The sequence below is a fragment of the Acinonyx jubatus genome, chromosome B1 (assembly GCF_027475565.1).
Source record: "Acinonyx jubatus isolate Ajub_Pintada_27869175 chromosome B1, VMU_Ajub_asm_v1.0, whole genome shotgun sequence".
In the NCBI taxonomy this organism is placed as follows: domain Eukaryota; kingdom Metazoa; phylum Chordata; class Mammalia; order Carnivora; family Felidae; genus Acinonyx; species Acinonyx jubatus.
In genome coordinates this window covers 17526050-18102765 of record NC_069382.1, presented here as the reverse complement: position 1 = coordinate 18102765, position 576716 = coordinate 17526050, and the positions used below count along the sequence as shown (strand labels likewise).

Genomic DNA, 576716 nt, shown 5'->3' with positions numbered 1-576716 from the left:
AAATGCAAGGAGTGAGTCTATACCAATATGAACAGATGACTAGATAAGTAAATAAATGAGGGAGAAGAGACAAATCTCTGCAAAAGAATTCTTCAAATAATTTATGGTGATACTTCACCCTTGGGTGGGGTGGGGGCATAAATCATCATTCCAGAAATGTGGGCTGCCACAGTGACTCCCTTCCAAAGAGGACCGTGTGGAAAAGGAGGGTGGGAAAGTAATTTTACCATGGAGAAACCTAATCCACATTTCCTCAGTCTGATGACTAAGCTCAATATCTACAATGATAAACAATATTAATGGTAGGTACTCCTATTATGATTTGATAATAATGGCATTTTTATCTCTATTGTCTTCCACCCCCACGCCTATAACCCCAGTCTAATCATGAGACAAACATCAGATGAATTCCAATAGTGGAGCATACTGCAAAATAATTGAGTATGGTCCTTAAGGGGCGCCTGGGTGGCTCAGTCGGTTAAATGTCTGACTTCAGCTCAGGTCATGATCTCACAGTTCATGGGTTCAAGCCCTGCATCAGGGTCTGTGCTGACGGCTCAGAGCCTGGAGCCTGTTTCAGATTCTGTGTCTCCCTTTCTGCCCCTCCCCCACTCACGCACTCTCTCTGTCTCAAAAATAAATAAACATTTAAAAATAAATAAATAAAAATAATTGAGTATAGTCCTCAAAACAGTCAAGGTCATCAAAATCCAGGAAATTCTGATAAATGGTCACAGCCAAGAGGACCCTAGGAAAACAGGACAGTTAAATGTAATGTGGGCTCTTGAGTGAGATCCTGAAACAGAAAAAAAAATTAGGTACAAGTAAGGATATATGAATAAAATGTGGGATTTAGTTAGTAATAATGTATTGACATAATGTATCAAATGTAACCAAAAAATGTATCAAAATGTACCATACTAGTAATATAAGATGTTAATAACGGGAAACTTGATGTGGAGTATATGGGAACTCTGTACTATCTTCTCAATTTTTCTGTAAATCTAAAACTGTTCTGAAAATACAATTTATTATTAAAAAGTAAAAGGATACAATCATCTAGGCAAAGGATAAAAAGAGTTCACAAACAGATTTCTCTAAAGGATCAAAAAGCCTTCAAGAGCATGATTTTTCTTAGCCAATATTTATAATCTTTCACAAATATGCATCATTTGATTTTAACCATCCATAATTTCTGTAGAATTTTATTTGTGTTCAATGGCTAACCACTACCTTTCTTTCTTTTAAATTTTTAAATTGTATTTTTTTTTTGCCCAGGGAAAATAATCACACAATTCAGAAGTATAAAAAGTGTGCATAGAAAAAGCTTACCTCCCAACCTCAGTGAGGTGGGATAACTAGATATTATCACTTTCTTGTGTATCCTGCCAGAGAAATTTTACATGTCTGTCAAGAAAATATATCTGTGTCTATTTTTCCTTTCTTTCATTTTAGGACAAATACTTACATACCACATATGCTGTTCTGTTCTGCAGTTTGCTTTTTCTATTTTGCAGTAGATCTTAGAGATTTTTTTCATGTGGTAATTTAAAAGCTTTCTTATTTTTAAAAAGATGTGGAAGGATTACTAATGATTATTTTCAGACAGAGATGAAATTAGAACTCTTGTTGGCAAACCAGGATGTATGGCATACTAGAGTAGAGGAATATCCTTGCTAGGGGTAGATTAAAATTGATTGTATACATTCTAGAAGCTAGCATAAGCAAAAATAGCTGTGATGTATTCTTAATTATCATTACCATTATTATTATTGCATTATAAGTGTCCATAAGAAAAGTATGTTGCTTTAGCAGTTAGCTAATACGGGGATTGAGTTTTTATCCTCTTGTGAAAAATAAGGAGAAACAAACCCCTGAGTAGGAGGGAGCCCCACTTCCAACTAGAAGGAAGGCATCCTAAAAACAACTTGGTAGGCAGAGCTTGTCCTTATAATGTTAACATTGCTTTTCACCATCACACTAGCTTGCTTAGCACAGTGAGTACTCTCAAGATGTCCATTTTATTTATGGCCCACGATGGTAGACATGCTTGTCCATTTGTTCACTGCCTGTCCCCAGAGCCTAGAATATTATAGTTAACTGCTTAGGGTATATTTGCTGAATGAATGAGTGAGTAAAGCAACAAACTGATTAATACAGAATAGAGGCAGAACAGACTCCAGATCCAGAAGGGAGAATCAGAGCCGTGCAAGAATACTAATACTAGAAGAATACTAATACTACCACAAAAGTAGTATCGTGCAGGGGCGCCTGGGTGGCTCAGTCGATTAAGCGTCTGACTTCCATCCAGGTCATGATCTCATGGCTCATGAGTTCAAGCCCTGCCGCAGGTTCTCTGCTGTCAGCATGGAGCCCACTTCATATCCCCTGTCCCCCTCTCTCTCTGCCCCTGCCCTGCTCACGCTGCTTTCTCTCCCTCTCTCTCTCTCTCTCTCTCTCTCTCTCTCTCTCTCAAAAATAAATGAGCATTAAAAAAAAGTAGTATTGTGCAATGAGTTAAAATGTCAGGACTATGAAGTTGCCAGTTAACTTGTGATAAGTTGCTTAATCTTGCTGTGCCTCAGATTCTCATCTCTAAAACTATATTAAAATATGTGCCTCAGTAAAAAGTATGTGCCATGTGGGTCATTGTAAAGATGAAATATACATATAGACAGACCAACATACACACAAACAACAGGTATATTAGCACACATATAAATATAACAGACATAACAGATACATTAACACACATATAAATATAATGTATTCAGGTATAATATCAATATGTCTATTGTATATACAGAGAAATTATCATGTTATATGTTCTTTAAAATAGTGGTTATGACCATAATTAAAATATATTACTATGATAATGAGGAGGATTAAAGAATGACCTCAACGATGCCATGGAAATCAGGGAACCAGGCAGTTTCAAGAAAGAAGTCAGTAAAAAATAGCAAATCTAATATAGCAGATTTAAACCCAAACATAACTATAAGGGCAAATGGTTAAACTCATCTATTTCACAAAAGGAAACAAAAACAAACAAACAAAAATAGGTTCAGATTGTTTAAAAACAAAACAAAACAAAGTGTATCCAAGATATGGCTGCCTAAAAGGAAATGACTGAGCAAGATTGCATTGCATGTAAAGGAACAGACAATGATACAGAGCAGACTGTTAAGCACAAAAAAACATATGAACTCAGCTATTAATATCAGACTACACTGGATTCAAAGCAAGTGAAAAGGGAAAGGCACTTTATAATTATGAAGAGTATAATGCACAGTGGAGAATATAAGTCTCATGAATCAATATATTTTAATCTCACACATTAAACTAAAAGTGCAGGAATAGTGGATATTTTACCATCCTAAGAGATTTGCACTCACTTGTCCAGCTCCACAGCAGATCAAGGGGACCAGAAATAATGGATACAACTGACTGAATGTTATAATGAAAAAGACATTGTTTACATTAGTATGTGTCAAACTCTGTAAGCTGAAACTAAATGTCTATAAAAGATTTACTATAAAATGCAATTTAGGGGTGCTGGGTGGCTCATTCTGTTGATATCTGACTCTTGATTTCTGCTCAGGTCATGATCCCAGGGTGTGGGATTGAGCCCCACGTAGGGCTCAGTGCTGAGTGTGGAGCCTGCTTAAGATTCTCTCTCTCTCTCTCTCTCTCTCTCTCTCTCTGTCTCTCTCTCTCTCTCTCTCTCTCCCTCTACCCATCTTCCCTGCTTGTGCTCTCTTTCCCTAAAATAAACATTTTTAATTAAAAATAAAATGTATTTTATATCGCATAAAATACATGACTACAATAAACCCCCAAATAGAAGTGTCACATTCTTTAACCTTAATACAAAAGAAAAATGTTAGAAGTACTATTTCTATAAAGTACTTTAATATTATTAAAATTCACTTTCTCAAAGAGGAAATCGAAATTAAAATAGGAGAATATGCTTAAAGTAGCAATAATAAAAATATGAAAAAAGATGGAATTATAAAGCTTTACTCACAGGAAATATATACCTTAAACATTTTGATTTCTAGTCAAGGAAAACTGAGTATAAAACAATTATGCATTCAAAACAAAAATTATAAAAGGATAAACAAAGTGAAACAGCCTATAAGAAAAAAGAAATAAAAAGCAAAAATTGGTAAATAATTAAAATCATAAAATGGATACAGCAACAGATTTTTCAAAATTTATTCATTCATATGTTTTTTTCTTTATTCCTTCATTTAATAAAACCAATAAAAGGGTTAAATTGCCTAATGTCAGCAATGATTTTCATCTTCAAATACTTGTTTCCGTTTTTTAAACACTTTGGCTTTTGAGACATCTTCAATGGTACTCTTACATTCCATTCTATCTTATTTGGAATTTCTTCTCAGTATCCTACATAAAAATGCAAATCCCATGAATGTTCTTTTCTTTAGTATAACTGAGTTATTGGATGGCAAGAAGAAAAAGAAAAAAAGAAAAGAAAACCTGACTCCGGCCATGTTAAACTGTAATGGAATTTGTCAAAAGCGTATCTGTAACTCCTTGGCTCAAAGTAAAAGCTTAAAAACAGGTTTATTTATAAAAAATTGGAACACCAAGGAAGTCTCAGGGATCTGAGCTACAAGAACAAATTAAGAGTCTCATCAGATTGCATAATCTGGAATAAATATTCTCCAAACTATTTTTAAAATTTTTCCCGTCCTTGTGTTATGGTAGTCAGGATGTAGTGACATAGAAGGTTTCAGTCTCATTCCTTAGCTAGAGTAGGGCAGAGCAATTGATTTTCAACATACCAAGAATGAATACAATGAGGAAGGAGGTAATTCTCCAAGAGGAAATTAGGACTCTAGTTTCAAAAGAACCAAGACTGCACGTTGGTGGAGCCAGCCAACTTTCCCCCAACTTCGTGTTCTGGTCGCTCACTTCTGTCCTCTCCTTGCCGCTTTTCTTCTCTCTTCTCTTACCTTCTCATCCTACACACTCGCTCTGTAAATCTCATCCCCTCCATGGCCTCAGTGATCATCTGTATTCTGAAAATTCCCAAATCTGTATCTCAACCTCAGACCTCTTCCTCAGGCTTCAGGCCTTTATACTCAACTATCTATTCTCCATTTCTTCATAAATAAATGTAGATTATCTGAAACACTCCACATCCCAAATAAAACTCTTTTCTCATTCCATCATTCCAACCCAGAGTATTCTTTGGAATGGTCACAGTGTTTGAGTAAGTAGTGATTATGAGAAAGAATGGACTCTATTTGAAGTTAAATCACTTAGTACAGATTCTGGGAAGATTTCTGGGAAAGTTGTGCCTGAGATGAAACAGTGAGAATAAAGGTCAAGCAGGTGGTGACACAGTTTTGTCAAAAAAACGTATAGGAGGGGAGAGAAGAGGCATTGGGCTGAATGGGGAAGGTTTCTGAACAAATGGTACATGAACAAGATGACTAACATCAAAATAGTACATGAAACAGTAGGTAGTTCAATATGGATGGAACAGGGAATGAATGTGTGTGTGTGTGTGTGTGTGTGTGTGTGTGTGTGTGTGTGTGTAGAAGCAAAAAAGCAATGAGGTATAGTATCTAAAGATAGAAGTTGATAGAGCTTGGAGGATTTACAACCTTTCTGGAGAGCCAATTGAGAAGTATTGGTAGAGAAATGCATGTATAAGCCTTAATTTTTTTAAAATTCTGGAAGTGAACTGGTGAGAGATTGGAAGAAAGAAGCCCAATTAGGAAACTACTGTAACTATCCAGATGGTTAGATCAGACAAGTGGCAGTGCTGAAAAACAGAAAGGGAACATTTTATTTTTTATTATTTAAAAAAAAATTTTTAATGTTTATTTTTGAGAGAGAGTGTGTGTTAGTGGGGGCAGGGGATGGCAGAGAGAGAGGGAGAGACACAGAACTCAAAGTGGGCTTCAGGTTCTGTGCCGTCAGCACAGAGCCCGATGTGGGGCTCGAACTCACGAACTGTGAGATCATGACCTGAGCCAAAGTCTGACGTTTAACCGCCTGAGCCACCCAGGATCCCCCAGAAAGGGAATATTTTAAAGGCAAGTACAGGGGCACCTGGGTGGCTCAGTCAGTTGAGCGTCTGACTTCGGCTTAGGTCGTGATCTCACAGTTTGTGAGTTTGAGCCCCGCTTCAGATTCTGTGTCTTCAGATTCTGTGTCTCCCTCTCTCTCTCTCTGTCTCTCTCTGCCCCTCCCCCACTTTGCTCTGTCTCTCAAAAATAAATAAACGTAAAAAAAATTTTTTTTAAGGCAACTACAGAGACAGAGTTTCCCAAACTTGGGAATAAATTGAATATAATGTGAGAAAGGAAAGATTGCTGGCTTTGGAAACTGGGTTGCTGATGTTGTTCATTAATGTTGAAATAGAAGAGGAAAAAGAATTTTAGAGAAGGGAGCGAAAAAGACTAAGTGTTTATGTTTCAAGACATTTAGTTGGAAGTTCCTGTGGGGGAAGTCTAGGAGATTGTTGGATATATTGTTTTGGATTTCAAGAGAGAGGGCTGAGTTGCAGGTAATAGGTTTGGAAATCATCGACTGGGAGCCATAGAATTAAATCAGTAAAGGGAAGAGCTGAGTGACTAAAACAGAAACCTAAAGAACAGCTTTTAGAGAATAGTCAGAGGAAAATGCTTAGAGAGAAGGTTAAGAAGTATGGCCCAAGAGACTGGAAAACAGATAGCAAGTGTTGTCTATGAATTCAAAAAATTTGAGCTTTTAAAGTAAAAGTAAGAGCAAAGCTTTTAGGGCTGCACTCTGCAGCAAGAGTTTCTTGTTCTTTGAGAAAGTCGTTTTAGCAGTATGATGGAGACAGTGCTCATATTGGGATAGATTAAACAGCACATGAAGAAGGTACAAAGAGTCAAGGAAGAGGAGTTTTGTGTTTGTTTGGTTCAGTTTTTATTGAAGTTGGGGGAAAAAATATGTGTGTTTAAATGCTGATGACAAGTAGAGAATAAAGGTTGAAAATGAAACAGGGAGGGTTGATAAGGCTATGGTTCCTGAGTTAGTGGAAGACCCAGAAACATGGATTAAAAGAATAGAATTAGATAGAAAGTATAGCCTTCTGGGTGCCTGGGTGGCTCAGTCGGTTAAGCATCTGACTTTGGCTCGGGTCATGATCTCACGGTTTGTGAGTTCAAGTCCTGCGTTTGACAGCTCAGAGCCTGGAGCCTGCTTCAGAGTCTGTGTCTCCCTCTCTCTCTGCCCCTCCTCCACTCACACTCTGCCTCTCTCTATTTCTCAAAAATAAATAAATGTTAAAAAAAATTTCTAAATAAAAAAAGATAGAAAATATAGCCTTCTACATGATTCATTGTAAAGAGAGAAAAATGAAAGGATGGACGTGGGTTCAGACACTTTTGTGGTGTTGGTTTTGTAGGAACTAGAACATTGTGGCCAATATTGTTCTGTTTTTGCAAGGTTTTCTACAGGAACTGAAATGAGGATTGGGGGTCATGGTTTGAGGATGGTGGAAAATGTCTGAATGTCTGAAATATCTCATAATAAGAGTGAGGTAAACATGACTAACAAAAACAGTCAGGAACTCCTGATTTTTGAGGTTGGCTATCATGATTTTAGAGTGGCTCTAATCTCTAAAGTTATGGAATCATTTAAAGTAGTTCTGATTCTCCATTTGAACATGAAGAGAAGTTAAGCATTTAAATATTGGCAGAGTGAGATTAGGGCATGATGGAGTTTGGAGATACAATAAAGAATAAGAAAGGCGTGCCTGGGTGGCTCAGTCAGTTAAGCTTCCGACTTAGGCTCAGGTCATGATCTCGTGGTTCATGAGTTCAAGGGCCGCATCAGGCTCTGTGCTGACAGTTCAGAGCCTGAAGCCTACTTAGGATCCTGTGTCTTCTTCTCTCTCTGCCCCTCCCCTGCTGACACTCTGTCTCTCTCTAAATAAATAAATAAATAAATAAAACTTTTTTAAAAATTTAAAAAGAGTAAAATATAAGAATTCTTTGAAGTGATATATCATGAAGAGGATTAGTTAAATTTAAGGTTTCCTTATTAAAAAGTCCAGTTAGAAGCAATAACTAAAATGAAATGAAAACCACGGTCTCTCTAGATTAGGTGGCCAAGGGACTTAGAAATTAGGGTCCTGAACGTGTCAATCACATGAATACTGAAGTCATTTGGGATGATGTGGCAGGAATCGGGGTGGGGGGGGGAGTGACCCTTTTTAAATCTACAGTGAAAGGTAGCGAATGGCAAGGAGCACGATAATGACAGCGGTGACTTACTTTAGAGGGTATGTAACTGGAAGCCCTGAGCCTCAGAAGTAGCAAGGTTTCACCCACAGGTGGTGGAACCATTCTACTGGAGCGGCCATTCTGAGGTGTTTAGTCTGTAGGAAGTGAGTTCCTTCTATCTGGACAAGTGCAGGCAAGTGTAGTGCTCAGTGGAAATCCAAGTTGCAGTTAAAGAGGGCAGAACAAAATAGCAGAGACTTCAAAAATCTAAGGTAAATTGTGGACCAGGGTATGGATTGGCCGGGGTCACAATGAGTAATTTTGGAAACAGTGTTAGAGGAGATGAGCAGATCGTATCAGGATAAGAGAGAAGAAGATAGAGAACCAGAAGCACTGCTCTTGAGAGATTACCCAGAAGGGCCAGGAATTTCAGAGAAGGTGAGTATTTATGGCCCCAGTTTTTCAAACTGACTAATCCTAGAATTTTCCTAGTGCTAGTGCCAGGGTCAGGAGGGGGTCATCCAGATCTCTTAACTATGAGCATATGCTTGTCTAGAAAATAAACGCCCTCATGTCTCTGCTAGCAGCCCATTGTAAAAGAAAACCACAGACGTGAACACTGAGGTGTTCTGCAGTGGTGTGCTCAGATCTGAAGTCTGAGACAGTACACTAATGGGAACTGAAACTCAAGACTTCAGCCTTCGGCAGAGAGTGGCCCCCAGGATGAGGTACACGGCCGAAGGTTTCCTAAATGGGTGGTCCTGAACCCTCCAGATTCACCCCTGGCAGTTTCCCAGAGCCTGAGATTTACTTTGAGCCCCAGCGTCGTGAGACTTCGAGGTGACTGAGCAGAGTCATGAAGACATGGGTGTACTGCCTTCCTGGCTTTGGATGCTTATCTTGCTACTCTCAGCTTTAGATGCTTATCTGTAAAACAGATGTGCCTTCCTCATTGAGTTGTCGTGAGGATTAAAGGAAATAGATCTGAAACACCTAGCACGGGGGTGGAATAAAATACGTGTTCAATAACTGGCAGCTGTTATTATTTTTTTCAGAATCATGTTCTGGCAAGAAGCGCAGAGAGCTTTTCAGAGACTGTGCTCAGAGTCCCTAGCCTGAAAGGTGGTAGGGAGAGAAGGATCCAATTTGAGAATAGGTGTCTCACTCTCTTCCCTGAATTTTCCTGGTCCTGAGCCAGTCTCTTTTCTCTGCCTGCTACCTGCCTTTAAAAACTGCAATCCAGTGGCTTTTTGGACCTCAGCACTGGAAATTCTAATTCTTAATTCCAGGGAGAGACCACACAGTACTGTATTTTTAAGACCTCATAGAAGAATCTGGTGCACAGCCAGGGTTTCAGACCCATGTAAATCGTAGACTGTTCTAGAAAGTCACGAGAGTCTTCATCAATGTACTCATTAGGTGAAAATGACATACATAGAGTACAAGTAATATCTCACAGATTTTACCGCTAAATAAGGGGAAACTTGAACAGCCTCTCTATTATTTGGCTTAGTTCTTAGCCTTTGCTTCTAGCTCAACATCCAAACCAGGCCTGTTTTATTCTTTAGTCACAGATCACTTCAGATAACGAAGGCTTATTCCCTTTCACTTCACAATCCCACCCTTCTCCAAACTTCTGCTTCTTCGTCTTTGCTCCCCCCCTCCACACACACACCAAGACCAAAAATAAAAGTTTTTATTCTTTTGAGTAGGCATTAAATCTACACAGTATAAAATTCAAAAAATCCAAATTACATCTATGAAAAGTTGTTTTCCTCCTCTTTGTCTCCCAGCCACCTGTTTCCCCTACTTTGAGACAAGGACTATTCTAGTTTCTGAGGCATCCTTTCAGAAATGCTCTTTGCTTGTATAAACACTTTTCCATATGCAAAAGTATACTATACCTCTGCTTTGTGTATTTTTCACATGACTATGGATATTAGAAAGTTTTCTATATGAGTATATATAGATGTACATCATGCTTTATAATAGCTTCATATTTTCCAGTGTTCAAACAGGACATCATTTTAGTTAGTTTCCCTGCCAAGCAGTAAGTTTCAGATATTGGAGAACCCAGTTTAACTCACAGGTATGGTTCCCCATCTGCCTTGAAGGAACTCAGATAGCTAGCTGAACTCAGGGTTCTTCTCATTATAAAAAGGTTTTCATATTCTCAGCTTATAAGTTTTAGTTTTATATGAAGTGCACTCTGTACATATTGATCCTAGAGCGCCTGAAATTTTAAGAAGGCTCTAATTTATTGGATATTATTAGACAAATGATAACCAGAATGATTTTCTCCATAAGGAATGCAGGTAGAAAAAGATGGGCAGATACTCTGAGACTCAGACAAAGGAGATCACTTGGAATGTTGGAGATCTCATCTCACTTATTTCTTTTTTTCTTTAAAGTAATCTCTATGCCCAACATGGGGCTCAAACTCACAACTCCAAGATCAAGAGCCATATGGCTCTTAATTGAGCCATCCAGGGACCTCATACCTCACCTGTCTTCAAAGAACTAAAAGAAGTGTGAACTCTATTCCCCTCTAGAAAACCTGAGGAGAAAGAATTTGCTTAAACATTCTGGTAGGAAGCTATTCTGATGGCTTTCATGGTATGTAAATAGTATGATTAGGAGAAAAGGTCTGCTACTTCAAATCATTCACTAAAATAAAATTGAATTGAATTAAATTAAATTAAAAAGTTTAAAAGTTTTCTGTGAGTATATGGAAGCAATGAGATAGAATTCTGTAAAGTGAATGAGTTCCTGATTGTTAATTCTCCAAGTAGATTATAAACATGTGGGCACGTACTTATATCACTGGTAGGTATGGGAAAAGCAGAAGTAGAGGAAGGTGTACATAGGGGAAAAATTAAAAAATTATGCATTGCTATTTTGCATATGAATGATGGAGGTCTTTACTAGATATAGTGAGTAGAACTTCATGAATCAAGACCAGAACTTCTTGTAAGAATCAGCTAAAATTTAAGATCAGAGTGATGGTAAATACCATGACCATAAAAACCTGCCCGAATGAATATACACTCTTTCTGCTCTGTATCCCATCTACTGAATCTCCCAGGTATAAAACATAGTTCTGTTATGTTCATCTTTAAAACAGAACAAAAGAAAATTTCCCCCACAGTAATGTCTTCTTCCTTCTGTAGCCAAGTTCAAGAGCAATAATTCTCATTTATTGTATTCATTTCTCCTTCCATTCACTACCCATCCCTGTAAAAAGCTACACTTCCCTAAACCATCCCATAAAAGTTACTCTGAAAAAGACCAACATTATTGGTCCAATATTATTGTTACTGCTATTATTAAGATCTCAGTTTTTTAAGTGGATTTATTTATTTTTGAAAGAGAGAGAGAGACAGAGAGAGACAGAGAGAAAACAAGTGGGGAAGGGACAGAGAAAGAGGGAGACAGAATCCCAAGCAGGCTCCATGCTGTCAGCGCAGAGCCCAATGCAGGGCTCAAACCCACAAACCGTGAGATCATGACCTCAGCTGAAACCAAGAGTGAGACACTTAACTGACTGAGCCACCCAGGCACCCCAGATCTCAAAAAATTTTAATTCCTTTCACTACTCTCTTAAAAACCTTCTTCCTTTTAATTTCTGTGGCACCATGTTACCAGGGGTTTTTTTTGTTTTTTGTTTTTGTTTTTGTTTTGTTTTTGTTTTTGTTTTTGTTTTTTTTCTGACTTCTCTGATTATCTGCAGTCTCTCCCCTGAATTCCTCGTGTTCCACCCAGGGTATTGGTGATCTCCAAGAATACGTTCTTGGCCTTCTTTCCCCACATTCCCAGTTTTACCTTCAAATAAAGCACTTTAATTACCCCACCTAAATTCCCATTTCTAGTATGACTCTTGAGCTTTGGGAAAGCCAAAGGGAACTTCTAGGTGGAAAAAGGGAAAACATTGAGAGGTGTATGGGGGACATGGAAAAGCAGCAGAAGAGAGGGAGTGGAATGGCATATCACATTATTATTAGTAGTAATAATAACAATCTATTATTTGTTAATATGTTCTTGTTTCAGAGCAAGTTCAAAAATAGAGTTATGAGTGAATTTATTAAAAAACTATTAATATGGTTTCAAAATTAAACAAAATATTACAAATTTTTCAAATATTACCATTTTCTATTGAATAAATATTAATTTTTTAATAGTTAAGAGTAAACCTTTAAAAGTTCTACTTGGAAAACATACCTATTGCATGCAAATATAGAAGCAAAGTCAAAAGACTAACAAATTGGAATAAAAATATTTGCCACTAGGAACATTTAATATAAAAATTCAGTGTTTTTGATGACTGAGTAATACTCCATTGTATATATACCACATCTTCCTTATCCATTCATCAGTCTATGGGATGGACACTTGAGCTCTCTTCATAGTTTGGCTACTGTTGATAATGCTGCTGTGAACATTGGGGTGCATATACCCTTCAAATCTGTATTTTTGTATCTTTTGGGTAAATACCTAATAGTGCAATTGCTGGATTGTGGGTAGTTCTATTTTTAGTTTCCTGAGGAACCTCCATACTGTTTTCCAGAGTGGCTGCACCAGTTTGCATTACCACCAACAGTACAAGAGGGTTCCCCTTTCTCCATATTGTCACCAATGCCTGTTGCTTCATGTTTTGTTTATTTTAGCCACTCTGACTGGCGTGAGGTGGTATCTCATTGTGGTTTTGATTTGTATTTCCCTGCTGATGAGTGATGTTGAGCATCTTTTCATGTGTCTGTTATCCATCTGGATGTCTTCTTTGGTTAAGTACCTATTCATGTCTTCTGCCCATTTCTTGACTGGCGTATATGTTTTTTGGGCATTGAGTTTGGTAAGTTCTTTATAGATTTTGGATACTAACGCTTTATTGGATATTTCTTTGCAAATATCTTCTCCCATTCTGTATGCTGCCTTTCAGTTTTGCTGGTTGTTTCCTTCACTGTGCAGAAGCCTTTTATCTTGATGAGGTCTCAATAGTTCATGTTTGCTTTTGTTTCTCTTGCCTTCGGGGACATGTCTGGTAAGAAGTTGCTCAAAGAGGTTGCTGTTTTTCCTTCTAGGATTTTGATGGTTTCCTGTCTCACATGTAGGTCTTTCATCCATTTTGAATTTATTTTTGTGTATGGTGTAAGAAAGTGGTCCAGTTTCATCTGCATGTTGCCGTCCAGTTTTCCCAACACCATTTATTGAACAGACTGTCTTTTTTCTATTGGTTATTCTTTCCTGCTGTGTTAAAGACTAGTTAGCCATATAGTTGTGGGTCTGTTTCTGGGTTTTCTAGTTTGTTCCATTGATCTATGGTTTTGTGCCAGTATCATACTGTCTTAATGACTACAGCTTCATAACATAGCTTGAAATTCAGAATTGTGATGCCTCCAGTTTTATTTTTCTTTTTCAGAATTGCTTTGGCTATTCAGGGTCTTTGTGGTTCCATACAAATTTTAGGATTATTTGTTGAAATCTGCCATTTGCAACTTACATGGGTGGAGCTAGAATGTCTCCTTCTCTCGCTGCCTCCCCCTGTTCATGCTGTCTCTCTCAAAAACAAACATTTAAAAAAAAAATATGTAGTGTATATGCTATTGAACCACTTATTTTTCTGGGTTTTGAATTCTGTATTGTGGAACCACACTTTTTCATATCGTTTGGCTTTCTTCCTTTATGTATCAGCTTTGTAGGATTCAACCATTTGACATACGTAGTTCAAATTCACTTTTCTTGTGATGTCCAATTCATGCAAATATCCATTTTACCATCAATAGATATTCAGGTTGCTTGCAGGGTTTTTTTCCTATTATTAACAACACCATTACCTAACCCCTTGTACAAACGAGCAATCATCTCTTTAGTGCATATGCCAGGATTGAACATGCTTGTGTTCAACTTACACGATAATGCCAAATTGTTGCACAAGTTTACACCCTTAATAATTGATTTAGGATGTCCCCACTGTTCTTATCTCGTTAAAGTTTGCTATTGTCATGCTTTGAATATTGACCAATGTATTGAATATATAGGGATACTTCACTATATGAATTTACCTTTCACTTGTTATAAAGTTGAGCTTCTTTTTATATATTAGGCTACTTGAATTTCCTCTTCTGTAAAATACTAGTTTGTATCTTTTGTTCTTTTTATACTATGAGTTATTTCCTCTACTGTGAATTTTTTGTCACATCTTTTGATTATTTTTATTGGTTTACTGACTTATGAAAATGTTTCATTTATTTTGGATAGTACTCCTTTTTCAATTTTACATATGGGAAAAAAATTCTCCCTGTGTCTGGACTTTTGTTTGTTTTCTTTATAGTAACTTCTGATGAAAAAAAGTTCCTAATTTTAATGAGTCAAATTTATCAAGCTTTTTTTTCATGGTTTGCACTTTATATATGTCATTCAAGAAATCCTTCTCTACCTGAAGGCAATAAGGAAATTATTCTATATTTTCCTTCCAAGTTTGTAAGGTTCCCTTTTACATTTAAATCATTAATGCATACAAATTTTATATACATTCAGATAGGAAGATAGATGGATAGATGAATAAAAGGGTAGATAGGTAGATAGATACTAGAGAGGTGTTCATGGCGTAGTACACATTTTCCCCACTGATGTAGAGTACCAACTCATCATTTATTATATTTCCATATTTGCATTGTGCTGTTTCTAGACTATCAGATTCCTCTTATCTACTGCTGTATCCCAGTGCAAATACCACTATCTGACTTACTGTAGATTATAATATCTCTTGATGTCTGATACAGCTTATTTTCCTTCCTCATTCTAGTTGAAAAGTTTCTTTCATTTATTCTTAACTCTTTGTACTTCCAAATAAATTTTTAAAGTAATATTGTCCTATTCCATTATAAATTCTGTTGGAGTTTTATTAGAAGTATTTTGATGCTCTAGCCTAGTTGGAAAATTGATATACTTACGGTGTAAAGTTCTCCTAACCAGGATCATGATGTCACCCTCATTAAGTTCTCTCTCAAATACTTCAATAAAATTTTTAACTATATCCACAGACCTTACACAAATTTTGTTAGATTTATTCCTTGATACTATTTATGTTCATGTATATATATATAATCATATAATTGTGCATATGTAATATATATAGTATAATGTTATATATCTTACATAATTATAATCATATTATACAAAGTATGTAATTATGCACACACATATACATTTGTTGTTGCTCTTATATATATCATTTTTCAAGTTACATTTTCTAAATCTTTATTGCTAATGTATAGAAAGGCTGTTTATTTTAATTCAACATTCAGTATCTATCCTGAACTATCTCATTATAATACTTTGTAGGTACTTTTGTGCATGTGTATGTTTGTGTGGGGATGGAGTTTCTATATAGGCAACTGCATCATTTGTAAATACTGACAAGTTTTATTTTTTCCATTAAATTCTTATTCCTATGCTGGCTTAGATTTCTATTATGATGTGAATTAGAAACCATGCTAGCAAGAAATCTTGTCTTGCTGTGATTTAGAGAGAACTGTTCTATAGAATTTGACCATGGAGAATGATGTTTGCTTTAGTTTTTTTTTTTTAACGTTTATTTATTATTGAGAGACAGAGAGATACAGAGGGGTAGAGAGAGGGGCAGACATAGAATTTGAAGTGGACCCCAGGCTCCAAGCTGTCAGCACACAGGTCAATGTGGGGTTTGAACCCAAGAGCATTGAGATAATGACCTGAGCCAAAGTTGGATGCTTAACCAACTGAGCCACCCAGGAGCCCTGAATTATGAATTTTACCAAATACTTTTTTCTGTTTCTGCTGAGATGATCATATGCTTTTTTTTAACTTTCAGAATGTGATTGATTGTATTAATCAATTTTCTAGTATTGAAACACCATTGCATTATTGCATTAAACCCCAAATGGTCACAATAAATGAGCTTGTGTTATATTCTGCTGGGTTTTCTAATATTGTGTTTAGAATATTCACATATTTGTTCATGAACAAGATTACCCTTCTTTGATTTTGGTATTTAGAATTTATTGGAGAAATTTTCCTCTTTCTAGTCTCTGGATGATTTTCTGTGAGACAGAAATTGGGATTCTGGTCCTCATGCTTTCTTTGTGGAGAACATTTTTACTCCTTTTTTTTTAAGATTATTTATTTATTTTGAGAGAGGGAGGTCCCTACTCCCTTCTCCCTCCCCCACTCCGCAGCGCCCCCAGTGCTGCCAGTGCACAGCCTAGTGTGGGGCTGGATCCCATGGACCTGAGCCAAAATCAAGAGTCAGACCCTCAGCTGATTGAGCCATCCAGGCTCCCCTTTTTATTCCTGATTAAATGTCTTCAGTGATTGTAAGACAACTCAAGTTTCGTATTTCCTTTTAAGTCAGTTTTTTTTTTCTTTTTTAATTTACATCCAAGTTAGTTAGCATATAGTGCAACAGTGATTTCAGGGATAGATTCCTTAATGCCCCTTACCCAAGCCCATCCTCCCTCCCACAATCCCTCCAGGAACGCTCTGTTTGTTCTCCGTATTTAAGAGTCTCTTATGTGGGAATGCAAGCTGGTGCAGACACTCTGGAAAATAGTATGGAGGTTCCTCAAAAAACTAAAAATAGAACTATCCTACGACTCAGCAATTGCACTACTAGGTATTTATCCAAGGGATACATGTGTGCTGTTTTGAAGGGACACGTGCACCCCCATGTTTACAGCAGCACTATCAACAATAGCCAAAGTATGGAAAGAGCCCAAATGTTCATTGAGTGATGAATGGATAAAGAAAATGTGGTATATATATATATACAATGGAGTATTACTTGGCAATCAAAAAGAACGACATCTTGCCATTTGCAACTACATGGATGGAACTGGAGGGTATTATGCTAAGTGAAATAGTCAGAGAAAGACAAAAATCATATGACTTCACTCATATGAGGAGTTTAAGAGACAAAACAGATGAACATAAGGGAAGGGAAACAAAAATAATATAAAAACAGGGAGGGGGACAAGACAGAAGAGACTCATAAATATGGAGAACAAACAGAGGGTTACCAGAAGGGGTGTGGGAGGGGGGATGGGCTAAATGGGTAAGGGGCATTAAGGAATCTACTCCTGAAATCATTGTTGCACTATATGCTAACTAATTTGGATGTAAATTAAAAATAAATAAATAAATAAAATTTTTTAAAAAAGAGTCTCTTATGCTTTGTCTCCTCCCTGTTTTTATGTTATTTTTGGTAACCTTCCCTTGTGTTCATCTGTTCTGTGTCGTAAAGTCCTCATATGAGTGAAGTCATACGATATTTGTCTTTCTCTGTTAAGTCAGCTTCTTTTTAAGTCAGCTTTAAAAAGTATGGGGATGCCAAAGTGACTCAGTCGGTTGAGCAGCCAGCTTCGGCTCAGGTCATAAACTCAGTTTGTGCGTTGGAGCCTCACATCGAGCACTGTGCTGACAGCTCAGAGCCTGAAGCCTGCTTCAGATTCTGTGTCTCCCTCTCTCTCTCTCCTCTTCCCCCATTCACAAACACACTCTCTCTCTCTCAAAAATAAACATAAAAAAACTTTTAAAAAATAAAAAGTATATATTGTTTAGTTCATTTAGTCTTTTAAAATTTATTTGCAGGAATTTATCTTACCCTTTGCTCTTTTTAAATTTCTGTTCAGGGGCCTCTGGCTCAGTTGGTTAATCATTTGACTGTTAATTTTGTCTCAGGTCATGATCTCACGGTTCGTGAGTTTGAGCCCCACATGGGGCTCTCTGCTCTCAGCACAGAGCATGCTTCGGATTCTCTGTCTCTTTCTCCCTCTCTCTGCCCCTCCCCCAGCTCTCACATGCACTCTCTCTCTCTCTCTCTCTCTCTGTGTCTCTCTCTCTCTGTCTCTCAAAAATAAAAAAAAAATTAATCTCGGTTCTGTTGTACTTATTTATAACATTTTTTCTAATCTGTGTTGCCGCTGTTTTTTTTTTAATTTTTTGTTATTTCAAATATTTCTCTAGAATATTAAGAATGAATTCCAGCATGTAACACTTGCTTTGGTGTGAGAAGCTGCAAGTGTTCAGAGAATATTGATTTTCCTTTTCTAAGCTTTCTTTAGAAGCCTTCAGATTTGTCTTAATTGGGTGGGAATCTGGTGTTCAGTTTTGGGAAAATGGCTCTACAAGCCTGCCTGTATTAGAAGAGTTCTATTAGATGGAGTGGGTCATCTATGTCTCAGACCCCTGGGAGATCACCCACAGTCAAATACTTGATGACTCTTCTCGGATCAACATTGAAGAGATCTCTAAATGCAAGATTTAGTCTTCCCAAAGGCACCACAAGTCTTGGACAATTTCAGTTAATTAAATCTGGCAAGAATGTGCTGTTCACATTACCCAGGCCATTTGTTTGTGAGTGATTTTATTGAGGCAAGGAATCCAAGGCAATGGCAACATCCCAGTTACATGATGAAATTTATTTGCTTTGTAACAAAATGCAGCAATTTCTGTTGGATATAAAATATAAAATCCAAAGAGTAGAAGAGAAACAAAGAGAACCAGCAAATAATGTTCCTGTGAAGTCATCAAGGCTTGATTGTTAGAACTTTCCATTGAAAATAAATGAACACTTAATATGGAGAGGGAGCAGGGTGGCAGGCGGAACATAAATTATCGCCTACCTTGTGAGAAAACAAGAACTGAAAGAGAATTATGCGTGACTGGAAGGAGAGGACACTTTGCTGAGCCCTTCCTTGATGTTTCTGAGCAGAGAAACACCCCCGTGGCCAGCCAGGAAGTCTAAGCAGATGTCTGCATGGGCAGGACATCTCATGGCACGCATGGTGATCCTCTAGCAGGCTTGACTTTGGATACTGATATCAATGATTTTCAGATCTCCTTCTTTTCTAACATATGGCTTCAAAATTATAAAGTTTCCTCTAAATATCATTTTAGCAAAACCCTTCAGATTTTAATGCTGTGCCACATTTTTCTTTTGGTTCTAAGCATCTTCTAATATATTGCAATGTAATTATAAGTAGATGCATTAATGACTTAGAAGTGTGGTTTTTTTAAAAACCCACCTGCCTGGAAAAATTTTATATACTGCTTTGTTACTAACTTCTAATTGAATTGCACTTTAGGAAGAAATGTGGTATCTGTGATACTTCTATTTTTTAATGTATGGACACTTGCTTTTATGGCCAAAGAAAAAAGTCAGTATACTTAATTATTACTATAGAGACCTATGCATACCTATTACATAAATATTGGGGGTTTTCTTCAAAGTTCCTATACTTTTACTGATTTTTTTTTACTTGCTTTAAAAGAGAGTGACTGACTCTCTTTTTCCTCCTATAATACCTTTTTTCATAAAATACATTTTGTTGCTATTATTATAACTGGACATATTTCTTTTGCTTAGTATCTGTGCAATGTATCTTATATGTTCTTTGTTTTCATCCTTTCATTGTCCTTATGTTTGAAATGTGTCTTCTACAGAGTTGGAAATGTTTCATTACAGACTTCGTGACAACTTGATTCTTTATTGAGAGAGTGAAACTGAGCAACATTAATTATTAGCATTGATATATTTTTACCCGTTTATACCACCATATTTTCATTTTCTATTTATCTTATGTTTTCTATAAGTTTTCTTTCTTCCTTCTTTCCTTTTTATTGAAATAAGATTTTTCTCATTCTATCTTTTCCCTTCTACTGGTTTAGAAGATAAGTGCAGGTTACTCCTGCAATTCTGAACGTGAAAACTTTATGCCTCACTCAGGGTCACCCTGCCACACGGCTCCAAGAACTATGCTCGATAGCAGCCCAGCCCACACTCTAACCCTTGACAGTGAAAGAACCTTAAAATGATCTAATGCTCTCAGCCCCGTCCTGGCTCACAAGCTCTTTTTGCCCTATATTTTAGCTTTCTCTATGTTTTAGACACTTTTATTATTATTTTATCCACATTTTTAATTACTTTTACTTTTTATTTTTTCTTGAATCTCAGATTTCATTTCAGGATTCTCTTTATTTTATCCTTAAATGTGTCCTTCAGACAATACTTTAGTGAAGGGTTTTATTTTTTGCAGTAAACACATTTTTTGTATGTTTGAAAAATGCCTTTTTTCATGTTTGTTCTTGAGAGTTTCATAATATACACATTTTTTTTTTTTGAGAGAGAGAGAGAGAGAGAGAGCGCACATGAGCAGGAGAGAGGGACAGAGGAAGAGAAAGAGAATCCCAAGCAGGCTCCATACCAGAAGTAGGGCTTGAACTCACAACCCTGAGATCATGACCTGAGCTGAAATCAAGAGTCGGATGCTCAACCCACTGAGAAACCCAGGTACCTCCACAATATACACAATTTTAAATTTATAGTTGTGTTCTCTAAACACTTTGAAAATATAATTCTACTGTTGACCATCTCCCTTGTCATTATTGATGCCAGCTAAGAGTCTGATTGTTATTCCTTAGTGTGTAATCTTTTTAACTGGCTGCTTTCATGATTTATTATTATTATTATTATTATTATTATCATTATTACTACTACTACTATTAGACTTTATTTTTTAGAGTTGTTTTGGGTTTATAGAAAAACTGAGAGAAAGCACAGGAAATAAATGCCCACATACTCCTCACCATCACCACTACCAATCACACTTTCCTTTATTATTAGTATCTTGCATTAGTGTGATATACTTTTGTTACAATTGAGCTAATGATGAAACATTATTACAAACTGAAGCCCCTAGTTTGCATTAGGGCTCACTTTTTGTGTTGCCTTTCTATGGGGTTTGATGAATGTCTAATAAACTGTATCCACCCTTACAGTGTCACACAGAGTAGCTCCACTGCTCTAAACACTTCCTCACGTACCAAATCTACTGCTGTAATCCTTCTATTGATTTGGCTGTTCTACTTCAGTTATTGTGGGTTTTATTTCTATTTTTTTTCCAAAACCGTCTGGTAATATTTGGTAATTTCTTCATCCTTATTCATATTTTTCATTTCTGCTTTTATTCATTTAAACACATTAACCAAACCCATTTTATATTCCTATTCAGCAATTCCAATATCCAATGTCTTTGCAGGTCTGTTTCTTTTGGTAATTGCCCACGAAGACTCCCTCTGATGTGTTTTATGACTTCTTTTTATTAGTTCAGAGTTTCTGCCAATCTCTCTGTGAGGCAGTTCTGAGGCCTGGATTGAGACTTTTTCCCTCCAAGGAGTTTTGACATTTCCTTCTCTTAATTACCTAGGAGTACTATAGACTCTGTGCACTTTAAATTAAAATTACCTGCTTGCTGAAAATTAAAATTTTCACGCCATCTAAGCAGTAGAAATTCAGACTCTCCAACCCAGGTGAGAGCTGGTGGGAGGACTTTTTTTTAAGTTCCATCCAAACCAATGTAGAAATAGAACACGTGTCTTCTGTCTTCCTCCGGCTCTATTCATAGATTTCCAGCTCAACTTCTTATCCTGTAAGGAGCAGACACTGCCTTCCCCTTCAAGAAAGCAAAGGTCTGTCCCAATATACCTGGTGCTTCAGGTACTACCTGGACTCAAACTGTCTTTGTTACTGACCTTATTTGATCTCCCAGTTTTGTAGCCAGAATGTTTCAGGACCATTGGCTCTTCATAGTACTAAAAAGAGGAGTCTGGTGGGGCACCTGGATAGCTTAGTCAGTTAAGCATCTGACTTCAGCTCAAGTCATGATCCCACAGCCTGTGGGTTCGAGCCCCACATCGGGCTCTGTGCTGACAGCTCAGAGCCTGGAGCCTGCTTCAGATTCTGAGTCTCCCTCACTCTCTGCCCTTGCCCTGCTCTCTCTCTCTCTCTCTCTCTCTCTCTCACACACACACACACACACAAATAACATTAAAAAAAAAAAAAAGAGGAGTCTGGAATATTTACTTGTCACATATCTTCTTGTAGTTGAATTTTAACCATTCATCTGCATTATATACTGCAAATAAATATATTCAAATAAAATTCAAAATAAATATTTGTAAGGTCATGAATGCTTGAGTTATAATTTAACCAAAAATCTTTGTCCTAGATTTAATAATAATAATTTTAAAATATATTTAGGTATATTGTCTTTGTCTTCAGCTTGGTCTTACAGCTTAAATGCAAAAAAAAAAAAAAAAAGTTCTCATCTCAACTTCCAAAAAAAAAAAAAAAGAAGGTTTTATATCTAATTCATCTAAACAGACTAACTCTTCAAGATTGCATCTCCTGAAGAGGTAGAGGGTGAGGCCCCTTACCACGGTCTGCCATACTAGAAAGCAGAATCTAGAGAGTTTTTGATGTTGGCAAAGGATTTCTAGAGAATAACTAAAGTCATTATTAATCTATAGTGAAAAAAAATATTCTGTTTATTTTACAAACTTATTTACATAAAGAAATTCTCGCCTACCTGGGAATATGGGAAGTTTCACTACACATTTTTCTCCAAGTGTATGATTACAGGGACAATGTCAGTTCTGGCTGGCCTGCACCTAGCTATGTGCCCCACAGCTCTCTTCTCCCACGCTGCCTGCCAGAATTGTCCACCTCTTCCTTCAGAGAAGTTCCTAACCCCTGTGAATTTTAATGTTTCCTTATCTACTTGTTCAAAACCTGGTCTGCCGTTCTTTATCATCCAGTCATTTCTGGGAAGGCTGTGTTTCCTTCCACTGTGCCGTGAGCCCCTGGTAAAGCTGTTACTGCCCTTGCCTTTTCTCGTCTGAACTGTCTAGTCTGCAGGGGTCACTCGGTCTTCTTTCCTCTCTCTGTTATCACTACTCCTTGTAGATTTGTAGCAGTGACAGGGGTTGGAGAGGGGTCACGTAAGGTCCTTTGGCTGAAAATCATGTCCTGTGTGGAACTGCCGCCTCAATGTAGAGCTGTGTGGGTGCCGAGCTTTGGTTCCACCACACGCGTGTTCTGTGCTCCCCAAGAGCAGTGTCCCCCCCGCCAACATTGCTCTAAACCCAATTTTTGGACTGAATTAAGACACAGACAATATTTAAAGTTTAAATATGTTAATTGGCTAATTCATCATTCATAAATATATTTTTGTTCACAAAAACAATTTTTCTATTTCAAAGCCCTCTATCGGAAACCTCATTATCTCGCTCTAAGGAAATAGTAGAGTACCACAGGATATAAGCCCATCGTGAAAATGCTGACTTTTCAGGCTTGGCTGCCTCTACTTCATTCATTTGTATTGGAGTTTTGTTTTCTTTTCCAACATAGAGGGAGTATATATTCCTGCTCTTGGAATAACGTTCACCTCTCCCTCAATTTCTTTAAGTCTATGCCTGGGTAACCGCATGGCTGTTAATGGAAGATTTAGGGCAATAGGGGTGAGGGACTGGTGTCGATACAGGGCTGACTCAAATGTAATTCATGAAAGAGCCCCTTCTCAGAGCGCCTCCTGCTTTGCCAAGGCAAAACAAACCAAACTCCAGGGGAGGTGTTCAAAGCTGTTTGCTAATAAATTTGGTGGATTTCAAAGAGCATTCTATGCATAAGTCCTATGTAACCTACATTTTCTTGCATCAAACAAGGCAAGGAATCCTACAGACTAGGAAGGGAAAGTGTCTCCAAGAGCCCTCCCCTTCTCCTTGCTGTCTCTCTCTCTCTCTCTCTCCAGATCCTCTCCTTCCGTGATTGCCCTATTTTAGTCCCTGCCTCCCCACTCTTCCCCCTATTAACAGACTAACCTCCTTCTAGTATCTTGCAAACGTACAAATCTTAAGCCTGCTCCAGATGCCAACAGCTAATGGCTCCTTCTGTTGGGTCTGTCACTGCCCGTTCCTGCTGCACGGGGAGGGAAGAGCGCACACGGTGAGAGTAGGCAGGCGAGAAAGGAAAAAGCTGTTCCTGACAGCCATTAGCCCACAGCTCACAGCTAGGCCTGGTGTTCCGTGGAACATAAATGATTACACACAACACCAACGTCAGACAAGGTCACTCAGTGACTGTGATGAAGGGAGACAAAACAAGACGGCATCATAAACATGTCTGAGCACACAGATGAAAAACACAGGGCAAACTGCAATAATGCTTAAGCATCTCCTTCATCCAGCTAACTGGAATGTCTGCTGCTTTACCAACTCCAGCTCCAGAGGTCTGCTCCATTCCTCCTGCCTCCTTGATAAAAATTAAGAAATTTTGTCATAGGATCTCCACTGTTTTCTGACAATGCCAGAGAAAAACCATGTCTCATTGATTCCTCACCCCAAAACAACAAATGTAAACCTGAAATCCACAACAACCCCCTTTAACACTCTCTTCCCGAGATGCCCCGTGGCTCCCCACAGTGTGGTCTTCTTGCCGCCAACCGATACCCCCCCTTGTTGACAGAAGGCGGTCTGGGTGGCCTTTGGGCGGAAGCACTCATGCCGTCCAGGCTCTCACTGTTCTGAAGGCTGTGGGAGCCTCGTCACAATTCACCCAAGGAGCAAATGTGCCTCTCAGGTGAGCTTATCTTTTCTTGGAGAAAACAGACGAGTTTCACATGAGAAGATAATATTCTTCCTGTTAATAGAACTTTGATTTTCCCCTTTGTGAATCAACAATCACACTATTACTATATTAAGAGAGATTTAACTCTTTTTTTTTTTTTTTTTTTGGCATGTCTTATAGTGGCTACTACGTTGGCTATAACAGGCTTCCTTAGAAATCCAAGAGTATTAATTAATACACACTTCTGTTAGGGGCACTTGGGTGGCTCAGTCAGTTAAGTGGCCGACTCTTGATCTCAGCTCAGGTCTTGACCTCAAGGTCATGAGTTAAAGCCCAGTCTTGGGCTCCATGCTGGACATGAAAACTACTTAAAAAAAAATGTACTTCTGTTAATTTGATTTTTAAAATCTCAATTATTTTCCATTTGTCCCTGAAAGTGGAGAAGGGGGTATCTTCCAGTGCATCTGACCACATAATAAGTTCATATAATCAAGTCATTCTTATAAAGAGGAGTATTTTCAAGTGTTGGAGACTGACCAAAAGCTCATTATAATTTTCACCAATCTAGGGAGTTACCTTCATTCCAATATTGTTTTCATAGTTGTTATTCTAAGCCAGTCGTCCCCAAGGCACTGTTAGTATTACTTGAGAAGCACAAATAAAGATTTCCCAGCTGAAAAATTTCCTTCCCACTAGGCTGCCACTAGGGAAAGAAAGAAATTAACATTTATTGAGTTTCTTCTAAATGTGAAGCACTCTCATAAAAATTTATCTCATTTAATCCTTGCAACATGCTGCAAGATGGGTACTATTATCCAAATTTTGACACTTGAGGAAGCTAGAGGCTAATGGTTTTCTCTGCAGGGCAGGGACTCTGTCTTTTATCGACTATTCCTCCGGGACAGCTCAGTGGTGAACCCAACGTAGATACTCGATAAAAGGTCAGTTGAATAAATGAGCCTTGAAAAGGTTAAGAAAATTGTTTGGGGTCAAAAACTTTCTAAGAAACAAAGTAAAGATCCAAACCCCATTCTGAGTCTACCTTCCTAACATATATTAAGCCCCTAAATTACACCAGGTGCTGTCTGACAAGTGAACCGGCCACACAGTATAAATACAAACATGGTAAAGAAGTGAAAGGTTCACCAGCACCCTGCCCTTTAATCAGTACCTAGGACACAGCCAGTGTGCAGTGATAGTATTCTATTTTCCTAACTGAATAGAGCTGAGATTTCACACTGTAGGACTAATTGTCCATATATCTTCTTGGCTTGGACATACAGCATGATTTTCTGAGACCGTATTCCGGACTTCTGATGCACACCCATCACCATGGCATGAAAGAAGGACCTGATGAAAAGCAGCATCTGTTTTACATTTGGTATGTGCCCAGCAGACCCCGGGCCTGGTCACCTGGCTAGAAAGTGAAGGACCTGGGGCCCAGCCCCACTTCACCTGACTTGCATATATGGTGTCTTGTAAAGAGTTAAAGAGCAAAACAAAGGTGAAGAGGTAGAAAGTAATTTTGCCAATAGCAAACCAAATACATCATCAGTAGGGCCAGTAGGTGGGGTGTGTCTGCCTGGGCTGTCCCCTGTGCCACTGGCTGTGGCATTGCCAGATGGTGTCAGCACTTGGAAGTGTCTTCATCCTGGTACCAAGCAAAGTCCCCCTCAGTCCCTGGAGCTGCGTCAGCACTTAGTGGACACATGTGATTGTAACCCACACTATCGAGTAAGAATTGAAAAGTCTTTCCCCTCTGCTTCTTCCCCTCTGCCTCTACCCTTAATACGTGTTTGTTTTCTATTCAGGGCCAAATTATTGGCCAAAACTATTCCTCTCATATGACCTCGAACTTGGTGATTTAAAGCAAAACAAATTTATCTTGCAGTTCTGGAGATCAGAAGCCTAAAATTGTTTTTTCTCAGGTGAAAATCAAGGTATAGGAGGTCCCGGGTTCCTTCTGGAAGATCTAGGGGGAAATCCGTTTTTTTGCCTTTTTCAGCCTTGAGAGGACACCTGCCTTCCTTGGCTCATAGCCCCTTCCTCCATCCTCAGAGCTAGAAGACTAGCATCTTTTCTTCCTCCGACCTCTGCTTGCATTCGCACACCTTGTCCACACCTCTCTCAGGCCATCACCTCCATTTCTTCTCCTGCCCAGTGACACACGACTGAATGGTTATTTCAAGCATTTGTAGCAGGATATGCAAAACTGAGTGCTTATCAGTGTATTTGTGACCATGTCAGCCAGGTTGTAGGTTTTTCTTCAGGCATGAGGCAAATGCAACCAGAAGAGACTCTTAAATACACAGAACAAACTGAGAGCTGCTAGAGGGGGCGGGGTGGGTATGGGTTAAATGGGTGATAGGCATTAAGGAGGGCACTTTTCAGGATGAGCTCTGGGTGTCATAGGTAAGAGATGAATCACTGCGTTCTACTCCTGAAATGTTAACTAACTTCAATTTAAATTTAAAAAGAAGAAGAATCATCATCATCACAGGAAGCTGTCTCAGTGGCTTAAAGTCCCTCTTACCAGGCATGAGAGGTGGGGGACATAAGCAGTGTCCTCCCACAGAGGTGCTGAGGGCACGGTCACTGTCTCCAAAGAAAGCTTCCAATTTCCAAATAAACACCCAGCTGCTTCAACTCTGACACTGGCCCACGTAAAGCAAGAGTAAATGAAAAAGAGACTTTTTTTTCCCAACAGTTTTGCACGTTTAACATGGGAAAAACTGAGGAGTTGGCACACAGGTGATCTTGATCCTCAGTGGAACCCTAAAGAAAAGGAGTTCCATTTTAACGTCCTGTCATGTACAGTCAGTGCTGTGAGAATGCTACATATGCGCTCCTGAATCACTGCGATATGCAAAAGTGAGCAATAAAAACCACAGGGGTTACGGGTTTGTGGGCATAACACTTAAAAACTTTCTCAGTGACACATTACAAAAAATATATATGTGTGTATATATAAGCCTAATAAACATAGCAACGTGGTTTTATAGTTGTTAAATGGTTAAGGAATACTTAAATACTACAATAAATATGACACTTGGCCTTGAAAAACACGTGCAGTCAGCTTGGAGATATAAGCATCAGAAGGAAGGCAAGTCCTGAGTTACCATGAAGCATTGAAAGAAGGGAGGTTCATCGGGAGGGATGGGAAAGGAGAGGAGTTAGGTGGAAGGTTGCCATGCCAAACTTGAGTAGGTGGGACGCATAACACATGCTGTGAACTGAAGTAGCTGGCAGATGATTGAGGGGTGGTGTGTGTGTGTGTGTGTGTGTGTGTGTGTGTGTGTGAGCATGCGCGTGCACACGCACAGGCTTTATGTATTCCTGGGCTGCTAGGTTCTGCTGAATGCAGTTTTCTGTGCTCATCTAGTGTTTCTCATGGATGAAATCATGTGTAAGCAAACATGAGATTCCCGTGATGCTCAAATTATCCTTTGATACATCAATTGTGCCAGGATAAATTTACATTTTCAGAACAAGCATTATAGCACAACTGACTGTATTTTTATGCAAGTGTTCTGATCAGATCCTCCTGGGGGAGACACGCCAAAGGATAGGAGCTTATCAAGCTATTAAACAGAAGTTGTTTTCAGTTGTCTGGCATCTTTGGGTATTGCTAGACAGATGGTGAGAACTAGGATTCATTCCCTTATTTTAAGGCAAAATCAAGAAGAGATTGTAAAGATGTCTCACAGAGACACAGGAGAAAATGTAGGTAAAGGAAAGTTCCCCTGAATTCTTGGTCCAAAAAATTCCAGCGGCATACCATATGATTCTAAATAAAATTAATACATGATTCCAAATGTCTAACATTCTGGAATTGGCAAAACTAGGGACCCAGAAAAAAGATCAGTGGTCACTAGTGTTTAGGGAGGGAGGGGTGAATTAGCAGAGCACAGAGGGGTTTTAGGGCAGTGAAATGATTCTTTATGATACTACATTAGTGGGTACATATCATTACTTATTTGTTCCAACCCATAGATTATGTAACACCAAGAGTGAACCCTAATGTAAATTATGAACTTTGGCTGATGATAACATTGTCAAGGTAGGTTCATCAACGGTAGGAAATATACAACTGTGGTAGGGGATGTTGATAATGGGGGAAGTTGTACCTGTGTGGGTAGCAAAGGATATATACAGACAGAGATGTCTGTACTTTCCATTCAGTTTTGCTGTGAGCCTCACGTCTACTTTTTAAATTCCCTTCTTTGATAAGAGCTTCAATGTAGACATTACAGATATGTGTGCAGGACAAGCTCAACCCAACTACTAGTTCTCCTTAGAAAATCCTTAAGACTCCCTCAAGTGATGCTATTCATTGCCTAGTGATTTTCCAACTCTCACTTCTCAGTCATGGCGCCCTGAGAAAAGTTGAGAGCATCCAGAAGAGAGGTAACAAATGTGCATTTCTAGCATTGATCATGCACAAACATCTGTTACAGGAGACTCCTGTGCCTGAACCATTTTTTCTTGAGAATAAATAAGAAGTGGTAGTGTCTTCAGAGAAGCAAATGAGCACCCCAGTGCCGGTGTGCACTAAGGGACAGTCAGCAAGCCCAAGTGATAGTGTGTCCAGTGTGGGTTTCTTTTGCCAAAAAAAAGGGGGGGGGAGTGGAGGGAAGAAGGAAAGTGCAGGGCAGCGCTTGAAGGCAAGGTCTAGTGGTTCTAACCTAATAGGGAGACATACTGGGGTCAAGCTGAGGAGAGAGTCCATCCTGGATGAGAGAGAAATGGTATTTCTAGTGCCCTTTATTGACTGCCTTCTCTGGCACTCATGCTTTCTCTGTGTTCTGCTCATTATCTTAACAACCACAATGCCAATATATTCCCTTACTTTTTTAAAGGAGCCACTTTAGACATTTTTCCCAGAGAGCAGAGATTCCCCCTTTCTGGTCCCCCACCCTTCCTCCTTCCCTGTCATCATATCCAACATCCTTAGCCTTATTGCTCTGGGCCTAGCACCTGTTTCAATTATTCATTCCTAAACTTCTAAGTCATCCTGTCATTTTTTTTTAGGTGTAGTTGCCACAAAAATAGATGTAGATATGAGGAACCATAACTTTAAAGGACAGAACTTAAGGAGCGTCTAAATGGCTCAGTTGGTTAACTTTCCAACTTTGGCTCAGGTCGTGATCTCACGGTTCGGTTCGAGTGTTTGAGCCCCACGTCAGGCTCTCTGCTCTCAGCACAGAGCCTGCTGTGGATCCTCTGTCCCCTCTCTCTGCCCCTCCCTCGCTTGCACTCTCTCTGTCTCTCTCAAAATAAATAAATCAGTTAAAAAAAGTAAAGGACAGAACTTAAATAAGAATTTTTTGACCTCTTGCCATTATCACTGCTTTAAAATTTTGGCTTTCAAATTACTTCAATCCTGCTTAAATTGCATGATCTTTCTATTAACTCAGGTCCACAAATCCTTATCCACAATTTCAAAGTTCAAAGCTAAAAGTATTTTCCCTAAGCTTGATGCAAACTTATATGAAGGCAAAACCTGGCATGCACTGCCAGGAGGTTATTTTTTGTCATATTCATCTCACTTAGCATGAATAATCTTGCATTACACCACAGAAATATTCATTGATTTGCTTAAAGGGGTACTGTCTCAAACCCCACTGGGGTGCTTCCCAACTCAGAGTGTGTGTAACTAATTGCTTATCTACAAAGCAAAAATCTTGACTTCCAAAACATATTTAGCTCAAAGGTGATTGGGAATTGAAAACCTGTATGATTTTCCAATTATCAGCCAGGAACACTGACGTTAAGTTTTAGTACAGGTGCTGGAGAAACCGCTGGTCACCCCCAGATGAGAATAAATAAGAAGTGCTCTCTGAGCACGTGGCTACACAGAACTTCCCGCATCCCCTGCAGACAGGCGGGACCAATGTGTAGGGAATTCTGACCCGAGGATGGATGTGAAGCTGCCATGTCACATGATGCAAGGTCCATCTCTTGCTCTGAACTGCAACTTTCCCCTGACCCCAGGCTCCCACTGGCTTGAAACACTCGTGGCTGAAACTAACCTGGAAGCCACGGGCTGAGGGTGGCAGCCTCTGTCCTGCACCAGTGACCTCGATCCCTGCGTGACTCTCTGGAGCAGAGATCACTTTGTTAACTAAGGACTGTTGCCTGAGAGAAAGGTAAAATTCTCTACTCTGTAATCCATCGTATTTTGAGGTGTCTTCGTTAAACACTTGGCCTTTCTTCGAGCTGCTATCACAGCCTTGGCTCATGCGATCACTGACTCAAAATTAGCATCTGTTGATTTAACGAGATTTCATTACTTCTATTAGAAAGAGGGAATTTGTCCACAAACTTTTGAGTGGGTTTCTTAATTTAAATAAGATGGCCTTTCAGCTCATTGATTTTTTTTTTTAACCCTCTCTCATTGAATCTTCATTAGCATGCAAAACAACCAGCTGGTCAGCCTTGACCCAGATTGACAAAATTGTTTTCCTTGCCTCTGTTTTCAGTCACTTAACAGTAAGTTTCTTAATTACCAACTTTCTCCAACAGTTTTTGTTTTGGGGAGGTTTTGTTTGTTTGTTTGTTTGTTTGCTGTCAGGTAAAGTACAGGAATTCGAAGTCCTTGAAGCTGCCCCTGTGTAGATCTCAATAGAAGGAAAAGGCAAGGGGTGCCTGGGTGACTCAGTCGGTTAAGCACCTGACTTTGGCTCAGTCTGTGATGTAACAGTTCATGGATCTGAGTCCCATACTTTCTCAAAATAATTAAACGTACAAAGATTTTTTTTAATTAAAAAAAGGAAGGAAAACACAAAAATAATCTTGAGTCTTCTTAAAAAGACCTTTTTAAAGGCCTTTTATTTTATTTTCATAAAATAATAAGCATGTATAAAATCCATTCTTATATATTCTGGGGATTATTTTTTCTATTGATTGATTTCTTATGATTTCCCATCAGGTCCTACTCAGGGTGGTCTTGATCCAGCACCTGCTATTAATATTCTAAAGGTAAATGTATACAACCCGAGATGTTGACACTGTATCCAATTGTACCAGAGTGTCAGGAACATACTGATGGATATCTCCATCTGCCAATCAGAAAATCCTCAGCCATATTGAGAAAACTATTGGTTGTTTCAGGATCCAAAGTACTGATACTAGGTTTGAAATATTGTTGGTATCTTCCGATTACATAATAGCCAAGAACATGAGATTTTACTATAATGATCCTCAGTTTTATGACAAAACTTTGTGGTCATTTTAGCATCTTATATTTTGTGCCCCCCCAAAATAAATACATATTTTTCACCTGTGCTGGTTAACCAAATGCAGAATGGAGAAGGAGAGGAAGGAAATTCAGACTTGAGAAGGAAAAAAAGAGTCGATTATAACATGTTATCCCTTCCCACTTGTAATTTTTTTCTCTTAGAGATTATTTCCAGATGAATTATTTACATTAAAATAATACCGTAGTAACCGGTATTCCAGTGACCACTGTGTTGCTTCCGATGCTGTTGCAACAGATCCTAACTTGACATTCTTCCACCTTCCTGGTCTGCCACTTCTTTAAGCTAACCGGTGAATTTCTTCTACAGCTCAACACTTGACCCTATGTTCTTGATCTTCAGCCTTTGCTGGAATTAAGTGATGCTGTCTTACAACTTCAGGTGCAAATTATATATATGACAGTAGTTATTATGTGTATGACAATCACTGTAAAAATCCTTTGTAAGCCTCAATCTGGTAGCAAAACTGATTTCTCCCCATAAACCTCAAAAGATTCACTGTTCTTTTCATATCCGTGTACCACATTCTTCTTTGCACTCCAGTGCTCGGTTAAATAAACTGGCTCCTTCACCTGGCGAACTTCTATGGAAGAATAATACAACCCAATGGTTAAAAAATAGGCTCTGGAGTTAATAGACCCAGTTAGACATCTAGTTCTTCCTCTTGACAGATGTGGGGCATTGGGCAACTTCTTCAACCTCTATAAGCAGTGGAAATATTTTGCACAGTAGTTGGCCTATAATAGGTGTTTAATAAATGTGAGAAATTATTTTCATCTGGGATACATTATCTAAGAGAATATCTTATTATAGATAAAATACATATGCATAGAAAATATCTCACAAGTATTAGTTTTGTCTTGACCTCATAAACACACTAAAAAAGTGTGTTTAGCAATGGCTCAGCATATCTTGGTGGACTTGTTTATCTAAGCCCTACGCTGGGATGATTAGCCATTTGGGTAGAAAGCCAGGGTATAATCCTCAAGGGGCCAAGCTTCCAGGGAAAGGGTAAGGATCTAAACCCAAACACAGAACCAAGATAGTGTCCATAAAGTGAAAGGTACAGGTGGTAAAGATTAGAAGAGGTACATAGAGTAGAATCTGATTTCCAGCAGCACAATGCTAAGGCCCTACCAAGTAGATTATGTGTCTTCCACAGCTTGCTCTTTTTAAAGAGTTATTCTTAGCCTCTTCCCTGTAGGAGCTAATAGGAAAAACTAAATCAAATTATTTGTCCAACTCTTGAAGAGTTAATAATCATAGCTTTGTAAATTCAGTATATGAAGGATTTTTTTTTCTACAACAAAAGATAATGGTTAAAAATTGCAGACTTGGAGCTAGACCACCTGAGAAAAAGGAAGTCAAATTTCATGAATTGCCTTGTAATAGGTTAGCTTTAAAAAAAAAAAGAAGAAAAAAAAAGATTCTGGCGATTTTCAAGCAAAGAGAGATGGTAAAAATTTGGAACTAGAGGGACAATTGAGAAAAGTTTGGCATATCGTGATAAATGAAGTGAGAAAAGTAAAAAAAAAAAAAAAAAAAAAATATATATATATATATATATATATATATATATATATATATATATATATATTTAAGGAAAAAATAATATCCATCCCAGTGAAGAATTTTTAGAACAGAAAACCTGGAAGCTAGGTCAGATTTAGAAGGTTTTAGAGGCCACAAAGCCAGAAAAGGTGCACTACCTCAACCTTTAGAGTTATTTTTGCTAAAACCCAATATCCTAAGCTTTAGTTCCTGAGGGAACAACTTAGCCTTAGCTGATAATAATGTTCCTACTGGAGAAAGAAATCTTATTTTGATGGTCTTGGTGAGTCTCAAGATTCCTATCCACTGTATCAGTATGTCCAAAACTGATTTTATCTTTTCTCCTCACCCCTTTTTTGTTAATATGGGTACTCCAGGAAGCAGACGCCAAAGATAATTAAGTGTGCAGGAATTTTATGAGGAATGCTGATGAGGCCAATAGTATGCAGATAATTATTCATCAACTAGGTCTCTATGAGAAAAAGACCTGATTTCTAATGTTTGTGTATTACTTGATGTAATCACTCCCACTTTAGCCTGTTTCACACTATCAACATGGTATCCCTGAACCCCAAGTTGAGAAGAGATGCACTTGATCCTCTTGAGCCAGTCCCAGCCAAGTGGGATCCAGCACACCTCTTTGTAAGGGAAACAGGGAGGGAATCATGCTAAGGCTGCACCTCAAAGTGAAGGAGAGAGGGAAAGAGGGTTGGATGGAAGTTTGGATGACGGCTTTGGCCAGCCAGAATCGGCCATCAGAGAAATTGGCCATCAGAGACCTGGCTCATGCAGATGGTGTGATGGATTTCAAAGCTCAGCAACTAGGCCCTTGGTCAATCACACAACCTATGATCGGCGGTCTTCAGGGTACATTCTCATGGACGCCATCCCTTGCAGACTTCTTTCTCCCACTGAAACTTGTTTCTGTATGAATGCTCTTACCTAATAAAGGCTAACCATGGGAACAATGAATTTGATAAAATTGACCAAAAGCATGTAGAAGAAGTCAGTCCATCAATTTTTTAAAAAGCTGATGTCCAAAATAAGATGATAAATCATAAATGGAAGTGAAAGTAAAGAGTAGTACGTAAACTAAATACTGAATAAAATAAGGCAAAGGTAAAATCCAGGGAAAGAGCATTTTGTGGAAGAATCATAATGAAATAAAGCGACACACTCATGAACACTTACATTTCCATTTGGAATAATAAGCCTGCATTTAAACATATACAGGCAGGGGCCCCTGGGTGGCGCAGTCGGTTAAGCGTCCGACTTCAGCCAGGTCACGATCTCGCAGTCTGTGAGTTCGAGCCCCGCGTCAGGCTCTGGGCTGATGGCTCAGAGCCTGGAGCCTGTTTCCGATTCTGTGTCTCCCTCTCTCTCTGCCCCTTCCCTGTTCATGCTCTGTCTCTCTCTGTCCCAAAAATAAATAAACGTTGAAAAAAAAATTAAAAAAAAAACATATACGGGCAGAAGAATTGTGTGCTGTGTATGATATTAAAGTAATGATTCTAGTGTGTGGACTTGTCAAATACTACTTTAATTTATTGAGTTGAAGAAATGAACCCACATGAATTTTTGTTAGAAAATAGAGAGCTTTAAAATGAAAGTCGAACAGAATCCTGTTCTTCCCCTTTCCTATTCAGGTCCTAGTCTCCAGCTTTGTTGTGATGGACATTTTGATGCATTTCGTAGATCCCTCAGCATAGAAAAATCTCACTGTCCTTATTGCTGGGAGTATCATGGACAGATAGGCTATGGCCATCTTCAAGAAATGGCTCAGCAGCAGAGAGCCACCTAGCTCAAGGGCATTCCTATGCAGTGACACATCACATCAATGGCAGTGCATAAAGCCTGAGCCAACTCAGTCTGACTCCAGATGACTCTAGTCTAAAAGGCCATTTTAGCTCCAGCATTCCTCCTGTGCATGGCCAAGGCAGCCGGACACTGGGCTTGCATTCACCTAGACTTCCTCCTCTGCATATTTCTGCTTCCTTCCCCTCCATTGAAAATGCCTCAATAAGATTCAGAGAAGCAGAGAGCAGAATGCTGGTTGCATGGCCTGGGAGAGGGGGAAAAGAGGAGTTGCTAATCAGCAAGTATAAAGCTTCAGTTAGATAAGATGGATAAGTTCTAGGGGTCTGCTGTGCAACATCATGCCTATGCTTAACAACACTGTATTGGACACTGAAAAGTCTCTTGTGTTCTTACCACAACAAAAATAAAAGGAAAAAAGGAAAGAAAGAAACAAACAGGGAAATAGGGGTATTTTACAAGAGAATTCATGGAAACATGTAATTTCACCACTTGGAAAATAAAATTCATGGTTTTAATACTGGAAGAAAGAAAAGGAAGGAAGGAAGGAAGGAAGGAAGGAAGGAAGGAAGGAAGGAAGGAAGGAAGGGAGAAAAGGGGAAGGAAGTAGGTAAGGAAGAAGGGAAGGAAGGAAGAAAGAAAGGAAGAATCTTGATCTCTACTGCATGTCCTAAAAAAATAAGGAACCCTCATGCAAAACTCCTACTCAGCATCTGCTCCTGCAGACGAGGACCCAATCTGCAATAAAAGGCAGCCACTTATTTGAAAGTTTTTACTGAAGTACAATTTACATACAGAAATTAGACATATAAATTTCCCGTTCAATGTATTTTCACAAACGGAACTCAAGATGTAATCAAATAAGCACAGAACATTTCCAGCACCTCAAAAGAGACAACACTTTCACAGTTACTCTTTAAAATGTCTAATAAAATTTTAACTGAGTGTAACAGTTTTTCAGATGCATGCAAAGAGAAGAAAGGAAAAACCTTACATTATTTCCTAAGATAGTGTGCAGACCTTAAACAAAAAAGAGATTTAGACTTTAAATGCAAAGCTTAGAGTGTTGTACGCAGTATCATATTGTTCTCAATATTTATATTACTTAAAACTGACTTTTGACTGATGCCCATTAATATAAAAGGGCTAGTTATACAATAAATAGGATGTATGTAGAAGCAGCGTGAATCCCTCGTGATGAGCCTTGAGAGCTCTCTGACTTCTTCTGCAGGAAAGCAGATGTGTGTTGGGGCAAAATCACCAAGCATCAGTCTGGCCCTGCTCTGTGCATTCAGCAGCTCTTCTCATCTTTTACGCCCGCCCCCCAACTGCAGAAACAGAGTCCAAGAAACCCCTGATGAGATTCTCTTCCCGAAGCAGGTTTACAGAGCCCATTCTTCATTTCCAAGAAACCGGAGAATTGGAAGATGAGCACCAAGGAAGACAGAGTGATAACTTGAAGGGGAGGGCACACTTTGAAGTCAAGAAGGGGGGCAGAGAAGAGACTCTGAGGAGAAACTCACCTTTCCCCAGGACTCTCCCTACACCACCCCCCCTCACCACACGTACCACACGTCACACACCACATACGCTGCATACCATACACACACACACACACACACGACACACACAGCACACACACACACAACTCACACCCCCATACACATACATACCTACCTAACATACCACATACAACATACCACACCCCCCCACACACATTCACACTCCTCACACAGTGGGAAATCTGTCTTTTCTGAGCACCCTGGACATTTGTTTCCATGGTGCCAGAAGACTCAGGCACTCTGTGAAGAGAGGCTGCCCTTCACCAAAATGAAGTCAAACAATACTGGGGGAGGAAGAACTTCCTTTTGAAGAACCTGTGCATCCACCATCATTGTCTAAAAGCACGACCCAGAAAGACAATACCGGCTCGGAATGCTGTGACTTACAATTCACAAGAGTTTAGAATTTGAATCATCAACTGGAAGACTCAGTGAGTTAAATAGAAGGCAATATTTGAAATGCTCAAGAATTTTTAGGAAAACTTCCTAAGGGATAAGGAGTGAGACCTGGAATTAGGAATGCAAAGGACCAGCAATATGCTTTGAGGTAGAGTTTCCATCAAGATTAGGACCTCAAGGGCAAGAAGGCAAGTAGGAAAAGGCAGTCTTCTGAACTCAGATATTCTAAGCCCATGGTCAGAACTGTAGGAAATGGAGCCGCAGAAGGCAGTATTCAAAAGTCCAGAGTCTGGCTAACGGAGATGCCAGAGTTTAGGAAGGACCTATTCATGATTAGCATCTATTGCGCGGTTATCCCTTGAATTAGGCGGTGTTCTAAACACGCGTGTTCTGCCATTTGCTGCAACAGTCCCGTGAGGCAGGTAGGCTGCCAGCGCCATGTTGCCGATGAGGACAGTGAGGCCCGGGGGGTAGTAACGCACCCTGCCCAGGGCCGTACAGTTAGGAAGTGGTGTAGCCAGTATGCGAACGTAGGAGGCCTGGCTTTATTGCCCCTGTCTTTTGTACTTGCATCCTGCTAACCCAGAGGCAAACACACCATGAAAACAGGTAAACTGCAGCTTATTGTCAGAGACCCTCTAAGACCCCCGGACCTAATGTTAGACTTTGTAACTTTTTATCATTTTGTCTTAAAGATCACTCCCCTCATCTGTATAAGCTTCAGGCCTTGCAAAAGCGGGTTCCTTCCTGCCAACCTGTCAATAAGAAAGCTGTTAACAGGAAATTCCAGGTGAGTCATTTATCACAGTCAGGTTATTTATAGATGCCTACAGTGGGGGAGGGGCAATGCTTCCCAAACTTCTCCATGTTGTGACACACATCTAACGTGTTTTTATAAGGCTATGTTTATAACATGTTTTTATGATTTTTTAAAAACACATCTAACATGTTTTAAAAGGAGGAAGATATTCACAGCTGGTGGTGACTACTCCAAGCCTCACCCAAAAGCTAACATAACAGGCTGTGTCTAGAACACCTGTAATCTATTGGAAGAACATTGAGCATCGCCGTCCTTCTGGGTGCAGTGCTCTGAGTGCTGGCAGAGCTAATGATTAGCCAAGTTCTTACCAGAGCCTCAGAGCCCTGAGCAAAGGTGTGAGGTTCCCAAGGAATGAAAATGAGATTACCACTTTAGTTTTTGTTTTTATTAAGTTCCCATTCATATTATATGCATTTATTTTTTAAGTTTTTATTTTAATTCCAGGTAATTAACATACATACAGTGTCAAATTAGTTTCAGGTGTACAATACAGTGATTCTACAATTCCATACACCACCCAGTGCTCATCTCAGCAAGACTCCTTAATCTCCATCATCTATTTAACCTGACTCCCCACCCACCTCCCCTTTGGTAACCATCAGTTTGTTCTCTATAATTAAGAGTCTGTTTCCTGATTTGTCTCTTTTTTCCTCTTTGTTCATTTGTTTCTTAAATTCCCCATATGAGTGAAATCATATGGTATTTGTCTTTCTCTGCTGACCTATTTTGCTTAGCATTATACTCTCTAGCTCCATTCAAGTTGTTGCAAATGGCAAGATCTCATTGTTTTTTAAGACTGAACAATATTCCATTGTGTGTATGTGTGTGTGTGTTTGTGTGTGTGCACTTGAGCTGCTTCCATAATTTGGCTCTTATAAATAATGCTTTTATAAAGGTTGGAGTGTATGTATCTTTGAATTAGTGTCCTTTTATTCTTTGGGTAAATACCTAGTAGTGTGATTGCTGGACCATAGGGTAGTTCTATTTTTATAATTTTAATATTAATTTACTTTTAGGGATACCTGGCTGGTTCATTCGATTAAGTGTCCCACTCTTGATTTCGGCTCAGGTCATGACCTCAGCCAGGGTGGTGGGAATGAGCTCCAAGCATCCAGCTCTGTGCTGAGTATGGAGCCTGCTTAGGATTCTCCCTCTCCCTCTTTGTCCCTCACCCCTCCCTCCCTCTCTCTCTCTCAAATAAAACAATACACAAAATATAATTTACTGTTAAAATTAGGTAATATATATTCACAAGTGTGAAGATCAAAAGGACTTTCATGAAAGATAAGAAAACAATCCATAGATCTAGGTTTTCTTTTTCTTCAATTGAATTTTATGTTAACACTTTTCCCTAAAATAGTGACACCTACCTTAAAAATATTTCAAAGATTTTGGTGCCAATGTTTTCCATATTCCACACTAGTTTTCTGTGGCTTTCTGTGGCTTTATGACAAATTGCAAAATTGACATATTGTGGGGTGCCTGGATGGCTCAGTCGGTTGGAAGTCCGACTTTGGTTCAGGTCATGATCTCATAGCTCATGGGTTCGAACTTCACGTTGGGCTCTGTCCTGACAACTCAGAGCCTGGAGCCTGCTTTGGATTCTGTGTCTCCCTCTGTCTTTGCTCCTCCCCAGCTCACACACACACACACACACACACACGCACACACTCTCTCTCTCTCTCTCTCTCTCTCTCTCTCTCTCAAAAATAAATAAACATTAAAAAAAATTTTAATTGACATATTGTGTAAATTGAGGAAAAAGAAGGTGGGGGGAGACTAACAAAAATTCATCATACACCATGGAATAATTGTTTTTCTGTGTTTTCACATAATCATCATAACACATAGCTATTTTTCACATCTTTGAGAAAACAAAGGCTCAGAGAGTTAAAAGAATTTGTCAAAGTGGGAAACAGTTACCTTGCGGTAAAGTTGAATGTTCCAGCTAAGGGCTGTGTATTTCAAAGCCCAAGCACTACCGCCCAATTTCTCCCAGGGTAGGTTTTTGTTTTTGTTTTGTTTTTTAAATAAATGCAGTGCTTCTGGCAAGACCATAGGGCAGGGGGAAACATGTTCTCTCACTTGTCTCAAAACGGTGTGTCTGCATCTTCAGTGTGGAAATGCCAGTGAGTAAAACCTTCCAGACTACCTGCCGTGCACATAAAACTTCTGTAGGGGAGTGTATAACCTGCAAACATGCCCACAGGATCCACAGGCGGCTCTCCTGCCTGCAGGAGACATTGGTGAATAATAGAGATACACCCAGAGGTTTATGTACATGCGCATTCATCGCGGTGTCGTTTATAATAGCTACCAGTGGAGAACAATCCAAATGTCCCAGTGGGGGAATGATTAAATAAATTAGGGACATTCATATAATGAAATCTTACTGCCATTAAAAATCACAGTTTCCAAGACAATTGCATTTAATGCATGATCCTTTATTATTCCTGGATACTGGAAGACAGCTATAACGAACACTACGAGGCTAATTAGGAAACTTTTAATATGGACTACTTACCAAATAATATCGTTTATTAAATGTTTATATGATAGATGTAATTTAACAAAATATGCTAATTCTTAGAAAATACATGCTTATATATTTAGGGATGAAAAAGTCTTATTCTTAAGAAATATAAGAAAGAAGCTCACAATAGAATATTAAGATAATTAATTTTCATGTTGCTTAAAATATATATGCATAGAAAAAAAACAAAGACTAGAAAGACACACACCATAATATAAGCATTGGTAATCTCTGTATACTGAGATCCTATGCAATTTTTAAAATTTTAGCCTTTGTACATTTTACCATTCTGCAGTTTTCCTACCGGGGCCTACTATTATTCTGTTCCCACACCTTTAAGGTATATGCACAGGGAGAAATTCAAGAGTAGAGAAAGGTTGATTGGGCACATCGCTGACTTAAGTCAGTAAGAGGGCCTAGTAAAGCAATCCAAAGTAAAATAAGGTGCCCAAGTAGGTACTGGGAGCATAATAGGTCAAAGTTACATTGTTGGGGGGAGGGGTAATTAGGGCAGGAGGGTATATAAAGACCTCATCTGAAGAGCTAAAGGAGTTTTACTGGTAAATTAGATCTCAGGGCAAAAGATGTATAATATTTTATTTTTAAGGTACTCTAGGACAAGTCAAGACAATTTTTTAAAAATGAATAAATCAAATTGCAACCTTGTATGGAAGATCACTCTTGATGTCCTCTGCCCTCACAACTCGACATACCCCTTCTCCTCTAGCTCATGTCTAGAGAGGGAAATGGCCATGTTTCCGGATTCCATTTTGGCAACGTGCACGACAAGAGGCTACTTGTGACTTGCTAGCCCCCTGGGGAAATTTTCCACTCAAGAAGGGTAGAAGAAAGAGATCTGGGAAAGAGAGAAGGAGTCAATAGAAGAGACAACAGGGTAGCTTGAGTATCTGTCCCATGTGGGACACCATTCACATTTAAGAAAATGTCTGACAGATGTTCAAAGGCTGAGGCACAGAAGAGACCAGACCCTGGTCTCATACAAGGGGATGAGTTTGTGCACCTCTCAATTGCTCATTCTGCCCACTCTCCCTCCCAATCCCATCACCACATCTGTTTGGTGTGGAGTTTATATCCAGAAGCCTTGGGTGAAAATGCTTTTGCAGCTTTTTCATGGTTGTTTATGCAAAGTCAGCAGAGTAAGAATAGTATAGATTCAATCTTCCCCACACAGGCGATCAGTGGCAGGCCCAGGGCAGACAATGATCCACATGGGATGACTTTGCCAGAGGAGAAAAAGTAGGCTGTTTTCCTTGATAATACCAGCCCCTTTGGGACAAAGGGAAAGAAAAGGAGCTATTACCTTACACCACAATTTAATGTAATGCGTACTAAGTTAAAATATACGACCTTTATATTCATTTATAAAAAATCAATGTGAGGTTTTTTTTGTAATTGAGAAAGCTGTAGACCAAATATATTTGGTGTTTGCTGTTCATAATTTGTTCCTTAGCTTTTTGAGGTGATAAATCAAGAAATAAAATTTAATAAAATAAAAAATGGGGAACAGAACAAATTGTTCAAAGAGAGTGTGATTGATTCTCCATCACTAGAGTTCTTGGACTCTAAGTGTATGTGGTGTCAGGGTGAAAATGCAAAGAGCGAACACAGAGAACAGAAGAGGGCACGATTCGGGACCCAAAGTCTAGTTCAGATCTGTTCCGATGCCTGTGAGGGCACAAGATAAAAATGCATAGGTTTGAAAGAGAAGGCAGATCTAGATGGGTGAGAAAGGTGGATACCAACCTTACAGTAAACCCAGTTACCTATCCTCTCTCCCTACTTAGCTCCCTCCCTCTGGTTGTCTATGCTAATTAACAGATTCAATTATCAATTTTTCGCCCAACTGAGTCTCTAATTTAAAGACAAAAATCTGTGTTAAACATGTTCCTTAATAATCATGCAGTTGTGTAAGGGTTAAATCCTATCAGTTTTCTTGTCTGCGATTGAAAACATGGGCAGTGACTTCTGTGAGTGGGAAGAGGCAGGAAGGGGTACCCTCTGTGATTGGTGCCATTCTGCAATGCAAGCAAGGAAGGATTCAAACAAACAAAAAACCTGCAGGGACAGAGCAGGGACAAAAAACCTTCAGGGACAAAGAATGGGCAGCCAAGAGAAGGTCGGTTCACAGAACTTTCTCCCAAATCCTCACGTGTTGGGATGGAATAAGTAAACTTGATTTCACCTTCCAGTGATTAAAGCCTTTTGCTTATAGCAAGTAGCAAAAACACATAAAATAACCTTATAAAAAATTCAGTAAAGTCATTTGGCACCTATAGCATTGATACATTTATTGAATAGAGACTTTGTTCTGTGATCTTTAAACATATTCACAGAAGGTTCCAGCCTCTTGTGGTTGTGGTAAACATGAAGGATAATGATGATGTTGACACCTAAATTTGCAGTATTCTGAACATATAAGCCTTCCCGAGTACAGATACTCCAGGCCCCATGGAATGGAAAGAAAAGCAACTTTTCAGTGGAGGCTGAGTCATGAGTCCCTCTCACCAACCCTGGAAAGGAGAACCCATGCACTTGCTCCCACCCAGAGGAGTCAGTCTTGTCCCAGCATGCAGAGCTCTGCACATAGAACAAAGACATTCAAACAGCAGAGTTATTAGGGTGCCTGGGTGGCTCAGTGAGTTAAGTGTCCAACTTTGGCTCAGGTCATGATCTCACTGTCTATGAGTTCGAGCCCCCCATCAGTCTCTGTGCTGACAGCTCAGAGCCTGGAGCCTGCTTCCAATTCTGTGTCTCCCTCTCTCTCGGCCTCTCCCCCACTCATGCTCTGTCTTTTGCTCTTTCTCTCTCTCTCTCTCAAAAATAAACATTAAAAATATTAAAAAGTATAAAAAATAGAGTTCTTTAGAGTCAAATAAATAAATACACTCAAAAACATGACATACATTTATAAAACTGGCCTATGACAATGGGATCAGGGATAATAGGGGCTAATTCTTTCTCTACATTTTCAGTGGCCAGCATGTATGCGGGACAGTCTAGATAAGGAATTTGGTCAAAGACAGGATTTGATCAGCCTTCTATGGTGTTGAAAGTTGATTGTCCAACTTGGCCGTTGATTGTGGCTCAAGTTAACAGAAAGCCTTTTCAGGGGCTTTCCTTTAAGATCACCCAATATTGATAGTGTCAATGCATAAATCATCTTAATTAATAATCATCTGTTGGTCTTAGACCTCATCCTTGGTGAAGGCTCGGGGGCATGTCCCTCAGACATAACTGTTCAGTGAGCAGATGGTAAGAGGGCCCGTGTTCGTCCCTTCATTTGGGAGGCAAGGGGAGAAGATCGGCCTGAGAGCCTCTTGGAAAGAGGCTGGAGGGAAGCTGTAGATGAGGGACTCATCTGTCACGTTGTAGAACGCTATGTGTCCAGACTCATAGTCTAAGAAAACGCCAACCTTATGCACAGGCTCTCGGACGTGTTGACCTTTTAAAGGTGATGAGACCCAAAGACTATAATCTTCTCCAATTTTTAAGCCTATAAGTGAGAAGAGGTCCCCAGGTGGCTTCGGGAGATTGCCCTTTCGGCTCACGGAGTCCTTGCAAATGCCCACTTCCCACTCGGTCTTGTTGCCCACCTCCACCTCCCAGTAGTGTCTCCCACAGGTGAATATCTGAGTGCCCAGCACAGTTGCAGACTGGTCAAATCGTTCTGGGTTGTCGGGTAAGTGCTGTCGGATTCCTCCATGTCTCACGCTTTTCAGATCCTCAGACAAGACAAGATAGGCATTGGCTGTAGCTGGATCCAGAGTTATGTCCGCTGCAAGAGGAGAAAAGAATGAACCCCTCGCATTCTTGAAAAACGTTTAACATATGTGGAATTTTAATTAAATTCTTAGTTTCCAGTCCTATTTTTAAAAATATGATCTAGGTGAGTGTGGTGAGGAGTTTTGTTTCACTGAGAACAGAATCTCTGAGCCCTTCTCTCACTGTTTCACAAACACTGAGAGCAAATCTCTGAAAAGAAACAGAAGAGAGTCATGTGGACAGTGATATTTAGCCTGCCTGAGAGGAGAGAGAGAGGAATCGCTGATATAATGGAATGGAATAGAATAGCAGGTTTCTGTTTACAGCATAGCTTTAAAACTCAGAGCTATTTATCCACACGGGGCATACTCTGTCATTTGTATTCAGTTGAGCCAAGGCTCCTTCTGATTCTTCAGTTTGGGTGGGAGAGAAATAGAGGCAGCTATCCTTTCTGGACTTCTCCTTAGGTGCCAACCATTTTCTGTACAATATCTCATTTAATCATGGCATTTTCCCCCCATTGTATTTATTTATTTATTTAATGTTTATTTTTGAGAAAGAGAGACAGAGTATGAGCGGAGGAGGAGCAGAGAGAGAGGGAGACACAGAATCCGAAGCAGGTTCCAGGCTCTGAGCTGTCAGCACAGAGCCCGACGCGGGGCTTGACCCAGGGCTCGAACTCACAAACTGCAAGGTCATGAACTGAGCCAAAGTCAGTCGCTTGACCAACTGAGCTACCCACATGTCCCTTCCCAGTTTTACAAAAGTGGAAACTGAGGTTCACAGAGGTTTGGAAACTTGTCCAAGATTACAAAGTTACTGAGTGTTGGAATAGCAATTCCCAGTCAGCATTTTTCATTATGTCATGCTGAAATGCAGCCTCCTGTGAGATTAGTGAAACCACCTGTGACCAGTTGATAAGTACACTGTGAACCAGTGAGAGACCCCTCCTTCCCATCTTCTGAGAGGAGGTCACAGAAGAGGCTTCCAACTTTCAATGGCCTCTCAGACAAAATTAAGTGCCCCTACCATGTAATTTCATACTTTTATTTATAGATCAAATTCTAATCATCACTAATTATTTGAGATTAATGTCTGTCTCCTCAGTTCCACTGAAAGTCCTGTAAAAGCAAAGGCAGGCCTGTCTTATTTATCACTATAAGAAAGCTGAGAGTTTAATAGCATAGTACCAGGTACATAGTTGGCACTTATCAAGTATCTACTGAATCCAAAGCCCGTTAGACTTTCCTCTGAAGGTCAGATTGTCAACAAGATAAAAGTTAAAAATGAAGGCTGAATTCTCTTCACGATAGCTAGCCTAAATATCTAGAGCATTCTAAAAGGATAGCTTGAATGTTGCCTCATTGAGATTAAGAATGTAAGTAGTTTTTACCCTCACAAGAACAGAGGTAGAAATGCAGAAACCCCTGAGGAGGGGTGTGTGTGTGTGTGTGTGTGTGTGTGTGCGCGCGCGCGGGCGAGTGTGCGTGTGCGCACTCAAGGGGATGAAATAGACAAAATGGGACAGTAAAAACAAACAAAGGAAGTGCCAGGAATCCTTAGAAAACACAGGTAAGCGAACCCTCAATCAAGTGTGTTTCTGTCGGCTCCAGAACCCAGACGGTCTGTGGCCTCAGCCCACCCTGAGGGTTTGCACAGACTCACTGCGCCTTCACTACAAGCCTGGCACCCAGATGGTGAGTATTTTGTCAGAGGAAGCTGCCGAAAAGCTCAATCTTGCATACCCTCGTACACACTGAAGTTCAGTCTGCAAATCCCTGGAGGTTTGACAAACGAGGCTGACTTACTGCTGAATTTTTTTAGCATCTCCCTCATTCCAGTGATGCGGCACAGACTCAGTTCCGTGGCGGCCGCCTCTGGACACTGGAGCAAGAGTGGCTCACTCCTGCAAGAGGGCAGAGACAGTCACTCTATCTGCCCTGCGCAGCCCGCAGGACCTGTTGCAAGCTGAGGGTCCAGCTTGATGTTCCCCAACAGCATGGACACTCTCCTCCCCACCCTGACAAACGTAGCAGCAGCACACCCCTGTGTCTCACATAACTGAACACAGACTGGAAACCCACCTTTCCAGTGTTCCTTTCACATCCTAAGGGGAGAAAAGAAAGAGGGTTAGTATCTGTGCCCTTTGATCTCTAACAAAGACAGAATCCATTTGGGATCTAGTCCTTTCTGACTTCACAGAATCCACTTTCCATGGCTGTAGGACACCTTGCGTGGGAGAGCACGGGGTAGGGGGAAAAAATCCCCAATTTCCTCCAAGGGTGGGTTCCTGTGCACAGGAGAGGGTTCTCCTAATGGCTGGACTCTCTTGTCCGTTCCTCATATCAACACTTGGTCAAGAGAACCTGATGCTGACAAAAGAGCCAAACCATCGATCTTGTTATCCGATGCCTCAGGGAGTCAAAGATCAGCAAAAGGGAAGTGGGAGAGCTGGAGTAAGCCTGTGCGCAGTTGGAGTGCGTGCTTTGCTGGAAAATCACTAAGTTAAATAGCATTCTGTGGGGGCATCCGGGAGGCAGAGGTGAAGCAGCATCTGGCTTACACAGCCCAGCCCGCGTTTACAAAGGCCCCAGAGAATGCAGTAGTAGCCCCGGGAGGCAACAGAGCAAAGGCAGTGAACAATATGGGCTCGGTACAGAATACCGCGTTTCGACTACATATTAGCTGTTTGATAGGCAAATTACCTAACTGCCAGAGGTCTGAATTATTAAGTAAGAGCTACTGTAAACCCACAGGGTAGATTACAATCACCATGAGTACATAAAACAGTATTTAACTTCATCAGGTCTCTGTGAAGATGAAATGTAGTGTGCCAGCAGCACATAGTAAATGCTCATTAAACAAAATAACTAACGAAGCTGAAGTTGCAGACAGGCAGGCACAGCAGAAAATGGAGTCATCCTCAGGCTTGGTTTGGATAGCTGTTCTACTGGGTTTTGTTTTTCTCTGCCTCTTCAGGACTGTCTTTATACTATGGAACATTAATTCTTTTTTTTTTTTAATGTTTATTTGTTTTTGAGAGACAAAGAGAGAGCACAAGCAGGGGAGGGGCAGAGAGAGAGGGAGAGACAGAATCAGAAGCAGTCTCCAGGCTCCAAGCTGTCAACACAGAGCCCAACGTGGGGCTCCAACCCATGAACCATGAGATCATGACTTGAGCCAAAGTCAGATACTCAACAGACTAAGCCACCCAGGCACCCCTCGAACATTAATTCTTTAGGAAAACTATGTTGGGGCTGGAACTTAGTTTTTTGGGTAAATAAACACTTATTTTTGCATGGCTTGAAATATTATGGGCTACGACATGTTGTTGTTGTTGTTATTGTGGCATTGATTTTCCCAGTATTCTTACCTCAAAAGATTCTAAAGTGGAGCGCTGACAGGTGGACTCTATCTGCTCAATCATCTTGCTTAGGCTTCTTATTTGCTGGGTCAGCTTGATCTCATTGTCCCTCAACTTCTTCATGTTCTCCCTTTCCTCCTTTTCCAGTAACTGGAGCTGTAGTTGTTCCTCCTCCTTCAAAAACTGGTGCATTTTTACATATTCTGACACAACAACCTGCTTACAGGCCTTTGTCTCTTCCTGCCATCCACACACACGCATGTGTGCACACACACACGGGAGCAATATAATAAAGTTAGTGACAGAAATGCCTGTGTAGACTTTTAGTCCTAGCAAAGTCCTAGAGTTCCACTGTGACACATAATCCATATTCTATTAAGTAGTTGGGGGCTAGTGTGATATTTTAGGGGGTACGTGTGCTATAGATACAGTAGCAAACAAAACCAAAATGTCTATTCCCAGGAGACTGTCATTCTACTGGGGAAAAAAATATAAACAACAATTATGATAGGTGGTGATCCATACCACGATTTAAAAAAAAAAAAAAGCAAAATTGGGGCACCCGGGTGGCTCAGTCAGTTAAGCATCTGACTTCAGCTCAGGTCATGATCTCACCGTCTGTGAGTTCGAGCCCCATGTTGGGCTCTGTGCTGTGGTTCAGAGCCTGGAGCTTGCTTTGGATTCTGTGTCTCCCTCTGCCTCTGCCCCTCCGCCCTCACACTCTGTCTCTCAAAAAATGAATAGATGTTAAAAAAAAAAATTTTTTTAAAGCAAAATAAAGGGCAAAAATATGAAAAAAAGTGTATATTCATTTATTTAATAAATATCCAATGAAAGCAGACATAGGATCACATCCTAGAGATAGAGATACACATCACAAGTACTCGGCTTTGAGAACTCCGTTTATTGGGAGAATCAGATACATTTTTAAACATGTGACTCAACATTTAGGTCTTTGCAAGACAGCTCACGTTCAAATCTGTGACTAACTCAAGCTTTTATTTAGATGTGCTAAACCAAACTATTATTTGGCCTTTATTTTATCTTTTTTTTTTTCACTTTCTTTTTACCCCAAAGCATTTGAGCTATTCCTTTTTATTGATTTTTGATCCTCTATTGTCTGTAACTTGTAATTTTAAATAATTACCATCAGAGCCATAATAGAGGTAGCCACCAAGTTGTAGAGGTGTATCCAGAAGAAAAGAAAATAAGCAGGCCTGGGGATGGGGAAATTGTTTGAAGTGAGTCTTGGGATTTCCAGGTGGACAAGCAGAGGTACACAGCCCAAAGTAAAGGCACTGCATATTGTAGGACAGGGATTGGAAAATTTGGTCTTTTTTGCCTGGTCTTTCACTAGGTATCCCTTTAGTCTCCCTCATAGAACATATACGAGATCCAAAAGTAAGACAGATACTGACCTTGCACAGTGTTACTCTCTCCTTCTCATGGGATAATACAACCTGAGTTTCCTTTTTCTTTTTACGCAAAAGATTTAAGATTTCCTGGAGTTTCTCCTGCAATAGAAACAAATTCTCTGTGGCAAATGAGCAGAGCACCGGGTTGTGAAGAAGACTTGAGGACCAATAAAAATATGATGAGCGGGACCTAACACAAGGAGTGAAGCAGGATCCACACCAAGTTTGGGGTCTGGTGCCTGGAGACCAGGATCCGTGATTGTCACCAATAGAGAATATTATGGGCATAAGTGATGGAACGTGGTTTGTGTTCTGAGATTTATATTGAGCAGCCAATCTTACTTTGTGACGCTCCTCAGCCTCACTGGAGGGATACAATCCGTTTATTCCATGACACTGGGTTGAGAAAGCGTTTACACCCTGCTGCTCAGCAGAAAAAGCCTTAGCGACTGCCAGCATTCTCCCAGAGCCGCCTTGTCCGCCTTCGCTCTGCAGCACCTGGGATCGGAGCTGTTTGCCGATGCCAGCCAGCCTCCCCAGACGCTCATTGGGCTGGAAGTGTGGACTCTCCAAGGCCCTCCAGCACTCAGGACAAGATAAAGGAGTACTGTGTTCCTCCCAGCTCCTCAGGAGACACACCAGACAAAAGCTGTGCCCACACTCAGTGGTCACCGGGCTGGTGAAATAGTCCAAGCAGATGAAACAGGTCAGTTCTTCCCTGAGATTCTCCATCAAATCTGCTGTAGACATGTTTACAAAGAAAGACATCAAGGCAAGGTGCTGCCTCTATTCCGGGATTAGAAAAGTCCTCCCTGAGGTTCTATTGTTTTGAGTAACAGGTGGCTGGTCAGTTTCTGTGTTGTTAATACGAAAAACTCTTACTCTCCTCTGTGCCTGATTTCACCAGTTGACACATACTCTCCCAACAAAAGGCCAATTATGACTTAACGTGGAACCCTTGTACACTGGGTTCATCATCAACCCCAGACTTTTAAGGAATGTCTCACTGTGCAAGCAACATACTGGATACGGAGGGTACTTGTTTCTAACAGACTTTCTTAAAGAGTAGGCTACTGTATGTAAATAGCACCAGAAAAACAATCAAGTACCTTGATCTTAAGCTGAAAGGTTAGGTAATTTGTTGTGAGCCATTACAGAGATTTAAGGTATAATGATCTCTAATAATATCCGAATTGGAAATATGGCCCATTTAGGAAAACTCCACTAATGGAATCTAGTTAAGAAACCAAAAGCAGAAAATCGTAATACCGATCCCTTCTCTTGATAGGCCCTTTTATGTGCTTGACCAAAGCCTAAAATATTTTTCTCCTTAATCAGGTACTGTGTACTTTTATTTAATCTTGTTCGTCCCAACAAAATGAGAGCAAGTCCATTGAAATATTCCCTGACTTTAAACGTATAATGGATTATCAGAGTTATATTTAGTGCTCTGCCCTGCAGACCATGATACCTCTCCACCACCATTGAAGGCATGCAAAACCTCACTATTGTTGGAAGTTGCCTCAAGAGGCCATAACGCTATGGACTGAATGGGGGCAAAAAAACTGTACTTCAGAATAAATATAATTTTATTCACTTATTTTCACTAGGTCTTCTTCAACCCCGTATCAGTTCTTACTGAACAGGTATCCAATGTGCAAATAGTTTCAGACCTATGTGAAACTAAATGTCTAGTATGGAAATGGTGTCCAGTGACCATTGAGATTATTAGTGCCTTATTCTATAAATCTGTATTGCCATATGCTCATGAGGCAGCACTTGTCATGGCCCACGACCCGCTCACTGACTGCCAAAAAGTGCAAACTTAGAAGTTTTTCCTTAGAATCTAACCAGTTTCTCCCTCCCATTGAGTTCATCATACCTTATTTTTGTTCTTATCCTGTCTTGTGCCAGCGTTGGCAACTATCCATGTGTCTCTATTACCTATGCTATTTCATTAATTGCTTTCTGATTTTTGCGGTTGCCACTGATTCTTCTTCCCCACTTACCTCCAACAGATGCTGGGTGTTTTCCTATCTTGAACTTTTGTAAAAAGAAGTTTTCTGGAAGTTTCCTCCATTTTTCTTCCTCCTAGTCAACACTCATCCTTTTGAAGTTATTAATCCAAATGTTTTCATTGTATGTCCTTTGTGTAACATGTGTGAATTACTGAAATGAGAATTTACAAAAACATACAACAACAACAACAAAAACAACAAGTAACACAGCAAGTTATAATAATTTAAATAGAAAGAGAGGAAGCATCAATTTGGGGTCACGAAACTTCTCTCTACTACTTAAGATTACTTCTAGCCTAGTAACTGAGGTACAGCTTCACAGTATTTTTTAGGAGTTAGTCTTAAGTAAGGGTCTTGCAAAAAATAAAATCTATAATAACATTAACTGCCTTTACTGGAAAAAGGATTTATGAACTACCACCTACATTCAGTGTGTTATTCCCACACAAACCCAGAAGGAGCCTTTAACATTGACCAGGACCATTAGAATAAGCCTTTCAGTAGATATATGGTACATCACAGATACTGTATTCCAATTTGGAATGGGGAAACCGACATGTTCTAAGTTAAAGTCACACTGATCTGTTCCATCCCACGTCCCTCTTCTAAGCAAACTCCTTTAATAAACTCCTTAATACAATAACCATATCTTATTCATCAGTGACTAGAAGAATTATTTGCATATAGCAAGGGCTCAACTTATTCGTAAGTTGTAAATGAAAAAACAGAGAAACTATATTGTTACACAACCACAGTCTTTTATCTCACTGGAAACCAAGTAATTATGTAGTCCAACTACCATGTATAGATGGTGAAGAAAATTGAGACAAATAAATTGAGTTGATCCCCTGACTACTTGCTTACTACATGAGTCAGGTTGGGACTGGGAAACCGGGCCTCTGTTGTTCATACGCTACACTGCATCTCACTTGTTGACTTGTGAGTGGATGAAATTTTCCAGTTATCTCAATACAGTGAGTATTGCTAGAATATTTCAGAAGGAAATTGGACAGCTGTTATTATGGTGTGATGTTGTGACAGGTATCTGAAATCACTGGCCACACTCATTATTGGGGATGCAGACTTCTTTACCATTGCTCACAACACATTTGACTGAGCTTAGTTCATAGATGAAGAAATTCAGAGATAACTCGTAGACAAAGAGTGGGCCAGCCACCCCAAAATACATTACACCTACCCTTGGGGCACTGCACTGTCAGACATGATTTCTGAGATCAACAGCTCAAATAGCTTCTTCTCTGACCTCTCCTGCTGTGGAGGTGACAGTAGGGATACACCCTAAGGTCTCCACAGTCACAACTGTCATCCACATGCTATTAGGGTTGGAGCACACAGAAAAAGAGAAAGTTTAAAGATGTGGTTAGAGCTTACTTATTGATGAAGGCAGTGGACTAGATGGGGACTTATTGGAAAAACATACTGCTTGAAAGCCTGATTTTAGAAATATGTCTGTCATTTCATATCAGTGTGGAAAAGATAGATTACTCAACAACTGGTTTGGGACAAGTGAGGGTAGCCATCTGGGAAAAAAAGAAGAAAAAGACAAAGTTGGATCTCTACCTAGTAAGTTATACCAATGTGTGTTCCAGATGTATGTATGTATGTGTGTGTGTGTGTATGTGTGTGTATTTTCCCCACTCTAGTTGTGAATTTATACTCCTATTATTTCCCTTTGTATTGCTTTTTTTACTTCATTTATTTATATTATTTTATTTTTGAATGTGTTTGTGTTCTAGATCACCCCACATCTATTTAGCAAGTAAGGAGCATATTTGTTAAATATGTGGTCAATTATTGTGTCCAAAAAAATGAAGCACATCATAAAAGGAAATAATTGGTAACATAGAAATTTAAAATAGACTACTTAGAAAAGGCTTTTTAAAGCATGCTTCAGAGCTTAGACACCCCTAAAAGAAAAGATTAATAAATTTAAATAAAAAGTAAATACTTTTATACAGCAAAGTAAATAAAATAACTTTTATTTCAAGTTTTTATTTAAATTCTAGTTTATTAATATATATGGTAAAATTGGTTTCAGGTTAAAATAATTTTTTTAATGACAATCTGGGAAAGAGAATTTGGAACACATGCATCAAATACCTAATCATAAATTACAAAGAGGACTTACATAAATATATACTTAAAAATAATAGCTCTTCAGGGTGCCAGGGTGGCTTAGCCGGTTAAGTATCTGATTTTGGCTCAGGGCATAATCTCAAGGTTCATGGGTTCAAGCCCCATGTCAGGCTCTGTGCTGACAGTTCAGAGCCTGGAGCCTGTTTAGGATTCTATGTCTCCCTCTCTCTCTGCCCCTCACCAGCTCATGCTCTGTCTCTCTTAAAAATAAACATTAAAATAGGGGGCACCTGGGTGGCTCAGTCAGTTAAGCATCCAACTCTTGGTTTTGGCTTAGGTCAATCTCACAGTTCCTGGGATCTAGCCTCACATTGGGCTCTGCACTGACAGTGCAGAGCCTGCTTGGAATTCTCTCTCTCTCTCTCTCTCTCTCTCTCTCTCTCTCTCTCTGCCCCTCCCCTGCTGACCCTGTCTGTGTCTCTCTCAAAATAAATAAAAGAGCTTAAAAATTTTTTTTGAATAATAGCTCTTCCAAAAAAATAATCACTCTTCTTAATACTATATAACCATTTTAAAAATAACAGATCAATATATACACACTGACATGATATGATATCCATTATATGATATTAAGGGAAAATACATTTCTGCTCCCACAAATAATTTAAGTATAAATAATAAAAATTAGGTTCTAAGTGTATTTTTTCATATAAAAATAAGGTCATGCTGTAAGATGTTGGTAATGTATGTGTGTACATGAAGGCATAGAGAGAGTATGGAATTTCATGGATATGACACCAAAAGTATGGGCCACAAGAGCAACAGTAGATAAATGGGACTACATCAAACTAAAAAGCTTCCACACTACATAGGAAACAACAGAGTGAAAAGGCAACCATTGGAATAGGAGAAAATATTTACAAACCATGTATCAGAATGGGTTAATTTCCAGAATGCATAAGGAAGTCTTATAAATCAATAGCAAAAAAACAAAAACAAAAACAAAACAAAACAGAATTGCCCAATAAAAAATAAAGACTTGAATAGACATTTCCCTAAAAAAGATACACAAAAGAACTGCAGGTGTATGGAAAGATGCTCAATGTCACTCATCATCAGGGAAGCATAAATCAAAACCACAATGACATATCACCTCATACCTGTCAGGATGGCCACTATATATAAAGAAAAAAAAAAAGGCAAGTGTTGGTAAGGATGTGGAAAAATTGGTACTATTGTACACTGTTGGTGGGAACACAAAATGGTAAGGCTTCCATGGAAAATAATATGGAAATTTCTTAGAAATTAACAACGGAAGTACCATATGATCCAACAATCCCACTTCTGGGTATTCATCAAAAGTAATTAGGGGCTCCCGGGTGGCTCAATTGGTTAAGCATCCGACTCTTGGTTTCAACTCAGATCATGATCTTGCAGTCGTGAGGTCAAGCACTCTGTCAGGCTCCATGCTGACAGTGTGAAGTCTGCTTAGGACTCTCTCTCTCTCGCTCTCTCTCTCTTTCTCTCTCTCTCTCTCTCTCTCTCTCTGCCCCTCCCCACTCACTCATGCCCTCTCTCTCTCAAAATAAATAAACTGTAAAAGAATTTTCAAAAAAAATAATAAATGAAGATCTTGAAGAGGTACTAATGTTCCAATGTTCATTGCAGCCTTATTCACAAAAGCTAACATGTGAAAACAACCTAAACGTCCATTTATGTATGACAAAATAAAGGATATTATGGTATATATTCACAGGAAATATTATTCCACCTTTGAAAAACAGAAAATTCTGGGGCACCTGGGTGGCTCAGTCAATTAAGCTTCAGACTTCTGCTCAAGTCATGATCTCATGGTTCATGAGTAGTTCAAGCCCCCCCGTATTGGGCTCACAGAGCCCACTTTGGATCCTATGTCTTCCTCTCTCTCTGCCCCTCCCTTGCTCACTCTCTTTCTCTCAAAATAAATAATTAAAAAAAAAAAGAAAATCCTGTCATATGTGACAGCACTGGATGAAACACAAGGACATCATACTACATGAAATAAGCCAGTCACAAAAAGAGAATACTGGATGTTCCACTCACATGAAGTATCTTACTTTAAAATATACTCAGGAACACCTGGCTGGTTCAGTCGGTGGAGCAAGTGACTCCTGATCTTGGAGTTGCAAGTTTGAGCCCCACACTGGGTGTAGAGATGACTGAAAAAAAATAAAAAATCTTTAAAAAGAAATAGACTCAGAATCAGAAAGGAAAAGGGTGGTTGCCAGGGGCCAAGAGAAGAGAAACATGGGGAGCTGTTAATCAAGAGACATAAAGTCTCAGTTATGCAAGGTAAAGAAGTTCTAGAGATTTCTCGCACACCTTTGTGCCTATAGTTAACAATAGCGTATGGTACACTTCAAGTTTTGTAAAGAAGGTGGATCTCATGTTACAAGTTCTTACCACAGTAAAATAAAATTTAAAAGGAAAGAAAACGTATGGAAGGGTACATACTGCTGTAGTGGAATTGGAGAATTGGAAGGCATCACTTTTACTTTGTTATTATATAAATTTTTGTATAAAAGTATAGTTTTGGGGGTTTTTTGGTTTTTGTTTTTGCTTTTGTTTTTTTTTTACTTCTTAATGTGTTTTCAACGTTTTGGCAGTAAAGAAATATTGGGGAATGGGGTCGGAGCAAAGAAATGTGAGGTGTAAGTTGCAGTAAACCAATTAATGAGGTGATTTTCTTCAGGTTGAGGGATAAAAATATCTCAGAGGATTGGTTTCAGCTGTGATATAATAAAATGTCTGTAGTGGTTTTATGGTTTCAACACAGCTTTTATGTAACTAATAGGTATTGAGCCTCTATTATATATAGACAATGAGCTCAGTGCTCAGCAAGTGATATAAATACGACCAAAAATTCTCTTCTTTGAGAGCAGGAGATATATGTGCAAAAAAGAAGAAAGTACAAAGACAAAGCATTAAAAGACGTGTGCTTTAAGCACACATGGTAGTATTTAAATTTATTAAAATTTTGGCATTTTAGTGGAGGGAAGATTTCATTTTTGCTGGAACAATCAGGGAAAACTTGGGAGAAATGGCATTTGATCTAGACCTTTAAACTAAGGGTTTAAGTACATTTCAAAGGACTCTTGGAAAATTTGAAGAATAAAATACATAATCTGACAGTGGGTCAAAATATTACCATAACAAAAAGCCTAGACTGTAACATTATTTTTGTCTCAGAAATATTTTTAAATCTTTTTTAAAAATATTTATTTTTGTTTTGAGAGAGTGAGTGTACACGTGAGTGGGGGAGGGGCAGAGAGAGAGGGAGAGAGCAAATCCCAAGCAGACTCCATGCTCAGATGGGAGCCTGATGTGGGGCTCGATCTCACGACCATGAGCTCATGACCTGACCCGAAATCAAGAGTTGGACACTTAAGCGACGGAGCAACCCAGGCACACCGTCTCACAAATAGTTTTTAAAAAACAATTCACCTTGGAAATATTCACTTTTCTTATTCTTTATAGGTAGTACTTTGGGCCTGCCAGTAACACCTGGAGACCAGCACTCCCCTGGAAGGCGCCTGGTGTTGTCACTACTTGGATTCAGTTGAAAGCCACAACCCAGCCATGCCTGCTGACTCATGCAGGTAGGAAGTCAGCTTCCAGAGCTTGGACCACTTACACAAGAATTTAAGGTGATGTTTGTTGTTTGTTTTTCTCAAGAGTAGACCCTTTTATTGTTCATCCCTTTGCTTTACACAAAGTTAATTGTTGAAAATGTACTTGCTCCAGGCTTCATGCTGAGTGTTTTATGTACTTTGTCTCTTAGAAGAAGAGAAGCCAAAGAGAAATTGTATGAGTTGAGATATGAACAGAAAACTTTTTAAAAGCCGTTCAAACAAATACAAATAAGAATAAAAAGACATAGTCTAAAATGAGGATGGACTGTTAAGAGAGTCTAACTTCTTTCTCCTTTTTAATGAGGATTATGGGGCTTGAGATTATTACAGACAATTTGAGCTACCATGTGAATAGGATTACTATCAGTAAAGGATAAAGCTAGATTTATCTTTTAAAAAATCTTAAGGGGGCACTTGGCTGGCTCAGCCTGGTAGAGGATGTAACTTGATCTCAGGGTCATGAGTTCAAGCCCCATGTTGGGTGTGGAGCCTCCTTAAGACAAAACACAACAACAACAACAACAGTAAATAAATAAAAATAAAAAACCTTAAGAGTGCAAAAGTCACTTGCTTTTGTCCTACTCCTATCATAGGACACCCTTTACAAGCTGCCTGTCACTTAATTCTGCAGGAATTAGGAAATCTCTCCACATTCCAGGTGGTATACTATACACCCGGGGGATTAGATAAATATGAACAACCGATTCCGTATTAAACTAGTATTTTATAGGTAGGAAACTGATGCTTATGCATATACATGTTGATCCCCATCCTTTTATTTACTTTTCTCTTAGGAAAATCTTAACGTTTATTCATAAGGCTCTTAATCTCTAATCATAAACCAGTATTTTTATGGGGAAAAACACCACGAGGCTGGCTAACACAAGTAGAGTGTTCTGGCTCTGTGCCAGGCACCATTCTCAAAACCTTACTGTATTTACTGATTTAATACTCCAGCAGCCCTATGGTATGGGTATTCTAGCACCATTTACAGATAAGAAACCAAACTGTGGCTATGAGTCTTCCCCTAGATGCACAGAGGTGGCCTGACTTCAGAGTCCATGCTAGTGCCCACAGAGCAAGACTGCCATTTCCACGTGATCGAATCAGCCACAAATATTAAACGCAAGGTACTTACAACTGCAACCAAAAACAGGTTTGCTGAATGTGCAAAGATCCAGTCAAGTCCAGCTGAAGGTGGATGGGGCTGAGTCTCCCCTTCTCCCATCTACCTAATGGTAACTGGCTCCAGACACTGCCAGGGGGCGCTTCTCACAAGCTTATGTATTGTTTGCAGGCCCAGATTAGGGTCAGATGAGAGCACTTATTTTGGGGTGTATAAGTTTATGGCACAGCTTTTTATTTATCTGTCACCGTACAAAGTTATTGCCGAATTGACTCTATTCCCTATGCTGTACTAGGACATAGAAAAGAGCTAATAGAATCTCTTAAGAAACAAAATTGGTAATGCCTTCATTACCCTAGGCCTTTCTTGGCCTTTGATGCCCATCCTGAAAATTGTCTGTGAGGCTAGGGTGCCAATAGTTGGAGAGAACTTGAAAGAATGTGGGTCCTAGCCATCGGCACTCATGAACTGTAGGAATTCATGTCATTTACCAGGCACTGCATAAGTGTCATTAAGGAAAATTACTGCACGTGTAAGAACTGAGCTAAATGCCTCTAAAGAGCTTTGACATGGTTGGGGGCAGAGGAAGGCAACATTGCTGTGATGACTGAAAAAACTAAGGAAAGCTAAAGAAAGACTTTTAGGGGTAATGCACTCCCTAAAGACTGAAGTCTTTGCTGTCAGGGCAACTGGGGACACAAAACCCATTTTGTGATCACCGGCTGGGCTAGGATTTAGGTTTTACATAGCTTCCTTCTAGGGGTACCTTCATGCCTCCTTTAAATCCTGCCAGCCTTAGAGTTGTAGTCCTCAAACTTAGCTGCATATGTGAATCATCTGATGAGTTAGACACCTGAAGTCCATGGCCTTTTCCTAGTGGTTCTGATTGAATTGTTAGTGTCCTAATTGGAATAGAGTATTTGGACTCAGCATCACCTAGAATTTGTTGGAAATGTCAACTCCTGGGCCCAGCCCAGTCCTACTGAATCAGAGTTTTTGGAAGTGAGGCCCAGCAGTCTGTGCATTAACAAGACCTCCAGGTGATTCTGACACTTGGATTCTAAAGTTAGGAGGCCACAGATGAAGGCATCACAATGGTTACAGGTCTCCAGATAATTCTGATATGCAATGAAGTTTGAGAACCACACCGTTAATAAAACTACACTGCAAAGATGGGGTTCCAGGGCAGCTGAAGGCTGACCAATCGGTCATGTTTTCACTCTTCCTCTTATCAAAACCATCTGTCTACCCCCGGGTTAGAAACAAGAGTTTGCAGTATGAACATGGATGGTGAATAGCATCTAAGAGAAGTCTAGAGCAGGGGATTTAAAGCCCCAGACAACTTCTCAATGGAATAAGAATGAGTGACTAAGAAGATGAAAGAATGTGACCATGAGCTGATTGTGAAGACAAATCTGATCCTGCAAAAGAGTAGGTTGGAATGAGTGATTGTTTTTTCCATTCTTAATCTTTCTCTACCTCATGGAAAAGGACAACAGCTGCCTCTTATCTACCTTGCTGAAGAGCTGAGCTGTTCCATCCCCTTACGCTACTTGAACCACCTGCAATTGAAGGTGGTTACAAGTCTTGCTATGAGGTTCTCTTAAGAAATTGGAAGGAAAGCCCACATTGAACCTGCCTCAAGGTCAAGGATATTTATGAGGTGAGAGATGTAACTTGCAGCTTGAGATGACGGCTGAGATAGCAAAGTCCTCACGACATGAACTTTTAGACTAATAATATGTGATCCTAACCAAGAGAAACTGAAGAGGTTCTATGTGATAGATCAGATGCTCCTTTGTGAGATTTGTTTTTCTCTCTTGGGCACATGAGTCTCACAGTGTTTACCATGGAGAAGGCAACAGGAATCTTCAAGGTAAGATCGTCTTATCTTTCAAAATTCCAGAGATTCATTCTTTTTAAATATTTTTTTTAATATTTTATTATTTTTGAGAGACAGAGATGGAGCATGAGAGGGGCAGAGAGAGAGAGGGAGACACAGAATCCAAGGCAGGCTCCAGGCTCTGAGCTGTCAGCACAGAGCTGGATGCGGGGCTCACCCTCATAGGTCGTAAGATCATGACCTGAGCTGAAGTCAGACGCTTATCCAACTGAGCCACCCAGACACCCTAGAGGTTCATCCTTAATCTTAATACTTTGGGTCTTTAATGTGATAAACACTTAAATTCCATTTCTATCCCTGAGCTGTCAACCATGAAGGTTTGAGATCCCCAAAAGATCCTTTTTGACTAGGAGTAATTTTCACTGTGTAACTCCTAAGTTTGCTATAACTTCTATTTTCATAGTTCTATTAGCAACCTCTAAGAGGAGTGAATTGATATTTTCTTTTCAGAACGAGATCCAAGAAATCCTGAATCTTTTATGCATATCCTTAGAGTCTGGTAAGAGAGCAGATCCTTTGCAAGAGAGAAATGAGCAGGTAGGTATACCTAGGGTCTGCTGAATCAGAATGGACACCCAGTCTAGGAGGAGTCTTCAGTGGGTCCAAGGCTGTACTTACATCTTCAGGTTCTAGCTCCACCTTTACCCGAGAATTCAAACAACAGTTTGCTCAAAAGCCAGGACCTGAACTGTACTCAAGGCTGGTAAAGTTCTGCCTCAATGGAATGATTACTGAAGATAGGTAAAATTCAAAATTAAACTAGCTATCAGGCATCCTTGGAATGACAAGACAACTAGACATCAACTGTCGGGCTAGAAACCACATGCTCTGTAATGCAAAATTAGAGAGTTGTAACATGAAAGTCACATTGGTTCCAATAAGACTCTGCTAGCACATTGAAGTTTTACTCCAAGTAAAATCAGTTGAAGGCTAAGTACACTAACACAGACAAATGCAGAAAAAGCCATCAATATGATAGATAACCTACCCACTGCCATGATGACAGTTCACCCTATATTCTTCCTGGCTCAGTTCAACCAGGTACTGTCTTACAGATGTTTATTTGGTTCTATGTGCATTTTGTCCTTGCCATCCTACCTCCTCAGCCTCAACCCTTCCCAAGCCTGTCAGATATTTTTACTCCTTGAAAAAGCTGTTAAGATTTTTTTGTGGCTGTTCATCCATGAGTTTTTTCTTTTAAGGATGGTTAATATTTTTATAAACATCTGGTTCAAGTTGTATAGGGATTGAGTGCCCTGCTCCAACACTTATAAAAGTGCTCTTAGTGTATGATTTGCAGAGTGATGGGTTGTGTTTTTTTTAGGAAAACACGTCACATAACAAATGCCTGTATATATATAGAAAATACATCATTCCATCAAGATCAAGCTAGATTTCAATGAAAAGGATGCTTAAAGAATCAAGGGAAAAAGTTGTGTAAAAATCTGTCAAGCGATAGGTGTATGTGAAGAGCAGGGAGGTACATCTTCGTCTTCAGGAAGAGAAAACTGGAAGGGCTACCAGGGCACTAATGTAGGAAACTTTAGAGTTCTACCAGGGTGTCTGACAAGATCTTAGCAAGTGTCTTGGTGTACATATCTGGCTATTTTGCCATTTGAAGCAGGCTGCAAAGGAACTGCAAAAAATAAATAAACTAAAAACATGCATAGGATGGGATTTATCAATCATGGTATGATCTCTGGTTCCTGGGTGGCCCTGACGAAGGCCCCTGGATACCTGCAGCCTCTACACTCATACCCAACTGAAGTTCTTGGCCCAATGTAACTTCATCTAACCAAGAAACTAATTATTTCCTAGTGGGTTTGTACCTTTTTAACCAAAGACTTTAGCATTTTTGTATTGAACATAGGAAATCTACTCAGTGTAGATTAATTGTGCAAGAGAATGTGGCTTGGAGTAGTCGCCATGTAATTCCAATCACAACCTACAGGAGAGTCACTAAATTTGGATCTAAATATATACAAAGAATTGTAATATTTAAGAACTTGAGGTTCACTAGTTTTATTTTTTTATTATTTTTATTTTATTTATTTTTTTATATTTATTAATTTTGGGGAAAGTGCAAGTGGGGGAGGGCAGAGAGGGAGGGAGACACAGAATTTGAAGCAGGCTCCAGGCTCTGTGCTGACAGCACAGAGTCCAACATGGGGCTTGAACTCACAAACAGCTAGATCACAACCTGAGCCGAAGTCGGATGTTTGCTCCACCAACTGAGCCACCCAAGTGCCCCTAGGTTCACTATTCTTAATAAGCTTAACTTCCCACAAGAATTTCATGCTTAGGGAGGTTTTAAGTCAAACCATTGAAGTAGTCAAAGATACTGACTAGATTAAATTGATAACTATAGCCTGTTTCCATGAAATAGAAACTCTACAAGTGGGACCAAACATAAGGCTCTTTGTGTAGTAAAGTTTGCTAGAATTATATAACAAGACTAAACTAAAAAGTAGAACTTCTTGAGTTTGGAGATTTTGTATTTATAAAACCAAATACCCTAAGTGCCCTTGAGGCATAATCTACCCCCAACTTGTGTTATATATGAAGGCCTTGTGGAGCCATAGACAACACCATGTGAAAGACTAATAAAAGGTTTTGAAAGATTGAGACCAAGCACATCTAGATGATAGGGGGAAAGAGAAACACAAAGAATGTGTTTGTTCTCTACTTGATAATAGCTTTCCCTTCAAACACCGATCACTTTAAAGAAGAATTCAAACATTTGTTTAACTGTTTGCCCAACAACTAGTGCCTTGAAAATGAGTCTAATAGATGAATGACAGATTCCTCAGGGGGTACAGGGCATCCTGGCTTTCCCTGCACCTCCCCTACTTCCTGCCTTCGCAGCTTCAGCTTCCTTGGGGAACGATTTCCTGACCTCCTTGGATAACCAAGTTCCTCATCTCTTAGTCCTTTGTACCTCTCCTTCGTGTTGCAGCTTATTTAAGTTGTCTCTTGCTTTAGACTCTACTCTCCTTATGTCATTTTTTTTTTCAAACTCTTGTTCCTGACACACTGGAAGAAAGAGTTTGATGAAAATGTTTCATAAGCTGTGAGTCCCAAATTAACTTTTCCATGGAGAAGGTACTCAGTCATTATTTTTTAATTGTGGTCATGATTCAGTAAACTGATAGATAGCAACCTGCAGGCTAGAAAGCTAACCCATGACCATGAGAAATGTTTGTTTTCTTAAACCATTGCAGTGTAACAGCTCCATGTGTCTGGAAGCAGATAATTTAATAGTTGGATTTAAAAAAAATGGGTGGATAAGTTCAACTTTTATCTGTATGTTATAATTCCTTGTAAGGCTCCCTTTGAAGGATTTCACTTCTTTTTTTATATACTTTAAAAAAATTTTTTAATGTTTATTTATATTAGACAGAGAGAGAGAGCATGCACGCGCATGCACACAAGCAGGGGAGGGGCAGAAAGAGAGGGAGACACAGAATCTGAAGCAGGCTCCAGGCTCCAAGCTGTCAGCACAGAGCCTGATGCAGGGGGCTCAAACTCACAAGCAGTGAGATCATGGCCTGAGCTGAAGTCAGATGCTCAACCGACTGAGCCACCCGCGCACCCTGAAGGATTTCACTTCTTAAAGTAGAAAATCATTGCTAAGAATATGTACTTGTTACTAATCATAAGATTGAGACATGCCACTAACTTCAACCAGCATGGAAGTTAGAACCTCAAGTTCTTAAATATTACAATTCTTTGTATATATTTAGATCTCTACTTAGGATCCAAATTTAGTGACTCTACTGTAGGTTGTGATTGGAATTTCACAGTTAACTGCTAACAGTCTAACAAAACCTTGTTAAAGCAGAATTCTTGATGTGTCCTCCATATCCAACTTAAGATGTAGAAATTGCCTGAAAAGTTCATTTCTAACCCTATTTCTCCTCCCAGGCACCAAGTAGCAGTGCACTGGTGTCTATATTAGTCTCACACTGCTGTGTAGCAAATTGCCCCAAATTTAGCAGCTTGAAAACACCTATTTATGGGCTTACAATTCTGTAGGTCAGAAATCTAGCATGTCATGTCCGGGTTCTCTGCTCAGGATCTCATGAGGCTAGAATTAAGGTGTTGGCAGGGACGTGCTCTCACCTGAAGTTTGAGATCTTCTTCCAAATGCATTTAGATTGTGGGCAGAATTTGGTTACTTTCTGTTGTATGACTGAGGACCCCATTTTCTCATCAAGTGAAGGATGGCTCTCAGTTCCTAGAAGCCATTCCTAGATCCATGCCATATATGCCCTATCCATCTCCTAAGCCACCCATCCCTCGTGTAGAATCTTTCTCCCCACAAAGAGCCCATCCCTGTTTAAGGGCTCTCTTGATTAACTCAGGCCCCTTTAGGGTAAACTTCTAAGGTCTGCTGATTTGGGACCTCAATTATATGTGCAAAATCCCTTCACATCAGCATCCAGATTAGTGTTTGAAAAACTAGGAGAATGTATGGGCGGGGGGGGGGGTAGGATTTTAGGAGCCTTTTCAGAGTTCTGCCTACCACACCATCCATTCTATATCTTATTTCAAGCAAGACTTAGTGAGGGAGTCTAATGAGGGAAGGTACTTAGGAAAAATAACTTCCTGGCATTGCCTAAACCTCTTTGTAACTCCATCTTTGTTCACAGACACCATTTTAAGATTATTAACTTTCCCAAGTTCACTTTCAGTCTTGACTTTACCACAAAGATAGTTAGAATGGATAAGGATTTTCAGGTGAGGTTCAGCAATGGTAAAATTGAGCTATCCTAACAAGAACATAGGCCTGGATTCTCTGTAGTTCTATCATTTTACTACTTCTCCAAGTTTGAACCAATTAATAAAGACCAAGGCTTATCCAAATAGGACGAAGATCAAATGGAACTATTCCTGACACACAGAGCCTAAATATAAATAGTGGTATTTTTACTACCCTCTCTTTCTAGGTACTGCCAGTTTTGAGAGGATTGTTTGGATTTGCAGCTTACCAATATATTACAGTCCTTTTTTGTTCTTAAATGCAAGTAGTTTATTTTTTTTAATGTTTATTTATTTATTTATTTATTTATTTATTTATTTATTTATGAGAGAGAGACAAAGACAGAGAGAGAGGGAGACAGAATCACAAGCAGTCTCCACATTGTCAGCACAGAGCCTGACGCAGAGCTCAATCTCATGAACCGTGAGAACATGACCTGAGCCAAAATCAATAGTCAGATGCCTAACTGACTGGGCCATTCAGGTCCCCCAAGCCAAGTAGTTTAGAAAGCACAGATAATCTGCATTCTTTACCACTTCTTCTTGCTGTTATGCCCAGAATTCGTGATCCCCAAAGACCACCCGAGTCCGTTGCAAAAACAAAGAGCCTTTATTCGAGCTAGATCCGAGCTAGATTCGCGATAGCTCGAGCTCAATCCCCTACCTGCACAGACGCAGCGGTGAGATGCTGGGGGGGGGGGGGGGGGGAGCGAGTTTCAAAAGCACAAAGGTTTTATAGGGATCTAGGGGCAGTTGGTGGGGTAATGGTCGTTGCCTTAGCCGATTGGCTGGGGAAGGGTCAGAGTCCCGTTGCGCAGGTTGCTGGGCGTGGTTTGAATGGGAAGGTTGAACGGGAATTTCTTCCTGTGGTTTTCCCGGAAAGGGGGCCATGTTGGGGACATAGTCACTCAAGATGGAGGACACAGAACAAAATGGAGTCAGCCAGTCTAGGTCCGCTCTTTCATTGCCTAAGCTCCTTCCTAGCTTCTGTCCCTAGCGAGGACACATACTAATGTTATACCCCTGGACCTGACTGTAGGATACAGTCTTTCAAAGCAGAAGAAAATAATTCTTCATCTGGGTCTCTGAAATGCTGGGCATAAAAGACAGATTTCATTCCCAGTTCATGTATAATTTCTTGTAGTTATTCCACAGAGGTCTTTCCTTCCTAGCTTCAACTCCCATCCCCCAGCACTTCCCCAAAAAGAAGACAAAAACAAAAACAAGCAGGATGATCACTCTAAATCCCATATCAAGCCCTTTATGTTGGGGCTTCCAGACCTTAACTTTGGGACAATCAATGTATTGGAGTTAGCTTCAGTCATGAGTAACAGTAAAAAAACAAAATAATGGCAGGTTAAATAAAGTAGAACTTCTTTTACTCATTTAACATCTGGAAGGAACAAAGGGTTCAGGGACCTAGACTCCTATTTTTTGTTTCTCTGACATGTATAGCTTTTGTCCTATAGAATATCTGACTCAAGACAGCTGCTGGAGCTGATTACGTTCACATTGGAACCAGGCTCTGGGCACGGCTATTTATAAAGTTGCCTTTTTCTCAAAGCCAATAGTTTGGGCGATCCTTTATAGCAGTTGATGACAGTCTTTTTTTTTTTTTCTTTTTTAATGTTTTATTTATTTTTGAGACAGGGAGAGACAGAGCTTGAACAGGGGAGGGTCAGAGAGAAAGGGAGACCCAGAATCTGAAACAGGCTCCAGGCTCTGAGCTGTCAGCACAGAGCCCGACCCGGGGCTCGAAGTCACGGACCACCTCGAGATCATGACCTGAGCTGAAGTCAGCCGCTTAACCGACTGAGCCACTCAAGCACCCTGATGCCAGTTTTTTAACAAGTATACTTCCTGGTCCTGAAAGATGTCTTAGGTATGACTTTAACGTATTGAACAGGCTTTTTGAGTCCCCATTCCATGTGAAGGCTCAAAGATGCATATCTTCTAGTGATAGTGAGCAAGTAGGTCTTAATATCTTGATGATGGAGATGTTATTGAAAAAATATTTCCTTCCTGAGTAGGGACATGATAGAGACAAGAGGTCTTCAAGTTCTAGAATAAGCATCTCAGTAATAAAAAATTAATAAAATTAACAAATTAAATAAAAGTTAAAAATTAATACAATTACGTTTCTAAAGGCTGAATATGTGTGCCTCGATATAAATTAGTTACCAATCTAATGTGTATTGAAAGAAATTAAAGGGGCATAAAAATGCTCTTTCTCATTTCCCTGTAACCACTCTGTATCTCCTCTACCACTACCAGTTACACACTCCCTTCTTCAGGAAGGCGATGCCTTGACTCTGCCCATGGAGCACAACTGTGGATGTGCGGAAGAAGGGAAGGATACTCCTACAGAGAGAAATTTCTTGTTACCACCTTGTTCTTGCATTTCATACAGCCTCTCATATGCTCACGTGTACACAAAAGATGGTTATAATGGTTCTTATTTTGCAGATAATATTCAGTAGTCAGGGGCTTGCTGAAGCCCATGGCAGTTAAATGGCAGAGCTGGAATCAAAATCCACTTTAGTCTAACTTCATCAGTTAGATATGACAGTCTTCTTAATGTGTGGCCTCTGGCAAAAATCTGACTTTCATTTGCTCAGAATCTTAACCGACCCCAACTGTAGCCAGCCCATTTGTTTTGTTGAAGATACTCTATTGTCAAAACAGAGAGGGCTTGCTTGTCCTGTGTTGGACTAGGTGAGGTAAAGGTGACCTCTTAATCTTATCTAGGAGGATTATCTTCCTTTCCAAGAGTAAAAAACTGATGGGTTGGGTTTAGATCACCATTGATCTACAACAGAAAGGCAACTGTACTACCACAGGAGTCTGCCATGAATGTTTATTACTACACTTGATCTTAGCCAAAAGGCCGAGAAGCGATTGTTTATTCCTAAATAATAAAGAAACAGTTGAGCATAGACTTCTGAACCTCTTGGGAGTTGTGGGGAGCAGGCCAATGAAAGTTAAGCCCCTGCTTCTGATAGAACAGCCTTGGAAGAGAAGCCGGAGAGTAGCTCGTCCTTCCTGAAGAATAACAAGGTGGCTGATCTTAAGCCACATCCCCGCTCCTTTCTGAAATGGGGCAAAGTGGGTCTACTGTAGCAGAAATGAGCCCAGGAGTAACAAATAGCATCCTGATTGGCAGCAGGCATCTTCACCGTCCCCAGAAGCTGAGAGTGTGATACTTGGGGCCTGAGGTGAGGGGACCAGTGGCTGACGCATGTGATAGGATCGCTCATGAAATGAGCTGTGAGGACCATGACTTGATCATTTTGTTCTCTAACAATGGAGAGAGAGAGAGTAAAAAAAAAATTTCTTCAGGAACTTTTTTCTTTTAATGTTTTTATTTTGTTTTTGAGAGAGAGATGGAGTGCAAGTTGGGGAGGGGCAGAGAGAGAAGGAGACACAGAATCTGGAGCAGGCTCCAGACTCTGAGATGTCAGCACAGAGCTCCATGCGGGGCTCCAACCTTGAGCTGTGAGATCATGACCTGAGCCAAAGTGGGACACTTAACTGAGCCACCCAGGCAATCCCAGGAACCTTTTATTTTTTAATCAAGAGCATTCCTACGTAAAAATTTACCACTTTAAAATGATCTGTGCTCTCTATAATGTTGTTACTGCAGGCCTATAGAAGAATCTTGTGGTAAATTGTAATGCAAACTTGAGGCATTTTCTCTTTTAAACTGGCAAGGTACTTGATTAATGCTTAATAGAGGTAATGAAGTATCATGAAATTTGCCATCAGACAGGCTGTGACTCAAACCCTAGATCTGTAATTTCTGTTACTGCTTTGGGTCAATTACTTAACCTCTAAATCATCAGCTTTATCAGCTGTAAAATGTATTCTGATACCACCTGCCTCACAGGACTGTGGGATATATAAACTTTCCTTAGCACACTATAAAAAATTCTTTAGCACACTATATAACACAATGACTAGTATTAAGTTAAAATGTGTAATCTTCTAGGATTGATAATTTACTAATTACTTAAAACCTAAAATAGGTTTTAAGAGACTACAAGACATGAGAATTTTGCTTGATGTTTTACCTTTCGAGACAAAGATTGTGAAGGTTTCCTGTAAGAATAAAATCTTATGAATTATGAAGCTTGGGATGATGAGAATAAATGACAGAGTAATTGATTAAATCTTCACAGAAGTTGGCTGCATCAAAGCTTAGAAAGGAGGAGGGGGTAAGAAAAATATTGAATAGAGAAGGAGATTGTTCTGGTTGAGAAGGGGAGAGGCACACAAAAATGAGTAGGGTCTACCTGGGGAATGTGGATTTAGAAGAGGGAGTGGATGGGAGTGTTGAGATAAGGAAAAAGATGTACTTAAAATTCCAAAGGGTGGAGCCAGATTTTGGAAAATCAGATAGCAAGTAGTAGAATTTCTCATTGTCCTGTCAGCATTTTAAAAAATAAATAAATCACTCTAGTATGGTTAGCAGGGAATTGACTGATGCAGTGAACATCTTCCAGAGGTAGAACTGTAAACTTGGGAAGTCGTGCAGATTTCCTCTCCACTGAGACCAACTATGAACTATTGGATTGTCCCCTGACTTCCTACCTGTGACACGTTCCTCAAGCTGTTATTTCTACTCTTGACTTTTCTATCCACAACTAATGCCATGATCACCTTCTTTAGTAAATATCCTGAAAACTAACAACGAACTCTGGTATTATTCTTTAGTGAAAATACTTAATGATTTAAGATGAAATGGTATGGCTAAGGCATAAACACAATGAGATTCTAGGGTAATGGCTTCTAGGAGGATTTCTTCCTGTGGAAAGTATCTATATCTATATACCTATATCACTAATTAAAAAAATAATAATGAGGCTACTAATGTAGTATCACCATTTCAGACCTTGGAGACAGAACAAAATACTGACCCACCCAAAGAGATTAAACCTCCTGACCAAGGTCACTGGCACATTAAAATATGAATTAAGACTCCACCCAGATCTATCAAATCAGACTGGGGGTGGAGCCCACAAATCTGGTTTAATAAACTCCTATGATTCTAATGCTCACTGAAGTTTGATAACCACTATCCTAGATTTATTATATGGATAGAATTTGAAACTTCACAGGTTTCCTACATGATGGTGAGAGGTGAGGTCCTGGGAGCAGCTGAACAGATAAAAGCCCTTCAGTCACCACTATTCTGGCATTTTCCCTGAAGGGAAATACTCAGGATTACAAAGAAAGGTGAGATTTTTTTCCTGAAGACCATTTCCTTCCTTATGGTTTTCTTTAAATATCTAGACTTGATCTTAATATTGTGAAAGTTTTAGTGTATATACGAAATGTAACCTTATAAAAGAATAAATAAGAAAGCGAGGGCAAAGGGGAAAGATGAAATTAGGAAAAATGAGATAAATGTTGGTAACAGTTTAGCACATAGTCAACATTCTAGGAAAACAAAGTATTCTCCAACTTTCCTTTCTTTTTTTCCTGTAAAAATATTTAATCTCTATTCTCTCTTTCTCTGGTTTCCCTTTAACTTTGTGCTGGTTTGATTTTAAACATTTCTTCAAAATATTTATTGAGCATCTAGTAAGTCAGGTGCAGATATAGGGCCTCTAAGGAATTGTAATTTCTTGTGGATGGAGAGTGAACAACAAATATATTTGTTCATGCATAAAATTAGATAACAAAGAAAACAAAAGGATATAAATAGTGGGAGGGTATTTCCAATTGCGTAGTTCTAAAAGGGCCTCTCTGAAATGATATTTGAGCTGAGAACTGAAGGGAAGAAAGAACTAGAAGTATAAAAATATGACAGAAAAGCATTGCCAAGTGAGGAAGCAGAAAGGGCACAGATGAATTTATCATAACTGGAATGGACAATGGCTGGGGGAAGATAAAGGTGAGATTATATGTAGGCAGGGAAACCATCTAGAACTTGCTTAGCCATTTGGATTTTAGCCTAAGTGCAAAGGGAAGTTGTCAGAAACCTTGATTTAGGTTAAAAAAGTATTCTGGTTGAGGTGAGGAGTTGGGGATGGGGGGTGGGGGCAGGGCTGAATACAAAGTAGTTGAGATGATGGCGGTTTAAATTATGCTTCTAAATGAATCAGTTTTAAAGTGAGCTGGGGAAAGGAAGGTATTGTTTGAAATCCTGGATAGTGCTTTAGATATGCTAATGTGGGGTGCTTATTAGGCATTTAATTGCCAATGAGTTGGAAGTGTTCTGTGTAGGTAGAAGATTAAATTGGAGAGAGGTACTTAAATTTTTGGAAATGTGATTATCTAGGGAGTCACTGGAACTAGAATAAGGGACTAGAATTGACCCTCGAAGCACCCCAAAACTTAGAATCTCAAGAGGATGTAAGGTTAAAAAAAGGATGCTGAGAAGCAGACCAGGAAAGTAGAGGGATGTCAGATCTAAGATCTTGATTGCAAAAGGAAACGTTCTGAGAGGAGGGTCATGGTCATCTGTAACTGCTGCTGAGAAGTCAGGTAAGATAAAGCCAGGAGTGGCTGCTGAATTGTAAACTTGTGTTCATTTTGAGACTGATAAGTCTTTTCAGTTGAGTGGTCTAGGACATCAGGGAAGCAAAACAAGGGAAACCACAAGAAGGTTGAAGAATCTCAAAGTAGAGAGAAATATTTGCAGTTTGTGTAGTAACAAGGGATCAATCTTTTCAATGTATAAATATCTCTTAAAATTAAGGAAAAAGCCCCCAAAAGCCTGGTTTAAAAAAAGTAAAGGGTGGGGTGCCTGCGTAACTCAGTCGGGTAAGCCTCAGACTTCAGCTCAGGTGATCTCATGTTTGTGGGTTTGATCCCCGCATAAGGCTCTATGCTGACAGCTCAGAGCCTGGAGCCTGCTTTGGATTCTGTGTCTCCCTCACTCTCTGCCCCCACTCATGCTCTGTCTCTCTCTCTCTCAAAAATAAGCACTTAAAAAAAATGTTTTTGAGTAAAGGCTTAAACAAATGGTTCATAGAAAAAGAAATGAAAATGGCTTTTTAGCATGTGAAAATAAAATGTAAACTGACAATATATAAAGATACCATTTCTCACCTATCAAGCAAGCAAAAATTTGACACCTTTCTCATATGTTGCTTGGAACACAAAACTGTGCAACTTTTGTGGTTGGGATTCCAGCAAAATGTACCAAAATTATAGGTGTATTTATCAGGAATCCCATTTCTCAGGAATATGCCCTCTAAGACCATGGTTCAGAACTTTGGTCTCAGGACTCCTTTGTACCCAAATTATTGGTGAAGACCTTAAAACGTTTTTTGTGTGTCATATCTATCTGTAGTCACTGATTTAGAAATTAAAACTGAGTTTAAGGGGCGCCTGGGTGGCGCAGTCGGTTAAGCGTCCGACTTCAGCCAGGTCACGATCTTGCGGTCCGTGAGTTCGAGCCCCGCCTCAGGCTCTGGGCTGATGGCTCGGAGCCTGGAGCCTGTTTCCGATTCTGTGTCTCCCTCTCTCTTTGCCCCTCCCCCGTTCATGCTCTGTCTCTCTCTGTCCCAAAAATAAATTTAAAAAAACGTTAAAAAAAAAACTGAGTTAAAAAAATATATATATATATTAAACTATTAAAAGTAAACATAACATTTTTATGAGGATCCTCTTCTGAACAATTAATTGAAAAAAAGTGGCATGGTTTTACAGTTTTGCAAATCTCTTTAATTTCTGGTTTATCAGACAGCTAGTATATCTGCTCCAACATTCCACCCACTGCAGTGCTATTTTAGTTGAAATATATGAAGAAAATCTGTCCTCATACAAATACATTGTTGGGAAAGGAGAGCACATTCTAATAGCTTTTTTCAGATAATTAGGACTTTTCTTCCTGAATTTACCAATGAATGTTTTCTATTGTATTAAAATCCATTGTTCTGTCTGATACTTTGCATCTACATTTTATCCTTGCATAATCTTAACATCAGGCATTGGTCTTTTGGAACACATTAGTTCACTGAGTTTTCAGACTTTCCAAATGTTGACATATTTCACTATACAATATCCAAGTCACATTTGTTAATATCACCACCAATTTTTATCAGAAAAGAAGCTGTCAAAGTCTTGGGAAGCTGTCAAGCTTTCGACAGTGGATACAAGTTCTCCAAAGCCAGAATTTTATCATTGACAACTAATACACTCACTTGGTTTTCTTGAAATGACAGGGTCACTCTGTTAGTGTTTGAGAAAATATCTTCCAAAGTGCTACATCTGAATGACCACATTTGTGTCATTTGTTCTTTCAACAAAAACGTGCTGGAAAAAACATGGCTAGTATGGCCTGTAACTGTTATAGAAAGTGTTTTTTTTCTTGAGACAACGCCTGTATTCCCAAATGCAGCATAAATGCTCTATGCAGTTTTCATTTTGTCACCCAAAATATTAATTAAATCCTGTACTTAATAGCTCACTTATTATTTTGTTTCATCAAGAAAGTAAGGTTATTAAGTAAAAAAAAAAAAAAAATTAACTGGGAGTATGCAAGAGATTGAAAAACACGATAAATGACCATACTTGGTGCTACTTACTTGATGAATGGTAAGATGCCAGAAGTTTTATCTACTATCAGCACAAATGTTAACACAGTAAAAAAGGCAAACCAAGTCTTGGGAACCACACTTTGAAAACTGCTGCTTTAATATTTATCCTCACAAAATACAAAGTTATCATACATACACAATCAACTTCATAGCTATAAAAGTGTTTTGCATGTCTTAAATTAAAAATGAGAAGGAATGAAAAGACAGGAGGTCTAGTTGATGGCAGGGTTTGGGTGACAGAGCATCCTGGTGGGCGGGCGAGGGGGAAGCTAGTAAGTCCACAAATGGAAGTCTGGGACTTCGGAGGTCTGTCAGATTTGTTCCAAGAGTTTGTCAAAAGAGCTGGTTAATAAGATGGAATGGGGACAAATGTAAACAGGATAGAGGATTTTTTTTTTTTTTTTTGAGAAATTAATACTTGGGTGTTACAGTGTCACCACCGTAACAATGGCTGGAGATGGAGTTAGAAAAGAGAAGTAAGGCAAGGCAATTCTTCGTTGGTGAAAAGCTACCCAAATTCAGTGGGTAATCCCTTTTAGGAATAGAATTAAAATGTTCCTCGAGTATCAGAATTGTTGCTCAAAGGTAATCAGAATCGTCTGGAAATGGGGATGGAAGAGATTATAGATCCCTTTCTCTCTTTCCTTAAAAGCAGTTTCCCTTTAGGTGTATTGGCCCTTTTTCAGTTGTCCAAGGTGAAAAATCTAGTTTCCCTTAAATTTTGTTAAGTTTTTCTTTTGGGGGTGCCTTTTTATTTTTTTAATCGATATCTTTATTGGCCAGCTCTTAGATGACAGATGTCTTCGGCTTTGCCCACAAAACTTGAGGTGCCTCACACTTAGGCGCATGCGTACTTAGAAAGCGGGGGTCTCCCTTAAATTTGGCACCCAAGTGCCACTCCCCTTTAAGGAGGCCCGGGAAGCTGGCTGCATTTTCCGGCTTGTGCAAGCCCTGGGAAAGGGAGAGCGTCCTTAAATGCCTTAAGCCAGTCTTTGCGGCACTCTAGTCCCGGATGTTCCTCCAGAGCTTTAATACTCTCTGCCTTCTAGTAAGTGCCTTTTCTTCTTTTTCTTTCTTCTTCAGCTGCTTTTTTTTTTTTTTCCTAGTGCCTTACGGGGAAGTGGTGTCCTGTGTCCTCACTTGTAACTAATTTTCAGCCCAGTGCTAAATTTTGAGAAAACATGGAAGCCCCCTCAATCTCAGGATAGGCGTGTGAGTCCCGTGTGTCCTCCCCCGAGCACGTGGCTGCTGGCTGCGGAAGACCTGCGGGTTCGAGGAGCCGCCGGTGCGCTGAGAGGATCTGATGCTTGGCTGAGGGTGGACACCGCGGTTGGCAAGTGTGACTCCCCCAAATCACCGCCACTCTTTTATGGTTCAGTGTGCAGGGAGGTATTCCACGGCAGAAATTTCACCTAGGGACACCTGCCAGGATGTCCAGGAGGCTCAGCTCCCAGTTACAGCAAAAATTCCCGGAAGATGTCTACTGTGAGAAACACCTGGAACTAGTGCAGTTGTTCTGTGTTGATGACCAAATCCTGCTGTGTGGCCAGTGCTTCCACTCTCAGGAGCACGAGAATCACCTGGTGTGTGGAGTACAAGAGGCTGCTGGCATCTATAGGGTGAGCCTCCTGCAGATCCCAGAGCACTCTTAACACTGGCCGCCTCCTCTTACTAACTTATTTGGGGGAAGGGAGGCGATATTCTGATCCCGCAAGGCCACTTCCCTTAGGCAGTGTTTATCAGAGAATTCTAGACAGGTACTATATTTAGACCTTAAACGTAAAGGCTAAGAAAACATAGGTGTATTGGCCCTTTTTCAGTTGTCCAAGGTGAAAAATCTAACTATTCTAAAGCAATTACTTTACCTAGAGTTTTGTGATCTATTTCTCTGCAGAAGTTATTCCAGGAGATATTGAACACATTGAAGGAGAAACTTGAAGTAGCTAAAAGCATATTGGCTGATGAGCAAGAAAGAATGGTGGTGATTCAGGTCAGTGCTTATCTCGAGTCTTAGGGAATTACCTATAACGTTGGACAGCAAATAACATAAACAAAGTCAAAAGATGAATGACAAACCGGGAAAAATATTTGAAATCCATTGGTAGAAAAAGTGTTAATTTCTTTACGAATAAAGAACTCTCTAACATCAATAAGCAGGAGACTAGAAATTCAATAGAAAAACGATCAAAGAAATGAGATTTTGCAGAAAAGGAAATGCAACTACCTTTTGAATAAGAAGATCCTGAACTTTTTTTATGGTAAGAAGAATACAAATTAACTCTTAAATTTGTGAAATGACATGTGTAACCCTTATTGGAAGATACTAATGATTGATAACAGTTTATAACAGTGCCATGGGCGAGTGAGCATCTCATGTAGTGTTGGTGGCCATGTAAATCCTGAAACCATTTATTATTTTTTTTAAGTTTATTTATTTATGAAGGAGAGACACAGAGTGTGAGTGGGGGAGGGGCAGAGAGAGAGGGAGACAGAATCTGAAGCAGGCTCCAGGCTCTGAGCTGTCAGCACAGAGCCTGATGCGGGGCTCAAACTGACAAACCATGAGATCATGACCTGAGCCAAAGTCAGATGCTTAACCAACTGAGCTACCCAGGTTTCCCTCCCCCTTTTTTTAAAATTTGAATCCTAAAACCATTTAAAAGGCAGTTTGAGAATTACTGTCCAGAATGAGGGCTTGCTGTCTGTTATGCCCATGTTTCACTTCTGATTTCAAACCTTCTAACTCAAGCCTTTAACTCTATTCTGTGCCAGATATCCAGATTCTGACTCTTCTCTCTTCCAATTTTAAAGAAAATAAATGGCTAGTTGAAGATGATAGAGAAGAATTGACTGACTCTGCAAGAACTTTTCAACTGATCCCCATTTTTTTCAGCCTTAACCACCATATATTCAAAAATAAAATATTGGGGTCCCACTCTTTGCCAGGGACTATACTAGGTGTTGGAGATTCAGTAGTAAGAGAGGGAAAAAAAATTGCCCTTGTGCAACTGACATTCTCATGGAAGTAAACCAAATAAGTAAAATGAATGTTACATGGTAAATGCTATACATTCAGGGAGGGGTGGGCAGAGGGAAGCATGATGGGATATACTTTGAAATAAAGTGATCAGGACCTTGTTCAGAAAGTGGCATTTGAGAAAACTCAAGCTGTTGAGGGATTGAGTTATACTGTTTTGGGAAGAATCTGGTAGGTTCTTAGTTGGGGCTGGAAAGGCAGTGGAAGCTGATAGGTGTGATTAGAAGATAAAGGGGCCAAATCTATAGGGCAGCTGACTTTTTTTTTTTTTTATGTTTATTTATTTTTGAGGGGGAGAGAGACAGTGCCAGCAGGGGAGGGGCAGAGAGAGAGGAAAACACAAAATCTGAAGCAGGCTCCAGACGGAGCTGTCGGCACAGAGCAGGAAGTGGGGCTCAAACTCACAAACCTAACCTTGAGAGATCATGACCTGAGCTAAAGTCCACTTAACCGAATGAGCCACCCAGGCACCCCTAGGGCAGATGACTTTAAACGAAATAGGGAAGGGTGCCTTGGTGGCTTAGTCTGTTAAGCATCTGACTTCATTTCAGCTCAGGTCATGATGTCAAAGTTCTTGGTTTCTAGCCCCACATCAGGATGCTTGGGATTCTCTCTCTCGTTCTCTCTCTGCCCTTCCCCTGCTCTCTGTCTTAATCTCTCAAAATAAATAAATAAACTTAAAAAAATTTTTTTAAATGAAATAGGGAAACAAGAGGAAAGTTTTGAACAGAGGGGTGGCTTGATTGAACTTTCATTCTCACAGAAACACTGACTGCTGAGATAAGACAAGACTGTAGGAGGGTGAGAGCAGAGGTGGGATACTTGCCAGGGGACTGTTGTAGTTATCAGGGACAGGTGATGGTGAACCAGGGGTTAGTGGTAGAGGTGGTGAGCAGTGGTTCGGTTCTTGATAAGTATTGACTGTGGAGTCTCATGAGATGAAATATCATTAAGCTGGCCACTCCCAGTGCCAGTCTGTAGCTCCGACTTCCAAGTGATATAGGCTTTCACATCCAACTTCTATTCAGCATCTCTTTTGGATGACTGATTGACTAATCAAAACCAGCATATCCAAAAACTGAGCTGCTGATACACTCCCTGCCTCTACAATCTATCCCTCCCTTGTTTTCCTGTTTTGGCAACTTCCTTCTTCCAGTTGCTTTATCTAACAACTTTGGTGTCACCCTACCATTTCCCTTTCCTGATACTCACTATCCAAAGCACAGCCAAATCCATTTGCCCCACCTTCCAATTTTCCTCATCTCCCCCTCTTTGTCACTGTGATTGTAGATTCCTCAGTTTTCTAAGTCAGTTAACATGTGTTCATCTGCATTGCATGTTCTAAGGTTATGTTGATGTTGGTTGATCGTGAAACTTTCTTTGCCCTCTGTATGTATGCATTTTGTTTCTTCCCCTGTACTTGATATTCCCTTGTCTTTGTATTGGAGTTAGAGATGGAAAGTGACCATGAACATTTATCTCTGCTGTTTAACTTGAAGTCTCTTATCTATATCTGTGATGAAGGGAGAAGAGCAGGATTTCAAAGAGATGATTGAGTCTGAATATAGAATAAGGTTCCAGTTGATGGTTGAAGAGATGAACTTCCGGAGCCTACAAGACTGCGTATTCAACCCAAAGTTGAGGGAAGACCATCTGAATCAAGTGCTGGCATTTGCCACAGAGCTGAAGGGGCAGTCCCAGGAAACGCTACAGGTGAGAGGTGGAAAACGGCACGCTCACTGTATTTGGGAAATGAGGGAAAGGGGAGCTGAACATTATGCCAATTCTAGAATGAGACATCCAGTGACAGCCACACGTACATTAAAAGAATGTATGTATTCAGCCAGCCATTCTATTTCCGGTCACTTATCTTACAGATATACTTACATGCATATAAAAAGATACAAGGATAAGGGAATGCTATAAAATTATTCCAGTATAGAGCCATGGTTTAGAGGTCATGTTTGAAGCCAGACTGGTGAAATTCCTACCTGGCTTCTGCTATTTACTAGTCTCTAAGTGGCTAGTCTAACCTATACATGTTGTTTAACCTGAGACTCCGTTTCCTTAGCTATAAAGTGGAGAAAATACCTGTAGTTTTTATGCTATTGTGAGGATTGAATGTGATAATCTACATAAAGCTCTTTAAATAGTGGTTGTACGTATTATGCAGTGGAGACTATTAGGCATTATTATTAACTGTAATGTTTATGATAGCAAGAGATTAAGTACAACCTATATCCATCAGTACAGGACTCTCAAAATAGATTGTATTATGTACTTAAAATGGAATGCTCTTCAGCAGTTAGAAAAGATAACACAGCCGTATGTGTATGGATAAGAAATGCTCTCCAAGAACATAGTATTTATTAATAAAAAACAAGTAGGGGCGCCTGGGTGGCTCAGTAGGTTAAGCGACCAACTTCAGCTCAAGTCATGATCTCACAGTTCGTGGGTTGGAGCCCCACTTCGGGCTCTGTGCTGACAGCTCACAGTCTGGAGCCTGCTTCAGATTCTGTGTCTCCCTCTCTCTTTGCCCCTCCCCTGCTCACTCTCTGTCTCTCTCAAAAATAAACATTAAAATTTTTTTTTTAAAGTAGGGTATAATATGCATCCTTTGTGTTAAGAAGAAAAATAACATGAGCATGTGCTCTTATGCCTAGATAAAGCATCTTTGCAAGGATAAAAAATGTCAGTAGCTTGATTCATTCTTTCTTATTAATTGATTATATTTTTAATTTCAAACCTTAATTTAATGAAGGTAATAGGAGACTTTCTGGACAAAACTGTACAGCAAAATAACGTGATCTGTTTTAGAGTCAGGTTGTCTTCTGTATAAGTGGACTATGTGCATACCTTCCACATCAACACAAATATATTGTGTCAGAGAATCTAGCTTCTAGTGAGGTGTCCTTCTTGACGCAGAGGAGTTGTCGGGCCATATCTACTTATATGTATTTCTGAAATGGCAGGAAGAAAAGTGCATTGAAGAGGTAGTTGAATTAGTGAATAAATGAGATTATCACTTGTAAAATAGTAATAAAGAGATGATTCTGCAGAGACTGAACGATTTGGGGAAAGAGAACATGAATAAACTGAAGGAGAGTGAAGGCCGGCTTTCGGGACACATCTGCAGCCTCCAAAAGATGACTGTAGAGCTGGAGAAGAAGTGTGGGAAATACACCCTAATGGTGCTCCAGGTAAGATTCCAGAAATGATCTTCTGGAGATCTTGAGAAATGAGAAGTGGACCGTTCTCATTAAGTGTCAGTTCTAGAATATTCTATAATTTGCAAACATACATGAAGGCTGTGTAGCTTTTGGCAGTCACCAAAAGCATTATGAATTATCTAAAACCCTGGTACAGGGGAGAGTTACTTCATGGTATGAATTCTCACCTGAAGACTATCAGTAATTAGTTTGAATTGAGATATCCCTTATTAGGGTGAATAATTGGTTAGTCGAATAATGACACATCAATACAATAGAATATTCTGCAACCAGAAAAAAAGAATGAAGCAACTCTATAGTGGTAAAAGGTATTTTCAGGGTATTTGATTGGAGTGGAAACATACGGAACTGCTTTTTTGTTTGGTTTTGTGGATACGTATATATGTATAGACATATGTTCGTTAACATTCACGGACTGACTTTGGCAAAATAAACGCAGAGATTGTAACACAAACATTGAGCAGTAACCTTGGAGAAACAAGGGTGAGATTTATTTGCATAGTATTGTATATTTTAAATGCATCACCTTTCAACTAGTAAATTATTATCTTTTTAAGACTTTATCCATATCCTGCTGCTGCTGGACTCATATTTGCAATGGGAGTGCTCTTATTTGAGAAACACTTGCTGATAAACTGTTGGGTTCTATTCTAGAGCCCAGTCCCAGACAGTTAAAGTAGGTGTGGCTCAGTTATGCTCAGCTTCTGACCCAGCTTCCCCCACCATCCCCAGTTTAGCAAGCCCTTGCACCTGCTCAACTCTTGCCATTGACAGTATAGAAAGCAAGTAGATGGGCAGAGTTTGAAATGATGACTATTCTGGATAAGATGACTGAGGTGAGGAATGGAAAATATGTCCCTTGGGAAAGGTAAATCAAAACCACAGTGAGGGACACCTGGATGGCTCAGTCATTTAAGTGTCCACCTCTTGATTTCAGCTCAGGTCATGGTCTCATGGTTAATGGAATCGAGCCATGCTGTTAGTGCAGAGCCTGCTTGGGATTCTCTCTCCCTCTCCTTCTCTCTCTCTCCCCCCACTCCCTCTCCCCCTCTCTCCCTGTCTCCCTCTCCCTCCCTCCCTTTCTCCTCTCTCAAAAATAAACATTTAAATAAGAAACTACAATGAGATAGACCCTCTCAGCTGTTAGAATGGCTATCATCAATAAAAGACAATGGGTGCTGGTGAGGATGTGGTGAAAAGGGAGTACTTAAACATTGTTGGTGGGAATGTAAATTGGTCCAACCGCTGTAGAAAACAATATGGAAGTATTTCAAAAAATGAGAAATAGATCTACCATATGATCCAGCAATTCCCTTTGTGTGCCTATACCCAAAGGAAATGAAAACAGAATTTCAAAGGGATACACATACTCATGTTTGGAAACAACCCAAATGTCCATTAACAGATAAATGAATGAAAAAGGTGTGGTACGTATACATGATGGAATATTACTGAGCCATGAGAAAGGAAAATATCCTCTCATCTGTGATAACATGGATAGACTGTGAACACATTGTGCTTAAGCAAGATAAGTCAGAAATACAACTATTGTACAATATTGCTTATATATGGAATCTAAAAAAGTTAAACCTATTTAAAAAAACAAAAGTAAAAGGGTACTTACTGGAGAATGGAATAGGGTGGCAGATCGTTGATAAGAGTGATGGTGTTTAAGGGCACAAACTTGTAATAAATAGTAATAAACAATACAGATCTAATGCGTGGTATAATGAATATATAAAACAATATTGTATTATAATTGTATGATGTGATAAATTTTGCAGTCATTACATCATGACCTGAGCCAAAGTCGGACACTTAACCACACAGGCACCCCAAGCATCTGGACTCTCCATCTCGGCTCGGGTCATGATGTCATGGTTTGTGAGTTCAAGACCCACATCAGGTTCTGCGCTGACAGTGCAGAGCCTGCTTGGAATTCTCTCTCTCCCTCTGTCTTTGTCTCTCTCTCTCTCTCTCTCTCTCTCTCTTTCAAAATAAATAAACCTTAAAAAAAAGTTTTAAAAGAAGGAAAGAAAGACATCCAGATTAAATATAAATCTTGTCAAGACATCATCTGACTCAGCAGGTTCTAAATTCCATGTAAAATGACTATATAATCCCTGAATAATAAAACTAAGAATATTAAAACAAAAAACCCAAATAGTTACCTTGGGAGTATAACTGTGATTTTAAGTATTTTTTCTGACTTCTACCGTTCAATGTTAAAATTTGGTATCTGATAATTAGTACCATGAAGCTGAGGAAATTATGTAGAAATCAAGTTTCATTATGAGAAGATATTTTCAGGGGTACAACTCACAAGAGGCGTGGCTCAGATACTAACCTTATCTCTTTTTCACCCTGCAGAATGCAGGATCTTCTTTGAAAAGGTAAGTTTTCATTTTGGAAACATTGGGGTGGGAGTCAAGGTCTGATACACGAGCACCCAGGAGTAGGGATGTTGGGGTAAGGATCGGGAGGTCATGTAACAAGATCCATCCTCTGAATAGTGGGGGGCCTGGCATCTGCACAGATCACAGGCTGTCCTTTTTTTAATAGGAGTGAGTCACTACTGCTTCAGTGTCTGGAGCAAGCCCAAATCACGGACCTGAGTTTATGCCAAGTAACAGGAATGAGCAGAATGCTCAAAGTTCTGCAAAGTAAGTCGACACACCTCCATGATTACAGGGCACTTGACTTTGTATTGGAAAATCCAGCGAACATCCTACCATAAATACAAGTAGATTCCAAAGAGCTTAAGGATTTAAAAAGACTGGAGAGTTTAATAATGCTATGCACATTGGATAGTTATCAAGAAAATAATTGTATGCTCTTATGTTGAAAGCCTCTCCTGTGCAAATCCTTTCCCAGTTTTCAACCCTGAAACATGATTGCAAGCAGATTTCAATTTAAAAAAAAAAAATTAAACTTCTAGGGGAAAAAATGTCAACATGTATAATGAAAGATTTCTATCTCCTGCCCCACTGCCTTTTCTGGAATGTCCTGCAGGTGGATTCATACGGTAGGTAGCCTTTTGAGTCTGGCTTTTTTCACTTAGCGTAAAGCATGAGAGGCATATCCAAGTTTGTTGTGTGTATCAGTAGTTTATTCTTTTTTGTTGTTGTGTTGTACTCCATTGTATGAATAGACCACAATTTATTCTCTTGCAGTTCCATGGCCACTTGAGTTATTTCTAAATATATGCTATAAATATTTTCTTAGAGAGTTTTAAGTGGACATGACTTCATTTCTCTTGGTTGCATATCTAGGAGAGGGACTGTAAAATTTGTTTTCCAAATTGGCTGTGCCATTTTGCATTCCCACTGTTAATGTATGAGATTCAGTTGCTCTACATCATCATAAGCATTTGGTAGTGTCACTTTTTTTCTTTAATTAAAGCTGACCTAATAGATACGTAGTTATATATCACTTTAATTTTAATTTGCGTTTGTGAAATGACTAGGGATGTCGGGCATATTTTCATGTTTATTTGTACTTTATTATATCTATTTGAAGTATATCTATAAACATTTTGCCTATTTTTAAAATTTTGTTGTATATTATTAAGTTTTGTGATTTCTTTATATTTTCTGATTAATATTTACCAGTTCTTTACCAGACACGTTTTGCAAATATTTATTCCACTCTGTGATTTATATTTTCTTCTTTTATTAAATTTTTAATTTTAATTCCAATGTTGTTAGCGCACAGTGTTTTATTAGTTTCAGGTGCACAAGTAGTGATCCAACAAGCCTGTACATTACTCAGTGCTCATCATGAGAAGTGTATTCTTATTCCCCATTGCCTGTTATACCCCTTCCCCAACCTGCGTCCCTCTGGTAACCATCAGTTTGGTTCTCATAGTTAAGAGTCTGTTTTTCAGTTTGTCTTCTTTTTGTTCATTTGTTCTGTTTCTTAAATTCCACATGAATGAAATCATGGTATTTGTATTTCTTTGACTCGCTTATTTCACTTAGCATTATAGTCTTTATTTACATCCATGTTGTTGCAAATAGCAAGATTTCATCCTTTTGTGTGGCTGACTGATATTCCATTGTGTATATCTACCACTTCTTCTTTACCCATTCATCTGTTGGTGGACACTTGGGTGGCTTGTATATCTTGATTATTGCAAATAACTTTGAAATTCAGCTTACCAACTTTTTTTCTGTTATGGTTTGTGCTATTTGTGTGCTAAGAAGTATTTTAGTATCCAAATAAAGATTTTTTTTTTCTTGAAGCTTTAGCTCTCACATTTATGCCTGTTATTCTTTTGGAGTCATATGTGTGTATAACTCAGGATCTGGTATAACTCCCCACCTGCTCCTTTTTTGTTCATGTATGTATCCTTTTTTGTTCATGTTGTTCCAGCATTATTTGGTGAAGATACTATTCATTAAATTTACTTACCACCTTTGTTGAAAATCAGCTGGCACGTTTAAGCAGGTCTATATTGACTCTAATAGGTCCATTGATCACTGTGTTTTTCCTTTTGCTAATACAACACTGTCTTGAATGTGTACTCTATAGGAAGTCTTAAAATTGCCATGTGAGTTTTCCAAATTTGTTCTTATAAAAATAATTTTGCCTACTCTAGATCCTTTGCTTTTTCACATAAATTTTAAAATCAGCTTGTTGGGTTCTACAAAAAAAACCCTGAGATTTTAAATGGTGTTATATTGAACGTATAGATTAATTTAGGGATAAGATGACATATTTCTTTTTAGGTTTGCTTCACTCAGCAATGTTTTGAAGTTTTCAGCAAACAAATATCATGCATATTAGATGGGTCTCTAAGTATTTTATAGTTTTTAGTTCTTATACACACTTCTAATTGAAATTTTATTCATTTCTAGTTTATTGCTTATATATAAAAATAATTTGTATATATTGACATTGCATCTATGACTATGCTAAACTCATTCAGAGCTGGTGGCTTTTTTATAGATTCTTTGGGATTTTCTGCAAAGAGAGTCAGGTGCTCTATTAATACAGGCAGTTTTATTTCTTTACAATATGTAATCCTTTCTGTATTTTTCTCACCTTGTACTGGTGCTATGACCTCAAATATAATATCACATAGGAGCACTGAGAAACATTTGCCTTGTTCTTGATCTTAGGGTGAAAGAAAGCATTAAGTCTTTCACCTTGAGCTTTCCATTAGCTGTAGGTTTTTGTAGTTGCCTTTCATCAAGTTAAGGAAGTTCTCCCTCTATTCCTGGTTTGCTAAAACTTTGTATTGTGAACAAATGTTGAATTTATTACATGCATATTTTTTCTTCATATATTAATATGGTAAATATATTTTTTCATTGGCCCAGCCTTGCATTCCAGGAGTAAACCTGGTTATGATGTTTCATCCATTTTATATATTGCTGGATTCAATGTGCTAATACTTTAAAGAATTTTGGTATTTAGGTTAATGAGGCATATTGATATATAGCTTTCTTATAATCATCCATAGACACTTGAGTTTATTTATACAACACCCAGTGCTCATCCCAACAAGTGCCTTCCTCAGTGCCCATCACCCACTTTCCCCTTTCCCCCACCCCCCCATCAACCCTCAGTTTTTTCTCAGTATTTAAGAGTCTTTTATGGTTTGCCTCCCTCCTTCTCTGTAACTTTTTTTTCCCCTTCCTTCCCCTCTCATGGTCTTCTGTTAAGTTGCTCAAGATCCACATATGAGTGAAAACATATGGTATCTGGCTTTCTCTGACTGATTTATTTCACTTAGCATAATACCCTCCAATTCCATCCACGTTGCTGCAAATGGCCAGATTTCATTCTTTCTCATTGCCAAGTAGTATTCCATTGGATATATAAACCCCATTTTCTTTATCCATTCATCAGTTGGTGGCCATTTAGGCCCTTTCCATAATTTGGCTATTGTTGAAAGTGCTGCTATAAATATTGGGGTACAAGTGCCCCTATGCATCAGCACTCCTGTATCCCTTGGGTAAATTCCTAGCGGTGCTATTGCTGGCTCATAAGGTAGATCTATTTTTAATTTTTTGAGGAACCTCCACACTGTTTTCCAGAGCGGCTGCACCAGTTTGCATTCCCACCAACAGTGCAAGAGGGTTCCCATTTCTCCACATCCTCTCCAGCATCTATAGTCTCCTGATTTGTTCATTTTAGCCACTCTGACTGGTGTGAGGTGGTATTTCAGTGTGGTTTTGATTTGTATTTCCCTGATGAGGAGTGACGTTGAACATCTTTTCATGTGCCTGTTGGCCATCTGGATGTCTTCTTTAGGGAAGTGTCTATTCATGTTTTCTGCCCATTTCTTCACTGGATTATTTGTTTTTTGGATGTGGAGTTTGGTGAGTTCTTTATAGATTTTAGATACTAGCCCTTTATCCAATATGTCATTTGCAAATATCTTTTCCCATTCCGTTGGTTGGCTTTTAGTTTTGTTGATTGTTTCCTTGGCAGTGCAGAAGTTTTTTATCTTGATGACGTCCCAATAGTTCATATTTGCTTTTAATTCTCTTGCCTTTGGAGACGTGTCAAGTGAGAAATTGCTGCGGCTGAGATCAGAGAGGTTTTTTTCCTGCTTTCTCCTCTAGGGTTTTGATGGTTTCCTGTCTCATATTTAGGCCCTTCATCCATTTTGAGTTTATTTTTGTGTATGGTGTAAGAAAGTGGTCTAGTTTCATTCTTCTGCATGTTGCTGCCCAGTTCTCCAAGCACCATTTGTTAAAGAGACTTTTTTTTCCATCAGATACTGTTACCTGCTTTGTTAAAGATTAGCTGGCCATACATTTATGGGTTCAATTCTGGGTTCTCTATTCGATTCCATTGGTCTATGTGTTTGTTTTTGTGCCAGTACCATACTGTCTTGATGATTACAACTTTGTGGTAGAGGCTAAAGTCTGTGATGCCTCCCACTTTGGTTTTCTTTTTCGACATTACTTTGGCTATTCGGGGTCTTTTGTGGTTCCATACAAATTTTAGGAGTGTTTGTTCTAGCTTTGAGAAGAATGCTGGTGCAATTTTGATTGGGATTGCATTGAATGTGTAGATTGCTTTGGGTAGTATTGACATTTTAGCAAAATTTATTCTTCCAATCCATGAGCATGGAATGTTTTTCCATTTCTTCGTATCTTCTTCAATTTCCTTCATAAGCTTTCTATAGTTTTCAGCATACAGATCTTTTACATCCTTGGTTAGGTTTATTCCCAGGTATTTTATGGTTCTTGGTGCAATTGTGAATGGGATCAGTTTCTTTATTTCTCTTTCTGTTGCTTCATTATTCGTGTATAAAAATGCAACCAATTTCTGTACATTAATTTTGTACCGTGCAACTTTGCTAAATTCATATATCAGTTCTAGCAGACTTTTGATGGAGTCATAGACACTTTAATTTTCATTTCTAGATAATCTATTTTGTTCTTTGTCAAATCCATTTGGTCTTGCTTTTTAGCTTTTCTATATCCTGTAGATATTTTTAAGCTTTTCTTTTGTCTTCAAACTTGTAAGCAAAAATTATTTTAGTTCAGTGCCTGGTAATTCCAATACCTAAAGTTATTCAGGTTTATTTTTGCTAATCTCAATAGTGCTTTCTTGGGGCACCTGAGTGGCTCAGTTGGTTAAGCATCCGACTTTGGCTCAGGTCATGATCTCACGGTTTGTGAGTTCGAGCCCTGCGTCAGGCTCTGGGCTGACAGCTCAGAGCCTGGAGCCAGCTTCAGATTCTGTGTCTCCCTCTGTCTGTCCCTCTGCTGATTGCACTCTGTCTCTTGCATTGTCTCAAAAATAAACATTAAAAACAAATTTAAAAAAAAATAGCGCTTTCTTACTTTGAGTATGTGTTTGATTTTTTTAAACAGAAAGTTTTGCTTTTTTCCTTGGATATTATTTTTAGAAATTCTTTGAGTTCAAAAATGAATATATGCGTTATTGTAGAGAGAGTCCGCATATGTTTCTGCCCATCTTCTGGAAATACTAAAAGTCTGGGACAACTTGTATTTAAATGTAAAGGCTTATGGCTTTTAAGACCACCTAATAATATGAATGAGGCCTAAACTCCAGAAATTTAAGTGCATTTGGCATCAAAACTTTCTGCTGGATTAAAAATTAGAGTAAGAAATAAGGAACTACTCCAGGTTTATGCTTTAGCAACTGAAGAAGTAAGTATGCTGTTAACTGAAGTAGAAACTAGAAAGGGGTAGTTTTGAAGTTCCATTTCGGGCACAGTATGTGTTAAATGCCTGTGTTATTTCGAACTGGTATTTCGCAACTTCTCCATGAAGTAAGCCATGAACATATAGAAGATATTTAAAACTGAGGCTAGGTGAAGTAACCTGGGGAGAAAGAGTGCATGTAGTGAAAAGGACGACCCACCATTTAGCCCTGAGAAACGGTTGAGGAGAAAGAGATAAAGAGAAGGAACAGTTTGAGGTATGAAGGCAAGTGTTACTTTCATCCAAGTATAAGAAATCACATTGAGCTTTCTTGTTCTCAGCTTGATTTTTTTTTTTTTTTCCTGGAGGATTCCTTCAGGTTTTCTAGCCTCTGCTAATATGTTCTTTTGATTTACTCAATATCAAGGGCCTGCTGGCAACAATTTGTAGGCATCCGGGTCACACTCTGGTGATATTTAAGATGAGAGCAATTCAGTTACAGGGAATCACAGCCGGTCACAGGGAAAAGCCTGATCTGTTAGGAGATTCTGATGATTCTGTAGGGGAATAGATCTTGGAGTTCCAGGCTTGGAGATCTTCAGAGGAGTAGAGATGGGTCCCAGGTGATACCTAAGTAGGATGCCATTTTTACAGCCTGCTCAAATTCCTTTCTGGTTTGACAGGTACTTCCAAACCTCTGTGTGCTCCATTATTCTTTGTTCTTCCTCCTCAGATTGCATCTCCTTCCATTATGTCACTTTCTTCTCTGGTGTCCACTTCTTGATACAAAGCTCAGAGGTTACCTGTCCTGAACTCTTGGATTGCCTCTTCCATATCTGTGCCTGCGACATGAGCCCACTCATTGGCAAGCCTCTGCATGTTAGAAATAGTCTGTGGTGTGGGCATGGACAACTCTCACTGAGTTTAACTGAGTTTCTCTCTCCCTGCAGGAGCTGTCACTTTGGATCCTAAAACAGCTAATCCCTGTTTGGTCTTATCTGAGGATCTGAGAAGCATGCATCTCAGAAATGTCCAGCAGGACGTGCCTCGCAGCCCAGGAAGATTTGTCTTTAGTGCCACCGTGTTGGGTGTGGAAAGCTTCACCTCAGGGAGGCACTACTGGGAGGTGGATGTGGAGAAGGCCACCAAGTGGCAGTTGGGGGTATCTGAAGATTCTGCCAGCAGACATGGTGATCTACCCACCGCTTCGGGAAATAAAGTCTTGCTCATGGGTTCTTTGATGGGAACCAATTATACCTTCTGGGCCTTTCCCCCTCTGAAGAGGGTCTCCTTGAGAGGAGAGCAGATGCACAAAGTTGGAGTCTTCCTAGACTGTGAGTCTGGGCACATATCCTTCTATGATGTGGCAAACAGATCCCTCATTTATAATTTCTCTTCCCTCACCTTCCAAGGAGCTCTCAGGCCCATATTTTCTCTTTGTATCCCAAGTGGAGTCACAAATTCAGACTCACTTAGCATTTGCCTTCCTCCCGTTTCTTCTTGTGATGTTACTGTTAGCCCACAGTCTTCCTTGGCATGAAATCTAAGAGGGGGCAGAAGTAAAGAGTTTGACTTTGTAAAAGAATCTACATAAAGTAATCCAATAAAAGATTTCTCACACTTGAGTTGGAATCTAGTTCATTATCCCAGAGTTTTTGCATTCATGTGGCTTTCAACACCTATGTAGTGGCAGAGGTTACATTGAAACTGAGTCATGAATGATAATAACGGAAGGGCCCTACTAATTAGAACAATAAATGCATATGCAGCATAAAATTGGGAACTTAGAGAAGTAATACAGCCTGGACTCTGTAGGACTAAGTTAAGGACTCTAGCGACTTCTGAAAACACAATTAGATACAATCAAGACTTTAGATTTGAGGACATCATCACAGTGACAGGTGAAATGAAGACATCCTTTGATCCTATTATTGGCAGTGTCAAGACTTCCTGACATCGTTCTAAACAGAGAACTCGATTTCCTCGGGTACTTTATCTGGGTGGGGAGGAGGTATTGCAGAAAATCTGAATATTTTAAAATTATTTTTGCAAGTATTCTACTTTCTTACAAGGATAATTAGATTTCTTATAAGAAGCCTGATAATTCAATGCTTCAAGATATACAAGTAAAGTCAAGACAAGAAAAGTCTTTGCACATCTTCACAGCAAATCACAATAAGTCTTGGGGGAGGAGGCACATGGGTGGTTAAGCATCCAACTTCAACTCGGGTCATTGTCTCAGGGTTTATGAGTTCAAGCCACTTTGGATGTGATGTTCCCCTCTCTGCCTTCCCCATCCCCTCATGCTCACTCTCTCTCTGTCTCTCTCGAAAACAAACATTAAAAAAAGAAAAAAATTATTGTTCATGTACAGTAGCAGGTTTACAAATTTGATTTATCCTAAAATCACCTGAGGAGTTTTTTAAAATTATCTGGGGCACCTGGGTGGCTCAGGCAGTTAAGTGCCCGACTGGACTTTGGCTCAGGTTATGATTTCATGGTTTATAAGCTAGAGTGCTGCACTGGGCTCTGCACTGACAGTAGAGAGACTACTTGGGATTCTCTCTGCCTCCCTCTGTCTCTAAGATAAACAAAATAAAATAAAAAATATGAATAAGCCACCCCTCCTGAAACACTAATTACATCAAAATCTTGGGTTGGAACCCAGGCATCATTTTTCCAGAGCTGTCTGGGCGGTTACAATATGCAGCCAAGATTAAGAAGAAAATTAGTAAAAGCAAGAAACAAAACAGCTGGTTTGGTCGGTGGCTATAGCCTTTTGTGTGGCTTGCAATTCTAAGTCTTAAAATGTAAAGACATGGTGATAATACTGGGGAGGTAGGCTATTCGGTTTACAGATGAGAGTAAGCTTTGCATGGCATCTAGTGACGAGTGTGCACGGTTCATGTGACTGGGATTGCCAACCATACTGCTGTTTTAGGAAAATTGTTGGCTGGTAAGATATAATTAGCAGTTGCTTTAAGAAACTGAATGTCTTGGATACCTGGGCTAAGTGAGAGGAAGGCTATCTTGGGTCATCAGAGGAGCCTCCAGTGATTTGAAACAGGATTATCCCACCACACCGGAACGATATCGCTACCCTTAAAACACTTTGCATATGGTTAAGTTTTTTGCCCAGGGTACATTTAAGTTAAAAATCCAGTTTCATTCTGTAGTTATAGCTTGGAAATAGTGCTCTACAACGTGTAGCAAAAATCAAGCTGTGAGGCTCTTTATAGCTGAACTACTGATACCTTTCTGGGTTAAGAAGTAAGGGAAGGCTCACAGCTGCTACCAATCTAGACCTACTCCTACCTTCAGCTGAGCGTCAGGTCAGGCTGCTTGAAATAATCTATAAGGGGCTAAATGAAGGAAAGGTAAGTGACCTCACTGCAGTTAATTTTCTTGATCTTGTATAAAGCAAGAAAAGGATAAAGAGAAGATAAAGAATTCATGGGGAAGTCATGGGGAAGGTTCTGATTTCTTGGGTTTCCTGCTTATTGTGTGATAAACATTGTCCATCAGTAGTACATGGAAGGTAAAAAGCACATAGATGGCGAATGTAAAAAGACTGAGGTCACATTTTAGTTGTGTCCTGACAAATTGGAAAGTATGCAAGAGAATGGGAAATTTGCCCTGAAAAGCACTAAGTGTGACATTGGAAATTTACGCCCACAGGAGAGGAAAGAATTCTCTGCAGCAATAGATGATGAATGTGGTAGGATGACAAAAAGGATATTGAATTTAAATATTACATATTAAAATAATTTAAGTTTCTAATATGCTATCTGCAAGGTAAGGTTCCAAATATTTTGTATGTATCATCTGGATCTTTTGACTCTAAGAGGTAGATGCTTTCATTTTTAATTTACAGAGACAAAAATTTGCTAGAAATCACCAAATAGTAACACAATCTCTTAAACAGGCTATTTAATCTTTCCACCCACTCAGTTTGTCTCTCCCTAAAGGTATTCAGTCAGATAACTAGGATTGACTGGAAGGGAAGGTGGGGGAAGTCAAAGCCTGATAAGATGTAAAAGTGAAATTCACATTTCTCAAAATAATTTTACCTTATGTATTTGTATAGTAAATTTTTTAATTAAAAAAACAGATTACGATTTAGGTGAATATTTTTGTTTCTGAGTATTTTTATGAGCTTTGTGTTTATTCTAATGAACACTCTCCGGTCAGCTAAAGATACCCTGCATTGTGTTTCCTATTTCAGATAGAACTATGTGGTCATTCCAGAAACCAGTGGATTTTCTGTTTGAAAAAGAGGGTGGACCTCAGGGTCAAAGGGTACTTGTTGCAATCTCCTTAACTCTTGTTCTTTGGCCTGCGAAATTTCTGAAGTTAAAAGCTATTCCTACGTTCGATGTTGAAATTCAGAACTTCAGAGGTGAGTGAATTTTAGTCCAGGAACTGTACATGTGAATTTTCTTTGAGAATATCCTAGTCTTTTTAAAAAAATTTTTAATGTTTTTATTTATTTTTGAGACACAGAGAGACCATGAGCAGGGGAGGGGCAGAAAGAGAGGGAGGCACAGAATCCGAAGCAGGCTCCAGGCTCAGAGCTGTCAGCACAGAGCCTAATGCGGTGCTCGAACTCACAGATGTGAGATCATGACCTGAGCTGAAGTCGGACAATAAACCGACTGAGCCATGCAGGTGCCCCTATCCTATTCTTCATTATGGAGTTTGGTGGCTTGTTTTAGAGGGAGAGGGAGAGATACTACTTTCCTGGGTTGAGTAATTTAGGGAATTGGAGAAGGTGTGTGACATGCTTCACCTCTTTAAGACCAAAGCCTCTTTTCAAAAACTTGAGAAAAAGACATGTGAATATCCATCAAGAATATCTTCCCCACCTTCCGAGCCCACTACATGCCCAAGTGTGCCAACTTCTTAGGCATCCCATGCTTCACGTAAGCTTCACGCTTCACTTTGTTTCAAATTGCTTAGGGGTCATCACTGACCCTTTTACTTTGTTCCCATTCTACATTCAATCCATCACCAAGTACTTCTATATATATCCTAATTCAAACTTTTTTTTTTTTAACCATCTTTCCTCTTTCCACACTAGTTCTTGTGGCTTGTCTTTCATTTAAACTACTGTGGTGGCCTTCTGACACATTCCTTCCCCTCTTATCTTCCTCGGTCTACACTCCACAAAAAAAGACCTTCCCTGAACATTCTATCCAATCCTCACTCTTCCTCTTACATTACTTCCTTTATAGCAACAGTAATTCCCTGGATTCTTCTTTAATTTATCTATCTTCTCTCTCGGGAATGTAATCTCCACAATGGCAAGGGCTTTGAATGAATGGAGAACAGTACAATCAACATATATTACTATATTCCAGGTACTTTACATGAGAGAACAAAACACAGATCCCTGACATCGATGGGCAAATAAGACAGTTTGACATTGGAGCTTTAGAATATAATGTTGTCTAAGGAACTCTCTAAAAATGGCTTTTATTTTATTTTCTCAGTAGGATAGCTAGTAATGAAACAGAGTTCTCTAAGATCCTTTCATCATGATCCAGTGACCATCTGGTTTTTCCAGGCAGGTTTCTGAATATGATTTAAAAAATCAGAGCTCAATTTTTTTCTGACCCAATAGTAGACTAACTTTCCAGCTCAGATATAAAGCCTGAGATGAATATGCGGTATGGGGAGTTGGATACTTGCTTCAAATAAAAGAATCCATTGGGGTTAAATCTTTTCAATCACTAAGAACAGATCTTTGCACAACAGTTTATTCTTGTGGCACTGATGGAATATAGTAATTCTGGCCTTAGGAGGGCAAAGGTCACAAAAAGGGTCTGCAAAAGAGAAGGCTATAGCTACTCATAAAAATGGATCATTGTAGGTTAAGATTTTTGTACTAACTGGAAATCCCTTTAGCTCATGATGGCTGCTCTGAGAAATTCCCCTGTGGCTTTAACATGAGTCTCAAAAAACAAGGCATTCTCGAGAGTCCTGTTTGGCTAATGGTTTCTCTCTCTTGAAGCATTTGCAGTTCCTCTCTTTGGTTTTGTTTCTCTAAATTAGCGTTCCTATACAAGGTTTAAAACTCTCCTTTCATTTTAAAAACTAGGTTGAAGAGAAGATATACATATATGCGTATACACATACATAAAGACAGACATATGATCACTAGCTACTTCATATCTGAGTGATTTTATTCCCTCAGCAGAAGGTTCGTGGCTTCTTTTTGACAATACACCCATACTTTTATAGAATATAACATAATTAATACATTTTCCCTTTGGAAAAGTTGTCTTATTTACTGCTGTCTCACCTTAAACACTGTGAATGTTCCACAGGAGCCTCTCATTAAATATTGGTGAATGGACTTCTTGTTAAAAAATGAATGGACTTTTAATGTGTTGGTTGTGGTGAGACACCTTATTGAAAAGAGAGAAAAGAAGTTAAAGCTTGAATACTGAATAGTGAAACCCAGGCCCCTAGATGGCTTCTAGAATGCTGGGATCAGGTTTATCCCTTGTCACAAGAAAGACTGTTAAACTAAGAGGAAAGACCTGGTATTTGTTGTCCCACCTAGTTTCCCAGTCATCTTTTAAGTACCCTAATCATAGATAAAAATGAACCACAAATGATTTAAGAAAAATCTGGAATGTGGTAGACAAAGACCAACAGTAAGAAAGTGGAATTTGGAGGAAAACCTAAAACCATTAATTGCCTCAGAAATGAAAAGATATTCTAGAAATACTATGTATATGTAAACAAAAAAAAAATGAAGAACTTTATAGTTCTTACAGTAATGAAATTCAGTAAGAAGTTTGGAAGAAAAAAAGATGGAAATATTCCAGAGAGGAAAGCAAGAAGATGAAAAATAGTTGAAAAGGATAAATGTAATCCAGGATTAAGAGAACAGAGAAAGTGGAGGGGAGGAGAATTTCAAACACATTTTAAATTGATGGATTTTACATCAAAAGAGTCCCTTATACCAACGTGATGAATGAAGGCATCCACAGCAAGGTGGAACATTATCAGGGATATCTCTGAATATCAGAGATAAAGAGATGAGTCTAACCACTTCCAGGAGGAGAGAAAATAGGTAACACAAAATCAAAATCAGAATGGCTTCGTACTTATATCGATACTGGAAAATAGAAGTCAAAGGAGTAATGCCTTTCCCAGTTCTGCAGAGAAATGCTTCCAACTTACATTCCATACCTAGGCAAATTATCAGTTGAGCTTAGCTCTTTGCTTGCTAAGCCATCATAGAATGTGCTCCATTACAATGAGGGAGTATACTGTGAAAGAAAGAATTTCAGAAGTGGTAAATGCAACATAGGAAAGAGGTAAGGGAATTACCAAAATACTGGTGAAGGAGAAAATTCCCAGAATATCAGCAACAGCTTGCCCAAAGTAGAACAGAAGATTCACAGAAAGATGTGGAAAAAAATCATTAGAACTGATTATTTGATAGATGTTTGACTATTAAGAGCTTTATACCTCCATAGGAAAGTTTAAGGGATGAGTTAGTGACTGGTACATTTGAAAAGTAAGGAAAGAAAACAGGGAAAATGAGTCAGGTAAGTCTAAAGAAAATAACGTTGATTAATGAAGAGTATTTATATTTGCTCAGCTGAAGGATATTTCTTGGGTCACAAAGTACACAATGAAAATTGATATAATCAAATGTCGGTATGATTATATTAGAATGATGAGGGAGGGAAAGTTTATCTGTGGGGATGGGGGTAATGTAAATTCTGATTTCTTAGGGTAGGGAGCTACTGATAATGCCTAAAAATGAAACATTAAGAACTATGTAAATTCTGGGGCACCTGGGTGGCTCAGTCAGTTGAGCATCCGACTTTGGCTCAGGTCATGATCTCACAGCTTGTGAGTTTGAGCCCCGCGTCAGGCTCTGTGCTGACAGCTCAGAGCCTGGAGCCTGCTTCGGATTCTGTGTGTCCTTCTCTCTCTGCCCCTAATCCACTTGAATTCTGTCTCTGTCTCTCTCAAAAATAAACATTAAAAAAAATTTTTTAAAGAACTATGTAAATTCTGTAAGTCCTGAGTTGAGTGTATCTAGGTAGCAGGAATGGAGGGAAGTAGAGGTGTTGGACCTATAATTTTCATGTTGATTTTTTAAAATTATAATCCTTGTGGCTCTTCTTGATCTTACGAACTACAGTATTTATTTGCAAAAGAAAATGTAAAACGCTGGATATTCTCCACTTATTCAGTGGTATACTATAATTCCTTTAAACAACCAGAAATTTAATCTCACAGGTTACCTGGAATATCAGATTATTTCTATGACAATTATAAAAGGAGGGATTCTTTAAAGTATTCTGTCTGCAGTGTTATGAAGACCTTTGGAGCTCACGAGAAAAATGTGTATAATTCCAAAACAAGGCAAAACGTGCACACTTCGATTTCCCAATTTAAGGAGGAAAATAAGAAACACGCCAATAAGAGTAAGGAGGCTAGGCGGTGAAGACCCAGGGAGCTCCCCAAGCAAGACCAAATGCTGGAAGATAAAGTGAAAATTTGGTAAAGATAAACCAACTATCAACTGCTGCAGGAATGCAGAAGTCCACACTTAGGACAAACATAATAACATTAAAGTCTAACAGAAAATCATCCTTGTAAGAACATATCTAAAGAAAAAAACAAACAAACAACAACAACAAAAAAACATATGGAGATGTTCCAGCTAGGATTTGGTGCAGAGACCAGTGTTCAGCTAGCTACTGGTTACTTTGTGAGTGATTTTGTCCTCCACCAACACTGCAGTGTGCCCTTAAACCTGTGTCTAACAAAAATCTTGTGCTTTTTAGACTAACGTTTTCCAAGTTCGGTAGCTGTCCCAGAGTAGTAAGCCCTGGTTTGAATCCTGGATGCATGGGAATTGTTTTAAATATTTAAAATTAATCAAATGAACTTATTAATCTTAATTAATATGATGCAACATATTCATGCAACCTAATGTTACTTATATTAAGTGAATAGCAACAATTAACTAATATGTCATAAATTAATAAACTGACAATGGTGGGAATGCCAGGGTCTGCCAGACCCTCAGAATAACAGGCGACTGAGACCAATAAATCTGAGTGCTCACTGGCTTTTCCTTTCCCCCAGGGTAAGGATGTGTTCTGATCCTTTCTGTACCAGGTAGGTCCCAATGTTTGTAGAATTTCTAGAAGTGGAAATATTGCAACCAAATTGTGCACTACCTTTGAATGGTGATGTAAGCATTGCATATAAAGTGTCTGTGATTCAACTTCAAACTACACTTTTGGGATCTATCATGAGACTTGTACAAAGAATGTCAGTAGCAACTAGAAGATGCACCAAGATACCTGCTCTTGCTCTGTGCGGCCCTCTTACTTCAGTGAAGTTTATCTACCACGGATAAAAGCAATCGGGGAATGTCATCTGATCTTTCGAGGGGTTTGTGCCTCTGTTTCTGTGTGTGCAATGCCCTCTCTCTGCCATAACTACATGAGTAACCGGAAGTTCTGAACCCTCTGCAACCCCCATAAACAGAGTGGGAATCTGAGACTGATTTGCTGCCCAGAAACCTGAAGACTAGATCATGTTCTTTCCACCCTTTGCCACACTCCATCCATTCTCCCCTCCCTTTCTTTCTCAACATGTTGCCTTTTGTCATAAGCGGGGTCTTTTACCTATCCAGATGGTGGTTGTAGTTCTAGGTATGCATCCACAAGAGCATCCAAGGGGGGGGGGGGGGGAAGTATCTATTTTTGAGATTCTCTCAGGATTACAAAGACCTACCCACACAATTAGACTCCCAGAAAGCAAAGTTGTGTTCATTAGACTTCATGCATTAAGGGAAGACACATGGGAATGTGGAGCTAAATAAAGGAAGCCTCATTTGAAGTGGAGCCCTGAGGCCAGAAGGGGCTCACACAGCAAGCACCTCTCCTGAAGCCTTCTGCAGACCCATGGGGAAGAAGCCTATAGTACCCCAGCATAAGGAAGAAAGATTTTCTCTTCCCCTGGCAACGGCTTAGCCAATGAGAAACTGTCACATTCAGCCAATGAAAAGCCACTATCCTTCATACTCCCAGTTTACTTCAATGCATTTTTTGTTTATAACAGCCCATCCCAACTCCCTTCTCTCCTCTGCAAGAGAGTTTTCCCCTCCTTTGTTCTCTGGTATAGTGTAAGATTTTGCTGGAGTTTACATGTCCTAAATTGCAATTCCCTACTACTCCCAACTAAACCCATTTTGCTGGTAAAATAGTTGGTAGTTTTATTTTTAAGGTTACCAGGCTATACGTAGGGTCTCAAAAGGGGAAATTAATGAAGAATATTTATAGGGTTTTAAAGGTCTGTGTCAGATAATTTCTAAGGTGGGTTTTGCGGGGCAGAGAACTGGCAGATATTGAGCCTAGTAAACTAGGTATTGATTAAGTATTGATGAGCATGGCTTACCAAACCATTTTAGGTGATTCATAGTCATCTTTCAGGAGTAAATTGCCTAAAGTTAGTTGCTAAATTACCTTCGGTCTTAGTATTGTTTTAACATAGGGGTGGAACATTATGTTGATCTCAATTTCCCTCATTTCTTGGGCATAATTTTTTCTTTCTTCTTCTTCTTCTTCTTCTTCTTCTTCTTCTTCTTCTTCTTCTTCTCCTTCTTTTTTCTTTTGCATTATCTCATTTAATGTCATAGTGTCCCAGTGAAGTAGGTTATTTTCCCTATTATTTTCCACTATACAGGTAAGGAAATTGAAGCTCTGACAAGTTCAATATTATCAATAATCAGGCATAAAGTCAGGATTCAAATCCCAGTATTATGATCCAAGAATCCATGCTTTTATCCTCTATTTTCCTTTAAATATGTTTAATCATTCATAAAAGTTGTCAGAAAATTTATTTCTATTTATTTTCCCCTTTTTAAAAAAATTTAAATCCAAGTTAGTTAACATACAGTGAGGCATAATTTTTCATAGTAGTTGCCTTAACTTACCTTTCCTTCCTTACCTTAACTGGGTCATGTACAGAATTAGATAAAACAGTCTAGCGTGTTTCTCTGTGTATCTCTGGGTGTGTGGAAAGATAAAGTGTCATAAAAATTGGATCACATTAGAGACCCTGCTTTTTAGGTTTTGTTCTCGCTTTGTGTCACTCAGGTAGTTTGCAAGCATTCTTCAGCCTCTTCCAGTTCCTGTTTCTCCCCTGTTCAAGTAAGTAGAATTCTTTAATCTGAACCCTGATAATTCTTTTGTGTTAGTCGCCCCTACTTATTGTTGTGATAGAGCCCATGAGAGCCAACTGTTACATTCTTAGGAACAATGCCAGCCAGTTGACATCACATTCAAACCTTAAGTCCGTCATGGTGAATGTATTTACACCATGGCAATCAGTGAATGCTGGAGATTCATGCTGCTCACTTCAGCTGGTTGTTAAACACTTCCCGGCACAGCACTGCCTATAGGTGCCACTCTTTAACCAAGTATTTGATTTCATAATTACTATAATTTTTCAGAAAAAAAAAGCAGAATTATTTAACTTAAATATTCATTTGCTATAAGGAACAGCATTTCCTGTAAGCCCTCTATGGTTATGAGGGGAAGAAAAAGTTATAAAACACATAAAAGTGCTTAAGTTTTTATGCATTTGGAAACTGAGCTCAACTAGGTTTGGGTAATCTTTGACTCTTTGACCTATCTATCCTTTATGTGTTGCTCTTTTTCATTAGTTATATTGTTGTTTTCAAGACTTCTAGGGCCCTTGGGGCGCCTGGGTGGCTCAGTCAGTTAAGCGGCCGACTTCGGCTCAGGTCATGATCTCGCGGTCCGTGAGTTCAAGCCCCGCGTCGGGCTCTGTGCTGACAGCTCAGAGCCTGGAGCCTGTTTCAGATTCTATGTCTCCCTCTCTCTGACCCTCCCCTGTTCACGCTCTGTCTCTCTCTGTCTCAAAAATAAAGAAATGTTAAAAAAAAATTTAAGATTTCAAGGGCCCTTGAGCAAGCTGGCTGGCTGGTAAAGAGTTGGTGAACTCCTACAGGTGAATCATCTTCAGTTGATTATTAAAAGCATCATCTGTAGTCCAGTTCTTTAGGTGAGAACGTGTGTGATAACAAACACTCTCCTCCTCTGAGTACCTTGTATGTTGTACGTCTGCATACCCTTTCCACCCATCCTGTGGTTTATCTTTCCACATATCTGAAAAGCACCTGAAAAAAATGACTGGTAGCTAGTAGGAACTCGTAACGGCAGCCATTGTTATACAATTAGAAAATTATCAAATATATTAGGCACTTTCTTAGTTTCCTAGGACTGCCTGCTATAACAGATTATTACAAACTCATTGGCTTAAAACAACAGAAATTTCTTCTCTTGCCATTCTGGAGATCAGAAGATGGAAATCATGATGGTACTAGGGCCACATTCCTTCTGAAGGAAGGATTCTTCCAGGGAAGAATCTTGCCCTTTCCAACTCTTGGTGGCTCCAGATGTTCCTTTTCTTTTGGTAGCGTCATTCCAGTCTCTGCCTCCATCTCCACATGGCCTTCTTGTCCTCCTTCTTCTCTGTGTGCCTCTTATAAGGATACTTATTTCTGGATTTACTGCCCACTGGATGCCGGTGATGATCTCACTTCAGGATCCTTAATGTAATTACACTATCAAAGACCCTTTCACCAAATAAGGTCAAGGTCACAGGTTCTGGGAATTAGAGCATGAAAATATCTTTTTGAGGACCACCATTCAACCCACTTATAGGACCTAGACCTAGAAAAATGGATAGAACATTCACTGAGCTCACCAGAGGTTTACAGTCTAGACAACCACATAACTAGACAGCTATAGTCTTGAGGAATCATATACAGGGCATTAGCAGAACACAGAGGAGGAACGCCTTCATTACACTTGGAGTGGGGATGGGTGGGTGACTTAGAACCAAGGGGCCTCTGAGCAGAAATTTAAAGATGAGTTTGAGTTTTGTAGGGCAATGCGGGTGACTTGGAGAAGGCCATTTAGGCAAAGCGAATAGCACCATTAAGTCAAGGAGAAGAAAAGTAGCTGGTTTGAGTAGGAAAATTACAAGGAGCTCAGTATTGCCGGAATGTAAAATTGCACATTAGCAGGTGGTGAGTAAAGGTGAAACAGGAAGTGATCGGGGCCACTCAGACATTAATGTGCAATGAAATCATCTAAGCCTCTCATTAAAATGCAGACTCTGATTAAGCAGAGCGATTAAACAGGTATGAAATGGGCCTGAAATTCTGCATTTCTGAAAGCCTTAGGTAATGCTGGTGCTGCTTAGCTGCAGAGCACCCTGAATAGCACAGATTTAGAGCAGCGAATTAAAATCTTGAAGAAATCTTGAAAGGAAGAAAGGAATGAAGCAGGGCAGTGCTGACCAGGGCAGACTAGAGAGCCTTTCTACTCCACGAGAGTATTGCCAGTAGGAAACAAAGGGTCCATTACTGCCAGATCTTCCTTCTATTTTCCAAGAAAAATATGAATCAGCATTTCTATTTGAAGTCATTCATTACATGGTAACAACCCCCACCGCCCCCCAAAAAATTGATCTGCTAGCTTTTGACCCCTGTGAGGAACTTTGGATCCTTTCAGGAATCCTTACATCTGGGAAGCTGGGATAGGGATGACCTGAGGGCACTGAGACCTGTTGTTAAGTCTTGGAACACCTGGGATTGTCACAACAAAAATGGTGGAATTGCAAGTATACTGGAGCAAATTCCAGTTGATTAAGATGGTGACTTCGGTCTGAGGAGATAGAATGACCCATGAACATTACTTAGGATCAAAAAAGAGGAGGAAAAAAACCCCTCCAGGTTTCATAATATAACTGTAGAAAAATGAAACCATGAGGTTTTAGCATGGCCAGCATTGGGTAAAAAGTAGCTTTCTCAAGGTTTCCCCCAGGCATAATTTGGCTTTGGGAGGTTCTTGACAAATGGCTTTTCTTCTACATGATAATCAGTGGAGAAAGCATCAGAGAAGGGTTTAAGTGTAAAGCCAAGCATCACTTTCTGGAGCAGCTGAAGCTATGCTGTTGGCATAATCAGGGATCCACTCTTTTGCATGTCCTACTACCATTCTCAGGAAGAGGGGGACGAGTAGTGAATTGATACCAAAAGCTGCAGAAGAATTTGGGTTAGATGGCCTGCTTGGCCTCAAAGTCTGTAGCATCCTCTTCGTTAGATACGAATCACTGAATGAATTACATAACTTCTCTTGTTATTACTTCCTCATCTATAAAATAGGGAATAATAGTATGAACCTCCCTGAGTTGTTAGAAAGTATTAAATGAGCCAATAAATCTAAAGCTTTTTGTGCTTGACACATAGGAGGCACATAAAAAGAATAAACATCCCCTGATGGTTCTCCTAGCCACTAACACCATTAATACCACAGACAGGGGAACCCATGAGGGTCCTGGTTTAACGAATACCAACTGCTGATTGAGTATTGGCAGCTCAATATGGATTGAGCTCTTTTGTAGGGTCAAAGCCATAGAGAACACACGTATTTCATTTCCAGGAGATTGAGGCTATTCTAGATAATCTTAAAAAAGGGCCTTGAGGACTAGAGGCTGACTAATAAGAGGAAGAGTTTCCCTCAGAGGAAGGTTCGTGTCTGGTTTCATCTTTTTCTCTGATGTACAGGTTTACTCAGAAAAACTGTAGCCATAGTTGCATCTTCATAAACTTGGCTACATCATATAAAAGGATGGCCTCTTACCACCGGAATATGTGTTCTTGGGAGGTAAAGTCTGTCCCAAAAATATCTCAGTGCGTGGCATCTTGGAGGCATTTAGTAAAAATGCCTGGACTAATGATTTATAATATCTGCAAGCCCGTTTCATTTAAGGTTTATCTCTGTTTAGTCAGAATATAAAATGTTTTTACAAATACATTGTAATCAGTGACTTGAAGGAAGTTTTAGACCTCTATCCATTTGATAATGTAAATTAGTATCTGGGGATATTATAACAAATATTTTCACTTTCAGAAAGGAGTGAAAAAGTATAGAATGTTTTGGAAATTAAGACATTGGGAGTAGTACCTATTCCTGGAGAAAGAAAAGATTATAGCAGAAGCAACTTAGTAAGAGACCATGCCATGGACTATAGATCTCCCTGCAAAATTATGGTCTATGAAAAATGATGTAAACTTTCAGAAAGCTTTCCAAGTTATAATTTATAAAGTTATAACAATTTCTAAAGATATTTTTAAGTTGGCCTCTATGATGATTATATAAGCATAATAATAGTATAAAATAGAATAAAAGAGTCTCTTAGAATATCTCATATCCTATATTTGGAAACATCCAAACTAGAAATAAATAGTAAAAATGATACAAATATCCTCTAGGAGGACTTGGCTTCAACTATATAAAGTGAGAAAGGTAAGGGAGGGTCTTAGGGATGATGACAATTGATACACACGATCTCTGAAACTATAAGGAAGACCAGTTTGAACATTCTTAAAATAAAAAAAGAAAACACTTGCCCTTGTTAAGGTGGTGTGGTAGACAGTCTATAAAGGAGCCTCATGACCTCTCCTCCTGGTATTCATGTCTGTGTAATCCACCCCCTTGGAGTGTAGGTGGAACATGGGATTTGCTTCTAACCATAGAAAACAGCAAAGGTGACGAGATGTTGCATCTGTCATTATGTGATGTATGATTGTAACATTTGTCTTTCTGAGAGACTTTCTCCCTTGCTGGCTTTGATGAAGCAAGTAGCCTTTTGGGTGGTCAATATGTCAAGGAACCGTGAGAAGTCTGTGGCCAACAGCCAGCAAGAAACTGAGTCTCTCAGTCCAAGAGCCATCCAGGAAGTTAATGCTTCCAACAACCACAAGAATTTGGAAAAGAATCTCTATCCAGTAAAGCTTTCAAAAGATGACTGAGCCCTGAGTGACATCTTGATTGTAGCATTGCAGAACACGGAGCTGAGCCCTTCCCAACTCCTGACCTGTGATATGACAAATGTTGTTATATGGCAATAAATAACTAATGTAGGCTATACATTGTCGTGATAGTTCTTAAAGACCATGATGATATTAATGTGTTGAAAGGAAGACAAAGGTAAGGAATAGGAGCATCTTTTATATTACAGCATTACCCCTCCAACAAAGGTTTAGACACTGCCCATTCGATCACATCCTTATCCTACACTCCCATATTAGAAACTGGCTGAGACTAGACAACTTTCTATCTTACATTTTCAGCGTTAGGAAAGACTTTGTAACCGACTTTTTCTTTCCTTTTTACCTCAACTTTTTAAAAAAAAGTTGACCTGTAGGAAAGTGGGAGAAGAATTCCAATGAACATCTACATACCTTCACATTTGGCCACATTTGTTTTATCACCCTCTCTCTCCGCTCAGAGACACGTACACATTCAGACTCTAGTTTTGATTCAGTAAAATCAAATAACTTTCTGTAGTCCTTGGGGGGCTGCATTCATGGTATTCTCGCAGGGCAGTGTCGGATACTGGCCTAGTTCCAGGTGTTGACTGAAAGAATAGTTCTAACACTTCCTCCTTCTCTCTTCTTCCCTCTCTGCAAAGAAGGAAGCAATTCACCGGAGAAGTTTGCATCTGTTCTGCTCTCCCAGAGAAGGGTCGGGACAGAATTGTTCCAGTGAAGCTGAGCAGGTATCTTTTTGATACTTCGCTGTTACTCCAGCCCTTATTGAATGGTGTGAGAGAGTAACTGAACATTTTCCTTACACAAGAGGAAGGAACTAATATGTTATCTTTTTTCACATTTTGTCAGGACCAACTCCTTATGATAGCTTATAAGAAACACTGGAAGGTTGTGTTGCTAAGTCTGTGAGCTGTCAATATGAAAATGGAGAAGGAGTGCCTGGGTGGCTCAGTCGGTTGGACATCAAACTTTGGTCAGGTCATGATCTCAGGGTTCATGGGTTCGAGCCCGGCGTCGGGCTCTGTGTTGACAGCTCAGAGCCTGGAGCCTGTTTTGGATTCTGTGTCTCCCTCTCTCTCTGCCCCTCCCCTGCTCATGCTCTGTCTCTCTCAGTTTCTCAAAAATAAGTAAACATTAAAAAAAATTTAAAGAAAATGAAAAAATGTGAACTAGCCCCTGAGCTCTGTCACACAAATACAACTGTAATTAATGTGATATGGAATGTTTCTTGCAATTCCCCTTCCTCTGTTAAGGTTTTAGTTTGTGTAACTGGAATCGTAGGATATATAATTACAAATGCACTTAATTTGCTTTGATGACTAATTACAAAGCCATGTGAAAAAATTTTCAATGTAGTCTTTATATAGATAATACTCACACTTCCCTACATTTGCCCTTCTATCCAACCAAGTATCTCTTTCCAGAGAGTCTGTAAAGATACAAGTATGTATGTATTTCTTTTTAATAAACTAAATATAGCATACTTGTCCACATAGCTTTTCACAAAATAATATGTCATGGAATTCCTTTTATCTATCTATCTATCTGTGTATCTATCTATCTATCTATTTTTTCTTTATTCTTTGTTACAGCTGCATATGTACTAAAAACACTACTGTGTTTTATATACTAGGCTCCCTGTCCCAAAATGTTTTCACATTTTTACCGCAACTCATGATGTTACAATAAACAGACTCATATAATATAGTTTCGTATAATACATGTTCAAGTATATATATTTGGAGTGAATTTCCTGAGAGTAGAAATATTGGGTCAAAAAGTATGTGCCTTATCATTTTTATGTATGTCCTAGTTCTTCACAGAGATGCCAACATACATTTTCACTCACAATTGTCTCTCTCCCTTTATTCTGACCTGTAGTGTAATCAAACCTTGTTTAATGCATTTTTTTTGGAAATATACATACAGAATATATATGTGTGTAGATAAGTAGACTATACACACACACACACACACACACACACACACACAGAGTTACTAAAGAGTAACAAAAGCACTGTGAACCCATCACCTAGTTGAAAGAAAAAAGTAGATTACTAGTATCTTAGAAGCTTTCTATGGGCTCCTCCCTGATTGTTTCTCTTTTCCTCCCTCCCAAAAATAATGACTATTTTGTTTGAAAAAAAAATTTTTATGTTTATTTATTTAGTTTTGAGAGAGAGAGAGAGAGAAAGAGTGAGTGAGCAGGGGAGGGCAGAGAGAGAGAGAGAGAGAGAGAGAGAATCAGAAGCAGGCTCCAGCTTCTGAGCTGTCAGCACAGAGCCTGACATGGGGCTCGAACTCACAAACCATGAGATCATTACCTGAGCTGAAGTCAGACACTTAACCGCCTGAGCCACCCAGGGGCCCCAATGACTATTTTGAATTTTGCATTTATATCTCATATGTATTTTTGGTTTCTGATTTCTGGATTTATACAAAGCATCTATGTATTAAGAAAGTTTCCCCTGTGTGATATTAGGTGCAGACTTTTCCCAATAGTTGTTTGTTTTGATGTTGCTTTTTGTAGCTTTTACCATGCAGGTGAATCTTCTATAGTATCTGGGTTATGTGCTATGTTTAGAAAAATCCTCTCCACTAGATATTATTTTTCAATCCAAATTTTTAGTGTTTATTTTCTTGAGAGAGAGAGAGAGAAAGAGAGAGAGAGAATCCCAAGTAGGCTGTGGCTGTCAGTGCAGAGCCTGACACAGGGCTCTATCTCACAGTTCATGAAATCATGACCTGAGCTGAAATCAAGAGTCAGATGCTTAACCAACCAAGCCACCAGGCACCCCAAATCCCCTTTTTAAGGATTAGTTTTCTTTTCCTCTTTTCATTTAGAATCTTTGAATAGATTTCCAAATTTTAGAATTGGTAAGTATTTCTTACAATACTGCTCCCATTATAGAACTATACTTGACATTGTCTGGGGCCATATATGGAGTCTTAAATTTTCCCTTTTCAGAATCTCCATCAGTAGATGCCCATTGTTGAAGAATTAACAAAGCTAACCTTGGGATTTCCATTTTGCCTACTATTGTAGCTATGCATGGATTATGAAGAAAACTCAGAAATTAAATCTCGTGTGGAAATACACTGCTGGATTTGAATATGCTGTTTTCATTTTTAAAGAGCATTAATGCCAATTAACGTAGAAAATTTTGATTGACTACAAAAAATTCTACCACCTGGAGATAAACCACTGCTGTTAACATTTTAATGTATTTCCTTTCAATTTATTCCTCTGTGAATGTATACATATTTTTATATTAAAAATAAATTAGGATTGGGATGTTTAGTATTTTATATCCTGCTGATTTTATATTATAGTTTGATATAAATATCATTCTGTGTCAGTACAAATCTAAATCATTTTAATAGCTATATGGTTATATCCTATTGGTTTACTGTAAATGAATTACCCAAGTTTTGACTGGATCCAATTAAGTTGTTTATAATTTTTGGTTATCTGTACATATAATAGACAATACCGCCTGGCTTCAGCCACACATAGTTTTATTATTTGGGATGGAGACTCCAATAAGATGCTTTTCAAATGAGGTTGATAAGTAGAGAATGGAAACCTTTTGGCATACCTGCAGAACAGAGTCAAGCCACTTAAAAATCATCTAGTATTTATGGACAATGGTAAGAAAAGCTTTAGCATTAAAAAGTGTTCCTCTTCGATTACTTGAGCCATGTTAATAGATCAAATCCAGCCTGGAGAAGTACATTATGCTAAATGACTTGTTTGTTTGTTTGAAGTTTATTTATTTATTTTGAGAGGAAGAGAGCGGGGCAGGGGCAGAGAGAGAGAGAAAGAATCCCAAGCAGATGTGGGGCTCAATCTCACTAACTGCAAGATCTTGAGATGAGCAGAAATCAAGAGTCAGACGTTCATGCAACTGAGCCACCCGGGCATCCCGACTTGTTCGTTATGACGAACAAGAACTGAACTGATATTGGTGCAGGAACTACAATCAGTGAATATGTACAATTGAATCCCATTTGTGGGGCTGTATCTCTACAGCTGTGCTATTCAACACACGATACACTAGCCACATGTGGCTATTTAAATTTAAATTACTTAAAATGAAATGAAATTTAAAATGTAGTTTTCAGCCAAACTGGCCACATTTCAAGTGCCCAGTACTTGTGGTTGGTGGCTAACCCATTAAGACAGTGCAGCTATAGACTATATCCATCATAGCAGAAAGTACTGTTCTAGAAAATTAAGCTGAGAGCATTTTGCAAAATACACCGGAATCAGGGATTGTGTGGGCAAGATCCCATCCAAAGGCATTTTTGTACTCCATTTGAAGATAGTGTTAGTAAAAAGGGGAAAAGAGATTTGTATGAGATGATGTTCAGTTATTATAGGGTGTAAAACATGATGCCATAACTTTTAACTTGGGAGACTGGGAGATAGAAATGTCATGAAGAGAAATATAGGACACATAAGGAGCAGCAGGTGTAGGAGGAAAGATCCTCCAGGGGCATGCTGCATTGAATATTGGGGGCTCTCCGGATAAAGCAGAACAAAGTGTTGGTGCTTAGAATGAGTCTTATGGTCACAAGTGGATTTTTGAGACAATGATTCTCTTATTTTATTTGTTTTTCTTTTTTTTTCTAATTTTTTAACGTTTATTATTTATTTTTGAGAGAGAGAGAGAGAGTGCAAGGAGAGGAGGGGCAGAGAGAGAGGGAGACACAGTATCCGAAGCAGGCTCCAGGCACTGAGCTGTCAGCTGAGAGCCCATTGTGGGGCTCGAACTCACCAACCAGAGATCATGACCTGAGCTGAAGTCGGACACTTAACTGACTGAGCCACCCAGATGCCCCTGTTTGTTTTTCAGTATCATTTTTACTTCACTGACTAGATATGCACAAGCCTATTAGGAAGCTTACTTTTAAAGAAGTGGATAAACTTTAGTTGAGTAAACTGAACAAATCTTAAGTGTATAAATCAATTATCTTGTACACATTTGTGGACTACTGATGCTACCACTTAAGTTTAGATTCAAAAGATTTCCATCATACCTCAGGATCATCCAGTACACCTTCCTAGACAATACCTAACCTTCCCCAAAGTAACCGCTATCCTGACTTCTTTTTTTTTTTTTTTTAATGTTTATTTATTTTTGAGAGAGAGAGAAAGACAGAGTGTGAGCTGGGTAGGGGCAAAGAGAAGGAGACAGAGAATCTGAAGAAAGCTGCAGGCTCTGAGCTGTCAGCACAGAGCCTCATACGGGGCTCGAACTCACAGAGCTGAGATCATAATCTGAGCTGAAGTCGGAGGCTTAACTGACTGAGCCACCTAGACACCCCAACCACTATCCTGACTTCTACTACAGGATTAGTTTTACCAGTAACTGAAGTTCACATAAATAGAATGACATAGTATTGGTGGTCATGAGATTTTCCATGCTGTTTCTTGTATCAGCAGTTATTTTATTATTGTTGGTATTGCTGTGTAGTACCCCATAGTATAAACAAATCATAACTTATCTACTCTCCTATTGGCAGACATTTGGATTGTTTCCAATTTTTACCTATTGTGAACAAAACTGCTATAAATGTTCATATACACATTTTTTGGTGGACACATGAATTGATTTCACTTAGGTATATATCTGATAGTGTAATTCTTGACCCATAGACTCATGAAACATGTACAATTAGAGTGATGCACCCAAAGGTTCATATACATCTCACATCTTGGTGCTTTATTATTAATCTCATAACATGTGTGTGTGTGTGTGTGTGCACACATTCATAGTATTTTGCAAAGATAACTTTATCAATAACTAAAATAAGGCAAAGCAAGAATAATCTCATTGAAAGAAAATAAAACCCTCAAAATGATTCAATATATAGGAACTAATAAGAAATGAAAGACTTATGGAGAAGTTCATGATAAAGTTTATGTAAAGACCTTAAAAGTGGGAAGACACACTGTGCTTTTAACTGGAACACTTCATGTCATACAAATGGCAATTATCACCTAATTTCTAAAATGATTTCAAATATCGTCCCTTCAGAATGTTCTTGAAACACAGCAAATGGTTCTAAAGTGTATGTGGAATAACAAATGTGTGAAAAGAGCCAATAAATAGTATCCAAAAAATAATAATAATGAGATGGGAACTCCCAGCTGGATATAAACAATAAATTATCCAGTAAATAGTTTGAAACATTTGGCTCTGCAGTTAGGAATAAAATGTGATAGCCTTACCTCAAACTCAACAATAAATTCCAGATGGATTAAAGACACAAATGCAAACATATTAATCCAAGAGTGTGAAAGACTACAGAAAAATGTAGCTTTATAATTTTGGAATAGGAAAGGCTTTTCCAAGCATGCCATAAATCTTGAATACCATAAAACAAAGGTTAAAATATTTAAAACTACATAAAGACAAATGGCAAACTAGGGAAAATGTTCTGCAACACATATGACAAAGTATTAATAGTCTTAATATAAAGAGCTTCAACAAATCAATAAAGAAAAGACAAAGAATCCAAAAGAAAAATAAGTTAAAAAAACAAACAAGCATGAAAATGTATTTTACAATGGCAGAGTTAAAGTACACAATAGATATACATTTACCCTCACTAATAATGCATGGAATACAAATTCAGGCATTAAGAAGACAATGATTTTTTTTTTACATGTACAAATATTTATAACACTTTCTTGCCAAGGTTATAGGAAACAGAGACTGATAATTACTTGGAGATAATGTATTTGAGTACAATCTCTCTGTAGGGTAAACTGAAAAAATCTATTTAAATGCATTGGTTCAGATAGAGCAAATCCACTTCTGGGACTTACCCCATGTAACATTCTAACAAATGTTATAACATAGTTATAAGAGGGGGGAATGTTAATAAGGGGAAATAGCTAAATAAATAAACATTATGTGACTGTTAGACAGGAGCTGGATAGATAGATGGAAAAGATAAAAGCAACTTCCAGAAAAACTTCTAGGTTTATATGTATTGTGAATTCTGGGCTAAACAATTTACATGGATCATCTCATTTAATCTTCAGAACACTGATCATTTAGTATATCAAAACATTTATTACAAAGATATTTTCCTTCAGGGTGACTCGATGGCTCAGTGAGTTAAGCATCCAACTCTTCATTTCAGATCAGGTCATGATCTCACAGTTCATGGGATTGAGCACTGCACTGACAGAGCCTGCTTGGAATCCTCTTGTTCTCTGCCCCTCCCCTGCACATGAACTGGCACATGTGTGTTCTCTCTCTCTCAAAATAAATAATTAAAAAAAACCCAAATATATCTTCCTGGGGTGCCTGGGTGGCTCAATTAAGCATAGGACTCTTGATTTTGCCTTAGGTCATGATCCCAGTGTTGTGGGATCGAGTCCTGCATTGGGCTCTGTGCAAGGCATAGAGCTTGCTTAACATTCTCTCTGTCCCCCGTCTCTCATGTTTGCACTCTCTTTCTCAAAAAAAAAAAAAATAATAATAATAAAACAATTAAACAATAGTAATTAAATCATTACATCACTACTGGATGAATATATAGCCTCATCAATACAATAGAATAGAGTCCAGTAGGGGTGACTGGGTGGCTCAGTGAGCTGGGTGTCCCATTCTTGATTTCAGCTCAAGTCATGATCTTATGGTTCTTAGGATTGAGCCCAGTGTTGGGCTTTGTGCTGACAATGTAGAGCCTGCTTGGGATTCTCTCTCTCTCTCTGCCCCTCCCCTGCTTGCTCTCTCTCTTTCTCTCTCAAAATAAATAAATAAACATCCAAAAAAAAAAAGTCCAATAAAGTACTCAAATGCTATAAGAATCAAGTATTAGATAAAGGCAGTGTTCAAATCAATTAGGAAAAGATAGATTAGTCAACAATGGAAATAATTCAAGAAAAATCTAATTGTATCCATACCTCACACTTTGTGCCAAAGTAAATCCCAATGATCATGTATTTAGCAAACATTTAGCAAACATCTGAAAACAAGCAAAGCACTTGATATCAGAAAAATACAAAAGAAGACACAGAAAAATACATTTATAATCTGGGATTACATAATACTCCTCAATATGACACTAAACTCAAAACCACATAAAATACAGATTTATTTGGCTTAAAATGTAATTGAAACTTTCCTCATCACAAATTAAAATAATAAAACTGAAAGGTATGTGTCAAATTAGAAAACAAATAAATACCTCACATCATAGACAAAAGATGAAAATAGAAAAATATATAGAAAAATAAAATATGTCAATAATATAATAGTTTATAGGAAAAGAAATGTAAACTGTTCTTAAGCTTAAAATAAGAGGTTCATAGGGACGCCTGGGTGGCTCAGCAGGTTGAGCATTGGACTCTTGGTTTTGGCTTAGATCATGATTCCAGGGTCTTGGGATTGAACCCCATATTGGGCTCTGTGCTGATCACGGAGCCTGCTTAAGATTCTCTCTCTCTCTCTCTCTCTCTCTCTCTCTCTCTCCCCTCTGCCCCTCTCTCCCACTCAAGCACTCTCTCTCAAATACAAAATAAGAACAAATAAAGAAAATTCTAAAAAAAAAAGAAAGAAAGCAAAGAGGCTCATAATAAGGGAAGTGGAAACTAAATCTATCTTAAGATACCATTTCTGACCCATGAGATTGGCAAAAATCCAAAACTTTGACAACTACTCTTGGCAGGACCGTGGAAACACAGACATTCTTCCATCACTGTTTGTGGGGAATTCTTTATACCCAGCCAGACTAGACTTCTTTCATGTCCTTCCTTAGGAACTTCCCCTGAAGTTTTCTTCGTGCCATGCCCAGGAACTCCTATTTTATTCGTGAGAGCCAAATTTAACATCACCTTCAGAAGGAAGTCTTCTCTACCCTTACCTCCCACCCCTAATTGTTCTGCCATAAGTGCTCATAATCCCCTTTCATAGCATCTCTCATAAATGGTATTTATTAACCTAGGATTTTTTTCCCCATTCAAATCCAAGATTTATGAGATGAGTAAAATTAGCTATCATCTCCTCCAATACTAGCCACCTGCTTGGTACAATTGTACTGAAATTAAAGAATACACTTTTACTTGTGTGCACCATTTAATTCACTTCTCTTAGTCTCTGTTTCCTCAAGAAAATACATGTCTTTGGGATATTGTGACTACTGATACTCTAAAGCACATAAACCTGGATCCAGAGTAAACCCTCAAAAAAACGGGAAGATATTCCAAATTTAATTATGATATCATTATCAGTGCAGCATGTTTCTGGTTGACATCTGATTGGTCAATAGTTGCCAAACATCAGTTATCCTTATCTCTGCCTCACTAGTGTTCCAAGAGCTTTGCTCTCTCGAAACTCTTATTTACTTAATTTTTCTTTACTGTGACTGACTTCTTAAAATTAACTGTCTGTTTTAACCTCATACCAAATTAATCTCCACAAATTATTAGTTTTTGTAATATATTTTTTGCAATAAATCATTATCTAATAAAAAAATGTTTTTGGTGACCAACTAAAATCACCATGAGAGGGGCTACTTGACTCAGTCTTTGGAAATTGCTGAGATAGATAATCGCTTCATGTTTATTATTTTCTTTCCATGCATGTCTCAATTGCACCTATGAAAGTTATTTATCTCTGTGTTTATCTTCATCATTAACTGGGATCTCTAAGGGCAGGAATTGTGACTGTAAATCCTGTTGCCAGTGATTACCAAGATACTTTCCCAGAACAGCAGCTCAGTAAAGGTTTGCTAAATGAATTAAACAGCTTTTGAGTACCTACATTGATTAAGGAATGTGCTAGAGTGTTGGCAGAATTCAAAGAATATATTATGAGTATATAGTTAATTTTCATGAGTGTTAATAGTAGTAAAGATAAATAACATTCAGTTCAAAATTACACTCAAGCTATACCTTAAAAAACAAGGTGTGAATTATTAACAGGTGTGTGTTAATGCTTGTATTTTCTGGCATATAGGTTATGTATATGCTTTGTATAAAACTCAAAAGTACCGACATGGTTGCAATGACAAGTAAATCTAATCTCTGTTTCTGTTCTCCCAGTTTGTCTACCCAGAAATAATATGGTACCAGTTTATCCAGGGCACCACCACCTGGAGATATTCTATGCATACAGAATTAAGATTCTGATTTAAGGTATAAGGAAATGCTGGTAAAAGGTATTTTAGGAAGAGAGGATTGTAAATGCAAAGCCAAGAAGGTGGGAAAGTGAGAAAAAGGTAATGACTGAAATTATAATAGAATAGAAAATAGTGAAAATAAGTTGATGGTGTATACTGTTCCTGGAAATCCATAGAAATGGCAATACAAATGTTTTTAAAATATGAGGATAATTAATAAGACATATTTATTTCATTTACATTTCTTTTTTCTTTTTCTTTTTTGAGCTTGGGCATAATATAATTTTATTCTGGTATCAGGAAAAAGAAGAAAATTATCTTAACAAATTTATATCATTCAGCCATAAAAAAGAAACAAAATCTTGGTATTTGCAACAACATGGATGAATCTAGAGTGTAATGCTAAGTGAAATAAGTCAGTAAGAGAAAGACAAATACCATATGATTTCACTCATATGTGAAATTTAATAAACAAAACAAAGAAAGGGATAAAAGAAGAAAGAAACCAAAAATCAGACTCTTAACTATAGAGAACAAACTAGTGGTTACTGGAGGAAAGGTGGGTAGGGGATGAGTGAAATAGGTGATGGACATTAAGAACACACTTATCATGACAAGCAGTGAGTCACGCATAGAATTGTTGAATCACTATATTGTACATCTGAAATAAATATAACACTGTATGTTAACTACACTGGAATTAAAATAAAAAAGGAAATACTCAGGGTGGCTCAGTCTGTTAAGCATCCAACTCTTGATTTCAGCTCAGGTCATGGTCTCATGGGCTCAGAATCCGATCTGAAGCAGGCTCCAGGCTCCAAGCTCTCAGCACAGAGCCCGATGCGGGGCTCAAACCCATGAACCGTGAGATCATGACCTGAGCTGAAGTCAGACTCTTAACCAACTAAGCTACCCAGGTGCCCCTCACATCAATTTTAAATGCAAATAAGACTGCATATTTGAAATTATTTTTATTGTAAATTAAAAAATAATTAGAGAGCCAAACCTTAGAGTTAAGTCAAGAAGTTAGGGCTCAAATAAAAATGCTAGAGTATGGATAGATTTAGAAATTTAAGAATAAAAATCTCAAATTTGATGGATTAATTTAAAAATTATCATAGTAGAGTTTTCAACAGGTTTTATGAACCCAAGAGAACAAAGGAGATAGTGTAGACGAAGCAGGACAAAGAGAGATAACCTGAATAGAGTCATCCAACCTTTGGGTGTAGAGGTTTCAAGAGCAAGATCTCAATCATGATCATAAAGATTTGGGTCTTCTTGACTCTGTGGTAGAATGTGCTAGAATGGGAGGGAGAATCAAATGTGGAGCTCCATTTGGGATATGTTCAGTTCCAGATGATTTTAAGATTTATAATTAGAAATAGCTGAGAATGAGAATCAAGGATGGGGGAAAGCAGATGGATTGGGGTTTGAAATTTGGTTGGTGTTTCACTCACACATAAGGTGACTATGTGATGACCAACCAAGGTCAGGCCCACAGGAAGAAGATGCTCCTTTTGGGATAAAACCTACAAGAGAAGCCAATGAAGATAGAACAGCAACAAATGGATTAGGGAGAAAACAAGGACTTGAGAGACAAAGCAATGAGGGAGGTGAGTTTTGTAAGGATAAATACAATTAATGGGGTCATTGTGCAGGGTGAAGAGGGGATAGATAAAAGGAAAATCAGTCACTAGTTGTGCCATCTGAGATATTTGCTTTAGAAAGGCACATTTTGGAAGGGTTCTGAGAATAGGAGGCATTTTATTAGAAGTTACACAGTGAGCTACCGGGGAAGACAGAAAGAAAGTAAAGTAGAAATATAGATTTTTATGAAGTTAAAATAGAAATGACCTAAGGAATGTTTGTTTCATACATTTCTTGCAGATCAGTTAGCTGAGCTAAAGTATCTTAACTTGAATGTGCTTTGTGGTGTATCAAGAGGCTTGTAATTACTGGGATAATATTCCACACACTATACACTAGTACTGTATTTAATGTGATTATTCTCCTTGTTCTGTTGATTGAATTAAATTCCTTTCTATTTTATTGAGCTGTCTAATTGCTCCATTATAATTTCTATGTATTCCCCAAAAGACTAGTTTCCTTATGATAGAATACAATGCAATAGCCCACGGAGATAAGCAAAGCATAGGCATATTATCCTTCCTTTACTTGAAGTAGAAATGTATTTGTTTTTGTGTTAAAATTAGATTGAATAGGGAGATGAATTCTATTAAATTAGACCACAGAGAACTTACATGAATATGGATGGAGGGAATGTTTGTTAGGTGACTTTCCAGTTGTGTCCTGAAATCTGAGAGGAGAGATGCTTAGCAAAATTTCTTTGGGGAAGTGCCAGGAGGTGGCCTGAGTCATTGCAGTGTCCTTGAACATTACAGTTCTTGGAAAGCTTGGGGGCATTGGGTGTCTGTGCAATTGATCTGATATAAAAGGAGAGTTCAGTTTTGTCCATTGCTAGCTTGAAGGATCACATCTATGAGCAAGAAAGATGGCTTTGTTAGCCATATCTGAAGGTGACCAGCAATTACTTAGCTGTTAATTTTTTTTAACTATATAATTAAATCTACAGGCTTTGAATGTGGGTACAGGTTTTGCTGAATAGCTCAAGAATATCTGTAAGGAGAGAAAAAAAAAAAGCTTACTCCCACATTCTTGACTTGAATGAATGTTAACTTCCCATTTGAGAGACAGAGCCTCAAGTTAATTTGGAGAAGATGACCAAAATCAAAGGGAAACAAAGAAACTCGTCTCACTTTCTGTAATTAAAGGTGAAGTGAATACAATGTGAAACCCAAAAACCATCAGGAGCAGTGGAAATGACTCTGTCAGCAGAACCAGAGCCCTTGTGTGCTCTCTTTTCACTTCCAGGAGTACATGGCTCATTAAGTGCTTCCCAAAGAGAAAGGGACAGACCATTGCTGGGAAATATAAAGAGCTAGTAGTTCCTGCAGGCTAGCAGAACATGTCATTTACAAGAATGTACAAACTGGAAAGCGTATTCTCTTGAAATCAGAATTGTCAGTCTCTCTCTCTCTGTGTATATATATCCTTTCTGTAGATAATGGTTTTGTTTGTTTGTTTGTTTGAAATCAGAACCTTCCTTTAGCTAGAGGTATGCTACTAATTTAACTAATTTTGTTGTTGTTGCTGGCGGTGGTCATTCAATTCAAATCTAAGGAAGTACAATCATTTGGTTATGGTGGTCTGCTTATTTACTCTCCTATTTATCAAGAGAATTGTTTCCCACTATTTGCTCTGGTTGTTATTATTGTGATTTTTATTTTCGTGAAATCCGGGTTTTCACATCTATAAATTCTGATTTCTTCTGGCTTCAGTTTTTCTGTAACAAGATCAGGGATCTTTGGACAGTCTTCAGCTTTGAAGTCATATTTGTGGTTAGATAGACTAGCCAGAGAGTGCCCTAAGGTTGGCCTGCTCACATATAAACTCAACACAACTTGTTTGCTTTTCTTATACTGAATAAATAGTATTGACTTCTGCAAAAGACAGTCTTTTATTCTTACAAATTTGAGGAGTGTTAGATATAGAGACTTGATGCAATATATACTTGAAAAGTAATCCAGAAAAATGTGGAGTCAGAAGTAAGTCAACCTGAATAAATCTTTATTCAAAATGGATAGTTTTACTTTTATTTATTTTTAAAGTTTTTAAATTAATTTTGAGAGAGAGAAAGCACAAGAGGGGGAGGGGCAGAGAGCGAGGAGAGAGCGAGAATCCCAAGCAGGCTCCACGTTGCTAATGTGGAGCTCTATATGGGGGCTTGAAATCATGAACCATAAGATCATGACTTGAGCCGAAGTCCAATGTTTAACTGAACCACCCAGATGCCCCTAAAATGGATATTTTTATTTATTCACTGTAATGTTTATTTATTTTTGAGAGAGAGAGAGACAGATTGCGAGAAGCAGAGGGGCAGAGAGAGAGGGAGACACAGAATCCAAAGCAGACTCTAGGCTCTGAGCTGTCAGTGCAGAGCCCGACACAGGGTTCCAACCCATGAACTGTGAGATCATGACCTGAGCCGAATTTGGACACTTAACCCATTGAGTCACCCAGGCACCCTAAAATAGATATTTTTAAAAAAGAAATCCTCGTTTAACCTTATCAAAGTTATTACCTAACATTTTCTTGTTAGGTAAAAGTTCATTGTGTATGTTTTCAAATATTCTCTAATTATTTAATGAGTTATTTAAAAACTTTTTTAACATAAATGGAATTACACTATATAAAGGGTTCTGAAACTTGCTTTCTTTACTAAATAAATCTTGCCCAGGATTCTGTATGCATATGAAGAGATCTACTTAATGGACTTTAATGCCTGCATAGTATTTATATTTTAAATGTTCCACAGTAAATTGAGCAAGTCCTCTCTTTTTTAAAAAAAGGTATATATATATATATATATATATATATATATATATATATATATATACACACACACATATATATAATTGTTTATTTTATTTTATTTAATTTTAATTTTATTTTATTTTAGAAAGGGAACATGGGCAGGAGAGAGAGGCAGAGGGAGAGGGAGGGAGGGAGAGAGAGAGAGAGAGAGAGAGGGAGAAAGAGATTGAGAGAATCCCAAACTGGCTCCACATTCAGCACAGAGACTGACACAGAGTCACAACCTGAGCTGAAATCAAGAATCGGCCACTCAGCCGAATGAGTCACCCAGGTGCCTGAGAATGAATCCTTGGTTGTTTTTACATTTTTGTGACTATAAATATTCCTGTTTTGAATATCCTTCTATATCATATTTATGAACTTGACAAGTGACTGTAGAATATTTCTAGTTGTAGAATTGGTGAGGCCACAAAGGAAAATGCCAATTTTAGAATCTAAGTTTTGAAATGTGTTGATATTTTACTCTACTTGCAATTTTCTGATATTTAAAGATATAGCCTCAAGAAGCTATTAACTACATTTATTGGAATCAATAAAATCTCATTTACAATCATTAGGTAATAATCTCTTATTTGAATAAAAAATAAAACATGAGTTTTGTGAATGTGGTAAAAACATTTTATTTTACACACAGATGATGAAATTACATCTCAATTTAATAATAGGGTGTCTATTAAATTTAATAGTAGGGCAACTAAATATTATATGGCTCCTAATGTGATATAATATAAAGTATAGTAAGACTTATAAAATGCACTTGCCAAAGATATTTACCCTGTAGCTAATGAAATCTTTCCATCTCTTGTTCACGTTACAGAAATACACGTGATAAAGAAAGTTGAATGATATCACGCGGAAACAATTAGACAAAATCTAGAAAGTGGAAAACTATAGCAACTAGATCAGATTCTTCAATATGATTTTAGAATAAAGAGAAGGGAACTCTTCTAAATTAAAATATACCCTCAGAGACTTAACAACAAAATGGGAAAGCTTGTCTTTTACTGTGTTTTGGTTTAAACAAATATCTTCTTATGCCAGAAAACAAAGTCATGCTCAAAAACCAAGGAGCTAGGAGGAGTCAACTTGAAAACACTCTTGCTTGTGAAATTTGGGACGATTTGAACACCCAAATGAATAATAACAGAAATATATCAGAAAAAGTGAATAAAATAAATTCAAGTCAAGGGAATTAAGATATACAAACTTCTAGTTACAAAATAAGTAAGTCATGGAGTTGAAAATACAGCATAGGGAGTGTAGTCAGTAATATTGTGATAATGTTGTTATATGACAGATGGTGGCTACATTTGTCACGGTGAGCACTGAGTCATGGATAGAATTGTTGAATCTATATGTTGTACACCTGAAACTAATATAACTTGTATGTTAATTATACTTCAATTTAAAAAATAAATAAAATAAAGTAAAAAATTCATGACTCCCCTCTGGCAGGAAAAAAAAATTAAAGGGAAAGAGGGAAAAAGAGTCCTTTTTTGAAGAAAAATTCCAACTAATGATATATATTTCAAAAATCATACAATTTGAAGAGAAACCAGAGTGTTTAATCATCATATTATAACCACCATCATAATAATTTATTCTGACAACCACCATCAATGAGCTAAAACCTACGAGTGAAAGATTACTGGGGAACATGATAGTCACCTAGTGTCAAATTATCAGACAAAAGAGAGCTTATCATTTACAAAGATAAAAGAATATTTCTCAATGATGAAATTCGGAAGACATAATTTTAACCAAATAGTCAAATTTAACATCCTCAATAATAGGACAAACTGATATAAGCTTCCTCATGTGACAAATTGAGAAGGACATATCACATGAGTGGTGTTCCTGCCTGAAATGTTTATCCTGAATCTAATTATGAAGAAACCATCAGACAAATTCAAACTGAGGGGTATTTTCCAAAACAACTGCTCTTTTAAAAGATTGAGGTCATAAAAGACCTAAAAAACAAAAAAACATCTCCCCCCAAAAAACAAACTAACAATCCTAGATTAAAGAGATGGGGCAACTACATGTAATGTGTGTACTTTGATTAAATTTTGGGTTAGAGAAAACAACAACAAAAAAACCTAGCTATGTTAGGGCAAATGGGAATATTTAAATATAACAGTATATTTAATAAATATGTTATGTTACATTTATATTTCCTTTTTAAAATATTTCTCAAGTTTATTTTTGAGAGAGAGAGAGCACACACATGCACATGTACTGAAGCAGGGAAGGGGCAGAGAGAGGGACAGAGAGAATCCCAAGCAGCCTCAGCACCCGTCACCGTAGAGCCTGATGTGGGGCTTGAACTCACAAACCGTGAGATCATGACCTGAGCTGAATTCAAGAGCTGGACGCTTAACTGACTGAGCTACCCAGGTGCCCCACATCTATATTTCCGGAATGTGAAATCTGTGATGTGGTTATATGAGAAAATATAATAATCCTTGGGAAGTGCCCGCTGATGTATTTAGAGAAAAGTATCATGATGCCTGTGATTAATACTCAAATGGTTCATCCCTTCCTCTGGCTCTGCCAAACATGTGGTTATATATATGTATATATGTATATATGTATATATGTATATATATGTATATATGTATATATATATATGTATATATATATATATAAATGTGTCTGTGTTTATGTGTGTGTAGAGAGAGACAGACAGTATGCAAATGAGCAAGATATTAACGATTAGTTCTCTATGAAAAGTAAATAAGGAGTTCACTAGAGCTGCCATAATAAAAAACCACAGAATGATGGCTTAAACAACAAGGATCTATTTTCTCACAGTTCTGGAGGCTGAAGTGCAAGATCAAGGTGTCAGCAGGGTGAGTTTCATCTGAGGCCTCTCTTTTTGGCTTGTAGATGGCTGCCTCCTTTCTGCCTCTTCCCGTGGTTGTCCTTCTGTGCATTTACACCTTTGGTGTCTTTGTGGGTCCAAATTGCCTCTTATAAAGATACCAGTCTGATTGGATTAGGGCCCATCCCAATGGCCTTCTCTTAACTTGCTCATTAATTAATTAATTAATTAATTAATTCTCAAGTTAGCTAAAATACAGTATTTCCTAGTCTTGCCTTCAGGAGTAGAACCCAGTGATTCATCACTTACATATAACACCCAGTGCTCATCCCAACAAGTGCCCTCCTTAATGCCCATCACCTATTCCCCACCCCCCCATCAACCCTCAGTTTGTTCTCTGTATTTAAGAGTCTTTTATGGTTTGCTCTCTCTCTGTTTTTATCTTATTTTTTCCACCCTTCCACTAATTAAAACTCTATCTTCAAAAACAACCACATTCTGATGTACTAGGGGTTAAGTCTCCAATACATAAATTTTGGAGGGATGCAATTCAGCCCATAGAGATGGTATTCACTGGATTGTTCTGGTTACTTTCCTGTAGGTTTGAACATTTTCAAAATAAAAAGTTGGTGGAGAAATGAGGACCTAGCTGGTTCCCATATACTTCTCTAAAATCAAATTATTTTGAGAATGAGAAACATTTTCATATGTACTATTAGCTAAATTACTTATACAAACTTTATAAGATGCTATATAGAATGAACTTTGTTGTTCTTCCAGAAGCTGGACTATGTTAGTTACGTTTTGTCAGTCCTGTCTGGGAAAGGAAAATAACATACCAACAATCTTCCTAACACCTCTGTCCTCTAAATAAAAGCATTCTAGAAAGTGAAGCACAGGTTTGAAATTGAAAATGAAAAACTCCCCTATTATCTTTTCTGAAAAGTCATTCCTTCATTAGCTTATTAAATTTAACATCTCATTGAAAAAGGATATTCTTAATGTAACACAGGTCAACATTATGATACTGCTAATGGTTATAATCAGTCTTCAGATTTTAAAACATATTACTATTTACTTTTTTCCAATTATAATTTAGCTATAAGATAAATGAATATAATTGCATTCATCTTTCATTTCTAATTCCTCTTGATATTTTTCAGTCCTAAGGCTTTTTCACCTCAAGCTGTGATTTGTCAGGTTTTATAACCTCTGAGTATTGTCAGTGTTGTGTATGTGTGGATAGGAAATCTCTAGGGGAAAATCCAGGTTCTGTAGAAAAAGGCAATGGTGATTCAGGAAGTGCTGTTCATTCCTCTGAGTGAATATTGACCCAATGACCCCACACAAGAGGGGCTATCTTTTTGAAAATGACATAAAACAGAGGTCTTAACTTTAGTAGGAGATTCTTTCATAAAAAACCTCCAGGAACGACCTCAGTTTCAGATTTCATGAGAAGTCTTAAATTTTTTTAAATGTATATACAGAAGTTTTAATACTTCAGAAGAGGAGAGGAATTTTACTGAGTTGCAAAGATATCTTTATTGCCTGATTGCTTTTTCAAAAGGAATGCTTTTTTTTTTACATGGTTTTAAGGTTAGACATTTTTCATTTAAAAATATCTCATAAATAAAGGTATACGTGAAATAAAAATTCATTCATAATCCTACCATCCTGAGATGCGAATTATTATTTAATCAATATATTATTCTATCGTCCAGTAAATAAAGAAAAATAATGAAGCATTTATCCTTTTTTTTTTTGTAGGAATTGTACTTCAGGAATTACTCTATCAGCACAGGATAACTAAAAAATTAATTCTTAATTTATTTGTTGTGAATCTTTCTTATATATTAATTAATATATTTAAAGTTATTTCCCCCTAGATACTGCTCTGTGTTCCACAAATATTAACATGGGATGTTTTTGTTGTTTAATTCTAAATTGTTTGAAATTATTCTTACTTTGCTCAGAACAAAAAATGACCAAGTATTATTCTTTCAGGGGCAATTGGATATCTTTCTCTGGTTTTGTGTATTCAACCAGGATCAAATCTTGTCTTTGAAACTTTGAAGACACAAACCATATACATGTTACTTTCTTCTGGTATGCAGCTCTTTGCTTTGCTTCTTTTCCTTTTTTAGATTATTGGACTCATTTCCAGACTCCCTATTTCTCCAGTTTCCTTGTCCATTTCTTCCTTCCGATGTATCTCATTTAGGCTCATTATACTTGGATAGCACCAGATGTTCCAAATTTATTTGGCATTTTATACTGTCAAAACTCCTAGTTGCTTAAACGCCTACATTTGAGTTAGCTGCTGCCCCCAAAAAGTGATCAGAAAAAGTAATTTATATAGGGTATGAAAGACTTGTCATTTAAATAAATTTTCCTAGGCACCATTCCCTGTGTTAGCAAGGCAATTTGGCAACTCAGTTACTGTCATATGTAACTACATAATCCAAAAGGATTATTTGATTTTTGTGAAATGCTCAGGTAATATTTGACTTATAAAATGTATATACTTTTCCATAGAGGGTATTATATAAAATGTAATAGTATTAATATGAATTATTTCATTTTCTTCCTTCCAAAATTGTGTCATTTTCTTTCTTAAGGTAATGAAGGTTTAGAATGAACCTACCATATGAGCCAGTGGATGGAGCCAACCACTCTGTGGTGTCGGAGCTTGTGTTCCTGAAATTCTCCAATTCCAAGGAGATCCAGCTTCTTTTTTCTTTTTTTCTTTCCTTCTCTTTTGTATCTAATGGGAAATGTCCTCATAATGGTTACTGTGACCTCTGACCCTTACTTACATTTTCCCATGTGTTTTCTCTTAGCCAATTTCTCCATCACTGATCTGATATCTTGCTCCATTGCAGTACCCAGGATGATTTGTGATCTTTTTAAGAAATGGAAAGTCATATCCTTTGGGGACTATATAGCTTGGGTCTTCTTTAGCCATGCCGTTTTGAAGGCAACAAGATGTGCTGCTCATAGCCATGGCCTTTGACAGCTATAGGGCCATATGTAAGCCTCTCTACCCATGAATGTGCATTTTGATTTTAGTGGTTGCCTAGACCATTGGTCTCATTCACTCATTGGGCCAATTGGCTTCTGTGGTAAACTTGCCTGTCTGTAGCCCTTAATGTATTAGACCAGCTTTTACTGTGACATACCTTGGCTCATCAAACTTGCCTTCACAGACACTTATAACTGAAGTTCACAGGCACTGCTAATCGTAGGTTTGTTTCCTTGGTTGCTTTCTTCTTGCTCATCCTTTTACATCTTCATCTTGGCCACCTCTGGAGGTTCAGCCAAGGCTCCTTTTACTCTATCATGAGCTCATTGTACTGTCCTGATTTTATTTTTTGCCTACTGATTTTTTTCTATGTGTGGCCCTCTCCTTCAACATATCTGGATGAATTTCTAGCCATATTTGATGTAGCTTTAACTCCTTTTCTAAACCCAGTCATCTATACATCTACACATTCAGGAACAGAGAGATGGAGATGGCATCAATGAGGAGAGGATTCAGTCAGCTTACGGGTGTTAGAAAAATAAAAATCACTAAATGGTTTTATTGAAATTTCCAGGTGACTATTGATACATTTTTCTGTCCCTAGTAGCCTATCCTCATGAGGAAGAGATCTTTGTAAGATCTTACTTTATTCTTTCTGTTGGAACATATTTCTCTCTCTCTTCATTTGGCTTGACTGTTTTGGTTTCTAGGCATTAGATAAAATGTCCACGTCTTCCCTTGTGGAAGTGGTGGCCTCATGTAAGAGATGAACATTACTGTTCAACCTTGCCCTAGCTCTTGGTTGTCTCTCAAACCCCTGTGATTGTCGGAGCAGCCCATTTTATTTTTAATAGCTTCCAGGAGTTGAGAATGTACCAAAGCCTGTCAGTGTGCCAATGGGGAAGATCTCAGCATCTAGAGTCAGGCTGACTGGGAGCCAGATCCTCAGGCAGCACCTTTTACAGTAGGCCGATATAGACAGTCCAGTGGGACTGGAACCCTGCGAACCACCAGTGCCGGGCAATAGAGTTGTCCCCTGGGCAACAGTCACAGACCTCGGGGCTCCGGATGAGTGTATAAGCTCCTGTCTGGGACATACTGGTAAGCTGTAGCAAGGCGGCAGGAGAGACAAAGACGGGGGGCACCAGCCTAGCGTTTCCTGAGAGCACGAGAGCACAAAGATTTGCAGGTGTTTACCAGTGAGTCAAACCTGAAGTCCGCCTCTCAGGCATAAGCTCCTGGACAAGCAAATAGGACTTTTTTTTACGGAAAGATTGGGGTATGTCAGTCTGTGCAATGTGGGGTGGGGAGGTGGGGTGGTAGCCTGCCCAGAATGATTTCTCTGATGGGTACAGCCCCCGGGGACCCAGGACCGTAAGCTCCCACCCGGCAGCCATCAGAGCCAGGCCCTCAAGGGGCACGCTCTGTGCGCAGCCGCAATGCCCTGCGCACCACACCCTTGAGGGAGCTCCGGCGGGAGATACTGGCTCCAGAGCCCAGGACGGGAGGCCGAAGACGGCGACCCGCCAGGACCTCCCTCCCTGGGGACAGCCCCAGCGACTTCCAAATGCGTGCGAAATCATATGGCTGTCGCTCAGGCCGAAGCTCCGAGACAAGGAAAAAGCAAATGAGCGTCTCCCACACGGAGCCTGCACGCCCCTCGCTCCTCAATGAGCCGCTTCCGCGCTGGGCACTGAGGCCGGTGAGTCCAAGCGCGCGAGCTCTTTAAGGGCTGTTTGCTCAGATTATAGCCTCCTGGCTCTCCTCTCGTGGACAAAGTCTGCTTGCTTTTCAAAGCTAGATGTTTTGGGGGGCGGGCATGCAGGTGCAGGTCTTAAAAGTTGGGGTGATGGTCGTGGTCTTTGAAGCCTTCGCTCCTCAGAGAGAAGCTCAGGGTTTACGTTCCCTCCCAGTCGTCGCGGCGGGGATAGGGGGGTTTATGACTTGATTGTGCCCCAGCCTCTCCTACCTGCTCAGATGTGGACCTTCTCTTGTTGTTGTTGTATCTCTTGTTGGCTTAGGAGTCGGTCTACCAGTTCTAGGGTTTTTTTCTGAGAACGGATAAGGTGTTTTGGTGGGAAGATGTGGGCTCAGTGGCCTTTTGTGTCGCCATCTTGAACTGGAACCCCTCCGGAGCTTTCTAATAGCATGTTGTTAATTTTCTAGGTAATATCTTAAATCAATTACCTACCTGTTTGTGATTTTGAATTGATTGCTTTATCAGCAGATGCAGTGTATATGATGTTGATCTTCAGAATGTATTGAGGCTTTCTTGTGTCCTTAACTACACGCACAAATTTTAATACTTCATGTGTGCTTGAAAAATTAATGTTTTTTTTCCCCTGTGTAGTGAGTATAAAATTCTACATCTAATATTTCAAACATTATTTTTAAGGGTTCTTTCTCAAATTTAGGCTCATCTTGAAAACCATACCTTTCTAACAAGTGTTTTTGTTGTATATTTTAATGAAAAATAGAGTCAGGCAAGTTTAGAAAAAAGAACAACCAGTCTTTAGCATATAATCTATTGATATAGTCACCACCCAGGACAGGGTTGACATTCATAACTATTCTTAATCTATACCTATTGGATTCCCACCCACTCTCTAGCTCATTAGCTTCCAGAGCTGATCATATATCCAATTTATTGCTTTTCCTAATCTCTAGAGATACATAATGAATTCTAACCAATTTTAAATGATGTGGTGGGAAAAACCCTCTCTTCCTTTTAGTTCAAGTAAATTCTGTTTTAGCTAAACAACTCACCCAAAGGGTAGACACACAATGGGATAGTAATAATTGAATAACTGGATTTCTGAATCAAAGTGGAGTTTTAAATCCTATCACCCTATTGATCCATTTGATCTTACTGATGAACTAATAACTCAGTAATGTTTATTTGTGAGTAGTTGTTGGGTGATTTTGTATTTGTAGCAGAAAAGAGGTGGGGGAGAAGGTGCATAAGCAATTATTCTGAGAGGTTGAACCTCTCAAAGCAAACAAATTGGGTTTGTTCAAGTAGCATCTATTGCCATTATATGGAACATACTTTGAATAACTGTAATGATGAATAGTGTAGTCAACAGGAGGACTGTAATCTATGGTAGTTATTAATGGGATAATCATTATTTCCTTCCTTTTTTTTCCCCCTGGAGGTGGAGGAGAGTGAAAAAATTCACCTCTTTTCTCTGCCACCGATCTTTGCAAGAATGACTTTTTCATTGAATCTTTTATTTTTTTTTAAAAAATGTTAATGTTTATTTATTTTTGAGAGACAGAGACAGCATGAGTGGGGGAGGGGCAGAGAGAGAGAGAGAGAGAGAGAGAGAGAGAGAGAGGGAGAGAGGGAGAAAGAGAGAGAGGGAGACAGAATCTGAAGCAGGCTCCAGGCTCTGAATTTCAGCACAGAGTCCGACCTGGGGCTCAAACTCGGGAAATTCGAGATCATGACCTGAGCTGAAGCTGGTTGCTTAACTGACTGAGCCACAGGCACCCCATCTCATTGCATCTCGAGTGTACTTCCCAGTATGATGCCTGCCTGTATCATGGTAAGACAGCTTCCTCATAATATTCCCCATGAAGAGCTCAACGTTTTAAGTGATGGCAGTCATACTGGAATAAGCATGAGACACTTATTGTGGAGCCTTTGAACTCTCATTTGATGTATTGTTTCCCATCCATTCTGTTCATAGATTTATTATCATGCCATGCCATGCCGCAACTACCATTTTCAATGGGACTAGTACCCTGTACCCTCAGTTTAACTCCAGAGGAGTTGGTGTTGGGCCGCTTGTAGTTGTTATTGCTGTATCCCCAGTGGGGGCCCAGTGATGCTGACTCATATTTACCTTCTGGATCCATGTTATTCTTAGGGCTAGGAATCACCAACTTGCACTCCTTCCTTTCATTGGAAAGATCTGTGCTTTGCAGGACACGTTAACTTGACTGTTTAGAGAAAAAACACAGCATTTTCTTGTTCTAATTACAGTGATCACATATGACACTTTCAAAGTCAGAATCACTTGTTTTCTAGATTGGGATCAGCAAAAACATATCTCATCTCTGGGGAAGAACAACCAGATCAGTTTTTCTCCTGAAAAGGGGCTTTGTAGTATGAAGGCACTCTTTACCCAGATCATGCACATACACAATTGTTCAATAATAGGAAAATAGATAACATGGGATAATTACTGGACAGAAAATCACCATCAGAATTTTGTAGGAAGCTAGATGGCTAGGGTAGAGGCTTTTGGGAACAGGTTAGGGACTGCTTGGGATTACTGTTCTCATTTTAAACTGTAGTCTAACCTCACTAATAAAGAAAAACAAAAATATAGCATTATCTCTGAAACTTGGAATACTTAACTAGATTCCTGTCACCATTCCGGGTGGTATATGTGACCCTTATCAGTTATCTCTTGCTGTGTAATAAACCATTTGGAAACAGTTTGGATCATCACTTTGGGCTCTGCTGATAAGGACAAGTTTTTTCTTGCTCTTGGAAGGGCTCACTCATGCATTTGTGGTCAGTTGCTCATTCTGTGGTCAGTCAGTGGACTAGCTTGGGGCTGGTTTACCCAGGTGGCCTCACTCAGTTTTCTGGGAGTGGCTGTCTATAGGTAAGGGTACCTCAGGTCTCCTGCACTGGTCTCATCCTTTAGCAGGAATACCTGAATTCATACCAGCAAGACTCCAGCAACAGTAAGGAAGTGAACCCCTACTCCCACAAGCTCTTTTAAAGTGTGTGCATTATGTTTGCTAATTTCCCATTAGCAAAAGACAAGTTATAAGAAGCCAAGTCCAGATTCAAGGGTAGAAAAACGGTCTTTACCTTTTGATAACAGAAGATGCAAAATCACATTGGCAAAGAGGTATGCATGAAGAATGGGGAAAATATGTAGCCATTTTTGCTGACTTAGCTTGAATACAATAACCTTGAGAAAATAAGAAAGCTCAGGGAATTAAAGTTATTAATCTAAAATTAGACAGCAATACCTGGGGGTGACATTGGTGTCAAAAAAATGTATGTTGGTTTCCAAAGCCCATGTTCTTTTTCTTTTTTTTTTTAACATCATGCCACCAAGCCACAGAGCTATAGTAGTTGGAGGTACCTATTTTCTATCCATCCACCGCTATTTTTAAAACACACACACACAAGCAGTTGGTAATTTTGCAATGTGTAAAGATCTACACAGATATAATTTAAATTACCTGGAATCCCCTTCCATCTAAGATGTTTGATGATCCTGAGTTCCTTCTGAATAGAAGTCCTTAGTGGCTTCTGCATGTACATATATTCAGCAGTAACTAATGACACCATATTGTAATTTTCTATTAGACCATAAGTTCCATTGCAAGAATTCATTGTGCCATGTTGTATTTATCAGGTGCCTAACAGAGAAGCTTGTTTAAAGATGTTCGATATATGTTGGTTGAATAACTGAACTGTTAGCATTTATTTTCTTCACTTAAAGGTGTAACAGAAATATCTCAGGCAACAATGTTTAGTTAGTTGTAGCTGGTATTCTCTCATACATTAATACAAAGAACCCTATAATACACATAAAGTAAAGTCTGTTAATAGTGGAAAAGAGACAAATAGCCTATAGAGAGGAATTACATATAATTTACATAAATACCTCCCCCCCCCTCAATGAGCAAGGTTTAACTCCTCTCTCCTTTGAGTAGGCCCATGCTTGGTGACTTGTTTTTCAAATACTAGAGTATGGAAAAGAAATAAAATAAGGAGTAATTTTGTAGGGAAGGAACCTGGCAAACATTTCTCAGCCAGGAGCTTATGGTGGACATTGTCAGCAATGTCATGTTGATAGCATGTATTCTGATATGATCAGAATGGCACTTCATCTTGATCTTCCTCCTCAAAACCCGTAACTCCAGTCTAATCATGAAAAAAAGACCAAACCAGAATTGAGAGACTGTCTGTAAAATGCCAGGCCTGTACTCCTCAAAACTGTCAAAGTCATCAGAAACAGGGGAAGTCTGGGAAATTGTCCCAGACCAGAGGAGGCTGAGACTTGACAACTAAATGTAATGTGGGATCCTGATAGGATTCTGAATAGAAAAAGGACTTAGGGAAAAACTATTTTCTTAGTCATTTCGGACTTTAACAACTCACCATAGACTGGGTGGCTTAAACAACATTTATTTCTCACCGTTCTGGAGGATGGGAATCTGAGATCGGAGTGCCAGTATGGTTTGGTTCTTGGTGAAAGTCCTCTGTCGGGTTTACCCACAGCCAGCTTCTTGCTGTGTTTTCACATGATGGAGAGAGAGATCATCTCTCTTGTGTCTCTTCTTATAAGGGCACCAGTGCCATTTATGAGGGCACTACCCTCACAACCTGATCAGCTCTCAGAGTCCCCTACTTCCAAATATCATCAAAGTAAAGATTTGTGTTTTCACATATGAATTTGGGTAGGGGACAGAGGATACAAAATTCAGTTCATAGCACTAATGAAATAGAATGAAGTATATACAGTTAATAGTGTGGATGTTGGTGTTTCGTTATGAGAAATGTATCATATAGTGTAAGATGTTAGCAATAGAAATTGAGGGCAGGGTATGTGAGACCTCTCTGTACCATCTCTCCAAATTTTTTTGTAAATCCACAACTATTATAAAACAAAAGTTTACTGAAGTTTAAACTATCTCAGCTAACAAAAAAAGAATATATCCACGTTGCAGTTCTGAAACAGTTTATTTTCTGAAGACATGAAAGAAAGTGATTATTGAAAGAATGTATAGCACCTAGAGCTTTACTTATACAGTGATACATAAACTATCTTAAATTAGTAAGAGTCATGGAAACATAAGGAGAACAGATCGTAGATGAAAATGCTGCCTCATTTTCCGTTTATAATGACTTTTCCACGAGATGACAAAATAATAAAGAATTGTAAGCTCCTCTCAATCTGCCAAAACTATGTGAGCTGGCAGGAGACTGGGTGGCTGGGAAATTGGTATGAGAGGGAGACTTTCCCTGGTAAATCATTTTTGTATTTCATATTTTGTATCGTGTGCACACATGTATTACCTACTTTTAAAAAGTTAATTAACAGTTGGCTCTGTTTGAAAATAACAAATATTACAGCTAAAACCTCGTATGTAGGTGAAAATCTGCCTCTCTCAGCCAAAAATGACAAGATTGAGCCTGATAAGCTATAAAGTTCGTGGCCATGTAAATTAAGCCAGTGAGTTGAAATCCTTTTCATGCCTGGCAGAATTTCAAAATTGACACTACCTCAAAATTTGACTCATGCTAAATAATATAGCCAGGGTTTAAAAAAACAAAAAATAAGAAGTTCCAAAGTTTGGGAACTTTCTACCATGAGAATTAAATATTAGCAGAATAGTCAATTTGATGGTGTTAGCATGGTCCTTTAGCAATTAAGTAAACTTTTATAATGTAGTTTTATATTTGCAAGACAGAACCTATCCAAAAATATCACCCTAATGATGGTGGTCTTTGAACAGAAGATTAATTAATGTATATCCAGGCTTCCTGTATTTTATAATCACAGGGTTTTGTAACTTTCATTAGCTTTTAAGTTAATAAGGCAAGTTATGAATTAGAAGATTTTCCAAATTACTGTTCATGTGATCTTTATACAAAAGTTTTTAAAACCCTGCAGAAAATCTAACGTATAAAGCTTCAGTTCTGTTATTGAGCAGTTGCTAGCTACATGGTGCTGTATCTCCATAGTTTATCAAGTTCTTACGATGATTGTGAGAAGGAAGACTCTATTCTCTCATGATTATTGAGCCATGAGCAAATTAAAAGAATCTTGTAGAAATGTGACCCCAAAAGAACTAAGAGCTTCTAAGGTCTTCTAGGGTTTTAGACTGGAAATAGATCTTAGGGATCAATTTAGTCAAATCCCTTTATTTCACAGATGAAAAATCTAAGGGTCATAGAAATTAGGTGAGTTGTTCATGGTCACCCATTAAACACTTACTGAAGAGAACTAAAACTCTTGTTTCTTCCCAGATTTTCTTGCAAAGGATGTATATACACCTATCACTAAATGCACAGGTCATTCATGGATATTTCCAGTATAAACCATGGCATGAAAATACTGGAGTAGGGAAGAGGTAGGCAGGGAGCAAACAATTCAATACAAATGAAGTCGTAGGAGAAATTCCTACGAGAGAGGAATGGGAATTAAGCAAGGGAGAAAGAAGATGCCTATCTAATATCTCATAAAATAAGCCTATATTCCTTATTCCATGACTAATGTTCTCTAACTAATACATTTTAAATGTAGGTATTCATTTTCAATGACGTATCCCCATCTAAAATTCAGCATAAACTCTATCATTTTTGAGATATTTCCTGATTCAAGTTAATACTATCTTTGCCTCCCACTTAACAGCACCACTGGATGGGGATGTCAAATGTGGAAATCAGGGAAAGGGGCATGAAGCTGAGCTGAGAGTATCAAGAGCCCATTCTAGAGGTAGTGGCAGTAAGAAAAGTTCATTCTAATAATCCTTAAAAGGCTGGTATAAGAACATGTGTTCACCATATCCCAGTTTGAGTGATGCACTGGCATACCTGGAATTGTGTTTTTATATATTAGCTGTAACTAAAATAATTCTTTACTATCTGCAATTATTAATAATATTTATAAACTGCTTCTCTTCACTTCAGTCTTGCCACAATCATCCTTAATGATGTGGCTTTATTTTGGTCAATTATGCAGAATTATCCTTGGACTTTGTATTTAAAAATGCAAAGCATGCATTCTACTAATTATGCTAATTAGATACATACATGAACAGTGGTTACTGAATAGAAGATGCTTACAAGAGACCTCTATCATATTTATTTGAGAGGTTTTTTTTTTGTTTTTTTTTAAGGGACAAGATCTTCCCACATTTTCTTATTGCCCTTGCTTTTTACTTGAACAAGAGTGTGAGAAATGTAACCAACATCTATCAATAAAAGGTACCTGGCTGGTTCAGTTGATAAAAGATGTGACTCTGGATCTCAGGATCGTGAGTTCAAGCCCCAAGTTGGGTGTGGAGCCTACTTAAAATAAAAAAAAAATAATAATAAAACAAATTTAAGAATCAGTAATTCTCTACTCTAGTATCTTGCAGTCGGTAGTTGACATTTTGATGTAGGGATTTGATATTGCTGTTACGTGAATTTTGACTCCGACTGAAAAACATTAAACTTAACAGAAATCTTGCCGTTATAAATGGAGACTTGGTTTCATTGTTTAATTTTATGAAATGCTGAAATGCTACTGAAAACATAATTATGAATAAAGAAGGTGAGAGATTTCAAAGAATTTTAGGAAGGAGAGTAACATTGGTTGAGATCTTGAGTCTAGCATTGTGTAAAATAAGGCAGTATAAGAATTTATCTTTAGTGAGTTCACTGAATAGTTGGAGAACAAATCTACACATGTGAAATATTAAAAGACAATTGGCAATTAAGAGCTAAATTGTATTGCAGAAACCAGGAACACTAATAGTTCAAAACACTGTGGGCTAGAGCAGAAAAGAGTGCTTCCTGGTGAAGTGTTCATAGCTCCTTCTCCCCACTTGCCTACTTCAAAGGTTTATATTTCCAGGAAAATTACTAATTTGTCTCTAATAAAAAGAATATATGAGAACACTACAAAGAAAAAAAACTTTACTGGTAAATAAAATTATAGGAAAGAGCATCTGGAACGAATCAGTGTTATTTTGTTGGATGTGATGATGGTATCATGATTGTTTTTAAAAATTTCCCTTATCTTTTAGAGATGCATATTAAAATATTTACAGATGATATGGCATGTCTGCCATTGTTTTAAAATACTCAAAAAAAGGTTTTTGGTGTAATAAGTGAAGTAAAAGAACCGAACGTTGATCATTAATGAAACTAGATAATAGGTACAGGGAGACTGTTCTGTTTTTCTGTATGTTTTAATTTCAGCACAGTAAAACAGAATGGAAAGAAAGAAAGAAAAAAGAAAGGAAAAAACAAAAGCATGATCTAGAGCAAATGTTTTACTGAAATGCAAGATTAAAGTCAGGAACAAAAAGGTCCTCTGTCCTTATTTCTTTGACATCTCTAGAGTTTCATGTGGAAGGAAACAGGTGGCCTGCGCTGATTCTCTATTTTTCCACATATCATCTATGCATACAGATATATTTATATATAATAAAATAAAATATAAAAACATGAAAACATGAGAAGGACTGTGGAGACTGCTAGTTGAAATCCACTTTCTTTTTTTCTTTTTTTTCCATTGATAGGGCAATATCTTGCTGTTATGGCCTTGTAACTAAGTGCTTATCAGTGGAATGAGTGCAGACTAATTCATGTCACTTGTGGGACTGAATTTTTGAGTTCATTTTTTCCTGTTCACTGGCTACAACAGAAGCATTGTGGCGACCCACCCTTAGTCAGGTAGATGGTAACGGAGGGCATAGCAGCGTTAAAGAATGGAAGAGCAGTCACATTGGGCTCAGTCTGCTGCAGTCGTCTGGGCTCACACTGAGGTAATAGGAAAGAGAAATAAAGTTTATATTTTATTTAAGCTAGTGGGGAGTGAGGGGGAATATTCTTTTTTAATATCAGTGTTTTATGTTAATCACATTTATACGGAAAAAAAATCACTGAAATCTTTAATGTACAGAGAACTAAAATTATTTTTATAAGTATATATGTAACATTTTAAGTACTCATATAAAGAAATTAAAGGTTAATATTTAAAGTCTATAAGTTGCACATTTATGTTGTTATATATTTATACATCCATTTTCACACCTGCTGCCAATATATTTTAATATATAGCAATTAAAAACTTTTTTTGTGTGTGTGGAGGGCACCTGGATGACTCAGTTGGTTAAGTGTCTGACTCTTGGTTTTGTCTCAGGTCATGATCTCACGGTTTGTGAGTTCAAGCCCTGCATCGGGCTCCGTGCTGGCAGCACTGAGCCTGCTTGGGATTCTCTCTCCCTCTCTCTCTCTGCCCCTCCCCGACTCACGCTGTTTCTTTTTCTCTCAAAATAAATAAACTTAAAAAAATAAAATATTTTTCTTTGTGGAAATATTTTGGTGGTATTAACTTGACCTTCTTTGAATATAACAAACTGTCAATCTTTCAACCATGTAGCTGAGCTTAGGAATTGAGTAACACATAATTTTTGTTTTAGAAGATCTCATTTGAAATTCTGAAGAAAGACAAGGTTTTTTGAGTAAAAACTTACTAATTTTGTGAAACCTAGAGAAATTATTCTTAGTATATAATCAAATGTAACTGATAAATGTTTGACCTGTTTTTACTACAGTGAGTAGCCACATAAAAAATAAGGATTTAAGAAGAAGGAAAAGAAAAAAAGAAATTCAGTTAAAACACATAATTTCAATTAGAGTCTAACTAATAGACTTTCAACAGTAATTTTGAAAACCCTTTTAAATTTCTGTATATAGAAAGGTATTTTTATTTGATTCTGTCTTGAACTTAGTATGAAAAAGTTAATTGTACTTCACTGGATTTAAGTGATAAGTTTATTTTGAATGGATGATAAACTTTTAAGTTGAAAAGATAGCTTTACTTAACAAAAGTGTGTATTTTAAATAAATAATTTTGAGTGCTTGAGTCTCTTTTCCTTGTGATCTCTGAATAAAATAATGTAAGAAGTCACAAGTAGATATTTTGTGGTTATTAGAAGAAATAATGTCTAAAACCCAAATGTCCATTTGGGTAGGGGTCTGTTGCAAAATTATGATATGTCCACAAAAAGCAAGGTGTAGAGTAGAGAATATATAATGTGCTGCATTTGCATAAAAATAATGGGAAAGATAATTTCCTTTTCTCACTGCATGAATAAATTATTGTATAGTTTTATAAACAAAAATAAGAAATTGTGCTAAAACCTATCTATAAGAAGAAGCATTAAAAAATAGGACTCATTTCAGAAAGTTACTTATTTCACTTTATTTTATCAACAGATAATCTTTTAAGTAAAAAATGAATATTGTTGATCCTTTACAGGAATGAAACATAGGGGAGGCATGAAGAAACCTAACTTCATAGTATCCTAGGAACCCTTTTTTAAAAGAATACTTCAAAAACTGCCTATTTTTTACAGCACTCACTTTTACTACTTTAGCAATGTCACACCTACCCGCTCATAGGTTTTTTCATTATCTTTTATCACAGATGAATTTCCAGCACTTTATTAACCTCCTCACTGTTTCTGTTTTTACCATCCATATATTTGCTTATTACCCAGCAGGGCTTGAAAGGGAGCAAGTTTCAGGCTTATGACACAATGGCTCACCTCTTAGCATATTTTTCAAGTCAAAGCAATTCTCTTGTCCTTCTTAAGGAGAGTAAGCAGGAGGCTTGAATGTATACAATCTTCTGTTGTTTTGTCTCATCTTTCTAGGTAGATTTGTTCTTTCATTTGGATTGTCCTTCTGGCTTCTATTCCAAATCAAAGGCACTTGAGAAAAGAGTCATTTTTTTATCTTTACAAATATATCCTATCCATTTCCATGCACCCGAATCCATGCAAAGAAATAGCAGGGTTGTGACAGCACATTTTTTGAGACTGTTTTAACATTTTCTGTGGCTTTTGCCAGGAAGGTTTTGTAATTTCTTTTGTTTTTACCTTGGAATTTGATTGCCCAGATGATTACTCATTTGATATTTTTCAAATATTGTTACTTGGGCTTTGTTTTTAAGTACTAAAATGTTCTTTTTTTTTTTTCTAATTGCCTAAATAAAAATAATTGCTTATTTCTAGCCACAGTAAACAAAAGAAGTCAAGTTTTTCCTCACCAGTCTACACCTGGCTTAGTTAAGCTGATTGATTTGTATTGAAGAATTTTAAACTAGTTTAATTTTAACTAGTTTAAAATTTTTTCTTTGGCAGACCTCAAGAATGATGATTATACTACCAGCCCAGTCTTAGCAGCAAAACTGAGAATTAAAAATTTTTTCAATTTTTAATTAATCACTAAGTCATTGACTTTTACCTAAAAATCTCCTATTTGAACTACTACAAGAACTTGCAGCTGGTTTCAAAGAATAGTGGAATTGATGCTGTGTGACTTCCAAGTATAGGAGAGCTTCTACTTGGCTTTTTCCTCTTGTGTTAGTCTGGGAGAAGCCAGCCACCTTGTTATGAGGACAGTCAGTCAGCCCTGTAGGAGGTCTCATGTGGCAAGGAACCAACTTGCTAGCTTTGTGGGACAAGCCAACTCAGAAGCACAGCCTCTAGCCTCAGTGAGGCATTCAGGTGATTTTAGCTTTCTAGCCTTGAGTCTTCCAGTTGATGACCCAGATGTTGTGTAGCTAGGACAAGCCCCCACCACTGTGTTGTGACTAAACTCCTGTCCCATAGAAACTATGAGATAATGAATGATTATTTGGATGCAATGTATTACGCAGCAATAACTAAATAAATAACAAACTCCTTGAAACAGGCTGTCACTGTGTTAGACAGTAAGGACTATACAATTATTAAGGCAAATTTTGCCTTCAGTGGTGTCTGGTCTTTTCTTTAATCTGCTCATCAATATTTGTTTCTGCTTGAGGGCCTCTGGCTGTGGGCTTTGTTATAGTAGCCCCAGGTAGGTAATTTAGAGCTCCTGGTTGTATGATTTTATTTTATACTTCTATCTTTTATATCCCATATATAAGGTTATTTTATGACCTTATTTTATATCTTAGTATATGTGTGTGTGTAAATATGTACATATTTTACAGAGCAAGCTTATTTTTTTATGAAAAAAATTTTTAATGTTTATTTTTGAGAGAGACAGACACAGAGAGAGTGCAAGTGGGGGAGGGCAGAAAGAAGGGGAGACACAGAATCTGAAGCAGTCTCTAGGCTCTGAGCTGTCAGTACAGAGCCCAATGCAGGGTTCAAACCCACAAACCGGGAGATTATGACCTGAGTTGAAGTTGGATGCTCAACCAGCTGAGCCACCCAAGTGCCCCAGACCAAACTTTTAGAAAAAGAAACAATAATAAGCATATTTTGAATATTTTAAAATTTATACAATACTCTCTTTTTTAAAATACTGTTAATATTTTTATAAAACTGTCATGCTCCCTTGGCCACAGCAACTTCTTATTCAACACGTCTCTGGAGGCAAGGGAAACAAAAGCAAAAATGAACTATTGGCACCTCATCAAAATAAAAAGCTTCTGCACAGCAAAGGAAACAGTCAGCAAAACTAAAAGGCAACTGACAGAATGGGAGAAGATATTTGCAAACGACATGTAAGATAAAGGGTTAGTATCCAAAATCTATAAAGAACTTCTCAAACTCAACACGTAATAAACACATAGTCCAGTGAAGAAATCAGCAAGAGACATGAATAGACACTTCTCCAAGAGACATGAATAGACAGCCAACTGACACATGAAAAAATGCTCCACATCACTCATCATCAGGGAAATACAAATCAAAACCATAATGAGATACCACCTCACACCTGTCAGAATGGCTAACATTAGCAACTCAGGCAACAACAGATGTTGGCAAGGATGCAGAGAAAGAAGATCTCTTTTGCATTGCTGGTGGGAATACAAACTGGTGCAGCCACTCTGGAAAACAGTGTGGAGGTTCCTCAAAAAAATTAAAAATAGAACTACCCTACGACCCAGCAATTGCCCTACTAGGTATTTATCCAAGGGATACAGGTATGCTGTTTTGAAGGGGCACATGCACCCCAATGTTTATAGCAGCACTATCAACAATTGCCACAGTATGGAAAAATCCCAAAAGTCCATTGACAGATGAATGGATAAAGAAGATGTAGTATATATATACAGTGGAGTATTACTCGGCAATCAAAAAATGAAATCTTGTCATTTGCAGCCAGGAGGGTGGAATTGAAGGGTATTGTGCTAAGTGAAATTAGAGAAAGACAAACATCATATGACTTCACTCATGTGAAGACTTTAAGATGCAAAACAGATGAACATAAGGGAAGGTAAGCAAAAATAATACAAAAACAGGGAGGGGGACAAAACATAAGAGACTCTTAAATGTAGGGAACAAACAGAGGGTTACTGGAGGGGTTGTGGGAGGGGGGATGCGCTAAATGGATAAGGGACATTAAGGAATCTACTCCTGAAAACATTGTTGTGCTATATGCTAACTTGGATATAAATTAAAAAAAACAAAACAAAACCTGTCATGCTCATAAGAAGACATTTAGGGGTCAAAGATAAAATTAATTAATTAATTTTAAAAGTTTATTTAATTTGAGAGAGAGAGAGGAAGAGTGCACGAGCAGGGGAGGGGCAGAGGGAGTGGGGGAGAATCCCAAGCAGGCTCTTCACTCTTAGTGTGGAGCCTAATGAAGGACTCAGTCTCACAAACCATGAGATCACGACCTTAGCTGAAAGCCAGAGTCAGATGCTTAACTGACTGAGCCACCCAGGTTCCCTCAAACATAAAATTTAAGAGGGTATAATTGTGGCTCTCATACAAATATAAAAACGTGAGTGAAGATCTTTTTTTAAAATCTCTTAGTTTATGAAGGAATCAAGATATAACCAGTTTAAAAAGAATTCGAAAAACTACATATATATGTCAATTAGGGAATGTTGTAATGGATTTACAAATAAATGCAAAATCTATTAGGATTGGTCAGTATTGGGGCACCTGGGTGGTTCAGAGGGATGGGCCTCTGACCCTTGATTTCAGCTCAGGTCATGATCCCAGGGTTGTGGGATGGAGTCCTGCCTAGTGCTCTGGGCTGAGTGTGGAGCCTGCTTGGGATGCTCTCTCTCCTCCTTTGCCCCTCCCCCTCAAAAATAATTGATCATATCCATATAGTAGTAATCATTTGCATTCTACCAGACACAGTTTGTATTTTTATGGACAAGATTAATTTGCATTGCTATCATTCTTTTATGACATTGCCAGTTTTATTTATTTATTTATTTATTTATTTATTTATTTATTTATTTATTATGAAATTTATTGTCAAATTGGTTTCCATACAACACCCAGTACTCATCCCAACAGGTGCCCTCCTCAATACCCATCACCCACCCTCCCCCCCTGCCACCTGCCACCTGCCATCAACCCTCAGTTTGTTCTGTTTTTAAGAGTCTCTTATGTTTTGGCTCCCTCCCTCTCTAAACTTTTTTTTTTTCCTTCCCCTCCCCATGGTCTTCTGTTAAGTTTCTCAGTTCACTGCTTTGTAGGATATTCCCAAATCTGCATTTTCTAATTGTTTCTTGAGGGTTAGATTCACAATAAACAATTTCTTGAGATTATTTTCTAGGTCGTGTCAAGATCAGTGTAGTTTTGTTGGCCAGGTACCAGTTTTCCACTGTTATAGACAATACATGCCTCCAGTGACCAACTTTTCACACTTGTGTGATCATGTCTTTGGGATAGCAGTTCTAAACTTGAAGGTGCACTAAGTTTTCAAGTGGGGAATTTATTGAAATTGCAGATTATCGTAAGTTGCAGATGACTCTAGATATTTTAATTTAATAAATCCTAGATAAAACCTAGTAGTCTACATTTTTTTATTACCACCCAAGAGTTTTCAGGTTGTATTGGACAGAAGAGTACATTTGAGAAACCACTTATTTAGAGAAAAGTACCTCAGAGGCTTATGGAGCAAAGCCTACATGCATTTTAAATTTCAGCATGTATTTCCAAGCTTTTTATCATAAGGCTCCCATTTCCCTAAACCACAGCTGGCAATATGCTTTATTAATTTTTGCATTTATTTCTAATTTACTACCAATTTTACCTTTGGAGTAACACAAAAATATTGTTTTTTTCTGTTTAAAAACTAATGTATATATGTAGAAGATTTATAAAATATTTTCACTTTTAATTTTACTTTAAAAAAGAGGGGCGCCTGGGTGGCTCAGTTGGTTGAGTGTCCGACTTCAGCTCAGGTCATGATCTCATGGGTCATGGGTTCGAGCCCCACATCAGGCTCTGTGCTGACCACTCAGAGCCTGGAGCCTGCTTTAGATTCTGTGTCTCCCTCTCTCTCTGCCCCTCTCCCGCTCGTGATCTGTCTCTCAAAAATGAATAAATGTTAAAAAAGTTTTTAAAAAGATGATGGTAATTGGGGTGGTCTCACTAGAAGATTAAAATATGATTTTATTTTTCCATAGCTTTTCCCTCAAAAGCAAGATTTAAAACTTTCTAATGGAATGAATTTTTTACAGAGTACTTACCAAACTCTTACAGAGTCCCTATTGGGCGCTAGGTACCGTGCTAAGTGTTTTACAAATATTGATTCATTTACTCATTCTAAAACCCTTGTAAGGTAAATACTATTATCATCCTCATTTTTCAGATAATGAAACTGGGGCATAGGGTAGTTAAATAACTCTGTTAAAGACTTGCAGATACTGAATAGTGGAGTTAGGATTCAAATTTATTAAAAGCCATGGAGGTAGAGAGTCGTAGTAATGAGTTAAAGGGTTTCAAACTTGTTTGTGTATATCTTATGACATGAATGAGTTGGTGCTACCCCTCACCCACAGTGTTTGCCTGAGTGTTTTCCTCCTTCCTCTTAAGATGCAGGTAGATGTTTTGAGGTTTGGAGAGGTAAAAAATGGAATAGATCAAAGACCCCTGGAGAAGGGATATATCTTCCCATTTCTTTAAAAACAAAACAAAACCAAAAAACAAAACCGTGTGGTTCCAACGTGGAAGATGTAAGGGAGCTAAGACCATTTTGGTATCACAAGGGTTTTACAGTTTTAAAGTTATAGGGGGCTCCAGCCTGGGTAGGAAAGAAGCAACAACAGGGGAAATGCGGGATGCCCACAAGAGGCAGGGAAGTAGATGGAGAGTCCCCAGAGACCATAGATTTGTGAGTTGTTCTTTGTATTCCTTGAATACAAAGGAAATACTCCATTAGGATTTTCTGTTCAGTTATAAAAAATTAGGCATATACACTTTTTCTCTATATTAAGTACTCTTCATTATGTTATGATGGAACATCATATACACTGTTCAAACTATTGTATAATGGAACACAGAGTGTTATCAATAAATAATATGTCATATCATCTCTTTAAAAGTTTCAGTATTCAGTTGTGTCAGATTTTTTTTTTTTTTAAACCATCTTGTTCCTTGATTGGGAACTTTCAAAAAACACTTGGGGAAGAATCTGCACAGACTTAAGTCCTGGCAAGTAGGTTAAGCAGGCTGAGTAGGATGAGCTGATAAAATGGCTATAAATGCTAATGACCCTCATTTTACATGTAGGCTGCTAGGCTCTAGGGTCAGTGCAGCTGTGTATTTTTCACCACACATGGAGTATAACAGATGTTGAAATGATGCTCTCCTAAAATACACCTAAGGAATGGAGTTGGGACATGGTGATTAGTGAAAATTCTAAAGATAGTGTAGGAACAAGTAGCAAAGCCAGTTTAAGAGCTGATAATTTTATCAACAGATCTCAAATTTAGTGTAGCAGCACAAGGATTTGCCTTGATCCACCGCTGTGAGAAAGTAACTTTGCTGCTAACAATAAAATACGAAAATTGTAAGTTATATTATTCATAAATTAGAGTAGTTATATTTGTAGTACCTTATTGTCCTGAATTTCTTGAGTAGGAAGTAAGAGTTTCAGCTTGTACACACAAATGTGAGAAGGATAATATTTTGGTTTATACGATGTGACTTAAAGGATTTGGGGAATGCTTTTTGATCCTCAATCCTACACTCCTCCCAACCCACTCCTACCTCTCTAAAATCTCCTACATATTATGATATTTTCTTTCCCCTTTTCTTTAAGATTATAGACTTAAAAGCTTCAAATGTATTAAACCAGGTAGGAGCTAAAAAATACCTATAGTATGAGTTGAAGTTTAATGGGTTATGAGCTACGTTAAAATTTAATTAAAGAGCAAAATATTACCAGGAGAGGACCAACCTTGGAAAGGTGTGGAGATGGGTAATTAGCAGCCAAATTATTCTTGGACTTTGGGAAGGGCAGGAGTAGGAAGAATACTCATGAATGAAGGAATCCTAAGGCTAGCAATCTGTTTAGCATCCCGGTCATGGAATAGAACACCAGTAAATGAATTATAATCTTGGCTTTGAAATATGGCTTTGGAATGCTTCATAACTTTGAATTTTCTCTTCCTTGGTTGATAAAATAAAGCTTTCAAAGAAAAAAATGTATAATATTAAAAAATGTTTTTAAGAGAACATCTCCCTCATTCCTGGCGGAAGTATAAATTGACACAGCCTTTCTGAAGTTCAGTTGGCCAATATGTGCATCCATAAAATTAGTATCATGCCATGATGCTAATTTTCCAGCAGGATATACCATTTTTTACCTTTGCTACTTGTTATTAAGGGTTCAAAGTTTAATGTTAATTCATAGTTTGGTTTCTGATAAAGATGCAAATAATTTCTGTCTAGTAAGAAAAATAACCCGGGGTGCCTGGGTGGATCAGTCCAACTTTGGCTCAGGTCATGATCTCAGGTCCCTGAGTTCAAGCCCTACATCGGGCTCTGTGCTGACAGCTCAGAGCCTGGAACCTGCTCCTGATTCTGTGTGTCTCTCTTTCTCTGCCTATCCCCCACTTGTGCTCTGTCTCTCAAAAATAAATAAACATTAAAAGAAATTAAAGAAAAAAAGAAAAAATACCCCAAAGATTATGGTTTATTGTTCTGTAAGACATTAAACAGATCCAAAAAAAAAAAACCACACTAAACTACCAATATTATTCTAATACATATTTTTTTTCTAAATGCCTGAAATACCAAGTTTTCCAAATGCATTTGAAACTAGCTTAGTGATCTTACTGATTCCCTCATGATTTAGTTAGATATTTGAAACATGTCTAATTTATATTTTTATGAGAACTGTGTTTTTAACTTTAAACGATAGATTTATTGATCTTTTGACAATAGGGCTATTGAAAATCTAATAAATAACAACAAAAGAAAATGAAAAGAATGCTAACCTAAGGTAGCATCGTCTCATTAAGCAAAGGGAAAAACTGAAATGGCACACTGCTATCTCTTTTTTACAAATGTTCACTCTAATGAATTTTTCATTTTTGTCCTTCCCTAATCCATATGTCCAGTGAATAATCTAAAGGTTCATGATTTACTAATTTTGTTCCTCCTCAGTTCTTTGAATACTTATCCTTCAGTTTTCCTCAATTTTGAATGTTTTTCATAAGAGACCACTATTCTTTTATAAGATTCACTTACATAGAATAGAAGGTAAAAAATAATATATGGTCCCTTTTTATCCTTGGGTGAACTCTTCCGTCGGGAAGTTGCAAGTATTTTACCCACCCCAAACTATCTTATACTAATAGAAATTTTCAAATCCTTTAGGAATAAAATATTACTCAGACAATTTTGTACATTTGTGTATACTTTGTTTCCTGTAAGAACTATGTATGAATTTACAGAGAATAAACAAATAGAGATTTCAAACTATATTAGTCTACGTGGGTTGCCATAACAAAATACCATATACAGGATGGCTGACACAACAGAAATTTATTTCTCACAGTTTGGAGACTGGAAATCCAAGAATCAAAGTGCTGGCAAATTTGATTTCTGGTGAGAGCTATCTGTCTTGCAGACAGTTGTCTTCTTGGTATGTCCTCTCATGGCCTTTATTTGATGATGTGTGAAAGAGAGAGCTCTCTATTGTCTCTTCTGTGAAGATACTAATCCCATCAGGTTAAGGCTCCAACCCTTATGACTTCATTTACTCTTAATTACTTCCTTAGAGGCCCCCCCCCCCCCCCCCCCCCGTCTCTAAATTGCCACACTGGAGGTTAGGGCTTCAACATGTGAATTTCTAGGTGATGGGGAGGATACAAAGATTCAGTCCATAACAAAAATGTTTAATTTAAATAGGCTTAAAATACCTGAAATTCATTTTGGGGCTTATTGGTAATGGAAAAGAAAATACTAAAAACTCATTTTGAAACATCAGTAAGGTTTTATTAATTGCAAGAAGTACAAGCCTAAGGGAAGAGCATATGTTTACATCATTTGCTCTTTTTTATCATCAAAAGTAATGATATTATACTTATATCAATGTTTAGCAAATGATGGTGCATTTTTCTGCATATGTAAGTTTTAAAGTGAACAGAAGATCACATTTCATAAGTATATGGAGACCTATCTGTAATTTCTAAACTAGTTAGGAGATGAAAAGTAGTAGTGGACTATTTCGTTTTTTCAACACATTGAATACTTTTCTTAAAACTTCCTTTCTTCTGATCAGTAAACACTCCCATGGTACAAACTTGTATCTGTCTTTCCTTACCTCATAAAACAGGTACTTGGCTTTGCCCTTGGCTTTATCATGGAGCAAAGCGTTGTCAGACAAAGTGTAGGTAATATGCATACTTGTAGTGAAACAGTACTGAAACTAGCGCAGTAAACACAAATCAAATCAGTGTGTATGACATTTTGTTTATTTCTATGACAAAGCAAATCTTTTCTTCATTTAGTACTAGCATATACAAATGAGCTTGACCTAAGGTACATATGTTACTTGAAAATATAAATGCATGATATGAAAATCTCAGTTCCATCACTTCCTTTAATTCTTAAAAGTTCAATAAATGAAAACAAAACAAGTGGACAATCAGAAAAAAAAAAGACTATTTGGAAAAGATAATTTATATTAAAAAGGATTATTTTACTTTTCAATGGCATTATTTAACAAAAAAAATTACCAAAGATTTTCTTTATATCACAGTGCATTTAAAATTAAAATAAAGCACTGGAATAATAAATATTTTAAAGTGAATATACCAAAAATAAACCTAACCTACATATTTAAGTGAAATAAAGACAACTGTGGGAGTTAACAGTAAGCATCTGTTATTATCTAGGCATGAACTTTAGAGGACAAGTAATTCAGTGCATAAATGAGATTTGAAAGATAAAGGAAAGAATATCTTTAAGACCCAGAAATCAACTTACCCTGAATGAATCTCAAAATCAGGAACTCAACAGAATCCTTGCATTCAAAAATATATTCTTCTCAGCTATATATATGATATATATAATAATTTTTGATGTATATGATATATATATATAAATAAGGGTTAAATTTTTTATTCTTTAGCTTTTTAAAAAAATTAATATTTTGTTTTTTACAACAGTTTTAGGTTCACAGCAAAATTGAGGGGAAAGTAAGAGATTTCCCACATACCTCCTACCCAATTTATGCATAGCCTCCCCTATTATCAACGTCTCCCACCAGAGTGGTACATTTATTACAACTGGTGAATCCATGTTGACACATCATAATCACCCAAAGTCCATAGTTTACATTATGCTTCACTCTTGGTGTCAAGTATTTTATGGGTTTGGATAAATGTATAGTGACATATGCCCATCACATATGGTATCATGCAGAGTGTGTTCACTTCCCTAAGATCTTCTGTGCTCTATTTATTCATCCCTCCCACCCCGACACCTAGCAACCACTGATCTTTTTACTCTTCTCCATAGTTGTCTCCTCCAAAATGTCATTTGGTTGGAATCATATAGTATATAGCCAGATTGGCTTCTTTCAGTTAGCAAAAGTTACCTAAAAGTTTCTCCATGTCTTTTCATGGCTTGATAGCTCATTTCTTTTTTCTTTTTTAATGTTTATGTATTTATTTATTTTGAGAGAGAGAGAGAGAGCGAGAGCGAGAGAGAGAGAGCATGAGCAGGGAGGGACAGAGAGAAAGGAGGAGAAAGAGAGTCCCAAGCAGGCTCCTTGCTGTCAGTGCAGAGCCCAAGGAGGCTAGATTTTATGAATGGTGAGATCATGACTTGAGAAGAAATCAAGAGCCAGACACTTAACCAACTGTGCCAAACTCCTTTCAGTAAATACTGAAGAGCATAATTGCTGGGTCAATCAGTAAGAGCATATTTAGAGTATGTAAGAAACTATCAAACTGTCTTCTAAAGTGATTGTACTATTTTGCATTGAAACAACAATAAATGATAGTTCTTGTTGCCTCACATCTTTGTCAACATTTGGTGTTGTAGATTTTGGCTATTATAATTGTGTGTATAGTGGTATATTATTTTAATTTTCATTTCCCTGATGACCTATGATGTGGAAAATTTTATATATGCTTATTTGCCATCTGTGCATCTTCTTTGGTGAAGTGTCTCTTAAGGTCTTTGTCCTATTTTTTAATTGGACTATTTTCTTATTGTTGAGTTTTCAGAGTTCTTTTATATTTTATGTAACAGTCCATTATCAGATATATACCTTTGCAAATATTTTCTCCAAGTTTGGCTTCCCATTCTCTTGTCATTGTTTTTTTCAGAGCAGAAGTTTTTAATTTTAATGAAATTTAGTTTATCAGTTATTTCTTTCATGGATTATTCCTTTGATATTGGATATAAAAAGTCATTGCCATATCCAAGGTCATTTCAATTTTCTATGTTGCCTTCTAGGAGTTTTATAGTTTTGCCTTTTACATTTAGGTCTGTAACCTATTTTGAATTTCTTTTTGTGAAGCATGTGGGGTCTGTGTCTGAATTCACTTTTTTTATGTGTGGATGTCCAGTTGTTCCAACACCATTTGTTAAAAAGACTGTCTTTGTTCTATTGTATTGCCTTGGCTCCTTTCTCAAAGACCAGTTGACTGTATTTATGAGACTGTATTTCTGGGCTCTTTATTCTATTCCATTGACTTATTTGTCTATTCTTTCACAAATACCATTCTGTCTTGATTATTCTAGCTTTATAATAAGTATTATAGTTGGGTAGTATCAGTCTTCCAACTTTGTTCTCAATCATTATCGTGTTGGCTGTTTGGGTCTTTTGCCTTTCCATATAATCTTTAGAATTGGTTTGTCAATACCTATGAAATAGCTTGCTGGGATTTTGATCGGGATTGCACTGAATCTGTAGATCAAATGGGGAAGAACTGATATCTTGGTGATGAATCTTCCTATTCATGCACATGGTATATCTCTCCATTTATTTAGTTCTTTTATGTTTTTATTCATCACAATTTTATATTTTTCCTCATATAGATCTTATACATATTTTGTATATGTATTTATAGATTATATTGTATACAATATAATTGTATAATACAATATAGATTATATTGTATACAATATAGATTATATATAGATTAGGTATATAGGTGCTGGTATAAATGATATTGTGTTTTTAATTTCATATACCACGTGTTCATTGCTGCTATAGAGGAAATAATATTAACCATGTATCCTGTAACCTTGCCATAATTGTATATTTGCCTACATATATTTAATAGCAAAACTGTATACACATAAAAAGGTGATATATTACCCATAGAAGAACCAAATACTTCCATTGTTAATGAATCCTAGGTTAGGACTTACTTATATTGTGAAATGTAACATTTGATTTTTGAAAATGGAGGGTATGATTATCTCATTTGTATTATGACTGTGTAGTCATGTATAAAAAAAATATGATCAAATGAAAAAGTGTCTTTTTTTCCCTATTATTCAACTAATTTGTTTCTTGTTGGATTTTCAAAACTTGGAATTTCAGAACAGTTGTGACATATATATAAGTGAAAAGTGTGGGGAAAAGCGTAGTTGAAATAGTGTCAGGACATTTGGGCTGTAGTCCAGTGTTGGCATCTACTTGTATTCCCATGGATGAATACCTTTATCCTGTATGCTTGGTAGAGTGAGGATGTACAAAAATAAACAAGACAAAGTGCTTTGTTCTAGGTGCCATATAAAACTATGCTAATGATGTTAATAAAGCTCACTATCACTGAAATTACAGATACCCCATATACATCGGAAGATAGAAAGGAAGAACTCATTTCTCCACAGAATATTCCAGAAATCATTGTGAAGGGGTCTGAAGCTGAAATTAATCTTCAAAATATGGATTTTGATAACTGATTTACAATTTTAAATACTAGTCAATAAGATAATATATCATGATTGAGAAGAAGGCCTCCTGTGTCAGTTGAAATGAAAATGTAGACTGCACTGAAAACTGTAAAATACTTAGGAATAGACTTAACCAAAGAGGTAAAAGATCTATATGCTGAAAACTATAGAAAGAATATGAAAAAAATTGAAGAAGACACAAAGAAATGGGAAAACATCCCATGCTCATGGATTGGAAGAACAAATATTGTTAGAATGTTGATATTACCCAAAGCAGTCTACATATTCAGTGCAATCCCTGTCAAGAACCACCAGCTTTTTCCACAGAGCTAGAACAAACAATCCCAAAATTTGTATGGAACCAGAAAAGACCCCAAATAGCCAAAGCAATCTTGAAAAAGAAAACAAAAGCTGGAGGTCTCACAATTCTGTACTTAAAGGTATATTACAAAGCTGCAATCCTCAAGACAGTATGGTACTGGCACAAAAATAGACACATGGATCGATGGAACAGAATAGACAACCCAGAAATGGACCCCCAAATATATGGCCAACTAATCTTTGACAAAGAAGGAAAGAATATCCAGTGGAAAAAAGGCAGTCTCTTCAGCAAATGGTGCTGAGAAAACTGGATGGCAACATGCAGTAAAATGAACCTGGACCACTTGCTTTCCTGATACACAAAAATAAACTCAACATGGATGAAAGACCTAAATGTGAGACAGGAAACCATCAAAATCCTAGAGGAGGAAACAGGCAGCAGCCTCTTTGACCTCAGCTGCAGCAACTTCTTACTAGATATGACTCCTGAAGCAAGGGAAACAAAAGCAGAAATGAATATTGGGACCTCATCAAGATAAAAAGCATCTGCACAGCGAAGGAAATAATCAACAAAACTTAAAGGTAACTGATGGAATGAGAGAATATATTTGCAAATGATGTATCAGATAAAGGGTTAGTATCCAAAATCTGTAAAGAATTTACCAAACTCAACACCCAGAAAATACATAATCCAGTGAAGAAATGGGCAAAGACATGAACACTTTTCCAAAGAAGACATCCAGATGGCTAAAAGATGCTCAACATGAAAAGATGTTCAACATCACTATCATCAGGGAGATACAAATCACAACCACAATGAGATATCATCTCACACCTGTCAGAATGGCTAAAATTAACAACTCAGGAAACAACAGATATTGGCAAGGATGCTGAGAAAGAGGAACCCTTTTGCACTGTTGGTAGGAGTGCAAACTGGTGTGGCCACTCTGGAAAACAGTATGGAGGTTCCTCAGAAAATTAAAAAATAGAACTGCTCTACCAACCAGCAATTGCACTAGTAGGTATTTATCCAAAGAATGCAAAAATGCTGATTTGAAGGGACACATGCACCCCAGTGTTTATAGCAGCACTATCAACAGTAGCCAAAGTATGGAAAGAGCCTGAATGTCCATTGACTTGTGAATGGATAAAGAAGATGTGGTATATACATACGATGGAATATTCCTCAGCGATCAAAAAGAATGAAATCTTGCCATTTGCAACAATGTGGATGGAACTAGAGTGTATTATGCTAAGCGAAATAAGTCAGTCAGAGAAAGACAAATGTCATATGATTTCACTCATATGTAGAATTTAAGAAACACAAAAGATGAACATAGGGGAAGGGAAGCAAAAATAAGATAAAAACAGAGAGGGAAACAAACCATAAGAGACTCTTATATACAGAGAACAGACTGGGGATTGCTGTCAGGGTGTTGGGTGGGGGGATGGGCTAAATGGGTGATGGGCATTAAGGAGGACACTTGTTGGGATGAGTACTGGGTGTTATATGTAAGCAATGAATCAGTAAATTCTATTCTTTAAATCATTATTATGCTATATATTAACTTAGATTGAAATAAAAAAAGAAAATGTAGAATTGTATAGCTAGATTCTAACTAAATTTTTTAATGATAGGAATATCTTAAATTTCATTGTTCAAATTTTTATTAATTAATAAACAGAAGTAATTGGGGCCAGCTACTATCCTTTGGTAATTCAGTCAATTCTCTTTCTATCCATTTTCTATCTGGTGCGAGGCTTGAGGAAGTAGATACTGGTGTTTTGCTTTAAATTTACCATTTTGATTAAATCCAAATAATTTTTAGTTGTTACATAAAGTAGAAGCAAACTATTGGCCAATATTTCTGGTGTTTTTAAAGTATTTTTTTAATGTTTATTTATTTTTGAGAGAGAGAGATAGAGAGGGACAGAGACAGAGTGTGAGTTGGGAGGGGCAGAGAGAGAGGGAGACCCAAAATCCGAAGCAGGCTCCAGGCTCTCAGCTGTCAGCACAGAGCCTGACATGGGGCTTGAACTCACAAGCCATGAGATCATGACCTGAGCTGAAGTCAGATGCTTAACAGACTGAGCCACCTAGGTGCCCCTCCTTTTATTTTTAATTTAAAATTAATATCATTGGTTTCCATTAATCTTAATCCTCTAAAACTGATGGTAATAAATAATAATATCACATGTACCAGTATTTTAAAGAATTTTACACATGTTGACTCTGATCACTTACAAATAACCTGCCGTGTAGGTACTGTTATTATCCTTATTTTACTGATAAGAAAACTGAAGAGTTGAGAAACTTGCCCAAGATAACCCAGCCAGTAAGTGGCAGAGCCAGGATCTACAACCATTTTCAGAGACTAAAGCCTTTATAATTTTACAGCTTCTCTAATGAAATGGCTGTTGGGCCTCCATTTCAAAAAGGCCAAAGTTAAATTTTCAGAAATGCCATATTTATACATTTTTTTAAATGCAAAAATAATTATTTTAAGCAACTAAAGTATAATTTAATGTGCACATTCCAGAGTCTGTGGAAATTATTTTAGGTTTTAAGTGTGTATAGTTTTGTGTATTGTATATCTTGACCTGTTCCATTATGTACTGGGAGATCAGAGGCACTTATTTCTTGAACCTTGTTTCCTTAATCTAGATGTGGGCATGCAATAATTATGATAGTAAACATTAAAAGTTGAATTCTTTGATCCCATAAGTATGTTTGTAAATAAATTCTGTTTTACAAAGAAACTTCATAACTTTGTGGCAAGATCTTTAATTCTCAGGTCCTCATACACTATTCCATTTTATCTTAAACTCAGACTCAATACAGTAAGACAGGTATTACTGTTTATACTTTACAGATGAGAAATAGAAGTAAAAAAAACTAACTGTATTACCCGAGGTCACACAGCTAGTTAGAGAGAAAGTCCAGTCAGGAAGTAAGTTCTTTGAATTCTCAATATCAGATTCTACAATATTCTTCTCTGAAGAAACTACTGTCCTCATTGAATATATCTTTCATTATTTTCTTCCTTCCTTTTTCTTTTTTCTTCCTTTCTCTCTCTCTCTTCTTTCACATCTTTAGAATAATTCTTTTTTTTATTAAAAAAAATTTTTTTACATTTATTTACTTTTGAGAGACAGAGTGAGACAGAGCACAAAGTGGGGGAGGAGCAGAGAGAGGGGACACAGAATCTGAAGCAGCCTCCAGGCTCTGAGCAAGAGTTCAGCACACAGCCCAATGTCGGGGTCGAACTCACGAACCGTGAGATTATGACCTGAGCTGAAGTTGGACACTTAACCCACTGAGCCACCCAGGCGCCCCTAGAAGAATTTTTGACAATAGCCTTCACCTCGCTATTTTTAGAGGAGTTGTAGGACTTACTTGAAGCGCATTCTCAATAGTTTACATGCTGATTTGTATGATAGGGAGGAATAAGAGACACAGAGCTGAATGCTGCATTTGAACTTCCTCATGGGCAATGAATAATAATTATGTGGTTGCCAAATTAGTTCAACTAGTTTGAATGTTAAGCAGGCAGACAAGGGCAGAGAGATTCTCTTCCAACTCTGACAGGAAACTAATGACAAAAACCTTTAACCAAGGGAAAAATAGCTCTCAAGTAGGTAAAGAGGTCTTTAGTTCAGAATAATTATGATTAGCAGGTGATTAGAGTAGAGCTTTTCAAAGTGGATGGCTGGAGTATATGCATCTGAATCACCTAGGGGCATTTGTTAGATCCTGGGCTCCACCCTCAGTGTATTGAATCTGAATTTCTGGGCTGGGGCCCTGAATTTATAACATCATCTAACTTCAGGAGGAACCAATGAAATGAAAGTAGGTAAAACAGCAGAATGGTTAGTTGTTTTCAAATGCCTAAAATTTTCAGTTTTAAAAATGCTGTGGATGGAGAGGGAGCACAACTCTCCATTTCTTAAATATGGGCCACATATGCTGACTTCCCTCCAAAAATTGCAACATGGAAAAAGGTAACTTTACAGTAAAGAAACCTGAAAACACCACCTCAGCTAAGCAATGTAAGGCCAACCTCAACTGTGATAATAATACATAATGAAGTAATGACAACAGTACTTTACTTTTGTGGTCTTCCTTTCCAAAACATATTTCCCCAACCTAACCATGAAAAACAGAAGAATTCCAACAGAGGAGTATCCTACAAAATACAAAATCAGTATCCTTAAGAATTATCATAGTCAAAAGTCATCAAAAGCAAGGGAACTGTGAGAAATTCGTCACAGTTAAGGAAACCTAGGGAGACACCAAAGGGGAACTAATCGGACTAAATGTAATGTGGTTTGTTGGGTGTGTTCCTAGAATAGAGAAAGGATATTAGGTAAAAATTAAGAAAATCTGAGTAAATTCTGTATCAATATTAGTTCAAAAATTGTTATAAATGTACCCTGCTGATGTAAGATGTTAATAATAAGGGGTAATGGGGGAACCTGGGTGACTCGGTTGGGCATCTGACTTTAGCTCAGATCATGATCTCAGGGTTCAGGAGTTCGAGCCCTGCATTGGGCTTTCTGCTGTCAGTGCAGGGCTGCTTTGGATCTTCTGTCTCCCCTCCTTGTCCCTCCCCCTTTCCACCTCCCCCCCCAAAATAAATAAACTTTAAAAAATTAATAAGGGTAACCATCTAGAGTATATGGGTATTTCTACTATTTTTCCACTTTTCTCTAAATCTAAAACTGTTCTAAAAAAAGTCCTCTGGCTTGCTTATGGTAATTGGAGACTGTTATAGTAAATGAGAGAGAAAGACAGTATTTACCTGGCGCCAATTTGTGCCATGGCTGTTGAAGGTAGGCTAGATCTGGATCAGGAGCTTGCAGACTAATGTTCAAGGTGAGATGATACAGTAGTTGCTCAAGCATACAGAGCTGTTTCCCCAAAACAGTTTTAAACTGACTAAATATCCCTTTTAGGGGCAAAAAATTGGGCACTCCTTTAAGTCAGTGTTTCTTGAATCTGATTTTGAGAAGGACGAGTAGATGCTGATTGAGGGCTTATTGTGTATCAGCCCTTTTCTAAACATGTCATATGTGTTAACTCATTTCATAATTTATTTTATTATTGCTTTTTCTTTAAAGTAGGCTTCATGCCCAGTGTGGAGTCCAACATGATGATTAAACTCATGAGATCAAGACCTGATCTGAGATCAAGAGTCAGATGCTTAACCAACCGAGACACCCAGGTGTCCCACATTGAATTAACCCCATTTTACAAATGAGAAAAAGGAAGCTGAGAAAGGTTAAGTAATTTATAGGGCCCCCTACAGGCCAGAGCGATATCTGACTCCAAGTCTAGCCTCTTTACTTCTTCATTGTACCGCTGCCAACTGGGTTTTCTCAGTGTGAGCGTAGTGTAAGACTTGAGAAAGAATATCTTCTGTCATTGGAAGTTCATTTCTCCCGTTCTTTCTTTTTCTCATATTTCATATCCAAGCTGTTAGGAAATCCTGTGACTCCACTTCCAAAGTAAATAATCTGACCACTTCTGACTACCAACTTCCTCTGTTCAGATTGGTCCAGCTTCCATCAAAGTTTGCTTGATTATTGTGATTTGGTGAGTTTTGACAAATGCAAATGGTCATGGAATAATAAGAATCACAAAAGAGAATAGTTCCATCAACCCCCAAACCTTCCTCATATCCCTTTCAGTTAGTCCTCCTATCACAATCCCCACTGTCGGCTGGCAGTTGTCTGGCAACCGCTGATCTGATTTTTTTCACTATAGATTTGCCTTTTCTGCAATCTGTTTTATTTTTATGGAATATAAAATTATATATAGTATGTGCCCTTTTGCATATGGCTTCTTTCACTTCGCAAATGCTTTTGAGTTTTGTTTATGTTGTTAAGTGCATAAGTCACTCATTTCTTTTGATTGCACAGAAATATTTCATTGTATAAAGATACCACGCTTTGTTTATCCATTCACCAGTTGATGGACATTTGGGTTGTTTCCAGTTTGTGTTGATTTTGAATAAAGCTGCTGTGAAGATTCCAGTGCAAGTCTTTAGGTGGACATATTTTTCATTTCATTTGGTTAAGTACCTAGGAGTGAGTCTTATATTGAATAGGTGGTAAACTTTTTTAATTTTTTAATTTTTTTAACATTTATTTATTGTTGAGAGACAGAGTGTGAGCAGGGAAGGGGCAGAGAGAGAGGGAGACACAGAATCTGAAGCAAGTTCCAGGCCCTGGGATGTCAGCACAGAGCCTGACTTGGGGCTCGAACCCATGAACTGTGAGATCATGACCTGAGCTGAAGTCAGGTGCTTAACTGACTGAGCCACCCAGGTGCCCAGCGTAGGTGCTAAACTTTTAAAGAAACTGCCTAGTTTCCACAGTGGTTGCATCATTTTGCATTCCCATTAACAATTTTTGAGAGTTCCAGTTGCTTCACGCTCTTTATAATGCTTGATACTATCAGTCTTTTTATTATTTTACTATTACTTTTTTAATGTTTATTTTTGAGAGAGAGAGAGCGTAAGTGGGGGAGAGGCAGAGAGAGAGGGAGACACAGAATCAGAAGTAGGATCCAGACTCTGAGCTGACCACACAGAGCCCGACGCAGGGCTTGAACCCACAAACCGTGAGGTCATGACCTGAGCCCAAGTCGGACACTTAACTGACTGAGCCCCCCAGGTGCCCCACTGTGAGTCTTTTTAAATTGTCTTGTAGTGGATTTGTGTCGGTATCTCATTCTGATTTTACTTTACATTTTCCCAATAACTAAAAATGTTGTGTATATTTTTATGCATTTTTTTTGCCATTCATATATATTTGTGATGAATTTTCTATCCAGATCTTTTGGCCAGTTTTTAATTAGGTCGATTATTTTATTATTGAGTTGTAAGATTTCTTTATGTATTTTGGATACAAGTTCTTTATCAGATATATTTTGCATATATTCTTTCTTAGTCTGTGGCTTCTTTTAGATTTAATGCCTTTTGAATTTTGGTGAAGTGCAGTTTTCAATTTTTTAAATGTACTTTGGCATCTTATCGAAGACATCTTTAGTAAGAGGTAAATATTCCCCAAAATGATCTATGGGGTTCATTGGAATCTGGATCAGTACACCAATAGGTTCTTTTTTAGAAGTTGAAAAGCTGGTCCTAAAATATTCATGCAAGTGCAAAGGACATAGAATAAGAAAAATAATTTTGAATAAAAACAAAGTTAAGTCTTAGATTACCTGAAGTCAAGATTTTACTATAAAGCTAGAGTAATCAAGATAGTGGTGTGCTTGTGTAAGAATAATACAGAAATGAATGGAATAGGATAGACTTCAGAAATAGACACACATTCACTTGATTTTTGATAGAAGTGTCAAGGTAAAGGGAAAAGCTAATCTTTTCAGCAAATAATACTGAGCAATTAGAAAAAAAGAAGAAAAGAAAGAAAAAAAAAGAAACTCAATTCTTGGGGCTCTCTGCCCCTCCCCCACTCATGCTGTCTTTGTCTCTCTCAAGATAAGTAAATAAAAAAATGTTTATCTTTGAGAAAGAGAGAAAGCATGAGTGGGGGAAGGGAAGCTGTAATACAGTGCTGGTCGCAGGGCTTGATGCCACAACCTGTGAGATCAGGACCTGAGCCGAAACCAAGGGTCAGGTGCTGAACCAACTGAGCCTCCCAGGTGCCCCACTAAGAGAAGTTTTTAATGTTAGGTATGTGTCTTACATATTTCAGCATATTTAGCCTTTATGGAGACATTTATCTAGTCCATATTGTCTGCTTTGATAGAAAAATAATTATCCCTATGTATAATTATTTGGCTTAATAATAGCTACCATCTACTACATGCTTAATAAGAGGTGAGGCATAAAGACGCACATTATCTAATTATTCAATTCTCGAAATAACCCTAGTCATAAATTATTGTCACAGTATTACAGAATATAAAATTAGGGTTTGGGATGCTTGGTAATTTGCTCACTGTTACATAACTTATTAAACTGACGACAGAAGATACAAACTGGATCCCCAGTCATGTCCTTGACAGTGACAGGTTCAGTTCAGTGTTTGACATTCTAGGTATACTAAATTCTAAACCATAATCCATAGATACTGCTGGCATCAGAGGGCAGCCACCTGGATATTAGGCAGAGTTGGATAGGAACAGCGTAATTCTTTCTTATTTTTTTAAAAATAGTACTCACACCTTTTTTAAAAAGATTTTTTTAAAGTTCATTTATTTTTGAGAGAGAGAGAGAGAAGAGAGAGAGAGAGAGTGCACGAACAGCAGAGGGACAGAGAGAGAGGGAGACAGACAACCCCAGGCAGGTTTGCACTGTCAGCAAAGAACCCAAGGTGGGGCTCAATGCCATGAACCAACTAACCATGAGATCATGACCTGAGACAAAATAAAAAATCAGATGCTTAACTGACTGAACCACCCAGCAGCCCCCAACATGATTCTTTCTAAAACATGTGATAATTGAATCTTACTTGATATTCTACAATTTCTTTATACTGATGTTTGGAATATTCAGATATTTTAATGGATACACAAAATCAATTATTAATATACTAATTAATTATTAATTGGCATATTAATGATATAGGTCCAAAATCCCTCTTCCAGAACCCTTGAGGCTGGTTGTTGTTCAGTATACATAATGGTTTTTAAGAATGTAAGACAATACAAATACCATATATCAATTCTGTAAGGGAGATTTGGGGCAATTTTGATATTTGATTTAGTATATGTAAAGATGTAAAAAAAATTTAGAATTCATGGGGCGCCTGGGTGGCTCAGTTGGTTAAGCATCTGACTTCAGGTCAGGTCGTGATCTCCTGGTTTGTGAGTTCGACCCCCGCATCAGGCTCTGTGCTGACAGCTCAGAGCCTGGAGCCTGCTTTGGATTCTGTGTCTTCCCCCCTTTCTCTGCCCCTCCCCTGCTCATGCTCTGTCTCTCTCTGTCTTTCAATAATAAACGTTAAGAAAAATTTTTTAAATTTAGAATTCATTGACTACACATAGTAAGTGCTCAACCAATGTGACCAATATGATGTGTGTCCTATGGTAGAATGTGAGAGCAATTACCGGGCTTTTCTAAGTAAAAAGGTAAAGTATTCAGTTCTCTGTCATAAATTAGAAAATAATTTAACTTTGTAATATAGAGCCCTTGTTTATCTTAATTTATAATTTATGGAGTATTATGAACATCTATAAGAGTGATTTCAGGATCAGTTCTTCTTTTAAAGCAGTTTATTTGCTTCATTTGATTTACAAATAAACTGTTCAATATGCTGCAGAACTAAGAAGTTTTTCTTATTATCTAATCCCTGCCTGTATTAACAGCCACATTACCATGGTATTTGATGTTTCAGCTAGGTTAGTGACTTCTGGCCAGGACCAGAATGTTCTGATATGAGTGGTTTGTTTCAGTGTTTTAATGATTCATACCATCCTGGATGCAGCAGAAACTTTGCCATCCTTTGATCCTGAAATGAATAAACTGAAATCAATGTAAACTATGTCAGTACCTTCTCGAAGTGGTAGGAGCAATCTTTGAGCAATGTTAATCAAGTGGCGGGTAGAGAGTGAAGCCTTCAAGGCACCTTACTTCACTTAGACTGTTTACCTCCGCCAGCAGCTTTGCTTGCCATCTGCCTGGCTCTCGAAGTTCCAGGTGTAATGAAAATGTCTGTCTAGCCACAGGACCTTTGAAAATATTCTAGGGAATATTTGGGCCATCCCTCCACCACTACCAGTCTGCACTTCCATACCTAGCTCCCACTCATCTCTCATTTCTCAGCCTAATCATAAATTCCGCCCACCGGCTATTGTAACACCTGAGTCTGCTTTATGTGCCTCTCATAGAACACCACTCAGACCTCAGTCATACTGTTTATTAAACATTGGGCACAGCTTGTTATAATTGGCTGTTTACTCGTCTGTTTTGCCTAGATTGTAAGACAGCCGTTTCTACCTTGTTCCATATTGTATTCTCAGTGCTTAATATAGAACCTGGCAGAGGGTAGTAATTATTTGCTAAGCAAATAAAACCTCTTAAAGGTTCTCATATGTGAAAAAAAAAGGCATAATGCAACTAACCTATAGAATTGTGGTAATAAAATAAGATGCTAAAAAAAAATAAAATAAGATGCTGAGTGTGAATGGGAGTTTGCATCACAATGCTTAGCAGGTAATAGACTTTCAATAAATGTTAATTAAATACAAAATCTGCATTTTCTTTTAATCACAATATAACAGCTTTTAAATTTCATTGTAGATTCAGATTAAACTATATGTATTACATATACTAACATTTCTTTTGCTTTTATGTTTTTTGTTAAGTGGATTGGAAAATATGCTATAAAATTAAATGCCCTTTTTAGTAGGGTTAGGTAACTTTGATCTTTTAATTTTTGAATATATCAGTATGTTTTTTAAAAATACATTTCATTCAATAGAACCTTAAAACTCATTTTGTGGAGTACATTTCCACTGAATTTTAAGTAAACATTTTACAGAAAACTGATAAGAACAGGATATAGGCAGAGTCTCCAAGTATTTCCCTACAAATTACCTATGAAAGACAAAGAAAAGACAGTAACTTCATAGTAGAGAAACATAGCAGACACCACCTTGACAAAGTGAACCTGGTTCATTTTGTTCAAAGTGAACCTGGCCTTAGAACAAACCAACATCATGTGCCTTTTGATATAATGCACAGTGAAGGCCCCAAAATCACTCTGGTTATATTTCTGCCTAAAATGTATAACCTGAGTCTAATCATAAGGAAACAACAGACAAAACCAATTTGGGAGTCATTCTACAAAATAACTGGCTTGTACTCTTCAAAAATGTCAAAGTCAAGAAACACAAAGAAAGCTAAGAAACTCTTTTATATTAAAGGAAACGAAAAGGTTATGACAATTGTCATGTAATAAATACATGACCTTGGATTGGCTCTTCAACCCAGGGGAGAGAGGAGGTAGTATTCATAAAGGACATTACTGGGAAAATTGACAGAATTTGAAATAGAGATTACCTATCAGGTAATAGTTTAATAAGGTTAAATTTGGTAATTGTGCTGTTTATTGTACGTAAATATCCTTGCTCTTAGAAATACTCACTGATGTATTCAAGGGTAAAGGGATATGATATTTCTAACTTGCTTTTAAACATAAGGAAGAATGACAGAAGGAGACACAAAGATGAAAAGAGACAGAGAATGATAGGGCAAAGAAGATAAAATGTAAAGGGTGTGTGGGAGTCCCTTGTCCTGTTCTTACAACTTTTCTTTGAGATTATAATTATATCAAAATAAAATATTAACCAAAACATGCCTTCTTCTCAAATAAACTTTAGGGACACCTGGGTGGCTCAGTTGGTTAAGCATCCGACTTCGGCTCAGGTCATGATCTCATGGTTCATGGGTTTGAGCCCCATGTTGGGCTGTGTGCTGATAGCTCAGAGCCTGGAGCCTGCTTCAAATTCTGTGTCTCCCTCTCTCTCTGCCTCTTCCCAGCTCGTGCTCCATCTCTTTCTCTCTCTCTCTCTTAAAAAATAAAATAAATAAATAAATAAACGTTGAAATAAACTTTATGCAGTTTAGTGTTAGATATCCAAATATAGTGGTTGAGTGGTCAATTATTCATTGATCACTTTGAAAAAGTTAGTTTTCAGTTTCTGAGTAATTAAAAAGCATGGACTCAGTGACCTAAAACAACAATTTATGATTTTTAAAATAATCTTTAGTGTGAACTGAGTTCAGCTGGGCATTTTTTCTGCTCCACAGTGCATAGTCTGAAGGTATTCATTCTGTTGCCTTCAACAGGAAGCTCAACTGTGACTGGAACATCCATGATGGATGCTCAACTTCTCAGGGCTTTCTCTTCATTCAGTAGTTTAGTGTGAGCTGCTTTGTAATTAGAAGCTGATTCCAAGAAGGGACAACAGAAGCTGCCAGTTCTCTCAAAGCCTAGGCTCACAAGTCCTAGAATATCTATCTCTTCCATGGTATTCTGTTGTTAGAACAAATGGCAATACAGCCCACATTCAAATGTAGGGAAATAGGGGTGCCTGCGTGGCTCAGTCGGTTAAGTGTCTGACTTTGGATCAGGTATGATCTCATGGTCCATGAGTTTGAGCCCCATGTTGGGCTGTGCTGACAGTTCAGAGCCTGGAGCCTGTTTTGGATTTTCTGTCTCTGTGCCCCTTCCCTGCTTGCGCTCTGTCTCTCAACAAACAAAAACAAATGGAGGGAAATAAAATCTGTAGATCTGAGAAGTGGCCTGTGCTTAAAGGGTTGGGAAGAATTTTTGGCAGCCACATTGGAGGCTGTCTACCACAGAGCCCAAATCAACTCACTTAGATGACTTGGAATGTACTTATCTGTGAGTATAATTTAGGAATATTAGTGAAGGAGATATATGTCAAAGTAATTTTAATTTGCATGAAAGTTAACAGAATTTGTATATGAATTCAGAACTATTGAGTATAATTATGGCTAAGAGATGGTCTATTATAAATTATTTTTTCATTATAAAAGTGCCAGTGTTTTTGATGCCTGATAGAGAAAAATATAATGACTCTAGTACAGTTTGGTGCCAGTGCCTGGACTTGTTCTAAAGTGCAAACTGGTTTATTCATTATTGCTTTTACCTCAAAAGTTAAATATTGACATAAGGACAAAGGCAAATAACACATTAGGGGACTCCAGACCACAGTGAGAGAACCACTGACCTAGAGAAACGTGCCAACTTATGCACTAGTCATATGCCAGGGTTCACTGTACTATTTCTGATAACAAGATGTTGTAAACAGTTTAAATATTCTTCATTAGCAAATGGTTAAATAAAACACAATGCATTCATATTAAGGAATACCATGCAGCCATTAAAAATAATGGGTAGATGTTTATGTACAGAGAAACTCTCTAGAATATAGCACTACTAGTAAAACGTCATATAGTATGTATATCACCCCATTTTTTTAAATGCAAATATATCTAGATACATGATAGCAAGATTTTCTTAAGGAAAATAAGGTCATAACGTGCACGCTCTAAATATGGATTACAAACTTAGGTATACACACATACACACAAATGCAAACGCATAGAAGGAGAGGGAACATACTACATACTTATCAGTGGTGACACATGAAGAAAGTAGGGTGGTAGTGCTGAGGCTAACTCTTCTCTCTGTTCTTTTTTCCAATGTGTGATAAATAGAAGGCAACTGTTTACGGACTTTTATATAACCTATGAATTGATATAAAGTTTACTGGAAAGAATTTTAAGAATGAGGTACTGTGACTGAGCTGTTTTTCTTTATTCAATATTAGAAGATGGAAGAATTAGAACTTAAAGTGAAGCTTATGCACATAACCCTTCAATCCTGTATATGCCACTCTTATTGGTACCTTTGTTTTGTTTTGTACTGAATGAAATATTCCTTTATTCTTCTCCTTAAAATTTTAACATTCTTAGGTCATAGAAAATGCATTGTATATATCGTACTAGAGTTTACTAATATATGGAGGGAGAGTAAAATATAGAATGAATTACAGGTTGATCTTTTTATAGTAGGTAAAGTTCTTCACTGCCTATTTTGGCACAAGCAAGATACCGAGAAAGGTTGTAGCACATACAAACCCAAAGATAATGAAAGTCTATAAATGAAACAATTGTTCTAAGCTATTCTGTGTTATCTATGAGAAGGTATCACACGTACAAGATAATACATAATATAGAAGATTATAGTTTCTTTTTAGGAACTGCTTGTAAGACTTTATTTGTAATATTCTATCTAATTTCAGGCCATTAATTAACTAACAGATTGCCAAATACAATTTCAGTAAGTTCATTTCTTTATTTGGCATATAATTATTGTATGCCTGCTGTGCACCAGAGTCTCTTATTGGTGTTTGGAATACAACAAGAACAAAACAAAGTTACTGAACTCATGGAGTATACAAAAATGAAGAAACATTCCTGCCCTTATAGAGTTTACATTTCAGAGGAGAGAGATAGACAATAAACAGATAAAAAAGTAGAAAGAATGATGAGTGCTTTGGAGAAAAATAAGGCAGAATGGGAGATTTAAAAATATGGCAGAAAACAAAGTAATCAGATACGATCTTGCTGAGAAGTTTCCATTGGAGAAAAGACTTGCCGCAGGTAATGGGGTGAGGTAGCCAGGTGGGTGGATATCTGAAAGAGTCGTCCAAGCAGAATAGGCAACAGCAGGTACAAAGGCCCTGAAGTGGGAACATACTTATGCATTCATTGTGGAATAAGGAGGTCGGTGCAGACAAAGAGTTGTCTGATCATGCTAGAGAAACACAAGATAAGAAGATAGTGGAAGGAGGGGAATTTGAGGTGGAAAGATAAGGACATGTTGAGTTTGAGATTCACAGAAGACATTTAAGTGGAGGTGATGAGTAGGCAGTATAAATTTGAGGGATTACACTACCTATAGAAGATATTTAAAGGCCTAAGATAAGATGAGATCACCGAAAGAGAGTAGATCAAGAAGAGAATGGGAAAGCCTGGGTCCTGGGGTAAGGGACTGAGCAAAGGAGACTGAGAAGGAGTAACTTGTGTGTCATGACACACACATCTGATAAAGGACTCCTACCCATCACTTAAGAAAACTCTTTAGAGGAATTTTCTCTCTTGTTTTGAGAACTGCAAATATCTTTTAAAGTTCATCATATATCCAAAGAATGAACACTTCCACTTCTAATTATATTCAGAAGAAATGAGGACATTTTTTTTCTCCAAAAGACATAAGAATATTCATAGCAGTATTATTTATAACAGCCTTAAACCAGAAACTTACCAGATGCCATCACCAGTAACAGTGGTGTTGGAGGTCAGTAGAGTGACCTTTTGGGTGAGAATGGATAATGTCTGGGAGGGGGTAAGTGGAATGCAGGTGACTTCATGATCTATACATTTTTCTACATCTAGTACGTCAAATAGGGACTTACATTAAAGAAAATAATTTGATGAGTGAAAAGTTTTTGCTCTAAGAATGCTTGTTACTTCTTGTCGGTACATGTCCTAGAATGGACCTTTCCAAAGTTCATTTTTTCAACATATAGTTAGTCCCTGCCTACATGCTAGATACTACACTAGGCACAGGGAATACAGAGATAAAAGATTTAGTTTCTGTCTCTTCATGCACTTCACGGTGTAGTTTATTTGCTTTGCGCAAGAGAATATTATTGTCACCATTTCCATATAACCTTGGACCAGAATTCATTGATGGAATGCTCTGTGGTCCAATTTTTTGTTTGTTCATTCTTTTTTATTGTTTCCTTGATCAGGAAGTTCCTGTATTTAGATAAAACTTTACATGTAAGAATTGCCTACTAGTCTCTAGAGGTTAGTGATGTCAAATTTACTTATTTCCAAAGTAAGATATTAAAATTTGACCCTATCTAAGTAAGCTCTGTGTAAGGTTTACATTTTTATTGAGACTACATTTTTTCTGAGCTTTCTTAATGAGTGAGTGATTTATGAAAATGCATGCTTTTTCTTCCTTTAAGACTTATGTGAGACATTATCAATTCCCCATATTTCTTTGGAAGGACACAAAAGGGACATCATTATCTACTCCCCTCTCTTTAAATGTGAGAAGCATGTGTCCAATTAAATCTAGTGCTTCCTCCTTATTGTTCTGTATGAATAATTAACCTTTCTAAGTGCTGACATCAGGAAGGTTTTGAATCCCCCTTTCTTCCATGGGAAAAATAAAATGAGCAGAACTGATGCTTCTTTAAAAGTTTTCTTTTTAATCATTTTGAAAGACCATTAATAATAATATAATATGAGTGTTAAAATCTAACACGTTGATTTTGAAAAGTATGATTTTATTTATTCCTTGGTGATAATGATTTTATTATTAATGTGGGCTTCTCTAAAGTAATAATGTTCTCTAATGCAATCATTTAGAACAATATGGTCACCAATCTACTTTCATTAGTCACATGGGAACATTATAAATCAATTTATATGATCTTTGCAATTGAAACTTGCTGGATGCCAGCTGTGTCAATTTCTGTTAATTATCATCCTTTTAAACCTCATTCTTTCTGTAAGTAAGATGTGCACTTTCGGACTTTTTTTTATAGTTTAAATTGTTCTGCTCATCCTCCTACAGGTCTCCTACAAGGTTTTTGCCCCTCTAAGTTGATTTATAATGTAACCTTGAAACAAGGAGAAGCATTAGTTGCCTGCTGTTTTAATAAATGGCTTGTCAGCTATTTTACAACTACGGTTATTTCTTTGACTAGAGAAATTTCTAGATAGCAGGTCTTTGAATTCTTGATTATTTTAAAGATTTGGCTGGACATTCTTGATCATATATATCTATCCTCTGTGCAAATAAATACTTGACTGTTAGAAAATGGCTTTTATCTGTTTTGAATTTGATTTTATATATTTTGATTTTGTCATACACTTATGAGTCAATCTGGAGGGTTGAGAATGTAATGAAACTATCTGACATTTAACCTGTTAAAATACTATTTATCCTCTCTGATTTATTTACTTCTTTTGCAATAAAGGGTTAAACTATCTTAAGAAATCAATAAATATGTAGAATGCAAACTCCGTAAAACTCTTAAGTTACCCTAGTCAAATTCGATCAGGTTCACTTTTCACAGTGATTTTTGTTTTTGTCCCACCACACACAATGAGTCTCCTCTTCCACTGAACATATATCACATATTCTCTCCTTTCTCCTCCTGCTGCATTTCTATTTCCCTTCTTGGAATCACAACCTACCTACTCTCCTAAGCTGGAAACCTCAAGACCATTCTAGTTTCTTCCTCCTCCCATGCATTACCTTGGCCTAGTAATTTCACCTATGTATTACCTTACTCATCCTTTTTATCCCTAAAGTAGCTCCCTTTTACCAGACTTTCAATATCTCCTCCAAACAGACCTGCCTTATCCAGTCTTTTCTTCTCCCCTGCTTCACATATGTTCACATCCACAGGTGACACGACAGTGTTAGATATCAGCTGATCTGAATGTATTGTTCTGAGTAAACTCCATTTTTTTTTATAATGTTTTTTTTGTTTTGTTTTTTGAGAGAGACAGAGAGGGCAAGTGAGTGAGGGGAAGAGAGGGAGGGAGAGAGAGAGAGAGAGAGAGAGAGAGAGAGAGAGAGAGAGAGAGAGAATCACAAGGGGCAGAGAGAGAGAGAGAGAAAGAAGCAGGGCTCGTGTTCACCTTGAAGTAGGGCTTGAGCTTACCCAAAGCAGGGCTTGTGCTCACCTGATGCGGAACTTGAACTCATGACCTGTGAGATCATCAAGCACAACACAAAGATCCTTCTAGCATAAGGGTGCTGTGCACTCCTCCAGTCTGTTCCGCAGTTCGTTCCCAGAGTTTATTCTCTGCCTATGTCATGCTGCATCATGCCTCCCACTCTTTCCTCTGACTGCAAATCCACAAAGTGCCCTTTGTAATCTCTTTGAGCTGCTATAATAAAATGCCACAGACTAGGTACCTTAAACAATAGGCATTTATTTTCTCACACTTTTGGAGGCCTGCAAGATCAAGGTGTCAGCAGGTTTGTGTTTTTCTGAGGTCTGTCTTGGCTTGCAGGTCACTGTCTTCTTGCTGTATCCTCACATGGCCTTTCCTTGGTGGGCACACATCCCTGGTGTCTCTTTTGTGTGTCCAAATTTCTTCTTACAAAGACGCTAGTCAGATTGAATTAGAGCCCATCCTAACCACCTCATTTTAACTTAACCATATTGTACACGCTTTATCTCCTATTCTGAGGTACTAGAGGTTCAGGCTTCAACCTATGGATTTTGGCAGACACGTTCAGGTCCATTTTACATGCCATTTAACGCTCATACAACATGCCATTTTATGCCCACACTGCGCTTTTCATTTTCAAAGCACTTTGCAAATGTGAATGTATCTTTTTTATTAAACCAGACACCTAAAATTTCCTTAAAAGCCAACACATGGCTTTAGTAATAGTGTTCCTAAGTCATTAGCGATAGTAATAATAGCAATAATAGTAATTAAACAGTAATTTATCTTTCTTACCTTTTACTATATTATCTTGAAATGAGTCATTTATCATGTCAACATTATTAAATTAGAACAGTCTTTCAGAACTAAAAAGGTCTTAGAATTATATTTTAGAACTTTTTGAATTTGCATCTTGCTATCTTGTCATTCACATGTCACTAGTTGTAGTACTCAGTATATTTCATGGGTGTCAGACCCTGCTTGTAAGAGATATACCCAGTGGCCTCAAGTATTATATCCGGTCTAGAGGTCCTCCTAACACCACAAAGCACCTACCGATGGACCTGAATTACATCTGTAATTCAGAAGGGTCATCTTGAAGGTCTCCACTAATGCAGATTAGGACAGGGGAACATTCACTGAGCCCCACCCACACCTGTTATCTCAGAAACTAAAAATCAAGAACTTGGTAAGAATTCATAAAATTACGAATATTCTTTTTATGTTATTTTCACTTTACCCAGAAATATCTGGCAATAAAGGAGCGCTAACACTTGTAAGGAAAACTTTTTCTGGGAAAACCTAGACCAAGAAGGATGCCATCAATTCTTCTTGCTGACGAAATTCTAGAACACTCTTGTGGCTTTGCCTGGGGAGCCACTGGGAAGCTGTGCTACTGGGAGAATGGTCTCTGAATTGCCTTGTTCATTTAATAACAGAAAAATGTCTGTGGAGGCTGGCTGGTATAAGGGAGAGAAGGCGAACTGGGCTTTGCAAATATCAGACCTACTCACTTTATTTATTTACTTATTTTAAGTTTATTTATTTTGAGAGAGTGCACACATGAGTGGGGGAGGGACAGAGAGAGGGAGAGAGAATCCCAAGCAGGCTCCACACTAACAGTGCCTGCCATGGGGCTCGTGACCTGTGAAATCATGACCTGAGGTGAGATCAGGAGTCTGTTGCTTAACCAACTGAGTCATCCAGGCATCCCCAGACCTACCCACTTTAAAGCTGCCCTTGGAAAACCTTCAAATGCATAAGTCACAAGGGGTTTAGTTTTCGTAGACAAATGAAACTGCAAGATGCTGACCATAAATATTTTCATCTTTAACACACTTTTCAAAAAAAATGTATAATGTTCATTAAGGAAACATAAAAGTGATAATTTATATCAATCACCTACAATGTGCTGTAAGATTTTAAGAACCTTAAGGGGCAGGACCATGGTCTTGGCACAGTACACCCACTAGAGGTCATATTAATAATACACAGAATAATATCTAACATTCATTTCTTAGGCACTTTAGCTCTGTGCATTTTTGTCTGTTGTCTCATTTAACTTTCACAATATCTCTGATAGGTTGTATTCCTATTTTACAGACGACTAAAAGTTCAGAGAAGTTATGTGATTTGCCCAAAGTCACACAGTTTCTATGTGATGGAACTGAGTTTCCACTCACTTTGCCTGCTTTTGGTGTCTGTGTTCTTAACCCTGGCTATCTAACTACCTGAGTGTTCGATGTGCTTAGTTATTACTTGCAATGCACATGACTGTAAAATAGCTAATAAGACAACATGAGTTTGCATAAGTGATTACTAAAATAAGTTTTATTGAGATATAATTCATATACCATAAAATTCATCGTTTCAAAGTATATAGTCACGTGTTTTTTAGTACATTCACAGAGTTCTACAAACATCAGTACCAATTTTAAAACCTTTTTTATCACCCCCCAAAAGGATCCATTAGTAGTCATCGCCTGTTCTCTCCATGTCCTAGCCCCTAGCGACTGCTAATGTACTTTCAGTTTCTATGTGTTTGTCTGTTCTGTGCATTTCAAGTAAATGGAATCATATAACATAGGGATTTCTGTGTCTGGCGTCTTTAACTTACCATGTCTTCAAGGCTTATCCATGTTGTAACATATATTAGTACTTTGTTCCTTTTTGTGGATGACATAACATTCCATTGTATGGATACACCAAATTTTGTTTATCCATTTATCAGTTGGAGGGCATTTGGCTTTTTCCATTTTTTTAAAAATTTTTTTATTTTTTATTTTTGCTATTGTGAATCATGCTGTTATGAGCATTAGTATACAAATTTTTGTGTGAACAGATTTTTACACCTCTCTAGGAGTGAAATTGTTGGGTCATATAATAATCATACTTAACTTTTGTTTTTTTAAAGTTTACTTATTTTTTGAGAGAGAGAGAGAGAGAGAGAGAGAGAGAGAATGTGAGCGAGGGAGGGGCAGAGAGAGAGGGAGACATACATAGAATCCGAAGCAGGCTCCAGGCTCTGAGCTGTCAGCAGAAAGCCCAACAATGGGGCTCAGCCTCATGAACCATGAGATCGTGACCTGAGCCAGTGGGATGCTCAACCCACAGAGCCACCCAGATGCCCCCATGCTTGACATTTGAGGAATTGCTAAAGTGTTTTCCAAAGAGTCTGCACCATTTTACATTTCCACCCAACAGTGAATGAAGATTTAGATTTCTCCGCAAACAATACTTGTTTGTTCTTTATAGCCATTCTAGTGAGTGTGAAGTGGTACGATGGTGGTTTTGATTTGCATTTTCCTAGCGACTGAGGTTAAGTATCTTTATGTGTCCTTATTGGCCATTTATACAACTTCTTTGAAGAAATGTCTATTCAATCCCTATGCTCATTTTTTAATTAGATTATTTGTCTTGATTGTTGTGTGTCAGTGATGTTAAGCTTAGTGCGTCTTTCACTTTTCCATTTTTACTACTGCTTGGAAATCCTTTTGGTTATGTCAAGTCAAGCATTTATTCAAACATCTATTAATCATTGTGTTCTATGCCTGTATTGGAAATATAAAGTCCAATAAGACATGTCATATCTCCTGTGGATTATTGCAACAGCTGCCTGTTTTCCTACTCCCCAATCAATCTTTTACCCTGCATCCCAAATGGTTTTTCTAAAAAGTAAATTTGATCATGTCACTTACTTGCTCATTTCCTTCAATGCTTTCTTTATTGACCATAAGACAAAATTCTAACTTTTAAGGATGGTTTTATAAAGGATTCAAAATTTGTTCTTCACCAGTTTCTACAAGATTATCTTTCTTGTGTGCATCCTATACCCCCAAATAGGATAACTTTAAGGGTCTCCTATTTAAATACTCCATCTAGACACACTGAGTTTTGTAAGCAAGGAGAGTAAGTGGGTCCTCAGTCAGAAACCGAAACCAGGTCTCAGGAGAAAGAGAATCACTGGAGCTTTTCTCTTAACTCTGGATCCCAACCAAACAGGTGGATTTCTCTTAAGCCTGTGACCTGAGAAAGTTAAAGCAAGCTGTATTGTGTTCTATTCTTTTTTTTTTTTTTTTAATTTTTTTTTCAACGTTTATTTATTTTTGGGACAGAGAGAGACAGAGCATGAACGGGGGAGGGGCAGAGAGAGAGGGAGACACAGAATCGGAAACAGGCTCCAGGCTCTGAGCCATCAGCCCAGAGCCCGACGCGGGGCTCGAACTCACGGACCACGAGATCGTGACCTGGCTGAAGTCGGACGCTTAACCGACTGCGCCACCCAGGCGCCCCTCTATTCTTTTTTTTTTTTTTAACGTTTTATTTGTTTTTGAGACAGAGAGACAGAGCATGAATGGGGGAGGGTCAGAGAGAGAGGGAGACACAGAATCCGAAACAGGCTCCAGGCTGTCAGTGGTCAGCACAGAGCCCAACGCGGGGCTCCAACTCACGGACCGCGAGATCATGACCTGAGCCGAAGTCAGATGCTTAACCAACTGAGCCACCCAGGCACCCCTCTATTCTTTTCTCTAATGAAATTTTTAAATGTCCAGCCTCATTTCATTTTCACTACTGAGTAATAAAAGAAAGAGCTATGTGCTCATGCTTGGGTCACTGTTAAAGCGGACCATGGCCCTTTAAGGACAGTGGTGGTAGTTGCAGTAATTAATGGGGTTCCTCTGAGAGAGGTGACCGGTCCAGAAAGACACAAACCATTGGTCAAGAGAAACGTTCTCTCATGGGGAGACTCTACCTCCATCAACCGTTAGAGAAACTGGGTTTTAGTTTTAATAAAGGCAGCTTTGGTTTCCTTAGATCTCCTACCAAATAGGAGCAAGGAACTCACTATCTACCTCCCTGTTATGACTTTTTTCTAGTATATAAATCTAGTATAAAATTTGATCTAGTATATAAAATAGTATATAAAATAGATCTAGTATATACATTTGAAAGTATATTAAATAATTCCTTTTGAACTTAGGCATAAACTAATTATATGGTAAAAATCCATGTATATATGTGTATGTATATATAAACACATGTACACACACAACACTCCTGCACAGATGGAAAGTAGAGACTATAAAATTCAAATAACAAATCAGAGGTGTTTAGATATGTTGCACCATAATGAACAAAAACAAAATTCAAGTGACTTAAAACAATCATTTTTCCAGCTTAATTGACATATAATTGACAAATAAAACTTAAGATATTTAAAGTGTGCATTGTGATTTTATATACATATAGGTTGTTAAAGGAATCCTCCCATCATTAGTTAATATAGCCATCACTTCACATATAATGTTATTTTCATATATATACATATATATAGTGATAACTCTTAAGTTCTACTCTCTTAACAAATTTCAATTATATAGTAGTGTCATCAGCTATAGTCACCATGTAAATAACGATCTTATTTAGTTCATCATCTTGTAGGTCGGGAAGTTGGGAAGGGACCACCCACACAGTGTGCCTGCAGTTCATTTGGCATCACTTGGGGGGACGGGCTGGCTGACCTTGCAAGATGGCTTCTTCCCTGATATGTCTGGCACCTCACTCCTCCTTGGCCTTTTTCTCTCCATTTTTTATCCTATAGGCCTGTGCATGTGGCTTGGATTTTGCCCAGGATGGTGGTCTTAAGGTAGCTATACCTCTTAAATGGCAGTTAGTTTATAAGAGAGCAGGGCCATAGCTACCAGGCCTTTTAAAACCTAGCCCTGGAACTGGCATAGCTGTTACAGCATCATTTATACCTTACTGTGCATTCACTGACCAGCGGAAACACAAAGGGAAGGGAAATAGACTCCCCAACTTTCCATGGGAGGAAGAGAAAAGTAAACACAAAGATTCCACCTCTTCTCCCACACATGAAAATATCAGTACCATTCTGAGTCTTCCGTAGTTTGCAGATGTATTGGTAGTCTCAGATAAAGGTGAAGTGGCATTACACATACTGTGTATAACTTTTAACAACTTTTTTATATTTAATGTCACGATAATCAAAATTCTTTAAAGTTTTATTCCTTCTTTGACTTGTACATGTGTATTTTATGACCACATTTTGAGTTGCAGGAAGTGTGAACTACGCTTTTATGACACATACCCGAGATCTTAGGAGCATTAAAAATAGTTTATTAATACCCAGGGTATCATTCTAGCTTACCTAATACCTTTGATTTACTAAAGTCACAAAAGTTATGTTGGCTTCTTTTATGGATATAACTTTAGCCACATGGTAAAGCATAGCTTTGTACAGGTGTTTTCAGATGTTTGGTCCACTGACATCTAAGAAATTCAACCCTGGGGTCACAGAGAGAAGAAGCGAAAGACAATAAAAACCACATGTTAACCATTAATGTTCATTTACCAAATCCTACTTAAACTCTTGTACTCTCTAAGCTAATTTCATCCAATTGCCTTTTAATTATAGTCTCTTGCTCAGAGTTGCAAATATAATGGCTTTTTAATATATCTTGCACTGTTCTGTGTCCAGTGTAGGATGTAATCATGCAATTTATTCATAGCTAGTGCATTAGGTAATTAAAACATAAGCACACGTGGATTTCTGCACATGCATATTCCACAGAAAAGAATCTGACAAATCTGCTTTTGTATAAAATTTTTTAGATAGAATAGAAATTGTGTCCAATATATGCTGTAGCGATGATGAAATAAATCAAATATGACTGTTTGAGAGATCTGTGTACCTACCAGGAATAAAAGAAACTAAAGTAGGAATGTAAGTGTCTTAACACATTTTTAATTAATCATAGTATTGGTAGATAGAATTCTCAATGTAGGTTAGTGCTTCATTATCTAAGATGTTAGGAGATGAACAGACCCTCGTCTCCTGACTCTTTTAGACAAAGACAGGAAAATAAGATGAGATTTAAGATAATTATCACTATTACTAAAAATGATGAAATATAGCCATTTTTAAAGCTCTTTTTTAACAGTGGTGATTACCTTTTGGGAGTAAGAGTTGATATATGCATGGCTAATAAATATTATGTTTCTTTCAATGAGCAAATACTAATCTAGTGAAGTTGTTCACCTTTATTTCATAGTAACCAGGAGTTTTTATGTAAAAACAAGTGATTACCTGTTTTTGAATTATGTATGATTTTGAGAACTGTATAATAACTTTTTAAAAAAGCATATCAAGCTGTATTTTTACACATTTACTCATTCCATAATTTATTAAGTGCCAACTATGACCTATGTGTTAGAGATACCAAGAAAAGTGCCTTAGGATTTTGATTTTTTTGTGGAAAGCCATTTCTCTGGTGTTACCTTCTGACTATTAATGTTTGGCCACATATACATGTGCGTGCACACACACACACACACACATACACACACACACACACACACACACACAAAGGATATGAGCCATGAATCCAAATACCATGTTAGTGCCTGGAGACATCTGAAAATCTAGATGGATTGATTTCCTTTTTCAGTTTTCTCTGGATATGTGTTCACACATCTTATGTTCATTCTTCTTAGAATACTAATATAGAAAAGTATCTGTACATAACTTTTCCAAAACAACATTATTAAGATTTTAGATAACATATCCTCATTAGCTAATTTCCTTTTCTGTTCCTTTTTCATCCACTTGCCTTCTTCCTCTTACATTCTTAGCAGTTTTAGGGATCTTCTTTGGAAAACACAATGAACAGCTAGGAGGCTAGTCAAGGAGCATCCTATTCCCAAGTCAGAAGTTAAGCCTTGAAATCCAGATACATAAACCCATTCTCAAATTGGTATTTCTTGTACATTTAAGCTTTATGTTGTAAATACTGAGCTTTGGATGCTTTACCTCCAGAAAGAATAATCTACAGAAGGAGACCAGCCTCTACAAAGGGAAAGTCAATCTTGATCCCTCTTGATGCTTTGAGTCCCAGGTCTTAAGAGCTTGCTCCCTAAACCCTGCCATTGACTTTTTTTTTTTTTTTTTTTTATCTAGTCTTGACTGCTCTCTATTTAATCCTGCCTTTTACTTACCCTTTGGAGATACTACATCCTAATTCAACTCTGAGGTAGAAATCCATAGAGGAACAAATCAAACACATTAATGTTAAAGCAAAAACAAGACAAAATACTCCATCATCTTCGTCAAATCAAGTACTAAATTCCCATCCTAAATTCTATACTCAGGTGTTTGATTTAGAGGAAATTCCAAATTTATAAATGGATTATGTATCCAGTGTTCCTTTTGACTTAGAAACTCAGGACCCACATTCCTATAGAAATGATGGTATAAATGCCATACCAGATACATTATAAGTAAAAAGTTAAAGTTTCCACAATATTACGTAGTAACTATTTGCTCCTTCTGAGGCCAAAATATAAGTCCTTCATTTTTTCTTTAATTGTTTTGGTATCATGTGATTTTACATTCTGGCATTTTTCAAATCAAAATTAATCTTAAAGTTGGTCTACTTTCCTTTTCTTTTTTTCCCCTGAAAAGCTGTTAAATTTATGGTACATATTACCTACCATTACCAACAATGGGATCTTAAATCTTAACCTCAAATGTAGTATCCTAACTATATCTGAGTACTTATAATTATTAATGTAGGGAAGGGAGATACATTCCAAGTTTGATACCTGCATTTTGTTCTGCCCATCAAATTATTCCCATTAGGGATTCAGTTAATCCTTATGTTGAAACTATAGTTTTATTTTCACCAGCTGCCTCTGGACAACACAATGTCTCCCTTTATCCAGAATATTTAACCAGTTTCTCTGAATTTTCTTCCATAGCATATGAATTACCCCAGATTCTGTCCCATCTATTAAAAACAACAAACCTCCTCCTACTCTGTGGCTTTCCTCTGGCTGTGGCCCTATTTCCTTTCTTTTACAGTCAGAATTCCTTTAAGGATATCTGCACACGTTCTGCTGAATAGAGGTATCATGATTGCAACCTGTTCCCTTTTAATGGACATCTAAGATAGAAATTATAATCAATATACTTTGCTCAACATCCTTGAACAAATATCTTTGCACATTAGTGCAGATATTTCTGTAGAATACAATTCCAGAATCTGAGGGAATGCACATTACGGTTTACACTGCGTGCTGCCAAAAATTTGTTCAAAATCCTAACCCCAGTGTCCCAGAATATGGCCTTTTTTAGAGATGGGGTCCTCATGGAGGTAGTCAAGTTAAAATGAGCATATTAGGATGGGTTCTAGTCCAATGAGTGGTATCTTTGTAAGAGGAAATCTGGACATGGACATGGAGAGGGAAGAGATACGGATGTAAAGGAAAACAACCACATAAACGTGAAGACAGCCATCTATAAGCCAAGAAGCGAAGCCAGGTACAGATCCTTCCTTCATATACTGAGAAGGAACTAATCCTTTCAACACCTTGATTTTGGATTTCTAGCCTCCAGAACTGTGATTTCTGCTATTTAAGTCACTCATTTGGTAGTACTGTTATAGCAGCCCTAGAAAACTTATAAAGCACACTTGCAAAAAAACCCTCCAAAATAGCTGTGACAATTTATATCTTAACCAACCATGTAGAAGGGTAGCTTTCTCCTCACCCCTCACCAATACTTAAATATTAACCTTTGCAATGTTTAGTTAATTTCTAAGACAAATAAATGGTATTGCTTTTCTTTTTTTTAATTTTTTGATGTTTATTTATTTTTGAGACAGAGACAGAGCATGAGCAGGGGAGGGGCAGAAAAGGAGAGAGACATAGAATCTCAAGCGGGCTCCAGGCTCTGAGCTGTCAGCACAGAGCCTGACATGGGGCTCAAACTCAGGAGCCCTGAGATTGTAACCTGAGCCGAAGTCAAACGCTTAACCAGCTGAGCCACTCAGGTGCCCCTGGTATCTCTTTTCAAGGCACACTTCTCTGATTTTTTTTTTTTAATCCAGATTTAGCATCTCTGGAGTTTTATTTCCTTTTAAAATACCTAAAATGGACTCAAATGAATTGATACTACCAAATAACTATTCAAATCTAACTACGTGATTTCAGTATAGTTTCATACAATGATAAAAAAGGATTTAAAAATGTGTATCTTTTAAAAATGTTTAACTACTCATTTACTTATTGACAATCTACAGCAAAATTTTCATTCTCTATGATTATCACACGTAGCATGAAGTTTATTCCTAAAAGGCAAAAGCTAAACAATTCGCAACTACACACTTTAAAAAGTTAATTTCGTACTTATAGCCTGTGAAAATCTAGCAATCCAATTCATAATGTATTAAGGATTATGCTTTTGAAGTAAATTAATTACTGGTCTTCCCATTAGAAATACACTGTTGGAAATTGAGCATTTAGCAAATGCTCTAAAATGTTCTAAAAGTGTTCTAAAATGATACCATAAGTTTTAGGAGCATTGTAGTAACATTAAAAAAATATATACCATGTAGGGTTGTAATTGCTTGAAAAAGTTCTTTTTGGGAGATAGTAATAAGGTACATATGCCCCCAAATCACTATTTTGTTAATATGCTCATCTTGTTTAAGGATTATTTTCTATCTTCTCTTTCACGGATTTTTGTTGGTCTTTGCATGAATTAACATATGAACTTTCAGGTTATTTGACTGGACAAACCTCTTATGACAGCTTTCAAAGGGACACACAAAACGTTTCTCCCCAGTATGGATACGTACGTGGGTACGCAAATTATAGTCCAGGGAAAAACGTTTTCCGCACCCTTCAAAAGTACACCGAAATGGCCTCTCTCCAGTATGAACCAGAAAATGTCTTTTTAGTTTTGCACGCTCATTGAATGCTTTCCCACATTCTGCACATACATGATCTCGGGGAGCATGAACGAGGAGATGCCTTCTCAGGGAAGCTCTATTCTTTAACTTTTTTGTGCATCCACTGTGAGGACAAACAATTCTTTCTGGAGCATCATATTCCTTATTTTTTGTGGGCTTCTTTCTAGCAAATTCTGCAAACTGTTTAGGATCTGATACATCAGTGCTGGGTATTCCTCCAGGAGAAAGCTTCTTGCCTGTCTCATACTCTGAATACTCAAGCTGTGAATTCTCTCCAGTCTGCTGAGAAAGTTCTTGTTTTGCCCCTTTTTGCACACATTTCAAGGATTTCCCCAGAAGCGAGCTTGCAGTAAGAACCTGTTGAGAAAGCTCTTGTTCTGATTCTTCTTCCTGGTAGTTAAGGGACTTCAGTGAGTCTTCTTCCAGGATGGGTTCAGAAAACTCACCTCTTATTATGCATTCTATGTAACAATCAGAGAAGGAATCTTCTCCAACAACTAGGTGGCTACTTTCAAAGAATACACCTTCATCTTCTAAGGCCCATGGCATGTCAAAAGGTTCTTGTTGGGCTGGCCGTGGCTTGGATGGCTTCGGTTTATCCCCACTGAAGGCTCTTCTACCCAAGCCTTTCCAGCCACAAGTCTTTACCTTTTTTTTCAGTTGCTGGTCCATATTGTCGTGTTGCTTCTTCCTTGAAGGTTTGTACCAGGATATATCAACCACTTCCAGGTGATAGTGATCTGAGTAAACTGCCTTCAGCAAACACCTGCTTTGAGATAGTAACCTTTAGATAAACTATATTCCAACTTTAGAACCACTGTCAGAGCTTAAAAAATGGCCTCAAACTCACTTTTTAATAGCGAAATGGCTGCATTTGCTTCTTCTCTGACAAACCCAAGAAAGTAAGAGAATGAGCTGTGACACAGGATGTGGGTTATAACTAGATCTTATGTGGGGGTCCCCACAAATTATCTGCCCTCTCCAACTGACCACCTAATGTTTACTGGGTACTCAGTATGTGCTAGCCCTACTCTAGGCTGCTCATAGGTTGAGATCTATTGGTAAGTAGACATACAAAAAATCTGTGCCTCACGAGTATACCGTCTCGTGAATATACAAAATAAGTATTATATGTCACACATTAAAAGGTAAAGTGCTACAGAATAAGCAAGGGAGCTAGTAAAAAGTAGGAGTTCTCAGTTTTAAATAGGGAGCTCAGGCAGGCTTGCCTGAGGTAGAAGCAGTTGACTAAAAACTTGAAGCAACTGAGGGAGTAAGATGTGCCTATTTTCTTATATAACACTGTTGGGAAATTCAAAATAAATAATGCATATAAAGTGCTTAGCACAGATCATGGCACAGAGCAAATGCTGAATGTTTATGTGAGCTAGTGTTATTTACCTTTGTATTCATTAAATATATGGTGGATCCTGTGATGTTCCAAATACTATTCTAGACCAAGGGTGGCATTTTTTTTTTTTTTTTAATTTAATAAAGAGCTAGATTTAAGCGCCGTGGGCCCTATGGTCTATGTCATAACTGTTCAACTCTGCATTTTGTCATACGGAAGCAGCCATGTATGATACATAAAGGACGAGCATGCATTCCAACAAAACAAGCAGAGGCTGGATTTGGCCCATGTGTAGTTTCTGTTTCTTCTTCACAAGATGGAGATTCAGAAAGAAGACACATGAAATCCATGCGTTGCCATCTTTTACAAGTATAAGCCAAAATAAAGGCAAGCGGAGTTTAGCCTTGAATAGTTTTCTGTCTTTTTCTTAAAAATCTAAAAGTGGGGTGCCTGGGTGGCTCAATCAGTTCAGAAGAATCTCTTGATTTTGGCTCAGGTCATGATCTCATGGTTCATGAGTTCGGGGCCCACATGGGCTCCATGCTGACAGCCTGCTTGGGATTCTGTCTCTCTCTGCCCCTCCCCACCCTTCTCACTCTCTCTGTCTCTCTCAAAATAAATGAATTAAAAAAAATTCAAAAATCTAAAAGCAATATTATAAAAGTTAGAGCATGAATATGATATATTCTAAGAGCCTTTTACTTAATGTTACAATTGTGTGCCTTATAGAAGATCTCTTAATTTTATTGTCCTGATGTCCTGCTGTAGGACAAAAATTAAAATGCTTTTTATAAAGGAATAAATGTGAAGGTAATGGACAGAAAACTAACAGCTTGAAAATATTTTTAAATAGCTACATTTAAAAATACCACCTCAAAAGAATCATGCTATTTACTTTTGTCAAATACACAGCATCAAAACAAAACATGTTTTTCAATTGCTATGGGAAGATTTTTGAAATGCCTCCTTGAACATTTATATATATAAATATACAGTGCATAATGTTTTATGTAAATTACAGACTTAAAATATAAATTATAGGGTCACTGGGTGGCTCAGTAGGTAAAGCATTCTACTTCAGCTTAGGTCATGATCTCAGGGCTAGTGAGTTCGAGCCCCGTATTGGGCCCTGTGCTGGCAGCTCAGAGCCTGGAGCCTGCTTTGGATTCCATCTTTCTCCCCTCTCTCAAAATAAATAAACATTAAAAAAATTAAATATAAATTATAAATAAATTATTTATGTACAATACGTAAATGTTTTATATATATAAATTGCTAAGGGAAGAGATTTGAATTTCTTCTTAAACATTTGTATATATATTTCTATGTAATATATATATACAAATGTTTAAGAAACTTAAAACATTATTTCCTTAGCAATTGAAAAGCACAGGTATTTAAAAATATTTTCAAGCTATATATATATGTGTGTATATCTATCTATCTATATATATACATATGTATATATATAGATAGATAGATATATAAAATGTTAAATGGTACAAGTATTATTATTTATTGCTTCTTTTAAAAAGGTGAAATAAACCAGGAGACTGTATTCAGGAAAATTTGCCTAACAAAATCTTGTTCTTTTAGCTAAAAATTATTCTTGATTTTTTATTTTTTGTATTAATGAATATAACCTCTTTGGACAAAATCACTAGCAATCAGTCTAAAGTTTGAGTAGGATAATACAAAACTCCCCTCCCCCATTGAGGCCATTTAAAATACGTGCAATTTGATTTGATTCCAGCTTTTCTCTCCCAGTTTATGTCTTGCTAATTTCAGCTCCCCTATTTTATTTTCAGCCATAATAAACTCTCCCTCCAATAAAGCAGTATGCTGTTCCTTCTTAATCCTGCCCACCCTCACTCCTCCTTCCCTTATTAGTGTGCACACACACTCACACAAGCTCATTTCTCACCCATATTTCTGACCTCTGCTTAAACATCACTTCCTCAAGCAAGTTTCCCTTCATTCTTAGGCTCATTTAGGTTCCCAAAACTTCCTCTTTTACACTGATCAGTCTCTGGTACCGATTACTTTAAGATCTGTCTTACCTATTAGACTGTAAGGTCTATGAGGGCAAGGTCCTCTTCTGCTTTATTCCTATGTCCCAGGGCTTAGAACATTTGTCTAATGAAATGAATTCATATATATGCATTAATAATCATACTGGTGATACTGGTTTAGCAAATCTATAAAATTAATTTACTAAAAAATTATTTGTGACTTTCAAAACACTTAATTAGAGGTTCCAAAAAGTTGATTATCAATGATGCCAAATGTTACCTAGAAAAAGACATCTAATTAGGAGATTGGGATTGAAAGAGAGAAGTATTTTCTTATGAACTTATCAAAGCCAAATGTAGCCCTTACTTTTCTAAGCTAGATTTTATTTGACAGATCCTCCCATTTCTTACACAAAATTCAAGCTTGTGAGTGATGTAAAAACTGAAATACTAACTTACTAATTTATTATGGGAAATCCAGTTTATATAACAAGTACATTCTCTGTTGGTGGAAATAACTACTTGGAAAATGTACTCGGTAAACATGGTGTTAAGACAGAATCTGGATATTAAATACTTAATGGTATGACAATAATATAATTTTATATTTCTCAAACTGGCATAAAGGTGCTTCCAAGAGTGCATCATTTACTTATTCAATCATTTGACAAATATTTAGTACCAAACATTGTTCTAGGTGTTCACCCTAGAACAGTAAAAAAAGATCCAAAGTTCCTGGTTTTCATGGAGCTTTTATTGTGTAAAATAAAAATGTAAGTAAACAAAATGGTTTCAGGTTGAGTAAAATGCTATGAAGTATAAGCGATTAGAGTATGAGAAGGAAAGGAAATGGGGGAGGCCATCTTAAGAAAGAATGTCTGCAACAGCATCCAAGGTGGGGGGTGGGGCATTAGGCTTAGGCTGAGACCTGAAAAAAAAAGTATCAGCCAGTGGAAAGAGGTGGGAGGAGAGTGCTCTTTCCAGGTTATAGCAGGGAGTACAAAGGGATTTGCATGCTGGAGGACAAAGGAAGACATGTTTATTACAGACTATGGCTGGCACAGACCGGAGTGGTCTGAGATAAGGTGGGGGACCTTGCAGAATCTTGTGAGCCAGGGGAGCCATTTACATTTCTTTCACAAACCCATGGGAACCATTACAGGGTTTCTTACAAACCAGGAAATAGCATGCTCTGGCTGAGGTTAAACAGGTATGTGGAGAGTAGACTTAGGGAGGCAGGGGTGAAAGCAGAAAAATCCATTAGGCTATTTAGCAGTCCAGAAAGAGTGCTGGTGTTGGTAGTGAAGATGAAATGGCGGGAGAGGGAAAACAGAGATAGAACGTTCTAAACTTCCTTGAGGATTGGATAAAGGGAGTAAGGCAAACAGGGAAAACAATAATGACCAAGCGGTGTTCGGTTTTTTGCTGGAGTAACTGGTAGATGGTAGTGTCACTTTCAGAGATAATCAGAGGAGGGAAGAAATGGAAAACAGCTATACTCTCTTGATTTAATAATGTGAACGTTTTAATATAAATATTTTAATATAGATCTAGCCATTTGTTGCAGTGAAATATATGAATTTTTCAAACAAAATTTAAAAAATGCAACTTCAAGGAAATTTCAACCAGGCATCTATTTTCATGAAAGTGTATTTGTTTCCCTCCTTTGTCTGTGTTAGAAGTTTGAGGCCGGTGGCCCAAGGCAGTTAAACACTAGAAGTCTCCTAGCCAAGGTCCGTCCCCACTGGTTCTAGGATGATGAAACCCTTCCTGTCCATGGTTTTTCAAAACCTTTTAAACAGGACCCACGTTAAAAATACATTCTAAGTGGTGAACTCAATACCACACACCTTCCCCCATATCTGAAAAAAAAAAGGCAGAGATCCACGAAACAAGACTTACCCATGCACTCTGATATTTCCTTCCAAAAGAAAGACCAAGAAGAAACTGTTACTGGCGCCCCCCAACAGCAGCTGAAATCTTCCCTGCTTTACGCTCCGCCTACTGTACCCGCCCTCTTTTTGATGGACACATTCAAATTAGGCTACACCTACATTTCAACTCTGCATTGCTTAGGCGGGAGTTTCCTAGAAAAGGCTCTACCAAACCTGTTTCGGTAAGGACATCAGGTAGCAGTGGAGTGGCAGATCGTGTGGCTTTGCTCCGCCCAGGTCAGGGTTGGCCGCCTACACCTGCCCCCCGCCCCGGGACACCTCAGTGCCTGGTCCCTCACCACGTGGGCAAACCTGTTTGAATTCCAGTCGCCTAGTTTTAGCCTGTAGTAGAGGCACTCATTGTCTTTTGAACAAATCAACTTAGGTATAATCATATTTATACAGTTATTTTTCAATGAAATGAAAATCCAGTGGTGGAAGCAGTTTTTACCTACTAGAAAAAGTTTACCCAAACGCACACCACACCTTGCTCTGCACTCTCTTACCCTCCCCCAGCCTCTACTCCCCACCCCACCTATCTCCAGCCTCAGAATTACTGCTTTTTTTTCTTTTTCGGGCATTAATGTGACTGTTTATATCCTTAAAGGTAACACAACTCACTTTGAAAGCCGCGGTCAATCAACGCTTGCCATTGGCTATGGTCTAGTGAAGTTTAATAGTTCGTGTAAGCACACAGACCATTAAAACAAAAACCCAAATCAATGTTTAAAAACCTCTTAAATTTTACTTGAAGCTTGTCTGCAATTCACATATATATCTGGGAACAGTTCTCCACGCTATTTTTTTTTAAATTTGTTTTGAATGAATATCAGTTGTGAGGTCAGAAAGTAAAAGATCATTTCCAATGGGGGAAATATGTGAACTGTTTTTCTAGGTATTATTCCCTCATCTCCCCTGGTAGTCATACCAGATCCTCATCCGTTTGAGATTGAAGTTACATAAAGCTTCCTTAGCTCCTTACCTTGTTATATGTTATTTGTAGGTGAGTTTCTGAAGGCAAAAATTGTGAGAAACTGCTTCTCTCCTGTTCTCTGTGGCGCCATACTATGGTCTATATAAACTTTATAGACAAGTTTTCAGAGCTGGTTTTCACCAACCCTTTTTTTGGTGATAAAAATGTTAATTTTTTAGGTTTCAATAGAAATAACTTCAAGAATTCTAATAGACCATTCTTTCCAAGCCTTTATATGGCAATGTCATTGGTCTTTGAAAGTCCCCCTCATCACCAGAGGTATCTCTCTGTCTTTCTGTGTATCATCATATTTATATACATACATAAAAATATAAATAAGTGACATATAATCATGTATCTATAATTTATATATATAGATAATATATTAAGAGATGAACATGTTTTATTTGAATATATACATATAAGTTATATACACATTATATATCACTTATATTTTTATTTCAAATATAATTTATATGTAAAAGATGATGATAGTTATACATATATATAGAGAGATATGCACACATACCTAAGCTGAAGATCCTTTCTTTTATCAAATTCACCCGACTACACCCTTTTGTTATCAGTCCCTTAACAGTTGAGACAGTACATACAATCAACTAGGTTAATTTATAATCCCTTCCTCACCACTGATTCTGTCTGTTCACTTGGTTTGTGTTAGTGTGACTTTGTCTGGAAACTGGAGGCGACATATTTAGAAAATCTAAATTTACATTTCACACTCCACCTTCTACATAAATTATTTTTGCTTCTATTTTGTTTCAGCTTTCCTGAAGAAGTAAACCAAAAAGAAGGCACTCGTCTGTTGTCATGTGAACCTAGCTCGCTCAAGGGCAGTTCTCCAAAATGAGCTAGGGAACCAATTAAACCATGAAACATAAGTGGGCTGCCTTTTGAAATTGGTACAGAGAGAATGGTGCATGGAAGCAAGTAATTTTTTGGATGCTGGAATTTTAGTCATGGTAATTCTTCTACAAATAACATCCTGGCTAGTTTTTAAAAATTCTATTTTGATTGCTTATTTCTGTGTTACAAACAAATATTTTCCTTAAAAAGCTTAGAATGTGAAAACTATAAATATGCTTTAATTCACTCAACACATATTTAAGGTATTTTTAGAATGTGAAATACTATAAATATTGTGAAAACTGTAAGTATGCTTTAATCCACTCAACACATATTTAAGGTATTTTTTTCCCCAGATAGGCCACTGTTCTAGGCCCTGAGGGTATGGATCCCTGGCCTTCTGGAGTTTGCAGGCTGAAGTAGCAGGGCCGGAAACTAGGGTGAGGCAAATAACTCACAGGTTTCCCCACAGAAAAATTTAAGGAATGCCAAAAAATTTGGTAACTAGAATTAATGATATTACATTTTTAAATTTTTTAATTATATTTTTGAATTTTTCTTTTTCTTTTTTTTTAATTAAATTTTAATTAACATACACTGCAATATTGGTTTCAGGAGAATTCAGTGATTCATCACTTACATATAACACCCAGTGCTCACCAGGACAAGTGCCCTCTGTAGTGCTCATCACCCATCTAGCCCATCCCCCCCCACCTCCCTCTATCAACCTAGTGTGTTCTTTGTCATCAAGAGTCTCTTGTGGTTTGTTTCCCTTTCTTCCCTTCCCCACCCCCTTTCCATATGTTCATCTATCTGTTTTGTTTCTTAAATTCCACATATGAGTGAAATCATATGATATTTTTCTTTCTCTGATTGATTTACTTCACTTAGTGTAATACATTCTAGCTCTATCCATGTCATTGCGAATGGCTACAATTAATATTTTAATGCAGTATTTCAAGAAATAAAAGTTAGTGCAAAAATCCATAGTGAATAAATATCAAAAACTCAAATAAAGGCAGACAACTGAACAATCATGGTTTGTAAATGTCAAATGCAGCTATTATTAGGACCATGAAGGGTAGGCATTTGGTGTTATGGGAGCCCATAATGGGAGGCTGTGATGGAATCTGGAAGTTCAGGGAAGGTTCCCTGAAAACTGCTATGATCTGAAGGCAGTTTGGAAGGCAGAACTTCTCTAACAGTAGAGGGAATAACTATTTAAGGAGGGACAGCAAGAGAGAATGTGCATTGCTAAACTCTTGGGCCTTGTAGGCCATGGTAAGAAGTTAGATCTTCATCCTAAGAGTAATGGGAATGGACTGTTACCAGAAAGCATGTCATATGTAAATGCGTATTAACCTTAAATTTGTAAACTGTTGTATCATTGTTGGAGCTTCAATCTGTGTTTGATCTAGCTAATACTAACTGAATGCTTTACATGCATTGTTCATTTTAGTATCTAGAAATCAAGTTTATAAAATTATTATCTTTACTATTATTATTATCATCATTTTATTTGCATTTAAAAATGATAATTCAGAGGAGCCAAAAAAGCAAGTAAGTAAACTAAGCACCTAAATTCAGATTAGAACTCAAGTGTCATACCTGTTAGAATGGACTTCATCAAAAAAGGCAAGAGATAACAAATGCTGGGTAGACATGGGGAAAAGAGAACCCCTGTGGGATTAGAAATTGGTGCAGCCACTGAGGAAAGCAATATGGAAGTTTTTTGAAAAATTAAAAATAGAACTACCATATGATCCAGCAATCCCACTTCTAGAAATATATCCAAAGGATATGAAAATATTAACTCAAAAAGATATCTGTACCTCCATGTTCATAGCAATATTATTCACAAAAGTCAAGACATGGAAATAACTAAGTGTCTATAGATGGATGAATGGATAAAAAAAGTTTTGGTGTATAAATATAACAGAATATTACTCAGCCATTAAAAAAAAAAAGGAATCCCTAATACTTGTGACAACATGAGTGGAACTTGAAGACATTATGTTAAGTGAACTAAGTCAGAGAAAGACAAATACTCTACAATAGCACTTATGTGTAAATATTTAAAAAAAGAAGAAAGAAAGAAAGAAAGAAAGAAAGAAAGAAAGAAAGAAAGAAAGAAAGAAAGAGAAAAGCAAAAGAGATCACAGCTGTGGTTACCAGAGGCAGAGAGTGGGGGAAAACAGAAATTGGAGGAAGGTGGTCAAAAGGTACAACTTCCATTTATAAGGTAAAGAAGTACTAGGGATGAGACATATGACATGATGACTATAGATAACACTGATCTATGATATATGGGAAAGGTAAGAGAGTAAATCCTCAGAGTTCTCACCACATGGAGAAAGTTTCTTCCCTTTTTTCCTTTCTTTCCTTTTATTATATCTAGACGGGAAGATGGATGTTAGCTGAACCTATTGTGGTGGTCATTTCATAATGATGCAAAAAACCATCATGCTGTACACCTTAAACTTATACAGTGATGTATGCCAATTAGTTCTCAGTAAGACTGCAAAAAAAATAGAACTCAAGTGTGCTTAATTATTTGAGATATAGCATTTCACATTATATTATGGCGTTTTAGAGATGCCATCATTTTATAAGAAGTCTCTTCTTGCTTTATTATTTTCTGTCATTTATACTGCCTATTTACATACTTATTTGGTACTGATAGCAACCTTATGAATTGTTATTACCCATTTTATGGATAAAGAAGTGGATAAGTCAGTAATGACAAATGCTTTCTTCAAAGCTGTGCAGGTATTCCTTTATGGGCCAAAGTTTAGACCCCAAGTCTTTCTATCTTGACATCAAGTTTAAAGCTAATTTTTTCAAGTTCAGTCAGTTGTTTAAAGAGCTTTTAAAATGTATTTTTAGAGTTTCTCTGCAAAAAACAAAAAACACCCAAAACCCAGTCAATAATCGATGTTTCTACCTAGAATGTGGTATCTTAGTAGATGATGACTTTTAAGAGGGCATAATAAGGCACATTTTGACTCTGCACTTTTTTAAAAAAATGAGATGTAATTGACATAAACATAATACTAGTTTCAGGCGTATAACATGATTATATACATATATGGGTAGTGAAATGGTCCCCATAAAAATCCAGTTAACACCCATCGCCACAAAGTTAGATTTTTTCTCGTGATGAAAACTTCTGGTATTTATTTTCTTAGCAACTTTCAAATACACAATTTATGGTATTATTAGTATTAGAGTCACCAGGCTATACGTTACATCTCTATGACTTAGTTGTTTTATAACTGGAAGTTTGCCCCTTTTGGCCCACTTCGCCCAGAGGTGGCAGTGGGGAGTGGGAGAAATAGGTGAGGGTGGACTCTGTGCTTTTTGTTTTTTTGTTTTTTGTTTTAAATCTAAGAGGAAGCTGTTTGGTACTTCACACTGACAAATTGAGACTTGTCATTATACTGTCATACATTTCAACAGTCTTTATGCTCTTTAGACAAAAGCTGTAACCACACAAATATTGTCATGTTTCATTTTCTCTGGGAGAATTCAGCCGTGGGCTTAAGTGCAGGACCTACAAGCTATATTTCAGACTGCATATTCTCTTTGAGCTTTGGCAATGATTTGTGAATGTTATTATTTGGCAGTTTCATAACATCCTTTTTTCCTCTGAAGAATGGACTATTCACATAACCTTTCTTCCTACTAAAGAACCTATTAAAATTGGGTTCACCTGAAGAAAATTTTCAGGGCCTCCTCTAACTTGAATTAGTTCCTGCCTTATTCTTTCCCATAAAAAATTTTTGGAGTCAACCTCAGATTTCATGGTCTTTGAAAAAACGTATATTTTGAGGTACTTTTGGATTTATGGAAGAATTGCAAAGATGATATGGAGAGTTCTCATATATCCCTTCACCCAGCTTCCCTTGATGTTAATGTCTTACATAACCAATGTGTATTTTGTACAGTTAAGAAACCAACATTGTCACAATACTATTAACAAAATTTTATTTGGATTTCATCAGTTTTCCCACTAATCTTTAAAAAAAATCTGTTCTAGGATTCATTGCAGATGCTAGTTTGCATTTAGGATCTGGTTAATGGACAGACATGAGCTCCACAATCTAATTCTAGTTCCAGCCCAGAAAAATGTAATGTATGTCTTAGGATATTGTCTCTAATACCACTCCTCCCATGAAATTCACCACCAACCCCGATTCCAAATTTATATCTCTTTCAAGATGCAAATCAAGAGTCATACCTCTCAGAAAACCTTTTAGAAACTCAGTGCCATCTCTATGTAGAAGTACTGTGGCTTTTAGGGATATATTCTATACAACATAATCGGCCATTTAACAATACCTTTACAGGTCTTTTGTATCTGTAATGTGGTAAGTGGAAAACCAGTAAAATACACATTGTTGCAAGAGAAGATCATTGTGACACATTATTCCTCCAGGCTTTTTGAGGTGTATATACTTTAAATAGAAAACCTGTAGAACATTGTGGTTACTGTTTTATATTATTTTTGAAGTGATAAAATTAGATGATGACATATCTACAAATAAAATTACTAGTTGTGAGGTACACAATTATGTATAGTCCTTTTTTTTTTTTAATTTTCAGATCTAAATTCATGTTGTTCAAACTGTGAGTTGGAACCCATTAATGAGTAGTTACCAGTATTTTGTCAGAGTCAAAACAGTTTGAAGGGCTCCTGGGTGGCTCAGTCAGTTAAACATCTGACTCTTGGTTTTGACCCCCCACCGCGATCTCACGATTCCTGAGATTGAGCCCCGCATCAGGCCTGTGCTGACAGCCCGGAACCTACTTGGGATTCTGTCTCTTCCTCTCTCTCTCTGTCTCTCTCAAAATAAGTAAACAAACTTTAACAGGTTTGAAAAATGTAGATCTAAATAATTTGTTTATATGTGTCATTAGAAACAGATCAAAATGGGTAAATGTATGAACATCAGTGATTCAGACAGTCTTTAAAATTTTTTTTTTTAATATTTATTTATTTTTGAGAGAGAGAGAGAGAGAGAGACAGAGTACCGGCTGGAGAAGGGCAGAGAGAGAGAGAGAGAGAGAGAGAGAGAGAGATACACAGAATCTGAAGCAGGATACAGGCTCTGAGCTGTCAGAACAGAGCCCAATGCAGGACTCGAACCCATGATCTTGACCTGAGCTGAAGTTGGACACTTATCCAACTGAGCCCCCTAGGTGCCCCCCAGACTGTCTTTAATTTTGAACTTAAATATATCTTTTTTTTCAACTAAAAAAAAATCTCAAATGTGCTTTAAAATAAGTTGGGTAGGTGATCTACTTTATATTAATAAATAGTGCAGGTCCTCAGTTTTCCAGTTATACTTCGCCCTCCTATCCACAAGAGAGTGCAGCAGGAATAAGCAAAGTAAGAATTATGTTTCTAGTTACATCCATCTTTTTAACTTGCATCATTAAATATTTTCTATAAAGTTTGTTAAAACGATGGAAAGACTTTCAGTGTATCAGAGCAGAGTCCAGAAACAGACCTGTACACCTGGAATGACCTGACTGATCGGTGTCCTCCCCCAAATTCATAGGCTGAAATCTAGCACTCAATATGATGGCACTGGGAGGCAGAGCATTTGAAAGGTAATTAGGTTATGAAGGTAGAGCCCTCATGAATAGAATTGGTGCCCTTACAAGAAGAGGTAAGAGCTAGTTCATTCTCTTTCAATCACTGTAAAGATACAATGAGAGGCTGGCAGTCTGCAACTCAGGAAAAAAAGGCTCTCACCAGAATCAGCCATACAGATGCCATGATCTTGACTTCCAGCCTCCAGAACTATGAGGAATAAATCTGGTATGTGGAAGCATATGGTATTGTGGTATAGAAGCCTGAATTGACTAGGACACTGACTCATAACAAAGGTGGCAGTGGGAAAAGACTAGTGTTTCCAAAAACACTTTGAGACCAGTGGCTATCGACGTGGCAAGAAAAAGAATCTTCACCACTCATTCATACTACACACAAAAAGAAGTCCAAGATTGTAGCTTTAATTATGGATTGTAGATATAATCGTGAAAGATAAAATAATACAACTCTGAGAAGGAAATGGAAGAACATCTTCTTAAATTTGAGGTTGAGAAAGATTTCTTAGTCAACACACAAAAAGTATTGAATAGAAAGAAATAAAAGATAAATTGGATGAGATTGAAATTATGAAATTTAAAAGGCACCATTGAAAGAATAAGGTATGCCACAGTGATCTTTTGAAAAGGTAAATGAGATGCCACTTCCTTCAAGGCTTTCCATCTCCCTCAGAAAAAAATTCAGATTCCTTCTTTAGAAGACAGCCAGTGATCTGGCCGGTACCCACCACCTCTGCGTCAACTGTACGAATTTTTCTCCCAAGCCTAACCTTCTTTTCTTGTTCTTCTACAGCCATGCCAAGCTCACTGACAGGATTTTTGCACTTGTCTTCTGTCTGAAATTCTCTGCCCCAGATTATCACTTGCCTGGTTTTTGCTTCATTCTGGTTTCAGCTTCAGTGGTAGGCTGGGGCCAGTGTACATACATTTCTTCAAACTCTGTCGTATCTCCATGATTTATTTATTTATTTTTTCATATGGAGGTTACTAACCTCCCCTCTCCTGGAGGAGGTAGAAAAGAGAGGCAGCCCAGTACCAAACTTTAATTGCCCCATTTAGGAGTACAGTCGGTAAATAGCAAAGGGCAATATAGAAAGTAATGGATTTTCTTGAGTCCTTGCCAACTTTCTTCCCTTCTACTGGGATTTTTTGCTTTGGTGAATATGGAGAGTAATGGCAGAAGTTTCTGGGTATATTTTTCTCTTTCCTGCAGAGGGATCCAAGAAATTACTGCTATCGTAGGATTCTACAAGTGTTTCTTGCTTGCCGAGTCCAGGAGTTGTTTGAACCTGGGAATGGGTTTCAGATGTGCCTTTCTGGGTAAGAATCACTTATAGTCTCTACGATGGGATTTCTCCTTTCCCTAGCTTCTGGGGTTTCACCCAGGAAAGCCAGTCATAAAATTCAAGAGAGGAAGTTATTTTAAGGAATTGTCATAAAAAAGAATTCTCAAACCCAAGAGAAGATAATTTTAGCTTTGGTAACTGGAGGGACCATACCGTTAGATCCCCTTTTCTAACGTTCCCCATGTGTACCTCCACTCCCCTGTTTTTTCACCAGCATCATATTCTTCTTACCTTCTGACTCCTGCAAGTGAAGTCTCTTTAATGTTCCTAAATATTCTTTCCTTTCTGTCTCTGTGTCTTGTATATGTTTTTTTTATCGACAGTCCTCTTCCCTCTTTGGGTTCCATTTCAGGGTATTGAATTGCTGTTTTTTTGTTCATTTGATACCTTCCTGCTTACAGTATGATCAGAGAGAAAGTCAATTGTATATTTAATACCCTTTCAGCATTGCCACTGTAATTATTTCTAATGACATTGAATGGCTTATCCTTTCTCAAACAAAGGGGTCTCTGGGCATTTGTGTCCCCTCATTGTAGGTGCCAAGACTTCTAAAGTGACACTCTCTTGTCTTTCCATTCTGTTATTCCTTTGACAGCCACTTATTTTCCTGAACACTGATGAGATGATATCTTTTACCTCTGTGACAATTTTGAGTAGGTCCTAAGCATACCGTAAAAAAAAAAAAGTGAAAAGTTATTATTAGCATGCTTTTTCAGGACCTCCCTAGTCTGGTTGCAACCTGTTCATCTCTTTTACCCCCTCCACAGAAGGGGTAAAATTTCAGACGTCTTCTCTCTGTGGTGCCTTGTCGAGATGTGGTCTGCTGCCTGTCATGAGCTAAGAAAGGTTTTCACATTTTTAAATTATTGAACAAAAAAATCAAAAGAAGAATAATATATTCTGACATTGAAGATTCTATCAAGTTAAAAGTTCATTAACCATGAGTAAAATGTTACTGGAAAAGAAGCGTGCCAGTTCAGTTGCCTATTGGATATGGCTACTTTGTGTATTACCCTGGCAGAGTTGAGTCATTGTGACACAAAACCTAAAGTACTTACTATCTGGTCCTTTACAGAAAAAGTTTACTGAGCCCTGAACCCCCATTTTAGCTGAATAGGGCTGGTTCATTTGCAAAATTCTGCTGTTGTTTATGCATAGCATTAATACTGAGCCAGTTATTCCCATTTACCTCAGTTGCTACAAGTGGCCAAACGCTTCTGCAGTGGTCCTCCCTGTAACAAGGCTCTGTATGTTTCCTTAAGTAAGCCAATCTGTTGCCTTTTCAGAATCCCCAGTCCTTCTTTGCTCTTGGATTGCCAATGACCATTATCTTCTAGCCCTAACAAAGCAGAGGACCTGGCTTTCCCTGAACCCTTCTCAGGTTGAGGCTCTTTTTTCTTCACTCCCATCACTCCATACCACGAGGATGTTTGTGGTGAATGTTCCCCTTGTCCCTCATCGCCCCCTCCAGACCTTTCTTTTCTCTCTTCTTGCTCACACCATCCCGTTCTTTAGACGTTTAGGCTCTCAGACTGTATTACTCGGCACTACCCCTTGATGCAGTCAAATCCAAGTATCCCATGCTTACCTTAGTGATTTTGGTATCCGCGTGGATGATTCTTCCTCATCTCTACCACCTCAGAGTTCAAACTTGTCATTGCCTATAACTGTACGGATTCATAGTCTCATTTAAAAGCATCCCAGTCTGGGACCATCACTTTTAACCTTCTCAGTTCACTTCTAGTATTTCCAGTGCGATGATCTGCCATCCAGTGGCTCTTGCCTTTTCACTGCCCCTCAACTGCTCTTGCCCTTGATTCTTATCTGGTCCACCTTAGATTACATGGCTCAATTAATTTATTAATTTGGTCATAAATCCAACCCCCTGAGGTCTCATATATTTCCAGGTTCACATTTTTCTTTTTAATTTTAGAAAGATAGTAATTCCTATACCATGTTGTATAATACCATCTGCAATGAAATTGATGATTATTCCCAAAGAAGTGGGACCAGTAAAGGCTCTAAATAGCTATGAGTCTATTCAGGATGGATTTTGCTGCCAAATGGGTTGTGAACAATATTATCAAATTCTGTTTTTTTTCCATGATCTTCTTAAATTATGGAAATGCAGAAAGGGATTGTGGACCTGGACTTTAAGCTGCCCTGCGCCCTGATCAGTCCATTTACTCTCCCAGTAAAGAGTAAAGGTGATACCCTGGTTAGATGTGACTCGACTTACTCTCTACTTACTTACATCCAAGCAGCTGACGAAAACAAACAACCTTGCTAATGGGTCTCCTGCAAAATCACAAAAGCTTAACGGGAAGTCAGGTCAAGCAACATAATTATTTTCACCAAGGGTAGTATCGCCCCCTAGAGGGCAGTAAGTGTTTTATGGAGATGATGTTAGTCTCTCTGTACTCAGACCTGAGCATTTCCACGTGTAAATACCTGTTAGTTTATTATGACTTACTTTCCTTTCATTTCTTTGTATTATGGTGAGGACAGTATGTGGATTTAAAAATATGTGTGTAGCTAGGTTAAATTATTACTTTATTTTTACAGTAGTAGCAAAGGTGCTAAAAAATATGTTACAAAAGTGGTCATTGTGGCCAATGAGGACAGGGTTGAGTGGTCAAATGAGTGGTCAGTGAGTGGTCAAAAGTGGACAGGGTTGAGAACAACTGTTCTGGTCAATTTACTTTCTCATGTTTATGTATTTATGTGTTTATTTATATAATAGACTTTATTTTTTGGAGCAGTTTTAGGTCCACAGCAAAACTGAGCAAAGGTACAGGGATTTCCCTTCTGGCCCCCACTGCCACTCACGCATGGCCTCCTCCATTACCAACATCCCCCAACAGAGTGGTTCATTTGTTACAATTGATGAACCTACACTGACACATTATTATCACCCCAAATCCATAGTTTATATTAATGTTTACTCTTAGTGTTGTATACTGTGGGTTTCAACAAATGTATAATGACATGTATCGATTATTACAGTATCATATAGTACAGGTTTCTCTGCCCTAAAAGGTCTCTTGTGCTTCACCTATTCAACCCTTCTTTGCATCTCATGATTATTTCACACTGTTTTCTCTTTCCTCAAATATCTAACATCTTTTCCCAAGTCCTATCAGCTAAGTATTTTACTGAACTGAGAATTAAAAACAATTGGAAGAGAACCTCTATGCACTCCACTGTCCAACTCATCTACATCTATACCCAGGAACCTTGTATCCTTCCTTAGTAGTATGTGTGAACTGTCTGTGCTTCATTCCAAGGCTTTCCCTTCATTTATCACTGGATGCTATTTTCTCTTGACTACTCAAGGACATTGTTCAAACAATTATCCCTTTTCTCTTCCATCTTCATTTTTTTTTTTCTCTCTCTCAACACTGGAGAGAATACCACTGACATTCAAACACACTTGCTGTGGTAATGAGAATTCTAAAAATAATTACCTTGACCCTGTACACACCCCCTGTTAATTTGCTTACTCATCCCATATTATTGCTCCCTTTTATAGAAAATTTCTGAAAGGATTTTCTTCTTTTGCTTCTTAAACTATGATTGGCCAACAACATCAGCCACCAAGGAGCTGGGTAGAAATACAGACTCTCAGATCCTACTCTAGACATGTTGAATCAGAAACTTCATTTTAAAAGGATCTTCACGATTTATAATGACATTAAAGTCTGAGAAACATTAATCTGTAGTGCCTGTTTTCAATTCTTGTATTTTCTCTTGACTCTACTTCAAAAATTTTTCCTTTCTACTCTGTACTCAAACAGCTCGTTTTAATATTTTTGAATACAGTTGACACATAATGTTACATTCGTTTTAGGTGTACAGCATTTCTGTACATTATGCTGTGCTCACCACAAGTGTAGCTGCCATCTGTCATCATACCCTATTATAATACCATTGACTATGCTGGACCTTTTATCCCCGTGACTTATTAAAGCCTGTATCTTCTACTCCCCTTCACTCCCTCCACCCTTTCGAGATCACCAGTTATCTCCAAATTATTAAATTCATAGTCAGTGTTCACTACTCATCTTACTGGGTCTGTGCATCATGTGACATGGTTGAAATCTCTGTTGTGCCTCATCTTCAAGATGAGGGGCTCACATTTATGTAAGGGGCTCAATCCTTGGGACTTTCTTGTGCCCTCCGTTTAATTGACTAATTTATCTCATCTAGGGCCATGGCTTTAAAATTTTTTTTACATGTTTATTTATTTTTGAGAGAGAGAGACAGAGCGTAAGCGGGAGAGGGACAGAGAGAGAGGGAGACACAGAATCTGAAGCAAGCTCCAGGCTCTGAGCTGTCAGCCCAGAGCCCAACGCGGGGCTTGAGCTCACAAACTGTGAGATCGTGGCCTGAGCTGAAGTTGGACACTTAACCAACTGAGCCATTGAGGTGCCCCATTTTTTAATGTTTAATTATTTTTGAGAGAGAGAGGGGGAGAGAGAGAGAACCAGAGAAAGAGGGAGAATAGAATCTGAAGCAGGCTCCAGGCTCTGAGCTATCAGCACAGAGCCTGATGCAGGGCTTGAACTCACGAGCCGTGAGATCATGACCTGAGCCGAAGTTGGACGCATAACCAACTGAGCCACCCAGGCACCCCTAAATGCCAGGGCCTTTAATGCTGCCTGTTGATATAGTCCCCACGTTTCATATTTCAAGGCTAAAGTCAAATACCAACTTCTTACTGGAATATTTACAGATTCTCCTAGTAGAAATTAATCACCCTTTCTTATAAGTGATTATTCCCATCACTTGTACTTCTAGTTTCTCACTTTTTTCCATTTTATTTTATAGTTTGTTTGTAAATTCTTTGGAGACAGGATCTATATAATATTCATCTCTATGTACTCATATTTCACTCTTTTATTAAAAAATACATATTTCAGGGTGCCTGGTGGCTCAGTCGGTTCAGTGTCTGACTCGATCTCGGCTCAGGTCATGATCTCACAGTTCATGAGATTGAGTCCCATCTCAGGTTCTGCACTGACAGCACAGAGTCTGCTTGGGATTCTTGGGAGTCTCCCTCTCTCTCTGCCTCTCTCCTGTACTCTCTCTCTCTTTTTCTCAAGATAAATAAACTTAAAAAAATACATTTTTCTCATGTAATAAGTGCTCAATAAATGCTTATTAAAGAGAAGTTTTTCCTCCCTTCCTGGAGTGTATGATGGGCTTAAAATTCCATGTGCAGTTTGCTCCAGGATCGTTAAAATCTGTACCTACACTCCTATTATCCTCAAGAAGCCAATCCCCATGTGAACGGTCGACATTAATCTTTTCTTGTAAAAAACCAAAAAATGTAGGCAAGATCAGAGATAATTGAGTAGCAAGTAATTGGATTTGCAAGGCACCTTTTCAGACACACTCAGTGAGACTCATGGAATTCTGCACACAAAACTACTACTTGAAGGGACACACTCTACAGAATAAATCATAGAAATTAGATTGTGAAAATGGTCTTCTTTCAGCTCTCTCCATAGTTGGCTCCTCATCTTTTATTTCTTGGGTGTGATGGGATCACCACAGAAAGGCGTTCTCTGATCATCCTTTCTGAAACAATACTTTTCAGTCATGCTATGTCTTATTACGTTGTTTTATTTTAGTCATTTACTTATTATCTGAAATTATATATATTTTTAGGTTTTTATTGTCTATCTGCTGCCCCTATGGAATATGAGCCCTATAACTGCAGAAACTTGGCTTGTCTATGTTCTTCAGTTACAAAGTAAACAGTGCATGGCACATAGTATGTGCTTAGTAAATATTAGTTGAGTAAATGGGTAAGTACAACCTGAGGACACTGGAAAGCCTCTTTGGTCCTTACCTTCATCTGCACAGACCTTAAAGGTAATTTTTTCAAAGTTTATTTTGAGAGGCAGAGTACACAAATGGGGGAGGGGAAGAGAGAGAGAATCCCAAGGAGGCTCTACACTGGCAGTGCAGAGCCCAATGTGGGGCTTGAACACACAAACGCTGAGATCATGACCTGAGCTGAAATCAAGAGTTGGACACTGAACTGACTGAGTCACCCAGGTGCCCCTATGAATCTTATATTAATATAATTTGGTGGGGTGCCTGGGTGGCTCAGTTGGTTAAGTGTCCAACCTCAGCTCAGGTCATGATCTCATGGTTCCATGAGTTCGAGCCCCACATCAGGCTCTGTGCTGACAGCTCAGAGGCTGGAGCATGTTTCTGATTCTGGGTCTCCCTCCCTCTCTCTCTGCCCCTCCACCACTCATACTCTCTCTCTCTCTCTCTCTCAAAAATTAAGGTATACACATATATGTATATGTATATGTATATGTATATGTATATGTATGTGTATATATTAAACTTGGTGATGAGGAGGTAAAGAGAAAGGAGGAGAATATTAATGACTTATGGGTTACTGACTTCCTTTAAAAGACTTAGAAGTCTTTTGGAGTTTGAAATGGCAAATGCTTTAGGAAATATCTACAAAGCTAAAATAGAAATATTTTACTAAGGACTTTGAAGTGGGTATTCAACAAATATTCTTTGATGGACTCATTTGGACACTTACTTGGCCGAAATGATACATACGTAGCTGGTATAATTTCTCTGCCAGATCCCATGTTTGGAACTGCAAAAACCCTATAAAAGGTTACAATGACTTTTTTTTTCCTTGCTCACCTTTCAGTTGTATTTTCTAAGTGTTTTCTTGTTGTTGTTGTTGTTGTTGTTCTGTTTTGTACTTTAATTTTATTTTATTGTAGTATAGTTAACATACAGTACTATATCAGTTTCAGGTGTACAGTATAGTGATTCACCATTTCCATACATTATACAGTCCTTACTCTGATCAGTGTAGTCATCATCCGTCACCATACAATGTTATTTATTACAGTATTTACTAAAGAACATCTTAGGCCAATGTATGATCTCAGATCAGCAGCACTGGCATCACCTGGGAGCTTGTCAGGAATGAAAATTTTTAGGTCTTACTCCAGATCTACTGAAATAGAATCTAAATTTTGACAAAATACACAGATCATTCATATGCACATTTATGTTTGAGGACTAGTACAATAGAAATGATATCTATCCAATGAAGAAGTGACTTAACAGCTGTTTCTGAAAATAGATTAGGAGGGTGAGCTTAGGGCAAAGATTGAAGCTGAGGGTGAGGGGTGTATGAACAGCGATTTAAAGTGAGCAAGTTAACCCAACAAGGATTAAGTGGTATTCATTTTCACCTCATGGTCATAATAAGCAACTTGGATGAACACACATGTCATTAAGTCTAGTGACTCTTCTAACATGGCACAGATGTTTGGCAGTACATTGAAAATGGAGGGCAGATCTATTTTCTGACTTGATTATAATGAAGCACACTTTTTTTCCTATTGAGAGTTTTAACTCAGTGCTTAATGATGCTTCATGAATTTCCTCAAGGCTTTTTAGTACCTGTGAAGTAGTCAGAAAGTGATAGGTTTGGTTCTATGCAGTAGGTCAACTTTAGCCACAAAGGAGAAAGAAGGAAGGAAAAAGACTTGGAGAAATAGAGAAAAAGTAGAGAAAAAGTGTGTGTGTGTGTGTGTGTGTGTGTGTGTGTGTGTGTGTGTGTGGGGTGTATGGGATAGGGTTGTTGAAATACATTCCTGTACATATTTATATATAAGAAGGGATTTGGTTTTTCCTTGCTGAGGAAGAACATAAATAGTGCTACAGATGTTATTTGGGAAAGAAGAAAAGAGCTGAAATTGTGTTCAAATAGACCTTTGGAGTGGGCAGGGGACTCATATCCTGAAATAAAAATTCAATAAGAAATAGATCTATGCTTATGTTCTTAGATCTGGGGAATTAGGTGATTTACTAATGCACTATATTGCCATGACATCTTTATGAAGTCACTTTAAGCTTTCCTATATTTTTAATTAGAAGTCATTTAGCCAATGCCTCTGCTCCTTGGCAGCAGTGGACTTAAATGGCTACAGAATAAAAAATGAATAATGAACGTTGCCCTCCCCTCTAAATACCCCACATTGACCAAGGAGAGGTGATCACTCTCTGTATGCCAAAGATTTTTCTGAAGTGGAATTTGGAGAAATGGAGTTTCACACTCCATCTCCCAGTCTTCCTTATGTTTTGACACAGGTCCCAGTATAGTGCTTTGTACTTCCTTAGTAAAGCGTTTGTTTTTTCATTGTTCAGTCCCCTCAGTGACTGTGGTCAGTGGATTCTGATGGCTTTGAATAAAAAGATGGATAACCCCAAGTGAGGAGAGCAACTTTAAGAGTCCATTTTTTGGAGAGCTTTTACTTAAATCCACTGCTGTCTTAATCTGTATACACTTTAGATTGGAGGAGAGAGACTAGAAGAGAGGACTTTTTGTAAGTACAATTTTGATGCATCCTTTCCCTGTAATCTAACAAATCTTTACCTTTGACTTCCCTATAAATTATCAAAGTCTAGTCAATACAAGGTATATAAGTTTGTTAGGGCTCCCATAACAAGATGCCATAAGCTGAATAGCTTATAAATAACAAATGAATTTTCTCACAATTTTGGAGGCTAGAATTCTGAGATCAAGATATCAGTAGGATCACTTCCTTCTGAGTCTTCTCCCCTTGGCTTGTAGATGGCTGCCTTCTCCCTGTGTCTTCACATGGTCTTCCCATTGTATATGTCTTTGTCCTAATCACTTCTTAGAGTTTTACTGGATTATGGCCCACTCTAGTGACCTCATTTTAACTTATTGCTTCTTGAAAGACTCTGTCTCTGAATATAGTCACATTCATTCATTGTAGATATTGGGGAGTGGGAACACAATTCAGCCCATAACACAAGGCAAACATTTGACCAGGCATAAAGCCTGGACATTAAGGAGTAGACTAATGAGAAATGAAACTTAACATTTTATCAATGTTGTATCATTTGCTTTCCTGAACTCCCAGGACTAAGCCTCTCTTATCACCATGGGAAATTAGGAAGGGTATAAAAGACTGTTCTCTACAAACTCTTCCCTTTAATTTACTCCCCACTTTCTGTGAGATTTTCCTTTTGGTATACTGAATCCCGCTAGGGAGAATTTTAGTTGGGTTGCCCCGTTGGTGGTCAAATTGTGCTCTTTACAAATGCAACCTAAGAGCCAGGCCCATCTGGGAGGAGGGGCTACCATCTACTTAGGGCTCATCCACTCAGAGGGGCCAGTTTTTCTGACATACCCACCTCAAAGGGGACCCATTATATTCTCACAAAATTGTCATTTAATCTGTGTTTGGAGGTTTACTTTTTTTTTTTTTTTTTTTTTGTGCCTTCTGGCTGTATCACATAGAGAAAAAAATGATTATTTTGTTCAGGAAATTTCATGAAGCCATGCTCAGTGACACTTCAAGCAGGTCTGTGAAGAGCTGTGTAACTGAAGCACAGGAGAGGAAATTTTCAGGGTGAGCATGATAAAAAAGCTTCCTAATCAAAGTCAGGAAGTTGGGGTTCCTGAAGAGGGCCAAGCTGCCACTCATCTTTCTGATGGTCTGCTCAGCTGCTTGATTCCTCAGCTGCAAAATACTGGGATTATTTTGCTTGCTTTATAATTTTTATTCATTTTTTAAATAGATACTGAAGACACAATATATTCAAAATTTCTAAATCTTATGTTCACAATTTGAAACATATGAAAAACTGTGCCATTCTCTGTCTTCAGAGAGGCAGAGACTTGCTACTTAAAGTGTGGTCCATGAGTCAGCAGCATCACTTTGTGAGAAATGTAGCATCTCTGATCCTACTCCCGACCTATAGGATCAGAACTGCATTTTAACAAAATCCAGGCGATCCTTGTACACATGAAAAAATGACAGCTGTTGTAGATGCGTAGGTGTAAACATTTTGAATCTGAGTCTCAGCTATAGCACTTTCTCAACACCAATGCAGGAAGGCAGCCTAAATTCAACCTTATCTTATTAGCATCCTTGTCTTAGGGTTGCCTGAAATCCATAAAGCCCACAGCCACATAGGTGGAGTTAACAGATCCAGCAAGTATGTTATTTATATTTAAGATCAACATAATTGGTTTCACCGGCTTTGTTGCGTACAGTTAATCTAAGCAACTGTGGGAATAACAACCCTACCACCAACTGAAAGAATAGAATAGACAAACTAGTCCTGTAAAGTATACCACTACAGGGAAACTGTCCCACTGATTGTTCTTGCTCACTTGATGGTGTGTGTGTGGGGGGTGGGGGGAAAGAGGGGATACTGTCTTACTTTACTTCTAATGTTTAAAGGTGGATAATACTGAAAGGTGGAGTTTCTGTTTGGAGGCTCTAGAACTCACTCTGATGAGAATTCTCATATAATATCCTAGAACTCACTCTGATGAGAATTCTCATATAATATCCAATCCATTTCTACAAGGGGGAGAAAAGATCATGGTGGGACACCCCCTAGAAGTTAGGGTACCATAGCCTTTCTTCTACCCCAAACAAATATGTACGTATTGTGATATGTGTTCATAGAAAGACTCAGTTTAGATTCATTCATTTAGCATTGGATGCCTTTTTTGTTAATTTGATTAATCCTATAATAAATATAAATAAATTGAAAGGCAAAATTTAGTTCCACTTATTGGATACAACCCAATGCAATAAATACAATGTGGGCCATTTTAGGTCTTAAGCATTCATAGTTGCAAAAGGTTGTTTTATGTATAAATGAATAAATACACATATATTCTTTTTCTTCCCCTTTCAGTAAATGGGAGCATATGCAATATGCTTTAGCATATCCTTCACATTTGCACACCTTCTCTCTTATTGCAACTGTAAGGACTAACCATGTAGCTGCTCAATTATGAGGTGTCGTCAAGCTTTATTTAGCATGACTTTGAGCTTCTCCAGAGCTCCAAGGCTTTTCCCCAAGGCTAAAATTATGATGAAAAATCACTTGCTTATTTTTTGATACCTTGAAATTATTAAAAATTATTATGAATTTTTTTTCTAAAAAGGATAATACATATACACGATACAAACAGTAAAACAAGGAAGGTCAGAAAAGGAAGTCTTTCCTACTCCTTGACCACTAGTCACCCAGTTCCTGCCCCCAGGACAACTGTTAGGTTGTCTTCTGAGGCTTTGTTTCCTTTCACCCAGATATTTCTTGCTTTGTCTTCCAAGAAGGCAATTTGTCCTGCAAGGGCAACAAGCTACATTAAATGGTTACTTTTTCACAATCGGTATTTAATACAAAGGCAGTCTTCATGGGCTCCCCAGGTATAAACCTAGGAAATGATTCTGCTATTTGGCTATTTAGGAATAAAGAAAACTTCAAAGATCCCTGAGTGCATTGGTTGCTTCCATATAGAATTACACTGCCTGTATTGATGCAGCAAATATTCACTTCTAATATTCCTCTGATTCCTAATGAGATAGGCATTCTGAAACAGAATTAGGAAAAAGTGGAGCTCATGGATATGGTAACTGCCTCTATATTGTCCCTTAAGGTTATTAGTAAAAAAATAGTTCATGAAACATTTCTCACTCTTCACAGTGTTCCCTAAATTTGGATTTAGTTGTGACTGCTAAGTTTCTGATTCCAAATTAGGTTGGGTACTCATAGAGAATCTAGATGAATTTTGTGTAGCTATATGATAAATGTGATTTAAACAATCAGAGTTTAAATTATTAACATTTATGTAAAAAGTTAACATGGATATATTGTATATTTTAACACAAAATTCACATGAAGTTTTAAGATAAAATAGTCTTCAAAGAGAAATTAAGCCTGTGGTACCATGTTTTTTCTCTACCACTAAAGGAAATAAATTCTTGGAAAAATTTGGCAGACATTATAAATACATAAAACTCTGTGGAAGTTGAATGATGAACTAATGCTGGCATATACAGAATGAAGAGCAAAGAGTGGGTGTTAAAATTGGAATGTGGGAGGTGAACAGTTTTTCAGTAGCTTAGTCAAATGAACGCGATTTAATGATGTAACTGTCCATGATTGAAATAAGAAAATAGTGATAGAACCCAACAGCAGCTGAGAATATGTCCTATGTTAATAGGAGGCTTTTTAAAAAATATATGTGGTACAATCTGAGTATTTTTCCTACATCCTAAAAGTCAGATAATTAAATTCTACTGTCAAATAAGTGTTGATTTAAAAATCATTATTACCTTTATTAAACACCATTTTAATAGATGCTAAAGAAGGTAAGTCCTATTACCTACAGACAGACAATTTGTTCTTTGTTCTCAGGGAAACTAGAGTGGTAGTTAAAGAGCAGTTATTAAAAGATGATAGAAAAATTGTCAAAAAGCAGTTAGTTTTTCCCCCCATAGTTGGTTTAAGTAAAATCCCACGATTTCCTTTTGGTATCATAAATTCATGTTATCATTCTCCCACACCCAGTTATATTGTGGGATTTTTTTTTTTTTTGGTAATTTTACTTAAAATATTTTAGCCTATTTTTAGTATATTGATTTATAATATACTGTTGGATCATATGACAAAATATATTTATAATTAGTGTGGAGTGATATATATATTTGTAAATTAACATTAATCTACACCTTAGGATTGGTTGATCAGCCTCTGAACTGCCTCCATCAGCTTGAGAGATGGACACAGTTAAGTTTTCAATATTTATATGTAAATCTAAACCAGAGAGATTGTTAATTAGCCCACATAATCTAGGAAAAAAATACTTCATTGGTGAGATGAGCAATGTTCAAAATGTATAGTAGGCAAGAAAGATTGTAACAGGATCTGTGCCCTTGAATAAAGAAGTATCTCATAAGACCTGCATCCTAATCTTGTCAGAGTGGTCCCTTAGGTCTAGGGCTTACTTTGATCCTTTGACCCTACCCTTACAGGTAACCATTATGTAAATTGATAAACAACAAAGTCTGCTTATCCAGTTAGTAAAATATTGCATCTATTTTGAAATGAACCTTTTGTACTGTGTGCTTATTATTAGAGCACCCAAGAGCTGAGAGTGGCAAGAGGCTATATGGCTGTTTTTCTGCCTACTTGGTATGAGATATTTTTAGGATTGACAGAATTATGTTTGGGACTTGCTTTCCTGTAATGTACTACTTGGAAACTAGGTAGTAAGGGACAAGATGCATAGAGCCAATTGGAGTTCAATGATTTTCATCATCAGATGCTGACAATTGTTCAGTGAACTAATACTTTTTACATTAGTATCAAACATTTCAGGCTTAAATATGCAACCAAACTTGGAGAGGATCTATTGGCCTGTCTTGGTGAATGTTCCATGTATATTTGAAAAGAATGTGTATTTTGTGGTTGGATGGAGTCTTTGATAAGGGTCAGTTAGGACAAACTAGTAGATGCTTCTGTTCAAGTCTTCTATATCTTCACTGATTTTCCATCTGCTCTGTCAGTTACTGAGATGAGTGTTGATGCAGCACCTGTGCGTTTGTCTATTCTCCTTTTATGTCTATAAGCTTTTGCTTTGTGTATTTTGGAGCTCTATAATTAGTCAGCACACAGTTAGTGTTGTTACCTCATTTTGATGAATTGACCCTTTTAACATTATGTAATGTCTTTTTATCCCCAGTGATATTACTTGTTTTCACATTATTGTAGCTACTCTATACTTTGTTATGAGTAACGTTTACATGGGTTATCCTTTTTTAATTCTTGTAAGAGCACTATAAACCTTTAGATTTCCTGTGACAAATGTCTCTAATGGTAGAAAATGGGGAGTGTTGGGGAGGAATTTCAATCTCGAATGCTTTATTGTGACTGAACTGCATGTAACAGATGATGTAACAGAACTGTTGTCAGAGCTGTTTCAGAATCCAGTTCTTAGATATATTCCTTAAGATTGAATGTGAACCTCTGTCCTCTAACTAAATATAATGACTCCGAATACTAAAGCCCTATGAAAAGACACATTTAAAATGCATCTCCTAAAAATAAATTATCTATTCATTTTGGGTATTTAAAAAATAAATCATTATAAAAGACGAAGCTATAATATAAAAAGTACTTTTTTTTTTGCACAAACCTACAAAACCTAATATTGATCCTCTTTGCTAAAACTATTGAATGGCCTTTGATATTCTTTTATGTGTTCAATAATGTGTCTGTCCAGTCTAATGAAATATTGTGCCTCAATTTGTTTGGGGATAATGGTACAATAAAATGTAGGCTTAAGCATGAAAACCTTGTCAATACAATTTACTGTGTTTTTTTTTGTAGGTTTACAGTGCTGCAAAAAATCATGACATTATAAAGCTGTACCCATAAAGCATCCATCACATAACTCTCCTACTTTCTATGCTGAGCAAGTTATTAAAAACTATTAACACAAATTATGGGAAAATAATGTTTTATTTTTAGAATAATTGATATCCCCTTGTTAATTAAAACATTGTTGCTTTTATTTTTGATGAAAACAACATTTTCATTTTGTTTTGCATGCCAAATTAAAACAAATATAATTATTGCCTTATTCTTCCAGGTCCTTAAAGAGATTACTATTATTCTCCATTTGGCGAATATAGACTTATAAGTAAACAGCTGTTGATTTATTTCTCCTTCTCTAAGGATTTTGATCTCAATACTTAGAATTTTTTAATTAGCAGAAGGCAACAAAAGAAGTGAAAAACCACAAAATGTAAAAATATGTTGTAATAAGTGTGTTTAAAATGAGTTTCTTGAGGTGGATATTGCTAGGCTTTGGAAAAGGGAAGATGCATGTCTTTGATCTCTTTATTTCAAGCAGAGAATGACTAAGCAACAAAAACAAACATAAAAATCAATTGTTTTATGGGTTTGTCAGGAGCTTAGCTCTGTTAAGGGAAGCTACAGTGGGAAAGTTCAGCTACCAGGTCGTAGAATGGCAAAGATAAACTATCGGGGACCAGATGCTGGTAGTGGACTAGAGACTCAAGATGCTAATGAGGCATTGCAGGTCAAGTCTCTTGTAAGGCAGCAGAATATCAGAATCTGTGGAGCAGGGAAGGATGGAGGGAGGCCCTGGAAGAGGTCATTGCAAGCATTTCTCGATAGAATAAACAATGCAGAATGTTATAGTTGGAACGGGAAATCATTAACTTTTGCACAAAAGATAAGCATATTGTTCATGAATTTAGAGGAGGAACCATCACATCAGAAAATTGCACTTGTGTCACAGTATTGAGGAGAGAAGTTGAAAATACCAAGGAAATAGCCTCAAAAGGGATTTAACACTAAATCTCAGTATAACTCGTAAGATATTGGGCATGTGGTATTTAAGCACTTACATCTTGAGTTACTGTTGCTGAAAGAATATATGCTATACACATCATGGCTGCATGAAAAGGGCATTTTCAGTTCTGGTTAATAACATAAAGTGACAATGAGTTGTAATATCCCTTATGCACCATTTCAAGTTTCCAGAGATTTTCATTCTTCCTATGGGAAGAATGCAGATGACCAGCATTCATTTCTTAGAGACAGAGAATTGCAATAATCTAAAACCAATGGCGGACACAGTGTTAACGAATGTATTGGAGGAAAGTTTCCACAAAAGCCAATGGATCATAACTCTGTACACAAAGATTACATTTTGAGGAAATATTATAGGGCCAAGATGGTAGCTACTCTGATGTTAACTACTTCTGATTTGCCTATACAGTATGTATTTCTGCCCAGTCCTACCCCCCAGACAACAAAATAGTCTTCTTATCAGTTATAGTATTGCGTCCTACAGACCTTGGTAATTGGCTTAAGGGTTGAGGTAACTGGTATTCCGCCTCAAAATGTAGATTTAACATAATTTCCTTCAAGTTTTTAATGGATTCCTCTTCTCACATCATTATATCTTCTCATTGTATCCTGTGTAATTTATTTCATACCATTTATTACACAGATGTGTATTTATGTTTTTATATGTTGGTCTTCAGCTTACCACCAGACTTGTGAGAATCTTAAAAAGAAAATTGTACCTTATTTATCTATTACATCCAGTACTCAATACAAGCCTAAAAAAAAAATCATTCACTAAATATTTGTTGGATGAATACTTTCCTTTTCAGCACTCTTCTAAGACATTGCTGCACCTTTTTAGCTTAAATTTTTCTTACTCTAATTCTTCAACTGAAATACCACTTTGGCAGTAATGAACTTAGCTATTGAAAAGACAAACCCTATTTGAATTCAATATCTTTAAGTATTATTGCTTTTAGAGCATTTTCTCCATTTGTCTAATTTTATAGGTGAATGTTTTAGTTCAGATATTTATGTTTATGAGTATTATTACAGAGGATAAATGGATTTGTACTGCGATGATGGAAAAAAATTAATAGAAATGGTAACATAAAAGCACTAGTTTCATTTAAATTCTAGGGAAAAAAACCCCACAACACTTCTTCTTTCAGAATTGTTACTACATAAATTAAACTAGTAATTCATAGTAAATTAGGGAACAAAGTATAATTTAGTAAATTGAAGCAGTAAAGCTATTCCGGTGCTGGATAATTGTAGGGCTCACCTTGAAGAAGTAGGGATAATGGAGAGGGAACATATTATATTTACCATTTTTCTGCCTACAGTGTTATACTTCACTGATCTCAGCTATGAAACAAGGGATTGTCAAGAGTATGGAATATCTTTAAAAGAAATATAATTAGCATACTATTGTTTAATAAGGGTGCTTATTATATTATTCTATTCAGTACAATTTAGAGATACGGAGTCAAATGTTTTGTAGTTTTAAAATATCATATAAAGGTAAATGTTTATACTTCCATTTTGCATATTGCTGGATTTGATTTGTCACATATTGTTTTCTTTTGTGGTTGGGGGGATTTTAATCCCAATTTATGACTGAAATAGTCCAGTAATTTTTTGAATTTTTCTTTTCTGGCTTTGGTATAGATTATATTAACTTTGTGATAGTTTGTTTTATGTACCAATTTGGCCAGCCAATAGTCCCCAGTTATTTAATCAAACACTGCGGTGTTACTGTGAAGGCATTTTATAGATGTAATTAAAATCCATAATCAGTTGACTTTAACTAAGGCAAATTATCCTAAAATATTTATTGAATGATTATCTTAGATTATCATGCATAAGTCTGATTCAGTCAATTGCAAGGTCTTGAAAGCAGAGTTGAGGCTTCCCTCAGAAAGTATCAATCCAACTGTAGATGGCAATTTCAGCTCTTGCCCCTGAATTCCACCCACTTCTTTCTGATGTCTTGGACTTTGAATTTCAGACATGCCTTATGAGTCCCCACAGTCACCTAAATCAATTGCTTGCGATAAATTTCTAAATATGTATCTCCTACTAGTTCTGTTTCTCTGGTTGAACCCTGACTGATAGAACTTTTATAAATGAGTTTCAGAGTAACTTTTTTTCTATTCTATGAAATAATTTGTATAAAATTGGTATGTTCTGTTATGTAAAAGTTGATAGAACTTGCTTTTAAAACTCTTTAGGCCTTGCAAACCTTGCAACTGATGAGATTGGTATCCAGAATATACAAAGAACTCCTACAACTCAACAGTGAAAAAATAAACTGCCTAACTAAAAAATAGGAAAAGGACTTGAACAGACATTTCTTCAAAGAAGATATACAAATGGACAAAAATCTTATGAAAAGATGCTCAACATCAGTAGTCATTAGGGAAATGAAAATCAAAATCGTGATGAGATATCACTTCACACCATGAGGATGGCTACTATTAAAAAAAAAACACACAAAAACTCCAAAAACAAAAACCAAAAATAAATGTTGGCAAGGATATGGAGAAATTGGAACACTTGTGTACTGTTAGTGAGAAAATGGCATAGCTAACGTGGAAAATAATATGATGATTCATCAAAAGATTAAATATAGAATTATATGCTTCAACAGTTCTGCTTCTGGGTATATGCCCAAAAGAGCAGCTCAAATGGTCCACAGGGATGAATGGATAAACAAGGGTATATGTCTACACACACACACACACACACACACACACACACACACACACACAAATATTATTCAGCCCTAAAAAGGAAGGACATTTTGACATATACTGCAGTATGAATGTTTCTTGAAGACATTATGTTAAGAGTAATAAGCCATATACAAAGGGACACGTGGGCATGATTCCACTTAAAGGAGGTTCCTAGATTAGTCAAGTTCATGGGGACAGAAAGAATGAGGTTTGACAGAAGTTGGGCAGGGGATGGTGAATTGGTGTTTAATTTGTGTAGAGTTTCATCTTGGGAAAATGAAAGAGTTCTGGAAATGGGTGGTGGTGATGATTGTACAACAGTGTGAGTAGACTCAGTGCCACAGGACTGTACACTTAAAAATGGTTAGAGGTGCTTGGGTTGTTGAGTTGGTTAAGCATCCCACTCTTGATTTTGGCTCAGGTGTTGATCTCATGGTGGTGAGATGGAGCCCACTTCTGGCTCTGCACTGGGCATAGAGCCTGATTAAGATGATCTCTCCCTGTCCCCCTCTCCCACTCATGTGCACCAGTGCACACTCTCTCCTCTCTCAAAAAAATGGTTAAAATAATAATTTTTAATTAATTTATTTTTATTTTTTATTTTTTTTAGAGAGTGCAAGTAGAGGAGAAGGTTAGAGGGAGAGAGATAGAATATCTCAAGCAGGCTCCGTGCTCATCATGGAGCCTGGTGTCAGGAATGATCCCATGAACCTGGGATTATGACATGAGCCAAAATCAAGGGTCCTATGCTCAACCGACTGAACCACCCAGGTGCCTCTAAAATAATAATTTTGATGCGATGTATGTTTTACAAAAAGAAAAAAACTCTTTAGGCTTGATTTTTTTCCTTGTGAAAAATTTTCAAAAATTCAATATTTTAAGTGATTATAATTTCTTAATAGTTAAAGGATTACCTAGGCTTTTTGTTACTTTTTGTTGTAATTCTGCTTCTCTTCCATAATCAGTCTTACTGGATTATTTTTTTTAGTTTTATTTTATTAGTCTTCTCAAGGAATCAATGTATGTATGCTATATTATTCCTGTCAATTATATCTTTACTTTCTCTTTCATTAACTTCTGATTTTAATATTATTGTTTGTCTTTTGTTTTCTTTAGATTGTTTTCTTGTTCTTAACTTCTTAATTTGGACAATTAAGTAATTTATTTTCAGTTTTCCCCTCTTTTCTAATATGTATATTTGAGTCTATAGGTTTGCCTTTAAATGTTCTTTTAGCTGCATCTCACAAGTTTAGATATGTGGTATTTTATTTATTTTTTAAAGTCTATTTATTTATTTTGGGAGAGAGAGAGGGAGAACGAGTAGGGGAGGGACAGAAAGAGAAGGAGAAAGAGAATCAAGCAGACTTGATGCTGTCAGAGCAGAACCTGATGCGGGGCTCAATCTCACCAAATGGGAGATTGTGACCTGAGCCAAAGTTGGACACTTAACCAACTGAACCACTCAGGTGCCCCTAGATATCTATTATTTTAAATGTGATATGAGACCAAACGGTTTTCATGTATCAATATCAGTGAACTCTTTTCTCCAGGAAATTCTTGCCCCAAGAAGATAAACCTGCAAACCAATAAATAACTTCACTGTTTGCCTAAGGAAATTCTTTAAACCAATTTATCTGGACTTAAAAAATAAGTTTTTTATGGTAGAATACTTTTCTCATTAAGACAAACAGCTTGATTCTCATCAAAACGTGTTGTTCATCAATACTCACCTAAAGACCATTGTCTTGCTTTCTCTACCAGTCTTAAAGTATGTTATAAAAATTTTATAATTTCAGTAAGTTCCCTGACTTTAATTTACCTTAATTGGAGCCAGACTCCAAAATCTTATATTTTTGGAGATACTATCTTGTATCTTGTAACCTGTATTAGTGGTCCTGTAACAATTACAGGACCTGTATTAGTATCCTGTAACAAATTTCCATAAACTGGGTGACTTAAAACAACAGAAATTTCCTGTCTCCCTGTTTTGGAGGCTACACGCCTTCCAGGAGCTCTGTGGAAGAATCTATTCTCTACCTCCTCTAGCTTCTGCACAGCTTCATTTGTTTCTTGTTGCTACGTCATTCCAGTCTCTGCCTCCATCTTCTTATAGTCTACTCCTCTATGTGTCAAATATCTGTTTGCCTTTTGCTTACAAAGATATCTGTCATTGGACAATCCAAGATGATCCAGTTTTGAGATTCTTCACTTACTTACGTCCTCAAAAGCTCTTTTCCCAACAGAGGTCACATTCATATGTTCTAGAAGTTAGAACGTGGACACATCTTTTTGGGGGTCACTATTCCACCCATTGTACCTTCTCAGAGGGCTGCTATAAGGATTAAATAAAATAAGGCATGTAAAAAGGCTTATATGGTTCCTGATATATACAGATTATCTAGGAAATAATAGTTATTATTTTCCGAGGAATGCAAGAATGGTTCTGATTTAGGATTCTATCAATGTATATTACTCTATTATCATATAAAAGGAAGAACATCATGTGGTTATCTCAATAGGTACCAAAGCTTGTTTTGAAAAAAAAAAAAAAATCAATACCCATTTCTGGAAGTGACAAACATATGAACTTTTTTTTTTAACTTGAAAAACTAGATCTAGCAGAAACCTAATGGAAATATGAGAGTTGATTTTTAGAAATTAGAGATTTTTTAATTACAGGTAATAAGACTTTCTACCATGCTATTAATTAATATTACATTCATCCAGCAAAGTAATGTGATCCAAAAGAATATAAAATAAGTATAAATACAGAAAAATAAAGTCTTTATAATTTACATATGATCTGATTGCCTACACAGAAAACTAGGGAACCAACTGACAAATTGAACTAATAAAAGAGCTGTATGTTGACTAAAGAACAACTTCAGTGTCTTACATGAGTGATGGCCAGTTAAGAATTTTCATTAAAAAAAAATCTCATTCTCAATAGCAAAAGATCTACCAAACATATCTGAGCGACTCTAGCACACATGTTGGAGAATATATGAAGAAATGTAGAAAACATGACTTAAGGACATACAAAAAGATGTGAATAAGTTGATACATTTGTGATCAAGAATGGCAAGACTCAATGAATTGATTTTTAAATTCAATGAAGTACTAATCAAAACCAAACAGAATCATTATCAAACTTGACCTGTTGATTTTAAAATTGTGTGAAAGAAAACATGGAAATTAAAGGAAAAAAGAAGAAAGCATTAAAGAATAAGGGGATTGTTCTACCTGACATTAGAATGTACTATCAAAGAAAAATACTTTAAAATATTGTAACTCTGGTGTAAGAATTAATAAATAGAATTGTCTTTTCAGAAGACAATAATGAATCCAAAACATATTCATATAATTTTTTTGGCAATTTTATACATTATATTTCCAGTCAATAAGGAAAGATTATAATTGGGACGATTATAATTGGGACAGTTTTGCTTGTTCTAAACAAGCAAAAAATTGAAAACAGATTCCTATATCTCATCATAAAAAAGAAAATCTAGGGATGCCTGGGTGTCTCAGTCTGTTAAGTGTCCAACTCTTGATTTTGAGTCAGGTAATGATCTCACAGTTGTGAGATTGAGCCTCATGTCAGGCTCTGTGCTGACCATGGAGCCTGCTTGAGATTCTCTCTCTCTCTCTGTCTCTGCCTCTCCCATGCTCATGCACTCTCTCTTTAAATAAACATTAAAAAAAATAAAATCTAGAGATGAATTGTAGAGATGAATAGATCACAAAGCCTTAATAATATCAAAGGAAATTATGAGAATAGAAAATATTGTTTTCTTTTTTTTAAAGTTTATTTTATTTTTGTGAGAGAGAAATCGTGCATGTGCAGGAGAGGGGGGTGGGCAGAGATAGAAGGATAGAGAGAATTCCAAGCAGGCTCCACACTGTCAGCATGGAGCCTGACACAGCTTCAGTCTCACGAACCATGAGATCATGACCTGAGCTGAAATCAAGAGTTGGATGCTTAACCTACTGAGCCATCCAGGTGCCCCTAGAAAATATTTCTAATCTCAACATTGGAAAAAAATTCTCCATATGCTAACATAAGGCCCAGAATTCATAAAGAATAGAGAGACTTAAAAATTTTTAGCTAGACATATCTGTCACTTATTTTTCTTTATGAATTCTGACACATACTTCTTAGATATCTATCACACATTTGTTTATCCAGCCTGATTCCTCTTCTAATGCATTAGATGTTGAGGTTTCACGAAATAGGATATGACTAACAAAATTTGTTTTCATAGTGAGAAATACAGTAAGAATAAAAGCCAAGATAACAAAAGTTATTATTCATTTTTTAGGGCAAACATGTAATTTTTCTATCAAGCCAATTCAAAGCTCTATTTACACCACACTGAATAGTGAGTCAAGGAAGAGGTTTCTGAGAGGCTCCCATGCAAAGCTTGAAGCTCCTCCCTGTCTTGAGGAGGAATAAGGTGGATATGGGATCTGAACAACAATTTCTGTTGGAGCTGTGATGGAACTTTCAGTGTAACCAATCAAGATGGTAAAGGATTTTGTTTTTGTTTGTAGGGCTCCCTGCTTTGGAATATCTCTTATTTCCTGTTCTTTTCTGTCTTTTGAACTTCCTCTGTGTGATGTCATAAGAAAAACCTAGACATGCTCCTGCTTAGTTGCTCATCCCCTATCCTCTGAGAAGGCCTAGCAGAAACCCAGCTGTGGCTCATGGGAAAGGAGAAGGGAGGTAGAGTAGGGAATCCCAATGTTTGGCTGGGGAAGGTGCTCACTGCATGTAGGAGGTATTGGCCTCATTGTCTGTGTGTATAGAATATGTCACTCAGGGACCTCTGGGGGGCAGCACTTTGGTGGGTGGTCTCCTCCCTTGATCTGACATAAACATTTTCTCTCTCTCTCTCTTTTCTTTCCTTATTGCTAAAGCAATTATATTGTTTTACTGGGATATTTTGAAAACAAAACAAAACAAAACAAAACAAAATTTAATCTTTGCATAAGGGAGATTCTTTAAGGAGACAGATAAGAATTTAAACTTAGATAGTTTTTAGTTAGCTTGTTTCTTTGTTGATTCACATGGAGTTTCACATCAATATGTCCCAATGACATATTGTGGTATGTACTTGTGGTATGAATGTAGATACTGGGTGTGGAACCTAAGAACTATAGCTCAAACGGCTAGAGGAGCTTGAAATAGTCATGCTTGAGATTCATAAAACTAAGCAGATTTCTGTATAAAAGTGACAAGATTTTAGGAGCATTTTAATAGAGGAGCAGATAATTCTTTGAAGAAGTTTTCAGTAGGCAAAGAGGACACATACATAGAATAAAAGTTCTCAATGCTGCTTTGTTAACAAACCTACTGACAAACATATACAACAGCAAAAGATTTGAACAATATTTGTCAAGAGTTGAATGTGACAGGTGTGTTAATGGAATGAGTGAAGCTTTGGTGTTAGAAAGGCCTGGGTGCCAATATTTACAAAGTTGGTCATCTAAAAAATATTTTGTAAAACCTAGATGAAGTAATAAAGGGTGGGCCATAGTTGCCAGAATCTGGGAGTAGGGGGAAGAAATCTTGGTGGTGATAAAATGTCCTGGGTCTTGAATATAGTGGTGGGTACACAACTGAATGCTTCTGTCAAAATTCATACAACTCTATGCCAAAAAGGGTTAATTTCCCTGTATTTCTCTTAATATCTGAACATCACTGAGGGCGCAACCCATAAGCTGTAAGCCAAAAGAGAAGCAGGGAAATCTCAATCAACATTTGAGATGCCCTCTGGATGCTTTAGGCACCCCAACCTCTCTCTGTCTCTCTGACTCTTTAAGCTATTTAGGTATTCTTTAATTATCTATGTTGCCACAGAGTTACTGTATGCCCAGGGACAGACAGTCCTCAAAGAAACCATGACCGTAATTTAGGATGCAGTTAGGAAATAATAGAATTTACAGAATAAATTTGTAATACAGTTTTGAGGTGATGTATATCAGCTTCTAAACAGAGTTCTTGACAAAAGCTACTAGAGCATATTCCAATAACAGAGGGATATCACTGAATGATTTTAATCTGTGTTGATATCTATAACCAATGTGTTTTAGACAGTTTACATATAATGTGTGCTAGACAGTTTACATACATCTGCACCCTTTCAACTCTTGAACCCATATCCTCCAGTGTCCCGTGTTGCCTCAGAGCACATAATTTGTGTTGATGCAGAATTTTACTGCTGCAAGGAGAAGTTGAGGGCCAGTTAGAGATGGGCTCTTTGATGGAGATTTTGAGGATATTTTAATCCTTAATTTTAGACCTGGAGCTTTAGAAGTTAAGCATATTTTCTTCTTAAAGAGTTGAAGTTCAGCTTTAAAAAACATTTTCAGTTTCTAAGACTGCTAATATAGTCAATATTGTGAAAGGATAAATATTTTACTTGAAAATATTTTAATTACTTACATAGAGAAGGTGCTTCCAAGAGACAATGGAGCCATGTATATAATAAATATAACATATGAATGAAAATAGCTTTGTATCTCAGTGTAGCTGTACCATTATATAAAATTGCCTTAAGCCAGTATTGCTTTCCTGCTCACTGTTACAATAACTTCTTAGCTCTCTTGCTTCTTCCATTGTCCTTTCCCTCATAACGGAATGAGTATAAGCTTTATTTTGCTTTTTTATTTAACACAACAGCCAGAGTCCAATTTTAAATTCTCAAATATGATTTTACTATATCCCTGCTTAAAATCCTTCAGTGCTACACTGCTGTTCTTGGATTATGATCCAGTGGCTTTTGTCTTTGCTATAAATACTTAAAATGACGTCATTTCTGTCTACCTCTTCAAACATGGCCTAAAGCATTGTCCAAGGGTCTTGGGTCTTGGGCTCTCTCAATGCATATGTGTGTGTGTGTGTGTGTGTGTGTGTGTGTGTAGATATATATCTATAATTCATATACATTAAATTACATATTATATGTTATATAACAGTGACAAATAATCATTGACAAATTTCTGTTTATGAATTTCGTGGATTTTACTCAAAAGATATGTTCTTCGTCCTCAAGATATTTGGAATCTAGAAGAAATGCAACTAACTGTATGATGCAAAGCAGAATAAAATTAAGGTTACAATCTTGGGAAAAAGAAAGGACTATGGAGGGACAGTTTAGGGGCTAATTTTGATACAAATAATTGGGAACAGCTTAAAGGAAGTTTGCTTTTTATTTAACTTCTTCACCATATTGTTATATAAGTGGTGTAAAATACATCAGTAGATGAAATACAAGATAACATAAATTAAACTTGAGGTAAATAGATAATTAAAAAATATGGACTGGAAATATAAAACAAAGCCAGAAATAATATGAAAACACATACAGTAATAATGACCACATCTTCCATGAGAGGGTCACAAGTTGGCTTTAAATTTTCTAGTTGCAAACTTGTAAAGGGGAAATTGATCACTTATGTGCTTCCTAGTGTCCACAAGATACAAAGAATCCCTGTTGCTCATGACAAGTGTCCCTCCATTTATAATCAAGAATTAGGAGAGTTTACTCCTGGAAGTTTTCCACGAAGAGGAAATTGTGATACGATATGTTCTACATCCTTGAAAACACCTTCAGAGTTTGTAAGAGGGCAATCAAAAGGAGGGAAATCAAAAGGGGAACCTGGGTGGCTCAGTCAGTTAAACATCGTACTCTTGACTTCTGCTCAGGTCGTGATCTCATGTTGGTGAGATTAAGTCCCTCATCGGGCCCTGCACTGACTGAGTGGAGCCTGCTTCAGTTCTCTCCCTCTCTCTCTCTCTGCCCATCCTCTACTCATGTGTTCTCTTTCTCTCTCTCAAAATAAATAAACATTTTTAAAAAAGGGGTGAATGTGACAGGGTTATTTCTTCTAAGAACAATTTAGACTGATAATATTGTATGTTGATTATACCTCAGTGGAAAAAAAAAAAAGAATAAGGCTGATGGTGACGTGTCACAGATAGTTCTGCAGAAGGCTAGTACAGTTCAGTTTAGTTTTCCAGTTCCCAGATGATCTAGCTTAATCTAACCAGATTTTAGGGAGAGCTGGAAGAATATAAAAATTGTTTCATGAAAGTGGAATTTGAATTAAGCCTACAAAATCAAAGTAGAAACTTTATAAAAGCAGATCGAGAGAATATGAATAAAGGGGGAAAAGATATCTAATTGGGGGAAGGTAAATAATTCGATGTGAGAGAAGTGGTTCTCAGTACAGCCTACACATTAGAATCACCTGGAAAGCTCACTCTCAGAAATCCTGATTTCATCAGTCTGAGCTCAGTCCTGGGTGTAATTTTTGAAGTCTCCCCAGGTGATCCTAAAGTACAGCTGGGACGGGGTGGGGGGAACCGAGCTAACACCTTGTTCCTCAAGTGTGGATCATGGGCTGGCACAGGCTGCCTGGTCTGGCATTGTAGGTTATGAGCCGTGAAAGGCAAGTTGGGCCAGGTGTGGAAGGTCTTGAATATTGTTCCTAGGAAATTAGCTACTCAAGGCTCCTCAAGGGCAGGGACGGGCCATTTAGCCTAGCACCATCACCTAACAGTATTTTTAACAGCTTTTTATAAGTTACAATGCTTGCCCCTTAGTAGTGATAGATTGCTTCAACATTTTACAACTTGGTTTTTAGTAACAACCGTATTACCAGTTTTTTTTAGGTATGGCACATTGTCCTTTTAAAATGCACACTTTCTCCTCCATCGTCACCTTCATAGAAACTGTATTATACTCTGTGCTACTTAAGGGTCTTGCTATTTGTTGCCTTTCTCTCCAGCCATGCAAAACCCCTTATGTTATTCTATCAAGATTCTAGTCAGCAGCTTTTGGGCACAGGTGATGAAATTACAAGACATTTCGGGTAAAAACAATCACTTGATTTTCTTGAGTTCTTTTAACCATATTTTGAAAAGAAATATGATGTCTAACAATAAATCATCTAGACACAGCAGGAGCACTCTCGGCAATTTTAGTGAAATTTGTGTCTCCTGAGTTTACTAATGAAAATGAATGGGGCAACTTCTGTGTTCCCACAAACTCTCCAAAACCTTTGCTGCTTCTCAATAGGCAGAAGCTGTAGCTGAATAGAACACTGAAATTGATGTTAGGATTAAAGGTTATGAGCAATGAAGACAGCTGAAAACTTAGATCCATAAAGTCTATGAAAGGCAGGCTATTGAAATGGAATTTTGTGGGCTTTTTGTTTGTTGCTTTTGTTTATTGTGTGTCCAAGGCTAATTATACTAATTAGATTAGAAGGCACGAATGGAAATTAAAGAAAAAGCCATTCAGAAAGGAAGGAAGGAAAGAAGGAAGGAACGAAGGAAGGAACGAAGGAAGGAACGAAGGAAGGAAGGAAGGAAGGAAGGAAGGAAGGAAAGAAAGAAAAAGAAAGAAAGAAAGAAAGAAAGAAAGAAAGAAAGAAAGAAAGAAAGAAAGAAAAAGAAATAAAGCATCAGGAATTGCTTTGTTAGTTGATAACTCAGGAGAAGGAATGGAAGAGTGGTTTCATCCTTCACCAAACCCTGGAAATAGATTGTGTGGAAATGGAATTTTTCTGAGCGGAGGTCATATTCAGGGCTCATATTGTTATACTATCTTGGTCATTGAATTTGAGGACTAAAGATGAAGCAAAGTAAGCTTATGTAAAAATAAAATAGTATGTAAAGGATCAGAAAATCTATAAAATAAAATAATCTCTGAGCTGAGAATTTGTTGAAAATTTCTATGTGATGTCAGTAGTGCTATAAAAGCAAAAAGCTTATTTGTTGAAGCACCTCCAAAAGCAATAATAAAAACATCTAGCTGCATAACAACTGTGTGCGTATTTTGAGAATTATTCTGTTATAAGCAAAGAAGGATCTTCATACCCCTGTCACGCAAGGGCACTTTTAGCCCAGTAAATGGCACAGCAAAAAATACAATAAAATTGAGATAAGATAAAATAAAATAAAATAAAATAAAATAAAATAATATATATAGAAGAGAGATAAATTGCAAGTCAGATTCACTGGCTTATTTTGGGGGGAATTAATTTATTCAGGGGCACCTGGGTGGCTCAAACGGAGCCTGCTTGGGATTCTCTCTCTCTCTCTCTCTCTCTCTCTCTCTGTCCCTCCCCAGCTCATGCACATGCTCACTATCTCAAAATAGATAAACTTAAAACATTTTTTTCAATAATTTATTCAGTAAATGTTTAGTACCTCCTATGTGCCAGGGTTATGTTAGACAATTAGTTATAGAGCATAGTGCTAGAACTCATAAATACAAGAAGTCATGAGAACCTCTAGAGAACCCTTATCAAGTACTTGGATTAAGAAGTCTTTAGAAAAAAGTGGTTAAAAACTTAAGAGTATGATCAAATGGTTGAGTAGGTGTGTTCAAAGGTTACTTTTGAAATTTTTTTTAATACTCATTTATTTCAGAGAGAGAGAGAGACAGAGCATGAACAGGGGAGGGACAGAGACAGAGGGAGACAAAGAATCTGAAGCAGGCTCCAGGCTCTGAGCTATCAGCACAGAGCCCAACACAGGGCTCAAACTTACTAACTGCTAGATCATGACTGAGCCCAAGTCCGACACCCAACTGACTGAGCCACCCAGGCACCCCTACAGGTTACTTTTGAAAGGCTGCACTGAGTGCAGAGGAGAAAACAAATTGGAGATAGAATCTTCTATTTAACCTTAGCATGACTGCTAAAATTACTAAAGAACATACTGCTAGATTTAAATACATAATCTGTAAAAGTGCAGTGTACTACCAATGATATGAATTTGTTTTCTGAATGTGTTTTGAAGAAACTAACTGATGTGTGAGGCACACCATAACAGGGTGCCTTAAAAAGTGCAAATTAACAACAGTCTGGTTTGAGAGGACAATTCATATATTCTTGAACTATTACTCATGTACTGATATGTGATATTATCATGAATTTAGAGTGATTTTTACTGAAAATCACAAGCTAACAGTAATAAATACTTATTGAGTGGCTACTATTTGTCAGTACTGTTCTTAGCACTTGGGATACATCAATAAGTACCCCTGCCCTCATGGAACTTACATTCTAACAGGGGACATTTATTTACGGTAAATAAAAATGATAAATATTACACATAAGTAAATTATACCTAATTAGGCAACAGGTGCTATGGAAGAAGAAGAGAACAATAGAATATGGTAAGAGAAATCTGGAGTTTAGGATGAATTGTAATTTTATTTTTTTAACTTTTAAAAAATGTTTTAATGTTGATTTTTTTGAGAGATAGGGGGAGAGACAGAGCACAAGTGGGGGAGAGGCACAGAAAGAAGCAGACACAGAATCTAAACCAGGCTCCCAGCTCTGAACTGTCAGCACAGAGCTTGATGCAGGGCTCGAATCATGAACCGTGAGATCATGACTTGAGCTGAAGTTGGATGCTTAACTGACTGAGCCACCCAGGCACCCCTGAGTTGTAATTAAAAAAAATTTATTTTAATGTTTGTTTATTTTTGAGAGAGTGCGCGAGTAGGGAAGGGTCAGAGAGAGACAGAGACACAGATTCCGAAGCAGGTTCCAGACTCCAAGCTGTCAGCACAGTCCCTGACGTGGGGCTTGAACTCACTAACCCCGAGATCATGACCTGAGCTGAAGTTGGATGCTCAACTGGACTGAGCCATCCAGGTGCCCTGAGTTGTAATTTTAAATACAGTGTCAGGTTGAATTTCATTGAGATGGTGATATTTAAACACAAATGTGAAAGAAGGAAATAATTTGCCTCATGGATACTGGGGAAAGAGACTTCTAGGCAGTGAGAAGAGCCAGGGCCAAGTCTCAGAGGGGAGAAGGTACTGACCATTGAGAGGCAAGAGCAGTAGATTCAGATAGATAACTGGGAAGTCTGTGGGGCTTTGTGTGGATTTTGGCTTGTATTCCGAGTGAACTAGAATGTTAAATTTAGATGTTAACTGGGTTTACTGAGATTACCTGAGGAGAGACTGAGGAAAAAGGAGGGCACACACTTCATAATTTCGACAAGTAAGGATATTCCAAGACACATAAAAAGAAAATACATTTATGTTTCTGTGAACTGTACTTTGGAAGAACCAGTTGGCTTGGTTGTCATGACTATATTTTCAAATGAATTGCATCTGAATTAATATGTAGTGATTTATATTGAATGACTTAATTCATCTATGACCCAGTTGTGTGTTTTTTTTTCCATCATGACTTAGAATGAACTAAAACTTAAACGTCATTTTGATTTGGAAAAAGAATTTGAGATGCTAAGAAGACTAACACAATTATTAGCCATCTATACCTGAAATATAAACCAAAAAGCCACACATGTCTCAGAGTATCTATTTTTTATAATAAAACGACATAACTTAGCGGTGAAGGAAGCCTCAGGTGATCTTTTTGTGTCATTTAGAGGGAAATGACATAACTCAGAGGTATCTTCTTTGGTGCTGGAGATTAGGGGAGCCATAGAGGAGGCTAAATGAAAAGCTTGTATATTTTGTTGTTATACAGCTTCATTATTTATTGGATTACAAGGTACTTGTTATAAGAAAGTCTTTGCTTTCAGAAATAAAAAAAATAAGAACTTTTTCTTAAGTCAACCCTTCCCCTTGACAACTTGCACTAGTCACCTTTTGTCGTAACAGAAATTCCCCATTGATTTCTCGCACACATGACATGAGGGCTTCTGGGCGGCAGAGGGGCTCCTGGGATCTGCGTGTTTTCTCATTTCAGGACTCAGAGTGAAGAAGTCCCTATTGTGACTCAGGGAGGGAGAGAGAGAGAAACTGAGAGAGCATTGAGTATATAATCACGTTTGGAGCAAATAGGAACGATTATCCAATTTACAACACCATTGTTAACTCTTTGATAATAAAGTCTCTCAGACTTTTTCCAAGCATATCAAAATATTTAATATGTCTTTAAAAATATAATCACATTATATGTTTTTCTTTATGCTTTTTCCATTTAACAGTGTAACTTTGGAATATTTACAAGTTGAAATACCTTCTTTTTCTGTGTTTCTTGAAAAAAAATCAGATTTTTTCAAATCAATAAAAAATATTGATTTCATTACACTTTAATATTAGCCTTGATATATTTACTCTTACACACATTTTGAGGGTCTATGTGAAGGAGGTCCTACTGTAGATCTGCCCCCCCCCCTCTCACACACACACACACACACACACACACACACACACACACACAGTGTGTGCACATGTGCACATGCACTCATACATACTATTACACCCCCACAGGGTAGCTCTGATTGTCTAAACCTTCATTCTCATCTATCATAGTGTAAGATTAAAATACCAGCCAGGGAACTCTCTTCTCGAGGATCTTTTCTGGCTTTCACCTTCGCCGACATACTGTGCAGGCAAGTTTCATGTTTAAGTTCTTTTGAAGTGGCTCTCCAACAGCTGGATGAAAGAATCACTCCAGATAGGGTGACCATGTAATGTATCAACTACACTAAGATATTTTTTTAGAGTCAAAAGGGAAAATATTAATTATTAATGCTTAAAGTAGGCTGAGCAAACCAAATTATTGAGGCACTCCACTTCTAGAGGGTATTTTCAGATGGCAGTCTATTTTTTTATCCTAAATTTTGTTCCTACTGTTCTCTATAGTATTTTGTTACCTATAAAAATAATGAAAAAAATGGTTTTCTTTATTTTGTTAAATGCCTCTCAAAAAAATATTTATATATATGATTGCAATCACGAAGATCTATCAATCAACTCTTTCATATTCCATTTCTGCAGAATTGATCTATTCTGACCTATACCATGCTGTATCTTTTGGTTCAGTTTAGTATCTATATCTCATTACATACCTGAATAGCTATTTAATCTTGCACAAACACCCATATGGTGGGGTTTGAAACCTGGTGCAAGAGATAAAGGCAAGTAATTACTATCCACACTTAACATTTTATCTTCTTGCCATTTAAAAGCTTTTTATAGAAGTGCTGATAGTCTGCGTGATTAAATGGCTAGGTTCTCCATTCTTCTGATGTATTTTTATGGCTTGGACTCCACAAAAATTTAGGTTTTAAAAAGTTATAGTTGTAATCTTATCTAAAATCTGAAGATAGTTTATCACACCTGCAAAAAATGCACTCGCATGAAATGAAAAATAAGAAGTCACACTGTAGACTGAGCACTGTATTTTATTAAATATAGACTCTGCTCACAAAATGAATATGCTAAGATGAAACATAGCTTTAAAAAATGGCCAGTGATGCCACAATAATGTCTCCTTACTCTCTTCCTTCAATAAAATTATTATACTAAAGTATGCTTGAAATATCCTCTTTAATAGTCATTTTGGAATACCGTTTAATGAATATTGAAAGTTTCAACATCACAGTGGAAAATATCAAATATGGAGGTAAAGTATATGGTTATAATCCTAATTCTGACATTGATTAGCTCTGTGATTTTGAGAATAAAAATATAAAATAATCACTTTTTTGAACATTTCCTGCTTGCCTCTTTGTATATGCTATTATTCCTCAAAACAGTCACATCAGGTAAGAATTCATCTTAATGGAAGGGCTTTGGTTACTGACAAGATGTTTCACTCACGTGCACTTTTCCTCTCTCCTATCTTAATTCTAAAATGCTCTAGAAACCAGAGGTAGGAGATGACTGTATCAAACTTATGTAACAATTATGGAAAACCCCTGGGCAAAAGAACTTGTTTGCCTCTTGGTAACCGGCAGCTCCAGTTGGAAGGGGGTGCATCACAGAGTCGAGGAAGGTTTCCAGGATTGCTCTCTGCCCTGTTGCTGCTGCAGACCCTGATAACTAATGATCCCATTTCAATTTTATTTATTTGTTTGCTTATTTACTTTTATTTTTAAGTGTTTATTTATGTTGAGAGAGAGAGCCTGAGTAGTAGAGGGGCAGAGAGAGAGAGGGAGATGGAGAATCCCAAGCAGGCTCTGTGTTGTCACTGCAGATCCTGACACAGGGCTCAATCCCACCAGGAACCATGAGATCATGACTTGAGTCGAAATCAAGAGTTGGACACTTAACTGACTGAGCCACCCCAGTGCCCTGATGCTAACATTTTCTAAGCTCTGCCTCCTGATTTTTTTCCCCCAGAACTCTGATAAGAGTTTACTTCTGCTTCTCTAAATGACACTCAGTCACTTTTTATCTTAAATTACAATTTGGTTTTGTCTCTCTTTTGTGTTTCTGATTGTGCTTAATTTCCCACTAGACAGCTTGCTCTTGAAGCTTGAAGGCAGGTAGATCCTACATTTTTGTGTGTTTGTTTTGACTTTTGTGTCCTCCACAGCACGCAGCTAGGCATTCTAGGTGAACACATGACTGAAATGTAAAGCATTCTGTTTTCAGTTTTCTGATAAATGTCATTTATGGCAGTGGATAATCCTAATATGTAAATTAAAATACATAATGATGTGGTGAAATTTTCCTCAGAATGACCTGTGCAAGGCATTCAGACTTTTATACCAATCCTGATGTTTTTATTCATTAGAAACTTAAAATTTATGTATATTGCTTTAATAAATACCAACATTAAGACCAGTGGAAGAGGATGTTTTTATCTGACGCTAGCACTGGCAAGAAGCAGACAGGAATGTATTTATGTAGTACATCCAGGATATCCTTACTATTTGTGTTATTCCTGTTAGGAAAAGGCCACAGGGTCATCTGGTGTTACTTCTCTTTGCTCTTCGATGCCAACCAGGTCATCCATCATGCTGAAAATTACTTTGCACATTCCATGCATGATCTCCTAGACCTGAAGAGGGCAGCTATTAACGTTTCTTCCTTTCTTGACAAACATTACTTTTCTTGTATGGTCTATTTTTCCTCTCTCTCTGCCTTGAGTGTTTCCTGATGCAAGCCCACACACATTTCCGTGTCTCGGGTGCCAGTGTCTGGATGCGTTAATCAGGATTAGCAGAGATGTTACTGATCTTGACATTTTCCTCATACTTCAGAGTGTACAATGGTCCAAACATGTTCTTTGTTGAGGATTCCATGTCTTAAACACACAACAGACTCAGAACATTTTTTGGATAGTCACACTCTCCTAAGATACTTTATGCTTTCCTTGACATGTCCTTTTATTGACTTAAATGATTTATTCAGTTTCAGTTTTGTAGTTTCCCAGTGGAAAATGCACTTTAGACTCCTCGTTTTAAGGAAAACAAGTGTCTTTGCCCCTGAAATGGGAACTGCCGTGGCTCAAACAAAATTTCTTCAGCATAAGTAATTTCACTTGGATTTCTTCCCACATTAATACAGGGGTTCTCTTCATCATTTTTGTTTAGAGTCATCCTAACCAAAGTTTGGATCTAACTTTAATAATTAATTGCATTCTGGATACTGAATCCTGCAATTCAGGAAAGTAATTCTCTCTCTTCAGTCAAGATTCTGTTCATGTCTTTCAACACCATTATCAAATTTATCTGCTTCCCTTTTTTTCCCTGTTGTTGGCCCTTTTCCTACTGAAAACTTCATTTTCCTGCCTCACCGTTTTTGAGGGTAATTTACATCTTCTACTAATTTTCTTGAAGCTAATTCATCTTGGGGCTTCTGGGCTTTTTGTCTGCCAGATCCAGTTTTGCATGTTCTTTTGCAGTCTTCATGAATTTACCTAAGTGTGAGCCCTTCCATCATCCTTCTTTCTATCATAAACATCAAATGAGAGTAGACACATTCATCTGCTCTTACATTAAAGCCAGGGAATTTTGCTGTAACTTGTTTAGCACTCTCAAAGTAATTTTTCATTTATGTGTCACACCTCAAAATTTTCATGAGCTCTTCACACTGGTAAATGGAAACTACATGTTTTTTTCTTATTCCTCTTTTATCACTTTCTTAGTTACAATCATTGGTGCTTGAAAGTAGTATTTCTACTGGGTTAATAAACAGTGTCACAAGTACATGCAGTGGCAATAGGAGGGTTTAATTTCCTTCATCTTCTGCTACCAAAGGGCATTTACCAGTCTTCAAAGGATACTCTTGCTTTTTGATTCTTAAAGTTGTTTCTCTGACTTCCAAACCCACGTCACTGAACCTGACAAGTTAGCATTTATTGTTTTTATTTTACTTGGCCAATTCCTGTTAATCCTCAGCCCTCAAGATAAGCCCTGAAGAGAAAGTGAAAATACCTACCTGATGGGCCCCTTCTTCAAGTTGCCAGATCTATCTAGCAAATAAGAATATAGGATGCCCAGTTAAGTTAGCATTTCAGGTAAATGACAACTTTTTAGCATAAGATGTTTTGAATACTTTATTAGTATAATATGTTCTGAATATTATATGGTTATCTGAAATTTAACTAGGAATCCTGTATTTAATCTGCATCCCTGAAACCTTCATCTTTCTTTTCTGTGACTTGAGTTCCAACATGTGGGCATCACAGTAATGTCCTTGGGTTATGATTGGTCTGATTTGTGCAATTTCTGCTCAGATAATCTAAGGGTGGTTTAGCATTGAAGACTCTGTGTATTAGTTTCCTAGACTGCCATAACAGAGAAACACAAACTGAGTTGCTTGAAACAAATGAAATGTATTGTCTCATAGTTTTGGAACCTGGAAGTCCAAGATGAAGGTGTGCTCAGGGCCGTACTACTTCTGATTGCATTAGAAAAGGCTCTGTTCTGTTTCAGATTCTGTGTCTCCCTCTCTCTGACCCTCCCCCATTCATGCTCTGTCTCTCTCTGTCTCAAAAATAAATAAACGTTAAAAAAAATATTAAAAAAAATAAAAAGAAAAGGCTCTGTTCGAAGACTTTTTTCCAGCTTCTGGTAGTTTCCTGGCTTGAAGTTTGTTGTAACAAAACTCCAGTTTTCACATGGAGTTCTCCATATGTGCATGTCTGTCTTTCTGCATGAAATTCTTTTATTTAATAAGTACACCAGTTATATTGGACTAGGAGCCCACCCTCCTCCAATATGACCTTGTCTTAATTAATTACATCAATAATGAACCTGTTTCCAAATAAGATGTCATTCTCAGGTATTGGGGTTAGGGCTTCAATATATATTTTGGGGGAACATGATTTAACCTACAAAAGATTAAAAGAGACTTTTTAAAACTCAATTTAATACCTTATCTACAATGAGATAAGATCAGCCCAGGGATCTAAACATGTTCATGTAAGTTATAGATTTAAGCAAATAGGAAACTTTTTAATAGATTAAAAATATGTTCTTTAAACTTGGAACACCTTAATTAGTCAGAAATACAGTGTTGCAGCTATACAAAATTATAGAGCAAAGACATTTTCATGCTATGGGAAATATCCATATTATGTTAAATAAATAACAATTACATGGTTATACTGTTTATTCAGTTAAAACATATTCTGCCTTCTTAGCTAAGAGCCGAGGGTTCAGACATCAAGGCAGCACACACGAGCTTACAGTCTATAAGGGAAGAAGTAAATTGATAATTATTTAAATTATTAATTTGTCATAACTGTAACTGTAATTGATATGATAATTAAAAATAGGGTGTTATAAAAACATGCACTTGGGAGGAATAGATTTCAAAGTATCTCTGGCATTTTAATACAAAAATAAAGACTAGAGCTATTTGCATTTTGGAAAAATACATTAAAGCATGAACTTATGTATTAAATAAATGGTGAGCATACAAGTTATGCTTCTTGCTTCATAAGTTTTGGGTAGTATATTTATTTTAAGAATTCCCAATTAACTGCTCAAGCATCCTTTGGTTTCAAGGGCTTCTCATGGGACTGAGCATAAAATCTAAGCTTTTTTGCTATGGCTTGTAAATTCTTGTCTCCATCTTTAATCTAATCTCCTATCATAGACCTTCCACTCTCTAGTAACTTGCTCCTCTCTAGCCACACTGGTTTTATTTCTATTCCTTGTTCTGGTCTTAAGGCCTTTGCACTTGTTATTTTTTCTATGTAGAAAGCTATTCATCCAGATTTTGGACAGGGCAACACTGTGCTCATTATCTGAGTGGACATTCCTGATAACTAAGATAGCTCTCTATCAGAGTCACTTCTACCCTATGGCATTTTTATTAGTTTTGCAGCAGTTTCAGTTTCTAAAATAATCAAGGGTTTTGTTTAGTTTTTCTGGAAACTTGAGTTTTTAATTTGCAGCTATTTGTTTTACTGTTGAATAGGAACAACTGAGTAGTCTGAGGCGAGCTACGTTAAATTCTTTGATATTCAGATTTAGCAGTTTTAGATTGGGCAGAATGATCCCTGTCAATTGTTGGTGAAAGAATTCAGTAGGGATTTTTGTGTTGCCATTTCCCTTATTTATTTTATTTATTTATTTGACATTTTAATTCAGTATAGTTAACACAGTGTAATGTTAGTTTCAGGTGTACGTAATACAGTGATTCAACACTTCCATACATCACCAGGTCCTCATTTCAAGTGCTCTCCTTAATCCCCATCACCTATTTCACCCAAACTCCCTCCCCTCTGGTAACTGTCAATTTGTTCTCCATTGTTAAGAGTCTGTTTCTTGATTTGTCTCTCTCTCTTTTTTTTCCCCTTATGTTTGCTTATTTCTTAAATTCCACATATGAGTGAAGTCATATGGTATTTGTCTTTCTCTGACTGGCTTATTTAGCTTAGCATTATACTCTCTGGCTCTATCCATGTTGTTGCCAATGGCAAGATTTCATTCTTTTTTATGGTTGAGTAATATTCCATTGTATATATATACTACACCTTCTTTATCCATTCATCATTCAGTGGACACTTTGGCTGCTTCCATAGTTTTGCTATTATAGATAATGCTGCAGTAAACATAGGGGTGCATGTGTCCCTCTGAATTAGTGTTTTTTAATATTTTTTGGATAAATACTCAGTAGTGTGATTATTGGATTATACAGTAGTTCCATTTTTAACTTTCTGAAAAACCTCCATACTGTTTTCCACATTGGCTGCCTTCTCAGTTTGCCTTCTCTCCAACAGTGCATGAGGATTTCTTTTTTTCCACATCCTTGCCAGCACTGTTTTTCTTGTGTTTTTGATTTTAGCCATTCTGACGGGTGAAGTCATCTAGTTTGAGAAATCGGTTTCCTTACTCTCTGTGTTTCCCCAACAGAATGGGCTCTGTGACAGCTAGCATTGGAAATGTAATTAGATAGGGAAACACATTTTCTGAAGGTTCACCTATTCAACACATTTAAGGTATTACACTGTCATTAATATTTAGGACGTTGGTGAGAAAGTATAAGAGGAAGCAGTGTGAAAATAAGAACAGAAATAGGTCAAGAAGATAGTAGAGTAGTCCCTCACCAACAGTGACTCATGTGCTCTCAGGTTAGACCTGGCCATGCTGTCTCAATTTTGTTGAATGAATGAGGGAAGGAGGGAGGGAAGGAAGGAAGGAAGGATGGAAGGAAGGGAAAAAGGGAGAGAGGGAGATGTTTATATTCTTTAGGGGCAGTGAGTTCAGTATTTTCTTCCTGAAGTCATCCAACCCCATTCCTAATCATTCTAGAACCCTATGTCTGAATGAGCTAGTTCTGCTTTTAATACTGGGAGGATCTACAGAGAGAACTGACATCCTTCTATATAGAATAAACCATTGTTCTGCTGGAAGAACTAATCCTAAAAATAATATTTCTGTTTTGGAATTTAGGTAGCATTTATTCCCAGTCATTGTTTTGTCCTCTTTGCTTGGGAGCTCTTTGCTTGGGAGACTTTTGTCAATCAGACAGACAAGAGGAATTTTACTGGGGGTAGAACAAGGGTTTGTGAACATGCTGTGTTTACAGCCTGACAAATACTCCTTGCACACATCCCCAGAATCTGTTTGATTTCCTTCCCTTTTCCTTACTCACTGAAACCTAAATATTTAATGTGTAAGATTCTATTCAGATAAAAGAGGCTCATTGCCAGCTTTGGGTTAGTACTTCGCCTGAGGACACGAACAATTACAAACTGTGGAGAGTTATGTATATCCAATGTTGTCAGTATCAGCTGTAATAATCAATGGATTTTTTGTTTTATTCTCATGCTTAAAACCAGCATCTGCTCTATCCTCATAATAAAAATGAATGAGTTTTTCAAACTGTATTTTATCTATTCAGCTTTGTGTTTGAAAATCAATATTGTTGCACACTTGATTGCATTTCTTCGTTACCAGTCAGTTTTCCCTGTAGGCTTTTTTTAAATTTGCTGAAATTAACTGCAATCAGGGCTTCTTATTCTTGTCTATAAAGCCCACATTTAAATTAAAAATGAGTTCTTCTCCAAAAATAGTTTACTGCTTCTGGCTGTGTTCTTTTCACTATCAAAACATAAACACACACACACACACACACACACACACACACACACACACAACTGGGCAAACTAACAAAACAATTAAAATGAGAAAAATGGATCACAGTATATTTTATAGACATACATATTTCATAAATGTATGGATATTTTACACTAGAAAATTGGGTTAATGAAGGTTTACATGGGCCTAATGTAATTGCGTTCTGATATTACTGCATGAGGCACCTCTATAATATTTGCTGGCATTAGCTTGTCACATTTTTATCTAATTAAAGGTTGAAATAAAGGAAATCTTTTTTTAATTTTTTTTAATGTTTATTTTTGAGAGAGACAGAGACAGAATACGAGTGGGTTAGGGGCAGAGAAAGAGGGAGACACAGAATCGGAAGCAGGCTCCAGGCTCTGAGCTGTCAGCACAGAGCCTGACGCGGGGCTCGAACTCATGAGCTGTGAGATCATGACCTGAGCCGAAGTTGGATGCTCAATGGATTGAGCCACCCAGGCATCCTTCTAAAATAAAGGAAATCTTAAATGATCTGTAGTCTTTCAGCTTTTGTCGATATTTCATTTAGATAGATGAAATAACTTTCTTCCTATTTAAGTTTAGTGGCAGGAAGTTTCATCAAAAAACTCTATTTTAGGGGCACCTGGGTGGCTCGGTCGGTTACATGTACATCTTCAGCTCAGGTCATGATCTCACAGTTTGTGAGTTCAAGCCCCACATTGGGATCCCTGATGTCTGCACAGAGCTCGCTGTAGATCCTCTTTTTCCCACTCTCTCTGCCTCTTCCCTTACTGTGCTTTGTCTCTCTCTCATAAGTAAATAAATATTAAAAAATCATTTAAAAAACCCAAAAAGCTTTATTTTAGAAGACTTTGATTTCTAAATTTAAAATATGCCTTCATCCAGATGGCCAACCAACACATGAAAAAATGTTCAACATCTCTCATCATCAGGGAAATACAAATCAAAACCACAATGAATTACCACCTCACACCTGTCAGAATGGCTAACATTAACAACTCAGGCAACAACAGATGTTGGCAAGGATGCGGAGTAAGGGGAACCCTTTTGCACTGCTGGTGGGAATGCAAACTGGTGCAGCCGCTCTGGAAAACAGTATGGAGTTTCCTCAAAAAAACTAAAAATAGAACAACCCTACGACCCAGCAATTGCACTACTAGGTATTTATCCAAGGGATACAGGTATGCTGTTTCGAAGGGACACATGCATCCCAATGTTTATAGCAGCACTATCAACAATAGCCAAAGTATGGAAAGAGCCCAAATGTCCATCAATGGATAAATGGATAAAGAAGATGTGGTATATATACACAATGGAATGTTACTTGATGATCAAAAAGAATGAAATCTTGCCATTTACAACTACGTGGATAGAACTAGAGGGTATTATGCTAGGTGAAATTGGTCAGAGAAGGACAAATATGACTTCACTCATTTGAGGAATTTAAGATACAAAACAGATAAACATAAGAGAAGGGAAACAAAAATAATATAAAAACAGAGAGGGGGGTAAAACGTAAGCGACTCTTAAATATAGAGAACAGGGGCGCCTGGGTGGCTCAGTCGGTTAAGCGTCCGACTTCAGCTCAGGTCACGATCTCGCAGTCGGTGGGTTTGAGCCCCGCGTCGGGCTCTGTGCTGACTGCTCAGAGCCTGGAGCCTGTTTCAGATTCTGTGTCTCCCTCTCTCTCTGACCCTCCCCCATTCATGCTCTGTCTCTGTCTGTCTCAAAAATAAATAAACGTTAAAAAAAATTAAAAAAAATATAGAGAACAAACAAGAGGGTTGATGGAGGGGTTGTGGGACGGGGGATGGGCTAAATGGGTAAGGGGCACTAAGGAATTTATTCCTGAAATCATTGCTGCACTATATGCTAACTAATTTGGATGTAAATAAAAAAAGAAAAAGATAATGACATATGCCTTGTACCTTTGTAGCAGAAACTCTTTCCTCTGCTGCTACTTCAGTTTTTCAGTATGATGCATATCTAACCAATTATGCTCTAAGTATATTTAAATACTTACATTGGAAACATTTAGCCTTTTCAACATTTAAATTATATGAAAGCATTTATTTGACAATATGCCTTTCCTGTGATTACCCATTATTCATTTCTGAGCAAAAATACAAAATAGAACATATTTCTTTTTTTTAATTAAATTTAATTCTGGGACAACGTGTAAATTTTCTCTGCATTTTAATGTACATACTAGCATTTGTTAATGAATTAGAGATAAGAAATATCAGCTTTAAATGACAATCTTTTCTAAGTGAAAACAGGTTAGAAAAAAAATCACATATAAGCTTAAGTAGGTGATTCACTATCATAAATAATATAATAAGAACAAATTGTATCTGTTATGATCTTGTGCCTTTTTCTTCCTTTTCTTTTCAATCTTAGTCATAAGAATAAATTACAATTGTTGCAGTTTTAGTGATCCTTTTTAAAAGCTCTTGTCAAAAGCATGGTGTCAACCATGTTTTTAGAAAAGGTCCTTGAAAAAATCAGTTACAAATACCAATGAGACTGATACTCATAAAATCAGGTGACATGTATCTCATTTAGAATTTATTTTAAAAATACCTTTACCGTTGATGCTTATTTAGTGCCTTTGGGGGTGTTAAGTACCTTTAGGGGTGACAGACTAGGTAACATATACTTACCCTCATCACGAGATGCCGCCCTAGTCCTTAGTTTGCCATCATTTTGATGATTTTTATTTCTATACATGTAGTTAACATAACCATAGCAACATACCAGGATCCCATATACAAGTGTAAAGCAGTTTTACACCAAGAGTCACTACTAACATTTACTGAGCACTTACAATGATATAGGTGCTGTATAGTTTCAGTCACTTCCATTAACCAATCCATGTGATAGGAATTCCCATGTTGCATTTGATGACCACAGGGAGGTGAAATTAACTTTTCCCCAGGTCATATATATAGAGAGAGAGTTGCTGAAAATTGAAATCAGACAGTCTGAATATAAAGTCAGTGGGCTCAAGCACAGGCTATATCTGCTTTAGGTGATGACTAAATTAGTGATATATGATTATATAATTTCCTTAGCCTAATATCACAGTGTCTTGCTCATGGTAGTTGTTACATAAGTATTTGCTAAAGGTATAATGAGGATGGGAAAATGTTAAAATTTTATATGGGGGAAAAGCCACTTGGATTGGCTTTGCCTCCAAGGTCGAATCTATCACTTTCTTGTCCTTGTCAACTCTATAACATTGCAAATGTGAACTAACCCATTGGAGCTTTGATTTATTCATATATAAATTGGCATATCAATCTTATTATTATATTTAATTATTCCCACTTCTGTACCTTCCATTTTCAAACACTTACCATTATTTATTTTTATATCTTTCTTTCCTACAAGATGATAAGCTCCTGCAGGATAAAGACTTTTATTTAGCTATATAATTGAGAATCTAGGCAGAGTTTGACATGTGGCAGGCGCTCTGTATAAATACTAATTGAGTTAAGAGTTTAATTAATTTTGTTTACCTAAATTCAGCTATTTTTAATTTGCGTCTGTCTTGTCTCAGTGATTGCTCTAAAGATGTTTTCGTTTTCACTGACATGTGAGGCAAAGCTACATACAATAAATTGGGTAAAAAATCATATGTGGTATATACCTGGCACAACATTGTCTGCACTGTTAAAATCCTTATGTTCCTAGTCTGTAGATCAAAAAGGCATAGAGCCCATTACCTATGTAAATCTTTTGTATAAAAAATGTGAAAGGATAGCAGGAAACTTTATGAAAGTTTTCAGCAGTCATCTTTTTTGTCACCTTACTCTTCACACTTTTGTAACCAAGGGATGTCTATTTCTGTGCCTTTAAGTTTTATGCATCAGACATTATTGCTATGTAATGGCTGTTATAAAAAAGGTAGCAAGAGGTAAGAGAACAAGAACTGGATAGTTGGAATTGCACTAAAACCTGACTGTCAGGGCGCCTGAGTGGCTCAGTTGGTTAAGCATCTGATTCTTGATTTTGGCTAAGGTCATGATCTCATGGTTGTGAGATCAGCCTTGTGTCTGGCTCTGTGCTGGGTGTGGAGCCTACTTAAGATTCTCTCTCTCCCTCTTCCTCTGCCCCTCTTCCCTAGTTCTCTCTCTCTCTCTCTCTCTCTCTCTCTCTCTCTCTCTCTCTCTCAAAATGGATAGATTGATAGACAAATAGATAGATAAAGCTGATTGTTGTTGCTAAGTGAAAAAAACCCATTAGGAAGTTATTCATTGAATTATAATGCCAGACATCATGACCTATTCCATTTTGCAGTTTTAAGGCTATCTTTCAGCCAGGAAAAGGTATATCAATGAGCCTGAAGACACATATCATTTTGAAAATGACAACTACATTTTCCTTTAGCTGGAAATTCTGAGTTTTCCTCGAACAACATCGTCATTATAACTGGTTTGGGGTTTCTGGTTAAAAGAAGAGGAAGGGGGAGATGGAGAGAGGGAGGAGAAGAAGGAGGAGAGATGGAAGAAAGGAAAGAAGGGAGGGAGGGAAGGAGGAAGGGAGGGAGGAAGGAAGGAAAGAAGCAATGACTTTTTATTATAGTCTCACTTTATGGCACTTAAATAAACTTAATATATGTCCAGTAGTGGTAGATTTGGGCTCTTAAAAACACTTGAATGCCTTCCTACTTCTTTGTTCTCTCCATCCCATCAATGAGCTACTTCACTCTCTTTCTTCTCTGGAAAACTCTTACAACTTTTGGCTTTTATCTTTGCCTCCAATATTTCTTCCTTCCAATCCATGTTCCTCATTACTACCTAAGTTATTTTTCTAAAAACATATCTCTGTAAAGCTCTGTGTAATTGTGGGTTGTTACTGATCTGATTTCACTCTGCCTTTTGCTCACTTTGTTCTAGCCATATAGGCTGCCTCTTGAGCACACCAAGCAAGTTCCCACCTCAGAGATGGAACACTCACTATTCCCTCTCCAGAGAAAACTCTGCCCCCGGATAAACACATGACTTGCTTTCTCAATTTTTTTTTTTTTTTTTTAGGGATCACTGCAAAGTTACTTCACTGGGGAAGACTTCTCTGACTCTACGACATTTGTGAGGTTGCAAACTATGGCCTGTAGGCCAAATTTGTCCACTGCTTATTTTTAAATGGCCTGTGAGCTAAGAATGGTGTCTATATTTTTAATTGGTTGGAGAAAAAAGATTAATGATTGTGATACTTGAAAATTACATGAATTCAGATCTTAGGGTCTATAAATAAGGTTTTGTGAGAACCTACTTACACTCACAGTCATTTACTTAACTGTCCACTGTTGCTTTTGTGCTATGGTGGCAGAGTTTGGTTGCAGCACAGATGGCTAACCTTAACAGAAAAGCTAGTTGATCTCTGCTGCATATAATATTATATCTCTCATACAACCTGATACTCTCTAATTCTTTTTCCCTGCTTTACTTTTCTTCATGTTTCTTGTTACCATGCTATTAAGTAAATGTTTTTATTCAAATACAGTATACAGAGGTTCCTAGGTAGCTCAGTAGGTTTAAGCATCAACTCTTGATTTCAGCTCAGGTCATGATGTCATGGTTTGTGAGATCGAGCCCCATGAGGAGCTCTGTGCTAACAGCAGAGCTGTTAGCATGCGATTCTCTCTCTTCTCTCTCTGCCCCTTCTCCAGCTCGTACATGTGCACACATACATAATCTCTCTGTTTTAAAATAAATAAGTATTAAAAAATACATATAGTATACAGAAAAATGAAAAGGTTATATGGATTACTAAATCAGCTACCCGAACCAAGAAATAGAATATTATAGGACCCAGAAAGTTTGTAGAAATCCTCCACTTATTACCTTCCCCCCAGTGAAACTATTCTGACTTCTAACATTATAGATTAATATTGTCTCTATATGATCTTTATATAAATGAGATCACACCATATATAATTTTTGTGTCTAGTATCTTTCACTTAACATTACATTTGTGAGATTTATCTGTGTTATTAGTTTTGCATAACAAGAGTTAATTCAATTTAATTACTTACATCATTCCATCTTACCAGTAAAGCACAGTTATGAAAATTCCATTTTACTATTTAAAAAAAATTTTTTTAACGTTTATTTATTTTTGCTACAGAGAGAGACAGAGCATGAATGAGGGAGGGTCAGAGAGAGAGGGAGACACAGAATCTGAAACAGGCTCCAGGCTCTGAGCTGTCAGCACAGAGCCCAACGCGGGGCTCAAACTCACGGACTGCGAGATCATGACCTGAGCTGAAGTCGGACGCTTAACTGACTGAGCCACCCAGGCGCCCCCATTTTACTATTGATGTACATTTTTATTATATCCCGTTTTGGATTATACACATAGTATTTCTATGAACATTCTTTGCATGTCTTTTAGTGCGCATATGTATGCACTTCTGCTGAATGTATACCTAGAGGTGGAAGTATTGAATCGTAGGGTATGCACATCAGCTTCAGTAGATATTGCCAACAATTTCCCAAAGCAGTTGTACCAATTTCCACTCTTACTGGAAATGTATGAGCGTTCCAGTTGCTCCACATGCTTGCCAACACTTACTATTTTCTCTTTTTTAAGCTTAAATCATTCTGTCTGATTCTTTTCATTAGAACGTGAACTTTGTGAGAGAAAGGATTTTATATCTTTAATTACCATATGCACAAGTGCTTAAAATGGCTAGTATTCAACTAGTGTTGAATGAATGAATGCTTGAGTGGTAAGGCTGTAGGGAGAAGGACAAACTATTTCAGAGTCTAAGGTCCTTCCTCTGCTGGTGCTAGTTTACTCTGAACTGCTGTAACATTTATCTATATCTTGGCAATGACATTTTACTTTATTATATATTTTTAATGTACATTTCTTATTCTTCCTGTTAAGAGTCAGGGTTTCTCAACCTTGAAACTATTGACATTTTGGGCTGGATAATTCTTGGTAGTGAAGGGCTATCTGTGCATTGTAAAATGTTGAGAAACATCCCTGGCCTCTACACACTAGGTGCCAGTAGCACTGCCTCCATAATGCCACCCAAACCCCTGTAGTGACAACCGAAGATATCTGCAGACATTGCTAAGTGTCCCCTGGGAAGCAAATTTGTTCCCATTTGAGAACCAGTGTGCTGGATAATGAGCTACATAAGAATAATTGTTGTATCAACTTTCCCTTCTCTCAAGGTTAACACAAAATTTTACCCATAGTAAATACCTCAACTCTTTTTAAAAAAAGTTTTTTTAATGTTTATTTTTTTGAGAGACAGAGACAGAGCATGAGCAGGGGAGAGGTAGAGAGAGAGAGGGAGACACAGAATATGAAGCAAATTCCAGGCTCTGAGCTGTCAGCACCAAGCCTGACATGGATCTCGAACCCACAAACCACGAGATCATGACCCGAGCTGAAGTCAGACACTTAACCGACTGAGCCACCCAGACGCTCTGTAAATACTTCAACTCTTAAAGCTTTGTTTAATTCTCTCCTTCTGTGTGTCATCACCTGAGAAGCTTTAAAGAAATACAGATGCCCAGAACCCACCCATACCCTACTGAATCATATCCTATGGTATAGGTTCAAGGAATCTGTAAAAGTAAATGGCTCCAAGGTCATTTCAATGAGCACCTTAGCCTGAAAATGTCTGCTTCACATGTATCATATTTATCAGTTGATAAATAATTCTAACTGAAGTCAAGATTTTACTGCATATCTATACATAGATACAAAGATTTCCCCTTTAATAATTGCAGATATATGTTTCATCTATTTATTATCTGAAAAATACATTCAATTCACGAATATTGTGTTGATCTAGGCAATCTATACTACTTACATTTCAGAGTTCTTATTTTTAATAAGGTCATTATTTTGTTTTGAAACATATCTGACATTGCAACTATTTTTTATGCTTCCAACTTTCTGTGAGAAATGCAGTGGGAAGAATTTTGTTAATTATACACCATCTTTACACTGTTATATTCAGTGTAAAAATCATAACAGTAAAAATCGTAGTAGTAATCAGAGCAGATGGCAATGAAAAAGAAATAGTCACTTCTTTAGAAATAAAAGAAGGAACCAATTTATATGTGCCTCTCCCTCTTAACTTTGAATTGTAAAAAAACCAACAACATAAAGCACAAAAGAGATTGTATTTTGCAGCTACATTTTTCTCAAGTGATATATACATTGGACTGGTAAAATTACATTTTTATGCAATGGCAAGACAATGTTTACATTTAACTTTTAGTTTTTATTGATTTTAGTGTAGGTTATTGTCAGACTTTTGTATGTTTCCTTAGATTTACCAAGTAAAAGGAAATATATTTTTACTTACTGTCACAAACTACAATATTGATAGTGAAATGTAAATTTTCTTTCATAAAAATTATGGGGCATATGAAAGCAGTTACCTGAAAGGTGAAAGAAAATCACTGCTCATTTTCCATTTTTCTATTACTCCCCAATTTTTTTTGTTTTGTTCTCCCTTTAGTGGTCATTGCCGCACACCCACAAAACTATCTAGTATGATTATTAAATTATGGGTTTCCTTCATTGTGCATATTTAATTTATTGCCAACTTGAATTGAATTTTAAGCCTATAATTGAAATATTCCTATTTTTAAAAGCTCATCTGTACTCTATGCTGCTAGCTGCCTATCCAATATACATGCTCTCCTCTTCCTTACAACTAGATCTTGATGATTTTCAGACTGGAAATCAGTCCAATTTAAAGTAAACAAACCAAAAATCCTACATATCCCATCCAGCTCTTAAGTGGCCACGTGACACAATTTTGACTAATCAAGTATAAGCAGAAGTCACCAAGTAGAGTTCTAGGAGAGCTCTTAAAAGAGATAATTTCAACTGGCAGGTGCTTTTCCTCCTTTGCCCTTCCTCCTCTTCTTAGCTAGAACTTGAAGTTAACAGCCATCTTTCAACAATGAGGTAAAAAAAAAAATCATGAGGGCAGAAAACATGATAATTCTGACTCAACAGGAAGAGAAAAGAATGTCGGTTTCTAAAAGCCTCATGCTGCATTTAAACTGGCCTGCCTTGTTTTATAAGAAAATAAAATGATTACTTAAACCACTTTAAATTGTGATTTCTGTTATGTTCCACTAAGACAATTCCTAGTTGCTATACCATTCCTTTACCATGAGCCTTATGGTGGGCCTTGGCCTTGCCTGTCCTGGTCATTTTGGTAACCACCTTTCTCCTTATTCTTGAACTTCAAGCAATTTTTATATTCATCCTCTCCCCAGAAGTGCCATTGCCGACCTGTCAGTTCTACTGACTGCTCTGCCTATGTAATCTCTACAGGTTTACTTTTTCATCTTCCATTATGGTCTCCATTCTCTGTTTCAGAAAGCTGGTTATATTTCAGTATATTTCTGTTGTTTGTTCATGCTTAATCCTACAAAAATATGGTGACTTAGCTATATGCTTATATTTAAGAATGGAACGCTGAAGGATTGATTGGAAATTCTAGACACAAGCTTCATATCACCTTGGGCTTCACTCTAGTTTAAAAGAGACGAGGCTATTTCTTTGAGATCCCCTAATATCACTATTTTTATGTCCTTTTTCTTGGTTTCCTCAAATTCTGCACAAATACCCTTCTCCCTCCTGCATGCAAGATACAAGTCTGCTGTCAGCACTTTAGAAGCCGCAGGGGAAAGGCTGAGTAGTCTCAATATTGCATTTTGTAGAATTTTACTTCTCTGTTTTCCAACATACTATTCATCTTTTCTTCTTGGTATCTCCCATTGTGGAGATCCTGTTTCCCTTGTTCCAGAGGATAAATTCCAGTCTTCTCCCAGGTAGAGAAGAGTTAGTTGCCCAGCTGGCAGGATGGCATGTGAGTGAGAATTGTAGAAAGGGAGTGTCTGTCTACCTGCTTCTTTGGCAACTTTTCATTCTCTCTCAGCTAGTTTCTGAAGCTTTGTGGGTGTTTTGATATGAATCACGTTGCTTCTTTGCTGTCCCCATTGTCAGCTTTGATTTGAGCTTTCTAGACCTCTTCTTCTGTTATGATTCATTCATTTGCTTTCTACTTCCAGTATTTTGTTGTTCCTGTCTCTTCTCTTGATATGGGTTTCTCCATAAAACAAACAAAACAAAGCAACCCTGTTTATGTTGTTTTTGTGTCTACTTGAGAGGAAGCAGTGGTTAATACCTATTTCCAATCTCTCATCTTTAACCAGGAAATTACACTTTCAGTCCAAATGTTTATTATTACTATAATAGAAATACCCATTTTATTTTATTAAAAAATTTTTTTAAATGTTTATTTTTTGAGAGAGAGAGACAGAGTGCAAGCAGGGGAGGGGCAGAGAGAGAGGGAGACACAGAATCCAAAGCAGGCTCCAGGCTCTGAGCTGTCAGCACAGAGCCCGACCAGGGCTCGAGCTTAAGGACCACAAGATCTTGACTTAGTTTAAGTTGGCTGCTCAACCAACTGAGCCACTCAAGCACCCCAGAAATTACCAGTTTTAGTAAATGCTGAAACACATTTTAGAAATGATGGTTAACACGGGGTGCATGGGTAGCTCAGTCATTTGAGCGTTCGACTTTGGCTCAGGTCATGATCTCACAGCTTGTGGGTTTGAGCCCTGCACTGATGGCTCAGAGCCTGGAACCTGCTTCGGATTCTGTGTCTCCCTCTCTCTCTGTCCCTCCCCGACTCACATTCTATCTCTCTCTCTCAAAATAAACATTAAAAAAATGAAAAAAAAGAAATGATGGTTACCATTAGTGTTATTTCTTTAGACTCTATTTTTCCCTACACATATATTCAATAGCAATGTAAATATATTTAATATTTAAATTTATGACATATAACTTACATATTATACAAATATAAAATATATGAAGTAACATATAAACGTGTATAATACATGTATATTTAAGTAAATTATCGTCACTTTTGTAGCCTGTTTTTTAAAAATTTCCTATTATATCATGAGCATTGACTCAAAATGAAATATTAATTGGAACATGGTTTTTAACGGTTGCATGGTATTCAATCCTGTAAATGAACACAGTTTTTAAAAGTACTTCTTTATCATCAGAGACGAAGGTTGTTTTCTGAAATTCAGTTCATTCTCAGTGGGCATCCTGCTCTTGCCTCTGTTCTCATAAGTGGCGCACTTACTTTCATCAAACTCCCATGGTGAGGAGGAGTTCCTTGACCTCTATTTATTGACAGAGAGGCGTATTGCTAAATCAGCTCAGGAAGGTCCTCCAAAGATACTCAAGAGAAATCCTTCCTGAAGAACAGAGCGATGGTTGCCGGAAGTTCGCACTGTGTGGGTTGTTGCTGCTGCTGCTACTGCCACATTGTGTGTGTGCGTGTGTGTGTGTGTGTGTGTGTGTGTTGGGAGGGTGTGCAGTATGGTTGGGAAGATTGCAATAAAAATTATTTCTCTTTTTAAATCCACATAGACCACCCGGTATGCATGGATTTTACACTCTCCATGGTAGGTGTGGCTGAGATAGCTGTTATATAAATACTAGTTTATTTGACATTCCCAAGGCATTAAAATTGAAATTTATCCCCTCAAAGCAGCTATTGGGTTTGAGACTGGATGCTCTACAAATATAAACCATTTACATGCATGCTGACATTTACTTTGTTTCACTGGTTGCGATTAAATTCTTTCTTTAAAAATTTTTTTTTAATGTTTATTTATTTTTGAGACAGAGACAGAGCATGAATGGGGGAGGGTCAGAGAGAGGGAGACACAGAATCTGAAACAGGCTGCAGGCTCTGAGCTGTCAGCACAGAGCCTGATGCGGGGCTTGAACTCACGGACCGTGAGATCATGACCCAAGCCGAAGTGGGCTGCTTAACCGACTGAGCCACCTAGGCGCCCCGTGATTGAATTCTTAATGTACAATAGCGATATCTGATTTTCTGAGAATCACGATTCCTTTTTTTCAAAACACATGTCTGATATTTCTACTAAGACCTCACCTTCCATATCCTTGGTTGCAAACATTAAATAAACTACATTGCATGATGGTGAGCACTTGAGCCTGAAGACCAGTTTGGCTACTTAGGCTTTATTTAAATTGTGAGCTAAAGGTCAAGTCATTTAACCAGAATGAAGTCGTTTATCTTTTCTAGGCTTTACTTTCATTGTTTGAGAAATAAATTTCTCCTCTGTATCATCAGAGTCTTGATAACAAGGCCAAATGAGATCATTTCAGGTTGTCCCTTAAGATTTTAGGGACGTTTGCAAAAGTCCAGAGTCCCAAGAACCAGTTATCTCCTCATTTCTCCTGTTTTTTTTTATTTTAAAGTTTTGTTTATTTTTGAGAGAGACAGCACATGCGTGAGAATAGTAGAGGGCTAGAGAGAGATGGAGAGAGAGGATCCCAAGCAGGCTTCACATTGTCAGTGCAGAGCCCAGCTCGGGGCTCGAACTCAGGAACCGTGGAACCGTGAGATCATGACCTGAGCTGAAATCAAGAGTCAGATGCTTAACCAACTGAGCCATTCCGCCACCCCCTCATTTCTCCAGTTTAAGTGCCAATTCCTTTGTAACAAACCCCTTTATGTTTCTACAACATTTGCCTCAGGAACAAAGACAAGATGATCTGATGATATGTTTGTCTTTTCTTCCAGTGTCTAGACTGTGAGCTCCCTAAGGGCAGGGATTTTTGTGCCTTAAAGTCCAGGCATCCAGCAGAGTGCCTGATATACTGAAGGTCTCAGTCAGTGATTGCAGATTGAGTTAAGTGGGGAACGCTTTGCAGAGGGCTTTGTAAATATAAGGTACTTTGTAATAATGCCTCGTGTGTAGGGCTGTGCATTGTACAAATTCTTTCACATATATTATTCATTCTCTCTTACTTGATCTTCCTGGTACTCCTGTGAAGGCAGATATTAATATCTTCATTTTGCAGAGAGGATTTAGAGTAAGATAGGTTTTGGGGTAAGAAATGAAAAAACTATTAAGTACCCCTTGCAGTTTATGTGAACTTATGAAAAGGAGTCCCTTGGTTATTGAGTGTAGGCTAGTGCCTCTCAGACTGTCAGATTGACAAACCGAGGCATGTTCACAGCTCATTTCTTTAGCACCTTTGAAAGTTTAATAATATGTCCATATCTGCTCATTTTTAAACATCCAAGTGAGCCAATCAAGATGTGAATTAAATAATTTAGTGCTGTTCTTCTAGAAAAATGAAATTCCTGTACTCTCATTATAATAGAATGTTTTAATGTTTAGTTCTTGTTTATAACTTGCTCTCTTTACACTGGTGGTTTCAGCTTAATTTTGTATCTCTTTTGTCTATAATCTCTTTACCTTTAAGTGGTCTTTTATCTTTCCAGGAAACAGCTGACAATACTGTTTTTCAGTTCAGGACGTTTTCATAATTACATTTTTAGCCTTGAGGGAAAAAATTGTATACCTCATCAAATCTTCTAGCTCTGTAACTGAGTAACTTTAACAGCCCCGAATACCACTTGCTGCTATCACAAGTTAATTGTGAATTGGGAAAAATAAAACTGCTTTATGATTTTTGACAGTGTTAAATTCTGTTTGAATTGAAGCATTTTATATGATGTTTTGATGTCATCATTAAGTCAATAATGTGGAGTCTCGCAGTTGTTCATCTCAAATGAGAGGCCTTGACTCCTCTGGACCAGCTTCAGTCAACACCAACTTAATAACTTTATATCATTTGGTGCCAACCATTCCTTGAAGTGACAACACATTGCTAGGTTTTTTGTTTGTCTTACAACAGTCTTTTGTTTGTAAATTTAAGACTTCTCAGTAATGTATTGTAGCTGGGCTAGTTTTTCACACTTTGCCTGCCAGGTAGATCTTATGAAGAGGCATCTTTGATGCTAGTTTAGGTAGACCTGCTAAGCATCTGCAGTGGTTCTGTCTTCTGGAAAATAAGCTACCACAACTGACACACATGGAAAAGTCTCTGTTAACTTTTATATTCATCAAGCTTTCTTCTCTTTTGCAATATCTGTGATGTATATTGGGCTGGTTGTTGCTTTAGTCTTAGTCCTTTTTTCCTTTAAGATAGAAAAGGAGGATTTTGTTGAATGTTCCAACAGAAGGCATTCTGATGTGAACTTTTACCTATATGAAGACATAGGGCATTCAAGGCCTTTCACCATCTGACACACGCCCAAAATTATGTGCTCAGTCCCCGTCACTTTTCCTGAGAAATTGTATGCTTCAGGCAAACTGGAATGCTAGCCATCCTATCAACATTTCAGGTACTAGCTTACCTCTGTCCTTCTGTTCCTCCCTCTCCAGAAATCCCTCACCTAGCCTCATTTTTCAATGTCCAGTCCAAACATTAACTCCTGTTCACAGGTTGCACTCCTTGATGCCCCACACTATTTCCAAGTTAGGTAGGTTTAAATGTGCCCTCATGAATGGAAAACACTGAATATATTATGATTGTTTTTTGTCACATGTTTAACATAACCACTAGAGATAAAATTTCTTTCTAAGCAGAGCATTGCTTGTCTTGCATCCCACAATTTTTTATTTGTTAAATTTTCATTATTGTAGTGTTCAAACTATTTTTTAATTTGCCTTGTGATTTCTTCTTTGACTCTAGGTTCTATGTAATTATGTTGCTTAATTTCCAAATATTTTGGGGTTTTCCAGATGTCTTTTCACTATTTATTTTTTAATTTAATTCATTTGTGCTCTGTTATGATTTTAATCCTTTAAATTTCTCAAGACTCATGTCATGGGCCAGCATGTGATCTGTCTTTGTGAATATTCCATGTGTGCTTGAAAAGAGTGTGCAATATACTGTTACTGTAGGCTATAATCTATATATTGGTCATGTTGCATTGAGTTGTGCACGTCTTTTATATCCTTTCTGATTTTCTCACTGCTTCTATCAGTTGCTGGGAGAGGAGTATTAAAATATCCAACATAAATAAGGATTTTTGTTTATTTTTCCTTTAAGTCTATCTGCTTTGTTCACATATTTTGAAGTTTTGTTATTGGATGCATAAACATCTAATTATTGTGGAATATTCCTCTTCACCTGTGATAATACTTCTTGAAGTCTACTTTGTCTGATATTAATATAGTCATTTCAGCTCTTTTCATGCATGGTATGTCTTTTCCCATCTTCATATTTTTAGACAATTTGTATCATTATATTGAAATGAGTTTATTATGGACAGCATGTAATTGGAATTTACTTTTTATCCAGACTGACAATCTCTGACTTTCCAACATCTGTGCCATAACTGAATGTGGTTTTTATGCTTTTTCTCTCTTCAGATTGTGTTTTTGTCATTCATATGCATTGTAACTTTTTGCTGAAAGCCAGACATGATGTAGTGGGTAAAAGGAATTGCAGTAAATAGGTCATTAGTGTAGGGCAATAGGGTGTGTAGAGAAGGGAAGCATCTTATAGTCTTATGATTGTGCTTTGGTTTTTTAGTGAGCCTGTGTCTCTGGGCTGTGATTTCACAAGTGCTTCTTAGTCCTTCTACCCCCACTGGTGGGATAGGAAGTTTAGAGGGAGCTGAACTTGAATGAATTTTTTTTCTTTTTTTTTTTCCTTCTAGGTTGGTTAGGCTCAGATAAAACCCCAATAGAATAGGATCTGCTAAAATAGTTTATCTTGAGGGAATGTTTTACTAAGAACAGAATGCTCTGGACATATTCCAGAATGGTTTATTCCCCCCCCCTCCCGCCCCCCGACTCTGCCAGAAGCAAGAAGGGCTTTTTTCCCAGTATTCATGGTGAAAACCTAGTGGGGTTCCTGAAAGTAAAATATAAAAGTATGGATGTACCCCTAATTCTGGACCTTCTAGGTATTTTAAACGTTCAGCCTTATCCAAAATAAACTTCTAGCAATTTGCAAATTATGGTTAAAACTTCCTAGTGCTGATTCCCATGGAGATTTCTGCTCAGGTAAGCGCTAATTCTCTATTTGTTGTCTGTCTCTCCAGTTCTGGGGGCATCGGTTTGCCCTGTAACCTCAATTCTCTAGTGGATCTAAGAAGGCTTGTTGGTTTTCAATTTTTCAGCATTTTACTTGTTGTTAAGTAAGAGTGATGACTTTCAGGTTCCTTAGTTATATGCCAGACTGGAAATTGGAAGTCAGTTTCTGACTTTAATTGAAATATTAGGCCATTTACATTTATTGTGATTATTTATAATGTTGAATGGAAGTGTACAACCTTGTTATTTGTTTTCTGTGAAGTGGCCGTATTCTCTTTGTTCTCTTCCTCCTTTGTTTTCTGCCTTAGTTTTAATTATCTTTTAGTATTCTGTTTTATGTCCACTTTTAGCTATTAGCTTTACCACTGTTTTTAAAGTGGTTGCTCTAAGGTTTTTTAACATTATCTTTAACAGTCTACCTCGAAAGAAAATTATACTATTGTACTATTTTATATGTAATATGAGAAACACATTAGTAGTCTGACTTTTTTGATGCAGATGCTGTCTCAGATTAATAACTACTGAAATATTCATATATTTTTGTAGTAGAGTGTTTCTCTATATAAAAGGGAACAGAAACTAACAAATGATAATGTGCTATATTTTGAAATGTGCTATATATTTGAAATTTAAATATGGAATATTATAGAATTATCATATAACACAGAATATAATAGATTGAAAATAAGGAATATTAGAGAACAAAGAACCATTATGTACGGTGTAATTTCTTAACTTTATGACTAGTATTTTTATGACTTTTTCACTACTCAAACTTATACAGTTTATACTTCAAACACTTTTCAATCTCAATTTTCTGTTTCACAGGAATAATATTTTATCACTTTTATATATTATGTGCATTCCAGATATCATTTTACTAGAATAATGTTTATTTCATCTTAAAAGGAAATATAAGACAGGATGTTCTTATCATGTGGAGTCTATGGAAATTTTTCTAAGTAATCTTACATTAAGATTATATGAAAAAAAATGTTAAGATCAGCTCTAAACATATATCTCAGTCTCAAGTAGCCTGATTAAATGCACTGAATAAGAAAGACATTTTTCCATAAATTGAAGAAAATGTCCCCATGAATTCCAATCTGCATTCTTTTCTGTGGACATTCTTTATGATATCAAATCAAAACTCCCTCTACCACATCTTATGCATAAATGACTTTTTTTTTATATCTGCAACCAAGGTTTTTGTTCTCAAAATATTTTCTAAAAACCACTTTATTTTGTCAGAAAAGTATGAAATAAATCTAGAGAAATGTAAAGAATCCAAAGGAAAACAGAATAGGGACATTTGCTGGTTCAGATACCATAAAATAGAAAATAATCCTCCAAAAAATCATATAAGAGTATTTTACCTTCTAGGTTTCAAATGAAGTTAAAATAAATATGAATTCAAGATTTGGAGTTATTGCATATCTTAAACCATATTGTTAAATGAGTTACAGAAAATGCCAAAATGGTAAATACATTTTTCGTTGATTCTTAAACTGAAGAAAAATAATGAATTCACCAAATGTCATACTAAAATCTGAGGCTGCAGCTTAGTTTTTATTTTTTCACAAATTGTTCTGTCTCTCTCTTTGCCCATGGATTGGATGACATCATCAGAGCATCTTGGGTTAATCCCCATAGTATAAGACAGTGTTTCAGTTTCCAGAGGTGGCCAATTTTGCTTTTAAGAGAGACCAGTTTTATCAATGTTTTTTTCCTCCCCCCAAGTCTAGGACTTTTAATCTGTTTCTTTCTTTCTTTCTTTCTTTCTTTCTTTCTTTCTTTCTTTCTTTCTTTCTTTCTTTCTTTCTTTCTTTCTGTCTCTCTCTTTCTTTCTTTCTTTCTTTCTTTCTTTCTTTCTTTCTTTCTTTCTTTCTTTCCTTCTTTCTCCAAATTTATGGATTTTTCTCATTAGACCTTGAGCTCTTTGAAGAAAAAGACTGTTGTTTTTGTTTGTTTGTTTGTTTTTCACTTTGCATCCCTAAGCCCTTTTATAGTTCCTTGAACAAATGCTTTCATTTGTTCATTAAAAAACAATCATTGATATCCTACTATGTGCCAGGCACTGCTGTAGCCTCTAAAGATACTCTGGTAAGGAAGACAAAGTCCTTACCATCACGGAGCTTACATTTTAGTTTGACGGAGAAGTATATTTTAAATTAATATACACACACATACAGGTCTATATGTCAGTTAGTGTTAATTACTCTGCTAAGAACTAAAAATAATTTGATAACAAAAGACAGACAGATTGGCTACTAAGACTGGGTAGTCAGTGAAGACTTTACTAAGTAAGTTTTATATACACTGAGGAAGTTTATTACTATTATTATTATTATTATTATTATCTAAAAGATCAGAATAGCAAGAAAGAGACTAACCTGGGACAGTCTGAAGAAAGAATCTTCCAGGTAGAAGGAAGAACTAATGCAAAAGCTCAAAGTAGAAATGAGTTTGGCTTATTTGAGCATAATGGGTAAAGGCACAGAGGATAAAGATTCAGAAGCTGAAGCTGAAGAAAGAGGCAGGAATCGGACAATGTAAGATTTAATAAGTCAGGGAAGGAGTTTCAGTGTTGTTCTAAGAATGAGAGAATGCCATGGGAGGATCTTACAATGTAGCTTGACGTGAACTATTTACATTTTAGAAAGAACATGCTGACAGCTGGGTATGAGTATACTGAAGAGCAACAGTGAATTCAGGGAGACTGATTAGAAGGTTATTACAGTTGTTCAGATGAGATACAGTAGCAGCTTGAATGAGGTTAGTAGCAGCAAAAATGAGATAAGCAGTGAGATTTAGGGTGTGATTTGGAGGAAGAGTTGACAAGTTCCTGAGGACTAGATGTGCAGTAAGCAGGAAAGGGATCTAAGATAATACCTAGGCTTTTGGCTTGAGCTTTAGGGTGGACAGTGATGTTATTTACTGAGATGATCCCACAGCCATTCCTCCCTCCTGCTGGAGAAAAGGGGCAACCTCTAAGCCACTTAATGCTCCAGCTACCATACCTGGGGCCACATATTTTCTCCCCTCAAAAGAAGAGGTTGTTTCCAGCCTACTTTTCCATGCATTACTGCCCCTTGCACACTGGCCATACTACCGTGTCTTTAGAGAGAAGAAGCCCTCTTATCATTTGTTGCTTCAGGTCCTGGAAAGGACCTCCTCTCTCCCCTTTGTTGGCACAGCACTGGCACCTGCAGGAAAGAATGGTCAACCCCTAAACCTATAGCATCTATCCTGAACTGGCTACCCCCTCTCTTCAGGAGGCAATCAGAATTCAGCTCATTGTGCCCACATTCCTCTTTACCTCATTTACCCACAAACCAAGTCCCCAAGTCTTCTGTCACCCATCAAGCCCCCAACCTGTGCCTTCTGTAGAAGCACTAACTGGCTTGATTTCTCACACTTCATGTCCTCTTAAACACATTTTCCACCATTTTTTAGGATAATCTCTGAACTTTCTCTTCACTTTTTAGGCCTAATTGAAACCTGATTATCCTCTGAAAACATTACTTCTCCTAAAGCCCTCTAAGTGCAGGTTGCTTTTCCAGGTCTTTCAGGGATATAAGTGGGATAGAAATTCTTCATCTCTGTTTTCTACCTTCCGGGAATTGCAGGAACATACTTTGCTTTTTTGCCTGTATCATAGATGAATGCTCTCTACTCCTCAATCTCCCACTTGTGTACAGATTCCATGTCCACCCTATTTTGGAAGGACATCACACCACAAATTTCCCCTTTTACTCTTCTGTTCAACATTTTTTCTCTTGTCACTGGAACAGTCTCGTCAGTATGCCGGCAAGTTGTATTTCTCTCAATCAAGGAGAAAGAAAACCTAACCTTCTCTTGACTCTATTCCTACCAGCTGTCACCCCCTTTTTCTTACTTTCCTTTATAGTGAAAATATTCGCAAGAGTTATTATGCTTACGTTTCCCAATTGTTCTCTCCTTTGTCTCCCCCTTCTTTCATTTGGTACCTTTTTATTTTGATCTACTTTCTACCATACATAAAAGTTTAAAAAATAGCATAACAAATTTCCATGTATGTTATAGCCAGAATCACCATTTGTTTACATTTTGTTCTTCTAGTATCTATTTATCTGTTTATCTATCTATCTATCTATCCATCCACATACACTGAGTCATTTGAGAGTGGTTGGGGACACTGTGCCCCTTACCACTAAACACTTTAAGGTGTACTTCCCAAGAATAAGTCTGTTCTCCTTCATCACCACAGTAAAGTTATCAAAATCAGAAAATTAAACATTCCTGCAACACCATTATCCAATACAGTGTATACATTCAAATTCTGTCAGTCATCTCAGTGCAACTCCATGATCACACATTGCACTTAATTATCATGTCTCATTAATAGCCTTTAATCTGAAACTATTCCTTAGGCTTTCTTGACCTTTGCTGACCTTTATATCATTCCTAAATGTACTCCTTTTAGCCATTTCCTCCTACCATTCTACTGAAACAACTCTCCTTAGCATGACCATTATTCTCCAGAGTTCTAATGGTCTACTTTCTGTTTCATCTGACGGCAGCATTTGACACCAGTGATCACTCTATTTCCCTTGATTTAGGTTAATAGAGTCTCCTGGGACCCTCACAATCTTTTGACTGTGATTGGGTTCCTCCCTGACCCCTGGCATCTCCTCAGTTTTCTTTGCTGGTTTCTTCTGTGCTTTGTCACCTTTTAAAGTTGGCTAGCCCCAAGAGCTCAGTTCTAGAGCATATTCTCTTTACCTACACTCACCACCTAAGCGATCTCACATTGTCTCAATGGCTAACCACTTCCAGATATACATTTCCAGCCTGGGAGTCTCTCATAAACTCTAGGCTGGAGTATCATCCTCCCCACTTGACGTCTCCAACAATGCTAAATAAAACCTTTCTTCCAAGGTACTAATGATACTGAGACAGGCAATTCCAGTATTCACTTCTCAGTCCTCTTCTTACTGGATTTTCTGCCTCACTTATTTCTGTTGACAAATGCCTCTATTTTAAAATTTGAGTTTTTTGGTATTTACTATATTACTCTTTGGTTTTCTTTTTATTTCTTTGTTTTGGTTAGTAACTTCCAGGTCTTTTTTTGACCTTGCCTTCCTGGCTTCCCAATGATTTTTCTTTTCTCTTTAAACACTTTGGGTAGCTTCAACCAGAGTGTGTTCTATCCAGCATTTTTATATTGATCATTTATTTCCAAATATCTCTCTAGCTTCCATCTTTCCTATGAGGAATAAACTCATATATACAAATGGCTGATGGAGCGTTCAATATCTACAGGACAAAAATGTCCAAAATTTATTCTTCTCTCTCTCTCTCTCTCTCTCTCTCTCTCTCTCTCTCTCTCTCTCTGTCTCTTTTTTGCTAGCTTCTTAATTCCTCTCCCATCTCCTGTATTGGTAAATTTGGTCTTAAATAGCCTGTCACTCAAACAAGAAATTCTGGAGCCATTTTAGCATTTTTCTCCTTCCCTACATTCAACAACTTACCAAGTTTTAATTGGTCCTACCTCCTTGAAATCTTTTATTTATTCCTTTATTTTCTTACCACACTTAAACCAGACCCTTATGTTCTAATTAATAGGACTACGGGACAACAGGCTTGTATTATCGCTGCTTCCTACTTGAAAACGCTAAGCACTGCTGCTAGAATGAATCCAGAAGGTGTTTAAATCATAGGTTTATCAACAAAGCTAGTCAGCAAAAACATTTACTGTTGAGAGTGCTTTTATTTTTTAATACACTATTACTTTATTTCAAAGAGTAAATTTCTTCTAGTTTAAATGTAGACAGTCTAGGAACTTTGCATTTTCATTCTTCATATTACTAAGAACAAATTTGCATTTGATTCTCTTTCACAAAATTGACCAATTATGCTAAAATATCTAATATTTGAATGTTTTGAGAGAATTATTTCATGTGCTTCTTAAGTAAAGAAAAAATTCATGTTTAAACTATGTTTAGTGTTATTTGTTTAACTGTAAAATATAATTAGTCTAATATGCTTCCTATGAGGAAATAATATAATTCCCTTAAGAAAGTTTCTTCAGTAGCATGAATAAAATAATTGAAATAATGGATTCCAGGAAACATCCCGGAAGCAAAGTTCCTTTTTATGTTGCCCTAAGAAAATAATTCTCATTCTGGATAGTATTTGACAAAATTCTGCAGTTTTGTTTTCCTTATTGCCTAAATGGTTTTTTTTTTATTTTCTAAAAATAAAATAATTATCCCAGCAATTATCCCAGCAAACCAATGAAAAAATATCTTTCAGAATAGGTTTTGATGTCCAGAATAGGCAAATACATACAGACAGAAAGTTGATTAGTGATTGCCAGGGGCTGGGAGGAGGGTGTGTGGAGAATGACAGTTAATGACTATGGGCTTTCTTTTTGGGGTGATGGAAATGTTCTAGAATTGGATAATGGTCATGGCTGCATCATTTTGTAAATATGCTAAAAGATACTGAATTATATGCTTTAAAAGGGCGAATTTTATGGTATGTAAATTCTATCTCAGTTTTAAAAGTTGGTTTTGGTATCAGAATGGTTGCATTATGTTGAATTCCAAAAGCACCTTGGGCTCTTGCCGGATTGACAGTCTACTCGGCAGAAGAGAGCTGCTTCTTTAATAGCTCACATCTGGAGCACAGAGTCACTGAGTGGGTTTAACAGTCCTGTAAGGGAGTGAGCGCTTATTTGTTGACTGACCTTTTTGACCCACGGCAAATGCATTCAACTTCTGCGTTTATCAAGTAGGGATAAGGATAAACAGGTAAAGAATTAGATTTATGAGTCGTTAATAGAAATATGTATAAGATTGATTGAAATTGTAAGCTATTTACAACCTGGATGATGTGGGTAATATTTAATCATTCTTCAGGAAACCCTCTCAATAGCTTAACCTCTGGGGAATGTTATAGACCGGCATATCTGGTTATTTTGAGGAAATATCACTACAGCAATTTCTAATGATGGCTATGCACTTTTTTTCTAGAGGTCTTGATTCCATAAAACATTTTTTTTTCTTTCAAAGGACAGTCTGTGCAATTTTGTTCTGTATAAAAACTCCAACCTATAAAAGAACACATTAGAGGAGGCGAGGATGCATTTCATAAATTAGTTTATTACAGGTAGTTTTGAAATAAGTCAGCTTTTCTGGGACATTTTCAACTATTTGTCCTGACTCTCCTCACAAGACTGATTCTTCAGAAACATCTAGTGCACACTGAGGTGGGGAAGTGTGTAACACTGGGACTTCCGTTCACATCGAGAATTGCTCTGAAATGAATGCTGTGGCCCTCTTTGCCACCAAAGATACAGGTGGCAGCACTTCAAACGAAAATGTCAGACTTAATACTTTTCCCTGAAATCTTAGCCTTTTATGTGTGACAAATTAAAGGATCTCACAGTATAGTGGAATTGGTTTCATAGTCTTGCTGTCCTTCTTGCACACTTCTGACTCAACATTAAATAGCTTTTCAAAACACAAAACATGCATAAAATCAGCTCCTTGTTCCTTTCTAATTTATGGTTGATGAGTTAAAATATTACCTATTGAGTAAACTATTTGCTACTAACATTTGGTGAGGGAAAAAGAACCTAATGCAAGTTTCTGATTCAAAGTTAAATTTGCTATACACATCTATAGTTCAAATAAAGAAAAAGCGCGGGGGATTTGATACTGAAATAAAACAACTTTGGTATCCTCCAACACTTCCTTCTTTTATTAAAAAAGTTTTCATATAAAATATATTTAGCTTCAGTGTGAAATTTTAAAAAGTCACATGATGGATAGCTTGACATTTAAACTTCCAGCAATTGAACTTATTCAGAACAGATATAGCCTGGACATAAATTGAAGAGGACTTTGAAGACAAGTGAAAAATATGTCATGGATATTTGTGCTTTATTTATTTACTAATCCATGTATGCATTTATTAATCACTTTTTAAATTAATTAGTTTGCCAGTGATGTGTCAGGTTGTGGGTACACTGTAATGAATAAATAAAACTTTATACAGAGCTCACAGAACTTTCTACAGGTTCTCAGGAAAGAGCTTATTGATTTTGATTTTTTTTAAAGTTCGTGTAATTGATTTAGCATGATTTCCCCTGATGCTATTTAGTGGACTACAGTGAATGGTGAATTAAATTGTAGGGTACTGTGAATGGACAGAACGCTAGGAATTGACATATAAAGCAGCAGTCTGGGGCCACTTCATATAAGGACAGTAGTTATTCATTTAGCCATTGATTTGTTACAATTGCATATTTTAGAAAAGTGTATTTGTCATTACATTATTTAAGAACAAAGATCTAGGGGCGCCTGGGTGGCGCAGTCGGTTAAGCGTCCGACTTCAGCCAGGTCACGATCTTGCGGTCCGTGAGTTCGAGCCCCGCGTCAGGCTCTGGGCTGATGGCTCAGAGCCTGGAGCCTGTTTCCGATTCTGTGTCTCCCTCTCTCTCTGCCCCTCCCCCGTTCATGCTCTGTCTCTCTCTGTCCCAAAAATAAATAAACGTTGAAAAAAAAATAAGAACAAAGATCTAATGTAAAAAAGTATGATCAAATATTATGAAAATAATACCACTGAATATTTTACTTTTATTATTCAAATCCCAAATTTTATAAAATTTGTAATTTTAGGTTTAGAGAAGAAATTTTCAGAAATTTCCTGCTTCTTTTATTTAAAATGTCTCATGAAGCTGTAGATTTATGTTTACTTCCTTTTGACCTTTTGTCAATGCTGATTATAGTTCTTAGATTAAAGCACATATAATGAAAATTTTGTAATGTTCTAGTTTGTTTAATCATAAATTATATGTTGTTTTATAGACCATCATTTCTATTTTTTCTGCACTTAGTGTTTTTTATGTATTTATAAATTCAACATCAAGGTTAGTATATTTGTTACTATTTCAGGATTTCAAGTTGAATTCTTTGTATATAATTATTTTTATATTGTGTTTTCTCCAAATTTCTTAATGTTGTCTCAGAACCTGAATGACTCTCAGTAAATGATTGTTTACCAAGTGCAAGTTAATCAAGAGTAGGCTTTTTGAAAATGAAATGAGGGTTCCACAAAAAGAAACCAATACATAAATGCTGAGTACAGAAGAAATCTCTGAATTGTGAAAATGTGACACAACAGGTGGTTTTTACCTTTTGACCTTGAATGATTCCAGTCACTGGAATTAACAGGTTGGGTTTTTGCTGAGCACAAAGCAATTTCTGTGACAACTTTTTACATAGGGCCAAAGAGCAAACTAAAAAGCAGAAAGTGACTTTGTGTGATTCTCTGAGCAGCACAAAGACATCATTGAATTGTTTCTCTTTGTACAGTATAGGAAATGTTTAGCTCCATTGTGACTCGCAGAATAGGCTTTTTCATTGTTCACTCAGCAATAGAGGATATGTACCACACATTTCTAGTGCTTCTTGCTTTTTTTTTTTTCATAGTTGGTACTTGAGTATCTAGCAATACCTCCAGCTTCAAATTTCAGAGGAGATTATTTAAATTTTTGAAGATACAGTACTAATAGGCTTTCCTATATCCTTTGGATATTAATATTTCCAGTGACCTTGTGAAAAGAGATGCATTTGTTTAGATTTATTACTTTAATCTATAGGTTTATATTTTACACTAGTGAATATTTAATTTAGGGCTAGCTTTGTGTTACAGGAAGCGTGAAAATTAGGCAAGATTCATACAAAACACAATTACTATAATATGCAGGAGGATGCAATACCCAATTCATGTGGAAGAGAAGTGAATGCATCAGAAGCTCAAAGAGGAAGACATTGTACAAGGCATGGAACAGTCAGCAAGATTTCCAAGGAGTGCTGAGACTTGAAATAGATGTGAATAGATGGGCGTAGTTGGACAGGCAGAGGAGAGAGAGAGAGAAACAATTTGTCCAGGCATAAGGCATGGAATTTAGTTTGGTTGAGGTCGTGGAGGTCATCAGGTCCAACCTTCTAAGTGGTACATGAACTCCCTTTACTTCTGTGATCATTTTTGCAGTTGTTTTAGTTTGAGAATGACCTTTAGAGCCTCCCTTCAAGTCCAATCATTCAAAAAGTACCATTGATTTCTCTTTTAAAATGTCATTCCTATTTAGCCTTTCTTTTCCAGTCCAGTGCTGCCACTGTGGTTGTGGCTCTTTTCTTATGCTTGGTTTAGTCCAAGAGCTTCCTAACGCATCTTGCCTCTAACATCCCACCTCACATTTATCCTGCACACTAGCATGCACATGTGATAAATTATCTTAAAAGGACTCTTTTCATTGTATCGTAAACTACAGTTTATAGAATTGCCTTAAAAGCTTAGACTGTCCTTTGAGGCTCTCAGCATGCTGCAAAACTGTCATTTCCCTCTCACCTCCCCCACCCTCATAGGAAGAATTTTCCATAGCAGGGCTAATCTATATTTTTCTCTAACCATGTCATGCCCATTCCAACTTGCTGATTTTCCTCATGTTATGAATGCATTCCTGAAATCCACTCTCATCTTTCTTTGTCATGGCTAAATCATATTCATTTTTGAAGGTACAATTCTTTCCTCCATGAAATCATCCAAGATCATCCCAATTGTAGTGAATCTCATTTCCCCGAAGTCCTACAGTGCTATTTCATTGACTTTTATGGTCCTTATATATATTACACTGACTTGTTAATTCGTTTTTTAATATTTGCCTATCCTGTCTCTGTATAATCTCCATGATTAGTACTGAATATCATAACATTTATTTGACTATTGCACAATGTCTAACTAAACTCTGTACATCATAATTGCTTAATTACTTATTATGCTGAGTGAAAAATAAGATTAGCTCTTCTGAGGTGGGACAAAATTTGGAGAACTTAGGAAATTTCTTTTCATTACTGACACATGAACAAGTAGAAATTAGTGCTTTCTAAATTATGACTTTAGCGTTCATAGACTAAAATCCAAACCCCAAATCCCAAATCTACACAAAATGTTTAATCATTCATAATCAGAAGTTCTACAGCATGAGTTTCGTCAGCCAGAAATGGGAAAGCGAACTTTAATCCTTGGTATTAAAAACAAAGAAAAGTTCTGGATTATTACCGTAGTCCCTCCCCTCCCCAATACCTTTTTATGTGACCTCTGAGAATGAGAGGATCCTAATAAAAAAGTACCATTTATTTTCTTTTGACACAGTCATTTTTGGGTATGAGCATGCAATTTCAAGTTTCCTTATTATCTGAAGCTATTTCTATAATTAATTCATTCATTTACTCATTCAGCAATTATAGAGTATCTGTTATAGTACTTCTTACAGGCCAAGGTCTATGGAAGGGATGGAGATGTAGAATAGAAGTAACACACGCAAGCATGTTCTTGTGGAACTTATCACATGTAAGTGATATTTAATAAAATAAGCTGTTGATCATCATGGTAGCTAATTCATTTATATTTTTCAATATAAAATTCACTTCCATTTGCCTATTTAATTTTGTGTATCGTATTTTGTATAGAATGCACCAAAAAATATAATTATAATTTGTGAAAAAAGTTACTTCCAAAGAGTAAAATAATGTAATGGTTACTTTCGGTAGCAATCAATTTGTGTTCTTTCTCTTTCTTTTTAACTCTATCCATGTGTAGTAAAATATCAAAATACTTGAAAGACTCTAAGATGTTCAAGACTGGACCATATATGAATATTACTGTCTACCTTAGGCAAAGTATAGCCCCCAATTTATTGAACCAGTTTGAGATATTTTTAAGTATCTGTACATTCTATGCCCAAATAGATATATTACAAACCATATTCTTTCACATTTATGTTCAGGTCTGTGTCAATTCCTCCTTTCTCTTTCTACTTAGCCATCTTTTTATAAAGCCACACAGGCTCAACCCAAGTTCCATTTTTTTTCTGTGAAGTCTTTCTGATGCTTCCAGTACAAAAAACTACAATAGATAAAGTGCTGTTTTGTTCATTAATTGGTTTGTGGCTGTATCTTTTTTACCCAACCAATCTGAAGGATTTTTGTGGAAAGAGATGTTTTTACCTGTTGATTAAAAAAAAATTCCTCTTTACCGTACACGTAGTATTTTTTGCTGTTTACATAAGAAGTCAATACCTATTTCATTCACAACCAGTAAAGAGTAGCTTGATACATCCAGGCTATGCTCCTTCAGGTGTGCTACAAGGGCAAGAAACAAACAAATGAGGATTGGGATGAATTAATAATAATAATAATAATAATAATAATGAAAGGGATTCTTTTTTTTTAATGTTTATTTATTTTAGAGAGAGACAAAGAGCAAGTGTGTGCAAGAGCAGGGAAAGGGCAGAGAGAGAGGGAGACAGAGGATCTGAAGTGAGCTCTGCACTGAGAGAACAGAGACCAATGCGGGGCTCAAACTCAAGAACCACAAGATCATGACCTGAGATGAAGTCAGACCCTTAACCAACTGAGCCACCCAGGCACTTCCAAAGAAAGGGATTCTACATGCTAGGGCTTTATTAATTGTTTTGCTTTGCTAAACTGAAGGGATCTGCCAAAGGCAGAATTTCTACAAAATCAACTTGATTTAAAAATTACTTGAATATTATTTGCTTGCCTTCATAAATCTACATAATCTCGAGAGGTACTTCTTTATCTAACTTCAGTATATGAACAAAGCCTTTTGTTACAGCTCCAGACCTTTTGTCAGCTGTGTAGCTGATCAATGTTAGCTTGAACCCGTAGTGGAGGTTGCGTGGCAAAGAAGGCTGCCATTGAGATTTCACTGCAGGTGCCTAGACTTGCCTTCTATGAACATACCCTTCAAGTAGTGCCCAATGGGCCAGATATAACAAATGTGAGATGAATTCAACAAGCTTTATAGAAGTTTAAAGGTTTTTTAAAATTTTTTAAAAATTTATTTAATTTTGAGATAGCGCAAGCAGGAGAGGGGGCAGAGAGAGGGAGAGAGAGAATCCGAAGTAGGCTCTGCACCATCAGTGCAGAACCAGATGCAGGGCTCGAACTCACAAAGTGTGAGTGAGATCATGACCTGAGCCAAGATCAAGAGTCCTGATGCTTAACTGACTGTACCACCCAGGCAGTCCGCTTTATAGAAGTTTAAAGTGGAGTTCATTGAAACAAAACAAAACAAAACAAAACAAAACAAAACAAAACAAAACAAAACAAAAAACAAAACGCAAAAGCACTAGACCAGAACTTAAAGTTTTCTTTACAGAGCTCATGTATGAATATTGGAGACAATTTAAACATATTTATTAACTCCAGTTTCATCTCTTTTCTACTTAAATTCCTTCATCATGACAAGAATAATAATAACTTCAGTGTGAAGAAACATGTTAAAATATATTACTGAGTTTTCAGAAGTATAAACCACTCCTATTCATTGAGGTAATTTAAGGATCTTATTTAAGGAGATATTTGGGGTCCATATTAGTTCTAAATACATGATGTATATGCTAAATATAATGCCTGGTCTTCAGAGTCTGCACATGCCCTACCTGCACACCATACAGTAGGCTTCTAGTCTGCAATTATTTTACAGCATCTTAATTAGAATGATCTGTTGAAAGCCTAGTCTTGGTTAATATTTATACAGATGTCTATGCTTAGCAGCCACCAGTTGTGAGCAAATGTCAACAAACCTTTGCTAAACCGTATGTATTATGGCCACTCATTTTCATGCACTCAAACCATTTTGCAGCAGCACTGTATGCATTATTTATCTCTCTCTCTCTCCTATGCTTTGCTAATTTGAAATGAGCTCAGAGTCAGCTGTTTACACACTAAATCTCTTAATATATGATCTTGTAATAGAAAGAATGAAATAAGGCTGACAAAGTATTATGAAGCAAGAATCAGCGATAAGCTTCTTTGATGACATGTTTAGGAACAGCTTCGCTTCAGTGCTGGTCAACTACTGTAAATATGGGCATCAACACAGGTGCAGTTCTGAAGTTTGTTTCCAGGACAAACTTGTATTTGAAATTGGTATGCTTGTTTGGAGACCCGGGAGTGAATGTCTGTGTATGAATGTTTCTGCTTCCCCAGCCGACAGCTGAAGCTCTGTCATAGCTGAACTACTTTAGTGGTGCTACCTGTAGCCACCAGCTGCTCTGGTTCTGGGTCTGAGATTCTTTTTTTTGGTCACCAGAAAATAAAAAAGTAAATTCTGTTCTATGTGCTTGTGTGTGCATATGTGTGCCAAGGTTCTTTCATTTTCAAATCTGAAACTGTGTGCTCACCTCATGTGAATGTGTTTGTGGGTTTGCTAGTGGCAGTTCATTTTTAGAAATAGTCTGCTCTGGGTCAGTTGAATACATTTCTTTGTCTGTTATAGGTATAGTATTTTTACCTCTTTCAGTATGCTCTTTCACCCTATCACAGAAATTTGGGAAAGTCAAAATGAGGTAGATGCGTAGAAGAGACAGGGTAATGTCAGCAGCAGCTATTGGCGGTAAAAGGCTAAATAGCAAATACTTTGGTATTTTGCATTTAATTGTCATTTGATATATTACACAATGCAATGGAAATATAGACCCTAACCTTCTGAAGGTGACTTCCAACTTTGTGTGTGTGTGTGTGTGTGTACTTGTCTCTTAGGGATCATTCACTAACATTTGAATTAGTATTTTACATTTTTCCTTAAAATTATTTCCAATTATGGAAATTTGAATAGTGCCCTTTTCTTTGTCCTTTTATGAACCTTGTGTCCATTCTGAGCTCTTTTATGCTAGCTTTTAAATACAAATAGCTGTATCATAGAACATACCATCTTTATATTTCAGATTTTGAGATTTCTGAATTCTTATAATTATGTAATAATACACAAACTGTGGGAGGAATAATATACTACATATACTTAATCTCTATTTTTTATGGTAGGGACAAAAATAGACCAGTTCATAGATGTTTTTAAGACATAAGAAGAAGTAATCTTAAAGAAACTCTAGACATTATTTTGCACTGTCTGCCAACTTTCAGAAATAGTCCTAGAGACTTATATCTCTTGGCATTCCTTTTAGCACAAAGCATAGCACCTTGCTGAAAACTAGTCAATGTTTAGAATATGAATGAATAAATGATTGGATGGATAGATGAATGAATCATGACTTTTGATCTTAGGAAAGAAGTGGCTTATGGCCTGTGAACAAACGGGATGGGAGTAGCTTCCTAGGGTCAGCCGCTTTAATAGCACAAGATGACCAGGTGGCCATTCATTTCTCCCTCTGCATGTCCTAGATTAATAATTCCTAATTAGAGATCTTTGGTTTCTATTCAGTGAATTTCTGTTTTAAATTTCCTCACCCTCGTTGTGCAGGAAAAGTCTCCAATGACATCCAGCTGCTCTTTGCCTAGAATTTGAGTGCAGAAACAAATTACACGCTTAAAATGGATTAGAATGTTTCACCACACATTGGTCTGGGATGAATACCCTGCTAGGAGCAGACGGCTGTAATTAGAATGTGCTCCTATGGCAGGGAATTTGATTAGAGATGAGAAAGTTATAAATTCTTCATGGGAAGAAATTGTCTGATAAAATTAAAAATTACCTGTATTTCATGGATATTCTCTCTGCTGCTTATCTCACAGAGTTTCTAATGCTAAATCCTGTGACACAAAGTTCCATTGATAAACATGTAAAAACTAAATATATTAGCAGAAAAGCAATTAAAAATATTGTAAAATCTGAGATAAAAATAATGACAATGGTTAAAGATATATGCTGAGGAGCAGCTATTTCTTCTGCAGTTGTTTTGCATATAACCCTAGCACACATACACATATATAAAAGCACCTCCTTTTAAAATTTCTTTTAAAATTATTTGGATGGGAGCAACACAGGACAGTCACGAGAGAAGCTGGGAACACTTGGTCGTGGGAAATCATTTAAACATATTCCAACTTACAAGAGGGAAAAAATACCATACCTACGAAAGACAAAGAGATGTATTCTCTTTTAAAGATGTGTATTCTTCATATGCCTGCATGTGCCTCTGATCCTCCCCCTGCCCAAACTGTAGGCCTCCCAACCCCCTAAATCCAGTTTTGATATTACTGAAGAATTCAAGAGTTGAGGAAATTCTCCAGAATCTCCATATCATAGCTTCCCCTGCAATTGCAGGGATTATATGTGGAAGAAGAATCTCTATTAAACAGATACCCACAACATTTAAAGCAGATCAGGAAATCCTTTAAGAACAGTGGCACTTCAAGAATTTGGAGGGAAAAAACCCAGTAAAATGAAAACTTACAATTTCTCTCTGGAATTGAAGAATCCCACTTTTCATCAAGGACTATGGGGAATTTGACATCTTTTAGAAGCCTATAAATAATGAATCCTACAAACATTAAATATAATTAAAGACTCAACAGACATAATACGCTAAAGAAAAATATACATTGTGCCTAGTTCCAAATTGTAGCATCTTGACTCTTAATTGCTAACCCAGTGGTGGTGGTGGAATAGGGATAGAGTGTGTGTGGAGGGGGAGGTGTCCATCAAGGCCTGTGCTAGGCATCCATTGTTTGCATCCTATTACTTGACTGCTGTCAACTGCTACCCAGTTGATTCAGTTTTCATCCTATTACTTGACTGCTGCCAACTGCTGACCACCTACTGTCTGTGTGAAATGGACAGTAGGTTCATTAATTCCATTTTTTATTTCCTTATTGCTCTTCATTAGAAAATTAGCTTTAGGGCAGTGATTCTTAAAGGGTGATTTTCATTCCTCTCCTTGGGTGCAGGGGTGGGCATTTGTCAATGTCTGAAGACTTTTTGTGTGTGTGTGTCACAGAGTATGGGTGTTGTGTGTGTGTGTATGCGTGTGTGTGTGTGTGTGCTACTAACATCTAGTGGTAGAGGCCAGAGATTCTGCTTAATATCCTACAATGCACAGAAAATCCTAAGGACAATGAATTATACAACACATTATGTTAATAGTACCAAACACTGGGAAAAACTCTAGGCAGAAACAGCAAAAAATTCTGATTTTATATCCCTTTGCAGAAATTGTATCTCCTGCCAAGAGCATTTTTGTGTTTGTTTCAAGTTGGGTTCCTTGTGATGCATACTCTGAAATGGAAATGAGCAAACAAGGTGTCCATTAAGGGAATAATTTATGGATTAACATCTGCCGAAAGAAGGGAAAGAAGAGGACTGGACAGAGAAGTTGAGCTGAAATGAAGTTCCAGTGAAGGACTCAGCCAAACCCACCGAGAGCTCTGAAGTTGGGATGAACTTTCAGAGCTGCTCCAAGTGGTGAGAGGGCAGGTCTTTCACACCCTCTGTTGGTCACTCATTAGATGTGGGGTACCTAGGACAGAACCAAGACTTGAGTGAAGCAGTATTCTTGAGCTGAGGCAATCCCCAGCTTGTTGGAAGGGCCATCTTCCAACAGCACTTCCAACCACTGGGGAAATAGATTCTTCCTGAAATGGGGATATAGCTGGAGAATCCCAATACTCTCCACAGTTTCCTACAGAGTCCTATAGTGGAGCTCACAACTTAGACTTCTTATATACAGAGAGAGTCTTTATGTAGTTAAGATTCGAAGTTGCAGTTTTATAATGCTTTTAGACATTCAGTGTATTTCAAAATGGCATTATTTCTTTCATTACACATCCACATACAAAATACTGCACTTTTTTTGAAGGATTCAGGTATTTCAAAATAATATTTTGAAATTAATTTCAAAGATAAATTATTAATTTATTAAGTTATTAATTTCAAGATAAATTATTAAGAAATAAAGTATGAAGACAAAGAAAATTTAAAAGTATCCCGTAAAAAGGGGGGGGGCATCTGGGTACTCTATTGGGGGAGTATCTAACTCTTGATTTCAGCTCAGGTCATGATCCCACTCTTACGAGATCAAGCCCCGTGTTGAACTCCATGCTGAACCTGGAGCCTGCTTAAGATTCTCTCTCTCTGTCTGTCTGTTTTCCTCTGCCCCTCTCCTCTGCTCTCTCTTTCTACTTTATGTGAAACTGTGGTATATTTAAAAAAATGAGTTCTGCAGTTTATTTCCAATATAATTAATTAGTGATTACTAATATCACCATATTTTTAACTTCTTTTTTAATAAATCACATGTGATGTCATAGATACCTACTCTGCCTTCCAGAGGCAAATACCATCTATTCATAATAAAACTTTAACTATTAATATATCACTCATATAAATAAATACTAAAACTTTGTTGGAAAAAGCTCTTCCTTAAGAAAAAATATAAAATAATACAATGCAACTCAGTTCAGTAAATATTTATTGATAAACTAAAATGCTCAAGGACACACTAAATATATATCAATGAACAAAAGAGTGAGAAAGATACTGTTTTTAGTATAGGGACATTTACAATCTAGCAGCACCATAAAAGGAGTACATAAAAGGTAATAAACATGATATGCCCTGGAAGCAGTATGAGTATTGTCTCTGGAGGCTTAGAGAGAGGACTCACTCTAGGTTGGTTTGGGGTGATCAGAAAGAGCTCCAAGGAGCTCAGATACAGGATTTTGACGTGTAAAAATGAATGACACATGATGTTATTTCAGGCAGAGGAAAGAACATAAACTTAAGCAAAGATGAATATATTTTTAATAATGCTGGATCTGTAGAGAACTATCTTCTTTCCCACCTTATGTATCTATTTAATAAAATGAAACCCAGAACAGGTAGTTTGGCAGTTTTAAGTATCTATAGTGAGAAAGCAATATTTCTTTAGATTAAAAGCTTCTTTTCTTCGTCATTACAGGGTTGTGTTTCAATGAGTATTTGTATTTTCTTACATCCTTGTAAATGTTTTCCTTTATCATTATGGGGTTTTGCTTCAATGAGTATTTGTATTTACTAAAATGCTTGCAAATGTTCCATGATTAGATATGGAACCTCCACTGGAGAGGAATTTATAGAAGCATTTTTTTTTCTTAACAAGTAAACAGCTATCAGAACTCAGCCTCACATATCTTCAGGAGTGGCCAGATCAGAACTGGTTACAAACCAGGAAAACTTGAAGAGTCAGGAGAATGGCAAATGCTGCAATATGGGTAAGAGTAAGAGTGGGGATTGGTTATTCAGAAAATCAATACAGAGCAGTAAGTTCCAAATAGTGTGTCTGAAAAGCAAACATTGGTCTATGGGGTAAATACATATGTGACATAAGCACTGTTAGCTAAAAATACATGTCTAAATGCTGAGGATCCATTTAACAAGTTGCTGAAGGCTAATAGTTGGAAACTCAGCAGTAGGAAGTAAGTTACATGAGGAGCACCAGTCCCAAGAACTCTGTCATTCGATGTAGAAGTCAAAAAGAGCATTTGGTTAGTAGGGATGAAGAAGGTATGTGTATGGGAAGTAAAAGGCCAACCTACCAGCCACGTGTTCAGGTACCAGGTATCAGGCAAAAATAAACAAACAAACAAACTGGTTTATCAATAAAATGTGGTTTCAAGCATCTTATGGATCTAGGGTCAGCACTGTAGCAGGTGGGCTCCAAGAGGCCTCCAGTCTCTGCCTCCTGGTAGTCCTGCCCTGTTGTGGTCCTCTTCTCGTAAGTGTAGGTACAGACGCATGACTTGTTTCTAACCAATAGAATACAGTAAAAGTGGTGAGATGTTACTTCCATGATTATGTCACATGAGATCTTCACTTCTGTCTTACTGCACACCCTCTGTATTGACTCTTTCTTGCTGGGTCTGATAAAGTAAGCTGCCATATGAAGAGGCCCAAGTGGCAAGAAACCAAGAGCCAGCAAGGGCTTGAGGACCTCAGTCTGACACCCTGCCAGAAACTGGATCCTGCCAAAACCTATGTAAACTTGGCAGTGGACCTTTCTTTGGTAGAGCCTAACATTATATCCCAGCTCTAGACAACACTGTGATTTCAGCCTTGTAAGAGATGCTAAAACAGAGAATGTAGTTAAAGAATATTTAGATTCCTGCCCATAGAAATCGTGGGATAATAAATGTATGTTGTTTTAAGCCACTAAGTTATGGTAATTTGTTATGCAATAGATCGCTAACATAGGCATTGAATTGATGGTGAGGCTAAGTGAATATTAGGTCAAATGGCCTTGAAGTCACTGGTTGGTGAGAGGAGACAAACAGGGACAGGCAGCTGAGTGCATCTCCGTAGGATAAGTCACCCACTGTCAACTGTTGCAGGGACAGGATAGGACAATTCTCCACACCCTCTCCTCTCCCCTCTCATTTTACTTGCTGGAATGATAACATTTTGTTGTGTATACTTTCTGGTTGCACGGCTATAAACCAATAAATGGGTACTATACAAAGATCTAGCTCTCTTTTAAACAAATATCAGATCCAGTTCCGCTGCTATTACATGGAAATAGAGTTTTAGGTTGAATCCAATTGTTGGAATCCAATTTTAATAGGTGGAACAAAAGCAGAATTTCAAAGTGATGTTCAGAAACATGTTCAGTGTTATTTTAGTGAACTAAAGAATAAACTCCATATGTTTGAAAGTCATCATATTCTTGATTCCTATTTTATTTTGCCTCCTCTAATCTTTAGTGGAATCAATTATATTTTATATAGATACTTAGAAAGGCAAGGTGAAAAATCTTAATCCCCAAGGATATTATATTTTAATAGCTTACTGGGGAATAAAGAAGGTAAAATGTTTTTGCTTTCTCTATAAAACAATACTATACTTTAGGAATTGAACAGAAATGAGTTCATTAGATACAACCATGAGGGATGAAATCTAAATTATGTCTCTTGTTCTACCACTGATTCATTTTGGTGTACGCGTGTTTTCCACAGTGCTTTTAGAAATAAAACACTATACACACACACACACACACACACATATATATATATAGGTGTATATATATATATTGTATATATATAATATATATATGAAGTTTTTTGAAAAAATTTTTTAGTGTGTTGTGCCATGTTTGAATATTTATTTGAAAAAGATTGTAAGATCTAACAGAAGGAAAAAAAGGTCTAACAGAAGATCAACAATAACCATTTATACAGATTAGTTCCTTACTATGGAACGTTGTTTGTATTTTTCTATTTTAATAATTGTATTTTTCTAATTGTATTTCTAATTGTATTTTTCTAATATTATATTTTTCTAATTTAATAATTATTTCTAGTTTGCCAATATTAAAAGCTAGTTTCTTTTGCTTAAAATTTAGTCACCAGAGTGGAGCATCTGTCATGAAACAGGTGGTATAGAATTGCGAATACTTAGAAATGCCTAATAATTAGATTTTTTGTTTTATTTATTTTTATAAATATTTTTCAGTTAAAAAAGAAGTATCTTAATTACATATTTTAGTATGCTTATAACTTTTTACTGTATTAGAGCCTGCTTTTGTTTATATGAAACGGGCACATCCTACAGTATTGGCACACTTTTATATGGTTAGAGAACAGGAAAAAATAAAATGAAACTAGAAAACTTAAATTAAAAATTGCCACAAAATCAAATCAGAAGTCATTTTTCACATAAAATAAAAGGCCTTTTTCTCTGAAACAAATGAAATATGATAAGAAATCTATAGTGACAAATAGCTTCTTCCCAAAGTATAGTGCAATTGGCATTCAGTGTTTTTGGAAATTGGTTATAAACAACATTAAATAAAATGCTTCTGCGACTTAGGTTCTGGTAAAAACTATAAATGGAGCTTTGCAGAGAAAAATTCTTGTAGACAACTGGAGAAGCACAATTTTGAGATGGTATTTTCTTTACAAGTCAAGCTAGATGGGAGGAAAAGAGGAAGAAGAAACAGTTAAAAAATTGATGGAGCACCTGGGTGGCTCAGTAGGTTAAGTGTCTGACTTCGGTTCAGCTCTGCGTTGGGCTCTGGGCTGACAGCTCAGAGCCTGAAGCTTGCTTCCGATTCTGTGACTCCCTCTCTCTCTACCCCTCCTCCCCCCCCCAAAAATAAACATTGAAAAAAAATTGTTAATTCTTATTAACAACAACAAAACAAAGTTCCCTTGGTTTTTAATGTGAATAAATGTTATTTAAACATGACTCAGCATTACTTGGGGGAATAATTTTACATAGGTTAAAGTTATACATGTTTTACCCACTCTTGTGTTTATCCATAGTTTATATGAAAATTTGTAGCCAAAAATAAGGATAATTATATATAATCTATAAACAATTATACATTATTATTTATAAACAAAATCAAAGGTAACAGATGACAAAAATTATTTATTTGTTAATTTATATGCACTTGATTCTCATTATTCATGGCAGTTATGTTTCATAAAGTTGCCTTTAATACTGAATTAGCAAATGCTGTGTCATTGCCGCTTGGGGGACCATGTACACATATCTATATATCTTACGTAGATTGTATAGTCTTAAATTCAGAAACAACTCATCCTGGTATATTCTACTTAATGTTTCTCATTTCTGGAATGTTTTCTGTTCTGTTTTATAAAAGAGAAAATGAGGTCCCAAAATGTTAAGAGACTTGCCTGAGGCCCGTTCCAACAACAGGTGCCAGGGTAGGAATTCAAACCTTGGTCCAAGTGGCCCCAGAGCTAGAGAGATCTTGTTAAAATAGTAGATTGTAGTTCAGTAGATTTAGGGTGAGGCCTGTAGTTCTCCATTTCTTACATGCTCTCACCTGATGCTGATGGTGCTGTACTGCTGGCCATACTTTGAATAATCTGAGCCTAGACTACTCCACCTGCTTCTTAAGGGTTTCTGTTCCATTAAGTGTTTCCCATAATAACCTTGAAGTGTTTTCCTATAGCCAAGAAGTCCTCCCTAAAGTTCTTCCACAAGCACCTTTATAACTCCTACACAACACTACCCCTTTCTTACTTATAATATTAACTGTTAAACTGACTTCCCTAGTTATAAGTTTTTCACATACACCCTTTTATAGGGTTTTCCACATAAGCATTCATTCCTACACACTGTAATTTAGTGTTGTTTCTTTTCTTGAATTTCTAAATAAATAGTATTTATTAAATAAAATTACAGGATTACATCTCATATACCTGGCTTTTTTATTCAAAATTACCTTTGTGAGATTTATCTATATTATTATATGCATTCATTTTCTTTGCTGGATAATATTCCATTATAAAGATGTATCACTATGTATCTTTGTACTCTTGGTAGGCGACTGGCTTGCCTTTAGTCACCACCAATAATGCAGCAATAACCATTCTAGAGTGAAATTGTTGGGCTCTAGGATATGTGGGTTATATATCTTCCTCAATTTTAATATATAATGCCAAAATCTTTTACAAAGTGATTATGTCAATTTGCTGATACAACCTCAGTGTATGAGAGTTCCTCTTGCTCTATAATTTTACCAACACTTGCTGTTATCTATTATTAATTTTAGAACATCTGGAAGGTATATAAGTAGTATCTCCTATGGTTTCAATTTGCTAATTAAGAGGTTAAACACTTTAAAAATATGTTTATCATTTTTTATCATAAAAATACATTACAACATCCTTTTCTATGAGACTTTGTTCAAGTTTTTTGCTTACTTTGTTCATCAGTTAATCTTTTTGTTTTATAAGAATTCTTTATGTTGCTTATATGTATTGTAAGTATTTTCTGCCACCTCTGGCTGCTTTTAATCACTGTCTTACTGTTTTCTTTTGATAAGAGAAAGTCATTGAGTTTAATATAGTCCAATTGAGCAATATTTTATTTTAAGGTTACTGTTTTTTTGATCCTCTTAAAAAAGTGTTTCCCCATTTCAAAGTCATGAAGTATTATATTATCTTCTAGAAGCTTCATGATTTACTTTTTATTTTTAGCTTTACTTGGAATTAATTATTGTGTGTTATGAAGTCGGAGTCAAACTGAATATATTTTTCCATATAGATATCCAGTTGATCCAGCACCATTTTTTGAAAAGACTGCCTCTTCCATACTGATACTTTTGTTGTAAATCAAGTGTACATATAAGCATGGGTCTCTTAATGGACTTCGTATTGTATTTAATCTCTCTTTTGTCCTAGTGCCGATATAACAATGTCATAATTACTACTGTAGCTTTCTTTTGAGTTCTGGTATCGAGTAATTTCTCCCATCTTGCTGTTTGTATTCCACAGTGCCTTGACTATTTCTCTGTCATTCCATTCACATATACATTTTACTTTCTGTCAAAAAAAAAAGGATGGGATATTTGTTAGATTGCAATGACTCCATCAATTCAGTATCTTTATCACTTTGATTCTTTCAGTCTATAAATATATTATATTTCTCTATTTATTTAGGTTTTCTTTAATTTGTTTCAGTAATATTTTGTTTTTCATATAGAGGTTTTATATATAATTTGTTAAATTTATTCCTAATTTTTAATCTTTCATAAGTAGCATTTTTTACTTTTATTTTTGCCTTAGAAAATGTTTTTAATATTTATTTGTTAGTTTTTAATAATATTTTAAAATTCTGGATATAAACAGTATTTTTAAATAATTTTCTCTTTATTGCCAATAAGTGGGCTTTGTGTCTAATATTACAATATTTACTAATTATTTCTAATAATCTATCAACTATGAAAAAATCAGATTTTTTTAAAAAGTTGATCAAAATCTATCATAATTAGCATCATTTAAGGTAATTATTCCATATTTAAGTTGCCTGTTCCTATTTATTTAAGTTCTGGCAGTTATAATAAAAGTACATAATTTGTATGACTATGACCTTTGTATTTAAGCACTCCCTTAAGATAAGACAATTTGATCCCTTACTGGCTCCCCCTCAGAGAGGTAAAGGTCAGTAATGCCAATAAAAGCAATAAACACATTTTTACTCCTCTTAGCTGATTTCTCCATCAGGTGATTGAACATACAACAATAATAAATTGGGATATAAACACATCAGTATATTTTGTGACTCCTCAATAAAATATGGACCCAAAGAACCACTATGTGCAAGATTAAGAAGAAATTTGGCATGATTTAAGAGATTGTAGGAGAATAAACATAACAGAGTACTCAAATCTTCAGTATGTAACTTCATGATTTTTTAAATAAATTGTAATATGTAATATATACTTAAAATATATATCATTTAAATTCAATCAACTTAACTTGTATATATAAAATACATTGTATGTTATATATAAACATTTATATATTTATGTTTATATATTATATTATTTTATGCACAATGTGATATTTATGTTACAGATAGCATATATATGGATATATATAAATGGATATACACACTGGTTATATATAAATATATATATTTGTATATATATATTTAAATGTGGCCTCAACATAGATTGAAATAAAGAATATTTACAAGATTACAAAAGTTTTTCTTTTGTCTCTCCACCATTAATACCAATTGCATTCTCCAGAGAAAATCATTATTCTAAATTCTTTCTGTAAATTAATTTTTCTTGTTTTTGAACTTCATATAAATGGTATTATACAGGATGTAGTACTTTGTGTTTGATTTCTTTACCTTTTCATTTCATTTGTGCAATTCATCCTTGTTGCAAATGCAAGTAGTATTTTTAAGTGCTCTGTAATGTTCTACTTTATGAAAAGACCACAGTCTATCCATTCTACTCTTGACAGACACTTTGGTTGTTTCTAAATTCGGATTATTGTGAACAATTCTGCTACAAAAATTCACATATTTTTGGTAGACTAGACATATACCCTTACTTTTCCTATGTGTATGCTTAGGAGTGTTGGGTCATAGGTTTGATGCATGTTTAGCTTCGATAAATAGGGGAGTAACATTTTAAATTAATGCAGTGAAACAATAACTCTCCAATTCTGAGAGATAAAAAGGCTCATTTATAAGAATGGGGCTAAAAATAATTGGAGTCATTGCAGAAGGGATTATAGATGGGGTGCCTGGGTGGCTTAGTCAGTTGACTAAGCCAAAACCCTTGATTTTGGCTGTGACAGGATTTGGCTTTGACAGCACAGAGCCTGCTTTGGATTCTCTCTCTTCTTGTTTCTCTGTTCCTTCCCCACTCATGCTTTTTTCTCTCTCTCTCCCTCTCTCTCTAAACAAATAAATGAACTTTAAAAAAATAAAAAGGGTTTGTAGATGAAGAATTAATTAAACAGTTTGGCAAGTGTCAGAAACCAGCAAATAAGCTTTAAGCATTCTAATCAAAAAAGCTTCCACCTGGCTTTCCTCTGACTTGTGTTTCACCTGATAAGTAATATAAAAAGATGGCAACCTAACCTGCCAAAGCTTGGGGTAAACACTATTGAGGTGCTTGAGTGTCACTTCACTTTCATGAAGTGATAGTTTTGTCATCCCCATTCTAATTATTTTCATGTCTTATTGCTTTGGATAGAGACTTTACTCAGTGTTGAACAGTAGCATAAGACAGTCTCTTTCAATGAGAGATAAAATATCAGTAAAAAAAAAATGACCTTAAGCCAGTAGTGCCTAACATATAATGTGAACTCCCTGAAGTAAATAAATAACATTACAATAAATAACATACTGGCATCTTTTCATTTAGAAAGCTATTTTTAGGATAGGAATTGGAATCATTATGTGATATGTTACAAGGAATCGTCTGCAGTTTGGAAGTAGCTTCATGATTTTATTTGTCAATAGACCTGACAAATACCTGACAATTCTGGGGGGCAGAGTTTGCTTGTAGAGAGGTAAGATTTACTGATGAATCAATAAGCTAGAAGGATTATATTAAACTGTGACTGGAAGGTTTGTTTGTTTGTTTGTTTGTTTAAGTAATCTTTACACCCAGCATAGGGCCTAAACACAACCCTGAGATCGAGAGTGACATACTAGACCAATTGAACCAGCCAGACACCCCGTGACTGGAAAGTTTTTTCTTGGATTCTGCTCTCACAACAATGTATGTAACTGTGTCTGGAAGCATAAGGTCTGAAGAAGTATCATAGTATAGGTTTGGATAAAGATATAATGAGACAGTATTTTCTCTTGAATGGTATTTCAAATGAGATAAATTTGAATAAATCAATAGTACTTTTAGTATACTTCTGTTATTTATATTGATATTTACATGTCTCCACTTCTAGATGTGAGTTTTTAAGAGCTGGTTCTTAATACTGCATCCTTAGAACCAAACACAGTGCCTACCTAACACATAGAAACCCTCTAGCATGTTTTAGATCAGTGGTTTTCAACCAAAGGCAACTTTACAGTGAGGGGTCATTTGGCAATGTCTGGAGATACCTTTTCTGTGTCATAATTGGTGGGAACATAGAGGTTAGGGATGCTACTGAACATCCTGCAATGCATAGGACGGCTCTCACAACAAAGAATGATCAGGACCAAAATGTTAATAGTGTTGAGGTTGAGAAATTGTTTTATATGAATGAATAAATTCATTGTTGGTAAGTGAGCCCTTTAATGTGAAACAACCTGTTTGTTTGGTATAAATTGTTCACACCACACATTTTTGCTGTTAAAATTTAGTCCTGATAATCAGCTAGGAAATGTTTGACTTTTTTACTCACATGTTTTTGAAAAGGAGTTTCACTTGATGCTTGGGATTTACTTATATAATTTTGTTATAGAATTTAAAGTACAATTAAACTGTTATCTATTTGAATTGAATAATGGCTTATAATTTCACTTGCATCTAATCCTGGGTCCTTGTGCTGAATCATGCATATATTATTTGTTTTGAAATGATAATTTAAAACAAAAATTCCACAGAGCTTATCTTTTAGAGCATCACTGGAATCTGTACTATAGTAGTATAGTAGTATCTTTATTGATTAAAATAAAATATAATGTAGAGTGAAAAAAAAAACCTCATGAAAACTCATGAGGGAAACTCATGGCCTTAGACATCTTTTCGCACATAATGGGCTATATGAAATGATAATAGTTGCCATTTAAACTTCAAAAATAAAAGCAGCCTTGGATTTGATTTTTATCGTTTCCATTTTTATCTACTATATAAATCTGACAAGTTGATTGTTGCCAGTGATGTCTAAATTAGAAGGAAGATACCACTGCACATGTGATTGGAGAGCTGAATAACAGTGTTCTTTCTTCTTGGAAAATGTGCCCAGCAAGATTTTACCATCAAATATCTCTACTATCACCCAAAAGAGTAGAAAACAATGAAGATGTGCTCAAGGTAAAGGTGATGGTGCTTCATTTTTTTTCATTATTTTTGGCCAATGAAAATGAAAGTATGTAATGAATTTTGTCATAATGCACACAGATTACCTGTTGGACTCATCCAGAACATCTAGAATGTGTTTTGGCATCCAGATTAAGAATACAAACGTCCAAGAAGGATGAATTCTCCATATGTTGAGCAGAACACTGTGCACCCGTAACCAATGACAGGGGAGAACTCAAACTACAGGGAGGGTAGCAAAGATCATCACAATACCAGCCTCTAGGGAAAGAAGTTCAAACCGTTCTGCCCACTACATCTTGGTATTAGATGGGCCAAGGAATATACAACACAGTCAAGCACAGAATGGGACAGCACTTTTACTCAGAGAAGATACAGAGTAAGATCAGCTCCATAATGTGTGTAGGGTCCCTCATAGCTAGTGAGTACCCCTGGCAGCTGACACAGGGCAGTTGGCTCATGCACAGTCCTCTTGTGCTGCAGTAGAAGGACCCTGAGTCCTCCTGTCTGGAGTGTATATTTCTGAAAGCTGTGGGTGTTCTTCAGAGCCTCTGATGCAGAGCAAAGGAACACTCACTGACCCTAATCAGGGAAAGATATTTCCACAGAAGGAGATTAACCAGTTGCAGGCTGTGTGGGTAGTTAATATATAGTGTAATAATGATTTAAGGAATAGAATTTAGTGATTCATCACTTACATATAACACCCAGTGCTCATCCCAAGTGCCCTCCTTAATGTCCTTTGCCCATTTATCCCGTCCCCCACCCAACACGCTACCAGCAACCCTCAGTTTGTTCTCTGTATTTAAGAGTCTCTTATGGTCTGTCTCCCCCTCTGTTTTTATCTATTTTTGGTTCCCTTCCCTTATGCTCATCTGTTTTGTTTCTTAAATTCAATGTATGAGTGAAATCATACGATATTTGTTTTTCTCTGACTGGCATATTTTGCTTAGCATGATACACTCTAGTTCCATCCATGTTGTTGCAAATGGCAAGATATCATTCTTTTTGATCACCAAGTAATATTCCATTGTGAATATATATCACATCTTCTTTATCCACTCATCTGTTGATGGACATTTGGGCTCTTTCCATACTTTAGCTATTGTTGATAGTGCTGCTATAAACATTGGGGTGCATGTGCCCTTCGAATCAGCATTATTGTATCCTTTGGATAAGTACCTAGTAGTGTAATTGCTGGGTCGTGGGGTAGTTCAATTTTAATTTTTTGAGGAAGCTCCATACTGTTTTCCAGAGTGGCTACACCAGTTTTCATTCCCACCAAAATGCAAAAGGGTTCCTTTTTCTCCACATTCTCAGCAACATCTGTTGTTTCTTGAGTTGTTAATTTTAGCCATCTGACAGGTGTGAGGTGGTATCTCATGGTGGTTTTGATTTGTATTTCCCTGATGGTGAGTGATGTTGAGCATCTTTTCATGTGTGTCTTTTAGCCATCTGGATGTCTTCTTTGGAAAATTGTCTGTTCATGTCTTTTAGCCATTTCTTCACTGGATTATGTGTTTTTTGGGTGTTGAGTTTGATAAGTGCTTTATAGATTTTGGATACTAACTCTTTATTTGATAGGTCCTCTGCAAATATCTTCTCCCATTCCATTGGTTGCCTTTTAGTTTTGGTGAGAGTTTCCTTCACTGTGCAGGAGCTTTTTATCTTGATGAGGTCCCAATATTCATTTTTGCTTTTGTTTCTCTTTCCTAAGGAGACCTATCATTAAGAAGTTGCTGCAACTGAGATCAAAGAGATTGTTGCCTGTTTTCTTGTCTAGGATTTGATGGCTTCCTGTCTTATGTTTAGGTCTTTAATCCTTTTTGAGTTTATTTTTGTGTATGGTGTAAGAAAGTGGTCCAGGTTCATTCTTCTGCATGTCGCTGTCCAGTTTTCCCAGCACCACTTGCTGAAGAGACTGTCTTTATTCCATTGGATTTTCTTTCCTGCTTTGTCAAAGATTAGTTGGCCATACGTTTATGGGTCCATTTCTGGGTTCTCTAGTCTATTCCATTGATCTGTATGTCTGTTTTTATGCCAGTACCATACTGTCTTGATGATTATAGCTTTGTATTGTAGCTTGAAGTCTGAATTGTGATGCCTCCAGATTTGGTTTTCTTTTGATTCTTTATCTCTTGATAAAAAAATATCCCAGCTCCAAGGCTCATTCTTATGTGACTGAGTGGAGGCTGAAAGACTACATGCCTGCGACTCCCTTTCCCAACATAAACACACTAAGCAACCCCAACCACAAAGTCAGAAATTCCTCTCAAATAAATGATGTACATCTTGAGAAAAAACAAAACAAAACAAAACTACATTCTACTTAAGCAGTCTCTATAATACGTCATATTGAATTTACTTGGTTCGCAAAATTGATGTCATAAACAAAGCTATGAATATAGAAAAATCTGGAATTTAATGGTAAACTTGACTTAATTTTTAAGCATGGATAGAATAAACTACTAAACTATATGCATAGTCTCATTACCTATGGAACAAGGAAGGCATTTCCTAGGACTTGTAAAATAACCATCACATCTTTAAGTAGCAAGATGGCGACAATTACTGTATTTCCTGATGCCCACTGCTGGCAGGATCCTTGAGTGCACAATGATTAGATATACTGTAAGGCTTGAGCCCAAGGAGAATTACACTGTGAAAATCTTGTGGTGTAGGAAATAAGTTCAGAAAACAGTGTTACATTTTCTTTATTATGTACATTGCATTTGAAAAAAAATCATTTGAATCTGGTGTACTTATTGTTACATAAACCTGGACATCTCAGGAATCTCATTAAATCTACCAAACCTCTCTCAATCTCCAAAGGGAAGAAGCAGATCTATTTATTGTTTCTTTCTGATAATTCACATTGAAGATCTAAGAAGAAAGTTGGAAACATTTTAGAAGGTGCTTCTTTTCTTCTGAATAACTCTTTCAGCTTTTTAATCTATAGAAATAAAGTCTTTGAGATGTTTATCATTAACTACTTTAGGTTCATAATTTAATTTGAGGGCAACATAAGATAACATGACAAATTACAGCCTGATAGACAAAGTGAAATCACACCTGTGTGTATTATGTAACTAGAATGAGACATAAAAGATATCCTAGCTTGTGTCAAGAAAACAGATGTGAAAACAGAATTTAAGAAAAGATCTTTACTGAAGGTAATTAGCTAAAAATTGATGCTTTTACCCTCTATAATGCATGTTGTTGAATGTACTAGATTCCAGATAAAAGATCCATAGATCTTTGTAGATTTGTGGATTATTGTGTCCAACAATTCCTCTTTCTATATCAAAGAATAGAAAAACCTATCACTAGCTTCATCAGGGTCACCAACAATGCAATCCTACTAGATAGCCTTTCACTTGGGTGATGCTGCATGGTCTCCAGCCTGGTCCAGTTCCCAAACCTACATTCTTCCCACATAACACATTACATCTGAGTTTACCAGAGAAAATGAACAGCTCTCCTTGCTGGCAGCTATTACTCCAATTACAAACCCCTAGAGTAAAAACAAACAGAAGATAACCTACATGAAGTTTTGTTAAGCCTGTTCATTTGCTTGCAAATTTCCCTCCATATTTCATCTGTCTGTCTGTCTATCTATCTATCTATCTATCTATCTATCTATCTATTTTAATGTTTTATTTATTTTTGAGACAGAGAGAGACAGAGCATGAGCAGGTGAGGGGCAGAGAGAGAGAGCGAGACACAGAATCTGAAGTGGGCTCCGGGTTCTGAGATGTCAGTACAGAGCCTGATGCAGGGCTCGAACTCACAAACCATGAGATCATGACCTGAGCCAAAGTCAGATGCTCAACTGACTGAGCCACCCAGGCGCCTCCCCCCCCCCCCAAATATTTCTTTAGTATATAAAATGCAAACAATGTTCTGGATCTGCAACTTTGCAGAATCATTTTCCCTATGAAACTCACAGTATTTCTGAGGTGCTAAAGGAAATATTAGAAAAAAGAATCAGCTCTTCTAAAGGGACGCAGCTGAAATAATGCGATGTGAGTTTGGAACTACTCCATGAAGTGCATAATTATTTACATATGACAAGTTTGCTGATCACACCCAGGAGCAGACAAGACATGGCATTGTTTTCTTACAGCTTCCTCAGTGGTCTGTGTGCCTGGATAAAAAGCAAATGCTAAACAAAGAGATAATATTTCACTATAATCAATTGGGTAACTACCTTTGTAAAGTCTAGATGTGAGATAATACATCAAACTTTCATCGAAAGTGTTTTTAAGAAAACTTGTACTTGTTTTTGCTGTTCTATTTTCATTCAAATAAAATATAAAAGAGCAATGTATACTGTTAAAATGATTGCTGTAATGCTATTTTTAGACAGAAGAGGAAATGCCATGATTATTATGAAAAGGTACATTGGCTAAAATGGAGATTCACCCCCCTCCCCACACACATATATTACTGTAAAGATATTTAAATACCGCAGTCTCCCTCAAAACTTTTTCTCTATCACTTTGTTTTTGGTAAATGCAGTGGATATTATTATTTGATCACAATTCTACTGTATTGTCTACTGTATTACTGGAAATGTTGGCTACCTTGCTGCAATCACTATTAGATGCTTTTGATTAATCTGTAGATAAGTGAATTTATTGTTTAGGAAAAGTTTTGGTTTTGGAGTCAATAGAGCTGAGCTGGAATATGTGCAGCTCCACTTACTATGTAAACGAGGTTCTTAATGGGGTTGGAGAAAATGAACACAAAGTGCCTAGCACAGCAGTTGATAGGTAAATGGTAGGAATAATTATGAACCCACTTTGTACACCAGTCCATTCTTATCCAGCACATAAGATGCTTCATTAGAATGATATACCATAAGAAAGTGCCATCTTGTAATCAATCCTTGTTTCATCCATTCTCACAGTGTCTTTAACAAAGGCCCTAAACTATGTTTTGTGGAAAAACATTTTTGGCTTTCATGACGCAGACAAAAATATGAAGGAAAGTCCCCCTTATAACCTTTATTTCTCATTGTAAATCATAATAGATCTATCATCCATCGATATAAAACAATCATCTTGAATATAATTATAATTGAAGCAGTATCATTAATGGTGTAATTGGTTATATTTTACCTATAATTAAAACAGAAATACCTTTTACTTCTTCAAACGTTACTTATTTTTCAAGTTATAAAAAAATGCTACAGATTGGTCCAAATGCTACAATTGGTCCAAATCCTCAAAATATTTAGTCAGCAAACAAGTTGTTTCTATGTATCAGTGCAGGATATTTTGTTGTTTCTGGGAAATGCAAACGAAATGATATATTCATCTTATTCTCTGCAGTTTTACAGTCTACCGGAAAGATAAGGCATGTAAATAATTAACTTTGTTTTATTCTCTTTTTAAAAAAGTTTTTATTTATTTATTGAGAGAGTCAGAGAGTGGGGGAGGGGTAGAGAGAGAGGGAGAGAGAGAATCTCAAGCAGGTTCTGCTTAGTGTGGAGTCCCATGCAGGGCTCTATCTCATGACTATGAGATAGTGACTTGAGCCAATATGAAGTCGGATGCACAACCAACTGAGCCACTCAGGCTCCCCTCAAATTTAATACAAAGCATGAGTCAGGAAATAATGAATAATGAACATGTGTGTGTGTGTGTGTGTGTGTGTGTGCATGTGTGAAAATTTAAATGTGTAGGTACGTTGATTCATGGGGATCCAATGGATTAGGGAGCATGCAAGGGGGATAATCCTATGGAAACATATGCATGTATGATGCCATGAGGGACTCAGGTTGGTTGACAAAGGAGGGGAATGATTTTGAGTACATCATAGGATGTACTACTCACTTTTCCCTTATGTGTAAATGTCTTATACTTAGGCTCATTCTAGAAAAAGGCACCAAAATAAAAGAATAAATTTAAAATAATGCATGTGTTAATCATATGTTTTTTTCCAGAACAGACAGTGCAGGTCTGCTTTGCTTATTTAAATTTTTTGTAAAGTGATTTATCTTAGTATACAAGTAATGACTACTGCAAAATTAAGAAACCACAAAAAAATAAGAAAACCTAGAACTCCATTACTTCAGCACCCAGAAATAATCACTTCTGTGTTACTTTCGGATAAATTTTGAGGCATCGAGTGCATTTACACTATTTTTTGTTTGTTTTATAAAAAAAAGATCACATTATATGTAATTTTTGTAGACTATTTTTTATCTGTTAACATATCAAACTCTATTTCTTCACTGAAATGGGTTATGTGTGGCTCTTTGCACATTTTTTCTGCTTGCTTTAGGATACGTTACTTGAATTTTTGGGTCAAAGGAGGCATATTTAAAATTTCTATAAATATATCCCAATCTAGAAAGGTTGTACCAATTTATACTTGCAGTGAGTTTGCAAAGTATATTTGAGAATTCTCATTTCCCTTAGTGTATGGAGAAATGAGCACTTGCACAGAGATTATAAATTTTTAAGAATTTTATTTATTTATTCATTCATTCATTCATTCATTCACTCACTTAGAGAGAGAGCACGCAAGAGCAGGGAAGGGGCAGAGAGAGAGGGAGAGAGAGAATCCCAAACAGGCTCCACTTTCAGCATGGAGCCCAATGCAGGGCTTGATCCTAGGACTGTGGGATCATGACCTGAGACAAAACCAAGAGTCAGATGCTCAAATGACTGAGCCTCACAGGCACCTCAGATTTTTTTAAAAATCAGTTTTTAACTTTTTTTCATTTTGATAGAGACACATAGCGTTTTATTAATTTACACTTAACCAAAAGGCTGAGAAGTGATAGCATTTTATTAATTTAAAATTAGTTTTTAAATTCTTAATGTATTTGAATATTTTAAAATATATTTTGTTTTTTAAATGCAAATTGGCACTTCAGTTTTCTCACTTTAGCGATTGTTTTTCATGAATCTGTTTGGCTTAACATATTGATTAGTTTTAAGAGCTCTTTATAAACTTGAGATAATAACCCACTGTTACATTTCATAATTTTTTGTTTATTCTTTGTGAATTTTTTTCTTCTGTCCTGCAAAGAATCTGAAATTTGTTTACAATCCTATATCCAAATCCAGTAGTCACAGGACTGTTTATTGAGAGGCCACCCCTTCAACACTAATTTATAATATCACATCTGCTACACAACAAGTTTCCAAAATTACTTGAGTCTGTTTATGGGCTCTTTATGCAGTTACATGGTTGTATTTGTTCACCCTGACGCCAGTAACAAGTATATTACTTACTGACTTGTTTTTTAGTAGCGCAAATCCTCCTATCTTGTATTTCAAAATTGCCTCAGCTTTTTTTCCTAATTTTATTTATTTATTTTGAGAGAGAGAGAGAGAGAGAGAGAAAACGAACCCCAGTCAGGCCCTGCACTGCCAGCACAGAGCCCAACACAGAGCTTGATCTCATGAACCATGAGATCATGACCTGAACCGAAATTAAGAGTCAGATGCTTAACTGACTGAGCCACCCAGGTGTCTGTCTCAGCTATTTTTGACCACTTCCTCTTCCAAATAAATTTTAAGATTCCCTATTGGGATTTTATTAAAATTATACTGCAATTACAGATTGCTTTGGGGCAAACTGACATCAACAATATTGATTCTTCCCAATCACTGACAATACATATTTTCTTAAATAGTCAGGGTTTTTTTCTGGAAAACATTTAAAAAGTGATCTCTGCATACTTTTGCACATTTGTTATATTTCTTTTAGGTCTTATAGGTTTGGTAGCTTCTGTGAATATGATTTTGTTTTGTCTGCTTAAATTTCTGAGTGGTTTGTAGTGGCATGCTAGGGCTGACACCACCTTGCAAGGGCAATTGTGTTCCTCTCTTCCCAGTCCTCCTTCAGTGACACCACACTGGCAGTTTGATATCAGCTATGGTGGGAGTAATTACACCATGGAAATCAGCAGACACTACACATCAGGTTAATCTTTCTTTTTTCCTTTCCTCTCCTCTGCTCCCTTCCCTTCCATCTCTTCCCTTCCTCCCTTCCTTCTTTTTCCTTCCTTAAATATCAGCATATAGCTGGTTGTAGATACTTAGTAGAAATAATATGATCTTGGGGGCGCCTGAGTGGCTTGGTTGGTTAAGCATCCGACTCTTGGTTTCAGCTCAGGTCATGATCTCCCGGTTCGTGAATTCAAGCCTCACGTAGGGCTCCGCGCTGACAATGAGGAGCCTGCTCCAGATTCTCTCCCCTGCCCCTGCCCCTCCCCTGCTTGTGCGCTCGCCCTCTCTCTCTCTCTCTCTCTCTCTCTCAAAATAAACTTAGAAAAAAAGAAATAGTATGATTTTTATAATGCTAATCTTGAATCTAACAAAAATTTTAAATCTCTTATTAGTTTCTATTCGACTGTAGATTATCTTGGATTTTATACATGGACATCAAATAAACTGCAAACACCAGTTTTATGCCTTTTTTCTCAATTTATATATATTATTTTTGTTGTTTAGAACCTCTAGCACAATTCTGGATAAAAATGATGAAAGCGGGCATGTTTGTCTCGCACCCCGGAAGTTCAATGAAACTGGTTCTGAAGTTTTACCGTTAAGTGTCACGTTTGTCATGAGTTTTTGTTAGCTAGCCGTTACTGCCTATGACTTCCATGTGGCCAAAACCAGAGGCAAATGCTCGGGTTTCATTTTATGTGGCCAATCAGGCACATGGAGCACAGTTGACTTCTTCACAGAGCCCTTTGACTTTGGAACATCAGACCCCTGTTTTTCTTTCTACCTCTCTAGCTGTTCTCACTCTCCTTGCTGGTTCTTTTTCATCTCCCTGATTTTGAATGTTGGGGTTCTGGAAATAAGTTATTGAATTTCTTCTCTCTTCTAATTACACACTCACTTATGACTTCAAATACAGTTGGCCCTTGCAAAACACAGGTATTAATGCCACCAGTATTAATGGCACCAGTCTCTTGCCCCTATAGTCAGAAATCAACATGTAACATTTCACTGCCCCCAAACTTAACTACCAATAGCCAACTGTTGACCAGAAATCTTACAGATAACATAAACAGCCAATTAGCACATATTTGTAACTAATATGTATTATGTAGTGTATCCTTACAATAAAGTAAGCTACAGAAAAATATTAAGAACATCGTAAAGAATAGAAAATACATTTACCGTTCTGTATTGTATTTATCGAAAAAAAATGCACGTATAAGTGGACCCATGCCGTTGAAACCCCATGTTGTTCAAAGTTCATCTGTACAATTTTTTGATGGGGTCTAATTTATGTCTCTAGTTTGTTCAGCTCTTCTGAAGTTTAAGTTTGCTTGTCTCACTGCCTACTCGCCACCTCTACTGAAATGTCCAATGTGTATTTCCAAGTGAACACCTGATATTTGCTGCCCCTGCACGACCAGACTTGCTCTGCCTGCATCTTTCACCTTACTGAGGCCAAAACCTTTGGCATCCGCTTTCTTACACTGCACAGTTAGCTTGCCGGCAAATCAAGGCAGTTCTATAAATTTATACAAATGTTTACAAAATAACTTTCCACCACCTTCACTGCTGCCCTCCCTGTCTAAAGCACCATCCTTTTTCCCTCTAGCTTTTCTTTGTTAATCTCCTAATTGGTCTCCCTGTGTTTCTCCTTCTATTTCAGAGCCTTTCCTAAGAGCAGCCGGAACAGTCTTTGTCCTACAGAGAAATCATATGATGGACCAAATAGACTCTCCTCTGTTTAAACTTCTCCAAAGGCTTCCCATCTCTCCCATCTCACTGCAATGTCCGGGGCTCCTGGTGGTTTCCTGCCGTCCTTGTCTCTCTGATCTCATCCCCTACCACTCTCCTCACTCCACCCACACAGGTCTTCTTCCTCATCTGACAGGCCAGACGGGCCCCTCCCTCTGGATTTGGCACTTGCCATGTTCTCGGGCTGGAGTGCCCTTCCCCAGTAGATGGAAGGGTACCTCCTTACTTTCTCCCATGTGTACTCAAATGCCATTTGTCAGTGAGTCCCGCCCTACTCCCCCAATCTAAAGATTTAATCTACCCCTTCTCCCATGATGCTCATCATCTCTTTTCCCTGCATTAATTTCTTTCTCATTGGCGATAGTCATGGTCTAACTAACTTCCTTTTTTATTTTGCATAATTATTATTATTGTGTTCCCTTTCCTCCCCATTAGTGTACAAACTACAGTCAGGTGGAGGGTTATTTTTTTAAATCTGTGTTTGTTTCTTTTAATCTTGCCAAGGCCTAGCAAAGTGCTTATCACATAAAAGGTACTTCATAAATATTTGTTGAGTAAATGAGTAGATCATATTAAGTAAATACGTTGGTTTCCTTTTTGCTGTTGTAACAAATTAACACAAACTTATTGGCCTAAAACAATGCAAATTTCCTTTTTTACGGTCATGGAGGCCAGACTCCGAAATCAGTTTCGCTGGGCTACACAGAAGGTGTTAATAGTGCTGGTTTCTTCTGGGGTTTTGAAGGGTGAATCTTGTTTCCTTGCCTTTTTCAACTTCCAGTGGCTGCCACTGCTCCCTGGTTTATGTTTCTGTGTCCACATCCAAAGCACATCATTCTGATGTCTGCCTCTATCACAACCTCTGTCTCTGATTCCTTCTGCTTCCCTGGACCCACCTGGATAATTCAAGCTACTCTTCCTATCTCAAGATCCTTACCTTAATCACATTGGCAAGGTCCATTTTGCTGTATAAGGTGACACAGGTTCCAGGTGTTAGGATGTGGACATCTATGGGGGGGGGGGCATTATTCAGCCTATTAGAGTAGGGAAACTCCCTTATATTTCAATTATGCTGGTTTAAAAACCAAATTATGAATGTCTTGATTTTATTGAATACTTCTGTATCTGTTGAGATAGTAATTTATATATTTGTCCTTCTGTAATGTCTTTTAAAATTTTTTTATCATAGTAAAAAAGTCATAACATAAGATTTACCATTTTAACCATTTCTTTTTAAAAAATTTTTAATGTTTATTTTTGAGAGACAGAGACAGAGTGCAAGTGGGGGTGGGGTAGAGAGAGAGGGAGACACAGAATCTGAAGCAGGCTCCAGGCTCCAAGCTGTCAGCACAGAGCCAGATGTGGGGCTTGAACTCATGAACTGTGAGATTATGACCTGAGATTAATTAAATTGGATGCTTAATGGACTGAGCCACTCAGGCACTCCTCATTTTATCATTTTTAAGTGCACAGTTCAGGAGTGTCAACTATAGTTACATTGTTACACAACCAATCTCCAGAACCCTTTTGTCTTGCAAAACTAAAACTCTGTATCCATTCAACAACATTCCCTACTTCTCCTCCTCTCCACACCTGGCGCAATGCCAGTGTGCTTTCTTTACATTGTATATGACATTGAGAGATTTTTCTCTTGAACCAGCTTTTCATTTCTAGGCAAAATATGCTACTTGAGTGTCATGTGTTATCATTTTTTAATGCAATACAATTTGCACATATTTTATTTAGAATTTTTTCACTTACATTCTAGTTGGACAAAATTTTCTTTTACTCTTCTTTTTAAATCAGTTATATATTTTTTCAGTTTTATTGGGGTATAATTGACAAAATTGTAGTGTATTTAAAGTATACAAAATGATTAGATACATATACAATGTGGAGGGATTCCCACAATTGAGTTAACGTATCTATCACCTCACAGATTTAGCTTTTCTTTATGTTTCTTTTATTGTTCTTGTCAGACTTACACTCCCCTTACAAATTAAGGTTAATTTTGTCTCACACAATGAGATAGGCAATTTCCCCTGTTTTCTTCTCTGAAAAAGTTTGTATAAAATAGAAATTATTGGGGCGCCTGGGTGGCTCAGTCGGTTCAGCGTATGACTTTGGCTCAGGTCATGATCTCACTGTGAGTTCAAGCTCTGCATCGGGTCTGTGCTGATAGCTCACAGTCTGGAGCCTGCTTCAGATTCTGTGCCCCTCTCTCTTTCTCTTCCCCTTCCCCACTCTCTCTCTCAAAAATAAATAAACATTAAAAAAATTAAAAAATAGAAATTATTTATATCTTTAATAGACTAGATGTTCTTACTGTGTTATTCTGATTTTCTGTTGAGCCAAATTTAACAAGTTTTGTTTTTAGAAAACTATTAAATTTTGAAATATTGGTGAAAACTTTTCAAATAATTCCATTATGGGTTTCTAAATCTTAAAATATATCTCCTTTTTAAATTGCTACTATTGTACATTGTGTCTTTTCTTACTTTGTTTTTCTCAGTCCTCTTAACATGCTGGCTATTATATATAGCACTTGGTTCTGTTTGGCTTTTCTCTCTGTAGAACTCGGGTTAAAGTCCACACTTTTAAAAAAAAATATTTATTTATTTTGAGAGAGAGAGAGAGGATGCAAGCTGCTGGGGGTGGGGGAGTGGGGGGTGGGGGTGGGATGGGGAGGGTGAGGGCAGAGAAAGGGAGGCAGAGAATCCCAAGCAGACTCCACACTGTCAGCACAGAGCCCGATATGGGATTCAGTCTCATGAACCCTGAGATCATGACCTGAGCTGAAATCAAGAGTCAGATGCTTAACTGACTGAGCGACCCAGGCGCCCCCCACCCCTTGTCCACACTTTTATTAGCAAAGCAGCTAAATCCAATCTAATGGAAGCTACACATGTTTACTGCCCAAGGAAATATACAGCTATAGAGAGGAAAAACAGTGCACACTTGATTTAAGAAGGAATGACCCTCACTTCTCCCGACACAGTGTTGTTTTTGGTAATTGTATACCAAAACTGTATGTCAAATGCATATTAAAAGTTGACAACATTTCTACTTTCTGACTTTACAATATTTCAACATTTCTACATTTCAACATTTCTGACTTTAATAAGATAAATGGAAATTATGGTACAGCTAATGGAAAGATCTGGAAGATTATTTTCTTTAAGAAAAAAAAACTATAAGGATTTCAGAAGGGTTTAGGGTGGTTATGGTAGGGACTGCTGAGTTATAAGAAAGAAAAAGAGAAAAAGAGATGAGATTGATGAAATATGGCCAAAGCCACAGCTCATTCTGCCAGTTACATCAAGTCCAGAAAGAAAGCAGGAATAAGCCGAAGAGCCCAGAGAAATGGGCTAAAATAAATGAATAAGGGAGTGAGTCTGAGCAGATAAGGAGGTGAGAGGGCCAGAGATCAGAAGCCAAGAGCCTCCAGGTGGATGACAGTTTGGGGACAATCAGATGGAAGTACTTACGCCTTCACAGGCTACAAAGTCTCTGCCTTGAGAAAGAAGACGAGAATGAGAAAAGATGAGAGACAGTGGGGAGCCTTGGCTGATTTTGCTCGACTCCCCTGGGAGTCGAGCCTTCTGTTGCAGCTCCAAGGGCATTTTCATATTTACACTCAGTGCGCCATCTGTTATTTTCCTGCCTGACTCATTATGAAATCCCCCGTCCCTGCTGGAGTAACTGAAATCTCTGTACCTTCTTCAGTCTCTTTGGAAATGAAAACAGTGATCACCAGGAAGTTGAATCTGCAGGCAGTTATACTCCCTGATCCAACCTGTCTGATGTCCTGGGTCACCCTGGGTGGTTGTGGGCACCCATGTCTCCCGCTGCTGGTCATGCCCTGCTGCTAGCTTTTGCCTGGCTTGGTGAATCAGGGGCTGCTTTGGAGTGGTTTATAAATAAATGCAGCAGGGGAAACTGGAGGAATGTGACCAACAGTTTGCTCTGAGGGATGAGTAAATGAGGAGGTATTATGAGCATCCCAACCACATCCCAAATACATAGTCAAGAGTTTGAATATGTGTTGAAGATCTCTCCCGTCTCCCCCTCCCCCTGTTACTTAACTGTAGGAAAAAGAAAAAAAAAAAAAGACTGGGAAATTAAACCTGAACTCCAGTTTCTAAATAGAGAAACCAGAGTCTCTGAACCAATTTTCCCAAGTCAAGTTCAAGGTAAATGTTTACATTCACATGATCAACTCCTGTGAGAGAATGTGAGGGAGGGAAGGGATTAAAACATGAATGATGACAAATCTTCAAACGAGAGCTTAAGGGGAAGCTTTATGAAGTTTATGTTTTGTAGGCTGGAAAAAGGAAGTACAGTGCTTAACAAACTAAGGGTTTCTAATCTAATGGCATTTGTTTTCTTTCGAGGGAACCCACAGCAGAGTCGTGTATTTACAGCATCCACAGCAGAGCCGAAATGTCTGGTGTGCCGCACAGCCTTCTCTGGGCTCCACCACGTCTGTTAGTTACAGGTGGTCATCCTGGGTTCCGTCAAAATGGCAGCACAGTTGTCTCTGATAAGGCAGGATGCTCCAAACCTCTAGACAAAAACACCTGCTCCTCATTCTCAGGAAACGCTGTTCGAGATTTGACTCAGTTACACAGTGCATGCCATCTCACTCCCGGGAGGGTGGCGATGAAAGCTTTATGCAGATCTCAGTAAGGAGAAATTTTAAAATGTATATAATGTACACTATGTAATACACAACCGATATAATGTAACGTATACATTGATATTATAAATACATATATGCATTTATATACAACCATATATATATATATATATATATATGTATATATATACATATATATACACACACACACACACACACTTTTGGAAAACTGTTGACCCATTTCTAACAAACAAGAAGCATAGTTCTTAGAGAACCACAACTGGAGGATAAACATTTAATCCTGAAATGGTGAGACGAACTCTGGAGCATAGTTACAAAGAGATGACATTGTCACAGAATTCTCACAGATAATTATATCCTACCATAACCTGCCTTCAGTTCGTTGACTTTTCTGGTTTTGATTTGAAGTCCTTTTCTCTTAAATGGTAGAAGGAAATGTTAGTCTCTGAAGATATTCATATCCCTTAAGAGTCATGGGTGTCATTTGATTAGTTTTCTCTATTGTACAGCCTTCAGCTCCCACCTATGTACCACGTTACTGTATATATTTCTCATGAAAGCATTCTCTAGTACTTATGGGATACTGGAGACTTTCTAAAGCTCTAGAAAAGCAGCAGCACATTTCCTTGACTTGAACAGAAAATTAGTTCTCATCACTTTCCCTGCTGTTTAATTTCTTAGTTTCAGGCCAATAGAGAGGAATAAAAAGTAACTAGCAAACTAAGCAAATCATATAATATATTATATAATATATCTACTGATACATGTCTAATGAATTAGGCTATATTTTCAGCAGACAGATGGCATTGTGAATCCTGATACTTGCTAGGTTGCCTTCTAGGTGCTTTTCTTAAAAGTAAAAAATTGAAGAAAGCATTTCTACACTTTCCAGCGGCATCAGCAGGAGTGTGAAATAATTCTTCCTTTCAGTCTGCTCAGCTTGTACTTGGTTAGTCTATTATGCTATATAAAGGCTATAACAACAACAAAAAAAGACTGAAAAACAAAATTCACGTGTGGTGTCTGTCACATCCTAGACTGGGAAATGGCACTAGACTGTTTGCTCAAGGATATAATTTTGCCCTTTGTCTTAATTAGTGGTTGGAAGATTGTGAGGTATAAAAACGGGGTGACATAGAAAAATTAATGCCTGTTCACCTGCAGCCAGCAGGGTCCTAAATTATTTTCTCTTCCTCTGCAACTGACATAGTCATACTGGTAAAAGAATGATCTGATTTGAAAATATGAGAGAGAATGTATGAGCCAGAAATGTAGTACTTTACAGAAGTATGATGACCTTTGTATGAACCATCTAATAAGCACTCTCCACTATCTCCATGTTCTTTTTATTCACAGTTATGGTTTAATTGTGTGATTACTCAGAATTTATTTTAAAAAGAGCAAGTACTGCCTCTGACCTTTGAAAACCATAAGGCACTGCAGAAATACACACACTACTGTTAATTTGGTTTTAATTATTATTACTGGTGTTGAGATTTGTGTCTAGAATCAGATTAGAGTCTGACATCCAAAAGGTTAGGGGGGCATGATACCACACCATTAGGTGGAATTTCAAAAAATGCCATTCAATATTCAAATGGCATTTATTGAACATCTTTTATGGCAGGACTATATTTGACATTTATCTCTAAGTAGGGTTCCAGATTTAGCAAAAAGTAAAAATAAATAAATAAACAAATAAACAAGGCAAAATGAAACAAACCAAACCAGAATAGGACACCCAGTTAAATTTGAGTTTCAGATGAATACTGAATCATCTTATTATTATAATCATTTTATTATTCCAGTATTATCCAAATGTTGCATGCACCCACTTATAGGGAACAATGATTTATTTATCTGAAATTAATATTTAACTGAGCATCCTGAGTTTATCTGGAAACTCTATTTCAAAGCTAAAAAGTCATAATCTCTGAGCTTGGGAAACTTCCTGTAGTGAACAGGTCGATATGTATATTTTACTATTTGGAGTTGCAGCAGGAGTGGAACAATATGCTTTTATTTTTTTAATTTTTAAAGATTTTTTAATTTATTTTTTGAGAGACAGAGAGCAAGCTGGAGAGAGGGACAGAGAGAGAGAGGGAGACCCAGAATCTGAAGCAGGCTTGAGGCTCCAAGCTGTTAGCACAGAGCCTGATGCGGGGCTTGAACTCACGAACTGTGAGATCTTGACCTGCGCTGCAGTTGGATGTTTAACCAACTGAGCCACCCAGGTGCCCCACAATATGCCTTATGAACACGGAAGAAGTGGTAAGCTAACTCAGTGAGCCCAGCTCTTTCTTTCCTCACTAGAAAAGTGCTTGCAGGCTGCTCAAAAATATTCTGTTGTATGCTGAGGTCCCCTAGTCCTATGTAAGACTGATTTTCCTCCCCAGATCGAAATGGCACAGAATAAATAGGTTCGTTTGTCTAGTCTGAACAAGCAGGAAGAGATCACCCTCCTTTGGGTTTGGGTAACTGGGAAGCTTCTGAAGTCATGTAATATCAAATACTGATTTTAAACAACGTGTCATACAAAAACAAAATTTTCTAACTTATCTGGAAGCTGCATCAGGTCACACGTTTTATTTCTTACGCCTAAGGAATGGGTGGCACTATATAACTACATGTTTCTATTTTCTACAGTTGACACCCACATGCAGTACCTCAGTCCCTATCCAAATGCTGAATTTTTGTCATGAACTCGTAACTGCCAGATTGTTGCTTCTCAAGAGAGGTGGAAGTAGCCTGGAGCTAGATTTAGAGTCTCTGCACTCTAGCCCTTGCTGTGCCTAATTTGTGATATGACTTGATTTTAAATTAAATTAGACAGTTGAAATAGATACTTTCTCAAGATCTTGCAACTCTAGAAATTCATAGCTTTAAAATCAAGAAATGCAAATCTAACCCTCCACTTACCCTTAACTTAAAGCTAAGGCCTGAAACTCAAATGTCTACAGGGGTCAGTTTGGAAACTAAATGAATGACAAGCAGGTGGAGTTCACTGTGGCTTGGAAAACACATCAATTTCAACCTGTGGGGAAACTTCAGCTCTAGACAATGCCTCTGATAAGGGAGTGAGGGCCATGGTGGCTAGATGCTGAAAGTTGGCAAGCTTTTTACAAAAGAAGGTGAAATGTATTATTTTTACATAGTATCTTATTTATTATATGGTAATTATATTATATGGCAACTTATTTTGAATATATATATATATATATATAGCAATGCAATATTTTTTAAAAACAGAAAAAAATGTGCCATGTGGATGTGGTTTTTATGCTTCTAATTTGTCCCTGACTTAAAGCATCATTATGTCCATGTGTTTTGTTTGTTTGTTTGTTTGTTTTTGTCTAGATTTCAAATCACCAGAGTTTTTGTCCTTATTCATTGTCTTGTATATGCTGAAGTAATGTGCTGATTTTGAACAAATATTCTAGAATTTGCATGTGGATATTAGTTTTGTCCTCTTCCATTTAGTTGCTTTATAATAATAATTATGATTAACATCTGTTGAACATTTATATGGCCCAGAAACTGTTCCAAGTATGTATATATATTTTTTATTTAAAATTTGTTTATGTTTATTTATTTTTGAGAGAGACAGAGACAGAATGCTAGTGGGTTGGGGCAGAGAGAGAGGGAGGTACAGAATCTGAAGCAGGCTCCAGAGTCTGAGCTGTCAGCACAGAGCCTGACACGGGGCTCGAACTCACGAGCTGTGAGATCATGACCTGAGCCGAAGTCAGACGTTCAACCGACTGAGCCACCCAGGCACCCCCTAAGTATGTATATTTTTATTTCATCTTCAGCAAAACCATGTTAGGTAAACATTATCTTATTATTCAGTGTTTCAGTTAATCTTTGTTCTTTAACAAAGTACCCCAAAATTTAATGACTTAAAACAACAACAATTTATCATTTTTAATGATTCTGTGAACTGGTAATCTGGATGATTTCTTCTGCCCATGCCACCTGGGATTATTCATGTGGCCTGCCATCAGCTGATGGCTCAGCTGAGGCTGAAGGGTCCAAGATAGCCTCGCTCATTTATCTAGCTATTGGCTGTCAGCTAGGGTACCACATGTCTTCTCCACATGAACTCTCGTCCTTCAGTATGCTACACAGGTCATCTTTATAGCATGGTGTTCTGATTTCAAGAAGGTGAAAATAAGAGCTGCAAAGCCTCTTCACACCTAAGCCCAGAACTTGCATATGTTGCATCCATTATATTCTGTTGGTCTAAGCAATTCATAAAGCTAGCCCAGATTTAGTGTGGAGGGGGAGATTACACAAGGGCATGCATTTAGGAAGGCATATTCCATCTGAGGCCGTTTTGTAACAATCTACCATATACAGATACCTAAACTGAGGCATAGAAGATCTGAATAACTCACCTTAGATCAGACCATTTGTAAATAGCAGAATTAGGTTTTGAACCTTCTAGGCCTCTCATTTTTACTTCAGGCCAAAAATTGTATTTCCAGTAACATTGCTCTTTATCCAGTGTAACTTCCTTGAAGGGTAACATTTATTTATAGATATAAGTTTTTGTATCCTTGTTTTAAAAATTGCCCTGTAATTATTCTTGGAATGTCATTTACTTAAAAAGCTGCCCACAGGGAGTTTTAAACAACCACAATTAATATGTAATGTTCTGCACTTTGGTTTAAATGCCAAAAAAGATAGAAACTATGGATTCACATTTAGATCTTTGTTTTTGCCTTTATAGATAGAAAAGGTGCATTAAGTGATGTAGAATTGATTGCATCCATTCATTCCATGTAGAACAAGGTAAGGAAGGGGAAAAAATATGGTAGCTAATATATCCTCTATTCATAAAGAAAAAAAGATAAACTATAATTGTAGATAATTCTGAGAAATACACTATAAAAATGTTCTTAGCTTGTCTTTAATGGGGTTAGGTATGCATCTGAGACTTGAATGCATTATTAGAAATGATTTCTCCAAGCAAATAAAGATTTCATATCCTAGAAAATTAAGCTGTTGACCAGAATGTCAGATTAAACAGATGAAATATCATTTCTTAACATTCTAGGAAAAGTATTGGGATACTTAATGCAAATCAGAAGGACTGTGCATTGGTAAGGATGACTGTTGTCAAACTACAAAATTAAATATACAACACTTTATTAAGTGCTCAAAAGTTGATCTAAGTTTTCTTTATCAGCTGTTAAAAAATAACTAGTTTTGGGGTGTCTGGGTGGCTCAGTCGGTGGAGCATCCGACTTTGGTCAGGTCATGATCTCACAGCTCTTTAGCTCAAACCCCGCGTCAGGCTCTGTGTTGACAGCTCTGAGCCTGGAGCCTGCTTTGGTTTCTGTGTGTCCCTCTCTCTCTCTCTCTGCCCTCCCCCACTCGGGCTCTATCTCTCTCTCAAAAGTAAATATTAAAAAAAAATTTTTTTAAATAACTAGTTTCACTTTGATTGGTCATCATTATTTTCAGATTCTTCCTTTCTCCAAATATTTTCACATATTTTTGTGTGATTCTATTTAGATTCATATACAAGGGAACAAACCAAAGAGAGAGTTACAGTGAAATGGGCTTAATAGGAGCAAGAAAAAGTAGAAAACTTCTGGAGCTATGTGGAATTTTCAAGATCGGTGAGATATCAGTTTGCAATTTGAGTCAAACACACAATATTTATTCACTTCTTGGAAATAAGAAAGTTTGTGCTTCTAGGATAAAATATGGGGAAATTAAGAGCTTATGGATTCTCTTACCAGCGTTAGTAACAACAGTTTTGAGCTTGTCCAATAACTTTTGTTTACCCCAGTTTCTATTCTTTGTAATGGGTATAATGCATGAGCATCCCTTAGGGACAGAGGAGGATATTTTCGTTCTTCCATAGATTTAATATAGGCTCAAGTGACAGGTAAAGAACACTATAGGCCACATCATGGTGTTGCTCTGTTCCTAGATCTGTGTCAGGTCTATATTGGACAGGAATGGGTGGCAGTCAGATGGAGGTGAGGGGAGTGGCAATGGAATGGCTGAAACTGCAATTGTGGCTGGGTCCCCAGTATGAACAGAATAGGGTAACTAGGCCATTTTCCCTTATACTGTCTTATGAGTCTACTTCCTATGGAAAAGCCCAGATGCTTCTAGCCTATGAACATAACTTATAACTGAGACAGATGAATTTTCTTATAATAGCCAAAGCTAAACTGAACACCCATTTTTTTTTCTTGGAAACCATGATTCTGTGTGGATGTACTATTAGAGAAAACCTAAATGGACAAATATTTACACTCAATTTAAGAGACATGCTCACAGATTGTTTTTTGTTGGTCATTTTTACTTTATTTTATTTATTTATTTTTTAATGGTTTCAGGAGTAGAACTTAGTGATTCATCACTTAAATGTAACACCCAGTGCTCATCCCAACAAGTGCCCTCCTTACTGCCTATCACCCATTTAGCCCCATCCACCCACCAGCACCTCTCCAGCAGCCTTCATTTTATTCTCTGTATTTAAGAGTCTCTTATGGTTTTCCTCTTTCACTCTTTTTATCTTATTTTTGCTTCTCTTTCCCTGTGTTCATCTGTTTTATTTCTTAAATTCCACATATGAGTGAAACCATATGATATTTATCTTTCTCTGACTGACTTATTTCACTTAGCAAATATATTCTAGTTCCATCCATGTTGTTGTAAATGGCAAGATTTCATTCTTTTTGATTGCTGTGTAATATATGTACCATACCTTCTTTATCCATTTGTCATCCAATGGACCTTTCCATACTTTGGCAATTATCAACAGTCCTGCTATGAACATTGGGGTGCATGTGCCCCTTTGAATCAGCATTTTTGTATCCTTTGGATAAATACCTAATAGTGCAATTGCTGGGTCATAGGGTAGTTCTATTTTTAATTTTTTGAGGAACCTCCACACTGTTTTCTGGAGTGGCTGCATCAGTTTGCATTCCCACCAGCAGTGCAAAAGAGATCTTCTTTCTCCACATCCTTGCCAACGTCTGTTGTTGCCTGAGTTGTTAATGTTAGCCATTCTGAAAGGTGTGAGGTGGTATGTCATTGTGGTTTTGATTTGTATCTCCCTGATGATGAATGTTGTCAAGCATCTTTTCATGTGTCTGTTAGCCATCTGGATGTCTTCTTTGGGAAAGTGTGTGTTCATGTTTTGTGCCCATTTCTTCACTGGATTATGTGTTTTTTGGGTGTTGAGTTTGATAAATTCTTCATAGATTTTGGATATTAACTTAAAAAAATTTTTTTTAACACTTATTTATTTTTGAGACAGAGAGAGAGAGAGCATGAACAGGGGAGGATCAGAGAAAGGGAGACACAGAATCCGAAACAGGCTCCAGGCTCCGACCTGTCAGCACAGAGCCCGACGTGGGGCTCAAACCCACGGACCATGAGATGATGACCTGAGCCAAGTCCGATGCTTAACCGACTGAGCCACCAAGGCGCCCTTTGGATATTAACTCTTTATCTGATATGTCAATTGCAAATATATTCTCCCATTCTATCGGTTGCCTTTATTTTTGTTGACTGTTTCCTTCGCTGTGCAGAAGCTTTTTATCTTGATGAGGTCCCAATAGTTCACTTTTACTTTTGTTTCCTTTCCCTCAGGATGCTCAAGAATTTTGAGGGAAACTGGTGTAGATGCTTCAACAATTAAAGAATATCATGAAAACACTAGTAATCTTGAAACTAGATATTAATTATTCATTTATTCAACAAATACTTATTAAACAATTATTACTTTTGGATATTATAGTTAACATTGGAGATAGAGTCTTGCACAAAATAGGACATAGTCTGTGTTCATGGAGCTTGTATATGAGATGCTGCTAGCTTCAAAAGGAGAAACCTAACCTTTGCCAACATCAGTTGAGTGAAAACCATCACCAGGATCTAGAGAACACTGTCTCCACATAATGTGATTCTAAAGTACACAATAATAAATGCAGCAGTATATATACAGAGAATACTTTTGTTTTATGTAACAGGGACATGCACTACAGTTTATTACAGCCTCCATGCAAATAGTTTTTGCAGAGATATTTCAAAGGGCCAGATTTAGGAGTAAAATAGAAAAGCAGCTGTATTTATTTGCATATATTTACATGAACACTGCACATTCTTCATTGGAAATTAGAATTTTAAAAAGTTACCTCAAAAATGTAATTTCAAAGTTTTCTTTTCTCAATACCTTCATATAAACCTATTTATGGTTTTTCAAGCATCCATATGAGAGGTTTGGAATACATATTTAGAAGCATTTTTTTCACTAACCACATTAAAAAGATAAAACATTTACCTTTCATAATGTCATAGATGTGCACATCTGCTGAAATTTGAGCCCAGGGAAAGGGATAGCCAGGGCAATGACAGAGTGGCTAGAGCTGGGAAATGAAGAAAGACAAAATTAGTGAGTCCCACATCCTCTTCTCCTCTAATTCAGAGCCAGAGTTGTGGTTCCACCTGTAAGCCCCTTCATATCAAGAAAGATTGGCAAGACTTCCATATATTTTAAGAGAGTTCAGGCTTTCACTGAAATTTCATTTCTATGTCTGTTTTCCAATCATGGTTGTTGTAATAATTAACAGCAATAATAATAATAGCTATTACATGTTATTTCCTTGATGGCTGCCAGTGACTTGTTAAATGCCTTTGTCATTTTATTTAGTTGATAGGGAAAAAACCTATGAGGTAGGTGGTATAATTATTTCATTTTCAGGTAAAGAAACTGACATTCACAGAAGTGACATGAACAAAGACACAGGGTTAATAAGTCGGCTAGCCAAGATTTAAATTAGATCTGTCTGATTCCAAACATTGGCATGTTTACCTCTACTTACCTTGTTAAGAAAAACCATAAGGCAATAATTAGAATAATCATGCATATGAAAAAAGCAAACGCAAACCATTTAGATAGGAGTAGAGATGGTGTTAATACATATGTGAAGTATCTATATAAAAATGATTATACATTCTTTATATAAATCATGCACACAGAAATATAGATAGCAAAACAGATTTTCTTTTAATTCTCACCCTCTGTATTGAAAGCAGCTAAAAAAAACAAAAACCCAAAACACAGCAAAAGCTCAGTGATCAGCCAAGAAGTACTGGATAGGTAAATAGGTCTGGAATATTAAATCATCCTGTCAGCCCCTTTCACATTGGCTGTTCAATATCATGATGAAGCATTCCTGTGTTTAAACTAATAGTTTCAAAACTTCTTGGTACCAACCTGATTAATTCATAAAAGAATCATAAAATCTACACGTTAAAAAAAGAGGATGAAAATAAAAACTGCAAACTCTGGACGATTGCATTACAACTTGATTTTTAGCTCTTCAAATAATTTTACTTAGAAAATGACAGTTTTCATAATTCAGGAACTGGTTGATTTGCTTGCACGTTATGCTTAAGCTTACCAAAAATATGTGCTTAAATTCTTAAAAAAATGAACACAAATCACCAGATTGAGAAGAGGCCTGACTGTCCTAAAAGACCAAACCAAAACAAACAAAAAAAGAGGAAAAAAAAAAACCCACTGCTTTTACATCTCCTTCCAGTGCTCCAAAACCTACGCTTACCTTCTCTATCAATTCAGAAACTTGACTCCAAGTTCCTCTACAGTCTGATTTCACTTTACATGCCTCACTTTATTTCCCTTCAGTCAAGCCAGCATCTTAACTCTGAAGCTGTGTCTGTATACACATCTAATCCCTGCTTCACATCATTGCTTATGTTATAACACACAATGTGTCTGTTTATATGCCATGTCTTTTCTCCTCCTCTTTACCTACTGCACATTCTGTTTAAGCCTTACCTGCCTCACAAGACACATTTTGAAGAGTTCTATTACCCTTATAACCTATTACATTTAGAATCATTACCACAAAGCATATTGTATTGAATGTGTGTGTTAGAGAGAGAGAGAGAGAGAGTGTGTGTGTGTGCGTGCGCGCACTTTTTATTTGGAGGGCACTTTGGCAATATAAAAGTGAAAATATGCAAATCCTTTAATCCCCAGTAATACACACACATATAAATAAATTCTTAACTTTTGTATTTACATATGTACATGTAATAATATACAATATATGATACATGCATATTCATAATGCAAAAACTTCAAAAATAACCTTAAGAGTTACTTACCTCGTTTGGAGACTGGATAAATGTTAACTTCCGTATAGGGAGGTAGGTATATAGATGAAGTTGGAAAATATTAATAACTGATATTTACTATAAACACAATGACAACTTCTTTGTGTTTTTTTCTTTAGTTCTCACAAAAACTTTACTATAGTAAGTGTTATTATCATGCCCTTTTACAGATGAAATGTGGATATATGTTTACATCTGCATACGTGAATTAGAAGGACACACCAGATGTTAAGAGTGGTTGCCCATGGGGAGTGTGATTAATATTGAGGGAGACTTGGTTTTCACTATGTGCCCTTCTATACTGGTTTTTAAAAATATACTTATATTTTTAAATGCATAATAATAACAGAGGAAAACATCTGTTGAGTTTTTCCTTCTAGCTGGACTGTGAACCCTTTTTAGGAAGGAGCCTTGCTGTATCAAATTGTATTGATATATTCAGTGATGTTCTGCTGGAGCACATATTTTCATTGCAGACAAAATAAAAACACAGATGCAGTTTTCATAAATATAAATTCTTAGAAACAGCAAACTCTGCTTTTTTATTCGGGGATATAATATTTTACTTATTTCATATTTGCAGTGTCATAAAATAAATCAAATGCTTTTTAACAACCATAAAGGAACTTCTGAGAATTTGTTCAAGGTAGATACTTTGTGAGAATATAATATCCTTTGAAGTGATTCTGAAGTGAATTGTTCAATTTTTTTTAAGAATTTGAAAAGCATTATAATATACATTTATATGTTTAAACTTGTAGAAATTTTTACCTACTTATACCTTTATATTAAAGTATCAATTAGTTGCTTGTATAAGAGCCATTTAGAAAACCAAAACTCATGTAAAGTAATTCAGTATAATAATAATAATAATCTACTATGGAATATTAAGGTGTTGGAAGGCCTAGGGACCCGCCATGGGAAGACAAGATTACCTGCCTTAGGAAGTTACCACTATTTCTAAGTTCAGGGTTCAAAAGCAGGAGCTCAGGAGCTGGGGACACTAAGCTGAAGCTAGAACCTTGGATCCCAGCTGTCTCGGAAGAACTAGAGCCACGGAGAATACCAGCTGGCAGAGATGATACCAAAGTAGAAAGAGAAGGAAATACCTTGGTTTCGCTTTTCTGCCTGCCAACTCTGTGCCATTGCCTCTCATTGGCTGAAATGGGCCAGGAGTCAATTTGCAAGGGATCTTGGGAAATGTAGTTTACAGAGGTCAGCCCGCCCCCAGTATGCAAAGGAGAGAGGAGAATGATTTGGGGAAAAAACATGCAAATAAACTACATTGTTTTGAAAACTTACCATGATACACAGTAGCACCTCCCACTTCTCCTTTCCTCTTAGCGCCTTTCTTACAGAGGCACTTTTCCTCTTTTAGCCATTTCTTCTGTAGTTTTATTCATAGTTCTAAATAAAAGTCTGCATTGCTACATGGTAATTTTTTAAGTTGATGTATTATATATTGGTTGTCGATGATGGTGGATAAAGATTTAGTTCTCTTATTTGCTCCTCCCTCATTCTTGCAATAGAATTGTTGCAATAGAATTATAGCATTTTAAAATGTAAATCAGCAAGCAGTGTTCACAACCTCATATGATGTACATATTGGTCACTGCTAAACCAAGTATCATGTTAACTTTTCTCATCTTGGATAAGTGTTTGGAAGAATAATCACTGTTCTTTTACTTCATAATTCCTCGTATTTTAAAATATTTTTTCTCATAGTCTTAATTCTTCTCTATTACCCTAAAGTATCATCTACCTTTTTTTTTAAAGTTTATTTATTTATTTTGAGAGAGACAGGAACAGCGTGAGTAGGGAAGGGTCAGAAAGAGAGACAGAATCCCAAGCAGGCTCCACACTGTCAGCGCAGAGCCCTACATGGGGCACAAACTCGAAACCTGAGCCCAAACAGAGAGTCGGATGCTTAACCAGCTCAACCACCCAGGCGCCCCTCATCTACCTTTCTAGTTTTTATTTCATTCTGTTATGTTTTTTAGGAGAATTTCCTTTTGGAGCCTCCTTTCTCTTGCTCTGATCTGGTGACTGCTCTATAATTTAGCCTTGTGCTATCATCTGGGGCTTTGTGTCAGTAATTTCTTGCTTTGGATGCACTTTTCCTCTTTCTTATTACTTTGTTTTTCTGTGGTGTATTTGACAGGAATTCTCTTGCTCTCACTTACTTGCTTCTCACTGTCTTCTCTTTTCTCCTGTTTTCCATGTTAGTAAATTCCCTTTTTCCTCATTCATTTTCTTTTTCTCTATTTCAGGCATTTGTATTTCATAAGCACTTAATCTGTATCAAGCACTTAATCTGCATCCAACACTGAGTTAGCAAATAGGAACCATGCTATTTATTGGCCACTTTATAGCACACTAAATTTATTTCAAATAATTCTTTGGTGTAGGTCACTGAAATAAGCCAATGTTCCAAATCTCTTTCACATTTGATCCAATTATCTTTAACAGTCCCTACTGCATATTTTCTCACAGGTATGGATAAATTGCTTTATACGGGTAATATTTTGAATTTTGGAGCACTTAAAAATTTTCTTAATTTATAAAAATACCTGTTATGAGCCTCAGTGCTCATAAGAACCTATTCTGAAATTACACATATTTGACAAACAAACAGTGTCATTCTAAGTACCTTCCTCAAGAACAGATGTATTCACTGGTAGAGTCAGGAAACCCGGAAATCTTCTTTCTCACCTGTATCCTATAGGCTCCTTATCTGTGGTTTCGCTTTCCACAGGTTCTGTTACCAGAGGTCAACCTTGGTTGGAAGTAGCAGACCCAGTTTCTGACAAATCATCAGGTGAATAGTAGCCTAGGGCTGCATCACACGTTGGAGTCCTACACCTTACTTCCTCTCCTCAGGTCAGCATTTAATCATCTCACAGCATCACAGGAAGAAAGGTGAGTATGAGACAATGCTGGATAATATTTTGAGAGTGATACCACATTCACACAACTTTTATCACAGTATATTGTTATAATTGTTGTATTTTATTCTTGTTGTTAATCTCTTACTGTGCCTTACCTATAAATTAAACTTTCTCATAGATATGTATGTACAGGAAAAAACAGTGTACATAGGGTTTGGTACTGTGTGTGGTTTCAGGCATCCCTTGGGGGTCTGGGAATGTATCCTCTGAGGTAAGTGGCGGGGGGGGAATGACTAGAATACTGTTTGACTATGTGCTCCATGAACTAGTAGTATAAGGTTAACCAAATACGAGGTGTCGCTCCTTGGCTGTAACAATCATTAAGGAAATGATTGAACCAACCTTTATTTATATCCAGTTTCTCTACTTCTTTATCTGGTTTCAGTCTGAGGGCTGGATGTGGCAAAACACAGCATGTTTGAATTGTATGGGAGACTTTTTTTTTTTCCGAATGATTTCAGAGGAGTGTGTGTGCATGTGTGCATGTTCTAGTGCAGCCAAGGGGGCAAGGGTGTTGAGGGTGGAGGTGTTGTTGAGTTGCCAGATGAGCCCATGGAATTTCCTTACCTAAAAATGGTTTAAGATTAGAATATTTCCCTGCTTAAGGAGTTAAGTTTTTCTTCATTAATGTTAGAGAAACCAATTTATATTAAATAATTTCAGATATACACACCCATCTTAATACTTAATCTGTTTTAGTATTGCTGACCTATAGGTCTTCAGAATAAATTTGTGGGATCACATGTTCATTAAAATGATTTCTTTTACTCGTTAATTTTTATTGTTCTTTAAAGAGCCAAATTAACAATAAAATTAACAGGATAACACAATACCATTTGTGAGGCAATGCAGTACATTAGAAATAGCACTCAATTGAAGATTAAGCAATTAGACTCAAGTCCCATGTCTGTTACTCATTTGTTTTTTGGCCCTTGCAAGACACTTGCTTTCTGCTATGTTATTTATCACCCACAAGAGGAGGTGAATGAATGAAGTAGAATCTAAAGATCCCAAAAGTAATTCTCTGATTTCTAATTTTTTTAAAATTAGGTTTATAAGTGCTAGACCAGTTCAGAGACATTCATGGACATAACTATCAAACACCCATTAATACACACAGACACACACTGATACACATTTGAATGATTTTATAGTTTCAGGTAAGTGAAAAGTGTAGATGATTATTTGTTACCATATATATTTTATTTTATATAAAAATATTATATCTTTTTTACTGTCTCTATTTCTGTCTGTCTCTCTATCTCTTTCTCTCTCTCTTTGTCTATACACAGAATGGCCAAACAAATTAGCCAAAGTACAGCCTTTTGAATTCTAACAAATAGATAAGGGGTTAAATCTCCCTTGCTCCATTGCCCTAAGAAAAGGGGTTCTATATATAGAGAGCTATTATTCCTAGCTTTGCTTAGGATGAAAAAAATAGTACTTTATGTTTTTAAGTAAATGAATGTGGAATAAATGTATATAAAGGTCCCTGGTGTATTTATTGCTGTATGTCAGATGAACTGAAAACTTTTCAACATACGGAAGAATTACTCAAGATCTCATTTAACTAAAGGTTTCTGTTTTATTTCCTTTGTGTACATGTTTGGGTATACGATGTGTGTGTGTGTGTGTGTGTGTGTGTGTGTGTGTGTGTGTATTAATTTAATAATACAATTAATGTATTCTGTATTATATAATTACATACATAGTTGTATATACATCAAATATTTAATATGATTTATTTATTTTTACTTTAAAAAATTATTCTCTTGCAAGTCATGCAGTTATTGCCTTTGTAGAAGTTGATATAATGTACTTTGTTACACTGACAAATACCATCTTTCATGATAGGGCTAACAGTACAGCCACATCAAAAGATAAAATAAGAACATTTAGTTGGTATAATGATCTGCATAATATGAAACCAACATTTTTATTCTGAAGTGGCCATGCTTTATTATGCAGGCTTTATTTTGACATAAACATTTTTTAACACTCTTACAGGCAAGAATTAAAGATAGGAAAAGGGGTCAAAAAGGACATAAATTAGGATCAGTGCCCCTAATTTGGTCTACTCCCAGTGGTTCATGTGGAATAATCAGAGGTAAAAAACAAAACAAAAACAAAAACAAAACAGAATTTAGTGGAAAGCTCTGAACTCCTATGTACAGAACAAGATAAGATTCCCTATAGATCTCTCAAATTTAAATCATTTTGATAGAACCATTTGACTTCAACATCAAATAAGATGCATTCATGAACACTATTTGTTCAGCTTGCTTCCAATCTACTTCTTATTATAGCTTTACTAGCCTTAAGTATACACAATTAAGAGCTTTAAGCAATGACAGGATAAATTGTCATGCTTTTTAAATGCCTTATTTATTTGCATTTGAAGATCTTAAAATTAGACATGTTAAAATATGGTGTGCTTCTTGAGTTTTTATGGTAACTAGAGGTATAATTGAAGTAATTTGCTGTGAAATATTTAAAAATCATAGCAAATAGGGGCGCCTGGGTGGCGCAGTCGGTTGAGCGTCCGACTTCAGCTCAGGTCACGATCTCGCGGTCCGTGAGTTTGAGCCCCGCGTCAGGCTCTGGGCTGATGGCTCAGAGCCTGGAGCCTGTTTCCGATTCTGTGTCTCCCTCTCTCTCTGTTCCAAAAATAAATAAACGTTGAAAAAAAATTAAAAAAAAATCATAGCAAATATATTTTCTTTAAAACCACTAGTTCTACATAATATTATATAATCATTCTTTAGTTTTATTTCCTTTTCTGGTATTTTGTTATGGTCCTGTCTTATATAATATGAATAGAAGATTGACTTTTTACAAACAGTTAATTTCATTGCAAGTACTTCTTGGGGCACCTGGGTGGCTCAGTTGGTTAAGTGTCCAACTTTTGATCTCAGCTCAGGTCCTGATCTCAGGGTTGTGAGTCAAGCCCTGTGTTGGGCTCTACACCCAGTGTGGAAAAAGAAAATACTTCCTGATAAAATAAACTACATGTGTACTCCTAAAAATAGCATCTTAATAATTTTTTTCTAGTCATAACATCTCAATACTCTACTACTTTAAGATTTTTTGGTAAATATTTTGTACTTAGACTAAAACTTAACCTTTGCTAATAAATGTAGGCTAAAAGTCAAAATCCTAAAGATATTAGAAGCACAGAATTTGGCCAAATAGAAGTTTTAATTCTACCAGCAGGACCTTAGTTTTGTGTTGTTCTAGTTTGAACTAAGTGTCAGTTTCCAAAGAAAGCCAGAAAGATAAGTTGATCACTTACTCAATAGTTTTACTCATTATTTGTGGAAAGGATCTCTGTATCCAAGTATTTCCTTTTTGAAAAAAAATGTTTATTTATTTTTGAGAGGGAGAGAGAGAGACAGTACTAGAGAGAGAGGGAGACAGAAGATGTGGGGCTCAAACTCACAAACCATGGGATCATGACCTGAGCCAAAGTCGGTAGCTTAACCGATTGAGTCCCCCAGATACCCCTTGTACCTACGTATTTCACAGGAAGAAGGAGGAGAAGAAATCAAATTATTGAAAGAGAACTTGGAAAATGTAATACAATGAAGATTTTCTCAGAGAAAAATGTGGGTGAAGTAAGAGACACTAGGGTTAAAAAAACAAGTGATAGATGTGCAGGAAAGAATGTAAACTTTGGGTCTGAGAAATTATTGATATAATATGAGAAATTTATAAGGAAGAACAATGAAAATTGCTTTATATGAAGTAAGTTTCATATTCAGTTGGACAATCATGGAGGAACACGTGCTTCACCTTGCAGACTTCGGAAGGTCCTGACTCCAAGCGGTCTGACAGGACGCACACACCGTCTCCACTTGAGACTTGCTTTTACTACCGTATATTTCATCCTTGCCTCCCAAGTTATTACCATGATAATTGTTGAATTTCTCATTACAGAAAGCCAGGCTTTCATAAATATTATATGAGGCTATTATTGGCAGGCACAGTGTCAGTTTTTTAAGAAATATGGAAATTCTGTAATTTGAGGTGATTCATTATTTATCTTTTTTATAATTTTAATGAATACAAGTGTCTCTTATTCATTAAAAATAGAACAACAAAAATATCCATCTACCCATTATCCTCTTGATTGATCTGCCTCATTAAGCTAAAGATCCAGGCAGAGCACCTGAAAGCACCTTAATTCTTCTTCAAAGATCATCATCACACTGAAATTATTTGCTTCTGGAGATCATTAATTTCATTTTATGGATGTGAGGATTTTTTTTTTCTGGATTGAGGTAGATTAACATTCCTTTTCACTCACCCCATTCAAGGAATTCTTAGCAATAAAGCAGAACGAAATGGCACATGTGAAACATCATTCATTTCATCTTTGGGGAAAAATCGTTCTAAGGAAAGTCTGGAGAGTAAGCCGAGAGTGGTTTTTTGATCTCATTGTAGGAATGATGGCTGAGGTATTTTGTTTTATTTGACAGGAAATACATGGCTATGTATGTTACTTGTGCATACCAAGAGGTATATAATGATCACATAATTACTCATTATTATTTAAATGCCGGAAACTCCTGGGATTGATACCTGTGCACCTGTATCACCTTTTAAGGAGCCTCTGGGCCTCTATCTACAATGTTTGCCGCTTGGTGCTTGTTAGAATGACCAGTCACTCCTAACTAAATTCAAATCAGTCTCCATGGACTGGTGTTTTGAGGGTTAGCAAAGAAAGACATCTAAAGATGGCTTGGTGATAGGAAAAGATTTCATGTTATTGTAAAGAAAATGCACAACTTTTAAAGATGTATTCTTTCAGTTCTCACTTCTATAATTTTTTTTAAGTGACTGTATGTATCAAATTAAGGCAATTGCTTTCCCTCAAAATTATCCTTCAGATGAGAGGATGTGTTCTTAAGAAGTTTCTCATATAATATGTCTCAATCATTTTGTTTTGAACAACAAAGTTCAGATTTGCTTGAAATGATTTCAAACTGTGCCAAATTTTTATGTTTTTTAAAAAATCTAATCGTATGGGTTAAAAAAAAGGGAAAGAAATGTGAAACAGATTTTATAATTATTCCTAGGGTTGAGGTCTTACAATTGTGAGTGTTGGATATGGTTGTAAATGAGTCTTTTGACAATCACTTGAAAATCATTTGCAGAAAGAAAGACTCGTTTGCGTATGGATCCTTCGGTTCCTTAGAATTTAGAACAAAGTGTTAAACCCAAATAGGTTTAGGACCATCTTCACAGAGAGTGGTGCTTATATTTGGCATCTCCTCTCTTCAGTCTCATTTTACACATAAGTATCAGGACACTTTTCTTGTCTTATGTTCCTATCCCTGCACACACCATTTTCTTTTAAATCTTCCTTGTATTTTAAAACACTTAGAAGTAAAAAACTACATGCTGTGGAAAAGATTCAGTAATACCTCTAACATCACTGTAATGGTGGTGATGATAATGCTATCTAAGGTATATGTGAAGAGTCTCAATGAGAGTGGAAAAGAACATTTCAGAAAGACTCTTCTGTTTTCTGAAGACATGTTGTCCAGTTTGGTAGCCACTAGCCTCATGAGCCAATTTAAATTTAAATGAATGAAAATTAATTTTTTTCTGAAAATAAATGTATATTTAAATGTATACATAATGTTTTCTGAAGCCATGTTTGTCCAGTTTTGTAGCCACTAGCCTCATGAGCTAATTTAAATTTAAATTAATGAAAATTAAATGTAAACATTCAGTTCCTTAGTTGTACTGGTCCCATTTCAAATACCCAATAGCCACATGTGGCCAGTGTGTACCATATTAGATAGAGCAGATATAGAGCAATTCCATCGATGCAGAAAGTTCTGTTGGATGACACTGTACCAGAGAATAATTTTAAATGTCTGGATAATTAAAATAATATTATAAATAGATATTTCACTAATACATTTATATGCCTATATTTCAAGCTCAAATGTTCAAAACATTTTGGAATAAAATGGGAGAATTATCTTACCTTTGAGGTTATTTTATATTTGGGCACACATAGTAATGTATTTAAAATATAAATTGTGTTTATTTTATTAAAAGTCAATGCCTTAAATGCTCCATGCAGTTTGTTAATTTGGAGACAAAGCTAATATTGACACCAAATTTTGAAAAGCAAGTGTTAAAGTCACTGAGTCTAAGATAGTGAATATAGGATTTCATATTTAATAAAAGTTTTACCACTTTCATAATCCTTGATTTCATTTTATCATGACATTTACTGCTATAGGCTTCTGTTTTACAAAAGGGCCCAAGGGTACCAAATAACATGTTATATGAAAATGTAATATAGAATAGTAAAATTTCTGTTTAAGGAAGAGTGAGAATTGTATTGCCTTTAAGATATTTTCTCCCTGGACCCAATAAGCAATTCTTGTAGGAATAGAGGCCTCCCCGACCAGTGGATATAAAGCTGAGTCTTAATGGAATTTAGAAAAAATATATAGAAGACTAGTTTCTAAATTTAAATCATAAACCTGCCTAGTATTCTAGTCAGAAGTTCAGAGTTGTTTTTGCTTGTTTGTTTGGTTGGTTTTTGCAAGTAAATTTCTTTGGTTGTATGGTTTCCTGAAGGAATATTAGCAAAAGGCTTTTGCTGGCATTACATTTGGCTTTAATATTTATGTGAGGAAATAAAATGATTAACTTCTCAGGGTTCTCACCATCTCCTTCTGCATTCCTTAGCTCCAGTTCTCTCTCCTAGTTTCTGAATTTAGAAGGGAGAACATTTTTCCAGTGGAAGTCTTTAGAGATGAGCAGTCTTCACTGTGGAAGTCTTGTGCACCTGCTCCCCAGGGTGCTGCCCAGAGATGTAAAGGGGAAGCCGGGGAGGAAGTAGCATCTCAAGAAACATAGTGTAGGTGCAAGGAGGGTGTTTTGAAGGAGGAGCATTCATCCATCCAATATTAACTGAGCCCCAACTGTTTTACTAGGTACTCTGTAGGGGCTCCACCTAAAACAACCAGCTAACAGATAGGTTTCTGTGACTCCGCAGAGTTAATTTGTCAAGCAAAGGCAAGATGGGCAAAGGAGGAGATAATCCAATAACTTAGGGAATGAAGATAGCATTGCTTTTGATGCCCATGACTTCAAAAGGAGTTAATGAGGAAAGGCAAACACCAAAAACAAACAAAAATCTTAGCCATCTTTTCTTGATCCTCTTTTAAGGACTGAGCACCTTTCATGCATTATCTTATTTAGTTCTTACTGCAACCTTATGAGGACTGTGTTATTTTCAGGTAGCAATAGTCTGGTAGCAAGGCTACATTTCAGGTAGCAAGGAAACCTTGGCTTCCTTAGCCAAGGTGTAAGGAAGTTAGGTAATTACCTGAAAATCACATAACTGGTGAGGTTTTTTTTCTTTTTTCTTTTTTTTTTTTTTAATGAGAAAACTTTGAATTTGTCTAAGAGAGATTCTTTGGAAATTTGCGTATAGGCTCCTAGTGACAAAATTATGGAGATTTTTAGAGGAGGCAAGTAATTATATGAGAGAAATCAGAAGATTCAAGAGAAGATTATACCTCGTGGAATTCAGACATTATTCATAGTGAGAAATAGCTGGTGTTGATAGCAAATGGGGTTTGTGTTTGTTTATTTTTTTGCAAATGAGGAAAGCCAGATTTATGTGTATATATACACACACACAAGAAAAGGACTTAGAGAAACATAAAATGTTAAAGACTAGAGAAAAGGTGAAGAGATGGGGGGGAATAAGGCTGATCAGAGCTAAGATGAGATAGAAACTAGGGTGCAAAGTGGAAGATAAAGGATCTGGATCTTGATGGACTGTATCCTTCAAGAAGTAAGGTGATCACTCAAGGAATGAGGAGGAATCAAAGAAATGAAGGTATTCTTCAGGGAGTTAGCCCTTTTCCAGTATTCATGCAGGCCAGTATTTCTAACCTGATAGAACCTGATACAAGGCAGAATAGTGGCACCACATCAATGGACCTGAAGAGAAAATGGAAGATATCCATGGGTAGGGGGTGACATCCTGTGAAGTGAGGAAAGATGTGTGAATTGTTAAGCCTGTGCCTGAATAAGAGTTAGAAAGTAGCTTCAGAAAGAGAATTTATTTCTTCAACTCTGCACACATTATTTGAAAAGCAGTTAAAAAATAATATAATAAATGACAGGGGCACCCGGGTGGCTCAGTTGGTTAAGCGTTCAATTCTTAGCTTTGGCCCAGGTCATGATCTCATGGTTCAGGAGTTTGAGCCCCTTGCTGGGCTCTGTGCTGATAAAGTGGAGCCTGTTTGAGATTCTGTCCCTCCCCTTCTCTCTCTGCCCTTCCCCTGCTCACTTGCTCTCTCTCAAAATAAATAAGCTTAAAAATTTTTTTTTTAATTAAAAAAATTTTTTAATGTTTATTTATTTTTGAGAGAGACAGAGACAGAATGTGAGTGGGTTAGGGGCAGAGAGAGAGGAAGACACAGAATCCGAAGCAGGCTCCAGGCTCCGAGCTGTCAGCACAGAGCTCGATGCAGGGCTCAAACTCATGAGCCATGAGATCATGACCTGAGCCAAAGTCGGATGCTCAACCAACTGAGCCACTCAGGCACTCCTAAGCTTAAATTTTTTTTTTTTAAATAATAATCAATGACTGATTGACCAAGACATTATTCTTTTCATTTGGGAAAATGATAATATGGTATTTCCTTAGTTATGTATGTGATGAATAAAGATCTTCTTTCACATTTTGGAAGACCCTTGTGTGAATTTAGTCTCAGAGTTGCAGCTTAACAAAAGGAGAGCTAGCTTCATGATAAAATCTTTTCCAATTCTTTGAAGATATAGGGAAACAGAGTTTTATGGATTGATTTATAATTGAACAAGTAAAAAATAGAGAAAACTAGAAGGGCAATACTAAATTCAAAATAATACGAAATCTTGCTACATAAGTTCCAAATATTATTTCTTTTGGCAAGTTGTTTCCCTTTCTCTGTTGTCTGTCTCAATTTTCTTCTTTTTTTGTATTTTTAAGATTTATGCTATCAGTTTCTATAAATGCTATAAACACAAGTATCAGTGCTGCCTAATATATGGTGATTACAAAACCAGTTTCATGGGAAATCAGAAGTTAATATTGATTCCCTTAAAGCAAAAACAACACATGATATCCCATAATAGAATACTTAATTTTTTAATCTACTTATCTTTATAAGATTTCCAGAGCAAGGTAGTAGAAAAGAGAAATGATCTCTATATCCTTGCTAAATAATGGGTATTCATTAAAATACATCAGTAATATTTTGGAAATTTTAAATTGACAATTTTTTTTATTTTTTCCAGTGTTAATCTTTATTGGATTTATATTTTTGGAAGTACACTATTTTTTGATCAAATAAGACAATAAGAAAAAAATCTGAACATAATAAAGGAGTAACACCCAGTGGTCTGGTGCCTTGGCAGTTCGATGGGTCTGATTATCCTGTTTTTAGGACAGTCAAAACTAGTTGGCCCAAGTGTGCTCAACTCTCACAGGTTTTCTATTCTGAGTCTTTATGGAGACCACAACTTCTTAAAAATAGTTAGGTCTATTTTGAACCTAAAAAAGGGTTTTAAAGCTTACTTCACCTGAACCAAACTCTCAGTTCCCTCACAAAGCAAACTCATTACTCAAGTCATCTTGAATACATCTCAGAATTTTCAGAGTTCTGGAAACAAAGGTAAACGCTGACCTTCGGGATTTGTATATTTAGGCCCCCAAGGTATAGAGTGCCAAAGTGCCCCAAAATGGGACCTGCACAGGGCTTTGGAGGCCAGATTGAGAATTTGTAACAAAATGGAGAGAGACAGTTAGTGTTTCCTACCCTTCTTTTTATATACTATGGCTTATTTTAATGTTCCAGGTGTTTAAGCCCCATTGATTGCAAGAACTTGTAAAAATGTGTCCTACTGGTTTTCAAAGCCATATATTATAGGGATTCCCTGTGCCTGGATTCCTGGTGTGGAGGTCTGTTTCTTTCCTGTCTCTGCTCTGGTGGTGTTCCTCCCTCCTGTGGACAGTGCTAGGGGTCCCCTTAGCTCCTGACCATGTCTTCACTATTCCTACCCTCTTTGATGTGGCTTCTTGTCTACATTTAGCTGTGGAGAGCCTCTTCTTCCAGTCTTCATGTTGTTTCACACTGATGTGGGTTGAATCTGTGGGAGAGATGAGCTTAGGGTCCTCCTACTCTGCCATCTTCCCTAGAAGTCCTGCTATGGCTTATTTTAGACTATGATATGTCTTAAATGTCACATACTGGACAGGACTTTAAGATTAATAATAAGTAACATTTGTTGAGCATTATATATGTTTTACCAGCACTATCTACTTAAATGCCACAATATTCCATGACACAGATACTATTATCATCCATATTAATGAGGAAATTGAGGTTTAGACAGGTTAAACTACTTGCTGATGAGATTATATAACTTGATATTCTTAAGTTACAGATGAGGACTCTGAGACTAAGAGATGAGAATTAATCTCTCTGCGGAAGACTGGATTGCTGTTAATTCTGCTCTCCTTCCCTCTGCCATGTGATTTTGCAGAACCATAGAGGGGGCAAAGTATATTTCTCTTTCCCGCTGATGTTGGGTCTGACACTATAACTTCATTCAGCCAACACAGTTTTAGCAGAAGAGTGAGAAGGGCATGTCATAATAGCTACTTCCTTCTCCCTTGACCCTTCCCCAGCTGGCCTGCAGACCCTGGGAACAGAAAAATCAATGTCTTTGTAGGCCATTGAGTTTGGAGTGGTTTGTTCAGCAACATCATTGCGGCAATAACTTAATACACCATCCTTGGCTAATTAACTTATTTTAGATAAATTAATGTTAATACTGAACAGAAGCCAAATGCAAACTAGAAAAATCTGAGTTATCAAGTAAGGAGGCAAAAAAGTAAACAAAACCAAGAACCTAAGGTCTTTTCAGTTAAAATCAGAGAAGTACTTTTTTTTTCATTGTAAAAACCACATGTAACCTATATTAAAGTCTGAATAATTGAAAAAAAGACTCAGAAATAACCACTCTTTTGAAATACTACTAGCACATACTTACTCATTTTATATATTATACTCCAAATGAACTCATAAATTTACCTAATAGTAATTACTTTGCATATGTAGTTTTATATCATGTGTTTCCACTTGTAATTATAAAGTCTTACCCTATTTCTATAGATCTTATAACTTTAGTTTTTAATGGATGCTACATTAAGTGAATTAATCATAATTTACAATTTGATTATTTCCTGAGAATATATTCTGTGCTTGTTCTGAACTAGAATTACTGATTAAAGAGTGTAGACTTTTTGCTCATGTTGCCAAATTGCTTTCCAAAATGGTTATAAAAATTGAGTGTCACCAGCAGTGTGTGAAAGTAATGCTACTTCACTGCTGTTATAATGTAAAAGTTTTCATATTTATTGAGTTTCAACACTTTCTTACATTTTATAGCCAATATTTACTTAAAAATGTGCTACCTCTTTTTTCAAGTTGCATGTTCACATCATTTTACCATTTAACCAATGAATTTCTTACTATTGTTTTTCTAAATTGCATGATTTTTTTAAACATTAAAAAACCCTTCTTTGCCATTATCCTCAGATCTATTGAAGCTTTTATGTGTCTATGAAAGACTATCTCAGGTGGAGATTTGGGGGAAGAAATCATAGGGTATTTGTACAGGCTGTCTCTAAAACACTTTATTTATTTATTTATTTATTTATTTATTTATTCAATCAATCATTCATTCATTCATATATTTATTTTTTTGGTGCAAAAAAAGTGATTTTATTAAAGCACAGGAACAGGACCCATGGGCAGAAAGAGCTGTCCTGGGATAATGAGGAGAGACTGATTATATATTTGGGAGTTGGAGAAGGTAAAGGCAAGGGGAAGTTTCCAGAGGGATTTTCATGTGCAAGAGAAGACTCACAGGATAATGGAGGCCAAGCTGTTGTCAAATACTTTAAATAGAGTTATCTTGGCTTATGGTGGGAGGTATGAAACTAATTTGATTTTTCCCCCAAATTGCAAAGTACTTAATTCAAATAGTGTTTATGAAATACACTTTATACTCTACATAGTTTCATGATGTCTCATTTGGCATATGCTAAATTGTTAACTAGATAATTCTCTCTTCCTAGGTTAACTCCTCTTTTCTATAGCTATTCTTGACTGAACTTTTTAAGAACAGAAAACATAAGTGGCACTTCCTTTTATTTCCCAGTGTTCTGCACAGGAGGCAGTCAGTAAATGTTTATTGTTGTTGACACTGGAGTAAAACATGGAGAAGAGGAAAATCTCTAATACTCCATTTGGTACTCCATGTCTGCTACCCTGACTTACATCAGCAGTACCGTAAGGCATTTTCTGCATTAAACAACAAGACGTTGGTTATATGATAACCTCTGAGATACAAATGAATCTTGGGGCACCTGGGTGGTTCAGTTGGTTAAGCGTTGGAGACTCTTGATTTTGGCTCCAGTCATGATCTCACAGTCATGAGATTGAGCCCTGAGTCGGGCTCTGGGCTGAGCGTGGAGCCTGCTTGGGATTCTCTCTCTCCCCCTCTCCTCTCTGTCCCTCCCCTGCTAGTGCATGTGCCTGTGCACTCTCTCTTTCAAAATAAATAAATACACATTTTAAATGAATCTCACAGGTGGTTCCAGGTGTTGAACATTGAGATTTACTTTGGGACTTCAGGATGTAATGGATAGGAAAGAACATGGTCATAGGATTTGGAAAAGATTCAGAGAAGCAGCCTCTGGAACAAAGAAGATAATTGGAGTTTTAGAAAAGACTGTGACAAAGAAGGAAAAAATAAAAATTGAAATCAGGAAGGTTGCTAAAGACCATGTTTTAGTTTCTTTGTATGTCAAAGAACATGAGTATTAAGGTAAAGCATTTTAAGATTCTGTTTTATTTTTCTAACTTTCTTATTTGCATTTTAAAAAATCTCTCTTTTCATGTAATATTTAGCAGTAAAAACCGTTTTAAACTCAAACTCTCTTAAAGACAGAATCAAAAAGAGAAGCACACTAAAATCCATTCTTGGTGTATCTGAAAGATGAAAGTCTGCGTGCTGGTAACAAACTGGGCCAGATAAACCAATCCCCAAAGCCTGGAGAAAAATTGCATGAGAAAGCTTCAGAGCCATCCCAGAGCAAAAGTGGCATGGTGGAGATGTGAGCTGGTGGGGAGATGGCTGTATGTTTAGGATTTGTTGGCTATTTCCCTTCCTTTATGTATGGCTCTCCATTCTATGTTCTTTTTCTTCTTTGCCCTCCAGCATTTCCTGCCTGGTGGGTGTGTTTACCTCTTGGATCTCTTTTCAATTTAATATATTTTGCTGAGTGATACCAAGTATATGCAAATGATCTCCAAATTTATGGCTCTGAGTTCTGCCCTTTAATTATCTTAAATATCCCACACCTTGCTTTGAGAGAACTTTTGTGTGTGCCCCACCAACAATTCAGACTGAGTATTTTCAAAGCCACGTTCATTATTCTTCACCATTCTTCATCAGCTACTTTTTCTATATTCCCTGTCTTAATTAATAACTTCAACAGCCATACAGTCACTCAAGCAAGAAATATTATAGCTTTCTCAATTCCCTTCTGCTTCATACCTCAAATTCAAAAGTTCATATTCCATATTCAGGCCAGTCTTACTCTTCGAAATGTCTCTGAATTCAGTCTTACAATGGCTCCCATTTTGATGACCCATTTAAAGTCTTACCTGGAGGAGTACAGCAAGTTTCTATTTTACTCATCTTTATCTTTTTGATATATGATCCATTCTCACTTGTACTGAACATATTTCTTTGCATTAAGGAGGGCAGTTGTTGGGATGAGCACTGGGTGTTGTATGTAAGCGATGAACCATAGGAATCTACCCCAAAAACCAAGAGCACACTTTACACACTGTATATTAGCCAATTTGACAATAAATTATATTAAAGAAATAAAATGAAAATCTGGTAGTGATTAATGTTGGCACTTTGTCTACTGTATAAAATCCAAGACATGGCGTCCACCTACTTTTCAACCTCATTACTTGCCACACACATTCATGCTTTCTAAACTTAAGCCATGCCAGGCTGTTTTCCTTTTCTAAATATGTTATGCTGAGTCAGTTTCCATTACTATATGAGTGGTTCCAATAAACTCATCAAGGCAGAATTAATCCTTCTCTCTTGTATTGTCCCATATCACATTCTCTTACAGTGAGTAGCACTCAGAGTTGTTTATACAATAGTAGTATTTGTCTGTGTAGCTTCAGAAACACACGCTAATTGAAGGCAGACCCACTGGGATCTCTCCATCCTTATACCCTCAGGTGCCTTCTCTAAAATGTATCACAGCAGTTTGCACATAGGAGGTGTACTGTGAATGTGCTTTATTGAATTGAATGTCGCCTTCTGTTTATCTAAAAGACTCCACTTGGAGCTCTAGCTCTCAGGTAGTCTCCTCTCCCGGATCTGAAACATCAAAACCCATGCGTATGCACATAGAAAATAACTCAAACAATACATAAAAAAATTCTTACCTGTGGTTACCTCTGGAGAGAAAGATTGGGTGGAGGGGTGCAGAGTTAAACTTAACTTTTTCACTTCACTGTTTTCTGTACCTTTTACAATATTATACTATTTATTTTATAAGATTAAAGTAAATGAAACTTCTCAGCCCCTGTCTCAAACCCAGTCATGCTTGTTTAAAGACTTGAATATACTTTAAACAAATCTGATGTTGACTCAAGAATATGTTTCAAGAGTGGAGAATTATAGAATCCTGCTGTCTGCCTTTTTTATTAATCAGAAAGTTTTATCATGTCAAATTTCTAAGGGAAAAACTGCCCTGAGAAGTGTTTAAAATTTCTTGAATGTGCATATTAAAACATTACTCCAGACTTTAAAACAAAAAGGTAAAATTGAATGTCTATAGCTTACCAATTGCTGTAACTTCTAAATATTTAAAAACATAACTGTTTGATTTATATGATTATAATTTGAATAACTTCTGTTTAAAAATTTTTTTCTTTATATCTCTCCATAAGGCTGAGAAAAAAACAATTGTTGTCAACATATTTAACCCAAGATACAGTGTGTCATTTGTGTCATAATTGTAGAAAAAGTCATTTAGGAATATCTATAATTAGTCTATCTATAATTGAAAATATATGAAGAGTAAGATCATAAAAGGAGTGTTACACACAATATTTTTAATGAGCCATAAACTTACCCTGTATGAAAGTGCTGGCTTTGGATGGGTCTTATACATAATTTGTAACTTCAGTGATAGGATCTTCCTACTTCCTTTTACCCTTCTATAATTAGAGATGTAGGAAACATAAATTATTCTTTTAATTTATTGTTCACGTTGAAGAATTACATGTCATGAAATCCCTTGGTATCTTACTATTTTACCAACAATGATTGTAAGATAAAGAAGATGGTTCTAAGAACAGCTTGAGCTCCTTCTCAGAAGTTGACACTAACCCCCTGAGAGCACATGTAGAAGGGAAGGAGCTGGCAAATTAGGAAATTACAGATAAAGCCTCAGTGCCTTCGCGAGGCATACAGCACTCAGCCTAACTAAGTAAATGCTACTTCCTTCCCCAGAAGACCCTGCACTATTTTAGGAACAGAAGATCAATTGTAGGATTTTTGTGAGGCTAAAAATTATTGGTAAGTCTGATTTCCTTGATATCCTAATTAAAGCAGAGTTTAGATTCTTGAAAGAAGATCATTTCATTTAACTCCTAACTGGGGAAAAAAATATTCTGGGCCCATTCCATCTTGTTATGCTTTATTTATTGTTCTGTACTTTTCATGTTTCTACATTTTTGCGTTGGTGCTCAGAATATGTCTTAATAAGTGCCTTTTGGAACTGAAATTTTTTGTGTTAAACTAGAATCTTTAGTGTAACCGTTTTAGATGACTACGTAATACTGGATGTCAGCATTACTTGTTTTGGTGACATGGTTTGCATCTGACTTAAAGCATGTGCATCAAAATGTTTATCACTACAAAGTAAGAAATAAGGGCCACTTTATTTTGAGTTAAGCAACAATAATAACCAGAGATTTAATCTGACAGGAATTTTCTTCACGGTGATTATTGCTTATTGTGATTTATCACATACACGTGTGATCTTAGCACAAAAACTTGACTTAAATGGCAGGTTTATATTTTCTTTTCCTCGCTTGCTAAAAGGGTATCAATCTCATGATTTTTGTTTTGTCTTTTTTTTTAATTGAGGTATAATTTATATACAGTCACCACAAACAAGATAGTGAACCTAACACTCTCATGGTTGTGAAATGAAAAGATATGTAACATTTTCTATAGTGCTTTCACTGTCACGGAGAGTATAGCACATTGTAAACAAGCAGGCAGTGTGGAGTAAAGCGTAATTGTAAACTGCCTCCAGGGTAAACTGCCTTCCACCCTCTCATCCCTGACCCCAAACCGGTACTCATCTCTACCTCACGTCTTCGAGGAGCTGTTCATCTCTCCAGTTCCTGAAGATACTGGTAGGCATTCTACTTACTGGGGTCTTTACACAATGTAGTACTTGGATAGAAGTAGTGGGCAAAAATTTGGAGTGAATTAGGAAAAATAAAAAACATGATTGACAATGGGAATCCAATAATATGTGTCGTCTGTTCTGATCACATTGTTTTCCTTAGGCAGAGACTCTGACAACTTAAGGACCAAAATGTATAGGTATTGTTTTGGTTACCTGCCTTTTTAAATTTTACTGTAATTACAAGGGAAAAGAATAAGGCAGATAAAGGAGTACAGCTACTTATATAGAAAATTCCGCTTATTAGGGGTTGTTTCATCATATTATTAGAGAATATATAACACATTGTTTTATATCATAAGTCGCAGGATGATGTAAAAAGAACTTAAGGAATCTGGAAATAGAAGACCTGCGTGTAAGTCATTTTTACTGTCTAGTGACTATGGACAAGTGACTTTTTTTTTTCCAGAGGTTCAACTCATTATGAAATGAAGTCGTTAGCTAGATCAGGGGTCAGCAGCTCTTTCTGTAAGGGCTAGTTTACTTTTGCTCTGTGGGCCCTGCAGTCTCAGTTGCAGCTCCTCAACTGGGCCACTGGAGTGTGAAAGCAGCCATAGACTACACTTAAATGAATGAGTGAATGAGCAAGGGAGTGGCTGTGTTATAATGAAATTTTATTTACAGAACCAGGCTGTGGGCAGCAGTTTGTTCACCCTTGAACTAGATAATTTCTAAAACTCTTTTCAAGTATAAATGCTGCTTATTGCATTAAGAATGTGCGTATTTTCTAAGCATCAGAAGTTGTCATAGAATTTTATTACTGAAAGACATCCCAAGAGCTGATTTAGTTCCTCTGTCTACTCAAGCAAGATTATACTTCCATCACCAATGAAGACAGTTATTCAACTACCTGATCTAGTAAAAACATAAATCTCCCTTTACATTCTTTTTTTTTGTAAACTGACTAGATAATAGATAATATATCCAGGGCTAGTGTAAGAATTTGGAAATCTCTTTAATGGCTTTAGGCTGAATATCTTGCCATTTTTAAAATTGACTTTACACATGATAGAAGATAGAAGAATGATAGATCTCTTTTGCATTATTCTTATAGCTTCAAACTCTATGAAACCATTCTTTCTCTTAATAGATCTAAACATTATAAAATTTTTCTTCCATACAAAGAAATTGTCATAAATGGAATTTGTTAGATATGGAATATAGATTTAATAGATGACGAATCATAGCTCCTCTGTGAGCTCTTCAAGTTTTTCACTCTGTTTATCTTTTTTATTTACATTATTTTGTGAGCTTTACAAACAAAACAAAAAGTACCCAAGACAACGTAGTAATCAGAGATTTCATGTAGTAAAAAGTACTGGAATAATCTAGTCTTAAAAAAACATTTATGATCATTGCGACTTCATAGTATAAAAATTCATTGATATAACTAACCTTAATTCAAAATAGATAGAAAAATGTGATAGAATTATAGGATGTATTACATCACCTAAAGTTAGCATTAAATTTTACTTCTCTAATTTCTGCCTCAATATACAAATAACTATTTAGCTTTGTAAATGAATTGATTTTCCTAAATTATATTTAGTGTTTATTAAATATATTTTACTCTGCTATTAATTGGGTAAATGCATACATAAAGCTGCGTTAAAATTCTAAAGAGACAATACTCCCTAAGATTAGTTTAAATTTCCTCCAAGGCCCACAAATATTTGTCCTAGCCAAGCAGAAACTGTAACCAAAAAAAAAAAGATATTGGAAGGCATTCCTGTTTTCATCTTCAAAAATCTTTTCTTCAAATGTTCTTTTTCTATTAAAGTTGAACTCAAAAATCATTAGCTTTCATTGCCTAACCTTATGAAGCTTTGTTCAAGTTAACAATAAATTCTATCAGGGCTGGAACAATGTCTATTTTATATACTCGTATATTTGTTAACATCTAGCAAAGTACCCCATACAAAGCAGATTGACTTGGCTTAATATAGCATCATCTTCATCACCCTCACCATCATCATCATCATCATCAAATCACTATCCTGCTTACTGTGCCATACATTGTGCCTGCCACTTAGATCATTTTATAATCACACAGAAGAACTACACTTTGGGTTTATGTTTATTTTCCTTCTTTATTCCAACTTTTAATTTTGTTCAGATTATTAAAATCTACAGTAAAGTAATTATCAGATCCAGGATTTGAACAAAAGTACTCTCACTGTCCTATTGCACTTTTCTAGCATGTTCCACATGTACCTGGCAGTACACTATAAACCCAGAGATATCTTAATTAGCTCTAAGGAAAAGTATCATTAAACTATTCGACCACTGTCTTATACTACACACAAAGATTAACACAAAATGGATTAAAGACTAGAATGTAAGACTTGAAACCATAAAAATCCTAGAAGCAAACATAGGTGGTAAGTTCTTTGTCATAGGTCTTAGAGATGATTTTTTTTAAATCTGACACCAAAAGCAAAGCAACAAAAGCAATAGTAAATCAGTGGCATTACATCATACCAACAAGCTTCTGCACAGCAAAAAGAAACCATCAATACAATAAAATACAATACAATACAACAAAACATCAATACAATATCTACTGGATGGGAGAAAATATTTGGAAATCAGATACCTGATAAGGGGCTAATGTCCAAAATATAGAAAGAACTCACACAACTCAATGGCAAAAAAACAAATGTCCCGGATTAAAAAATGAGCAGAGGATCTAAATAGACACTTTTCCAGAGAAGACATACAAATGGCCAACATGCATATGAAAAGATTCTCAACAGCACTAATCATCAGGGAAATGCAAATTAAAGCCATGATGAGATATCACCTCACACCTGTTAACATTGCTTTTATCAAAAAGACAAGAGTAACAAATGCTGAGGAGGATATGAAGAAAAGACAACCATTGTGCATTGCTGTTGGGAATGTAAATTGGTGCAGCTGTGAAAAACAGTTCTTTAAAAAGTTAAAAATAGAACTCTCATGTGATCCAGCCATTTGACTTCTGGGTATTTATTTAAAGAAAACAAAAACACTAACTTGAAAAGATATCTGCGTTCCCACATTCATTGCAGCATTATTTACAGTGGCTAAGATAAAAGAGAAATGGATGAAAAGGGTCAAAAGACATACTTACATACATAAATTAAATATATAAATAAATAGCCTTCTTGATATAATAATTAAAAAAAAGCTATGGTTCAAATTACCTAATACATATTTATATGGAACACAGATTTAGCAATCACATAGGGAAGTAGAGTGGTTGCCATAAATACATAATAAAATGTCTCATTCAATAACTTAAAATATTTGTATGTGTTTCAAAAAGTTATCTTCTTATAAAGATGGCAAAGTTATCCAAGTTAGTATTTCTTGGCATTAAAAAAATATCACAAAATAGATGAAATGTTATCCAATCCAGAGTGGTAAATAAAAAGTGTCCAACGAATTTGCCTCTCTGCACCTTAGGAATACAGTCTGGGTTTTTTCTGGACTCTGCCATGAATATCCCTTTCCAACTGTAGATTCAGCTCTCTTTTTATCATTTCCTGCACATACATCTGGGAAAGTATTTTACCGCAAAACTCATGTGAATTAAAATTCATTTTTAAAAAAAGATGGAAAGGAATGAAGCATGAAGCATCACGTAGGGAATTAGTAGTTATTTAATTGAGAGTAACACTATTGTCAAAATTGATGCAAGGTTTGTGAATCACATGACCTGCATGTTTTCACCTCTGAAAGAAAAGCTTCTTTCAACTGCAGGCTTTTCTCATTCATGAAAACTTTTATTTTGCAGACTCCTAAGTGTATTGTAAGAACTCTGTTTAAAAACAGATTACCTTAAAAGAAACAAGAATGGAAAGTGAGAGAATATATTGGAATAAGCATTCACTCATTTTGGCTAACTTGGCCTTGGTGGGGTCATTAGAGAACCATGAACCTGTTAAATACAATTTGCAAATGTTTTCAGTGCTAGTTTTGAGTCATATTGGGCTGAATTTTACGGGTGACCTAATGAGTAATGAACTATTAAAAAATAACTACTCTGATTTTGAAAGAGTTCCATCATTTCAAATTAATTTCAACAAGAGGATAAGGAAATTTCAGATATTCCAAATGTCCTTCATTAGGGAAATCAAGAATGGTTTTCTAAAATATGTTTGGTCTCCATTATAGGCAGAGATTCTGAAACTTTCCAAGGAGCTGTTGAAATTCAGTGATGAGTTTAGATCAGGTGGAATAGCAGAATGGTGTGCCTTTTCTGCCGAGATTTGCTTTAGGAAGTCAAATTCATATCTTCTGTACTAGACTATGTTCTGAAAATACAGTTTTAAGGGACAAAAGGACAGGAAAAAAGTAGAGGAAACCTAGTAGGTCTCTGTCTGATGCTAAATTTTATTACAGTGGTCTCCTCCTCTTTTGAATAATAGTAACAAGTATTACCTACCCAGTGCTTTGTTGTTTGCAAAATTTATTCACATTATTTATTTAAAAAAAGTAAGATCTCATTGTAATCAGTTTCTACTATTGATAAAGATTTTTCCATTAAAAGTTGCCTTTTTTTTTTCCTTGCTCCCTCATCTCCTCCATCCTGAACCAGAACTATTTATTGAAATCCCCGCTGTCACTTTTGTCATAAGTACACATTCCCTATTCTTCTCTATTGGTCTGTCTAACCAGTAGCCTATTCCACAACGAGCTAATTACTCTAACTTTATAATTACATCTGCTAATGTAAAATGTCCTTGATTCTGCTTGAATGCTTGCATTTCCATATGATTTCTGCAGTTTTCTTGTTAATTTATATACACACATATACATATTGCTAAGATGTAAAGTGGGATTTTGTGGAACGTACAGATGAGTTTTGAGAGAACTGACAAAACTGGGCAAAGCACTTAACTGGCACTTAGAGAAAAAGAATGTTCAAATGACCAATAAATGCATCAACACTTCATTACTCATCAGAGAAATTCAAATTAAAACCACTTGACATTTCACTGTATACTTAACCAGAATGTCTAAAATGAAAAATACAGACAGTATCAAGTGTTGGTAAGAATGTGGCACGACTAAAATTCTCAGACAGTATCACTTAGGAAGATCATCTAGCAATATGTATTAAAAATGGCCGTGCTCGCTTCGGCAGCACATATACTAAAATTGGAACGATACAGAGAAGATTAGCATGGCCCTTTGCGCAAGGATGACACGCAAATTCGTGAAGCATTCCATAAAAAAAAAAATGGCCATAGGTATGTCCCATAACCCAGTAATTTCACATCTAAAATACACCCAACAGAAAATATGTTCCCTCAGCATGTGTGTGTGTATTCGTAAATGAATGTTCACTGCAGTACTCTTATGTATTGGCCCAAAGTGAAAACTCCTGTAACCCTGAGCAAGATACCTCTCTGTGCTTTTTGTTTTTCATCTATAAAAGCAGGAAACATCATAGTGAATTATTATTTTTTAAATTTTTTAAATTTTTTAAATTTTATTTTTGAGAGAGACAGAGACAGATTGTGAGCAGGGGAGGGGCAGAGAGAGGCAGAAACAGAATCTGAAGTAGGCTCCAGACTCTGAGCTGGTAGCACAGAGCCCAACATGGGCTTGAACTCACGGACTGTGAGATCATGACCTGAGCTGAAGTCGGAGGCTTAATTGACTGAACCACCCAGGCATCCCTATTGTTGTTGTTGTTGTTGTTATTATTATTATTATCAGCATCAGCATCATTAGGGTGGCTTTGAGGATTAAGCAACTTAATGTGTCTATAGCACTTAGAACAGCTGTCCCTCGTGTATAATAAATAATATGTAAATATCTATTATTAAGATGAAACACATAACAACCGGAAAGATTCTAATATTTCAGCGTCTTAGGTTCCTTCTGTGGCTGAAGCACATTTTGCTTTTGTTCAGAACTATTTGGGTGAAAACTGACAAAGAAACATCCATGTTTGTACTGCTTGTGTCTTCATCAATCAAAGAACATTCATTAATTGTCTCTCCACTGTGTAAAGCATCACCATTATCAAGTCAGACAACAGCATTTATTACCTGTTCCCTGTGTGCAGTGCAGAAAGAAGTATTTATTAAACGTCCACTTTCACATTGTGTCCTGTTCTTTCTAAAGCTAGTCAAAAATCCCTTTTCTGAAATAAAATCATGATTTACAGCTTTATAAAAATAAAGTTACTGTGGCTTTGAATAGTAGGCTGCACAGTATGAATTCCTGTTCATAATTGATGGCAGACATACATTCTTCCTATTACTTAGCACTTAGAATGATGCCAGTTAGCAGCATTATATTGTCCATTTCTCACACGCTTAAGACTATAATATTGATCAGCTCAGTTAGTCTTCCATTCTCTGCGAACAGAAGGGCCCATGGGCAAAGACCTTCTTATTATAAGCTGGTATTCTACTTTATCATTTGAAGAACCATTCAGTTAAAATAGGTGCCGTGGTGGTTAAGGTGCAGACAAGCATGGAAGGAGACATGGCGGGGCAAAGGAAATTTCTGAAGGGCTCTTTTCAAGTGGTTCTGAATCTCAGTGTTTATTTCAGGTGGAGACCATGGCTGGAGGCCAAACAGGATTGTCTGTGACTTTGAGTTGAACCCATCCTTTATAAGTAGGATCTTGATAAAGTTTCTGGACACAAGCCAGAACACCTTGACTTCCGTTTAGGACTAGTAGATAAGCTGGAGTCCTCCCTGCTTACCTTCTTTGTTAGCAAGATGTGAAACCAGTGAGAGTGGCCTGCTTCATTATTGATAGAGACACAAACTGGCTGAAATTCTGTCTTTCAAATCAAGATATAATTTAGTTTCTCATTTTTTAACTTTTAAAGTATACTGTTTCTTTGCAACAAAATTTGAATAATAAGTATCTTTTGTAATTATTAATTCTGTTTTTTGTAATTGGTATGCAAATTAAGTACTTAGGTCTAAAACTGAAATATTAGATTAGAATTCCAGAAGGAATACTGATTTTTTGATTCAGGTACCTCCTCCTAGAGATACCACCTCGTATGTCTTAATTTGCATGTTAAGAACCTCTCTGAATAGAGGCCACAATGTTTTCAAAATATCCACTGAATCTATTCCTTTATCCTTTCCTACATTCAACAACTGTATGGTGTTCACCTGTAATGTACCAGGCACTGTTGTAAAGGCTAGGAATAGAGCAGTGAGAAAGCATACAAGTCCCCACTATCATAATGTTTACATGGCAATGGGGGGAAAGACAGTGGACAAATAACTAAGTACATGAACAAATAACTTCAGATGGTGATTATGTGAAAATGATTAAATAAGTGCTATTATAGAAAGTATGTAGGGAAGATGCAGCTGTTTTCTATAGCATTACTGAGGAGGAACATTTGCACTGAGCCGCAAATAATTACTCTCCAGCTGTGACCAGATTTGGAGGAAGAGCTGGTGTCATCGTTAGGGTGTACTTCATTCAATGAATGTTTATTGAGGGTCACAATCAGGGGACAAAATAATATGACTTTATCCTAGACTTCCAGAATTGTTGAGCAAAAGAAAAGGTATACAGTTTACCCTTGAACAACACAAGGGTTGGTTGCTGACCACCACATAGTCAAAAATCCATGTATAACTCCTCAAAACTGAACTACTAATAGCCTGTTGTTGACCAGAAGCCTTACCTGTAACATAAAGGAATGATTAACACGTATTTTGTATGATATACGTATTATATACTGTATTCTCTTTTTTTATTTTTAAATTATTTTTGAATGTTTATTTTTGAGAGAGAGAGAGAGAGAGAGAGAGAGAGAGAGAAAGCATGAGCGGGGGAGGGGCAGAGAGAGAGGGAGACACAGAATCTGAAGCAGGCTCCAAGCTATCAGCATAGAGCCCGATGCGGGGCTTGAACTCACGAGCCGTGAGATCATGACCTGAGCTGAAGTTGGACACTCAACCGACTGAGCCACCCCAGGCGCCCCAATGTATTCTTAGAATAAAGTAAGCTAGAGGGATGCCTGGGTGGCTCAGTCAGTTTAGCATCTGACTTTGGCTCAAGTCATGATCTCACAGCTCTGGAGTTTGAGCCCTGAATCCGGCTCCATGCTGACAGTTTGGAGCCTGGAATCTGCTTTAGATTCTGTGTCTCCCTCTTTCCGCCCCTTCCCTGCTTGCATTCTGTCTCTTCGTCTTTTTCAAAGATAAATAAACATTAAAAAAATAATGATAATAAAATTAAAATCAAAAGAGCACTGTCACACGTGCAAAGAAAAAGAATAAAGTAAGCTAGAGGAAAGAAAATGATATTAAGAAAATCACACGGCACCTGGATGGGTCAGTCGGTTGACCGTCCGACTTCGGCTCAGGTCATGATCTTGCTGTTCGTGAGTTCGAGCTCCTCATTGGGCTCTGTGCTGACAGCTCAGAGCCTGGAGCCTGCTTAGGATTCTGTGTCTCCCTCTCTCTCTGCCCCTCCCCAGCTCATGCTCTGACTCTCTGTCTCAAAAATAAGTAAACAATCAAAGAAATTTTTAAAAAGAATTTTAAAAAAACCGTAAAGAAAATACTTTTGCAGTATTTTACTGTATTTGTAGAAGAATCCACGTATTAGTGGACCCATGCAGTTCAAATTCGTGTTGTTCAAGGGTCAACCGTATGTGTCCTTGTGTACACATCTCCCTGCATTAGTGAACAATGCAAATTTTACAGAAGGAAGAGAAGGAAATCCCTGAATGAGCTTTATCTGTCATGTCTTTCCTCTAAAATATGATCTTTCAACCATTACCATTTCTTTTTTGCTTTTGCCCTTTCCTCATACAGCTTCAGATTGTTGTCTTCATCTCTGTTTTCATAAAGTCATTCCCTTATTCTCACGCTTCACACTTCAAATGATTCCAGCCTTTGCTAGTTTAGTCCTGTCTTAGTTGCTTTGTCTCTTCATGCCCATCACAGGTGCTAACCAAAGGGCCTTATGGAAGACAGATATTATAGAAAGCAGTGTTCTTTTTGTATTATTTATTTAAGTCATGATATTCACAGTCTCATCAGAAAAGGTTATTATTGTTATTCCATGAAATATCCCTTAGTGAATCTCTTGGAATTCTCACTTGGCTTTGGGAAGTGAAAGAAAATCCATAGCACAACCCCATCCCAGGCCAATAACTATGACTCCAGTGATTCTTTTCTCCTTTATTCTCACTAATTTCTGTAATAGATTGGGAAGCGTGTGTGTGTGTGTGTGTAAATGCTGGAGAAGAAGGTGAGTTGAAATAGCGCCTGAGGAGTGGCAGAGCCGGTTAGGAGACTTTATTGTGATAAGGTGACTTGTACTGAATTTCTGTAGCAGGTTTAATCATTCCTGAGATAAACTCACTTGAGCGTGGAGAATTAACTGTTTTTTTGCATATTTTTGGATATTACTTGCGAATTTTTTTGAGGATTTTTACTTCTGTGTTCGTGAGAGATAATGGTCCATAGTTTTCTTTCTTGAAATAATGTTTTATCTCATTTTAGTATCAGAATAATGTCGGTCCCATAAAATGATATGGACAGCATTTCCTCTTCCCAAGTCTTCTGAAAGAGTTTATGTGAGATTAGTATGTTCTTCATAGACATTTTGAAGAATTTACAAGCAAGGCCGTTTGGGTTCAGAGTTTTTGTTGTGTGAAGATTTATTTATTTATTTATTTTTAAAATTTTTGTTTTAACATTTATTTATTTTTGAGACAGAGAGAGAGCATGAACAGGGAGGGTCAGAGAAAGAGGGAGACACAGAATCCAAAACAGGCTCCAGGCTCTGAGCTGTCAGCACAGACCCTGACGCGGGGCTTGAACCCACGGACCGTGAGATCATGACCTGAGCCGAAGTCGGACGCTTAACCGACTGAGCCACCCAGGCCCCCCTGTTGTGTGAAGATTTAAATTACAGACTAAATTCCTTTAGCCAAAATCAGGTTATTTAGATTTTTAATTTTTTTCTTGTATAGCTTTAGTAGAATTGTTTAAAGATTATGTTCATTTCATCCAAACTGTCAAAGTTATTGTCATCACATTTTTCATAGTAATTCCTTATAGTCCTTTAAAATCTATAAGATGCATCATAATGTCCCTCCTTTATTGCTGATGTTGATAATTTGGGTCTACTTGCTTTCTAGAGTATTATAATTAGAACTTTATCAATTTTTTTACTTCAAAGAATTAGCTTTTGGTTTCATTATTTTTTCTTTATTTGTAAATTTTTATTTTACTGTTCTCAATTTTTTTTTAATTTAAACAAATCAGTTAAAAATATTTTCTAATTTCCCTTGTGTTCTCTACTTTGCCTGTGGATTATTTAGAAGAATATTACTCAATTTCCAAATGTTCAAAATTTTAATTTAATCCTATTGCGGTTGGAGAACATGTTCTACAGTTTTTCAGAACTTTTCAGTTAGTTGAGGCTTGTTTTATGGTTCAGCAAGATCTTTCTTGGTGTTGGGCATCTGTCATATAAACATCAGTCAGTTAAATCACATTGTTTAGTAATGTGACTCACATTTCTGTATGACGTCTGAATATATCTCTATCTGTCCTATCACTTATTAAGAAAGAAGGGCTAAAATCTCTAACTAAAATTGTGAATTTCTAAATATGTCATTTTAGTCTGTTTTGCTTCTGCTTTAAACTGAATTAGTAGTGATATACACATTTAGGATTTTAACATGTTCTTGATGAATTGAAGAGCATCAGGAAATGTCCTCCTTTATTCCTGGTAATATCTCTTGTCCTGACATATACTTCATCAACAGAGTCAATTCACCTTTCTTATTATTAATGTTCACATGGTATACATTCTCCATCCTTTTACTTTTAATGTACCTGTTTCTTTATATTTAAAGATTATTATTTATTTTAAACTTTTTTAATGTTTATTTTGAGAGAGAGAGAGAGAGAGCAAGCATGAGCAGGAGAAGGGCAGAGAGAGAGGGAGAGAGGGTTCATATTCTATCTCTGCTGTTTCTTCCATTTGTCCTCAATTTCCTTATCTATAAAATGAAAATAATCATAATAATTATACCCATTCTGTAGGGTTGTTTTAAGTATTAAATGAGTTAATATATGTAAAATGCTTAGACGTATGCCTGGAGTATAGTAATCAATATATATTAATGTACTAGGTTGTATTATATAAGTATTATAATGCATATAATTAGTTCTGTTGTTACCATCATTACTATTATTATTACTCTTTATCTTCCCACCCTTAACTGGATGATAAGCTCCCAAGGGACCTGGTTGGAAGTTTGATACGTATTTTAAGTGCTCAGTTTCTAACACTTAGTGGATCTTTGATGAATATTTTAGAATATGATGTTTTTATTTTAAGGGTCACTTCAATGGAAGATCATATTATTACTATAATACTTATAGTGGCCATATACTTTTGCCTTGGAACCACACATGGTTTCTAAATTGTATATGTCTAAAAAATTTTTTTTAATGTTCATTTATTTTTGAGAGAGAGAGAGAGAGTGAGCAGGGGAAGGGCAGAGAGAGAGGGAGACACAGAATCTGAAGCAGGCTCCAGGCTCTGAGCTGTCAGCACAGAGCCCAAGGTGGGGCTCGAACTCACAAACTGCAAGATCATGACGTGAGCCGAAGTCGGATGCTTAACCAACTGAGCCACCCAGGCACCCCTAAATTTGATATTTTTAACTAAGAAATCACAAAAGGGATTCATCAGATGGGAAAAATAATTACACATATATATATATATATATATATATATTTTTTTTTTTATAAGTCAAATGGGAGAAGAGTTTAAAAAGTTGAAAACTTCCATAGTGATGCAGTTTTGTAACCTGGAGACTTGACAGGTATATAATTTATTGTAGTAAACTGAAATACTGTCACTTAACTGCCTTGACCTTTCCCTTTATCTTCAAATGGGGCCGTTGCTTATATAAATAATAATACATAGCAGGATAAGTTTTGGAAAAGGACATTATTGCAATTTGTATTTAACTTATTAAGGATCTGGGGAAAATCCCTTGTGCTAGTAATGCTAAACCCACAAAGCAAGTTATAAGAAAAAGTTACTTCCTATTTCTTCTCTGCCACTGTGTAAACATAGCTTGGCAAATGACAAATGGTTGTAGTTTCTGTACCATTCACGACTATCTTAGTATATTTTCCATGTAACTTTGTGTAAAAGCCAAATTTAGTTCAAGCAGTAGTATGTAAGACAGTATTTTAGTATATGGAAATGCAGTATGCACTCAAAAAAGGAGGTAAATGCAGAGAAGTAGAAGACCATGGGGAATATACAGTAGTATATAAAAGGTTTGCTTTAGTACAAGATGAAAAAGATGAACCTTCAAGCAGAAACTCTGTCTACCCAATGATAGATAGAGAGCTTTCATTTAAGTTCAGTGGTGGTATTTGGGACTTAGGTTTACATTTAGAATATTATGTTTTATTTTTCTAATGGAATTATTTTCAAAATGAGAGCAATATATATAAAACTGCATTATGGCCCTTTTGTTCTCTCCCCATCAAGATATAGGATATTTAGTATATTTCAGCCCAGTGAATTTCAAATTTTATTTTAGTTTATAAAAGTTGACTTTTTAAAATTCAGCCCTACCTCACATACCCTAAACATAGCTTTGCATATAGATTGTTTTCTCACATTTTAATGAAAAACCTCATGATTTTAATACTGTGTCACTTAAATCCAAAACCGGAGACATTTCTGCAGTATGTTAAGCAAAAGATATTGGCTTGGATTGAATTTTGACTTTTAAGGTGATTTCGTGAAGTACAGTCACGGTGCTTATACAGTTTCATGGAATAGACATGTCTGTTGTATTTTGTTATTTACCCTTGCAAAGTAAGGTTAAGTCAAATTACGTGAGATATTATATTGTGTGTTAAATGTGGAGTCTGGGTGGACTCCCAAGTTTATCTCTAAGTCTGTTAAGTCATTGATTTTTTTTTTCTTGTTTCCCATGAACTAGCCAAACTTAGTGATACATGGAGTTCACTGGAAGGATATGTTCTTTTAGATAGTTTCGGAGTTCCTGTGGTGCCTGAGTGACTCAGTTGGTTAAGCGTTCAACTGTTGATCTCAGCTTAGGTCTTGATCTCAGGGTCATGAGTTCGAGCCCTGTTGAGCTCCATGCTGGGCATGGGGTCTACATTAGAAAAAAAATACATAGTCTCAGAGTTCCTGAAAAAGCCATCCTCCTCCACTTCCTCCTCCTCTTCATCATGTATATTACTACATCTCTGACTTCTTTAGTCTGTTGATATAATGGATTCCATTAATTGATTTTCAAATGTTGAACCAGTCTTGTATACCTGGAATAGATCCCAGGTATGATTGTTATGTATAATTCTTTTTATACATTCTTGGGCTCAATTTCTAGTATTCTTGAGAATTTTTCCATGTATGCTCATGAGAAATATTGGCCCCTGGTTTTTCTATCTTTAATGTCTGTCTGGTTTTGTGATTGGGATAATGCTGGCCTTAGGAAGTGTTCCTTCTGCTTCTATTTTCTGGAACAGATTGTGGAGAATTGGTATTATTTCTTCTTAAATGTTTGTTAGAATTCATTAGTGAAATCTTCTGGGCCTGGCAGCTTTCAGTTTCTTACACTCACCATCACTGAGCTAAAACAAATAAAAAAGTCTGAGTCCACAGCTCCCTTATTTATTATTCTAGAATGCAGTTGAACTTTCTTCATTGCATAAAGTATTTTGGTCTCTATTTCTTCCATTTTTTATTTGTGTGTGTCAGCCATGAAGAGAGGAGTGTGTGAGGGTGTGTGTGTGTGTGTGTGTGTGAGTGCAAGTGTGTATGGTGTAGGCCATGGGCTTTAGAGGTTAAAAGAAACATGAAGAATTATGAGAGATGACAAATGAATAAACTGGGAGTATCTAAAAAGGAATGGATGATGGGGTGCTGTGGTAAGAAAGCTTGATTATTTCCCCTCAGTAAAAGAAAGTCACAAAAATTTTTATTTATTTGTAAATCTAGATTCCTAAATCTAAATCTGCAAGCAGGGCAGGATAAAGTTCCATAAAACTAAACAAGAAAATGGCATTAGGGGTGCACCTGGGTGGCTCCATTGGTTAAGCATCTGACTCTTGGTTTCAGGTCAGGTCATGATCTCACAGTTCCTGAGACAGTGTGGAGCCTGCTTGGGATTCTTTCTCTCCCTCTCTTTCCCTTCCCCCATCCCTGCTCACATGCTCTCTCTGTCTCTCAAAATAAATAAACATAAAAATAAACAAATAAACAAACAAACAAATAAATAAGTAAATAACTTTAAGGCATAATAGCGAGAAATAAAACTTGATTAAATAGAAATTTCTTGACAGTTTATAAGATACATAAATTATGATACAGGCAAGGCAGAGAATTTGATTCTCCAAATATATTTGCCTATAAAGAAAAAATTTTGATTCTCTAACATAGTTTATCTCCAGTTTCATCTTTGAAGGCAGGGTGTAAGAGGTACTTTGATGGAAAGATTTGAAATAATGGAAATAATAGAAATTGCCCTGGAAATCTCTCCCTAACCTAGTAATGAATAGTTACAGTATTAGCAGACACATGGTTCTTATCCTTAGACTTCAGGGGTGAAGGCCCTGTTCTGGTTTCTGCCAAATCCCTTGAACTGCCTCAAAATTTAATCTTGTTAAAGTATTGCTGCTATTGAGTTTCGCTGTCATTTTATTGCTGTCAGTGATGATATTGATGATGATTATAAAGAAGATGATGGCTTTCCAGGAACTCTGAGATTATCTAAAAAGGGTATACATTCAGTGAACTCCATAAATCCCAAAGCTTAGCAAGGGCATGGGAAACACGGAAAAAACAACTGATTTGATAGATTTAGAGTGGGATTTTTCAGTCTCAGCACTACTGACATTTTGGGCTGATATTTCTTTGTTGTTGGGGATGGAGGGGCGGCTGTCTTCTTCATTGTGGGATATTTACAGTATCCCTGGCCTCCACCATCAGCTGTCAGTAGCATCCTTCTATTGACTCCACTCCCATTTTTGACAATCAGAGATGTCTTTAGATGTTACTTAATGTCCCTTGTGTACTAAACTTACTCCTGATTCATAATCTACTGATCTAGAGTTATGATTGAAGCCCAGGTCAGAATTCACTTTTAATGCCACCATTTAATAGCCTACTTAATTTGACTCAAGCTTACTATTACATCTCCCAAGTATATTCATCTATAAAGCCAGGATCCTTACTATTTGAGAGGTGGTTTTGAATACCTGTTACCCTAGGTTCTTTGCATGTATGATTATGGCTGTTGTACTCAAGGATCTTACAATTTAGTAGAGAAAATGAGGTATTTTAAGTGACTAGATGTACCATATTCTGTACTAAATGACAAAGAAGGGGATAATAGCATACACTAGGTGTTCAGGGAGAGCAAATCAAGTAATAAGCCTCAAGAGAGGCATTTGAATTTTGCCTTGAAGGATTAGATCGGATTTTCAAGAGGTGAAATAGAAATACATTCTTGACAGTGGGATTATCCTACAAAATGACATTGATCTTGAAGGAATGTCAAGTCAATCTGATCAGGTGACTTTATGCTTAGGTTGCCTCCATGAAGAGAATGTAGTTCTCTGTTGACCAGAATAATCTGACGTTTAGGTAGAATAAGCCTCATCAAGCATAACTTATGTGAGTCAATTCTTGAAAGACCAAATTATTTTTAATGTGCTAACAAAATCAGAGATCTGAGCATATGACTCTCACGAAACACATATAGCACTTTGTGAAGCATCTTCTCACCCAAAGGGCCACCATTGTATGCACGGGCCCTGGCCACCTGAATGTTCAAGTAAAATCGTTCTTCCAAGGTGGCAGTAGAGATTAGAAATAATATGTATAAATAACACTCATTGTGACCAAATCTCTGCCTATTCTCTTCTACCTTTGGTAATTGTATTTGGAGTATTTGGGGTATTTGAAGAAAGGAACAGACCAGTCTCATTGACAGAATCTTAGGATATCTCTGAGTGGCATGGGTGGGGTGAGGAAACACTGAAGCTTAATTTGATAGGGTACCATCAAGAATTTCCTCTCTAAGCCTAAATCAACAGCTCAGCTATGTCAGTCCCATGACAAACATCTGGAATATTTCTGGATAGGTGAAGGATTGAGCTTATAAAGTAAGCTCTGCCAACAAATAACAGCTCAACGGGAACATTATTGGTATTTTGGGTGGGACAGTTCCTCATGATGCAGAACTGTCCTGGATATTTAAAAGTGTTTAGCATTTGTTAGCTTTTATCAACCAATACCTTCAGTAGCCCCAAGTCATTGTGACTTCAGTTCTCCCATTTTCATGGCTCCTGGGTTTAGAGACATTATCAGCACATTGAAAATCACTGAATTATATGTTTGACCTTGGGATAATGGTGTGGGGCAAATGGGTGCCTGTGGGAAATCCTCCTTTTGTTCTACATTTCTTCTGCTGTGTTACTAGCCTCCTGGCCATGGGAGTTCAGGAGAAGGGACCTAATTATCCACACTTGATCCCTGGAAAATATCCAAATGGCTCCAGACTCATTTGACATTTTGGCATGAATTGTATTAACATATATCTATCATTGATTGAAAAATGTACCGTTATTTTCTGTACTACTAAAAAGATAAAATGCTGCCAAATAATTTATGAAATATATTTTTAAATCACATAGATTTTGACAGCTCTATACTTATGAAAGAGTTCCTTTAGATTTAGACAAGATTTTTTATCCTATATGATTTTTGTGGATTAAAAACAAATGCAATAAGCAAGATAAAATGAGAAGGTATTCCTAACTTCTTTACATTGTGACTTTTCTAAAAACCATTGTCACTTGGTGTCCATGTTTTTCTACATGATATTGCTCACTATAGTATCAAGAGTGTTCTGTTATTGCCATTGGGATTTAGCAATGTCTTCTGCCTTCAACTGTAATTTTTTTCCTGTTAGAAGTCTTGGGTTTGCTTGTAGGTACATGCTAAAATGTAGTAACAGCTTCATTTACCTGTAGATATATTCTTTAAAGTTCTTTGTTGTTGATTTACAAAAAAATATGGAATTTTGGTTGTTCCTCCAATGTGTAAGTTTTTTTTTACTCATATCAAATTTATCCCCCTTGTGTTCTCATGTTTTTCTGTGAACACAGTAACTTTTTGTTTCAAAGATAAATTGTAGTACAGTCTTTCTGAAGATATTTTCAATGATAACTAAACTCAACATATGTATAGTAACAATCCACTAATACACATAACTCAATTGAAATCATGGCAAATGAACCACCATGACCAAATATGCTTATGTGCTGACAAAGACAACTATTGGCGGACATTGATTGGAATAAGCATCTTGATTACAAAGATGTCAGACTGTGAAAAGTATGTGTATCTTATCCCATGAAACTTAGGTCTCCGAAATAAATAGATACATAATATCAAAATTGTATCTATCCTATATATCAAGTAGGATAAAAGTAAGAGCAAAAACTTATTAAAACTAAAGTTTCTGGGGCTCCTGGATGGTTCAGTCGGTTGAGCGTCTGACTGAGCGTCCGACTTCAGCTCAGGTCATGATCTCACGGTCCATGAGTTCGAGCCCCGCATCAGTCTCTGTGCTGACAGCTCAGAGCCTGGAGCCTGTTTCGGATTCTGTGTCTCCCTCTCTCTCTGCCCCTCCCCGGCTCATGCTCGCTCTCTCTCTCTCTCTCTCTCTCTCTCTCTCTCTCTGTCAAAAATAAATAAACATAAAAAAAAAAGACTAAAGTTTCTGATTTTCATGGCCTGGTCCTGGTTGATAGAGATGGGGATATTATATGACAAAGGGCCCAGGAATGTAGAATCCCAGAGGATGAAGGAGGGAGGGAAATCTCTGCCAGTGGAAGAAGGAGCCCAGAACAGAACCCTGAGTTCTGGGTGAAGCAAGACCACCAAGTGCTTCAAATTGTCAGTACCTGGCACATAGTAGGAGCCCAGTGAATGGTAGGTAGTCCCTACTAATAACTAGAGGCAGTAGAGAATAAAGGTAGAAACTTCAAATAGGAGACTGTTTTTTCAGTAGTTTCCTGAGTGTAGGTGCTAGGTCAGTGTCCAACCCGTGTTTCTTAACCACATTCTGAGACCCAGGGTCTGAGTTCTGCAGACCACTCTGGCTTCTCTCATTCCCTCCCAGCCACACTGGCTTCTCTCCATTCTTCAAACACCCAGAGTAATTGCTCTTTCTGGGTCTTGCTTGTACTGTTTCTTCTGCTTCCAACACTCCCCCAAGACTGACACGTGCCTGCTTCCTTCACATCATCCAGGTTAGACTTCAAATCTCATTTCCTCAGAAAGTTTTTTCTCACCATTTTATTTCAAGTATTCTCTAAATCCTACTTCAGTCACTGTCTGTAATATTAACCTGTTTGTGTCCTTAGTATTACATCTAACTCTCCAGAATGGTGCTATCCAATAAAAATATAATGTGAACCACAGAAGTACATAATTTAAATTTTTTAGTAGTCACATCAAAAAAATATAAAAGAAACAGGAAAAAATAATTTTAATATTATTTAACTCAGTAGATCAAAATCATTACCATTTAAAGGTGTAATCAATATAAAAATTGTAAGTGAGATATTTCATACTCTTCTTATCACTTTACCTTTTCAGAATTTGGTGAGTATTTTATACTTATGGCTCATTCAGCCAGTACTGGTCACATTTCCTGTAGTAGCTACCTGGGTTGCTAATGGCTATTATGTTGGCTAGTGCAAATTCTGGAATAATTTCAGTTTTTAATTTATATATCTGTCTTTATATTCAGTTCATTGTGCTTGTATTTGTGAAAAGAATTTTGGTCTATAAGGTCAGGGAATTTAAATCTGTCAGGTTCATCACTGAATCATAACACCAGGAACAGTACCTGACACACAGTTGGCCTTCAGTAAATATCTGTTAACCTAATCACTTAAATAGATATGAAGTTCAGAACCTGAGATAAGGCTGCATAGTTACCAGGTAAACTCATAGGACAGTAGAGACAGTTAAGAGAGGATAAGAAGAGGCGTAAAGATACTACAGCCACATCTTTTAGACTAAAAACAAAATAAAATATCAGACAATACCAAAACCTTGGTGAGAATGTGGATCAGCTAGAACTCTCATGTTATTGGCAGAAATGCAAAATAATGCCATCATTTTGGAACAGTTTAGCAGTTTACCATAAAAATTAAATACACACTGTCTATATGACCCAGAAAACCCGCTTCTGGGTCCTTATTCCAGTGAGATAAAAATGTGTATTCCCACAAAAATGTATAACATGAATTTATAGCAGCCTTTATTTGTTATCACTGAAAACTGGAAACCCAAATGTCATTTAACTGGTGAACAGATAAATAACCAATGGTACAATCATACAATGAGATGCATTTATCAATAAGTAGGAACAAACCACTTATGCATAACATGGATGCAAAAACATGAATGAACCTCAAATATGTTATGCTAAGTGTTACATGCCATATGATTCCACTTATATGAAATTCTAGAAAAGACAAAACTATAGGGGCAGAGAACAGATCAGCTTTGCCAGGGGCTAAGGTAAGGAACAGCATGAAGAGCAACACTAAAGAGTTCCTAGGAAGTTGTTCTGTAGCTCATAGAACTGAGAACTGTATGTTTAAAAAATGCAAAATGAAACATAAATTAAAAAATAAAATTAAATGACCTCTATAAGTGCATTAAAAAAAAAGAAGCCCTAGAAAATGCACAGTTGCTGTTACAGATGTATCAGCAAACAAGGGAGCACAGAGTTAGGGCACTTGGCATCTGGTAGGAGATGGGTTTCATGCAGTTTGGGGGAGAACAGGTAAATAAAGAGGCTAAAAGCAGGTAGCAGGGACCCAGTCAAGGGCCTGCATACTGATTTAGTCTGGAAGAAAAGAGAGGGTCTAGTAGGGCTGCAGCCTCAGCACAAGGGGTGCTGAGAACCAAGGCGAGTCATGAGGCCTAAAACGAAAACAAAAGCCCTGTTCATAGAAACTCTGGTACTAGTCCAAAGCAGGACGTTGCACAGCTATCCTGATGCTGGGCCAGTGGGCTTGGATCTTATATTCTTTCCTGCTGTGTTGAGGGGAGCTAGTCGTCAGCAGACTGCATTCACTCTGTTTTCCTTTAAAAACAAAGCCATTCAAAGTTTTTTTGCTGAGCTAGAATGCTGGCTGGTCAGGCCCTGGGGGCCCACAGTCCCGATCCCGTTACTGTAGTAGGCTTGATGGCATCTGGAGGTGATGTTCCTGCTGATGACCACCGGCCCACTGGACTGGGGAAAGAGGTCATGATGGCTGCATAGAGCGAATTGGACCTTTTCAATATGCTAGCCTTAGAGGAAACTTCAGACACCAAGGAAGACCCTAATTTAGGCCCCACTATCACCGACAAGCAAATAGTTGACCGCATCTGTTCGAGAGAACTTCAGTCGGCCATCTGGTTCTGCCTGCACAAAAGTGACTTGCAGCGATTGCCTGCCTATGGAACACATTCCAAGAGGGTACTCTGCCAGTTGGGCCACCAAACCCCTGCACTGACTTAGTGCTATAAAGTTTCTTCTTTCCAATAAAGACTAGCCACTGGATTGGCTTCTCTTCAAAAGAAAATCCTTCCGAGTCCTCCGTGGGCTCCTTTCTGCAGGAGGCATTTCCTAGCATCCCTTGAATCTAGGTGTCACCAAATACCTAATTGGGAACAAACAGAAATGATGTAGTGGTTGAGGCATTTCAGAAAGAAATGGAAGTTATAAATGTAAAAGTAACCATAATGGGGAGAATATAGAGGGACATGAGGAGGCTGAAAATAGACCTATGTAGGATGGGAATAAAACAGAATCCAAAAATGAACCAGAAAATACATGTCATAGAAGAAGACTGAAGGAATTAGAATTGAATTGAATCGAATGAGAATCAGGTTATTTGAGGAGAAGAGTGTTTCAAGGAGAAGTCAGCTAGAGGATTTGGGGCAGAGAGATAAAGGCCTATGAGAACAAATCGTAGTTGCACGTGTTTCTTTGGTGGTAGGAACCATGTCTTCCTGCAGAGTACTCCAAAATATTGCTTCTCAGAATCTACAATTTGGCTTTATTTCACATGAGTTAAGGAATTAGTTCTTATATTTCTACCCACTGCAAGCCTATTCTTGCTCATCTACCCCACAGCTCATAGTTTCACTATTGTCTCCATAGTTAATTTTCTTGTATTATTTAAGATCATTAAATATAAATGAAATCAGGCAAAAAAAGTACAAATGTCTTAATAAAAAGGTTATTTTTCAGACATGGGGGTAAAGTTCTGCCTATGCTTCCTCAAAGATTTCCTTGTATGTTAAGTTTGAATGATACTTCTTTAAGTGAGGGGCAAAGAAAAAAAAACTTACATTTTGAGACTGAAATTATTAATGAGAAATGAATTTTTAATATTATTCAATCAGCTGGGAGATTTTAGAAGCCATATGGAATGAACTATCCTATAATACTTTTCAAAAAATGACATCACTCAGTGGGCATACTCTCTGTTGAGCAAACACATACTAATGATGCGTATCATTTATTCAGCCCTTACTCTGTGTTAGAGGCTGAGCACAATGCTTCATTTACTGTTGCCCTTTCTCCACAGATAGGAAAATCTGGGTTCAGTGAGGTCAAGTGAAGTGCCCAAGTACCCTATCTGGTCAGTAAAGAAATGGGGCTCAAATTCAGGTGTTGGATTCTAAAGCCCATTTAATGAACCAGCATAACAAATTGCTTAATTTGAAAGCAGAAAACACATCATAAAAGATAAAGTATAAGGAAAATATATTGGTGAACTGGAAATATACATTATAAGGAATTGATTATTTTGGCTGCAAGACCTCTCATGTACACTGAGAGAGAACTTTACAATTCACAGAAATAGGATGTGTTTTAACTATTAGCCTTTTATTGGAAATGTTAAAATATTTTTCTAGATGTCCTTCGAGTATTAAAAAAATGTCTTTTTGTATGATAGAGGCAAAACATTATCAGGTATATTTCTTGGGAAAAAAAGGAAAGTTTTATTTATTTATTTTTTTAATTAGAAGGAAATGTTAACTAAGTTTCTCAGAAAGTAGGGTTTTACTTAAAGCAATGATTAAAAACAGCCTTTGAATTTTATAAGGTAGTTGTATACAGGTATTACATTACATTTCTTCAGATTAGAAGATGACAGAGGAGTAGGGGGACTCTTGGCTTGCCTTGTCCCTCAAACACTGTGAGGTAAATATCAAATCATTTTGAACACTCAAGAAATTCATCTCAGGACTGAGAGAGCAGAACTGTACAACTACGGGTAGAAAAAAGCATTGTGGAATGTGGGAGCTGCAGAGTTGATTTGGGGGAGAGAACAGCTGTGGGTGCTGCAAAGGGGAGGGAGCCTCAGAGAGAGAAGCAAGAGAAAAAGAAAGAGAAAGAGTGAAAACACACAGGGAATTAAAAAACAAAAACAAAGACACTGTTCCCCAAAACCATTGACTGGGAAAGGGAGAGGGGCTAAATACTACAAGTTTGTATAAACAGCAGAGTGCAGAGTCTGAAGTTTCAGAGGTCCATGCCATCACCGGGGTTGTGTCTGAAGGGCTTGGCTATGTTCTGGTGTCTGGAGGGAAGGCAGACACCTGGGGGCAGGCAGCGTGTGTCCCCTGGGTCACACGGGAGAAGCAGTTCCCCTGCTTGAGTGCATTTGGTAGTGGCAGCACAGCCTCTCTGGGGGCATAAGAACAGGCAGCATGCTGTCTTGTTCCCTAGCATAGAAACAAAGACACCAGCTAAGGGTGGTGAGCTTTGGTGCTAGCTTTTACCTAAGCTTTACCATAAACTCCAAATCGCCGCGTGGTCACACCACCGATTTCTGGGACAAGCCAGGGCGAGCCACACTGCAGTAAGACCCTCCCCCAGAGGATCAGCATGGGTCCACCCTATGCAGATCTCTAAACTTCTGGGTTTTGAAACCCCGCCATGCACCTGAGGAGTGCTGGGCCACCTGGCAGGCAGACAGCTCTGATGCAGGGGAGGGTGAAGGCGGGGATCTGGTAGAAGCCAGGGACATAAGAGAGATGATTATTTGCTCTTCTTTGAGGGCTTCCTGAAGAGTGCCAGGCACCAGCTTCCTGCTCGGGACAAGAGAGGGAATGACACCGTTTTTATCCCCACCCATCAGTACTGACAGACTTTAGGGAGCAAAACAGCGCCACCCAGTGGAGGCTGGAGCTGCCTCCACCAAGCACCCCCCTCCCCCCCACCCCCCACCTGTGCCCTACACATGCATCTCCAGTACGGGGAATATGCCTGAGAATCAGAGTAGCAGGCTTCTTCCTCAGAAGACCAGCACAAACCCCTCAAATGCACCAAGCTGGAAAGCTTCAACGCTACAAGAAATAGGATCTAGTTTCCTTTTTTTTTTTTTTTTTTTGGACCTTTTCTTAATATAACCATTACTCTCAAGAATAGGAACACAACAGGCTTTTCTAACAATCACACACATACACACACACACACACACACACACACACACACACACAAACACACACACACAAAACAGTGACCCAGACAAAATGAGAAGACAGAGGAATTCATCCTGAAAGAAAGAACAGGAAAAGTCATGGCCAGGGGTTTAATTAATACAGATACAAGTAAGATGTCTGAACCAGAATTTAAAACAATACTGGACTTAAATGAATAGAAGACAGTAGAGAATCCCTCTTTCCAGAGATAAGAGAACTAAAACGAGTCAGGCCCAAATAAAAAATGCTTAAACCTAGATGCAAAACTGAATATATGCTATGACAACAGGATGGATGAAACAGTGATAATGGAAAAAAATTATGGAAAATAGTGAAGCTGGAAATAAAAGGGAAAGAAGGGTTTTGGATGACAAATGCAGACTTAGGGAACACGGCAACTCCTTAAAGTGTAAAAACATATGTATCATACAAATAGCAGAAGAAGAGGAGAAAGAAAAACAAGAAGAAGGTTTATCTGAGCAAAGTATAGCTGAAAACTTCCTTCATCTGGGGAAGGAAAAAGACATTAAAATCCAAGAACTATGCAGAACTCCTGTTAAATTCAACAAAAGCCACCATCACCAAGATATGTCATAGTCAAATTCACAAAATACACAGAAAAGGAAAGAATCCTGAAAACAGCAAGGGAAAACAGTTCTTAACCTACAAGGGAAGACAGATCAAGTGTGCAGCATATCTGTCTACAGAGACTTGGCAAGCCAGAAGAGAGTGGCAGGATATATTCAATGTGCTGACTGGGAAAAATATACAGCCAAGAATTCTTTATCCAGCAAGCTTGTCCTCAGAATAGAAAGAGAGATAGTTTCTTAGACAAACAAAAACTAGTGGAGGTTGTGACCACTACACCAGCCCTGCAAGAAATATTAAAGGACTCTTTGGAGAAAAAAGATCAAGAGCGGCAAAGACTAGAAAGGAAGAGAACATCATTAGAAACATCAACTTTCCAGGTAACACAATGGAACTTAATTCCTATCTTTCAGTAATCATTCTGAATGTAAATGGGCTAAATGCTACAATCAAAAGACATAGGGTATCAGAATGGATAAAAATACAACAACAACAAGATCCATGTATGTGCTGCCTACAAGAGACTCGTTTTAGACCTAAAGACACCTGCAGATTGAAAGTGAAGGGATGGAGAACCATCTATCATGCTGATAAATGCCAAAAGAAAGCCAGAGTAGCCATACTTAATATCAGACAAAATAGGTTTTATTTTATTTTATTTTATTTTATTTTATTTTATTTTATTTTATTTTATTTTATTTTATTTTATTTATTTTAAAATTTAAAGCCAAGTTAGTTAACATATAGTGTAATAATGATATAAAGAATAGAATTTAGTGATTCATCACTTACATATAACACCTAGTGCTCATCCCAACAAGTGTCCTCCTTAATGCCCCTCACCCATTTAGCCTATCCTCCCACACAAAACCCTGCCAGCAACCTCAGTTTGTTCTCTGTATTTAAGAGTCTCTTAAGGTTTGTCTCCCTCTTTGTTTTTATATTATTTTTGCTTCCCTTCCCTTATGGTCATATGTTTTGTTTCTTAAATTCCACATATGAGTTAAATCATATGATATTTGTCTTTTTCTGACTGACTTATTTCGCTTAGCATAATACAATCTAGTCCCATCCATGTTGTTGCAAATGGCAAGATTTCTTACTTTTTGATCACTGAGTAATATTCCATTATATACATATACTACATCTTCTTTATTCATTCATCAATTATTGGACATGTGGGCTCTTTCCATACTTTGGCTATTGTCTATAGTGCAGCAACAAATATTGTTGAATGTGCCCCTTCAAATCAGCCCTCCTGTATCCTTTGGATAAATACCTAGTAGTGCCATTTCTGGGTCATTGGGTAGTTCTATTTTTAATTTTTTGAGAAATCTCCATTCTGTTTTCCAGAGTGGCTGTACTGGTTTGCATTCCCACCAGCAGTGAAAAAGGGTTCCCCTTTCTCCACATCCTTGCAAGCATCTGTTGTTGCCTGAGTTGTTAATGTTGGTCATTCTGACTGGTGTGAGGTGGTATCTCAGTGTGGTTTTGATTTGTACTTCCCTGATGAAGAGTGATGTTGAGCATTTTTTCATGTGTCTGTTAGCCATCTGTATGTCTTCTTTGGAGAAGTGTCTATTCATGTCTTCTGGCCATTTCTTCACTGGATTATGGGTGTTGAGTTTGATAAGTTCTTTATAGACTTTGGGTACTAACTCTTTATCTGATAGATCATTTGCAAATAAATTCTTCTATTCTGTCAGTTGCCTTTTAGTTTTGCTGATTGTTTCCTTTGCTGTGCAGGAGCTTTTTATCTTGATGAGGTCCCAGTAGTTCATTTTTGCTTTTGTTTCCCTTGCCTCTGGGAAGACATGTCAAGTAAGATGTTTCTGTGGCTGAGGTCAAAGAGATTGCTGCCTGTTTTATCATCTAGGATTTTGATGGCTTCCTGTCTTATGTTTAGGTCTTTCACTCATTTTGAGTTTATTTCGTGTATGTTGTAAGAAAGTGGTTCAGGTTCATTCTTCTGCCTGTTACTGTCCAGTTCTCCCAGCACCATTTGCTGAAAAGACTGTCTTCATTCCATTGGGTATTCCTTATTGCTTTCTCAAAAATTAGTTGGTCATACATTTATGGGTCCATTTCTGGGTTTTCTATTCTGTTCCATTGATCTGTGTGTCTGTTTTTGTGCCGGTACCATACTGTCTTGATGATTATGGCTTTGTAATATGGCTTGAAGTCTGGAATGGTGATATCTCCACCTTTGGTTTTCTTTTTTAGGATTGCTTTGGCCATATGGGGTCTTTTCTGGTTCCATACAAATTTTAAGATTGTTTCTCTTGCTCTGTGAAGAATACTGGTGTTATTTTGATAGAGATTGCATTAAATATGTAGATTGCTTTGGGTAGTATTGACATTTTAACAACATTTGTTCTTCCAGTCCATGAGCATGGAATGTTTTCACATTCTTCTGTGTCTTTCACAATTTCTTTCATAAGATTTCTATATTGCAGTATGTAGATTTTTCATCTCTTTGGTTAGGTGCAATTTTAAGTTGGCTCAATTCCTTTATTTCTCTTTCTGATGCCTCATTATTAGTTTATAGAAAGGCAACCGAGGGGCATTTGGGTGGCTCAGTTGGTTAAGCATCTGACTTCAGCTCAGGTCATGATCTCCTGGTTTGTGGGTTTGAGCCCCATTTCAGGCTCTGTGCTGACATCTCAGAGCCTGGAGCCTGCTTCAAATTCTGTATTTCCCTCTTTTTCTGCCCTTCCCTGCTCATGCTCTGTCTCTCTCTCAAATATAATAAATAAATGTTAATTTTTTTTTAAATGCAACCGATTTCTATACATTGATTTTATATCCTGTGACTTTGCTGAATTCATGTATCAGTTCTAGCAGTTTTTTCGTGGAGTCTTTTGGGTTTTCCACATAGAGTATAATGTCCACACAAACTAGATTTAAACCAATTTAAACCACTGTAACAAGAGATGAAGAGGGCATTACATTGTAGGTACAGGTTCTATCCATCAGGAAATCTAACAGTTATAAATATTTATGCCCCCATCATGAAAGCACCCAAATATATATATCAATTAATAACAAAAATAAACTCATTGATAATAATACCATAATAGTGGGGGGCTTTAACACTCTGCTTACAGCAATGGACAGATTATCTAAGTAGAAAATCAACAAGGAAACAATGGCTTTGAATGACACACTGGACTGAATGGACTTAACAGATATATTCAGAACATTTTATTCTAAATCAGCAGAATATATCTTCTTTTCAGGTGCACATGGAACATTCTCCTGAATAAATCACATACTGAATTACAAATCAGCCCCCAACAAGTGCACAAAGATTAATACCATACCATACATATTTTCATATCTACAATGCTATGAAACTTGAAGTCAACCACAAGAAAAAATGTAGAAAGACCACAAATACATGGAGATTAAAGAACATCCTACTAAAGAATGAATGAGTTAAACAAGGCATTAAAGAAGAAATTAAAAAATACATGGAAGCAAATGAAAATGAAAACACAACAGTCCAATTCCTTTGGGATGCAGCAAAAGCAGACCAAAGAGGGAAGTATATTACAGTATAGTCCTACCTCAGGAAGCAAGAAAAGTCTAAAATACACAACCTAACTTTACACCTTAAGGAGCTAGGAAAGGAACAGTAAATAAAGTCTGAAGCCAGCAGAAAGGAAATAATAAAGATTAGAGCAGACATCAATGATATAGAAACAAACAACAAAAAACAATAGAACAGATCAATGAAACTAAGAATTGGTTCTTTGAAAGAATTAACAAAATTGATAAATCCCTAGCCATTCTTATCAAAAAGAAGAGAAAGGACCCAAATAAAATCATAGCTAAAAGAGGAGAGATCACAACACCACAGAAAAACAAACAATCCTAAGAGAGTATTATGAAAAAATATATGCCAACAAACTGGGCAATCTGGAAAAAATGGACAAATTTCTAGAAATTCACAAACTACCCAAACTGAAACAGTAAGAAATAGAAAATTTGAAGAGACGTATAACCAGCAAAGAATTTGAATTGATAATCAAAAATCTCCCAACAAACAAAAGTCCGGGGCCAGATGGCTTCCCAGGGGAATTCTGCCAAATATTTATTTTTATTTTTTATTTTTTAGAGAGAGGGTGAGTGCATTGAGTGAGGGAGAGAGAGAGAGAGAGAGAGACGGAGAGAATCCCATGAGGGTCAGAGAGAGAGAGAGAGAGAGAGGGAGAGAAAGATAAGGCGGGGCCCACCTGAAGCAGCGTTCATTTTCACCCAAAGTGGGGCTCGAGCTCCCCTGTTGTGGGGCCCATGCTCACCCAAGGTGGGGTGAGCTCAACTGATGTGGGACTCAAACTCACGAACTGTGAGATTGTGACCTGAGCCAAAGTCAGATGCTTATCTGATTGAGCACCCAGGCACCCTCTGGCATACATTTAAAGAAGAGTTAATCCCTGTTCTACTTTAAGTGTTCCAAAAAATAAAAATTGAAGGAAAACTTCCAAAGTCCTTCTACAAGGCTAGATTACCTTGATTCCAAAACCAGACAAAAACCCCACTAAAAAGGAGAATTACAGGCCAATATCCCTGATGAACATGGATGCAAAAATTCTCAACAAGATACTAGAAAATTTAATCCAACAGTACATTAAAAGAATTATTCACCACGACCAAGTGCGATTTCTTCCTGGGCTGCAGGGGTGGTCCAGTATTTGCAAATCAATCAATGTGATACACCACATTAATAAAAGAAATTACAAGAACCATATAATCATCTCAGTAGACACAGAAAAAGCATTTGATAAAACACAGCATCCATTCTTGATTAAAAAAAAAAGCCTCAACAAAGTAGGTATAGGTGGAACATCCCTCAATTGCATAAGAGACATATATGAAAGACCCTCAGCTATTATCATCCTCAGTGGGGAAAAACTGAAAGCTTTTCCTCTACTTTCAGGGACAAGACCGCGGTGTCCACTCTCACCATTACTATTTAACATGGTACCAGAAGCAATCAGACAACAAAAAGAAATAAAAGGCATCCAAATCAGCAAGGAGGAAATCAAACTTTTGCTATTTGTAGACAACATGATACTCTATGTAGATAACCTGGAAGAATCCACCAAAAAAGTGCTAGAACTAATACATGAATTCAGCAAAGTCACAGGATATAAAAATCAGTGTACAGAAATCTGTGACATTTTTATATACCAATAATGAAACAGCAAAAAAAGAAATCAAAGAATCAATCCCATTTATAGTTGCACCACAAACAATAAGATACTAGGAATAAACATAACCAAAAAGGTAAAAGATCTGTACTCTGAAAACTGTAGGACACTTATGAAAGAAATTGAAAAGGACACAAAGAAATGGGAAAAAATTCCATTCTTGTGGATTGGAAGAACAAATATTGTTAAAATGTCGATACTACCAAAAACACTCTACATATTTAATGCAATCCCTATCAAAATGCCACCAGCATGTTTCACAGAGCTAGAGCAAGCAGTTCTAAAATTTGGAAGGAACTGCAAAGGACCCTTAATAGCCAAAGCAATCCTGAAAAAGGAAAGCAAAGCTGGAGGCATCATGATTCCAGACTTTAAACTATATTACAAAGCTGTAGTCATCAAGACAATATGGTACTGGTATAAAAACAGACACATAGATCTGTGGAGCAGAATGGCAAGCCCAGAAATGAACTGACAACTACATGGTCAACTAATCTTCAACAAAGCAGGAAAGAATATCCAATGGAAAAAAGTTTCTTTAGCAAATGGTGTTGCAAAAACTGAGCAGCAGCACACAGAAGAATGAAACTGGACCACTTTCTTACACAATACACAAAAATAAATTCAAAATGGATGACAGACCTAAATGTGAGACAGGAAACCATCAGAATCCTAAAGGAGAACACAAGCAGAAACCTCTTTGATCTCGGCCATCATAGCTTCTTACTAGACATATCACAGGAGGCAAGGGAAACAAAAGCAAACATGAACTATTGAGACATCATCAAGATAAAAAGTTTCGGCACAGCAAAGGAAACAATCAGTAAAACTAAAAGTCAGCCTACAGAATGGGAGAAGATATTTGCAAATGACATATCTGATATAGGGTTAGTATCCAAAATCTGTAAAGACCTTACCAAACTCAACACCTAAAACACAATCCATTTAAGAATTGGGCAGAAGACATGAATAGACATTTTCCCAAGAAAGCATACATATGGTTAACAGACACATGAAAAGATGCTCAGCATCACTCATCATCAGGGAAATACAAATCAAAACTGCAATGGATTACCACCTCACACCTGTCAGAATGACTAAAATTAACAACACAGGAGACAACAGATGTTAATGAGGATGCAGCAAAAGGAGAACCCTCTTACACTTTGGTGGGAATGCAAACTGGTATAGCCACTGGAGAACACTATGGAGGTTCCCCGAAAAACTAAACAGAAAAACCTTATGATCCAGCATTTGCACTACTAGGTATTTACCCAAAGGATACAAAAATACAAATTTGAAGGGATACACGCACCCTGATGTTTATAGCAACATTATCAACAGGAGCCAAACTATGGAAAGAGCCCAAGTATCTAACAACTTATATGAATGGACAAAGGTGTGGGATAATGAAATATTACTCGGCCATCAAAAAAGAATGAAATCTTGCCATTTTGCATTGCAGCTAGAGTTTATTATGCTAAGTGAAATAATTCAGTCAGAGAAAGACAAGTATATGATTTCACTCATATGTAGAATTTAGGAAACAAAATATACGGGAAGGGGAAAAATGAGAAATAGGAAAGGCAACCATAAAAGACTCTTCAATATAGAGAAGAAACTGGGAGTTGATGGTGGGAGATGGGTGGGGGATGGGCTAGATGGGTGATGAGTATTAAGGAGGGCAGTTGTATTGGTCATGGGGTGTTGTATATAAGTGATGAATCACTAAATTCTACTACTGAAACTAATATTGCACTAAATGGTAACTAACTAGAATTTAAATAAAGATTTGGAAGAAAATATGTTTCTTCAGATTACTATTTTCATTTATTTGGTTAATTCTTTGATCAAAGTTTATTTGAGCTCTTATGTGATGTTAGGAGATATAGAGAGGAATTAAAATCCAGCCTTTGCATTTATGTTCCCTCACATTATTATATAATGGAGATAGCTACTCAATTCTTTATTCTCTTCATAAGAAGCAAAAGAATACAAAAATTTCTCCAAATATTACATGTGTAAGTAGTACCTTTTAGGAATTACTGAATATTCCTAATCTCTATCACATGACCATACTTTAATTGTATCTGTATGAAATGGGTACTAATACTTGCAAAAACACAATTGTCAAGAATATTCTTATGAGATGAAAAAAATGAATGTGGGAAACAAAGACTTAAACATTATTGTGTATTACTGTATTGGACTATAAATTATTTGTTCATTCTTCTATTTCCAGTGCCGAGTGGAAAATGATATAGAGGGTACTCAATAAATACAGCATTGAAAAACAAATAGAGATACAAAAAAGAATAAGAATTTTCAATGACTGGAAGAAGAGATAAATAAATAATTAAAATACAGTGTGACAAATGCTATGATAGAGTTAACACAAGACAAAAAGTGGGTTCAAAACAGGAAATTTCCAGAAGATAATGCTTGAGGTAAACACCTAAGGCTATGTAAACAAAAGGTAGCTAGTTCTTTCCAGAAGTACAGCATGCATGTAAAGGCACAGGGGCACTGCCTACTCTTTTGTAGGAAGTGCCCTGAACAGAGTCACCTGGCCCAGTGTGGCTGAAATACGGTTGTGTGTATATTGAATTTCGATGGCCCTGTCTCTCATCTGTTGTTCTCTACCGCATGACTTCTCTCCCTTCTCCCCCTCATACTCCAGACTCACTTTATGCCTTACTTTATTTCATTTTTACCTGTCCTTTCACTTACTCATCTATCTATTCATTAAAAATATTTATTTGAAAATTATTCCATATTATGCCATTGTGTTGGCTCTGCTAGAATAGGTGCTTTTATCTTTAGTTTGTATATGATGACTTAAATTTGGGCAGTTCCTTCAGTAGCATCGTCCTAAAAGTAGTTAGAAATGGTGATGAATGTGTCCCATCCATGTGACATCACACTGGCTGCCAGAAGCTTGCCTTCACTTTGTTGATCCTTTGTGAAACCTGCCCCAGCCATCTTTTGCCCATGTCTCCAAAGTTTACCCTGCTGCTCTGTCATCCTCCTGTTTATTCATAGCGACATCTAAGAGGAACGGCTAGTAGGGATGGTAGAAGGACCTCTGAGAATGTGAAAATACTTCAGTAGATAACCAAATAGACTGTATTACAAATAGTTCTCTAATGGCTAGCAACTTTTGTTGCTTTCCTTTTGTGTGCACATCTCTTAGTTAGGCCTTGAGGACATAAAGATGAATACAGTATAGTTTTTCCTTTAAGAAATTTGTACTGTGATGAGGATTGGATTTATGTAATTGCATTTCTCAAATTAAGCCACCAAAATTTTAAAAAATTGAAGTATTCCACAAAAGATTTAGATTTATATATATTTTGTTAACTTTATATTTGAAAAAAATTAAAGATTATTAAAAATATGTTTTTTAACTGAAAAAAATTGCTTGTTATAAGTAAAAGTGCCATTTCTCCCCTGAATTGCAGTTAACAATATGGACATAGCTCTTTATTTGAGGCCTTAATGGTATAATTTCATGTTAATAGCATTTTATGTGACTTCACTTCCAACTAATTTCATTTATCTTTAAATATAAATGCAGTGTTTTCCCTATAAATATCTTTAGTATTAACTCTTTTTAAAAGAAAAGACATGAGGGTAATATAAAGTCTTAAGCACTCCTATATAAAATTGCTTGAAGGAAAACAACTTTAATATAAACATAGACATCTCCTTTCTCAAGTGTATATATACTCTAAGATCCTTGAGGGCCAAGATTCCATTTGATTTGCATCTTCAAAAGGACCTAGTACTGTGCATTGTCATAGAAGGTGTTCAGAAAGAATGTATTTGTTGAATTCATCTCTATGTAATGAACATTGCCTATAGATCTACATTTCATTTGTTTAATTAGATCAGTGTGTCTTCTTCAGGTGTTTCCATAGCCAAACATTTGATCACATATTCCAGTGGCTTCTTCCACCAATATGTAAATTATAGATGGAGTTGATGTTTACCGTTGTCTCCAGCAATTAAAAAATGTCATGGAAAACACAAAGACTAAAGAGTCACTAAGATAATACAGAATTACATCATTAAAGAAAAGAAAATGTTTCCGTTTTTACTTTCCAGTTTTTTCTAAGATAAAGATTTTATCATTTTAAGTCCGCGAAGTATTTAAGTTACCTTAGCACCTTTGAATAATGTATTTAAATAGTGGCAATGTACATGCATATATAGAGAGACAACACATATACATATATATTCTACTTACTAATGGTAGAACTAGTTAAAATATGAAAATGCTGTCAATAATTTATGTTGTATACTTATTTCTGTTGCGCATTTATCTTTAGGTCATGTTTTGGATTTATTTACCCTTTTGCATTCAAAGTTGGTCAGTAAAGCAATTTTAACTCAGTGAGACAGATTTAATGCCACAAAAGTTAAGGATGCAAATATTTCCCGAAGTATTATCCATTGGGAATTTGCTTTGCTTTATGTCTGCAAGAACAGGCTCATAATAGTGTGAATTGTGAATATTTAATCTTAATTACATGTGATACTTAAAAAACCTGTGCACATTTCAGAATTTTACAGACACTGTGCAAATCTCACAGGACTATGTGATAAAATAACAAACACAACAGCCTCCAAAAGAATTCTGAAAATTAGCATTTAAAATAAAAGTCATGCCCAAGCCAGGAGATGACTATCTAAAGGAGCAGTTAATATTTCACATGGTTACACAGCGTAACTTCTACACTCTACAAAAAAAACCCAAAGAAAGCACATGTTGAATTTCATATTATCTGACAATTAAAAAAAACACATTTACTTTTCATAACAAAACTAAATTCTGTATGTTTCCAAAAGGTTCTGAGAATTAAAACCAATGATAAAGGCACAAATACTCTTATTACTTTTTTCTCACATGGATACATATTTTCTAATAAAAGGATGTATATCTATGTCTCTAGGTCATGGGGATCTTTAGGGTTTGCAATGGGCTACTGTATGAGAGCTCAGAGACAAACTCTGGTTTGGAGACAGTCACCTTTGTAACTAACCACCTTGATTTCCTCTACCCGATGGCTATGGCCTAGGAAGGCAAAATAAAACCAACATCCTAGACGAGGGAACCTGCCTGTCACTGGGTTTTTGACCTCTTGCCTCATTTAAGACTTTATTATTATCCTAATAATCAGATTTCTTCCTGTCATCTCCAACCTCTCTCTTTCCACTGGCTTTTGTTCTCAGTTTCAAAGATGTATATAGATAAGGTTTTTATTTACTCGAGCATTTGCTTCATTAAGTAATTCTCCCATTTTTTGCGATTCTGCATTTAAAATAATTCTCCCATTTTTGCGAGTCTGTGTTTAAAATATTTCTTGGGGTACCTGGGTGGCTCAGTTGGTTAAGCATCCAGCTTCAGCCCAGGTCATGATCCCATGCTTCATGGGTTCGAGCCCAGCATCAGGCTCTGTGCTGAGAGCTCGGAGCTCAGAGCCTGGAGCCTGCTTCAGATTCTGTGTCTCCCTTTCTCTCTGCCCCTCCCCTTCTTGCACTCTGTCTCTCTGTCTCCCAAAAATAAATAAATATTTTAAAAAATTTTTTAAAAATAAAATTCTTAAACTTCTCTATTCTGTAACCAACACTTACCTTTGCATTCCCACATTGGCTATCTTGTTTGGAGTTTTGGTCAAATTCTGACATGTTTGATTTAATTGATAAGACTGTAACAACAAGTCCTACTGTTTACAAATTGTTAAAAGAAATGACTGCTTCCCTCAGTGTGTTGCTTTGCTCTTATTTGTATAAACAAAATTTATCAAAATATCCTAGGTGTTGCTCCCTATTGAAGTTCAGGAAGACACACAAGGGAAACTAATAGATAAACACATTTATCTGAGGACAAATGAGTAAGTGCAGAATAGGCTTTAATTGAGGTATTGCTATGAAAAGAAATTATTTTTTTTTAATTTTTTTTCTTAAGTTTATTTATTTTTGAGACAGAGAGATACAGAGCATGAACGGGGGAGGGTCAGAGAGAGAGGGAGACACAGAATCGGAAGCAGGCTCCAGGCTCTGAGCCATCAGCCCAGAGCCTGACGCGGGGCTCGAACTCCCGGACCGTGAGATCGTGACCTGAGCTGAAGTCGGACGCTTAACCGACTGAGCCACGCAGGCGCCCCTGAAAAGAAATTATAAAGAGGTAAAGTTCAGTTTTATGTTTTTCAATAGTTTTTGTCATCCAAAAATATTAGTGTTTTTTACACATAATTAATTAAGCAAGAATTTGTCTTAAACAAGGCTGATATCACATAGGTTTGGGTTCTGTTAGGTGTTTTCACTGCTCTTCCCTGGATGCATAGTCCTATAACTGTGTCCTTGCATTGATGTGAGTATAAATTGTTAACTTCCACTGAGGTTACTTGGATGCCTCTCCTGAGACAGGGATTCCTGCCCATTTTCATTAATCAAAACTCATAGATTCAACAAAACAGAGGAGAAATGTACTTTGGAGGTCATTACTGTCTTTTGCAGACATACGTATAGGAACAAAAATTCCTTCTACCTATTGCACATAGAATTAAGGAGTTATGGGGCACCTGGGTGGTTCAGTCAGTTAAGCATCTGACTTCGGCTCACTCCATGATCTCAAGATTTGTGGTTTCAAGCCCTGCATCAGTCTCTGTGCTGACAGCTCAGAGCCTGGAACCTGCTTCAGATTCTGTGTCTCCCTCCCTCTCTGCCCCTCCCACACTCTTGCTCTGTCTCTGTCTTTCAAAACTAAATAAAACATTAAAAAATTAGAAAAAAATAATTAAGGACTTATTTCATGGGTTTCCTTTGGCAAGAAGTTTATTAATATGCTTGAAAAGAAACACCAAAAAATGAAAAAAAAAACAAAAAAGCCTTCTGTAATTAGAAGATGTTGCCTGAAGTACCATGAGAGTGATAATCTGAACCATTTTTTAGTTTCATTTAGTATTTATTTCTGAGACTCAAATATATATATGCTTTGATGTTTTCATTTCTTGTCCCAGGATAACATGAAAAAAAAGGAATGAAAATAAAGGATTCTAAGCAAGTAGATTCTTCTTAAATGTTCTTCCTACATCTTGAGATGAACATACCCCAGAGGCTGACGATTATGAGAATTTTAGCACCCCATTCACCTAAGACAAGTAGTCTCTACCCTTGTATGAAGGTGGGTAGACTTCATAGTCCAAATAGACCAACTGCAGCACTGTGCTGTGAACACAGGGGTGCTTTATGTTCTCGTGGGACGGCCGCCAACCTGGTGTTAGAATTTTGGACTTGAACGAGTGAATAGAACATTCTTGTAAATTGGCTTTAATATTTGCCACCACAGTGTAAACCCTGTTGCTAAGAGCTTTTAAACTTAATAATATTCCAAAGCTCGGGGCACCTGGTTGGCTCACTTGGTTCAGCATCTGACTTCAAATCAGGTCATGGTGTTGTGGTTTGTGAGTTTGAGCCCCGTGTTGGGCTCTTTGCTGACAGCTTCACAGCCTGGAGCCTGCTTCAGATTCTGAGTCTCCCTCTCTCTGCCCCTCCCCACTCGACTGTCCATCACTCTCTCTCAAAAATAAACATTAAAAAAGTAAAAAATAAAAATATTTCAAGCTGACTGAAAAGGCAAACATTAGCAAACTATATCATATTAAATGAAGAGCTTTGCAGTTTGCACTATCCTTGAGTTATCTTGCTTGCAAGTCAAAGTTTCTTGTTGAGCTACTAAGTTAAATTCAATTTTTTTAAAAGGATTATTGTAAAAAACTAAAAGAGCATTAAGAAGCTCTTTAAAAAATACCCTGGTATGTAAGGACACAATGCCATCTAGGGTGTTAGACCTTTTTTTGTTGTTGTTGTTACACACTGTTACTCTTCTGCCAACAAAACTGTTGAGGGAGCCATGGTCCTGAGTCGCGGCCATTACCGCTCCTGCACTGCAGGCCTGCTCAGCAACAAAAAGCTTACTTTAGCACTGACCAAAAACAGGGAGAGGAGGAAAAGAAAAACAGCTGAAAAACTCTAGTCACACAGTATTAAATGACTTGCGACTTGATCATCCAAAAAGCCTACTTTACCAATTTTGCTGCAATGAGAGGAAAACACTTCACTTTATAAAGGGCCATAGGCCTGTTTGTTGCAGGCCATAAATGTCAGTGCTGCGTGTGGGCCTTAACAATGATGCTGCCCCGTCACCCAGGTACTAGTGACCCTCCTGAACTCTCCCCTATGATACACAAGTCCAACTTTTGAGAGATCTGCTACCATTGTATTGTAGAGACACTTCATCTGCAGGCAGAAAAAAATGGAGTTCATTCTGCTAGATTGTTCTTCTGACAGCTGGAATAATTATTTTTGACCCAGCTTTAGAGCTGGATGTGTATTTTAAGCAGTCACACCGATAACTATTTTATAATTTGCTGGGTTTTGATATTTTATTGGCGCATAATAACTGTCCTCATTTATTAAGTTTATCACTGCTCTACAGAGGCATGAATACATTTCAATTAGATTTGTATAAAATGCTGAATCGCAAATTCTTTTCAAATAGAATGAAATGGTCTATCATCTTAGTTCAACCCACTCAGATAATTTGATCCATTTGACTTAATACACATGTAAAACAAATTGCTCTAGTAAATTTGCATATAAAATAGCACCAGTCCTAAAGTCTCTAATATAAACAATTAGTTCCGTGTTTTTATCTCACAGAAACACTGGTTTCCCACACAACAAAAACCAACCTTGTAAAGTTTATATTTCAAAATTATGTTAGGGAGGAAGTGGTACATAACACAAATAGTCCTCCTTTTCTGCTTTGCTGTTCAACAATGAAAACTTCCTTAGACCATTTTGAATATATTCTAAAGATACATACATGCTCTCATTAAAATCAGAAGCATTAAATGAAGTTGCTGTAATTCTGAGTTTAAGTCATTATTCAAATTGAGCAAAAATTCTACTGGAAACACCTTTTAATCTTGGGAAGATAGGTTTATCTTAATATGCAGGTCTGCACAAGCTACATTTAAAAACCAAAAGAGTTCATGCACCTTATTGAAAGAAATATATTAGAATTTGCTCTTGATAAACCTAGAAAGTCACAAAGCCTGAACGGAATGTATTTTTAAGGCTATGTGAATATAGTATTTTTTTTACTGAAATGTATTCAGAATATCCTAGTCATTAAACAAAGCATATCGTGTTCTGTTCTTTCATTGTGTTGATAACAAAACCCCAGATCCTTGAGGCTGATTATAGAAGACATGGTAGAAATTTGCTCCATCAATTTCATCATTAATTTTTCTAACCAGGAATATGGTGTGGCATCTTGCGTGGCATGATTTTTTTTTAACCAGCATTTACATGACTGTGGACAGCTCTGGCATGATTGAGAAATTAGTATTAGGGGTTCCTGGGTGGCAGGTTAAGCTTCTTTTTTGGGCTCAGGTCATGATCTTGTGGTTTGTGCGTTGATGGTGCAGAGCCTGCTTGGGATTCTGTCTCTCTCCTTAAAGAAATTAGTATTAGGAAATATTTTTAATGGCTAATATGTCCCCTAAGAACACTTTCTTATTCTTCACAAATCTCAGTGCAACAAAGGCACACAGTCAGTAACCAATAAGTATTTACTGGTATACTTCTGGAATCCAATCAGGCATTGGTATTATAGAGATGATGGCAAAGCTATTGGGGGAATTCAAGCATTTTTTTATGTGACAAACATGACCAGTCCAACAAAGCAGTTGTTTGATCTTGCATATTTCGATTAAAATATATTTGGAGTTTTACTCTGTGTGTGTGTGTGTGTGTGTGTGTGTGTGTTTATCTAGGACAGGGAGATGATCTGAAACGCATAAACATTTGTACAACAGCTATAGATAGGATGATATTTATTTCTCTTGTCCATTGAATAAATTAAACATCATAATAGTTTATACATCTGTTGGTGTGTATATATCAGTTCCAGGATGCTTTATGTACTGTCCAGAAATAGCATTGACATTTTTTGCAAATTATTTCTTTTGCAAATATTACTTTAAAAATGTAAAGCTCAAGTGAATGTATTAGCCAAGATTTTTAGTGGTGAGACAGTTAGCAAATAAACTGATTGCTACCTGTGAGACACATGGACACCAGACAAGATAACTGAATGTTTAATCAGTTCATTTAAAAACATCAAGAAATCTCTATCTTAAAAACTTAGTCGTATTTTGCAAAAGCTAGGTTTTAAAAGTTATGTATACATGTATTTTTATTATGGTAAGAACACTTAACATGACACCTACTCTCAACAAATTTTTAAATATATTAAACATTTAAAGGTTAAACAAAAGCTTAAACATTTCTGAAAGATAACAGTTGACAATGATTTCCACACACTAACTCATTTGATTCCTCTTCCGCCAAGGTAATGTACATAGTTAAACAATATTTAATATCAGAAAATGAGATAAAAAATAATTTATTTTGCACTACTTGTCTTATTTTATTTACTTATTTTTGAGAGAGGAAGAGAGAGATCAGGGGAGGGGCAGAGAGAGAGGGAGAGAGAGAATTCCAAGCAGGCTCCGTCATGAACCTTGAGATCATGACCTGAGCCGAAATCGTGTCAGACACTTAACTGACTGAGACACCCAGGTACTCCTCAAAAAATGTTTAAATGCGTGGTGCAATATTGTAAATATAGGCACAATGTTGTACAGCAGCTTTCTCTAGAACTTAGTTATCAGCAGTAATTAACTTTAAGGTACTTTTCAAAATTAAAAGTTTGAAGGAAAACATTTTAGCTTATTTGACTAGCAGTACTTACTTTTCTGTTTGTTTTATTAATTTTTTTAATGTGATTGCTTTATGTCTTCAGGATAAATTTGCTCTTTATTAAATCATTTTTCTTATTTTTTGAAAACAAGTAGTGTGTCTTCCCCTTTGGATACAGCCTGATGAGGCATGCGATTTTTGGAGCCAGGTATTTTAACAAATTTTAAAATACTAGAATCCTGCAACATGCCCTTGTTTTGAAAGTAAAGGCTCATGGCAGGTAAATTATCCATGTTACCTGCTTTCATCAAACCTAGTGAATCTGAAGATTTGCAGTTGTTAAAAATACTTATTAAAATTTTCCAACTCCCAAGTTTGCTTTCACAGGGCTTGAATAACTAAAACATTTTCTTGGCAAGAAAACAGTTGAGCTAGGTAGCGCTGGCTAGGATTTGATGACATCTTTCTGTTTGTTCAAAATTAAACCAAGAATTCACCCCCTCTCCAGATATAACCAGTTTTATATGGCAAATGAATCTGTTATAATCTAAAGTAAGTAACGTTTAAGTTTGCCTTTAATACTTTGTCAAACATGAGGACCGAGGTGTGCATAAAGTTATCCAGTACTTCTCTTACTAGATAGCAGGGTTTAATATGTTTTTGATAAAATGCAGTGCTCAGCACAGGGTGCAATTAGCAAATGCCGGCAGGGATGATAGTGAAAGTGGTTATGGCAACTGGCATCCCGGAGACTTCAGATAAAAATCAGTTAGGCTTTTTCCACAGCAAATGTTTTTGTTTGCTAAATTAAACTAAAAACTCATGATGGTATTCACTGATCGATCCCTTGCTAGATTCTCATATGTTATTTGGGACACAACTTTAAGAGAAGCTTAATCATTTCTGAGAGGTAACTGTTGACTATGATTTCCACACACTTTAACTCATTTGATTCCCTTTCTCCCAAAGCAACACATAAAGAATATTTAATATCAGAAAATGAGGCAAAAAAATAATTTATATTATTTTGCACTACTTGTGTGACCAAATTTTTAGATACACTTGGATTTTCACCTGGTCTGGCAAGCAACGGACATATGTCAGGGTATAGGTTAATTCCAGAGAGAACCAAGTGGGACTTTGGGCCAATCTTTGATTTACCAACCCAGCAAGCTTTTCCAAACTATGTTTCAGAAACACTAGGGCACTTTCTTGCTCAAATAACTATGGAAAACAGTGGGCTAAATATAGTGAAACACATTTCTTTGCAGGACTTTTCAGAGCCTTTAATATATGAATATGAACGGCAATTGTCTAAGGATGGCTTATGGTATGTGTCTGCCGGTGCTGTCCTCAATTGTTTTTTCAGATGCTAGTTTCTTTCCTAACCACTTAGCCATGCAGGCTTCCTTTTGGCTGAAGTTTCCCAGAGGGTAACATTCTAATAGGCTGACTTCTGATCCTTAGCCACTGGCTTGCCTCTGTAAGTTTGTGAGTCTGCTGAGGTCATTTTTCTTTTTTCTTCAGTGTCTACACAGAGTGGCCTAGTTGCCATTTACATTTGATAACTTCTAACCTAATTTACTTTCACTTCTGCTAATTCTCATATGTGGCTGTTATTCTTTGCAACTTTTCTTATTATTAAACTGTACAGAAAGAGGACCCCCTGAATCTTGTGAGAAGTAAGTGCTGAGATATGCTGCATCTGACAGTGATGTAATTTACTTGGTGTGATTGGCATTTCTAAAAATTACATTGCCTTTTAATATTTATCTAGCAGAACATCATGAGAATTAGCATACGTAGAACAAACTGTTCGATGATAATGCAAGGAAACTATAATCATACATGTCAACAACTTGTGTCTATTGCTAAGCAAAATGAACTTTTAGGAATAAGCAAATTTAATCGATCTAGGGTAAAGGAAATGAGGGTCCTTCTGTCTTAAGTCACAATGATGCTGAGAGCCCATATTTTCCAAACTTGAGAAGTAACAAACAGAAAGACTCTGAAATGGACCTTGATGTTGCAGGAAAATCGGTGAGGTGGATAAAAAAGAACAGTCTTTTCATCATTAATTTTGAATATGATTAAATTGGTGTCATCTTAAATGTCCAAGGCATATGTCTTTAACATCCATTAGTGAAGGAAGACTTCCTAGAGCTTGCTAAATACTTCCTTCACATTTTGCTGTAATTCTTAATAGATTCAATTTTAGGCTCTTGATTTGATTATTTAGTGTGAGTATCTGCAAGACTGACACATTCAAGAGATGTACCAATACTGGACCCTGAAGTTGGTGCCCATGTTCATTGCTCATTAGAATTGTGAGTGTAAATGGAATACTTGAGGGAAAAGATGAAGTTTCTTATAGTGCTATTCTTAAATTCCATTTTTTCCTTGTAGCCGAGTTCCATTTGAGAAATCAGTCTCTTCTTGCCTCTGGTGTCTGATACATGTGCAATAAGAACACTACTAAATGTAAAATTTGTCCATTTTTACCCTATTTTCCTGGTGCATTGTCACTTCACCTTTTTGTTCCACCAGTAGACTCTCCATGCTGTAAATACACGTAACTCTGGTTCTACTGCCTAAATACTAGGACCTTTTCCAGGATTCCTAAGGACAAAATAATATACTCGAGTAAAAAGCAAGCCTCTGTGTAAACTCATGAGTCCAATTCTTTATTATTCTTCTATCATGACACAGCAGAAAGATATTTTTGCTGTATTAAAGAGCAGAAGCTGTACGAAGAAGGAAATCACACTGAGCATTACAGGAATACTTATTATCTGAGATCAAATAAGTTAATATGACCAGGCCTGGGAATGTTGGGAGAGAATACATTTGACCCTCTATCTCAAAGTCTAAATTAAGTTTAACCAGTCAGAATTCAGGTCAGAAATGTGTTCTCGACATCCATGTGTGGAACAATGAGCAGTCAGCCAGCTGCACTGTGGTGTGCTCACAGTGACTTTTCCCCAAGACTTCGAAGGCAGCCTATTGTGACCAATATCTATTGTCTTCTCTAGAGTGTGAATTCTTTGTTTCCAGGGTGGCCTTCATGTATGCTTTGATGAATTTTCTTGGTTTTGACTCCAGCAACAGTGTGCATTTGAGCTTCCCTGTTTTTCCTTCCTTGTTAAAAGAAAACAAACCCATCATTAACTTTTTAAAATGCAAGTCTGCTATTGTTGCTATTCAACTGAACTAATAAAATGAGTAGCAATGGGAAATTTTCTGATGGATGCCATCTAAATGATTACTATTATTGAATGCCTTAAAATTTATGTTAAATGGGAATGGCATGCTATCAAACTCTTGTGCTATTTTTAGCGTTTATGGCTAGATAAGCTCAAAAAAGAAAAAGAGTTATTTTTTTCTTGGTAACTCACAATAAAATAAAACCAGATTGTTTTGGCAGCTTTATGTCCATTCACTTTTTTTTTCTCTATGTTGTCTAAAAACAAAATGAAACAGAAGAAAACCCTTCTCATCTCTACATATTGAGGATTCATCTTTACAGGGTTTCAGCCAAGTTATTCTTTATGAATCTTCCAACATTTATTGTCAATATATATTAATTTTGGCAGAGGGAAATTTATTAATATTTTTCTAATATACTTAAATAATATTTATCCTCAAACTAATCCCCACAATTCTACTTTTTTAACAAAAAAATGAGGACAAAACTATTATCAAAGTAACCTTTGTTTAGCTAATCACATTTTAGTTGGTGTCTAAATGTCTAACTACTCATTGAGCATAATCTGTAGATGTACAGGATTAACCAACTTTCAAATAGATTTGCAACCATCTGAATGTAGCATTGCTTTTACCAAAACACAAACACTGCCAATTAATGCCCAAGGGGCACAGAGGTAATAAAAAGAATAAACGCCCGTGGTGTAGGTTATCAGCAAAGCTTGTTAACTCTACTTGGAGAACACATTCTAAGTCTATTGAATACATTTCCACTATTTCTCACTTAGTTCAAAGTGCAATCCTTCTTCTCTGGTCTTCCTAATATGACTCTTTCCCTACCTCCCAATTCTATTCAAAATAAATAAGATCCTGTCACAGCCTGGGTAAACCCTCCATTGATTTCTCTTTACACTTAGGATAAATACAAAATCCCAAGTTTGACCCACAGTCAAATCTACACTGAATGACAGGCCACCTTCTTGCTTCCCTGACTTCATCTCACATGAGCATCCCCCATTCTCCATGCTGGAGCTTGTATGGCCTCCTCTCCCCAAATATGTTGAGGTTCTTTCTTCTTTTTTATTTATTTATGTTTATTTTATTTTATTAAAAAATTTTTAAACGTTTATTTATTTTTGAGAGAGAGAGAGACAGAGACAGAGACAGAGGCAGAGACAGAGTGTGAGCAGGGGAGGGGCAGAGAGAGAGGAGACACAGAATCTGAAGCAGGCTCCAGGCTCTGAGCTGTCAGCACAGAGCCTGATGCGGGCTCAAACTTGAGCCTTGAGATCATGACCTGAGCCAAAGTCGGACACTTAATCGACTGAGCCACCCAGGCTCACCCTTCCTTATTTTTTTTTTAAATGTTTATTTAGTTTTGAGAGAGAGAGAGTGCACAATAGGGGTAGGGGCAGAGAGAGAGAGAGAAAATCTCAAGCAGGTTCTGCACTGGCAGCACAGAGCCCCATGTAGGGCTTGGCTTGAATTTATGAACTGTGAATTGTTGACCTGAGCTGAAGTCCGATGCTTAACCAACTGAGCCACCTAAGCATCTCAAGACTAAGTCTTTAACTCCATAAATCTATTTTAGATTTTTGACCTCTAGAACTGTAAGAAACACATTTGTGTTGGTTTAAGCTACAAAGTTTGTGGTAACTTTTCACAGTGGCAATAGGAAATAAATATATTATTAACATGTAGACTTCTCCTAAATTTATAATTTGAGCCCAAATCACACTCTTTTTATGGACTCATATATTTAACAGTCTGTGCAACTTCTTTTTTTCTGAAACAATCTTCAAACTCAATATGTCCAAAACTAAACTTTTGGTCTTCCTCCCAAACCTATTCCATGTGAGTTTTACTCATCTCAGTTGGTCGCAATTCCATTCTTCTTGTTCCTAAAGCCAAAACAGTGGACTCTTTGACTCCTTTCACTCTTTCGCTCCGCCTCTACATCCTCTTTCTTCCTTCCTTCCTTCCTTCCTTCCTTCCTTCCTTCCTTTCTTTCTTTCTTTCTTTCTTTCTTTCTTTCTTTCTTTCTTTCTTTCTGAAATTGTATATCCTTCTACTTTCCATGTATGCCTAAGGACCAAATACTCACCAGTATCTGCATTTTACAGCCCTGATTCAGCCATTCTCATGTCTTGCCTAGATTATTTCAGTAGCTTCTTAGTTTTCCAATGCTTCCAGTCTTGCCTCTCCTAAACTTTCAACACAACAGCCACAATAATCCTTTAAAAATGCAGCACAAATCATGTCATTCTTCAGCTCAGACTCTCAGCAGGACCTCATTTCTTTTCAACCAAAAGTCCCAAAATATACAGTGGTTTGCAAGATCTTTGATGATCAGTGCTGCCCGTTTCCCGTTTAGTTTCCCTTCTTTCTTCCTCACCCCGCCACATCAGCACATGGTCTGCTTTGTTCCTTGAACAGGCACATTCCCTCCATAGGGTTTTTGCACTGACTGTTGCCTCTGCTTACAATTCAGTCCCCCTTCATATCCTCATGGAAAATCTCTCAGCACTTACGTGTGTGTGTGTGCGTGTGTGTGTGTGTGCGTGTGCACGCATGAGGTTCAACAAAACCCACCCCAGCCATATTATAGAACTTCAGTCACACCATCTCTTCCTCACGCCCGGCACTCCCAATTCCCCGTATTGGACTCATTTTCCCATTTTTTCTATCACCCTTAAACAATGTTTTATTATGTTTATTATTCATTTTTTCCCTACTTGAGAGTAGAATAGGGCAGCCAATAAATATTTGTGAATGAATGAATCCCACTTCTCTTCCTTCTGATGAGTTATGTTTTATTATAAACTTAGTACAAAAGCAGGTTTATGATCTTAACAGCCACAATTCTCACTTTTTAATATTACATGCATATGCAGCTCTAAAATCAGTCTCTTAAGTCTTTTCCATATTTTAGAGAAAGATATCCTAAGTGATGTCAGCAGAATGGCTGATTAAGACATTCCTTGCATGTACCCCCTGCCACCACCAACAACAGTAAATTGGCATCTATCCATGGACAAAAGTGCCTCTGTGGGAGGTTTGGGATCTAGGTAGGATATTGTGAAAACACAGGGCAGTCCAAGATGAGGAGAAACGTTTTGAGAAGCCAGGCTTGCACCATGGTCCAGGGGACAGAAATGGAAATAGCTCCATACTCTTGGGGACTGGGCTATGGCTTTGTTTGGCTGTGGGTCTGTCACTAGCACTGTCCCCCAAGTGATGTAGGCAGGCTGGGTCCAAGGACTCAGAGGGGCTTCTGATATCTAGATAGCCTATGTTATATATCTGTGATATATCTAGATATCCATATCTAGATATCTGTAGCCTCACTCTGAGTCTGTGGAGCTAGAATCCCAGACTTGAGCTTGAACATTAAATTCTATCAATCTATAACTTCCCTGTGAGCCATCTACTTAATGTTAGCACTGGGGTTTCAGATGTACTAAACTTTGCCAAATCCCTGAAACATCTCTACATTTATACTGAATTTTTTTTTTCCATGTAGAAAACTTTTAGTTCATTGGTGTACAAAAGTGAGAAACATATTGATGAAAATACAGATAAAACTTTTAACATTCCATAATCCTGTATCTTTGTTAAGAGTGTAAAATTCTTGTTTGCAGGGCCTGGATTTGAATGATCATTTTTGGAAGGAATATCACAAAGCTGCCTGGAATGCTTCCTAAGGTATGAGACCCTTTGGCCTCAATGGTTCTTTTGCATTGTACTGTACAATTTAAAGTGAAATCATGGCTCAAGATTTATAGCTAAATGACACTTAGAAATCAATTAGTATTTCATTGAAAATTACATTACTTAATATATATGTAAGTGTTCATGGATATGAAGTGTAATTGGCTACACACATGACATGAAGATTTGTTATCGCTTATAATTTATATAATGTTCATATTTTCAGGAAACAAAATATTATTAGCACATATTGACCCCCATTATCCACAACAGTGAATTTGAAATATCATTCTAGAAATACTGGCATTGTTAATGATATCATCTTCTTTAAGGTGTGTATAATCTGAATTTTAATTATATTCCAAAAGTAGTTTTCTACTATTTCATCTTGAGTAACAGTGTGAAAAGTCAAATAGTTCTAGTTAAAGCTTCAGCATTTACTTCAGACATGCTGATGAGAAGATTATAAGGAGTCTAAGAAATCAGAAGTTAACTTAATGTCTAGTTTTCCTTGCTGTCACAGTGAATTGCTGTTCAAATGCAGGTTTGAATACTTCTTCACCAAATAATCAATTTTTGAAAATTGAAATCATAGAAAGATGAGGCATATGAGACATGCTGTTTCTGTTTTCTTCTTTTTACATTCCTTCCAGAAAATGATTTTGGTAAAGAAAAACAATAAGGTAAATGAAACCAGGACTTAGTATACTCTTGGGGCAGACACATTGCAGTAATGCAAGATACTCCAATTATAGTTCAGGGAAATGACAGCATCTCTTTAGGACAAGAATAATTCGGTATAGTATTCCTTGATACCTATAGGCTGTATATACAGTATTTCCTGAAATAACACATTTTATTTTCCCAGTTTTCATTTTGGCTAGAAACTTAAGCCAGCACTATTATATGTGTGAGAATAAAAGTTTTGCCATATCTATCAACGTCCTCTCAAAACCAGGTTGATGTCAGTAGTTTATATAATGGAGGCAGATATAGGGAGTCCCAGCTTCTAAAACTTCTGAGGAAGGCCAAACAGCAACTGGAAATACAAATATAGCACATTCAGAGCATATGTTTCTTGCTGAAACTTATCCAGAAATGAGGAGTGAGGCTAGACCACAAGATGCTTAGAATGTTTGCCTAAATGCCATTCCAGATAAGGACTATCCCATTGGGGTGTGGCCACGTGGTGTATCTAAGTCACAACTTTAAAACTTGCTAGTCATGGGACTTAAGAGAAATTACTTAACATTTATAAGTATAGACATTGTCAATTGTTGAGTTGAGGTTCTTCAAAAGAAGGATTGTTATTTAACTTTAAATAAGATCTAAGTAAGATAATTAAACAATATTTAAATTAGACATACATATAAAGTAGCCAGCACATGGTAAGAATTCAGTAGATGTTATTTTCCTGGAGGGTCCTTTACTCATCTGTATTTACGGCCTCCACGTAAGGGAGGCTATGGAATGTAGCTGTTAGGAGAACAGACTCTCGAGTCTATGTAACAAAAATGCACCACAACAGAAGCAAAAATACCAACAGAAGTAAGAAACTGGGTTTAAATCTCGACTTGAACAGTAATTTTGCCACTTTAGTTATTTAGTGTTTCTGAGGCACAGTTTCTTCGTCAATAATAGAGTGATGGTAATAGTGTCAGTGCTCACCCAGCTCAAGAGCACCAGGACCCCCGTCGTGGAGCAAAGCTGGTTTATTGACCTGTTACAATGATGTGGGAATGCACGCCACAGGGAAATATGGAGCACACCAGGAAGGGAATGTTAGAGAAGTTATGATGGGATTCGGGCTTATGTCAACTGATTTTGGCAAGGGCTCAAAGAAGAGTTTGCTCTAGATTGGATGCCTTGGGGAAGCAAGGGTAATTCTATGGTTCATATCTTAATGATTCTCACCTAGAAGACAGAAGCCTTGGCGGAAGCTAAGGCTCTAATCAGCACAGAGGCAGCAGCCACTCAGCTTGGCCAGGCTAAGAGGATGCTTGGTTACTTGTGTGGTTTGGAAATGTTCTTGTGTGTGTCTGGGTTCGGACTTGACTATGGAGTGGTGATATTTTGGTGCTAATCCATCCTGGTCAGTAGCTGATGAGTTTCTGTGATGTGGTTTTACATCCTCAGGAGAACATGAAGGCCTAGCTCATGATGCTAGGCCAGCCCCCAGCTGCCAGGGATTGCTTTCTCCTTCTCAATAGGAATAACCACAGTGTGTTTTAATTAAAAAGAAAACCCACTTTAGGGACATCTGGGTGGCTCAGTGGGTTGAATATCTGACTCTTGACTTTGGCTCAGGTCATGATCTCATGGTTCATGAGTTGGAGCCCCATGTCAGATTCTGTGCTGATAGTGCTCAGCCTGCTTAGGAGTCTCTCTCTCTCTCTCTCTGTTTCTCTCTCACTCCCTGTCTCTCTCTCAAAATAAATAATAAACTTAAAAAATAAAAGAAAATCCACTTTAATAGTGTAAGGTGGGGTTGTGTTATGTGTTATTTTCATTATATGCCTCTAGGTTTTTTTGGTAAGACAGTCCTGTTTTATGTTATATTTACACTTGATTTCTCATTAGGGAATTAAGATCTCACATTCCTTGCATCTTATAAGAAGCATTCAAGTAGGACAATGTCATTTACTGTATCTATGTATATATTCTATTATTATATAATAATATGCTGTATTATTTCTCTGGTTCCTGGTTTCTAGCCCAATTTAGATGAAGTTCAAAAGATGATAATATCAGGAGGTATCATAGTGCTTTCAAATTCTGAATTTAAACATTCAGGTAAATAAAATTGATTATGGATAGTTTCTGACTATATTATTAGACAATATTGAGTAGAGGTTAGGAGCATGGTCTCTGTCTAGAGGTAGTCTGGCTGGGTTTGAATCCTGCTTTAATCCTCTACCAACTGTATAACCTTGGTGTGAGTTCAAACAACAAACAACAACAACAGCACATCTCTGTATTTCTCCTTTATTTACACACTTGATATATTTGACTCCAGATGTATAGGTTTTCCACATATCAAGCAATTCGCTGACAGCAGCCGGATGTCTTACAATTTAATTCTGTTCTCATAATGCCTGGAGATAGAATTAGAGCCCACAAGTTAAGGAATCAGTCCCCCAGGACTGTGTCCTGTCTCCACTTCAGATGCTAACTGTAAGTCCCAGGTTGTCACCTGTACCTCTGACTGACCAGTTATAAATTGAACCTTGAACCTTCCCTGGGTTCAGTAATTTGCCAGAATGGCTCCCAAAACTCAGGAAGACATTTACTTACATGTAGAAGTTTACTATAAAGGTTACAGATGAACATCCAGTGGAGTGGGATGGGGCTGAAAGTTTTAAGCTTCTAATCATGGCTTGGTTTCCCTTGGGAATAGTCCCCATTCTGGTGCCCACCAAAAATTGCCTCTTTAGAACAAAGGACAGTCCTATCACCCAAGAAATTCCAAGGGATTTAGGGGTTCTGTGTCAGGAACTGGAATCAAGGACCAAATATTCGAACAAAGAGGCTCCTCATGCTCTTATCACTGAGGAACTGACAAGGGCTTTATGAGTTCTGTGCCAGGAACCTGGGGCAGAGATGAATATGGATACGTACTTTATTGTATCACACTAGAAAAAGTTTTTTTAAGCTTCTGTGCCTCAATATCTCCAGATCTAAAGTGATTTAAAAAATATCTACCTCATAGAGTCAGTGTGAGGAGTGAGGGAAATAAGACAGTAAAGTGTTTAGAACAAATGCCTGGGACATAATGAGCATTAACAATAACATATAATAAATGTTAGCTGACACATTTTGTAGCCATTTCATTCCATGATAAAGACCCTTTGGATTTATTGTATGTTGATTAAACAACAAATATTCATTGCTTGCAACTCTTTGCAAGAAACTGAATTAGATATGTGGAAGTAGTTACAGTACCTGCCTTCAAGGAGGTTACTCTATAGCTGAGAAATACCTGAATAAGTCTGTAAGAGTTAAGTGCAAATGTCTGTTGCTGACAGTGACAACTGTCATGCTTTTAAGGAAAGAGAATTAATTTCTAGTTACAGTAGACTGGCAAATGTAGTGGTATAGATGGTAAATGGGCTGAGTCCTGGGAGATTTATTGAATTTGGCCATCCAGGAAGATGACAAAATAGCACTCTGTTCAGATGGAACTTCAAGGGCAAATACACGAGAAACCAGATACTAAAAATTCCAACAACAATAGTACAGCCTACAAAAGCAGAGTAGAACACGTACTGAACATAAAACCAAGCACTGAGCTAAGTACTTAAGTTCATTATCTTATTTAATCTTCTTTATGACCTTATAGAAAAGGTAGAATCATTATCCCCATTTAGTGAGGAAAACAAGGCTTAGACGGTTTAATGTGCTTAAGGTTACTAAACTAGCAAATGCGAGGAGGCAATTTAACCAAGATCTAATGGATTCTAGGTCCTAGCTCTTAACCTCTATTGTTCTGTTTCCCCTTAAATAACCTTTGTATATATTATCCCATTTAAGGTCCTCAGTAACTAACCCAGATCCATGTGGCCTGGTCAGATGATGCAAGACATTTAATGCAATGTCAGGAAATTTCTTTGTTCTCTGTACAGAATGGTGAATCCATTGCTATTTGGAGCAATGAAGTGGGGTGATCTTTTTTGAGGATATTTTAACCAATAATCCTGTCTTTCTTATTTATACAGATATTCTTGAAACACTCCATCACTCCCCCTATTATTTTACATAGCCAGACTGAATTGCTGTGTCTTACGAAGAACCTAACAAAATAAGGGAAAGATTGTATTAGAAAACGTTGTCTTTCATTCGCATTTGTAGAAAAGCCCTCTACAAAGTTAGAGTTTATATCATATATGTATACTTTTTTCATGAGGCTGTGAAGCATGTTTTTCTTAGGCTTCCTCACATACATAACTCACACAGGGACTCATGCCAGATACCTAGGCTGTTGAAAAAAATACTTTAATTTTTTAAAATTTTTATTTATTTATTTTGAGAGAGAGAGAGAGAGAGAGAGAGAGAGAGAGAGAGAGAGACAAGGTCATAGAGAGAAGGAGAGAGGGAATCCCAGGTAGGTTCTGTGCTGTCTGCATGGAGCCAGACGTGGGGCTTGAACTACCAAACTGTGAGATCATGACCTGAGCTGAAATCAAGAGTCAGACACTTAACCAACTGAGCCACCCAGGCGTGTACCCCCACCCCCCAAAACAGTCTAAATCATAGATTTAGTGACGGATATCAAAGACCAATGCATCAAGAATTATGCTGTTTGGCAAAGTTGTTCACAAAGCAGCAAAAGAGGCCACATTGCTTAGTTAAGGAAAAAAAAAAAGATAAGATGAACTTTATTCCAACCAATAACCCATCTGTATGCAAGCAACCAACTGCTCCCCTTTTATTTGCTGCTTATTGAAATGTCAATAATTCCCTTATCTCGGGATACACTTCTACATCTGTAAAATCATGACTTTGGCTTATCTAGTTGTCTTTGAAATTAAATAAATCAATGAATAAGAGAAAAAGATAAAATTCGAGGGAGAACTATGGATATAGGATAAATTGTTGAATAAAAAATGAATTCCAAAACCAAAGGACTTCTGTCAAATGGTTGATAATTACCACTGCATACCTAAATCATGACTCTAAATTTACATTTGTAGCTCTTTGGGTTATGCTCAACTCCTGATGGGTTCCTCCATATTTCAGTTTTCTGTTAAAATGTCACAGAAACAGAGTTGTTTTAAAAAATAACAGTATTCTTGGGGTGCTTGGGTGGCTCCACTGGTTAAGAGTCTGACTTCCACTCAGTTGTGAGTTCGAGCCCCACATCAGGCTCTGTGCTGGCAGCTCAGAGTCTGGAGCCTGCTTCGGATTCTGTGTCTCCCTGTCTCTCTCTGCCCCTTCCTTGCATGTGCTCTCTCTCTCTCTCTCCCTCAAAAAAAAAAATAAATAAAATAAAATAAAAATAAGCATTAAAAAATATAACAATATTCTTAATCAGCAATTCCTAGCAACCCAGAGCTGACTCTGATAATTCAAAGTTGAATTCTTCTAAAGCCATTCCAGTGAGAGTATAAAGCTACATTCCACATATTACATGTGTGTTCAGAACTTGTTCTTTAAAATGTAATTAGTATATCTTTAATGAACTTCTTGACTTTCTCCTTTCTGGAACATTCACACCTATGAAACCTTTACTAGGCTCCCAACAACAGTCTTAGAATGAGCTGCTGAGAAGGTGCCAAGTCTCATAACTGGGAGAAGGAGCCAAGACTGTTGTCATTCATGCTGGTGACCCTGTTACCCTCACGGAGGGCACAGGCCTTAGATAGGAAAGGCCTGAGTTTGGGTCATGGCTCTGTCAATTGCTAACAGTGGAATCTCAGTCAAGTTATTTAATTTGTCTGAGTTTAGATTTCCTCATATTGAAAAAAATCTCACCTTGTGAGATTATGTGAACAATGAATACAGTCTTTTCAACTTGTATGTTCAAAGTACTTTGCACAGTGCCTGGCACAATAACACACATTTAATACATGTGAACTCTTATTTTTAAACTTACTGTATGGAAACCAATTTGACAATAAATTTCATATATCGAAAAAAATAAAAATAAAAAATAAAAAAAAATAAACTTACTAATGTAAGTTATTCAGCTAGAAGATTTTAAAGGTCCTTTCCAATCACAGTAATATATACTATTCTTATTCCTTAAATTATTTCTCTGTACCTAAAATTCTGCACCCAATTTCAATGAGTGGGGATCTTCCCCACACCACCAAGCAATCCGCTAACACCAACTGGGGGTCCTATAATTCTGCTAAATTCTGACACTGTCTACCCAGAGACAGGACCAGACTTAATAGGTTAAGGGCTTAATCCCACAAGACTGCCCCCACTGCAGATGTCAGCCAAAAGTCAAGGTTGTTTTCTGTGCTTCTGACCCATTGGCTATAAATCAAGGGTTCCCAAGAGTCTCTCTTTGGGTTTGGTTAATTTGCTAGAACAGCTCACAGAACTCAGGAAACTAGTTTACTCACTAGATTACTGGTTTATGACAAAGGATGTTAGAAGATACAAAACAGTAGCCACATCAAGGGTGACATTGGCACAAAGGAACCTGTCTTCATGGAGTTCAGGGCACAGTGGCATGCACAGGTGGTTCCCTATCCTGGAAGCTTTCCAAACCCCATCCTTCTGGGTTTCTATCGGGAGGCTTCGGTGCATGGGCATGAGTGGTTAAATCATTGGCCGTTGGCCATTGCTTCAACAGCCCCCTCTCCTCTCTGGAAATCATGGGATGGGACTGAAAGTAACTTCCAACCCTCTAATCACACGGCAGGTTCCCCTGGCAACCAGCCCCTAGCTTTAGGTGATTTCCAAGAGTCACCTTACTAACAAAACAAAAGATATTTTTATCACTCTTATCATTTAAGAAATCCCAATGGTCCTAGGAGCTCCATGCTAGAAACGGGAACTTATTTATTATAAACCACAGTGTCACAATACCTCTAGTGTTACATGTCACTTATCGTCCTTTTGTTGTTGTTCTTTACCTTTTTAGGTGTTTGTTATATCTTCGCCTGTATAACAAGTTCCTTGAAGCCAGGCACTGTGTCTGTGCTATTTTATTTTCTCCAGATTTTCCAAATCTTGTTTCTGTTGATGATGCCAATAAATGCCTTTGAAAGACTTCTTCTCTAACTTGTCAGTATTAATTAATTCAGATTCCATGAATATTTCTGTTAGTCCTAGGGAGTAGGGTAGGTGCTTTGGAATATGCAGAGGGAATTCAGAATGTCCTAAACATTCTTTTTATTTCCAAGGAATAGTTTACACACCAGAAACATCTGGCTCATTAAATGGGTATTTACACATTTCTGCATGAATTTGCTTAAAGATTCATAGGGTGACAGCTTTGCACCAAATTATACTTTAGTGGCTTCCAGCATCTTTAATACTGGGGAAAAGTCACTCTGGTTTTTTTTGTTTTTTTTTTTTTGATGGTTTTAAAATACTCACAAAGGGGATTTCAGCACTGATATGAGAAAAAGAAAAGGGCCAACTGCAGAGTACAGGTGGACCCAAACGAATGTGCAGACATTGCCAGGAAAGACTAAACACCTAAGCTTACCAGTGATTGTGTTTTACATAGATAGCTGGAGGTAGAAATCTGCTTTAGAGAAATCTTCCTGAGTCACTTTCAGAGGGGGAAGGGGAAGAACTTCATGCTTGAAGAGTCCCACAAGGAGTAATCTTCCTTTTTCTCTGGGCTCCCCACTGTTTTCAGCAATGGCAAGAATAAAAAATATCTAACTTGCATGCGAGAACATCATGCATTTTCTACATAGAAACATATCTGTAGAGTTTGCTTTAGGTAAGGCTACTGTGTGCAATTAAAAAAGTACAATAACTCTGCTCAGCAATTAGTAGTTGGTTTTCTGTTTGATGTCCTGAGATTGTTCTTCCCCCTACAAAGCTCCCCTTCTGCACCTCAGAAGGATTTAGGGCAGAAGGAAAGGGAAATTTTACCTTACTGAAGATTTCTCCCTGAGAGTTAGCGGTCCACCTCAAATCATGATTGCATTTCTCTATGACGTGTTCAAATAGATGTGTATACCCAGTGCAGCTCCATGCAACCATAATGCTGAAAGAAATCACTGGAAGGATGTCACTGAGGCTGTTTTTACATACTTACCTTTGCCCAGTCTTTTTGTTCAACATTCATCTTTGAGTTTGCACTCCAGTGCTATCTACTTTTCAGCACTGAATCCATTCAGAGTCTGCCCTTTCAGACACTCTAATTTTCAGGCATTTAACCTTTAAAAAATTGACAATTTTTCTCCCCTACAATTTTATGACTTTTGAGTCCATAGAAAGCAGGAAATAAAATGGCATTTTCTTTCTTCAAATTAAAAATAAAAGAAATCTGAAAAGAGAACAGAAAATGAATTGTTGGACCGTCAGTGTCTTCCACGTTAAGACATTGGGTAATAAAATCAAAATGGATCATCAAGTATAGGTCAACTCATATTTGCATTCAAGCATTTTTTAAAAAATAATGTGACATAGGAAGATTTTCTGCAAACCCGAAATGCTTCTTATTTTGAAATCATCCTCTAAATGCAGGGGAATGTTAGAAAACGTAAGAGTAGCTAAGAGTTTTGACCTTTAAGTCATTAATATCCATTATATTTGTTTAGAAATATCATCAAAGATTTCCAAATAATTTATCAGTCTGTGACTATTGGGTTCAGGTGTGCAGCAGGCTCCCTTTCAAGTAATAATACATAAATTAGAGTAGCAATATTTGGACACGTGGTCAGATACCTGAAATCGGAACTGCCTTGGAAAATTCTAGACTTTTTAAAACATTGATTTACACAAAAAGATTGCGTGTGTGTGTGTGTGTGTGTGTGTGTGTGTGTGTGTGCAGCTTTGTTTAAAAGCAAGCCATTCATTCTGAATAGAAGTCCTGTCAGCATTGGACAGCTAATCACCAAGGATGAAGGCTTTACTTAGAATCCAGTGCTCACAAGAGGCCTTATTGCAAAGTCTGGTCCACTGTTTCTGTCAGATTTCAACAATCACAGATTATGGGGAACAAGTTTTTGTTTTTCACATTTCCAAAAATCATTATGAAGGAAGATAAACATATGCTATTTAGAACTATTACTAATCTAAATGTTAAAAATTAGCAACAACTATGAGCAAGCAAATAGAACAAGGTATTATTAACTGAGGCCCACCTATGGAAGAAATAAAGTTTCAACTATAGTTGCTATAAATTTTTCCTCTCACCAGGTCATACTTAACATACCTGGGTCCATTTTGTTGTTGTTATTTCACTTTTGTATTAACATGTTATTGTTTTTGTAGTGTTTTGAGTATTCAAAGATTTTGGGGGTTGAGGAAAAGAGGAACTTTCTTGAAATGGACTTTCTTATTCTACATAATTTGTAATATCTGTAGAGTACATTTTCAGTAAAACTCAGACAGTGAAGTCAAGACAGTTCCTTTACAATAACTTACTGGTGTTCAGCTCTAACTTGCGTCTTAGCAAGACAATGTTTGTTCGGTGTCTCTGTATGGGTATAGGAAAGTTTCTATAGCACAGATACTTATGAAGTTTTCCAATTATCTATGCACTAGTGTTATGAAAATTTTGGTCATGGTAGAAATGTATACATTTATAGAAAATCAGTGTGTGAAGATTTGGAGACTATACACAGACAGGCACATGCACACTTGCAGATACACATACGTATTGCATTAACCTACCCAAGGCAGAAATCTTCCATTAGTTGCTTTTCCATATAATTTTCTGAATGAAATTGAATGAAATGTATTTTGAGGCCCACAGTGGTAGTAACTAATCATCCATTAAGCATCGCCTTCTCTAATACCACTTCAACTCCCTTCCCCTTAAAAAGTTCACTGGGGAAAAATTAAAAAAAAAATTTCCTGGGGGCAGGAAAACCTGGGACCTAGGAGTCTAGGCATCTACAAAGACTTAAGTTATTGGTGGAAAATCAATTGGTGATGACATCTTTTTGAGGAAGAATTTGAGATTGATTTAAGTGAATGCTATACGTGGTCCTGCAACTATTTTTGGTCTAAGAACGACATTCTGCTAAGGACAGAGACACATGTCTAAAACCTTCAATCATTCATGAATAAATGCTCTCCTATTAAGCAGTGTTATGTAATCTTGCTTGGTGTCAGTTTCTATTTTCTTTGTCCCTTGCTGATATTTTTAATGAAATATCTAATTATATCATCTAGGGATCTAGTTCCTTTATGCTCCAAAGAGTTGAAGAAGCTAAACTTTTCTTGTAGCAGGCTATATAAATGGTCTAGTAGTGGGCTTTTCATGACTGTGTAGGGAGTGATGAGTGGGTCCATTTAAAGGCAATTCCCCAGATCTCTCTTAGCTGAATATGGAAAGGAGTGATGTCCTAGAAAAATCTGCTGGCTTGCCAGAGAAACTGCTATTAAAATAAATTTGTTACCAAGTGTTTATTACATTTTATGTTTGCCTCTCATCATAATCCTTCATAACGTGTTTAAACAATTAATTGCCACAATAGCCAACCTTCTGAGGCTTGGAAAGGGACCCTGAGTAGATTGAAAGAGCTATGAATCGCTATTTGTGCAAGAGGGAGAAGAGGCTTTTTGCTGTTGTTAATTAATCACATATTAATTTTACATTTATCGAGTGTTCACAACTTAATGTGAACCACTGAATGTACTTAGAGAGAGATATTAGGCCATTATGGTCTTTTCATACACTGTGCATTCAAGAGTCAAGAGGTGTTTTTTGTTGGGGGCAGTGGGTTTCCAGTGACCCTTGGAAACTTCGCTGGGTGGGGAAAGTAAACATTTTGTCTATAAAGAGCTCTCATGTATCCTAACACTATGTTAGTGTGCAGTAGTCAAGATACCTGACCATATGGCTCCATATTGTCTTTCTACTTTATGTTCCCAGTAATACAACCAAGCTGAAAAATTCTGTTTTCAACCATGCTCTACCCTGTTTTGGTCAGTTGTAATGAAAATATTGATTGGGTGCTTAGTCTGCACGAAACACTTACTTTCATGTAGTCATCACCTTTAATAGGTAGAAATTGTTATTATCCCCATTTCACAGATGCGGTAAATTAAGACTTGATGATTTGAGTGACTTGCTGAAGATCATTCAGCAGAGAGCAGAGCCAGTGTTCTAGCTCAAGCAGTCCTACTACAGAATTCTGTCACCACCTGTCTGTCTGTCTCTCTGTCTATCTATCATCTGTCACCTGTCATATAGCTACCTATCTAGCTATTGAAGTATAGGGAGGTGTGTTTTTTCATCTCACATATTAGAGGCTATTCTCAAATGTCTAGTAATCATTGTTTCTCAGATAACATCAAATTTAAGAGCAAGATGCTAACAACTTTTCCAACACTCTCTGTAGCTGGGTGGTCTTATTGATGGATGGGTCTCTCCATATGTTGATTAGAGAATCGTTCATTTTATTGATAGATATTCAAATTCAGTATCCATAATTCATTTCTTTTGAGCCATTCTTTTGCTTCAGTGGCATCTAGGATGCCAGTGTGAGGGTGCAAGTTAAGGTTCTTTGTGTGTCTTTCAGTGTCTAGTACAGAACATTTTGGGTAGCAACAATAATAGTCAGGTGATGGCTATTTACATGTTTCCTATTTATATGATCATTATGGTATAGGAAGAAAAAAATCTTTCCCACTAATTGTATGTTTTTCCTCACTTTGCTTCATAATTAATTAAAAATTAGAAATAAGCTGAATAAACTGGACAAGTCTTACAGTTCTTTAATTCCTACTTTGAGTTAGACCTACATCAATACTAATTTTCGCAGCAACCCTGCAAGGCAGGTATTACTATGTTCATTTTTTTTCAACTGATAAAACTAAAGCTTGGAAAAGCTTGTATATGTAACACAAAATTAATAAAACTCTTTCACCTTGTATGATATCATTTCATTTTGATCCTCACAACAAATCTTTGTGTGATGATGATTATTTATCTTTGACAAGTGAGAAACAGAGAACTTAGAATGGTGTTTCTTGGGGCACCTGGGTGGCTTAGTCGGTTAAGTGTCTGACTTCGACTCAGGTCATGATGTCACAGTTCATGAGTTCAAGCCCTGTGTTGGGCTTTGTTCTGACAGCTCAGAGCCTGGAGCCTGCTTCAGATTCTGTGTCTCCCTCTTTCTCTGCCCCTCCCCTGCTCGTGCTCTGTCTTTCTCTCTCCCCAAAATAAATAAACATTTAAAAGAGAACAGTATTTCTCGTAATGAGTGACCCTGGGGGTCCCCAAGACCTTTTCAGGGGGATATATATATACATATATGTATATGTATACATATATGTATATATATGTATATATATAAATTTATATGTATATATTCAAGTTTGTTTATTTTAAGGGAGGGGGGGCGGGTAGAGGCAGAGAGAGAATCCCAAGCAGGCTCCATCTCACAAATCGTGAGATCATGACCTGAGCCAAAATCCAGAGCCAGGTGCTTGACCGACTATGCCACCCAGGGGCCCTCAAACTATCTTAATAACGAGACATTAATTTGCCATTTCCCTTCTCCCACACTTTTACAGTGAAGTTTTCAAAGTCTGCATAAGTGATTATGTTTTAAAACCTTAGTTTTAATTTTTAATAGGCTAAATATCAAAAGATACAGCCCACGTATACAAAAGCTCCTTAGAGTTCCTTAATAATTTTCAGAAGTATAATGGATGCTGAGACCAAAATGTTTGACAACTGCTGCCTTAGAGGAATACATTCCTTGTATTCCACAAGGAATACAACTCATTTCTAGTAGAAATGAACTGGCAGTACAGATTTTCTGTGATCTTAGTATACTGTGCTTCCCTGACATTTTGGATATCAGAATCTCCTCTATTTTAATAGAGAAATAAAACTTTCCTAGAGGATAGACTTTATGTGTCCAGCAGAATAGCCCCAATGATATTTACCTTAATTAGTAAACAATTTCTCATGAAGGCCTACAGATCTTTCTTTTCTCTTCTGTATTCAGCATTATCACAGAAATCCACCTGGAATTCGATTGACTTTGAGATATTTGATATTGTTAAAACTCCACTGTGTGGCCAGTAATGATCCTTGTACTACATACCTTTCTTGGAGGCCTTTTGTTTGCAGTATATTTTTACCAAACAAAGTGGCTTCTATCAGAGTTAATCTCTTTGATATTCACAATATAGAACAAAATCAAAGTTTCATACAAGACAGTCTTTGAAAAGCCTAGATATAAGAATTTTTGAATCCTTTTAGGTTGCTGTCTGACTCTGATTATTGGAAAACTACCTAGAAAAAGCTGCCATATTTGACATGTTTGCATGTGATACGTACTAAGGAAAATTTTACAAAGAGATTTTTTTTTTTTCCGAAGATACTGGACTTTGATCTAAGTTTCTGTGAACCAAACAATGTGTTTTTAGACATTTAGGTTGTAATTTCTTGGGAATTATGATGTCTTCCTCTGAGTATTTTTTAATGTTTATTTATATTTGTGAGAGAGAGAGAGAGAGAGAGAGAGAGAGAGCTGGGGAGGGGCAGAGAGAGGGGGGGACAGAGGATCTGAAGCAGCTCCACATTGACAGTGGAGCTCTAACTCACGAATCATGAGATCATGTCCTGAGCTGAAGTCGAACCCTTAACCAACTGAGCCACCCAGGCGTCCCAATGTTCTGAGTTTTAAATAAGTATTTCACATGATAAGAATCATAATAAATTACTGATAATACTTTAGGGAAATTATCAGTAATTAGATTTTGAAGAGATTATCTCAAATTTCAAATTACATAGGGACCCAAAAGTTGAGTCAAAATTTTCATTCTTTTGACTCACAAAAGATTAAATTGCAAATTAAAAACAAATAATTAAAAGTTGATTGTTTTTAGTATGTCAGAGTTCCTTAAATCAAATAGGTATTTCACATAAGAATTATTATAAATTACTGATATTTTAGAAACATTATTAGTGATTGCATTTCAAAGAGATGATCTTGAACTTCAGATTATATAAAGACCCTAAATTTTGAGTCAAAAAAGATTAAATTGCAAACTGTTAAAAAAAAATAAGTAAAATTTGGTGATTTTTAGTGTGTCAAAGTTCCTTATATCAAATATCTGATAAGTGAGAACACTTTCCAACATACAGCCATTTCATTTGCACCAAATTTTCTGGAGTTTGTGAGTAATACTGATTGCTGCAGTTGAATCGATTATGCAACAATCCACACTGATCATTAAGACAGCTGAAATGAGCAGATCAGCCATGGGGCAGTTTGTTTATTTTATGTGTATAGATATAGCTTTAATTCCCGGCACAGAAGTCTCAGAGAAATATCTTAATACAAATATTTTTTCGACTGAGTACACATTAAAGGGTCATTTTCTTCCTTGCTGTGGGAAACAAGAGCTCAGGGACATGGTCTCAGCATGTTGACACTGCACTTAAGGTTTGTAACAAAGTACCTTATTCTCTACCCTATGGGTTAAAAACTGAGCTCTGGTAAATCTACACCAGGAAATCATCTGCAGGTGTTTTTATAGCGAGGAGGGAGTGAGTGTCTGTCTCCTGAATGGGAATAAAATGCCCTTGAGCGTTATGATTATAATGCTTTTTGAATTTTTACAATTTGCTCTTTCCACATCTGGTTGCAAGCAAGGCCTGGATTATGTAAGAGATGCATGCCTCTAAAGGGACTCTTAGCTAGAATCCCCGACTCTCCCCTTAGAGTTTCTTGAACAAGTACAATGTCTGAAAGCTACCAACAGCCCAAACTACGTGTTGATTTTGATTCAACATTTGCGAAAGATTTGCTATCCACATTCAAAATTTCTGAAATATGACACAGGAAAAGTATGAAAAAATATTCATTCACAAAGTATCTAATAAGAGAAGTTCTTTGGTTTTTTTTGTTTTTTTTTTAAATTTTTTTTTAATGTTTATTTATTTTTGAGATAGAGAGAGAGACAGAGCATGAATGGGGGAGGGTCAGAGAGAGGGAGACACAGAATCTGAAACAGGCTCCAGGCTCTGAGCTGTCAGAACAGAGCCCGACGCGGGGCTCGAACTCACGGACCGCGAGATCATGACCTGAGCCGAAGTCGGCCGCCCAACCGACTGAGCCACCCAGGCGCCCCAAGAGAAGTTCTTTGTAATAGGATGATTAAACCCCAAGTTATAGCCCTAAGCCATTTAACTGATAAAAAACAACAACAGAAACACAAAGTATAGAATCCAGTAACACAAAAGAATTTGAATGTTATAGCTGGAGCTCATAAAAGTGAAACTTCACTTTGATTTTTGTGGGCAGCTAACTTGCCATAATGTAACACTTTTTGTGTGACCTCGATATGCCACTATTTCCATGAAATTTACTGGGTAGGTAGTCATCATTTTTTGCCCCTTTTAACACTACACCTTTAGAGGAAAATGACTTGTTTCTAGATTGTCAGCTACTATTTGTTATCCTCTTTGAACTTGTGTTGGCCGAATGTTCCTTGGTGATTCTTTCTGCAGAGGCTGGATTTTGATTTCCTTTTGCCTCTAATTGGTATATAAGGGTTGCCTGCTGTTTTTCTATGTATATTTTTTAATCTTCGCGAAAGGAAAAACACTGAGAAGAACAATGAACACAAATAATTGATGAGTTTTTACTTCTGCTGTGGCTCTCTAAATAGAATATTGAGTCACATTAGGAAAAAAAAATGTCCCTTTCAGAAACCTTGTCCCTTCTCTGTGTGAATGTCCCCTCAATCCTTGGAGTTGTCCAGAGTTCTTTGAAGTTCTTTTGGAGCAGCCAGTCATATGAAGGAGAAATGACTGGTGGCTCAGGGTCTTTTAGAATGACTTTCTTATTTTGGACTCCCTACCAGTGTAGGTTCACTCTTACACGTTGGTGTGATGTGTGAATCTATTTGACAAAAGTGTCAAAGCTTCAGGGTGTGTTTTTTGAAGACTGAAATCAAAGTTGCTGTGGCAAACAATTCAAAATGCGTTCCTCATAATAGCCAAAGAACATTTTTATAATTTCTGTGTGTTAAACTTATTCGCATCTATCATCATATTAGCATGATAGTAGGTATATAGCATAGTGCATGGATATCAGGAAACCATTATAACTTGAATTTGTTTTAAATATTCGAAACATATATTCAGACACCAGTAACGCACACACACTCATAAACACGCTTCGATCTGAAGTCTTCATTTTTCACTCTAGTGATTTCCATCTCATTCAGTGTAAATGATCCATCACTTATATGCATTATTTCCAATAAAATACACCTTATGCTATTAACGTCCTTTAGGCAAGGCACATTTACCTGGTTTATCTCCAGCCAACAGCACAGAGGTGCAGTGGCTGGCTAGTGTATTCAGATATTGCTCTGTGTGTGTGTGTGTGTGTGTGTGTGTGTGACAATTGTACTCTGCCCCCTTTACACCTGCATTTTCACCCATAGGTTTCATTTGTAAAGATACTACAGTGTCTCAGGAGAGGGCATGTCACATAGTCTAAATCTTAGGAGAAATTAGAATCTCTGGGTAAAAGAAAAGAAATGCCAAAGAAAATTAGCAGATCAAGCAAGAATACCTTGGGGCAGCAAGTAGCAAAAAGGGCTGTTCCTCCACCACAGAGTAGGGGGGCAGAAGTGTGCTGCGGTTGAGAGAAAAGGGAAGAGGGACATGCGTTCTGAAGCCCTTACATCAGGACAGGGCCAGCTTTGAGCCACACAAGGGTGGCTGTGGGAAGCAGCGTGGCAGAGGGAAGTCGCGGCAATCCCAGAACCATCTCCTCCAGCGGCTGAAACTGCGCTCCGACCTGGGGCCCCGTGGAGTGAGCCCACGGCAGCCGGTGCTTTTAACACGGGTACCGATGACTCAGGAGCAGCTTTTCTCTTCACCCTCCACCCTCTGGACAGCTGTAAGACCCCCAAACTGCCTGTGGCACAGCACCCTGATGGGCAGAGACCCTCTACGTGATGGAGGCTAAGCGCTCAGCCGGCCTGCGACACGACAGGTTCGCATCAGAAATCTGTGCACGGTTACGTAATAAACAAATGTATAAGCTCACACAGTGCATTTAAAAGTCTGTGATTCATATCTGGGGCAAGTCTGTTATCTCCACATTAGAAAAGAGTAACTTGAGGTTGAGAGAATTTAGAGAATTCACTTAAGATCATAAAAGGGGTAAACACCAAAGCCAGGCTACGCACACTCCAGTCTGTCTGACTTCGAGGATCCATGATCCACTGCTGTACTTTCCCATAATCCAGGATGGAACAGTAGTGTGAGATCCTTCAGCGGGAGCCAGGTGTGGCGATGGGGCATGCACAGTTGTGCCTGTCCAGTTTGAAAGGAGAGTCAGCAGCCCGAAGACTAAAATCGAGTTCTCTTCATTTGGTTTACAAACAATAAAGCTGATGTTTTCAAGTCTGCTAGATTCCCCAGCTATTTCTCATCTGAGTCAAAATCTTTAAGACAAGGTGATGTAATGAATATAATAGCCAATCATCCATTGACCAGCCCACATAGGCACAGTAACGGGAAGCAAAGTAAAGGCAGACTCATGGCTATAAAATCTATTGTTACTATCATACCAAAGCCAAGTAGTTCCTAATAATGTAAAGAATAGCAGGATACTTATTAAAGACCAACCAAAAGCAATGCCTTCGAGAAGCTTATAAGATCAAGTTTTCACGGCTCCTTCAGTACAGTTCCAAAGAACATGACCCTTTTTTTTTTTTTTTTTTTTGCTTTATGGCAAGCTCATTCTGTATTCCCTTCCTCTCTGGATTTTTTGAAGCATCCTTCTAGTTTATATGTTAGCACTTTGTTCCCTTCAGAATTTCTATTTTGCATTTTTCAAAGTTGTTTTTATTTTGGCTGGTATTTATTTCTTATCTTAGCAAACACTTCTTTATGTTAATTTGACCTTTGCATTTGTCTTCAACTTGAGGAGTATCTATTTTGTTAACTTGATGGGGTCGATATGTTTTTAACCTATGTCTGTGGGGATTTGTTGGCTGTGATTTCAAATCTTGCTCTAGTTCTTTCTGTCAGAGACCTCGAGTGAGGAAGGATCATTCTTTTGGGAATTGGTGACTACAGAGAGAATGGAGCAGTAAATGAACATTATGTAGTGCAATCTAGACCAATTCAAGTAAAAGTCAGAAAGATATTTTTCTACTGGGGTATTTATTGTAAAACATCACAGCTCACATTCTAAAAATGATAATTACCATCATAATATTTAACATTTACTGTGCCAGGAAACTTTCTAAGAGGTTTATTTGTATTAAGGCATATAATCTCCATAATAATCCTCAGTATCAGGTACTGTTATTAAGTTCCAACTTATAAATAGGAAAACTAAGACCGAGGTCATGCAGATAGGAAGTAGCAGGGTCAGGAGTCTGCATATTGTGTGTCTGTGTGTGTGGCTTAAGAGCATAGTTAGTGAAATCCACTGCCAAAGCTTAATGGAAATGTTATGTAAGAGTCAGATGAAAAGGTCAAGGTTTACTCATGGTTAAAGGTATGGGGTCATTTTTCTCCTCTCCAAACAAGATCGTCCCTGTCCTTCATGGATAATTAGAAGGACTCTTCCTACTCTTTTTTTTTTTTAAGCTTATTTATTTTCAAGAGAGAGAGTGCACAAGCAGAAGAGGGGCAGAGAGAGAGAACCTCAGGCAGGCTCCACGCTGTCAGTGCTGAGACCTTTACGGGGCTTAGACTCACAAACCATGAGATCATTAGCTGAGCTGAAATCAGGAGTTGGATGCTTAACCGATTGAGCCACCTAGGTGCCCTGAGCTCTTCCTACTCCTACATTCTCCTGGATAATTGGTCACTTACCTTAGGTGTGACCAGAATGGGTCGGCCGACTTAAATGTCATTACCTCTGGGACCCAGATTCTCAGTTCCACAAGAAAATTTGTCTGCGTTTAGGGCATGAAGTACAGTTTTCTTAAGAATCTGATTGACTCCCAGAGACTAAATTTAATGTTGATCGTAATGGGGTCCAGATTGTTGTGTAAAATGATTGTGAAATCTACTTGAAAGTTTAGGGACTTGAGAATCAAGAGAACCCAGGGAGTAAATCTTAGTTCCATCACCAACTAGCCTAGTGACCCTGGACAAATGTCTTCCTCTCTGATATTTAATTCCTTCATTCGTCATATAGGAATGTTTATCTTTCAATGTTTTGGGAGTGGTTAGGAGAAGGGAATGCAAACATCCATCATACATAGGTTCTCAATATGTTTTAACTATAATTTTATCCAAAAGAAAAAAAAAAGTATTTCCACAAAAATGGAGCATTTATTGATACCTTATCATAAACAACATTTCTTTCCAAGACCAATAAAGTATTTAGAATTTTTTTTTCATGAGGCCACAGAATAACTTACATATGGTGACCAACAATTTAATTAAATAGAGTGGTCCAAGCTAATTTTGGGTGACTGAAAGCAACAAATTTTAATGCACACACCACAGTCACTGTTAAAGAATTAAAAACACTAAGTTGTTCCAGAGTCTCGTTCCTATGAAGCAGTTCCTGATCTGATATTCCTCAGTCTTCTGGGTAGCAATGCAGTTGTATGAGCTTGCTTCAGTTAGCTTGGGCTGCTGTGACAAAATGAAGAAATACAAAACAGACTGTGTGGCTCAAGTAGCAGACATTTACTTTCTCACAGTTCTGGAGGCTGGAAGTTGGGAGATGAGGGCACCAGCATGGTGGGGTTCTGGTGAGAAATCTTTCCCGACGCAGAAGGGGTCTGCCTTTCCCGACGAGAAGGGGTCTGCCTTCTCACCATGTGTTCACATGGCTTTTCCTTGGTGCCCGCCACACAGAGAGAATCTCTTTTTTTCTTCTTCTAAGGACACTCTGCTCTTCTAGTCTTACCTCTATTTTCATAACCTGATCAAAATCTAATTACTTCCCCAAAGCCCTGGCTCCAAATACCACCACATTGAAAGTTGGAGCTTCAGAATATGAATGTGGGGGAAACCCAAGCGTTCAGATTATAACAGAACTGTTCTAAACATTTCCAAACAGTAAAATGGGATTCATAGATTTGTCCTCTATAAAACAGCTCAGGCTAATAAAAAACACAAAATTCTTTGTTGTGCTTTTATCAACTCTATGGTAACAATTGTACCACACTGATCATGAATTTACATGTCTGATTTTAAAGACAAAAAATATTGCTTAATAAAATATAGTTTAGTAGAGAAATCTTTTCAAAACACAGTGCTTCTGGTGCTGGAAAGAAAAACAGGATATTTTCAGGTTTAGTTGACAATGAGAGTGGTGGCATGGGTTTGAGGGAAAGAAATCAAGACATGCCTAAGACATGGTAATAGTTGATATCTTGGTAGAATGATCTTCCTGACAATACTTAACCAGATAACAAGAAATTTTTCAATAAAACATAAGGAATTTCTGAAAGAATAAAAAGTCTGTGATCTGTAAAGGTCATGGTTCAAGTGACCGGATAGCCATAGTAGGACATCCCTATCCTCTTAGATTGAATCTCAGTTTTTAGAGTGGATAGTCCCAGGGCACCCCACTTTGTTGTGGAGGCTGGCAATCGAGAGAGAAGGGGGGAATCACTATAAAGTCTGTAACCACAACAGGACAGAGGTGGAGAGCAGCTGGGAGGCACAGCTGGCACATAGTCATGAATTATTAAGGATTTCACTGAATGAGGGGCGCCTGGGTGGCTCAGTTGGTTAAGTGTCCAACTTCGGCTCAGGTCATGATCTTGCGGCTCATGAGTTTGAGCCCCCTGTTGGGCTCTGCGCTGACAGCTCAGAGCCTGGAACCTGCTTCAGATTCTGTGTCTCCCTCTCTCTCCGCCCCTCCCCACTCACACTCTGTCTCTCTCTGTCAAACAATGAATAAATATTTTTAAAAAGTTTAAAAAAAAAGAAGTATGGGGCACCTGGGTGGCTCAGTCGGTTGAGTGTCCAACTTCAGCTCAGGTCACAATCTCATGGTTTGTGAGTTCAAGCCCCACATCACGCTCTGTGCTGACGGCTCTGAGCCTGAAGCTTGCTTCAGATTCTGTGTCTCCCTCTTTCTCTGCCCCCCACATCCGCTCACATTCTGTCTCTCTCTCAAATATAAATAAACATTAAAGAAAAAAAATTTTTTTTTAAAAAAGGATTTCACTGAATGAAGGCAAGCACATTGGAGGAGACAAGGATGATTGCAGCAGGGTAAAGGGTTGTAGTACAGCCCAAGGAAAGAGAGGAGAGAGGAGAAATGAAAAAGAAAGATTTGTGAAAAAGACAACTGTCCCTAAAAGGCTTTTTTTAAATGTTTATTTTTGAAAGAGAGAGAGACAGAGACAGGGGCAGAGAGAGAGGGAGACACAGAATCTGAAGCAGGCTTCAGGCTTTGAGCTGTCAGCATGGAGCCTCATGGGGGCTTGAACCCACGAACTGTGAGATCATGACTTGAGCCCAAGTCAGACGCTTAACCAATTGAGCCACCCAGGCACCCCCTTATAAGGCTTTTATACAATATAATCAAAGCACCAGTAATAGGATATCTTGTTGTCAAATGCTTATATAAGGACCCTCTGTGTTCCCAGCTATATATACAAGTAGAATAATATCCCTTTGTGACAAAGTATTTACGTAATGTTGACCTAATCTTTCTTACTGCTCTTGCAGAAGACTGGATATAACCACCCAGAGTGATGAGACTGACCTACTTCCAAAGATTTTTTTTTCAAAGAATTTCTGCCACCAGTTCTCACACTCAATAACAGCTTTATTTATTTAGCCCTTACAGTTTACAAAGTGCTTTTCATACGTTTTTCTCATTTGGATTTTCACCACTGTTGAGGCAGGAAACACATGTAGTTTATTCCAGTTACAGATAAGCAAGGGCAAGCTCATTCAAAAATCGTGGCCAAGATCAAGTTACTGATTAAGGGGTAGAGTTGGGTCATTAATACAGGTCTTCCAGTACCCAGTTCTTTTAGCTAAATTATGTTGACTCTATACAAATGCTGTCAGAAAGTAATTTTTTTTTCTAAACTAGATTTTTCATGTAATAATGAAGATTCCATTTTTTTTGATTCATAAAAAATGAAGATAGGAAATATTACTAGCAGTATTAGATCAACCCATACTTAAAAAAAAACGATTAAAATTATCCAGCATAATTGTGTTAACCTTTCTACTTATGCCATATTTTCTAACTCTTTAATCATCTTAGGTGGGTCTCATTTCACTGTCTGATTGCTAGAATTTGTGGTAAGCAGTGAGATAAAGTTACTTTACTGTTTCTTACAAAAATACAGACTTTCACAATAAGATAATTACGTGTAGAAAAAATGAACAGTTAAGAACATAACAGCACCTATCTTCTACAAATGAATGAATACAAGACCTGCTGACAATCAGAAAGGTTATTAAAATTGTTCTTGCTGAATACAGTGTGGTGAAATAGAAGCTAACAGTAAAAATGTGCTTAAAAATAAACTTGACTTAGTCTTAAAGAAGTGTTATTACTCTTATAATACTATGGTTTTAAATTATGGTTCTTGTTTTCAGATGTTAAAATTGGAAACTTTATATCCTGGGACCATATCCTTAAACATTTTATAATACTGTGTGGCCGTATGAAATAATGCATATAAAAGCATGTTCGGTGTGACGCTGGGGAAGTATGAGTTAAGGACAATAACGATAGAGTGAATGTTTTCTGTTTTATACATAAGCTTTGCATGTGTATTATTTGTCTGCTCGCCCTGTAAAATAGGTACTGTTATCTTCAGTTTATAACCACATAAACCAGAGTGCTAAGAAATTAGGAGTCTTCTCCAAATATCACACAGCTCCTTTGCTGAACTTGGGGAAGAGACCCAATCTTCTCATTTCAAATTTGAGACTTGCTCCATTTTTTCCACTTTACCTTTCCATCTATTCACATGATTCATGCAGCAATTTTCTACCATCTATCCAATCTAAAAATGTGGATGACATTCAATTTTTAAAGTTTTAGTCCCTTTTGTCTCCTCTGTACTGACAGAATGTACAGAATACCCTTAATAACAAAAAAATCACCTTTTAAAAAACAGTTCCAGGATATTATTGACATTTATAAGCTCACCACAACTTTTCCTATATGTCACCTAACATTATCTTTCATATCTGTGTTGGACTTTATTCTTTCCAGAAGGAATGTTGTTTGTTGTCTGTGTTCAGTTCCATAGCCACCTTTGCCCAAGACATTGAATTGTTTCCAACAACACACGGAGGAGGAAAGCTTCCTCACCTGCTGCAATACAGATGGGGTTCCGGGAGCTGCAGGAGTTTACAATGATCACAAAGAGTTGTGTCCCCATGGGCTTGCCAGCTTTGTAAACCCACAGCCATGGAAGATTATTTCAAGCTGCCTTAGTTTGGGCTGCCATAACACAGTACCATAGATTGGGTAGCTGATGAACAACACAAATTTATTTTTGCAGTTTTGGGGGCTGAAAGTTGGAAGTCAGGATGTCAGCCAGGTCTAGTTCTCGTGAAGCTGTCTTACAGGTGGCACACTGCCAGCTTCTTGTTGTATCCTCAGACGGTCAGAGAGTGAGAAGGGAAGCTGTCCGGTGTCTCTTACTAGGGCACTGCTCCCATTCATGAGGACTCCTTCCTCATAACCTTGCCTAATCCTGATTGCTTCTTGAAGGCCCCACCTCCTAATACCATCACATATTGGGTTAGGGTTTCCACATAGGAATTTTTGGGAGGTGCAAACATCTATTCTGTAACAGAAGAGGTGATGGAAGTAGGTTGGATTTTTAGATTGCTCAGGCATAGACTTGAGTCCCAGCTCTTTCCTTCCGCTTGCTCTGTGTAAATGGCTTAACCATTTTAAAACTCAGTATTCCCAGGCATATTCTCAGTATTCACAGGACCAATAATTATTTAACAGAACTCAGGCAAATGTTAGAAATAATACACAGAAGCTGCTTAGCACTATGCCTTATACATAGTATACATATAATAAATGGTGGCTATTATTATTATCTACTAAGAATGTTATGCTAGGTTTCATATGGCAGAACATTTGCTTCTTTTGGGAACAGATCACACAGAAGGCACACACATTAAAACACTTGATGTACTTATATTTCTAGTTGCAACCGTCTTCTCTAATTGAGAATGAGTTTTCTCTTACATTTGTTTATTCCTTTAAAAACTAGGATTCTTTGGGCTCAGAGCCCATATTGCTTACAGTAGAATATTGCCTTTGGTTAGAATTCCTAGCTGTGTGATTTGGGGGGAATGACTGCAATGGACTTAATGTGTATCCCCAAATTCCTGTGTTAAAATCCTAACCCCCAAGGTGATGGTACTAGGAAGTGGGGCCTTTGGAAGGTGGTTAGGTCCTGAATGGAATTAGTGGCCTTATGAAAGAGGCCCAAGAGAACTCCCTCACGCCTTCTACCATGTGAGGACTCAGTGAGGAGACAGCCATTTATCTATGAACTAGGAAGCAGGCCCTCAAACAGACAACAAATGTGCCAGCGCCTTGATCCTGAACTTGTCATCCTGCAGAACTGTGAAAATGAGCTTCTGTCATTGATGAGCCCCAGCCTTTGGTATTGCTTTAGCAGTGTGAATGGACTGACAGTGACTTAACTTCTCGGTACTTCAGTTTTATCATCTTTAAAGTGAGGTTAATAATAGTTCCTGATTCATAGGGTTGTTGCGATGATCATAGTAATGAGATAGGTGAAGTAAAGTGTGTAGAATACATGCCTGACATGTAGCAAGCATTATAGAATGGTTAGGTATTTACACCATTAACACATAGCGTTTTATAATTTTTTCCATAGTTTCTTTATAAAGATCATCCTCACTTTATTGTCTTTAACTACTTCTCTTCCACTACTGTACTTGTATTTGAATATTTTCAAAACAGATCTTTTCTGGTTCTTTACAAAAGATCTCTTTCCCTTCTCCACTGTCAACAATGGTCCCTACAATGCACAAAGCTCAATATTTTTGTCTCCTTTAATGTGTCATACTCACACAGAACTCCTCATTCTCCCTGAGTCTTTGATCATTTGGGACATTTGCATGTTCTGATTTTTTCCCAGAAGCTTAGCTAATAATGAAAAAAGGAAAAAAATCCCAATTCTCTGCTTTCATCCTTCTTATAGGTGAGGAGAGGGGATATTTCAGTGTTGTAACACAAGGTAGTATATACAATACAAGCATATGTAATATAAGGGAACATACATTATTGGGGGTAGCGCGTGCCATACAAATATGTGTAATACAAGGGCACGTATGTTATTGGAGGTAGCGCGTGTCATACAAATATGTGTAATACAAAGGCACGTATGCTAGATGGGAGATGAGCTGCCACACACAGTGGAGCCACAGGAGCTCAGGTGCTGAGGAAGCCAGTGTGGTCTGGGGAAGCTGGGAAAGGTGGCATGGAAGAAATAGGCAAAGAGCTGGCCTGTGTTCCTAAATGGTAGGGCCTCATTCTAGTTGTTTAGATATGCACAAAGAGGGGTGCATGGTTGGCTCAGTCGGTTAAGCATCCAACTTTGGCTCAGGTCATGATCTCGCGGTTCCTGAGTTCGAGATCCATGTCGGGCTGTGCTGTGCTGACAGCTCAGAGCCTGGAGCCTGCTTTGGATTCTGTGTCTATCTCTGCCCTTCCCCTGCTCATGCTCTGTCTCTCTCTATCTCAAAAATAAACATTAAATTTTTTTTTAAATAAATGCCCAAAGAAATGGATCAAGCTTGTAATGTTTAGAGGAAAGTCTCTACTTAAATGTCCTTCAGGCACTTCTAACTCTCCAACTGCAAACCTATGTCTTGTCTCAGCTTCCCTCTCCCAAATAACCCACCCGCCATCCACACATGTATGCATGCATGCACACACACACACACACACACACACACACACACACACATTCAGCTCTCCAGTATAGCTGTGCAGCACCACTGTGCATCCAATTTTCAATCCAGAAACTGGTAAATTATCCGTGACTTTGCTCTCCTATTGCTCTGGGTCTTTAATTGATCACAAAGTGCTATTGATTCTCCTCCTAAATATCTCTCAAATCTCTCCACTTCTCTTCATCACAAGTGCTGCTACACAATGCAGGCACTATAATTTTGTGCCTGGGTTACGGGAAAGAGCTCCCAATTGTTGTCCCGAAATTTGTCCCCACCAAGAAGCCAGAATGTTATTTCTGAAATGTAAATCTGATTGCTCTTTCTGACCTAAACAGTGTGACTACTCCTTTCAAGGAGCACATTGCTGTAGTGGAATAACTGTAACCTCTGTACCCAACAGCGTTGGGTCCACGGTGGCACTGACAATGGGCTTGGCGGTTTGTGTCACTTGACCTGAGCAGGCAGTGCATTTCCGTGGGGAAGGTTGGAACAACGAAATGTGAGTGGGTTCCTCTCTGAGCATCTTTGACATTTTCCTGGAGGTTCCCAGGTACAGAGCAGGGGACTGAGAATATTTGAGGAGAGGGCTGGCTGATGCTCTTCATTGTGGCTGGTAGGGGTCTTAGCAGTTTGGGTATTAAAATGTTATTTGCATCCACCAGCTGGAGACAGACGGGTTATACACAAATATATAATTAGTGATTCAGTACTGCTCCATGATTTATTTCTTCTGCATGGGATACTGTTCCATGTCTGCCCCACCCATACATAAAATTCCTTATTTTTCTACAGTACTCAGTTTAAAAGATTTCTCTGGGAAGTCTTCCTGGCCACAACCACCCCCACCTCCCACACAGCTGGTTTAGAGATCCCTCTGTGAGGCTTATATCACAAACTTTGTGTGCTCTCTATATATTCCCCACATTGGTTTGCTTGCTGAAAGACAGAGGCTGACCTAAGTGAGAGAGAGAGAGAAAGACTTGTATGAAAACTTGTGGAATGAGATTTTTCTGCTCCCCAAACCTGGTACATATGTGTCTGTGGAAAAGATTAAGAGGAACAGATTGGAGAGAAAAGAAGTGCCTGTACCAAGGGCCTGGGGCAGATTGTATGGGAACTTTCCATCATGTGTGGTAGCATAGGTGTGATAGGAAACTTCTCCCCAACTATCCCCCACCCTCCCAAGCAGGGACTGAACCAACTTCAAGTTTTTCATTAAAAAGGGTGAACAAAAGGCATAGTTTACTATTCCATATATGGTTAATGAAGCAATAATTTGGTTGCTATAGTGCCCTGAGTATTATGCTGTTTGATAAATACTGTTTTGTTTCATTTAACTTCACTTTCACAAAAACTTTCTAATGTAGGCATTTTGCCCATATTTTAAGGGTAAAGAACTGAGGCATATATATGGAAGCCAAATAACTTACCCAAGTGACATAAATGATAAGTAGGAGTTCTGAAACTCTTAACTAGCCCACCAAGTCCAGACTTGATCATTATGCTATTCTACCCTTTTATATTGATTGTATTTTATATTGACCCTTTTATATTGATTTGTAATTTACTGTTTACCTAGATGTCTGTGTATTTGTGCAAGAAGCAGTCACAGCTTATTTATCTATATCCCAAAAACTTAGCAAAGTATATGGCATGTTGTTGAGAGTACAACATAATTAAGGAATAAATGAGTGAATGAAAGAATAATTAGGGAGAGTAGAATGATCCAAAGTACAGTAGCGAAGGGAACTGTTTGCCCGGGATTGGTCCTGCCCCTGGCATTCCAGGGAAGTGGTATTATCGTAAATGAAAACTGGTATTGATTTTGCCCTATTCGAATTATTCTCTGTTGACTATTTCGAGTGGGCATGAGCAAACATGGAACTCACCCACCTGCACACTCATGCCAGCACCTGGCAAGGCCAGAGTGTGCACCTGCTCAGTGCCTCTCCGTCTCTGTTCTACTTGCTGAAATTCTGATGTTCAAAAGGTTACTGGCTCATTCTACAGATTTTCTGTGAATGTTAGATGAACTGAATTAAGGTACTTCAGCATGGAAGGAACATTAGGAATTTTTAAAAAATGAATGAAAGGAATTAGGCTATAAGATACATTGCTAGATGAATATGTTCTAGAGACTGTGGTACGACACAGTTCCGGTAAGTTGGTAATACAGTATGGTGCACTTCAAAATGAGAGTAGATCTCATGTTAAGTGTTATTATGCCCCTGCACACACACACCCCAACAACCAAAGGGACACAAGGACATTTTAGAAGGTGTTGGATATATATGCTGATAGTATTGCTAGTGTTTGCTTATGTCCAGACTCATCAAATTGCACATATTAAATATGTCCAGTTATCTGTACAGTGATGATACTTCAACATGCTAATAAAACTATATATTTGCAACAATTATGTATGAATTTAAGAGGAAGACAAAAGTAAAAAAAAATTACTGATATCTTGACTCCCTGCCTGGTGGCAACTGTGCCTTAATTTTTCTGATTACTAAAGAGAAAATTCTATAGCCCACCTCTATCCCTCTGTACTTAAAGTCTACTGAATTAATCAATTTTTTAATGCAGAATCTTTAAGCCACTGCTTACAGATACGCCGGATGTCAGCTATTGTTACTTCTGCTTTGTTCACTCACACCGAGTCAGCCTGTCTCCTTTATCTTTGACTTGGATTGTTTCTTGCGAGAGCAGCCACTTTTTATTCTTCTCTATGAAAAATTTAAAATTAATACTTCTCAATTCATTTATATCCTGGGTCCATGAAAGGCCTTTCTTTTGTTCAATTACTTATGAATTACCTTTTCCACGTGCTCATCATTGCCAGTCTTAAGGCTTTCAACACTGATTGCCCAGCTGTCCTCAAGAAATGCTTTACTAATTTATATTATTACCACGAGTGTATGAGGATGTTTATCTCCCTTTCCCATCTCCTGTTCTGTAGCTAGCAATTCTTGAGTTTGCCAGAAAATCAGATTTATCTCCTAGGAAAAACTATGTGTCCCATATAACTATTTGCTAAATACATATAAATCATGTATCCATCAAATTCCTCATGCCTCTCCCACCAAGCATTTAAGAGAATACCTCAGTACTTTTTAAAAATTTGCTTAAAATATTTTTCTATTATCTTACATTTATCATTTGAATTTTAAAATCTTCCTGATGCAAGAACACAGGGACCCATGATCAAAGGCAGAAAACGCTGCCAGTGTTTGTTTTCTTTGCATTTGGGAATTAAAGAGAGATATGTATAGAAATATGCTAAGCATGTTAGAAGCTCTAAAGGATTGAAAGTTACACAGGAAAATATAATAATGAGCCAAGAATTATAAATGGAATCCCTGGAAATGAAGGTGACCTGCATAAAGGATGGGTATTATACACACTGATTACAATTTCTGATGCTGCCTTCAAGGGACACCCAGAAAGAAACTGGATTCTGAATGAATCCACAGCATGGATGAAATAAAGAACAAAAACTAGAGAGACAAGGGGCTCCTGGATAGCCCAGTTGGTTAAGCAACTCTTGATTTCAGTTTAGGTCATGATCTCATGATTGGGGAGTTCGAGTCCCGTGTCAGACTCTGCGCTGACAGCACAGAGCCTGCTTGTGATTCTCTCTCCTCCTCTCTCTGACCCTCCTGTGCTCATTCTCTCTGTCTCTTTCTCTCAAAATAAATAAACTTTAAAAAAGAACAACAACAAAAACACCCAGAGAGACAAGATAAGAAAGAAAAGAGAATGTGTCATCCATTGTGTGTGTGTGTGTGTGTGTGTGTTGGAGGAAAGGGATAGGGAAAAGAGGGTGAAACAAATTCAACTAAGCAATTATTTTAAAATTTCAGGAGTCCTTTCTTTTCTGAATGGATTGTATCATTGAAAAGAAGTTTAAAAATAGAAAGTGTTTCTGACAGTTAATTGCTAGAACTCAGGTGAACGATTCTATTACCATAGTAAACTCTACTTCCTGCAAATGAAGGTGCAGAGGAGAGACAGATCACCACCTGTTAGGAGGAGAGGAGGTCCTTGTGGTGTTCTAATAGAACTGACCAATATCTTCCATATCATACATTTCTATTTTTAAAATCTAAAGTTCTTGCACTAGAGTTAAGTATTAGATAAAATCTTCAGGGGACTTATAATATTTTTAGGATGAAAACTACATCAGAAAATTTTACTCTGTAATCCCTTGGTAAGGGACTAGAATGAGTGCTCTTCAAGATGAATTCTGAGTTCTAGAGTCCTATATCCTCCAAGAAAAGAACAGTGCACAATTCTAATTAGAAAAAAAAATGAGTATGGGAAAAATACTCTTCTGTGCAATATAACCAGTATGTGTAAGAGTCTTACTCCTGACATTTATGAACACTTTGAAGGTAGAACTAATCAGCGGGAAATATTCGTAGCACTAACCATTTCCCAAATGTTCCTTTTAAAGAAGAAATCAAGCATGGGGCACCTGGGTGGCTCATCAGTTAAACATCTGACTTCAGCTCAGGTCATGATATCACGGTTCGTGGGTTTGAGCCCCGCGTCGGGCTCTCTGCTGACAGCTCAGAGCCTGGAGCTGCTTCAGATTCTGTGTCTCCTTCTGTGTCTGCCCTACCCCACTCACACTCTGTTTCTCTCTCTCTCTCTCAAAAATAAGCAAACATTAAAACATTTTTTTTAATGAAGAAATCAAGCAAAAAATTACTTGTGGCTAAAATGATTTGGTTCTAATTTTTTTTTTTCAGTTTATTTATTTTAAAAGAGAGAGTGCAAGTAGGGGAGGGGCAGAGAGAGAGAGAATCCCAATCTCTGCACTGTCAGCACAGAGCCCACTGTCAGCACAGGGCTTAAACTCATGAGAACCGTGAGATCATGACCTGAGCTGAAGTCAGACGCTTACCTGACTGAGTCACCCAGGCACCCTGGTTCTAATTCTGTAAACAATGGTATTGTAGCAATACCTGCCTATCAAACAGTTGGTTCATTCAGGTGTTCTCTTTATCTCGCTCTCTGTGGCCCATGTTTGCTCATCAGTGACGATTTGGAGGCCTTGCACACTCCATAGAGACCTTAATCACCAGCTTAACCATATATCATGGAAGACCTAGGGATGCTTTTGAGGCATATTTTGGCCTTGCTTTTGATAGACATTCTCTGAGTTCACCTCTGCATGGAGCACATTTGTGGCTATCCAGGATGCAACTGCCCAACTCCACTGGATACCATTTACATTGAGCTGTGAAACGTGGGTTACCTATCGTCCAGAGGCTTGAAAGTCCATCTCTTTGGGCATGTTTCTTGATTAGTCTTATTAATTATCAGAAGAGAGTATTTACCATGTCTTCTACCTGGTCGATTTCCAAAGATGATTGGCAACAATGCATGTGCAGTGCAGATGTGAGCCCAAGATGAAAACCCTGAACTATCTGCTGTTCCTTTTGATGTAGAAAAGAGCTCCAAAGAGCCAACAGAATCTATTGCTACTTTTAAAAATGTGGAGGGGCGCCTGGGTGGCGCAGTTGGTTAAGCGTCCGACTTCAGCCAGGTCACGATCTCGCGGTCCGGGAGTTCGAGCCCCGCGTCAGGCTCTGGGCTGATGGCTCAGAGCCTGGAGCCTGTTTCCGATTCTGTGTCTCCCTCTCTCTCTGCCCCTCCCCCGTTCATGCTCTGTCTCTCTCTGTCCCAAAAAATAAATAAACTTTGAAAAAAAAATTTAAAAAAATGTGGAGAAATATCAGAACAAATGATATGTCCTACAATTGTAAAGAAGATGGTGCGTTAGTGATTTTGCGAGAGCGCCCTTGGGAGCATGGTGAGAAAATTACCCTGATTGTAGGAAGTTGGGGAGAGAGTAGATGAGAGAAAATAGAGTCAGTACTCATAATGTACTTATTTAAGATTTTTAGCAGGTTTTGTAGCCAAAAAGACTGTAAAGTTCAGTAGGACCCTGGGGTGGTATTTTTAAATTTGGGAAGAGTTTTGGGGTGTTATTTCACAGAAAGAAAGAAGAAAGAGAAATTAAAGACATTGAAAAGGCAAAGAAAATGCTGGATGGGTGAATGGGTAGCAAGTGCCTCCGGCATCGAGAGGGAATGTTACTCTGAGTCCAGGGAGCTTGGTGGACCTTGGAGAAGTGTGTGCACTTCTTCTATGAGGGGCCAGTCTGGGGGCGTGTCCAGATGCCTCTGAGTCTGTCTTCTCTAGCTAAAAATGCATGTTGTTAGTAACGGGTGGGGCTTTTACCAGGGTATTCAGATCCAGAGCTATTTTTCCTGGGCGTTTTGTTTGGGGGTGTCACACAGAGCTACAAATTGGGCAGTGTCAATGTCAGGTAGGTGAATCATGTTGTACTAAAACATAAAAGAGATGTTTATGACCCCCCCACGCATGCAATCTGCTCATAACTTTTCCATCCCTTTCCTCAAAAACTCCATTGGGACTATATCTTCTTACTTTTACATGAGTCTCGGACTATTATCTCGTAACTTCCCCTCCAGGACATCCTTTGATGCTCATCGTATTTATTCTGGTTCTGCCTGTTGACAACATTCCTGGGGGAAGGTGGGAAGCACACATTGAGGATTGTCTTAGGGCCTGCACTACCAAGGATGCGCCCGGCAACAGCTCGTAGGTCACAGTGCAAGGGAAAATTCTGTTCACTTTCAAAAGATAAAAAGTCTCCTTTCTGGGTAAGTTTTATAGAGCTAAATAGAGGCTAGCACACAATCACATTTGGTCTTTTCCCCCTGGTACAGTTCTTTGTAGCATTTTGAATGTATGAATCTTATAAATGGGATTATTTATTGTTTTTTCAAAGAAAATTTGACAGGAGACAGATGAGTGACAATGAGGTGATGGGCCTACTAGTCTAATCATTATAAAATGAAAGGTTTTTTTCACTCAGTAAGACAGCCAATTTTGATTACATGGTAGGATTGCACTTTAAGGGGAAAGGATGCCTATTTGTATTTGAAAGGAAGCAAAGTATATTCTTTGTTCTGATTTTCATAAGTAAATTCATAGATTACTGTATATAAACACAGAGGAAACTCTGTTCTACCACCATCAACATGGCAGAAGTAGAGTCCAGAAAAAATCTAGTATGGTGACATTTAAGCCTTTTGATGTCTGGACAGCACAGAACCACTATTTATGCATGAAAAAGGTCTCTACCTCCTCAGCTTTCACTAGAAACTTAGTTTATCGAACATAATAAGTCAAAAGAGTGAGAGAGATGTGAGGTTAAGAAGTAATGTTTGTTATGAACAGTGAAAAGCCTTGCCCCCAAAGATTCATGGGATTCATAACGTTTATTTATTTTTGAGACAGTGAGAGACAGAGCATGAACGGGTGAGGATCAGAGAGAGAGGGAGACACAGAATCTGAAACAGTCTCCAGGCTCTGAGCTGTCAGCACAGAGCCCGACGTGGGGCTCGAACTTATGGACCGCGAGGTCATGACCTGAGCTGAAGTCGGATGTTTAACCGACTGAGCCACCCTGGCACCCCATGGGGTTTATGTTTTTAGAGTTGTATTACTTCAGAGAGGAAAAAAAAAGAGATCACAGTCATAGTAGCTATTACTGTCAACTGCTTTACGAAGTGATAGAAATATATGTGACGAAGTTTTTAAAAGTAGCACCTTGCTATATTAGAATAATCCCAGCTACCACTGTGTGTCTATGATGGGCAACACATTATGCCAAGCACTTGACTTCTGTTAGCACTAATTTTCACAATCACTTTTAGAAGTTGGAAATGATAGACCTGTTTCATACAGGAGGCCACTGGGGTGCAGAGAGAAACTGTGCTCGGGTATTTTGCACATGGAAGTACCCGGACTCTAAAGACCATAACCTTTCCTCTGTCTCTTGATGCCTCATTCTATTGTAGGGTATTGCTGTTTGATGACAGGTTAAGGTAGAGTGTGACAATCTTCAAAGACAAGTAAGCAAATTGAATAGAAAATAGCCACTTTATATAACAATTAAAGTAAAAAACTAAAAACAAAAAATGCACTTTGAGATTAATTCACGTGTTGAAAACAGTATTGCTATCTCCAGACAAAAGCACATTGCAGAGATTTAACTGAGGAGTCTTGTACAGGCAGAGGTTCCCAGGATAGAATAACTCTGGACCCCTTTCCTTCTGGCTGTCCTTTAATTCACCATTGAAGAATCTTCTCTAACAAATCACCTGTGCTGTGTGTCTGTTCTTGAGACTCATTAATTATTTCTTCTCAGGCAGAGAGCATGAAGGTAAATCCTCCACAGAAAAGAGGCAATTGTACTAGAATATTAGAACATTTTATAGCCACATCCACAGTTTTGCGTAGGCAAATAATCTTGCCCCAACTCCCTTTCCACTTTGTTCTTTATTATAAATGAGTAAGCCCTTCTCATGTTAAAGATATTGCTGCCAATAACTATGAAAAAATAGATACAGATTTATCAAATTTGGCCTGCAATACTATCTGGATCTTTACAGAAATAGTTTGTCGACTCCTGCTCTAGATAAATTAGCTGATTTTATTTATTTATTTACTTGTTAATTTATTTTAATGTTTATTCATTTTTGAGAGAGAGAGAGAGAGAGAGAGAGAGAGAGAGAGAACATGAGCAGACAGGGCAGAGGGAGAGGGAGACATAGAATCCGAAGCAGGCTCCTGGCTCTGAGCTGTCAGCAGAGAGCCTGACGCGGGGCTCAGACCCATGAACCATGAGATCATGACCTGAGCTGAAGTTGGATGCCTAACCAACTGAGCCACCCAGGCACCCCAAGCTGATTTTAGAGTGAATCATTCTTGTTGTGTTGAATAATGTTAACATAATTGTAACTGATTTGGAAAGCAATTTTTCCAGTGTCCTCGTGTATAAGACAAAGATAATGAATGAGTTTATGCCTGGTACCTGTTTTTCAAACTTAGAATCCCATTAAATGCCTTAGCTGGCATTTTGGAAGACACAGGTAGTAGTTTGCTAGTAGAAAATTAATGCTGCCCAAGTTTCAAAGTTCTTAACTCTTATCTTTTCATATCCCACGATCTTTCTTACCTCATCGCGCTGCCTTCAGTGCATCCAGTAGCTTGGCCTCAGGAAATTCTATTTATGAAGTTCTCAAACATGAGATCTCTTGATAAATTATTCTTTCCAGAATCAGGCTGGCAAGCCAACCTATTTTCTCCCTCAGAAAAACAACAAAGACCGACTTGCCTCTTCCATTATTCACAAGTGAACCCTCAGCAGCTGCTTTATTAAGACCACAATACTGAGAGTTCTAACGCTCTCTAAACTTAAATTCAGCATCAGGCACATGTGAACAAGCTTCCAAAGCAGCTTCCAATTGTCCTTCTCCTCTTACGGCCTAGAAAGCCTCAAGGGACACGATAGCCTCTCTTGGGGAAAATGGGGCTACGCTCTAAGTGTAAATTATGTCCAGAGAGACAGTAAAGAAGACTGGTGTTTGGAGATGTATCTGAGCCTTCTCATTCTCTTCACACAGCCCTCAGGGTCATCTGTCTTGTTGAATGTTGCCAATAGGTCATCTCACGAAAAGTCACAAGTTGGAGTCACGGTGCCATTATTTCCAACTACTTCCTCACTTGCTAAAACACACGCAGGAACTTCATAAGTAGACTTTCCTGAGGCCAAGCTAATGGATGCACTGAAGGTGGCGCAATGAGGTGAGAAAGATTGCGGAATCCAAATGACCCAGGTTTAAACTCAGTTATGCCATTTCCTCGTCCATGTGGCAAGAGGCACCTAATTGCTCTGAGTCTTAGAAACTCACCTGGAAAATGGGGTGTTCCTCACAAGACTGTTGGAAGATTAAATGTGGTAATATATGAAAAATACATAATTGTTTATCTACCAGGTGTGCAATACTAAACATCGTTATATTTTTTCCGTCCACTAGGATTCTATACCTTTTTCATATTTTAGAAACAAAATACTTACACTGGTCCATAGAAACACTGTACTCTTCTCTACAGTCCTCCACTCTACGAACTGAGCTATCGAAGGGCGCTCGACACTGTACTCTTAAAAAGGTCGAGAAAGCACATGCACACGTATACACAGACACATACTACTCACTTGTCTCTTACTTAAACATAATCTTGGCATAACTTGATGGGGAAAGAACAGTCAGTTTGGGTTTAGTAGTGTCAAGATTCTCCTTTCTGATTTATGGTCTTCATGTGCAGAGTGAGAGGGTGGGACCTAATGTTCCCATAGAGCCGTATCACATGTATGTTTCTGGCATGGTCAGATCCTGATTCCTTTATGGGAATGTTTGTATAGAGCTCCCAGCTCTCAATTATCCATTCTCCTTATTTACGTATTTGGAGTGGCACAGAATACAACATACACTTATATTTATGGCTTGGGAATGCCATGTTGCACTTTAACATACATACAAATATGGGATTATGGAAATGTGCTTTAATTCCTCCTGTCTTCTGCTTGAAGCTATTCCAGGCTTCCCACCCTACCATGGAACAGCTAAATCACAGCCATCTCTTCCTAATGAAATAGGGTCAGGGTAAGCTAGCCTCTGCCCCTTTTCTCTCTTTCTCTTCCATTCTCTTGCTTTCTCTTCTCAGTGGGTTTGCTCATCACTATGTTTCTCACTTGGGGCAGGTAATGAAGTACTTTGGGTTAAACACATCCTGCTGATGGGGCACCTGGGTGGCTCAGTCAGTTAAGCATCCGACTTCAGCTCAGGTCATGATCTCATGGTTTGTGGGTTCAAGCCCCACATCAGGCTCTGTGCTGACAGTTCAGAGCCTGGAATCTGCTTCAGATTCTGTGTCTCCCTCTCTCTGCCCCTCCCCTGTGTGCGTGCGCTCGCTCTCTCTCTCTCTCTCTCTCTCTCAAAAATGAATAAACATTAAAAATTGAAAAAAAATTAAAAAATGAAACACATCCTGCTGGTCTGTAGACTGCATGTGGGAATGAAAGCCAGAGAGACTGAACAATATTAACAGTTAGCTCTTCTGTTTAATTATATCAGTGTGAACCATGAAAGATAACTGAAAGTTGATCAAGTTCTTTTCCAGAGGATGATTGTTATTTACTCTCTGCTTTTGTCTTCTTGTGGCTGATTTCCTGTACAGAACTGAAGTGGTGTCTCTGTTCTCCTGAGACTGTGTGCTTTCCTCTCCTTTTTATATCATGCTGCAAGCTATTATTATGAGAACAGTAATGAACGAAATAAATCCTCTTACTGTAGGCAGATAATCTCTACTCCATGAGATAATTATCAGATCTCATGGGAATTTGTTTTTAAACTCACTTCATAATGATGGCTCTCTTCTCTGAAGATGCTCCATCACGTCTAATAGAATGTAATCACAAACCATGGTGGGATGTGTAGTAGTTGTTTAAAATCCATCTCCTAAGAAAAAGAGAAGGGGGAAACTTAATTATATCTAATGGCTGTTGATCTCCCAAGAGGTTAGTCCTTCCTACCTGACAGAAAACAGTGGTCTGAGAATCCAGGAAATCTGATAAGTAATTTAACTATTTTGGAAAAGGTGAGTGATCCACTTATATTACATGTCAAGGCTACCATCTAAATGAGAAGCACTAGGAATTGCATATTCCGTAAAGAGAAACTGACAAGCAGAATAAGGGTCAAAGCTAATACTATAAAAATACAAGTGGAAGAATCCCCTTTGAATCTCAAATCATAGAACAGTCTGCAAACAATAGATTTTTCATTTAATTATAGCAACTATCCTGAACATTTTGCATATTGGCAAATATAACAGATAATGAATTATTGATCCAACAGAAGTTCTGGAAATGCGGAACTTAACTAAGTTGTCTATTTTCCATTGGAAGGCACACTGATATAGTAGGAGAAGGGGGGCAATCTATTGATCCACCCCCAAAATCCTTCTGCCTCACACTGATAAAAGAAAAGAAAAAAGCTGAGCATGTTCTAAGCCTGGTTTGCCTCTGATAAAAAATTCTGCAGAGAGAAAAGTACTTGGACCTCCTAAAATCTGGTGTCACTGTCATGAGTGAGTTTTGAGTTTTATCAGCACCACATGTAAAAATTAGCAGTTGAATTGTTTACCCAGAAGCAGACACTTACTATGTGTTTCTAAATGAAGTGTGATGGATTTTATCTTGCTGATAAGAGACAGGAGTACTGATAATCTTTCCTGAGATATTTTCCTTTACATTCATTTCTGAAATAAAGTGAGTTGGGGGTAGATAGTAGTAAGGATTCTTATTTCTGAGAAGAGGTAGACTGCTTTCACTCTCGTGCCCCAACCAATCTTAAAATTCGAAATTGGATCCTATCAGAGTCAACCACAATAAGTCAGGAAAAGAGCATCTCAGTGAGCTGGTAAAAGTTTATTATTCCAGTAACTTAGATTTCATTTTAACCTATTTATCCGTTTCCTTAACAAATAGCCATTGTGCACCTACTCTGTTCCAGGCACAGTGTCTAACACTGTGGAGTCAAAAGAAGAATTGGACATGGTTTAATTGCTTGGGAGAAATAAACAAGTAAATCACATCCACAACAAAATGTAATAATGCCTACAATGGACATAAGGCACGATGCTGAGACAATTCAGGAGGATCTAAATTATCGAGGAAGTTTCCCCTAAGATGTGAGTAGGCATTAACTTCATAAGCTGGAACAACAGATCTTGCCTTATACGTCCAGATCGAATGTAGGGAGGCCTGATGTGCATGCTCAGAGCAGTTGGCTCTGCCTCTAACAGAAATTGCAGATGTCGTGAGTGTCAGGGGTGAGGTCAGAGGAACAGTGGGTACCCAGTCAGGGCTAATTAAGGACTTCGTTGTTTAGAAGAAAACACTGGAGGGTTGTTGAAGGACTTGAAGCAGGAGATTGACTTGACTACACATGTGGTTTGATTATAGCCTCTCCCAGCTGTATGAAGGTACATTTGGGGGAACCAAGACCAGAGATGAAGAACACTTCAGAAAACATAGATTCCATGCAAGAAATGATCAAACCCTGAATAATAATCATTACCCTTAACTGAATACATATCATAAGCCAGTAGTATGCTAAGTGTTTTATAATCATCTCATTTAATCTTTATAAGAAATCTGTAGAGTCGGTATTAGCAAACCCATTTTAAAGACAGAGAACTGAGATTCAGGGAATTTAGATAGATTGAGATTGCATAACTATTGCATAAAGTCATTTGTCCTTAAAACCAAAACTTGGATCCAAGTTTTTTTGACTCCAGAATACACCAGGAGGCATCAGGCAATACTTTTATGGTCAATGGTAAAAGTCATTTAAAAGACAAGTGTACCATTCACCAAAAGAATTCGGATACAGACACAGAGTTTGGGGGGAAAGATAATGAGATACTTTGTGGATATGCTGAATTTGTTGTTGTTGGTTTGTGTTTTGTTTTTTTTTTAGTTATTTATTTGTTTATTTATTTATTTATTTATTTAATATAATTTATTGTCAAATTGGTTTCCATATAACACCCAGTGCTCATCCCAACAGGTGCCCTCCTCAATGCCCATCACCCACTTTCCCCTCTCTCCCACCCTCCCCCCATCAACCCCCAGTTTGTTCTCAGTATTTAAGAGTATCTTATGGTTTGCCTCCTTCCCTCTCTGTAACTCCCCCCCCCCTTTCCCCCGGTCTTCTGTTAAGTTTCTCAGGATCCACATATGAGTGAAAACATATGGTATATGTCTTTCCAGTTGGACATCTAAGAAGAGATGTCACTGAGCAATTTATATACTTATCTAGAATTCAGAAGAGACTTGTCTAGAGACTTATCCACAGGGCAGTCACAGAAAGCCATATAAATGGCCTTTCACCCAGACAGAAGTACGAAGTGAAAAGAATAGTGGGTTAAGACAAAACCCTAGGAAACATTACTAAGCAGAAGGGAAGTCCATAGTGGGGTTAGAAGACTATCCAGGATGAGCCCAGTGTGAAGTCAATCCATCAAGATGAATTATGCATTTCATGTACAGAGGGTAATGTGTTGGGTCCTATAGCTGATGCAGGAAGGTAGCAGAACATCAGAATTTCCCCCTCAGGAATATTGGGGAGAAAATTGCATGTGTACACATAAACAAAAGGTTAAAATTAATACAAAAATTTACAAAACCACTAAGCAAAGTAAGAAATGCTACCAGGCAGAATACTGAAAATTTCTTACAAGTCGTTTAGGGAGTAAGATCTCTAAATTAGGAGGATTAAGAAATTGCTTGGTGAACTGAGTTAATAAGAAGGACTTCATGGAAAACGAAAGAACTGATTTCAAATTTAACTGTGCTTAAACAAACCATCTTGCTTAAAATTCAGATTTCTGGGCGTGTCCTCAGTTGATCTGATTCAGCAGGTTGGAATTTGAACAGTTACCAAGGACTCCAGGTGATTCTGAAGCAGATGATCTATCAATTCCAACTTGAGAAATACCATTTTAGAAATGTTACAATGTGGGCAGCCGTGCTGAGTGGTCTGTGCTGTGTGTGCTGTGGGAAAGGGTGGGCATTTAAGGTGAAGAAAAGGCAAGAATAAAATTCAGTAGTGACGATAAATGAAAAACTGTTTTCACAGATGGTCCAATGGTGTCCAGGTTGGGAAACACTGAGAGATTTAAGTGAAAGACACAGGCCATATTAGGAGAACCTTGAATACCATGTTAGGATTTCTTGTCAACTGAAGAGACTTAATCATACTTTACAGTTCAGCTTACTCAGTGGAGTTTTGCCTTCTGCAGCATCACATTGCTCCTATAACTGAGAAGCTAAAAGTTCTTCTCTAAATGTGCTGACTTTGAGCTCCCTGCGGGGCGGGGGGTGGTGGATAATTAGACATGAGAGAGAAGAAGGTTGAAGTGGTTCCGTCAAAGTCATGCGGTGCTTCATAGCAAGTAAAGAACATAGATTTGACCAAGTTGCCCTGCAACCATCTGTCAACTAGGCGATCATAGCATTCTGCTTTGCTTAGGCTCTTGCTCTTTTGAGAATGATGACATTTTCAAAAAAACCTTTTTTTCTCCCTACAAAGTGGTGTTTGAAACACACTAACAGGCATAAATTACTGTTTGCAACAACCCATGAAGTTATTCCTCCAAACTGTAGATGTGTGAAGGCACAGGCAAAAAAGTGGAAATTTAATCCAGGACGCTGACAATGAATTGATATGCCTTTGCTTGGTCTTATTTTGAAATTTCTTTTATAACATTATGACATTTTGTCAGTAGCTCATAGACTTTTATTTGGCTCAAAAAAAAAAAAAGGACGTTAGTTTGAATTAAAGGAGAAAAAAAGAAAGGGAAGTAACAAGATTTATGATGGAATATTGTGATTTTTTTTAACTGCCCCAGTGGAGCCGCAGCTCCTGTAAATCTTCGTACTGCTGGGCTAACCAGCAAAATGGCAAACCCACAGCCCTGCAAACCCCAGGACGTACTGGACTCTTCCACCTTTGTTTTCATCTGAGAGCCGTCACTGGGTGCTGTGGAAGTCCTGCCCACACTGGACTGCCGGGGCCGGTGGTGCTGGGCACACGAGTTGGAATGGGAAAGCGACACCTAATGTGGAAACAAATGCACACATACTTCATCAGATAGTCATGGTATTACAGAGAAAAGTAATCTGGGGTAAGAAATAGAAAAAATACTTGTTTGGGGGCTGGGGTTGATTATTTTATACAGGGCTTTCACAGAAGACCTCACTGATGTTGGTGACATTGGAGAGACCTGAGTAAAAGATAAGAAAGCACCAGGCAGGTGTCTGGGAGGAGAGAGTTCTGTGGTGGATTTATGGTAACTTCAGGCTGCAGTGTCAACTTTATTGTGATGCTGTGCTGGACGGATGTTTGTGTTTTTTGTTGTTGTTGTTTATTTATTTTTGAGACAGAGAGAGACAGAGCATGAATGGGGGAGGGTCAGAGAGAGGGAGACACAGAATCTGAAACAGGCTACAGGCTCTGAGCTGTCAGCACAGAGCCCGACGCGGGGCTCGAACTCACGGACCGCGAGATCATGACCTGAGCCGAAGTCGGCCCCTTAACCAGTCGACTGAGCCACCCAGGCGCCCCTGGATGGATGTTTTTAATGATGTAGACCAGAAACCTATGGCAGTTATGCATGCTTTCATAAATAACACTGAATGTTATGTATAATAAGATAATAACATGCTCACCTTTTGTACAATAACCATCTCTCTAACCGCCAAGCTTTCCAGAACAACTTTCTCCCATGCATTGGCTTTAGAAAAACTTGGTGATGTGGAACAGAAGAGGGAGACATAATATCCAAGGTGGGAACATTTAAATTCACTTGTCAAGTAACATTTTATAAATCTACCTTTTCTAGATCTCAACACTGTAACAATTCAAGGTTAAAAGAAATGTGGTGTTCTCTGGGCAAGGCATCATGATGGTTCTTCCCAAGAGGAAGAGGAAAAACAGCTGCATAATAAATTTGTTTTATTTTACAGAAGTCTTTGTTGATATATTGCATTTTGAACAATTTGTCCTTTCTACTCATAAGGAATAAATAAGATTCTGACAGATCTTCCTGGTTCCAAATTCAGGCTATGCTAGTCCAGTGTTTATTTTCCTGGCTTCTTCAAAGTGTCTTAAATCCATCATGATTCACTCTCTTTCAAATATGTATTCTCTAATTGCCTGGGATATTTGTCTGTCATCTCTTTTGCATTGAAGTGAGCTTCTTAGAAAAATCCCTCTGTGTCCTAAGATATCAGTCTCTTTGGATGTACATCTTCTCCTGAAACAAAACCATTCATTTTTTTTATCTTTTACCTCCTACTCTATGTCAAGTTTCCTCTCAAACTCTCCAATACCTTTTAACTTATCCTCTGTTAAATTGGAAAATGACTATCTCATAAAATTTTATGCATCCAGAATAGATAATAAATGTAGGCAATTAACAAAGAAGCCATCTTTTTGTAAAATCAGTGCTAAGATAGACCCAGTGCCGATAAACATACATACATGGGTATTTCAACATTTTATTTCAAATATCTTATTAGTAAACAAGATACATTTGTATCAGATGATGAGTCCTCTGAAGGCCAAACAAAGAAATGATTATAATTCCAGAGCAGTAGCAGTAAACACTTCCTTGTGGCCTTATTCCAATGTCAGCACTTCATTTTAATGGTAACTGGATATCTGCTGTTCATTGTGAAATCCTTGAATATACTTAACAACCTGCTTAGAGTCTATTGAGTTTATGGGGATGACCAAATGAGGCCTGAAAATTTATTGTAAGGAAATTGTGCAGATTATATGAGAGATATTCATTCTAATTTAGGGCTGAGCAGGAGCACGCAAAATGTAAAGATTTGAATAGGACAGTGTTCAAGCAGGTGCAGTCTTACCTGTTATCACTCTTCATCATTGTCAAGTGTCTCCCCTGTTTAGTATATTTCTCTCAATTCTTGATTAGCAGCCTCCAGAGCTGTCCCTAGGGTGTGATAACACTAACATGATAATTCAGATAGCACTTTACAATTTACAAGGCATTTTTTACGTGTCACATTTTTAATGCTCTCAACAATCCCAAGAAGCAGGCTTTATTCTGGTTATGTCATGTATGAGGGGAAAGGGGCTTAATTAAATTGATTCAGGATAGTTAGTTAAGTAAGGGCCATTTTCTTCTTCCTCCAAAACTGAGCTTCTTTAATAAAATTCTTTTAATGTTTATTTTTGAGAGAGAGAGAGCCAGAGTGCAAGTGGGGGAGGGGCAGAGACAGAGGGAGACCCAGAATCTGAAGCAGGCTCCAGGCTCTGAGCTGTCAGCACAGCAAGTGCCCAATGTGGGGCTTGAACCCACGAACTGTGAGATCATGACCTGAACCGAACTCAGACACTTAACCGACTGCCTGAGCCACCCAAGTGCCCCCAAAATGCATATGTATTTGTGTTTGGTTTTGTTTGGCTATCCAGCATGCACTTCCCTTTCCTAATTAATGGAGGGAGGAGTAAGCTATCCCCATGTGTGTGGTTCGGTGGGTCAGCTCTGCTGCCCACTATGGAAACTGTAAAGGGCCAGATCCTCTTCTTCTCCATACCAGGCAGTAAGAGTGTGGCTCATTAACTGGACTCAGTTAACTTAATTTCTAGGACTGAATCTTGATGAAAAAAAAAAGCAAGGATAAGGGAATGATGAAAGTATCCTTTTATTAGATGTGTCTGGCAATGGAAGCATTTGCAGGGCCCAAAAATACACATGAAGGCTCACGTACAAATATTTAAAAGTTATCAATCAATCCAGTTACTTATTGGGATGAGCACTGGGTGCCGTATGGAAGCCAATTTGACAATAAATTATATTTTAAAAATCTAATGAACTGTTTAATAATATTCATATATTTTTATTCTTGTACCTTGACAAATTTTTTTTTCATAAAATCAAGGTAACCAGGTTTGAATTTAGAATTTCCAAATCCCTTGGAGTGGCCCACTGGATTCTGGAAGCCTGGGGGAGAGTGGGCCCCTGGTGCTTGGCCCTGGTCTGTAGGCCCTCACTCTTTCTCTTCGTGTTCCTAGTTCTGACCTGCTCTCTAAGCCATTTTGTGCCTCTGTATGTGGACACCCTGGACTGCAGATCCACACTCCATTTATATCCCCCAACAGAAAGGTGTATCTTAGCCACCCCCGTGTAGGGTCCATTCGTGAGTAGGTAAAGCCTGTGAAGAGGCCTGTATAGTCCTGGAGGTGGATTCAGGACTGTTGATGCAAGGAATTCTGGGGTCTTATGTATCCAGAGCATGGTCAAGAAGGCAGAACTTGGTGTTCCCTTAGATACATAGACTTTTCCTTCATAGAGAAGGTCATATTCAGAAGAGAGCCAAGGTGTGTCCTTTAAAACCCAGAACTTAGGACAAGGGCTCTTCTTGCCTAGACATAGGGTACTACTGGTTGGTGATATCCCATCAGTAATGTGTTAGTTCTTGGCTTCTAGATCCCCTTTGGTTCTTGCTGGTCTTCTAAGCAGGTCCTCTTATCTCCTATTCATTCTCTGAGCCCTCTACATACTTCTAGTCCATTGATTTGACTTAGAGTAGCCAAACTCATATTTTGTTGTTGTTGTTGTTTACAACTGGGAACCTTGTTTGAAACACACAGTCTGCCATTTATTCCACAGGGTGAGGATAGTAAGGGGTTGTCAGTAACTAAACAATGATGGATGAAAACAAACCTGAGCAGTATTAAGTACTGTCCATAATAAATCTTCTACTTTTCTCATGGAAAAACAAGTTGATAGGACAGCTCCTCTGCCTTTTATATATTCTATCAGGTTCTGTCTGCATTTCTTATCATCTTCTTTTCAGGGTAACCTGAGCTAACCCTTCAGGTGAAATATTGAGGGAATAATACAGTGCCTTATGCTGGTTACTGTAAACACTAAAATGCTATTTAGTTACTTAAAAAACAATTAAAAATGTATTCCATATTACGAAATCAACAGATATTCATCAAAGGAAAAGCTTATAAACATAGAGAAACTTAAAAGGGAAGGCACACACTTCTCTAGACATCCTACTGTTTAGAGATATCACTATTATTAACAGATCACTTTTTTGAGCATATCTTTAAGAAAAAAAGGATCATACTATACATGCTTATTTAAAACCTGTTTTATTCACCACATCCTGTATTAGAAGCACTTTCATCTCAATCATTTTTTCCATAATTTTTAAAAATTGGTATTGTATAATTGAATGTTGTGATATTGTTTAACTTAATACTAACTGTTGGACATTTTAGTGGTCTTTAACTTTTACTATTAGAAACAATATTAGTGAATATCCTTGAAATAAAATTACTATACATATGCTTAATTATCTTAAAGGATATACTTCTATGACTGGAATATTCATTATTTGAATACTATTTTAAAATATCATAACTCATGCAAAGGGTAATTACATACTGAACAGCATATATCTAGCATATATTTTGATTAAGAATTAGTAAATATAATTATAAGCCAGCATTATTTAAGTCCTTTGTATAAATCTGATGTGTTACATACAATATACTTTGAAAAGATCTTCAAACAAATCTGGAAGCAAAAGATATCTTTTTTTAATTTAATAGGGAACTACTTTGCTGTAAAAAAACCCAAGCTTTGTTATGATATAATTCACATATCATACAATTTACCCATATAAAGAATATAATTTCATTGGTTTTAGTATATTCAGAGAGTTGTGCAGCCATCACCACGATCAATTCTAGAATATTTTCATTACCTCAAAAAGAAACACTGTACCCCTTAGCCTCTACCACCAACCCCCATCTTCCCCAATCCTAGGCAACCACTTAACTACTTTCTGACTCTATACATTTGCCTATTCTCGACATGATATAAATGGAATCACACAGTGTGTGGTCCTTTGTGATTTACTTCTTTCACTGAGCATGATGTTTTTAAAGTTCCTTATGTTGTATCACTAATTTTTTCCTTTTTATTGCTTAATCATATTTCACTATATGGATATGTCATTGATCAGATGGACATTTGGGTTGTTTCTACTTTGGGCTATTATGAATGTTGCTTCTAAGAATATTTGTGTACAAATGTTTGTGTGAATATATATTTTTTGTTTCTTTTAGGTATATACATAGGAGTGAAATTGCTTGATTATGTGGTAGCTCTGTGTTTAACCACGTGAGGAAATGCCAAACTCTGTTTTCCAAATCAGTTTTACCATTTTACATTTCTACCAGTAGTATAGGAGGGTTCCAGTTTCTCTTCATCAATACATGATATTGTCTGTCTTTTTTATTGTAACCATCCTAGTGGACGCGAAGTGACATCTTATTGTGGCTTTTATTTGAATTTCCTGATGGCTAATGCAGTTTCTCTATTTTTTTTTAACAGAGAGAGTGCAAGTAGGGGCACAGGGAGAGAGAGAGAGAATCTTAAGTAGGCTCCGCATTCAGCATGGAGCCAGACATGGGGCTCAATCCCATGACCCTGGGAACTGAAATCAAGAGGGATGCTCAGCTCAAGTGACTGAGCCGCTTAGGTGCCCTGCAGTTCCTCTATTTTTTAAAAAAAATATTAGCCTTTAAAAAGAAGTGCCGAAACATTAAAAATGAGATATTAACTCCCATTTCACAATGTTTTATGTTGGTAATTAAATTGATTTTCCTTTTGAATTCTTTTTTAAAGAGGTGCCTGGATTGCTCGTTTGGTTAACCGTCTGACTCTTACTTTTGACTCAGGTCATGATCTCACGGTTCATGGGTTCCAACCATGCATCAGGTTGTCTGTCAGCACAGAGCCTGCTTGAGATTCTGTCTCCCTCTCTCTCTTCCCCTCCCCCACTTGCTCTTTATCTCACAAAGTAAATAAACTTAAAAAAATTCTTTTTTTAAAACAAAATAATCCATGAACTATAGTTGTTGTGATTAAAAAAAATATTATATGTTCCTAATGGATTATGACATAGCTAGGCATTATTCTCCTTTCTTATAAATGTTGGCATTCATGGTTATCTGTCTGTGGTTTCTAAGAATTTATCATTTATAGTTTTCTCAAGCATCATGACTAGGCTTAGTAATTTTCTACTAACAAAGAGGTACTAGATATCCTTCAGTTCAGAATGCTGTATTCTTTGATAGGAAAATTAAAGAAATAATACCTCGGAAAAGCAGATTAGCAAATCAAGAGCTTATATTTAATAGATTTTTAATTTTATGTGTTTTAAAAGTTTTATTAAAAGATGGATTTTTACTGCTAATTCACTCAGCTCAAAGGAGGATGTCTGGTATGAAACAATAATGATGGGGTGATAAATACAATGTGATGAACCATCTAATTGGATTTTGAAAGTTAAATCTTGCTGCAGAGAAAACAGCTCTGTGATAATACTTGGAAAACTATATATGAATAAATGTGTAGCTTTATTTTATAATATAGAAATGGCATTCAGCCTGTGAGGTAACAAAGTTTAGTTTGATATCCTTGAGACTTTGAAGAAAGGCTGAAGGGCAAAGTGGTGAATTTGTTTTTAATACAAATCCACATGCATATATTGTAGGTCTCAGATGGATTTGCAGAAAGTCTTGTTCTCAGATGAATAAAAGTGTTCAAGCTCGTTTGAATAAAAACAAATTCAGAGAGCAGTATCTGTGGTGTAAGCCACAACAGGTATCTCATCAATAAACTGAAAGATGGCTCATGGGGCCTCTGGAAGGATCAAGCTTTATATGGATATATATATTCTAAGAAAGGATTTCAGTTGCCTGTTCCATCAAGGACAAGATTGAAGGAGATTCAAATCTAATCTCCTGACTTCTGGAGAATGGACCAAACAGATGACATGGCCAGACTGAAAGATTCATAATAAATCTGGGAGGGGAAAAAAAAGGCTATGAAGCAATACTAAGACACCTACAGGATTGTTTCCACTAGCTTGGAACTTGGATGCCTTAACCTGACCACTGTGTAGCAGTGTGACCCTGAACAAATTGTTCCATTTCTCTGGTCTTCATTTTCCTCCTAAGTAGGGTGGAGACAGCCACATCCCAGGGGCGTTGTGTGAATTAAATGGGATAATGTATTTTCAAGCATTTATTGAAATACAACTTCTCATTGTCCTAGGTATAATAGGCATTCGGTAATGGGTTGAAACAAATGAATAAACAAACAAAACCAATAATGGATTGAGCACTTAGCTCTGTGCCAAGCACTTTTTAAATGTCTTACAGCTATTAAGACATTTACTATATAATCTTCACATCAGTATTTTAAAAATTTTTACCAATGTGGTACAGAAACTCAGAGAAAGTTTCAATGACTTGATCTAAGGTCACACAACTACTAAATAGTGAGCCTAGGATATGAACCCAGACAGCAGTTTTAAACATTATACTATTACTACCCCAATATGTTCAAGCAAATGTAACTTTAGAGTCATAGCACAAATCTAGTGTATTTTATTTTTTATTTTTTTAATGTTTTTTAACAACGCACGCACATGTCAGGGAGAAGAGCAGAGAGTGAGGGAGAGAGAGAATCCCAAGCAGGCTCTGCACTGTCGGCATGTAGCCTGATGTGGGGTTCAGTCCCATGAACCTGTGAGATCATGACCTGAGCCAAAATCAAGAGTTGGATGCTCAGTTGACTAAACCACCTAGGTACCCCAAATCTAGTATATTTTAAAATATAATTATTATTTTTATACCAAAAACTAAAATTGCTTCTTAAAAATTCGTTTGGGAATAAGAATAAATTGAGGACATATAAATTTAGGAAATAGAGTTATTTCATGGGTTTTGTAGTCATCCTTAATAAGATGACTTCATGAAATGACGTAATTCGGTTTTTTTAATAGAGTATTTGATATTTATTTCCATAGGTCACATGACATGATTATTGTAGTGTTTGAGTCAAATAAATTATCTTGGACTTAACTCTCAGTGATTTTAAAGACAGGTAACTTCATGACTCTAGCAAATAGATCATCTAAAAGCCAGGAAGAGTCAGCACACTGCTATTTTATAATTAAAGGTGTTCGTCATACTCAATCACAAGTTCTTCAGCCTCTCCCTAAGTGTATTAATCACCATAACACTGCAGGTCAAGCATGCACCCTTAAGTTTAGGCCCCACAGTGCACTCCAAATCAAATTCCAGACTCACATTTAAAGTGAATCCCCTAGTGAAAGAAAAGATTACCATTTTAAAGCAAGCATTGACCCTCTGGCTCTGATTTAGGACTCTGAGTCTACCATCATCTGCATATGAATATCGAGTCCTTTCTTCCTCAGAGACAGGTGATTGATTCTGCTAAGGCCCTAAAAAATGCCCTGTCTAAAAGGGCAGCCACTAGCCCCAATTCACCTATTGCGCACTGAAATATGGCTAGCCAGAAATGAGATCTGGTATAAGAATAAACTACACACCAGATACAGTAAATTTAGTACTAAAAAAAAGAAAAAGAGAAGGAAAGAATGCGAAATATCTCATTGATATTTTTTTGTAATGAATATATGTTAAAATGCTCACATTTTTGGATGTATTTGTTTAAATAAGCTAATTATTAAAATTAACTTCACATGTTTACCTTTATGAAAGTGGATACAGAAAATTATAAATTCTGTATATTATGTGCACTGTATTTCTGTTGGGCAGTGCTGCTCTAAGAAAACTGATAGATTCTGATTTTTTTTTTTTTTTTGGTTTTGTTTTGTTTAGGAAGACAGAGAACTCAAGCCTTTGAATTAGTGGTCTGGGAAGTACACCCCTAGCCAGAGAAATAGAGTCAAAACTAGGCTGAGAAGGAAGAGCCTTTTGGAGTAGGTCTGTGTTTTCAGTAGAGCCTTTGACCCCATAAAAAAAGGAAGGCTTACTGCTTGTATACAGGCAGGGAATTTGCGTTAACTGGAGAGTGTTCAGGGTTGAGACCATGCATTTCCCAACTGCACAGCAGTCTAATAGCCAAAACCATCGGCCCAAGGCAGTTCTTGGGAAATCTTCTCTGAGGCAGAGATTAGAATGCAGGACGTTTATTGGCAAATATTCTGAAAATTAACACCTGTGGGGAAAGGAAAGAAACAAGATTAGGAAAAGTGAGATATCCAGCTTCCTCAGCTCACCCCATGAGGATTTCTGAAGTTGGGATAGCCCTTCAGAGTTCAAGTTCAAGCAAAGGCAGGAAATTTACACTGACATTATCCAGTCGTTGGATACAGGTTGTCCCCTGGAAGGCAGTGTGACCTTGAGTGAGAGGCTCTCTTCAGTCAGGGGCAATCTTGGCAAGCTTAAGAGCTACGTATAATGGGTGGGAAGGGTAGGTGTAGGTCCTTCAGTTCAGAAGAAGAGTCTAGGCAGCACAGCAGCATCAACTATGGTTCACTCCTTGCTATGCATATTCTACTTTATATAAGTTTGGAGTAGCACCTTCACGGATTCCAGTGGGCTTCTTGGGGGAAAATTCTGAAATCACCACTGCAGCTGATTTCAAGGCCGCAGCTGATTTCAAGGCCACACCTGATACCCAGTTTCTATCTTCTGCTATCCATTCTAGATTTTGCTAATCCTCAAATATCACCTTTACTCTTCTGGATGGATCATGTGATGATGTGGAACCCTGGGCACTATACTTTCCTCAGGCTGTGGCTATTGGACATGTCATTTTACTAATACAGACTGTTGGGGATATTCTAAAAGTGGGTTATCTGATGGCTCAACATATGTCTCTTCATTTGTTCAGGGTATCATAGCAAAATACTTCAGACTGGTATTGTGTCTTAAAAAACAGACATTTATTTCTCAGTTCTGGAGTTGGGAATCCAAGATCAAGGTGGCAACAGATTTGGTGTCTGGAGAGGCTCTGCCTCCTGGTTCATACAAGGATGTTATTCTCTCTGTGTCCTCAGTATGGTGGAAAGGGTATGGGATCTCTCTAAGGTCTTTTTTATAAGGGTACTAATCCTATTCATAAGGGCTCTAATTACCTCTCAAAGGCTCCATGTCCTAATACTGTCACATTGGGGTTTAGGATTTCAACATGTGAACGTGGGGGTTTACACAAATATTCATTCCATTGCAGCCTCCCTATAGTGGCAGTTCTACCTTTTGCAACGAAGGATCATGGATAATCAGGGTTGATTATGCCTATCAGGATGGTGACTCCTCTCTTGTCTGCTGGCCCCTTGCCGTAAGAAATTGAAAGTGCCCAAGTGGCTGCTGTAGGTTAAATTTCAATGGGATGAAGACGTTCTCATGACAGAAACGTTATCCTTTTGGGAACCAAGATCTTTTTTAAGCCCACAGACTCTAGAGTTTCAGAGAGGAAAAGCACACATTCCTCAAAGGGGTAAGGAGGAATGCTGGTAAAGGCACCATTCTACTTCTGCTCCTTGGTTCTCACAATGTAGTCTACTTATTAGAGAACTGGAGCCATATAATGTGTATTGATTTAGGATATATGCTGTGTCCTGGAAGATGTTATTACCTCTCACAGGAAAAATCTGAGTTTGCACCTCCCATTTGTGTTTAAACAGGCTGTTTTGCCATTCTGTCCAGTTGGCATCTTCTGGGTGATGTGGCATGTAATGGAACCAGTAGGTTCCATCATCATGTACCCACTGATGATCCTGCTTTGCTTTAAAGTGGATCCCTCGGACTGACATAACAAGTCAAATGACTATTATTGAACCTAACACTGTAAGCTCTCAGAAAGTGATGTTAGCTGAGACCCTGTGGGCAAGGAAGTAAATCCGTATTCAGAAATTATGTCTATTACTGTCAAGATACATCACGCCTCTTCCAGGAAGAAAGGAGTACACTGTGGGCAACTTGCCACTAGGTGGCTAGCTGATCTCCTCAAGGAATGATGTGATATTGGGGACCAAAGTTTTGTCTTTGTGGTGGGTTGGTATTTGGTAGCAACAGGAGCTAGACCAGCTTTGATGAAAGGGAGTCCATGCTGCTAATCCCACATACAGCCTCCTTCCCTTACACCAAAGCTACTCCCTTTATGTATCCTTTATATTATCACTGGCATTGCCAGTGACAGAAGCTGGCTGATATCACCTGGCTAAGGCATTCGGTGTTGTTGGCCCTTTCAGTACAGATGCTTTCTGGTGGGTGTTAAAATGCAGTTCAAAGATTTTCATACATTGTACTCACTCCCATAGTTCCAATTGCATGCTACTACTCCAGAAATCTTTGTGATCTAATCTCTCTCTCTCTAGGCCCCTGACTATCTCTCCAGGTTATTCATCCCCACCCACAGTTCTGTATATATTCCAACCTGTAGCTCCATCTCATTCTATACAAACTAGATGGCCAAGCATATTGCCTGAAGCTCTGCCCATTGAGAGGATTTCCCCTAATAGCTGTTTCTGAAAGCCACACCTGAGTGGGAGAGGAGGCCAAGCTCCATCAACCAAAAATTGGGGGAAAACTTCCCCTAAAAAGGGTTTGTGGCATTGACAGAGGTTGCTTTCCTCACCAACAGCCAATTCCAAGAGAGTCGACAGTTGAGGATTGACCTCAGCAGCCCTCAGTGTAGCTGAGGGAATATATATCCTTCATTGCTGAGGAGGGACCTGGGAAGAGTATAGCATCTGATATAGTCTATTTTATCTTTGCATAATCTAAGGCTATGAATCAGCACTGCATTATTATCTTAAAAGCTCAAGTTGAAGATGAACACGGAAATCAAATGTAGTGGAAAATTGGGAGATGAAAGAATATTTAGTACCCTGTGAGTTATTTGTATTCCCTACTCATTTCCTCATTGTGTTACTTTGATTGCATTTAAATATATTTTTGACTTTCTGGATATGTCAGATAGGGGTGACTACTTAGCTCTGAGTGATTGAGGGAAGCATAGATAGTTGTGGTTAAGAGTGGCTGGGGGGGGGGGTAAAGTGGGAAGGTCTAGCACCAAAGTGGCAGAAAGGGACATTTGTGGCATGTTTGGGGGTTACCGACTAGATGGATCATCACAAATGAGTCATTATGTTAATGTGGACACAGTCACATGTCCTTGGACCATCTTTATACAGATGCCAGGATGATGTAAAAGCTTCATGTAGAGCCATGAGATCTCTCGGGTTCCTGAATCATCATTTAGTAAGTTCTGCCTGCACTGAGTTAAATAGTTCTGCATCAGCCTGGATGAGTTATTGCAGCTGCAGAAATACATTTATTAACTCCCTGTGAGCAACTTATGCAGTGAATGAATCTGCCTGGATTTTATCAGAGTCACAATCAAAATAAAATCATAACTATTGTTTAACAAACCAAGCACTCTAGAGTTTGAGAAACTGACATTATTTTATATGCATTTATAATAATTTCTTTTACTGCTCATTTTAAAGAAGAGGATTATTACTATAACATCTCTTAGCAAAATAGCTTGGCAGACAAATTTGCTGAAGCTGAATATTATTTCAGTAGAGTCATTAAATTTCTTTTGATACCACAGTTAGCTCAAAAGATAGCACTGTCCATTCAGGAATCCTTAATTCAGTAGGTTCTTTATATGAATCACACTAATGATTCCTCAAAGCTCCTTTAGTCAAAACTATTCAATATTCATCTTCCCCTAAAGCAAAAGTTTTGGTAAGGTATGTAACAAATGCTTACTAGTGTATTTGTAATAGAAGTATCAGAAGGGATTTAATTAAAGTTTAAAGGCAATAAGCCTAAATAACACAATTAAGGATGTGAGAGCTTTTTTTCTGTAAGAATTCTTATGATCATTTAAATTTTAGCAACACTGACATTAACACTCTTAGAAAATAAGAGATGTATTTTTAAAGTATTAAAAAGTACCATTTTCTTTATATATTACTAAAGACCCCTGTCATGCAAATTCTGGTTATGAAACCGGTTTAAGCTTAAAGTATTTTCAACTGCAACACCACAGCAAGATTGTCTTTTTAATCTAGTAGACACCATACTCTTGGTTATCATCTGATCAAACAAGAATGGACTTCTATTAACAAGACATTATTCTTCAGGAAATAGCCACAACGTATACCAAAGTCTGAAACTTCTACAACACAGCATGTAACTGTTCCCTCCAGTTTTCTTACAAGTAGCTTCTGTTGATAAAAGGCAATTGTGTGGTCCTTGTGGGGAAATACCTGAGTTAATAGGAAAGTGACGAATGAAGATCTCAGTAAACATTTGAACTAGACTCCTCTATGGCTCCCACATTCTTTAATATTTAGGAACATTTTATGACACTTGAAACACACTCTCAGAGTAAAAAAAGAATGAACAAAAGACAAAAACCATAAAGAGAATATAAAAAAATTATTTTATCCAAGGGTAATGAAACCTGTGAAGATTATTAGGGAATCCTCTTTTTTATTTGATATTTTAAATACATAAATATAATTTAACATGGGAAATCATATGTGTATTGTTTGGCAACATTTTGTGTCTGTTTATTATTAAAATATATTTCCTACCAATAAATACATTTCTAAAATATGGTTTTTATTTTCAGGTTTTAGTTCATTATATAAATGTAACGTACGTAAATCAATCCATTATTATTTATCATTTAAGCTGTTCACAATATTCACCATTATAAGAATGCTATGTAATTAAATATTGATGCTAATTCTTAATTATTCCACCAGCATAAATTCCCAGAATTAGAATTGCTGTATGCATGTTTTAAGGCTTTTGATAGTTTTTAAAGTCTTTATTGTTCTTAAGGAGAGTCTAATAAATTTGGGTCACATTCCTGGAATAATAGCAAAAATTAATTATGTGGACACAAACCTGACATCTCTGGTGTTGTTTGCTTCCGTTACAGTGCACCTACATTTCATATACTGCCAGGAGTTGTCCATTGATTACTCCATTATCTGTTTATTGAATTTCTGTTACATGCAAAGAACCTGATAGGTACTGTGTATACAACAGTGAATAAAATGTATACAGAGTCACTGCCCTTATAGAGCTTACATTCTAATGTGGAATATAAAGAAACAGGAATTGCAATAAGTAGTATTTCTCAATGTACAGGCAGGGATTTTGTCCCAAAGGCATATCAGAATTACCCATGAAGCGATTCTAAATCTACTATAAACCTTTAAAGAAAATATGGAATTCCAATTAATAATCTCAATAACATTGGGGCACCTGGGTGGCTCAGTTGGCTAAGCATCTGACTTTGGCTCGGGTCATGATCCCGCAGTTCACTAGGCCCACATCAGGGTCTGTGCTGACAGCTCAGAGCCTGGAGCCTGCTTTGGATTCTGTGCCTCTCTCTCTTTGTCTGCCCCTACCCTGCTCATGCTCTGTCTCTGTCTCTCTCTCGTTTTCTTTTTCTCGCTCAAAAATAAATAAACATTAAAAGTGAAAAAAAATCTCAGAAACAATAGATGAAGAACTTATACAAGCCAACACCAAAAACAGAAATAATCCAATTTAAAAATTGGGCAGAGGGCCTGCCTGAATAGACGTTTTTCCATAGAAGACATACAGTTGGCCAGTAGACACATGAAAAGGTGTTCAACACTAGTGATAATTCCCTATCACCAATTACCAGGGAAATGAAAATCGAAACTATAGTGAGATATGATCTTATATCAGTTAGAGTGGCTAAGATCAAAATGAAAAGAAATAACAAGTGCTGGTGAGGATGTGGAGGAGAATGAACCGTAATGCATATTTGGTGGAAATGTAAGTTGGTACAATCACTGTAGGAAACACTGGATTTCCCTCAGAAAATTAAAAATAAAAATATCATACGGTCCAATAATTTCATTATTGGGTATTTACACAAAGCAAATGAAAACACTCCTTCTAAATAATATTTGTACCCCTATGTTTGTTGCAGCATTATTTATAATAGCCAAGATATGGAAGCAACCTATGTAAACAAATGGATAAGGAAAATGTGTGTATGTGTGTGTACTTGTACACACACACACACGCACATGCACACAATGAAATATTACACAGCCATAAAAAGGATGAGATTGTGCCATTTGAGACAACATGGATGGACCTAAAGGGTACAATGCTAAGTGAAATAAGTCAGAATGAGAAAGAAAACACCATATTATTTCACTCATAAGCAGAATATAAAAGAAAGAAATAAGCAAAAAGCAGAATCAAACCTATAATTGCCTGAGAGAGGAGATTGAGGAATACAGTCAATGATACTTTAATAGCAAGGTAATGGGACAGATGGTAGCTACACTCATGGTGAGCATAGCATAATGTATAAACTTGTCAAATCACTACGTTGTACACCTGAAACTAATGTAATGTGTGTCGACTATATGAAAAAAGGAAAATAGAAAAGAAAAGAAAACAGAAAAGAAAAGAAAAGAAAAGAAAAGAAAAAAGAAAAGGAAAGAGATGAAAGGGTGGGAGGAAAGAAGGAGGGAAAGAAGCAAGAATCCCAATAACAGTAAATTAGATAGGGGAGGGTCTTTCAGGTATAGCAAGGAAGAAAAAAGTTTTGAGTATCATTAAAGTATAATATAAAAATTGATATTATACAGAAATTAAGAAAGTAAATTACATGGATTCAGTAAAGTCTCAGAATATAAAATCAATGTACAGAAATTGGTTGCATTTCTATACACCAATAATGAAGCAGCAGAAAGAGAAATCAAGGATTTGATCTCATTTACACTTGCACTGAAAACCATAAAATACCTAGGAATAAACCTAGCCAAGGAAGTTAAAAAATCTGTACATTGAAAACTATAGAAAGTAGGGGCGCCTGGGTGGCTCAGTCGGTTGAGCGTCTGACTTCAGCTCAGGTCATGATCTTACAGTTTGTGGGTTAAAGCCTCACATTAGGCTCTGTGGTGACAGCTTGGAGCCTGGAGCCTGCTTTGGATTCTGTGTCTCCCTCTCTCTCTGCCCCTCCCCTACTCATGCTCTGTCTCTCAAAAATAAATAAAAATGTTAAAAAAAATTTTTTAAAAAGAAAACTATAGAAAGCTTATGAAAAAAGTTGAAGAAGACACAAAGAAAAGGAAAAACATTCCATGCTCATGGATGGGAAGAACCAATACTGTTAAAATGTCAATTCTACCCAAAACAATCTACACATTCAATGCAATCCTATCAAAATAACACTAACATTCTTCCCAGATCTAGAACAAACAATTCTAAAATTTGTATGGAACCAGAGAAGACCCTGAGGAGCCAAAGTAATGTTGAAAAAGAAGGCCAAACCTGGGGGCTTCACAATTCCAGACTTCAAGATGTATTACAAAGCTGTAATCCTCAAGACAGTATGGTACCAGCACAAAAAACAGACACATTGGTCAATGGAATAGAATAGAGAGCCCAGAAATGGACCCACAAATGTATGGCCAACTAATCTTCGACAAAGCAGGAAAGAATATCCAGTGTTATAAAGTAGGATCTTCAGCAAATGGTATTGGGAAAACTGGACAGTGACATACAGAAGAATGAACCTGGACGACTTTCTTAAACCATACACAAAAATAAATTCAAAATGGATGAAAGACCTAAATGTAAGACAGGAAGCCATCAAAATCCTAGAGAAGGAAACAGGCAACAACCTCTTTGACCTCGGCTGCAGCAAGTTCTTACTAGACATGTCTCTGGAGGGAAGGGAAACAAAAGTAAAAATGAACTATTGGGACCTCATCAAGATAAAAAATTTCTGCACAGCAAAGGAAAACATAAGCAAAGCTTAAAGGCAATTGACAGAATGGGAGAAGATATTTGCAAATGACATATCAGGTAAAGAGTTAGTATCCAAAATCTATAAAGAACTTATCAAACTCAACACCCACAAAACACATAATCCAGTGAAGAAATGAGCAAAGACATGAATAGACAGTTTTCCAAAGAAGACATCCAGATGGCCAACAGACATGAAAAGATGCTCAACATCACTCTTCATCAGGGAAATACAAATCAAAACCACAATGAGATCCCATCTCACACCTGTCAGAAGGGCTAAAATCAACAACTCAAGAAACAACATGATGGCAAGGATGTGGAGAAAAGGGAACCCTCTTGCACTACTGGTGGGAATACAAACTGGTGCAGCCACTCTGGAAAATAGTATGGAGGTTTCTAAAAACATTAAAAACAGAGCTACCCTATGACCCAGCAATTGATCTATCAGATATTTATCCAAAGGATACAAAAATGCTGATTGGAAGGGGCACATGCACCCCCCAATATTTATAGAAGTTCTGTTGACAATAGCCAAATTATGGAAAGAGCCCAAATGTCCATTGACTGACAAATGGATAAAAAAGAAGTGGTATATGCACATACATACACAATATTACTTGGTGTTCAAAAATAATGAAATCTTGCCATTTGCAACAGCATGGATAGAACTAGAATGTATTATGCTAACAATATAAGTCAGTCAGAGAAAGACAAATATCATATGATTTCATTCAAATGTGGAATTTAAAAAACAAAACAGATGATTATAGGGGAAGGGAAGGAAAGAAAAGATAAAAAGAGAGGGAGGCAAACCGTAAGAGACTCTTCAATATGGAAAACAAACTGGGGGCTGGTGGAAGGGTGTTGAGTGGAGGGATGGACTAAATGGGTGATGGGCATTAAGGAAGGCACTTACTGGGGTGAGCACAGGTAAGTGATGAATCACTGAATTCTACTCCTGAAGCCATTATTATACTATATGTTAACTAACTTACATTTAAATAAGATTTAAAAAAAAAGAAAGCACATTAGAAGCATCTGGATCAGCCTTGAGCATCAGAAGAAATCATTTCAGAGAAATTATATCTAAGATGATCTGTGAAATATAAAAATAAGTGGGATTAGTTAGTTGGTAGTGAGCATGGTGGGATGTCTATGATATTTCAGCTAGAACCAACAGCAGCTGTAAAATGTTGAAAGTGAGAAATAGTATATTGTAGGAAATGAAAATAATTCAGGATAGTAGGACTGTTGAGTTGAAAGGTATCTTGGTGGGAGAGCAATGTGGTTAGAAAGATTGTGATACATTCATGTAGAAATTGTAAACCATCTTAAGTAGATTTTACTTTAGAACCATGAGAAATCATTGATTGGTATTAAGCAAGGAAATGTCTGATCAGATTTGAAATTTACTCGGATCACTTGGACTACATTGTGGTAAATGAATTGGAGCAGGGCCATGTTAGAAGCATGAGGGAAAATTGCAGTGAGGCTACAAGAAATAATGACGTGGTGATGCTCATGGGGAAGAAGGACAGGGGCTGGTTTATCTGCTGATGACAAGATGTTGTGATTGCTGGAATGGAGAGTGGGATAAGAAAGGGCAAAGAGTGGGCCCCAGAAATCTGGTTTGAGCATCTGGGATGCCACTCACTGAGGTAGGGAATACTTTAGGAGCAGCAGGTGTAGAGAGGGAGGCAGCAGTCATTGCATTTAGTTTGGACAGGTTGAGATTGAGATAGATGACAGGATAATACTGTGCTTGACTGAGCAAGCAGACGAGTCTGAAGCTTAGGAAAAAAATAAGTACAGATAAAGATTGGGACAATGGAGCTAATAATATATATGTATATAGTAATCCGTACCAACCAAGTGTGTAATCACCCAGAGAGTATGTAAAGAATGGGAAAAGAATAGAGGTTAGGTTAGAACTCCCAAAATACCAATATCTAAAGAGCAGAGTCAGGAGCTGTGTGGCTCAGTAGGTTAAGCATCTGACTCCTGATTTCAACTCAGGTCATGGTCTCATTGTTCATGGGACTGAGCCCCATGTTGGGCTCTGCACTGACAGCACAGAGCCTGCTTGGGATTCTCTCTTTCCCTCTCTCTCTGCCCCTCAGCCGGCACACACTCTCTCTCAAAATAAATAAATAAACATTAAAAAAATAATTAAAAGGCAGAAGATTACCACAGAGAAGTCTGAAATGGAGCAACCAAAAGAAAAAAAGAAGCAGGAAGAGTGTAAGTCAGGCAAATCAAGGCAGGAATATTATCATGCCCATTTGATAAGGCCTTGGATAAGATCAGAAATCTCCACAAATACATATTTTTAATTTTTTAATATTTATTTTTGAGAGAGAGACAGAGCGTGAGCAGGGGAAGGGCCAACAGGGAGACAGAAACTGAAGCAGGCTCCAGGCTCTGAGCTGTCAGCACAGAGCTGGATGTGGGGCTTGAACCCACGAACTGTTGAAATCATGACCTGAGCTGAAGTCGGACTCTTAACTGAGTGAGCCACCCAGAAGCCCCTCCACGAATTTATTTTTGAAGTTAATCTATTGAACAGTCAAAACTTAAGATACAAAGGTCCTCATTCCTTAACTATAATTAGCGCTTTTACAATATGAAGAATATCCTCCTACTAATAAAATCAAGAGCAATTTATGAAACATTTATAATCTTTGACATACTTGGTGCAAAGGGGAATATATAAACTAGTGAGAAGTAGCTAATTGGGTTCAAATGAGTCATTCGAATGTTCAGTAAGCAAATTCCATGAGGGCAAAAATGATGTGAGTCATAAATAGTAGAGAACATGAATCATGAACAGCAAATCAACGTGGCATATGGGTGACTGAATTTAAGAAAAGCCTCAGAGTAAAGATTCTCTACTTGCACAAACATAAAGTTTTTGTTTGGTGTTTCTGTCACCAAAAAAGTACTAGTCAGATTTTATACAAATGTGAAAGGATGTGTTTGGAATCATTTGACTTAAAATATATATTACATGACAGAGAGCAAGTTCGTGTGGAAAAGGGGTCTCGGACAGAGGCTGGACTCCAGGGCAGATGCAGTCATGGATTGCTAACTGAGCTGTATGTATCTTACCAGCCATGCCCAACTCTGACAGCAGAGCTCCAAGTGGAGAAACAGAAAGGATTGATTAATTTATTAATGGTTAATAAATCTAGGCAAGGCAGAGCTGGATAGTGGGGACTTACAATTAAAGTTAAACGAGGCTGAAGTTACTATTCTCACTGAATAATGCACCGCCTTTCAAAAAAATGATAAAAATGGGTGTCATTAATGATTAACTTTTGGTGTGCTGTCCTTGACTGCCTTAAGAACAGAGGTATAGAAAGGTTTTCTCTCCTTTACACACTGACTAAAGATTATTGACATGCATACTTAATTTTGATCACCTTTCCATTCAAATTTCTAGTTCATTTCTCCTTAGGGAAATTTCACTGACTGCCCCATTCAGTAGTGCTTTTTGTCACTGTTTCTTTGTCTATTTGGAAAATCTACCCAAAGAATCTACAAAATAGTTCTGTTCAGCAGCATAAGACCCATGCCAAACCTTTAAAATTCCTTCCTATGCTTTTTCTTCTATTTATGTTTATTTTTTCCCCTTCTGGGAAGCTACTGATTTTTCCCATCATAAGTTTTAAGCAAACCTGAGAACAGTTACTAAATTAATGATGTATCAACAGGTGTATATTCACCTTGACAACTTTTCCAAGTTAGCAAAATAAATATTTTTATGACATAGAATCTCCTACACCAGAACATAAGCTGTACAAATAATCCAATAACTTTGTTATGTATTTGCTAGTGGTAGCTCATTAACATATGGGAGATCTGCATTTCATCTCATAAAGCCGTGTTTAAATTTGGCTTTGCTCAACCTAAGCCATGCTTAGCATGTTCTGTTTGGACTTTTGGTTTGCTCTTTCTCTTCCTGCAACACTTTGTTTTGCCTCATAGAACTGTTCTTTTTCAAAGTTGTTTTGGATATTTCAGGTTTGTTATTTCTCCATAAATTTTGGAATCAATTATTCAATTTCTTTAAAGAAAAAGCGTTATGGGATTAAAAAAAATTTTTTTTAAGTTTTATTTATTTATTTATTTAGAGAGAGAGAGAGAGAGAGAGAGAGCGCAGAGTAGGGGGAAAGAGAGGGAGGGAAGAATCCCAAGCAGGCTCCGTAGGACTCGAACTCATGAACCATGAGATCATGACCTAAGCTGAAATCAAGAGTTGGATGTTTAACCGACTGAGCCACCTAGGCGCCCAAAAAACCTTATGGGATTTTGAGTGGCATTGGACTGACCCAGTAGATTTATTTGTGGTGAATTGACATCTAACTAATATTGAGTCTCTGATACGAATACAGTATCTCTACATTTATTTAGCTCTTTGAAATCTTTCATCATTTTAAAATCGTTTTTGGCATGTAAATCATACACATATTTTGTTAGATTTTTCCCTAAGTAGTTGACGTTTTGATGCTATTGTAAATGGTGCTTATTTAAAATTCATTTAATTTTTTGTTAATGTGTGTTTATTTGAGAGAGAGAGAGAGAGAGAGAGCGCGCACACACAAGCAGGGGAGGGGCAGAGAGAGAGGGAGACAGAATCTGAAGCAGGCTCCAGGCTCTGAGCTGTCAGCACAGAGTCCAACACGGGGCTCGAACCCATGAACTGCGAGATCATGACCTGAGCTGAAGTCAGATGCTTAAACGAATGAGCCACCCAGGTGCCCCTGAAATTCATTTTTAAATTGCTTATTCCTATCAAATAAAAATACAGTTGGTATTTGAATCCTTGTATACCCTAAACTTGCTAATTCACATATTAATTCTTGCCATTCACCTATTATTTCTAATAGCTTTTTGTAGATACTTAGTAATTTCCTGTATAGAAAACCTATAGTCATGTTATCTGAGAATAAAGGCTGTTTTCTATGATCTTTTCCAATCTGTGGGATTTTTTAAATGTTTCATTTATTTTTGAGAGAAAGAGAGAGAGCATGCAAGTGGAGGAGGGGGCAGAGAGAGAGGAGGCAGAGGATGGGAAGTGGGCTCCATGCTGACAGCAGAGAGCCCCGTGCAGGACAAGAACTCAGGAACCATGAGATCATGACCTGAGCCAAAGTTGGACGTTCAACCACCATGTGAGCCACCCAGGCACCCCTCCAATCTGTGCATTTTTAAATTTCTGTTTCTGGCCTATTGCACAACACCAACAACATGCTGACTAGGAGTGGTGAGAGCATATATCCTTGGTTCTTAATTTAAAGGAGAAAGCATGTAATCTTTCAACATTAAGTAGGAGTTAGCTGAAGTTTTTGTTTTTATAGATATCTATCATTAGTTTCCTGAGAGATTTTTTTGTTTTTTTAAAATCAGGAGTGAGTGTTAAATTTTGTCAAATGCCTTTCTTGCAACTCTTGAGATAATCATGTTTTTTCTTACACGGTCTGTTAATATGGTGAATTACATTGATTGATTTTCAAATGTTGAGATAGTCTTGCATTCTTGGAATAAACCTCCCTAGGTTGTGATGTATTATCATTTTTATATTTGCTTGAATCAATTTCTTAATAGTTTATTGAGATTTTGTGACTCTTTTTCTGAGAGATATTTGTCTTTTAATTTTCTTATAAAGTTTTTTTTTTTTCTGTTTTTAACTCGGAGAATGAATTGAGAAGTGTATTTTCCTTTTCTGTTTTCTGGAATAATTTTTGTAGAATTAGTTTTATTTCTCCTTTAAATGTAGTCACTTTGTTTTATTTCTTTTTAAAATACATTCACTAGTGAATCCATCTTAGCCTGGAATTTTATTTTTGGAAAGATTTTTCACCACAAATTTGACTGATTTAATACAAGTATAGCTATTCAGAATTTTTTATTTCTTCTTGAGAAGCTTTGGTAGTTAGAGACTTCAAAAGAATTTTTTCATTGTATATAAATCAACACAGTCCAATAAAAATATGATTTAAATGTATGATGTAAAATTTTATAGTAAACATTTTTAGAAAGGTAAGAAGGAATAAGTAAAATTGATTTTAATAATATATTTTATTTAACCCATATATCAAATGTATCAAAATATATTATTCCATCATATAATTAAAATAAAGTTATTATGGAGCTATTTTACATTTTTATTCATTATAAGTCTTTAAAATTAGGTGTGCATGTTCACACTTAAATCACATTTTAATTGAGACAGGTAACATTTGTATGTGTTCAACAGCTACCTGTGACTAATAGCTCTTATAATGGGCAGCACTGATAAGTTATGTGATTTTTTAATATAAACTTGTTCATGATCTTTGTTATTCCATTAATGACTGTAGGATTTGTAGTGATGTCTCTGATCTCATCCTTAGTATTGCTAATTTATATTTTCATTTCATTTTTCCTGATAAACTTGGGTAGTAATTTTCTAATTTTATTCATCTTTTGATAGAACAAGTTTTTGGGTCTGTTGATTTTCTTTATTATTTTTTGGATTGTATTTCATTAATTTTTTTTTCCTCATTTTCACTATTTCCTTCATTTTACTAACTTTTGGCATAATTTTCTCACTTGTTTGTGTTTCTTAAACCAGGAAATTTTAGATTATTGACTTAGCAGCTTTCTTCTTTTTAAGACACATGTTTAATTTTTAAAATTCTTTAAACATTGCTTTTGTTCTATTCCTCTTGATATATTGTGTTTTACTATCTTTCATTTCAAAATGCTTTCTTATTTCTCCAGTCATTTTTTTTTCACCTATAGGTTATTTAGAAGTATATTGTTTGGGGGCACTTGGGTGGCTGAGTCAGTTAAGCATCCGACTTTGGCTCAGGTCATGATCTCACTGTTCATGGGTTCAAGCCCCGCATTGGGTTCTGTGTTGACACCTCAGAGTTTGGAGCCTGCTTCAGATTCTGTCTCTCTCTCTCTGTGCCCCTCCCCCGTTTGTGCTGTATCTCTCTCTCAAAAATAAACATTAAGAAAAAGGGAAGTGTATTGTTCGACCTGTAAATATACATGAATATTTTAAATATTTAAAATTAATTTTTACTTTAATTCATTTTTTGGACATGGAACATTCTTTGTATGGTTTTAATCCTTTCATATTTACTGAAATTAGTTTTATTATTTTTCTTGGTTAATGTTTCATATGCAATTGAAAGGAATTTATATTCTGCTGTTGTTGGATGAAGTGTTCTATAAGTGGGAATTAGATCAGGTTGGTTGATAGTGTTTTTCAATTCTTCTATATTCTTACTCTCTACTTGGCTTATCAGTAATTGAAAGAGAGTGTTAAACTTTCCAAATATAACTGTAGATATGTGTATTTATCAATTCATTTTTACTAGCTTTTGTTTTGTGTATATTGAAGCTTGGTCACTAAGGACACACACATTGATGATTGTTTTGTTCTCTCAGTGACTTAACTCGTTATGAATTCAACCTCTTTACCTTTGGTAATTACTCTTTGCTCTGAAATCTACCTTTTCTGATATTAATATAGCAATTACAGCTCTTTTTTGACTAGTTTTAGCATGTTATATATTTTTCTGACATTTAGTTGTAACATGATATATCTTTTTCTATACTTTGTATTACTGTACATATGTCTTTATGTCAAAAATGGGTTTCTTTTTGACAGCATGTAGTTAGGTCTTTTTTTCTTAATCACACCTGACTCCTGTAATTGGAATATTTAAACTATTACATATAATGTTTACAATATAATTAGGTTGAAATCTACCATCTTGTAATCTGTTTAATTTGTCTCATTTGTTTTGTTGTTGTTTTGCTCATTTTCTTTCCCTTGCCTTATTTTGGATTGGTTATATTGTATTATCCTATATTCTCTCCATTTGCTTATTAGCTATAGTTTTTTAAATGCTATTAGTGGTTTCTCTAGAGTTTCTAATATGCATCTTTAGCTTCACAGTCTAACTTGAGATGATACTATAGTATGTATATTATATACTATTCAAGGTATTGTATTCCTGGTGTGCCTGGGTGGCTCAGTCAGTTAAGCATCTGACTTTGGCTCAGGTCATGATCTCGTGGTTCATGAGTTTAAACCCTACATTGGGCTTTGCGCTGACCGTGTGAAGCCTACTTGGGATTCTCTCTCTCTCTCTCTCTCTCTCTGCCCCTTCCCTACTCTTGCTCTCTCTATCCTTCTTTCTCAAAAATAAACTTTAGAAAATATATTGTATTATTTTGAATATAGTGATCTGTATGCTGGGATACAGTTAACTTTCTTATAATCATTTTGAGACTCTTCAGGGCTGCTTTTAAGCTTTGTTACAGCAGTATCCAACAGAAAGGCCTTAGTGTATAGCTAATTTACACCCATTACTGAAGGAATTCTCTCTGAAAACTACCTAATGACATTTAAATTAGCAAATTTTTCTACTTTTGCTTCATGAATTCTCAGAATTGTGACACCGCTCTCTTTTGGTAATTTTTTCTTTATCTTGTATAATTTCTATGCACACATGTACAAACCTATGCTCAGCAGGAATCTCAGGAGACTCTTCTATAGCTCTCCAGAATCCTCTTCCTTTGTAGGACCCTTTTCTTCCAAAAGTCTGCCCTGAACACCAAAACATACTCCTCAATTCAGCTAAACCACTAGACTCCATTTTGTTTTTATTCCTTATGTTGTGGCTTTGGCACTCTCCAAACATTGATCTGGGGTTCTCATAAAGTATCCTCCTTTGTTTTTCTTTTGTTAGGAATGACTGTTCTTGCTATCTGCTGCTCAAAGTCTGAAACTGTTTTTAAAAACATGTATTTTTATGGTTTCTAGTTGTTTTAGGTGGGAGAGTTAATCTAGTCCTAGTTTTTTTCCCATTGTTGTCAGAAGTGGAAGTCCTTTCTCAATTATTCCAGGCATATAAAAGGACTTTTTTTTTTTTAGAGAGAGAGAGCAAGAGAGAGCATGAGCAGTAAAAGGAGAGAGAGAGAATTTATTTTTATTTTTTTAAGTTTATTTATTTTGAGAGAAAGAGAATGCATGAACAGAGAAGGGGCAGAGAAAGAGGGAGAGAGAATCCCAAACAGGCTCCTTGCTGTCAGCATGGAGCTCAACACAGGGCTCGATCCCACAAACCATGAGATCATGACCTGAGCTGAGATCAAGAGTTGGATGCTCAACTGACTGAGCCACCCAGGCGCCCCAAGACTGTTTGTTTTATAATATCATTTCACATAGTTATATAATAACCCAGCAACTATATCAAAACCTCTTATAAGCATTAGTAGTTTATCTGTATAGTCTTTTGGGTTATCTATTTCAAAAATTAAATTGAATGTTAATATTGTCAGTTTTGTCCCTTCCTTTCTAATTCTTTTGCCCATTTCTTTTTAGTTTATTTTTTATATAAATTGGACAGTGCTTACTAAGTCAAGAAACTGGGCTTTAAAACATATATGCTTTAAAACAAAATGAAATTAGAAAAAAGTTATATGCATGTAAATCTTTTGATGGTTTGTTTTTGTTGTTTTTGAGTTTTTGTTTTTTGCACTGTGCTAAAAATCAGATATATCTCACAGTAAGACAGTGTGCTGTGGACCTTAAAAATTAAGCAACAAAGGTTATGGAACTGCAAATGAGTTTATTTGAGAATAAGGATTGCAAACTTTGGCAAACCATAGACAAGTCCAGAGAGCAAAAGAGGAGAGCCTCCTTTTATAGAGGAAAGGAGGAACGGGGAAGAGGTTGTTTTGAGCAAAAGTTCATGGTAGGAAAATGAGAGTTCAAAGTATTGGTCACTTCTCCTTGGCTGATGTTGCCAAAGAATAGGAAGTCTTTCTTCTTCCTGCTGGACTGTGTAAGCTGTGACAACTGTCAGTGGGTGGGGAGCTCCCTCTTTGTGGCTTCCTGACTTCATTTTGAATGAAGTTTTCTTTATTCATTTTCACATTTTCCCCTTTAGGTAAAGATTGTGTCTTTAAATCATCACTGATCAAGAGTCAGTTTTTTCATATTTAATGGTTTTGTCCCTTGGTGCCAGGAAGCATTTTTCCTGGTTGTCATGTCCCATGTGGAAGGAGAAAGGGCCTAGCAGCTAGAAACCATTCAAGGCTACACTGAGTAACAAGGAAGGGCAAGAGGGAGCTCTCAGGCATTTCCCATTTAGTCTGTACCTTATTGAGGTTGTAAGCATTAGAAATCACCTTGAAGCATCGAGCCAGTGGCATTCTCTTAGGTACAAAATAATTATACAAAGCAAAATGAGGAGCAGGATAATAATGGTCCTAAACTAGGAGGCCAAATCTGAAGGCAACCAGCCAAATACATCAAAAGACCAAGGGTCAGTTAGATTTTCTCCTAACCTGGGATTAAAAATATAAAAATAAGCTATTCTAAATTCCAGAGGTTACCCCCTTAGTGATGGCCTAGATGATAAGAATATCGGCATTATCCTTCTAGGCTAATGCCAAAGTGAGGGAAAGAAATGGAAGATCTGTTAGTTAAAGTTTGAAGTCTTGATCCAGTATCATGGGTGGGATATAGATTAAAGAGACATAAAATAATAAAAGAAGTTCTTCATGGGAAGTTTGGGAGCTGTTACTTTACACATGCATATACAACCTTATTCTAACATGGGAAACATAATTTTTATCAAAATCTTCCAGTAGCCAGTGCACAATATTATCCCACTGGTTTTGTAGCAATCTAAGAATTAAGGAAAATTCATTACTACAAGGAGAACTTGCTGGTTTCATGTTCTCCACAAGAGTCATTAGTGAAAACTGGCTTTAAACTGCATATAAGCCATCTCTAATAGTAATTTAATGTCATATCTCACCATGACATAACACTTGAGGTTTGTTTTCTTTTTAAATGTGAACAGTAATCATGTCACTAGGCAACTAAAAAATTAAGCTTCAAAGAATACACATTCTTTTGAAAATAAATTTAATTGCATTTTAACCTGAAGACAGAAGATGCTGTTTGATAAAGATAACAAAAGTTGTTATGTATGCTTTGAATAATTTCACTTGCAGGTATTAACATTCTGAATAGTTTTTTAAAACATCATTGTTGTATTTAAAATTGGGAATTTACTGACAGACCTATGAATAAAGTCTTTATAATTATTTTGTTCTTAATGTTCCGGCTTCCTTCTTCATATAATCAGCTGATAATTCATATATGAAGAGTCAATCCAATTTTTATACATTGTTCTTTATACATACCATGGTATCTATATTGTCTGTTGTAGCTTTTGCCTTTTAAAATACATGAAAAATAATTCAAATGATTTTATATCTAAATGGAGCTCTATTATTTTGATCAAACAAGGTTATAGAAATTAGGCGTTATTGAAATTTAAATTTTAAAGATTTTAAAGAGGATGGCAACTAACACTTTTCTTTTTCAGTAAAGAATGTTTAAACAGAAATGTAGAAAATTTAGGTCAAGAAAGTGGGAGAACTTCTTGATCAAAAGAAGGTTGATATTGAATTTTGTTTGGGTCTCACCAAATGTATTTTAATAGTTCAGTATTTACCTAGCTTAGATGACTATTCCAATTTAAGATATCATAGGAAGAGGTAGGTAGCACAGTTAAATTTGTGTGAATAATTACATATATAATGTCAGTGTAAATTTGAAATTTATCTGAGCTCATTGAAAAAATAAGAAATATTTTTAAATTTCAGAACAAACATGGGCTTCATAGATTATCTAGGCACTAAAATACAGAAAGTTAAAACTACGAAAATCACTTATTATAAAACCCTCAAGTTTATTTTTTTTAATGTTTATTTATTTTTCAGAGATAGAGACAGAGCATGAGCAGGGGAGGGGCAGAGAGAGAGGGAGACACAGAATCTGAAACAGGCTCTAGTCTCTGAGCTGTCAGCACAGATCCCAGGGCCAGGCTCGAACTCAGGAACAGTGACATCGTGACCTGAGCCAAGTCCGTTGCTTAACCAACTGAGCCACCCTGGTGCCCCTAAAGCCCTCAAGTTTAGTAAAGAAAATTAAAATTCAGAAATCTAAGAAACTTATCCCAAATAATTCACTGGTTTTAAGCAAAATTCACATTAAACTTGCACATTGCACTTTCTGTCATTATTCCACATATAATGAGAAGACTGGACCCAGGTAAATTTTTACCTTTTAGTCTTCAAATCAGTGTTATAAATATGCTCTCCATTATTGAATCCTGTGTGATTAATACACGTCCAGGTGCTGCTATACAGGGAGTCCAGATCTCATTGTCAGTTCTGTCCCTTTAAACATTCAGCTTCTTGATACAATTGTGTGATTTAGGATCAAAGCCCACTTCTGAAGATCATCCTCAGTCTAATTTAATCTTAGGGATTTGATGGAATAAATCTATGGGTGCCCTTGGATATTCAAATTTTAGTGTTAGAAAACTGTTTCTGGTGTCATGAGCCTTTAGGTAGACAGAAACCACGGTCTTTCTGTGCTCTTTGTCTGGCTTGACTTTTTTTTTTTTTTTTTGATCATTTGTTTTTGAGCACTAGTTGTCCAGGAAAAAGAGATACCTGGCATAACCTTCTTCAGGAAAGACAGGATTCAAACCTTTAGTAAAAACCAGTGGTTCAGAAGGAAGACAGGTTCTTAAATTGACTTGAAGGAGGGGACACAGCTATCTAGCGTGATATTAACTGTATTTAACCTAAGTGATACAGTGGGATAAACAGAAGGCTGGTGATCGTTTTAGTTTCTGTGTTAATCCTTTATCAGGCATAGGCAAGTTGTTTAATATGACAGTGGTTGAGCAATCTGTGATTCATAGCTCCACAGACAAGAGAGGATATAATTTTATGGTCTTCATTCTTGAGATCAATAAGCAAATTGTATAGAAGGCCGTTTGTGTCTGAAATAATGAAACAAAGTTGCAAGGCCTGTTTTCTCTATTCCTTCTATTTACTTCACAAAGGACCCCAAGAAAGCTGGGATTTGAAAATAAATAAATAAAAACACATCAGCCCTGCTAGTTATTTATTTTAGGTGAAGCGTACTGCACACAACTTGAGCTGTGTGCAAGAAAAGTGCATAATGAGAAGCCATTACTTTTCTAAGGTTGAAAACAATGAATACGGAAAGCAATACAGAAAATGTGTAAGATGTGAAGGCATGTGTGTCTGTAGGGGGTTGAGTGCTGGGGATGGGAGGGAGCAAAGGGGAGAAAGATATTTTATTGAAATATGGCATAAACTAGAGGCTGAATTATTATGCTTAAACCCTCTCTTCCAAACCAAGTCACCATATGCTGACTATATTCCACTTTTTGCTTCATAAAATATGTAGCAAAAAATGCTTTGCACATAAATCATATTTTGTTAAACTCAGCTCCAAGTGGGTACATGTAAATTATTTTAAGTCCAATCTTAACTTTTTCCCCCCTCAGAATGAATTCTTTATTTATATCACAATCCATTTCTTAGTGCTTTAATTTCATTTTCATGGAGTTTACCAGTTACCTAACCGTGCTTATTCCTTAAGGAAATAAGAATATTCTTCTTTTAGGGTGTATTAAACACATCAACTCTCAAATGAGAAAATATTTTGAAAAGAGATTACATTTATTTTAAATGACCTATAGATGTTTCATGGGTATGGATTTTAAAGTGATCATTAATACCATTTGTTTTAATCACAATGTTTGGTTAACATTATCTGTTCATACAACAAAATGTGATTCTGTCCAGAATCTTTGAGTATCTTTGAGGTCAGTAATACAACTCTAGGATAATTTTAATGTGAGGACCGTGTGAAAGAAAATGGCTCTGTGACATAGCATCCTTTTTAGAGAGGAAAGCAAGCTTCCCAGGCAAATTCCCCAGCAAACTTCCCAGTTAAGAGCAAATTTGCACCCCACTGTTTTCCTTTTTCCCTGAAGGATTTAGTGATGAACATAAAATGAATACATTGTAAACAAAGCAATATGCAGTGTATCTGCATTTCAAATTAGAAGAGATATTTGACATAGCCTGACCACATTCTCTTATCCTTGGAGAAACAAAGGACTAAAGAAGTAAAACAATTCGCTCTAGAACTCAGCTGTCCAAATTCCTGCCTTTTGATGGAAAGAACAGCCTCAGGATTCAGACAGATATGGATTTGGATGTTGGCTGTATGACCTCAGACACAATTTGCCTAACTTCTCTGGGCCAGTCTTTCCTCATCAGTGATAAAAAAGAAATAGAGATAGTAGTTCCTATATTTTAAGTCTGCTTCAAGGATTAGAAATGCACATAAAATGTCTAACACAGGCGCCAACGCATATCACATACTCCAGAAGTGATACCTATAACAGCAGTTAAACTTGAATTAAACTAGGCAAGAGGAAAAGAAATGCTTACATATGAAGTGGCCTATTTTCTTAGCCTCTTAGCTACTTAGCCCAACGTGGGACTTGAACTCACAACCCTGAGATCAAGACATGAGCTGAGATCAAGAGTTGGACGCTGAACTGACTGAGCCACCCAGGCGTCCCTGTTTATTTTTTTATTGAAGTATATTTGATGCACAAAGTTATGTTAGTTTTGGTATACAACATAGTGATGCAACAACTGTATACCTTAATGCTATGCTCACCACGGATGTAGCTGCAGTCTGTCACCATACAGTGCCATTACAATACCATTGACTACATTCCCTGTGCTGTGCCTTTTATTTATGTGACTTGATTCATTCTGTAAGTGGAAGCCCTTCATCCATTTTGCCTATCCCCCACCTCCCTCCTCTCTGACAGCTATCAGTTTGTTCTCTGTATTTATGGTTCTGTTTCTGTTTTGTTTGTTTGTTTTGTTTTTTTTTAGGTCCCAAATATAAGTGAAATCATACAGTATGTGTCTCTTTCTGATTTATTTCACTTAGCATAATACCCTCTAGGTTCATCCGTGTTGCTGCAAATGACAAAATGTTATTCTTTTTTTTTTAATGTTTGCTGATTTTTGAGAGAGACAGAGAAAGAGCACAAGTGGGGGAGGGGCAGAGAGAGATGGAGACAGAGGGTCTGAAGCAGGCTCCAGGCTCTGAGATGACAGCAGTGAGCCTGATGCGAGGCTCAAACTCACGAACCAAGAGATCATGACATGAATCTAAGTCAGACACTTAACCAACTGAACTACCCAGGTGTCCCAAGATGTCATTCTTTTTTATGACTAATATTCCATTGTGTGTGTATGTATATATATTTCACATCTTCTTATCCATTCATCTGTTGATGGACATTTAGGTTGCTTTCATATTTTGGCTATTGTAAATGAGCCTCAATAGACATAGGGGTGCATATATTGTTTATGTTAGAGGTTAGAGTTTTTGCTTTCTTTGGGTAAACACCTAGTCCTTAGCTACTTATTTTAAAACCGTTAACTAAAGCTGGCCATTTTGCAGGCTCATTTGACAGATAAGCGTACTGAATAGCTAAAATTACGACTTAGTTTCTAATCTTTTCCCCATGATAATTGATTTAGACTAAGTAATTTTTGTCAGAAACTAAAGGGCAAGTCAAGAGACTGAGTTAAGGAAAACAGACAATGGGTCACAACATTTCACACTAAAAATACCCCCAAACCATTTTAAGTTAGTAAAATGAGGCAATACACAGAGCCTCACAATTTTGCTATTATATTTCTTCCAGCTATAATTGTGATGTAAATATAAAATACCATAAGTTTCAACTATGGAATTGAAATTGAGGAAAATTTGAAATTTAACAGGAAAATCCTATTGCCCATCACTTGAGGGACATTGTACCAATATAGGATTAATATGAAACATAAGATATTCTGCCAGAGCTACTGTTACAGACCCAAGAACCTATCTAGGCTAAAAAAGAATAAAGTCTTGGCTATAAAGATGTGTTAAACTTCAAAATTCTACCCAGGAGATCTTTTAGTCATGTAGGGACACCTAGGTGGCTCGTTTAATCATCCGACTTTGGATCGGGTCATGATCTCATGGTTTGTGGGTTTGAGCCCCATGTCAGGTCTGTGCTGATGGCTTAGAGCCTGGAGCCTGCTTCGGATTTTGTGTCTCCCTCTCTCTCTGCCCCTCCTCTGCTCACACTCTGTCTCACTCTCACTCTCCTTCAAAAATAAATAAACATTAAAAAAATTAAAAAAAAGAATTAGCCATAGAAATATCATAGTAAACAATTCCATTGCACATCAAAAGAAACAGTCAGTAAAATGAAAATGAATCTTTAAGAATGGGAGAAAAATTGTGCAAACTATTTGTCGAATAAGAGGTTAATATACAGGAGGAGGAGCCAAGATGGTGGAACAGCATGGAAATTTTTTTTGCATCTCACATCCATGAGATACAGCCAGATCAACACTAAACCTCCCTGCACACCTAGAAAACTTATTTGAGGATTAACACAACAATCTGCACAACCTGAACCATAGAACTCAGCAGAAAAAAAATTACCTTTATTTTCAATTTTTATTAAAAATATTTTTCTTTATTTTTTCGACTATATTTTTTACATTTTTGTAATTTTTTCAATTTCCGTTTTACTCCCATCATTTCATTTTATACTATTTCATTGTATTCATTTTCTCAAATTTTCAAACGATTTCCTTTTTTTCCTTTTTCCCTTTTTTCTCTAATCTGTCAAGCTCCTTTCAATAACCAGACTAAAACACAAGCAGAGTCTAGCATCACTGATTTGAGTTGTGTGTGTGTGTGTGTGTGTGTGTTGTTTTTAATTTTTTAATTTTAATCTTTTTTATCTTATCAATTCCTTTTCTTCCTTCAAAATGATGAAACAAAGTAATTCACCCCCCAAAAAGAGCAGGAAGAAACAACAGCCAGGAAGTTAATCAACACAGATACAAGCAAGATGTCTGAACCAGAATTTCGATTCATGATAATAATAATACTAGCTGGGGTCGAAAATAGATGAGAATCCCTCTCTGTAGAGTTAAAGGAAGTAAAAGCTAGTCAGGATGAAATAAAAAATGTTGTAAGTGAGCTGCAAGCTTGATTGGATGCCATGGCAGCAAGGATGGATGAGACAGAGCAGCGAATCAGCAATATAGAGGACAAACTTTTGGAGAATAATGAAGCAGAAAAAAGGGAGACTAAAGCAAAAGAACATGGTTTAGGAATTAGACAAAGCAGTGAGTCATTAAAAAGGAAAAACATCGGAATCATAGGGGTCCGAGAAGATGAAGAGAGAGAAAAAGTGGTAGAAGGGTTATGTGAGCAAATCATGGTTGAAAACTTCCCTAACCTAGAGAAAGACACAGACATCAAAATCCAGGAAGCACAGAGAACTCCCATTAGCTTGAAAAAAAAAAAGACCATCAACAAGGCATATCATGGTCAAATTGACAAAATACTCAGGCAAGGAAAGGATCATGAAGGCAGCAAGGGAAAAACAGTCCTTAACCTACAAGGGAAGACAGGTCAAGTTTGCAGCAGACATATCAACAGAAACTTGGCAGGCCAGAAAGGAGTGGCGGGATATATTCAGTGTGCTGAATCAGAAAAATATGCACCCAAGAATTCTTTATCCATCAAGGCTGACATTCAAAATAGAAGTTGAGATTTAAAGTTTCCTAAACAAACAAAAATTAAAGGAGTTCAGACCACTAAATCAGCTCTGCAAGAAATTTTAAGGGGGACTCTCTGAGGGGTGAATACATGAAAAAAAAAAAAACCAAAGGCAGCAAAGACCAGAAAGGACCAGAGAACACCACCAGAAACCAACTCTACAAGAAACATAAGGGCAGTAAATTCGTATCTTTCAGTACTCACTCTAAACATCAATGGGCTAAATTCCCCAATCAAAAGATATAGGGTATCAGAATGGATAAGAAAACAAGATCCATCTATATGCTGTTTACAAGAAACCCACTTTAAACCTAAAGACACCTTCAGATTGAAAGTAACGGGATAGAGAACCATCTATCGTGTTAATGGTCGACAAAAGAAAACTGGAGTAACCATACTTATATCAGACAATCTAGACTTTAAAATAAAGACTAACGAGAGATGAAGAAGGGCATTATGTCATAATCAAGGGGTGTATCCACCAAAAGACCTAACAATTGTAAACATTTATGCTCCAAATGTGGAAGGACCCAAATAGAAATCAATTAATCACAAACATAAAGAAACTCATTGATAATAATACCATAATAGTATGGGATTTCAACATCCCACTTACAACAATGGACAGGTCATCTAAACAGAAAATCAATAAGGAAACACACTGGACCAGATCGACTTAACAGATATATTCAGAACATTTCATCCTAAAGCAGTGGAATATACATTCTTCTCCAGTGTACATGAAATGTTCTCCAGAATAGACCACATACTGGTGCACAAAACAGCCCTCAACATGTACAAAAAGATCAAGATCATACCGTGCATATTTTCAGACAACAATGCTATGAAACTCACAATCAACCACAAAAAAAAAATTGGAAAGATAACAAATACTTGGAGTCTAAAGAACATCCTACTAAAGAATGAATGGGCCAACCAAGAATTTAACGAGGAAATTAAAAAGTACATGGAAGCCAATGAACATGATAACACCACAGCCCAAAAGCTCTGGGAACCAGCAAAGGTTGTCATATGAGGGAAGTATATAAATCCAGCCTTCCTAAAGAAGGGAAAATTTCTCAGATATACAACCTTACCTTACACCTTAAAGAGCTAGAAAAAGAACAGCAAATAAAACCCCAAGCCAGGAGAAGACAGGAAATAATAAAGATTAGAGCAGAAATTAATGCTATTGAAACCAAAACAACAGTAGAACAGACCAGTGAAACCAGAAGCTGGTTCTTTAAAAGAATTAACAAAATTGATAAACCACCAGACAGTTTGATAAAAATGAAAAAGGAAAGGACCCAAATAAATAAAATCAAGAATGAAAGAGGAGAGATCACAACCGAAACAGCAGAAATGCAAATAATAAGAAGAGAATATTATGAGCAATTATACGCCAATAAAATGGGCAATCTGGAAGAAATAGACAAATTCCTAGAAACATATACACTACCAAAACTGAAACAGGAAGAAATAGAAAATTTGAAGAGACCCATACCCAGTAAAGAAATCGAATTAGTAATCAAAAAAACAAGAGTCCAGGGCCTGATGGCTTTCCAGGGGAATTCTAGCAAACATTTAAGGCAGAGTTAACACCTATTCTCTTGAAGGTGTTCCGAAAAATAGAAATGGAAGGAACACTTCCAAACTCTTTCTATGAAGCCAGAATTACCTTGATTCCAAAACCAGAAAAGACCCCACCAAGAAGGAGAACTATAGACCAATTTCCCTGATGAACATGGATGCAAAAATCCTCAACAAGATATTAGCCAACCAGATCCAACAATACATTAAAGAAATTATTCACCACGACCAAGTGGGATTTATACCTGGGATGCAGGGCTGGTTCAGTATTCACAAAACAATCTGTGATTCATCACATCAATAAAAGAAAGGACAAGAACCACATGATCCTCTCAATAGATGCAGAGAAAGCATTTGACAAAATATAGCATCCTTTCTTGATAAAAACCCTCAAGAAAGTAGGGATAGAAGGATCATACCTAGAGATCATAAAAGCCATATATGAATGACTCAATGCTAATATCATCCTCAATGGGGAAAAACTGAGAGCTTTCCCCCGTAAGGTCAGGAATAAGACAGGGATGTCTACTTTTGCCACCGTTACTCAACATAGTATTGGAAGTCTTAGCTTCAACAGTCAGACAACACAGAGAAATAAAGGGCATCCAAATTGGCCAGGAGGAGGTCAAACTTTTACTCTTTGCAGTGACATGATACTCTATATGGAAAACCCAAAAGATTCCACAATAAAATTGCTAGAACTGATCCATGAATTCAGCAAAATGGCAGAATATAAAACCAATGCACAGAAATCAGTTGCATTCCCATATACCAACAATGAAGCAAAATAAAGAGAAATCAAGGAATTGATCCCATTTACAGTTACACCAAATACTATAAAATACCTAGGAATAAATCTAACCAAATAGGTGAAAAATCTATGCACTGAAAACTATAGAAAGCTTATGAAAGAAATTGAAGAAGACACAAAAAAATGGAAGAAGATTCCATGCTCCTGGATAGGAAGAACATATATTGTTAAAATATCAATACTACCCAAAGCAGTCTACATATTCAGTGCAATCCCTATCAAAATAACACCAGCATTCTTCACAGAGCTACATCAAATAATCCTAAAATTTGTGCGGAACCCAAAAAGACCCTGAATAGCCAAAGCAATCTTGAAAAAGAAAACCAAAGCAGAAGGTATCACAATCCCAGACTTCAAGCTATACTACAAAGCTGTCATCATCAAGACAGTATGGTACTGGCACAAGAACATTCAGATCAATGGAACAGAATAGAAAACCCAGAAATGGACCTACAAACATATGGCCAACTAATCTTTGACAAAGCAGGAAAATGGAATAAAGACAGTCTCTTCAGCAAGTGGTGCTGGGAAAACTGGACAGCGACATGTAGAAGAATGAACCTGGACCACTTTCTTGCACCATACACAAAAATAAATTCAAAATGGATGAAAGACCTAAATGTAAGACCGGAAGCCATCAGAGTCCTCGAGGAGAAAGCAAGCTAAAACCTCTTTGACCTTGGCCTCAGCAACTTCTTACTCAACATGTCTCTGGAGGCAAGGGAAACAAAAGCAAAAATGAACTATTGGGACCTCATCAAAATAAAAAGTTTCTGCACAGCGAAGGAAACAATCAGCAAAACTAAAAGGCAGCCGACAGAATGGGAGAAGATATTTGCAGACAACAACAGATGTTGGCGAGGATGCAGAGAAAGATCTCTTTTGCACTGCTGGTAGGAATGCAAACTGGTACAGCCACACTGGAATACAGTATAGAGGTTCCTCAAAAAGTTAAAAATAGAACTACCCTATGATCCAGCAATTGCACTTCTAGGTATTTATCCAAGGGATACAGGTATGCTGTTTTAAAGGGGCACATGCACCCCAATGTTTATAGCAGCACTATCAATAATAGCCAAAGTATGGAAAGAGCCCAAATGTCCATTGATGGATGAATGGATAAAGAAGATGTGGTATATATATATTCAAAGGATATTACTCGGCAATCAAAAAGAATGAAATCTTGTCATTTGCAACTACGTGAATGGAACTAGAGGCTATTATGGTAAGTGAAATTAGTCAGTTGGAGAAAAACAAATATCATGTGACTTCACCCATATGAGGACATTAAGACACAGAACAGATGAACACAAGGTAAGGGAACCAAAAATAATATAAATACAGGGAAGGGGACAAAACAGAAGAGACTCTTAAATATCGAAAACAAACAGAGGGTTACTGGAGGGGGTGTGGGAGAGAGAATGGGCTAAATGGGTAAGGGGCACTAAGGAATCTACTCCTGAACTCATTGTTGCACTATATGCTAACTTGGATGTAAATTAAAAAAAATAAATAAAAAGTTAAAAAAGAGGTTAATATCCAAAATATATGAAGAATTCATGCAGCTCAATAACAACAACAGCAACAACAACAATAAACAAGCAATCTGATTTAAAAATAGGCAGAGGTATTAAATAGATCTTTTTCTGAAAGACGCTCAACACTGCTTATCATCAGGGAAATGGAAAGCAAAAGCACAATGAGATTTCACCTTACATCTGTTAGAATGGCTGGTATCAAGAAGAGAATGTGGAGAAAAGGAAACTGTATACTGTTGGTGAGAATGTATCTATGGAAAACAATAAGGAATTTCCTCAAAAAATTAAAAACAGAAATAGCATATGGGTCAGTAATTCTACTTCTGGGTATTTATCCAAAGGAATTGAAAATAAGATATTCAAGACGTATCTCCACTCCGTGTTTATTGCAGCATTATTTACAATAGCCAAAAATATGGAAACATCCTAAGAACACACACATACACACACACACACACACACTCACACACACACACACACATAATGGAATCATTATTCAGCTTTGAGAAAGAAGAAAATCACTTGAGGACATTATCATGAGATAAATCAGACCCAAAAAAGTCAAATACTGTATGATATCACTTGTATGTGGAATCTAAAAAATCCAAACTCAAAAACAGGAGAACTGTTGTTTAAGTGTATAAACTTACAACTAGTATACATATAGGCCCTGGAGATCAAGTGCACAGTATAGTAGAAACAACAATATTGTATTGTAATCATTAAACTTTTTAAGAGACTAGATAGCAGTTATTTCCACTTCAAAAAAGAAATAATTATGTGATGTGATAGAGGTACTATCACTACAGCGGGAAATTAATATATAAATAAATCAACATGTTGAACACCTTAAATTTACACAATATTGTACGTCACATATATGTCAACAAAAATTCTTTAAAAACTATTTCATATCTGTCCGAATTATCAACTATTAGGGTCTCTAGGACATTTAGAACATAGAGACCCTAGGTTCTAAACAAATTTCCCAACAAATTCTGTCAACACTGTTATTGTTATCATTAGTCGTCACCATGTTTCCTTATTATAACTTTGTTAGGAATATTGTTCTTAAGTGGAAAACTTGTAATATATGTTTTTCTTACTTTCCTGTCAAATTTCCCAACTGCACTTAAAACAATGCTATTTTTTCCTCAGATTCCCAATATATATACGTATGTGTGTATCTATATATATATGTGTATATATATACGTATTTATATATATGTGTATGTATATATATATACATATATATACACGTATATATATGTATATATGTATGTATATATATATATACATATATATACACGTATATATATGTATATATGTATGTATATATATACGTGTATATATATATAGTATATATATGTATATATATGCTAATAAAACGCTTATAAGTTGATAGCAGTAAAAATAATAAAAATGAAATCCAAAGTTGATTCCTATATCAGGTAACATTTCAACATTTTCAAGGCCTTTTCTTGTCAATCTTTATATAGGTACTGTTTATTCTTTGTTTATTCAGATGTTAGAATAACTTTTTTTAATATTTATTATTTGTTTTTCATTAATAAGTCTAATTTGTCATGTCCTCCAATTTTCATCCTTAAAAGTGGTGCCTTATGATTATCCAGTCACAATGCTTTAAAGATTTAAAAATATGATTCATTCAAATATAAAATTAATATATGTCAAAGATTTATCAACTCAAGCATGAGCAAACTAATAGAATATCAAGTATTTATAAAACATTTGAAGGACAGGGTATTTGTAGACATTTTTAAAAAAAATTCTTGACTTAAGGTTGCTGTGTTAGTACATAACTGATTACAGGGCAATGAAACCAAAGCCTTTGGAGATTTGTTTTCTAGCAAAAAAAAAAAAAAAAAAAAAAGGAAAGAAACCCACCATCTACCCAGTTCGTATGTTACCTCACAGACTCTGAACTCTTAATAAAATTAACAAAATCAAAATAGGTGCAATCTTCTGGAAAATTAAATAATTCTTGTTTGAAACTACTAAACAGTGTTCCAGTCTAACATTGAAAGAACATGTCTATCTTTTTTGCCCTTTTTCTAGTTTCAAATAATTTTCTTTAATATGGCTCACATAAGTTCTTATATAATTATGTTTATACTTTTCTACTATTCCTGAGTTCTATTCCTTTCTGGAGGCTCTAGGGGAAGGAAGTCTCATTCAGAATGTTTCTTGTCAGAGCTGAATTCATTATGGTTACAGGAATATGGCCTTCATCTTCTTGCTGTCAGTGGAGAAGCATTCCCAGCTTCTCAAGGCTGTTAAAATCCTTGGCTGTGGATCCCTCTCTTCATCTTCAAATGATCCTCCAGAAATGAAGGATCAAACATGTTGTGTCTCTGACTCTCTTCTGCCTTCCTTTTCCACTCCTGAGGACTCCAGCAATTAGATGGACCCATCCAGATAATCTAGGATAATCTCTCCGTATCAAGGTCTATCCCCTCAACTGTACATACAAACTTCTTTTTGCCAAATAAGGTAACATATTTACAGGTTTAGGGGATTGAGAAGTAGACATACTTGAGGGGTCTTTATTCTGCTTATCACATTATAAGTGCACAATTGAATGATTATTAGTAAATTTATAAATTTGTGCAAACATCACGTAATTATAGAATGTATTTCATCTGTCCAACCAAATATAGAATGTATTTGGGGTGATGAAATCCCCCAAAGTTTCCTTGTGTCAGTTGGTAGATATGTTCGTGATCTCAGCTCTAGGCAGCCACTAATTTGCTTTCTGTTTTCATAAACTTGCCTGTTCAGGACATTTCATACAAATAAAAACAAAATATTTAATCTTTTGCACAATGTTGAGGTTCATCCATGTTTAGCATATATCTATAGTTTGTTCTCTTTATTATTGACTGTATCCCATTGGTTGTACATATTATGGTTTATTAGTTTACCAATTAATATACATTTTGGTTGTGTCCAGTTGTTGCTTATTATAAATAATTCTATAATAAATATTTCCACATAGATCTGTATGAAAATATATTTTCATTTTTCTTGCATAAATTTCTAGGAGTGGATCATAAGGTAATTTTATGTTTAATTTTCAAGAAACTACCGATTTTTTCCCAAAACATTATATTATTTTAAACTCCCTCTAGCAATGTATAAGGGATCCAGTTTTTTGACTTGTTATTGTCTATCCTTTGATTATTGCCCATCTAGTGGGTATAAAATAGTGTGTAGTTAGTTTTAGTTTATATTTCCCTAATAACACAATGTTAAGTATATTTTCATTTGCTTATCAGATACATATATATATATATTCTTTTCATTTGTGTGTGCATTTTAAAGCTTAAAATTATTAATTTTGATAAAGTATGATGTATCAATGTTTCCCTGTTATAGACTTCACTTTTTTGGTCATATCTACAAACTCTTTGCCCAACCCGAAGTTATGTAGGATTTTCTCCTACATTTTCTACTAGAAAATTTACGGGTTTTTGTTATGTTTTGTTATTTATTTATTTGTTTGTTTGTTTATGGTTGGATTTTTTTGTTTTTGCTGTGATACAAAAATAAGACTTAAGAACAAGTTTCTATTCTTTCTAAAACAAATACACCATTAGATAATAAAAACTGAAAGAATCCCATGTTTTTAATCTTCAAACTAATAAACTTCTTCACATAAATGACTAAAGGATTTTTGAGGATATTTATCAGATGGATATGAAACAGCTATTTATTTCAGTGGAAATAGTTCATATTTAAAGTAAAGGAGGATATGCGGACACCACCACAAAAGCAAACAACTTCAGAAACAACAGTTACAGTCTGATTTTTTTTTTAGTTACTTGTTATTCTTTTTATTTCAGACTCTTTTCTTTTGCACAGGACTTTGTGTTTTGTTGTAATATAATTTATTGTCAAGTTAGCTAACATACAGTGTATACAGTGTGTTCTTGGCTGCAGGAGTAGTTTCCCATGATTCATTGTTTACATGCAACACCCACTGCTCATCCCAACAAGTGCCCTCCTTGATGCCCATCACCAATTTTCTCCTCTCCCCTGCAATCAACCCTCAGTTTGTTCTTTGTATTGAAAGGTCTCTTATGGTGTTCCTCCTTTCTGTTTGAAACTGTTTTTTCCTCTTCCCCTCCCCCATGGTCTTCTGTTATGTTTCTCAAATTCCACATATGAGTGAAAACGTAATGGTATCAGCCCGTCTCTGATTGATTGATTTCACTTAACATAGTACCCTCCATTTCCATCCACATTGTTGCAAATGGCAAGATTTCATTCTTTCTCATTGCTAAGTAGTATTACATTATATAGATAGAGATAGAGATAGAGATAGATGTATATGTATGTATATACACCATATTTTCTTTATCCATTCATCAGTTGGTGGACATTTGGGCTCTTTCCATAATTTGACTGTTGTTGATAGCACTGTTATCCTATCCTATGCTATCCTATCCTATCCTATCCTATCCTATCCTGTCCTATCCTATCCTATCCTATCCTATCCTATCCTATCCTATCCTATGCTATCCTATCCTATCCTATCCTATCCTATATATCACAGTGCCCCTATGAATCAGCACTCCTATATCCTTTGGATAAATTTCTAGTAGTGTTATTGCTGAGTCATAGGGTAATTCTATTTTTAAATTTTTTGAGGAGCCTCCACACTCTTTTCCAGTGTGGCTGCACCAGTTTGCATTCTCACCACCAGTGCAAGAGGGTTCCTGTTTCTCCACATCCTCACCAACATCTGTTGTTTCCTGAGTTGTTAATTTTAGCCACTCTGACTAGTGTGAGGTGGTATCTCACTGTGGTTTTGATTTGTATTCTCCTGATGGTGAGAGATGTTGAGCATCTTTTCATGTGTCTGTTGGACAGCTGGATGTCTTCTTTGGAAAAGTGTCTATTCATGTCTTGTGGCCATTTCTTCACTGGATTATTTGTTTTTTGGGTATTAAGTTTGGTAAGTGGTTTATAGATTTTGGATACTAACCCTTTGTCCAATATGTCATTAGCAAATACCTTCTCCAATTCTGTTGGTTGCCTTTAGTTTTGCTGATTGTTTCCTTTGCTGTGTATCAGCTTTTTATCTTGATGAATTACCAATTGTTCATTTTTGCTTTTATTTCCCTTGCCTTAAGAGACATGTCTAGTAAGAAGTGCTGCAGCTGAGGTCAAAGGGGTTGTTGCCTGTTTTCTCTCCTAGGGTTTTGGCAGTTTCCTGTCTCACATTTAGGTATTACATCCATTTTGGATATATTTTTATGTATGGTGTAAGAAAGTGGTCCAGGTTTATTCTTCTGCATGCTGCTGTCCAGTTCCCCCAGAACCATTTGCTAAAGAGACTGTCTTTTTCCCATTGGATACTCTTTCCTGCTTTGTTGAAGATTAGTTGGCCATACATTTATGCATCCATTTCTGGGTTCTCTATTCTATTCCATTGATCTGTGTGTCTGTTTTTATGGCAATACCATACTGTCTTGATGATTATAGCTTTCCAGTACAGGGTAAAGTCTGGGATTGTGATGCCTCCAGCTTTGGTTTTCTTTTTCAACATTATTTTGGCTATTCGAGGCCTTTTGTGGTTCCAAAAAAATTTTAGGATTATTTGTTCTAGCTCTGAGAAGAATGCTGGTGCGATTTTGATTGGGTTTCAATTGAATGGGTAGATTACTTTGGGTACTATTGACATTTTAACAATATTTGTTCTTCCAATTCATGAGCATGGAATGTTTTTCCATTTATTTGTGTCTTCTTCAATTTATTTCGTAAGTTTTCTGTAGTTTTCAGCATATAGATCTTTTACATCATTGGTTAGGTTTATTCCTAGGTATTTTATGGTTCTTGGTGCATTTGTACATGGGATTGATTCCTTGATTTCTCTTTCTGTTGCTTCATTACCAGTGTATAGAAATGCAGCTGTTTTCTGTACATTGATTTTATATATTGTGACATTGCTGAATTCATGTATCAGTGCTAGCAATTTTTTGGTGGAGTCATTTGGGTTTTCTATGTAGAATATCATTTCATCTGTGATAAGTGGACGTTTGACTTCTTTGCCAGTTTGGATGCGTTTGATTTCATTTTGTTGTCTGATTGCTGAAGCTGGCTTTCAACACTATGTTAAACACATTGGTGAGAGTTGACATCCCTGTTGTGTTCCTGATCTCAGGGGGAAAGCCCTCAGTTTTTCCCTGTTGAGGTTGATATTAGCTGTGGGCCTTTCATATATGGCTTTTATGATGTTAAGGTATGCTCCTTCCATCCTGACTTTCTTGAGGGTTTTTATTAAGAAAAGATGCTGTATGTTATCAAATGCTTTTTTCTGCATCTATTGACAGGATCCTATGTTTCTTATCTTTTCTTCCATTAATGTGATGTATCACATTGATTGATTTGCAAATATTAAAGCAGCCCTGTAGTCCAGGAATGAATGCCACTTGATCATGGTGAGTAATTCTTTTAATATACTGTTGAATTCGATTTGCTAGTATCCTGTTGAGAATTTTTACATCCGTGTTTGTCAGGCATTTTGGCCTGTAATTCTCCTTTTCCATGGGGTCTTTTTCTGGTTTGGGAATCAAGGTAATGCTGGCTTCATAGAATGACTCTGGAAGCTTTCCTTCCATTTCTATTTCTTGGAACAGCTTCAGAAGAGTATGTATTAACTCTGCTTTAAATGTCTGGTAGAATTCCCCTGGGAAACCACCTGGACCAGGACTTTTATTTGTTGGAAGATTTTTGATAAATGATTCAATATATTTGCTGGTTATGGGTCTGTTCAAATTTTCTTTTTTTAATTAAAAAAAAATTTTTTAATGTTGTATTTATTTTTTAGAGAGTGAGAGACAGATTGTGAGCAGGGGAGGGGCCGAGAGAGAGAGACTCAGAATCCAAAGCAGGCTCCAGGCTCTGAGCTGTCAGCATAGAGCCTGATATAAACTCAAACTCACAAACTGTGAGATCATGACTGACCCACCCAGGCACCCATATTTTCAAATTTTCTATTTCTTCCTGTTTGAGTTTGGTAAGGTGTGGATGTCTAGGAATTTGTCCAGTTTTCCAGATTGTGCTGTTTGTTGCCATATAATTTTTCATAGTATCCTTAAATAATTATTTGTATTTCTGTGGTGTTTGTTGTGATCTCTCCTTTTTCATTCGTGATTTTATCTTTTTGGGTTCTTTCTCTTTTCTGTCTGAGAAGTCTGGCTAGGAGTTTATCAAGTTTGTTTATCCTTTCAAAAAACCAGCTCTTAGATTCATTGATCTGTTCTACTGTTTTTTTTTTTTTATTCTACATTGTTTATTTCTGCTCTAATCTTTATTATCTCTTTTACTCTGCCGTCTTTGGGGTTTCTTTGCTGTTCTGCTTCTAGTTCCTTTAGGTTTCAGATTAGGTTCTGTATTTGGGATTTTTCTTGTTTCTTGAGATAGGCCTGGCCTTTGCTGCATCCCAAAGGGTTTGGTCATGTTTTCATTTTCATTTGTTTCCATATATTATGTAATTTCTTCTTTAATTGCCTGGTTGACCCCATTCATTCTTTTTTTTTAATTTTTTTAATGTTTATTTATTTTTGACAGAGAGAGAGAGACAGAGCATGAGCAGGGGAGGGGCAGAGAGAGAGGGAGACACAGAATCCAAAGAAGGCTCCAGGCTCTGAGCTATCAGCATAGAGCCCGACGTGGAGCTCAGACTCACAGACCATGAGATCATGACCCGAGCTAAAGCCAATGCTCAACCGACTGAGCCACCCAGGCGCCCCCCCATTCATTCTTTAGTAGGGTGTTCTTTAACCCCCATGCATTCGGAGTCTTTCCAAATTTTTTCTTATGGTTGATTTGAAGTATCATAGTGTTGTGATCTAAAAATGTGCATGATATTATCTCAATACTGTTATATTTATTTAGGGCTATTTTGTGACCCAGTATGTGATCTATTTTGGAGAACATTCCATGTGCACTTGAGGAGAATGTGTATTCTGCTGCTTTTCAATGATAAGTTCTGAATATATGTGTCAAGTCGATCTGGTCCAGTGTATCATTCAAGGCCATTGTTTCTTTATTGATTTTCTGCCTAGATTATCTGTCCATTGTTGTAAGTGGAGTATTAAAGTCACTTACTATTACCATTTTCTGATCAATAAAATTGCTTATGTTTGTGTAATTGATTTGTATATTTGGGACGTCTCAAGTTGGGGGCATAAACATTTACAATTGTTAGCTCTTCTTGATGGACCCCCTTAATTATGATATAATGCCCTTCTTCATCTCTTGTTACAGTCTGTAGTTTAAAATCTAATTTGTCTGATAGAAGTATCGCTACTCCAGCTTTTTTTGACTTCAAATAGCATGGTAAATGATTCTCCTTCCCCTTACTTTCAATATGCAGGTGTTCTCAGGTCTAAAATGAGTCTTTTGAAGACAGCGTATAGATGGATCTTGGTTTTTTATCCATTCTGATACCCTATGTCTTTTGATTGGGACATTTAGCCCATTTATATTCCGAGTTATTACTGAAAGATATGGATGTAGTGTCATTGTTTTATCTTTAGGTTTCATGCTTGTGGTGATGTCTCTGGTCCTTTGTATTCTTTTTCATCATTCCACTAAGAGTCCCCCTTAGGATCTCCTGCAGGGCTGGTTTAGTGGTCATGAACTCCTTCAGTTTTTGTTTGTCTGGGAAAGCCTTTATCTCTCCTTCTATTCTGAATGACAGCCTTGTTGGATAAAGGATTCTTGGCTGCATTTTTTTCCCTATTCAGCACATGGAATATTTCCTGCCACTCCCTTCTGGCCTGCCAAGTTTCAGGGGACAGGTCTGCTACTACCTTTATGTGTCTACCCTTGTAGGATAAGGCCCATTTGTCCCTAGCTTCTTTCACAATTCTCTCCTTATCTTTGTATTTTGCCTGTTTCACTATGATACGTCATGGTGATGGCCTATTCTCTTTGAATCTGAAGGGAGTTTTCTGTGCCTTCTGGACTTGGATGTCTGCTTCCTTCCCCGGATTAGGGAAGTTCTAAGCCATAATTTGTTCAAATAAACCTTCTGCCCCTTTCTCTTTCTCTACTTCTTCTGGAACTCCTATGATACAGATATTATTATATTTCACTGAATCACTTAGGTCTTTAATTCTTCCCTCATGTTTAGTATTTTCTTATCTCTCTTTATCTTGGCTTCATCATTTCCCATAATTATATCTTTTGTTTCACTTATTCTCCTCTCTGATTTTTCTATCCTTGCTGTCACTTTTTCTGGTTTATTTTGCAGCTCATTTACAACATTTCTTAATTCATTGTGACTATGTCTTACTTCCTTGATCTCTGCTTCAATAGATTCTCTGCTGTCTTTTATGTTTTTATCAAGCCTAGGTATTAGTCTTATGACTATTACTCTAAATTCCTGTTCAGATATATTGTTTATATCTGTTTTGAGCAACTCTCTGGCTGTCATTTCTTCCTGGAATTTCTTTTGAGGAGAATTCTTTCATTAAGTAATTTTGGCTAGTTTTTTGTCTTTTATGTGTTTTAATAGCTTGTTATATGTTCTGCACCTGCGAACACTACCATATTAAGAAGGGTTCATACATTGTCTAGGGCATGGCCCTTCAGGAGGTGTTTTTGGAGTGTGCTGCTTGTTCTCTGTTGTTGCTTTATGTCCCTACTTGTAGTGGTGTTTTGGACCTTCCACAAGGTGTGCTTTGATTTGTTCACTGAAGTAGCCCTGGAAAAAAATTTTTTTAAAGGTGGGGGGGTGGAAGAACCTTATCCCATATACAGAGAGAAATGACAGGAGTGGGGAAAAAAAGAAAAAATGACCAGGTAGAGTTTCAGAGAAACTATATGGCTTAATCCAGGGAGAGAGAGTGAGAGAGAAAGAGAGAGGAAATTAAAGAAGGAGATACAGAAGAGGTAAAAAAAAAAATACATTAAAAATGCCTACTTAAATAAACCAACAACCAAAATAGAGAAGGGAAGAAAGAAGGGAACAAAAAATATACACGTAAAATAAAAATTGACCAAGAATGAAATCAGAAAATGCAGAACTGCTGGACCGATGCCTGATGGTGCCTTGGAATTGGTGGCTGTGCTGGTCTGGAAGAGCGGCCTTCTGGTTCATTCAATTTCAGTGTTGCTCTGGTAGGTATGCAGTTGGCAGGCACGGAGGGATGGGGTTTGGTGTAAGTGGGTACCAACTCCACTGGGGCCCACTGTCCAGTCCCTGAAGCCCCACCGTGTTGGTGATGGGAAGAAAAATGGTAACACCCCAGTCTCTCCTCCACAGATAGCTGTTCCAAACTATACTGTTCAGGCAGTCTTTACAGTGCTTTGTGGGCACAAGCGGGCTGCTTTGTCCTGCTCCACAGTCTCCTGTGCCGCGCAGGCACTTGGCTAGGATTCAAACCCCGATGTCTTAAAGGATCCTGCTCCATCTACCGCCGTTCTGGGGTAGCACCACTCTGCCCAGCCAACAAAGGGCCTCTGGCTGGCAGGCGCCTGCAGTGTCTTTTGTCCTTGGAGCAGCTATATACCTTCTTCCCACAGCACCTGAGGGAGGGGATTGCTCTCTTACACTGTGCCTCTGAGCTCACCAAGGGCTGGCTCCCCCTTAATCCCAGGTGGGTGTACAGGGCAGCAGGCCCAGTCCCAAGAAAGTCCTGCAACACTGGGTCATCACTCCTAAGGCTGTTTCCAAGTCAGAGACTGACTGTCTCCACTTTTTTCCATTCCCTGGTCAGTGGTCTGGAGAGTTTTTCTCTTGTTCAGATGCTTCCACACTTCCACAGCCTGTCTCTCTCTTCCTTTTGTCTCTCTGTGGAAGGAGTTTTCCCTTTGGTGTGTGCATTCACCACCCATTTTATCTCTCCCAATTGGCAGGCACGCACCTCTGGCCCGCCAAGCTGTCCCCTTGGGCTCCTGGAGATGTTTCTGTCACTCTGTAGCCCGGATTCCTGGAATTCCAAGTCTTTGGCCTCAATACTGCTGTTTGAGGTATGAGGGAAATTTGCCCCCCTCGCACCCCCGCCCCACTTCTCCTCCATGTTGACTCCTTTCTTGAGAATTCATAGTTTTAGATCTTAAGTTTAGGTAAGATCTATTTGGAGTTAATTTTTGTGCGTAGTGTGAGGTATGGAAATACTTTTTTATTTTTTTGTAAGTTGACATCTAGGTGTTCCAATGATATTTGTGTTTTTTGTTTGTTTTTTATTTTAAATGCTGACTTTTGAGAACGAGAGAGAGAGAGAGAGAGAGAGCATGCATATGCAAGCAGGGGAGGGGCAGAGAGGGAGGAAGACAGAGGTCCAAAGCAGGCTCTGTGCTGTTAGTGCAGAGCCCGATGTGGGGCTTGAACTCACAAATGGAACCATGAGATCATGACCTGACTGGAAGTCAGATACTTAACTAAGCCACCCAGGTGCCCCATGTGATGTTTGTTGAAAAGCCTATACTTCCCACATTGAATTGTTCTGTAACTTTTTGGAAAGTCAGTCTTCCATTGATACATGAATTTATTTCTGGGCTCTGTTTTTAACCATTGATCTATATATGATTGTGCCTTTGCCAATATCACATTGGTTGATTACTTTATTGCTTGCTTGCTTGCTTGCTTTATTTATTTATTTATTTATTTATTTATTTATTATTGTTTACTGTGGCTTTAGAGTAATTTTCAAAATCAGGTAGCTCTGTGTTTTCAGAATTATTTTGGATAGTCTAGGTTCTGGAAATATCCCAATAAATTTTAGAATAAGCTTGTTAATTATTAACAACAACAACCACAACAAAAAGGCCTGCCAAGCTTTGATAGAAATTGTGTTGAATTTCTAAATTACTTTGGAAAATATTGCCATCCTGACAATATTAGACTTCCAGCTCACTAACATGAAACGTCTCTATTTATTTAAATATTTAATTTCTTTCAGCAGTGTGTTATAGTTTTCAGTATATAAATCTTAAACTTTCATTTTTAAGTTGTTTTAAAAATATTTAATATTTTATACATTTTAAATGGAATATTTTTCTTAATTTAATTTTTGTATTTTTCATTGCTATTGTTTAGAAATGCAAGTGATTTCTATGCATTGACTTTGTATCCCAAGACCTTCCTAAACAATGATTAGTTCTAGTAAATTTTTTTTTATGCATTCTTTCAGGTTCCCCTCATTTAAAATCATTTGCTCTTTAAGGACAGTTGTACTTCATTATTTCCAATATAGATGCATTTAACTAATTAATTAATTAACTGGTTGATATTTTCTTTTTCTTTTTCTTTTTCCTTTTCTATTTTATTTTATTTTTTATATTTCTTATTTTTTTAAATTTTCCTTCTTGAACTTACTAAGAAAGCTAATATAACTGTGAATAGAAATAGTGAACATGACATCCTTAGTGAACATCACATCCTTGCCTTGCTACTGATCTTAGGGGACAACTATCAGTCTTATACCATTTAGTATGATGGATGTAGTTTTTTCATAAATTCCCCTTGTCAATTTGATGAAGTTTCCTTCCATTTCTAGTTTTATAAGACTTGTTTTGTTTTAATCATGAGTAAGTCTTAAGTTGTGCCAAATTATTTTCCTATATCTACTGACATGATTATGTGCTTTTTATCTTTTTTTAAATTTTTTAATGTTTGTTTATTTTTTAATCTTTTTTTAACATTTATTTATTTTTGAGAGGCAGAGAGAGACAGAGTACAATCAGGGGAAGGGCAGAGGGAGAGAAAGAGAGAGAGAGAGAGACAGAATTTGAAGCACGCTCCAGCCTCTGAGCTGTCAGTACATAGCCTGATTGGGGCTCAAAACCACGAACTGTGAGACCATGACCTGAGCTGAACTTGAACGCTTAACTGACTGAGCCACCTAGGTGTCCCAGGTCTTTAATGATTTTAATATGATTGATATATTAAGTTAGTTTTGGGATGTCAGACTAACCTTATATTTCTCAGAAAAACTTCACTCAGTCATGGTGTATAATTCTTTTTATATTTTGCTGGTTCACTTTATAAACATTTTGTTAGGGATATTAATAAAGGATAGTGGTCTATGATTTTCTTTTCTAGTGATGTCTTTGGCTTTTTTATGAGGGTAATACTAGCCGTAGTGGTAAGTGATGAATTGGTGTTATTCCCTCTGTAAATATTTGATAGAATTTATCATTGAGGCTACTGGGCCATAGGCTTTTGTGAGAATATTTTTAATTCCTAATTCAATTTCTATATTTCCCATGGTTGTATTCAGATTTTCTATGGCTTCTTAACCCAGTTTTGGTAATTTATGTCTTTTTAGAAATTTTTATATTTTTTTCTAAGTAATTTAATGTGTTACCATAAAGTTGTCACAGTATTTCATTGTTACTTCCTTTAGTATCTGTGAGTCGGTAAAGAAACACATTCAGAGTTCAAATAATTTCTAGGTCTTCTTTGGCTTTCACTGTTTTTAATACCTTTTCACATCTCTTATGTCATGCTTATTCAACCTGGGGATTGGCAGGGAGTGTGTCTAGTTTGAATCCTCCCTAGTGTCCACTGTACCTGCAGGCATCTTTGTGCATCGATTGGGTCAACCTCAGGCCAGAAGAGTAGCAGTAGGTAAATTATGGTCCATGGGCCAAACCCATGACCTCTGCACTAAAACTGTGTATTTTTTATTATTTATTTTTTTAAGATTATTTTTTAATGTTTATTTTTGAGAGAGAGGAGAGACAGAACACAAGCAGGGGAAGGATAGAGAGAGAGGGAGAGACAGAATCTGAAGTAGGCTCCAGGCACAGAGCCCAACACGGAGCTTAAACTCGCAAACCGTGACATCCTGACCTGAGCTGAAGTCGGACCCTTAACCAACCAAGCCACTCAGGTGCCCCAAAAAACTGTGTGTATTTTTAAAGTAATGAGAAGAAGAAGAAAAAAGAAGAAGGAAAAGAGGAGTAATAGCAAGAAGGGTAGAAGTCCAGAAGGGGGAGGAAAGAGGAGAAGGAGAAGGGAAAACAGATACTGTAGGTGGCCCGCAGAACACAAAATACCTCTCTGGCTCTTTTCAGAAACAGATCGCCTGTCCTCCAGGTAGAGCTGTTGATCCTCCCATGTCTGTCAACAACACTGCTGGATGTGGGTGTCACCCACTGCTTCAAATTTTGAGAATCCCCTTCAGCCATCACAGAAAATCTGCCAGCCCTCACAGCCTGTGCCACCCTGGGGGAAATGGGAGCAGTCCAGGCCAGAATGACTAGGTTCCCACTGCTCTTACCCATCTTACTCATTCAGCAGTTTTTTTGGTTTTTTAATGTTTTTATTTATTTTTGAGAAAGAGAGAGGGAGAGAGAGAGCATGAGCACAACCTGATTACTTCTACATGCTTCTCTTCAATTTCTGATTTTTGCCCTCTTCTTTACTTAAGAATTTCTTTAAAAAATCGCACAGGGAAAATGACTCCCCCCCCCCCCACCACCACCCCGACCCAATCAAATTTTCGTATCAATGAGAGGGGGAGGGGCAGAGAGAGAGAATGAGACAGAGGATCTGAAGCAGGCTCTGTCTGCGCGGACAGCAAAGAGCCTGACGTGGGGCTTGCACCCGCCAATCGTGAGATCGTGTGGGCTGCAGCCCACCAGCTGTGAGATCATGACCCTGGCCAAAACCAGGTGCTCAACCTACTCAATCACCCAGATGCCCCTTCTTCAGCAGTTCTTTTAAGCCTCAGTGCCTCTTAAAATTTGCAAACCTTTAGTCAGTTTCTAGACGACAGAAATGGATGTTTTTGTCAATTTTGCTTAACTTTCAGGCCGCTTTTTTGGAGAGGATTTTCTGACCTCACTTAGCTGTGGTTAGAAGGCCCACCTTCCTTGTAATTCATTTTAAAGAAAACTAAATGCAATACTGAAAAGAAAAAAAAGAATCAAATACTAATTTATCACTACACTATGTTCTTTGCTAAATATTTGTTAGCCAGAACAATTTGGTATATAGAAACTTGGGGATTTAAGAGCCACCAAAGCGAGTATGTTGTAACTTTATTTATTTTCAGGATTTTAAAAAGTCGTAAGATGGCAAAACTGCCCGGTGGCTGAGTCGAGCAGCGTACATTATTACAAGCCCAGATGGGCCATTCAACTGATAAATTGAAACTGGAGACTAAGTAATTGGTGGCAAATTTTCCAAAAGATCGTGTTCCTTCTAAATGTGAAATATTTAGCCAAAGCATCTTTTCTGGTAGGGAATAAATAAGTCAGCCACTGATACTGAATCCTTCTTTAGTACCATGGTCACAAAGATGGATAAACCCTTGACATGGCACGTTTATCTATCCTGTTGCCGTAACTAAATTCCCTCAAAGATAATTTTCCTTCCACTCTCCTCTGGACATCTCATATAAGAGCCAGGAAGTCCACAAAGAAAGGACCCTATGAGTTTTGAAAGCAGACAGAGTGTGGGCCTGATCCCTGGAGTTACGACACTCTCTATTTGCACAACATACTGTGGAAACTAGTTTTAAATCACATTGCTTTGTTTGTGATTCTATTACAGTTACCTGCCCCCAAATTTCTTTTAGAAAAAAAAACATGAAGTTATCTGTTTAAAAAATCCTCTTCTGTTTTTACAAAATAATCTTTTTCTTTGCCCATCTCCATCCTCTATTCCTTGCCCCTAACCGACCCATCCCCTTATAATCTAGATAGTTGATGATCTCCTATAAAGAAATAGTCGGAACCAGCCTACAGGGTTGATGTACATTGTGAAATAAACATAAGTATATCTTATTTCATTGGCTCAGGTTTGGTTGAGTAAATGTGAGTAGAGAGGGTCTGCCTGAGGCAGATCAGGGCTCTGGAGAATGAACACCCAAATGAATGACCAGGAAAGGAAGACACCAATTTTCCGGGGGAGAATTGCCAGCTGTCATTTAAACTCATGTTTGCGCAGCAAAGTAGTGAAGAAATTTGAAAGACAAGATAGCCTTAGCTATAATTTCGCTTCATTATTTTCTCCTACCAATTTATGCTCAACTGTGTGTTGTTGTTGAAGTTCAAATACTTTAAAAAGCAGAATTTACTTTCAGTTGATTTTTTTTCTTTCAATCCACCTTCGCTGATTCTCTTTTATCAGTAAAAGCCTTAGCTATTTGATATGTTCTGCATTAAAGGCACAACCTGATTACTTCTACATGCTTCTCTTCAACTTCTGATTTTGCACTCTTCTTTACTTAAGAATTTCTTTAAAAAATAGCACAGGGAAAATGACTGCCCCCCCACACCCCGACCCAATCAAATTTGTGTTTCAATTAAGACATTTGACACACAGTTTTAACAAATTTCCCAATTATGAATACAAGCACTTTGTTAGAACAACTTCTTTCTGTTTCCTCTCCAACCCTTTAGAAATTCTTCCCTGGGATTATTTTCAGTAGAAAAATGAGCAAACAATCCAACCATTATCTATACAGCATTTTTTTTTGGTAACAAGCAAACCTAGAAATTTTAAGATAAATAACTGACATCCCACCTAAAACAATAAAGTATTCAAAGAAAACTTTTATATAGAATAAAAGAAAGCAGTAATATTTTTGATGGGGTATGAAAGAAGTTATTTTATTTGCAAAAGCAACTTTTTAATATAGCTATCACTAAGTTTCCACTTGTTCCAGCTCACAAAAAAATAATCCTTGCTTCCTGCTAAAATAAATATCACATTGTTTTTGCTGATCTACTAATATAAAATCAGTAAAAAAGCTTTATGAAGTAAAACTTGAATAAAATTGTACAATGCATTTTTATGAGATTTTACACAGTAAAGCACAAAGAAATTAGAAACCTAGATTTTGTAGATTTTTGATCTATTATGAGTTTGCAACAAAAATTGTGTTATATGTATACATATATATACATATATAATGTATGTATATAGAGTGTATGTATAGAAGACTGATAAGATATGTCTTATCAGTCTTAAAGTTCAATATGATCACCATTGTATATACATGGTTTGGTATTTTGAACGACTTGTTAAAAACAATTTTATAATTGAGGAAAACTAATATTGGATCATCAAATGTTTGAGTGAAATATGAAAATCTCAGAAAAACAAAATTTTCAGACAAGATGTTCTCTTTTAAGGGCAGTTAAGAATTAAATGTAGAAAATACAGTATTTATTGAATAGCATTGTAAAAAAAGGAGGTTACTTAAGACAAAACAAACATACACACATTTAAAAGCATTACTTCTATCCACACACTTATTTTCAAGAGGAACTTTTCATCCCTTCTTGTTTTCCAAATGAAATCTATTGTCCAGTCTCTAACTCTTGACATTTCCCCCTCATTACACCTGCAGTTGTTTGCTAGAAGACTCTTTCCAGCCAAGAGGTAAGGTGAGTGATGACATTTATGGCAGAACCCAGAGCTGCAGGCAGTGGGAGTGTTAAAACCAAAAGCAAACCCATTCTGCCACTCTCCCGCCAGTCGTGACTCCATTCTTCTGCAGCAGATGCTTCTTACTGCCAGCCCTAGTGAAAATCTTTTCAAACTCTGACTTAGCTTTCATCCTCTTGTGTGGCCATTGGCTGTCTCTATCATCTCTCATTTCCTGCGACTAATATGCCAACTGCTAACAGTCCAGTTTCCTTCATTTGGACTCAGTCTGAATCATTATAAATACTTCATTTACTTTAAAGGATTCTAAGATGTGTATATAACAGATTTTCACTGTTTTTCTTTTCTTTTAACTGTGAGCTATTAGAGTAGAAGTACTATGATATTGAGTTAGTCTTCCAAGAAAGTATGATTCAGGTTAATACACTACACAAACACGGGTCTGTTGCAATTTTTCGGCCTTTGCCAAAGAGCTAACTGTGTGTCCTTGGGTGAGATATTTAAACATTCTCCCCAAGATTCCTCAGCTAAAAAATGGGGATACTATAAAACATAAACTTAAAACATAGGACTTTTAGAGGCCCCACCAAAGTTATAAAATACAAATGAGAGTTGAATGCTAGTCATTATAACAGAAACTTTCCTTTAAGATCTAACTTAATTCATAACCCTTGGAACATATAACCTATGCTAGTGATTTCTGCCTTTTAATTTTAGAATTTCTATCCGTTTTATGAAATTTCCATAGACGTCCTAACTTGAATAAATTTCCTCCCACTCTATGGAGCAGTCACTATTTAATCATTTAAAATATTCTCTGTTCATTTTATGTTCACTTAAAATATTAACATTTGTCCAAATGGGAAAGAAAGGGGGTAAGCTCGAAGAAAAGCTGGTTTTGAACAGAAATAACATTTGACATAAAGCCAAACCTCCAGGAGCAAGGATCCTAATCGTAATCTTAATCAAGTAACCCTCAATGAAGCATATGCTGCCAGGGGCTCACAGGAAGAGAGAAGTTACAGATAGACAATTCTTTTGGGGCTCTATTTGTAAAAAGAACCTGAAGAATTGTATCATCAACCTCCATTGTTTCAGAATGTTGAATTAAGTTCATAAAGCCTTTAATGGGAGAGCAAATATACATGAATCATGGCTTATCTTTTATCAGTGGGACCTTATTAGGGAGAGACAATTCACCAAGCTAGAGCAGCAGCATCGCCTTCTCGAAGGAGAAGGGACTCCCGCAGCCATCCGGACATCCTGAGAAATGGTTATTTTTCTGTTATTGTTCAGATTCTGGGTTGGGAATTGTGGGAAGGGAAAAATGGACTGTCAGCTCCAGAGCTTGTGAGGGGGTTAAGAGGCAGCTTAGTGAGGAAGGAGGCAGTGATCTTTGAGCCTCCCTGATCAAATTAAATCTGAGTTTATTTTGCCTTTAGTGAAACGCTCTTTAATAAGATATAAAAATTCAGTGGTTTTATGACAGAACTGAGGAGATTATGCCCAAATTGTGAACACCAATGGAACCTTAGGCGTCTACTGTCGGATGCTGCAGAGCCTAAACCTGGGGCTGCAAGGCAGGTGTGGAGTCCATAATGAAGTAGTGATTTAAGGTCATTGTGAGGTGAGAAGAAAACAGAACTTAAAAGGATTTTTCTCTTGTAATACTGTATTTTGCTTTCCAAGTATTGTTTTCTTTTCCTGTTTATTTGATTAGTCTATTTCCTTTGTGCTGACAAACAGAATGTTTGACAGGTACCTGAGTCCTCTGTTACTAGCGTACTTCAGTGGGAAAGATTCTGCAGAAATGGTCCGCCATGTGAAAAGCACTGCCACCTACTGGTATTTATCTCAAACTGCAGCTCAGTTTAGCATAGCCGCTATGATTACATTACCCTGGGGATTACAAAACCAGACCATTCCAGAATGAATAAGAACTTTGGAGAGTTTTCAGTCATTGATTTGATACTCTAACTTTACTGCTGATGCAGAGTACAGAGAGGTTTTTCACTGGTAAGATACACATCACTTAGAAAGTAAATGTGCTCCTCTTGCCCAGAATTAAAATGTCTGCTGTTCACTTAATTAAAAAAAAAAACAAACAAAAAAAAACCAAGTTTTTTGCTCAGGGCATTAAACTCTGTGATGTATAAGGACTTTAAAAACATTTTGATCCTACATTTAGTAATCTATAATTTTAGAAAACAAACCATATTTAGGCAGATATATTGGATAAACTCACATCTAGAGTAACCCTAAAATAGAAATATTAATTATCTCATTTAAAAGGTTCAGTTATACATTTGAATTTCTACCTTCAAAGAATTCAACTGTTTTCCTCAACATGATTTTACTTTTTCAGGGAAATCTTGCCCCAGATTTAAACACTATCAATGCCTGTATGTTTCACATGGGGAAATTCCTCAAAATCTAAGAACATTACACTTCTCAACCTTCAATACACAGCCTCATTAGACTATTCATTTTCCAAGGCTGGTAAAACCCCAAGCCATCATCTCACTGTGTCCACTATTCTAAATTATTATATCATCAACTCTTCTCACCCCTAATAAAAACTTTGCATTGAAAGTCCTACCTTAAACTAATTATTTCAAAATCTTTATAATTATCTTATCTTTACTATCCCCGCTTCCAAGAGGTTACTAAGATTCTGTCAAGTTAGTGATATTCTTTATGACCATAATCAGTGAACTCAGCTTTGCCTAAGCAACAGATTATCATGGTGACATTTTAAAGCAGGATGTTCAATGATAGGTAGATAGATATAGATAAATAGATGATAGATAGATGTTTGGAAAAATATTTTTGAAGCAAAGAGTTATACTTTTGAATGATGACTTTGAATTTTAGTGCCCTAAATCATTGTTGTATACCTTACAGTAAATTATAATGACAGCACATACTATAAAATTGAGACATAATGCAAAGGAAACTACTTAGGTCAGCTGACAAAGTGATATTAAAATATGCACAAAATAACATAAAAGCAAATGGAGAATAGCTTAATTGTTGTCTACAATAACTAAGTTAATTTATATTTCTTAAATGAAAATTAAGTAGACACTAGGCTAAGAACACTGAAACATGTGTATGGGTAATGTCCATTCACAAGATGAAGTAACGAGTCAAATTCAGAAACTCCTCTAATTTAAAAAAAAAAAAAGATATTTGAAGTTTTTGTTTTTGTTGCTATATAATAAATGGTCAGAACAGAAGAAAAATTTTTTAAATCATGAAAAACTGAATTTATTTCTTTACACTAATTAAAACACAGCGAATTGCCCTTTCAGAAAATCTGACCAGTTGATTTGAGTATCAGATGGTAGCATTTATTTAAACATATAGAAGAGACATCTGGAGAACCAGCAATCATCTGCAGTGAGGGGCAAGGTGATGGTAGATGCTACTGTATGAAGTGCAAAACAAACAAACAAGAAAGCACAGACATTCAAGGCATTTTTCCCGGTCATTGCTATTTAAAGACATGAAACATGATTCCAAAATAGCAAGCAAAAATTTGAGAGTAAAAGAATAGTGTAGTAAGCAAAACTATCGTCATTTCAGAAAAGTGGAATTTATTTTTTTTTCAACGTTTTTTATTTATTTTTGGGACAGAGAGAGACAGAGCATGAACGGGCGAGGGGCAGAGAGAGAGGGAGACACAGAATCAGAAACAGGCTCCAGGCTCTGAGCCATCAGCCCAGAGCCTGACGCGGGGCTCGAACTCATGGACCGCGAGATCGTGACCTTGCTGAAGTCGGACGCTTAACCGACTGCGCCACCCAGGCGCCCCAATTTTTTAAGTAAAATTAAAAAGAGTCATTATGTTTACCATCGTGATTATTCCGTCTTTAAGAAAAAAAAAGGAAAAAAATTAAAACATTTTTTTATCGTTGTGACTCATTTTTTCTCTTAAAGGCAACATGTCAGCCATACTAATGTCTTTAACTGAAAACCTTAATATTATATGGTTCTACAAGAAGGGAGGTCATGCTTCATATATACTGAAAATTAATCCTGTGGGAAAGTTTTCAAATGTCATACTATGAGAAATAACTTTAAAAAAACAGGCTTTGGGATTCCAAACTAGAGAAAACTTGTAATACAGAATGAGCAGTTCTTGCTGTAGGGTCTTTCATACTTTATGAATCACATGTGCGATATCATTACTAATGGCTATTTAAATCATTTCCTGGGGGAATGCTCTTACACTGTGGCCTGTGGACACACTTTGATCCTTCAGTGAAAACCTTTTCTCTGTATCACAAACAAATAACTACAAAACTCTGAATGTGATGTGATTTCTTGCAGATCTCTAAGCTGAAATTTATGTTACCAGAAACTGGCATTATCTGGCCAACTTTTAAAATGTGTATTCTGTCCAAGCAAGAGAGCTCCTTGATATAGCCAATGTCCTATTTGCAAGGCACTCATTTTCAAGCTAGCAACTTACTATTAAGTATATATTTATATTTCTCACTGTACCAGCACTTTATGTAGAAGGTTACCACAAATATAGATCACATCAGGACATTTTAAGAAAGAATTTGGGCCATTTAAAGTCCGTGGTATACCACAGAATTGTGTGAATTCCTGTGGGAGCCCACCTTTCAGCAGCAACATGTATGGTTTTTGCAAATCCTGGAAATAAATGGATGACTCTGTTAGCACTTTTAGACATTCCCATCACAGAAAGAAAGAACAATTCAAATATGACTTAATTGGCAGGAGGAATCAAGGAACAAGTTAACGCTCCTTTTCACCAGAATTGTCCAGGAAAAACAAGTTCTTTTCTACCTTTGAACTTATTAATCATTAAAATAATAGATCATCACGCTTGCTCTTAAATTGAAGAGTAGGCAAACTTCAAATCATTGTTTTGCCAAAATTGTTCAATGCTGAGCATAGCATCAAGAGCTTCAAAGTCTCCATTTCATCCTCAAATAGTTTACAAAGTTTTGCTGCAGGCACAATAGAAGCCTTAGGCATGGTTTTCTGGCAGACACACTGATGACAGCAAGATGGTAATTTTGTGGACGGAACTTGCGACATTAGAGGAGAGAGGTTATTTAGCCCAGAGGGTAGCAGGTAGGAGCAGGACACCCCAGGAATGCAGTTTCAGAATTGACAGGGAGTGAATTTCTCAACAAGCTGGAGTTACAGGCAAAGGAGTGAGGTGGGAGAGGGGCGCATGCATTGGCTTGAATCTTGCAGCGTGTTCATCCTGGGTGCGTAGCATTATCAGGAAAAGGGAAACAGTATCTCACATCTCTTTTCCTCTTTTGTTACAAATCCCTACTCTGCAGAAGCAAATGGTGGTGCATTCACACTGGAAAACTCAGCAGCATTTACAAGTAGCGTATTATCACTTCCTTTGGTGCTCATTATACTAACATTAATCATTATAAATTCTTTTGGTGTGACAGTATTTCCTCTTCTTTGATCCCATAAGAAAACCTCAAGCAATGGGTCATTTGCCAGACAAACCAGTGAAGAGGGTTGATTTATTTATTTTTCCCTCTTTCTGGTCATGAATGATTTGAAATGAAGACTTCCCGAGACTAAGAAGTAGGTACGATGACAATCTGAACCCTGTCGAACCTTAATTCCTGTCCTAATATTAGCCAAATTGAACCATCATTAGCATTTGGATTTAAGTTCTACCAGATGACAGTAGCGTATACACAACTAATTAAGAATTTCTTTCAGTAGCTGGTATATATAAAAATGTTTCTTGTGTTTAATGACGTTTACAACCTTGTTTAGGTGAGCATAACATTATGTTCTGTATTACATTTCCTATTAAGTTCAACAGCTTTCTCCTCCTTCCACTCCATATCTTGTTTTCATAATAATAGGACACACAGTTCAAGGCATTAAAACTAGTTCATGGTGTTACACAGTTTTAAGGAATCCTAGTTTGATAGCTAAAGAAATAACGCTGGAGTACCTAAAATGATCGTTTTACATCACGGTCCATTTATTTAAATTAGCTTAGTTTTAAACAAGGAAATGTTGAAGTTTCAGCTGCTTTATTCTTTCAACAAAAAAGGATACCTCTATTCTTTCTTTACACAGATCTTAGGAATTTCCTAATAGTTGCATCCTAGAAGACACTTTGCACTTAGCAGTTTTATTTATTATTATTACCTGTCTTTAAGAACTGCTTGCTGCTAACTGTTACAAATGCACAATAAAGTTTTCTTGTTATTATCTAGCTGCAGTGTTGATTAAGGTACTTAACAATGTGGATGCACACGTCGTTGGCAGTGAAGAAATAAATATTGTCCACTTTGATTTGGATGTTTTGCTATTGTTCATTTTTCAAAGAGCAGAACACTAACCAGCGTGCTGCTTGGGTAGTCCAGGTGTTTTATTCGTTTGTTTTTTAGTTTCAAAGGTTTTGGCTGATTTTTTTAAAAAATTGAGCGATTTTACTCTGCTTCAATAAAGTACTGCACAATCACAATGCGAATTAAGGACTGAAATATTATGCATTCATGGAGGTTAAACAACTAGACATTTATGCCTATATATCCCAGATATGAGTCATGGATGATTAGTTAAAATGTCTTTTATAACACCGCACTGGTTTTATAGAAGTCACTGTCAATAATTGGGAATATGAATAACCCTGTGTACTGTCAAAAGGGAAGCAAAAATAAATAAATAATCTTTGAGAGGTCAGGATTCATTTATTGTTTCATTTTTTTAAATTAAAATTCTGGGATACTGAATACTACTTTCAGGCTAGATCCTGGGAACAAATATAGCCCTTGCTTTCATGGATCTCATAGTCTATAGAAGTGATATATTTTAACCAACTAATAAATCATACAAAATATGTGGTTTAAGGTGGGATCCAAAAAGTGATGAGGGTTAAGTCAGACAAATAGCAAGGGAAAGATTATTCCAGGCAAAGGAGCAATTCCCCAAAGTCCTGAAAGAAAGAAATTACAAAGATGAGAGTGTAGAGTAGACAAGACTGAAATATAAAAATTAATGAATGTATGTATATATTTAAAAGTTATAGGTTTATTAAAAATTGAGAAATATTACAGATTATTTCCCTATACTCCAAATCAGTCCTACTATGTATATTAACATCCTGCATTAGTATGGGACATTTGATGAGCTAATGTCAAATTCTTATTAGCTAAATTTCACAGTTTATTAAGACTTCCTTAGTTTTTACCTGATGTCCATTTTGTGTTCCAGAATTCTATCCAGGATACCAAATTACATTTCTTTGTCTTGTTGCCTTAGGCTCCTCTCAGCTGTAACAGTTTCTCAGACCTTCCTTATTTTTGATGACCTGAACGATTTCAAGGTGTACTATTCAGGTATTTTATAGCATGCCTTCTACTGGAATGTTTCTGACGTTTTTCTCATGACTAGACTGGGGTTATGTTTTTTGGGAGGAGGTTCATGCAAGTAAAGTGCTAAGTTTTGATCACATCTCATTATGGGCATTTACTCTCAACGTGATTTAGTATTGTTGATTTTGACTTTGGTCACTGGACTGAGGTGGATTTGTCATTTTTTCTTTTTCCTCTGTAAAGTTACTCTTCTCCCACCCCCACTTTCCATAATCGACCGTTTGAAAGGCAGTCTTTATGTGCAGCTCACACAGAGGAGAGGATGTTATACTTCACCTCCTTAAGAGCAGAGTAGCTGCATAAATTATTTGGAGTTATTCTGCATAGGAGATTTGTCTCTACTCCCTCATTTATTAATTTATTTAGTCCTTTATATCAACAGGTCTTCATGGACACTTATTTTATATGTTGGGTTATAATCGAATACTACTTTACTTATTGTATTGCTCAAATTGTTCCTGCTTTGGCCATTGGGAGCTCTTTAAGTTGATTTCTTTGTCCCTTTATCATGTGCCCACAATGTGGGGTTTCATTTTGGGCACAGAAGACACTTCTTTAGCTTCTGTCACTACAAGATGCTCCGGGCTCATCCTGTATATTTCCTGCCACAGTGCTAGAATAAACCATTTCCCCCCAAATCTCTGGTCCCTTTATTGGAGAAGGTGCTGGAAAGCAAGATCTGAGTGCTAGATGTATTCACTGCTACTGGAGTGCTATTTCTTTTAGATCCCCTTAGCTGACAGAGCACAGAAATATATGGATGTATCCTGATGCGTTTACATAGGGATATATATGTATTTAAATCAGCTCAACATGACTTTACACTGATGTTGCCAACTTGGATCCACTAACACATGCCTCATTCTAACGTCCTCTTGCTTATCTGTAAATTTTCACCCCAGCTGTAAGAAACCTGACTTCCCTCCCATGATCCATCTACACAGATGTTCAATTCCAGCAAGCATGTGTAACGTACAGAATTGCTAAAGTATACCCTCGTGGGGAACAACTTTATCAACCAGAGTAAAGTGCTTATGTGCTATTCCTTTTCCTTTAGTCTTACAGACTCCACTTAGTTCCAAAGATACTTAGGTCAGCATCTTCTCCCCACCCTCACACATCAGTGAGGTAATGTCATATATTTATAATATGGTTGGATTTTCTTCTCATATTATACATTTATTTCTGGGATCCCTGGCCTCCTATTTTTTTTAATGTGCATTCATTAAGGTCCATTCTTCGTGCTATAAAATTTTTTGAGTTTTAACAAATGCATTGCTATCCACCCACGGTTACAGTATCCTACGGAATAGTTTCACCATCCTAAAAATCCACTGTGCTTTGCTGATTCACCTTTCTTCCTCCCCCTGGAAACCACTGATCTTGTTACTGCTTCTGTAGTTTTGCCTTTTATAAATGCCACATAATTGGAATCATGTAGGCTTTCAGACTGGCTTCCTTCACTAACAGTACCCTTTTAAATTTTCTTTGTGTTTTTTGGTGTTTTAATAAACTTGTTTCTTTTTATCACTGAATATCATTCGATTGCATGGGTCTAGCACATTTTGTTTATCCATTCACCTACAAAAAGACACTTAGGTTTTTGGGTGTATATAAGTTTTGAACTAAAATGGGGCACAGTTACTGGATTACATGGTAAGAGTATGCTTACCTTTGTAAGATTTTGCCAAATTGTCTTCTGATGTGTCTATGCATTTTTTCATTCATCCAAGAAATGAATGGGAGTCCCTGTTGCTCTTGCATCCTAACAAATTTGGTAATGTGAGGCTTTTGATTTTTGTCTTTAGCCACCCTAGTAGACATCCCATTGCTGTTTTAAATCACAGTTCCTTAACATGTTTGAGTGTCTTTTCATATGTTTAGTTGTCATTTCTTTGGGGGGAAGTATCTATTCAGATACTGCTTCTATTTAAAACTTTTTTTCTTATTGCTGAGTTTGGTTTTTGTTTTTAAGTTTATTTATTTTGAGAGAGAGAGAGGGAGCACGGGAGGGACAAAGAGAGGGGGACTGAGCTCATGAACTGCGAGATCATGACCTGAATTGAAATCAAGAGTTGGATGCTTAACCAACCGAGCCACCCAGGGCCCCTGTCTTACTGTTGAGTTTTAAGAATTCTTTGCAGATTTTAGATACAGGTCTTTGTTATGATATCTGTTTTTGCAGTTTTTTTTTTCTTAGTCTCTGGCATGTCTTTTCATTCTCTTGACTGTCTTCAGGGAGCAGAAGTTTTAAATCTTAAAGTCCTACTTACTTTTTTTTCCTTCATTGATTCTGCTTTGGTGCTTCATTTAAAAACTCCAAGGTAACAGATTTTTTAAAATAAACTTCATTTTATGGAGAAGTTTTAGGTTCACAACAATATTGAGCAGAAGACACAGAGATTTCCCATATACTCCCTGTCCCTACATATGCATAGATTATCGTCTCCCACCAGAGCGGTACATTTGTTACAGCTGCTGATGAACCTATAGTGACACATCATCATCACCCAGAGTCCATAGTTTACATTATGGTTCACTCTTGGTGTTGTATATTCTATGGGTTTGGGTGCACCTATAGTGATAAATGCCCATCGTTATGGTGCTATGCAGAGTGGTTTCACTGCCCTTAAAATCCTCCAGGCTCTGCCTATTCACCCCTCACTCCCCAGCCCCTAGCAACCACTGATCTTTTTATAGTCTCCATAGTTTTGTCTTTTAAAAAATGCCATGTAGTTAGAATCCTGTAATATGTAGCCTTTTCAAATTCAATTATTTCATTTAGTAAAATGCATTTAAGAGTCCACATGTGTTTTCATGACTTGATAGCATGTTTCTTTTTAGCACTGAATCATATTTTATATTCTGAATGTGATGAGGTTTTTTGGGGGTGATAGTGGGGTTCGTGGGGTCCAGAGCCGACGGCCAAGAAAGAATTCCTGAAGACGTTTTTGATGCAAAAAAGTGGCTTTTTTAAAGTACGGGGACGGGACCTGTGGGCAGGAAGAGCTACCCCTGACCATGAGGAGAGACTGGTTATATAGGACCCAGTTGGGGGAGGTAAAGTCCAGGGGAAGTTTCCAATGAGATTTTCATATGCTAAAGAAGACTCCCAGGATACTGGAGGCCTAGCTATCTTCAAGCTAAGGTTGTTTTTCCCTCTAGCAAAGCATTAGCATTAAGACAATAGGGAGTTCCTGGAGAAACTTTTTGCTCTGCCTGCCTCAAGTATTGTCAATGGGCTGCAGGTCATAAGGAAATTGAGTTCTATCTGCCATTTCCTTCTGCCTCCCCCCAGCCCCCCACATCAAACGTATTGCAATTTATTTATCCATTCACCTACTAAAGGACATTCTGGTTGCTTCCAAAGATGGAAATTATGAATAAAACTGCCATAAACATTCATGTGCAGATTTTTGTGTGGTCCCATGTTTTTCAACTCCTTTGGTTAAATGCCAAGTAGTATGATTGCTGAGTTGTATGGTAAGAGTATGCTTAGCCTCCTAAGAAACCATCAAACTGTCTTCTAAAGTGACTTTATACTTTTGTGTTCCTACTAGGAATGAATGGAAGTCCCTAATTCGCCACATTCTTGTCAGTATTTGGTGTTGTCAGTATTCTGGATTCTGACCATGCTAATAGGTATGTAGTGATATCTCATTGTTGTCTTAATTTGCATTTCCCCAAAAATATATGACGTGGAACATCTTTTTATATGCTAATTTGCTCTCTGTGTATCTTCCTTAGTGAAGTACTGTTAAGATTTTGGACCATTTTTTAATTGGATTGTTTGTTTACTTACTGTTGAATTTTAACAGCTCTTTGTATAATTTGAGTAATAGTCTTTTATCAGATATGTCTTTTGCAAATATTCTTCCAGTTTTGGCTTACGTTTTTATTCTTTTGAGTGACATAGAGGTTTCTCCTGTGTTTTCTTCTAGAAGTTTTATAGCATTTTGTTTTATGTTTAGATTGAAGATCCATTTTGAGTTAACTATGTGAAAGATTATTTTTTTGCATATGGATGACTAATTTTTCCAGTTCCATTTGTTAAAAAGATTATTTTTTCACCATTGAATGCTTTTGTTCCTTTGTCAGTAATCAGTTGACTGTATTTGTGTGGGAAGACTGTTATATTTTTAAACAATATCACTGGACTATAATTTCATCTCATAAACTTCTCTGGAGTTAAGTGTGCAATTCAATAAGTAAATAAATTTACAAATTTATAGATTTATGCAATAATCACTGTAATCCAGTTTTAGAACTTTTCTTTCACTCAGAAAAGATCTCCTAAGCCCATTTTCAGTTAATTCTCCCCCCTCACCCCTAAGTCTAGGAAACCACTCATCTAATCTACTTTCTCTGTGTATAAGGTTTGCCATTTCTTGTTGGTATGAACGTTTGCATACAAGTTTTTATGTAGCTGTATATTTCATTTCTTGGTATAAATTCCTAGGAGTAGAATTGCTCATTGATATGGTTTGGGTTATATTATTATTTTCAATTTTTTTATTATTGTCATTATAATAGGTATGAAATACTTTCTCAGGGTGGCTTTAATTTGAATTTCCCTGATTGACTAATGACTAAAGCATCTTTTCATATGTTTATTAGCCATTCCTATTCCTTCTTTAGTGAAACTCTATTCAAATTTCACTCACTTTTGACTGAGCTATTCATCTTCTTACAGATTTGTAAGAGTCTTTTATATATACTGGAAAAAAGTCCTTTATCAGGTATATGATTTGCAAATATTTTCTTCCTGTCTGTAACTTATCTTTTCATTTCCTAATAGTGAGTTTTGAAAGCATAAAAGTTTTTAATTGTGATGAAGATCAGTTTGTCATTTTTTTTTTCTTCTATGGGTTGTGTGTTTAGTGTCACATCTAAGAACTCTGCCCAACCCAAATTCACAAAAAAATTTCTTCTTGTTTTCTTCTAGAAATTTTATAATCTTAGTTTTCACATTTAGGTCTATTTTTCATTTTCAGTTAGTTTTTGTGTATTGTGGGAGTAGAGTATCTAAATTCCTCTTGTTGCATGAAGTTTTCCAGTTGTTCTAACACACTTTGTTGAAAAACCATCCTTTCCCCATTGAATTACACTTGCAAAAAATTCATTGATTTTATATGTAAAAGCTTATTTCTGGATTCTTAAACCTATTTCATTGGTTTTTATTTCTATATTTATATAAGAATTACACCTTCTTGGTTACTATACCTTTATAGAAATATTGAATTCAGATATGTAAGTTCTTTGGCTTTATTCTTATTTTTCAAAATTATGTTGCCTTTTGACCTCACCAGATTTATCTTCCTCAGAGCTCTCTGTCACTACTAATGACCCTACCATTCAGGCAATTTTCAGACCAAACTATTTCTTTTTTTTTCGGCAATACTTCATGATTAATTCATCAAAAATCTTGAGAGCTCTACATGACAGATTATAAAGGCCAAGAGTGGAAAGAATGGATACTGGGAGATTAATTAAAAAGCAAATGCAGTAGTTCCTGAAGAAGAGGATATGGTTCTCACAGGATGGTAGGAGTAAGATGGAGAGAAGGGAGTAGATTTGAAATTTATTTTGGCAGTTAGAACCACCATGATTTGTAATACACTGAATATGGACAAATGGGACAGCCAGAGACTTTTACTGAGATAGGAAAACTAAATAAAGGGTGGGTTTGGGAGAAAGTTCGGGAGATGGACAATATTTAAATATTACACACTTTAAATATTAAATCTTTTGTGTGAACCCTTCAGAATCAAATTCTGTAACTCAAAGCAATGGTCATTTTCATAGACTCCCCTTTTTCAGTCTCTTAGCAGTAGATGACACAGCTCATCAGATTTTCCCCTTCTCTATGAGATTTCTTCATTTGGTTTAAACTTTTGGGTTTTTTCCTATCCCATTAGTATCTTCTCCATTTCTTTTGATGGATCTTTCTCCTCTTCATCTAAATAATATAAATAATGGACTACTCAAGTTTTTGGGTTTTTTTTCCCCTTACACTTTGATTTTCTCTGTCTTTACTTATCCTCTAGCTGATAGCATCCAGTCTTATAGATTTTAATTCTACTACTAATGTGATAACTGCCCAACTGATGCCTCCAGTCTTAACTTTCACCTGACCTACAGAATTGTGCCTTCAACCCTGCTTATATGTCTGACAGGCAGCTTACATATAATATCAAAGTCTGAACTCACAATTCCCTCACCAGTTTCTCCCCATCTGAATTCACTTCCTCACTGCTTCCCCTCAGTAAGTGGCACCACCATTAATCAAGCCAAAGACATGAGGGACATCTTTTTTTCTCTCTTTCTGTCATGTCTAATGGCTAATCCAGTGGAATCTTATGGACATGATTTTCAAAACATCAATTATATGCCAGCACTTATCATCATATCTACCATTACTACCCTAGTCCAAACCACTGTTATTTCTACCCTACTTTTACTTCTCCCACTCTTATTTCTTTGAAATATATTTACTGTAGAACAATCACAGTGATATGTAAAAACTTACATCAGACATACTGCTTCCTGGCCTAAGACCATTCATTGGCTCCTCCCCACTTAGAGTTAAAACCAAAATCTTTACATGGCTCACAAGGCACTGCATCATGTGGACCTTATTTCATCTCTGGTCAAGTTTTACTACATCACCACCCTTCTTCTTTTGCTCTGGCCACTCAAACCCTCTCAAGCATAGCCTGCTCCCGGTTCACAGCTGTGTAATGACCTTCAAGTGTGCCTGGCCATAGAAGATAGTTATTGATAACTAAATAGTGATGCTGTTATTAAACACAACCATAACCAACATTAACTTATTTTTCACACCAGAGTATTAGAAGCCATAAACTAGGGGAAAATGAGGGAAAGAAGAGGTGAAGCTAGAGAAAGATACAGTACCAGCAATAATATTTAATAAGAAGTAGTAATATCTAATAAGTAGTAACATCTAATACAGAAATTATGTAAGGAATAAACACCATAACTGAAAAACCAAAGCCTTGATAATAAGTAATGCCCCTCTACCTCATAGCAGGCACGAGTGCTCCTGTGCAGAATCATTGACAGGCACAAGGCTCTCTGAATCATTAGGAGGAAGTTGAAAGACATTGAATCACATCAAGAAAGCAAGAAGGCAGCTTAAAATGATTTAGGAGAAAAAAACCACATTTTATAAATTCATTTAATTCCAATAATTTCACTACTTAAAAAATTGACTTTGCTTATTTGGAGAATTCAGTTTAGTGAAATAATTAATTTCCTAGTGATGCTGAGTGTCGCCCTGCCCAGGTCTCCTTAAGATAGGTAATTGGGGAACTTTTTATCAGTTTCACATAAAGAGATTCAAACTAAATAATAATTTTGTAGTTAGCATAAAATCAATATTTTGCTTTCTAAATAGAGTATTGCTGTTATTTTACTCTATAAAGATTTTCTTCAAAAAAGTAAAATAAACCAACTTTACCTTTTGTTAAAATAGTTTATGCTCCTTGTGGAAATGTAGAAAGAATAGAAAAAAAATCACCTGTGTTCCTCCAGCAAAAGACAAAACACCATTAAACTATATGTGTGTCATGTCAGTATTTTTTTTACATAATTATTTTCTTCCAAAACTCCTCAGATTACTTGTTTTTCTTATTGATAGAAATTAAAATTATTATCTTTTGTTTATCTGAACCCATGCAACATCTCAATAATGTACTTAAAAAAATCCTCTCAATATCCCACAGGATATTGTTAATACCTTTGTTTATCTAAGTTGTATCTCCTTTGTTGATCTAACAATGTCTGTAGTGTGCTTTATTAGAAATATTTTAACAAAAAAATTCTCTTTATTAAAAAAATAAAACTAATAGCACATAACATTTGAATTACAGCATTAAAATATTTGTAATGGAAAAACTTAAACAAGTATGAAATAGAAGTACCTACTATTCATAACAGTCACATCTCTAAAACAAACAAAAAAACCCCATGTAATTCCAATTTAAAATGTATTAAAGCTATATGTTAAGATCCAAATGAAATGCGTATACATTGTTTTAAAGTATTATAATTTAATAGCTATGTATACTGCCAAAACTGTAGAAAGGATTCAGTAATTCATGACAAAAGTGAAATACTACATGGCTATTCAAATTAAATATTTTATTTGTTTTCTGAAAGGCATTCTAATTCTGCAAATAAAATTAAATCGATGTAACCTATTTACATATACAGAAATGCTTTGCCAAGCTTTTACTTCCCAGAAATCTTAACTTTTTTACATTTTTATATCACTCTCTCCTTGATATACATTTGTTTTCTAAGCTTATTTGAGTAAGTTCAAATGGGTAAACTATAGTAATAATCAGAACCGTAGAGGATAATTATTTACTTAATCTCTCTTTTTTTTAAGTTCATTTATTTTTGAGAGAGAGAGAGAGAGAGAGAGAGTGAGTGAACAGGGGATGGACAGAGAGAGAGAGGGTGAGAGAGAGAATCCCAAGCAGGCTCTGCACTGTCAGCACAGAGCCCAGTGCAGGGCTTGAACTCACAAATCATGAGATCATGACCTGAGTTAAAATCAAGAGTCCAACACTTAACTGACTGAACCACCAACGTGACCCTACTTACTTGATCTCTTAAGTAATTTTATGTGTAAAAAGCATCTTCAAGGTCATCTAGGCTCATCAATTTTTTTTTAGAACTTCTTTCTATGAGGTCCCTGATAGATGGTCATCCAGCTGGGAGTTTTCTAGTGACTGAGAACTCACAAGTCATTCACTCCATAATTATATTCATTCTTCCATTATTGATTCAGTTAACCAGTATTCACTGCATATCTACCATTTGCCTGTCAATACACTTGACACTGAATACATAAAGATGAGTAAACCTGAAGAAACATGAACACTATTAGAATGTTTTGTTTTGATTAAGCTTATAAATCTCTTTTTGCCGCTTCTCTCTTCCTGATTGTAAAGATGGTAGCTGTGAAGAATAATCCTAATATTTCTTTGTTACTTTTGAAATGTTTCTGTTAAAAAAAGACAGGAAAAGAAGTAAACATAAAATAAATTTGTGTTCTTAGAGTTCTACAAATATTGACGTAGTCATGGCTCCCTTTACTTTCTTTCTAAAAATCATGCACACAAGCACAATGCACACGCCTTACATTTCTGGGTTAAAATCATCTTTAATTTCTTTATGTGACAGAGTTCCCCAAAGAGTTACTATATTTAAAATTACCTTTTGTCTAAAAATGTCTCTAATATGCTTTTAAATTTGGTACCCAAAATTAAAAAGGTAACCATTGCCTTTTAAATATGGTAACCAGAACTAAACAAAGATTTCCAGCATAGACTAAGAAAACAGGTGCCTCTGTATACTTATGTTTTCAACACTAGTAGCAGAATTTAAGTTGCAGTCATTTTGGAAGAGAGGGAAGGCCAGCCAGTCACACTACTGACTTATATTGAGATTGTTTTCTGCATATAAAGTACTATGTTTTGTTCCTAGGGACTATTGATAAACGAGAATTTTTTTTTCTTTTTACTCCTTGGCAAGATTTTTATCATTTCTATATTTCATTTCATTGTTTTAATCTCATCATTTTAGCCCTTTGCACTTCTGGAATAACGGTTTTGTTACTGGATGTGTATACAGTTCGTTATGCTTCCTTGATTTCAATGATGTATAAATTTGATACTCTCTATAAGTTACTGATTTATAGAAATGTGAACTCAGTTAGGACCACGGGAAAAATCTCAGAAGAAAAAAAATAATGAACCAATAATTAACCCTGAACTTGATAATGAACTTCGACTTGATAATGAACCAACAATCATTTTGTCTCACAAGCCACAAGAAGACCTCGGTGTCCACATTTTTCAGTCTTTATATTAAAATCTTCAAGTCTTGATAACCTGAAGCAGGTAATATTTCCAGCATTTTCTTTATGGATAAGTCCAGTTACCCCGTTTAAAAAGGAAACTGTTGTTTGATAAAATTTCTCAGGCAACCCTTGCTAGATCATTACTATTATTATTATTATTATTATTATTATTATTATTTTACTTTTTTGTGTCAAGTATTAATGGACATCATCTTTGATAATCTGTTCTGGAATGTCATCAAGGATATATCTATATTCTATTTACTTCTTTAACATTTATTTACAATAAATATAATTTTATATGGAATGATTTCTATAAGAAATTACATACTTAGATTTTTTTGTAACTGGAAGAAGATAGGATTAGATCATCTAATCCATCTCATTTTAAAAATGAATAAATTGAGGCATAGAGAAATACATTTATGTCAGTGTAAATCTAATTATGCATTTCATTTAGTGAGGTCCTTCACCATTTGCCAAGGACAATCCTAATTTACTCAAAGAAGTTAACTTGCAAGTTGAAGATACCCTCGGAATTTCCAGATATGACTTTCCATCATTATGAAGTTGAGCATATTTCATAACTACAGTCAAGGGAGTTTATGAATGGCCTGACTCCATCTATTCCACATAACTTACATTAATAAGAATTAGCATTAGATGAGAAAGGGATAAATTGGATACAACCATTACATTAAGTATAATATACCAAACTGTTGCCCTTCTGTCTATTACTGAAGGACAGACCAAGAAAAGACTGAGATTTCTGTGAGGTGAGCTGAAGGGCAGACTCAAAGTTACTGATGCTTCTGGGATATAAACTTGTCATAGAAAATGTAACGTTTTGTCTGAAAATAATTTGAATTTTGCAGAACCTGTTTTCTGAGGTTTCAAATCGGCATTAACTATATCATATTTTTAGCAATCAAAGTTAAAACACTGTGGCGATTTCTTTCTGCCTTTCTTAAATTTATTACATTATTATTACAAAAGTATTTTTTTGAGAAAGAGAGAGCCATGTGGGGTAGGAGCAGAAAGAGAGGGAGGGAGAGAATCTCAAGCAGGCTCTCGCTGTCAGCACAGGGTGGGACACAGGGCTTGATCCCAGGAACTGTGAGATCATGACCTGAGCCGAAATCAAGAATCGGATGCTTAACCGACTGAGCCACCCAGGGGCCCCAATGTGATTCATTTTTTAAAATGAAGATAAAACACGAGTAAATAAGACAAAAAGACACAGTCCTTAAAATGTGAATTCTCTTGTGTCTGTCTCTAAGTGTACTTCTTTCTGCAAGCACCAAGCTTTGTGTTTGTCGGGCCAGGTCGGAGGGCGGAGGTCTTTCTCTCATCTTGAATCAATCCGCACAGCTATTCCTGGTCCCTTGGAAACTGTGTGAGCTTCCACTTCGCTTTGGTTCTACAAAACTGGTTTGAAAAATGGGTTTAGAGCTGTGAGTGAGTGGCATTCTGGTGGTCAGAAAGGTAGCCTCTTGGAAAGAGACTAGTACAGAACTTCAAGATTAATTTTTATATTCATAACTACAATAACAACAATTATTTAGTGGCTTCCTACATGCCAGGTCTCATTTTTATTATATTTAAAAAATTTCACAATCAAGCAGTGAATGCATTCTCACTGTAAATTATTCAGTCATTACACATAAAATAAAATTCAACCCCCATTTGTATGCCGGTCCCCCACAATTAACCACTATCTTCATGTATATAGTTTACACATGTTCTACCAATATGCTTTATATATTATGTATCTGTATATATAAATTCTTTATCATATTACTTTGTATTGTGGACTTTATGTGGAATTAGTTTTTATGTATTGTTCTTCAATTTATTTTTAAGTTTAACAGTATGACTTTGAAAATTCTTTGGCAGTGTATATAGATATACCTTGTTCCTTTACTAAACAGTTGTACTGAACCATGAGCCATCATTTATGGCATTTAGAGGTTCCTTCACTTCTCCAGTTATAAGCAATCTCTTTACAAATTATTGTCTAGGGCAGACCCTAAGAAATAGAATTGTTGGGTCAGAGTATATACTTTTTCTTTATGGTCTTAAATACAATTTTATGGTTTTCTTTATATAAGACTCACATTTTTCTCATTAGATTTATTCCTAATTTAGTATGTGTGTTACTAGTGTGATTGGGCATTTTTGCTTATATTTTCAAATTAGCTATTGCTATTGTTATTGATTTTTGTCTGTTTTTATTTTGTGTGGTGAGCTGGCTGAAGTCACTTAGTTTGTCAGTCAATTTTCTTGACTTTTGTAGGTATATCTTTTTCTTTGTTTCCAATGATTCTTTCATTTATGTATTTATTTTGTATTTTATTTGGAAGGACTTCTAATATAGTGTCAGATAGTGGCACTGATGATAGAGAGTATTCATAGCTTGTTTCTGGAATATTTATTAAGAATACATCTAATGTTTCTTGAGAAGTATGATATAGATTAAATTACTGTATCTACTGTATCTTTGTGAAGAAGTTGCCTCCTACTTTTTGTTTGCTAAATTTGTTTGCTGGTTTATTTGTTTGTATTTAAGAAAAAGTGGATTTTTCATCCTACTCTTATTGAGATATAATTGGCATACAGCACTGCATTATTTTAGGGTGTATAACATGATTTGATATATATGTATATCGAAAAATAGTTACCACGATGATGTTAGTTAACATCACCTCACATAGTTACCATATTTTTTCTTGCCATGAATACTTTTAAGATCTACTCTCTTAGAAAATTTCAAACATACACCAGTATTGTTAACTGTAATTACCATGTAATTTACATTAATGTAATGTAATGTAATGTAATGTAATGTTACATTACATCCCCAGAACTTACTTATCTTATAAATGAAAGTTTGTATGTTTTGACCACCTTCACACATTTCCTTGACCCCTACCCCTTATCTCTGGCAATCACCAATCTGTTCTTTGTATCTGTTTGGTTTTTGTGGGGTTTTAGAAGATTTTTACGTATAAGTGAGATCATACATCATTTGTCTTTCTCTGTCTGACTAATTTCATTTAGCATAATGCTCTCAAGTCAATCTATGTTGCCACAAATGGCAAGGCTTCCTTCTTTTCATTGCTGAGTAATATTTCATCACACGTGCGCACGCGCGCACACACACACACACACACACACACACACAGAACTGGGGGTACAGATACCTTTTTGAGATAGTGATTTTGTTTTCTTTGGATATATGAGAAGTGGAATATCTGGATCATATGGTAGTTATATTTTTAATATATGTTTTTGAAGAAGCTCTATACTGTTTTCTATGGTGGCTTCACCAACTTATAATACTATCAATAGTGCAGAAAAATTGAAGAGGATGGATTTCGTCAAATAATGCTCTAGAATTCATATTTCTAAGACTCATAATGACTATGCCAGGCCAGAGTGTGAAGTGAGGTTCAAAGAGATTAGGTAGAAGGGTAGAACCAGCATCATGAATACTAGAGAAAAGGTGGAAGCTCTTAGGAATCAAAGGAGACCAAATAAAGGAAACTCAATTTTTCTCTTCTTTCTGACCTCTCTGATGGCTCTGTGAAAAGTTGCAGATGCCACTGTAAGGGGACTGGCATCTTACAACCCAACTCCATGCCATCTGAGTCAAAGCCTCCATGATTATATCCTAGCCCAGAGTTACAGAACCATGTAGGTGTGAGTAGAAAAAAAATATTCATCAGTGTGAATTGCTCTTTGCAATCAGACACATCCCGAGTCTGATAATTCTTGTCCTTGCTGTTTGCTGAAACTAAATGGATGAACTCTTGTAAATCACATCAGCCAAATTTCCTTCCAGGCCAATTTGGCAGCTGTCATATAGATATAATTGCAGGGCTCATTTGAGTAGAAATATATTATTAACTAAGATTTTAAATGTTTTGTAAATATCACTGATTTTGATAATACAGTTCTTATTTAGGATTTCTCTAACTAAATATTTATGCTCTTTGGCTATTGTTGTGTAGTATCTTTCTAACCACTTTGTGTGTGTGTGTGGCTACCATTATCTATTCTCTTGGCAATTTTTACACTTTTTTGTGAGAATCATGTTCTTAATGTTTGCAATTTTTCAATATTTTAATGTTTCCATAAAAGTGCCTCTTGTTTAGATGAAAAACATATCTTCACCTTTAGAAAGATGCAAAGCTATGTTTAATAATCAAAACCAAAACTATCCTTAAGAAAGCAGAATTTCTAATAACTAAAAGAGTTTCCTTATTCTGTTTTAGTGTTCTTTCACAATGAATTTTTACTTTAGTTTGGTAAGAACCTGTTCAGTGTCTTACCTCAACTTTCTCTGAAAAGAAGCCAATAATCCTAAGATTGATACAATGTATCAGAAGCACTTTGCAGGAAAGATGAAAAATCCCTTTTCTTTTTCCATCTTTGGTCTATCATGCCTATAAGTACTACATATTTTACAAAAGAAAGGAAATCAGGTTTTGGGTTTTTTTTTTTTCCCCCGAAGAAGAGGGTCTTTCTAAAATTCCATTGTCTTTCACTAAACATTAAGTGCTAATGCCCTGGAGAATAGGGCAGTGGCATTTCTACAGATATGTATGAGGTCTTACCCCTTACAATACCCTACCCTTCTTGTGGGCAGAAATGCAACTGGAGAGGCTGGTGTGACACATGAGCATCCAATCACCAGAAAATGCCATTGGGATGAGTTGGCAAAATTGTAAACTATGTCACAAAGGAGAAATTGTAGGTGGTAAATGTAGGGGGGAATATTTTATGGCAATTAAAAAGGTTCAATTTTAAAAGATAGGCATCATATCTATTAGTATTGCATTTAAACTAATATCTAATTCTAGTAAAACAGATATGCTTATATGTCACTGATAGTAATAAAAGCTGTGCAGTCTCCTTAGGAAGTAATTTGGTAATACATATCAAGAGCAAAAATAATGCACAGCCCCTGGCCCATAAACCTTCTTATTGGTATTTATTTTAAGTAAATAATTGAAAAGTATGAAAATTCTATTATGTAAAATTATATTTAGTTCACTATCATTGATCATAATTATAAAAATAAATTATAAAAAACCCAGAGTGATCACAAACAGGATCTGATTAAGTAAGTTATGGCACCTACATGAAATCCTCAGCATTCTTATTTGTGCGAATTTACCCAAAGACGACATAATAAAATAATATATAATTTAATTGCAAAATATATATTTTTTTATTTTGGTCTAACTGCTATGTTGGAGAAACAAGGCTCATGGGATATAATCAGATATCAACCTATTCAAACCGTTCTTTGAGACCAATCCTTGTCATCTTGGATGGCAATTAGCTCGGGTCCCTTGATTCTCCCAGTCATTCTTAGATAATGAAAAGTCCTACTGACTTCACAAAAACAAAAATAATTTAAAAAATATGTTTTAGAAATTTCTAACATTTTCTTTTAGAAATTAGTTTACTCTAGTACAGTAATTACAACTCCATATTTATTTAAAAGTATTATTTCTGTTCTCCCCAGTCTCAATCCTGGGATGGAAGGTAGGGAGCATGCCAGATTTCTTCTTTCTTTTCCTCTTTTTCACGTTTAGTTTTCCTCTCTTGTCCTTCACACACAACCTTTCACTTTTAATTGACTGATTATGAGAAAACATGGATACCTCTTGGTCTTAGCAGGCATTTAAACTCTCTTAGCAGGCATTCATCTCTCAGTGAATGTTTATAAGGCTTCTTGGAAGACCCTCTTCCTTCTAAGGTCTGAAGCATTTTTAATGACTGATTGCAGATGATTTTCCTACCCGTCGAAGCATCTGACAGCCTTTTTCTTTCTGACAGCCTCTAGAGGGTATTTAAGATAATTCTCACATATCCTTTGCCCAGCAATGCAGTAACCACTCCTTGCCAGCCAGTCTCTTGTAGTTTAGATGGTTCATGTCTGAAATAGACTAGGCCACTGGATCCCAGGCTCCAGAGACCTCATAGCAAGCTCTTTTGTCCCTTTTCATGGCATGGGGTGAGAAGAAAACACCCTCACCCTCATCCATGGGGTGTAAGAAGATATCATAGCTTGTGACAGCTCCTTTTATTTCCAAAAATCCATTTCTCGTCCCCTAAACTTCAAGCCCTTAGGACTCTTTGCTTACATGTCCTTTGTGATTTCTTGAACCTCATTGTGGAATATGATATCGTATTCCACGGTGGAATATGATACCTTCCTCACTGGAGGAAGACCTCAGTGAAATTAAATCTAAAATACTCTCATTTTAAAACTCTGCACCAATTACATTGTTCATTATAATTATAAAGCAGAGGAATTCTAAATATTCAATAAAAAGGAGATGTTAAGTAAATGATTACTTAAATTGAATACAGTGCAGCCTTAAAAAAACAGTAATTTATCACTTTGAGACATATTTAGAATAAAACACTAACAAATGACACAAAATCGCATGCGCTGTATGAGTAAAATTATGTGAAGTATGTGTGTTAAAATTGAGACTCTTATTTACAAAAGAATTGTTTAAAGTTAATAAGTTTTTTAAAAAATAATTTATTGTGAAAGACTATTACATCTCAAAACCTCTATGCTTATTAGAGAAATGGTATTTGTTGGAGTTTGGATGCTGAGCATATGGGTATTTATTTTTTTAATATTTTCGGATTTTGTATGATCTTTGAAAGTGGCATTGCAATATTTGAAGGAGGACTCTAGCAGAAAAGGATCACCAAGAAAATATTTCAGTGCTATAAGATTATGCTTTATCATTCTAAAGTCATTTATTCTTTAGTGGCTGGTTTTATATTTTATACACTTTTATAGTCTCCAAACTTGCACAATTATGACACAAAGAAGGGACTCAATAAACACGTATTAAAAATTAATAAAGTAATTAATAATTAATTAGATATTTATACTGGATCTTGTCAAATTTTTATTTTTATTATCTTTTCTATGGTCTTTTTTCAGGCTGTGTAATACACAGAATATCTAATCAAGTTTTGATGTTAAAATTCTATATATATATTACATATATATCATATATATATATAAATGCTATATATGTATATTCCATATGTATATATAGTCCTATGAGACATATATACATATACATATACATATACATATACATATACATATACATATATATAGTCCTTAAGGTATCAGACAGATGTAGGATAATTATTAGCTAAAAATTTATGGTAATTTTGTTGTTTATCTAACTTAGCACCTAATCTTCTCTCTACTTAGTATAGTTGTTGGCTAATGTCCAAAGAAACTACTTATCCTATTCTTACCTCATGAACCGATAGTGAATTTGCATTTGGAAATATAAATTTTCCTCTCATTTCACTAAAAAAGTGAAGTGCAAAATGAAGCACCTGTTATGAAGCTTATGTGAAAAGTCAACTTGAATAGTTTAAATAAGATGTCACCTTTATGATTTTGAGTATATTAAAGTTCTTCTCTACTTTGCTTCATGATCAAGTATCTGACATTTTTATGCCATATGTTGCTTTTTAGTAACCAGCTTAGAATATGACATTAGAGGGAAAAGCATTACTTGTGGGATGCAGCTTAGAACAGTGGGGACATCAAAGGTTTTGTGTGCATTATTTTATTTGATCTTCACATCCTGATGGGTGTGCCTTTAGTGTTTTCATTTTAAAGACGAGGAAACCAAGGGTTAAGGAAGTAACTTGCTCATGTTCACATGTTAAATGAAAAAGTCGTATTTTTAAAAACAAAATTTTTTTTAACGTTTGCTTATTTTTGAGAGACAGAGCGAGACAGACCATGAGTGGGGGAGGGGCAGAGAGAGAGGGAGACACAGAACCCGAAGCAGACTCCAGGTTCCAGGCTGTCAGCACAGAGATTATGACCTGAGCCGAAGTCGGATGCTCACCCAGGGGCCCCGAAAAAGTCAGATTTAAAACCAGATCTCTCTGACTCCAAATGTCTAGGGGTCGGTAGAGCTGATTTGATTCCCATTTAGTGTAAGATTTGCTGTAGGAATAGGCAAAGCCATTTACTCCATGCGTGTTAGATTCCTCATCCATAAAATAAAAAGTGACCTGTCTAGGTGATCCCTCAAGTTCTCTACCACTTTATTAATTTTGAGTCTCAGAATTTGGAAAATAATGTCTTTGCTTTCAGAACCTTTGAACACCAGGAGTCACGTGCAACTCATCAACTTTCCAAATGGTCCCTTACACTATAGTATATAATGTTAGGGAAGCACCACCATGCTTAGGAAGAAATGCTTCCTAAAGTGTTAGTGAGTTCATAGTACTTGTAGTAAGGCTCAATATCAGGGCCCAAGAGCAAGTCTCTATTTAGGAACACAGAAATATTGGCTCTTAGCTCTAAGACATGTCTTTAAAGTACATGGAGATGAATGAAGCAGATTGATCAAAGTGCTATCCTTAAAACTCCTTGTAATATGATTGTTGCAAACTGTTCTTGTGGGAACATTCAGGGCCAGGTTTCTGTCATCTATACTTTATAACATCCATGGTTTGAGAATTCTTCGTTATTCTCACTTTTATATACATTACAAGCAGCTACAGTGGGAGAAATATAAGCCTACTACAGTTTGGAGGAAGACCTTTCAAGGACTTTATTTATTTTTTTTTTTGATGCGAAGGCATTTCTGCATTAGGTACAGGATTAACAGTATAATTAGAGTAAATCAAAATGTTCTTGCATTGGTTTCATTTTTAGGAAATGTTAATTGCATGTTGCTTTATGCTGTGTCTGTATGATGGACTTCCTTAATTAGATTATGAGTTTTGGTTTGAAGGTCCAACCTCAGGGTAATTAAAACACTGGGTAATTAACCATATTTCCTAAAACATACACTCTGAAAATATTTTTGTAGTCCTATCTCTGTGTTTTATATCTTTTAATGAACATATAATTTTTGTTTGTCTTCTTTCTTATGAAAGAACAGTGTGGAAGATTGTCATTGATGGGCCGCTGTTATACTAAGATGTGGGCTTGACTTTGGCTGATCATAGTCCTGGTATTATTGGCAGAGTTGCATCCATCAGAGAGAGACACTGGCGGTGGTCATTTAAAAATCCTGCCTCTGTCTGCCAGACTGAGTTTTGGCAACAAGAGCCCCTACTTGTGCCAAGAAATAAAGTGTCATTTAATTGTTGGCATATTTCTAGTACATTCCTGAGAACTTGTAGATGTTACAGAGTAATACCCTAGGCTTTTAGTTAAATATCAATTTTTGTAAACTGCAACAAAGCCTTATTTGGAGAAAGAAGACAAAGTGGGAGGGAAAAAGAGGATACACATGAAGCAAGAGACTGTAAGGTAAAAACAACAACCACAAAACCCAAAAAACAAAACCAGAAATACTTAGTTTCTAAGAAAAAAACAACAAAGGAAGGGAGTAAGTAAGATGACAGCCACTTTTGAAATCAAATGAGGTGGGGAATCTTTGGCAATGCAGTCTATGAAAGAGCAGTTGATAGATGTGGATTTTGTTTGGGAGGAAAAATGATTCATCGAGATGATCAATGGATTACAGAGAATGGGGCTTTCGTATTCATTTGTCACAGCCTCCTCCTAGATGGGATGATGGTGCATTGGAGCGTACCAGTCCCTACTTTGCGACTTACTCTTATTCAGGACAAGTTAGCTAACTTCACACAGTGAGGTGAATGGAGATAATAATAAATGCTTTATAGTAGGCAGAATTAAGTAATTTAAGGTAATATATGTAAAGCCCTCTGACCATGCTAGAAGGTCAATGCTTTCTCCTTAGAACTTGTTTCTTCTTTTACAAGCAACACTTTCAATGTGACATGGATACTTTCTACTTCTTCCAGGCATTAGTTTCCTACTGGCTTTACTTTGACTCCACCATGATAGTGACGGCCTTTCTAGAACATCAAGCAGCCCTGGCCCCTCCACATTCTTTTATTTTGCAAGGACCATAAAATACTTCAGCTACCTTTCCCCCTTCGTGACTTCCATGCTGCTGTCACTTGCTTTATTTCCTCTCTCTATATTTTAAAAATCCACATGACATTATTATGGTTTTATATAGTTGATGTTTATTTAAATTTTCTACATACTTACCAGTCTTGTGTTGTTTTTGATTCCTTTTTGTGACTATGGCTTTCCAACTGGGATCATTTTCCTTCTACTAGGAATACTGTCTTTAGTGGAAAGCTGTCTCAATTCTGTTTACCTGAAAATATCTTTATTTTACCTTCATTCCCATTAAAGGATTTTTGCTGGATATGGATTTCTCAGTTTTAGAAATTTGAGAATATGATTCATTATTTTCCAGCTCCTGTTGTTTCTGTGGAGAAATTCATTTTCATTTTATGCAGCATTTATATGGGATCTGTCTTTTATCTCTGACTGTCTGTAAGGTTCCCTGTATTTGATATTCTACAGTTTCAGTAAAATGTGGATTTCTTAGGTTGTTTGTAATTTCTTGTGATTCTAGTATCTATGAGTTGATGTCTTTCAACAATTCTGGAAAATTCTCAGCATTCACTCCTCACATATTGCCTTTTCTTCCCTCTATCCTCTTAAACTATAATTCTTTTTCCCTTCATTCCTTTGATAATATTTATGAAACAAGAATTTATATTCAATGGCTCCGCTTCTTTACCAAATATCACTATTTATTGCTCTAGATCTTAAATTTTCCTATCATACCAAAACTGATTTCTTCAAATTTTTTTGCTTATTCATGTTCACTAAATCTAAAAGCTTTTCTTTGCTTCTCATTATCCTCAGTTTCTCTGTAGAATTCAGCAATATTTATCATCTTCTTTCCTCTTAAAATTTCTCCTCTTCCTAACTTTAAGAGAAAATCAATTTCTTATCACATTTTTATCTTTTCCATTTCCCGCTTTATCTTCTTCACTTGAAATCTGCAAGATATTGATGGGTCTAAGAGTTTTTCCTCAAACTCCTTCTTTTTTCTCTTTCTCATCTCTCCCCCAGAGACCCCAGTGCATGCCTACCCCCTCCACATGGTCAAATAGCCGGATGGTAGGCACGGATTATGTGCTTATGTCCCCAGTGCTCCACTGGTTGTTAGATACTTTGAATACCACCACCACCATTATTATTGTTGTTGTTGTTATTATTATTATTATTATTATTATTATTATCATTATCATTATCTTGTTTCTTCTTTTAAAAGCAACACTTTCAAGGTTGCATTGACACTTTCTACTTATTATTATCTCCAATTTCCACCTCTCTAGCAAGTTCCAATACTATATTTTCGATTAGCTTGGGGACATTTTCATTTGATTTATTTCAAACACCTTAAACTCAACATGCTCTACAGCTAAAATCATTATCTTCCCCCACCCCACCCCCACACTCACGGAGATTCTCCAAATTTTCTTACTGATGTCCTCATATCTCTTAATAGTAGCACTTAATTGTTCTGTCTCTCAAGCATGAAATATCAGAAACACTTTACATTTTACGCTTTAGTTTATCCTAAATCATATCGTCAATTTCTAGTTTTTCTTCTTTGTATATTTCTCTGATTCCTTTCCCCCTTCTTCCTGTTACCATTGACATAACTGAATCCCAACACATCGCACCACTTGGACTTGCTTGTCCTCACTCTCATCTGTCCAGTGTGGCAGAGCCTCGTTAATGTGAAAACACCTTCCTTCCTTCCTTCCTTCCTTCCTTCCTTCCTTCCTTCCTTCCTTTCTTGCTTTCTTTTTTCTTTCTTTCTTTCTTGCTTTCTTTCTTTCTTTCTTTCTTTCTTTCTTTCTTTCAAATTTAAATCCAAGTTACTTTAGTATATAGTGTAATAATGATTTCAGGAATAGAATTTAGTGATTCATCACTTACACGTAACACCCAGTGCTCATCCAAACAAGTGTCTTCCTCAATGCCCATCACCCGTTTAGCCATCCCCCCCACCCACCTCCCCTCCAGCAACCCTCTGTTCTCTGTATTTAAAAGTCTCTTATGGTTTGTATCCCTCTCTGTGAAAACACCACTTTCAAAATGTTTTTTCATATTCACAAAAGGTACTATGGCTCGGAGCAATACTTGCATCAAAGGCCAGTAATTTCCAATTGGCAAGAGAAAATAACTTTATAAATTACAATAAAATGAGTTCTACAAGAATAAAGAAAAGTACAAAGTACAGCACCACTTTTTAAGCTATATGTTTTAACAGATATAAAATAACCCCATTAAATTGGTACACAGTTTTTACACTCCCACTCCCTGTTGCTCATCACAGATGGTAGCAGTTTGAAGACTAGCACCATCCGCTGACGGCGCGTTGAGTGAACCCCTCTTCAGTGCCCATGTCACTAATCTCTGCTGTGCCTATAGAGCAGAATCAATAGGCCAGTTCTAAAATACGCAGATGTCCATGCCCCTGAGAACTAATGATAGAATCTCTGGGAGGGTTGCCAGGGCATAGGCGTTTCAAAACACCTGTAAAATTGATTCTGATACTCAGCCAGGGCTGAGAACTATTGGCTTATGGAGAAAAGTGCGCACTTTCAATTCTCTGTAATCTGGCTCCAGCCTATCTTTTAAATCTCATTAAAATCACTTCTTTCGTATATCCCATATTTCAGTCAATCAGGACCTTTGGCTTTCCCAATTTGATCTGCTCTTTCCCACCTCTGCTGTCAAGTCCCAGTCTGGAATATTCTTCCCACCCCTCCACTATCAACATTCAATCCATCCTTCAAATGGCCGTGTACTGAAAAATATCCCTCATTTACAAAACCATTGCTAATTAATTACAAAAATTAAATTTTCCCTCATCTAAATGTCTGTACTACTCTGGTATTTATGATATTTATCATAGTTTATTTGGATTCTAGTTGTGGAGGCATTGTAGTGTAGAGAGAAAAGAAAAAGAATTTATAGTCAGTAGAACCACTTCTGAGTCAAGACTTTACCTCTTCCTAACTGTGTGACCTGCGATAAGCTCAATAAATTCTCCAAATATGCATATTGAGAATAAAATTTGTAACCTTCATCACAAGATAGGTGTTATAAGTGAACAGTGAACAAGATAATGTATGTTAAAGCAATATCAGTACAAGGTATTATTACCTACTCTACTACATTAGGAGCATGTTTGGGGGATAAGAGTAAGTAATATAAATCTTTATATTTCTACACCCCCAGTAGGATATTTGACACAGCAAGAATTCAGTACATATTTTCACCTAAATGAATAAATGCAATAGCAGATCCCTTACATAGTAAAATTCCTAGTGTGAGTCCCAGTAGGCCATCTTGCCCAAAACTATTTTCAGTAGCTTGTTTGGTACTGATTCCTGAAATTCCAGCATTAGGGTTGTTTCTTTTGGATAAGTACTGATTATGCTAACAAAGATAATTTAAGTCATTCTAATGTATGCCTTTATACACATTTAATCTGTTTATCAGATTATTTTCTCCTCTGACAAAAGGTGTTTAGCATCTCATGAAAACACGGAGAAGTTACTGAAAAGATGGGAAAGGGGTTTTGAGGATATGAAAAATTAATCTAATCCCCTTCACTTTTTTTCCTGGAAGGAACCTGAGTTCATCAAATGACGATAGGTAATCTTGATTGATAATTTGCTATGTTATAGACTAAAATGCTTAGCACTTTACATGAATTATCTTTAATCCTTACTATTTGGTGATATTGAGTCTATTTAATCTCATTTTACTTTTGAGAAAATGCAAACTCAGAGAGTTGGTTAAGGTTATATAACATAACCATTCAGTTATTCAACTAGTAAGTAATGGAGGAATGATTTGAGCCCAGATTTGACACTAGAACCCAAGCTTGGTCATTACAACCCTTCAGTAATTACCCAATAACTATCTGGGGCTAAGGATAGGTGTAAAAGTGTACAAGACCCATAGCCCCTGACTTCAAAGATTTGACATTCCTGTGGAAGAAAAGTCAAATAACAATTACTGTAGGAAATCACACAGAGACTGATGGTAACATGCAGGGATACCTGACTGTACAAGCCAGCTGGGAAAGATGAAAGAGGGTATGTTTCCTGGAGGAGGCCACATAAAAAAACCACCAAGGAGTCTCTTCAGAATGAGCAGATGATGGGCAGAAAATTGAAGTAACATCTAGAATGGTGAACTATTCCATACAGAGAGTGATTTCTCCAAGCGCTTGGAAGTAAAAGACATTATCAACCATTTAGGGAAACTTATTTAGGGATTATGCCTGGAGGATATAGTTAGAGACTGTAGTAGTGGAAGACAAAATAGGAGACATGAGTAAGGACCAAGGAATGTTCAAAACCAAAAGTTATTGTATGGACTATTCATCCTGTGGTTTAGGGAAAAAAAGAAGAAAGGTGCTGGTATTATTTGATTGTAAATGAGTATTTTTGGACATAGACAATATGTATTTAGTTTGCATTTGAAAGATAGTGTGATACAGAACTTAACTCATTCTTCTTTTATATGCCTTAATTTCTTTGGTTACTTTCAATAAGTTCCATATAGTAAGACACATGCTAGCTTTCACCAACAATAAATACTTGAAGCCAAGAATAGTTCCATGATTTGACTTCCTGACATAACCATGAAACTTGCTCTATAGGTCTAATTTCTAGACCAAAGTTATTGCACTGCATATTAAAATCAAGAGGATTCTAGGAATATTATAACTTAAATGCATTCTGATTATAATTATTTCCTAACGCCAACCAACTGATTGAAAACCTCTCCTGGGCCCAGCAGCCATGCGTTCTGCAGGTATACAGTGTCTGGTATCTTCCCCCAAACAAATCCATGCATCTATAAATGCACAGAAAAAAAAAAGATCTCAGGAACAAAAAGAGAAGGAAGGAAAGGGAAGGAAAGGAAGAAGGAAGGAAGGAAGGAAGGAAGGAAGGAAGGAAGGAAGGAAGGAATTATGAGGTACCCTGGAAGACTGGAGGCCATATCAAATTGGTGTGGGTTAGCAAAGTGGGTATTAGAATCCCGTGATGGAAGATGGCTGGAAGTTTCATCAAGAGAACAGAAGAATGGGTTGTAAGAGAAAAACTTCCTTTTATTTTCTCATATAGTGGCAGAAATTAGCAACAGCCCAGATTCTTATATATGTATCCTGAAGTTCCATCAAGGCAGATCAGAAGTTCTACTGGGGTGGAGAAGTTTTTAAAAAAATTATAGACTTTACAGTGTCCCTGAGCCATTGACTCATCTCCCCTCCTGCTTACTGCCCTCAGGCCTGGCAGACTAGATCTATGGAGACTACCCTCTCCTGGTGGAGCTTCATCTGAAGGTTTAAAGCATAAACCTGATCTGAAGGACTGTCTGGTTAACAGTCACTGATGTTAGTGATTCGGTGGTACCTGGGCTTTCTGATCTCGCTCTTATTTAACACTAGCACAGAATATGGCCTGGCCTTAGTTCTCTATATATTACATGCATTTATAAACACAAATAAAAGAAATACAAAGAAATAGACACCATATACTCCACAAATGAGAATTATTAGAGCAGGTAAACCAAGATTTTTTTTTTAAATGATTGTATAGTTAAGACAATAGACTATTAACAATATGGAAAAAGAACAATAAACCATTAAATAGGATGTAGGGGGAATATTAGGAAAGAAAATATAATAGTGGCTATAAAGAACACAATACATGGGATTGATGAGTATAGCGGGATAAATAATTTGACGAGTATAGCGGGAAAGCAAATAAGTGAGCCTAAAGATCAGATTAGAAACTCTCTGAAGGAAAACAACAGGTAAGAGTTAAAAAAATAAAAGCTAAAAGATATAGAGAATAAATGGAATTTTGAATAAGTCCCAGAAGGAGAGAAAAATGCAAAAATAATACATGTGAAGAATTAATAGATATTTTTTAAAATTAAAGAAAGTTGGAAGACTTTAAATTGATAGGGCTGATTAGGGGCCAAATGGAGAATAAAGAGCCACATCTAGATATTATAATGAGAATGAAGAATTCAAAAGCAAAGGAGAATGAAGCATGGAGCATGACTCTTGATCTCAGGGTCGTGAGTTCAAGCCCCACATTGGGCATAGGAATTACTTTAAAAAATAATATCTTAAAAAAAAGATTATCTGCAAAGAAACAAAAATCAAATAGCCATAGACTTCTCGATAGCAAACTGAAAATAATAAGACAAAATAATATTATTTTTAAAGTATTCAAGATAAAGAACCATGAATCTTAAAACATCATCACTAGAGAGGTTGATGTTTAAAGATTAAAGCTTAAAAAATATTTTCACGCATAAAGGTCCTCAGAACTTTTACCATAAAATGGCCCTCATTTAAAATACCTTTTGAAGAACAAAACTATAGATGCTAAAAAGAAATGGAAAGTAAGTATTAACCAAATATCTTGGTTAAGCTTATTTTTATGTTAGGTAAATAAGAGTAAGGATGGAAAAAAAGGAAAAGTGTATTGACAACAATCTAAAACTAAAATTCTAATAATACAATACAATAATTGTATTATTGTATTCTAATATTGTATTCTAATAATATTCTAATAATTCTAATAATACAATACAATAATTTAATAACACCATAGGAAGAGGCAAGACAAAAAATATTAGAAATAATCCAGTTTTTATTGTGTTAGGAGGAAAATATCAACATTCACAAATTGATAGTATAAGTCCTAAGGTAAAGACAACAGTGAAAATAATAAAAATAGAATATGTAATAAACCAGAAGGAGAAAATTTTTTTCGATTGAAAGGAGGAATTATGGGAGGAAGGTATAAAAAGTGAAGAATGAATGAAAAATACAAAATGGCAGAAAGAAGTGTTAATTTAACAATAATTACAATTTACATTTAAATTGGAAATGTGGATTAAGATAGCAGAAATAAGATCTAATTTCAAAATAATATACCCCTTAAAACACAGAGTAAACTTACTAATTAAGAGACCAAGACTCCATAATTGGGTGAAGAATTATGTTGTATGAAAAAGACAAACAAAACAAAAATACTCAGAAAGAATGAAAATGGAAGGATGGAAAATATACACCAGGCAAATAGAAATCAAAGAAAGCTTGGCATTTTCTTAGACAGTTCACACAATGCTGACAGACTGGAGTCAACACTGCAATACAACTAGATCAAAAGGCAGCCACTGTAGAGACAAGGAAGAACTTAGCAACAACCAATGGAGGCACAAGTGAGTCCAGATAAGGACCCAGGAGCATAGGCAGAGGCTGGACTGCACTTGATGAGATGCACTTGATGAGAGAGCCACTGGACTGGAGAAGGCACCAGGTGGATTTGATGCAACAGTTCTGAGAAGTGAACTTTGAGAGCCATTTGTGGAGTAACTGTTATAAGGAATGTGGAGGCTCTGAGCTGATTTGCTACAGAATATCTAATACCTCTTGTAACTGGGCAGTAAGAAGTTAAAAATATGTGACTATTGGGGGCACCTGGGTGGCTCAGTCAGTTAAGCGTCTGACTTCAGCTCAGGTCATGATCTCGTGGTTTGTGAGTTTGAGCCCCATGTCAGGCTCTGTGCTGACAGCTCAGAGCCAGGATCCTGCTATGGATTCTGTGTCTCCCTCTCTCTCTCTGCCCCTTCACTGCTCACACTCTGTCTCTTTCTGTCTCCCAAAAATGAATAAATGGTAAATAAAAAATGAATATGTAACTATTGACCCTTGAACAGCATTGGTTTGAATTACGGGTCCATTTATATATGGATTTTCCACCCATAAATACAGTACAGTACTGTAAATGTATTTTTTCCTCCTTATAGTTTCTTAACATTTTCTTCTCATTTTCTGACTTTATAAGCTTTGTAAGAATACACAGAATATACAATTAATCGACTTTATCAGTAAGGCTTCCAGTCAATAGTAGGTTATTAGTAGTTAAGTTTTTAGAGAGTCACAAGTTATATGCAGATTTTTGACTGTGTAGAAGTGGGGGTGGGGGGTCGGCACCGCTAACCCCTGTGTTGTTCTAGGGCAGCTATAGTCCTGAATGAGAAAGAAAGAAAAAGGTGAATGTGAAAAAATATAGAGTAGCAAGTAAGCAAAAGAAGAAAAGGCGAGAGGGAAGAAGGAAAGAGGGTGAAAGGAAATAAAGAAAAGATAGGTTATAATAAAAAATTAAATATGGCAAGAATAAAAGGCAAAAACTCAGTTTTTTTAAACTGATACAATTATGTGCTTTGCTTTGCCTATAAAAGAGCATTATGTCTGCTTTAGATGAAAACAGATTTGTCTTGCATATAGTCTTAAATATTTGTATGTTTGCATTTTTATTATTTTGTTTGTAAGTTTTTCTGAGATTATGAGATTCTGTTATAAGTAGAAGAAAACAAAAAGCAGACTTTTTTTTAGAGGAACAAATCTGCCCACGCTTGGCTTCCTTCCCTGGGGTCAGCCGTGGGACAGAAATGCAGACTTTGACTTCACATAACCTTTCTCCTACCTGTTCTGAAAGTTCCAAAGTAGCTGTTTTGTGTGGCTGGACCTTGCTCTCACCAGAAATGATACTGGCCTCATTTTGCAATACCATCTGTAACTGACAGCCCAGAGGAGAGAAAATTCATAAAATTTTTATTTTCTGGTATAGAACAGAGGAAAACAGATGTAAAGATTGACCCTATCAGTTTCCTTCCAAGAAGGGGATTTACAGGTCATAGATTATCCTTCCTCATTATAAGAAATTTCCACTGAATTTTGAAAGGTTAGTAAAGGAAGTCTGCCCACACAGAGATAGAGATATCATCGCCTATCATTTTTGTTATTACTTTAGTATTAATTTTTAATACACCTTTCATTTGGTGTGTGGAAGAGATGCAAATATCTATCCCATGTTGTCTTTTTGCATCCAACATCAAGGTAAAAATAAAAGACCCTACCTTGATCTGCCTAGTTTTCATCATTGCCTCTATTAATTGAATATTTCTCTTTTAAGAGTCCATGGATGTTTTCAAGGTAGGAACTTTGGAGTCATTATTTTTATTACTGAGAATTATTAATACTTATTTTTCTATTTAATATTGCATAAGAGAATTCTGTTGCTCTTTCAGAGTAAAAACCTGAAAGTAGATTTAATTTCTAATGGTTTTAATTTTCTCATGGGGAGATGCTTCAGAAGGCTATCTCATGCATGGAGGTAGATATTGAATGTGATATTTAATAAAGACAAATGGGCACAGGAAAGTAAGTTTGTCAGTAATGCTTTGTTGGGCTCTGCCCTTTTAAAATGAGTTAATGACTTTTGCTTCATGACCCATTTCTAATGGTAGCTTGGTCTTTTCTAAGAGGACGCCACTGTCATAGTTCAGAGGTATTAGGCAGTCATGCCTTTGTGGCAAATTAAAAGCACATGGGTAAGACTTAAATGTTACACACCTTTAGAATAAAAGGCCACCAACTAGTTTAATAAAGAAAGTATTTGAAGACAATGATTTGTAAAGTTATGCTTGGTAAGAAAATGTCTTGATCGTCACATTCTGTTTTAAAACATATTTATAAGAACTAGACAAAGCATTTTGAAGTGCACAGCTTTTCTAATTTAATACTATCTTATTGCATATTATATGTTAATGCAGATGGTATTTTATTTATATAAAAGCAGTACTTTGTCTCTTCACTCTGAAAGCAACCATTTTGCTTTATCCGATTTTACTTCATTTGAGTCCTATGTGATCTAGGCTGAAAGTCAAGTCAAGTTAATAAAATCATTTATTTCATTCTAGAGTTACTTTTTGGATCTGGTAGAAAAAGCACAAATGTAAGAATCAAAATCCTGTTACCTAGTTCTATCACTGAACTGGACTCGAGTTATTTAATATTTAATCAAGGACTTTGTCTTCAGAAAAAAAATTAATTCCGTATCACTTACAAGATAACCATTTCAGTTAAGGATATTCATGTAGTGTTTTCTTTAATCTACTGCTACACTGTGGGTTGTAATGGAGAAGTATGGAATTTTGAGTAGGTGAAATAGTCAAGCTCATCACATGTAAACAAGCCATGGTAATAACTGAGCAAACATGATTGCTCCTCAAAGAGCGTCTATAGCAAGAGAATGTTTTGCATATGTGCATGTTAGTCAGGGATGACTATGCAGGAAGTGTTTTTGGGTGCTGGAAAATATAACTTACTTCTTATGTCTTCCATTCTTTCTTAGTGGCTGGTCATTCATAATAATCCAAGGTTGTGTTGAGTTCCTAAAAAACTGTTTCAGACATAATGCCATCTGCAGAGATACGACTGACATACATTCCAGCGATATCTGAAACACAGCCTAGACACAGGGACTGGATCCATTATGTCTTAGTCATTTCCTGTGAGTAGCTCTAGTCTGCCATTTAGTATGTCATCTTAGCATGTGCCTCTTTTAGGTGGACCTACTCTTTCTTTTCCTGGCTATCCACTATGTCTGGAAGATGTCTAGTTCTATATCAAGAGGTGTATGTGTTTGGGGCAACAATGTCTGAGCAAACGACTCTACAGGGGTGCATTAAATCCTGACCCCGTTACTCATTTCTATGTTCAGCCTTGTATGTAGCTAGTTTATTTTGGAGGCAACATAAAGAAGACAATAGCAGGAGGAAAGAACTGGAGATAGAGCAATTCTGAGACCATTACAAAACCCTAGGTGAGAAATTAAGTGTACTTAATTAAGACATGAGGAGGAAAGAGGAGATGAACCCAATCAGCATTTATGGGAAAGACTCCCCCAGTTTGGTGAACAACTAGATGTGAAGGGGCAATATTTGTTTATCCACAACTGTAGTTCATCCAACATGGGTATGGGAGCTCTGTCGTCACCAGGAACCTCAACTCTTACTGCCTGAGACACATAGCCTCCATGCTATAGTATGAATGAACTCCACCTCTCCCATTGCATGTGTGTTCCTGCCAGCAGGAAAGACAGAGAATACTCCATTTTAGAATAGAGGTTCTGGCAGTTGTAGACGTGACTGCTATTGACTTCAAGAGGAAAGAAACAGATACAGTCTGTATTCTGAGTAGACACATGGCCATCTGAAATTTGAGGTTTTATTAATGAAGAAGTAGAGAACAGATATTGAAAACAACTCCCAGTTGTAAAAACTCCCAGGCTGGATTCTCTCTACCCCCCAGCCGCCCAGAAGTAGAAAAATGAAATGAAACTTGGATGTTTTCTTGGTTTTGTCAGCCCAATAGATAGCAGATAAGTTGATGTAAGCATGGTTACAGGATGTAGATGCAGATACACACACATTTACACATATTATACACAGGCATGTACATGTAGAGGTGTGTGTGTTTGGGTCAACAATGTCTGAGCAAACGACTCTACAGCCTACCCCCCCATGTTGACTGAAATCACACTTGCATAGGAAACCAAAAAGGGAACAAAACTTTTAAGTTGAATTACAAGTAGTCCACGAGAAAGATAAATTCTCAAACCAAATGATGTTTAAATTCTCTTTAAGATTTCACGTTATTTCCTTTAAGTTAGAGTAGAAATGGATTTGGGATTTGGGAGACCGAGAGCAGAGCTGTGGATCATTCTATACACATGAAGAGCTCATAAAACGTATGATTAGGAGTAATATTATCCCAATCATAAATTATTACTGAAGATATGCTTCTTGATATAGCTTAAAAATTGTTTACTATATGGCTTTTTATCATTTCCCTGTTTCTATACTGTTCTATCATGTGAAAATGCAGTGATTTAATTTTCAGATCCATAATTAGTATACCAAAGACTCTGCAAATAAAACAATAATATGTTAATTTTCTCTTTGCAAAAATCAATTTCCTGCATATCAAAACACTGGAATAAACCAGGACCTTTTCTCTATTGTTGTATCCTGTTGTATATCCTAACTGTTACGGTTTTAGAATTTTATGACTTAGTTTTTTTGGTATTTCTTTTGTTTTGTTTTGTTTCCAAACACAGTTATTGCTTTGGGCCATTTCTTGTATGAAGAATCAGAAAGTGTGAAAAAGAAAACAGAATGGATCTCTAACATTAGAACCCAGCACATTTGGGGAAGTAGCTAAGACACATAAGCCTTAGATGTTTCAAGGTAGTTGTGTTTGGGAAAAATAGGCAAACTTTAAATCTTAGGTGGCAGAGATAATAACCAGACAGATCTCTTACAACAGTTTTTTCCAGAGAGATAAGAATGTTAATGAGGTCAGAGAGCAGCTCAGTGACGGCATAATAAGTCATGCACATACTGCCTTGAAAGAAAGATGAAAAGAAGTTTAAGGAAGGAAATAAGATTTTAACCCTTGGGATTGAAAGGCCTTCACCATTACTCACATTAGGGTTACTCATTTTAGACTACATAGGACAGAGAGCATTTGATTCTGTAGCTTATTTTCCATCACTACTGATATTAAATTACTGCATTTCAAACTTCAGAAATTGCAAATAAATATATGCTCTGGGTCACTTTGGTACAAAAGGTCCCAGGAAATTTATGACACGGTTTGGGGAGAAAAGGAGAAGACATGCTTCAGCTCAGAGCACCGAGGTTCACACAGCTCTGTGGTAGAATCACTTTGTCAGCATAGACATGCTCCTTCATTGCCATCAAAAATGGTCTTAGGTTTTTACATGTGTTGTTTTTAAATCATTGTAAGAACAGAAAGTTACGGTATTTGGAATTCACTAAGTAGTCAGTGAGACTGTGCCAGTATTTTACATTTGTCATTTCCAAAGGCTGTTTGGGGAGTCCTTTCAGGATATGCCCAATATTTTTTTTAATTTTTTTAATGTTCATTTATTTCTGAGACAGAGAGAGACAGAGCATGAGTGGGGAGGGGCAGAGAGAGAGAGGGAGACACAGAATCTGAAGCATGCTCCAGGCTTTGAGCTGTCAGCACAGAGCCTAATGCGGGGCTTGAACTTGCAAACCGTGAGATCATTACCTGAGCCGAAGTTGGTTGCTCATCTGACTGAGCCACCCAGGCGCCCCAGGATATGCCCAATTTTTATCTGATAATTTTGGTCAGTAGTAATGTATGCTTCAAGTATCTAGCTCTCTTACCAATTTTCCAGAAAAAGTTTTGTATTCAGGTTTGTATGAGTTCATGTATATGAAAGAATTTTATAAACTAGGTGCTATCTGAAAATGAGTTACTGTGATTTTAGAGTAGATACTATAGGAAGCCAGCCTTGTCGAGTAACAGGGGAGAAGCTAGACCCCTCCCTGTCCTCCTTTATACAGGTAAAAGTGTAGCACTAGACATTCAGACAATCTGGACTTCCCTTTCTTCAAATTAAAAGGTGGTTTAATTAGTGATCTTTAAGATTCTTTTCATCTTAAATATTTAGATGTTAGAATAGGTAAATCCAGTGGAAGGTCAAGTAGCACTGAGGTGGAATGCTTAAAAAATATTTAGCCAGTTCAACCATAAAAAGAAATTAAGTACTGACACATGCTACAACATGGAGCACCTCAAATACATTATGCTAAGTGAAAGAGGGCAGAGACAAAACACTGTAAGATTGTACAATTCCATTATGTGAAATGTTCAGAATAGACAAATCCATAGAGACAGAAAGTGGATGAGGGATTGCCCAGGGCTGGGGACATTACAGAGTCCTGGCTAAAGGATGTAGGGTTTCTCTTTGGGGTAATGAAACTATTCTAAAATTGATTGTGGTGATGGATGAACCACTTTGTGTAACCATTAAAGGCCAGCCATGGAATTGTGCATTCAAATGGCTGAATTGGACAGCATGTTAATTATATCTCAATAAAACGTTTAAAAAACGAGATAGCTTTAGTGGTGCCAAGGATAACGTTGGAAGTATCTCAATGATTCTCTTAAAAAAATTTTTTTTAATGTTTATTTATTTTTGAGAGAGACAGAGACAGAGTGTGGTGGGGGGGAGCAGAGAGAGAGGGAGACACAGAATCTGAAACAGGCTCCAGGCTCTGAGCTGTCAGCACAGAGCCCGACGCAGGGCTCAAACTCACGGACCTTGAGATCATGACCTGAGCTGAAGTCAGACGCACAACCAACTAAAACACCCAAGAGCCCCTCAATGGTTCTCTTTTACTGTGATGCCAGTCTCTGGTTAAAAATTACTTGATTGTCCTCACCAGTGAAAATGATCATTAGTGTGGGAAATACAAGATAGGGATAAATTAATCTCAGGGGCTTTCTTACTGACTCCTATCAACCTTTTGCAGTGCCTTTACATGCTTTATTGTTTTCACTCGCTCTCATTTGACAGTGGAGTCTTTATTTCCAGGGCCTCTTACTTTTCAACACATACTTCTGTCTGTAGCTGGTCCCACCTATCACAACCATGGAACTGGATTTTATCTGAGAAATAAACGCTGATCTGCAGAAAAGGTGATTCACAGCTAAGTAATAGTAACACGTATATTTGGCACAGCATATGCATCTTTGAATTTTGCTCTTACAGTTCTGTGATTAGAAGAGATCTTCTTGTCCCCAATTTACAGAAGGAACCAAGGACCAGAGAAGTTAAATGTTTTGTGTAAAGTCAGACAGCTATTAAGTTGCAAATCCTGGATCAGAATTTAATCCTATCCGGTATCAAAAGCCAAGTTCTTTCTTTCACATTGTGCTGACTCTTTTACCAAAATGAAAACAGCTCCCCTTCTGGAATGCTCTGGGCTTTTAAAATAGAGTTGTTAATATAAAACCTCCTAGCAATAGAAATAATCCAGAAAGCTTGGAGAGAAACTGAAACTTGAAAAATCTACCTAACAAAGATCCAGGGAAAATCTACCTAAGTGAAAATCTACCTAAGTATGAAGGATTTTTAGATTTACAAAAAGATTCAATACAGTAGCTTTACAAAACGAGTTCTCATATGCATTTACAATACAATTCAATTTACAGAAATCAGAGGCAGTTTTTATGTTGAAATATTAATCAAAGAACCTAATTTTAATTCCTGGTTCTTCCACTAACTACTTGAGTACCTTGTGAAGCCCACAGGAGCTTCAATTTCCTCAATAATAAAACATGTTGTCTTTTATTCACTCATTCATCCACTTATTCATTCATTTATTCATTCATTCATCAAATACATGCCCAGGTTTTCTACTAAGTGATATGAATTCCATAGTGAGGAAACCCACAGATCAAAACCCTTCTCTGAGGGTCAGCTGCTCATTTGCTATCAGCTGTTTCCAACATTCTCAAACTCTGCTGTTTGTGGTAGGGCTCAGTGTTTCCTTAGGCTCTCTTGCTCTCTGACTTCTGGGTAAGTTCAACGTATAGGAGGTACAGAGTAAGAGAGAAACAAAGTATTTCTCTCACAGTTTCTTTCTTTCTTTCTTTCTTTCTTTCTTTCTTTCTTTCTTTCTTTCTTTCTTTCTTTCTTTTTTTCTAATTTCTTTCTTTCTTTCTTTCTTTCTTTCTTTCTTTCTTTCTTTCTTTCTTTCTTTCGAGAGAAAGCATGAGCAGGGGAAGGACAGAGAGAGAGAGGGGGAGAGAGAGAGAATCCCAAGCAGGCTCCATGCTGTCAGTGCAGAGCCGGATGAGGGGCTCCATCTCATGATTATGAGATCATGACCTGAGCTGAAATCAAGAGCTGAACGGTCAACAGAATGAACCACCCAGGCACCCCAACAGTTACCCTTTTTTTAATGAGCCCTGCTCCTGCCTGGAAGCACCACCATGATTCCGCTTCTAGAAACACTGTTCCTTCCATTATCTCTACAGCAGTAGAAGTGATAACAGCTTCCTACCATTGCAAATATCTCAGTGCCTCATGATCCCATTTTTTTTTTGAAGAAAATGTATAGCCTGTCGTTCCAAGAAACTCTACAAACACCAAGCAAGATAAACACTAAGAAAAACACATCATTGTGTACTATAACCAAACCACTGAAAGCCAGTTAGAAATTCTTGAAACAGTGAGATCAAAAAAGAACAAAAAGGAGTCTTGCTGACTTTTGGTTAGAAACAATGAAAGTAAGACAACAAGACATCTTCAAAGTACTGAAAAACAGCAGGAGCAAAAGTCCCTCTCAACCTAGAATTCTATATCTAGCAAAAATATTCTTCAAAACTGAAAGTGAAATAAAGACATTTTCAGGAAAGAACTGAGAGAATCATCCACCAGCTGACCAGCTGTGTAAGAAATGTTAAAGGAAGTTCTTCAGGCTGAGGGAAAATTATACTAGATGAAAAATTAAATCTGTACAAATGCATGAAGAATGACCAGAAATGGTATATGTGTAGGCAAATATAAAATACTCTTTTGTTTGTAAAAGGTCTTTATAAAATGAGTTTAAAAATAGTAATAATAACAACATATTTAGGCTTTCTAAAACACACAGAAAGTAAAGTGAAAGGTATGAAAACATAGCCAAGTGATGAGGCCAGGGAGAAGAAAAATCTTCTTTTTCTTAAAAGAAAAAAAGGGTTATAGCTAACAAGCAACAAAAATTTAAAAACCTTTATGATTCTATAAGCATGATCTCAGCAACAAATCTATTCTGTTTTTTAAAAGACACCCACTTAAGTTTCATTCAATATTTGCTTAAGTCTTGATTCTGCTATAACTCAAATGTAAAATTGTAAAGAGTATACATGTTTCTAATTTCCATTTGGGAAGAAAAACTAAAAGAAATACATAGGTAAATTTGGAACAACTTCAGTCAGTATACTGCAGGTAATTTACTCCCGCCTCCTCAAGAATTCTGGTCACTTGACCATTTCAATTCTATTCATGGAGACACTTCTTCAATGACATTAAAACCTTGGGATTCACAGACATATTGTGTGATACTATGCTGTCAACACTAGATCCATTAGCTTTTTGAAGGTCTTTGATGTTTCCATGACTGTATAGGTATAATATTTAGGTGTTCTTGGTTGGATAGGTTTTATTTTATTCAAATAGAGTTTTGATTAATTTCAAGTTTCAGTATTAAGCACAATATAATTTTTACTATCTGGCACATTGTCACAGGTTTGGAAAGCTTCTATGTCTTTGAGAATTTAAGACCAGAAAAGTCAAATGGGTATTCTCAAAGTCTTGCTGGAGAAACAAATAAGAATACCAAAATTACAAATTGCTTGGCTAATATTAAAAAAGGAAAACAACAAGTTTTATAGAATTTCTATGTAATTCTTTTGTTGCTCTTATAAAGTTGAGGAATGCACAGTTATACATTAAGATTCCTTTATGAAATATAGTAGTAATTACATTAGTCTTAGTATGCTTTATTTTGAAATTTCACTAAGACTTTAATAAATACAGAGTACAATTTTAGATACAACACCTCAAAACTTTGACTGTATTTGATGCCATTCATCATATTTTCAAGAAGTTTGTGAATAGGAAAGGATTAACCTTGGTAACACAAAGACTTTCAAAATGAATTCTAGGCCAGTTATCATACCAAGACAACATTCATTCATAGTAGAACAAGCACTTATTAAAAATCTCATTTATGCTAAGTGCTGTAAGGGGCACCTTCATGCACTAAAGGCTCATATCTACATATGTATATTAGAATATGTATGGAAGTATATTTGAGAAAGAATGTTCAAGGTCAAAAAAAGATGGAATATGGTTGGGATGAGAGAAAGAGAGACTTGAGACAGAGTTGGAGAGAAAGAGAGAGAGAGATAACAAGGACAAAGTAATTACCAAAGTAATTGAAAAATACTTTTACTTTCTCTACACTTTCTGATTTAGGGTTTAGATAATTAAGCCAAAGGAATATGGATCAAGTCATTGTAACAAATTTAGTATACCCTTTTGATATCTCCTTTGAGGGTTAAATGCACATTGACATCTTAACAATTGCTGAGTGTGCTTGCCAACTTTGGCTCACAAATTTGGTTAAAGAGAGACAGACAGGAAGAAAGGAAAGGACACTGAAGGAGGCAGGGACAAAGGAGAGAAACATAATTTGTTCTTCTTTTATCCCACCATCAGATGAAGGACAAGTTTACATTGAGTTTTCTTAAGAGAAAAATAAATCACTGGATAGTCTTAAAGCTCCTCATAATATTCAGATGCTTGTGGTTGTTTTAAATCTGAAAGAAAAATCATGCACTCATACACACACATGGAATGTGATGAACATATTGCATGGAGATATGCATTTGATTCCAGATGTATTTTCTTAAAGGAGTTAATTCAGTGAGCAGAACAAATATATCATGTGCAAAACCATAATGACAGAAATCATATTGTTTCAGAAATGGAAGTTGGAGAGCTTCTTATATTTTTATTAATGTGAAACATTTTTTTCTATTCTGCATTTGATTGATCACTTCATTCTGTTGCATTTGTACTGTATCTTAAGATTGAGCATGACTCATGCATATATGCTAAAAGCATGAATTTTTCTAAGAGGCCCTAGAGATAGGAAAGACCATGATTTTGAGATTAGCTACTTCATATTGGTTGCATGTTGTCACACACACATACACAAAATGCTGTGCAATAAGCACTCAAACTCAATGGTTTCAAACAGCAATGATTTTTTTTCCCCCTTACCAGTTTGCAGGATTAATGGATCCAGATAAGACAAGAAAGGGAAGTTCTAGTTCAGCTCACATATATGCAGCAGGCCCAAGGTTAGCTAGCTTGTTTGGGTTGGAGTACCTGAGTAGGGATCTGTTCTATGAGTCTTTTATCCTCTTCCTGGGACCCATGGGCTGGCTGGCTGGCAGAAGCACAAAAGAGCAAGCAGAACTATGCAAGGCCTCTTGAAGCTCAGGCACAACGTGAGTTCCATTTCATTCTAGTGGCTAGAGCTGGTCTCGTTGCTGAACTGAGTCGTCTATTGTGTAAGAAATTGCAAAGTCACAGGGTAAGGATTGTGGGTAGAGAAGAGTGAATAATTGAAGTCATTAGTGAAATCTGTCTTGTCTATGCTACAATTGGAAAGACCTGTAAGACACATTTGAGAGTGCGTCAACCATGAATAGTCCATTGATATGAAGAGGATCTACTTCTCAAGCTTCTGTAACTAGATCCCAACATTCAAGGCCTTCCCCGGGCATATCTTTGCTTTTTGTCTATTACTTTCACACTGCCTTTGGAAATAGTGCTGTGCCCTGTAAGTGGAATGATCACATCATTGTATGGGACTGTAGTATATATGGTACTGAGGATGCTGTTTGTACAATGCATTTGCCACCGTATACAAATCCATGCATCAAACCACTGATCCAGTGGTTGTACTAGTCTCATTACTATCATATTTTATTAAGTCTTTTTTCTATCAGTTCTGTTGTAAATAGGAAGTATGAAAATACTTCCATCTAAAGAAAAGCTTATTTTTATGCTTATCCTTACCTATCGCTCTAAGCCTTCTAGGAAACAATATCAAGAAAAGAAATCAAGATTTTGGGATTACAAGGCAACAAAGAAATGTTTTTTTTTTCCTTAATAAGCTGGTGTAATTGTAAGAACAAAGATTTGCAAAGGAAGGGAAGTTCCCAAAAGAATTACACCTTCATTTATATTTTATTTCCCTTCCCATATTTATCTTGTAATACATAAGGTTTATAAGTTTTTGTTTGCCTGGGGGACCTGGATGGCTCCATTGGGTAAGCATCTGACTCTTGATTTCAGCTCAGGTCATGATCTCACAGTTCTGGGTTCAAGCCCCACATTGTGCTCTGTGCTGACTGTGTGGAACCTACTTGAGATTCTCTCTCCATCTCTCTGCCCCTCGTCCATGTGTGTGCGAGCGCACACACACATACACACTCTCTGTCTTAAAATAAATAAATAAACTTAAAAAAAAGTTCTCTCTGCCTATTTGATGTGCAGATAGGTTACTTTATATGTTTCCAGAGTAAATAACAGTTGTTAAAAATAGTCTAACTGCAAAACCATCAGTATATATTGTTCTCTTATTCACAAACTCTGTGCTCTAGCTGTGCCAATAAAATATTTCAAGATAAAGCATCTTATGAAATATATTCTCTTTTTTTACTGTATAATTTGCTTCATTTTTTTTCAGCAAACGCAATCTAAAACTGCAAATATCAACAAATAAAATAACTGTTTTGGTGCTGACTACTGCTTTCTATACTTTGAAATTAAAACTTCTCTACTATAATAGTTTTCGGTAGATTAAAATATTATCTTCTATGATAGCTAAACAGTTTTATATTTAATTAGCTTTCAAGCCCCATGGATGAGTGTTAAGGGTGTTTATCTTTTTTTTCTTTTTTCAATTATAAAAATGAGGCAGTGACAGGATCGATACATTTAGCAACGTTCTTTCAGTTAGATTTTTCTTTTTCTTTTTTTCATCATACATTTTAAAATTACTGAGTAACACACATTAGTGAAACACGAATTAAAATGCCTCATGAAAATGTCAAGAAGATGTTAGCATTAAAGGTATAGTTACATCTTTACAATTCACTCAAAAAGCATTCTTTTCTACTTAAGCTGCAGGGGGTAATCTCTAAATAATAACTAACATTTGAGCAATCTTTTACATTTTGCGAGGCGCCTTTAGCTCTATTTAGCTGCAATTCAGAGAAATGAATTGTTTTAAAGTCACCTAACAAATAAGATGCAGGGCCCACAACCGTATTTTCTGATTTTTAAAATTCTTAACTCTGAAAGCAGTCTGCAGTCTCCATAAGCTTGCAAATCTCTCTACTCCTCATCCCTTTCTTCTCAAATTTTTATAAACTCACTTTATGCCACATACATTGGCAAGACGTTCCTCAATTGTTATTCGGATGGTAACATTCAGTCTTCGTAACTAAATTGGAAATGTTATTACAAGTAGAGATCTCTGGCACGGATTCTTTCATCTCTCTCTCTCCTGTGCCCACAAGCCCTTAACCTCTCCTGGTTTATTAGATGCTTAGTAACGCTTGGTGACTGGATATAAAGAAATGTTTAGTCATTAGAGTAATTTATAGCATTTCCTAGTTCAGACTAATGTGAAGTTTCTTTGATTGAAGTACGTGTGTGCCTGTCTCTAAACCAAGGATTCTGTAGCAGTAAATGGCATTGAATTTCTGGAATATATGGAAAGACTCAGATTTAAGTAGGGTTTGCAGAATTTTGTTGATCCAAACTGTCTTTTCTGAGACTTAGATTAATTTTCTCACTTCCCATTCGGTAAAGTTCCTAAATCTTTTTTCTTAAAAAATAAATTTATGTTTTTCTGCTCTGAATTGTTGAAAGACTTCCAACAGGTCCTGAAAGCACAGTGTTTCATCTCCTAGAGTTTCAATGAACTTTTTTTTTTCTTAATAGCTCGGTGAAACTGGAGAATAATTACTTTTTCAGTTAATGTTAAATTGATGGCATTTTTAAACAAAAAGCTGGCAGCAAATATTATGTCGAGCTGTAGTGTACTGAAGAGTGGTTTGGCCACTTTGCAACTCACCTCGGAGACATCAGACTTCCTTTGGGGTGCCAAGTGCAACATTAAGAATAGGAATAACACAGTGAGATGAAGGGGTGCTGGCATTATTTTGCTCTAGGTGTAGAGTTGTGTATCTCCACACTCTGCTGTGTGAGACCGACTTTCCAATCCGTTTATAACCAGACAGTCCTTTTGCAAAGACCCCCGAAGATCCATTTTCTCACAATCTAACAAATAAGTAGGTATAAAAAAAGTTAACATTAATAAGCCACTGGAATGCTTTAACTCTTCTCTGGTTTGTTCAAAACTTGGGACAAATTCACACCTTTTCAAATGCCTTTTTGTCACACCTTTTCACATGCCTTAAGGACACAAGAAAGAAGTATTTTCCGAGGAGTAAACCAAGTACAGTGCATACTGCACTGGTACCTGGAATGAACTACTGTAGAGCCAGCCCATTCGTAACAGATATTTCGATCAAACAGTGTGCATCCAAAAATATACTTTGTTTTTTTATGAGCAGAACTCTGTGTTGACTACTGTGAGGGACATCTAGTAAGGATGAAACAGTTTGAATTATGACACTACATAAATAAATACATTTAATACATTGTAGAAAGCATTAAATTTAATAATAGATGTACAGATAAAATTATTTGTATTGGGAAGAGAAGAAGAGGTGATCTCCTCTTGGAAGGGGCTAAGAAGTAGTGAGAGAGGCAGCAGAGCCAAAAGTTCTGGGTTGGGATTGCATGTGAAGTGACCCAGGCTGTGGATTTCTACGAGACAGGTATACAGGAAGCAAGCAATTCGAAGTGAGAGAGATTAATTCTAAGCCATAAATGCAAGGTCAGGAATCAAGATGGGGGTCCCAGAGGTGGGAGTTCAGAACCTGGCGTGTCCGACTGAGAACTAAGAGGATTAGAATGAGAACAGTTTTGGAACAAGTAAGGGTGGATGCCAGAGAAAAAATCCACCCACACTGAGTGAGTTTTCTGGGACACCAGACTTGAGGAGCTTGGCTTGGGCTGGTTCCTTTATGGGGCAGGAGAATCCCAAGGAGGGGATGCTGTGTGAGTAGGGAAAGGTTATGCCCAGTTTTTTCTGGCACTGATGGCTGTCTTATGTGGGTGCATGTATGTGTGTTTGAAGAAGGACTGGATTGTTTGTGCTACAGGTTATGTGATTGCCACCATATTTGTGCATGGAATACAGCTTTCTTTGGTCTAGAAAATAGTTGACAAGTGAATATATCATTCAGAATCTAAAAATCACGTTAAGCCTAAATTATCCATATTGGTTAGGTTGAGGTAATCAACTGGATTATACTATTTTTAGTCCTAACTTTAACTGTGTAAATGCAATTATAGTGGACATAGCTCCTCTAAATATATAAAAGAGGCAATGAGGAAATTGGCATATGTTGTTCCTAGTTCTTTTATCTTTTTATTAAAGAGCTTTATTGTGGTATATTTTGTATATCATACACTTCACCCATTTCAGGTATACAATTTGATGATTTTTGGTCACTTTGACAAGTGGCATTAACATCACCCAATTCAGTTTTAGGACATTTCCTTATCACACCTAAGATCCTGCCTGTCTATTTACAGTTGAACCTTCTTCCCAGCCTCAGGACCCGGGCAATAGCTAATTCACTGTCTATTTTTACAAATTTGCCCTTTCTGGACATTTCATATAAATGGAATCTTAAGTCTGTCATCTCTTGTGTTTGGCTTCTTTCACATAGCGTGATGTACGTGTCCATAGCTCATTCTTTTTTAATGCCCAGAAATATCCCATCATATGCTATAGGGGATAGCATACCACAGTTTGCTTATCCATTCACCAACTGACAGAGTGTTTAGTTGTTTTCAGTTTTAGAAATTGTGAATAATGCTGCTATGAACATTTATGTGCAAGTCTTTGTGTGAATATATGTGTCATTTCTCTTGGATCGATTCCTAGGACTGGAGTTGCCATGTGATATGATAGTTTTATGTTTAACATTCTGAAAAAAAATGCCCAATTTTTTGTAATGTTTGTTTATTTTTGAGAGAGAGAGAGAGAGTGTGAGCAGGAGAGGGGCAGAGACAGAGAGAGGAAGACACAGAATCTGAAGCAGGCTCCAGGCTCTGAGTTGTCAGCACAGAGCCCAATGTGGGGCTCAAACTCACAAGCTGTGAGATCATGACCTGAGCCAAAGTCAAATGCTCAAATGACTGAGCCACCCAGTTTCCCCCAAATTGTTTTTTGAAGTGGCTGCCATGGTCCTGTTATCTTGATGTTGATGATGAAGACTATATCTGCTATTACTGCTTCTTATGTGATATTTGTTTTATCATGAGCCAGGATTGTGTCAAATTACATAGATTTAGATTCACAGATTATTTATAGATATATATTCATTCTTTGCTTTCAGTTCTCACAAAAATTCCATGTGGTAGGCACCAGTATTATATTTTCATATGTATCTTGGGTACTTTCACTGTGTTCATGTTTTCAATTGCTTCAATATTAGTAGCCCAGAGTTTAAAAAACAGACCTAATATGTCAAAGGAAAGAAGCTCATGTGTCTAAGAGAAAACAAGAAAGTATCAATATTTGTTGATATTAAGAGGCTGGATAATTTGTGAAGTTTAACATCACGTATGGATGAATTGAATGAGATGCATTTACCTATCGGGTGACCCATTTAAGCAAGAAATGTAGTCTGTTTTAGAAGATGAAGAATCATGACACAAAAACAGACACTCGGATCAATGGAACAGAATAGAGAACCCAGAAATGGACCCACAAACATATGGCCAACTCATCTTTGACAAAGCAGGAAAGAATATCCAATGTTATAAAGTATGTCTCTTCAGCAAGTGGTGCTGGGAAAACTGGACAGCGACATGCAGGAAAATGAACCTGGACCACTTTCTTACACCATACACAAAAATAAACTCAAAGTGGAGGAAAGACCTAAATGTAAGACAGGAAGACATCAAAATCCTTGAGGAGAAAGCAGGCAAAAACCTCTTTGATCTTGGCCGCAGCAACTTCTTATTCAATGTGTCTCCAGAGGCAAGAGAAACAAAAGCAAAAATGAACTACTGGGACCTCATCAAAATAAAAACTTCTGCACAGAGAAGGAAACAATCAGCAAAACTAAAAGGCAACTGACAGAATGGGAGAAGATATTTGCAAATGACATATCAGATAAAGGGTTAGTATCCAAAATCTATAAAGAACTTATCAAACTCAACATCCAAAAAAACAAATCATCCAGTGAAGAAATGGGCAAAAGACATGAATAGACACTTCTCCAAAGAAGACATCCAGGTGGCCAACCGACACATGAAAAAATGCTCCACATCACTCATCATCAGGGAAATACAAATCAAAACCACAATGAGATACCACCTCACACCTGTCAGAATGGCTAACATGAACAACTCAGGCAACAGATGTTGGCAAGGATGCGGAGAAAGAGGATCTCTTTTGTGTTGCTGGTGGGAGTGCAAGCTGGTGCAGCCATTCTGGAAAACAGTACAGATGTTCCTCAAAAAATTAAAATATAACTACCCTACGACCCAGCAATTGCACTACTAGGTATTTATCCAAGGGATACAGGTATGCTATTTCTAAGGGGCACATGCACCCCAATGTTTATAACAGCACTATCAACAATAGCCAAAGTATGGAAAGAGCCCAAATGTTCCATCAATGGATGAATGGATAAAGAAAATATGGTATATATACACAAGGGAGTATTACTTGGCAATCAAAAAGAATGAAATCTTGTCATTTGCAACTATGTGGATGGAACTAGAAGGTATTATGCTAAGTGAAATTAGTCAGAGAAAGACAAGTATCCTATGACTTAACTCATATGAGGACTTTAAGAGACAAAACAGATGCACATAAGGGAAGGGAACCAAAAATAATATAAAAATGGGGGGGCAAAACATAAGAAACTCTTAAATATGGAGAACAAATAGAGGGTTACTAGAGGGAGTGTGGGAGGAGGGATAGGCTAAATGGGTAAGGGGCATTAAGGAATCTATTCCTGAAATCATTGTTGCACTATATGCTAACTAATTTGGATCTATATTTTAAGAAAAAGATGAAGAATCAGACTGATACCCAAGAAATATTCCATGTCTGGGACTTTCCCAAACTTAGCCCATGCCAGCTCATAGATAAGTGGATGAATTCTTCCAGGGCAGATACTAGCTCTGTTGATTGTTTGTCTCTGTTGACTACATCATAATAGAAACACAGTGCATACTTCATTGATCAAATATGGCAAGAAATACACAATTTCCAGAAATATTCTCAGAGATATTAGTTATATCACGGTGAGTACATGCCAAATAGAAGCAACCATGAGGGTATCCAGATGACAGGATTGATAGGTTTTCAGTCCTGAAACTAAAACCATTTCAGCAAGGTGGCCTCACCTCTGTGCTCTAACTTTCCCAATTTGAATTTCCTCCCAAGGCCACACTAAGTCTTTGAGGGTACTTTAATTGTGTATAGTTACATTTACTTGGTCTCATAGAAAAAAAAAAGCTGTGTTAAAGATGGCCCAGTGACGTGGAACTTAGGGTATGCCAAACTTTTACTGAGAGGAAGGAAAAAAGGTGTCTCCCCCACTTTATATGTACTGTATTAACTGAAACAAAATGGTATCTAGATAAAAACATCAATTCTCATACCAGCTAAGATTTAGGCTTAGCTCCTAATAGCTCCTCCAATATTTATTTTTAATATTAAGGAACTTTAACTTAATAATTTTCTCTATTTCTTTCTCTAATTGACTTTGAATGAAGACAGACAAAGGCAGATAAGTAATTAAGACGAAGATGCTGATTGATTAATGCCATTAACATACTTTTTGATTAAAGCTAACATGAATCCAATGGTGGTAAGACAGTGTGTGACTGATATTTTTATACACTGCCTCAGCACTTACTTGGGAAACAACTTGGCAACGACCATCAAAAGCCTTAAAAACGTTGTGCCTGTGACTAGGTAATTCCTCTTCTTGAAATTTGCCCTATGAATGTAAAGATAAATGTGGGAAACATGGAAATACATGGGAAAAGCTATCTGCAGAAAAATATCAGTCACAGGCTCTTTCTGTTTTTAGGTCCTGGAAATAACTTATTTGGACAACAAATAGGGAATGATTAGGTATCTATCAAATGACCCATGTAGTGGCATATAAGATAGCCATTAATAGTGCTGGTGATTACAACTTTGTGGTACACAAGAAGATGCTCATGATAAAGTTTTACATGAAATTGATATAAAGTGTTACATGCATTTTTGATAAATATTTATCTATTTTTTAATAAAGGAAGATATTTTGGAAAAAATAATACCAAAATACTAATAGAATCAGGCTCCTATGTTAAGCACACTGTCTCTTTTTTTGTTTTTGTTTTTGTATGTGGTTATTCAAGATATCCAGGACAACAAAAAATGACAATGAAATTACTCATTACACTTTTAGTTAAAAATAGATTTTTGATTTTCTTTTTGTGTGAGGTAACATCTATTGACTGTTATTCATGGGCTGTATAAGAGGTTTCTATAAATCATATTTTTTAATTCTATTACTATTTCATAGTACAGATATTATTCTTAGCTTCCTTTTGTTGAATGGGAAACCATAGCTTATAGAATTAATCTTGTTAAGTGAGGTATAGCAAGGGGTGGGGGGAGTGCAGCATTGAATGAAATCCTAATCCTGGCCAGTTCCCTCCAGAGCATAACCTCTTAACCAATACATTGTGTACTTCAAAACTGGAACTGGGGATTGGGTGATAATCTTGAGACCTTACAGATTAAGTGCCTGAAAAGAAAGGAAGAACAGTCCTTCTAGATTTTGGTTTGGCATGAACAGAATTTTCATGTCTGAATTTTTCACTCGTAGTCGGGAGTTTGGTAGCATGAACTCTGATGCATGGATGGGATTGAGAGTCGGAACAAGCAAAAAAGGCTTTGGCATGTTTCTTCATGATAGGTTTTACTTTTCCTCCTGACTCAACTCTAAACCATCATCAGACTCCTACTTGATATCAGGGATCACTCAGTTAAGTCTCTTGGGGACAGGAACCACTGCTGGCCATATTTGGGATTCCTGGACAACATTGTCTTCTAAACAGGAGAGTTTTGGGGAACGTGCAGTCTGGACAGAAAGAAACAGGAGTGTTGCTGTGGCTCCCTCCCTGATCCGAGAGCCAGGGAGATCAATCTTTATATGAGATTTTCAAAGTGGTTGGGTGGTATTTCCTTTCCCTTTCCTTGAGATTATCTGACTCACCCTGTCTGATCAACTGAGACAATCCTCTGAGAACAACTCTGAATGAGAATTACAGTAATAGCCTTTGTCTGACAGCGAAGAGATTTCCCTGAGCCAATATTTTTGGCCTGGAGATGAGCCCAAAGCAGTTTTACACTAGACCAGTTGAATTTGTCTCGAAAAAATATTTGTTTGCCCTGACTGTTTGGAATTTGAATGGGGAGTGGGAAGATCCAGCTGGTGGCTGTGAAGTGTGACAGTGTTTATTCCAATGAGATGGCTAAAGAGGGAGTATCTATTCAAGGGAAGAACCTCCTTTCCATGTGAAATGTCCATGCATCCAATCTCTGTATGACTCTTCCACTCTCTCCGCCACCCCACCGCCTTTAGAATGAATTTGACACTCTTGTTTTGGCTGAAACAAAAACAAAAACAAACGAAAAGAGAAAGCCACTATAACATCTCCCACTCTCTTCCTATCACACAGCACAGTAGCCAGGAGTGCCTTATGGAATTACAGGAAGGAAACAGTGCAGTTTCCGTGCTGTTTGGAACAGTTTATAATAGAGCCCAAAGGCACATAATTTAGAAAAATGAAGAACTGAGTAGCTTTGGGTGGAATAATGTCCAGAACTGATACCATCAGATCACAGACTGTGTGGTGAATAAAACCACTGGCTTCCTTTTAGCCATGTGCCTTACTCAGCCCCCTCCTTAAATTGTGAGAATTTGACCCAGGAAAGGAGATTTGGCCTTAATCTCCAAATTCATATATCCGTGTTCCTCCTGCCCCAAACTGAGCCATTTGTAACAATTTACACAGTAATAAATAAATGATCCTGTTGTGATGAAACAAATGGCCTTTAATCACGAATTCGTTGAATCCTTAATAAATATTGATTACCATCATGATTATAATGACGTGATCGGTTACAATAAATTTTTAAGTAAACAGTACTACACCTGCACGCAACCAGAGGAAGATTTGATATCAATCCAGCAACAAAAGTTCTCTTTCTAACCTTCCTCATTCTCAACTGCCATTTGTTTTTAAAGGGGTTTTAAATGAACATTAAACATTTCACAAACTTGCTTTTTATGCTCAATAATTTATTTCTTGTTAGAACAGTTTTTCAGGCTAATTAAGATAAATTGTTTGTAATGAACAGAAACCTGGCATTCACAGACTGGCTTGAAGACTGAATTCTGAATGGCTGAAAGAGGAGGAATCTTTAAATTAGAAGGTGATTACTTATTCTGTAATTTGCTGGTCAAAGAAAGTACATATTCTTGATTCAGATTACCCTCCATATGTAGGTTGTGTTTTCTAAAGCAGTGCCAATATTTAAAACAAAGCTTGCTTGCTAATTTATGGATTAAAAATCTTTTTGAAGGATCGGAAGTCCAATTTGAGCACATCTTGGAAGATTAGCACTTATCTCTGAAATGGGCCTGTTGAATTTTTTCAGAGATCTGTTTCTTTCCTTTCACTTTCTACTTTCAGATTTTCCACATTTCTTCAATTCCTAGTCTAAATGTCATTTTAGAAGGAAAAGGATGCTCAATAGACTGAACTCAGGGACCCTGGTGAAATGACATAGTTTTCTCTTCTATAAAGGCATAGGGTAAAACAACATGATCTTGTAAGAACCTTTCAGCCCTGAAATTCAATAATTCCGAGTTTTTCTTCATTCCTACATATTCTCATTGCATTTGTAGTAACTTCCATCCCTAGGTTTATTAAGAGACCACCTGTCGTCTATTTTGCAGCAGATATCCTGTGGACCCATACTTATGGGGAAAAATGGTTTGGTTGCTTATTTATTAGTTTTATTTAATAACACATCATTCAATTGCAGAGTGTGCGAACACCAGCTGGCTTCATGCTGATCATCATCTATTATAAGCACACAAAGCTTACTTAATATCAAGAAAGTGAATTTTTACAGAAGTCTGCTTTATTAAGATGTCTCTTATTCTTGAAATAGCTTTTTATAAGGGGATCTAAAAGGGAGAGGATATTGAGACAAAGATAAAAACTTCAGTTCTAATGATCAGAAAATCATTTCTTAGTCTGTGTCTGTAGAAAAGTATGGGTCAAGATCTAGGATCCCATGTGCCTTAGCCATGTATAAATTAAGATGGTTGATGAATTGAATGCATGGTTATTTTAAGCCATCGGGGGAAAAAAAAAGAGCTGGGTCATTTTGTTTACATCTTACCACGTGACATTCTAAAGCACTTTAAAATACTGGAGTGGAGCTCCCTGGGTTTACTGCACGTCAGCACAACTCTTACTTCTTGCTGCCCCTCAGAGAACTGAATGAACCTGGCAGCCTACGGATCTGAGGTTAGCAGCACAGATCCTTCAGAGCACGGTGCATACAGGTCGTCTCCATGGTCATCTTGTGTGTGTTGGTCTGTCCTTCACTGTTTTCTTCACTGTCCTTCACCCGCTGCCATCGACAATTTCTTGATTTTAAAGACTTTTACTGAAGTTTTGAAGAGGTCAGGGAAAGGCATGTGTCATGCATTCTTTCACCTCTTTACCCATCTCTCTACTGTTCTCCCTCACCTTTTTAAATCTTTAATGTAGAAATCGCCCTTTTTTGCCTCAGCAAGGACAGCATCCCTGATATGCAGTTTCTTTTCATCATTAAATATTTTCTAGAAAAATTTGTTGGATGAATATTTCCCCTTCCCCACCTGGTCACTTATGGGACCCCTCCCATGTTAGTAGATATTTCATATAAAAAGTTTAGAATGCCACTTTATTATTTGTTTTATTCTGAAACTTTTCACATCCCTTAATGGGCTATTGAATTGTGTGAATTTCCATGGAGGGGAGAGTGAGAACTATAATAATCTACTTTGGCCAAACATACAAAATCTTTTTTGTTTTTTCCCCTTAGAACCCTTAATGACATCTTTGTAGTACATTAAGTCCTCTGGTACAGTTTTAGAAATTTACTCTCAAGAAAGATGATGCTGATTTTCCATTATGTGCTGACAGAGAATGTGAACGAGGAAGGAAATAGAAGGCACAACCTGGCCTGGTGGGCTGCACTTGAATTTTAGGCAGAGGAACAGGGTATAGCTAGAAGGCAAAGTGGGACATTTTTACACACATACTTTGAAATGTGCAATCTTCTCATCAGGATCCTATTATTAACTGGTTCCCAACCTTTGTGAATATCAGGACCTCTCTTTCACATCCAAATTTTATGTTTTCCCACATGATTAAGTCATCATACTTTTTTTCTATGTATTGAGAAAATATATAATAATAAAAGCTACTATGATAACAAGAAACAACTACACACCTATAACAATAGTTAAAATCCAGAAAGCGGGTAGTACCAAATGCTGATGGGGATATGGAGCCACAGGAACTCTCTCATTGCTGGTGGGAATGCAAAATGGTATAGCCGCTTTGGGAGTACTTACAAAATTAAAGTTTTTTACAAAATTAAGCAGACTTTTACCATATGACCCAGTTATTACACTCCTTGATACTTCTCCAAATAAATTGAAAATATATCCACACAAAACCCTGCACATTAACTTTATAGTAGCTTTATTCATAATTGCCAAAACTTCAGAGCAATCAAGATGCCCTTCATTAGTTGAATGGATAAATAAACTGTGGTACATCCAGACAATGGAATATTAATCAGCAATAAAAAGAAATGAACTATCAAGCCATGAAACTTAAATGCCTATTACCAAGTGAAAGAAGGCAATCTGAAAAGGCTACATACTGTGTGATTCCAGCTATATGACATTCTAGAAAAGGCAAAACTAGGGAACCAGTGAAAAGATCAGTGGTTGTCAGGTGTTCATACAGAGGGACGGATGAATAGACAGAGCCCAGAGGATTTTTAGGGCGGTGGAACCATGCTGTATGATACTACAAATGGTGGATATGTGCCATTATACATTAATCAAAACTCATAGAATGTCCAAAACCAAGAGTGCACCCTCATGTAAATTATAGACTTCGGGTGATAATGATATATCAGGGTTATGTTCATCAGTCGTAACTCCATTGCAGGGTGCTGACAGTTTGAGAATCTCTACATTGTGGAGGCAGAGGGGATATGGGAACTCTCTGTACTTGTGAACCTAAAATGGCTCCAAAAAAAAAAGTATTAAAAATTAAATCATTACAAAATACACTTACCCTTTGATCCAGTAATCACATTCTTGGGTATTTATCCCCAGGGAAATAAAAACTTATATACACAATACATGCACACACACACAAGCTTTTATGACCTTAGCAATCTCTTTAAGTTACTTTGCAGTCTGTTATTCAGAATAGCAGCTTGTGATTCCTTTGAAAATAGTACCTGGTGTAGTTGTAGAATAAGGGACCTCTTGGGGGGTGTTGGGGAGTGGCAGATTAGGAACGATTGCCTTATGTAAAATGGCCTGATTTGGAGCTTTTGAGTTCTAACATCAAAGTCTCCTTCTTACACCGGTTACTTGCATCATAGAACCATCATCTTGAGTTTCTGCACGCATATGCTACTTGCGTAACGGTATTTCAGCCAGGCTCTTCAATGTAGAAGAATGATCACAGAAACTCTGCATAAACATCAGCACCAAGCACATATAGAACATCTTTCATGGACTCTCAGTTTTCATACTGAGGATATGAAGTTTGAAGCCAGGCCTCTCTCAGGACCTCAGTCACTGCTCACTTAGTCCCGTGTATTCTGTGACAGCAAAACTCTTCATCTGAAGGGCTTTGTAAAAAAAATGACCAAACAGGTTGTTTGGAATATTTTGTTGAGATATTTGCTACTTTGGTATTTATGTTGTTTATTTGTGGTGAGAGTGTACCTGCTTCATCAGTTGGTAACCACTTAATTTAACGTACATTAGCGTGCATTTATTGTTCTCATTATCATACTTTTAATATAGATACCCTTTGTAGAGTACTTGCTATTTGCCAGGCAACTATGTTGGTAGTTTATATTTAAAGTAACAAAAATAACAATCTCATAACATAACTTTGCACAATAGGTGTTGTTACCATTTTACAAATCAAAATACTGTAAGGCCCAACGATGTAAAGACATTTGATAATGGTGACCGAGCTCATAAGTAGCAGCACTATGATTTGGAACCCAAACCTAGCCAATATTTAAATGATAGTAGTAGGGGCACCTGGGTGGCTCAGTCAGTTAAGCCTCAGACTCTTAGGGAGTTGGAGCCCACGTTGTCATCAGGCTCTGCACTGGCAGCACAGAGCCTGTTTAGGATTCTCTGTCTCCCTTTCTCTCTACCCCTCCCCCACTTGTGCTGTCTCTGTTTCTCTCAAAATAGATAAATAAACTTTAAAGAAAAAAACAACATAGGGGAGCTGAGTGACTCAGTCAGTTGAGCATCCAACTTTGGCTCAGGTCATGATCTCGTAGTTTGTGAGTTCGAGCCCCACATCGGGCTCTCTACTGGTGGCACGGAGCCTGCTTCAGATCCTCTGTTCCTCTCTCTCTCTCTCTCTCTCTCTCTCTCTCTCTCTCTGCCCCTCCCCCACTCACTCTCTCTGTCTCTCTCAAAATAAATACTTAAAAAAATAAATATATTAAAAAAATAAAAAATAAAAAAATAAATGATAGTAGTAATAATGATGTGAAGACTCATTGCTATAGTTTTAGACAAGGACTGATCTTTTCACATGTTTCTTTGTTATAACAGCTAGCAGTTAAGAGCCTTGGCTCTAGACTAAACTGCCAGGGTTAGAATCCTGGTTACATGTTATGTGATCATAACCAAGTTACTAATTTCTCCATGCTTGCATTACCCATCTTACTATGGAATAGCAATACACTTAGAAAGTTGCCATGAAAATCAATGAATCAATATATGTAAATATGTTTAGAACAGCGACTCATACATAGTAAGCAATCCTTCTATATTAGTTACTATTATTATTAAAGATTTTAAAAATTAAACATTTTAGATGATACTACCACAACATTACTGTTGTAGAATGTGTACATACAGGTTTTCATTGCCAACAAACACTCCTTGAAACTGATTATTCAATCTTCTCCATTCACTATGGAACACACTGGAACCAACGAGGTCCCTGACCTAAACTGGTCTGTTGGATTCATCTTTGAACATCTCCATCAGCCTCAGGTTGCTGGCCAGCCACCATCTCCCTGATTGTAGATATGGCACATATTTGGAAGATGCTTAAAATGAAGGGTGTGAAGCCACAATTTTCTATTTTTGAAAATCCTATGAATCATAAATCCCATAGCATCATTTTATTGTAGAGAATATGAGATTATTCTTACCTCTTTATTTATAATTTGGTACCTGGGATACCTTAGCGTCAGTGTTGATAAGAACTCAAGGTATTGTAAAGTAGGTTTAGAAATGTATTTTTAAGTCCTGATATTCTATAAGAAAAATATCTTAAAACAGCAAGGTTGCTCTATGTTAGATTACATAGTTTGAAATTACATTAGTTGTGGAAACATCAACTTTGCTGACATCAGATACATTTCTCCCTGAAAGAAAGATGGAAAAGAGCTTTATGAGACAGTTAACCAGAGCAGAGATGCTATATTTTTGACATAACCTGATATTCATTCATTGGGCCACTACAGTTGTATTCAGCATCTCACATAAAAAAAAATACACTCATTCATACACATAAAAATATATAACTTGTTTGTGGCACAATCCAGTATGCAAACTCTTTCCTTCACTGGTCTTTTAAGATCAGAGTTCACATTTCTACAACCATGTTTTCAAACTATAACTGTTACCCTGGGGTTGCACTTTTCTTTGATCTTAGGAAAATCTTTACGTTTTTCCAACAATGATATGAAAACATCTAAAAACAGTTGGGCTCAAACTCTGTATTCAAAGATGATTTTACACAGGCTAGATCTAATACCCCTGGGATACGTAGCATAGGAAGTGTTTCATTTTGTGTCAGGTCATTATTACCAATAGGTATGAGAGAAATTAGGATCTAATAACTAATTTTATAATTAACTTATAATTTATTTTTAAAATAGAAATGTACAGGGTAATTTGGAGAAAACATTCCAGATATTTAGATAAACAGTTACCATGAACAGGCTTTACTTATTTCATGTTCTATGTATTGGACAAAGCACATATGCCAGGTGAGATGTGCTTAATGATGAAAATAATAAAAAAGATAAAGATATTTCTTAAAATGAGAAACACTCCACGAGAACTTATCAGGTGAGGGCTTGCATGAGATGCAGACAGAATGCTTCTCCCTTTGCTTCCAGAACCCCTGAGGGGAGGCTTACATCAGAAACAAAATGTGCGTCTCATTAAAAAATTGTAGCCTTAAATAGTTGTAAATCTTTGATTCCTCACTCAAGAATGTAGTCCTCCTACAGCCTGACAGAGAAAGAGAAAGGAAGCACATTTTTGCTTCCTTTCTTAAAGTAATTAAGAGTCTGCTATATCTTTAAAGTGTTTTATTCTTACAAAGAGAGAAAATGATGGAAAGTGTGTTTAAAAATGTAATAGATGCTTCTCAAGGAAATGAGCATAACACATTTGGGAATAGGATCACAGCAAAATGAAAATTTTAGCCATCACATTTTAAACTCACACAGCCAGATGAGTGTGGCTGGAGAATGTGAACTTAAATACTGTTCCGTTAGTACCTGCAGCATTTGTAGAAATTTCTGAATACAGTAATTGAATCATTTAGATAGAGTGTGAGCATAATATTTCTATTCTATTGGACTCTGAGTTGGTTAAACACGAAATGGAGAATTGTGATAAGAAATGAAATTGAGGGCACTCAGTAGATATAGGTCATCAGTAATAAATGCATTTACAGCAACAAAATACTATAAGACAATTACTATAAAATATTGAGTAATGAATTCAGGAAATGGTGGTTGGTCTCCATGAAAAGAGTTGATAGGCTCAATCTGGTTCTTAGTGCTCATTCAAAGGTGTTTACCACATGACAACTTCACAAAGGAAACACCAGAGGGGCCTCGACAGAGCCATTGGTTCATTTGTCTACTTTTTTCCTCAGTCCCACTAGAAAATCTGTAAAAATCTTGCCAATTAGGCCTGCAAAGGAAACAAACACATGTGTGGTCCAATTGGAGGAACGAGGGAAGCACAGATAGAATGTGCATAGAAAAGGACATTCCAAATGTTGCTGGTGCTGTATCTGTTAGTAATTATATCACAATCCATTTGGAACATGTTTTTTTAAATCCAGAATAGTACATAAATTACTTAGTACCAGCCTGAAAACTCTTTAGTACATGTTGCCACTAGATAAATCTAAAAATTAAAAGTAGTGTTGAGAACATTTTATAGCAATTTAACAGGATAGCTTTATGTTTATCAATTCCAATAATAAAGAAATTAGGGGTTATGTTATGTATGTGTTTTTTAATATCAATGTTCTAGTAATTCATTTTTAATTTTATTTGACAAAGTGTTGATTCTGCAGCAAACTGGGAAAAAAATATGATTCTTTACCATAGACAGTTGAGAAACCTATGTTTGGATTGTAGCTAAATGGAGGTGCGGGGGTTAACAAACTACAATCTGCAGAGTGTTCTAATTTTTTTTTTTAATTGGCCCACAGTGAATCTGCCTTCACATATGAATGTTTGCAATTGATTTGATGATAAGGAGTATGAACTGTGAACCTAATCTAAGCAAAACATTATCACCTCCTCCAAAAAAATTTCCATCTTCTCACTGATGAAGTTTTGGGCTGATGGTGGGGTGGTCCAGAGCTGACGGCCAAGAAAGAATTCTTGAAGACTTCTTTGGCGCAAAAAGGTGATTTTATTAAAGCAAGGAAACAGGACCTGTGGGCAGGAAGAGCTGTACTGGGGCTGTAATGGGTAACTGATTACATACCCTCAGGTTGGGAGGGTGTTAGGGATAGAGTAAGACTCTAAGGTATTTTGGAAGCAAAGTTTCCAGGACCTTGAGGGGCTAGCTGCATTAGGAAAATGGCATTTATTACCATTTAGTAAAATCTCAGTCTTCAGACCCTTCAGATGTGTATCAGGGGGCCGTAAACTAAGAGTATGATTGCCTGCATATATATTGGGGTAGTTGAGATAAAGGAAGTTTCCAAAGGAATTTTTATATGTTAAAGTAGACTTACAGGATCCCGGGGGTTGGGATAATGTTAATCCAAGATTTCCTTTTGTCCTTAGCAAAGTGTCATCATTGAAGCAGCTGAGTTCCTAGAGGAGGTCCCTCTGCCTATTTCAAGCACTTTTCAATGGGCTGTAGGCTATAAGGGAATTTAATTTTTTATTTGCCTTAGTTTCCCACATCACCGTGGCAAGCACTTAAACCCCTTTCCTTTGTTCTTGGGTAGCCAGGAGTGTCCGAGGAACATCACACATACTCCACCTGGCTGGGGGGAGAGTGGGGTGTGTTGTTAGCCTGTACTTTGACCTCAGCTCACCCCACGCTCCCTCATCATCTTTAGTAGATTTATATTACAAATTTGTGTGCCCAATTTGTATTATATTCTGAATTTCAATGATAAAAATTTGTGGAAATTTTGTTTCTCCCTTATTATATATATACTTACATGGTATCCTTGATTTTTTTTTTCTTGTTGTCCCACGAAGCCTAAAATATTTACAGTCCAGACCTTTAAAGAAGAAGTGTGTCAGCCAGTGGTTTTTCAACCAGACAGGTTTTTCAACTCTCAACGAGTGCAAAAATGTACATTCAATCTCAAACAATAAATAGTTTACATATATACATAGTAGTATAATTCAAATACATACAGATATCATTGTAAATAAGTCCAAATTAAGCTTTATAAATTTGTAGCTTTTAAAGTAGGCATTTTATTTTCATGTCTTTATTACACATTTGTATCATAAAATAATGCATGCAAAATATTTTCAAAAAAATTAAGAAGAGTATCAAATGAAAGAAGACTCCCTTTGATTTCTTTTCAAACCCAATCTAACTCTAGAGAGAGCTTTGAACCATTTCTTTTTAAAACTTCTGCTGGTGCCCTTTTTAACAATTCTACTCCTGAAACACCAGTATTGTACTGTATGTTAACAAACTAAAGTTTAAATTAAAAAAATTCTGTTGGTAGTTACCACCATAATTCTAAAGATAATGCCTTTTTTTTTTTTTTTTACAATTTATCAGTTTTAGATATTGCCTCTTAATACCCTTCTATAGAAGTGGAAAGATTCAGCTTAATACTGTTTCCACTTCTCCCTTTTTCATAAATTAAGGAAACCTATTCTTTTAGTTTTTCCACTGATTTCATTGGACTTTTAAATAATGTACACAAATGTTTCATTTCTTTCCCCAGCTACTTTAAACCTCTCTTGATGCCCCAATTTATTAAGGCTTCTATTTTTTGCTACATGCCTCTTCCCCATTTCTTTCTCTCATCTTCTGTTGGCTCTACCTTTGTGTAGGCAAAACTGGTAGCATTTACTTTCAGATCTCTAAGTATTATATCTTTTTTTTAAGCCAGTCTTAACATTTGCAAATAAATACATGCCTTCTACTTTTCCTCCATATCCCCATATGGTAATTGCTTCAAAAATAGGCTTGTAATTCAAGTTAGTCAATAAGACTCCGTCCCATGACTTTTGTTTTTAACTATTGGAAAAGAGACACTTTTCAATTGTCGACAGTACTTGCCTTCAAAAACTTCCATTAGGTGTTTACTGGACCATCTGAATTTAGCCTTTATTTCTTGTGCTTTTTTTTTCTCATACTCTCTCTGTTTGCCTTTTTAGTCTGTATTTTGGGAAATTTCTCATGCTTCCCCCCCTCCCCATCTGACCAATGTGACTCAGTGGATAATAACATGACAATGTAAGTTTTAATTTCTGAGATCCATTTCTTATTCTCTGATGCTCTTTTCTCATAGCAACCTCGTCTTATTTTATCATTATATGTTTTCTCAAATTCCCTAAGAACTTAGAATTGTTTAGACTTCTTTCCTTACTTGTGGCAGTATCCTTTTTGTTTCCCCCAAGATCGGTTGTCCTCATTGTTTATGGTGGCATTTCTCTTTCATAATCCTGCTGCATCACACATGTCTACTGTCCTTAGAGGCTGGATGTGGCGATGTCTCCTATGGTGCCTTCTACCATCTTCCTGGTCAATGGAGCATCATAGGTAGGATTTGTGGATCGAGGAGAGGTAACAAACTGAAGGCTCCTTTAAAGCATTCACTAGTCAGAGGGCATTTCTGAGACAGTGGAAGCAAAGAAATTCCTCACTCTCACTTCACCTAGATGGTGGTCTCCGTTTGGATGCATTCCAGAATGAGAAGATGTGGGGGAAATACACAAGTGGAATGAACATCCTCATTGCCTGAAACATAATGACAGTCCACACAGACTAACCTTCTAGATAGATTTACTACTCTGAACACACCAACATGTTCAGATGTAATGAAATAGTTGGGATCCACAGATCAACTTTACATCATGACAGAATAAGGATACTGATTATTGTAGATATGCTGCTCTACACCTACTGAGAGACTCAGTAAACTCAACCCTTAATACAAAATGCCACTTCTTAACACAAAGAGATTGACCTCTCCAGATATACTGTGCACATTCTAAAACCTGTGGGGTGCCTTGTCCACACTGCCCTGGCCATTTTTATTGGAGGGGAGGTTGGACTGAGATCATTAGGACCCCATGGACCACCTTTTATTCCTTCCATTTATGAAATATTTAGAAACATTTCCCTAAGTTTCAGGTTGGTGAGGATTTCATTTGCTTATTCAAGCCAATGTACATTTAAGCATTCATTGGTCAGGAGAAAACCATGCCACTTTAGAAATGTTGGCAATGACAGACAAAGGTCAATAATGGTTCCAGGGATTATATGTCTTTATGGGGTATACTTAATCTTTTGAAATCAACCTAACAATTTTGTCCAGCATGTAAGTTTTTGACATTGGTCATGATTTTGATGCTAATAAGGCATTTAATAACAATTTTATAACCCTTATTCTCAATCTGCATTCAATCAAGCTACTTCAGCAGTATTTGCTGATTTCTTCCAAAGTCATTTTAGTCATTGACTTAATGTTACTCACAAAATACTATATTGAAAGAACAAAATGGTTAATTAGATTACAAATAAAATATGTGAATAAATGAATAAAAATATTAATATTCTATTAATAACAGTTATGTGTTAGATAGAAATAATGCCCTTGAAGGTCTAATGACTGGCCTGATTAAGGCATCTGAGATCACTTTCACAGGGCAGACAGTAAGAATTAGACACGATTGATTTTTGTGAACAAAATATTATTCATCTCAAGTCACACTGTTAAAAAACTTATTTATTAAAACCAACACTGAAAAGGAAGAATATCTTTAGGGGCACCGGGGTGGCTCCATCGGTTAAGCATTTGACTTTGGCTCAGGTCATGGCCTTGCAGTTTGTGGGTTTGAGCCCCATATTGGGATCTGTGCTGACAGCTCAGAGCCTGGAGCCTGCTTCAGATTCTGTGCCTCCCTTTCTTTCTACCCCTCCATGCTCACACTCTGTCTCTCTCAAAAAATAATTTTTTTTTTTAAGAAAAGGAACACGGGGTGCCTGGGTGGCTCACTGGGTTAAGCGTCCATCTTCAGCTTAGGTCATGATCTCATGGTTTGTGGGTTCAAGTGCCACGTTGGGCTCCATGCCGATGGCTCAGGGCCTGGAGCCTGCTTCAGATTCTGTGTCTCCCTCTCTCTCTGCCCCACCCCCATTTGCGCTCTTTCTCTGTCTCTCAAAAATGAATAAATGTTAAAAAAAATTTAAAAAGAAAAGGAACAAAATCTTTAAAGTAATATGTACATCATCTAAAATGAAGTTAAAAGGAATGAACAGAATAGACTATTTATTGTGTTTGTTTTTTCTATTTATTTATTTATTTATTTATTTATTTATTTACTTTAAGCTTATTTATTTATTTTGAGATAGAGAGAGAAAGGGAGTGCTCAAACAGGGAGGAGCAGAGAGAGAGGGGGAGAGAGAATCCCAAGCAGGCTCTGCACTGTCAACCCAGAGCCCGACATGGGGCTTGACCTCATAAGCCATAAAATCATAACCTGAGCTGATATCAAGAGTCAGATGATTAACCGACCAAACTACCCAGGTTTTTCAGCTACCCCTGCTTTTTCTTCATATTTGAAAATATAAGATTTTATTGAAATCTTAAATACTTGCTTTGGTAGACATCATGTGTAATCAAATGAGCTTTGGTTTGAAAAGGCTTGGACAGATATATAGTTCAACAAGAATGTATTTTATGCTTCTCACTTCATATGTAAAAACTGATACACTTAGGATATCTAGATCCCATTTTCCTCTACATCTCTAGCAACTGCCCCAATTTCAAAACCTTCTGTTTTCTTTTTTTAATTTAAAAGATCTTTGTATGGTAAATTCTTAATATACTCATTTATTCAACACAATGCCTCCCGTGTACCAAATTTGCAAGAATTTGGAATTTCCAAAAGGTTCTAATTTTTATTTGTTTGGTTGGTTAGCTTCGTGAAACCCCTCTTTGAGATTGCTTAAAGTTGTGAATTTTTAAAGAGTAAGAAGGTATCTCTTTCATCTTTTTTAGTACAATGCTTTGCATGCGGTAGATACAATAAAGGTTTACAGATTTATATTAAATGTGGTACTACCACCTATTCAAGACTTGGTTATAAAACAGGTCGATTCTCTATTCTCTGGACTCTTATTTTCTTTCTAATCACCTATCTTGGGGACATACTTCTCCAAATGTAACCTTTACCTTTAATTTTACTGAAATCTGTCTGCCTCCTAAGAACCTTCTCCTGCAGCCCTCTCAAACATTTTTTCCCGCAACCCAATTATATTGGTCCCTTTTGGGGTGGTTGTTGTCTTTTCCCCTTCTTATTGCCATATTCTCACCAGGAGAGTAAGGAAATGAGGACAGAGAAGCAGCTCCTGGTCTTTTTCTCCAACTCCTGCCATTATTCTTGGAGATTTCGTTATCTGTGAATCTTAGCTTCTCAGTTCCATTATTTAGATCTTTTTGCTCCAATAATTGCATGTGCTCTCCACTCCCATTACCATAATCTAGACTATAACTTCTCAGTATTAAAATTTCAAGCTGCTAAGTCTCTGATGACCACCTAGTGTCTTTCCAAGTTACTCCATCAATGCTTCAAGCCCACCTAATTAGGACCTTAAATCCATGTGCCCCTTTCATAGGTCATTTTTCCTTTCACATTCTCACTTTCCTTCTTACTTGGCTTAGAATTGATGGCTCATCATTATAGAACTATAGTACCTTTTTCAAAATCCTTGGGAACAAATGTGTTTCAGAATTCAAGAATTTTTTAAAAATGTGGTAAAGTATACATAACATAAAATTTGTCCTTGTAACCATTGTAAATGTACACTTAAGCATTCACACTGTAGCACAATCAATCTCCAGAACTCTTTTCATCTTGCAAAACTGAAAGTCTGTATCCATAAAGGAAGAACTCTCTACTCCTCGCCTCCTCTTAGCCCCTGGCAACAACCATTTTAGTTTCTGTCTCTGAATTTGATTATTCTAGGCCCTCATTTAAGTGGGATGTGCAGTATTTGCCTTTTTGTGACTAGTTTATTTGTTTTAATATAATGCCCTCAAGGTTTCATCCATGTTGCAGTATGTGTCAGAATTTTGTGTCTTCTTAAGGCTGAATAATTCTCCACTGTAGGTATAAACTACATTTTGTTTGTCCATTCATAGGTTAGTGGACACGTGGGTTGCTTATAACTTTTGGCTGTTGTGAATAATGCCGTTATGAACACGAGTGTAAAATGTCTTCAATATCCTGCTTTCAATTCTTTTGGGTGTGTGTCCAAAAATGGAATTGCTGGAACATATGGTATTTCTAATTTTAAGTTTTTGAGAAACTGCTTTATTGTTTTCCATAGCAGCTACACCATTTTACATTCCAACTAACAGTGTGCAAGGGTCCCAATTTCTCCACGTTTTCAGAAACACTTGTTATTTTCTGTTTTTGTTTGTTTGTTTTTTATAATAATCATCCTAATGGGTGTGAGGAGGTATCCTGTTGTGGTTTTGATTTGCATTTCCCTAATGGTTAGTGATGTTGAGCATCTTTTTTTATGTGCTTGTTGTCCATTTTCTACTTTATCATTTTCATGATGCCTTGCAATCTCTATAATCACTTAAAACTATACTTGTGAATCCAGTTATTGTAGTATACTACTTACCACATTTATTAGACTCAACCACAACACTATGGCCTATTATTTGAAATTATACATGTATATTGTTTTCTGGGATAGAATGACTTAGTTTTATGGCAGTAAAATTGTTGCAATCTAAGTTTTAAAGGAAAGGGATTGTTCTAATGACTAGTTTTATTTATTTTTTGACAGATTGTCAAATTTTTAAGAGCCACATGATGACTATAAGTATATAGCTGTCAAGAGTTATAGAAATGCTTTTATTTTAAATATGTAATTTGTTTGGTTTTATTACAAAATTTATCCAGACAACAAAATAAAAAAAGTAAAATCAATACAACTTCCCACATTTATGGATGCCATTTACATGAAAGGACTATCTTTATTTTGTAATGCATAAAATAAAATATAGAAATAATAAGCTCATGACATTACATAATCTTAAAATTCCACTATACTTGTATAACTTTACACAAAGCCTATATTTTTGAATGAGCGTTTAAAAACAATAAACATTTAGTAGGTCAGAAACTTGTCTCCAAAGAAATGAAAACTATTAATAAAGAACTCTGTTATTTAATTAGATTTCATCTTAATTAGAAATGAAGGAGATATCCAGTAATATTCCTGGCGTAATTTTACTCTTTAAATCAGTATTTTCATTACATTTTTAAAGTCTAAATTGTGACTTCTTATAATGCTCATGTTGAACAAAACAAGGTTGTTTGGGAATTTATATGTATGTATAAGTATATGACATATATATATATATATAGTATACAGATATATAAATATATATATATTCATATATATATATATATATATATATATATATATATATATATATTCATACCCTGAAAGAATTATACAAGGTAAAGTAGGATGTAAAATGTTGTAAATAACCAATTTATTTTTTCACAAGTCACTTAAAAATGTAGTTGGGCCTTTTACAAGGAACAAAACTCTCAACCAACCAACATGGCAGAGGACATAGTACTAATGAAGACCTGAATAGTAAGTTAGGTAGAAATACACAGTTAGGAGACTGAGTCATATGGTAGGAGAAAAAAACTAACTAAAAATCAAAAAAACATGTTTCTATAAGATCTAGGACAATAAAGAGCAGACCCTAAATTTCCAGGGAAGTATTTAGATTCTGTATCACACTGTTGTTTTGTATCTATAGGTAGCTCTGTTAGTAGGCCAGCAATAGAAGCTGACTATGATTAAGTTAAGCAGAAAATAAGAAAGTGGAGGAATATTGGAGAGTTTACAGAATCAAGGTAGAGTCTGGAAATTCAGGCTCCATAATCAAATAAGAACCAAAGGAGTTGCAAACTCAGCCAAGGTCAAACCATGGGAACACTGATTCTAGGACACTTGATGCTTTTGTGAGTGGACTCAAGATTCCAGGGCTAGTGCTGGGATTTATTTTAAATCCATTTATTTTAAAAACATCTAATTTACATAGGATTAATGTACACAATTTTCATGTATAGTTAATTAAGTTTTGATAACTGTAAACAACTCGGTAATTACCATCTTGATCAAGACAGAACATTTGCATGCCCCAGAACATTCCCTTCATAGTCAAATCTCCATTATCACATCTCAACCAAAAACTGACCTATTTTTTCACTTTTGATTAACTCTGCCTCTTGTAGAAGGTCATATAAATGGAAGGATACACTATGTCATCGCTTGCATCTGGCTGTTTTCACTTAGAATGTTTTGGAACTTGTCCGTATTGTTGTGTTTGTGGTTGCCAGTTAGTGCTAAGTAGTATTCCATTATAAATAGTAATAGTAGTGGCCAAAATGAACAAATCAGGAGACTATAGATGCTGGCGAGGATGTGGAGAAACGGGAACCCTCTTGCACTGTTGGTGGGAATGCAAACTGGTGCAGCCGCTCTGGAAAACAGTGTGGAGGTTCCTCAAAAAATTAAAAATAGACCTACCCTATGACCCAGCAGTAGCACTGCTAGGAATTTACCCAAGGGATACAGGAGTACTGATGCATAGGGGCACTTGTACCCCAATGTTTATAGCAGCACTCTCAACAATAGCCAAATTGTGGAAAAAGCCTAAATGTCCATCAACGGATGAATGGATAAAGAAATTGTGGTTTATATACACAGTGGAGTACTACGTGACAATGAGAAAGAATGAAATCTGGCCCTTTGTAGCAACGTGGATGGAACTGGAGAGTGTGACGCTAAGTGAAATAAGCCATACAGCGAAAGACAGATACCATATGGTTTCACTCTTATGTGGATCCTGAGAAACTTAACAGAAACCCATGGGGGAGGGGAAGAAAAAAAAAAAGAGGTTAGAGTGGGAGAGAGCCAAAGCATAAGAGACTGTTAAAAACTGAGAATAAACTGAGGGTTGATGGGGGGTGGGAGGGAGGGGAGGGTGGGTGATGGGTATTGAGGAGGGCACCTTTTGGGATGAGCACTGGGTGTTTTATGGAAACCAATATGACAATAAACTTCATATATTGAAAAAAGAATAAATAAATAAATAGTTATAGTAATAGTAATACTACTACTACTAGTTAATCTCATCTAAAAGATAAAATAAATCAATATCACAATTAGCTTATATATTCTTCTGTTGACGGACATTTGGGTTGGTTCTACCTTTGAATTATTATGAATGATGCTGCTATCAACATTCTTGTAAAGGCCTTTGCATAGACATGCTTTCATTTCTTTTGGGCAAGTGTATAAAAGTGGAGCTACAGCACCATATTGTAAGTGTATGCTTTACATGAAGCTGATGAAGAGTTCTCAGAGGGCATTGTATCATGTCACAGTTATGCTGGCAATGTTCCAGGTCTGGTTTTCACCAATATTTCATACCATCACTCTTTTTAATTATATCCATCTCAGCGAGGGTTAAGTAGCATACTATCAGGGTTTTAGTTTGTATTTCACTGAAAACTAATGATATTGAAAATATTTTCACATGTTTGTTCCATGTGCCTCATGTTTATTGGCCTTTGTCCATTTTTGTTGGTATGTCAGTTTGAGTCTCTTGACTCTCTTTTATTTGGGTTGCTTTGTTGGATGATTGTATTTTAAGAGTTTTCTTTGTGTTCTGGACACTAGCACTGTGTCAGATACATGATTGCAGATACCTCTCCCAGTCTGGCTAGAATTTTCATTCTCTTTATGGTGATTTTTAAAGAGTGAAGTCCGTTTTATCATTTCAAAAAATGTTTAGTGCTTTTTGTATACTCTCTAGGAAATCGTTGACTATGTCAAGGTAAATGACATTTTTTTTTTCCTATGTTTCCTTTTTAAAACTTTGTTGCTTGGGATTTACGTTTAGGTCTATGATCCATTTTGAATTGATATTTGTGTTGGTGTGACAGAGTCAGGGTTTGATTTTGTGTTTTTGTTTCCCATTTGGATGTTTTGTTTTTCCACTATTTGTTGAAAACAGCCTATTCATTCTTACTACATTACTTTGGTATCTTTATAAAAAAATCAATTGCTTGTATGTGTGAGCCCACTTTGGACTCTGTGGTATATTTCAGTGATCCTTTTGCTAACACCGAACTCTTGTTTACTGTAGCGTCTAGGAAGTCCTAAAATCAGGTAGGTTCAATCTTTCAATTTTATTGTTGTTGTTCTTCTTCTTCCTTTTTTTTAAATAGAAATTTTGGGTTTCCTAGGTCATTTGATTTTATATGAAATTTAGAATCAGTTTGCTGATTTAAAAAATAAATAAATAAAAGCCTGATGGGGTTTTGATTGGCATTTCATTGAATTTCTAGACAGGGAAGAATGAGCATCTTGTTAAATAATGAGTCTGTTTAGTACTTCGACTTATGGATACCAGTCTCTTCAGCAGTCTCAGACTCTGATCTCCACTTCTCACCTAGTGGGACCCTCATTCCCTGCATGGACTCTAGCTACTTGTTATTTAAGTCAGGAAATTGTTCCATGTAGAAAACTGGGATGTATGGTGGGGTGGTAACGGGCTCACCTCCTCGATCTCCCTCTCTCTCAGGGATCACTTTCTTTTGCTCCTATTATGCAATGCCTAGAAACTGTTTTATTGTGTACTCTATCCACTTTTAAAGTTGTTCACCGAGACAGTTACTTTAGCATGGTTGGCAGCAGAAATGAACTAATGCTCAAATCTTAATGACCATCTTGTCAGTTGACTTTCAAAGCTGATTGCCATTAATACTAAACCAACTGGGCCTTCGTCTTTGGGCTTCTATTTCTGTATCTGTAAAACGGGGAAAATAAGTCTCAACCTCATGAAGCTGTTGTAAAGGTGAAACGAGTAAAACATCATTTTGAAACATAACAAGAATATGAATATTAGCTATCTTATTACTTCTGAGTCATTACCTTAAGAGTCAAAAGTCTAGAACAGATAGAACCATGCAATTGGCAGAACCTACTTCATGTGCTCTACCAATTCCTTTGATGCCAAAAAGGTACAGTATCTAGTTCTTTTAACCTCATAATCAGGGAATTTATTGAGAAAGAAAGGGCTTCAGATGTTTGGTACCAGAAAATTAAAAAATATCCTCTAGTACCTTGAACATGGAACTATGGAAAGGTAATATCAATGAAGGTCCCTATGAAGGTTTCTATTTAGCATGGTTATGATCTAACCATAAGAATATAATGAAAACTGTATAGAACACAGTAAAATATACAATAAAAAAAAGCTCAAAGGCATTTTTCCATAATCTACCAACCTACCTTTTATATGTTTGTCATATTCCTTTTAAAAATTATATGTGTGTATATTTGTGTGCATGTATGTGTCTGTGTATTTTAACATAGAGCAGACTTCTTATGTTTTATAAATAAAAATGTCCCTTATAGAACACATAATCTTATTAAGCAAGTGAACAAAATCTTTCTAGAACTCATTTTAATTCAAAGCACTTTTCCCATTAAATATATATCACACTAAAGCATACACTTACCCATTAATTTTCTCAACCCTAAAATGTTTAAATGCTGCCTTGAAAGAATCCTAAGATACTGTTTTTCAAAATGCTGCAAACTAGTGGCAGATACAGAGGAATAAAGACACGATCAGAAACCAGAGACAGCAGACAGGGAAGAAGAGAAGAGAATTTCAAAGCTATTTGGTGGATTCAGAGGAACCCTGTCAATTATTTCTATACTTCTGGTTTGTGCTTTTATTTGTAGGTGCATATGTGCTGAGCGTGAGGGTTGAGTGGGGAGAGAAAGGAACAGTGAAGGAAAGGAACATGAACTTAGCTTTAAAGATAGAAGATACCTTGACCATAATTAGATAAAGCTCACCATTCTCTCTCAACTTCAGGTAGACAGCTTTCTCTGAAAAACCTCACAGAATTTTCCCTGTTCTAAGTGAGCTCCCAGGACAGTAGTAAAAACCAGGATGAATCTCATCGTCTATTGCAAAGGCGAATAACCCTCCACTAGCAGGTATTGGCCACATTGGATTGCTCAGGATCCTTTCACCTGCCATCTTTTTCATTCTATCCCAATTATTTGTATCCCCTTGACCATGAAGCATGAGTACTTTGTGGAAAGTGACTGCCTTGCCTCCCTCCATTGGAATCGGAACACAATTTGGGCAAATGCAAACTGTGACATTTTCTGCAGATTTCTTGGAAAGAAGTTGCATTGTTTTTCCAAGAAGTATACTGGGAAGAAACAATCTTTCTTCCTACTGAGTGTAAGTAAGTAAACATGCCTCTCATGTCAGCAGCTGTTCTTCATCTTTTGACCAGAAGGAGAGGTTTAGGTTAAAGCTAGAGCCAGTTTTGAATTGAAATAATACCACTGAAGACAGAGAGAGACGAGAGATGGAAAAAGTCTGTCTTTGGTAATTTCACTGTGCCACTTGACCAAGTCTTCTGAGCCAGCGACTCAACAACAATTTGAGGTGGTTTTTTTTTTTTTCAATGTTTTATTTATTTTTTGAGAGACAGACAGAGCATGCATGAGCTGGGGAGGGGACAGAGAGAGACAGGGAGACACAGAATCTGAAGCAGGCTCCAGGCTCTGAGCTGTCAGCCCAGAGCCAGATGTGGGGCTTGAACTCATGAACCACGAGATCATGACCTGTGCTGAAGTTGGACACTTAACCGACTGAGCCACCCAGGCACCCCAACAATTTGAGTTTAATTTATTATTACATGCAAAAGATTCTTAAATAATACACTCTCATAGAATGACAGCTTCTAGTCATTCTCTATCTAGAAACATTTATTGATAGAGAATTCTTATTTCCTTTTTTCCAACATTAAAATAAAACAGAATTTGAAATCATAGCTCTGTCTATTCAAGTTCAACCATCTCCTCACGAGATAGTGCAATTTCACGTTTTTCAACTAGATCTCATGTATCTACTTTTAGGTTTAAATTGCCCTCTTTTTAACATTTCTCTCACATACTAGATATTTCTTTGTCAACACTGGCCATTTCTTCTCCCACTATCTCATTACATATAGACCTTCCTTCTCATACTCCTCATTTAGCAATGTTACAATCTTACCTAAAAGAAGGAATCAGAGAGCTTAACTAAAGCTACCATTTATCTGAAAAGCATGAGGGACCTAAGCTCCAGTGAAAGTAAATTTATATGAAGGAGGAGATTAATACTAGAAAATGAGCATTAAGGGGTTCTGTTGAATAGAAATTAAAAGCAACTATTTTTATGGCTATTATCACACTGATTGGAAGTACTATTGCCTTTTGGTTACTAAAGAAATAAAGATATTTTGACTATTTTCTAACTCCTTTTAAGTCTTTCTTAATTTCTTAGTTTTTCAATGTCTAAAATTTGAGTAAGTAATTGGAATACAAACTTGCTAGTTTTGTGCATTTTCATTAGAAATAAGTTTTGAAAAAGTTGTGATACAAGAGTAGACTAAGGGATAGGCAAAGGGTTAAACAATGACAAATTAATAGGAAACAAAATCACTACCAGTACCTTTCCTAAGGCAATGATCTGTGAATTCCTTGGGGTCCGTGAGAATCTTCTTGTTTCTAGGAAGTGATTACTTATTTTATTAATGTTATAATGGTTTGTCCTTACATTTCTGTTATGAATATTTATTTTGTGATATTATGAAAAAACAAACTTCTTTATTGCATCTCATCAAAGGTAATTTTATTCTTTATCAAGGAATCTCCATTCTTTTTTTTATTATTTTTTTAGTGTTTATTTATTTTTGAGAGCGAGACAGCGCACAAGGAGGGAGGAGCAGAGAGAGGGGGAGACACAGAATCTGAAGCAGACTTTAGGCTCTGAGCTGTCAGTGCAGAGCCAGACATGGGGCTCGAACTCACGAACTATGAGATCATGACCTGAGCCAAAGTCAGCCGCTTAACCAACTGAGCCACCCAGGCACCCCAAGGAATCTCCATTCTTTTTCTAATTCAGATTTTTTTTTCTTTTCTGAATAGAATCAGAGCTAAGTGGAGATAGGTGATCTAAAGATTCATCTGTTGGAGTGAAATATAACACTAGTGGGAAAAAGTTGAAGATCCTTTGCATTATAGGCAGCTAATGCCTCTCTAAGTAAATGTCAAGTGAGAACAAAATTAGGACAGAGGCCATAGCATGCTTCTGTGGTTCAGTGTTTATGTGTTTGTTCATGTGGGTTTAGTGTAAGTTAGGTTAGAGAAAGGGACTACTTTTTAAATGCAGAAGAAGGTCTTAAATACCTGAGGAAATAAAAGAAAATATTTGCTTTCTATGTATCTGTATTTATGACTTTATCATTATTAAAAGTTTCCTGGTAAATGGAAAAATTTTAAAAGATGGGATATATTCTCAAATTTTTTAAGTATACTTTATGCAGGACATCAGACATTTGTGCAATAATAACATAGAGCTGTCTGTGGTAGATGGAAAAAGCCCAAATTCACTAGAAAATATATACTAAGTGCTTTTCCAGTCATATGGATGGATTTGTGTTAAACAACTATAGTTTCTCACCTCTTGGTCTCTAACGGATACTTACATATATTTTCAAGTAGGTGGTCAAAAGGAAGGAAGGCTCTAGAAACATGTGACCCAAAGATCAATAGCATTACCTTGGTGAGCTGAAGTAAATGAAACACATGGTACCTCTTTGGAGAAAGTCATAGAAGAATGTATGCAAATATAGTGAGACATTCTCCAAAAAAGAAATGTCTTCTGGGAAGGCATTATTCTTTTCCAATATAGGGTATTGGGTCCCCTTGTTCTCTTTTCTTCTTTCAATTTCTGTATTTTGCAATTACAATAAAAAGATTAGCCATGACAGATAGGAGTTCTTTTTAATAAGAATAATGTATATTATTATAAAATCACACAACCTAATCATACGCTAGCAGATTTTTGAAGAAAGAACAGTACTTTTTCGATCAAGTTAAAATATCTCTTAATGAAAATATGTTTGTGATAAATACCCTTTTCTGTTCAGGATTGGGTGTAAGTACCCAATCCTGGTTGATCTTATATTTATTGCTAGTAGTAAAACTTTATGTATATTTGTGAGGAATTCTTAGTGCTGGCAAGGCTTTGCAAAAGAATGCATTAGTGTTTAAAAGGGACAGCAAAGCTGACCATGGGAAGCCACTGAAAAATGTTTCACAAAACCAAACAGGAGCCCAAAAAAGCATTTGAAAGGTAGAGAATGAGTGATGAAAAAATGGGGAAAGAAAGTAAGGTGAAAATAGGGAAGGATTTGGGGGAGAGCCTATTAGTAGAAACAAATTAAAATAAATCATTAGGCACCCAGGGTGATTATAAAGAAATGAGATAAATGTTCCTGTGTGGCTTATGGAAATGTCTTCTTACTTCAGAATCACACCATGACCTTAAATCTGCTCACATTTGCCTCATGCTGATCCCCATAGCAACGAATTTTCCATTAAGCAAACTTTGAAAATATGAAAGTCTTAATTTATGAACTTCTCAAGGGCGAAAATGGGGTCCTTCATAATTACATATCCAGTCTTTAACACAGTATGTGGCACATTGGGGACATTCAGTAAATATGTAGTGAACAAATATGTTAATAAAAAGAATTCTATTTTAAATAGAAATTTAAATATAATGGAATTATAATTACACTTAAAACTTAATATTTATAAATTCTCTCAAGTTTCCATTTTCTCCCAAGTTTGAACTAATTTAATTCACATGGTTAATTTACCTTTGAAGCTATTTATTAAAGATAAGCAGATTTTAATTCATTTTTCAGAAAATATAAATAAAATATTTTCAATAATTACTGAACTGTATTCTTTCTTCTAACATGATATATTGGGGCAAAAAGGCCTTGACTCTGAATTCCTATTTCTGGGTTTAAATTCCTGATCTGTGTCTTCCTGGGCAAGTCATTCAACATCTCTGAACCGTCACATGGGTACAAAATAACCTATAATTTTATTATTGTTAGGATTAAATGAGATAATGGGTGAGACGATATATAAATATCAATTCTTCTCTTCCTTCCCTTCTGAATTTTGAGAGGATTGACTGACTGATAGGCAAGAACTGACTTCATAAAATAATTTTGAACAAGAATTAGTTTTTATTTAGTTGAAAGCTACTATATTTCTCCATTTCTTCTCTGATGATGTATCAGTAATGTTTTCTCCTCAGTGTATCTCCATTGATCAAATTTCTGTGAGTATTCTTTTTAAATTCAAATGCCTGTTTATTTGCTGAACATAAATTTATCTAGTGGAAAACAGTATCTCAGGTTTATATTCCTGTGGAAATGTATTCAAATAGTTTTCTAGAACTAAAAAGCTAAAGTTGTGAAAGCCAGATGTTATAATATATTGTCTTTCCTTGTCATTACCTATTTGCCTTTCAGTGCCCAACCCAAATACATCTTTTTCCACAAAGAAGCCCTCATCTCCCTGGACAAGAATTCTTTGTTTCCTCAACTCCTTGATTTCCCATTCAGTTTGTTTTCAGCCATATGTGGTGATATTTTTTATTTAATTAACACAGATATATTAAAGGCCAACCATGAGTCAGGCTGGGAATATGAAGACAAATGAAACAGAGGAAAAGAGGAGACAGATGTGTAACCATTCTATAATGTGATATTTACAATGAAGATACATTTATTTTAGCTCTTCCTTGTAATTAACTACCTTATCTTCACTACATTTACAGAGGATTGCATAAAACTTTGCTACATATAATTTTCCTGTTATATTTTACAAGGAAAAAAAACCCACAACAGAATTTTACATGTTATAAACAATACCCCTTAGAATATAATATTCTTATGATTACATTTCTTTCTGAATCAGATTTGTTTACAAGCTAGCAGTTGTATAGAATCAAGACCAAATTTTTAGTCTTAGAACTTAATCTTACCAAGGTCAAAAGTAAAATGCTCAAAAACACATTAGATGGTCATCAACCTTGATTCTGTTCTTTTCAAATGCCATTAATTATTCTGTTACTCATCCTCTCTGTTCATATAGAATGAGTTCTCAAATTCAAAATTGAAACCAGTATTATACTGCATGCACTGTATTCTAGCAGAGTCTTTCATTTGCCCTAACAGACTTTGAGAATCATTTAAAATTCTATAAATTAGTTAGCCGCTAACCCCCTCCCCATTCTAGCCTGAATCTCAGTATAATACATTTAAAAGTGAAATGCAACAGATTAATGTACATTGTATCCCTTGTTCAAAAGTAGACTCTTTACTGTATGATTATTCGCTTCTACCGGTGCTTTTGGTAAACACAAAATGCATCTCTCTCATGTTCATCACTTCCAAATTCATAATGCACATAGAGCAACTATTAGTAGCTATTGGTAATGAAGGATCCATTAGTTCCTTGGTCATGCTTGTCTGATGTACTTAATTTAAAATGCCTAACTATGTAAATAATGCACTATCTTCATTCAGTGTAGCTTTTTAAAAATCTATTTTAAAAATACACTACCTTAACTCATTATACTCCAGGTCTGGTTCTGCTCTAATAGCAACAAATAAGTGGCCATTAAATCTTCCTTTTGTGGGAGTTGCCATTTAACTCTCCTTATTTTCTTTAATAATTAAAAAATGGTAATGTCACTATTAAATGATGCAATTAAGATAAACAGAGAAAGACACTAGGGATATTAGAAACAAAATTGGAATTAACATTAAGGGACACAACTGGCAGTGTTGCACATTTTCTCTGGAACTTGTTTAATAATAAATGTGTTCAAGTAGCATCATCTTAGGCAAAGTCCAGTTGTAAATTTACTGAGATCAGCCACCTTGCAAAAGAGTAAATGGAAATCTGACTAATGAATTTATAGATTACTTAAACGCAGACCTTAATATTTTGTCACCAGCTTTTAAGTGAAATTCACAAAGTAAGTTGCAACCATTCTAGGTTATTAGAAGACATTGATTATTGGTTTGCTCAAGGAGAAGATTTGCTGGCAAATCTTCAATATTTGCAATATCCGTATCAATATTAGGGAAGGATGAAAATAGAATTTTCTTTTCTTCACAAAGTTTGAGATGAATACTCACTGATAAGCTACTTTTGATGCAAAAAGCCTTGCTTACTAGGCATGAAATAATCTTAAGAAAGTTACATGTGGGTATATTTGTTACCACAATAACAGTTTCCTTTTTAATAGACTTGCAGAGACCTGTTGTTGGTGCTTCTAAAATCTACACTCGTCCAAAACAAAAGAAAACAAAACCATTAATTTTTGCCTTATTTAAATATATAACTATTGTTGCTACTATAATTTTGATTGCTACAGACAAAATAAATCCCAAAACTATCATTAACAAAGTTAATCGTGTATCTATGTGTGTGGGGGTTGTTTTAGTACATGAGCATCACCCTCTGTAGGATTTGTGACATTTTTACAACAGTTGTTACGTTATTACACAAGGCTAAGGAAGGAAGAAAATAAGCCTCTGCGTTGTGAAACATAGTTACAGAAATATTTAACACATGGAAACTAACTGTGGCATAAAGGATTCTTCAAATGGTTTTCATAGTGGTGTCCATGCAGAATCTTCCCTGGCATGATCCTCTGCCACGAGTAATTAAACCTTTCTCTTCCAGCAGTAACTGGAAGAGAAACGGTCTAAACCAGAACGCTTAATTGCCAATCTGTCCCAGGAAAGGTCTGAGCCAGAAACTTAGAGAGATAAGGAAATTCTGCTCCAGGCTCCTGTTTCTCATCAGTATGTTAAGTGATGCATTCTGTTTTCAGCAGTGAATCCTGAGGAACTTTGGAATACTGGAGAGAAGGAGACTGATTCAGGCATCCTTTCTGCTCTTCCTGATAAACCTTACACAGGGTTGTTTTTGTCATTTACATAGAATAGCTTGAACATCAACAATGCCTACATTCAAATGTAAATAATAAGGTGTATTCCAGAGGATAGTGTAAAATGCATTTTGGTCCATTTAGTGACTTAAGTTATCTGCTGGATTGCTTCCATCCATAGTAGGGTGGATAATAGGGAACTGGCTCAACAACTTCTCTGTGCAAGGACCATCAAGTTAGGCCTTCCACCTGTAAAAATAAATACCACAATTACTGAATGTGAATATTGCCTACCATAAGTCCTTTCTAAAAGTAGGTGAAGAATAAGGTATAACTTTTGGAGGTACCTGGGTGGCTCAGTTGGTTAAGCATCTGACTCTTGACTGCAGCTCAGGTCATGATCTCATGGTCTGTGAATTTGAGCCCCACATCTGGCTCTGCACTAACAGTAGAGATTCTGTTTCCCTCTCTGCCCCTGCCCTGCTTGATCTCTATCCCTCTCTCAAAACAAACACAAATAAACTTTTTTAAAAAGAATAAATAATAACTCCTTGAGGTATTTAATGTCTGGGAAAAGGTAAATTAAATACTATCGTTATTCAAAATTATAAGAAAAAAAAATTGTGGTCTCCCAAACTCTAAGAGCCACAGGCTTGCTTTAAGTAAATAGAAATTAAAGTTTTCTTTTTTTTTTTTTTAATGCTTGTTTATTTTTGAGAGAGAGAGAGTGCAAGTTGGGGAGGGGCAGAGGGAGGGAGGGGAGACACAGAATCCAAAGCAGGCTCCAGGTTTTGAGCTGTCAGCACAGAGCCTGACCCTGGGCTCAAACTCATGAACCATGACATGAGATCATGACCTGAGTGGAAGTCAGATGCTTAACCAGCTGAGCTACCCAGGTGCCTCTAAGTTAAAGTTTTCTAAACAGTAGTCTAACCACCACATCAGTCCTTAACTCCCCAAATATTTATGAAAAAATTTATAAGAAAGTAAGATAGATGTAGTGTGCACCAAAAAATTCTTTACAAAGATTCTGTTCTAGAAAACACTTACAGCATATTCTCAAAAGACCATCCTTTTATTTTAGTAGGAGGTATAAAGAGAGTTTCTATCACCAGTAAAAGCATAGCAATCCAATGCTGTTTCTTTTTTTTTTTTAAAGAAATTGTTATATATATTTTTTAATTTTTTAATGTTTATTTATTTTTGACAGAGAGAGAGACAGAGCATGAGCAGGGGAGGGGGAGAGAGAGAGAGAGGGAGACACAGAATCCGAAGCAGGCTCCAGGCTCTGAGCTGTCAGCACAGAGCCCGACGCGGGGCTTGAACTCACAGACTGCGAGATCATGACCTGAGTCGAAATCGGAGGCTTAACCGACTGAGCCACCCAGGTGCCCCCCAGTGCTGTTTCAACACACGTAGTTGTGCTTGAAGACTACCTTTCTGGGCGGGTGGGAGGGGGTGGAAAGAGATTTGAATAACATTAAAAATTAATTGTAGTTTCTGATTAGTCTTCTCTCTCTCTATGGGTCTCTCCCTCTTTCTTAAGAATCTAAGATTATATTTGACATCTGTATTAAAAATACAGCAAAGACTAAGACATGGGGATGATTTAAGTATTTCATATGTCCGGATTAATATTTAAAAGACAAGCAGGATATTCATTAAATTAAATATGTTACGGGAAAAATCTCCAACAGCCTGACTTCCACAATCTTATAGCAATTGTTGCTAATATCATTGACCCCCCCCCTACTTGTTTTGCAAAAGGTGGGGAACCCAAGGCTCATGGGGAAGAATCACTTTGAGTTGTTCAGTGTCTCACAGCTAGACAGTAAAAGAGCCCAGCCTAGAGCACTAAGCTCTGCCAATAAATTTTGAGGAGCAAAATTTTGAGGAGCATCTAAAACACTGGGAAAACAAATATCTTGATCAAAAACCTACCTGTTCTCTTTTGTCCTTTAGTGGTTGTTGGCCAGATACTTTTTTTTTTAATCCTATCTTGAGTCTTAATTTATGCATATGTAATTTACTGTATGTATCCTGACTTTCTGCCATATTTTTAGTTTGTCTAACTCATATACAATGAGGAACATTATACTTGGCAACTCAACAAACCTGCAAATACCCAGGGCAAAATATCAATACAAAGTGCCCTGGAATGTGAGGTTTCAAAGGGTTCCAGTTGCATTTTGTTCATATTTGTATCCTAGCCTCTAGCCGTAGGTGACTGTCTAAATATAAGCTAAAATTAATAAAAATTAAATAGTTAAAATTCACTTTCTCAGTTACACAAGCCACATTTCAAGTGCTGCATAGTTTGGAAAAGCTCAGTAGCTCAAATGTGGCTAGGGGCAATTGGATTGGGTGGTGCAGGTACAGAATATGGACAGCATTGAGCAAAGTTCTACTGGGCAGGGACAGTGCTGGTAGAGATGAGCAATAACAGTGGAAACAATATATTAGGGAGAGATTAGAGAGAAGGAAACACAGAGGGAGACAGTTGCTAGATTGATTAGATGGATGGTAGATAAAGATGGAGGGAAGGACAGAGGGTAAAAGGAAGAAGGGGAGACAGAGGAAGGGAAGAACAAGAGAAGGGCAACAGAGATAACGAGCTGAGACTCTGCAGTATTTTAGATGTGTTCTGCTGCTGGGTAATTGTGTAAGAAGTTGGCTCAACAACACTTTTCTAAGCCTTATAAAATGAGAATCAAACCCTCAGTGCACAGCACAGAGGAGCCATGACTTATTATAGGCACCCCCTTCACCTCAATTAATTCAGCATACCCACCGTGAGGTAGGTGCTTTGAAGCAGAGTGAAAAATAGCGGCTTTCAAATTCTTCAGGCAAAAGGAGACAAAAACAGCGGTAACGATAATTTAGGACATGGAGCCTCTGACATTTATATTAGTGGCATAGGGATACAAAACTGGTAAAAAATATCTGTATATCTGTGGTTTAAATCCATGTTTATAATGTTTCCTTGAAGATTGTATACTGAGTTCCCATTGTACCCATCTTTCTGTCATTTCCTACTTGTTTTAAAATCATATTATTATATCATCCACAGAATTAAGTTTAACGTTTTACAAGCCATTTACCAGAGCTAATATGCACCTGTTATTAAGTATCACATATTACCAATGAAGATTATGATCCTTGTCTAATGACTACATGCAGGATTCTTTTTTTATTTCTTAGAAACATATAAAATGAAAATTTTTGAAAAAAGTCATCTATTAGTTTCAGAATCCTTTCCCAGAAATCAATAGTTCTATGAAGAATAGTCTCAGCGGTTTTTCATCACCCCATTTAGAATGGCCCATATGTTGGGGTGGCTGCCTCTTCCCCAAGGAAGCTGTAGTATCTAGAATGCAAGTTTCAAGTCATTATAGAAGCCTGTGGTAGCAGAGTGGAGTTTTCCCATCACATAGTGAAAAAGGAATATAAGCTACCTACGAGCAAATGCATTAAACAAAAGGTTTTCTTAACTACTCTACTAAATCTGTATTGACTTTTCGCTTTGAACTTATAATTTTTTTGCTTATTTATTTATTTTGAGAGAGAGAGAGAGTGGGAGATGGGCAGAGACAGAGGGAGAGAGAGAATCCCAGGCAGGCTCCACGCTATCAGCACAGAGCCCAATGTGGGGCTCGAACTCACAAACCATTAGATCATGACCTGAGCTGAAACTAACTGACTGAGCCACACAGGCACCCCTGAAGTTAAACATTTTAAAATTTTCATTCAAAGTATCAAATCATTCTAATGGGAAAGAGTCTTACCTTTTCTTCAGGATTGGTGGCACTCATGTGAGAATAGAGCCAATTGCAGAAAGACATTTTCCATTTAGATACGTTAGTATACTGAAATATTTTCAAAAGTCACAGTATGACCTACAAGGCAAATTGAACCATTTTTAGTGGGATACCATCCAGACTCAAGATCCATTTCCCCTCATAGCGAAGGGTACTCTCAATCCAAGGAAAGCTTCCAACTGATCTGTTTCTGTAAGTAGGCAAAATCTATTTTAGTTTCTGTCACACATGTTTTTGTTCTGTATGAGTTGTCTGTTGGAGTTTTTTTTAATCTATTCAGTTAACAAATATTTTGCTATTCCAACTATGCTAATTCTGTGGCAGTGAATAAGAAATTATAGTTTCCGGTTCTATGGAGCTTAGAGTTTAACTGCAAACATAAAATCAAACATATAATATATAATATGTAATATAATAATATATCCTACTATATATTTTATGTGTGTGTGTCGTATGTATATATATATATGTATATATATACATATATATACATATATATGTATATATATATTTAATGAAGGAAAATTATGGCTGCCAGGAGAATATATAATGGGTAGACCTAACTAGGGTGAGAGGTCAAAGGAGCGCTCCTGAGCAAGTAGTGTTTGAACTGAGTAGGTACTTCCATGTGAAAAACTAAGGAAGAACATTCTAAAAAGAGGGAACAGCATGTGAAAAAGAGAGTCTAGAATGTTCTAGGAACTGACAGGGCATGTGCCTGGAACAAAAGAGATGTGCCCTGTGGGGCTAGAGAGGGAGGCCAAGGCTGGCGAGGAAATCGAGGAGGTGGTGGATCTGGGGAGGAGGGAGAGGAGCCCGACGTGCTGCCGTGGAGCACGGAGTCAGTGCTCCTGAGAGGCTTGGGGAGAGGAGGACTCAAAGACGGCACGCGAAAGACGGCGTGTGCCCTTGGCAAATGCAGTCTCAGTGTGGATGGATGACTGTGGTGAGCCGTAGTGACATGGGTTGGTAGCAAATGGGAGGTGGAGAAGAGGAGATGAATACTGTAATTAATGCTTTTGAAAAATTTGGCTTTGAAAAGCAGAGGTAAAACAACAGTTGCAGGGAGTAGGTTAGTTTTTATTTTTAAAGATGGTAAATATTAAATTTGATTTAAATGCTGACAGAAAAGGTCCAGGAGAGAGGGGAAAGAAAATGGAGATAGAAAAACAAGAGAGGATAATCACTGGCATACAGAAATACAGGAAGAATGGAATTTTAAATAGTTATGTTTCTTTAAAGTATTATACACGTCTATCTGGAAAAACATTCTATACTGCGCTGTCCTTGGAAAGTCTCTTTGTAGCTCTCTCTCTTTTAATATTAGTTAATTAGTTTAATTTTCATATTTAATCATTTGGCATTGAATTGTTTACTGTGCACTGTCCTGAAACTATCCATAACAGTTTTTACTAGTAATCTCTTACATTAACTTAGCATTCTCCTATTATTAATAAGTTACTAGGCCATATCAGCTAATATGACTGATAAAATTTTGATTTAATTGGCCACTTTCAAGAGTATGTATCTATTCTGAGGTAGAACCTTGTTCTTGGGACTGAAGGAGTTTATGTTACGCGCAGAGTGAATCTCTCGATTCTCTGAAGAGAGAGGGGAAATAAAGAGTAGAAACAGAGAGAGGTAAGATGGCAGCTTAATCCAATCACCAGGAGTGGTTACTGGGATCACAGAGAGATAGGGGAGGGAGCTGGGGGCAAATAAAGCCAAGGACTCCTCTGGGTACAGTTAGAGCAAGCATTTCTCTGTGAGCTATGGGCAAACCAAAGAAACAGTCACTAAGAGCTCTGGGTGACAGTCCTGGAGAGAGCTCAACAGAGTTATTCTGATCTGTGACAAGCAAAGATGGTGTCTGATCATTTGAATGGCTCAGGAAGGTCATGCTAATCTTACAGACACATGAAGAAGTCACGGGACCTGAATAGATAATCAGAGTCCTGTCTACCCTTGACATCAGAATATCAGAAGATGTTCACCTTTTAATCTAGAATATTAAAGCAAAAAAAAAAAAAATCAATTGAATTCTTATATAACAGCAATCAGTATCTAGAATGTATAATTTTAAAATATTTCATTGGCAAAAGAAGCAGGAGAAGGGCAGGAGGCGGGGAGAGGAAGAGAGGGAAGAAGAGGAGGGACAGGAGAGAGAAGAGGAGAAAAACTTAATTTCAGTCTTAATGATGGCTTGAGCCCCACCACTCAGTGGAAGAATCTGTAGAACCTGTAGGACTTTATTTGGAGTTGACATTCTCTATTGTAATTCTACTTTTGTTTATTTTAAAATTTTCTTTTTGTTTCACCAGAAAGGAAAGACGATGTTTATTTTTAGACATGTAAAGTGTACAAATTTTTTTGTTGAAATAATACTAAACATGTACACACATGCAAGTTTATTACAAACTTATTATAAAACTTTATTGAAATATATTAAAGAAGACCCAAATAGATGGAAAGCTAAAACATATCTGGGGTAGGAAAGCTGTGGCAAATATTTTGGAAATAAAGGTTGAATTTATACAGATCCTGTGACTTGGCAGTTGTATTCCTAGATATATAGGTCAGAGAAACTCTGATACACGTATACACAAAGAGACATCATCATTCTCATCATCATTATTATCAACATGGTTAACATTTACTGAGTGTTTACCATACGGTTCTTAAACATGTTGTGTGTATTAACTCACTTATTAGTTTGCACTATATGGAAATGCTGATATTTGACTCTTTTCAGCCTACAAAAATCACAATTACTCGTGATTCAAGATAATATTCTTCTCAATATTCTTATGGAGTAGACTTTATCTCCATTTTATTTATTTATTTATTTATTTATTTATTTATTTATTTATTTATTATTTATTTGGTGGGGGAGGGACAGAGAGAGAGAGGGAGAGAGAGAGAGAATCCTAACAGCACAGAACTTGACACAGAGCTTGATCTCATGACAGTGAGATCATGACCTGAGCTGAAATCAAGAGTTGGACACTTAACTGACTGAGCCACCCAGGAGCCCCTTATCTCCATTTAAAATGGGAAACTGAGGCATGGAGAGATTAAATAATTTTGCCAGGGTTGTTTAGCTATTAAATGGACTGCCATTGATCAAATTCATGTAGCCTGACAGTGGAACCCATGTTCAAAACTGCTATGCCATCCTGCCTCTCAACTTGAAAAGAATGTTCACACCTCAAGATAGCAACAAACCTCAGGACAGCAAAAAAGCCGAAAACAATATAATGTCCCCTAACAGAAGAACAGATAAATAACAGGCACATTCATAGACTCGAATGCTATTAAATAGCAAAAATGAATAGAGTTACTCCTATCCAATTGAGTGACAAAAAGAGGTGTTCCAGAAAAATATATAAAGTATGATTATTTGTATGAAGGTGAAAAACATAGAAAACTGTTACATATTGAGGGATAAAGATGTATGTGATACACATGGGAGTGATCAACACCAAATTACGATGGTGGTTAACACGTGGAGGGAGTGCCACCGGGGAAAGGAGAGGAGGAGATACCATTTGCATTGTGATATTTTAGTTTTAGTCAGGTGGTGGTGATGTGGATGCTTGTGGCCTCATTCTTAAGGCAATTCTGCAGTCAAGAGAAAGAGAAAGAAATACAATAAACAACTCTCGGCAAACAATATGAGGAATAAAATAAATAAGAGCACTTACTAGAGGCGTGATAAAAAAAAGGACATTAAAATTTTCTAGGATGTAAGCAGGAGGTATGATATAATCCCATTTATGCAAATGTAGCCTACATTTGCATATATGTTCAAAAGAGGAACATGACATAGGGATGCCAAGATCTTAACAGTGGTTGTTTCAGTGTGATGAGATTTCAGAGTGATTTATATATTTTTTCTTATATTTGTGTGCAATTTTCAAATGTTTTACAGTCTGAATTTACATTCAGACAAATGATAAAAACAAGGTCTAGCCCACATTTAACTTCCCTCCTAGCTAGGCAGACGCAGGTCTCTCTTGCATTTAGGGTGAGAAAGAAGCAATCAGTGTCTCCTACCTAGTCTGCTCATCAGGTTCAAATTCCAGGTCTGGCAGGTCAATCTAATTAATTATTTAATGAGGTCTCTAGGATTGGTTGGGCTGGGACCATGTCTTCTTCCGGGTTGTTCTTGTATCTTTGACACGCTGAAAGCCATTGTTTTTAACTAGAATGGTTGGGGAAGGGAGAAGCAGCTTTGGTAACTGAGGAAGAGAGAATTTTAAATTCGAAGTTGGGGATGTATTTTAGGAGGATGAATGGCATGGGAAATAGATTGTTAGGAAGACAGCATGGGAGAAAGGATTTGATGTTCTATAGGGGGCATAATTTAGGAGGACAACAGGAGGCTCTTTCCCTGCCTCATGGAAAGGACTCTGTTCCATACATGCCCCTTGCACCGTGAGTGAGCCTTGGGTTACCCTGGAGAGAACTGGAAGTTGGCAATGCTCTTTTTCATGAAGAGTTGACGTGAACACAGATGCAGAACTACCTCATTGCCCAGATAACGAGGTAGAGGATTTTTGAGAGGAAGCCATTGTCCCTGTCTCTACTGGGAGTCTGGAGATTCTGTGTCACTACAAGGCTGGGATTTCATCAGCATCAGGAGTGAGCATCTTGCAGGGTCAGTGACCTTCTGGAGGAGGGCAGATGAGAGGTAAAGCTTCCCAGATGGCTTCCTGGGGAGTTGGAGCAGAAGTGCAAGTAAAGTGTCCGGGAGGCTTGGGGTCTCCTGCTGACAGACCAGGTTATGAGCAGTTGCTTAGAGAGCTCCTAAAAGTTACCAGAAGACTCGAGGAAGCTGATTTTTGGTAACAGAAAGGTGGATCATTTGTTACTACCGGCGAGTACATCTCGTCATGAATGACCAGGGTTATAGGCAGGAATATGGGTTGTATTTATTTTGTCAAATCTGTAACTCTATTAAAGCATGTTATAGTGCTTTTTAGTGTTGTGGAGGACGACTTTTTAGAAAGTTGGTAGAAATTTCGAATTTGGTTTAGATTTATTTGTTTTTTAAATTGCGGAATGAGAGAGCAGTAGAGTGTGAGGGAGAGCTAAGAGAGAGACAGACAGGAAGAAGGGGAGAGGGAAAGAAGGAACTTGAGTGAGACCCAGAAGCAGTGGGGATGGAGAAGAGGGACAAGGGACGGAGACCCGTGATAGCCCTTCAGTCTGTTTTCATAGAGGTGAACAGCCCGTCGCAATGAAAACACAGAGCTGAAACTTGAGAGCCGAACAGAGCTTTAGATTTCATAAATTCCCCAAAGCTCATTATACTGATTAGGAGACACATCTAAAGGCTTCCTTAGGGGAAGAGTATCAGAGTGAACAGATTTCTGTCGAATGTCACATGTTAACTAAAAGCTTAATACATGTATTGTTAGCATTTTCTGAATTGAGTTTCTAGCAAATGAGTAGCAAATGAATCATCCGTAATTACCCGTGTTGGATTAAAGGAGAATGTTTTCCTACTTAAAAGGTGGGCTGGGGTCAGTTTTATGGCAGCATTATTTATGTTTATGCATAAAGACACCTGGTGGCCTGAAATTTCCATTTCCATTCCATCCCTTTAATGTTTTCACAAGTTTGTACATGTTGAACAGAACTGTCTGCTTCCTGCTAAATCCATTAGAAACCGATACAAGGGTGAGAAGAAAGCATGTAAGGGAACAGGTAAGGTATTAGAATTTAAAGGAATGTAGAATAACAGACCAGACTGTGACAAACATGGGTGAAGAGAATTCTCATCTTCAGAATGGAAAAATGAAGGCACAGAAAGTTAAATCAGATACATGTTCTACTCTTTCGTAAGGCATGGCCTCGGGCGGACGTGAAATACTGTCTTATTGTAGTTCCAATTTGCATTCCTCTGATCGCTGCGGAGGTGGAGCGTGTTTTCATATGTTATGCATCGGTGGTGCTTCCTTAACTGAAAATTCCTATTCATATCTTTTGCCAATTGTTATGTAATTTGTCATTTTAAAATTTATCCGTAGGAATTCTTTATACGCTCTTCCTAGCAAACCTTTGGTTTGCAAACACATTCTTTCTACTTGAGACTTGTCCACTTATTGTTTTTAATGGTTTCTTTTGATGATCAGAAGTTCTTTAGGGGCACCTGGGTGGCTCAGTCACGTAAGTATCCTACTCTTGATTTCAGCTCAGGTCACGGACTCATGATTCCTGAGATTGAGCCTCACGTTGGGCCCTGTGTTGTTAGCACAGAGATTGCGCTTGGGATTCTCTCTCTCCCTCTCTCTTTCTGCTCCCCCCCCCCCATAAATAAAAAATAAACTTAGAAAAAAAGAAGTTCTTTATTTTAATGTGGTAGAATTATTAATCTTTCTTTTATGGTTACTACTTTTATACTTTTTTTTAAAAAAAGTTCTATCTTGAAGTAGTTAAAATATTCTTTATAGGGTCTTTTAAAAGTTTTGGGGTGCCTGGGTAGCCCAGTTGGTTAAGCATCCAATTCTTGATTTAAGCTCAGGTTATGGTCTCATGGTTCACGGGATTGAGCCCCGTGTCAGACTCTCGCTAACAGCATGGAGCCTGCTTGGGATTTGCTCTCCCCCTCTCTCTCTCTGCTCCTTTCCCTGCTTGCTCTCTCAAAATAAATAAATAAACATTTTTTAAAAAGTTTGTGATTTTGCCTATAATATTTAATTCTGTAATTTACCTTAAGGTTATACATGTAGAGGATGTCAAATCAAAATGCAATTTTCATTTTCTAAATGAAAATGGATATTTTTGTGAATTTTGAGGTTTTTGAAGCCTGGTTATAGTTTCTGATGGGAAAGACATTATTTTCTTAGGCCAACAGGACAGATTTTTTTTTTTAATTATTGAAAGTAGTTTACATCTGGAGAAGTTAAGCCTGAATTTAAAACAGGATTAGTATTTATAAAAATCTGAAGCTCTTCTCCAATACTAGAAGCCAAGGGGAAGTGTACAAAGACTGAGACACATTTTATAAAGCACTTATTACCTGAGACTTATTCTTTGTACAATTCACTGAGTTATAAGAAAAGAGAATCAGTTTTTGTAAACTTAAAGAGCTTAATTCATCTGCTTTGAATTCCCTTATATCAAAATAATATAAAAACTGTTTCTATACACTGCTAGAAGTTTTGAATTTAGTTATAGATTCTTTGAATCTAGTTATAATTTTTGTATAGAATTACTTTTTTAAAGCTATATTTTTTTCCACAAATAAATACATTGTGAGTAACAGTCTCCTTGAAAGATTCTCTTATTTATTCATTTCTGATTTTTATGCATTCCCTCTCACAGTGAGATTGACAAGCAACTGAGCTTAAAAGGGTCAAAACATCAGGAGACTTATTTCTTGAGATGTGGGGCTCAAAATTCACTTACACGTTCAAAACTGATCCAAAGTTCTTATTTTTATTACTTACACATTTACATAAGTGAAGCTTCCTATTCCCTCCCACGGATAGAAAGCCATTCTTCCAGCCTAGTGGGCGTGGTTGGCTGACCGCAGAGTATGTCTGCCAGACTCCCTGTGCAACAAGGGTGGTAAGCAGACACGGGTGTGGACAGCGGGGCTGAGTCAGCGGTAGTGAAGGGGTCCCTGCTCAGGTGAATGTAGGGAAAAACACTGTAATTGGGAAGAGAGCTGGGCCTTCCTCCACACGGTGGACAAAGACCACTTTCTTACACGTCTGAAGGGCCAGAAGTAAAAGTCAGCCCACAGCATGAGTGCCCAGGGCTGGGAGGACTTGAAGCTTGTCTTGAGGGGAAAGTACTCCCTCTTGTTAATAAAATGGAATCCAGTACAAATCTGGTGCTCTCTGATCCTCCGTCGGGGAGAGAAAATAAGGGGAGAGAGTGAGAACAGGGCAGAAGTTCTCAGCCTCAAAACCACCTCCTCAGAACCCTGCATCTAGATCAGACTAAGTCTTTTTACCTTGTGCCCACCTAAAGTCAACCGCCATGTCCACACCCAGGGGACATGACAACATTTGCTAGTTTATATTTGTGGCAGTTCTTCTCATGGTCACTTGTGTGGCACACGTGCCTTTCAGTTTGTACTGTAACCATTTGCTATATGTCTTGTTTTCTCTAGTACATTGAATGTTCTCCAGGGACATGGTTCATGTCTCAGACATGTGTTTTTTCCACTGCACAGAAAACACTGAAGTATCTTGTGGAGAATCATGGTCCCAAATCACACTGGTCTCAAGGCCCTCCCTCCACCTGCGCGGAAGTCCACAGGTAGGTCTGTGAACTAATGCATCCTAAGGGAAGTGAGGTTATGGCAAACAAAAATATGCTTCAAAATAACATCATCCTTCTAAAGAGAAAGGGTAGATCCGAGGATCTAGTTCTGATTGTTCTCTTAGTGTATGTGAAATTTACAGACAGGATGAGGCTATAGAAAAAAAAAAGCCAATAAAAAATTACCAAAGCAGATGAAACTGAGGTGTACATGAACATTACTTTGTGGGGCAGAGGATGTAGGAGATTTCTCTCTGTCATGGAGTACTAAGTGCTTTCAGTGAATGGAGGACTTCAAAGGATGCAGCACCTTTCATTCAGCACATTCAGGGTCCTGATGTTTCCATGACTGAAGCAACCAATGGTCGGGGAGACCACCATCCCTTGAGTCAATTACCTTGAGTGTAAGGCGACCCCTTTCTTGGCACTGATATCAGATCCGTGACCAGTTTCAGAGACTAACAACTCATGAGATGCTTTGAGTTTTCTTGTACAGAAATTACCTCAGGCATCAGAAGAAAATTACTCATGCACTTATTTGAAACATTTGTGCTTATACCTGTGGGACATTTTAAAGAGATCTTGGGACTGGAGATCCACAGTGGTAAAAGGAGACGAGGAGGAAACACTGCCTGCTGGATCCTAAAATGTGGATGTAGCAGCTAGAGGAAAACTCGCTTTACTTGTGCAGAGTAGAGGCACAAACAATATTTGTTGACTAACAGCCAACCTTCAAAATTTTATTTCTGTGGGAAACCAATTCAGAATTTTCAGAAAACCATGGAAAAACAGAGAGATATAAAGAAATGGAGAGAGTTTTATTTCTTACATTATGTTTTCTTTACCTCTTTGATTGTCCTCATCAATTTTGAATTTGGATTTTCAGAATTCAATTCATGGAAGCTCATCTTTTTCCCTTCTGACTTTATAGCTACAATTTATCCAACAAGTATGAACTTTGGGTTATGGCTATATGGTTCTACCAACTATATTGCCCTGGCTGGAATAGCTAGATATGAGAACCTTTATCTTGTCTTGCATTCAGTTAAGCTTTTTCTATGAAATACCATCATTTACTAAAGTAATGAAATAAAATAGTAACAAGCCTTACATTATTTGCTATAAACAAGCAGACAGAACATAGAATAAAGTTAAACATATATCTGTATTTAAGTTAATTACGTCTTTTGCAGTGAATGTGAAATGATTTCTTTCACTATTTCATCCAACTCTAGCTTTCCTTAAAAATTAAAGAAGAGTTGGGGCGCCTGGGTGGCTCAGTCAATTGGGCGTCTGACTTTGGCTCAGGTCATGATCTCACGGTTCGTGAATTTGAGCCTGGCATCGGGCTCTGTGCTGACAGCTCAGAGCCTGGTACTTGCTTCAGATTCTGTGTTTCCCCCTCTCTTTGCCCCTCCCTTGCTTGCACTCAGTCTCTCTCTATCTCTCTCAAAAATAAATAAACATTAACAAAAAATTTTAAAAAATTAATGTAGAGCAGTTAACTTTTTCTTACTCTACAGGCATCAACAATTCCAGAGACCTGGAATGTAGTAAAATTTCTTGAGTGCTCATGAATTTTGCCCACTCATATGAGTGAGATTTCACAGCAACTTAATGATACTTCATGGCCTTCTTAGACTTACCCAAAAGATGATTTTGATTGGTTCAACTGGCACTCCTATTTAGCTCTAGCATATTCTTTTTACCCCATTTGAGCAAAAGGACAAGAAACTGCCCCTCCCCCTTTTCATGCATATAGTATTATTTGTCTGCTTCCTTTCATTTTAGAACAAAACTGGAAAATCAAAAAACAAAAGCAAAACAAACACAAAAAACATAAAATCCTAACTGTTCAAGCATGTCCCTAAATCACAGGGGACATGTTTTTTTGTTTTGTTTTCTTTTGATTTTATCTATTTTTTTTTTATCTATTATCTATTTTTTTTTTATCGCAATCAGCAGATTTTTATTCCTGATGCCCAAGGTACCATATCACTTACTCTAATTAAGAGCTTAGGCATTTCATATGCTCTGTTTCAATAATTAAGATTATAAAACAACCAACCTTGGAGATTCATAACACATATTTAAGCTTGATTCTTAACGGAGCTCTGCATTTTTCTCCTCTCTGGTCACTGTCAAATTCAAATGAACAGAAGTACAGAATTGAGAATTTCTTCTGTTATCTCATTCCGTGGTAGGACCTCACCTGATATGCCTAATTTTCTTATTTCCTTCATTGAATAGAAAGAGTGGCGCAGAAAATATGAATGGCACTTTTTAAAGGTTAAATGATATCCATACAGAATTATAAGTCACAAGTAGGTGTTTGTGATGTGACTGAGATTATTTCAAGAAATGACTTTGACTTTAACATTCTGTCTATTGCTAAAAAAGAAGAAAAAAATTTTTGGCTCTTCAGTTGTAGAAAAACAATTACATATGAACCACTGTTACCTCTTAAGAAAACATTTTTCTATCACAAATCAACAGCATGAAAGCAACAGCATTATCATTATTTTAGCCAAATGCACTTTTCCAAATCTAAAGTTTACATTGCTTTTTTAAAATGATAATGAACTGGTTCTTCAGCCCAATACGAAACCTTCTTCAAATGGCCTATAGCTTTAGAAATGCTTTAAAACATCAATATTCTCTTCATAAGTCTGATCCTTAAAAACTGAAAACTGGAAAGTCATAGAAAACATCACGATGGTTAAATTTTAGGAAAAAAGAAAAAATTAGGGTAAGCACATTATAGTACAAATCCAACATGATGTTTTGAATCCTTATGTTCTATATGCACACTTCTTTTTGAAAGCTAAAAGATACAGTATTTTGATTAGAAATAATATTTAAGGCAGATATTTATCCTTCCTACAAGGGAGATGTTATAAAAATAAGAAAGAAAAATATTCATGAGTTCAGTCTAGCACTGAACCAAACCCACCACTTGGTCTCAAAATTTAAGAGATATTTAACATTAAAATATCCTTGTGTTTGCTTTATCTCATTTGTTGCATTATTCTTTTTTTTAAAGTGTTAATCACCAGCGTCCAGAATCTCTTTCCTAGCCCTTTAGAACTCTGACATGTATGACCACTTCAGCAACTTATGAATGCAGGACACGTTATTTGTCTTCATATGACCAGTCTTCTTTTCTTCCACATGACTGATCTTTTTGTGGTGGCAAAATTGGGAATTAGGTTATTTTTCTTTTGTATTTTAAGTTTCATCCTCTAACTAGCTTTGTTCTGGATGCCTAGAAACCATCATGTTGCCCCCAAACCCCATCTGTTTTTCTGACCTTTCCAGGGAAGCCTGCTCCCCACCCCCACCCCAGAGCATGCCCAGTGCTGATGGAGAGTGGGAAAATTTTGCTGTCCTGGAAATATGAGGCTCTTTATTCTACTCTTATTCAAGATAAACTTTGAGTGCCCTACTGTTTCTCAGTGTATACTTGCCTTTTGGGGGGAATAATTTCCAGACCTGGCACATTCCTCTCTGGAGACCAAGCATTCTGGTTTGTCCAGGACCATCCCAACATAATTAAGGCCCAACATAATTGTTAATGCTGCCCCTTATACTTTCAGAAATGTCCCTGTTTGGACAATAATTTAGATGGCCACCTTAGCTATAGATCTATACTTATCTTCAACTTTTACAAAAGAGCAAGTGGGTTGACACCTGAAAAGAGAACACTGGTTTTAGTGATTGGAATATTTTACTGGTCTTTGAGAAAGCCTTTATCTGGGGATTCGTGGGACTTGAAACAAAATGAATTGAAGAGTGTGAAACTGAATAAAGGAAACCTTATTTTAAACGGAGACGGGAGGCCAAAAGGGAGCGCCTTCATGCACTGCTACTCCTTGCAGCCCTGGGCAAAATGAATAGAAAGGAGCCTACACTTTACCTAACTGAAGCAGGGGGAAGAAAGGTTTTCTCCTCCCCTGTTAATAGTCCAACCAATGAGAGACTGCCATAACTCAGCCAATGAGAAGCCATTACACTTTTTTTTTTAATTTATTTTGCTACTACACTTTGAACTCCCGGTTTACTCCAATGGACTTTTTGTGTATAACAGCCGTCCCCGCCCCCTACCCCTCTCTAACCTTCATCTATAAAAGAGTGTTCCTCTCCTTTCTTCTCTAGACTTGCCTGTGGTTTTGCTTCAGCTTACATGTGTGGAATTGCAATTACCCGCTATTTTTGAACAAACCCATTTTTCTGGTAAAATAACTGAGGCAGTTTTATTCTTAAAATTGACACGAGAGATTTAAGGAGAGGACCATACCTGGAAGGGAAGGGAAAATCTTTCACAATGAATCAAAGCAATTCAGACTCGACATTTCCAAAATAAACCTCATCATTTCCTATTCATCCTACCAGCGGCTCAAAAACCGGTTTTCTTTGTCAAATCTCTTATGTCTTTGCCACCCTCCCACCCAACGTCTACCTACACTATGCTTAGAATCTACAGCATCGTGTTTTGGGTTTTTTTCCTCACAGACAGTTACTCTTTCATTACTGTGTGTTCCAACTCTGTCACTAGATCTGAATCAAAGAATCTCATTGGTTTTGCCTGTGTTTGGATTATTGCCACAACCTTCTAACCAACTACTTTCTTCTCCCTTTTCATTCATGTTTCACACTATTGATGGACTACTATTTCCTAGAGAAACATTTATCCTGTCCCAGACTACTTTAAAACTTCTGTCTGCTTTCTACTGCCAATAAGGTAACGATCAAACTGCTTAACAGGGCATGGGAGATCTTTCAAAATCTAATACCAATACATTTTCCATTGTAGTCCGTGCCCTTTGTTCATCAAACTGAAACTCTGGCCGTGCTAAAGTCTATTAGTTCCTAAAGATACAGGTCCTTTCTTCTCTCTGTTTCTTTGCTCTTTCCTTTGCTAGAATGTCCTCTTCCTTCTCATCCCACCCCACCACCTTCCATGCTTTGTAAATGTCCATATAGCCTTCAAGAGCCAACTCAAAAACGCCATCTTCTATCCAAAGCTTTTTCCAACTGGTTTTTAAGCAGAAGTTTGTATTACCTTCCTTTTGTCCCATTGCACTTTTAAAAATGTATTCATTCCACCACTTACAGTATAGGCCCAACTGGTAAGTGACTATCTAACTTTCAATTGTCAAATGTTTCAGGGCAGTGCCCAAGCTTTATTTGTCTTTATATTAAGAAAACTTAACAAAGGCTAGAACATAATTAGCACTCAGTCTGTATTTGTTGATAAAGATGAAGACTTGTCTGAGGCACCTTGCTGACTTAGTCAGCTGAGTATCCAACTCTTGATTTCAGCTCAGGTCATGATATCAGGGTTCATGAGATCAAGCCCGTGTCAGGCTCTGTGCTGACAGCATAGTGCATGCTTGGGATTCTCTCTCTCCCTCTCCCTCTGCCCCTCCCACCTTCAAAATAAATAAATAAACTTTTTAAAAAATCTGATAAAAAAATGAAGACTTCTCATAAATTTCACCCTGAGAGTTCTCTGTACCTGTTTTCTACCTTCTTTGGAAAACATGTATTCACTTTACTTTTTATTTTTCATTGACTCTGGTTCCCTTCAGTCTTATGATTTTATCTTTTGTTTCTCCACAAACTTAAGAATTTGCAGCATCCCAATATAACATCTAGAGTTCTGCTGATAACACTTGGAGAAATATAACATTATAAATTAATTTTGATATTTTAGGTGATTACTTGGTAATACAGTGATAATATACAACAATATCTATTGTGGGTACTAAAATTTTACAGCAATACACAAGCATAAGGTAGTCATGCACATGATTCAGAAGATGCTTATATTAATTTTCTAAATATTTTTATCAAAAGCAAAACACATAATAAAAGAGTCTTACAGAGAATCCCTAGACCTCTAACAGATCCCATGATGCCATTTTGAGAACCATTGCACTATGGAGAACTCACTTCTTGTGTGCATTGCCAGTGAATTATGCAGAGAATATATCAAGTGTCACAAAATGAATACTGTGGACATTTGACCACAGAGGGAACCTGCACCACCCTCACAGTCATACCTCATCAAAGAAGAAAGAGTTTGACCAGGGGATAGTACTAAGACTAGAAGGTTGAGAAGGTGGAGAGCAGAAGGAAAGAATGAGAGAAGGGAAGCCATAGTAGCAAAGCAGAGAGCTGAACTGGCTGTGGATATGTTCCCCTTCATGGATTTGTAGGGGACATAATGCACCGTAGGATCTTAACGTCTGCCATAAGCAACCTGCCATGGCATTTCTGCAATTAGAAATTTCAGTGTTCCATGTAAGAGTCTATTTCTTGCTTGGTAAGGAACATGGTCTCCAGAAATTCTGTGAAAAAATATCCATGAATTATAGGACAAAAACAAAAGAAAAAACAACAAACAAACAGACCAGGTATTCTGTTTCATTTTCTACAGCAATTTTTTTTATTGTATATTGACTTCTTTTTAGCCACCTGCTATCTTCAGAGGTCTAAGAAACTGAGGCTGTGACACATAAGAGCAGCAACAACAAATGTAATAACACAGACCATCTGATAAAAGCGTAAGTGCCAGGGGAGGGGGAGATGTTCTATTTATTTTACCTTTATGAAATCATTTAGCCCATAAAATTACCTTATGGTAATTTAGGTGCTATTATAAGTATCATTTTAGAGATGGGGAAACTGCCAAACATCGTATCTGTTGATTTTGCCATTATGTTCATCTAGTCTTCTTTTCAAGAAAACCTCTGGCCATGAACAGAACTAAAGATAAGGACAAGGTGACTCAGAAGGAATACATCTGTACAGTTAGAGCCCATTTTCAACATATACCCAATGGAATAGGAGTATCCTTTTAATTTAACCAAAATAAATATTCATTCAATGTAAATGTATTAACTTTAAACTTACAGGCATGGGGCTGGGAGCTGAGAATTGACAGCTCAGTGTAATACAAATAAAAGTTGAGAAATATATGTGGAAACACCTTATATATGGAAAGCAATCTGTCTTCAAGGAGCAATATGTTATGCATAAAACTCTCAGTACCATGCCATTCTCCAAGCTTCTAGTCTATTCTTTCTAGCCTCATCAAAGAATTTACCAAGCAAAACCATTTTTTACTTCAAAATAGGTTCCTCTATTCTTGCGTCTGAAGATCAAAACTATTTATTGCCTGCCCTTTGATAGAATTGACCAGAGAAGACTGCGCTTTATTTAGATAGGGCTTTCGTTTGTATTCTCAAAAATTATTGTTGAAACTGGTACAAGTCATTCTGGAAAACAGTATGGAGGTTCCTCAGAAAATTAAAAACAGAACTATCCTATGACCCAGCAATTGCACTACTAGGTATTTATCCATAGGATACAAAAATGCTGTTTTGAAGGGGCACATGCACCCCAATGTTTACAGCATCACTATCAACAATAGCCAAAGTATGGAAAGAGCCCAAATGTCCACTGATGGATGAATGGATAAAGAAGATGTGGTATATATATATATATATATATATATATATATATATATACACAATGGAGTATTACTCGGCAGTCAAAAAGAACAAAATCTTGCATTTGCAATTATGTGAATGGAAGTAGAATGTATTATGCTAGGCAAAATAAGTCAGTCAGAAAAGATAAATGTCATATGATTTCACTCGTGTGGAATTTAAGAAACACAACAGATGGACATAGGGGAAGGGAAGGAAAAATAAGACAAAAACAGAGAGGCAAACCACAAGTGAGTCTTAAATACAGAGAACAAATTAAGGGTTGCTGGAAGGGTATGGGGGGATGAGCTAAATGGGTGATGGGCATTAGGGAGGGCACTGAGTGTTCTATGTAAGTGATGAATCACTAAATTCTATTCCTGAGACCATTAGTACCCTATATGTTAGCTAACTTGGATTTAAATTAAACAAACAAAAAACAAAAACCACTTTCTTGAGCATCTACTCTCTGCCGGGCACTGATAGGTGCTATTTAGATAGCAGTGGACAAGATAGAAATGGTTCTGAGTCTCATGGACATTACTGCCTAATGTGTGCTTTTGTGGGCAGCAGCTAAGTGAAAAAACATGTGCTACAAATCAACAGTTATTTATTCAAATTGCTAGCAGTAATGTGGCATACCTCCAGTGATTTATCGTGCAGGAATCCCCCTTGCTGTGCATGTTCCTGCAAAGTCTCATTAAGACCTTTAAACTAAAAATATCTGATCCAGCTAAATTTTGGGAAAGGAAACTATTATTTGAGGAATTCATTTTCAGCAGCTGAGTGCCTCAGGAAGTTAGTAATGCCCTATGGAGCTTTATGCCTCTGGTCCTCTCATTTGAAACCAGCAGAGGTTGGAACAGTTCTTAGTTATTAACATCTAATGGCTGTTTTGTGACTTCTCAAGTGCGTTGGACTCCTCCTTCCAAGTCCCAGGGAATGGAAAGATACTTATTTGAATTTAATTAACTCAGAGGAGATTCAGCCTAAAGGATATCGATTGAATATACTTAGTACTGACTGTTCCTACATTTTCCCTACACCTTTATGATGGATTTGTTGGACTAATTTCCAGGAGTATGTGGAATAGAAACCCCACCTAGAAGTAAAGCCCACGGTAGGAAGTGACTGTCACCACTGCTCTCCCTCGGTGCCTACATTATGTTCTCATCTCTGGCTGTATCCGTCTTACTGCATAACACCCCTTGCAGAAAGCCTCCTTGTGGTCCAGGGAAAAGCTCCGTAAAACACAGGTGAATGGCAACAAATGAGACTTCCAATCTTTTTTTTTTTTTTTTTTTCCCGTTGGGGCAAACTCTCAGTCTATCTTTCTGTCCTAAATGTGTGCACACAAATGTTACTTTGTTAATCTAGAAAAACAAAACAAAAAAACCCTTCCATTTTGATAAGAGTCTCTGAAAACTTCCTTTCTGCCATCTAAATTCATACTGAGACTGAAGAGATGCTACGGGTAGACCCAATGTGATTTTGCAGATGCTGTGAAAACCTGTAAAAGTAATTCATTTTCATATTCATTCATTCTCAAATATTCTCAAATATTTATTGCCGGCCTGCTGCACATCAGGTATTGTGTTAGGTATTATAGGCCGAACCAAGAGCAAGAAAGATATCATTACTGCTCTTAGGGGGGTTTCAGACTCAGATGTATATTTATTTACTCAGCTACTTAACTAGTATGTGTTGTTTAAGGGATCATGGAACATTCCAAAAATGAAGAGGAAAGCACCCTGAGGAATAAGAGCAGATTCCCCGGACTAGGAGAATAGACGTAGGATCAGAAAAGGGGAGATAAGTCCTCGGAGGCAGTTCGGAGATAGAATCCACATGGGATGAATTCTGAGGGGTGGAGGAAGCGTAGGTGCTGATGTGGGGGAGGAATTGAAATTTTTTCACAGCCTCTACCGAAGGTGACTGGGAGGATTGCTCGTGCCATTAAACCAAGTTGGAAGATGGAGGATGAGAAGCGGGTGGAAGGCAGGTTTTGGGGGAGAAAAGGGTGATAGTGGGAGAAGGAGGAGAGCATTGAGATTGGCTGAATTTGAGAGGATGCGCCCACCGTGTCCTTTTATGATAGGAAAAGATAGGCCTGTTTTAAAAAGCAGAGAGGGAAAGGTTAGCACCCGAGGTCCCCGGGGTGGGGAAAAACAACATATTTTGGAACAATGCAAACTCCCTCTGGGGTAAGGTTCCTTTTTAGAATGTAACAGACACCGCCTACTCCCCCTCAGGAATTTGACATAAGCAGTAGACCATAAAACGTATGACCCATAGGGAGTGATATGGCCATAGACCACCCCTCATACAATAGAAATGAGCCAATCAAGAATGGGCGACTCAGCACCTAGAGCTATCAAGCTCATAAGGGTAGAACCCAAGAAGAAACGAGGGGGAAGGGAAGGGAGGGCTGACCAGAACCGTGTAAAACAAAGACCTTTGCCTGTAGTCACGGGCATTCACTTTCAAGTGTCTCCTCTCTGCAAAGAGAGCTTGCATATTATTCTTACTTTCTAATCTCCTACTGTAATAAACTTCTGCTTGCTGCTCATTTTATTCTGTGTCCACCTCTTCATTCTTCAAAGCTGCAAGACAACGAATCCCAGGTATTGAGGTAAAAAATCCTGCAACACTTCTACATTCCAGCAAGAGACTATGAGCTACTCTCATCTCAGGAAAGAATGGAACTTCTTCACCAGATGCATGTGTTAGGTATTATTTGCTTTTAATTCTAGATCTCGCTCCCAAAGGGTTTTTGGTAGCTTAGAAAGATCCACAGAATAAAGCAGGATAAAATGGAAATGAGGACATCCGGGCTGTGATGGATATTTCTATGAAATTAATCCCCCTCACAAAATAAAAATCGTTAGTTTTTGCTGTTTATATACCTGGAGCTTCCTGGATCTCATCCTATCCAAAGTTTGGTGGCTTGACTTTTTCTTCAGTTCTGTGAGATAATCTAGATCTTTTTAAACTTTTGTCCCCTTCAAACAGCCAGAGAAGGTTTTCTACTGAAGAATCCTAACCTGATGTTTAAAATATTCCTAGGTGTTGCAAATCGCAGAATCTTGACTGTGTCACCAGCTGAGCTGAAGTAACGTGAGGCACAATGAGAACTCTCTACTGGTCTGGAAAACTGGAAATCCTGTGACATAGCAAAGTGGTTGTTTAAATTCCATGTCTTGTGCCTTGGCAATCAGTCCACATACTTCCTAGGCTGGAGATTAGTTACTTGGTAGAAAAATAACAGAGTTTGGCATGTGCTGACTAATTTTCAAAGATTCCATGAAAAGAGACAACCTTTACTTTAGTTATAACTTGGTAATGTAAGAGCAAAAAAAAAGTAAAAACATTTTATTTTGTTTCATTTTGTCTATTAATGAGCCCTTTTCTGGCCTATGACTGGAAATTTGTGATAGCTAAGAGATTGGAGTCTTCGAAGATACAAAGCTAGGCTTGATGGGCTGAACTAGGTCAGTGTCCAAAAAGTAAGATAAGAAATAGAGTAGAGGGAAAGATAGGACCTCAGGGAAGATAGACACGGCAGGCCTACCCAAGCACCTCCTGGTCAGGGTCTTCATCATAAGAAGCCAAGGCTAAAATGAAGTCTGAGGGCAAAGGACAGGTCACTCTTGGCTCCTTCCCTGAGGCTTCTGCTTCAGCTTCTGCTGGAGGCAGATGAACTCAATACCAGCTAAAGTAGGACAGCCCCAGTGGAGAATCCTATTCAGGCCGTCTGAGCTATGCCAATAGAAGTAAATAAAGAAGATCCTCACAGAAAGAACTGGAAGACAGGTTGGTGAACCAAGAAGCTCATTCTGCTGGGAGCAATCCAGTTCTTACTTTCTATGGACCCATTACCAACTCTGCTATTTTGGCGTCTTTTCAAAAGAAGAGGAGGGATTTGTTTCATTTTATAATTATTCTTTTACACCTCCACCACTGCATACTGTGTGTATTGGGGATGGTTAAATATATCACCGAAGTATGTTTAAATATGTCATTTAACTATGGGTTGCTCCACCAGTAGAAGTTAGTCTGGATTTGACCTAGAGACATTCGTGTCACTCAAAAATCCTGACCTTGGATCTGGAGGCAGATACTTGTCTAGAGGACAAGATTTTATGATCTCTTTCCTTGGGGAGGAATTGAGTGGATTTTAGATGAATATTTAATATGTGCATTAAGTTTGGTGTGGATATTTTTAAAATTCATATTTGAATAGAAGAATCAACATGCAAATAGGAATGAGATGAGCAGTTATTGTGAACATCTGTTGTTTTTGCCTATTTTATCAGCCAGTTTAGGCTAAGAATTATTTGGTGTTCAACCTAGTATTCAGTGGCTTAGAACAACGAAGTCTTATTTTTTGCTCGCGTTACATGCTCTTATGTATGTCCTCTGCCATCTTCGCTCCAAGACCCAAACTGATAGAGCTGCCCTTTCCTGGAACACTTATCTGAAACAGTGGGATGAGAGAGCTCGGCAGAGCACGCCCACGTTCTTAAAGCTTCCACTCAGAGATGACACGTGTCCCTACTGCTTACAGGTAGTTGACCACAGCAAGTCACAAGCCAATGCCGACAACAGTGGGGTTGGGACAGATCATCTTCTCAAGAGGGAAGGCATCATAAGGAAGGATTCTCAATGTTCTTCCTTTTTCTTTTAATAGTCACCCCATTTTCTCTTGGAGAATAATCCCTAACCAACTCGCTGCCAGTGTGGGCTTGGCAGAGTTGACCCAGATCCAGAAGGAACATGAGAGCTTGGGATAGCTAACGAGGACTTTCCATTCCTTGGGCCAAAGCAAATCTAATGAAATTCAGTTCCTGGATGGAGAAATTCTTTTTGTGTTGGAGTTGCTAAGTAGATAGCCTGTAATCTTGGAGCTACAAGGAGTTATCTAAGTGGAGAGAGAATCTGCCTACGAATGAAATCATCATAGGGGCAAACAAAACTGGGAAAGAGAATGGACACGCTGAGGCCTCATGTCAGAATATGACTTCATGTATCTATCCACACCATGGGAAAAGTTCCAAACCTGGAATTCCTAATTATGTTAAGTCTGTATTTTTTTCCCTATGTAGTCAATTTAGGTTTCTGTTTCTTGTAACTTAAATATTACTCATAATAAAGGGCAGAAGTTACTGCCTAACATATATATATGTTCCACGTAAATGGTTCTGTATACTTGGTTATGGGTATGGGACACAGTTTTGGTTACAAGCTTCTTAGCTCTCAACTCAAAGAGAAAAATAGGATTATAATATACCATTGCTGTACCATATCTACTGTTACAAGAAATTGTCCCATGTATGTTAAAAAATGATCACACATTGGTAACTTCCCAATTGCACCCAACCCAGTGCAATTCACAGTACTATATAATGAAAAAAAAATGTCCAGCAACCAACAGCTTTTCTGAGGGTAAATTTCTACACAGGACATTGATACAAAGTATGGTCCAAAGACCAGCAACATTGTCATCACTGGGAATTTGCTATAAATGTAGAATCATAGATCCCACTCAGACTTACTAAATCAGAATTCGTACTTCTACAGTATCTCCAGATGATTTTTTACACATTAAGATATGAGAGGTATCTATATGGGAAACTCCTTGTGATATGCTAAATATCTTCAAGAACACCCCTTGAATATACTTATTTTAAGATTGTACAACACTTCTCATTATAACTTAATGGCATAATGTCAAATAATTCCAGGAGGGTTGAAAAAAATTGTAGGAGGGTGCCTTTGGAAGCAGTTTAGATTATATGATTCAGGTATATATTATTGTTGTGTTTCCAAAAATCAAAACAACAGATATGATCACAACTAATGACCTCCCTAATCTCTCCATACCACAATGAAAGGAACACAAAAATTTCATTGATTCAGGTAAAATGTGGGTCTCCTTATGGCATGGTCCACTCCCTACTTCAAATCTGTTCCAATCTGAGCTATAGTTGATTTCATCTGATGGATTTCTCCACTTGCACTTAAATATAACTGGATATTCTGAGTCTTGTGGCTCACCGTGATTCCCAGGACAGCAGTAATGAGGTTAGCTGGTGACCCCATTCATCAGTCCGTCGGCCTTATCTGGGGAAATTTGGCCTGGACAGTTGGAGACTGACTCCTTCTTCGTGCTTCCCCAGACCAGGTTGCTGACCATGTCACAGCCCCGCTGGCCCTCCTCGTTTCCTCCACGACCACAAGATAAGAATTTGTATCTGCCAGGTTAAAGAGCTGTCTAGGCAGAGGACAGAGCCAATCTCACATAATGTTCAAATTCGGTCATCACTGGTATGGATTAGATTCTTATTTCAGTATAGAGAGAATGGTTTCACTGAGGAGAAAACTAATAAGAGAGGGGCAGTTGACTTTATTAAGGCTGAGTTCTCAATGCACAGTAGTCAGTGTTGTGAGCATCAGTGTGTCAGATTATACATTGCAAATGTTTTGCCTTCCCGTTAATCAGAGCATGGATTGTGCTGCTAACCTGTGTGGAGTAGTGTATGTGAGCACAGCTAACCTGCCTGCATATGGAGTTTCCAGGCACCAGGCACCAAACAGAGGTATAAAGCATCTGGTAAGAACATTTAAAAAAATAAGTAGATTTTTAAAATCTCTCTGCTTCAGCTCCTGGGATAAATTTGCAGTTGGGGAGATCTTTATATACAGACTTAAGCTTCTAATTAGTGAAGGTAACATTTGGGTATAGTTTATCCAGCATAAGTAAACATTCTGAGCTCTTTCATTTGAAACCAACAAAAATAGTATTTCTTCCTTTCTGTTGTTGCTTCTGACTTTATTTTTTTAGGGAATTAGCTTCAATATCTCTGCCATTTGAACAAAAGATGGCACTAGAGAAACTTAGTTTTCTGAAATTAGAATCTATTTCTCTATTTGATTGGAACTAAACAATGGAAACAAAATTGATAGTGCAGATATATTTTTCTCACTGTTAATATGAATGAGTATGTGTGGACATGTACTTAGATCCTTGTACCAATACAACAATTGAAAATCAGAAGGACGAAACGCCAAGAACTCAGCAAGTATATGTGTCTCTTCTTATTCCCTCTGTATTCGTGGATGTATGAGGTGATGTGGTGGTGTTGATTCAAAAGCATTCCAGGAGCAACTGTGCATGAGCCTGGTGGCCGAAAATGGGTCCTATCCGGGGTGACATTGAGGTAATATTTCAAAATTGTATGTAAAAATATCACTTTCATCTTTACTTCTATAACAAAGTAGAACTCTTCTGTGTGATTAGTTTTCACCGACATTAGTTCCAAACAAGTGTGTGTTCCTTGACTGAAGGATTGGTCTGAGAAAATTTTATGTCAATTCTTAACTAATTAGTGTAGCCATTTTGGTGAGATTGTTTGAAGAAACAAGACCTCATGACTATAAAAGAAGAGAGGAAATATACAAGATAGGAAGAGAAGCTTATGAGAAATACTTTATAAAAATACAGTAATACCTTGTTTTAGAAGTCCAATATACACTAAAAAAAATCACCGATTTTAATAGCATTTTTCCATAATTTGGAAAATTAGCAATTAGCTAATTAGCAATTTTCCATAATTTTGGTCTTTCTTTTTCAGTTTTTTTCCTAGGGAATACTGATAAATTAGTCTAAAAAAATAACTTGAGATGTCCAAAACTCAGTGTTCTGGGCATAACCTTAATTTTTTTTTAATATTTATTCATTTTTGAGAAACAAAGAGAGCACAAGCAGGGGAGGGGCAAAGAGAGAAGGAGACCCAGAAGCAGAAGCAGGCTCCAGGCTCTGAGCTGTCAGCGCAGAGCCAGATGCAGGGCTCAAACCGATGGACTACAAGATCATGGCCTGAGCTGAAGTGGGACATTTAACCAACTGAGCCTCCCAGGTGCCCCCATGGGGCATACCTTTAAATATAAAGAAATGATTATTTTGTTGGGACAAACAATTAAAAGAAACAAACATACACCATTAATTAGTCAGAAAAATTTTCCTGCTTATCCCCTAAGTAATGCTGTTCTAAAAAACAAAGGATACTAATCGTTGGTGTGTGTGTATTATTGAGCACTTACTATGTGCCATACCCCTGCCACACGTATTTCTTCCATTGCCTCAGTTAAATTTTATACCAGCCTCTAGGAATTACTTTTCCTTTGAAGGCAGAGGGTCTTGGGAGAACGGTCCCACTGGGCAGGCAACCGTGACAGTATTCAGTGACTTTCCAGGTGGGGAAAGTAAACAAAGATTTTCAAAGCAACAGATTAAGAAAGTAAAATACAGGGGCTCCCGGGTGGCTCAGTCGGTTAAGCATCTGACTTCGGCTCAGGTTATGATCTCACTGTGCGTGAGTTTGAGCCCCGCGTCGGTCTCTGTGCTGACAGCTCAGGGCCTGGAGCCCACTTCGAATCCTGTGTCTCCCTCTCTCTCTGCTCCTTCCCTGCTCATGCTCTCTCTCTCTCTCTCTCTGTCTCTCTCAAAAATAAATAAACTTTAAAAATTAAAAAAACAAAGCAAGTGAAATGCAGAGTTTCCAAGTAGGGCAGTAGAGATGGGAGTGGAAGACTCCCTGATACTGAAGCCTGTACATCTACCAAGAACTTTTAGTTTCTTGAAAGCAACGGATTGTGTGTATTTACCTTTACTAGTTCATGCTAGGACGGAACCCGTAAGTGTTAATAAATCCTGTGAATTTTGTCTTTTAACCATATTTCCTTACTATTCCCTCCTTTCAAACCCCAGCTCTGATACATTAGGTCGTTCCCTCATGTGGACAATTGCAATAAACTCTGAAGTAGTTTTCCTGTCTCTTGGTTGTGTTTTTTTTTTCTTCTGCTTTTCTCATGTTGTTTTATTTATTATTATTTTTTTTTTCATTTTGGTTTTTATTTTTTTAATTTACATCCAAATTAGTTAGCATATAGTGCAACAATGAGTTCAGGAGTAGATTCCTTAGTGCCCCTTACCCATTTAGCCCATCCCCCCTCCCACAACCCCTCCAGTAACCCTCTGTTTGTTCTCCATATTATGGGTCTCTTGTGCTTTGTCCCCCTCCCTGTTTTTATATTATTTTTGTTTCCCTTCCCTTATGTTCATCTGTTTTGTCTCTTAAAGTCCTCATGTGAGTGAAGTCATATGATTTTTGTCTTTCTCTGACTAATTTCACTTAGCATAATACCCTCCAGTTCCATCTACATAATTGCAAATGGCAAGATTTCATTCTTTTTGATTGCCGAGTAATACTCCCCTGTATATATATACCACATCTTCTTTATCCATTCATCCATCGATGGACATTTGGGCTCTTTCCATACTTTGGCTATTGTTGATAGTGCTGCTATAAACATGGGGGTGCTGGTGTCCCTTCGAAAGAGCACACCTGTATCCCTTGGATAAATACCTAGCAGTGCAATTGCTGGGTCGTAGGGTAGTTCTATTTTTAGTTTTTTGAGGAACCTCCATATACTGTTTTCCAGAGTGGCTGCACCAGCTTGCATTCCCAACCTGTCTCTTGTTTTTTTTAACTACAATCAATCTTCCATAAGATTCATGCCCTCTCTACTTGTCCAGTACTTACTCAGATTACCCCTCACACATACAGTGGGCTCATGAAGCTGCTTAGTGTTCTCTGAACATGAAGACAATACAAATTCTATGACAAAATTCCTCCATCACAATACCCTTTTTTCTCTGCTGGAATGACCTTGTCTACCTGGGGGGGGGGGGGGGCAAAAAAAAAAAAAACTCTGACTTATCCTGCAAGACTCATTTCAAAGTTTTCTCTATGGGATTCTTTTGAATCTACCCAGAATTAGCAGGTCTCTTCTCTTTGCTTGCATTGGGTCTTGTATAAACACTGATACAGTAGGTATTACCCTGTGTTGCAATGATTTGGCCTATGCCTGTTTCCTCTAGTAAACTGGAAGTTCATGGAGTCGGAGGCATCTTATTTGCCACAACATCCTTAGAACACATGCACTTGGACTAAATAAATGCTATTTAATGAATTTTTGTTGATCAAGTGGTTAGATAATGCTATGCTTGAGCAATGAGACACTAACAAGTGCCAAAAGGACATTGTTTTCCTTATTAGAGTTTATAATCTCTGACAGAGAAACTTACCTATCCACACAGCATGAAGTCATAGAACTCCAACTCTCCCAGAATGCTGAGAATAGGAGTGTGACACTGTAAGCAGTGCTTACACTACCTAGAAACCCACACAGATTAGCATCACATTGTCTAAAATCGACATCCAACCTCGAGCAAGAATATTGCTCCATGGAATGGTATGGTTAGGTCAAGAGAACAGAATTCACTTGGAAAAAAAATCTAAAAAATAGTATCTTGAGAAGTTACAGTGCTTCTCTCTAAGATGTAATTGATTCAGAAGGATATTTCTTACTAATGGCAAGTTGAATAATTTTAGAATTAACAGATCAAGTTTGGCAAACCATTTGGACCCCTTGATTCCAACTTCCTATTTCTGGCAGGATGCTGATCCCATTTCAATTTGGACACTTCCATAGTGATGGGAATCTCATTGGTTTGGAGGCAACTATTTAATTTTGCATTATTCATGTTAGTTTGAAATCTGTCTTTTTACAATTTCTTCCATTGACTTGTTGGGTTTTTTTTGAAGCTACATTTAATTGTTTTTCCATAGGAAAGCTACATGTATTTGAACACAGCTATCATTTTTCCCAAAGCTTCCTTTCTCCAGGATTAGAAAAACTGCATTTCATGTGGTAATTTCCTATGTGATATTAATTTAAAGCCTTTTAGCTCTATTTGGTTGTATTCCAATGGACAAATTGCAGTGCATTGCTCAAATATGGAATTCAGCACTGCAGACATAACCTATACACTGCAGCCTATAAGGAAACATCATTTCTCACTTTATGTGTATAATATACAAATTTATTGTAATCAAATATTGTATTAGATTCAGTGAATAAGAGGATCAAAATATTGTTTGCCAAGAATTGTTCTTGGGGCTGTGAGAAAGGTGAGTAAACAGAGTCTTTGCTTCAAGAAGCCCACACCGTAACAAAAACTAACAGTACCCTCTTAATATATTCT

General features: G+C 37.0%; 3 protein-coding genes, 2 long non-coding RNA genes and 1 other non-coding gene across 12 annotated transcripts; 4 read left to right on the top strand and 2 right to left on the bottom strand.

The window, feature by feature from the left end:
- Positions 1-42887: 42887 nt before the first annotated feature.
- On the bottom strand, positions 42888-50095 carry TRIML1 (tripartite motif family like 1). 2 transcript variants are annotated; one of them, XM_053216335.1, is made up of 6 exons: positions 49672-50095; positions 49177-49272; positions 47768-47998; positions 46479-46501; positions 46203-46300; positions 42888-44407 (listed from the first exon to the last, which is right to left on the bottom strand). In XM_053216335.1, exons 1-6 carry the CDS (start codon positions 49939-49941, stop codon positions 43857-43859), a joined length of 1269 nt encoding a protein of 422 aa, XP_053072310.1. In that variant the 5' UTR covers positions 49942-50095; the 3' UTR covers positions 42888-43856. The 2 variants fall into 2 exon arrangements, with proteins under 2 accessions (XP_053072310.1, XP_014936232.1); XM_015080746.3 differs by having other exon boundaries at positions 42889-44407; positions 49516-50095.
- Positions 48543-56864, top strand: LOC128314335 (uncharacterized). Its single transcript, XR_008295857.1, has 3 exons — positions 48543-52165; positions 52679-52775; positions 56805-56864. It is a non-coding gene; the product is annotated as an uncharacterized LOC128314335 (long non-coding RNA).
- A 1025-nt stretch (positions 56865-57889) lies between these two features.
- On the top strand, positions 57890-89322 carry TRIML2 (tripartite motif family like 2). Of its 4 annotated transcripts, XM_053216331.1 has the most exons (9): positions 57890-59748; positions 60439-60525; positions 74677-74917; positions 75193-75288; positions 77860-78048; positions 79395-79535; positions 81936-81958; positions 82128-82228; positions 88648-89322. In XM_053216331.1, the coding sequence occupies exons 2-9, from the start codon at positions 60518-60520 to the stop codon at positions 89235-89237; spliced, it is 1389 nt and encodes a 462-aa protein (XP_053072306.1). In that variant the 5' UTR covers positions 57890-59748; positions 60439-60517; the 3' UTR covers positions 89238-89322. The 4 variants fall into 4 exon arrangements, with proteins under 4 accessions (XP_053072306.1, XP_026933287.2, XP_053072308.1 ...); XM_027077486.2 differs by lacking the exon at positions 60439-60525; XM_053216333.1 differs by lacking the exons at positions 57890-59748; positions 60439-60525 and adding an exon at positions 73224-74346.
- Positions 89323-125192: 35870 nt separating this feature from the next.
- Positions 125193-568317, top strand: LOC128314334 (uncharacterized). The gene is made up of 7 exons (XR_008295856.1): positions 125193-125759; positions 302055-302117; positions 365857-365920; positions 474506-474587; positions 558022-558107; positions 564587-564679; positions 568210-568317. It is a non-coding gene; the product is annotated as an uncharacterized LOC128314334 (long non-coding RNA).
- Positions 170839-182721, bottom strand: ZFP42 (ZFP42 zinc finger protein). 3 transcript variants are annotated; one of them, XM_027077201.2, is made up of 3 exons: positions 182568-182721; positions 180714-180789; positions 170839-178071 (listed from the first exon to the last, which is right to left on the bottom strand). In XM_027077201.2, exon 3 carries the CDS (start codon positions 177972-177974, stop codon positions 177063-177065), a length of 912 nt encoding a protein of 303 aa, XP_026933002.1. In that variant the 5' UTR covers positions 177975-178071; positions 180714-180789; positions 182568-182721; the 3' UTR covers positions 170839-177062. The 3 variants fall into 3 exon arrangements, with proteins under 3 accessions (XP_026933002.1, XP_014936234.1, XP_053072305.1); XM_015080748.3 differs by having other exon boundaries at positions 170839-178068; XM_053216330.1 differs by lacking the exon at positions 180714-180789 and having other exon boundaries at positions 170839-178068; positions 182568-182685.
- On the top strand, positions 323975-324082 carry LOC113604728 (U6 spliceosomal RNA). The gene has a single exon (XR_003426750.1). It is a non-coding gene; the product is annotated as a U6 spliceosomal RNA (small nuclear RNA).
- Positions 568318-576716: the final 8399 nt, after the last annotated feature.

Bases quoted from the DNA above. Each gene is read 5' to 3' on its own strand.
- TRIML1 (XM_015080746.3), bottom strand. From the start codon at position 49,941: ATGTCTTTCTTTGTAAACATGTCTACAGCAGATTTGATGGAGAATCTC. The intron at 49,273-49,515 runs GTAAGATTGGCT...TTTCTATTGCAG, and splicing joins AGGCTGAGGAGCGTCACAAA to GAGAAACTCCAGGAAATCTT. The intron at 44,408-46,202 runs GTAAGTCAGCCT...CTCCTCTTGCAG, and splicing joins GATGCTAAAAAAATTCAGCA to CGGACATAACTCTGGATCCA.
- TRIML2 (XM_053216331.1), top strand. The intron at 74,918-75,192 runs GTGAGCCTCCTG...ATTTCTCTGCAG, and splicing joins AGGCTGCTGGCATCTATAGG to AAGTTATTCCAGGAGATATT. The intron at 78,049-79,394 runs GTGAGAGGTGGA...ATGATTCTGCAG, and splicing joins AGTCCCAGGAAACGCTACAG to AGACTGAACGATTTGGGGAA.
- ZFP42 (XM_027077201.2), bottom strand. From the start codon at position 177,974: ATGGACCAGCAACTGAAAAAAAAGGTAAAGACTTGTGGCTGGAAAGGC.